General features: G+C 35.9%; 6 protein-coding genes across 16 annotated transcripts; 1 reads left to right on the top strand and 5 right to left on the bottom strand.

Annotated features, from left to right (window-relative positions):
* Positions 1-27,615: 27,615 nt before the first annotated feature.
* On the bottom strand, positions 27,616-69,210 carry LOC143257383 (uncharacterized). The gene is made up of 3 exons (XM_076515969.1): positions 68,067-69,210; positions 38,206-38,468; positions 27,616-28,753 (listed from the first exon to the last, which is right to left on the bottom strand). The coding sequence occupies exons 1-3, from the start codon at positions 68,557-68,559 to the stop codon at positions 28,337-28,339; spliced, it is 1,173 nt and encodes a 390-aa protein (XP_076372084.1). The 5' UTR covers positions 68,560-69,210; the 3' UTR covers positions 27,616-28,336.
* A 40,129-nt stretch (positions 69,211-109,339) lies between these two features.
* LOC143257381 (E3 ubiquitin-protein ligase KCMF1-like) lies at positions 109,340-126,581 on the bottom strand. Of its 2 annotated transcripts, none has more exons than XM_076515967.1 (7): positions 126,376-126,581; positions 119,682-119,849; positions 117,719-117,858; positions 116,443-116,544; positions 113,269-113,425; positions 111,778-112,066; positions 109,340-111,301 (listed from the first exon to the last, which is right to left on the bottom strand). In XM_076515967.1, the coding sequence occupies exons 1-7, from the start codon at positions 126,389-126,391 to the stop codon at positions 110,665-110,667; spliced, it is 1,509 nt and encodes a 502-aa protein (XP_076372082.1). In that variant the 5' UTR covers positions 126,392-126,581; the 3' UTR covers positions 109,340-110,664. The 2 variants fall into 2 exon arrangements, with proteins under 2 accessions (XP_076372082.1, XP_076372083.1); XM_076515968.1 differs by lacking the exon at positions 126,376-126,581 and adding an exon at positions 124,875-124,950.
* A 52,176-nt stretch (positions 126,582-178,757) lies between these two features.
* Positions 178,758-426,778, bottom strand: LOC143257380 (cytotoxic granule associated RNA binding protein TIA1-like). 8 transcript variants are annotated; one of them, XM_076515960.1, is made up of 13 exons: positions 426,662-426,767; positions 426,553-426,584; positions 426,299-426,395; positions 362,672-362,767; positions 245,949-246,006; positions 229,229-229,316; positions 193,878-193,953; positions 189,067-189,175; positions 184,654-184,749; positions 182,992-183,076; positions 181,598-181,724; positions 180,745-180,878; positions 178,758-179,414 (listed from the first exon to the last, which is right to left on the bottom strand). In XM_076515960.1, exons 1-13 carry the CDS (start codon positions 426,671-426,673, stop codon positions 179,270-179,272), a joined length of 1,155 nt encoding a protein of 384 aa, XP_076372075.1. In that variant the 5' UTR covers positions 426,674-426,767; the 3' UTR covers positions 178,758-179,269. The 8 variants fall into 8 exon arrangements, with proteins under 8 accessions (XP_076372075.1, XP_076372077.1, XP_076372074.1 ...); XM_076515962.1 differs by lacking the exon at positions 426,553-426,584 and having other exon boundaries at positions 426,662-426,778; XM_076515959.1 differs by having other exon boundaries at positions 426,553-426,741.
* A 45,379-nt stretch (positions 426,779-472,157) lies between these two features.
* LOC143258251 (U-scoloptoxin(11)-Sm5a-like) lies at positions 472,158-531,777 on the top strand. 2 transcript variants are annotated; one of them, XM_076517233.1, is made up of 5 exons: positions 472,158-472,265; positions 524,247-524,398; positions 530,369-530,533; positions 530,921-531,139; positions 531,307-531,777. In XM_076517233.1, exons 1-5 carry the CDS (start codon positions 472,253-472,255, stop codon positions 531,505-531,507), a joined length of 750 nt encoding a protein of 249 aa, XP_076373348.1. In that variant the 5' UTR covers positions 472,158-472,252; the 3' UTR covers positions 531,508-531,777. The 2 variants fall into 2 exon arrangements, with proteins under 2 accessions (XP_076373348.1, XP_076373349.1); XM_076517234.1 differs by lacking the exon at positions 472,158-472,265 and adding an exon at positions 520,360-520,594.
* A 729-nt stretch (positions 531,778-532,506) lies between these two features.
* Positions 532,507-554,504, bottom strand: LOC143257379 (transforming acidic coiled-coil-containing protein 3-like). The gene is made up of 13 exons (XM_076515957.1): positions 553,893-554,504; positions 549,552-549,735; positions 548,219-548,271; positions 546,886-546,961; positions 545,229-545,277; positions 544,701-544,851; positions 544,206-544,271; positions 543,654-543,835; positions 542,839-542,950; positions 539,147-539,239; positions 538,206-538,312; positions 533,659-533,779; positions 532,507-533,331 (listed from the first exon to the last, which is right to left on the bottom strand). The coding sequence occupies exons 1-13, from the start codon at positions 554,310-554,312 to the stop codon at positions 533,266-533,268; spliced, it is 1,680 nt and encodes a 559-aa protein (XP_076372072.1). The 5' UTR covers positions 554,313-554,504; the 3' UTR covers positions 532,507-533,265.
* Positions 554,505-557,790: 3,286 nt separating this feature from the next.
* Positions 557,791-571,583, bottom strand: LOC143257378 (uncharacterized). Of its 2 annotated transcripts, none has more exons than XM_076515956.1 (4): positions 571,497-571,583; positions 567,572-567,737; positions 564,754-564,923; positions 557,791-561,663 (listed from the first exon to the last, which is right to left on the bottom strand). In XM_076515956.1, exons 2-4 carry the CDS (start codon positions 567,731-567,733, stop codon positions 558,162-558,164), a joined length of 3,834 nt encoding a protein of 1,277 aa, XP_076372071.1. In that variant the 5' UTR covers positions 567,734-567,737; positions 571,497-571,583; the 3' UTR covers positions 557,791-558,161. The 2 variants fall into 2 exon arrangements, with proteins under 2 accessions (XP_076372071.1, XP_076372070.1); XM_076515955.1 differs by having other exon boundaries at positions 571,381-571,541.
* Positions 571,584-576,716: the final 5,133 nt, after the last annotated feature.

Raw genomic sequence — 576,716 nt, 5'->3', positions numbered from 1 at the left:
ACTTAGGATTTGTTTGTTTGTTGTTTAATAAGCACAAAATTAAACAGTGGACCAGGGCTGTCTCATAGGATGGGTCATGCGTTCCCTCGCACAGGGTGCCAACCCCAAGGGGGTATCCAACTTGACATTGTAATTGGCTGTTCTAATCAATATTACAGTGAAAGGTGCAGAATGCAGAAGTTCTTAGAGGCCACAATTTTGCCAAGTTATCGAAAGCTGAGTTTTAGCCTAAAACTTATCATTGATCCATTCGGGGGCGGGGAGGATGTAACTCAATAACAATCAAAAGTTTTGAAGACTGATTCTACCGCTGATTATCGCAAAAAAAAAAAAAGAGCCAAATTGCGAATACACAAAACCAGTACCATCTCAAGTTTAGATTACAAGGAAAGAAGATAATGTTTTCCGGTTCAATGTATCTTTTTACGAATTACTAGACAATAATCTAAACCCGTTACCGTTAGTGACTAATGTTTAATACATCAATAAACTGTCCCGGATGTTCGCATCGACTTATCAAACTGACCCAGCGTAGGCTCTGGTTTACAGCGAGCATCGCTTGCCGAGTATTCTTTCCATGAAACGTTTATTGTTAAACAGCAATACAAAATGTCGAAACTGGACTTGAACAGTCCATTGTTATCCATCAGCACTTGCATGATGGCACGTATATATCCACATCATTTCCTACTCCGTAGGGTAAAATGTAAATAAACCAACGTATTCGTTAGGCAACATAGCTGTGAAATATGTGAGTCGTCGAGTCTAGTCGGCCATTCAGAGGTTTTGGAGATGTTGAAGTAATATATGGCGCCAAGGATCTCGTATTTCTTTGCACCAAGAATTCGTATCCAGTTTCTTCTGTCGGCGACGAATAATCGATAATAATGTTTGTAGAAAAGGAAATAGAACGATTACACTTGCTTGGATGGCCGTGTAGCAGCCGTCTATGATAGATATGACATTAACATGGAGAGAAAAAAACCAATGAGACTCTATGGGAAGTAACGGCTGGTTATGATAGATGGCGAACGTTTAAATCGGGTTCCACGGCCATGTTGGGCGGAATAATTGTCTTCTGAAAAAGTGCAAGAAGCCGAGATAGGAGGAAAAAAAAAAACGAAAGAGCAAACATTGTGCAGCCAATATGGCCACTCAGAAAAGAAAAGACCAGCTAGTCTTGTTATTTTGCCAGTTATAGTAACCAGTACTTTGGGTTGTTATTAGTGCCTTACAAGGGATAGATAAAGGGCCAGCCTCCTTGCCCAGGCAGTACAGTGTAAATATATCGCGCTCAATCCCTGGACAGACAAAAGTGCTTTATTAGGATTAGGTAGTGGAGGAAAGTTAACCATTTGTTTAGGGGCTTAAGACGGTTCGTTGCTGGTCCCTACAAAATATATTGCCAGCAACTCTTTACTGCAAATTTTAATCCAAAGTTCATAGGCTTACGACGCTGAAACTCAGGTTCTGATACGCGTGATGATCATATTACAGATACGTCATAGTGTGGCTTTGCGCCTAGCAATAAACAGAGATGCAAACAGAAACCTTAACAATTAAATTATTTTAAACATTTTTGTTTTCGTTTTTAAATTTTCATTACATCATATCTTATCGTGTTTAGGTTTAGTACGATTTATGTTGACAGCTTTTGGAAAGAAAAGCAAAAAATCCTGAATTATCGTTAAAAATTCGATATTCGTTTGAAGTTAAGCACAAATCTACACCCTGGACTATCTGTGCTCTGCCCACTACGAGTATCAAAACCCGGTTCTAGCGTTATAAGTCCAAATACATACCGCTATGCCACTGGGAAGTTAACTTGGCGTTGAACACTTTCGTGGCCCAGCATTCCCAGGTGGGTTAAGGTGTTCTGCTCGTAATACGAGGGTCGCGGGTTCGAATCCCTGTCGCACTAAGCATGCTCGCCCTTTCAGCCGTGGGGGCGTTATAATGTGACGGTCAATCCCACTATTCGTTGGTAAAAGAGTAGTCCAAGAGTTGGTTGTGGGTGGTGATGACTAGCTGCCTTCCTTCTGATCTTACACTACTAAATTAGGGACAGATAGCTCTTGAGTAGCTTTGCGCGAAATTCAAAAAGAAAACAAGAACACTTACAAAAACATTATTTTAAAAGCAGACATCGAAAATATTCACGAATTATAGCGCTAAATTTCGAGGTTCGATACCAACAGAGCGATGACGGCACATTGTATAGCTTAGTGTTGTTTTTTTAATGCGAAAATGGTACTAAAAATTAATACAGTACTTCGGACACACTAGGCCGATACGTCGAATTAAGAAATATATTCAAAAGTTGAATAATGATAAATATTTTAATCTTATGTGTCTAGCTACACCTCAGAATTATTGCGCATAGACAGATAAACATATTAATAAATCTATACAGACTTTTCTTTTTCAACTATTATCGTAAGAATCATTAAGAATGTTGTAGAGTAGACGTAATTAGCTTGAAACGGAAGACTACTCCAGTTGTTGTTTTTTTTTCTTGATAGCTATAGCAGACGATTATGGTTGAAGTAGGCCTTCTTCTTACTGGAGGGTTATTGAAGAATTAAGGCTTAGGTTCGTTCCTTCCTTCCTGCAACTCATAGTCAGCAATTTCAAGTAAAAATGGTTAGGGGCTTTGAACATTCCGAGGCTATTATTGGTTGTTTTTAAGAAAAATTTATCAGAAAAATTAAAGCCGAGAAAATATTAATCTGAACAAACGTGTAGTAAATTACGGCAAATTAAATAACAGAACAGATCTCTATGTCTTATCTATGATTGGTTATGTACAACAAAAAGAATTTTTTTGATTTGCCAACAGATGGACAATGTGTGAAAGTCGACGAGCCGATTATATTATTTTCTACAATATAGTACTGTGCACTTGGTAATAGTGTGATATATTTCTTTTCAAGGTATATTTAGAGATGTTAATGTTTTGTTTGTTTGTTACTTATTGTCTTTTTTGTGGGAAACAAATCTGCCTTTAGCGTTGATTAGAATTTGTTTTGTTACAAAGTAACAGTTACAGTTTATAGGGTTCCCCGCTGGTACAGCGGTAAGTCCATGGATTTACAACTCTAAATTTATAGGCGTCAGAAGATGGATGTGAAGGGGTGGACAAAAATAAAACCATTTGTTTCTTTTATTTTTTTAGAGCCAAGCCAGAGCTGGCTATCTGTTGTGTTCACCGTGAAGAATCGAACACCGGATTCAAACTCGTCAGAAGCGTGTGAAAACGAAGGTAGTTCAGGGGCATATACCTCTAAAAAGAATTGTTTAGTTAAGTGACCTTATCTTGATATAGTTGGGTACCAAGGTATTACGGAAATCCGGGACTAAACACGAGAGAAATTATTGGGAAATGAACAGTTTTCAGAATAATTTAAATGTTTCTGTCTTTTTATCTTATTCTTTTCAATTACTCAGCTAATTTTAGAATCTCCAGCTGTTTATTTAGCGAGTGCACTTCCTACCAGTGGCTCAGCAGCATGTCCGAAAACTTATAAGACTAAAGACTTGGATTCGATACCCACGGTGGGTAGAGTACAGATAGTTCATTGTGTAACTTAAGAAAAAAAGAATGAAAAAAAAATTATATAGCGAGTGAGCATTTTGAACCTAAATCAATTCCAATTCACTAAATCGTAAGCACTCCTGAGTTTATTGGGTGGGCGAACTTTGTACTGCTGCTTTTGGTGAAATGTGGGGGCTTTGCCCCATTCTTTTCCGACGTCTAGAAAATCTATGTGTTATGGACTTCATACGAAAACTGAATCCAACCAATTATCTTTAATGGAAAAAGAGACATATCTCGATTAAAGTTGATTTTTCGAAAGGAATACCCCCATTACACACACACACAATTGTTACATACCAGTCCTTGTTTCGTGTTTCGTGTTGCTTTTATCAAAGGTAAGGAGAGCCAATTTATTTGTTCCATATCGAGCAGTTTGACTCAACATAAAAAAAACACACTCAAAAAACTCGATAAGCGTCCTTTGTAGAGCTCAACTGTCTGCCGTCTTTACTCGATAACCAACATAATAGCAAACTTTCCAGGGTTCTTTCGTAGAAACTTCTCTTATACCAAGCATCGCCGTCAAAGTGCTCACTGTACATGGAAAAGAAGCTCGAAAACCAGATAGCGCATGGGTAATTGAGCACGTTCTCGATGTCACCATGGTAATAGTCGTTAATGCTCCAATTCAGTTCGTTCTTACCCTCGACGATCGGCTAGCTCTAAATGAGAGCAGTTAGAGAAGATATTCGAAAGAATGAAATGATAGCATGTGCTTTAGCTGTTCCCAGAGGATCGGTTATTAGATCAATACGATATTTGCTGGCAACTCATCAGCTCTTATTTTATCTAATAATTTCTTTTGTTGCCGTTCGTTTTCTTCCTTCTCCCATTAAAAACAGACTAACCGTAATTGTTCCTGATGTTTCATAGATGTCGCTCTAATGGGTTTCATGTGCGGATTATAGAAATTAACAATATTTGACTTGTTTCCCTATTTGCGTGATTTTTTAAACGTCTTACGTCACTTCCGGTGTTCACACTTCTCACAATAGCCACATGAGGTTCTGTGATCTTTAATTAAGTGATATTTTTTGATGTACCACAGGCACGCGAGGAGCGTTATTCAGACAAGGCTGCCCTATATTTCTTTCTGCCTAGCTGGCTATCTGTCCGACTGCCTACTTGTTTGGCCTACCTGATTGTTAATCCATCTATCTATCCAGAAGTATTTGTACAAAAATGCCACTTGATCCAAACCGCAAAGTGCCTCCTTCCGGTTGCTTGAAATATCGTCATAAAGGATTAGCTTGTTTGTCATAGCAAAGCCACAGTGGACTATCTATTGTGTCTACCGCGGGGAATCGAACCCCGGATTTTAGCCTTTTAAATCTGTAGACGTATCGCTGTCCGTTGGATTAGAAGTCATTATGTTTACTAATTAAATAATTACATTTAGTTATTCAATTCGTCACCCACTTTTAATAATTCACTTTCAAGAAACACACAGTTTTATTCAAAAGCGTTTCAGAGCTACCAATCTCGAACCCCTAGACACGCGGTCTAAGCAAGGTAACCACTTTGGATAACGATTTATAAATGACTACGCATGCGCAGTGACCTCTTCCTTTGCGTTTACGTAAAATGTAGCTTCTAACAAAGGATTTAAATCACTTTCAAGAAGTGAGAAAAATAACATCATATTTCTGCTTCAGAGATCATGGGAATTTATATTAGATTGTTTACGACGTTCCTAAAGTACAATCATTAGTTTTCAAAAGGATAAAAAACAACAACAAAATGGCCGTCTTTCAAAGGCCCAAGTTAATCAGTACTAATTAACACTTACTTTCAAAACAAAAGCTATTGAGTTTCGTGCATTAATTCGCAAGTTAATTACATAGAGTTATGTAGCAAATTATAACTCTCATCAACCCCTCGTGACACGTAATTAAAATTAAATCAATATATATGTTTCAACAAATTCAACCAGATACCTGTTAAAATTCATAACTTGTGTATAAACGTATATATTCAGAAAACTCACGATTAAATGCATTCATAAAGAAGAACAGTGTATCACGTGGGTGAGGCATGCACAATATTCGATTCAAATTCACGAGTGTTTGTTTTGCACGCGAATATATTTTAATACTCACGGGTATTTATTCAAAAATTTACCAGACTTAGTATTGTACTTTATTCTATTAACACTAATATTGTACTTCATTATATTCGAACCTCATAATTTACCTCATATTATTCATATTAATTCATATATTTCAAATACTAATCGTATTGCTCATTTTTTCTCTCTGATTCTTTCTTACAAGGGTATTTGAAGATGTCATGTTCACCAAATATCGTGTTATTTGCTCGTTAAAGTACTGTATGTACGACGTATTTTAAATTATCGAACACGTTTTTGTACCAAAATGTAGAAAATGTTACTTTCTCACGTTCGAGCGTGCTAAGTAGTTTATAAGATCTGTGCAGAATACTTAAACAGTTTAGGAAAAATGCTGTTTTAAAGTTCAAATGTTAATTTCGAAAACACTAGATCAACTTTTCGTCTTACACGTGAGATAATCTCAACGTTTTGAGTGGTTTTATAAACAATAGACATCTGTTTCTCTCCACCAATGTTTTATAATCTCAGAAGAATTTCCGATGAAGGAATTAGCTTTTGAAACACACTTTTCGTTTTACTGGTATTAATTCTCCGATTTGCTTATTAACTCACGTGTTTGTTTATGTTCCTAAAAATGTGAATTAAACAAAAACATTATGACGAAAATACCACTAACCTTCCTTGTGTACTTATGTTGCATAGAAACCGACTGATTTCGCCAAATATACTCGGCCAGTTCTATACACTGAGGTGTTTAATAGGTAGAAACATTAAGATATTCAACAGGATGTATTATGTGAGCATCACTACCAGGGGTTTACTAGGAGATTATTAATAAAAAAATAATAAGGACAAAGTTTCCAATCATACAGTATCCATCTGGAGGAGTCGAATCTTGAATTATAGTATCAAAAGTTTGACATCGATCCAGCGGTGTGTATATGTTTGTTTCTGATGTGTCATTGAAATCCAGTTTGTTTGTGTTTATTAGAAAGAATAAAACCGTTTAATTCAATAAATGTGGGGGGTCTTCAAAGCGAACTTTGTTTCTGAACATACCACTGCATTAAAGGGGGTGGAGGTTCTTTTTGACACTAATTTCTTTGTGTTTTAGTTATAAACAGGGACGTAGATCCTAGGGGGATGGAGGGTATACATCCCCCCTTCATTTTAGGTGGGGGATATGGTGCACACAATCATCCCCTCCTACAGTTTGTTCTGTTGAATTGTTTTATTGCATCACAGGCTTACAAATTGTGTTTGTTCTTGTGATTCTCGTGTTCTTACCAATCGGATTACATAATTAGACCTAGATGTAGGCTTTTTCAGTAGCCGAAATGTACATCTTTAATATAGGCGTGAGCTTTTCGTTCTAAGCGATAGTTCGTATCAGTCAGTAGGCCTAAGAATCGTGGCAACAAGATTACTCTGTGACTGCATGTTTACAGCTTTCAGGTTCACGTAATCAGAGATTACCAATTTGTAAACTGAAGAGTCCACGTAAGTGGATGCAAAAATCATCCCCCCCATCGTGTGTAAAAAATCTACTCCCCTAGTTATAGACTACTCAGATCATATATCTACTGGAGTCTTCAGGTGTTTTTTTCTCGTGATTACTTTCAAAGCGTTGCAAACTCAACAAAATCCTTTGAAAATATTCATTAAAATTTTCTAATAATAACGGGATCGTTCGAGACTTCGTTTAAGATTGTTCAGGCCCGGCATGGCCAGATGGTTAAGGCGCTCAACCAGTAATCTGAGGGGCGCTGGTTCGAATCTCCTTCACACCAAACCTGCTCATCCTTTCAGTCGTGGGGGCGTTATAATGTGACAGTTAATCCCACTATTCGTTAGTAAAGGTTGAGTAGTGATGATTAGCTGTCTTCCCTCTAGTCGTACACTGCAAAATTGTAGACGGCTAGCTCAGATAGCCCTCGTGTAGCTGTGCTCGAAATTCAAAAACAAACAAACAAATAAGACTGTTCAGTCCCCACCCCTTTTCAACCGTTAATGACAAAAGTTACTACAAACATTATTTTATATCAGATTGAAGCGTGCCACAGTTTTTGTGTACCTGGAATGTGAACCCCTAGGTTCAGGATTCGTGCCCATAAAAAAAACACGAAAAGAAATGTTTTAAGTGTAAAAACGAAATTTTACTGTTTAGTCACACAAGATGCTGCGGACTAACTACTTTCTCTCTGGTATTTCATTTCAAAATTAGGGTTAAAGATACGTAGTTATGAGTCACTCTTCTAAACATATAATAATTGTTACCAATTTCGTGTACATTTGTACAACTTTTTACCGTGAATATGAAAATGAAAAAGAATTTATGAAAATAACTTCCTATTCAGTCTAATCCGAGTAAAACTAATTTCTGATTGTTGCTACAAAACATGGGGCTCCCAGTAGTAGAGAGGTATGCCTTCCGATGTACAACGCTAAAAACCGGTTTCGATACCCGTGATGGGCAGAGCATAGATAGCCCATTGTGTAGCCTTGGGATTAATTACAAATATATAGAATATAAGGCGCTGTTACTAGTAAAAAAACAAAATACAATAGCACATATACAGTTTGTATTTTCTCAATACAAAGTAAAGCCACATCTAGCTATCTGCTGAATCCACTGAGGGGAATCGAACCCCCGATTTTAGAGTTGTAAATCAGTAGACTTACTGCTGTATCAGCGGGGATGACGTATACAGTTGTCCCTTGTTGATAATATTTTGCTTCGGATGTCCCATAATGGGCTTCACTTATAACTTTATTTCGTTTTCTCAAGTTGCAATGGTCTTCCCTATTGTAAAGTAACGTAATTGAGCTAATAGACGCAAAACAAAAGTCATATTATGCTCGATGAAAACTACCAAGTTGAAAGGAATGCTTTAAATTTTATTATCTCTCCGACTGTCGATACGTCATCGATTAAGCCAAATATAGCTTTAACCACTGAACGGAACAACGAATATGAAAATCGTAATATGCTAGGGTAACCAAAAAACAAAGTGAACTAAATGTTAACCTTATGAAATTAAATATTTGGAAACAATATGTTGACTTTATATGGATCACCAATACATAATTATTCTTCATAGTACCTTCTGTAAAACAACTAACGTTTTTAATCTTACGTATTACTTTTGCTGACGTTTAAAAGATGGCCTAGCCTTCTTATCTACAGCGATAATCTGAAACTTCAACTTTTCAAGGACCTAGCGAAAAGATGCGTTTCTGTTTGCTTTAACATAATAATCGTTTAAATTTGTTAAACGCAGAATTACACAATGGGCTAACTGTGCTGTACCCCCGCTAGTGTTGAAATATAATCTTTTTGTTTGTTTCTTTATTAGCAAAGCTACTCGAGGGCTATCTGCGCTAGCCGTCCCTAATTTAGCAGTGTAAGACTAGAGGGAAGGCAGCTAGTCATCACCACCCACCGTCTACTCTTGGGCTACTCTTTTACCAACGAATAGTGGGATTGACGTCACATTATAACGCCCCCACGGCTGAAAGGGCGGGCATATTTGGTGCGACGGGGACTTTTTTTTATTTTGTGTTTAAGCATAGAGACTTACCGTTGAACCATCGGAAATGGGGGGAGGTAATCGTTTGGAACAGGTTTTTTTTTATCTAAACTTTGTAAATTTCTTAATTTATCCCTAGCAAAATGTTTTTGTGTTTATTTCGAAATTCTACGAGCAAATTTAAACAAAGGGAAGACAGCTGTTATACACGACCCACCGTCAACTCTTGGGCTACTTTTGTCTGACCGCATAGTAGAATTTGACCTTCACTCTTATGATGCCCACAGGGCTATACACTGATGCTTCCTTTTTTTTCGGCAACGGGCTGCGAACTTTGAACTATAAGATCTACATACCTGACATGCTAACTACTGGCCCAGACCCAACCATTTGACGAAGCAAGATTCTTCTTATGAAAGCGCTTCATGATTTATCCATCTGGTACGTCTGATTCCTCTTTTTATTTCTATTTCCACGATATATGCTGCAATCAAGTCCTAACACTATTACCTCATTGGTCCCTCTATAGTTCCTGTTCTTCTCAGGTCCGCCAACTGCACGTGCTACCTACCCTTTAGTTCCCCTTTATTACATAAATTCACTTTATCATCATCTTTGGACTGGATGCTCTATTCGTCTCCCCCATCACCTGATGATAGTTCTACAACAAGTGTCCTATTTCATATGACTTTTTATGTCTCTATTCAGTTACTAATGTTACTCTCCTTGGGTCCTTACGTTAACAAAGACGCCTCCCCAACATTTCTCGTGTGTGTTTTCCTGTTTGTAAGAGTCCTCTCTGTTTTCAGTCTTTCCTTACATCTTCTCTTAACCCTTTTCCTCAAAGAATATTTCGATAACAACCACCCTTTCTGTATAATGTTTCAACAGGCAATCTCTCCATTAATAAACAATTTACGAAAGCTCTACCTTCGCAACCAGAATCGATATTCGCCACCAACGCAAGCTGTTGTTCAAAGTAAAGGGGTCCTATTGTTATTTGAAAGCAGCTATGCTTGTTAAAATATTAAACTTTGGACTTTAGCGACGTGAATGTTACAACGTCTGTAAAGCGATTTTTATTCTGCGTTTCATTCGTCGTTTCAGATTTATGAGACGTCTCTTATTTGAAGCCGGAGAAAAAAAAAAAAAAGGACAACCGAGCTACATTTAACACACTCAAACTGACTGCCACGAGCCATGGATGTCGTCCCTTCTCAACCGTAATTCGTGCAATCTCAGTTTACGACGGCTTTGATGTGATAGTCCACGTCAGCGAAGAAACGTCTCTCTGGAGATTAAGTCATAAAAATCCGGGTTCTTACTTTGAGGCACAGAACAGTCACTATATGAGGACTATGTAGAGGAAATGCAATTATGAAATACTGTGGTGTCGACTTATGAGTCTTCACACAGCAAAACGTTTTAGATGTTTTGGGGAGATAAAATACATCACCTTGGAAACACAAGTGTATTACATGACGCCTCTAACCTCTACAATCGCTTTCGTGAGGTTAATGAGATCGTCACGTTCGTTGCAGATGTATTTACCTAACGTGTAGGGTGGAAGAGAGGAAATCACATGAGTTCAGTTCATGTTAACTGAGATCTGTAACAAAGAAAGATGCAAATAAGTTGATTTTTATGATAAAAAATAGAAAAGGAAAAAAAACAATCAAAATTTGCATGAGTTTCGCAGGAACACCTCTGTATAGGAGTTTCCAATTTTTGCGAACTGTACTATTTTCCTTATAGGCAAAATAAAATAATAATTTAATAAATGGTAAAGTATATCATATTATTGTTCTAAGAATTCGTGTATCGTGTAACATGAGAAGCAATTAGTAAACAGAAGTCATACGAAACTAAAATAAACTGAAAAGGAATAACACTTTTGGTAATTGTAACACCATAACACAAAAGTGTCACCAGTACTAACTGTAATATCACAACACAAAAGTATCACCAGTACTAACTGTAACACCACGAAACAGAAGTGTCACCAGTACTAACTGTAATATCACAAAACAGAAGTGTCACCAGTGCTAACTGCAATATCACAACACGGAAGTGTCACCAAAACTAACTGTAATATCACAACACAAAAGTGTCACCAGTACTAACTGTAATATCACAACACAGAAGTATCACCAGTACTAACTGTAATATCACAACACAGAAGTATCACCAGTACTAACTGTAATATCACAACATAGAAGTGGTACCAGTACTAACTGTAACACCACGACACAGAAGTGGTACCAGTACTAACTGTAATATCACAACACAGAAGTGTCAACAGTACTAACTGTAATATCACAACACAAAAGTGCTACCAGTACTAACTGTAACACCACGAAACAGAAATGTCACCAGTACTAACTGTAATATCACAACACAGAAGTGGTACCAGTACTAACTGTAATATCACAACACAGAAGTGGTACCAGTACTAACTGTAACACAGAACACAGAAGTGTCACCAATACTAACTGTAATATCACAACACAGAAGTGGTACCAGTACTAACTGTAACAACACGAAACAGAAGTGTCACCAGTACTAACTGTAATATCACAAAACAGAAGTGTCACCAGTGCTAACTGCAATATCACAACACAGAAGTATCACCAGTACTAACTGTAATATCACAACAGAGAAGTATCACCAGTACTAACTGTAATATCCCAACAGAGAAGTGTCACCAGTACTAACTGTAATATCACAACACAGAAGTATCACCAGTACTAACTGTAATATCACAACACAGAAGTATCACCAGTACTAACTGTAATATCACAACACAGAAGTGTCACCAGTACAAACTGTAATATCACAACACAGAAGTGTGACCAGTACTAACTGTAATATCACAACACAGAAGTGGTACCAGTAGTAACTGTAATATCCCAACAGAGAAGTGTCACTAGTACTAACTGTAATATCACAACACAGAAGTGATACCAGTACTAACTGTAATATCACAACACAGAAGTGGTACCAGTACTAACTGTAATATCACAACACAGAAGTGGTACCAGTACTAACTGTAACACCACAACACAGAAGTGTCAACAGTACTAACTGTAACACCACGAAACAGAAGTGTCACCAGTACTAACTGTAATATCACAAAACAGAAGTGTCACCAGTACTAACTGTAATATCACAACACAGAAGTATCACCAGTACTAACTGTAATATCCTAACAGAGAAGTATCACCAGTACTAACTGTAATATCCCAACAGAGAAGTGTCACCAGTACTAACTGTAATATCACAACACAGAAGTATCACCAGTACTAACTGTAATATCACAACACAGAAGTATCACCAGTACTAACTGTAATATCACAACACAGAAGTGTCACCAGTACAAACTGTAATATCACAACACAGAAGTGTGACCAGTACTAACTGTAATATCACAACACAGAAGTGGTACCAGTAGTAACTGTAATATCCCAACAGAGAAGTGTCACTAGTACTAACTGTAATATCACAACACAGAAGTGATACCAGTACTAACTGTAATATCACAACACAGAAGTGGTACCAGTACTAACTGTAATATCACAACACAGAAGTGGTACCAGTACTAACTGTAATATCACAACACAGAAGTATCACCAGTACTAACTGTAACACAGAACACAGAAGTGGAACCAGTACTAAATGTAATATCACAACATAAAAGTGGTACCAGTACTAACTGTAACACCACGAAACAGAAGTGTCACCAGTACTAACTGTAATATCACAAAACAGAAGTGTCACCAGTGCTAACAGCAATATCACAACACGGAAGTGTCACCAGTACTAACTGTAATATCACAACACAGAAGTGTCACCAGTACTAACTGTAATATCACAACACAGAAGTATCACCAGTACTAACTGTAATATCCTAACAGAGAAGTATCACCAGTACTAACTGTAATATCCAAACAGAGAAGTGTCACCAGTACTAACTGTAATATCACAACACAGAAGTAGCACCAGTACTAACTGTAATATCACAACACAGAAGTATCACCAGTACTAACTGTAATATCACAACATAGAAGTGGTACCAGTACTAACTGTAACACCACGACACAGAAGTGGTACCAGTACTAACTGTAATATCACAACACAGAAGTGTCAACAGTACTAACTGTAATATCACAACACAAAAGTGCTACCAGTACTAACTGTAACACCACGAAACAGAAATGTCACCAGTACTAACTGTAATATCACAACACAGAAGTGGTACCAGTACTAACTGTAACACAGAACACAGAAGTGGTACCACTACTAACTGTAATATCCCAACAGAGAAGTGGTACCAGTACTAACTGTAATATCACAACACAGAAGTGTCACCAGTACTAACTGTAATATCACAACACAGAAGTGGTACCAGTACTAACTGTAATATCACAACACAGAAGTGGTACCAGTACTAACTGTAACACCACAACACAGAAGTGGTACCAGTACTAACTGTAATATCGCAACACAGAAGTGTCACCAGTACTAACTGTAATATCACAACACAGAAGTGGTACCAGTACTAACTGTAATATCACAACACAGAAGTGGTACCAGTACTAACTGTAACACAGAACACAGAAGTGTCACCAATACTAACTGTAATATCACAACACAGAAGTGGTACCTATCCTAACTGTAACAGCACGAAACAGAAGTGTCACCAGTACTAACTGTAATATCACAAAACAGAAGTGTCACCAGTGCTAACTGCAATATCACAACACAGAAGTGTCACCAGTACTAACTGTAATATCACAACACAGAAGTATCACCAGTACTAACTGTAATATCCTAACAGAGAAGTATCACCAGTACTAACTGTAATATCACAACACAGAAGTGTCACCAGTACTAACTGTAATATCACAACACAGAAGTATCACCAGTACTAACTGTAATATCACAACACAGAAGTGGTACCAGTACTAACTGTAATATCACAACACAGAAGTGTCACCAGTACTAACTGTAATATCACAACACAGAAGTGTACTAACTGTACCAGTACTAACTGTAATATCACAACACAGAAGTGTCACCAGTAGTAACTGTAATATCCCAAAGAGAAGTGTCACCAGTACTAACTGTAATATCACAACACAGAAGTGTCACCAGTACTAACTGTAATATCACAACACAGAAGTGGTACCAGTACTAACTGTAATATCACAACAAAGAAGTGGAACCAGTACTAACTGTAATATCACAACACAGAAGTGGTCACCAGTACTAACTGTAACACACAACACAGAAGTGTCACCAGTACTAACTGTAATATCACAACACAAAAGTATCACCAGTACTAACTGTAATATCACAACACAGAAGTGTCACCAGTACTAACTGTAATATCACAACACAGAAGTGTCACCAGTACTAACTGTAATATCACAACACAGAAGTGTCACCAGTACAAAACAACTGTAATATCACAACACAGAAGTGGTACCAGTAGTAACTGTAATATCCCAACAGAGAAGTGTCACTAGTACTAACTGTAATATCACAACACAGAAGTGATACCAGTACTAACTGTAATATCACAACACAGAAGTGGTACCAGTACTAACTGTAATATCACAACACAGAAGTGGTACCAGTACTAACTGTAACACAGAACACAGAAGTGGGACCAGTACTAAATGTAATATCACAACATAAAAGTGGTACCAGTACTAACTGTAACACCACGAAACAGAAGTGTCACCAGTACTAACTGTAATATCACAAAACAGAAGTGTCACCAGTGCTAACTGCAATATCACAACACGGAAGTGTCACCAGTACTAACTGTAATATCACAACACAGAAGTGTCACCAGTACTAACTGTAATATCACAACACAGAAGTATCACCAGTACTAACTGTAATATCCTAACAGAGAAGTATCACCAGTACTAACTGTAATATTCCAACAGAGAAGTGTCACCAGTACTAACTGTAATATCACAACACAGAAGTAGCACCAGTACTAACTGTAATATCACAACACAGAAGTATCACCAGTACTAACTGTAATATCACAACATAGAAGTGGTACCAGTACTAACTGTAACACCACGACACAGAAGTGGTACCAGTACTAACTGTAATATCACAACACAGAAGTGTCAACAGTACTAACTGTAATATCACAACACAAAAGTGCTACCAGTACTAACTGTAACACCACGAAACAGAAATGTCACCAGTACTAACTGTAATATCACAAAACAGAAGTGTCACCAGTGCTAACTGCAATATCACAACACGGAAGTGTCACCAGTACTAACTGTAATATCACAACACAGAAGTATCACCAGTACTAACTGTAATATCACAACACAGAAGTGGTACCAGTACTAACTGTAACACCACGAAACAGAAGTGTCACCAGTACTAACTGTAATATCACAAAACAGAAGTGTCACCAGTGCTAACTGCAATATCACAACACGGAAGTGTCACCAGTACTAACTGTAATATAACAACACAGAAGTATCACCAGTACTAACTGTAATATCACAACACAGAAGTGTCACCAGTACAAACTGTAATATCACAAAACAGAAGTGTGACCAGTAGTAACTGTAATATCACAACACAGAAGTGGTACCAGTAGTAACTGTAATATCCCAACAGAGAAGTGTCACTAGTACTAACTGTAATATCACAACACAGAAGTGATACCAGTACTAACTGTAATATCACAACACAGAAGTGGTACCAGTACTAACTGTAATATCACAACACAGAAGTGGTATCAGTACTAACTGTAATATCACAACACAGAAGTATCACCAGTACTAACTGTAACACAGAACACAGAAGTGGGACCAGTACTAAATGTAATATCACAACATAAAAGTGGTACCAGTACTAACTGTAACACCACGAAACAGAAGTGTCACCAGTACTAACTGTAATATCACACCAGTGCTAACAGAAGTGTCACCAGTACTAACTGTAATATCACAACACAGAAGTGTCACCAGTACTAACTGTAATATCACAACACAGAAGTGTCACCAGTACTAACTGTAATATCACAACACAGAAGTATCACCAGTACTAACTGTAATATCCTAACAGAGAAGTATCACCAGTACTAACTGTAATATCACAACAGAGAAGTGTCACCAGTACTAACTGTAATATCACAACACAGAAGTATCACCAGTACTAACTGTAATATCACAACACAGAAGTATCACCAGTACTAACTGTAATATCACAACACAGAAGTGGTACCAGTACTAACTGTAATATCACAACACAGAAGTGTAGTACTAACTGTAATATCACAACACAGAAGTGTCACCAGTACTAACTGTAATATCACAACACAGAAGTGTCACCAGTACTAACTGTAATATCACAACACAGAAGTGTCACCAGTACTAACTGTAATATCACAACACAGAAGTGTCACCAGTACTAACTGTAATATCACAACACAGAAGTGTCACCAGTACTAACTGTAATATCACAACACAGAAGTGTACTAACTGTAATACCAGTGTCACCAGTACTAACTGTAATATCACAACACAGAAGTGGTACCAGTACTAACTGTAATATCACAACACAGAAGTGTCACCAGTACTAACTGTAATATCACAACACAGAAGTGGAACCAGTACTAACTGTAATATCACAACACAGAAGTGTCACCAGTACTAACTGTAATATCACAACACAGAAGTGTCACCAGTACTAACTGTAATATCACAAAACAGAAGTGTCACCAGTACTAACTGTAATATCACAACACAGAAGTGTCACCAGTACTAACTGTAATATCACAACACAGAAGTGTCACCAGTACTAACTGTAATATCACAACACAGAAGTGTCACCAGTACTAACTGTAATATCACAACACAGAAGTGGTACCAGTACTAACTGTAATATCACTGTAACACAGAAGTGTCACCAGTACTAACTGTAATATCACAACACAGAAGTATACCAGTACTAACTGTAATATCACAACACAGAAGTGGTACCAGTACTAACTGTAATATCACAACATAGAAGTGGTACCAGTACTAACTGTAACACCACGACACAGAAGTGGTACCAGTACTAACTGTAATATCACAACACAGAAGTGTCAACAGTACTAACTGTAATATCACAACACAAAAGTGCTACCAGTACTAACTGTAACACCACGAAACAGAAGTGTCACCAGTACTAACTGTAATATCACAACACAGAAGTGTCACCAGTACTAACTGTAATATCACAACACAGAAGTGGTACCAGTACTAACTGTAACACAGAACACAGAAGTGGTACCAGTCCTAACTGTAATATCCCAACAGAGAAGTGTCTCCAGTACTAACTGTAATATCCCAACAGAGAAGTGGTACCAGTACTAACTGTAATATCACAACACAGAAGTGTGACAGTACTAACTAAATATCACAACACAGAAGTGGTACCAGTACTAACTGTAATATCACAACACAGAAGTGTGACCAGTACTAACTAAATATCACAACACAGAAGTGGTACCAGTACTAACTGTAACACCACAACACAGAAGTGTCACCAGTACTAACTGTAATATCACAACACAGAAGTGGTACCAGTACTAACTGTAATATCACAACACAGAAGTGGTACCAGTACTAACTGTAACACAGAACACAGAAGTGTCACCAATACTAACTGTAATATCACAACACAGAAGTGGTACCAGTACTAACTGTAACAGCACGAAACAGAAGTGTCACCAGTACTAACTGTAATATCACAAAACAGAAGTGTCACCAGTGCTAACTGCAATATCACAACACGGAAGTGTCACCAGTACTAACTGTAATATCACAACACAGAAGTATCACCAGTACTAACTGTAATATCCTAACAGAGAAGTATCACCAGTACTAACTGTAATATCCCAACAGAGAAGTGTCACCAGTACTAACTGTAATATCACAACACAGAAGTATCACCAGTACTAACTGTAATATCACAACACAGAAGTATCACCAGTACTAACTGTAATATCACAACACAGAAGTGTCACCAGTACTAACTGTAATATCACAACACAGAAGTACTAACTGTACCAGTACTAACTGTAATATCACAACACAGAAGTATCACCAGTACTAACTGTAATATCACAACACAGAAGTGTCACCAGTACTAACTGTAATATCACAACACAGAAGTGTGACCAGTACTAACTGTAATATCACAACACAGAAGTGGTACCAGTACTAACTGCAATATCACAACACGGAAGTGTCACCAGTACTAACTGTAATATCACAACACAGAAGCGGTTCCAGAACTAACTGTAACACAGAACACAGAAATGGAACCAGTACTAACTGTAATATCGCAACACAGAAGTGGTACCAATACTAACTGTAATATCCCAACAGAGAAGTGTCACTAGTACTAACTGTAATATCACAACACAGAGGTGGTACCAGTACTAACTGTAATATCACAACACAGAAGTGTCAACAGTACTAACTGCAATATCACAACACGGAAGTGTCACCAGTACTAACTGTAATATCACAACACAGAAGCGGTACCAGAACTAACTCCAGAACACAACTGTAAACTGTAATATCGAACACAGAAGTGGTACCAGTACTAACTGTAATATCCCAACACAGAAGTGGTACCAATACTAACTGTAATATCCAACTGTAGACAACACAGAAGTGTCACTAGTACTAACTGTAACACAGAACACAGAAGTGGTACCAGTACTAACTGTAATATCCCAACAGAGAAGTGTCTCCAGTACTAACTGTAATATCCCAACAGAGAGTACTAACTGTAATATCCCAACAGAGAAGTGGTACCAGTACTAACTGTAATATCACAACACAGAAGTGGTACCAGTATAAATTGTAACACCACAACACAGAAGTGGTACCAGTACAAATTGTAACACCACAACACAGAAGTGGTACCAGTACTAACTGTAACACCGCATCACAGAAGTGGTACCAGTACTAACTGTAACACCATAACCCAGAAGTGGTACCAGTACTAACTGTAACATCATTACCACCAATAGTTTTCTATAAACAAGTTGTTACAATAGTGAAACTTGGAACAGTTTAGTAATTGACGATTTACAGTTGTGACACTTAGAACAGTATTGTAATCACGGATTTACAGAAGTGACACTTTGAACAGGATGGGAATTAAAATGACAGCTTGAAACGGTACTGTTTTTCATATTTTATGTAGGTTTATCCAGCTTATCATATCTATAAAAGTCTCACTAAGGCTACCATATATTTATTCCCTGTAAATATGGTGCTCGTCTGGTGAAATATAAACGTGTTTCAAAGAAAATCTTCATTTCTTTAGATTTTTGTGAACATTTGAGAAACGTTCAGAAAAATAATTTTGTTTCCAGTGATGACAAATGTATTCAGGTAACTGACACCTGGTGTTAGGCCTATATAATAACAGAACTTTGTAAGAGAAGGTATTACAGAATGTAGAAAAAAAATTAGTTATTGTGATTAGTAGACAAAACCAATATTGGGTCTTCTATGTCTACCACGTTGAATCGAAACCCTTATCTTAGCGTTGCAAGTCCGTAGACTCACCGCTGTCCCACCGGGGAGGGGAGGAAGTGAAGTGAGGCACTCGTCTTATTAAAATAAGTTTATTGACAGTTATTCAAATAACAAATGAAGGGGAGAGTTGAATAGATATGGTCGAAAATTAGAAACTAGCCACTTTTTTCCTTTTTTAAATCGTTTATTTTCGAGTTTTTTTGGTACTTGCGGGTACTATAATACCATAGATGGCTTTGTTTGTTTTTTAATTTCGCGCAAAGCTACACGAGAGCTATCTGCGCTTGCCGTCCCTAATTTAGGAATGTAAAACCAGAGGGAAGGCAGCTAGTCATCACCACCCACTAACAACTCTTGGGCTACTCTTTTACCAACGAATAGTGGAATTGACCTTCACATTATAACGCCCCCACAGCTGAAAAAGGCGAGCATGTTTGGTGCGACAGAGATTTGAGCCCACGACCCCAAGATTACGAGTTGAAGATGACCTAGTAGTTAAAAACAATGTATGGCAACAGTATCGTTAAATTAACATCAACATACTGCGAGTATAGCCTTAATTTTACAATTGTTTCAGTATTAGTGTAATCTATAAGAATATTTAGCAGATTAATTATCCAACAAGTAATATTCATCTAATCTCATTTTTTTTCATAAACGAATAAGAGGAAAGAAATCATATTTTTTGAGGACACACATAACGAACTCAGTTACGTAGCAATACAGTAATGTTGAGTATATACGAATCATTAGGCTATTATGCGTTTGTTAAGCCTAGACACGTAAATGTAAGTTTAACGAAATAAAATATTCATATGAAACGTAATAAAGGTTGAATTATGCTCAACATGAGAAAGCTAAGACTAAAATGTGAATATAGCTCTTGAAATACGAATGCAAAACCTTGCACGTGAACGCTATGTCAACAGCTGAATAGCTTATAAGTTGTACGAAAGAATAAGCGTATAACAAATAACAGTATTCAAACATGTTGAAAAGAACTAATGTTAAAACACGACATAAGCCAACGTTTTTATGTTGAAGTATTTTGGTTATAAGAAATGGATTCTTCCAAGTTAAGTTTCTAGCTTTTTATCAAACATGGTAATTAATAAAATATAGTCTAAACATGAACAGGTATTTCCAACATTCTCTTATACATTATATTCTGAGCTAACCCTACTTCGACAATCATACTATTGCGAATACAAATCACCTTGGGAACGATACGCTATAAATTAACGAGTTCATACCTAAAACTAACTAACATGTTTCGAATATTAATATTTCAGTCTTTCCCCCAGTCATATTACGACTTTCCATATCCTAAGCCTATAATCCCTTGTAATAAATACGTCATGAAGAAATCCCCATAAACTTTTCTAACAGACAGGTGACGTTTTAAATCTCTTATTGGTTGGTTCCAGTTCTGAGTAAATTACTTTCAAGATTCTAAGACCACGAAACACGTATAAAACACACCCCATCTGAAACGCAATTACGTTAACAGATTGCTAACCGATAGAAAATTTTACCTCCATTCTAGAGTCGCACATTTCTCGCTTGAGTGAGCACAGAGGCCTAGCATAGAAAGAACAACAGCATATCACTCGCCAACATCGGTTCCCAGCCACTAGACTCGAGAAGGCTGTCGTTTTATTTATGGCAAGCGGCCATGGATTATGTGATCGTAGTCTCCAGAGAAAGCTATTACCGTGACTGGGTACTTTAGAACGTCGCCGCTTAGGCAAACTGAAATACTGTTTAAGTGGATATCTCAATCAAAGGAAATCTTGAATTTGAAAAGTGGCTTTAATAAAGTTGTTTTTGTTTTGTTTTTTAGCTTCCACTGCATGTTTTTTTCTTTTCCCTTAACATGAAAGTTATTGATGATTTCTTAAAACGCTCGGAAAAGTAAAACTATTTTACAAAACGTTTAAATGGTAAGTCAGCAGAGAAATTTTTGCTTATAAAAGAGAGAGGGAGAGAAATATATATATAGCGCGTTTTATAAAAGACAACGGAAACGAGACTCTTTCTATTCTCGTTGTCAGTCAACATACAACAAATCAAGTGTTCCCTAAAATTAATGCACGTTGCTAACAGTTCAAAGCTTCCCGAGTTTCTTTTAGAGGGCAATATTTGGTTAAAAAAGGGGCCAACACGAAATTCTAAAGATACTTAAAAGTCCAAAATGTTGATCGTATTGAGACCTTAGCGAGTGAGTGCAGGGCCAATATTAATTATTATGTAAATTAATTAAAAAGGTGTTAAATGTTTATTTTTGTGGAACTCTTAGTGTTAGTTAATCAAATAAAATAAATATGTAACGACCGAAGATAACAATATGTGTTATGGACGATTTAAATTGTAACTTTAATGTTATTACTATAAATACTTGTTAATTTTAACATAAAGATACACAGCGGACTAGCTATGCTCTGTCCACTACAGGAAATCAAACTCCTTAATTCACCAGTGAAAATGGGTTTTCTCTGGGTATTTACGCGTTCCCCCACATCAAACTCTGAAAGACCTTATGTCCAATATTGGCAGTTTATTTGTATTAGCTCCTTCGCTAATCCTCTTATTAATCCAATAAGGTCTTCATCTCACTCAATTTATCTACATTTTGACCCTATTACAAATCTTCACAAATCAAGCCCTTATCCACAATCGGAACGAAGGAGGATTTATTGATCTTCGAACGCCCTTGACGATTAATTAGTTATATTACAGGCCTAGAATCTGTGATAGAAACAAGGCCTACTAGGTTCAATTCTTATTATTACCAATTACTTAAATGTCTTCAGGAGTTTGTTGTTTATGTATATGTGTATATATATAGCACCTTATGTTTCATTACTTGATTGTAACAATACCAATAAATGGTTCTAACTATTATGAGTTGATAAATAAACTGTAAATCTAGCTGATTATTAGGCGGAACAACTACACGAATGATACGATAGATTTTAATACACATAACACCAGACGTCTCTTGCAAATTTCGCTTTAATTTTGTAATGTTTTGTATTAGAACAGCAAATAACTCTTTTCTTTTACAATTATCATGAAAAATGAACACGGCGTTTTGCTTAATTTGGCGGAAATTTCTGAAAACAAAAGGCTTGTTTGAAGATAAACAAACACAAGTTAATAAATATCTCTCGCAAACAATGAATTTAACTCACGATTTAATTCCCCCTTCATTACTACTGTAAAACGATGTTTTAAGTAATTTCAAATAACTGTAAGAGAATGATAAATTAATCCTTTCTTTTACACTGCACACTAATGATAAATTCGTTATTAATTTTTCTTTTCGCGTAACTGAGTAACATATATTTCTCTGAAAATTATTCCCTATCGTTGGTGATTAGATTCATACTTTTTAGTCTTTACAAAGTAAAAGCTCCAATTTAAACCAATGATTTCACTGGATAATGACAGGATGAGCACAACTCCCTCTAGAGGTGGTTTCCATTTGCATCAATTAAGAACTAGTTTTGTCAAATAAGCGTGCTATAATTACAGTAATCGTGGGCTACAAATTACGAGACCAACGAGGGAAAATGATTCGCATTTTAAGATCGTATCGTAGTGCGAGTTACTGTAACTGTAAGAGTACTAGAGTAATATGTAACATATTTTCACTCTTAAAATCAAAACTAGTAATTTTCACTTTGATGAGAAAGCAAACGATTTCTGACAACACAGTTCCGGTTTTCCAACTTCTATATACGTATAAGATATTTTAAAAGGATTTCCCGGCGGCATAGCGATATAGATCTGAGATACTTAAGCCTTATCCGTTTCATTCCTCTACCTTCCGGTGCTTAAGGTCGTTTAATAACGTTATTCTAGACTAGTGGATATATCTCCAGTCCTGCTAACATCAGGATTTTATTTATTTATTGAGTTCTTGTTCTTGGTTTTAGGTCTAATATTGGCATAGAGAATTTAGGCTTACAAAACGGAATTGCTTGTGGTGTTTTTAGTAAAAAATAAAACAACTAAAAATAATAATCTATCGATCTATCTTCTCTGTCTGTCTATCTGTGGCAGCTGCTCAAAATAAACATAATGAGCCGCTAATTTGTTTGGAATGGGAGTCTGGTGAAACACTAACCATGTTATGCCAATGTTATAGGCCCTTAATATTCATCGCCCAGAAGGTGCCGACAGCCACGTGAATTTTAGTTGCATGTAAAAACAACCTGTATTAAGTCTAATGTTGAAATATTCAGAGCAAGGACCGTGGACCTTTCGCCTAACATATCTAAGCCTAACTTAGCTTGATTTGATAAGTAAGATTAATGACTTCTTATTTATCTTGAAATCTTTCATTAAAATATCTGGTCCGCTAATTAGTTATTATATCGAAGTGGCTAGTACAAGTGGTAAATCTACTGGCAGTAATTTTTTTTCGTGAGCTTATCGCGAGCGGTAGTGTCACATGACCATACTTGAGTTTCTGCGCATGTGTTATATTGAGACTCATAGATAGACATAAAATATGTTTAAATTGCATTGAAGTTAAATTTAGAGAAAGAATTATGAGGGAAAACAAAGAACAATAGATGATGATATGTGAACGACATCCTGTCTGTCATATAAAAGGCTTGAAAGAGTTTTTTTTTCAAAATTTTAAGGAAGTATAAAAATTGCATTGTCAATGGTATTTATAGATTCAATTTCAAAATTAAGTAACATAATGGTGTGAAGTATATTAAGTATATGAATTATAAGTGTAATTAAATTATTCCAGTTATTTCTATTATCAAAATTAGGATAAAAATTAATAGCATATTATTATTTATTTACATTTTACATAAATTATGCATTATTATTTTAATTGAGTCAATGTTTGCCATATTTTATTTACCACAAAATAGGCGAATGGCGCAGTTTTGTTTTGTTCCGTACCCACTCGTATCGTCTTACTAGAATCATATAATTTTCTCCCACATAAAAGTTAATTTCTGGATATTGTGTTACACGGTTTTACTTTTTATGAACCATATGATGTAACAAAAACAAAACTAATGCCACTGCTAAAGAGTATCTCATGACAACAGATATTGTATTGATAGTCTTTTTTACGCTAATTTTTCGAAATATGATATGATCCATCATATAGCCTCGAGTTGCATTAATTCTCAAAATTTAACATAATCTGTTTACAAAACTCAATATACTAACTTTTTTTGCGACATTCGAACTGCTGTTACTATGAGAAACGAACCAAAATTCCCTGTCAGATAACAAGACATTATTAAAAACTACCTCTAAACACATCCGTGTACACACGTCTTCAAAACAAAAGTTAGCAACCCAGATAACAGAATGAATTTCTCTGATAGCATGCCAATTTTCGAAATGAAAGCTAGCTATCCGGATAAAAGAATGCATTTACTGAAGTATGTAGATGTCAAAAAGGAAGACGTGCTATCCGGATAACAAAGTTTCTCTGAATTGTGTGAAAACAAGTATCATAGACAGAATAGTACAAACGTTCACTCAACAAAAACATTGATTTGGTATCATGATACTACGTCACAACCGGATCATTTCCAGTTCTTTCAAGGTTAATAACATTTCAAACATTTATTACCAATTAACAAGAAGTGAGCAGTGAAATAAAAAGATTATTTGGAAATCTCATGACGACGTGTTACTTCGGTATCAATGTATATTAACTAATCTATCACGCATATGATTTACGAGAGGCTCGTCACACAATAGAAATAAACGTACAGTAATTAGTTGCTGTTTATCATTGGATTGTTTTGAATTTCGCACAAAACTACACGAGGGCTATCTGCACTAGCCGTCCTTAAGTTAACAATGTACGACTAGAGAGAAGGTAGCTAGTCATCACCACCCACCGCCAACTCTTGGGCTACTCTTTTACCAACGAATAGTGGGATTGACCGTCACATTATAAAGCCCCCACGGCTGAAAGGGCGAACATGTTTGATGTGACGCGGATTCGAACCTGCGATCCATGAATTACGAGTCGAGTGCCTTAACCACCGGGCCTCGGTGAAGTCGGAAAATAAATTTTTGTAAGAAAGTTTTATAAATATTTTAGAAAGTGTTAAGTGATAAAGAAAAGATATAATAAGAAACAGTAACTTATAAGTTTAGGTGGAAATAGTCGTTTTTATAACATTAGTTTCAGTTTGCATTTTTTCTGCCTATTTATCTAAAATTTTACATTTTAAATATGCCTAGTTTACCTGTCACGAAAATTTTGTTTTAGTACAAATTTATGTAGTAATTAATTAGGTTATTATGCAAAGTGTGTAAATTATCACGCCTTTCAAATCTCGTTTATTAAGCCTTTCTTTTGGTTTTTACAAACTTCCAAGTGAATAAACTCAAGCATTTATAGCATCTTTGTTAAAGTGACATCTAGTGGTAGAACACAGTCATCGCGACTGATGGTTACGTGAAAAGAAAAAAAAAAAAAGAGAGGGGAAGGGGGACAGATATGCTGCATACAAAAGTCCGCGAAATAAGAACATAATTTGTTTTTGCGTGTTTTTGTTAGAACATATCCTGCTGTGTCCACCGGGATGAATCCAAACTCTGATTTTAGCATTGTAAATCCTAAGACTTACCGCTGTCCCAGCGGGGGAGTGAAAGCTTAGTACATAATTTTTTCTCTGAAAACCACTTTGTACTCTATATTTAAATAGTTTTTCTCACAAATTAGCATTGGTATTCTTTTCTCAAATTTTATCTTTAGACAATACAAGAAAGGTAAGTTTAGTACAACGTGTGAACGATATTTTTAAAGGTTTAAATAACACTGTGCAAAAAAATTGTTTTTTTATTTCGCGGAAAGCTACACGAAGTCTATCTGCGCTAGCTGGCCGTAAGTTAGCAGTGTAAGACAAGAGGGAAGACAGCTAGTCACCACCACCCACCGCCATCTCTTGAGCTACTCTTTTACTAACGAATAGTGGGGTTGACCGTCGCATTATAACGGCCCCACGGCTGAAAGGGCGAGCATGTTAGGTGCGACGGGGATTCGAACCTGTGACTCTCAGATTACGAGTGGAACGCCGGGCCTGTCCAGAAAAGACGACGACTCAATAACCTGATGTAATGATTCAGGATGATAAAAACGTATCGAACACCTCGTGTGGCAGTTTTTTGGAACCCCCTTCATACCATATTCAAATTTTCTCGTGTAAAACTGATGCTTCCGGTGAAATTTACCTCTCCCAAAATAAAATAATCCTTTTTTGAAAGACACACGGTTGTTTTAGGTACGGAATGTTCTTCATAAGTAGCCTGTATATTTTGAAAAACTTAATATCCGAGACGCAAAGTACCGGTACTTTAATATCTTATAGATGAAGCGCCATTATTAACACCTGTTAATAAGGTAGATGCTTATTTCCAAAAGAACAAGAAACGTTTTATGTAGTAAATATGGGCTTACAACATCCTGATCAACATCAGAAAATCTTCCAAAACGGAACTTACGATTCCTAACCTGCATGTAAACACACTGAGCTCACCTGACTCAAGGCTTTAAGACATAATCATTCTGAATACGGAATTTTCTCTTATAATCTTGTTGTAAATATTTTTCATCGTGTCTGGTCAAGTACGTCCAACGTTGACCACTGACAAATGATAGTGACCCTACCTGTAAATAAACCAGTTTGTTATTGCGTAATTCTTGTTGAACAAATTTCATACATACGTGGGGGTGGGAGATTTTTTTTTCTCACCGACTACATTTACACACAAACTAAAATAGTCACGTGATACAAGAAAATAAGTCTATTTGTAAAACGATTTCTAAGTATAAGATATATATATATATAATTTTAATATCTCTTCCATGTACAACGTTAACGTAAATTCCTGACGTTATACGATATATTTATTCACAAACTATAAACGGTCACAAAACGTACTCTACAATGACTTAAGCACCAGAATACAGTGTGAACGGGTAGGCTCGTTACCAACTAAAACAGTGACATTTATATACATAATACGCCTAAAAACAGCTGTAATCCCTTCCTAAAAATTTACCAAAGATTACAGCACTATCTTACCCAAATCGCACGTAATGTCCATATGAAGACACTTAAAACAATGACAAGTTCCACAGTTATTTTTAGTTAAGTTACATATGCTATATAAACAGAGATTTTCCGACTGTGGGTATATGATTATAATACAGGTTTGTATCATTCAATTGTTATCTGATTTAAAAGCGAAACCTCCTCAAAGTCGCTTTTTGTTTTGTTTTTTAATAGAAGCCTTCTACAATTATTTATAGGGTTAAGTTTCTCTTCTGTTGGCAGTTTTCATTTGTTCTGTTCACGGGGGGTAGATCACGTGGTCGACAAATGAGAAAGTTTCGTCTTCGTTATTAGAAAGAAAGAAATGAGACTCCAGCGTCAGTTCTTGTCACATAGAACACATGAGACAGGTGATTAATCGTGGTATTAATATACTTTCTTTTATACACAAGTTTGTACAGTATCTCCGTCGACAGGTGGCGTTTAACTCGTCAGTGACTGCTACTTGTAGACTGTGAAGAATTACAATCTGTTCCTTCAATATAGTTTTCACTGTCTGTCCGTGACACCTGCTGGGGCAAAGTAAAACTCGAGTCCCCCTGATCAGCTGATGGAGGGGAAAGATGTTTTAGAGCAGCAATGTCCAATGAATCAGAAAGATTCCCATCTGCAGACAGGGGGAAAGGTTTTTCTGGAGGATCGACGGCTTTGGTGTGCGTTTGTTCTGATGTACCGTCACCAGGGGGTGTTTTAGAGTCTATAGATTCTTGGGGTTTCTTGGGTTGCTTCTTTTTACCAGTACCTGTGTCCGGTTTCTCAGAGCTGCTACGGAGTTCGGCTGCCTGGGCGTTCGTTATACCATCTTTTTTCTTCCATTTCGTTCTTCTATTCTGAAACCAAATCTTTACCTGTAAACACGAAAGAAAGAAATTCAAGGTGTCAATTTAATGCACGTCTTATAACTGCTCAATAATTTGCTAAAGTCATATTAGATGGTAAAGTACTGGACATTTTGGGGACCAATGGATAATTATGACAGAAACACTGAATATTGTCAGTTATAGTTTGTTTAAATAAGAAACACGCTTCCTTGTTTTTCACTCTAGGTACATCAAAGAATTTATTACGAGTAATACTGAATGTCTTGTTACTATTATTTTATTGTGGTTATATTCCGACCAACTTACAATAGTGGAAATAAATCTAGATTATTATATTTCTGTTATTTCTAGTTTGTTTTAAGAGTGAAAAAGAAAGACTACATAATTTCCCTTCTTTATTCAGTCTGATGCAGATCGGAAGGTCCAAGGCTCGAGCCGCGATATGTGAAAGAACGTGGGGAGATTGAAATCCTGACAATCACTTCCTTCATCTTGTTAGCAAGTATCGAGTGTTGGTATACGGTGCCGTAACTCTGATCTGTCCGTTTAATAACCTATGTGTCGCCTTGACTCTGATCTGTCTGTTTATTAACCCATGTGTCGCCCCGACTCTGATCTGTCCGTTTGGTAACCGGTGTGTCGTTGCGATACCTGATCTGTCCATTTGGTAACCCATGTGTCGTCGTGACTCTCATCTGTCTGTTTAAGGCTCTGATCTGTCCGTTTAATAACCCACGTGTCGCTTTGACTCTGTTCTGTCTGTTTAATAACCGACTTGTCGCCCTGACTTTGACCTGTCCGTTTAATAACCCATGTGTCTTCGTGACTCTAATCTGTCCGTTTAATAATACTTTTAGCAATCATTCTCTGGGCTAAACATAGTATATTTAATTGCAAACGTTTTTTACTGTTGTTGTTAAGTACAAAATGATCTATGCTCAGCATGTTTAACGACAAATCTCCTTTTTGTAATTATAAACATACACATTTGCCGCTGAGTCACTGGAGATTTTTTTTTTTGGGAAGGAGACAGCTTCACAAACTTGTCTGTACAGAATAGCTGTATTGAAAAGTTTGGCATTTTTAGTGTATTTTTAAGAGTTTAAAATTATTAAATCACTTTTGACTGTGTGCTTATGATTTTAAAAAGTGTAACAGTCTAACTTTCTGTGCACATAAATGTGGTGATAACTGTGTGTTTTCACCCTCTGAGGAAACACCAGATGAATATACTCCCCTGATTCAATAAATATTAAGCTTTATCTTTTGGGACGTTTTTCAATAAACGTTTCGTGATTATGAAATAATAAATTGTTATCACATCTTGACTATCAGGGGCAACATATTTCTGAATATTTAGGTTTCTAGCTCATATTCACGGCGAAGCTATTACTGCTGTCTTTAATTTGAGTGGCCTAGCGCGTTAAGGCGTGCGCTTCGTAATCTGAGGGTCGCGGGTTCGCGCCCGAGTCGCGCCAAAACATGCTCGCCCTCCCAGCCGTGGGGGCGTTATAATGTTACGGTCAATCCCACTATTCGTTGGTAAAAGAGTAGCCCAAGAGTTGGCGGTGGGTGGTGATGATTAGCTACCTTCCCTCTAGTCTTACACTGCTAAATTAGGGACGGCTATCACAGATAGCTCTCGAGTAGCTTTGTGCGAAATTCCAAAAAACAAAAACAAACTTTAATTTGAAATAGTAACTGACCAGAGCGAAGCATCGGCCATCATGCAGTAACTTACCACCGACCATTTATGTTCAAGCATTGACTGTCACTCCTATAATGCACACATAGCTTAAAGTGAACGAGAATATTCTGTGTTGTTGCACGGTTCGAACCCAGATCGCCAGCTCCAAAATCCAGAGATCTTTCACAGGGATCATGTCCCAGCATGCGTATGAAAAAGTCGTAGGAAAATTCACTCTCTGTACTAATTTATTAGTGTTGCAATATAAGGTTTAGTGTTTCATAATCACTGCTAGCTGCAGTAGTCAAACGATGAATAGGATGTTGCCTAATAATATATTCCCATCGTTGCATTTCATCCACTGAAAGTCTTACCAACTGTACTAACCTATCAACCCCAGATAACAACAGATAATAATTATTAAAATAAAGTCATCACTTACATTAATTTTAATAGTTTTAAATAAATATTACTTTTGTAATTAATAATCTTCTAACATTAATAAAGTATTACAGGAGTGAAAATATTGATAATCAAATTACTGATGGCGGTGTGAAACAATGCAGAAAGAAATGGATTCGCCAAACAACCAGAAAGAGTCCGTTGGAAAAAATTAAAATAGCATCTAATACCACACCAAGCAACTGCTTGCTTAAAGGTAATCACAAAGCTACACAATGGGCTATTGTGCTATACTCACCACGGGTATCGACGTTGTAAATTCGGAGAGGTAAATAATAGTAAAACAGAGAAACTTGGAACAAAGTGGTAGGAATTAAGATTAAAGGAAATACATGTAGAGACAGACAGAGATTATTATAACGAGTCAAGTTATATGAAACTACACTGATCAAGACTTAACACGCCACCTGCCACGAGGAAAATAGTAAATAAGTTTCTATCAAGTTGGTCTATCTGTCTTTGACGCGTCACGGACTCTTCTACCATGAACCTGATACTGCTTCAAGTATACAAATAACTGAAGTTTTCCATAAATCTGTAGCATGTGCACATGGGGCAACATACTGAGTAATTTTATGTTTCTGCCCATCTTACAGTTTCACGAATGCACATTTTATCACATAAATAAATTGCGAAATAATGTGCTTAAAAAAATCCTATGTGGTCAACGCGGACATATTGAAAAACAAGAAAAGTTGAATCGGGAAAAGTATAGATAGTTCAAAATTATAGATGACGACAGATGGCTCTCCTATATTTGCCATAATTAAAAAATAAAACAGCTCAGTTTGAAACCAATGCTACAACTTACTGACATTTTCGATGACACGTGTAAGGAAGAAGCAATTTTTCAAACAATACTGTAGATGTTAAGGCTAAACTACACACAAACACAAATGTTTTATTTTCGAACAGTCGCCCCCAGTGACACAGCAGAAAATCCGAAGGCTTATATATCTCTCTCGCTCTGGTGTTTGGGAATATGTTTATACCCAGGAGGGTCATGTACATCAAACCTCTTCCTCCTTCCATTACACTGTTGGAACTGACTGATTAATATGTAGTAATAGCATAACTTTAAATCTGGTCCTTTTTAGGTCACTGTCCATTTATATTTTTCTTTCATTTTTTTTCATTCTGCTACGTAGATGGCTGTTTTTTGTTGTTTTTAGCACTATTTTATTAATTATTTTTATTTAAATTTGATTTTATCTAAAGATCAGATGTACAAATTTAACGGGGAGAGGTGTTGGAAGTAATAGCACCCTGGATATTGATGTGTAATAGTGTGAATTTATCCATGTTTAACAGAGTTTATAATGTATGTTAACATTTGTGGTAGATATTTTTCGATGTTTTTCATAACTACTTTAATGATTATGTTTGTTAGATTGTTTTCATTATTTGGATTTGTGTATTCTGTCGATATAAGCCTGAAATATTTGTTTTTGAATTTCGCGCAAAGCTACAGGAGAGCTATCTGCGCAAGCCATCTCTAATCTAGCAGTGTAAAACTAGAGGGAAGGAAGCCAGCTAGCCATTACCACCCACCGCCAACTCGTGGGATTAACCGTAACATTATAACCTTCCCTACCCTAGCAGTGTAAGACTAGAGGGAAGGTAACTAATCATTACCACCTGTCGCCAACTCTTGGGCTAATCTTTTACCAACGAATAATGAGACTGGCCGTCACATTATAACCTTTCCCAATTTAGCAGTGTAAGACTAAAGGGAAGGCAACAAGTCATTACCACCTACGGCTACTCTTTTACTAACAAATAGTGGGACTGACCGTCACATAATAACATTTCCCAATCTATCAGTGTAAGACTAGTGGGAAGGGAGATAGTGAACAACATCTACTACCAACTCTTAGGCTATTCTAAAAGAATAGTGATATTTGACTGTTACCTTTAAGAAGCTTCTACGGAGAGCAATTTTCTGACAGCAGGCTGCGAACCACAAACCGTCGGATTTACATTCCGAACACGCTAACCATTAGACTACGCTCTGCCCTCTATCACGAAACTCTCCCGTGCTCATACAAACGTCTAGTTCAAGTTTGTGTTTCTTATTTATTGATTTCAACCAAACAGAAGTGCTAAATATCTGTATCGCTTAGTTGCATCTAATGTTATATAAAGTATGTGCTGTCTGGTGAGTAGCGATCAACTGACTCGAAGACTCCGCCTCACGGGTTCGATTCCTGTCACCAAACGTGTTCTGGCGTGTGGCGGTATTCTGTGACTGTCCAATTCAATATTTGTTGGTGGCGATTCGTGTTGACCAGCTGCTATCATTTCAGAGTTAGGGAAGGCTGGCGCAGATTTTGAGTAACTTTGTGGTTAACAACAAACAAACTGTCTATGATTGCAAACTCAGACACTGATAAGAGAGATTCAAACCACGTTATGGCAGGAATAATAACGACCGATTTGGATGGATCAACCGAATAAACTTGACAAATAATTCGCCACCTACTGTCCATATAACGCAAAATTTGTTGTGACTTCGGTGACACTTACCAGCCACAAAATATCATTAAGACTAGTTACCTTACCATTAACAGCAACAATTACAAAAAAAACAACGTTTTCTTTTGGCACAGTGATAAGCAAACGTATTTAATACAGCTTACAGCCAACTACTTATCATTATCAGGGCAAAAATCTATGTTTCCTTATTACTGCGCGAAAAAACGTGGATTTTTTTTCTTGCAATTGTTACTCCTAATAAACCATCACAAAATGTCTTAAAAAGAATTATTAATTTACCATTACCATTACCTAACTCCAAATTATCATTGCTGCGGCGCTACTTGTTAAATATTAAATCCATTAGTTTTATTTACGTTACCACTACTATTTACCTAACCCTAAACTCGCAATATTTGCGATATCAATAACTATCCGCAAATACCGTGATCGATTCTGTGTGTTTGTTATTAAAAGAAAATACAATTATCAAAGAGCGCAGTCAGTAGTTTTTAATGGTATACAGCCACGAACAGTTTTATCAGTTCCCAAGGTTGAAGGAGAGATATATCCGTTACGTATAGAATACATAACATAAGTAAATCAGTTGTAGAGATAGCATGTATTAAGTTTTCCCAGTTCAAGCTTTATTAACAAGAAAAAACAAGATATCAAGTGGTGAAACCGGTTTTTTTTTGTCATCAGATAACAGAGAAAATCCGTGACAAAATATATAAAACCTTTTTGATAGTTTTATCGTGACAACTCAATTGAAATATCTTAATTAATTATACTCCTATAAAATGTCGTTTATGAGGTCTATTTCTAATATGAAAAAAAAGGTTTTTTTGTGTTCATTTCCCAGGGCTTCAGAATGATGACCGCTTTTTCAGATAAAGTTTCCACCTGTCGTACAAACACCACGAACAGACCTTAAAGGCTCAATTCACTGCACCTCACTGAGTTATCTTTTTCGACTTGAAAACTAACAGGTAGCAATGTCGTAGTGACGTCTGAGCAACCGTTCCTATAAATAGGAGGTTATTAGTTTTAGTTTTCTCATAACCCCTTTAAACTACCTGGAAAATCGTTGTGTAGGCAAACTATGTGCACTCTTTATTAAGTTTTGTTGTCAGTTTCCTAGTGCATGATTGAGGTATGTGAAATTGTGAGAAACTGAAGGATTTTAAATCTTTATAACATGTTGAGTCGAATATCTCACCAGACTTATATTACGGTGGAAGAACAGGTAGACCACTAGGTTAATAATTAAAATAAATAGCTTACAATACAGTGAAAGAACAAGTAGACCATGAGGTTAACAATTAAAATAAAAAGCTTACAATATAGAGAAGAACAAGTAGACCATGAGCTTAACAACTAAAATAAACAGTTTACAATACAGTGAAAGAACAAGTAGACCATGAGGTTAACAATTAAAATAAAAAGCTTACAATATAGAGAAGAACAAGTAGACCATGAGCTTAACAACTAAAATAAACAGTTTACAATACAGTGAAAGAACAAGTTGACCATGAGGTTAACAATTAAAATAAAAAGTGAAAGCTTACAATATAGAGAAGAACAAGTAGACCATGAGCTTAACAACTAAAATAAACAGTTTACAATACAGTGAAAGAACAAGTAGACCATGAGGTTAACAATTAAAATAAAAAGCTTACAATATAGAGAAGAACAAGTAGACCATGAGGTTAACAACTAAAATAAACAGTTTACAATACAGTGAAAGAACAAGTAGACCATGAGCTTAACAACTAAAATAAACAGTTTACAATACAGTGGAAGAACAAGTAGAATATGAGGTTAACAATTAAAATAAACAATTTACAATAGAGTGGAAGAACAAGCACATCATGAGGTTAACAATGGAAATAAACATCTTACAATACAGCTGAACAAGGAGCAAAACCACTAAGTGAACTCTGGAACTCAAGTTTTGTTTCTTCGTTTTTTGACTTTCACGCAAACTACATCTGAGGTATCTTCGTTAGACGTTCCTAATTTAGTAGCGTAAGACTAGAGGGAAGGTAGCTGGCCAACATCACCCACCGCCAACTTTTGGGACTATATTTTACTAATGAACAGCGGGATCGACCGTCACGTTCTAACGTCTTCATGTGTGAAAGGGCGAGCATGATTGGTGACACAATTGTATCCCGCGACCCGAGTGCTCTAACCAGCAGACCATGCTAGGCTTGTAGCTCTAATCTAAATAGCGTCTTCTGATAAACCTATTAGATACACTGTGTAAGTGAAATTGTAGATTATATACTATCGTAACAACGACCTAAGATAAACTTCTTTTATACACCTTATAGATTACATACTACCATGATAATGACTTATATAGACTTGTTTTATGCACCTTATAGATTACATACTACCATGATAATGACTTATATAGACTTGTTTTATACACCTTATAGATTACATACTACCATGATAATGACTTATATAGACTTGTTTTATACACCTTATAGATTACATACTACCATGATAATGACTTATATAGACTTGTTTTATACACCTTATAGATTACATACTACCATGATAATGACTTATATAGACTTGTTTTATACACCTAATAGATTATATATGCTACCATAATAACGACCTATAATAAACTTGTTTTATACACTTTATATATTATATAATACCATAATAATGACCTTGTTAATAATACCATAATGAAAAAAAACTGTTTTTTTTTACAGATTATTTTTTTACAAATTATTACAGATTATTACCATCGTAACAACAACCTATAACAAATTTGTTTCAGGTTCGTCTAATCTTCTTAAGGGTAAATGTCCCTCACTCCTCTTACATGTAGTGTCCCTGTTTTTAATCCACTATTACATTTTCCCATCAGTATTCATACAGTATCTATCCACTTTTGACAGCACTGGTTACATACAATTTCGAATTTAAAGAGATCTCAGCTGAATCAGACATCGTAGGTGAAACCTGAAGTAACACAACGGTTTCCGTTGCTATGATAAAACATACGCATAAATTGTAGATTTTTCAACTATCCGAAATGCACTGGAGCATTTATCAATTTTTGATGCATTGTCCAACTTGTGTTTTTGGAGATCAGAGGCGAGTCAATTACTGTAAAGTCCAAGCCTCCATCGGAAACGCTCTGAGCATTTAAACTATAAGCAATAAGTATAAAAAAAGCCAAAAATAATTCCAAATTCATGGCGCAAATATATAAAAGAAACCAACTTAGTTCAGTTTTTGAGAGTTAAAAAGAAAATGTATTAAGTAAATAACAATGTTCAAAAAATGAACAACACACTACATTTATTTACAAATTAATAAACAACTCGTTTATTGAACCAGAGGAGGTTCAATAGCATGAATTCGGTGAAAACTTCACCGTTCTTGAATGAGCCCCAAACATGTCCAATTTCAAATGTGTCTCAAATTCTCAGTTTTCGTCACTTGAGCAAAAACAAACAACGAAACATTGCTTCCTTGGTAAAGAACAAATTATGTAACCTGTAAGGGAAGATATATATAGTTGCATACAACCAATAATAATTTAATATTAAAATATCACGAAGACAAAGACCTGGGTAGATCTTCAATTAAATTGTTTATTTGAAAATTCGAAATCACAGATCATAATGACCTTTCAGTATTTTGAATGAAGTTCCATGGTTCGCGTCCCATAAGGGTCATATACAGAAATAACAAAATCGTACTTTGGGGACGTTGATGCATTATAGGAGCGACAGACAAAGACAACTATTCGATCTGGCAAAAGTTTGTTTTTAATTTCGCGCAAAGCTACACGAGGGCTATCTGCGCTAACCGTCCCTAATTCAGCAATGTAAGACTAGAGAGAAGACAGCTAGTCATCACCTTCCACCATTAATTCTTAGGTTACTCTTTTACCAAGGAATAGTGAGATTGACCGCATATTATAATGCCCCCATGGCTGAAAGGGCGACCATTTTTGGTGTGACGGGAATTCGAACCCGCGTCGTTCAGATTATGAGACAAGTGCCTTAACCACGTGGTTGTTGATTATTTGCCGTCTCTCTGGTCTGACATTTCAAAATAATGGATGGCTGTTCACAGGTAGTTCTCGAGTATATCTTCGCACGAAATTCGACAAAATAAATACGAAAACATTTTCTACAGATGCGAGATATCATACAGTAACAGGATTAAACAAATTTTGTAACCCTATACCTACTATTGTCGTTTTTTATATCTATAGAATACAGTGTTGTAAGCTGCGATATGATGCTGAGAGAATAACCAGACACAACGTATTATTGGCTGACAAGTTTCAGCGTAATCTGAGAGGATGCAACCAGACACAACGTGAAATTGGCTGACAAATTTTAATGCAATTCTAAAGAGTAGATTACCATTATTATGGTTAATAAATAATTGATGTAATTTTTGTTGTTAGTTATTCTTCAGCAATTATTCTAATTACTAGCTGATGCATCCATTCAGAGCACGGGGAAAAAACAAGGCTAGATGTGGTAAACACCCTGAGAGCTCTTAAGCTACATGCCAGATTTAGTGACAATGGGTCCAACGGCTAACCATTTGTAATCGATATACAAACACCACACGTACAATATTTCAACCATTACTCTTACGTCACTTCCTGGGAAGTCAGCCTTAAAGGTACGTGCCAGGTTTGAATAATAATTGGTCCAGAAGCTCAACAGTTACAAACAGACACACACAAACACAGACAGAATTTTTCAAATAATTGTTTACATCATCATGAAGCGCTTAAGCCTAGCTGGTATATTTATATATATTTATATATACACTTCATTATTTATCGATTTTTCTCTACCTGTTGTTCTGTAACATTCAACAGTTTGGCCATTTCTGCTCTTTCACTTGAAGACAAATATTTCTTGATCTCAAATTGCTTCTCTAGTTCAAATATTTGTCTCCCCGTGAACGTCGTTCTAGATTTTTTTCTTTTGAGTTTGTCGTTTGCTTGGCTGCCGTTAGAAGCGCTGCTGTCGTTTGCTGTGGAATCTTCAATATGGTCGGAAGCCTTTTCCGGTTTCTTTCGTTTCACACCTTTACTTTTCACTGACTTCTTGCTGACTAAGATAAAGAAAAAATAAAATAAACAACAACTGTGGTTGTATATTTATCTAAACAGAAATAACGTGTTGTTTATTTATCTCGTAAAAAATTGTGGATTGTAAAGTATCTTAAGTCAGCATTTAGGGATGTCTACAGGTTATGACATTGGCTATTTAAGCACAGCCATTGCAAATTTTGGAATAATAGATAAGGTTAGAACTGTTTATTAATCTACAAACCTTGATAAACATTTGTTTTACTGAATAGTGGAAGTTGACAGTCATGCTTATAGCATACTCATGGATCCATAATGTGGTGTGCGTTTTTGCAGTGAAGGTTTTCGAACCATGAGTTATTGGATTCACTGCTCGACCATGCTGACCCGTTTTACCAGTGTGAGTGAATCGAAGTTCCAACAAAAGATATACAAAATTACGTACTGGCCAATTTGAATTAATACTTCATTCAAAGTTCAAACAACCATTGTCGCTGCCGGATGCATCTGGCCCGGTTTTAGGGTCGCGGGTTCGAATCTCCGTCACACTAAACATGCTCGCTATTTCAGCCGTGGGGGTGTTAAAATGTACAGTCAAGTCCACTATTTGTTGGTTAAATAGTAGCCGAAGAGTTGGCGGTGGGTAGTGATGACTAGTTGTCTTCCCTCTCGTCACGCAGATAGCCCTGGTGTAGCTTTGCGCGAAATTCAAATCAAACCAAACTAGACGCATCTAATATCTATCACTCGATTTTCCTGCTCGAGCTCCAATGTTGATTTATTATTTTTCACGAGGAAGTTTACGCCAACCTAACCAAACTGATATGCATTTCCTTCTGGGAAAAGTTTCAGAGAGACGCGTTTTAGCGTAAACTGTTAGCATTCAAATGTTTTATTGCATCTTCGTAATAGTAGCCAGGTTAAGGTCAAGATTTTACGTGTAATAAGTTACTGCAGTTACGTACGCAAATACGCTTTGTTTGTTTCTCTAGAATTTCACGCAAAGGTACATGAGGGCTATCTATGATAGCCGTCCCTAATTTAGCAGTGCAAGACCAGATGCAAGGCAGCTAATCATCACCACCCACCGCCAACTCTTGGGCAACTCTTTTACCAACAAATAGTGGGATTGATGTCACATTATAACGCCCCCACGGCTGAAAGGGCGAGCATGTTTGGTGCGACCTTCATACGTACTGTTTCTTTAATGGAGTCTAATAGGTTTATTTGTAACATTTATTTATAAGTCGTTCAGCGCTGAAGTTTAGGGCTATATTGATCTGCAGCGTGTAACTTGACTCGTTTTTATATTGTACCGCTAGGGATATACTTCATTGCTAGGAAAAGTTCGTCAACTTTCGAGATGGGCTCGATTCGAGTCAAACTGAACGCAGCTCATGTAGGTTCATACAGAAAGTAACAAATCACAAGTGACCCCAGCGGCTCAGCGGAAACTCTGCAGTTTCGCGACGCTTAAAATTGGATGTTGATACCTTTTGGAGGCAGAGCACAAACAGTCCACTGTAACATTTAATAACTCCTCACCATCCAAACCATTATACATATTCAGGTTTAAGTTACTGGATCGAAACTACTGAACTTTTATAATTGTTATGTATTATGTATCTTAGTAAACACATAACGGCCACATACACAGATGTAAAAATAAAACTAAGACTGGGCCAGATCATAACATATTTGAGCCATGATGTTAATGATCCTTTGATGTACAAGGCCATGCACAACAAAAATGAGTATTTTATATGTAGAGGGCCGTGGGTAACAGGACCTTTTAATGTATAGGGTTGTGGGTAACATAATCCTTTGATGTTTAGGGTTATGGGTAAATATGTGTTCCACAAAATCAGTTTTTGAGGGTTATCAAAAGGGTTATCGTTGCTATAATACACTTATGTATCATATAGTTTTAAAAGTCGTGTCATTCTTATAACCCGTGAATCGTTTAATTTGTCACAGTCTCGTTTACGATCTGTGTGATGTTCACCATATATTCCCGCTTATCGTTCACGTGGTGTTCTAGCGTCACTGCCACTATCCAAGCTCGTGCATGACGTAATCTCATTTAAGTTTCTTTGATGTCAGAGTTTTCATTTGAACAACAACATCATTTATTCAAGATAAGTTTTAGCTCATGAGGCATCAAGAAGAAAGGAGCTTTGATTTAAAAGGCTGGTATAATGAGTTGCGTAGCAGTTATGTTCGGATTATCGACGCAACGTCAACGTTTCTTCAACCACTCTGGACAATTCTAAGTTGTTTCTGTTACGAAACATCGGCCGCCTCCATAACTCTGCGCAGAACGAAAGCGTCACGCGAGGGCAGTACAGTGGGACTCGCGTTAACCGTTTATGGCCTAATAAGAAAGTATCCAAGTGCGTGGAAATGACTAGCATATATCTAAGGCACGCACTTAGACAGTCGATTAGATACAGGCTTTGGAATGCTTAGAGCCCAGGTTTGCCACCAGGGTACCGTAACATCCAACCTCTGGGTTAACTAAGTAATCGGTCAGGGAAATACAGGACACGAATTCTGCAGGTTAACACGAAAAGAAGCGTGCATCATCACTCCAACTGAAAACAAAACAAAACGATGGCTTAGTTTAATTGGAAAATTCGTCGTCTACAACTTCACGAGACCAATGGAAAGCCGCCGTTCCCACATTCTATATTATTATATAGGAAACTTAATCTACCCTACGGCCACCTATTCATTTTTCAGGCTGCTTGAGCGAGAAAAAAAACAAAACAAAGGAAAACAATAGCTCTCGAAAATTACCCAAACTTGAAATTTTTCTTTGAACTTATTCTGTAAAGAGAACTATAAATTTAAAAGAAAACATCCTATTGGTCAAAAGACCATTTTGTTTTCGTTGCTAAACGTGGTCAGTTTTATTTGACTTTAGTTACTCGGTTATTGTTTTAACAAACATGTTCCGTTTCCATATGGATGCTCTTGGTTTATAAGAACAGTTTTGTTTAAATTATATAGTCCCGCCGGCGTAACAGCTGTAGGTTTACGAGGTTTGACATCCCACGGAGGGCACAGCAGATATCTCTTTGTAGCTTTTCTGTAACACAAAACAGACGAAATTACTTAGGTTTTACGGGCCTGTAATTTTCTTGGTTACGGGATTTCTAATGACACTAAAATTCGGGCTTCGATACCCGCGATAAGTAGAGCGCGATTAACACACCCAAGAATTTACACGGAAAATGAGTGTTTTCATTCGATGTTCTTAACTAGGTTTTTTACACCAGGTGATGTACACGGATATAAACACAGAAATATACTCAATATGACGGTCTGTTTGAAGAAGTCAGTAATTTGAGGTTTAAGTTGTTATTTATATAATATCACATAACTCATAATGGCAAGCCAGAAGATGAGGACTCCCAGAATGATTAGTTTAATAATGCTTTCTTAATGTCAATAAATATCACTTGGGGAAGAAAGAAGATTTTAAGATGCACAACCTACTGCTTTTTGTAAATATAATTTCTAAGGCTTGTGGCCCGGTGTGGCCAGGTGGTTAAGGCGCTCGACTCTTAATCCGAGAGTCGCTGGTTCGAATCCATATCGCACCAAGCATGCTCGCTCTTTCAGCTGTGGGGGCGTCATAATGTGACGGTCAATTCCACTATTTGTTGGTAACTGAGTAGCCCAAGAGTTGGCAGTGGGTGGTGATGACAAACTGGCTTCCCTCTAGTCTTACACTGCTAAATTAGGGATGGCTAACGCAGATAGCCCTCCTGTAGCTTTGTGCGAAATTTAAAAACAAACCAAACTAAGCCTTGAAGAGTTATTGAATACGGGTTTAGAATAAAACGAAACAAGGTTGATAGTCAATATTTAATCAGGGGGAAATGTTGTTTCCCAATATTTTGGTTTCGTTCATAGACCTTAAGGAATGTAAATCAAAACCGTTTAAAAGTCAAATATTAGTAACTAATGAAACCGCGATATAATAATGAACATTAGAAAACTCTACCTTGTAGTTTCTATTTTAAACCGCCGAAAACGGCAAAGAACGAAAATTTTAATACGATTTCAAAACTGCTATTGTTTAATATTAAGTACAAAGCTACACACGGGTGTCAAAAACAGGTGTATAGCGATATAAGTCCGTTGACATACCGCTGTGCCACTGGAAAGGGGAAACTCGGAGTTCCAAGTCCAAAGCTTATAAGGCTAAAAATTGGGTTTGATACTTGTGGTGGGCACAGCACAGATAATTATGCACCTTTATGTTTAACAACAAACAAATAAACATGATAGATTTTCGATGTTACACAATCTCATAAACAAACTCCACTACGTTCTATACCAGAATTTCAATTTCACACAACCCCACAAAATAAATAAACCCTAATACGTTCCATGCTAGAATTTCATTTTCGTACAACCACACAAAAACAAAACAACTACAACGACAAAAACAACTCAATACGATTCTACATTATCAGGAGTGAGAGGATACTATGGAATTAAAGTGTTTTATGAGAAAACGTGAACATTGTAGAAAGAAAAAAAAAACAACATAGAAGCTGATTACAGTTTTGGTTTGTTTTGAATTTCGTGCAAAGCTACACGAGGGCTATCTGCGTTAGATGTCCCTAATTTGACAGTGTAAGAGTAAAGGGAAGGCAGCTAGTCACCATCACCCACCGCCAACTCTTGGGTCTGTCTTTTACTAACGAATAGTGGGATTGGCCGTAACTTATAACGCCCCCACGGCTGAAAGATCGAGCATGTTTGGTATGACGGGGATTCGAACACGCGACCCTAGGATTACGAGTCGAGCGCCTTAACCAGATAGCCATGGTGGGCCTAATTACAGTTAAATAAATGCGTTATATGACATTCTGTTTGGGTTTGAATTTCATAAGAGAGTTTTCCAGAGTCTTAATTAATGTAAATGTTTGTCGTTGTTTTTTTAAAGTGATTATATATATGAGAAAGTTGTATTTAAATGTCAGTTTAAAATAAAATATTTATGATAAAAGTTTTAACAAAATTTCTCGTGAGAAATAAAAGACGGTTTCTCATCTGGTATTGTTTTTAATGTTGGGTTTGTTTTCCTTCATTTACTGTCTCCACTCTCTTAAGAGGATTACCAACCACAAGAAGATATCAGAATTTAAATGCAAATTTTAAGATAATTTTGATTTTGGTTTGGTTTGAATTTCACGCAAAGCAACACGAGGGCTATCTGCGTTAGCCGCTCATATTGTAGTAGTGAAAACTAAAGGAAAGACATGTGGTCATCACCCCCCGCCACCAACTCTTGGAGTTCTCTTTTACCAGTGAATAGTTAAATTGACCGTCACATTATTACCCCCAAAGACTGAAAGGGTGATCAAGTTCGGTGGGACAGAGACTCGAACCCGTGGCCCTCAGATTGCGAGTTGAGCGCCCTAACCACTTGGCCATGCCAAGGCCCAATTATAAACGGATGATCAACAACAGTCTCGGAAATTAAGTATAGAATGAAACATCAATGATATGTAGAAGGGGGATTGTTGGGTGGGCTAAAAATACTCTGCCCTTATTCTCCCAAACTGCCTTTTCCTTCTGTTATAAAAACAATTACCAAAAGATTTGGTTTGTTTTTAATTTCGCGCGAAGCTACACGAGGGCTATCTGCGCTAGCCGCTCCTAATTTAGTGGTGCAAGACTATAGAGAAGGCAACTAGTCTTCACCACACACCGCCAACTCTTCACCAACGAATAATGGGATTGTCCATCAAATTATAACGCTCCCACAGGTGAAAGGGCGAGCATGTTTGGTGTGACGGGGATTTGAACCCGCGCCCCTCGAACTACGAGTCGTGTGCCTTAACCACCTGGTCATGCAGAATCCAAGATGGCGTTAAAGTTAAAATCTATTCTTTTTTCCCAAAATATATCGAAACCTAAAACACTCAAGACTTACACTCTATTACTTGACGAACGAAAATTAATCCAGAGCTACATCTGTAAATTAAAAGTTAAAAATCTGTATACTTACGAAGACTAATGAATCTTCTTCCTTCTAACGAATCGTGTCGCAGTAACGGTTGAAAGAATTTTTGCTCCAGATAATTAAAGGGAATTAATTTTTCTTAAACGGAACATGCTTGCTGATTTTGGATTGTTCATTAGGCTAAATAACTTGCAGCGTAGTTTTATTTTAGAACTTATAATTTATCTCCGAATATTTGTTGAACGAAGAAATCGAACAAGAATATTGAAATTGAGTAAATTATCAGTTTAACGACATTATTCGTTCGGGAAATTAAATTGTATAAAAACTGTTCTGTAACTTTGTCGTCGAATCAGATTATTATATTTGAATTTTCTCTAACAGCACAGTTTCAACGTAATGACGAACCCCTAACATTAAATTTTTAACGAATGCATTCTGTAAACATAATTGCAAAACTTACAGTTTAAAATCCAAACTCTTGCTGTTGTATCATTCATGGAAGGTTTCTCAAGTCCCACAAGAGGAAATCCTCAATAGCCGGGACGCTTGGAATTCTCTTAGGCGGAATAAGAGTAAATTAATCTATGAGACCTACGTTTTCCTTTTTATTACTAGTTTTCTTTTCTGCGCTAACAATACCAAGTGTGGGGATGCGTATACCCGATTCAATTTTATTACTCATTAGGATATCTACCAGCCTACTTTCAAACTGAAATTCTTGTACGCAGGGTTAGAGTAAATTAAACTACTAGACCTTGGGCATAGTCAAATATATCAGTTGAAAGGATTTGGTCTTCTAAGTTCAAAACTGTAATTAGATCTCAAATGGGTCAAGAAGTGATGGTTTGTTTTGGAATGCAAACACAAAGCTATATAATGGGCTCTCTGTGGTCTGCCTACCACGGGTATCGAAACCAGGTTTCTAGCGGTATGAATCCGCAGACATACAACTGTGCCACTGAGAGGGGGAAGGGAGCAAAAATTGATGGAGCTATAAGCTAAAAGTTGTTCTTGAAAAAAAAAAACACTAGAGTCTTTCCATGAGCCGTTGTGCCGCGGCAAAAAAATATGGAGGTTTTGTACGTTAAAAAAACAAAGAAAGTTTCACGACATCAGTATTCTAAAACACGTGGTCCTTTTTACGTAACCAACCTATTAAAGATACTTAAAAATAATCTGATGATTAGCGTTACTAGACTATGAATATAAGGATCCATGGTCCATGTCCCATTGCCGCAATATACACATTGTGGATACGCTCTATTAGTACGACGGTAAAATTTCAAAAATTGTGGATACGAAATTAACTCTAGAGTTGGCGGTGAGTGCTCATCACTAGCCACCTGTATTTTTTTAAATCTATCATTTCAAATTTATTAATGACTATCTGTTGGTAACTCTTCTGTAGATTTGCACAAAAATAATAAAACCCGATTTCGACAAATATAAGTCTTCGAAAAATTATCCGAGTTTCTATACCCGTGATAGAAAGAATAAAGATATCCCATTGCGTAGCTCTGCGCTTAACTTTTAAGAAAACAAAGAAAAACGAACAGAGTAACTTAGTATAAGACGTACACACACACACAATAAATGGTATTGTTTCCATGAATTCATAAAATATTTCACAGTTAGAAAGTGTATCAATTGCTCTTCCTGAATATTTTTTTTCTTTTATTTTGGAGGATTTTCCAGAAGGAATATTCGAGAAGAACTACTTTAAAGATGTTAGACATGTTAATCCCTCCATTGTTTCATTATTTGTCTTCGACTAGGCCTACTTACCGTACTCTATTTAGTACCAACATAAATGCACGTTTCTTCATATTTCTGGTCATGTGTGGAAAACATAAAAAAACAAGCTTGGTTCGTTCGTATTATTCTCCAACACCGAGGCAAAGGGCTTCTACAACAAGATTATTATATTTCTATTCGCTTAAGTATCATGCCTATTACCATCGTTACTGTCGAAGTACATTTTTTGTTCCAGGGGATTAACTCCGGTTTCATTTGATTTTCAAGCTGGAAATTATGTGTTGTTGTTTTTTTCTTCTTCTAACAGAACCAATACTTTTTCTACGACCAGTAGCATTAAACACACCAGTTTACTTTGCCTTCTCTTTTGTTTATCTAAATAACAATTTAGAAGTTAAATAAACGAAAATGATTAGAGGAGATTAAGTGAAAATTTGCTCTTCAGGAAGTAATAATAATAAAATATATATAGATATATAACAGAATGCACGTTTTTCTTTGTGTGTGTGTGTTGTCGTTTTTCGTTTGTTTTTCCTTTATGACTCGTGCTATACAATCTCCTGTAAGTGGCTTTAATATCATTGTTTTTTTAAATGGAAGATCAAACACTGATTCGAAATAAATTGATGAGAGCGTCCGATTGATCCATTAAAAACTCATATTATTAACTTGTTATAACTGGGACTTCACGAAGTCGACTTTCTTGAAAGGTTCATCACTCTTAAAAGCAGCTCGAATCACAAAACTAATTATTCTACGATTGTTTTCTTCTTGGAATCTCCGTTGCCATTAAAACACAAAGTCTAAAAAAACTTAATAATAGAACTGACGATAAGTAAACGCATTTTCAGCGTTTCTTTGTACTGACATTCAGAACTGACAGTAAGTAAACGTATATTCGTCGTTTCTTTATACTTATTTATAGAACTGACAGTGAATAAAGGTACTGTCACAGTTTTTATACTGATTCCTAGAGCTGACTGTGGTTATTAACGTTTCTCAAAGGTACACAATAGGCTCCCCGCACACGGGTGAAGTATGCAGACATACTGCCACTGGGGAAGGGGGGGGCTTCTCTATATTGATTCATTCGTTAAGTTATCCTCTATTAAAATTTTAACGTAATCAACTTCTGTGTAAGAAGCTGGGTACCGTTTAGTGACAAACATGGTTTATGTCCCGTAGGCACAAAGTGGAGTTCCATACTTTGAGACTGTAGATGCGTTATGAGAGTGACAGGCAAATCACACTGCTCGATTACAGTAACCGAAGAGTCGAAAATGGGTCATAGTGAATAACTATCTATCATCTCATAATTAGCCCACCCCCAGTGGTACAGTGGTATGCCATCAATTCACTTAGTGATTGGATATTGAGGTTTGGAGGTTTTGTTTTGGTTTTTTCTATATGTAAAAATACTTATATTTCGTACATTATACTTAAAGTTTTTAATTATTTTTCTTTATTACAAAATATTCATTTACAAGTATTTTTGAGCCACTAGGGGCATGACTGTTGATAAAGAAAAACGCTGATTTAGATGATTATGTATAACTTAGACGATTATTTAGAAAGTCGTCGTTCTGGTGACAGAACGTCAATATTCCTATAGCATTTTAACAAACTGATTTTTTTTATAATTTCGTGCAAAATTACACAACGATTATCTGTGCTACCTGTTCCGATGTTAGTAGTTTAATATTAGAGAGAAGACAGCTAGTCATCACCACCCACCGCCATCTCTTGGGCTACTCTTTTACCAAAGAATAGTGGGATTGACCGTACCATTATACCGCCCCTAAGGTTTAAAGGGCGAGCATGTTTTGTGTGACGGGGCTGCTGGTTTATAGCGACAGCCGAAGGAAACAAAAAAGAAATCTTTATCGAATTATGAATCTGAGGTTCCATGGTTCGCGGCCCGCTGTCATTTTCCTTCTTCAAATCCCCCTCTGCATTTTGGGCCCATCTTGCAAAATAAGAGTGATAAGCAGATTACAATTCTAAAACATGAGGTTCAGTTTCCAGTAGTAAACACAGCTGGTAGCCTGACGTGGGTTTGTTATAAAATAAATAAGTATTAGTTAGCAGCCGGCTGCCTTCACTCTACTCTCTCAGTGCAACATTAGGAGGCTAGGCAAAGATAATGTTTTGTGTTGCTTTACGCAAAATTCTATAACAAAAACAAACAATTGGATTTAGTGAAAAAATTGACATAAGAGATCAAGTCATTATACTTTAACATGCTGAATCTAATTTTCTCAAGCTTGGAAAGCTGTAGCCCGTTTTATGGTACCAAGAATATGATGGAAAAAATTACAACTTTCAGAGTTTAGTGACACTGAGTGCGCATGTAAGCTAAGCAGCCATGTAGTTAGAACGCCCGACTCGTAATCTTGGGGTCGTGAGTTCGACTTTCTGTCACACCAAACATGCTCGCCCTTTTTAGGCGTGTGGGCGTTATAATGTGACGGTCAATCCAACTGTTCGTTGGTAAAAGAGTAGCCCAAGAGTTGGTAGTGGGTGATGATGACTAGCTTTCTTCTCTCTGTCCTTACACTGTGAAACTATGGACGGCTACAGCAGATAGCCTTCGTGTAGCTTTCTGTGAAATAATAAAAAAAAAATCTATAGTTCAGATACAATCATCCCTAACTGCCCAGTAGAAGGGCAGCCAATCAGCAATATCCGGCAATACAAGGGCTTTGTACGAATACTTTGAGACGAAAAACAGAATTGACAGTGACTTCCATAACGCATAAACAGCTGAAAATGTAGAGCGTGTTCGGCGGCAGAGTGTCTCGAGCCCCAAATCTCTCGACATCCTACCAGGCTCGCGACTATGACAAACCAGTGTTTTCCTTAAGATTATAGGAGATAAAGTGTCAAGTCGAATAGATGGTCCAAGTTTCGAGTAGGGATATTTCTAAACACACTGCCTTTTCTAAAGAAGGCGCATTATAAAAGTCAATTCGTTAGTTGTTTTACAATATCCGTATAAAACCCTTATAGCGGCTGGTGTTTCTATCTGGCTACCCACTCATTGGATAGTAATTAAGTTAAAAATTAGGGACGGCTATACTTGAATCCTAGGGCTAGTTAATTCATTCTTAGGTTCACAGTCGGACAATGTCCATACGGTGTCGGACTGTGCTGATTGACTGACCTTTATTCGGACTGTAGCTCAAACTTGGAAGTAAACGCTTGAGATCTGACGCATAACTTTGAAATAAGGTCTACCAATTTCTTTTGTTTAAATGTTTAAATTCTACCTTTTACATAAAAATATTGGGCAGAACTGTACTTTCAAGAGAAGCTTATCCTAGCATTACACTTTTGGGAGATATAATTTGTCTAGCTTAGGTTCCAGGAACCAGTGTAGCTTATCCCCTATCACACGTGAAGAAAATAAAGCAAAACACAACAGAATTTAACCATTTCTAAGTTACTGCTGAACATTATTAGGCAGATGGAGAAAAACATTCACATGAATTTAAATAATTCTCTCTATAATACAAATTATATAAATTGGGTCTATGGGGAGATACATACAAATTTTCAGTTTTGCGTTTTGCGAATGTTATGGTCGCTTTTGCATTTTTTTTACCACTACAACCCTTCCTCTTAACAGATCTTTACCAAATCTAGCACCAAGGTTTGTTGAGTCCACGCAAAGATATATATGGAAAATTTGCGGTTTCATATTTTGAGTTTTCCTCTTTTCATAGCCGATTTTGCGATTTTTACAGTTATATATAATGGGAGCAAGTTTTCGTGTCCTAAGATAACCTTTCATTAATCATGGGGACAGTACTCCAGCTGGCATGATGGTATTTTATAGTTTATATTGTCATTTTTGTCACGTAAAAATCCTCGTGAACATTATTATGTGAATAAATTCCCGCGCTTATCTCCAATAAACCAATAAAAACAAAACCGCATGGAAATGATGAATATCCCTCAACAAATTCGCGCGCTTAAAGTAGTAAACACAAGAGTTTGAAAATGAGTAGTAAAGAAATTGATGCGTAAAGCGTTAGAACAGTTGGTTATGGTTATTTAAAATGAAACAAAGGAAGATTTATTTATAAATGTGTCCATAAGTTTTTTCAGCAACTGTTTAAACATATCTGGAAACAGCCTGACTATTGCAGTGCTCAGAATGTTTAGACTTGCTATAATAAAACGTCGTTGAAAATTGAATTACGTTCTTTGATTAAAAAACATGCATTAGGGTTTCAGTTTGTGTCTTTATTTGTAGTATTGTTTTTTGTGTTTTTTGAATTTCGCGCAAAGCTACACGAGGGCTATCTGCTCTAGCCGTCCCTAATTTTTCAGTGTAAGGCTAGAGGAAAGGCAGATAGTCATCACCACCTACCGCCAACTGTTGAGTTACTCTTTTACCAGCGAATAATGGGATTGACCGTCGCATTATAACGCCCCTACGACTGAAAGGGCGAGAGTGTTTGGTGTGACGGGGAATTGAGCCCGCGACCCTCAAATTACGAGTTGAGTGCCTCATCTACCTGGCCATGCCGAAAAGCTACACAATGGGCTATCTTCTGTGCTCTGCCTAACATGAATATCGAAATCCAGTTTCTTGTGGTATAAGTCTGAAATAGAAACCCTTATAGCTCAAGCGTTTTCAGATTGTCCCTGAAAAAGAAAGGTCCACCTTTAGAAAGCGCTCGGGTTATAAGGGTTTCTATTTCAGTTTTATCAAGACCTCTTGGACATACATGTTTTTAGCACATCATTAACTGTGGTATAAGTCCGTAACGTTACCACTGAGACACTGATAAGCCATTTATATCAGTGTTATATTAAATAGTGACATCCAAACACCCACTTAAGATAGTAGAAATAAAACATTAAACATTTCACAAATTTATTGTAAAGAATACGTGGCTTTTTTTTTACAGAGTTTGAATACTCCTAGGAGAAAATTTCACCGCAACCCATTTTAATGTATAGATACACCTAGTCTGCTTAAATGTGCTGTTTATGAAAACAACCAATAACTTTAAAAATCAAAAACAGGAAAATATTTACTATTGAAGTAATTATAACAATATCTGAAGCGTTGTGTATATTTTATAGTTATTGATCGGGTAGTCCAGCAACCACTTCCAACAATAGTACTATACGAGGCAGTCGTATCATTTAAGACTCCTTGAAAACTTACCCTATAAAATTGTAAAGAAATGTAGCGTTCGATTTTCCGTTTGTCTTTACCTGGAAACCCCAAATAGTACAGCTTTCAAGTTTGCACAAGACAACAAGAAAAGGAAACACCAGTCTATTGGAATACGTGAGGGAGGATGGTTACTAACACCGCGCACTAGGTGGCGTTATCACAAAATCCTCGATATGATAAAATTGTATTTTGTTAAGTTTGCTCCATTTCTTAAGATTCTTCGATAGTTTTTGTTTCAATTTCAAATAAATAAAAATTAATTAGCGTTTTTATTTTAATTTCACTGCCTCATTTCAAAGTTTATAAACTCGTTCGAAAAGAAAAATAATATACCACCATGAGATGAGGAAATCCGAGTTTTGAAAATGGTCCACTGTTGTGTTAGACTAACTAGTTCATCATTATATGTGTGAACGTTTACACACATTTAATCCAAGTGTACGTACTTACAAAAGATCCAGTGTTGTGTTAGATTAACTAGTTCATCATTATATGTGTCAACATTTACACACAATCACTTCAAGATCCAGTGTTACGTTAGACTAGCTTGTTCATCATTATATGTGTGAACGTTTACACACATTCACTCCAAGTGTACAGACTTTAAGTTTCAAGGCAAACAGATTTTACAATAATCGTTTCTTCCATGATTACAAACTTATTTAGATAATTAAACACATACATCACAGCAGTACCACTATTTGCCAACTACGTCACTTCGAACATCTTAATTTTTTATCAACAGAAGCACTTGTATGTTTTAAAATGTCATACTAAATCTCTTTACATTGTTTGTTAACTCCAGCCAATTATCGTCAGATATCTGAAAGTGTTTGTTTGTCAAACCATTATGTTAAATATAAACAGGGTTGAAACCGTTTTGGTATCAATACACCAAACATTAACAGTACAGATGCTATCTAAACACTCGAGATTAAGAGAACTATTGTTGTTTGTGGTTCCGCTAACTCCAAGATTTAGAGGATTATTGTTCTTTGTGGTACCACTACCTCCAAAAGAGGACCATTATTGTTTGCGGTATCATGAACCCTAACATTAACTTATTGATGTTTTGTTTTTTTTCTAATTTCGCGCAAAGCTACTCGAGGGCTATCTGCGCTAGCCGTCCTTAATTTAACAGTGTAAGACTAGAGGGAAGGCAGCTAGTCATCACCACCCACCGCAAACTCTTGGGCTACTATTTTACGAATAAATAGTGGAACTGACCGTCAAATTATAACAGTCAATCTCTTAGCGAAGCTGGTGGGAGGTAAAGCACTTCTGCTACCTGTCCTTTTGCTTATTATATCTTCTTTATTTTGATAACACTTATATCGAGTCAAAGTTTTTGTAAAATAAAAAAGAAATTTCTTAGAATTATGAGCCTTTATTAATTGTAGTGTGACGTCCAAGTTAGTTACATATTTGTCAAACAGCCACAGTTATAAGAACGCTAATCGCTGAAAGGTTGGATTCGTACTGAAAGTATGCGGTGAGTTAAGAATGTTACAAAAGTTGCTGAGACGTTACCGCAATAAACATTAAAATAATCCTTTCGAAGACCAATAAAAAGGAATTAAACATACAATCGAATAAGAACCGGCTGAGAAATGATTGATCCGTGAACACTTGTTTCCTTCTAGGTTCACTTGAATGAGGTGGATTCGTTTCGACGTAATTTTAACAAACGAAATAAATTTCGTTATTGTTTACATGCGTAATGTCAGATGTCAGTCTCCACTTGTTGAGATTCAGGGTGGGGTTGAGGGAGAGCTGAAACACTTTAGTACCAATATGGCCGCTACATTCCTTCTTAAGCTAAAAAAGGGACCATTAGTTTATAAATGATACTTACTAACACGGATCGCTAAACATCATTATCCGTGTAATTATAACCAAATAGACAATCAAATCAAAAACTAAAAAACTCGAATAAATTGTGGAATATCTCTCTCTTATATATATATAGATACTGAGAGAAACATCAGAAGAGTCATCTATGTGACTGCTTTTCACCGATCTCCAGCAAACTTGGCATGCACTCTCAAAAACCACTTCAATCCCCCACTCCCCATGTAGAATGTCATAGCGATGGGCGTTCGGATCTGACCCACAGTGGCACAGCCTTTCACCAACCTTCCACCAAACTTGACATGCACCTTTAGCTCCCATCCCTCCACCCCTTACTTCTAATCACTCCCTTGAAGGCTTTCCGTCTCTTTTTGACATCTCACGCCAACACTTTTTAACTAATCTCAGGGGATTTCTCAGGAGTGGCAAATGGGAGGGGGGGTGTCGTACGAAGGTGACAATCTACATGTTCCCCCTGCTATACTGATCTGTACAAACTCAATGAGAGATCTCGAAGAGTTAGCTTTCCAATTTGTCCTTCCCCCACTTCGGGAAATATAGTTGAAGCATTTATCTACACTCTCTAGTTCTTTAAAGATTGGCTTGGGAGCTCACTTCGCCACCTTCGAGTTGCGGGTTCGAATCCTATCGCCGAACGTGCTCTCCTTTTAAGTCTTGAGAACGTTATAACTTTACTGTCAATATCACTAGTCCATTATAGTAGGCCAAAAGTTGGCGGTGGAGACTATTGACTAGTTACCTAGCGTCTAGTCTATTACTTCTAATTAGGGCCGGTTAAGGCAGACTGTCGTCCAGTAGCTTTGCGCGCATTTCAACAAACTTTCAAGGCGCTAAACTCACGCTGATAAACCATGCTCTATTATTTTCAGTATATATTTATCCCTAGCAGTTTTGTACGTGTGTTTGTAGTTAACTCTACGTGATGAATGTTAGAAAAAAATATATTGGAAAGTAGTTTGGGTAGTTGATACACTACCTTTGTAATCAGCTATCCAACAGAAGAAAGAGCAGAGGCCACTGTGTGGAGAAATGTCACCCAGAGTTCTGAACACCAACGAAAGATAAACAAATATCCTCGACATTGTCTGGGTACCTTCAAAATTAAAGAGTAAAAAGGGTAATCAGAGGAAGATAGCTGACCTTCATTGTAAACTGACGAATGCTATAATGACTCCAACAGCTATGAATATCTCTGGCTAGGCCCTAAATAAATGGTACAAGTTAAGCAAGTGTGTGCACAATCTTTGTCCTGTTTATCATCTTCACACAACTTAATCGTTTTTTAATGAGTTGATATTCATTGTAATGGAGGCCTAATACTAGTCAGTGACCCGTACTAATGTAACATGAGAATCGAACTGAAAACGTTGGTTGTTAACAAACTTTACCAAGTCGAAAATGGTGGACTTCTCATGAATTAGAAAACTAAGCGGTAAACAATGGGTGATCGAATTTTTAGACGGTTCGAATCCCAAGTTAAAGACAGCAATTGGTATTCATCAAACTTTAAAGCTGGCTGATAAAACAAGTACAATAACGAAAACGTTTTAACATGTTAAAAGATGGTTCCAAAGACATTCAGATGAACACAAATGATAACTTATAACTTTCGATTGGTGGCTTGTTTATAGTTAAGCACAAAGCTGCACATTTGGCTATCTGTGCTCTGCTTACCGCGGGTATTAAAATCCGGTTTATAGCGTCGTAGGTCTGTGGACGTGCAGCTGTGTCATTGCAGGACGGGGGTAAAACTTTGGAACAAAATAAAACTCTTATTGTAACACAAGTTTGCTGTTAATCCCTTTTTGCGGCTTCTGAATACGTTGAATTAGGATGAATACTTTTATTGTTGCTGGTGGAAAAAAATATATTCTAAGTGGTAAGTATGTAATAATCATGACTCGTTCCAGGGTTCAAACGTCTCTTGGGATTACAGATGCCCTAGTTTGCCGACTGCACTTCTCCATTAGTTGTATTCAATTCTGTTGTCACGCAGAGCTGAACCGCGCTCCAACAACAACGCCTATGGTACCCGAGAATGTTAAGAACATTCGGTTCAAGTTGCAAGAGAGTGAGGGACTGAGAGAGACAGTTTCAAATGATGCATCCTTGTCATTCCGAAGAAGTCCAGAAATACCAAATTTGATCAAACTTTGAGCGTGTATTAGGCCCCTTTTTTTCACGTGGGGAAGCGAGGCTACGTAATGCAGATATGGCCATCTCACGAAGCCGCCATCCCGAGTCTACTTGCGAAGTTTCGTCCTGCAAGCTCTAAAAGTGTCCGATGAGTTCGCGGATAAATATATTAACAAAAAAACACAACGCAACTTAACACATGAAATTGGTTATTCGGAAAAATACGTTAACAATGTGGTTACCGAGATGTTTTGCCATTGTACATGGTTTGGTTTGTTTTGAATTTTACGCAAATCTACACGAGGGCTACGTACACTAGCCAAGAGTTGGCGGTGGTTGTTTATGATTAGCTGCCTTCCCTCTAGTCCTACTGTTTTACCAACAAATAGTGGGATTGACCGTCACTTTTAACGTCCCCACGAACAGAAGGGAGTGTATGTTTGGATTGACGGGGATACGAACACATTCTACGAACAAGCGCCATAACCACCTGGCCATGCCGTGGCCTATTTTATGAGCTATTACCACAGTCTGTAGGCCTATTGTTTTCTAAATGCTTCACCAGCGTTCGACGCTTTTGTTTTTGTTTGTTTTTTTAATTTCGCGCAAAGCTGCAAAGCTACTCGAGGGCTATTTGCATTAGCCGTCCCTAAATTAGCAGTGTAAGACTAGAGGGAAGACAGCTAGTTATCATCACCCACCGCCAACTCTTGAGCTACTTTTTTATCAACGAATAGAGGGATTGACCGTCGCATTATAACGCCTACACGGCTGAAAGGGCGAGCATGTTTGGTGCGTCGGGGATGCGAACCCGAGCGTTCGACGCTTAACCTAAACTTGTAAGCATCATTCTACCTAGCTTAGAGCTGCTTCATAATGCTTTTTAATTTTGGGAGCTCGGGTGGTTAAAGCACTCGACTCTCAATCTGAGGGTCTCGGGTTCGGATCTCCTTCACACCAAAAAATGCTCGCCCTTTCAGCTGTGGGGTTGTTATAATGTGACGGTCAATTTCACTATTCGTTGGTAAAAGAGTAGCCCAAGAGTTGATGGTGGGTGGTGATAATTAGCTGCCTTCTCTCTAGTCTTACACTGCTAAATTAGGGACGAATAGCACAAATAGTCCTCGTGTAGCTCTGCTCGAAATTCTAAAACAAACAATATTAATTTTGTGTATTGTGGTGTCAAATTTAAATAAAAGACAAACACCTGCTCAATCAAGATAGATGGTTCCAAGTGATATTGGACTATCAATTCTTTCAAATATAAATTATATCATTTCTATCTCCGTGTTACTATCTATCCGTATGTCATGTTACATACAGCTTTAATACCATGTCACCTAGAATTATAAAGAACTGTGGTCATTCTAAGCTACATAACATTACATTATCTGACGCTTTTTTTTAAACACTAAGTATAAATTTCACCAATATTTTTTTAAAATTGGGTTTCCAAAATATTTCACCAGAAGAAATATTTTTCATTTGTCTGTTTTCTCTGAAGTTACGCACAAAGCTAAACAATGGGTTATCAATGCTTTGTCCATCACAGGGATCGAAACCCGGTTTCTAGTGTTTTAAGTCCGCAGACATATCACTGTGCCATTGGTGGAGTCGTTTCTTTCGTTATTAAGCACAAAGCTACACTATTGGCTATTTGTTTCGTACCCACTACGGGTATGGAAAACCAGATTTTCAGCGTTATAAGTGTAAAAGTGACCATTGAGCTATTGAAGAGGAGAGGTCCACAAGAAGATTAATTATCACTTGTTTATGTCAAGTTGTCCATTTTGATTGAGATAACTTCATAAAAGTGTGATATGTTCCTACAACGTTGTGAGTAGATGGACATATATATATATAGAAAACCATAACCACTCTGACTTACATTGTGTACTTTTAACGTACTTTTGAACACTCTAGTAATGTGCATATGTGTGTTTTCTTATAGCAAAGCTACATCGGGCTGTCTGCTGAGCTCACCGAGGGGAATCGAACCCCTAATTCTAGCGTTGTAAATCCGTAGAGTTATCGCTGTACTACCGGGGGGACACTCGAATAATAATTTATAACTAATAACAAAATGTATATAACAGCCGTTATGTCGACGACTGTGATATATTCCGAGTGTATATCTGTTGTGACACACCATGTATTTTAAGTGTTTTGTACAAATACCCAATATTATGGACCCAGCTCTTATATCCAGTAAAGCAATACGCATTCTATTATTTTTAGAGGAACTATCTCTCTGTATTGATCAACGTAGAGGGATAAAGTGGAAGATTAACTTCGATTTTTAGCTGATGTTTTTCTTTTCATATGGTTCGAGAGTAAAACAAAACACTTCTTACGCTCCCCTAGAGGACAGTATAGTAATTAATATATATAATTACCACGTTAACAAAGTACAGCAAATAAAAGAACTTGTGAAACGTGCTAATCTATGAAATACGCAAGTTACGTCACTGATTGCTGATGCTATGCGTATTCATATTGGGAATACGCAAATGATTCACATAATTTTCAATTAATTACAACCGAACTAATACAGCATAGCTGTTTGCCGACATTCATTTCTTGACGTGCAACACATGTAATTGAGTATCATATTGGTATGCGATTCCTGATTACAAACGTACATCTAAGGTCCTTTTCTCTGTCTGTCTGTTTTTTTTGTTGTTTTTTTTATCAAGCACGTTATTGTACAGATAATTATGATTGGTGACTCAACCGTACCTAACTGGTCGACTCATACAAATAACGTGTTATGACAAACATTTGATCGGTCGTCATGTTGGGATGAAGAGAATTGCCGTAACATATGTATTCAGATTTGATGTTTTTGTTAGGTTTCTCTCGGGCCATCTCCGGTACGGCATGGCCAGGTGGTTAAGGCACTCGATTCGTAATCCGAGGATCGCCGGTTCGAATCCCTGTCACACCAAACATGCTCGCTTTTTCAGCTGTGGGGACGTTATAATGTGATGATCAATCTCACTATTCCTTGGTAAAAGAGTAGCACAAGAGTTGTGGTGGGGGGATGACTTGCTGCCTTCCCTCTAGTCTTACACTGCTAAATTAGGGACGGCTAGCGCAGATAGCCCTCGAGTAGTTTTGCGCGAAATTTAAAAAAAAAAAAAAATTCTCTGTCTCCACCTGCACCGGTTTGAATGTAGACTATTGTTTGGATTATAATTTATGGATATACTGAACAGTCAGCTGCGTAGTTTAACGCAAGCGTGGTGACCAGTGATATAGTGCCAATAATACAAAATAAACGTTGACTGCTTCGGAGGTTGTTTCACTTTTTCATTTTCCCACCTTCTTGTTGTTTCTAGAAAAGTCTATTAGACGACATCAACTGGTGCACAGGAACGAAGTCATCCAGAAAGCGTTTCGTGCAGTTCCGTTTCGAAAATCCTTTCCTCTATCTTCCGAGGTAATTTATACGAACAACAGTGTCGCCTTTAGAATCTCGTAACGAGTTTTTTTTCTGGAACGTAATGAGAGCACATAAAAGTAGATAATAGAAAGTTGACTCTATTAAGATGAAAAAGAAATACAATAACTAAGAAATAAATTAAAAACAACATAATCCTGTAGAAATGGATCGACTACTAGCGACGTTTTATTTTTTCAACACACACATCGTGGAAGGTTGGTAACTATTTAGAATGTCGAACAAGACTTAGCAACAGCATGTCGGTTGATTTAACTTCATTCTAACTGACCACCAAGACTAAGTCCTCAAAAAGACAACAACAACAGATAAGTCGATATAATTCGTGAGGTAACTTGTGTTTCTATCTGTTTATTTGTTTGATGTTAAGCGCAAAGCGACATAATAGGCTATAAATGCTGTGCCTAGCACAGGTATCAAAACCAGGTTTTTAGAGTCATAAGTATCCAGAGTAGCCGCTGAGCTACTAGGATTTTTTTCTAACTTTTCAGGTATTGGAATTTCAGTGTATGAAAGAGCTTTTTATACATCAGAATGGGAGTACTATAATATTTTCTATAGATACTGCAGGACTTGACCGGGTATGAAAGTACGCCTTGTTATTCTTCAATATTAATTGGTTTTAGGAACAATTAAGTCAGATTTTGTCTTTCAAAATTCTAAGAACACAAACTCGGATTTTTAATAATTGTACAAGTTTTGTTTTCCGTTTCCATGTCAATAACTTCAGAATGGTGTAATATCAGGTGTACCTTGACAGTGTTATATGTATCACATATGTTATATTTATGACATGTATTATACCTATCACATGTGGTAATCGTGTCACATATCTATCTTATATGTATCACATGTGTTATAGACATCACGTGTTATAAGTATCACATGTGTTATATATAACGCATATGTTATACCTATCAGATGTGTTATATGTATCACACTGTTGTACCTAACACGTGCAATATGTATCACATGTATTGTACGTGTCAACATGTGTTATACCTATTGTATGTGTTATGTGTATCAAATGTATTATACCTATTACATATGTTATACGTATCGCATGTGTTATACCTCTCACATCGATTATGAACACGTGCTTCCGCACTTATGTTAAACGCATCACATCAACAGGTACGTGTCTGCCAAGCTTCTATTTAAACAATTATAATAATAGTAATAATAATTATCATAACTTAAGAGTTAGAGTAAATTAGTAATTCAGATGCTAGTAGTTCACGTTAGTAGTTCAGATTAAACAACTGTTATGGGGTGAGCTGAATTAACTCGTAGTGTGTAGGCGGTCTTTATCAAGTTTATACGAATCGTTTAGATATGAGAATAACAGGTACGATTGAAAAATCGATAATATTTGTTTTTAACACAGTTTACAATGACTGGTCTTCCAAAGGCTCACCAGATGTGATATTACCATGTTAAAAACACCATATCTATTATCAGCATGTAAGCACGCCACTAGACATGATTTTACTATGTCAAATACACCTTATCAGTTTTGAACATGTAAGCACGCCACCAGACTTGATTTTACCATGTTAAATGCACCTTATCAGTTTTGAACATGTAAGCACGCCACCAGACATGATTTTACCATGTTAAATACACCTTATTAGTTTTGAACACGTAAGCACGCCACTAGATATGATTTTACCATGTATACACCTTATCAGTTTTGAACATGTAAGCACGCCACTATACATGATTTTACCATGTTAAATACACCTTATCAGTTTTGAGCATGTAAGCACGCCACCAGACATGATTTTACCATGTTAAATACACCTTATCAGTTTTGAACATGTAGGCACGCCACTAGACATGATTTTACCATGTTAAATACACCTTATCAGTTTTGAACATGTAAGCACGCCACTATACATGATTTTACCATGTTAAATACACCTTATCAGTTTTGAACATGTAGGCACGCCACTAGACATGATTTTACCATGTTAAATACACCTTATCAGTTTTGAACATGTAAGCACGCCACTATACATGATTTTACCATGTTAAATACACCTTATCAGTTTTGAACATGTAAGCACGCCACCAGACTTGATTTTACCATGTTAAATACACCTTACAGTTTTGAACATGTAAGCACGCCACCAGACTTGGTTTTACCATGTTAAATACACCTTATCAGTTTTAAATACGTAAGCACGCTACTTGACATGCTTTTACCATATTAGCATCATCAGATCTGTTTTCAGCATACAAGTACGTCAAAATTGTCTTTAGTATGCTTTGCAAAGCAAGGGGACCACATTGGTCTCAGAGGTACGTTTGAGGGCTCATACCACTAAATGCTGGGGTTCGATACCCGTAGTTGGCACAGCACAAATAACCCACTGCGTAGCTTAGCACCTTAAAACAAACAAACAAAGTAAGACTGTCCACAACACGTTTGCCAGATTTATCTTTATCAGACTAACCACAACTATACAATGGGTAATGCAAGTCACCTAGCGGGTCCTAGAAATAATAACTCAAAGCTAGTCGTGCGTGACTTTCATGTGACCGTCAATATACACATCACTAGAATATAGAATATTTTATTACTGTTATATCTCTCATTAGGTGACTTTTAAGTGACAGAAGTATTACGTATATATATATATGTGTGTACATAACACAAGATAGAAATAATGATTTAAAATACTATTCTGATATTATTCGAGTGCCTTAGCCATCAAGTTATGACAGGCCTCATAAATTAATTGACAAAAGTTAAGACAAATTAACTTCTAAGAAACGATTGTTTGTTTGTTTTTGAATTCGCACAAAGCTCGTCGAGGGCTATCTGTGCTAGCCGTTCCTAATTTAGCAGTGTAAGAGGGAAGGCAGCTAGTTACCACCACCCACAACCAACTCTTGGGCTACTCTTTTACCAACGAATAGTGGGAGTGACCGTCACATTATAACGCTCCCATGGCTGAAATGGCGAGCATGTTTGGCGCGACGGGGATGCGAACTCGCGCCCTTCAGATTACGAGTCGAGCGCCATAACCTCCTGCCTCCCGCTAGTACAGCGGTAAGTCTACGGATTTACAACGCTAAAATCAGGGGTTCGATTCCCTCGGTGGACTCAGCAGATAGCCCAATGTAGCTTTGCTATAAGAAAACTCACACATAATCATTTTGTATATGAAAATTGTTAACAAATTAATAAGCATTACTAGTTGTGCAGCTGTTAAAATAAGCAGTCTCGCGAATTGTGTTCGTTATTTCCTCGTATTGAACTTTAAAAAGTGTACACTTTCGCGATCATAGGTTGTTATCAGATTTTAACAGCAAAAACTCTATACCTAGGCCTAATTATTATCACTAATTTATGGTTTAGTTCAGAGTGATATGGAATCGCGATCGTAGGTTATTTTCAAATTTCAAACAGCGAAGATCGTACCTAGGCCTAGTTTTGAAGCCATTTCAAAATCATACAGTGTTGAGAGTCTTCAATTCGGTAACGTTGAGATTTGGAACAGGTTGGATTTATTTCGTATCTATCCATCTGTCTGCTTATTTTTGTATCCAGCTTTTGCTTGTCAACTATCCATACTGTCATTTATCTATATATTTGTGTGTTTGTCTGCCTATTATCCACTTTGTCTTTTATCTGTATGTTTCTCTGTTATCTACTGTTCTGTTTGTCTGTCTACTGTTCATTTTGTCTCTCTATCTATCTGTCTATTTATCTATTCGTTTGTTTGTCTTCCCGTTTACCCTATCCATGTGTTTAGCTGCGAATTCTTCCAACTGCTCAGAATTAAAACGGTTTTCTTAAATAAACATCTTCGTGTATAACAGTTTGACCTATTACCATACATCGACTTTTCTTCGTCTCTCAGAGGGCCAGGCTTGGCCAAGCGTGTTAAGGCGTGCGACTCGTAATCTGAAGGGCGCGAGTTCGCATCCCCGTCGCGCCAAACATGCTCGCCCTTTCAGCCATGGGAGCGTTATAATGTGACGGTCACTCCCACTATTCTTTGGTAAAAGAGTAGCCCAAGAGTTGGTTGTGGGTGGTGGTAACTAGCTGCCTTCCCTCTTACACTGCTAAATTAGGGACGGCTAGCACAGATAGCCCTCGACGACCTTTGTGCGAATTCAAAAACAAACAAACAATCGTCTCTTAGAAGTTAATTTGTCGCCTATTAAAAATTTTGTTTCGGCATAGCCAGGTGGTTAAGGCACTTGACTCGTAATCTGAGGGTCGCGGGTTCGAATCCCCGTCATACTCTTTCAGTCGTGGGGACTTAATAAAGTTACGGTCACTCCCACTATTCGTTGGTAAAAGAGTAGCCCAAGAGTTGGCGATGAGTGGTGATGACTAGCTGCCCTCCCTCTAGTCTTACATTGCTAAATTAGAAACGGCTAGCGCAGATAGTCCAAGTGTAACTTCGCATGAAATTTAAAAGCAAAGAATTTTGTTTTAAAACCGTGTCCCAAACAACTATCATATTTTTCTGCAAATTATTAAGCTAGTATTTAACTTCCCCTATAAGGAATAATCGTCCACTTATTGAAAATTTTTCCGACGTATGGTAACACGAGTAGTTGTTCTGCCTCACCTTCAGCTTGTACATTAATAAACCGTGAGAAAAATCGTTGTTTGTTTGTATGTTGTTGTTTCCCCTGTGTTATCATGTAAAACAGGGAGGTAACCACGAAACAAGTTAACCGTCCACTAGACTATGAGGTTCCTCATAACCAACTTTACTCCCCAGGGTAGCCAAGTGAAACAGAACTGGGCAAGTAGTTTGCCGAGGCTCTGAGTGGTGGCGCGGGAACACTTTCGAGACGTAAACACCTGCTCGTCCATATTGCGCGTAGAGAAACACGATCTGCTATTGATAACGTTCAGATGATTTACGCCCATGGAGACGCGCCAAATTTTCTGTTACTCTCTGCGTCAGGTAATTGAGAATCGGCTTATTCACCCCTGATGTCTAGATTATTAAACCATATATCTTGGCAGCTTAATCAGTATAACATTTACAGAGTTTAAAATATTAGACTCGTATTCCCCTCTCTTTCAATGAACTCAGTTCAACAGGGTAAATAGCGCACCCTTGTTTCTTTTATATACTTATTCACCGATGACAGTTTATCACATAGTACCAGTTAAAAGGTCACTGGTATAACTGGTAAGGTGTAAAATATGGACGCCATATTTAAAAGACAAATAACAAGTCACGTATTTTCCACTCAACCATAATAGGAGCAACACTTGTGTAGTTAATGCACGAGCTAAAACGCGGAATATTAAACATACAGTCAGTTCTCTGTTATTTGCTTCTTTTGTTTTGAAGCTGGTTACAGATAATAACGAATTTAAGGACGACACACTGGCCTCTAGCACACTTTAGTACTAATTAATTTAGAAAAAAAGATGAATTAATATTTTTTACATACACAGAAGAGAACGGGAATAGTAGATGGGAAGAGTTTGAACGGTGCAGTTCACATGCAGTGTTTTTTGGTTTTTTTTGCTCCTGATTTTCAAATGCTTCTCAATTATTAGAAATGTACAAAATAAGGAATTTTTAGAAATGTCAATTGTTAACAATTTTACGAATATCAGAAAACATCTCTTGCACTACAACAATTAGTTCATGTAGTTCCGCTTAGATAGACTACAACAATTACTACTACAGTGCATAGTTTAGATTGTTTTGCTCAGCTAGACCACAACAATTAGTACCACAACATGTAGTTCCGCTCAGCTAGACTACAACAAACTACTTTATGGTCAGTTTTGATGTTATATCCCTCTTTACAGAAGTCCCAACCGCTGAAGCCTGCAAGATAGCCTTAGAACTCTATATCCGAGATCCTAACCCATCAATAGACATTCCCAGCAACCAATTAGCAACCCTCAAAGAATTCGTCACGATGAAGACAAACTTCATGTTTAACAACCACAATTATATACAAACAAATGGCCTAAGCATGGGCAATCCAGTATCACCAGTTCTCGCCAAACTAGGGAATATATTGTGTAGGAAAATTATTAAGATAATTTCATTGAAAAATATAGCTCATACTTATTTAAGTTTAACGAGGAATGTGAAACTGGTGATCCATGGTTCGCGTCCCACTGCTACACACACACACACACACACACACACACACATGCAAATATTGGAGTTATGGGTAAGCTATAAAACTAACAGTTGGTTTGTCAAATCCAGCTATCCATTCAGACAGAATAGACACGTAATTTGTTGTGGGTGCAGTTGTCTATTGCTTAATTATTAGTGACGCCTATGTGTTTAGCTTTGTGCAAAAATTCCAAGGATAATAAATTCATAGTTTAAAAGTTTACACAGCAGTTTAAAACTACATATATTAGGGTAACAGTTATGGCATGAAATAGCAACCAATTACAGTTGGTTTAAGCATTAGGACAAGAAAGATGTGAAGATATACGTTTTCTCATTTTGTGTGTACTAAGCCTAAAGTACCACAGTAAAGGTTTTGTTTTGAATCTCGCGCAAAGCTACTCGAAAGCTATCTGCGCTAGACGTCCCTAATTTAGCAGTATAACACTACAATGAAGGCAGCTAATCATCACCACCCACCGCCAACTCTTGGGCTACTCTTTTACCAACGAATAATGGGATTAACAGTCACATTATAACGCTCCCACGGCTGAAAGGACGAGCATGTTTGGTGTGACGGGGTTTCGAACCCGTGACCCTCGGATTACGAGTCGAGCGCCTTAACCCACGTGGCCACTGAAGGACGAAAGACATTTGAATTTTGAAAGTTTCACAATGGATTTGATTTTCCCAAGACTGAATCTCAATTTATCCATCACAACTTCACATGGAGGGAGGGATATAAAAATATTCAGAAAAAGCAACTTTCACACCACCAGGAGTCCAAAATATTTGTTAAGTAATAACTCTAGGGGTAAAAGTTTACTCACAGTGGGGCCAAATACTGTCCGACACCAATACCAGACGGTCTTCATACACTGCTATTTTTTTCTCTCTTTCTTTCTTCTTAATTATTAGGGCTTTAGGCTAACAACTTAAAGATGGCGTCTGTTATATCTTGAAGTCTTATGTGGTAAGGAAAAATCAATAACCGTTAGTCCGTAAGAGGGGAGGGGGAAGAAGTATTCACTGGAAAACAATAATCGTGTTTAGTGCCATTTCTACAAAAGTTGTTTTTAAAAAAAAAACACGTAAAAATTAAGAAAAAATGAACTTTTCATCTCTTAGATTATAAGTCGTCCATTTTATGCAGACACTCTAAAAGTACTACATGAAATTCCATTTCTGAACGTAAAACCTCAGCTACTTGTTTCATCCGTTTCGATTTTTAAAAATTATAATGATTTTTTTTTTCAAACAAAGTCGTGCGCTTTGTGAATCTAAACCAACAACTTTTATATTGGCAAAACGATAGAGTTAACTCCGTGATTGATTCGTTTTCCATTTGTTCTATTTTTTGTTTCGTTGTCCCAGATACACTGTTGCACGTGTTAAATAAAGGTTGACCCCCCTGCGTTTGAAACATACTAAAGAAAACTTGGCTATGGCCATTAATCACTCAAACCCTCTCGCCGAATAAAGCTTTTACAACGAAGAATGAATTTATACGTAAAAAATTTCTTCCACGCGAAATTTATCGGACGACAATACCTTATGCATGAATGACAATACACTGTAATCGCACATCAGTTGTACCCCACCAATTGGACCTGACATAACAGGATTTCCGGAGACCCATGAGAATATTTGAATAATTACGTAATACTACAAATCTCGCATAAAACGTTCGGAATTACTACCGTCAATGGTTGTAAGAAAACATTCGGAACAGCGTTATCAACCCGTACGTTTATTCTACAATATGCCGACTGCGGGTCGTATGTTTACTGTAATCTCACTCGTTCAGTAGCTGTTAAACGTTCAAGAGTATTACTGTTTCTTTATGGGTTATTCTTTTTTAAACAGACAATATATATATGTGTAATAAATCACTTCTTAAACGTGTCAAAAACTATCGTTATAGTAAACACCAAACCGCAGACTTTGTGTTTATTACAACTGATTAGCCAGGTTCCGGATTCTACTATACGCAGTCGTAAAGATTTCACAGTTTGAGTTTTTATTTGGACAGTGTCTGTAAAATATAACCCATTCCTTGAAATCAGAACCCAACCACGACGAGTGGGATTTTGTTGTTGTTGTTTTTGTCCAACTTCTTTGTTCAATAACAACTGGTGTGATACCAACTCATGTCAATACCAAATAGTATAGTTGGTGATACAGACAACTTTAGCCAACGTTGCAACAGATCATTATGGTTCATTTTCTAGCACATTCCATAGATAATAAAGAATAATTACAAAATCATGAGGAAATGATTTCATAGAAGGCAGTTACAAATAAAAATAAATGAAACTACTGTCAACCAGTATATCAATCTTAACAATAAATGAAACTACTGTCAACCAGTATATCAATCTTAACAATAAACGTAACTACTGTCAACCAGTATATAAACCCTCAGAATAAATTAAACTACTGTCAACCAGTATATCAATCTTAACAATAAACGTAACTACTGTCAACCAGTATATAAACCCTCAGAATAAATTAAACTACTGTCAACCAGTATATCAATCTTAACAATAAATTAAACCACTGTCAACCAGTATATCAATCTTAACAATAAATTAAACCACTGTCAACCAGTATATCAATCCTTGCATTACATTAAACTACTGTCAACCAGTGTATCAATCTTAACAATAAATTAAACTACTGTCAACCAGTATATAAATCCTAAGAATAAATTAAACTAGTGTCAACCAGTATATCAATCTTATTAATAAATTAAACTAGTGTCAACCAGTATATCAATCCTAAGAATAAATTAAACTAGTGTCAACCAGTATATCAATCCTGGCATTAAATTAAACTAGTGTCAACCAGTATATCAATCCTGGCATTAAATTAAACGACTGTCAACCAGTATATCAATCCTGGCATTAAATTAAACTACTGTCAACCAGTATATCAATCCTGGCATTAAATTAAACTACTGTCAAGCCAGGATTTACTAGTCAGTGTTTGTGTTCATAAGCCAGGATTTACTAGTCAATGTTTGTGTTACCAAGAGAGGATTAACTTGTGAAACTAATTAGATTTGAATACCTAATAACACCTTACCTTCAACTTTTAACTCGACGTTTTCACCTGCACCCGTAACTTCGAGGGCTGGAATTATTGTTGCTTCTGTTTCGGGTGAAACTGTGCCCTTACTTAAAGTGGACATGTAGGAATCTGACAGTGGGGAGAGGCTTCCTGTAGACGGTGATGACTTTACTGGAGGAGCGTCCGCATTGTGGACGCTGGAGGGAGTCAAGTTGGACGACAAGGATGGAGGCATATTGAGAAACGAGCCGTTCAACGTAGACGAAGGGAGATACGAATTAGTGTTCGAACAGGAAAGATTCAGTGGCTGTTCCATGCACGTCGGGCCGTTTTCCTCGCCCTGTCTGACCGCTCGCAAACCCAGAATGTCGACGATAGAGTGCGGAGTTGGCTGCCTTGGGGGCTTACCGTAGACATGAGGGTGCCAAGTGTGTAGAGCTGTCACAGTAGGGAGTGGAGGAGAATCAGAGGTCCCGTTCTGACTAAGGAATTTTCCATTTTTCTCCATGACCACAACTGATCAAACGATCAACTCGCGAGATTATGTGCTCGGACTTACGACTCCGATCAGCGAAGTTAACGTTTTCCTCAACACGACATTCTCAACCACCGAAACCAACAATTAAAAAATATATTATAAATATTATTACTCAGAGATAAAGGAACAACAACACGGAAGGTAAAAACATTTTCTCCTGAATGTCGACCAAAAGGAAACATTAGGCGGGAAAACAACCAATCAGCGGCAAAGTCAGAGCTCGTGTAGAACTGATTTCATCAAACGACAGCTAATTCGTCTACATCGTATCTTCAACGTTAAGCTACCAAGTTCCATCCACAGGAACTAGGGTGATAAGCCTGCCGACCCTTCGGCTGTGCTTCCACGAGAAGAATAAGAGAGAGAGGGAAAGGAGGCTTTTCACTTCAACGAAACAATCACTACTTGTACTGAGTCATGGCGAAACTTGAACCGGTGCACGCTGCATACACACACAAACACACTCACACATTAGTTCAGACCTATTTCTGCTGAACGTCGTTAATAAGCTTTGAACGCTCCGAAACACGTAGAGCAAGTACACGAAGGGAACCGCCGCCTGCTATCTGTAAGAGACCCAACAACTGCGGTCTATCAGCGCAGGAACTTGCGTTACAGTCATGAGGGTTGTCATGAGGGCTGTCAGGCGGCGGGTTGAAATATCTCCCTGGGGGTGGAATGCTGGCGCACGCGCGCTCTACCTAGTTATTGGTAATGTATTAACCATTTAAATGCAATCGTTCCGAATAAACTTATGCCGTTTCAAACGTGGTTGAGGCCAGTCTTTAATTATTCTATTTCACGAGGCAGATGTTAGGCCAGCTGAGAACCTTTCGAGCTCCGTATAAGATTACTTTGAATGTTGTGAACTATGTGTATGAACTTGTCTTGCTTCAAGCACAGAATTAAGAGCTAACATCTCTGTCTGACACTTAGTTAAATTATACATTTTAAGTTTCTTTAACTTACTCGTGTACTCAAGTTACACCGTTTTATCGCTGGAATAATTTAACGTGACGTATTGATACAAGTGTAGTGGCTTCAGGCCTTGTGTGTTAGTTAAGCATACAAGCAATTTTTGCTAATATAAATAGCGTCTCGGCCAGACCTATATGTTTCGTAACCCAACCTGTCTAATGAGCCCTGGTATTGGGCAATAGGTCTGGATATAAACAGACATAGCTCAGTTCACATGTTTGTATACACTCCTAAACAATATATTTATTTTTAAAGAATGCATTTGTTTGAAAAATCCACGATTTATATTTGTCATTGAGTGAGAAAAATTTCAAGTGAATTATTCAGAAACTTCTGTTTTTTACAGTTTACATAATTATTATAGGTTCCATATTTCTGTTTCTTTCTTATAAACATCGGCCAAGATCCGCTATAAATGATACAAGTTTTGACGATTTAAGGTCTTTAAAGGAAAATCACCATTAGCTGCAACTGATTATCGGTCTTTAAAGGTACGCCACTATTTGCTGCAACTGATTATCGGTCTTTAAAGGCAAGTCACCATTAGCTGCAACTGATTATCGGTCTTTAAAGGTACGCCACTATTTGCTGCAACTGATTATCGGTCTTTAAAGGCAAGTCACCATCAGCTGCAACTGATTAACGGTCTTTAAAGGTACGTCACTATTAGCTGCAACTAATTATCGGTCTTTAAAGCTGTCCTATTCTAATAAATGGTGTTAATTTCATACTGATTTGGTTGGCAATAAACTACTGGAAGTAACAACGTATAGCGTCATGGTTGTTTGGTTAGTTATTCGTTACCCACCTACAAATCTTTAGAGATATAAACGAACGGTTTGATTTATTGACAATACGAATCAAGATACCAGGAAGCCACAGAAGTAAGTCACGTGTTATTATTACGTGTCATCTATTGCTAAAATGACGAATAACAGAAGCACTTGTTCGGTTCGTTGCTCCGCGGGTGCACTCGGGTTTGATTTTGCACTTATGAGGGTACAGTATTAGGTGACGAAACTGACTAGAGTTTAGTCGTACGTATAAAGGTTTCCTGGAAAAAAGAATAAAATGTCCTCTCTATGATTTCTCCTCTGTGACCTTTATTGCTTTAGGATAATGACAGCCATCGTATTTGAGGGTCAATCTCGAATGAATCATCTCACCCATCCACCCTTCCAACAGAGCACATGATCGTGGCTGTACGTGTTAGAACTATTAAGATGAGATTGAAGTGAAGCAGATCTCATTATACATGTGGGGAACAAATGGTACAAATAACTGCAGCTCCTACACTTTCAACCATGGATATTTGTTGTGCCTAAGATCTAGTTTATGATCTGACGTTACGTAATTGTCACAAGCGTCATTTTAATTTTAACTGTAGTGCAAAGTAACGGATCTCTTCGTGAGGACTATAACGGAGTGAAATGAGTAGGAAAGACGACATTTTCCGGAAACAGGAGTCTAGTTTCCGAGGAACACAATGTGATATACTTCAAAACTTGATTTGTACTATGTTTTGAAAGAATCAGATCTACCATGCAGAGGCCCGGCATGGCCAAGTGTGTTAAGGCGTTCGACTCTTAATCCGAGGGTCGCGGGTTCGAATCCCAGTCGCACCAAACATGCTTGCCCTGTCAGCCGTGGGAGCGTTATAATGTGACGGTCAATCCCACTATTTGTTGGTAAAAGAGTAGCCCAAGAGTTGGCGGTGGGTGATGATGACTAGCTGCCTTCCCTCGAGTCTTGCACTGCTAAATTAGGGACGGCTAGCGCAGATAGCCCTCGAGTAGCTTTGGATCATCGGTAAACTCAATGACCTATAACGATAAAATGTGGTGTTTTATCCCAGAAGTTGGCAAGCTAGCCCTTTGTGAGACTTATAGTTTAAATCGCTGGCTCAACTGAGAGTTATGCCTTGTAACCCTAAAAAAAAAAAGGTGTTCCATCCCTGCTACAGTTACAATGTACATTGACCATTGGGCACGTAGAGTTGAAACAAAAAATGTAATTTGTTCTGAGGTCATGGTAGTTCGAAATCAGAAGTGGTCTTTCTGAAAAATTTATTAATTTAAATTATATAAGATTTTAATAGTTTAGGGTTAATACCTTGGAATTCACTAATGACAGCTGAAGCCATCTTGAGCTTAAAAACAAAAAACAACATAAATAATTGCAGTCAGTTTTCAATATGAGTGTATATGAAAAGTGGAAATGCCCCAAGATTAAAATTAGTGTCTAACAACTTTCTTTGTTTTGTAGTTAAACACAAAGCTATACAATGGGCTATCTATGTTACGCCCTCCACCCAGTTGTAAAGTTCCCGCCATTGAACTAAATACTTTAATTTGGAATGGGCTGCTAGTCAAGGTGCTAATTGTTGCATAGAAGACAATAGTAAAAGCAGTAATAATAATGTCGTAACTATTTCCAGTTCATTGAGTTTAATTAATCATTATTAATTTGTAATAATGTTGAATCTGCAGGCAAATGAAATATTTCTTGGTAAAGATGTATAATATTAACAGTATTAATATACTTTTAGTAATTATAAAACTAAGAGAACCAGCTTCTATATATACATAACTAGTTGTTTTTTAAATATAGGACTAGTTGTTTTAAATGCAACACTGGTTACTTTACACACAAGATTAGTTGTTCTAAATACAGGACTAGTTATTCTAAACATAAGGATAATTGCCAATATAAAACTAGTTTCTTAGACAGGCGACCACTTGAAGAGTCCTGTTATATACTGGCCACTCGTTACACAGTGGTTAAAATCTTGGTAAATATTGGTAACTAGTTATCGTGTACAGTTGAGTAAACTAGGATGAACCATTCATCTGTTGTTTTGGCCATTTATCCTAACAGTTAGGAAGAATTACCAGCAGAAATGACTTAGCTTCAGTTGTTAATACATGTAATGTATTGAAACGTAGAAGTAAATGTAGTTCTAATAACCATGAAGGAAAACGAAGTTTAACGCTGTTTCCAACTTATATCTAGATCTTGCTAATAACAGTAATAATATTTCTATTAATACAATATAATACATTCAAATAAAACCACTGGAAATGTATTATTTATAAATACATTAAAATTGATAATAAAATATCATAATACACACTAAATTTATATGTATTGAACCATAAATATATTAATAACTCAATAACATAAGTTGTTGCATTAAATATCCTAGCATTGTATTTAATAAAACTTGAAATTTGATAACTTGGTTTATTTTTCCGTAATTGTTTTTTACTTCCTTAATATATAATAACTTATCTTTCCTTGTCTCGTATTTGTGTCATGATCTACTATATTTTTAAGAGGCAATAACAAATAGTGATTTATTATAATAGTATTGGTATAATTTAAACATATTAGATTTAATGCTACGTGACTTTGTTAATCAAACACATTATTTCCTTTCAGTATTGGTAAAATATTTTTTCTATACTATATTGTAAGTGTAGTATTATTTGTTTGACAACAATTGTAAATAGATCCGTATATTATTGTAGTATAACGAGCCACGTATTCTCACAAAGATCTATAACACAAGTGACATACTGAAACCGGATCATTAAAGTCAAGTTTATAGATTTTACGTGCATAAATTTTGAATCAGTAAATATATGTTTTACATGTGATTTACATCAAAAATTAGAATCTCTGATAACTTCTAAATATTTAGATTGTGTTACATTTCTATTGTTGTACAATTACGTGATTGTTTAACTGTAACCATATTTTCAAACCAATATTTAGTCGAACGGTTTGAAATGGTTTGAACGGTTTCAGCTCAGCCATTTCAAAATATTATTAAAATTTGTTGTCATATCATATGTTGCTAAAATATGATTATATTCATTATATATTACTAAATTAATCCACATGTATAACAAACGAGTAATTGTGGTTCACCTGATGTGATTTATCCTAACAGTTAGGAAGAATTACTAGCTGAAATGGCTTAGCTTCAGTGGTTAATACATGTAATGTATTGAAACGTAGAAGTAAATTTAGTTCTGATAACTATAAGTATTTATGATTTTAGTACAAATTAATATCACTTTTATATAATTTCAAAACCATAACTTTTTATCTCTTATTCATATATTTTGTAATTTAAAATTAACAAATTATGGTCTATTGTATCAAAGGCTTTAGACGATTCCACAAGTAATACATTAACAAACTAGTCTTTATCTAAAGGTTCTCTAGTCCTGATAAATCTTCCAATAACGTAACTGTACTTATATCTTTATTAATAACCAGTGATATAATTTTAAACTTGTGACTATCTTATTGTACAATATCGCGCTCGACTAGTAATCCGAGGGTCGCGGGTTCGAATCTCCGTCACACTAAACATGCTTGCCATTTTACCCGTGGGTGCGTTATAATGTTACGGTCAGTCCCACTATTCGTTGGTAAAAGAGTAATCCAAGAGTGGGCGGTGGGTGGTGATGAATAGCTGCCTTCCCTCTGGACTTGTACTGCTAAATTAGGAAGGGCTACTGCAGATAGTCCTCGAGTTGCTTTGCGCGAAAATCAAAACAAACAAACACAATCTTCTCTGTCACTGGTAAAATAGCTACCGGCCGATAATTTTAAAATATTTGTTCACCATTTTTATAGATAGATCTTATCACAAATATTGTTAACTGATAGAGTCGAATCACTGTGTTATAAATTATATTTAACAATTTGACCCGTGTAGCAAAAAAAAAAAAAAAGATTTATTTCAATATTTTGATCCGTCTCAAAGATATTTTATTTATATCAGGGGTCGCTGTAAAGTTGCTGTTTGTTTCCATGAGGTTTAGCGTTGTACTGAAATAGTTTACAGACATTAAAGCTGCATATTTTAGCTAGGTTCAACGTTGTATTCAAATTATATCCGTACCTTGTGGCTGCTTGTTTTAATGAGGTTTAACGTTATATTTAAATTATATGGTGACAGTATTGTTGCTTCTTTTAACAGTCGCTGGAAGATTAACTTCTGTTCGGTGGCATGTACTTCCTCTTTAGCTTCTGTCTCTTTAACTTGAGTAATCACGAGAAATCTTCTAAACCAATCTTGGTACGGGAAACTCTGTTATGAAACATATCTAGAAATTATCTAAACAGCATACAGATACTTTATTAATAGATATCATACTCTAAGCCTATTTAATCATTAAATAGCACTTTGTAGATAAGTAAACAGTAGATTCTAGGTGGTTCAGCGATAAGTTTAGATAAGTAAACAGTAGACTCTAGATGGTTCAGCGATAAGTTTAGATAAGTAAACAGTAGATTCTAGGTGGTTCAGCGATAAGTTTAGATAAGTAAACAGTAGATCTAGATGGTTCAGCGATAAGTTTAGATAAGTAAACAGTAGACTCTAGATGGTTCAGCGATAAGTTTAGATAAGTAAACAGTAGATTCTAGATGGTTCAGCGATAAGTTTAGATAAGTAAACAGTAGATTCTAGATGGTTCAGCGATAAGTTTAGATAAGTAAACAGTAGACTCTAGATGGTTCAGCGATAAGTTTAGATAAGTAAACAGTAGATTCTAGATGGTTCAGCGATAAGTTTAGATAAGTAAACAGTAGATTCTAGATGGTTCAGCGATAAGTTTAGATAAGTAAACAGTAGATTCTAGATGGTTCAGCGATAAGTTTAGATAAGTAAACAGTAGATTCTAGATGGTTCAGCGATAAGTTTAGATAAGTAAACAGTAGATTCTAGATGGTTCAGCGATAAGTTTAGATAAGTAAGCAGTAGATTCTAGATGGTTCAGCGATAAGTTTAGATAAGTAAACAGTAGATTCTGGATGGTTCAGCGATAAGTTTAGATAAGTAAACAGTAGATTCTAGATGGTTCAGCGATAAGTTTAGATAAGTAAATAGTAGATTCTAGATGGTTCAGCGATAAGTTTACGGATTTACAAAGATAAAATCCGGGGCTCAGTTCTTCGAGGCGGACATTGCTTAGCTTTGTGCTGAGAACGACAAAAACATTTTGGTTTCTGTGTCTGTGTTTTACGTAAGACTTAATCCTTCAAAAACATATTCTCATAACTGGACGTAAATAAAAATGGCGCCACAATATGGAAAAGGAAAACTAGATTTTAACTTTAGAACAATTATTTAGCAGGTTAATTATTTTACCATTACGTTACTTAATAATATTCCGTAACAAATTAAAAAAAAACAGTTTTTTCTCTCTCCCCCAAAAAAGAAACATCCATTACGAAAGTTCGTTATAGAGTGTTGTATTGACCTTTATTGTGAATAGGCAGGAGTTGATTAGTTAGTGTATGTGTTTTGTTATACCAAAACCACATCGGGCTGTCTACTGAGTCCTCCAAGGGGAATTGAGCCCCAGATTTAACAAAGAATAAGATAATTCAGGTTTCAATTATTTGGTGTCCATAGTTTGGTTTTAATTTTTTTATTTCCCAGTCTTTGAGCCCAAGACTATATAAAGGACGAAACAAGTCCAAGATCTTAAACAACAAGAGAAAAAAAAAAAACAGTATTTTTTTCCTTCTTCTTTCTGTTCCACCAGTATTTTACAGAAATTTATATTATGTATCCGAACGCAACTAGCGTACGTCACAAGAGTATCATTCAATATCTGAAGAAATCCTTGTTCTAAAGCCACTCTGTGCACGAGCAAATTGGGTTAAACACTTTCCAAGAAGCTCATGCGAATCAGAGACGGGTTTCAATTCGCTGAGCTCTAAATTTTACTAGCACTTGGCTACATGGCTTCTTTTATTCTTTTTCCCAAGACTTTCAATTCGACCATGCATCTATCGACCGTGACAAACGCATTGATTAAAGAAGAGATAAGCTTGGAAGAATGCATCGCTTTTGGAAGCGCTTCGTACATCAGTTAACAATCTTTTAAAGAAAATATAAAAATTATTAGCCGACAAAGATACTTTTACCTCAGGCTCCACTGCGCTTTGTTTCAGTGCTACAGTTATATTTTTTCCCCTGCTATTTTATCTTGTTATAAGTATATCATAGAATACTATTATAATAATTCAGTTTCTTGCGTCAGTGTTTCTTTTGTGTCAAATTTAGATAAATGAAATGATAGGTCAAGAGCAATTGGTTTATTAGCAATGGAATGAGACCTTTTCACATTTCGTTCGAAAATGCGATAATCATGATAGAAATAAGCAAGAAATAGAGACAATATATATATATACAGGGTGGCCCGAAAGTCCCTACCCATCCATCTATCTTATGTATCCAGTGTATACCTGTGGTGTCACCAGTATTCTTGCGCTCATGTACCCATGTACTTGTCACAATACGCTCTTCAAGTGTAAATGGGCTTATATCGGCCATATTTCTCTGAAAAAAAACGAAACAAATTTATAATACATGCGTAATTGAATATAACATAATAACATATGGATGGGTAGGGACTATACGGGCCACCCTGTACATGTGTGTGTCTTCTTATTGCAACACCACATCGGGCTACGTACTAAGCTCACCAACTGGAATCGAACCTTTGATTTTAGTGTTGTAAATCCGTAGACTTACCGCTGTACTAGCGTGAGGCACGTTTGCTGGTAAGCACAAAGCTACACAATGAACTACATTTGAGCCGTGCTCACCATGAGTATCGAAACCTGATTTTAGCATTATAAACCATCAAACTTGCTTACCACTAAACTACTGGGAGGCATCGTATGTAGGTTGACTTTAACGTTAGATAGTCACTGCTTAAGCAGTGATTAAGCGTCACGCTCAAGCAAAGTACAATGAAACGCCGATTCATTAACAGTCTCAGACTTAAAGTGCATGTATCCGTATTACTTATTGGTGTTTATTTGTTCTCACTTTCTCCCATCCGAAAATCTTTGTGTCGATCATATTGAAGAGAGCGATTAGCTTTTAAACTATCGCGTTAAATTTAACGACTGGCGGGGATTTTTGGAGATATAATCAAACGTGGTGATCTCGAACAATCCGCTGACAAATCCTATTTAATGGGCCTTAAAGGTTTTAGCTGCGACATGAAATTAAGTAAATAATTGAATAAACACTTTCAGCTCGGAGAAATTGTTTATTTAGCAGTCTCCTTTACGTAAGCAATCAACATTAATAGTGCTGATAAACAACGCTCACGAAGCTCTGTATGTTAGCGCCATCTGTTGTGCATCAGAGCTACTATGTTATATATCATGGAAACATACATTTGCTGGATTCTTTACGTTCTTCAATTGGAGTTCCTCTGATATTTTACTTCATTTTAACATTAGCATATTATATTTATTATTACTAGCCTATTTCCCGTGGCGTCAGTGCACTAGATCCATGTGTGACGTTTCATAACGTCATATTTGCACCCTGATAACGGAGAAAAATAAAGTTCTTCTCGACGTGAAACGGAGTTGAAACGGCAAGATTGTGACCGCTATTGCAAAACTACACATATTGAGGACAAAAATTTCGTGAAGTTGGGGTTGCACATCACGTAATAAAAGGTTTTTCCAGTATCATATAAGCAAGAGTTCCATTATAGTATGATGTATCACATAAACATATTTTTGAACACCACTTCCTTAACCTAGAGCTTTAGCTACATTATAAAACACATTCGCACCAAAATAGTTATTGTTGTAAGAGTATTACGTAACGAATTTCAATAGCCAAAAAGATCACGAGATCATGTTAATATTTGTATCTAAAATTCAAAGAAATAGAACATGGTTTCAGGTATATGATAGTTAAATATAGAGATTCAAAGTGCGAATTTTTGAGCCACCGAATATTCTGCTTTAACCACTTTTACAGTAAAAATCAATAAATGTCTTGATAGTTATGAAAAAACATCTATATTTCTTAAGCTAAATATTCCGGCATTTACAAGTTTCCGCTCCTGATTATCGTGGAATTTTCAGGGATTTTTGGATATGTTCTAGAATATTCTTAAACTCTCCTTGTTGTATTTTTTTAAATTTTTAAGGGGTTTGAAATCCATTTTGTTTTAATCTCTTGCTACTGATTTAGTGCCAGCATTCGTATTTTTTTTGGCGATTTGATACATGTTTTCATAACACATTGATGTACGAGTTAGATAACATATTGAAAGAAGTTACATTAATATGAAGGAGATGGCACGTAGAGATGAACTTATAGAAATTTTGATGCCCATATTCAGTAGACTTGAATAGCGAATAACGCACACGCACGCCGTCCCGCCACACACTAGCGAAATAAATACAGCACGTGGCATGGAGCGTTCCCTAACTTATTCCAACGATTCAAAATGGAGCCACAGAGGAAATTCTATCCACTGTACAGAAGCTATTTCTGCAATGAACGTTAGGGCTATAATAATAACAAATAACTGTCGCATGAATTACTAAATTATCTATGATCATGTGCTTACGCTCTATCTTCGAACGATCTTTAATTGGACTAGATTCGACACTACTATCGTAGTTTATTTAAAACGAATGATGTAACGAAAGCTGCTACTGGCCCTGGAAACAACTGCCTCTGCACCAGAAACCATTTTCGTGTCTTTTCTCAATAACTTCGAAAATACCGAAATTTATTTGCTTAATCTCCCTGTTAGGACAGATCTGCGTGTTGTTGTGTTTTTTTTTTTATCAGTATAAGAATATTTTATTGAGTGTTATCTTGGTACGGTGTCAATTTACCAACGAGACGAATTACACACAGAGAGAGAGACAAAAACAAACAAAACTATTACAGACATCAGCGATCGACAAATGTCTCATACGTTCTGTAAGCAAAGGCTAAACTAACCGGCTCAAAGTACGGCAGCTAAGCTTTTTAATCTATAGTCAGTCTCTCTGAAAAAAAGCTCGTGAATCAGCGAACGGAAGGGAAACAAGTAACTTCCATTCTTCTTAATGTCATACTTAAGTGCAGAGAAATTCCCCAAGGAAACGCGTTAAGTAGCGATGAACGCAAAACGCGTCTCATGGGTGATTGGCTAGTTGGTATAGCTGTTCTTTGGATGAAAGGGCACTGGTTGTTCTCAGGAAAAATAGCTGAAGAAAACAAAAAACTTCTGAGAAATAACAAAAAAAATGTTTAAGTGTTTCCTTTATTTTGTTTGTTTGTTTGTTTGTTTTTGTCCAAATTATATTATTCATTCAGAATCGTATGAAAGCGTTTAATTTAAAAGAAATTATCTCATTTCAACAAATATTAGCAAACTGGACAAACGATTTGGTACAAATGCTTAAGCAAACAAGAAGATTTAGTGATAAAAACAAAATAGAATTGTGAACTTTTATTTGTATTTTAGTAAACTGTCTCATTATACAAAGGCCCGGCATGGCCAGGTGGTTAAGGCACTCGACTCGTAGTCTGAGAGTTCGAATCCCCGTCACACCAAACATACTCGTCCTTTCAGCCGTGGTAACGTTATAATATTATGGTCAATCCCACTATTCGATGTTAAAAGAGTAGCCTAAGAGTTGGCAACGTTAGGGACGGCTAGCGCAGATAGCCCTCATGTAGCTTTGTGCGAAATTCAAAGCAATATTATGTAAAAACAAATTTACAATTTGGCAATTTATATTGATTGAATGATTCAGCGGTACGTCTGAGAGCTTATAACACTAAAATTTGAGTCTCGATACTCATTGATAGCCCCTTGTGGAGCTTTGAGTTTAATGCCAACCAAAATTAATAATTATTAATACAGTATATATATATATATATTTCAATAAAACGTGTTTGCTTCCATTTGGAAAGTTTAAGCGGCCACTTGTCCATCGGTGGAAAAAAGGAAATTTTACACTCTGCAACTTCAAAATTCGAGGCTCGATTCTCCGCCGTAGCTAAACCGCAAAGCCTTGCTTTATAAAATTATTTTTCTCTTTGGAATAGTCACACTTTAGTTGCAAACGCCCTCTATACATTTCTATCAAAACTAAGGTTTTAAACGTCCTTTATACATTTATATCAAACTAACATCCCATGGTGTAATAATAAGAGAAAATACCGCTGATTAATGTGGTATCATTGTCATACATTAGCTCTTCAAAGAATAAGCAATATATAATAAAGTACTGAAAATCATGAACACATAAGACCTAAAGAAAACACTGAAAACACAGTGAATTATTAAGATGGGGGGGGGTAGTCTGTTGATATTGAACCAGGTATAATGAACAATTAACAGCTTTTCCAGAGCTATATCTGATATAAGGATTATCACGCCACTGTTTCTATTCTCTTTGAAACACCAGGGAAATGCCTTTGTTATAATTTTTCTCTCTATTTCTTGATGATTTATGGCATAAGCTTCCTTCTCGCATTAGCCAGAACCATCTTGTGGGAAATTAACGGGCGTTTTACGAGGCACTACACCATGCTTGTCAATTATCCTTTGCCAGTAACCTCGTTTATTTAAAGAAAGCACCCACTTTCCTCATAAGGGGAGAAGAGCCTCAAATAGCTTTAACCTTTTCTGCAAACATACATCTTGGGGGAATTTTATGTTTACCGGGAACTTGACGTTTTCATTTACTTTTAATAAATTTTACATCAGCTCATTTTAAAGAAATGTATTGAGCATTTAAAAAAAAACGTGTTGATGAAACATTTTAAAGAAATGTGTTGACTAAACACTTTAAAGAAATGTGTAGCGCATTTTAAAGAAACGTGTTGAGCATTTTAAAGAAATGTATTGAGCATTTAAAAAAACGTGTTGATGAAACATTTTAAAGAAATGTGTTGACTAAACACTTTAAAGAAACTTGTTGACCATTTTAAAGAAATGTATTGGGCATTTAAAAGAAAATGTTGGGCATTTTTCGTGGAAATGTTTGTTCTGTATTACACACAAAAGTGTTCTGAAAAAAAGCTCACGTAGTGTCCTAAATTGGGTCACATTGGATGTTTGAAATTGACGTGATTGGAAGCCGTCTATTTAAGAGGCATCGTATCTGCATTTACATGTACTTCTGGACCATTGGATGTTTTTTTGTTTGTCCACATTAACGACAACCCTTCCTCACATACCCACACGCTAGGCTAAACGAGCAGATCCGAGGCTCCTACAGTTTAGACATAGTCGTCTATAACCAGGGAAGAACAAATAAATCGGCTACTCTTGACCGAAGAAGTGGCTTGACTGTCACACTTTTCACACAATCACGAGAGAAAGCGCGAAACATGTTTAGTAGCTCCTAGTTTTCGAAGAAGGGCAAACTCGGGCTCAATTCCACTAAGACGAATAATATTTTTCGTCGTACAATTCTTTTCTCGTCGGTAGAGGCACGCCACTGTTCGAAACGACTCGCTATCACACGGTTACGCGACTGACATAAGTAAAGAATATTTATATAAGTAATATTTTTTATGAGTGGAAACTCAACAGTTCAGTGCTAGAAAAACAACGCAGTTTCTGTTTAATGTATTCAAGCATGGGCTCGTTTTCAAAGAACTCCGAACCTAGGACTTCTCAGGCTCAAGTACGAATGTTCAAAACTTTTACCTCCTTTATCTTTCAACTAATTTTGTTTTCCTAAATGTCTGAACCGTTTATTTTTTCACAGGATAGGCAAGTTTATGGTGTATGTCTTCCTATAGCAAAGCCACATCAGGCTACCTTCTGAGTCCATCGAGGGGAATCGAACCTCTGATGTTAGCGTTGTGCCAGCGGGGAACTTTTATGATGTCACAAAGCCTTGTCCGTTGTTTAGGTTAAGAACGTGGAGCTCATAAACTGTGCATACTTCTTGTAACTAAAACTAGAAAAAAGTTCTTTCTAAAGAATAATTTATGTTTCAACAGTCGATTGATGTGTTGAACATTTGAAAATAGGTAACTTTACGTACGTACGACATGAAGGGCTCACGAGACACGTATAATTGTTGTTAATAGTTTGATTAAATATATGGGTCCTTTAAGGTTTATTTATTTTCTTATAGCAAAGCCACATCGGGCTATCTGCTAAGCCCAGCGAGGGGAATCAAACCGCTGATTTTAGCGTTGTAAATCCGGAGACTTACCGCTGGACTAGCGGGAGGCATCCTTTAAGGTATATTCAATACAAAAACATTGCTTGTTTTTGTTTGTTTTTTGAATTTCGCGCAAAGCTACACATGGGCTCTCTACGCTAGCCATCCCTAATTTAGCAGTGTAACACTAGAGGAAAGGCAGCTAGTCATCACCACCCACCGCCAACTCCTGGGCTACTCTTTTACCAACGAATAGTGGGATTGACCGTCACATTATAACGGCTCTCACGGCTGAAAAGCTGAGCATGTTTGGTGCGACAGGGATGCGAACCCGCGACACTCAAATTATGAGTAGCACGCCTTAACCCACCTGGCCATGCCGGGCCGTCAAAATTATTGCACGTGAAAGTGTACTATGGAAAAGGGTTTCTTTCCAATTTCGCGCAAAGCTACACGAGGGCTATCTGCACTAGCCGTCCCTAATTTAGCAATGTATGACTAGAGGGAAGGCAACTAGTCATCACCACCCACCGCCAACTCTTGGGCTACTATTTTACCAACGAGTAGTTGGATTGATCGTAACATTATAACGCCCCCACGGCTGAAAGAACAAACATGTTTGATGTGACGGGGATTCAAACCTGTGCCCCTCGGATTACGAGTCAAGTGCCTGAACAACCTGGCTGTACTGGGCATAATGTATTATAAAATATACGTCAAAACATGTAGAGACGTTATTTTATAATAATTTTGTTTATTTATTTTAACACACTGTGTATTTCTCATTTTAATTTTGTACACAAGTGTCTATAAAAAATAAATTTATAAAAGTATCGTAATTTTCGTGTAGCTTTTAATGGCTTAGAAGTAAGTCAGAAGGCTAAAATCCGGGGTTTCGATATTCGTGATAGACAGAATACAGATAGCACTTCGTGTAGCTTTGTGCGCTTAGCCACAAACAAACAAATATGTGCATGAAGTTGAAAATGAGGGTCATTTGGAGGGCGAATCATTGTGTTTGTTTGTTTGTGTTCAAATTTCGCACAAAGCTACACAAGGTCTATCTATGCCAGCCTTCTCTAATTTAGCAGTGTAAGACTAGAGGAAAGGTAGCTAGCTAGTCATCACCACCTACCGCTACTTCTGGGGTAATTCTTTTACCAACGAATAGTGGGATTGACGGTCACATTATAACGTTCCCACAACTAAAAGGGCGAGCATGTTTGGTGGAACGGGATTCGAAACCACGATCCTCAGATTACGAGCCAAGCGTCTCAAGGAAACACTGTGATATATCATAACGTTTTACATACAAATAAAGCCAAAGGTAGTTAGTTGTTCTATTTTGAATCGTACATTGTTAAGTGCAGAATAAACATTAAGCTTTAGATGAGTACAAACATTTTATAGTTTTCTTCAAACATTAAAGAATGGAAAATTTTTTAATTCGTTGGAAACGTGGAACTGATTGAAACAGCTGAAACAAGCTTTAAGTTTTGTTAGGGTTTATAGAAAGAAGTAGTGAGAGAAAAGTGTACAAAGTATCTTTCTGATAGAGCTCTAGATTTTTTGAGGTTGTGAACCAGCTTCGTATCCATGAGATACCAAAAAAGTATACCCAGCACTTTAAGCTGTGGTTGCGTTACAAGAGCGACAGTAAGTCTCTTAGCATAGTCAGTGAATGAGTGGGTACTGCGGACTTACAACCTTTGTTCTAATTGGTTGTTTAAAAGTAGGAACAATGGTAGATAGTATAGCTTTGCCAGAAAACAAAATACAATTTTTTTCTCAAAAATGTCCTCTCTAAATAAATCATTCCCAAATGCATTTTTTATATATAATTACTTATATAAACAATGTATTGATAAATAGAAACAAAAATATAAGCATAACAGATAAATGGTATCTTTATACAAACAAAATCATAATTTTTGTAAAAAGATGGAATAATAATTATAAGCCCTGTAGATGGCGAGGTGAAAGTTTTGTTTGCATTTCGCGCAAAGCTACACGAGGTCTCTCTGTGCTAGCTGTCCCTAATTTAGCAGTGTAAGACTAGAAAGAAGGCAGCTAGTCATCACCACCCATCGCCAACGTTTGAGCTACTCTTTTTCCAACGAATAATCGGATTGATCGTCACTTTATAACACTCACACGCCTGAAAGAGCAAGCACGTTTGGTGTTATGTGGATTCGAACTCGTAACCCTAAGATTGCGAATCAAGTGGCCCTTACCACCCGGCCATGCCGGGCTAATACATAAATATTTATTTGTTATTGTTACGAGCACATAATATGATATTTTTGCTCTGCCAACTATTGGTATTGAAACCCGGTTTCTTACGTTAGAACTCTGACCCACATCATATTCAGGGACAGATATAATGGTAACCGATAATTTGTTTCACTGAAAAAAATACCAACAAAATTACAATCGGTTTGTGAAAACGAGTAAAATAGGTGTAAACCTTGTAGGTGGCACACCAGTTGAAAGCTGATCAGATAACTCAGCAAATAGAGAAGTAAATCTAGCAAACGGTTTAACTTGGGCTGAAAGTTTTTTAAGAAATGACTGAGATGCTATAAAAACTAAAAAACACAGTTATACCTGGAGAAAAAACAAAAAAAAACACATCTTCGTTACCTGGGGGTGTCATAAGTTTAAAAACTAGGGATTGATAAATAATAAAATATCCTTTGACTTCTGATATTTGCGCAAAGCTACACAAAGGATATATACGCCAGCCGTCCCTAACTTTTAAACGATAGACTCGAGAGAATAAAAACTGGAAATTGTAACCCTTACGTGTATATATATAAAATAATCATTTTCGTTTCGTGAAGGCACTAAAAATGCTTGTTTGCTCTTAAACACAAAACTGCACAATGGATACCCGCTGTGGGTATCTAAACCCAATTTTTAGCGTTATAAGCCCACATATTTACAAGCTGAGGCGCTGTGGGCGCCATAAGGTTGTTTGTTTGTTGCGATACACAATAAGATATCCACTCTCTTCCCACGACAGGTATCGAACTCTGATTTTTAGCGTTATAAGCCCACAGACTTACCTCCGATGCACTTGAGGTCGGAAGGAAGCTCCGAACAAATGAATAAACTTAGATAGAACTTAAGATATGGCAAAGTCTAAGTCTATAAGAAATTGGTAGAGTTAATTTGGTATCTCCTGATGTGCTAATAAAGCTTTAAAAGGGTTGTTTATTTGTTTGTACCGTGTTTCTCCGAAAATAAGACAGGGCTTATATTAATTTTCACTCCAAAATATGACACTGGGGCTTATTTTCGGGGGATGTCTTATTTTGATATATTAAAAAAATGAAATTTCAAAGTAAAACTATTAAACTAAACATTTAAAATAAACTATTATTAAACTATTAAACTAACTGATTAATACTTAAACAAACTAATTAACTAACTATTAAACTAATTAATAAATTATTATTTTTTTTATTTATTTCCTCTTCCTGCCACTCTTAACTAGGGCTTATTTTAAGGGTAGGGCTTATATTAAAACTATCCCCAAAAATCACTCTAGGTCTTATTTTATGGGTAGGTCTTATTATCGGAGAAACACGGTAGTTACCCCTTCCCAGTGGCACAGTGGTATGTCTACAGACTTATACTGCAAGGAACCAGATTTAGATACCCGTAGAGGGTAGAGTACAGATAGCCAGTCCTACGAGTAGCTTTGTGCATAAAAAACCAACAAACCAAACCTTGTTTATAGTTAAGAGCAAAATTACCAAATCAGTGATGTCGAGAAACCCACTTGTTGAGAAATTTATATGCAAAAACGGCTCGTTTGGAACCTGACGATGACCGAAGGTCGAAACGTTGTTCGCTCTTCTATGTAAAATATTTTCTCAACCCAAACGAGCCGTTTTTGCATATACAATTACCAAATGGGTTTTTCCCACCACCGATACCGAAACGCGGTTTCTACCGTTATAAGTCCGCTGACATTCTGTTGTACCACTAGGGGGCACCTTTAAAAGACGAGGTAGGGGGGCGGGGAATTATAACATTACAGTTAATCAGAATGCACGAACAGTGAGATGTACGATAAAAAAAAACTAAGTTTAGAAGCTTCGTAGAATATATTCCTCTTAGAACGCACGGTTGTTCTTTTAAAAATATTGTTAGGGTTAAAGAATTTCTCTCACTTTTCACTTTTCTATGTTAAAAAAACAAAAGCGCTTGCTTTCGGAAGTGTGACAGTATCACATCAATCAGAACTCCGTACAAAATATTTCATATTTCACTTCCCATGTGGCGCTAACTCTTTTCGATCAGCTCAAAGCTTCTAAAAACGATATTTCCACCCGGCTTTCCTGTGGAAGTTGTTTCCTTCAGGAGAAGAAGTGAAACGTGTGATCAGATGAAGGTAAAACCATTTTACGAGATATGATGAATAAGACTGTATCTGTATATCGTTGCGCGTGTTGAAAGAAATTTGAGAACCCTTCCATTGGACTTCGAAACACGTCAACTTTAAGAAGTTGGGCGTATAAATAGTAATGTTTCGTCCCACCCGAATCTTACTACAGATTTGGATGTCTGAAAATTTGATGCAGACATCGAGAAGTCTAAAATATGGTTAATCAAACACCCCAAAATCATAATGTTATAGAATCACTTATAAATCGTATTCAAATATTAATATAGGACCCTAGTGGCTATGCGATAAGTCTGAGATTATAGTGCTGCAATTCTGGTTTCGATTCTCGTAGTGAAAAGAGCACAGAGAGCCCATCGTGTGGTTTTATGGGTCACGGGTTCGAATAGACTCGCCAAACATGCTCACCTTTGAGCCGGTAAGGAGAATCGGGCGTTATAATGTGAAGATCAGTAACACTATTCGACTAGACTTGATGTTCACGAGCTACTGTTCCGTCTAGTCTATCATTTCTAAGGTAGAGATCCCTAAGACTAATTACACAGATAATAAATAGCTCATAACTTAAACCGGGTTTTGGGTAAAGATTATCATAAAGTAAATCCTGTTAAGTGTTCTGGAACTGTTTAGTTACAGTAATAATATATCACGTTAGCAGTACAGATAACTCTAACACACATGCAGATTACTCTAACACAGATACATATAACTATGAAACATACATACAGATAACTCTAACACGCATACAGATAACTCCGAAAGATACATACAGATAGCTTTAACACACATACAGATAACTCTAAAACATACAAACAGATAACTCTGAAACATACATACAGATAACTCTGAAACATACATACAGATAACTCTAACACACATACAGATAACCCTAACACACATACAAAATGCAGATATCATTATCTCACATATACAGATAACTCTGAAATATACATGCAGATAACTCTGAAACATACGTACAGATAACCCTAACAAGATAACCCTAACACACATACAGAAAACTCTGAAACATATATACAGATAACTGTAACACAGATACAGATAAACCTAACAAAACATACAGAAAACTCTGAAACATATATACAGATAACTGTAACACAGATACAGATAAACCTAACACACATACAGAAAACTCTGAAACATATATACAGATAACTGTAACACAGATACAGATAAACCTAACACACATACAGAAAACTCTGAAACATATATACAGATAACTGTAACACAGATACAGATAACTCTAACACACATACAAAATACAGATAGCATTATCTCACATATACAGATAATTTTGAAATATACATACAAATAACTCTAACACACATACAGGTAATTTTAACACATAGACAGATAACTCTGAAACATACATACAGATAACTATAACACGCATACAAGATGCAAATATCCCCAACTCACACATACAGATAACCCTGAATGAAACATACACACAGAAAACCCTAACACATATATACAGACGTATGTAGATAACTCTTTTATGTCCAGAAGGTCAAGACAACAAAAAATGTTTTAAATGTTAGCTTCTCATCGTTGTGTTCAGAGACTTGTTTTTTTTAGTTTTCATGTATTCGTACATGAGATATAACAGTTTATCATAGATTAGAATCGGATTTTGTCCCAGTAAATGTTTCAACTTATTTCGTCTCTTACGTATTGTATCTTCTTCCCAGTCGAGTTTGTTTCATGTTTGAATTTGTATAACCTCTCTGAATTTAACAATAAAAAACGTAAACGTTTTATAAATTAAAAAAAGTAAAACAGTAACGTTAATACAGAGTATGGTAAGCATGTCTTCAACCCGTAACTTTATGTTAAGAGACTGAGATAAAGTAAACCCATAGAGGGCGCTTATCATTTATCTCAGTCATTAGCAGTACCAATAGAAATCAGCTGAGTCAGATTCCATTTATTCTGCCGAGCTGGGAGCAGACTGCTGCATATAATTAGGGTATAATCACTTCCTCTTGAATATTCATAAACTGAAAGGTTTGTTCTCTATGTGACAGATTACGCGCACCATGCAGAACGAGGCTTAGCGAATCGTAAAAGGTATCTGTAGATTGTGTTTAACCAAGGTTCTGTTGGGCCCCGAGTTCACGCATGAAAACCCCGCACCTGGCTGTTATTCTATAATATCGCGGATTAAAAGTCATAATTTAAGGAAAATCGATGATGTAAGCTTTCATGGCTCTTTCACGGAGTGTTTCCAAAGGAAAGTATTCCCTGAGAAGTTTTGGCATAGCATGTTTACTGAATTTTAAGTGTTTCCCGTTCAAAATGCTTCACAATTAGACACTTTCTTGATACTATCCAAATTCATTACCACGTGCGTAACAAGACTTCGCTTTGAGTGTATCAAACTTCCCCTGAAATCCAACTTCCCCTGAAATTGTTGCTGTAAACCAACCATGAGTTCCATTTTCTATATTAAATAAATAATCCGTTTGCCGTGAGAACGCTCTGTAATCGACAGCTTCTAAAATTAATATACGTTAATGGATTGGTTCGCTAAGTGCGTCATACGAAATAATATTCTTTGTTCAATGTCACTTGCTAGAACGTTAAAACAACTGTTATGCAACATGCTGACAACGGAAACAATGCGCAGTATTTATAAAGTTGCTAAAATGCGAGATACGATTCCCCTGCATTGGGCATACCAGTTACATGCTAGGACATTAAACAATTAAACTATACTGTATATTAGCAATAGTAATGGTATTTGTAAAGTTGCCCGTTTGACAACACTAAAAACAGGCAATTTTTTAAAACGTGTACTTGAGTTTTTATTGGTTTGTTTTTGAATTTCGCGCCAAGCTACACGAGGGCTATCTGCTCTAGCCGTTCATAATTTAATAGTTTAAGACTGGAGGGAAGACACCTGGTCATCACCACCTACCGCCAAGTCTTTGCTACTCTTTTTACCAACCAATAGTTGGCCCTAGTCAGTTGCTTAATATACGTATTGAATTTGGTTTCTTAAATGTACGGGCCCGGCATGGCCAGGTGGTTAGGGCGTTCGACTCGTAATTTGAGAGTCGCAAGTTTGTACCCCATCACACCAAAGATACTCGTCCTTTCAGCCGTGGGGTCGTTATAATGTCATGGTCAATCCCACTATTCGATGGTAAAAGAGTAGCCTAAAAATTGGCAGTCTTAGGGCAAGCCCGCCCTTTCAACAGTGGAGTCGTTACAATGTCACCGTCAATCCCACTATTCGTTAGTAAAAGAGTAGCCCAGAAGTTGACGGTAGGTGGTGATTACTTTCTTCTAGTTTTACACTGCTAAGTTAAGGACCTTAGTGCAGATAGCCCTCGTGCAGCTTTCCCAAAATTAAAAAAAAAAGACAACTGAGTAAGACAAAACCTGAAAGGTAAGGGATAGTGTAATGGTGATAAATTATTGATTGGTTTATTACTTATAACTTTAAAGTGAAGTATTATATTCGTCGTATGTTGTTATTGTTTTTTTCGGAAACATATTGAAAGTACGTGTTACATCAAAATGTCATAATGTAGTCTACAAAATTTCTGTTTGAAAAGCAAAATCTGTGACGTATATCTCAATTTTCCAGCAACAGTTATAGTTGTGAAATATTGAGTTGGCGTTTTCACCGCAAGACGGCGAATTCAAACAATCTTCGGTCAAATAAGCGCTTCAAAATATACTCGCTGCCTTGAAGTAATACATAAGAAACGAACAGCAATTTTGAAAACCATCCATCTATTTAAAGGATGACATAACGCTGACGTCCAATCCGGTAATGAAGACGGACAATCCATGGTTAAGTTAACATTCTGAAACGTACATGTTGGTTTGGTGAACAAAAAGATTTAATGTATGATACAAATATCGTTCTGAAAGATAAAATAGTTTTGAGAATCCTTCGAACAATGAGAACCAATAACACTCACAAACAAGTGTTTGTTATCATTGTTATGATTGGTTGTCTGTTTTTTCTAGTTGACCACAAAGTGTCCACTGCGGGAATCGAAATCTAGATTCAGTGTTATAACTCTACAGATTTACCGCTAAGTCGTTTCGATCTAGTTGTCTTTCAGTGTAGTACATGTAGACCTACTGTTGTTTATTTTACTTGAAAATCAGTAGAAAAATTGAATTTTTTTTAAAGAAATAAGTGCACGTGTTTTTCACACGTGGCGTCACGTCACGTTTTTGTTTTCTTTATAAGCAATGACTTACTTGATTTAAATTGGTACTTAAATGACGTTTGAAATATACAGTTTGAGTCGCTCTGAAAAGATAGTTCCAAATGTTAAGCATGCTCTTCAAAAAGGTATTTCCACAAAGCGTGTCTTAACTGTTGTTGTGTGTTTTATAGCGTTAAGTCAAACAATAGGCTGTCTGCACTCGATCTACCGTGAGGAATCGAATCCCGGACTTGGTGCGTCCATAACGCTGATCCACAGAGAAACCACAACATAGTAAGTATTTTTACTAGTAATAATTTGTGAAACGTAAATACTGGCTTGTTATATCGAAAAAAGAAAAATGGAGCGTTCATAATACTAAAAAACCGGATTTCAATGCCCATAGTTGAATGAGCTTTGTATAGTTTAGTTCGTAACAACAAACAAACGAAAAAAATATATTTTCTTTAAAACTGATCTTGTTAAAACAAGAAAATGGTTGAACCACAACAGAAGAAGAAAACAATAATTATTATGCGATAAGCGTCAGCCACATATTTTGAATTTCCTATACAACCATTTAACCTTGTTCTTGTTGTTTTCAATTTCCAGATGTACATTACAGTGTATTTATCTTTCATTATTCGTGTTACCATTTTCTAATAGCCTTCTGAAGAATTCGATCTTCGACCTTAACGAAATTTCCATATTAACTCTCGCAACTCAATTGCCTCAAAAGACACGAGAAGTTAACAACATGAAGAGCACATGATACACGATAAATATGAAACAAGCACATCTCTACCCTAACCCTTAAAACTACCAATCTTTTATTGTCGTGAGTTCGTTTTATAGCAATTCCGAATTTGATGGGTGTTACGAATTTCTTCAGACAAAGTTATACAAACCATTTTAGTATCCAATTACTCCTGATGAAGGCAAGTCCACTTTCCCAAAGCAATGGAGTAATTTAATTTCTGTTCTGAAAATTATGTTGTTTATCTTTACGAAATATTAAAATTGAACGGAATAGCAATCGATTTTGTTTTTCATTTAACGAACTAAAAACGATTTCATGTACTGTGCTAACGTCCAGTTTTGGTCAGATGCTCCTTGGATTATTCTAACCAAATTCTTTGGGAAATGATTCGTCTTTGTTGTTTTCTTTCATTTAAGGTATTTTTTTCCAAAACAGCAAATAAACAAATAAATAAGTACTTCATATTATTTCTAAGGTTTGTTTATAACATCTTACGTTTTAGTCACTTTTTTTTGGAGGGAGGTAAGTATAGATTAAGTAATGGCAAAACGTTTTGCACCTTATAAGGATCTATTACAAGAAAGGTGTAACACAATAAAACACATATTTTCTCACTGAGTAGAAAAATGGAGATAAAACTTCCTATTTTCTGAGAAGAAGGAGACCTAGATGATAAAACTATAAATTATTGATGGTGCTTTCCACCTTAAGTACAAACAGTAGAACCTGAGACCCCTTAGGTTCTGATGTAGCTGGATCTAATTATGAACCGCTGAACAAAAACAAGGGGAAAGACAACAATACCAGTCGCGCTCATTGCCTATAAAGCTATCCTTAGTCAAAATGCATGATATATCGCGACTTAAACCTCAAACCTTGCCGTCAGCGTGGTACATTAAGCCACGTCCGACGATAAATTGTAGCTACTTCTAATGAATGTTTCTCTTTTGTAAAAAAAGAAAGAAATGTGCTATTGAAAAGAGTTAATTGTATTTGTTTAGAAAATCTGTTCTTAAAAATATTTTTCTAATAATTATCACCAAAATAAGTTCAAAAAGAGAGCGTATTTTTATATACGATTTAGTGGAATTAGCACACTAAAAGGTAACTCTTCCATATTAGTATAGCTACTACTAGAGAGCAGCTCACAAGTACTAGGATAGCTGCCACTAGAGAGTATCTTACAAATATTAGAATAGCTCCCTCTTGATGGCAGCAAGGAAATATTAGAATACCTACCACTAGAGGGTAGCTAACAAATATTAGAATATTTGTCACCAGAGAGCAGCTCACAAATATTAGAATAGCTCCCTCTAGATGGCAGCAAGGAAATATTAGAATACCTACCACTAGAGGGTAGCTAACAAATATTAGAAAACTTGTCACCAGAGAGCAGCTCACAAATATTAGAATACCTGCCACTGGAGTGTAGCATAGAAATATTAAAATATCTTCCAAAAGAGGGCAGCTAACAAATATTATAATATCTGCCAGTAAATGGTAGCTTTGGAATGTTATAATAGATTAATAAACTTTCCCAGCTTGGTTAGATACGATGGGTTTTTACAAGCCGACTTTTGTTGACTTACTTCTCGAGCTAACGATGTACTACTGCTAAATTAGGTCGTAGAGACTTCCTTAACGTTTATTATGTCTCGTTTAACTTCGATAACTGAAGGTGTGAAATATAAACACCTATTTTTGAAACAGGAAGAGAGCAAACCCTGCTGACCACTAATGAACCAACAAGTGCATGAGCCTGTCCAGAGGTTTTGTCCAAACCCACCTGACACAAGATATGTAAAATTGAACTCAAGCAATTGATATTAGTGACCAATAGCTAGATAGGTAGGTATACAGGAAGGTGGCTAGATAGGCAGGTATACAGGTAGATAGATAGGTAGATGTGTGAGTATACAGGTAATTATGTAGATAGATATGTAAGTATACAAGTAGGTAAGTAGGCAGATAGGTAGGTATACAATTAAATAGATAGATATGTAAGTATACGGGTAGTTAGGTAGACAGATATGTAGCTTTACAGGTACGTAGGTAGACAGATATGTAGATACACAGGTAGTTAGGTAGACAGATATGTAGATATACAGGTAGGTAGATACATATGTAGATAGACAGACAGACATGTAGGTATACAGATAGTTAGGTAGACAGATATGTAGATACAAACAGATATGTAGGTATACAGATAGTTAGGTAGACAGATATGTAGGGACAAATAGGTAGGTATATAGATATGTAGATAGACAGACAGATATGTAGGTTTACAGGTAGGTAGAGAGATATGTAGGTATACAGATAGTTAGGTAGACAGATATGTAGGTATACAGGTTGGTAGGTAGATAGATATGTAGGTATACAGGTAGGTAGATACATATGTAGATAGACAGATAGATATGTAGATAGACAAATATGTAGGTATAGTATACAGGTTGTTAGCTAGACATGTACACAAATTGGTAGGTAGATAGATATGTAGGTATACAGGTAGTTAGGTAAATATGTACGTATAGAGGTAGGTTGGTAGATAGATATGTATAGGTAGGTAGCTAGCTAGAACAGTACTTTTTATCAAAACAGCGAAACAAGTTTTTAGAAGTTTTCACACCAAACTAACAATTGTTACAACAACAGGAGAAGAGACGTGGTTATCCATTACTTTATTTCACGTGATCGTACTGTTCCTATACACATAAAAAGGTAAAGAGAGATATATTAAGATGTAAACATGCTTTGTTATTTATCTTATTGAAAAGGAAACCAAAACCTACCGCAAGTAAAGTGCACATCAAATATAAACTTCATCTTTACAATACTTGTTTTGAGAAAGGACAGAAACTATTCCTTTTATAACTGCTTGAAGAACTTCATAAAATATTTCGAATACAATAAAATAAGATATTTATTTCCACCAGACATTGTTCTACATCGGTGATTTAATGTCTAACATAACAGTAATAAATCTGCGAAGAGTTTTTTTTTCTTAAAGACTACATATATATATAATAAAAAGAACCATTCTATCGGTGAAAGAAAATGATTTTTCTTAGAAAGAGAAAGCAACATCGCTTTCAAGTTTCAAATGATTCGTTCAAACACACCGCTGTGGGCCTGGCTCCAAGAATGTCTAGTTTCTTATATTGAGACATACCACCAGCAGAGGTTGGGAGATCTCATCTCATTGTTTTAACACGTCGTCGTATGATATCCTCTTATATATCTGATATAAATAAAAATGCAATAACCTCTGACAGCTGCAACAGCCATTAAAATTGAAATCCCTACCCTACCCACCAACCCACAGTCCTGTCGGGGGATTACAAGTATAATGCCAAAATAATACAGACTTCTCCGCTCAACCTGTGAGATAATTTGAGTTAAAATTTGTAAACTCCTGTATCAAAGGAGTTTCGTCAGCTCAGCAAACGCTTGGTGTTAAACTGTACTTATTATCTTAAAGTAATAAATAAAACAAAACATCGGTGAAGCGAAAAATCCAAGTATTTCTGTGAACTGATCTTTGTGAAATTAATCTTATGTGTAACTGATAGGAAGACCCCTTCCCCACTTTTTTAGAGATCGTTTTCAGCTATAAAATTAATCATCGACCCGAAACGTTGAACAATGTTTCCTCCACAAGCGTTTTTATAACCGCTAAACTATTTTTCACCCGAAACGTTGGGCAATTTTTCCTCCACAAGCGTTTTCATAACCTCTGAGCTATTTTTCACCCGAAGTGCTAAACAGTTTTCCTCTATGAACGTTTCTCTAGACATCAAACTACCTTTCCACCCGAAACGTCGGAAAATTTTATTTTTGAAAAATTGTTTTTAATAATGAAACTACTTCTCTGTTCGAGACGTCTGATATTTTTTTATTCATTGCAAGATCGTATGTAACCATGAAATGGTTAATTGGTCTATAAGGTCAGCCCTTTTTGTTTCTCAGTCTCATCCACGTTTACAATGTGGCGTATTTTAACCATACGGTTCACAATATTTAGCGAATCCAAGAGTCCAAAGTTCAAGCCATGTTGCCGCTGAATAAGCTTCAACGTGGACTTTCAGCTGTGAGCGCGTTATAGAAATGATAGTCATTCTCCTTATCCAGTTCAAACAGTCACAGTTCTTCTGGTACTTGTTCAACGAGCCTAGCATGGCCAAGCGTGTTAAGGCGTGCGACTCGTAATCTGAGGGTCGCGGGTTCGCATCCCAGTCGCGCCAAACATGCTCGCCCTTTCAGCCGTGGGGGCGTTATAATGTGACAGTCAATCCCACTATTCGTTGGTAAAAGAGTAGCCCAAGAGTTGGCGGTGGGTGTTGATGACTAGCTGCCTTCCCTCTAGTCTTACACTGCTAAATTAGGCACGGCTAGCAGAGATAGCCCTCGAGTAGCTTTGTGCGAAATTCCAAAACAAATAAACAAACAAAACTAGTTCAACGCTTTCCCTTTGGTCAATAGTTCAAGTTTAGGGAAAGCCTATATCTGAATCTTTGGGTTTCATGCTCACCTGTGTGTCGTATAATATGCCATTCAAGTTGAAGTTTTCAGTTTCTAATTCTTGGAAATTCAAAAAGCAGATGTGAACAAAAGCAATCGTTCAGAAATACTTTATCAAAAAACTTTAGAACACAATCTCGTTGTTGCACGAATATTTTTATACATAAGATTTATGTGCGTTAGATTATTTTTTGTGGTAAATAAAACGTCATTTAAAGCTGTTTCAAAAGTAGAAATATCACTGTATTATGCTTCAGTCACGAATTTCAATAATACAAATACACATTTCAAGGGTTAATCAATACGTTATGCCAGACCACTTTGTAGAGTAGATCGATTTGTTATTATTTTGAATTTCTCGCAAAGCTACACGAGGGCTATCTGCGCTAGCCGTCCCTAATTTAGCGGTGTACGACTAGAGGGAAGGCAATTAGTCATAATCGCTCACCGTCAACTCTTGGGCTACTCTTTTACCAACGAATAGTGGGATTGATCGTCACATTTCCTACGGCTGAAAGGACGAGCATGTTTGGTGCGACGGGGATTCGAAACTGCCACCCTCAGATTACAAGTCGAACGCCTTAACCCACCTGGCCATGCCGGGCCATGAGTAGATCGAATACGACGAATATGGTCTGTTTTTCGCTCACCAAAGAAAATAACTACGAAGCTAAAACCCCACCCCCATTAAACTGGGTGTTGCTGTTTTTTTATAAAGAAAGATAGAAATACCAATACCAATTAATTGCAAAACCTTCCAGTCACTGACCTGTTTTTATACCGATCGTGTTCTTCCGTAGGACAGCGGTAAGTCTACGGAATTACAACTTTAAAATCCGGGATACGATTCTCCACAGGTATCCCAACGTGTCCTTACTCAAAAACAAATAGAACCGATCGTCACAACATAACTGAGTAATGCTGTTTCCAAAGGATTATTTTACACACTTTGGAGCTGTTGGTGAGTTATAAGAGTGACAATCAAACAAGTGTTTTGTTGTTGACTACGTGTTATTGAAACAGTTGGTGCGCTATAAAAGTGACAATTAAAACTACCATTTGATCAGAAAAAAATATATGAAGTGTTAGCAGTTGGTGGTTGACAAACTGTTTTATCTTTAATCTAGCAATTCAAAACAAGAACGGCTGATTGCAGAGAGAATTTTTACAACAATGATCGAAAATTCTAAAACAACAACAACATATAAACGTTGTTTTGTAATGTAAACCAAATATATTTATTTTTCTGTTACTTGTGCTTCGAATGCATATTTCTGACGTGCTTACTATTGAGTAAAGACACAACAATGAATTTTTTGTCACTGTTTAGTTGTTCATGATTTTGGACAAGTGCAAAACACTATTGGTGTTTCTGGTCTTGAGTTCATCGAACACCCACCCATCTGCACAGCGGTATGTCTGCGGACTTATAGCGCTAAAGAACGAGTTTCGATACCCTTGTTGGCAAAGCACGGATAGCCCAGTGTGCAGCTTTGAGCTCAATTTAAAACAGCGCACTTCAACTAATATAATGCATCATTCACATAATTAGTCTTACGTTTAAAGAGTACCTATATTTTTACAATACCCAAAACCTTCCACACACACACACATGTGTAAACATATTTAGCCTGGTTATTAATAACTAAATTTTGTCGTAAAACAGATTTAACGTAATCAAAATGCAAGTCCCCCGATGTGACAGCCTACAGACTTGTAATGCGAAAAACCGGGGTTCAATTTCCTGGGTCTCCCGCTGGTACAGCGTTAAGTTTGTGGATTTACAACGTTAAAATCAGGGGCTCGATTCCCTTCGATGGACTCAACACACACATACAAACACGCAAGTTCCCGGAGTGGACACAGCTTAATTTATCTTAAGACAAACAAAATACAGATTAAAAACAATACCAAATTCTTTATTGAAGTGGAAAACGAGGGGAGAATCTGAGGTAGAAGCTCCTAATTTAGAAATTCACCATGTTTTCTGTTTTAAAATTGTAGGGGAAAAACAATTTTTAAGTACATTTTCTAAAGTATTTATTTTCCAAATTGCTTATGGGCTTTTCGTTTGTTAGTTACAAAATCCCTAATAATGTATCAATAATAATAAGGCCCGACATGGCCAGGTGGATAAAGCACTCGACTCGTAATCTGAGGGTCTCGGATTCAAATCCCCATCGCACCAAAGATGCTAGCCCTTTCAGCTGTGGGGGCGTTATAATGTGACGGTCAATCCCACTATTCGTTGGTAAAAGAGTAGCCTAATAGTTGGCGGTGGATGCTGACGACCAGCTGCTCTCCCTCCAATCTCACACTGCTAAATTATGGACGGGTAGTGCAGATAGCCCTCTAGTAGCTTTGCGTAAAATTCAAAACAAAACAAAAATAATAAAAACTATAAGTCAATACGCCATAAACATTGAAATTAATACATTTGAATACTGCTGGGGTTCCCCGTGTATTTCACACAGAAAATGGAGTAGTTCATTCAATTTTTGTGGTCATTCCGTGAGACCGAGTGCTGTAAAATTCCGTAATACGTTGCATTATTTGGCGAGTTATGTAAAAATAAAAAAATCAGTAATTTGAAGGTTAAGTCCTTCTCCCCTTGTCCAGAATAAGCTATCTGCAAAAAGATCGAAAAGACCAATAAATAAAAACTAAATTAAACATCTAACTTAAGTAAACCAAGAATAATCTGTGCTATACTGTAAGAAACAGTAGCGCTGACATGTCTACCGTCTGTCAGTTGGACTCTTAAAACTGAGTGATCTGGTGATTGATATGGTATTTTGAAATCACTGAGAAGAAACCCTCTTTCTGGCGTCTGATTCCTCGTGTAGCCTCATATTAATCTCGATTTTCTTGACAGTTTTCTTCAAGCTATTTTAGTTGAGTTTTTTTTTTATTGGCGTAATTTTGTGTAAAAGACACTTTATTAAAGTGTAACTGGCCAGAAAGGAGTTTAATCAAGACTGTATTTAAGGATCTTGTTTGCCAAAGACTCTTGCAAAAGAGTTATCTTATTTAACATGATAATAACTAAAATAAATTGTTTCATTTAGCTACAATCATATCTAATACACAAAAGTCAGTTTTTCTTTAATTAACATTCCGTTCCTCTGTGCTTTTACAACCAAAACTATGACTTGATATTGTTATTTTTGTGTCGCTTAGCACCAAAACTATGACTTGATATTGTTATTTTTGTGTCGCTTAGCACCAAAACTATGACTTGATATTGTTATTTTTGTGACGCTTAGCAACAAAACTATGACTTGATATTGTTATTTTTGTGACGCTTAGCAACAAAACTATGACCTGATACTGTTATTTTTGTGTCGCTTAGTAACAAAACTATGACTTGATATTGTTATTTTGTGACGCTTAGCAACAAAACTATGACCTGATACTGTTATTTTTGTGTCGCTTAGTAACAAAAGTATGACTTGATATTGTTATTTTAAATATTTATATAACACTTCGAACGTTAAATAGTCCTGGCTTGATTTCCACTTTTTTAGATCATGTTACATTTCAGTTTAAGCAAACACTTAGTTTGACGCAGACAAATTTTAAAAAGGTATAAGTTAGAGAGTTTTAATAAAAATTCCTATATTTTCATTAAGTTTCCGTAAACTTTGTCAGATGTATTATTACTTTTTTATGAAACCTATTAATCTTTACTAATGATGGTATTTGAAATTAATTTTTAAGTTTAAATTTTACGACAGAATTTTTATCACAAATCTTACGTCTATTGGCGTAGGGTAGTTTATATTATTTCAATGTTTGGACCATAAGTTTTGTGTTATATGACGTAATTTGAAAAATAGGTTCTGGTTCGTGTAAAAGATAGATCTATTTGTGAAACGTCCCACTAAACAAAGAGCCTCTTGAGCAAGACAACCTCATGAAATAAATAAACTGGGTTTTATGCGAAAAGGTTTGGGTAATCACATCGTGTTAGTGAGTCTTTGTACTTCAAGCACTTAGACTTTCTTATTACTACTCTAGATAACTGTGGCTAATGCACCGTCTTGGGATGAAGGCTTAACACATCATAAAGTTTCTAATCTAGGCCTGAGTATATCTTTTGGTAACGCATTAAAAATTTGTCAAAAAAAAACTATAAAGGTACAAAGAATGACGTAATTAAAATATTTGGCGTGCTAATAAAATAATTATAAATTAGCATTATATCTAACAACTAATCATAGGACAATATGATGTTGTTGTTTTTTTGAAAAACGAATTTTGAGGTACTGTGTAGGCGAAATTAAAATAAAATTTTAAAAGCCTTTTATTTTCAAATGAATTTTTTCTTTAATTTTATCTTTCATAATTCCAAATTTAACTGTAAGACAAAACACAGATAGCCCTTCATGTAGTTTTGGGCTTAAAAATAAACAAACAGGTCTTAATCACTTTTTTTTAAGAGTATGCTTGAAAACTGTTTTATTTTCTCAAGGATGATTGTTTTTCTTTTATAGGCCAGGTGGTTAAGGTACTCGACTCGTAATCCGAGGGTCGTCGGTTCGAATCCCTGTTGCACCAAAGATGCTCGCCCTTTAAGCTGTGGAGGCGTTATAATGTCTTGGTCATTCCCACTATTCGTTGATAAAAGAGTAGCTGAAGAGTTGGCGGTGAGTGGTGATAACTAGTTGCCTTCCCTCTAGTCTTACACTGCTAAATTAGAGACAGCTAACGCAGATAACCCTCGTTTAGGGCTAATTTCATAGTGTTCAAATTTTCCCTATTAAATGCTAAAAATGTTTTTATTTTTATTTTCCCTTTTCTCATTTTCATCTTTCGAAGCTCTACTCAAATAAGTGGTTGAGTCTAACAACGCAAAATGCATATTTTGTCTTTATGTTCATTGACCTTAAGATTTTGGCCAGCAGTGTATATTGTTATTATCTAACACGCTATAATAAAATATGTATTATTTAGCAGGTTAACAATGAAATATATACATTGTTATTGTCTGACACGCTACAATAAAATATATATTATTTAGTTTAACTCGCTACAGCCAGATAAAAAGCACTGTGTAACACAAATTTTATTCCTGGATAGTATGTGTTATTTCTTAATTACTTATATTGTAAAAGTACAGAAAATGGCCATTATTCCCTTCAAACTTTGCTTTTGTGACCTGAATAATGAAATTTAGAAAGTAACCTATTTTTTATGTAAAAACGGCGAAGTTTGTACATTTTTATTTACATAAGGTCTAAATAAAACAACATATGAATCAAGATTTACATGTATTTATACTAAAGTTATACAAAAATGTTTAGAAGTGAGTAGTTTTTCAAGATTTGCGAGTGTAATGTAAATCGCTTTCACGTATCAAACCTCAAATTTTGTCTCCCATCAAGTTTTCGTTATACGCTTCTTCTTGTGGCGTTCAAAGTCCAGTATATCTTGGTGGAAGCGCTCGCCTTGCTCCTCTGAGGATGCTCCCATGGTCTCCTTGAAGTTATCAAGATGAGCGTCAAGAATATGGACTTTCAGGGACATCCTGCAGCCCATTTTGGTGTAGTTCTTCACCAGGACCTCAACCAGTTCCATATAATTTTCGCCCTTGTGATTGCCTAAGAAGCCCCAAACCACTGCGACAACGCTGCCCCAAGCTTTTTCTTCCTTCCTACTGAGCTTTTTGGGGAATTCTGTGCACTCCAGAATCTTCTTTATTTGTGGTATAATGAAGACACTAGCTTTGATCTTTGCCTCAGACAGCTTAGGGACAAAGTTTGAAGGTACTTGAAGGCTGCAATCTTCTTATCAAGAGTTGTGACAAATTGTTTCATAAGACCCAGTTTTATGTGCAATGGTGATAACAACACCTTCTAGAAGTCCAGTAATGACTCACACTTCACATTGTGCCTCTCCACAGAGAACTCGGTCCGTTGTGGCCAGTGCTTCCTATTGTAGTGCGCTGCAGTGTCTCTCCTGTCTCAAAGGCAAAGATAACAGGGAAACTTGGTAAAGCCTCCTTGAAGATCCATCAGGAATGCCACCATTTTGAAGTCTCCGATAACCTCCCAGCCATACTTATCATACTTCAAGGCTTCTAGCAAGGTCTTGATGATGTTGTATTCCTCTTTGAGGTGCAGCGAATGAGCCAGGGGAGGAGACGGATACTTATTTCCGTTATGGAGCAGCACAGCTTTGAGGCTTCTGGAGAATGCTTGCAGCTTCTTGATGCCATCTCTGATAAAATCAGATAGGTCTATGTGTTCACCTAGGCAGCTAGAACTAAACTAAAGTGGTGAGTGGTGAGCCCCTGTATATATATATATATTACTATGGAAAGTTCTAGGAAATTCTAAAAGGTTCTTGAAAATTATCGTAAGTCTACAACATTCTAGAAAATTCTCATAAGTTCGAGAACATTCTCTATTAGCTACTCAGCACTAAATCTACCTGGAATGTTCTGGAAAATGGGTAAATTTAAAAATTTCATTACCCAGGTCACAAAAGCAAAGCTTGAAGAGAAAAATAAGTAGTTTCCATTTACTTTAGGCATAAGCAATTGGCAAATAACACATTCTGCCCACGAACAAGAAAAATTTTGGTTACTCAACAAGTTGGTCATGACATCCTGTAGTTCATGCATGAGAAACGCTTCTCCAAACATTATTCTAGCCGCCTGAAAACTTTATGTGATTCAAGCAGACTCGATCCTGTTTGTTCGTTTTGAATTTCGCGCAAAGCTACTCGAGGGCTATCTACGCTAGCCGTCTCTAATGTAGAAATGTAAAACAAGAGAAAAAACAGCTAGTCATCACCATCCACCGCCAACTCTTGGGCTACTCTTTTACCAACGAATAGTGGGATTGACCGTAACATTATAACGCCCCCACGGCTGAAAGAGCGAGCATGTTTGGCACGACCGGGATTCGAACACGCAACCCTCGGATTACGAGTCGCACACCTTAACCCATCTGGTCATGCCGGGGCCCGGAAGGTTTTGTCTCTATTCCTTGATTAGTTTCCCCTTCACAACTACTCCACCTTTCACCCCTTAACGTAAAGAATACTTCCTTGAAAACAACTGATTGGCAAATACTAAAGAATAAAACAAAAACTGAGTCTGATCAAAAGATCTAACAACAAAGTTCAAAGTTGAAAGTCTGTTAATAACATTTGATATGAAGCACATTAATCCTACATAATTTTACGGATTTATTATTCATCATTATAAAATATTTTAGGTAATATTTCTTGCCAAAAAGTGGCATTTGTAGTGCCATCTATTGAATAACAATGATAATACAAGGATGCAAGTTTTCAGGGTACGAAATTTTTTGTCTTCTGGATCTTAATATTTTAGTACTGCTATCTAGTGGCAAGTTTGGAACTGCAAAACAGAGAAATGTGTTTTCGGAGCTCTTTGAGTTTTATACGAGCTTCCTACAAAAACATAAATAAAAACAACTCTTCTTAGTTGCAATTTCGAATAGAAAATGTTCTTGTGTTCTTGCAGACGATGTAACAAATGTGTCTGTATTTAGAAAACATCGCCATATATTGTTTACAACAGGACCTCGATACAAAAATAGTCATCGCTGCCTAAAATCTCTTCGTGATCCTATATGTTCCAAACAGCACCGTGTAGCTAGGAATTACAGTTATGTTGTTGTAATGCTGATCTGTTGCCGGAACCGAAAGCTCAGTGAGAAAAATTAGAGAAACAAAAGTAAAGATGGGTGAAACTGATTAAATGGAGACAAGTCCATGAGGATATAATAAGTTTACTAGAAGTTTTTGCAGTTTTTTTGTTTTGTTTTTGAATATTTTTATTTTCCTACCTGAAGATGTGTAAAATGTATTATCCACCTTTAGGTGGCTTCTTGGAAAAACTCATATAAATAAATTTTAACCGAACAACAACTTTATAGTAACACGTAAACCAACCTTAATAACATTCATTGATTTTCTTTCGTTTTTAAATCGTGTTAGAAATTATTAGTTTGTTTAGAAGTACAAAGTTTCACAAGAGGATATCTGTGTTTTACCCACCACGGGTATCGAAACCCGGTTATTAGCGCCGTGCCACTGTTGGGACTGTACAAAATGATACCACTTCCGGGCTCAAGTTGTATTGTCGTGGTAAACGGTTCAATGTCTTTGTCCCACACCAGGATTCACCTCTACTATTGCAATGGGTATCATTTTCAATGACCTAAACGAAATCAAACAATCAGCTTACTTTCAACCAATGTAAGAGGCCTACACTATTTATTTTTTGTTCTTCCAGGCAACATTGATGAACTGCGAATTAAACGAAACTAGTCTACTATTGCTACTGATTTAACGAATCAAATAACAGAGATTAGGCCTCCACGCAATCTATTTTTTTTATGCAATCAACGTTTTGGCGCAGAAAATATATTTGCACAAGAGTATACTTTTGTTTCTGGTTATTTTATTTCCGCGACAATTCTTTTGTTTGTTTTCGAATTTCGCACAAAGCTACTCGAGGGCTATCTGTGCTAGTCGTCCCTAATTTAGCAGTGTAAGACTAGAGGGAAGGCAGCTAGTCATCACCACCCACCGCCAACTCTTGGGCTACTCTTTTACCAACGAATAGTGGGATTGACCGTAACATTATAACGCCCCCACGGCTGAAAGGGCGAGCATGTTTGGCGCGATGGGGGTGCAAACCCGCGACCCTCAGATTACGACTCGCACGCTTTAACACGCTTGGCCATGCCGGGCTACTAGCCATCATCACCCACCGCCAACTCTTGGGCTACTCTTTTACCAACGAATAGTGGGATTGACCGTCACTTTATAACGCCCCCACGGCTGAAAGGGCGAGCATGTTTGGCGCGAAGGGGATGCGAAACCGCGACCCTCAGATTACGAGTCGCACGCTTTAACACCCTTGGCCATGCCGGGCCTTCGCGACAATTCTAATTCCTTGGATTAATTAAGCAAACTATATCTCAGACCAGAAGGTATAAAATAATTAAAAATAAAACAAAAAGAATTTTCATCATAACGTGATCATTAGACTAGACAAGCTAAATATTAAACACTTGGACGATAGCAATGTAACAAGTCAAAATGGGTAAACCCCTATGTTATTTTTACACGCAAACTAGACATTTAACGATCGTTCGTGGGATATTAAATAACCACCGATTGATTGACCTTATGCAAGAATTTTGCCATTTGTCGTGCTTACACTTCAGTGTGGAATTTTGCCATTACGAACTGCAAAGTCAGAGTGTTAATGTGCTCGGATATCGTTGATCATTCGACTGAAATCGCAGATCAGTTTCAGGGTATTCTTAATGTATTGAGTCGCTTGATGGACTGCGATACGTCCCACATAAGCAGAAGTGACTTAATTCTGATAAACATCAAGGATGCCAATTGAATAAAAGGGGCACTACCTCTTTAGAAGATTAAAAGAACTTGGAAACAAGGTATCAGTTTTACTGTGTGTGCTCTAAATCTGCAGTACAAACAAATGCCAGACGGAATATTTCAGTTTTACTTTTGTAAAAACTCGAAAGCTTTCAGGAATCTCCACGGTTTCGTACATTCGTAATGGCCAAGCGTGTTAAGGCGTGCGACTCGTAATCCGAGGGTCGCGGGTTCACATCCCCGTCGCGCCAAACATGCTCGCCCTTTCAGCCGTGCGGGCGTTATAATGTGACGTCAATCCCACTATTCGTTAGTAAAAGAGTAGCCCAAGAGTTGGCGGTGGGTGGTGGTGACTAGCTGCCTTCCCTCTAGTCTTACACTGCTAAATTCGGGACGGCTAGCGCAGATAGCCCTCGAGTAGCTTTGTGCGAAATTCAAAAACCAAACAAACAAACTTTCTGGTAAAAGTCACTTTATTTGGTCAATCGTTTGCTTTAAAGGAATGTCATTCAGTTCAACATAGGTTATGGTATAAACGTTATCGTTCATTAAACTGAAGTTATAGACAATAATTAATTATACCGGTATATGGTAGCACAAAGAACCTTGAGATGTAGTTCCTCACACGTGTCGCAGAAAAGTTGCAACTTTACAGAATTTAGAGGTCGCTACATTCAGCGATACTTATCCCTTCTAGCACCATCCTATCGCCACAGCCACGTGTATAACATTACTGTGCGATAATAGGTTGGATCTGGTTTTAGATTGTTTTCAAATGAGCACAAGCCAGTTATGAGTGAAACTTGTTTCTAAGCATTCTTAGATTGATGCAATGTTGGATTTTGGCTACAAACATTTAATTCAATCTCGAAGTCTGCACCCTACCTCCTGGACGGCCCAGTTGGCAGTCGTTAATTTCTACCGTGAATTATGAATTATTCTGTCCAACCTTCACCAATGGCTTGGAGATAATTTCACGTTGTGCGCGTGTTTTCTTAGAGCAAAGCCACATCGGCTAATTCTAGCGTTGTAAACCCATAGACTTACCGCTGTTCATGTTCTACTAACGAACTGAAATGCTTGAAATTCAATTTCAAAAGTCCACTCCAATTAACTGATTTTTCATTTGTTGAATAGAGTTGCACTTGAACGAACTATCTAAGTATCTTCTCTGTGATATAGATATGGTCTATGAACAGTTTGGAGTCTGGGTTTGTTTTCAACATCCAGGCAAAGCTGTGGGGTCAGATATCCTTTTATAGGGGTCTTTTAAATTTCTTACCTCATTAAAAAAAATGCGCACGTGAATAATTAATAAAACCCAGGTGCACACCTTCAGGGATCTATTTAGTATGTGTGCAAAATTTCAGGTGTCTCGGATCTTTTCTCTTGGAGCTACGACAGTCACACACAGAATATTTTTAGATGAAGAAACTAAATAATTTGTAATTTTGAAGAAACAACGCGAAAAAAAACACACTCGCATTTGGGAAACTTACTTAAATATATTATCCTCATGTTTCAATAGATGGCGATGCGAATGCTAAAAGGCTATCTGCGCTAACTACCCATGATTTCAATGTTTGTTTTGTTTTTGAATTTCGCAAAGCTACTCGAGGGAAGGCAGCTAGTCAAAACCACACACCGTCAACTCTTGGGCTACTGTTTTACCAACGAATAGTGGGATTCACTGTCACATTATAAAGCCCCCACGACTGTAAGGGTGAGCATTTTTGGTGCGACCGTGATGCGAATCCTTGACACTCAGATTACGAGTCGCACGCCTTAACCCACCTGGCCATGCCGGGCCTTCAATATATTAAACTAGAGTTTTCTTTATCTCGGGTTTCCCTAATCAAACAGTATGATTTAACTGTCATTCTTATAATACACCTAAAGCCCCATAGTTTGTAACAAATGCAACGTAAAACATGGACATTCGGATTAAGTCTGTCACGATAGGGCCCGGCATGACCAAGTAGGTTAAGACGTTGGACTCGTAATCTAAAGATCTTGAATTCGATCCCCCGTCGCACCAAACGTGCTTTTCGCCCGAATGTTCTAGTAAGTTCATGTTAATTCCTTGCGACCCATATTATGAACCATCATCATGTTTCCTACGAATTCTGTTCTCATTGCCTCGGATCGATCAGCTATTGGTACGCTTTTCAATCCACGAAAAGGAATATTTAAGTGTTTTTACCAAGTCTGCGTTATCGTAGGTGTCGTGAACACAGTGAAACCTATTTTTAAGATCAAAATGGAAACTTTCCAAGAAATGTAACCACTGCTTTAAAACTTTTTATCAACAAACCAACACTTTGAAAATTTCGTTTTTCTGATCAATAAATCAAACTCTGAACGTACGCAATGTAATAGAAGAAATACGAGGATTTTCTCGCATTCAAAATTACACTCAAAATTTTACAGTATCTGTACGATTTTAGGATTAAAAGATATAATCTGGCAATATTGGTACAACCCTATGTATGTTTATTCAAGCTTGTTTCTCTCTATAAAAAAATAAATTAATAGAATACATCTCGTACGAATAGCACTCAAACTACAGCCTATTCTCAATACATTACACCTATTTAAGTTTTGGGTGCACGAAAATTTAAGAGTAGAAAAAAATTTAAGTAGCACACACAATAACTGTTTTTGAAAATTCTTGTTTTTATCAAACCTTGACAATGCTTTTACACAAGTAAATGCAGGCATTTATGCACCCAAGTTAGTCTACTCTTTAAGCCTAACGAAGATCCTGCACTTTGGCTAAAAATCAACTTTGCCGTTGTTTTAAAATCTTTAGAATACAAAGCATCAATTATTTTTGGGATTACTATACATCAGAAGGTGTTTCCTGTTATTGTAATAGCGTATGCACTATCCAGCACGTGCGAGATAATTCAATCTAACCGGATTAGACGTAGGAAATGTTTAGGGTCACTCTTACGTTTATTAACAATGGAATAGGATGATTTTAGTCTTCGACGATATTTTACGTATTTCAACCAATATCGCCTCATTCTCAACAAAACGCAACTACTGTCTGAATATCTAGCTGGAATAATATTTGAATGACTACCATAAGAGGCAAGTACGTTTCGCAATATCCCACCAATCACCGTAAGGGACAATATGACGACATTGATTAAATAATTTGTGTTCCCTTGGTAACGTACGAAATAAGCATGAAAAATTCCACGAAAAATCGTCTGCTATAGTGCAATTGATTTTTGTTCCTCAAACACCGCCAGGGGGACATTACGACAGCCGTATTTCAAAGCAAAATATACAAATCCGAGTCCACTGACCACTCGGATTTTTATTGTTTTCTTAAACTGTTTATTTCACAGCGAATTTTGTTCTAACTGTAACCAAACTTTCAGCAGTTTTCCAAGACTAATTTTTGAACCGTTGTTTTTAAGAGATTTTTCAGGAACTTTTGACCTTCACGAGCCTGCGAATGATTTTTTCTTCATAAGAGTGTAGTTCTTTCAATCAAATAATTTACTATCCTCACCAATAATCAAAAGGCTTTATTCAAATCTATTTTTAAACACATTAGCTCTTGTTTGGTGACGCATTTAACGAGATATTCCAAACAGGAATCCAGTCCATGGACAATATGCAGAAAAAAAAAAATATATATATATATATATATATACTGTAAAACAACTTATATTAACGAATCTAAGATCTCGTTTTTTGACACTTGTTTATTGGGTTTTTCTTTACAAGATAAAGCACTTTTAAGCAGCGTGCAAACCAACTGAACAAAGCAATCATAGATACTGTTAACACTTGCTCCAGGCTTTCTTTAACTACATACACACAAACTCATTGATGAATATCGTGCAACATGGAACACAGTCTCTTATACACCTAAGTATTACTCATGATAAACGTATATGTGGTATCACTAAGCCTAGTTCGAAATGGCTTCTAATTTTGTAAGTGTGTGTATGGTACATAGACACTCACAGACATGCAGACAAGTGTCTCACTCACTGCAAAATTTCATCACTAACGTTTATTTATTTCTAACCCTATATCTTCGTAACAAACAATGTACATATCAACAAACTTGTTTGTCATGACTAGGTCCCTCATATTACTCTTATTCTCAACCATAAACCAGTTTGTTTCTTCTACAGTCTGTTAAAGATCTATACATATATAAATACTGATCCAGGTTACAAAAAAAAAAACAGGTTCTCATAATCGAACAATTCCATTCGAATGATAACTACTAAAAAATTTCTGGTTAATGCTATTCAATTAAACGTTTAAAGGTACAGTCAAAATTATAGTAGCCAAAAGACAGAACTCTCACGTATATCTGAGACAAGAATAAACAAAATGTCCAACGTTACTTACCGACACTCACAAGTTAATAAACAAAAGGAACACATCTACCTGTTCATTAATTATTTATTTATTGTGCTTTCTTAGAAATAACACTATCAGTGTCAACCACAGAACTTTAACCCCATCCTCCAAATGAAACTACCTAGATGATTAGCACATAATGAACTAACTGGGCCTTAGACACCATGTAATAGAATTTGAAGTTTCTGAGTGTGGGGGTGGGGAACAGAAGGGACATAATTATATGGTAATTCTGCACCCTTGGTAACCATAACTTTGAAGGAGTCTGAAGTCCGCAACCAGCAATACATGGACAAGTGAAAGCAAGTTGATTAGGACCAATCAGAGGTATTTTTGTTTTGTACAAACTCCGTGTGTGTCAGACAAGCAAACTGAGAAATTTAAAGATTCTACAGAATTAAGCAACTGCCCATAAGATTAAAGATGAAATAACATCTTTCCTAATAGAGGGGTAATCAATGTGGGGGTGGAGGTTCATTTGACTTGTTTCTATCATCCACGTGTCTCAACACTTTCCTATTAGTAGAAGAAGGAGAAGTACCACCCTCCCGACCAGGGTTTCTATTCACCATTCGACCATAAGCCAGGCCCTCCCTGGAAGGAACTCTATGGGCAACAGAATTTGATCCTGCCCTGGATCCTAGTGATGGCTGTTGCAGGGTGGCATCTCGCAGAGATTGGTTATAATTGATACCATTGTTAGTATTATGGGAGGACTGTCTGGTGGAAATAGAGCTAGATGACTTTTTTTGTGTTCTTAGGTTAGCCTGTTGGTTTGTCTGAGAAGGCAAAGCTGAAGACACTGGGTGCCTTTGTTGATGTAGTTGTACAGAGAGAGTGCTATGGTGAGAAGAAACATCAGAAGTTACACTAGTTGCCCCCAAGTCCTCACCAGCCAAAGCCAGATAAGTATTGGAGCTATTTTCATCCTGAGTGCAGTTATCAAACCTTAACCCTAACTTTTCATCTATGCTATCCCAGTCATCACTGAGAGAGAGCTGGCTCGCTAGAGTCGTTAGGAGTAATTCCTGAATAAAGAGAATGCGATGGGCACGATCCACATCATGTGTCTGTTGTTCTGATTCTGTGAACCTGTGAAAACAAGAAAACACATTTTTGATAAAAATCACACATATGCAAGATTAACATCGAAAAACAAACATAGAATTATATATTACAGCTATCTTAAACTTGAGAACCTTTAAATTTATTGGTAAGTGTACACATCTAGTCACTCACCTCCACACAAACACGTAATGCGTGTATTAATATTACGTTCATAATGTATAATTATTTATTGCAAAGAAAGCCTGATTACTGTTATTATTCAGATAAGTACATTTAATTCTGTACGTTAAGGTTATGCTCATGAAAAAAACTGTGGTTCTGGTAGTTTTATTTCATTTTCTCTTTTGGTCAGAACCAACTGACATGTTAGTTTGTAGTCTGAAAAATTCAAATATTTTTTTTCCTTTGTTAAAGATTCAGAATTCCTTGAGGCTTTTTTTATTTATTCTGAAACAACCACAGTGAAAGTTATGAAAAAGTATTGTTCATATATAATTTACCTAGAAAGAACAAACTGAGAACCAGAAGTTGAAGAACTTGGACTAGTTGTTGGTTCAAAAAACAAGGACTGATTGAACTGAACTACAGTACTTCCTACAGGTGCACCACCACTGGATGCAGCACCAGTTTGGTTCTGTTTACGAGGTATTCTCTCTTGTTGCTGGCGAGCTGACTGGGCCTGCTGTCGTTCAAGTTGAAGCTGTATTTGGAGCTGCTGCAGTTGGGAGGTGGTACTTGTCTGGCTAAGGTTGGCTGCACGTCGAACGCCGGACAGCTGAGAGAGAAGTTCTACAAGGAAAAAGTTACAGTAAAAGTGTGTGTTTTGGTTAGCTCTTGTTCTCTTACGTAAGATAACTGTCAACAATGCAGAAAGTGCAAGTAAACCACAAATAAAACTATTATCTACCAGTTGAAAAACTAACATTTAACAACTTATCTCATTATAAATTATAATGTACTAGGTTTTACAGAAAAAACAAGGAAGTTTATACCAGAACAAGCAATAGCTGAAACACACAATTAATATAAAGTAGTGTATGTTATGTTGATGGTAACATTATAACACTGAGGGATAATCAAACAGGAATTACTTGCAACATAAACTTTAACATAAAGTAACAAAAAGAGAAATGGTCTGGCTACATCCAGATTAATATTAAACTTCAAATGGACAGCAGGAACAAAAAGGGAAATGGTCTGGCTACATCCAGATTAACATCAAACTTCAAATTGACAGCAGTAACAAAAAGGGAAATGGTCTGGCTACATCCAGATTAATATTAAACTTTAATGGTTCCACAGAAATGTTTAGTGCATTTACAGCCTAACTGTATCTTGAGAAATAAAGAGCCAAAAAATCAGAACCATAAATAATGCTAGAAAATTACCGATGGTAATTCTAAAAGCTATTAAAACATTGGTGTGAGCCATCATCCTCGTCAACGTCATTCCCCTCCTAATCAGGTGTTCAAACACTTGAAACTGCATGTCCATCTTTAATTTAGAGATTTAACATGCAACATTTTCGTTACAATTAGTATTACTTTTGAAACATCTCACTGTGCAAGTTACTTTAAAAAGAACTGAATTACCCCCAAACACTTAACAGTTGGATTCAGAGCAACTCCTGTGATATTCCTTACATAGCCAAGGAAGCAACTAATTTGGTCTGAATTTTGAACAAAACTACACAAAAGCCATCTTCATTAGCTGTCCCTAAGTTAGCAGTGATATGCAGTTTGGTCACACCACCCACCATCTCTTAGGCTACTCTTTTGTTAACAAACAGGAGATTTCACTGTCACACTATAATGTCCCCAACAGCTAAAAGAGAAACCAAGTTTGATGATGGGGATTCAGTCCTCAACTCTCATCTAACGAGTTGAGCATCTCAACACCAGGCCCCAAGGAAAGGAATCACCACGTGGAACAAGTTACTTAGTTCCACACATGAAATTGTTAAATGAAACCAAACACAAAGGTCAACTTACCTGCAAGAGGGTTTATAGACTCCCTGCTGCTAGGGGAGAGAGATGACAGTGCACTAGAGGGACTAAATTGCATCTGATTACGACGAGCTCGTGCACTGCTCATACCTCTTCCAGGATGTGGGATTCTTCGGACGTGACGAGAAGCTGTTGTTTCATCGTAATTCTGGTTAAAGAGTTTAGCTATCTCTTTCTCTTTTAAGGCTTACTTTATTTAAATGTCTTACTACCAGTTTAAATTATCATAAACTCCTAACCAGATCACTCTACCAACATACATCATAACAAAAGTTAACCAAATAACTAATACAGTCAATTTGATACACCATTATATCTAGAACACTATCATAAATAAAAAATGTATACATAAGAACTAGAGTACATTGACTGATCCATTGGGCACCCTCGTTGTTAGCACTACTTTTGGCTACAATATCCCACAAGGTTCAGCAAGTATTTGGGACTTAGGTTTAGTTTTATTTAACACAGAACTAAATACGCAACACACAAGTTCTATACAGCTTTCTCTGAAACAGATTTCAATAAAAAATACGAATTTATTCATAGACAAGAATCGAAGATGATTCACCCATGCCAACTATGCAAGCCTTACTATTAGAGACAATCTTTATTGTATTATGTATCCTTCTTATATTTGTCTGAAGTATGTGCCTACACACACACATGTAGATTTGTTAAGAACTCACAAAAGTTTATTTTGAGAATGAAACAGTAACTTTCTCTTCTTGCTAAAGGCTTAGTAATTTTATAAATGGTGTATGTTTGAAAGGCTGTAATTGGAAGCTTTTAGTTTTAAAATCTCCAAGTAAGTTTTCATTCATAAGCGATAACATAATGCAATAAATTTTTTTTTTCTTGCTTCTGGACAGAAAGTGTTATTTCCCAACTGCTTATGCCTAAAGTAAGTGGAAAAAGACCTATTTTGCTCTTCAAATTTTGCTTTTGTGACTTGGATAATGAAATTTTCCAATTTACCTATTTTCCAGAACATTCCAGCTGAGTAGCTAATAGAGAATTTTCTCAAACTTGTAAGAATTTTCAAAAACATTGTAAAACTTACAAGAATTTTCAAGAACCTTTTAGAATTTTCCATAGTAATATATACATACAGGGGCTCACCACTCACCACTTTAGTTGAGTTCTAGTTAACTAAATGAGCACATAGACCTATCTGATTTTATCAGAGATGGCATCAAGAAGCTGCAAGCATTCTCCAGACACATTCTGCTATATATGTGGCCAATTTATCAAGACAAAAGCAAAAAAGTGCTCTGTGACAGCATCTACTAAAATGTATGAGGGCTACAAGGCATATTTCAGCAAGCCTGTCAGTGATCAAGACAACCTGGATACCCATTTTACATGCAAGCATTGCAAAAAAACTCTAGAAGGTAAGATGGACAATTTTTACTTGCTTGAATAGTAATATTTTATATTATACAAATTTTAGACCTTTTAAAATTTAAACATCTTTTAATTTATGTTTTTAATTTTCAATAGTATAGAAAAAAAATTAATTTGCATGAACCTCTTACACATTAGTTGTGGATGAAATAAATTTATTCTTCATAATAATTTTATTTTGTTCTTTTGCAGGATGGTACAGAAGGGGAAGAGAGAGCCATGAAGTTTGCTATTCCAAGAATTTGGCATGAACCCACTGACCACTCAAGCAATTGCTACTTCTGCATGATGGACCCTTCCAAATGTCAGGCTGGCAAGAATGCATCTGCTATCATGTCTATGGATGTCTTAATAAGAAGTCTGCAGCCTTCAAGTGCTTTCGAGACTTCTTCCCTAAGGTGTCTGAGCCAAAGGTCAAAGCTGGTGACTTCATTACACCACAAAAGAAAATCCTGGAGTGCACAGAATTCCCCAAGCTCAGTAGAAAGGAAAAAAAAGCTTGGAGCTTCTTGGGCAATCACAAGGCCAAAAATTATGTGAAACTGGTTGGAGCTCTGGTGAAGAACTATGGCAAAATGGGCTGCAGGAAGTTCATGAAAGTCCATATTCTTGACGTTCATCTTGATAATTTCAAGGAGAACATGGGAGCATACTCAGAGGAGCAAGAAGAGTGCTTCCACCGAGATATACTGGACTTTGAATGCCACTACCAAGGAGCATATAACAAAAACATGATGGGAGACTAAATTTGGGAGCTGATATGTGAAAGTGATTTACATTACAGACACAAATCTCAAGAAACTACTCACTTCTAAACATTTTTGTATAACTTTAGTATAAATATAAGTAAATCTTGATTCATATGTTGTTTTATTCAGACCTTATGTAAATGAAAATGTACAAATTTGCCCATTTTTTACATAGAAAATAGGTTAATTTCTAAATTTCATAGTGCAGGTCACAAAAGCAAAGTTTGAAGGAAATAATGGACATTTTCTGTACTTTTATAACATAAGCAATTAAGAAATAACACGGACTATCCAGGAATAAAATTTGTGTTACACAGTGTAATTAAAGACCTTCCAACCAGAACTAACATACATTATTCCATTTTCATAAACTTTACGAAATATATTTTCTTACATGTCAAATCTTCTGACAGTTTTACCAATAGTCTTTTCACCTGCAGTGCCACCTAGCCCAGTTTCTTAGTTTTCTTGATACAACTTGTCTAAATTCTCACACACTAGTAACATGCAAATACAATGAAAAATATTTGTGATCGACATATTACTGTCGTCAGTTTTCGTGAAATCCCACAGAAAGGTGGTTGTGATGGAGTAGAACCAGTGTCCACACACGACTGAGATACACTAATTTCAACTTTTAATTCCGTTTTCAATAACTTTAACATCAAAACCACATTCAATGCCACTCAGTTTTTTCGAAATGTACTGAATTGTTGAAAAATGTTATTTCATTGGTGTTAACATCAAGCAGACATTTCTCACAACTAATCAAGACCTTTTAAATCACATCAGTAAACAACTTAGTCAGAGACAATAACATATCTTGATCTAATACTATAGCAGGTTAATACAGCCTGGCTCACCATACCCCCCCATGTCTATGGATTTACACATCACACACAAATTGGTCCAGGGCAAGAAAAAAAGAGATTTTCATAAAACAATAAATAAAATAAAAACACTGCACACTGCATCTATTTCACAGCCACTTTAGAAAGGATATCAGCTCTCTTGGATTCCGATGCTCTAGAGTAAGGTGTGCAGCAAAATCATCAGTAATATTATTTGGTTCACCACTAGGTGATGCTGCACAAACTGGACATACCTTGGGAGAAGATAAGAATGTATCTGATTAAACAACGTATTACAAATTACAAGTTTATGAGATGTGAGACACATTTAATAAACAAAGCTTATAATAAGCCAGTATAAATTAAACTTGGTCAGGCTTAAATTATTTATTTTACAAACAAATATTTTATCAGTTCATCAAACAAAATAGATTATTACTAATAACAACAGACTTGGATACCAGAGCAAGTATGCACGTTGTTCAAAATCACCTAAACTGAACAACAAAAAAATCATTGCCAATTCAAATGTCACAAAAAGTAAAACAGAATATTAAATTACTAATGCCAATTCCCCCCAACCAACTTCCTAAATACATTAATTGAAACTGTAAAGTCAATTTTAAATAGGCCCAGCATGGCCATGTGGTTAAGGCACTCGACTCATAATCTGAGGGTCATGGGTTCGAATCCTTGTCACACCAAACATGCTCGCCCTTTCAGCCGTGGGGGCATTATAATGTGGCAGTCAATCCTACTATTCATCGGTAAAACAGCAGCCCAAGAGTTGGCAGTGATGACTATCTGCCTTCCCTCTCATCTTACACTACTAAATTAGGGACAGCTAGTGCAAATAGCCCTTGTGTACCCTTGCACGAAATTCTTGACGAACAAAGAATTTTTAATTATCTATACATGATTAAAAGACAAAACTGTATAACTTCCAGGCTGTTTAACCCTTAAATGACAGCCATCATAAACTAATGCTGCTACCCACCTTCCCACTCTACTCTTTAAGGGTTAACTTTAATTAAAAAGATGTTGGGAGTTTTTCTCAGCTGCTGTTAAGTGGTACTTCTTTGTTTTTATGAAGATACTGCATGACCATGGCATAGGATAATAAACTCCATGAGATTTCACAAAAAGATCAGTTTCGTGGATAGGACTATGTTCTTTAGTCAGAGAACACATCTTGTTCAGAAATCTGGGATGTACTTACAATGTTAAAGTGCACCAAAAAATTATGATGTCAGGAAACATTACAGTTATCAAATATATGTCTCCACTTAAAGTAATTCTACATTAAGTACAGATAGCTTCTTTTAAAACAATGATCCATTTTCTTGTACACATTAACTTTCAAGTGTTTTTAAAACTTTCTATAGAATGAACACTAATTGGTTTGTGCTTAAATATATAAAAACACACCACTTCAAATGAGCTATCAGAATGCTCTGAGGAGACATGCTCTTGTAACGTTCCTTCTGTAAACCCTAATTTCCCACAGTAAGGACAGGTAAATGACTGAGGCTGGTCTACCGATATGGCTTCTCCTCCATAATACACATCTACAGAGGAATGCAAAATGTTTTTAATATTTCTTGGCAATGAACAAACAGAAAACATTTCACTCATTTAATGAACAAAATGTTAGATATTAGTTATATAGATGCTGTTGTGTGTAATTTTTAAAGACTGTTTAATATGCAGAGTTTGTTTTAAATCAGTTTTAAATTAATACATTTGTCTACATATATCAAAACAACAGGGTTAATTAGAATAAAACACAATTCGAGATTTCATTAAAAACACTAATGTTGTACTGTAACTTTACTACAATTTTTTTCTTAAATTTGTAATATATAAATTTTAACATATAATACCATACAAATAGTATGAAATTCACAACAAAATATAAACAAAAATTAATAACTTGATTTTATCCATCATATTCAAATTGTATTCAAATAAAATCTGTGTATATATAATTTTTTTTCACGCAACTTAGAATACAAAAATGGAGTTTTAAAACATACTGAAAAATTTCATCACAGAACATGAGAATTAGAGACAGCTGTTATAAAATTAACTGACAAAATTTGCTATAAGCCTTGAGAACTAGGGGCAGTTGATATTTGTGTAGTTTTTGGTTGAAAGGTGCATTTTTTTTTTAATATTCTTGTATATGAAGTAGGTTTTTACAGCTGTTACATATAATATATCCCAGATCAGTCTCCAATTCTGTGTTACATATACAATTTCGAATTACCAGGAATTTTAATTTAAAAATTAATTGAAAGTCAACATGTATCAAATTGATATTTGTCAAGAAGTTGATACACAGTTTTCTTTCTCAACACAAATATTTCAAAATACAAACAACTTATGAGTTATTACAAATAATTCGTATACAATAATTTATAAACTTACAGATTGTTATATCTGGTCTGGGACTGAATATCTTATCAACAGTTCAAGATAAGTAAATTAATTTATGGTGTTACACAAGCACAATTCATTTGACAAAAAGCTAGCTAGCTCTATTCTTAGCTAGCCTCATGCACTTTAAAATCCAATTATTCATCGAGGAACATATTTAACGTCCTTTTAGAAATACTATCATTTGAAGTTAAACACTTTGTAATGTTCAAAATCTATAAACATTCCTGGTCAAAAATCTGTAGTTTCAAGATTACGTTTTTATCACAGTTATGTCTTCCGAGGTTCATAGTACGCTCACTGTAACAAACCAACAATATTCTGAAAACTGTTTCTTGGCACACTGATTTATAAACTTCAAGCAAGGTTCTTGAAAGTTCAGGTAGAAACAGCATAAAACCTATGTTGTTGATTCTTACACTTCAGGATATTCTACATATTTAGAGAACAGGTGGGACTTTTGCAGTACACACTCAACAATGCAAGTTGCATGCATACCTAAATATATATTAAACTAAAACAAACATAGATATTAAAATAAGTATATGATAGTAACTCCATTACATGGCCCAGAATTTTCAGGAATTTGCTTAGCTTCCTAGAAGTCTGCAATGTTTTGTTTTTAAAGCAAACTGATAAAAACTACTCATTAGACAGGCAAAGCATAACGGTAAGACAGTCTTGTACTAAATCACTGAGGATTAGGCAGTATAATGCAACAATGACAGTGGACATTACTGTTTGTTACAATATCCATTTAAGTAGATAAAAGAAAGTGAACATAACACTGTTTGAAAATAAAAGCTAAAGAAAGAAGTTTATTTATGTGTATCATATATAGACATGCATACATTGCATAGCCACAAAACATAGCATCTTTCTGAATACAAATTACCATGCATCAATTAAAAATTCTGTTAACTAATGTAATTTTTAATAAAATGTTTCTTACCAAAATCTGAACGAGTCAGAATACACTGCATAGGGTGGTCAGTTGTATGCTGGTTTGATGTTGTACCTGCCTCGTAACAAGTGGCACACAGATCATAATCATGACATATCAAACATTTGTATCTCTTTCCTTTGAAGTTTCCTTTCAGACAGGAGTCACAGCTCACACCTATCACAAAAGAAACACAAGTCAACAATCTTGTCTTTAAAGACGAAAATTAAACCTCGAGTTCTCACACAGGCTCCACAGAGATCTTAGGCTAATTCAAGCTATTGCAAATATAAAGAAAAACAATTAATCTCTTTCCAGATCACCAGAGTGAAAAAATATTATTTACAGACTTAACATATTAGAAGCCATACATGAGCCCCACCCAAAAAAAAATAAAATCCAATATTTATATGCACACATATTAACATTTAATCTCAACACATTATGTCACTTGTACAGTACAGTTATATTTCAGTTCACTTTTGCTCACCATATGCTTTACACAGGGGCAGTTCTAAGTTTCATTTTTAGATGGGCAACTGAAGGCATGTTTCTCACACACTTCTTTTTCACCAGAAATTTAACAGTAACCCAAAGCCTTCAAACAAGACTGTGTAACTACATTTATGCAATTTAAAAGCATATGATATTTGTCTACACAGTTTTGGAGGTTTAGAGGAACACAGCCCAACAGTAGTAGTATGGTACTATGACACGTATTCAAAATAAAAAATGAGCAAATTAAACCAAATTTGTGGGATAGTGTTAAAATGTGAATATTTTTTTAATAACACCTTAAACTATACCTTTAAAGAGGCTTAAAGTAAAACAGTGGTATTTGTTTGTAGACTTTGCTTCCAAGAAAAAACCTAGATATAAATGGAAAACTGATAATAAGAGCGTGAAAATGTTTTTAAAATTAATGTAAATGTGTAAGATGGGCTACACACACTGTGCCTCTGAAAGAATTAAACATTTAATTTTAGTTGTCTAAGCCTTCAAACTCACTGCTAAACCACTGGATAAGGGTCATGGAAAAATAGTACACCATGACAAAGTTATAGATGTACAAAAAAACACTATCAGAAACCACTAAATTTATCAATTAGTGAAATAAAGACAAATAAAGCTAGGTTTATTATATATGGTACAAGTTAGGGCTACAGAGGGTTATCCTGAGCAGATACAGGTGAAAGAAATAGTTTTGAAAGTAGCCGTTTCCAAGTGATAAAAAATATGACAATATTTTTGTTGTGGAGAATTTATAAATGAAGTATGAAGGTTGGTTACTTAGTAATAAAACATTGACAATTTTTCAAACAAATGCTAATGTTATTACCAGTGATCCATGAGAATCTTGTGGTTGGACTAAAAACAAATTCATTAGCTACAGTGCACACAGGAGTTAATAATGTTAATATTAACTTCTGATCAGCTTGTACCTAATTAAATGTACTTTTACATTTCTACTTATAGAGATTAAAATACATTGTTTCATAAACCAAGTACTCTTGCTGTTAATGACATTTTCAGCCATAATCTCAATGATATTTAATGATGTTTAGCCAGTTGCATACATTTAGGTTAGTCTTAAATACATATATTAAGCTTGGTTTGGTTTGTTTTGAATTTTGCGCAAAGCTACATGAGGGGTGTCTGCACTAGACATTTGTTCGACATGATACAAACACTACTGACATATGTAATATCTCAGTTATGATGTAACTGAATAGTTCTGATAGCAGGAAAAAGTGGTTTAATAGCATTTTTTCCATTGTTTCCATGAGAGCAGTAAAATGAAGTAATTATCTATCAGCAGCTGTTATATCACTGATTATTATATCAATTACTGTTTTCTAATAAATTATCACATAATCAAAATCATAATTAATAAAAAATAAACAGTTATTCAAAATTAGGGCTTACTACAATTTACTCATTTCCAATTATTCTAACTTTCCAAGTAATCAAAATAATGTCATGTTTATTGTAGAAACCAAAGCTACATAATAGGAGCTCATCTTTGTTATTACCAGCTCTCTGGCTACTCAGGTGTTAAATAAAGTGCAAATTTACCACTGTTTTATGTTTATAATTCATAATTTGGTCACTACATTCTTTAATGCCACATAAGTAGGAATGGACTAAGGAACCAAACCCTCTCCACTTAATGTATTTCAGAAATTTAATAAAACATGAGACATTTTTCACTACCATACAGATTCAAAAAGAAACATTAGATGTCAGTGTTTTTATCTGATTGAACTATTAATTACCATAAAAACTTATTTTTTCTGAGAACAACAATCCCATTCATGCCTTAACCAATAAATAATTATTTCTAAATTAATACAACAATATTAAAATCAAACACTGTCAATTTTATGCATTTGTTTCCCCCATATATTCAATACTCTGCTCGACTTCAGACATGTTTTCATCAAAGTTAAACTTAGCCAGGATGCTCCAGTCATAAAATTCAGAAAGGTTTTTCTCATACTGATGATTTCTAAGATAAGTGAAAATGCAAGTGGTAAGGCTATATAACCAGTAACTTAAAAAAAAAAATGTAAACAGACATCCTGTTTCTTAATACTATAATTTTTTCTTACCTGTGATTATAAGTATTCAATTTTAATTTAAAACCTTGAAAACACTAGATAAAGTGACTGAGCTAATAATTTAAAGAATATTAACATTATTTAGGTTTCTTAAAGACTATACAGTCAATAATTAATTCACAAATACAGTTTCTTCTTTCACATGAAAACTTTGATTGGTGTTACACAGTTAAAGTTTAAAAAAGTTACACCATTACCAAAAAAAATTACTGCATCTGGTGTGAAGAAGTCAATACAGTTGTTCACTGTCAACACAAAAACAATACATTATCTAAATAAACTTTCTAGGTTTATTCTTTATTTTGTCATGACATTCAAACTTTGTAAAGTTGATATTTTCAACTTTACCTTGATAGAAAAAAACTTACACACACAATCACAGCTATTTCACTGTAGAATAAAATGTTAAATAATAAATTATGTTGACGTCATAATATTATACATACTTTAGGTTCTGATATGGTAAATTAGATAGGCCTCAAAATTCCTATACACCATTTGTAAAATAAAGGTATAACTAAGTTTCATTTGACAAAATATATCAATGTTATTCTAATTTCCATATTGTCTGGCTTTAAATTTAGTTTTCTGGAACAACAAAAACACACTGTTTTTACATAGGTTAAGTACTAATTTGCCTAATGAATGAATTATTATTAATTTCACTTATCTGGTTAGAAAGCATTAGAGTAGCTGCATAGTTATAGATACAACATTTGAGACCCACCATTGCCCTAAACACCCCAAATACACTGGAAAACAATAACAAACTGTCTGGAAAAGTGTACGCTATTATTGTAAAAGGTTACTTGTAAGTGAATAAATATATCTCCAATGTTAAGCAATGTAGTTGTAATACCTGCACAACAAATATTCACATACAAAATATTTGATTACAAAGTAACTTAATACTAAATTATTGTGGCTGAAGTCTAAAGACTAGGGTTTCTTTTTTTTACTTTTCAATTTTTTTTCAAAATTTAAATAACTTGATGTGCCAAGAAGCTTGGCATCAAAATGTATTTTATGATGCAAATTATACTAAACTATACTGTGATGCAAGTAATATTATACAAGACTGATTTTAAAAATGTGGTATTTAAATAAACTTTAAGCTTTTATTTGTATGTCATGTGATTACTTCTATGAATTTTCAGTTTTCTTTCTTGCATTAAACAAGTTTCAGAGAGTCCAACAACTAAAAACCTCAACTACAATCAGAATTTAAAATAACCTCCCACCTATCTTACTCTCAGATAGCTATACAATTGTTAAGCCTACAACAGAAGTTCCTTCAGACTCTTATTTTGACATCCTTCACTTGTGCCAGTAGTGGGTGTAACATAACCAACAGAAAGGCCATTTTGTGAACACTGTGTGGCTGCGAGAAGTTTAATTTATTTTAGTTAAAAAAACAACTTTTCCTGATCAGATGTTATAAGGTGTAAAGTGAAATCATTGTTCCAGTAAGGAAATATTTGTAGATTAGATACAAAACTAGGAATACTATTGTAGTTTTGGGATATTGAATTAATGTTTGAATCATTGTTTTAAAATGTGCATCTGAAAGCTAATTTTGTTTTTAATAGTTAATATAACGTGAAAAAACTCAGCAAAGTTTGTGCATTTTACTTACCGACCTATTTAAAAACTACACACATCAGAGTTAATTATTAATTACTTTAATATAAATAAGTGACCTTGAAACACCAGAATGTTATTCTTTAATTAGACACTGAAGATTCACTTCACTGCTTGTTCCACTAATACACAAGCCATAGCTAAGAGTTTGCCATTTATCTTACTTCTAGAGAAGCGTGCACTAAAGAATTACATAAAAAATACATTATTTACTTATAAAAAGGGCTTCTAAACTGATTCAAGGGATGAAGATATTTTACAGACTGGTTATGATCTCAGCTTTTTTCTCAAGATCAAGAGAAAAGGGTGAAAGTTTAAGTTTAAAGAAGTCATCTTGATAACTAACTGGATAAAGATCTACAATTTATTTGTGATATATCATTAAAACAGCTGGATCAGAATATATATGTAAAAAAGGCTGGTTGGGTCAAGAAAATTTTTTACGTAGAGGAGCGAACAACGTTTCGGCCTTCTTATGTCATTGTCAGGTTCACACAAGTTTGAGACAAATATGGGAGTGGCTCAGTTGATTTATTTTTCTAACAGTGATTCACTTATGGTGCAAGTTGACACTTTCTACAAAATAGTGCACGTGTTTCACAGTTTGTACTTTTCTACAATTTGATAAACAAAGACAGCCATGAAGGATGAAATAACCCTTTCATTAAACCTACAAACACAGTGAGTCTGATTAACATACTGAAAGCAAGCTAATCCTTTAAAACAGAACCAATTCATTCACAGAAAGGTAAAAAGACATTCCAAACCACCATGTACAACTGTTAAAGTGTTACCATTGTCTGTTTTAATTACAAGTAATTTCATTTATTTTGTCACTACTATTTTGGGCATAAACTCATTCTTTGTCAAGGACATATATACAAACATCCTTAGAGATAAGTATATAAACAATCAAGTTGTAATGAAGAGAGTTGTCTACTGGGGCTCGTGGTCTCAATAGCTCAGGTGTTAAGCAACAGCTCAGAGTACTAGCAGAGGGTGGAAGTCCTGGATTCAAGTCCTGAACAGAGCAAACAACTTGCTTAGAAATTTAAATAAAATTTCTACAGAACATAACACTATATATACATTATTTTGATTTCTAATAATTAACATGTTAAACATTAAAAAGTACAGGTAAAACATAAATCTAAACATAAAACCTCAGAGATTAGCAGCATGTGCAAATGAGGTTTTTTAAACAATGCCCAAGACTATGCGACTTTGGTTTCTATAATACATGTAATTTTAAGTTACATCATAAAAAAATAATGGGCAGACCATGAACTCAAAGCTTTAACAAAAAGTATCAATTTTAAAAATTTATTTTCCTCTACTTTAGGAATTTCAAAATCAACATATGTAACATCCAAATATAGCTGAGAAAATTCTTAAAATCTGTAAAGAACCATGTACAATGTCACCTTGTCTTTCAGAATTAAATTATTAGTCACTGAATACATCAGATATATAAATGACTTTTTATATATTTTTTTCATTACAATTTATAACTTCTACAGTAATATAAAACCCTGTCTTTCCTCTTGTTTTTTACATGTTATTATTCTAAGGTGTTATTTAAACTGGCATTAGGGACTTGGAACAGAAAAAAATAAAATTACATACTATATAAAGAAGGAAGCTGACTGAATATTGACTATGTACTCAAGCATACTTTATTCAATAAATTATGCACCATTTCACAAATTCTTTTCTTCAGGTCTGAATGGTTAAGTTAGTGACCTGTTTATGAGGGAGCACATTCACTCCATGTTCTGTAGTTTGAACTAAAGCTTGGCTCTTGCTGATCCATTTTGTTCACTTACTGAAAGATTTAAAAAATTAATCTAGAGGTACAAAGGACACTTTTCACACTGATAGTGATACAAGTTATGGTTACATTGGTAGTCAAACTGCTAAAAAATAATACAAAGAATAAGGCACTGTTTTTAACCAATATCATAAATTACTTATATTTAAATAACTTGTACTAATAGTAATAATAATAATTACTAAACGCAAGACATCCATATTTAAACGTTTCTTAACAACAATCATAATTATATTTGTCATATTTTCAAGCTTTTACCCAACTTAATATTTTCTCAATATTTAAACTTTAACGCAGTACTGTTACTCGTGACTCTCACAAAATCATGCGACTATGATACGACTTTAAACCTAAATATACAAAAGTCAAAGTGAAATTAACAATTACACCTAAGTATACTAATATTAGAAAAATTAATAGCCTAAGCTATACTAGTTTTTTTTCAGTTGTTTTCGTGCATAAATTATTTCATGTATAATATAATGTTTTTTCCATTAATTCTGCTAGTAATAGAACTAGAACTACAGTTTTGCCTGGCCTTGCTTTACGAATAACGTTAGGGTTAACATAGATCAGGTTAACTTATGGTTTAAGTCTTGTCGATCCTCACCTTCATGTCGAGACATCCCAAAATTAGATGTATTCTTTAACTAATAAAGCACTAAACTGTAACTTTATTTCTCTAAATCGAGCTTAATAAATCGTGAGCAATTCTAAAAATAGTTTATCAACTGAATTCACCATAAAAACAACATTAATGCCAACTCAGTTCTACGCAGTCTTTCTGAAACCATGTAATGACGTCAAAGAACGAAATGCATTTTGAGCAGCATCTACTTAAAATATATTCTTAAAAACACAATTTCGAAAAAAAAAATTATAATAAAGTTATCATAACACTTTTAACTTATTATAATCCACTAATTTGATAGCAAACAACATGAAAACGATTCTACAAATATGATATTATGGAGTATATGCAATAATGACGAAAATATTTGTTCAATGTGGTCGTATTATTTGGATTAATTCGATTAAATTGGGTTGTACAAACTTTATTAATAAAGAAATATTTGAATAAAATCAACAACTATCTGAGTATTTTTATTAATCACTGTTTCACTTTTATTATTATGTTAAACACTAAGAGAGTAAATTGTTGAAACTGAATTTGGACAATCGCAAGTTCCTTTACATAGATTTTTTCTCGTTTAGAACAAAAACAAACTACAAACAAATAATAATAGTATTTTATAAAATGTTAAATTATGTTGTATGCTTTTATCTCAGCCCGTAAATTGTAGAGGCATGTTCCAAATAATGGTATTTTCCCAATACTTTATTAAAGAAAAACAATACATTCTCAGAATTAATCAGTTGGGTTGGACATAAAATGAAGGTATACAATTAATGATAAGTTATCTATATTAGAAAAAAATATTCAATCACACCTGATGTTTCATCACATTTATTAGCAGCAGCAGTAAGTTGTGCTATATGATTGAAATACACGGGTGTAATAATGCTTTAAATGTCAACAGCTAGGAGCTGGAAGTCCTGCGCGAAATGTTTAACTACTCAACTTCTCCAAACCTGATATTCAATTGCCGTGCCAATCTAAAAACAGAAAAGTGTCAGAGTTTGATTGAAATGTTTCTGATCAAACAGAACTTTGAAATGTATTCTTATTTAATGTTTTTTTCAATGATATAGAATTATGGCATTAAAGTTTTATTTTTACGGTATGGTTTAAAGTGAATAATCTACAGAAAATGGTAAATGTTTCTATTTTAGATATTAAAAACCTAATTGTTTAAAGAATAATGTGTGACGATCTGCTAAGATGGTGAGAGGCTTTTCTTTCTAACCATTGATGAAGTTATTGACATAACAATCTCATCACCATTCGCTTATAGCATAAGTGATCACGTAATCATCTTTGACACATGTTCGACGTCGCGTTTAGGTGTTAGTTTCATTATTGCGTGAACTTCAATAGAAACAGTAAGTCATTCATTTATTATGTTTAGTTGTAACGAAAACGAATGACTAGGTAATTGACATAAAGGTGAAAAAAAGGTTGTTTTTGTATAATTAACATGGTAATTGGCGTTCCCCAAGATGTTTCTGACAACTATTGTGTCCTGAATGAAATTGTAATAAATCATGATGGAACGTTTATTCAGAGAAAACTGTTGTCCTGTCTTTCATTTAAAAAGTGTCATAAAACAAACTTATAGCTCCTGTGAGATAGGTCAAACTGACTGTTGTTAATAACTTGTCAACTGATATACTCTGACTTGGGCCCGGCATGGCCAAGCGTGTTAAGGCGTTCGACTCCCTGTCGCACCATCGTGCTCACCCTTTCAGCCGTGGGGGCGTTATTATGTTATGGTCACTCCCACTATTCGTTGGTAAAAGAGTAGCCCAAGAGTTGGTGATGACGAGCTGCCTTCCCTCTAGTCTTCCCTCAATGTTTCATAATTGTTAATTGGATTTAGAAATGTGTAGACCAATTAATTAGTTACAAAAATTATATTTAATTGACATACGTCAGTATACTTTTCAGTTTTGTAAAACAAACAATCTATTGTAAATGTACAGATAGTGACAGTGTTTTAAAGTTAACATTTATTTTAATAAAAGTATCCATAAATATATTATAAGTGTTACACGTTTAAATAAAGTAAAACGACTTTTGTTCTAAGTGAACTGAAACATTAGATGTTAATGCCATGTAGAAGTACTGTCACAGTATATTTGTTAAAATCATATAGTTATAATAGTAATTAAGTACATGTAAAAGTCCGCCTTTGTAAAAACATTTGTAATTTATTTTGTCATAAAGTAGTATTATTGTTATTGCATAATCAGCATTTTACTAATGGTATGAATTGTTCTATAAAGTAAAAGATTTAATTATTGTATGACACTGTTCTTTTTAAGATGATTTAAACATATAGTCATGTACTGTGTGTGTGTGTGGTAAAAATATATATAATTGCATTACATTAAATTTTGTTTTTGACATCTTATTATATCATTGAATATATTTAATCACGTAATTAAGATACAGTTCTTCTAGAACAGAAAATTTAATGAACTAATAAACTGATGTTAAACATCTTTTTAAGATGAATTAATTACATTTGATTTAATTATAAATTAATTAGTGTTAAGCATCCTTTTAAGGAACAATTAATTATAACTGTATTAAATAACTAATAATTCAGTAACGAAAATTTACAAAAAAAATGTTTGAAATTGTATCATCCTTTTAATCCTTTACTAAATATAATTTAATTAGTATTAAGCGGCCGTTTTAGGATAATAATTCAATTAATTAATGATCAGCATAATGAGACATGTACTGTATCAATCATGGCTGCCCGTCATAGTGATTTAAAACACGGTTTCTAATTTGTGATGTAATAATACATCATGACCATCTGTCATGGAAATCCAGAAGAGTTTCCCTGACGACGAATCGTCTGATGGAAAAATTTTGAAATATAACCTCGTCATCTTTGATGACATCACCCAATGTGTCATGGAGTGACGTCACTTACGTCTCTGAAGTGCCGGGCTTACTACTCCCTGTACAGAAGAAGGAACTAATATGACTGGATATTGCTTCATAGTCTAGTATAGGTATCTTGGTGCCTGAGGATGACCTAATCTTAGTGAAGCATCGCACATTTATAAAAACGTTTTTTTCATTAACCAATCAAGCCATCTCCAAATTGTAATTTTTCTAAAAAATGGGTTTTTTGTTATTAAATTTATATTGTCTGTTTAGTTGTTTTTTTTAGAGTGTGCTTTATAGCAAAGCCATATTGGTCTATCCGCTGTATCCGCCGAGGGGAATCGAACCCATGATTTCCAGCGTAAATCCAGAAACGTTCCTGTGTTTCAGTGTAAGATGTGACACAAGTTAGGAACAGTTTACATTTGAAACACTAAATAACAACGACTTTATGTAAATTATTGATTTATATGTGAAAGTATACAAACCGAACGTCATACATTAAATAACATTCAGAACATTTGAAAACATTACGAGTGATATTATAATAATATCCCGTAATACTGTTTGTGAGACCAGTGTTTTGGTATATTTTGCCTGTAAATTAGGCAGTCAGTACAACTATAACGTCATGATAAAACAACGTAGTGGCTAATCTGGCCTACAATTACAACCTAAAACTTGAAATATGTGAGCTGAGAATAGAATCGTCTTAATAAAACGATATTTAAGTTCTGATGACATCTATACAAAAACAATTATGTTAATTATATAAATTAGCATTCAAATAACTTTACGTAAATTGTTGAATAGTGACTGAAAGCATAACTTGAACAATAGAAGTTATGTTTGAAAATGGTTTAAACGATGTTATTTCGCTGTGAATTTCATTTAACACACTGCGATGAAGCATATAATGTGATAAATCAAATCACAACGTGAACAGTATTTTCGGCCGTTATCCTAACGATACCTCAGGACCTTTGGTCGCCTTAAAGATTAATCATCTGCAATAATATTCATAAATGTAACAAAAAAACGATAATATTGTTTAAAATGGAATTTTAAGCATTATAACGAATGGTATTAATGAAAGAAACATGACGAAAAATAAAGAAAACATTATTTATGCTCTTTCAGATTAGGAAGGAAAAACAAGTGAATTTTTAGAATGAAATATTCAGATTCAATTTATATCCACTTCTTCAGTGGCCTAATTCATTTAATTGCAGAAGATAGGCAATGCATGTACACACTTGAGCACCAAACGACAGCACTTTCATGGTGTGCCATTTCAAATGTACCCAGCTTACACATGTATTCATCAGAGGGCAGCACTTGGAAATCATAAAAGGATAAATTACTCTTTTTGTTATTTCACTCTAATCTAGTTACCATTAGAAAACGTGTAATAGAAATAATTCTGGCTGCTTTACATCCAGAAATGGTATTGCAACAAAATATAAGAATGTAGAATTAGAAAAGTTATTAAATTTCACAAAAGTTGTTTTGGCTTTAATTATGGATTTTCCATAATTAAAGCGATGGAGACTTCGAAAATTATATTCGTTTTTTTCTATCGCGTAAGGATCTCTTTTACAAAGTGTGAAAATATAAAACTCTTACTTTCACCAAATTATTATTTCATTTATCACAATGAGCATTTTTTATTAACAAAAAATACAAACAAACTGGTGAGAAGAGGAAAATACTGATTTTGTTTTGAATTTTCGCGCAAAGCTATACGAGGGCTATCTGCGTTAGCCGTCCCTAATTTAGCAGTGTAAGGTTTATTTCAAAATACGCCTAACAAGCTTTTTTGATTAATTTCGTAATATTTTGTCTTTGTTTCTTTACAACAAGTTTACCACAAACAAACAGTATGTTTAGATTATGTATACAACCTCTTGTTTCAATAACGACGAATAAAACACTTACCTGGTTTAATATAATACCAGTAATTTAAATCAATTGGTCCATTATGTTGCGCCGTTTTGGATGTTAAATTATAACCCTTCTGACAAAAGTACATTCCAAAAGAAACAAAGAGATGATGTGTGCCAATACATCTACACTCAACTACACAACCGCTTACAAACATGTGGTCAGCTACGGTCAGTTACCTTTGTGAACCTGAAGATGATCGAAGAAGGTCGAAATGTTGTTCTCTCCACTACATAGTGCTTTCTCTATTCATACCAGCCGTTTTTATGTCAAAAAACTTTACTAAAACTAGAGACATTAACTTTGTCTATTGCAGAATGTCTCTTCATCAATCGATATTTAATATACAATACGTTTCTTTCTGTGTGATCTTAAGAGTCCAGATGTAAATGCTATTTGAAATAAAATACAAAAATATATTTTTTTATATCCATTTGAATTGTATTGATATTTCTTATTGGATCTCTGAATAATTATAGTTTGTCATTTCTCTTTCCTTATTTCAGTATTTACTTTTTTATCGTTAATAGGTAGTTTTAATATTAATTCCAAAGACCGGACAAGATATTTTTGCTTTGAGAAGAACAAATAAGTTTTTTTCTGTCGCCAACAATTTTTGTTTGTTTTTGAATTTCGCGCAAAGCTACTCGAGGGCTATCTGCGTTAGCCGTCCCTAATTTAGCAGTGTAAGACTAGAGGGAAGCCAGTTAGTCATCACCACCCATCGCCAACTCTTGGGCTACTCTTTTACCAACGAATAGTGGGATTGACCGCACATTATAATGCCCCTACGGCTGAGAGGCCGAGCATGCTTAGTGCGACAGGGATTCGAACCCGCGACCCACGGATTACGAGTCGAACATCTTAACCCATCTGGCCATGCCGGGCCAACAATATATTTTATTAATTTCTCTCGGAGACTTCGCTATAAAAAAAAAAAAACAACAACAAAAAAAACAAGTTATTGATGCTGCTACCATCTATTAGCCAAGATAGTAAATATACTTTCTTTCTTCATTGACCCCTTCCAGCAAGATGAAACATGAATTATTGTAGCTACTGCCATCTGGTAGTAAAGTATTACATTTCTATTTAGAGTTAAAAAATAATAAACTAATAGCAATTAAATATTCTCTTAATCAATTGAGAACTATCCTTCATAATATTTTCTTTCGTATAAAAGAATTGAAATAATTATAACACGGTTATTATATCAGGTCATCCCTTAAGTAATGTCCGATTTTAAGTTCAGAAAAAAGAAAGGATTTCAAATGTTTTTAATATTATTTAATTCAATAATTCACATACTTCTGAATGCCACTTCTATAAAATTCTTGGGGTTTGGAGGAAAAGAATGTAATCTTTATTTGTTTTTGAATTTTGCGCAAAGCTACTCGAGGGCTATCTGCGCTTGACGTCCGTAATTTAGCAGTGTAAGATTAGAGGGAAGGCAGCTAGTCATCACCACCCACCGCCAACTCTTGGGCTACTCTTTTACCAACGAATAGTGGGATTGACCGTAACATTATAACGCCCCCACGGCTAAAAGGGCGAGCATGTTTGACCCTCGGATTACCCTCGCACGCCTTAACCCACCTGACCATGCCGGGCCCAAAAAAAAGAATGTAGAGAGGGTAGTTTTGACATCTTCAAAACATTTTCCTTGAAGATAGTTCTGCAAACTTTGGTATAGATGATAATCAGATGGGGCAAAGTCTGGAAAATAAGGAGGATGTAGAAGGTTTTCCCAGTCTAGCTCTTCAATCTTTGCAGATGTGATCCTTGCTGTATGGGGCTGTGCATTATCCTGGTGTAACACAACACCTTTACGACTGAACAAAGCAGGCATCTTTTCTTTCATTGCAACTTTCAAGCGCTCTAACTGTTGACAGTAGAAGTCTGATGTAATTGTTACATTGAGTGGCAGCAACTCAAAGTGGATCACATCAACAATATCCCATCAAACGCTTAACAAGACTTTCTTAGGGTGGAGATCTATTTTTGTCTGTGCTTTAGCCAGTTTACCTGCACTGAGCCATTGTCTGAGGAGCTTAACATTTTTATAAAATATCAATTTTTTATCTCCAGTCACTAACCTGTCGAAAATGGTGAGTTACCTTCAAGAGAGTGCAGAGAAGTGCAAATGCTCACTCTTTGTCTTACGTTGGCTTCTGTCAAATCATGGGGTTCCATTTTCCACGTTTTGACACCTTTCCAAGCTGTTGCAGATTACGGTGAACTGTTGAATGGGTTGAATTAAATTTCTGTGCTTGTTATTCAACTTGTTACAGCACAATCTTCATCAAGTGCAGCCAGCAGCAAGTCATCATTAAACTCAATAGGACAACCTGAACGTGACACATCACTTAAGCTGTAGTCATTTGAACTAAACTTCTGAAACCACCTTCGACATTTTCTTTCATTGAGAGATTCTGTACCATAAACACCTTGAATGTTTTATGTAGTTTCTACTGCACTATTGCCTTTTTTAAACTCATAAAGCATCATATGTCTAATGTGTTTCTCAGACACATCCATCTTCATAAGGGTTTATTTGATTAATGATCTGAAAAAGTGGAGTTGAGTTAGTTTCTTTTATGTGTTTGAACATTTTTATACATGTCCTACTACATATTTTAGTCATTAAAGCCTTCTATAAAGACAGAAATGATGATGTATTTTCTGAATTAAATTTTCGTACATTACTTATAAGATGACCTGATACTTAGATATTTGATTGGTTATTACGTATGAAAACGCTTTACATATAAAATAATTATATTCATAGGTGGTCTGTTTAACCATTCTCACCACTATACAGTAGTGCGTTGTCGGTCAATCACTAGATTCTAAAATTACATCACTTGAAAGAATTATCTTTACAATTTGTACCGTGTGACGTCAATAAAATGTGCGCATGTAGTGAATCACAAGAACAATTTTGCACTCTGTCAGCTACAACAGAGCACGACATGTAAACTTTAAAAGTAATAACTAACAGCATCTATTTTTCTTATTTTTGGTTTTGTCTACCCTTGAAACAGAACATTTTGGGGAACCTGAGAAAGTTCATGTGAGTTATATGACAAAGGTGTCAACTCAGAACACACTAGAAGATCCGGCATGACCAGGTGGTTAAGGCACTCGACTCGTAATCCGAATCCCCGTCACATCAAACATGCTCGACCTTTCAATCGTGGGGGCGTTATAATGTTAGGTCAATCCCAGTATTCGTTGATAAAAGAGTAGCCCAAGAGTTAGCGGTGGGTGGTGATGACTAGCTGCCTTCCGTCTAGTCCTACACTGCTAAATTAGGGATGGTTAGCGCAGATAGCCCTCGAGTAACTTTGCACGAATTCAAAAACAAACAAACAAACAGAACATACAGTTAACAAGAAACAGTTTATAAGAAGCAGTCTTAATTAAACTCCTACAGAGGTATTCACCCCTTTTCCTTCTGAAATATGACAAATAGGTTTTCTAATCCTCTACGTAAAGTGCTTGTTTATTCTTTGAATTTCGCGCAAAGCTGCATGAGAACTATCTGCTCTAGAAATCTCTAATTTATCATTGTAAGACTAGAGAGAAAGGCAGCTAATCAGCACTAATCACCGCCAACTCTTGGGTTACTCTTTTACCAAAGAATAGTAGGTTCGGGACTCGTTATCTTTCGAAAAATATGTGCTCCATCTTTTAACGTCTGGTTTGTTGGTTTTTGAATTTCGCGCAAGGCTATACGATGGCTATCTACGCTAGCCGTCTCTAATGTAGAAATGTAAGACAAGAGAAAAGACAGCTAGTCATCACTAACCACCAACTTCTGGACTACTCTTTTAACAAAGAATAATGGAATTGACCGTCGCATTATAACGCTCTCATGGCTGAAAGAGCGACCATGTTTGGTTGACGGGGATTCAAACCCGCGACCTTCAGATTCAAGTTGATAGTCCTAACAATCTGGCCATGCCGAACCCTACGTAAAATATAAGGTTCAGTAACCTTCCTTATAGTCGTTCCTTAAGTTAAACCATCCCATGGTGGTCTCTGAGTTAAACTACACTGTGTAATCTAAAGAACATAGGTTACTTGCTTTTATAATTAGTAAACTACAAAGCTACGTAACGGATTGTCAGTACTCTGGTCAATGCTAGTGTCCAACATCAAATTGTCTAATAACTCTCTTCAAAGATAGCCTAAATATACAGAGATGCCAACTATTTCAAATGACTGAGCGTAATAATTGTAAACAGAGCCCGTACAGATATCGTACAACCACTGGATACAGTTTTGAGTCATCCATGTCTGTGGATCCATCTGTGGCTAAATTGTAAACACTGTTAGTAAGTATATTTGAAATCATTTTGTCATCTTCACAACCCAACATTTGTACAATGGCTGTAGTTTTGGTTTCAGCACAGCCATATTTTTGCGCTATATCAGAGTCTGGGAACATTTTTCTCAATAGATGTCCTGCATGATTGGCTACAGCTAGGGGTAAATTATGAGCAATAACGAATTGAGTGAACATCACTTCTGCATTTATGGTTTCATATTCTGAATTCTTACTCATAAATGTCGTTATCTGCATCCTTTTTGTCTTTGCCTCAGCCTTTTGTAGGTGAGATGCCGATTTTGTATGTCTGGAACAATCGTTTATCCCACCATGCACCACAGAAAAATCGATGTGACAAAGTACAAAACGCATGACTGTCACTGACTTTTGATGCAAAGGACGGATATTTTGCACTATACTCTTTCCTAAATTTTTGATTCACAGTTTTAGTCTTTTTAGATTTGTCAGAAGCAAGATAATCTGGTGAACGAGACCTCTTTTTATCCATCTTGTGAACGATCGCATTGGTGTTTCTATGCCGCTGAGAAAACGAGAAATACCCATCTACGCGAGTGCTGATTGGCTGACAAGCACTAATGACGTAACTATGGATCCCCCCACGTACCCAGTATGGAGAAGCACCGCACTCAAAATATTGGTAGAAGTCGGAGATACAAATATTGTTTTATTATTTCAAGCACAAACATGATTATCGCAAGTAGCCATTTGGACTATGTCTTTTATTTATTATCAAAATTTACTTGTATCTCACTAGAAACATTTCTTTTCACCCCTTTCAAGCCCTGGGAGAACAATTTATTATTTTATTGTATAGGTCTATATAATACATAATAATTTGGGAGTTGCAACAAGACATAATATTTGTCTGTGTGAGCATATAGTCGTAATATATACACCAAAATCGTAATGATTACGCTCAAATCGTAATGGTTGGCATCTCTGAATATATTACAACTATATTGTAAAAATCTAGAAGAAAATTAGGGAGGGCTAGCGTGGATAGCGTTCATGTAATAGTCGTTTTCGTTTTTACCCACAGCGGTAACTCTACTTATTTATAGCTAACGATTCAGCGATTCGATTCTGTGTAGTGAACATAGCATGTCACCCTATCTGGTTTTCCTCTGAACAACCTTTTTAACCCAAGTTATTTTTTCTTTCATACCACTAATAGGGGAGAAAAATAGTTAATTTTTTGCGGATACATCTTTTCATTTCTTTTTTACTTTATTCATGGAAGAACGGAATACAATGTGGAAGAATTCTTTTTGTTTTCTTAATATTCTAACTGAAATTAAAAAAAAAAAATAAACTGCCCTTTCTACCGTTAGGGTTCGCTTAAAAATAAAAGACATCGTTTGATGATTCGTTTCGTTTTCGCTCAATTTTACGGACTAATTTAAAGAAATGAAAGGTTGCTTGTAATATTGTTTTCTTTATAAAAACGTCAGTAGAAGTTAACAAAATAAAGGCTGTTTTTAATCAATAGAAAAATATAATATTTCATTATCAGTTTTGTTTCGGGAATTAGTAAGGAAAATAAAAAATCCCTTGTAGTAAATCGTGTTTCTTCGTTTATTCTAACACTGTTGTAAAACGCCATCTGTCGAAGTTTCTACTGTTTTACTTAAATCTCCAAACGATACCACAGGAAGTGAATATTGATACCCTACGATTTTTTTATATTTATTTACATAGAGTTACTAAAATGTAAATAACTGACATAAACAGTTTAATTGCCAAAGTGGCTAATACCGTTTATATACCATAAACCTAAGATTAGCCTTGTTACTGATACCGTTGTATTAGTTGCAGGCAAACACAGGCTAGAAACTTATCATTGACTACATGGTTGATACTTTTGTATATTGACATTAAATACAGACAACTATAGGTCACAAACTTAATACTGACAACGTGATTGATAGCGCTGCCTTCTATAAATCCGGACAATGATTTTTTGAAGAACTACGTACAGGCTAGAAATCTGACAGTATCAGTATGACTGTGGTCGTTGTATGGTTCTATAAATTATAGACAACTTCAACTCAAAGGGCCGGTATGGCCAGGTGGGTTAAGGCGCTTGACTCGTAATTTGAGTGTCGCGGGTTCGAATACCCGTCGCACCAAACATACTCACCCCCTTAGCCGTGGGGGCGTTATAACGTGTCAGTTAATCCCACTGTTCGTTGGTAAACGAGTATCCCAACAATTAACGGTGGGTGATGGTGACTAGCTACTTGCACTCTAGTCTTACATTGCTGAATTAGTTACTGTTAGCGCAGTATAACCCTCGTGGAGCTTTGTATGAAATTCACAACAAGTTACATAAAATTGTGAATTATTTTTCAAAATCGTCCATACCCTTACTGGTTCGTTACCTCTCTGTTAAACTTCTAATTATGGTTGAAAAATCGGTGCTGTATTTATGTTAGAGTTGTATCTTAGAAGCGTTTAATTTGTTGAAATATGTTATATGTGTGTATATAAGGTAAATATTTTTTCTAAGAATTACCAACCCGAAAGTGATTTATTAATGTAATCTTTATGAAAAGTGTACTTTTTGTTTAGTGATCTAATTCTGCAAGAACGTTCACCCCATTTCGGGGATGTGAGTGCGTTATAAGAGTGACGGTCAAATCCCCGTATTCGATTGGAGTAGCCCAAGTGTGTCAGATGGTGATATTGACTAGCATTCCTTTTTCTAGTCAATCAGTTGAAAATTAGAGACAGCTAGCGTAGATGGCGCTCGTGTAATAATCGTTGGAAGAATTTGAACATTTTTTGTGCTCTTTGCACGTGAACACTAAAACTCCGTTTTATTATTAATACGTTTTTACCTAATTCCTGATATGAGCTTCAAGCGAAAAACTGCGTTTTAATTGAAGTGGAAAATCAGACTTGTTCTACAATATATTTCATTTACTTGTAATCAGAAATAAGCAGGAAAGTGGAGGTATGTGTCACGTACAGTTTTAGACATATATAATATCAGTATTGTGTCACGTACAGTTTTAGACATAAATATATAGTGTCAGTATGTGTCACTACAGTGTCAGTATTGTATAGATTTCCATGTCTTGATACCTTTTATTTAATAATAGAAACCATTTAATGTCACGTGAGAGTTTTATAAAATATACATCAAGGCTAACGAGACATTTATTAAAGATGTAATACACACGGACACAGGCTTTGAATCTATGTTTATAATGGGGAGAATATTTTAATTTTTGTGTCACACTAACGGTTCCTTTCAACTGTTTTATTGACACAACGACACTATACATGGACTGCAAGGCCGTCCAAAGAAATAGTTTTAATAATAATATTCGCCATATCATATTTTGAATATCTAGTTTATAATGACAATTTCAGACAGAATGAAGAAGAATCAGCGTCCAATGTTTTCACAAAATCTTATCTCGGTGTAACATTACTTGCTTTCACAATGAAGGCTAGAATCGGTTACAGTTTTGACGAGATCGGTTCGTTTTGGTTAACTAGATGTAAAAAAGCCCTATAGCTAGCAGTTTGTTTCTTGCTAAGCGTAAAGCTACACAATGGGCTAACTGTACTGTGCCAAGCGAAAATATTGAAATCTCATTTTTAGTGTTATAAGCCCTCACTCTTACCGATATACCACTCGGAGACGGAGAGTGGTTAGCGTGTCAGAATGCACATCAGAAGTTCGAAGGTTTGATCCTTACTGCTGCCGAATATGCTTCACATTTTCAGCTGGATTATGTTTATAAGAGTGACAATTAATCCCATTATTTGGCTTAAACCCGACAAAACTCTCGTAGCAGGGGAGGCTAACGTATGGTTTTCTTCCCTTTACTAGTAACTAAAAACTAAGAACGGCTAAGCCTTTATCCCACGAATTTTCTACTTCTATTGAATAAGAGTCGACCAAGAATAGAATCCAAGATATGTATATAAACAAGTTGTTATTTTCTCTTTGAGACGATTTTGATTATCTTATTTTTTGGCACTTTCACATCTCTGATTATATTTTATCTTTCTGAATACTTTTATAACTTGTTTTCAGTATTTTTTTTTAAAATATGAACGACACATAACTTGATCGGCTAGGTTACTGATTCTTATCTATAGGCACAGCCGTCTATAATTCAGGAGAGCAACCAGCCAACAATGTCTTGTTTACATATGCTTCTACGAACTAAATAGTGGTATTGACTGTCACGGATCTAACAGTTCCTATTACAGATACTTTGGAGCGTGTTCAATAGCACATCACAGCTTGAACCTTGGGCCACGCCTGAAGAAAGTACTCTATGTTTGAGCCTATCAATAAAGAGTACATTCGAATGAAAGAACGCCTGTTACTAGTGGACGTTTCTTACAATTTCGTAAAACTAACTCACTAAAGGGCAGCTCTTGAATATTAGAATAGTTACTACTAGAAGGCAACCCTCGGATGTTAAAATAGCCACCAACAGAGGGCAGCACTGAAATGTTAGAATAGTTACTACTAGAAGGAAGCTGTTGAAGATTGGAAGAGTTACCACTAGAAGGTCACATAACAGAATAGCTACCACTAGACCTTCAGTATTAGAATAGTTATATTTACAAGGAATCCCTCGATTATTAGAAGAACATTCACTACACTAAGTATGGAGCTCTTGAATATTAGAATTATTACCACAAGAGGGCAGCTCTCGAATGTTAATATAGTTACCACTAGAGGGTAATTTTTGAATATTAGTACAGTCACTACTAGAAAATAGTCATTGAATGTTAAAATACTTACCACTAGAGGGCAGCTACAGAACATTGGGGCAATTATTACTAGAGCGTAACTCATGAATACTAAAATTTTTGTCACTAGAGGGCAGTTCTTGATTATTAGAAATGCAATAACGAAGCTAAGCCAAACAAGAACTGTCTTGAATTATCAGTAATTATGCACTCCTAGATTTAGACGATAATACAACCAAGCACACGACTTTCTACGTCCTGCTTTCAAAAAATGTTAATTAGACGCAGCAAGCTTGCTTGAAAATACTTGAAAGTTTGAACATTGCTGGGTAAAGACTTATTCTAATTGTGAGAGAATAAAACCTGGAATTTGTAAGCTGTCACAACAAATCAACTTATTTTATTAACACTGTTGGTTACAATACTCAAATTAATTTGTAATATTGTTATAATTACTTATTGTTGCATTCCTGTTGTTATTGTGTTGTGGTGCCTTTGTATAAGGATTAAACTAAATACAATTGGCACGGTGGTATGTCTCCGGACTTAAACCGCTAGAAACCGGGTTTCGATACCCAAAGTAGGCAGAACACAGATATCCATTTGTGTAGCTTTGTGCTTAACTAGAAGAAACAAACGAACAAAAGGTATTACGCGAGGTATTGTTTGGTTTATAACTGAAAACATCATTAATATGGAAGGTGCCTAATTAATAAATTATGATTATCACAGTTTTATTGTGTATTACTTTATCACGTTATTTGCTAGCAGTAAATTAAGTTTGGAAAAGACTTTAATATAATAAAGTACAAAACTTTATTATAGGAACTTGATAATGACAAAAGCCTTATCTAAAGTTGCATATTCGTTACTATGTTAAACTTATAATGTAGTTTTCTTCCCTACCTATCCAATTCGTCTCGAAACCTTATTAGTGTTAAAGTAGATTTCTCGATATCGAAGGTACTTCCAGATACACAGAATTAGCTTCGTTAACGTGTAAGTTACTTTTCAGTTCCGGTTTAAATTAGTTTAGCCTTCGTTCTGAATTTATTATTAATTATCATAATGTTCGTATTTTGGGCGTTCGAAAAGCAGCTGGAAGCAAATTTACTTTTAAATTATATTTCAAATATATTAAATTAGTGATAATTTTGTTAAAACAGTAAATAGAAATACAAAAATATATAAATATTAATTTATAATAAAAAATCAATAAACATCTCCTGAACAACTGGATTTAACAAAGAAGAGTCAGTAGAGAGTGTGAAACTAGATATGTCAGTAAACAGTAAAACCAGATATGTAAGTAAAAAGTGAAACCAGATATGTAAGTAAAGAGTGTGAAATCAGATATGTCAGTAGAGAGTGTGAAACCAGATATGTCAGTAAAGAGTAAAACCAGATATGTAAGTAAAGAGTGTGAAATCAGATATGTCAGTAAACAGTAAAACCAGATATGTCAGTAGAGAGTGTGAAACCAGATATGTCAGTAAACAGTGAAACCAGATATGTCAGTAGAGAGTGTGAAACCAGATATGTCAGTAAACAGTAAAACCATATATGTCAGTAGAGAGTGTGAAACCAGATATGTCAGTAAACAGTGAAACCAGATATGTCAGTACAGAGTGTGAAACCAGATATGTCAGTAGAGAGTGTGAAACAAGAAACGTCAGCAGATGGTGTGAAACTGGATAATTCAGTAGATAGTGTAAAACCAAATATGTCAGTAGAGAGAGAGAAACCAGAAATATCAGAAGAGAGTGAGAAGCTAGATATGCCAGTAGAGAGTGTCAAACAGATATATATGTCAGTAGATAGTGTCAAACAGATATATATGTCAGTAGAGGGTGTCAAACAGATATATATGTCAGTAGAGAGTGTCAAACAGATATATATGTCAGTAGATAGTGTGAAATAGGAAGAATCAACGCAAATTGTTTAATATAGTGTGAAATAGGAAACTTTGGTAGATAGTGTGAAATAATTACTCGATAAAATAATTACTGGATTTTGTTTTTATTGTCTAGTAGACAAGATTTACGCCACTTAAGGGGGAGTTAGTCGTATAATAAAAGGTTCACACTAACAGATATTCAAATCAAGTGTAAACCTCAAGTGTGTTCTTTTCTAAAAACAAAACAAACAAATTTCTAGAACAGTAACCTTAACACCAAAGAACTTTCAATATGACACAATGTAGAGACCTTCTAAGATATGTCAAACATAGGATAGTTTTTAGGCGTTAATTCTGCGAATAAAACTAAAAAAAAAAAACAAACTACAACTAAACATAAAAGAGAGACGTAACGCAAAACATTAAGTAACTTGAAAGATGACAAAAGAAAGGAAAAATAAAATACAAAATAAACGAATGAAGATTCTACCGAATATTTCAGTAAAATCTTTTTACACTAAAATCTCAATGACTGAATTTCATTTGTTATCATTAGTTAATGTATACAGTTCACTACCATTGTTTTGTAATTACTAGATACTAATTAGTTTAACCTACAGTTTTAACCTACATTTCTTTAGCCAATCCGTGGCTGAAGTCGTTCGTCAGGAAGGCCATGAGAAATAAATCTTATTTCTGTGGCGATAGGTTCGAATCCCGGTCACATCAAACATGCTTGCCCTTTCAGCCTTGGGGCGTTATAATGATGGGTCAATCGTTGGTAAAAAAGGTAGCCCAAGAGTTGGCGGTAAGTAGTGATGACTAGTGTCTTCTCTCTAGTCTTACACTGCTAAATTAGGGACGGCTAGCGCAGATAGCCCTCGTGCAGCTTTACGCGAAATTCAAAACAAACCAAACCAATCTGTTTCGGTAATCATGCTGAATCTTGTTGGTAAGGAGGTTATAGGGATTTCAGGAGGAGAAATCGAGATTTTGCTGACTGTTTGGTTTGAGTATGTTATCAGTTAGGTGGCTCTAGAATGTTTATTTATGTTTCCCTCTTGTGTGGTTTATATATCATTATTCCAAGTGAAAGAACATTCTTCTTATCTGGTAAGATGGACTTCTGCAAATAGGTCCGTGTTTGTATTATGCTTCTGATTTCTAACGTTTGTTTTGTTTCTCCAATATATTGGAGTCCATATTCAGAAAGGATGTTCAAAATGGCGTGTCTTTTTTCCAGGGGGTCTTTAGGTAGTTTTGTGTATGCGCTAACAGTTATTTTGTACCGTTTGAGCACACTGTTCTGACTTTGTTTTGCTCAACGTGAATGTCTTCAGTACGCTTTCAGAAAGACTTCTCACCTGGAGCAATATGGCTGTGTTTTTAGGATTTTCTTTTTGCTTATGTCTGGTAATCTTATAAATTCATTTTCTTCTTTATCAAGTGTACCAGGTGTCATTTGTCCTCTATGGATGTGGTTTTGTTTTTGTTTTTCTTTTTATTGATATTTTCAATATTAAAATTCTTGTCACTTCTCGAAACAAGATAGTCAATAACGCCTACTTTTACGCTCGGCAAGACCAGGCAGTTTAGGCGCTCGACTCGAAATCCGAAGATCGTGGGTTCGAATTCCTGTCACACCAGACACGTTCGCTTTTTCAGCAGTGTGGGCGTTATAATGTTACGATCAATCCCACAATTCGTTGGTAAAAGAGTAGCTCAAACGTTGGCGGTGGGTGGTGATGACTAGCTGTCTTCCCTCTAGTCTTACATTGCTAAATTAGGAACAGCTAGAGCAGATAACCCTCGTGTAGCTTTGCGCGAAATTCAAAAACAAAACAAATAAAACGCCCACTTTTGCACACGTACCACATTGCTTAGAAACATGATCGATTACTGAAATGTTTGCGCATGTACTACGTTGCTTATAAACATAATAACTAAAACATATATTTTGCAATAATTAAATGTGGTGACATAAACACTTATACATTGTGTTCAGAATGTTTACTGGGGCTTTATGCTAATATATTGCATTGCTATGAACATGGGGCTCGGCATGGCCGAGTGGGTTAAGGCGTTCGACTCGTAATCCGAAGGGTCGCGGGTTTGAATTTCCGTCGCACCAAACATGCTCACCCTTTCAGCCATGGGGGCGTTATAAAGTGGCGGTCAATCCCACTATTCGTTGGTAAAAGAGTGGCCCAAGAGTTGGCAGTGGGTGGTGATGACTAGTGTCTTTCCTCTAGTCTTACACTGCTAAATTAGGGACGGTTAGCGCAGATAGCCCTCAAGTAGCTTTGCGCGAAATTCAAAAAAAGCTATAAACGTGACTTTTTCTTATCATTTTAATGAGTGAAAGATAAGCTGCTAATAATGTCTTGAATTTACTTTATTTACGGAAGGATTTCGTTTACTGTAAACATTTCACAAATAACTAGTAATAAACTCTATTGCAATCGGAATGTATAACATTTCTTATGGGTAAAGCTATAATTTACATTTTAGCTGTCCCATAATTAACTCTGAATCAACAGGTTTCTAAAAACTCCTGGTTGTGTCCCTGTTATGTATATAACATCTCCCTCGCCGAAACAGTTTTTATTATAAATTATTTCTATATAGGTTATATTCTTTGAGTCAGCGGGTACGTTTACGGGCTTACAGCAGTAAAAGTCGAGATTCAGTTTCTAGCTCTTGACAGAGTAAATGTACTTCGTTGTGTAGCCTCTGTACTAATGTAGTGCGTTGTGTAGCCGCTGTACTAACAGGAGAACAACGACATATTCCTTTAAAACCACCTAGAGTTCAAGGTGGAAGTCGTGTAATTATCACGTAGACTTATTTTGTATCTATAAATTTTGATCTGGAACATCATGAATATTATTAGCGTCCGCATTTCTTTTGAAAGCGGACCGAGCTTCGGATTAAAGGGCTCATGGTTCGAGACGTGATGTTACTAGACACTTTTTTGAATTTTCCAGTGTGTGGGCGCGTTATAATAATAGGTCAATTCCATTTAGCTATTCAAAAAAAAAAAAAAACGAGAAAACTCTAGTGTAGGCGGGTGCTGCTACTTGTTTATCTTCCTTTAAAATAGTAATTAAAACGAAAGAAATATACCTGCATCTCGGAGGGCTATGACCTAGCCGTTTAGCCTGCTTGTAAAAAAAAGCGCTTTTCAGGTTCAAAAACCCATTTCCAATGTTTTAAAAAGGGCCATTTATGCTGTTTCATTTTCGCAAGAGGCAACCACACTACAATATTAATTATTTTGAAACCGTGTCACGAAGGCTCGAACTGAAGCGTTGTTTTTTTGACTTAATAATGTTTGTCTTGTCTATAAATGTACACACATAGTTGTAAGTCAGTTCTTGTAATTGTTTTCTTTTTTTCACTTAATCGATTATATCCTTTGTTGAAAGAAGCGCGTTCTTATTTCTCGACGTTAAAATTTCATAAAGAATTCTGGCAGTGTCACTTGTGTTTGTTCATTTACTGTCATGACACGCGAATAACAGGGTTACTGACGAACTGTTTACTCAGACTTTTAATTACTGCACGTTAGGCACAAGAAGTCGAAAACTGAAACAGACGCAGTCCAATAAGACACGTGATAAGGATGAAGTAAAACACACCAGCAACTGAAATATCTAATGTGAATTTAAGGGATTCCACGTGGTTTTCCATGAAGTTTAGAAAAATCGAGAAATCGCTTTTGAGGGGTACCCGAGACTGTCGCGTGATCTTATTGGAATAAGTTATCAACCCACCGTTGCTGTCTTTCACCAAAATGGCCATAAGAAAGAAATCGTATTTCTGTAGCGGTATTCATTAAAGTGAAAGGTCAAAAGTTAAGAACCTAAATAATATAACACCAATACATTATAGATTAACCTGTATAGCACAGAAAATGTACACAATATACCATCGGCATAGCAACAACATTTTCTTTAAATGCGAAGTTGCTCAGCTTAAGTTCATCGATCCGAAAAACAGATAAAACTAAATAAATTTCCAGCTTAAGTGGGTCCAGTGTATCAGTCTTTTCTTCAGATACCATTCTTCAAAGCTTAGGCTGATTAATATAAGAGATCTGAATAAATAATCCCATGTTAAGGAGTGAGTTCAACCCTTTGGTTAATTATAATATTTCGATTCTGTTATTTATCACGAATAGTTGGCGAACATCTGTTGGAACAGGTCTTCACTATTCTGAGTACTGTGAGACTTGGGGATGTGTTCTTCTGTTCCTCTGACGATATTCCAAAAACTTTGGAACAGTTAATTTGGACTTAGATCAGGCTTTATGCCTGTCAAGGAAACCTTAAGATGCTACTTATATTAAACTAGTATCGCGCGTCTTGAATAATTTCAGAAACATGGAGATAGTATGTAGAATATCACTCTACGACAAGCCATTCAACGGATCAAGTCCCCAACAGATAAGAAACAAAAGACTGGACTTCTGTGTTGTACACTGATATTGGTGGCTAAGGCACTCAGCTTGTAATCTGAGGGGCGCTGGTTTGAATCCCGGTCGCACCAAACATACTCGCCCTTTCAGCCGTGGAGACATTATAATGTTACGGTCAATCCCACTATTCGTTGGTAAAAGAGTTGCCCAAGAGTTGGCGGTGGGTGATGATGACTAGCTGCCTTCCCTCTAGTCTTACACTGCTAAATTAGGGACGGCTGGCGCAGACAGCCCTCATATAGCTTTGGGCGAAATTCAAAACAAACACTGATATTGCAGGTTTCCTACAGCCGTTAGACTGAAAACCAACAACAAGCAATGAAATCCACTACTTCGTAAGAACAATTGTCCTTTATTTCACTCTTCATACTCAATGCATCACGAAAGGTAAGTCTTACATAATGGACTGGATCCTACGTGAAATCCAACAAAGTTAAACTACTAGTCTCCAGTGGATGTACTAGGTTACAATTTTAATGTCAGATGTGTTGTTTTATTAAAATTGATCTTTCTCAAAATTCTATCGTGGTGATTGGATCCGGCTATCTAGACCAATCGTTCACATTTAACTAGGCATTGGTCATTTCTTCAATGTACTGTCAGTAACTAGTTTGAACATGAATAGATAGACTGATATGTTTCACATCACCACCGATGTTGTTTAACTTTGTGTTTTCTGTGTTTGTTTTATGATGTTTGTTTGTTTTTCCAGCGGTGAGAAATGATTCAGTCGATCCATATATTTATTTGTTTTGAATTTCGTGGAAAGCTACACGAGGGCTATCTGCGCTAGCCATCCCTAACTTAGTAGTATAAGACTAGAGAGAAAGCAGCTAGTCATTATCACCCACCGCTAACTCTTGGGTCATTCTTTTATAAACGAGTAGTGGGATTGATCTTAACATTGTAACGTCCCTACGGCTGAAAGGGCGAGTATGTTTGGTGTAACGGGGATTCGAATCCGTGACCCTCAGATTACAAGTCGAACGCCTTAACCCACCTGGCCATGCCGGGTCCAACAGCTACGGTTCAGTGAATGGAGAAACTTTGTTGGTTTAAAAAGGGTTACCTTTTTGTCTGTCTTGTTGCAAAACTATTCTTTGAAAAAGTGAGTGGGGTTTATTTGACATATTTTTACATAACCTCTACCAATGGTATCATTAACTGTTGGTACTTGACCCACAGACTATAACAAAAGGCCCAACTTACAATGTGTTGGGATATTTTAGGCTAACGTATAAACACGTTATCCAATGATTTACTTAGAATCTAATTGATAATTTTTTAAATGAAAAGCGTAATCAAAGACAAAAAAAGAGTGTTGTATGTAGCGTGCATAATACCCGAACATTGTTTATTTTACTATATATTTATATATGTTCAGGGGTTAACCAAGCGCTTGTGGTTTGATTAAAAAAAATATTATTCGAGCACGAGTCACAACGTGACATAATGTGTTATGGAAATACGAATTGATACCGTCATAAATTATGTTATTCAAGTACGAGACATAACGTGACAAGCTACGCTATTCACGAACATGTCTGAACGTGGTAAAACAGTTTTATTTTGTTTTTTAACTCTCTCAAAAAAAAACGTCTGGGTTTAGAATGACCTTAAGAACATTAGCTTTTTGGCAGCTGGTTCGAAACTGTATGACAAGGCTACGTCCTCGATTAAATTTATTTATAAAACCTGAAATTCAATGGCACTCGGAATACTTTGAGGTCATATTCATTACTTACTAGTGACGTGGAATAATAACCGAACGCATTCATCGGAACCAGGCGCCTCGAGGGACCGACACTGCTGTACATACGAGAGAAACTGTTCCATTAATCAATTCTACATACACTTCATTTTCCTTTAGGCACAAACTTTAAGCACTTATTTTAACACTCAACTCAAGCACGACAGCCTACCAGTCACAGTCATAAATAGTCACATCTAAAAACGATCCATCTGTGTACACGGAATCTTTTATATCTGGTGCTTAATGTCATTTCTTAATACTCTATCACCTTCCTATACTGAGCATCTTGTGTCGCACTGTAAAATAAATTAATAAATCACAAGATAGATGGCAGCACGTTCAATAGTAGAAGGTCAAATGCTTGTTTCGTTTTTTTTTATTTCTGTTGGTAAACGCCATGGTATTTAAAAGATTTATTACAACTAAAGTTAATAAATGATTGAAGACACACACATATGTACGTGTATGTATGTGTGTATACGTAAAAATTGCATTCCATATTCATTTCGACGCAGGAAGAAACGGAGTTATCTATTGATTTGTTTAAAGCTATGGAACTTTAAAACATTCCAAAAAATAAAGTCGTAAAGCATCACGCTGGTATTAAAGTGTACGTTTCCTGAAGTAATAAGGTCGTTTTTATTTCCTTAGAATGCGCGAGCCGAAAACCCTCGTATAAAACTCTTTAGTTACATCAGTATTGACAGTGGGAACATAAGTCATAAATAAATTTACGTTTTATTTTGAGTTACAAGATATAAATACAAACAAGCTTATTTCCAACAGTTTCTGAGGGTGGGTGATGTTTAAATTTTTTAAGCAAACTGCAAAAATATATCACACGAAACTTAAGCCTTCTGTAAAATTGTGATATTTAAGCGAAGGCCTGATACAAACACGATGGATCCTAGCTGCTTCATAACCACCAGTCACTTCACGTAACCGATCACTCAACGTGTCCATCAAGTAGGTTGATACTGCTAAAAGCGTTACACTGTTTGATTACCTTTAATGAAGGAGAGTAGGGCCCTGTTCATTATATTATATATTTCTGATGTTTCACAAAGCAAGGCACTGTTCCTTGCATTGTATATATCTGTTGTTCCACTGGAGAAAATAGACTTCTGTTCGTTCCTTTTATGTGTTTATAACTAAAAAATAGTAAAGGCCCTGTTCGGTGTATTGTATATTTCTTTAGCTCCAGTTGGATCACACTTTTTTTGTTCGTTACATTGTAAGTTGTGCGGCAGTGAAGAAAAAATATCTACGAATAACTGTGAAGGTTTGAAAAAAATATTGGAAGATGTACATTTTTCAAACTTAGGGGAAACCTCAAGGCTAACACTAACACATTTGTAGCAAACTTGTTTGTTTTGAATTTCGAGCAAAGCTACACGAGAGCTATCTGCTCTAGCCATCCCTAATTTCGCAGTTTAATGCTAAAGAAAAGGCAGTTAGTCATCACCACCCACCGCCTACTCTTGGATTACTCTTTTACCAACGAATAGTAGGATTGACCGTCACATTATAACGCCCCCACGCCTGAAAGGCGAATGTGATTGGTGTGGCGGGGATTCTAACCCACGACCCTCGGATTGTGAGTCGCACGCCTTATCCTCCTGACCATGCTTACTTACTTATTTGTTTTTGAATTCCGTGCAAAGCTACACGAGAGATATCTGCGCTAGTTGTCCCGAATTTAGCAGTGTAAGACTAGAAGGAAGGCAGCTAGTCAACCTCACCCACCGCCAAATCCTGGGCTACTCTTTTACCAACGAGTAGTGGTGTTGACTGTAACATTATAACGTCATCGCGATTGAAAGGGTGAAGAGATGAGAATTCGAAACCGCGGCCTGCCGATTGCAAGTCGAGCGCCCTAACCACCTGGCCATATCGCACTATTATTTGATAGAAGTATCTCTATGTGCATGTGTATACATTAGATCAATTTCCATCAAATTTGGTAGCTTTACGTCTCCTGGTGAGTAACATAGGAAGGTCGGCGTTTCATCCAACTTTGTCAAGCAATCGGATCAAACCAAACGAATGGACGTTTCCATTAATTAATACTAATAACATTTGTTTGTAGTTAATCACAAAGCTATACAATGGCCAATCTTTACTGTGCTCATCAAGGGTATCAAACCCCGGATTTTAAAGTTTTAAGAACAGTCACGTGACACTTAAGCATCTGGACATAAGACACACAATGATATTGACCAATAGTGAACAAATGTCCAAGTACTTAAGTGAAAAAAAAAACAATAAGAGAATTTTAACAGGACTCGGCATGGCTTGGTGGCTAAGGTAGTTGACTCCTAATCTGAGAGTCGCGGGTTCGAATCCCTGTCACACCAAACATACTCGCCCTTTCAACCGTGAGGGCACTATAATGTGACGGTCAATATCACTATTCGTTGATAAAAAAAAGTAGCCCAAGAGTTTGCGGTGACGACTAGGTGCCTTCCCTCCACTCTTACACTGCTAAATTAGGGACGACTAGCGCAGATAACTTTCGTGTACCTTTCCGCGAAATTCAAACCCTTTTACCTGGATTTTATTTACATCTAAAACGTGTTGCATAAAGGTTAATTAGAAATTATATGTTTATATTATTGGCGCTAATGAACGTGACATTTTCTTTTTCAAACAAGAATAATCGGAAAACATTAATTTAAATTATCTATTTTCTTTCTGAGACCTGAAGACTGACTAAAAATACGTGCGTGTTTTCGTATAGCAAAGCCACATAGGGCTATCTACTGAACCCACCAAGGGGAATCGAACCCCTGATTTTAGCGTTGTAAATCCGGAGGCTTACCGCTGTACTAGCGTGGTGCACTACAAAATACAAAAATAAAATGTATTTATTGCAAAAGTAGTTGCTGTCCTACATTACATTTACTTTTCGTAAACGTACAATTCATTGAAGAATTACAAAAAGTATCCACTTCGTCAAACACACGGAATCGAACCCCGAATTTTAGTATTGTCCGTAGACTTACAGCTGTCCCTCCGCAGACTCAGCACCTAACTAACGTTATTTGTTAATGATATATAACCTCAGGGAAATACAGTATTTGTATGGACTCAGCGATTTTCACATATTTTTCATCGAGACACGTATGTATAAAGTAACATAGAAGCAAGACATGGTGAGTGAAATCATATAGAAAAACAATTTAACGTTTGTCGATTTTTTCAATTTTGCCAGATCAATTCGTCAGCCATTGTTTATTATCTATAGAAAAATAATCATCGAACACATTATACGGTTTGCAAGTTATACGAGCAATACTATGATCCATTTGTATTTTCCAAATCGCAAAGTTATGTGACTTCATTTGTCTTTCACAGAGCATAGCCCGTTTCATAAAAATTGGCCATTTTGTCGTACATCACGATCTGTTGTAAGTTGGTCTTCCTAAATGAAGAACTGATCGTATTTGCTTTGGAGAAAATAGAGTATAGTTTATTTTTTTATTTCATAAATCACAGCCTAATATTCCTTGTCTTTCATGAAATATTAACCGCCTCTGTCTGTCGTAAACAGAAGTATATTTATATTTCTCGGATCCTGTCTTCTAAACCGATTTGAATACGGTTCAGCTACCAAGATTAAAATCTTCCGAGAGGTCTCAATTAACTTGTGTTACATTCTCAGATCTTTCGTCCTTCAAGATGCCCCTAGTGGCACAGCGATAAGTCTGAAGGTTTATACCGCTAAAAACAAATTTCAATAACCGTGGTAGGCACAGAGAAGATAGCTTATTCTGTAGCTTTGGGTTTAACTACAAACAAGCAAATCCCACAAGCATTTCTATACAGTTACCACCCATTTCATCTTCATTTCGTTTCAATTGAGTTATTTGAGAATGTTCAGGGAAATAAGTTGGTTCTTACTCCAAACACCAGATGGCTCACAATAACTATTAACCATTACTGTCTTAAAAATAATTTCGTCACCGAGAAACATTCTAACTGCACGTTCACAGAAGTGTTATCTTGTTGATTATTCTCAACGAATTTCATTTGGTAATTCGGAATTTAAAAAAAAAGTAAAACAAGCAAACAAACTCGAAATTACATTAAGTACATTTACGTATAATTATATAAATTTTCAATTGGCACACGTAAGTAATAGTTTCAAACGTACGGTGCGTGTGACTTAAAATTTATTTCAATACAAGGAATTTTTATTCCAAATTCTTGTAAAAAATATTCTGTAGATTATTTTCACAAACCAGATCAAAAGAAATACATGTGAGAAAAATCCTACAATTTGTTTTTGATCGGATATACTTAAACAATCTCTTTTTATTTAATAGTGAAACGTCTGCCTGTCCTGAGTGGTTAATCGGAGAATATATATATATAAATATATATAAATACTTATTTTAAAAATACGTTACCGGAAATTTACTCATTTTCTGCAGTTCATAAAATGTCGTGTCATCGGTATATGCTGAATGACCAGTCTGATAAAAAAACCAAAACAAACTAAGAACAAAAATATTTCTCTTTGTGAGGGAATTCCACGAAAAAGGAACTTGTTCCGTTTACTGTTTAAAAAAAACCAAAGACAAGTAGATGAATTTAAAAAAACATAGGCAGAAACAGAATTCATAGAATGCATGATTTTATTGTTCCGTGTCGAATAAATTAAGTCGAATGGAATATCTCCCCTCTGACATTTTTTTGTAGGAATGACATCTGTCACAAAAAAAAAGCTCTCACTTCGGTAGCTGTTTTTCTTACGCTCAATAAAATGACAAAGAACGGTGGCATCCATCAGGAAAAAAATATCTCTGCAGCTACTTATCCAATCTGAGCGCTCTCTTCTACTGGATGCATCAATTGCATTGAAACGCCAACAAATTTTTATCAATAATGCTTTATGGTCAATATACTTTAATTTAACACAAATACAATGCAATTTTTCGTTATTAAAATAATAGTTCTAATGACAAAAGACGTTTATGAACGACCCATTCAGAGGACTGGATTGACTGCACGTTTTTCACTTATTTGTCATTATTTTTAGGAAATTTGCCAAAGACTTGTTTCAACGAGCATCTATTAGTAAGGGAACAATGTGTTCTTATAGACTGTGACTGAAGCAAACAAACCATAGAGAATGTATGTTAGTTTTAAATTTTGAGAGTGCTTGATCGATATGTTAGCTGAAGTTCATATCTGATGCTGCTGTTTCAATTTTGTTATAATATAAAATTTAATATAAAAATATTTCAAATGAAGCGACTGGAATAAGTAAGCTAAAAGGGGCTGAAATTTTAAACTGTGGCGTTGGCTAAATTTCGAACTCACGACCAGCAGGAAAACAGTCAATCAGCACTATCCGCCGGCTTTGAACTAAATTATGAGAATCACTGTCTCTTTTACAATTCGCTCACGGACTGAAAGTACAGAATACTTCAATGATGTAGTTACTCCAGCTGCGAATCTGTTTAGACTTCATAATCACTGGGCCTCGCTCGAACTTAAGTAAGATTAAGTCATGAATATTGAAATTAGAAGCTCAGACTCTGGGGAGAAGGGGTAAGCCAGATCCTGATGGTTTGTATACTGACCTATTAAGAATCTTTCAAATGTTTAGTTGAGATTCGGTAAAGATCCTCCCATAAACTGGAGTTTTAATCTCACCGTAAATGTTGAGAACTACCAGCTTTATTTTTCGATACTGCTAGCGTTTAGTTTGTTTTGAATTTCGCACAAAGTTACACGAGAGCTATCTGCGCTACGTTTACATTTATTCTTGTGAACACACGCTTAAGAATTTACTGGTCAAGAAATACTGCCGATAGCGACAGTGGGAAGGAAGCAAACATGCACACCACTGTTTGCACGGTTTTCTGAATGTCAACCAATAATGGACCTGCTAAGAATCATGTGCTTAAAAGTTTAACTTTCGTGTCTCGAGAAACAAAGCGGAAAACACTTGATCTTTAATTACACCAATCAACAGTAAAACTATTTTAAGTAAACTGTTGTTTTTTTGATGGGTCAAATGGTGACATCCGTCTAATTTTAGTGAATACCAGTCACACACAAAAGTAATTTATTTTTTACTTTATTTCTAAGCGGCAGTGATTCACTGAATACGAAGTGTTCGGACGTCTTTCTAATCCGTTTGAAAAGTTCTATTTAATTTCCCTATGTAATTTGATTCAAGTTGAACATGTTCTGTGTTTTGTAGCTCTAAATAAGTAAGTATTATTTCAGTTGGATGCTTCTACCAGTTTCAGATTTTTGAAGTTTTCAACTTTTTAGATTAAGTTTCAGCAGGGAACGTTCTACAATCACAGGGTTGAATTTTTAGATTAAGTTTCAGCAGGGAACGTTCTACAATCACAGGGTTGAATTTTCTAAGAATAAATCTGGCGAAGGTCTATCAGTTGATCTAACATAACTTTTCAACATCTGGTTTCATATAAGTACATAAAAATTGGCAAATGGCCAAAAGAAATCACTGTGTCAGCTCTGCAAAACTGTATAGAATAAGACGAAAATAATAACTCTTTGAAGTAATATATTTTGTTGTTTTATTCCCATATCATAATTCAAGCTATATTTGTTTCTTTTTGAATTTCGCTCAAAGCTACACGAGGGGTATCTGTGCAACCATCCCTAATTTACCAGTGTAAAACTAGAGTGAAGGCAGCTAGTCATCATCACCCACCGACAACTCATGGGCTACTTTTTCACCTACGAATAGTGGGATTGACCTAACATTATAACACCCCCACGGCTGAAAGAGCAAGCATGTTTTGTGTGACTGAGATTCAAATCCGCAGCCCTCAAGTTACGAGTCAAGCGCCCCCTAACTACACGATTATGCCTGTCCTTAAAAGAGGAAAACGTCTAATATCATACAGAGCATTAGTATGTAAACAGATTTTACCTATATTGGGAAATGTGTTTTTGACTGCTTCTCTTAATGGGTTGCTTATGTATTTGTGGTCACTGTTTGTGATGGTTTCGATTTGTTTGTGTGAAGGATATTTGCTGATTGAATACTTGTTTGAAAGTTATTTATGTTTCATTGTTTGTTTATTTGTTTTTTGAATTTCGCGCAAAGCTGCACAGGGAATATCTGCGCTAGCCGTCCCTCATTTAGCAGTGAAGTACTAGAGGGAAAACAAACAGTCTTCAAGAACACCACGAAATGTTGGAGTAGTCTTTTGCCAACAAATAGTGAGATTGGTTAATAAAGTATAATGCTCCTATGGCTGAAAGGGCGAGTATGCTTGATGGAAAAAGGTTTCGAACCCGCAATCCTCAGATTTAACGAAGCATGTTCGAATTAAGAGCAACACTGATACTAGTTGTAAAAACGGTGTAATTTGACTGTTTTGGGGTTGAGGTATAAAGCTGTGCCCAGTGAGAGGATCGAATCGAACCCCGAATTTAAACTGACACACCAATGAAGCGGTAGGAGTGGAGTGTAATCCACGATTTCTCTTGTTCCAAAATTTTATACATATTCACTACGGGCATCGAAACCCGGTTTCTAGCGGGATGAGTCCACAGACATTCCGCTGTTCCACTAGGGAGGGGGTATTTAATCAAACGAGAAATGTATTTATTAAAATAAATATCGAGTTTTCCTTTGATTCAAAACACCGTTTAACGTGCCCAAAACGCTACACTTATTGAAAGAAAATTTAATTACCTGGTGTTCATTTCATTACTATTGTTATATACGAGGTCTGTTAAAAAAATACGCGGACTGACGTCATAAAACAAAATGTACTTTATTTAGAAGTTACAGGTCTGGGACCCCTTCAAAGTACTCTCCTCCCCAACGCACACACTTATCCCAACGGTGTTTCCACTTGTTGAAACAGTCCTGGTACGCTTCTTTTGTAATGTCCTCCAGCTTCTTCGTCGCATTTGCCTTAATCTCGGGAATCGTCTCAAATCTTCTTCCTTTCAAGGGTCTTTTGAGTTTGGGGAACAAGAAAAAATCGCAAGGTCAGGTGAGTAGGGGGTGGGGAAGAACAGTGATCGAGTGTTTGACCAAAAACTCACGAGTTCTGAGGGCTGAATTTCGCAGCAACGCGGTGCATCTTCAATTTTTCGGTCAAAATCTCGTAACAAGATTCAACTGATATCCCACACTCTTCAGCAAGCTCCCTGACAGTCAGACGTCGATTTGCCCGCACCAGGGTGTTGATTTTGTCGACGTGTGGATCGTCAGTTGACGTGGAAGGACGTCCAGGACGCTCATCATCTTCAATGGACTGTCGACCATCCTTAAAACGTTCATGCTACTTGAAACATGCCGTAAGCATAGCAAAAGTTTCAGTCGCAGATTTTCCAAGTTTAACACAAAATTTCACAGGAAGTCGTTGCTCCTTCAGGTCATTCATTCTGAAATCCACCAAACGAAAAAATCGCACTTCATTTAAAACCGCGTAGCTAATACACAAATGAAGATATCTACAATCGGGAAATGGCGTCGTAATCAGCTGATCTGTGCAAACCTAGCGACCTGGAACCAACTGGATCCACGCAATTCAAACAGTCCGCGTATTTTTTGAACAGCCCTCGTATCTGTATGTTCACGTATTTTTAAATTTGAAAAACTGGATTAAACTGGTTCAGTTAATAATTAAAAAAATAGGCGCTGTTTGGAAAAAAATCACGTATTATTAAACTCATCATCACGTTCTTTTCACAAAGTTTAGTGAAGCGTATTATTTTATTAATTCGATTTTATGACAATACGTGGCAGTAGTAACTTATGGAATATAAGTCGACGAGTTAATATTTTATTATCAGTTACAGGTAATTCTTAACGAAACTGTCCAAGTTATTTTTGCTCACGTCATTAATACCACTATTAGAATTCCTCACGTAACACTCAAGTAATTGAAATGAAACGAATGCTTAAGCTCAAACAAATATGAAAACTATGCGCATGCGTATATACAGTTTCACCGACTTTCTCGATTATGGACCCAGTTAAATTCTCGGGGTCAACTTGAAATTAGAATTCTCAGGTGATGTGAGCCGGGCGTGGCGCTGTGGTCGATGTGCCGGCTGTTAATGAATCGGTTAGTTCTAAACTTCGTGTCCTGATAACACAAAAATAACAACAATAATATCACTGCTGCAGACTTTATGACTGAAAAAAAAAGGTTAAATGAATTAACTGATTAGCAACTGGACTGTGGACGACACTTGCCCGGATTTTCATAAAAAGGCCAATCTGAGGGGGGCTGCAGCTCCCTCATCCCGTATACTTTTGGTTAACAGTTAACTCCTACTCATCCAATTGGACAAGAGTTGGTAGTGGGTGTTGCTGATGAGCTGTCTTTGTACTGCTATTCTAATCAACAGATATCTGTGCGCAGACGGATTTTGAATAATTTTGTGCCAGTACTCAAAAATAGAGTAAAATGATCAAAATATTTTCTTAAAGTGTGCGCTGAATTATGTTTCATTCTGAACAAAGGGGAGTATGGTTAATATTCTTTGTTTAAAACTCTGAGAGAAATGTATTATTTTTTACAATAAATTGTATAAATAAAATGACTTTAACACAAGCCTTTCTCCACAGATATTCCATCTTCGTTCTCTGTGTTTTGATTTTGCTTCAGACTTTCGCCTAAAGAGCGCCACCTACAGATAACCGTCCTTTCGTTTAAAGCTACAAGAGTGCCATCTACTGATAACCGTCCTTTCGCTTAAAGCTACAAGAGTGCCATCTACAGATAACCGTCCTTTCGTCTATTGCTACAAGAGTGTCATCTACTGATAACCGTCCTTTCGTTTAAAGCTACAAGAGTGCCATCTACAGATAACCGTCCTTTCGTCTAAAACTACAAGAGTGCCATCTACTGATAACCGTCCTTTCGTCTAAAGCTACAAGAGTGCCATCTACTGATAACCGTCCTTTCGTCTAAAGCTACAAGAGTGTCATCTACTGATAACCGTCCTTTCGTCTATAGCTACAAGAGTGCCATCTACTGATAACCGTCCTTTCGTTTAAAGCTACAAGAGTGCCATCTACAGATAACCGTCCTTTCGCTTAAAGCTACAAGAGTGTCATCTACTGATAACCGCCCTTTCGTTTAAAGCTACAAGAGTGTCATCTACTGATAACCGTCCTTTCGTCTAAAGCTACAAGAGTGCCATCTACTGATAACCGTCCTTTCGCTTAAAGCTACAAGAGTGCCATCTACTGATAACCGTCCTTTCGCTTAAAGCTACAAGAGTGCCATCTACTGATAACCGTCCTTTCGTCTATAGCTACAAGAGTGTCATCTACTGATAACCGTCCTTTCGTTTAAAGCTACAAGAGTGCCATCTACAGATAACCGTCCTTTCGTCTAAAACTACAAGAGTGTCATCTACTGATAACCGTACTTTCGTCTAAAGCTACAAGAGTGCCATCTACTGATAACCGTCCTTTCGTCAAAAGCTACAAGAGTGCCATCTACTGATAACCGTCCTTTCGCTTAAAGCTACAAGAGTGCCATCTACTGATAACCGTCCTTTCGTCTAAAGCTACAAGAGTGCCATCTACTGATAACCGTCCTTTCGTCTAAAGCTACAAGAATGTCATCTACTGATAACCGTCCTTTCGTCTATAGCTACAAGAGTGCCATCTACTGATAACCGTCCTTTCGTTTAAAGCTACAAGAGTGCCATCTACAGATAACCGTCCTTTCGTCTAAAGCTACAAGAGTGTCATCTACTGATAACCGCCCTTTCGTTTAAAGCTACAAGAGTGTCATCTACTGATAACCGTCCTTTCGTCTAAAGCTACAAGAGTGCCATCTACTGATAACCGTCCTTTCGCTTAAAGCTACAAGAGTGCCATCTACTGATAACCGTCCTTTCGTCTAAAGCTACAAGAGTGCCATCTACTGATAACCGTCCTTTCGTCTAAAGCTACAAGAGTGTCATCTACTGATAACCGTCCTTTCGTCTATAGCTACAAGAGTGCCATCTACTTATAACCGTCCTTTCGCTTAAAGCTACAAGAGTGCCATCTACTGATAACCGTCCTTTCGCTTAAAGCTACAAGAGTGCCATCTACTGATAACCGTCCTTTCGTCTATAGCTACAAGAGTGCCATCTACTGATAACCGTCCTTTCGTTTAAAGCTACAAGAGTGCCATCTACAGATATCCGTCCTTTCGTCTAAAGCTACAAGAGTGTCATCTACTGATAACCGTACTTTCGTTTAAAGCTACAAGAGTGTCATCTACTGATAACCGTCATTTCGTCTAAAGCTACAAGAGTGCCATCTACTGATAACCGTCCTTTTGCTTAAAGCTACGAGAGTGCCATCTACTGATAACCGTCCTTTCGACTAAAGCTACAAGAGTGCCTTCTACTGATAACCGTCGTTTCGTCAAAAGCTACAAGAGTGCCATCTACTGATAACCGTCTTTTCGCTTAAAGCTACAGGAGTGCCATCTACTGATAACCGTCCTTTCGTCTAAAGCTACAAGAGTGCCATCTACTGATAACCGTCCTTTCGTCTAAAGCTACAAGAGTGTCATCTACTGATAACCGTCCTTTCGTCTATAGCTACAAGAGTGCCATCTACTGATAACCGTCCTTTCGTTTAAAGCTACAAGAGTGCCATCTACAGATAACCGTCCTTTCGTCTAAAGCTACAAGAGTGTCATCTACTGATAACCGCCCTTTCGTTTAAAGCTACAAGAGTGTCATCTACTGATAACCGTCCTTTCGTCTAAAGCTACAAGAGTGCCATCTACTGATAACCGTCCTTTCGCTTAAAGCTACAAGAGTGCCATCTACTGATAACCGTCCTTTCGCTTAAAGCTACAAGAGTGTCATCTACTGATAACCGTCCTTTCGTCTAAAGCTACAAGAGTGCCATCTACTGATAACCGTCCTTTCGCTTAAAGCTACAAGAGTGCCATCTACTGATAACCGTCCTTTCGTCTAAAGCTACAAGAGTGCCATCTACTGATAACCGTCCTTTCGTCTAAAGCTACAAGAGTGTCATCTACTGATAACCGTCCTTTCGTCTATAGCTACAAGAGTGCCATCTACTTATAACCGTCCTTTCGCTTAAAGCTACAAGAGTGCCATCTACTGATAACCGTCCTTTCGCTTAAAGCTACAAGAGTGCCATCTACTGATAACCGTCCTTTCGTCTATAGCTACAAGAGTGCCATCTACTGATAACCGTCCTTTCGTTTAAAGCTACAAGAGTGCCATCTACAGATATCCGTCCTTTCGTCTAAAGCTACAAGAGTGTCATCTACTGATAACCGTCCTTTCGTCTATAGCTACAAGAGTGCCATCTACTGATAACCGTCATTTCGTCTAAAGCTACAAGAGTGCCATCTACTGATAACCGTCCTTTTGCTTAAAGCTACGAGAGTGCCATCTACTGATAACCGTCCTTTCGTCTAAAGCTACAAGAGTGCCATCTACTGATAACCGTCCTTTCGTCAAAGCTACAAGAGTGCCATCTACTGATAACCGTCCTTTCGCTTAAAGCTACAAGAGTGCCATCTACTGATAACCGTCCTTTCGTCTAAAGCTACAAGAGTGCCATCTACTGATAACCGTCCTTTCGTCTATAGCTACAAGAGTGCCATCTACTGATAACCGTCCTTTCGTTTAAAGCTGCAAGAGTGCCATCTACTGATAACCGTCCTTTCGTCTATAGCTACAAGAGTGCCATCTACTGATAACCGTCCTTTCGTTTAAAGCTGCAAGAGTGCCATCTACAGATAACCGTCCTTTCGTCTAAAGCTACAAGAGTGTCATCTACTGATAACCGCCCTTTCGTTTAAAGCTACAAGAGTGTCATCTACTGATAACCGTCCTTTCGTCTAAAGCTACAAGAGTGCCATCTACTGATAACCGTCCTTTCGCTTAAAGCTACAAGAGTGCCATCTACTGATAACCGTCCTTTCGCTTAAAGCTACAAGAGTGCCATCTACTGATAACCGTCCTTTCGTCTAAAGCTACAAGAGTGTCATCTACTGATAACCGTCCTTTCGTCTATAGCTACAAGAGTGCCATCTACGGATAACCTTCCTTTCGTTTAAAGCTACAAGAGTGTCATCTACTGACAACCGTCCTTTCGTCTAAAGCTACAAGAGTGCCATCTACTGATAACCGTCCTTTCGTCTAAAGCTACAAGAGTGCCATCTACTGATAACCGTCCTTTCGTCTAAAGCTACAAGAGTGTCATCTACTGATAACCGTCCTTTCGTCTATAGCTACAAGAGTGTCATCTACTGATAACCGCCCTTTCGTTTAAAGCTACAAGAGTGTCATCTACTAATAACCGTCCTTTCGTCTAAAGCTACAAGAGTGCCATCTACTGATAACCGTCCTTTCGCTTAAAGCTACAAGAGTGCCATCTACTGATAACCGTCCTTTCGTCTAAAGCTACAAGAGTGCCATCTACTGATAACCGTCCTTTCGTCTAAAGCTACAAGAGTGTCATATACTGATAACCGTCCTTTCGTTTAAAGCTACAAGAGTGTCATCTACTGATAACCGTCCTTTCGCTTAAAGCTACCAGAGTGTCATCTACTGATAACCGTCCATTCGCTTAAAGCTACAAGAGTGCCATCTACTGATAACCGCCCTTTCGTTTAAAGCTACAAGAGTGTCATCTACTGATAACCGTCCTTTCGTCTAAAGCTACAAGAGTGCCATCTACTGATAACCGTCCTTTCGCTTAAAGCTACAAGAGTGCCATCTACTGATAACCGTCCTTTCGTCTAAAGCTACAAGAGTGCCATCTACTGATAACCGTCCTTTCGTCTAAAGCTACAAGAGTGTCATCTACTGATAACCGTCCTTTCGTCTATAGCTACAAGAGTGCCATCTACTTATAACCGTCCTTTCGCATAAAGCTACAAGAGTGCCATCTACTGATAACCGTCCTTTCGCTTAAAGCTACAAGAGTGCCATCTACTGATAACCGTCCTTTCGCTTAAAGCTACAAGAGTGCCATCTACTGATAACCGTACTTTCGTTTAAAGCTACAAGAGTGTCATCTACTGATAACCGTCATTTCGTCTAAAGCTACAAGAGTGCCATCTACTGATAACCGTCCTTTTGCTTAAAGCTACGAGAGTGCCATCTACTGATAACCGTCCTTTCGTCTAAAGCTACAAGAGTGCCATCTACTGATAACCGTCCTTTCGTCAAAAGCTACAAGAGTGCCATCTACTGATAACCGTCCTTTCGCTTAAAGCTACAAGAGTGCCATCTACTGATAACCGTCCTTTCGTCTAAAGCTACAAGAGTGCCATCTACTGATAACCGTCCTTTTGCTTAAAGCTACGAGAGTGCCATCTACTGATAACCGTCCTTTCGTCTAAAGCTACAAGAGTGCCATCTACTGATAACCGTCCTTTCGTCTAAAGCTACAAGAGTGCCATCTACTGATAACCGTCCTTTCGCTTAAAGCTACAAGAGTGCCATCTACTGATAACCGTCCTTTCGTCTAAAGCTACAAGAGTGTCATCTACTGATAACCGTCCTTTCGTCTAACGCTACAAGAGTGCCATCTACTGATAACCGTCCTTTCGCTTAAAGCTACAAGAGTGCCATCTACTGATAACCGTCCTTTCGTCTAAAGCTACAAGAGTGTCATCTACTGATAACCGTCCTTTCGTCTAACGCTACAAGAGTGCCATCTACTGATAACCGTCCTTTCGTTTAAAGCTACAAGAGTGTCATCTACTGATAACCGTCCTTTCGTCTAAAGCTGAAAGAGTGCCATCTACTGATAACCGTCCTTTCGTCTAAAGCTACAAGAGTGTCATCTACTGATAACCGTCCTTTCGTCTATAGCTACAAGAGTGCCATCTACTGATAACCGTCCTTTCGTTTAAAGCTACAAGAGTGTCATCTACTGATAACCGTCCTTTCGTCTAAAGCTACAAGAGTGCCATCTACTGATAACCGTCCTTTCGCTTAAAGCTACGAGAGTGCCATCTACTGATAACCGTCCTTTCGTCTAAAGCTACAAGAGTGCCATCTACTGATAACCGTCCTTTCGACTAAAGCTACAAGAGTGCCATCTACTGATAACCGTCCTTTCGTCTAACGCTACAAGAGTGCCATCTACTGATAACCGTCCTTTCGTTTAAAGCTACAAGAGTGTCATCTACTGATAACCGTCCTTTCGTCTAAAGCTGCAAGAGTGCCATCTACTGATAACCGTCCTTTCGTCTAAAGCTACAAGAGTGTCATCTACTGATAACCGTCCTTTCGTCTATAGCTACAAGAGTGCCATCTACTGATAACCGTCCTTTCGTCTATAGCTACAAGAGTGCCATCTACTAATAACCGTCGTTTCGTCTAAACTCTAAAGCTACAAGAGTGCCATCTACTGATAACCGTCCTTTATTTTGAAATGAAAAATTATAGAAGGACGGCGGCTAAGTCAACAGCACACACATACAGCCATCTATTGGGCTACTCTTGTCTGATCCAATAAAATGGTATTTAACAGTCAATCTTAATAAGCACCCACGACCTCAAAGTGCAGAGCGCGTTTTAAAGGTAATGGGTCGCGAACCACGAATTTTAGAATTCGCTGTTAGGGCGCGTAGACTAGCGGTCACGCTTGACTCTTCTCTATGGCTAACCGTTTCGGTATCTGGAAAAGCTTCTAGGAGGTGCACATTAGATACTGTGGTGAATCGTTTTAGTCATGTTTCTCCTTGTCTTTCTAACAAAAGGAAAATTCGAAAAAAACTATTCAAACAAAAGCAATAACAGAAAAGAACCAATCCAGTAGTTCTTTTGGCTCACAAACATATCTTGTTTCGTCTTTTCTTTAAATTCCCAGCAAACTTGAGACGAAGAACATACCGAGTTGAAAGAACTTAAAAAAGATGTTCAAAATAAGGTAGTCTCACCCCGTGCATGTGAGTTGACTTCCAGACCTAACAAGAAAAAAAGATTTAAATGCGACCCGATTCGGATGGCATTCGATTTCTCATCAGAAGCCTTTTTTTTATTCTGCAAAAAGAAGTCTGAAATATACCGTATAACTGTCAGCCCCGAAACATAAATAAATAAATAAGATATTTCCAGTTTTTGTGAAGTTCTAAGGGTTGATGAACGGCCACTGCTAACAGGAATAGTATACGTGACAAGTAAAAGCAACGTAATTCGATGTAGTTTAAATTATCTTTGTTTAGTACACAAAAACGTACGACACCTCCTGTTTTATTACGGTTTATTTGCTACGTAATCAAGTTAATTCGTACGTCTGTGATGGTTCTTTTTCTATGTGGTAAATAACTTTTAGCTTTGGTAAATGTTATCACCATCTACTGGGACTAGCGAGGTTGGCGAAGAAAGAACCATTTTAGCCTGGAACGTATAATGATTTTTCCATACTAAGTACGCTAATCATTTCTAACACTGTACTCTTAACAGTCCAATTACAGTTTACAGTAATACAAATACATTTCAGTATCCGAGTTTAATAATATATTAGAAACTGCACCAAGAAGAAAAACAACAGCAAACATAAAAGCTCTACAATTTGTGAGATAATAGTTCATATGAAGTTCACTAATAAATTCAAACACTATTCACTTAGCTGTCCCATTACTGGTTTCTAGCGATAAGAAAGGTGAGAGCTGATGCTGTTCTAAACTGGAGTTTTATTACCTATAATTTAAACTAATATATTTTATATTGCAGTTTCGAGTGTTAATTGTTATTGGAAAGTCATAAATGGATTAGTATCAATTAATTAATGGGTTACGGTTTCAAATTTTGCAAAGTAACAGAAATGGTATGAAATGAATCTATCTTCTTAATAAACTTACTTAAAGCAGGAAGAACAAACCGAAACGCTGTAGAAATTCTATTTTTGTTCATGCAGAATAAAAAGGGTTTTCAAACTTAAAACTAAAAAAATTCCACTCAGTCACACCGATTTTAATTAATGTTTGTAAGAACAAACCGCTCTGTTTTGATTCCACAATCACACTGATTTTAATTAATGTTTGTAAGAACAAACCGCTCTGTTTTGATTCCACAATCACACCGATTTTAATTAATGTTTGTAACAACAAACCGCTCTGTTTTGATTCCACAACTATCAGTGAAACGTTAAACATTTATTGTTGTTGCGTTCGCGTGTGTGCGGTTCAACGGACCTGAAATTGTGAAACATTATTTTCTTGTGAAGGGTGTGGTCACTGAGTAACCATGGTATCAAATGACAACTAGTGACGCTATACAACACACACGTAGGAATTTTTCTATTTGATCACACAATCGTTTCTGTTTGCTCCCTCTACACAAGCTTAAGGGGAGTGATGACTCCCCTGGTCCCTACCTAATCTCATATGTATATATATATATAAATGATGATCGTTTTTACTTGCTCCCTCCATACAATCCTAAGGGGGAGCGATGGCTCCCCCGATTCCTATGACATCTCAAATATGCCTGTTCCTGTTATCTGTGCTAGGTTTTCCGGTACAATAAATACATGTAAAAAATATGTCTGTTCCTGTTATCTGTGCTAGGTTTTCCAGCACAATAAATACATGTAAAATATATGTCTGTTCCTGTTATCTGTGCTAGGTTTTCCAGTACAATAAATACATGTAAAAATATGTCTGTTCCTGTTATCTGTGCTAGGTTTTCCGGTACAATAAATACATGTAAAAAATATGTCTGTTCCTGTTATCTGTGCTAGGTTTTCCAGCATAATAAATGCATGTAAAAAATAAGTAACAACTACTTTTTGAGTATTAGTGAACGCTTTCCTCGAGTTTCAGAGCCCTAAAATAAGAAAACCGTTGGGTTTCTTTCATCCGAAAATCCGTCAAACCTGCTGGAGCTCAGGGCCAAAATGATCACAAACCTGCAAGAGCTCAGGACCAAAATGATCACAAGCAATTAAACTTAGAAAAAAAAAAAACTGAGAGACATTGTTTTATTGTTGTTTTTCAGTGAAAAATAAAACCTTCAAAGAAACAAATAAAAACAAACAACACTGTATTAGACCGCGGAAGAAAAAAGTACACACGAAGCGAGTATACGGTTCTTTTTCTTGTACAATGTAGAAAGATAATTTAACAACAAAATGTTAAGAATTTCTTTTAAAGTTCGTTGAAAAGAAAACTGATCAGGCGATCTTGTGATTGAGTGCACTTTCAGTGAAACGGTAAATTGCGCCGTTCTGTAAATTTATTTTTATTGATTGGTTTGTTTTGAATTTCGCGCAAACCTACACGAGTGCTGTCTGCGCTAGCCGTCCTTAATTTAGCAGTTTAAAGCTGGAGGAAAGGCAGCTAGTCATCATCACCCACCGCTAACTCTTGGGTTACTCTTCTGCCAACGAATAGGGGGATTAACCATAACTTATAACGCTTCCACGGCTAAGAGAGAGAGCATGTTTGGTGTGACGGAGATACGAAACCGCGACCCTCAGATTACGAGTCGAATGCCTTAACCACATGGCCATGCCGGACCATTCCTATTGAAAAGGTAAATTGCACTGGTCTAACATACTTTTAACCGAAAGGGTAATTTATGCTATTCGTCTACTGTTCCTTTTCAAACTTACCTTTGACACATGTCTGAATAGAAATAAGCTTACTCGAGAACCAGAATGACAAAAATATGGTCAAGAACCCCAGGAACCTGTTCTGTAGTTAATGAAATATTCCAGTCTTTGTTAACCAACAGTATATCACAACAAGAACTTAATCTGATTTCTGGTTAACAAACTAAGTAACCTCGCCATATAAGTTATACAATGTGTGTGTGTGTGTGTGTGTGTGTGTGGGGACTATTACCATAAACAAGAGCATATTTCAGTCTTCTTCACTGGGAAGATTACTTGGTACTGCAAGTGGAAGAGAACAGCCGGATTGTGGGGGAAATTTTCTTAACACTTACGTGTGCGCGTCATTCAGCCAATCTGAATAGCCTTGCTGACAGATTAGGTTATATAACATCTCCCTCAATAAACGTTCATGGAACACACGTGGATTAATAAGTTGGACTGAGAAAGCTAGGGAATGTAATAACTAGGAGTTATTGTCTTTCAGATATCTGAAACTCTTCAGTTTTATTACTCTTTGATTGAAATATATAGGCTTTACATATCCCTGAATTCCACTCTCAGTTAGGTTAGACATTAAGTTGGCATTCAGGAGTCACGCGCTAGTATCATGTTAGTACAGTAGTGGCTTTCGATACAGCACGCACGCCGATTATACTGATTTGTTCCGTTTGGGTTAACAGAAAAATGAACAGGATGTAATATGTTATAAAATTACGCTATCTACCTGCACGTCATCTTACTTGTGTGTGAAGCTATCTAACTCTATAAAAGAACCATTGAAATAAGAGCGTTTTAAACGTTGACCTGACAAACATTCCACCAACTGATATCGATAGTTTTGTTACTGTCTTTCTGTTGTGACTCTTGACTGCACCAGCCGTTCCTGGTGTGAACTGATACACTGAAGAGAAACCAACAAACTCACCACCAAATCTTCAGCTACTACCATGTGACCGAAAAATAGTAGAACTTAGCCGTCACACTTATAAAGCATCCACAGCTTCGAACTGGGTAACACAATTTTTGTTTTCGGTTACGGGATTCGAACATTGGACCATGCTCGGCCCATTTGCTGTAAGCATATGATATAATGGACAGTGTAGTTACCATAGCAACACGAACGTTATGAGAACGACAGTACATATCACTGACGTAGCATATAAACGTGTTCCGTCCCCCGGTGGTACAGTAGTAAGTCCAAGGATTTACAAAGCTAAATTTAGGGGTTCGATTCTTCACAGCAGATAGTCTGATGTGTCTTTACTATATGAACACACACATAAACTTGTAACTGAGACCTAACGCCATATGAATTGTCGCACTGATGTAACGCGTTAAAGACTACAATAGCTGTAACCCTGACAATAATACATTGTTACACATTGCATCATCTAAGGGTAGTGTAGCGCTGTAGCAGCTCTAATGCCCTATCTATTATACATATTGTAACACTGTTAAAGTAAACCTACCATATCAGAGTTTCAAGTGACTGTTACGTGATACTGTAACAGAGTTGCATCATTTCTATGCTACAATAACTGTAACCCATTACGGTTACACAAAGAACGAAGCACGTTTTTGAATTGTTTGGAATTAAGCCCAAAGCTACACAATGGGCTATCGGTGCTCTGCCCACCACAGATATCGAAACCCGGTTTGTAGTGTTGCAAGTTCGCAGACATACCGCTCTGCCACTTTGGGGGCTTTTTTTTTTTTTAAAGTGAACATTGCATCGTGATTTTGTAACCGTTACGTAATTCTGTAACAAAGACGTAACACATTTTTGCGCTACAGTATTTGTAACCCATTATTGTATTACAGAAAGACTGTTAACCCTGAAATTATCGACATTTTCACTACATTCAGTGTAAATAACTGACTAGAAATAGGGTTAACTACTCCTGATGTCAGCAGTAACTTGTTTACTTGAGTTATTTGAAACTCTGTAACCAATAAAGCTATGACCTCAGAAATAAGTCGGTTGATGAAGAGTTTACAAACAAAACCAAACACAAAAACACATCTGAACAATGGTGGGGATCGAAAAAGGAAAGAATATAAAACGCATGCGCGAGTTTTAATCATTCTTCCAGCAGTTTTAGATCTCGTTCGACATTCAAAAGTTACCGAGGAAGAAAAATATTACAATCGGCAACAAATCAGCTTTTACGGATTCATGCAACTTATGCGCATGCGTATTAATTATTAAACATAATTTGGTATTGAACGATAGGCAGAGACTTGTGATAGTTTGAAATCCATAATGGGGAAGTTGTGAGGAGTGTATGGGCTGTGGAAGGGGTTACCCATCTGCAATCAGCTATGTTTTATCACAAATAATTGGCTTAATGAGTTAGTGTAATCTGAGGTAACATACACATGGACAGTTATAACTTTAGTGTACAAACCTGTAACGTTTCGATTGACGATACAAGAATAAACAAAGACCGACTAAAATTAGAGTCACAAACACGAAAGTACTTCGATAAACGATCATGACGAAACTACTAATTTGGGGCTTAAATAAATGAAATAAAGTTTCATTAGGTTAACCGACGTTCTATACACAGATATTATTTTACACAGTTATTCTACAGTATGTCATTGGTAGATGATAATCACGTGACTGTTTATGCACTAGATCATTGGTAGCATCAGTAATACCAAGGTGGAAGAATAACTTCAAAGTGTAATATATACATATTTATATATATGTATAACGGTTTGCTGGAAATAACTTTTATCACAATATATGAGTTAGTAATTATAGTAAAGATTGTATACAATTTGGTAGTTTGAAGGTTTGTGTTTTTTAAATGGTCAACATTCCTCGGTTCTAACTTGAACCATGTGATTTTATCGCATACAATATCGTATTAATTGTCAATTTTTCGCAACAGCTAATGTTTTCGTTTTGTTGTTGTTTTTTCATAAAATTCCTTCGAATATTAAACGGTTGTACAAGAACAGTTCCTCACAGTAGAAATAACAGCTTTTAACGGTGAATATTTCAAATATTTTCAGTTCAAGCCTGCGGAAACGTAAACGACTTAAGGTACCATCTTCGTATTTGAATATTTTATTCAAATATTGTCACTATCAAAAGCGAATGAAATTAGCTTTTCTTTTCTTTAGTGAATTTTGAAGCTAGAACATTGTCATCGAATATTTTATCACTGTTGTTACGAGTCATTATATTCTGTTCTCTTTCCTCATGGTGCCAGTCACGATGTGGTAATCAATGTACCGGGCTGTAGCTCGGTGGGTTCATAGTTTGCGTCTCGTAGTTGCAAAACAAAATTCATACTCCAAACTCTGGGGCACTAATGGCTAAATCCAACTGTTTGAAAAGAGTAGTCCAAAAGTTGGCGGTGGATTCTCTTTCCTAGCTGTCTTCTCTCTGGTCAGTCAATTTAAAAGTGTGAACGATTTGCGCAGATAGATCTAGTTTACTTTTTGTTAGTTTCCACAGTAGATAATAATCGTATTATAGTTAAGGTATGTTGCATCAATAACAAACCAAAATGAACAAGCACGATGTTACACAGCTGTTGTATTATAGTTAAGGTATGTTGCATCAATAACAAACCAAAATGAACAAGCACGATGTTACACAGCTGTTGTATTATAGTTAAGGTATGTTGCATCAATAACAAACCAAAATGAACAAGCACGATGTTACACAGCTGTTGTATTATAGTTAAGGTATGTTGCATCAATAACAAACCAAAATGAACAAGCACGATGTTACACAGCTGTTGTATTATAGTTAAGGTATGTTGCATCAATAACAAACCAAAATGAACAAGCACGATGTTACACAGCTGTTGTATTATAGTTAAGGCATGTTGCATCAATAACAAACCAAAATGAACAAGCACGATGTTACACAGCTGTTGCATTCTATTTCTTCTACCAAAAACAACAACAACAAAAGAAACTGTTGCACTGGAAACGATGTAGCAAGAAGTTTTCACCGTTGTTGCTGTGTGTAACATTCAGTTAGACAAGGTCTTGGACAGCTTGACAAAGGTCAATTAAAGCGAAAATGCGAGATCACTCTTTCGTTTACGTTGATTAGTCTTTCTCATGGTTCTTTCATTGAGATCTTAACATCACATCCAGAAACGTTCGTTACGATTACTTTTACAACTTGTGGGTCGGTAAGGTCAAAGGCCAATTTCAAAGAAAATGTGATAGTCTTTCTTGGAAGAACCTAACTGGCTTTGTTTTGAAGAGTGAAAAAAAAGTGAAATGACTTCCCTCTGAGAAAAAACACCGGTTTTTAAGAGTTTGTGTGTATTAAATGCTAAAAAAAATGTTTATTTTTATTTTCCCTTTTCTTATCGAAATTTGTTTTACTATATTTTATCCAAAAAATTAATTGATCTATCATTATCGATTGATTAACATGTCGATGTGCGAGACTTGTGCACGTGCTAATAACTGTCACGGCATGAGACTTTACAAGCTAATACATTTCGCTTCTTCTGAAATTACGCGTAACACATCTCGACTGAGCGTCGAAAACAACAAACACAAAACAACTTTAATTTTATCCGTTTGGTCGAACATTATAAACCGTACTTTTTTAACTTCATTCTCTCGGGTTAAGGTCTATTTTCTTCAAGTTTTTAAAGTAATAAAAATCACAATAAGATACAAGTTTCCTTCGTTCTTTTATTAACATGATGAACGTTATACATGAATCCTTTTGCGACGCGAACCAAAAGTTAGAAACACGTTTTAACGAAAAAAGATTTGGAACGTTTTATTTCCTGATTTCACTTGTATTCCAAAACTTTTTTTTTATCTCCCGAGCCCATTCAGTTCTCTCCTTTAATAAAGCACTTTCTGTCACGCGAGCCAGGAAACTACATTCTCACTTTTGATTGGATAAACGTAAATCACTTTATTTTTCAAACCGTCATTGGACAAAATTTCAATGAATTACTCTCCTTTGAATTGCATTGGACTAAAAATCAGGAACTCTTAAAAATTCGCGGGTAATCAATAATTCTGTACAGTGTAAAGCCGGGTATTTAACTAAAAAAACAAACAACAAAATATGAACATTGACGAAGGTAGGAAATCTATAAGCCCTGTTTGAGCACAATTGACTAAAACGATTTCTCTTTCTTTGAACACTTTCGGACCACTGAGCTGTGAAGGAAGTAAAGAGAAACTTAAAGTGTTCATTTATGTAGACGATAACATTGTATTGATCTAACAAAAGCTGTGATAAAACCGACTTAATAAATGGATCTTAGTTTTTGTGCGCAATAGTCGTTATCAGGCTTAGATTTATGAACTTGTCGTACGTCGCACATCCAGAAAACCGAGCGAGAAATTCAGAGTTTTACGATGTTGTGCTGCCGAAGCGCCCCCGTGTGTCAAATAAATAAAATGCGGCAACTGATGGGTTTTGCGAGAATTCCCCTCGGAAAAACAGTATTCAAACTACAAAAAAAATTCGCTCCTTCGTAAAATTCAATATTGGATAAAGTTGAATGAATTAAGGCTCTCGCACTAATTTTAGACCCACGGGGAAAATTGAAACGATTTCTTTTTCTTATTTCGAAAGAATATTAGTACTATCACGTTCCGTATTTCATTTACCATTTCAACGTATGCCGTATATTGCTTAACTGGATGTTACAATCACCCATCGCTTTCTTGAGTGATGCATTTTATAAACTCTGTCTTTTATTTGTATATTTTTAGTATGTCTTATGTGCAGTAGATAACCCAAGTTTACGTAAAAGAATTATTTGTTTTGAATTTCGCGCAAAGCTGCACGAGGGCTATCTGCGCCAGCCGTCCCTAATTTAGCAGTGTAAGACTAGAGGGAAGGCAGCAAGTCATCATCACCCACCGACAACTCTTGGGCTACTTTTTCACAAACAAATAGTGGGATTGACCGTTACATTATAACGCCCCATGGCTGAAAGGGCGAGCATGTTTGGTGTGACGGGGATTCGAGCCCTGGACCATAACCACCTAGCCATGTCGGGCACGACCTAAAAGAAATCCACATAGAATTAATTACAAGGTGTGTGAGTTTAGATAAAATGAAAGTATGTGGATAATAGTTGCATAAACATTTTGAGAAGTTTACGATGTTTATTTAAAAAATAAATACCCCAATTACATATTTAAACAGAGAGAGGGATTGTTTACGACTTGCATACCTAATCACTTAGCTCCTGGCCATGTTTATAACCTTTGTTCACACTAGGTTTAAGCCCTGATCTTCTAGTTACAATTCATTTGAATCGTGATTTGCACCTGTATATGAAGCCACATTACCACACTTTAAGACGTAGTTATTTTCATTATTTGATTGGTTTGTTTGTTTCAAATTTCGCGCAAAGCTACACGAGGGCTATCTACGCTAGCCGTCCCTAATTTAGTAGTGTAAGACTAGAGTAAAGGCAGCCAGTCATCACCACCCACCGCCAACTCTTAGGCTGCTCTCTTATCAACGAATAGTGGTATTAACCGTCACATTATAATGCCCCCACGGCTGAAAGGGGTGAGCATGTTTGGAGCGACGGGGATTCGAACCAGCGACCCTCGGATTATAAGTCGAGTGCCTTAACCACCTGGCCATGCCGGGCCCATTATTTGATAAGGCAAGAAATTTTAGCATTTCTACAAAAGTGGCAGTAAAAATAAGACACTCTGCCACAACCGGCTACCAGTCGCACACAGTATAGCTTTGATACATAATATATATATTCGCACAAAGCTACATGCACCAGTCTTCCTATATTTTTAACTAAAGAGAAGAGATTAGAGGAAATACGTTCGTGATGACGAGAAACCCACTTGAAGTAAAATTCAATTTCAGGATGGCTGGTATTGGTACTAAAACTTTTATTAAAATAAAGAACAACGTTTCGACCTTCTTAGGTCATGTTCAGGTTAACAAAGTATTATTAGATTACATTTTTAACCTGAAGACGACCTAAGAAGGTCGAAACGTTGCTTTCTGCTTTATTAATAATAGCGATCCCCCGCTGTGGTACAGTGGTAAGTCTACAGATTTACAGCGCTAATATCAGGAGTTTGATTTCCCACGGTGGACTCAACAAATAGTCCAATGTGACTTTGCTATAAAAAAACACACACACAGTAAAAGTGTTAATACCTATACCAGCCGTCATGAGATACATAAAGGGAAGACAGTTAATCGATAACACCAAAAAATGCAATTCACTGTCCAGCCTACTTGCCATGTGAATTAACTGAGAATAGAATGATTAATTATTATTCTAGCACAAAACTCTCTTGGAATTATCAACTACATAACTTAAGTGGACTTAACAGATGAACGAAACGTGTTCTTAGCTTTCCCCAGTGTACAAGAAAACGAACAGCTGTTGAAAGTTGTAAAAGCGTCATCTGGCACGTGACAAACAGAAGTCATGTCGTGACATTTGTAGAATATCTCCACCCATCTATTTGCTGTATCTTATTAGCGTCTTATCGGTTTGGTTTGAAATTCACGCAAATCTACAGAATGGTGATTTGCCCTAACCTTCTATAATATAGTAGTGATAAAAAAAAAGGGTAACACCACTAACCTCCAATTTTTGGACGACTCTTTTGCCAATTAAAAGTGGGATTGATCATTACGTTACATCGCCCCCACAATTCTAGATTCGAGCCCAAGACCCTCAAACTACGAGCCGAGCATCTTAATCGCAAGGTCTGCGTAATCCTGTAGGTGAATGATCAATTTCGAAGAAAAACTGGCAAAGCAAATCGCTAAAGTTTTACCAAGGGATTTGCGTTGGTTACGGGTTAGTTATAATAGCCATTTATAAATCTAGAGATTTGAGATAACCGTCAAGGTTAACTCCGTACACTATTAGCATAACGCGATGACGTCACGAAAGCAAGTACCATCTTTGTACCGACTGGATGCTGGTAATATGTGGTCCCATTATAGGATAACAACCAATCACCTTACCAGTTACTCCACGAGACGGACAGATGCGAGTACAAACTGGAATTCATGACATACCATTCACAGACCACTCATAAGGCCTAATGTATCTAAGAGTTGCTCAAAGGGACCTTCTGAAATCGTCGTAGAGGTTGTAAGTCCCGAGCCTTCATCTTTGGGGTCATTACGATAAATCGTGACATCCGCCTATCTGTAACTACGTACGTACACGTATATGGTTTAAAAGTGTACGTTCGGGATGTTGTTATGCAGTTTTTTTGAAGAAAATATCTTCTCCAGGCAGTGAAGTTGGCTAGTATCTATAGAAAACGTGAACTCTATTCTACGTGTACTGTGGTCATAATTTGCACCTGCGTTCGATAATAACTTGGATTGAGATCAAAAGAAAGGCTTAAAAGAACGTGCTGAAAAAATAGTCCTTTATTTATTTATTTTTTGCATTATCGTTCGTTGATAACACTAACGGATGAGTTTCGAGTCAACGTATTCAAGTTGTGTTGGTTTTTTGTTAAACGGTTCATAAGTACAAAGAACCAAGAACCACTGGTTCAACTACCCACAAAAATCCTTATTTGCATGTCACGTAAATTGGTATCCATGAGGTCCAAGTGATCCATGCGACTTGCTTTCCTTAAGTTCAATCACAATTCTTCTCGTCTTTCCCAACAAAAGAAAAAAAAAAACCCGAATGTGGCCTACTTGTAGCTTTCTAGTCTGCGTATCACAAGATACAAGGTTTGAGCCTCGATAAGCCACTGATCACACTCCACAGTTTCACCCGTGGCGATTGTAATTGTGACATTATACTCACTATTCCATGAAGAGAGGTCGCACACGCGGCGAGTAGTGTTGGCTTTAACAAATCCAGCTGTTAAGCCTTATGTTGTGCAAGGTGTACAGCTGTTAAGCCTTATGTTGTACAAGGTGCAGTTTGCATTGAAAGTACGAACCAAAAATGTTCTGATTACAAAGTTCCACACAGAAAAAGTGTCTAGTGGTATAAAGCCACGTAAAATAGAAAGAAAACTTTATCGTGTGTGTTAACGATTTATCTAAACATCACCTGAACACTACACAAATAAAACAACTTTATAAAAATGTGTCACCTGTTTATTTCCATGTTGTTGTTTTTTCTCTATGTGCCTACATTCTTCGTTTTGGAGGTTGGGGGAAGGGAGTGTTTACAACACAATTTTTCGATAAAGTTTCACAACGTAACAATCTACACGTACACTTGCATTATGATGTTTTATTTCCATACATTAGTGATTAGGTACTTTCCGTCAGTTATCAGTACCTAATAATCTCACTTTAATTTATCACACGATAAGTACTTTTATTAACCCAATCTTCACAATGATGATGACGATTTAGTTTTGATGAAGTTTATTCGTAAGAAAACAGGTTGCTATGACCCATGTTCCACGTGCCCTTAATAATACACTACTCATCATTCTGTATCTTTAATACCACCTTACGACTTTTCCATAGTTCAAGCAGTCAGTCAAAACAGCTATTTCACATAACGAAAGAAGTCTTTAAAACATCTTTGCATTGCACTGAATTAGAGAAAAGTGGGTCTACATCAACACTAACAGTAGCTCGTACATAATAAAAACACTAAGGATACAGAAATTGATTGAGCCGTGATAATCGAGTTATTATTGTTATCAAAATCCCTGGTTAAAAACAAAACTGACCACCCACCCACCCACACCGTTCTTTCGGAGGGGTGTTTACACCTTTTCCATATTGTGGATGGAAGGCTTGCTTCGCGCGTGGATAAGAACAGTACAAAATTAGTAAAGAATCGGTATCTTTTTTTTTTTTATTTCTTTTCCCTAAACCGTCAATAATCAAACTGTATTTATAAAACTATTTGAAAACTCTTCAACGGATATAATATTTGGGAGCACAGAAAACTAAGTGGCTCACGCACACATTAAGTATTATATATGTCATTTTTTGCCCTATTCCAATTTCTACAATATGATGCTATTCGGATTTTATCTACCTTATTTTTTTTATCTTAAGTATATATATTATATTTACATTGCACAACAGAGTTGGAAACACAAACGTTACACACAGACACGAGTAAGTCTACGGGGCGAGTACATAAAACGTCTACTAATTATTGTTTGTTAAGTTACGTTAATACACAAATTCTGTACAGATCGGTGACAATCCCTGACCAGAAGGGTAGGATTCTACTAACAATCCTCAACCAGAAGAGTAGGGTTCCACTAACAATTCCTGACCAGAAAAGCAGGGTTCCACTAAGAATCCCTAACCAGAAGAGTAGGGTTCCACTAAGAATCCTTGACCAGAAGAGTAGGGTTCCAAAAACAATCCCTGACCAGAAGAGCAGGTTACCACTAATGGCTAATATATAATTCTACTCTAAACTATGATCATCGAGACAGGGCAAATTCTGCACAAAAATTGAAAAATATATTACACGTCACGTGATATCAAGTCGCGAGCATTTTCTCATCCTAGAACTGAATGACGAGTTCTCAACAACAACAAATAAAAACGACTATACATAAGGAAATCACTTGTACATTTCTTACAGCCATTAAGTTAATACTAGGCTGAAGATAACTACGTTTCCAATACGAGTCCATAACGGAGAACATCAAACGTTACTTCTTCACAGAGAACAAGTATCTTCAATATGAAAAATAACTTTTATTGTTGATGCTGGTAAAAAGAATAGCTGTGTTCCAGCAAAACACAAGAGGTTGAAGCAAACAACCACTTCTTGCCCATTTGTCTCGCACACAAAAATGGTTGGGTGAGGATTCTGGGGCAATGTTTGGTGGTGTTCTCAAAATTTATGAAAAATACAGAATTGTTTATTTTGTTGTAATACACATTAAGATCACATCCAACTAGAACTTTGTAGTAACAGATCTTAGATGGTTTATTCATTCCTCCTATTTTACCAGTAAATTTTGCTCTGTTTTGGTTCCACATTCAGTTTATGTGTCTCATCACAAGATGACACTGTTGTTTCTTTTTTTTTTGTTTTATGCAAGTCATACAAACATCTACAAATTCTCCAAACTGTACAACAAAAATCTACACACACACATACACAGACACACACATCACGTCTGAAATTAAAGTAACATAAAGGAGGACCCATTATTGGTTCCCTGGAAATCTTACATTACTGCCTCTGAACGATCCCTGCATGCATTTCCAATAAACATCAATCTCAACATCTCTGTGGATAACAGAGATGTTCCTCATCAAATGATCAGTTGAAAAATAACACAAATCAACTGTTTATTAAAGAAAAGCTTTAAAATAGTGAAATCCTCTCAAGATGAAGTCCAGGTGAATTAACTCCACTTACAAGATGTTTACAACATAAGCATAAATTGGAATTAATAATTACGGGTCCTTTCAAGTGAGGAGAAAGTTTTTTCTCTCACACAAACTCTTCCATATTCTCTACTTAATTAGGGATCTGTATATTTATGAGAACATGCATGTACACAAGTAACTCCAAGACAAAGATATATTCTGATTCCTAGACTGTATCTACTGGAAAACAAAACCCAAGAAACCATTGTTAGGAGTTACTGTTTTCTACTTGAAAGTGTATGGAACTACAGAGAGGCCAAGCTAATGAATTAAGGCAAGGCAACATTTGTTACTATTACCAATACTATTTACAGATAATTAACATATACCTTGCATTTGAAACTTCACAACTCTGAAATTATCTTATATATATATATATATTTGTATTTATTTATTTATACACAATTTACCTTGCCATTTACTCACACTAATGTTACAGGATAACTCTTTTAATTAAGGAGAGATGATATGGTGACTGGAAGGCTTTGGGCTGGAAAGTTCTACTAATCTACAACACCTAAATGTAGCCTAAAAAAAAAATCAAAAAAAAATCAGGTATTCTATTTAAACAAGTCAGTTTCCAGCCAAATGCCAAATATTTAGACCCAATATTTAGATCCAGTCCAACACCACAGCTTCTCTCCAGATATTCTTCTTCCAAGGACAAGGAGTACAGACGAGCCATAGAAGAACCAGGGAATTGTCATCCAATCAACGAAGCACCTCTGCCAGACAAACCTGGCTGGTATTCAACTGACCAGTTATAATCATGAAAAGCCAGCCAGGTACTAGTAGAGGAAAAAGAATACATTCTGATTGCAAAATCCATCCCGAAAGCCATCTGATTGGAGGTGAAAGGGTTGTAAGACAGGTGACGTCATGATGCTTACTGCGCCTGGTATTGTTGCAAGGGATAGGCACCTATAACTCCAGGTTGTTGTCCAATTGGGCTCTGAGCTGCAGCTGCGGCAGCCGCGGCCATGTGTGGTTGTCCCGGGATTCCTTGCCACGATGCCATCTGAACACCCATCCTATTAAAAAATGATTCTGCAATAAGTTACCATACAGGTGGAAAACTACAGTTTACTTCTTTTCTTTTTAGAATGTTAAACTTTAGTTTATTAATCATATACACAAGAACATTTTTATTTCTGTTTTAACTCCTAAACTTTCAAATTTCACTTTTTGTCCACTAAAGAAATCTACACAGAGAAACACTAATACAGGAGTAACCCAAGGAAAGTGAGTACCTTGAGTTGTATTTTAAAAGTTGTAAAAGAAACTAATATAGAAAGACAACCTCTACAACACGTTTTAATAACTACAGTTACAACTCGGACTATCAATTGGAAGTTTTGATATGTTTTGTACAAAATATGTGTTCACTGTCTTATGTAATAAATTTTGATTCATTCCTATATTTATTATATAAAATTAGAAACAAAACTAAGTGAATTTAAAAATAAAACTCATATAAGCATTCTATAAAATGACATTTCAACAAAACAGAAGACAGTAAATAACCTGCTACTAACTGTTAAAATTAATGACTCAGACACAAAAAATAAGACGTCGGAGCAAACCTGAGATAGAACTCGGAAGCTGTGGTACCTGTATCAAATGGTACATCCGTTTAGAAAGGCTTAATAAATGCAGCATTTACTGTTCTACTAAAAGATAAGAGGGTTCCATGAGCTTTGTGATAACATGAAAAATGTGAAGAAGGAATATCTTGAAGTATCAGTTAAAGAGAACCTTCCCAGAATGCTTTGTTGACTTAAATGTGGATATATAATGATTGCTGGTTGATACTACTTGTTTATTGTCTCTTCTTTGGGACTTGTTCCCCCATTTCGGGTTGTTCCTACAAGTTGATGTAATGTTCAAAACAAGCTCATAAATACATGAAAGACACTTCAAGTGTTCTGTTTCTCCTATGTTTATCCTCTAAGAAGAATGACAAGTTGCAAAATAGGTCTACAATGAAGCAAGCCTGGATAAAAGAATTAGTAATTTATGTTTGTCCTTGGTCATACTACAACAGGAGGGTTTTCATAAAAATGTCTAGCAACAGCAGTGTTTTCACTACAGTTTCTTACAATAAAAATGGTATTGTGGTTCACTCCCATTCAACTCAAGTCCTGAACTTAAATAAAGTTTTTTTACCATACCTAAACATGAGAAACAAAATAAAGGTGATTATTTTACAAAACAGTAGTGAGCACATGTTAATGTTTCACTTGAAACAACACTTTTCACCTATTTCTCACATTTGTGTGTGTGTGTTATACACATTATTCACCAAATGTTTAAGATATTATTAAGAAATAATAATCAATCAGATCCTAAAATTACACTTACCCAAATCCTTGGCCATAGTACTGTCCATATGGATACTGCATCCCCTGCATAAACTGGCCCTGCACTGGGGGAAAGCCCTGAGGGTACCAGTACCCCAGCTGCTGGTAAGGGTAAGTGTAGGATGCTGTCATGTTCTGTAAAAATAAAAATAAAACAAATTCTTATGACATACTGCTGAAACTGGACTTGTTTAATAACTGACAATATTTTTGTTTACCTAAATTACGTACCTGGCTTTATTTCTCTCCGATAGCAGTCAAGAACTAACATTTAACATTGACTGAAAGGAAAACACACCAAATTTAGTTCTCTAATATCCATATTAACTAGCATTAACTCATTGTCTCTGAAATATTCTTACCTCAACAACTAAATAATTACTCCATACAAAAATAAACAGTTTACTGACTGGCTCTTTCCCTTTTATGGTGACATCTGGTGTATATAATGACCTCCCCCCAAAAAAAGAAGGCTGAATTTTTTAACCTTAGACCTCAACACATGAAATAACTTGACCTAATTTACTGTTGACAATAAAAAAAAAGCTACAAGACACAGTTAACAATTGAACTTAATGAAGGCTTGAAAAATAATATATTTCATTCTATTATGCTGAAACAATTCTTTATTAGATGCCTGACAAGATACAGTGAAAGAAACTATTAAGATTTAAGTTCCTTGAAGTCAATAACATTATTTAGTTTTCATAAGTTTACCACTTTACAATGTCCTTGTGATTAGTGAATGTCACACTTTACAATGTCCTTGCGATTAGTGAATGTCACATTTTACAATGTCCTTTGGGAATATCATTTGTGATATATTTTTCTCACTAGAATTGTTTTTTTAATACCTGAGCCTGCTGCTGATTAGATGGATCTGAGGATTCCTTCCCCCATGAACACTTGACAATCTGACCATTTATCTCAGAATTATGAGTTCCGACAATGGCATGTGTTGCTGCTTCTTTAGTAGCGAATCTAAGACAAAAAAAACGTGTGGTAAAAAACTGATGAATGCTATTATAAAATCATACTAATTATTTTCCCCACACATTTTACCTGGACAATGTTTTTGTGTTTACAAAATTACTTAAAAATCATAAATATTTTTTCACACTCTATTCATAAAATTATTTGTTTTGTGGAACTCAGACCTACAATCTATAATGTCTATTTATAAGGAAATAATTGCTTTAACACTAACATTAGAACAGCGACACAATCTCTGCACTTTCACAGTATCTCTTTATAAAGATAAAAAGATTAAAATTAAAGAAATGAGGAAGACCAGTGTAACATTCAACGTTTTTTTTAATGTAAAAATGTAGCAGACACCCAGAACCTTATTACAAAGTTACAAAACTGATAAATGTTGTAAATAATATAAAAGAATTCACACAATAATTTCACAATACAAAACAATCATCAGAAACTGGAACATCTGGAAATAAAAAAAACAATATATTATACTATTAACTTTAGGAAGATAAAAGACAATTTTCTTTCTTGAGTTTTACTAATAAATCCTAGAGGTTTGCTTCTGGCAGTCTGTTTTTGTTAAATTAGGAGCAACTTCCTTCTGAGAAATAACTGCAAATGATGAATAATAATATTACATAATGGATGTCCCACACCTTATATTTATTTTGAACTAGTCCATTTCTATATGTAAGGTTTTATAATTAATGTAAAATCTATTTAATGGACAGTGTATCCCACTGTCATGTTGGTACTACAGCTCAGTTGCTGTTCGTACTAGGATGCATTCTATTACTTAGTCTCTGAATAAAATTCAGTCTATATTTCTTTTCTAGACAATTTGTTTATAAACATTATTACAACTTAACTTATCATTAAAATGAATAAAACATTTGCTAGATATTCAACCAAAGGTGTTGTTATGTAAAATGATTTCTAATCTAACTTCTTTTGTGCAAAACCAATTTCTACCTTGGATTTTTTTTCTTCAACAACATTAATTTAACATTGTTCATTTAAGACACTGTGAAATACACAGTAACATTTTAAATTACTATTATTGTTATTTTTTACTTATTGTATTAGTTAGTGAAACAATGAAATCCTAAAATAGACTTTCTATTTCTGTATGGCAAACGTTTTCCCTGGTTGCCAAAAATTTGGCATAACTCACACAAACATCCCTACATAGGTGATAACTAAGGTCCATTTGAAAAATTATTACTTCTTAAAATCATGTTTATGAATTTACTCATTGGAAACATACCTGATAAATGCATAACCTTTATCCTTGAAGACTCGTATTTCTTGTATAGGGCCAAAGGTCATAAAAGTCTTGTGAATGAGTTCATCTGTTTAAAAAGAGACGTGGTAAACTTAACCTACGACTACGCATAGGTAAAATACAAAAATTTACATTTCAGTAAAATAATTCTATTTCATAGGTAAAATACAAAAATTTACATTTCAGTAAAATAATTCTATTTCAAAACACAAGTTATTTTTGCAGTTGTATCTTACAGTAAGTAAGCAGTGTGATGCTGTTACTGGTAGGAAAAATATGATTTTAGGTTATATCTACAGAAATATTGAATACAAGTCTAAAGAGGTTATAGTTTCATTGTATAGGTTACTGGTAAGGCCATACTTGGAATATTGTGTTCACTCTTGGGCTCCTCACCTTAGGAAAGACATTGAATTGTTGGAAAGGGTTCAGAGAAGGGTTACTAAAGTGGTGCCTGGGATGGAAGGGTTTTCATATGAGAGGAGGTTGAAAACTCTAATTGATTTCTCTTATAAAAGAAAAGTTAGAGGAGATATGATTGAAGTGTTTAAGCTTGTAAAAGGAATTTATAATGTTGAAGCATTTTTCATACTTAACAGCGAGAATGATAAAAAGAAGGAACACAAATATATATTTAGGCAAAGTAGAAGCTATTTTCAGCTAAGACAATTTTATTTTTCAAATAGGGTGGTTGGTTTATGGAATATGTTGACTTCAGAAGTTGTGGATACAGTAATTTTAGTTTTGCTTAGAGGACAAGAGAGCCAAGATGGACCAACAGGTCTCTTGTTGTCCTTAAATATTATGTTATTTAATAATATTAGCTGAAAATTTTGCTTAATGACACTGAGTTGACCTGTACAGTGAGAAAAAGAAATATGACCCTCCCAGGTCTAATGTTGTATCAATTTTGCATGATATATATTAGAAAATTAACTGAGAGAAAAATCTATAGAAAGATAACATTTTCTTCAAACGTTTTTTACATAATAAACAATCATGAATACTGTTCTTTATATCTCTAAAAATATAATTTCTGAACAATGTCTGTTTGTGTATGAAACTACAAGATAAAACTTAACAGTTTAAACAATTTTTTTTATTTCTAACAATATAGTTTCTGCACAATGTTTGTTTGTGTGTGAAACTACAAGATAAAACTTAACAGTTTAAACATTTTTTTTTATTTCTAACAATATAGTTTCTGCACAATGTCTGTTTGTGTGTGAAACTACAAGACAAAACTTATTTGGTTAAACAAAAATTTTCTTTATTTCTAACAATATAGTTTCAGAACAACGTTTGTTTGTTGAGTTTTCATGCAAAGCTACATGAGGTCTACCTGTCCCTAATTTTGAAGTGATAGATTAAGAGAGAAGACAGGTACTTAATACCACCCACTGCCAACTTGTGGGCTACTCGTTTACAAATAAATACTGGGATTGACCACTGTTTAAAATGACCCCACTAATAAAGAGTTCAGCCTATTCTGTGACAGGTTTGATCACGTTACTTGCAGACTGCAAGTCAGCAACATTAATCACCATATCACATCAAGCTTTGAACAATGCAACAACATAACAATAAAGTTTCTGTGAAATGCAACAATACAGCTTTTAAACAATGCAAGAGATAAAAACTTACCGGAAAGTCCTTGGTTTATACCACCACAGTAAACTGTACAATTTGTTGGACTTGACTGGTTGTAGACTTCATCAAATGTAAGGATTTTAGAGTTACCTGTGGATAAAGTACTGGTTTTTGTAATTAATAAACTGAAGCTGTTAAATCAGAGTTGGTAAGTCACACGTCTCTATATCCACATACTTCAAGAAAATTGTTCTTTAAATAAGATTGAAGCCACAACTGTTGTTAATAAACTTGTTTGTTTTTTATTCTTCACTCACATTCATTTTGAAATATTGCTACTTATATGCCAATGTTTCAATAAATCTCAAGTAAACTTATCTAAGTTTAGTGGTATAATTACAACAGGAGAGTCTTATAAAAATGATAACGTAACTGTAAGTTATGTTAGTCTGGTGGTGTAATTATCAAAGGTTTTCTGTAAATAAATTCATTGGTAATATCAAAAAAACCCACACGTTTGGTTACTGTTGGAAGGACTTTCTTTCTAGAATTAGAAACCAATCAAGGCATTCCTCTACGTTATAATAACATTTCTAATTGCTTCACGTGACAGGGATCGCACGTGCGGAGTCAAATATTTGCACGTTGAGTTCAATCACAGTTTTCTACTGAAATCACAATTTAACTCGTGGTATCACTGCTCAATCAACTCACACATGTGATGTAACACCAAACCAAATTAATACAGTACATAACAACTAACCAAAACTATTTCTTTTAGCGTACGTTTCGTGAAATGAGAAATACTATTGCAACAAGAGACGGAATAACATTGGCATTAATTTTCCGTTCGGGTAGTTAATTAATTAATTTGGCATTAACGTATCTTACCTTTTCATAAGGTAAACATAAATAAAACCCATAGTGTAGGATAAAAAGGGGCTTCTGTAGGATCTTTAAGTCTAAGTTGTATTTTACCATACTACCAGAAGGAAAGTAATCGCGGTCACGTGAGCCAAGGAAAGATGTGGGATTGGCTAACGGACGCCATGTTGCTAGGATTAATTCATTAAACAGCTCGATAAGCGATAAGACTAAATTTACGTGTCAAGAAAAGTTAAAAAAAACAACAAGTATTTAACTGGAAAACAAAAAAGAAACATGCACAAAAAACGCACACGCAACGAATAAGACAAGTCGAGAAAAAAATCAAAGAAACGGAAAAGTAAGTTAATTGCAAAGGATAAAATTAATGACGTAAACAGGTGTGGAAACGGTAGCTATGGAAATACGCATTTTGACAAGATTTGTTTTAACTGAAAGTCACAGAATAACCTGCACGAAATATTTACTTTGCTGGAATTCGACCCCCGGATTAAAATCCGAAAAATTAATACTGACCCAACAGGGGGGGAAAAATGACCAAGTTGCGTTTTAGGTATTTTTATTTTTCTTCAATTTTAACTTGGTCAGTAAAATATTATTTTAAGTTCTTAACAGTTTCCTAACCACCACAGATTTTATAACTAACTAATTAAAACCGGGTTAACTTTTGTCTCTGGCATTTCTCAGGTGTGTGCTGCCGCATGATATAACCATATATACTCAAGTACAAAGAGTATAGAGCTAACCTAACAGTTTTATCCCTAAGGTGGTTAGCCCTAGCGTCATAACAGGAGCACTCTAGTTGCTTAACTAAGATCAGTATATATTAGGTTTATCGACTGAGATGCTACTCTCATTCTAATGGAAACTCTTATTTGCAAGATAAAGTACATCACGGTACAGTTTTCAGCACTTTACTAAAGAGACACCATTACCAACCTAATCTTCTCTGTTGTATTATGAAACGTTTTGAGCTATCTACCGCCACTGGAACGTTTATCTTTGACTCGATTGTTCAAACAACGTGAACACCTCAGTAATATAAACTGACACGTTCAATGCCAGAAGGTCAGAGCTTCGAGTTCAGCCATTACATTAATGGAGTAACTCAAATGGATCTTACAATTGTTATTAATACTGTCAAAGAGTGTTCTTTCTTATCCTATTGGTAACTTGGTCTATTATGTTTGCCTGTGGCAGAACTATTAAGACTATCAGGCGTCGTCCTCAAATTCAAACTTTAGACCACAGGAACTGTGAGGGCGTTATAATGTTATGGGTTACTCTATACAAAGAAATGTTGGTACTGACCATAACGTTACAAAACTACCACAACTAAAAGTGTGAGAATGTACTCCACTGGATTTCATATTCGCGTCCCCCCTCAGATTAAACAACTTCTTCATGCACCGTTCAGAATTGACTGAGCGATAATACCCTCCAACCATGTCCTATCGAACAGGAAATTAGGAGGTAATCATAGTCACTGGTATCAGGATATAAACTCGATCTCATAAAGTGTGACTAAATGTTAAGAAAGTCTCGTCATGACTGTTTATCACTTGAAGGTAAAAACACGTGTCATCAAAGAATACCGTACAGAATTTTGGCACTATTCTGATATAATGTGACAATTAATTAAGTACCAGAATAAGAAGGCTGATGTCATCACATAGTACGGCTTAGTGATATTATAAACTGTGTAAGGAGTTTGAACATAGCCAGGTGTCTTTCTCTTCCCATGGACATCACCAAGTGCACTTCTATTATTTTGGAGGTTAACAGATACCTTGGTTTAATGTCACACAGCAGAGCATCAGAAGTCGTTGATAAATGGGGAATGCTAGTAAAGGTCCATTATAAGAGGTAAGTGTCATAAGTCGCTGATAAATGGGGAACGCTAAAAGCAGTTTCGAAATCGCCGTTACATAAATTATTCATGTCGGGAACCGTAACGTACGTTACGCCTGAGATTCCGACGCTACGAAACGCAAAAATATTTATTGACACACAACAGAGTAGCCCGGAACTGATAAGACTCTCTAACATGAGGAGAAACACATCAATTTTTACATGTAAAAACAGCTCGTTTGGGTTCAGAAAAATGTTTTACGTAGAGGAGCGAACAACGTTTCGAAGGTCGAACATATTTTTTCTACAAGTGGGTTTTCTTGACATCACCCTTTATCACACAACACTTTGTAACACGTACAGAAAAACACGGTATTATCTGTACACACAACACTGTAACACGCACAAAACACAGTAATCTCTATCATACAACACTGTAAAACGAAGAGAAACACAGTAACCTCTCTCACACAACACACTGTAACATGAAGAGAAACACAGTAATCTCCATCACACAACACTTGTAACATTAACAAAACACAGTAACCTCCATCACACAACACTTGTAACATGAACAAAACACAGTAACCTCTCTCACATAACACACTAACATGAAGAGAAACACAGTAATCTCCATCCCACAACACTTGTAACATGAACAAAACACAGTAACCTTTATCACACAACACTCTGTAACACGAACAGAAACACAGTAACCTTTATCACACAACACTCTGCAACACGAACAGAAACACAGCAACCTTTATCACACAACACTGTAACACGAACAGAAACACAGTAACTTCTATCATATAACATTCTGTAACATGAACAAAAACACAGTAACCTCTATTACACAACACTCTGTAACACGAACAAAAACACAGTAACCTCTATTACACAACACTCTGTAACACGAACAGAAACACAGTAATCTCCATCATACAACACTCTATAACACGAATATAAACACAGTAATCTCAGTCATACAACACTCTGTGACAGGAACAGAAACACAGTAATCTGAGTCATACAACACTGTGACAGGAACAGAAACACAGTAATCTCAGTCATACAACACTGTGACAGGAACAGAAACACAGTAATCTCCATCACACAACAATCTGTAACACGAACAAGTAATCCCTGTACACACACAAAACATTCCGTGAACATAGAAAAGTTAAATGCACTGATTTATTTCACCATGAGAATTGCCGTGCCCCTGTTCACGCTCTGATTGAAAAACTAGAACATACCACATTTATGATCCACTAGAGTCTCACATATTGTAGTTCACGTTTATATTACCTTACATGGTGTAATATACTATAGATTCTCTACCACTAGACCCGAAGTATAATAATGAGAGCGCCTCATAGCTTAGACTAAACTCGAATGAAACTTCCACAATGTGATATATGCGTGCTACTACGCTAATTGAAGTAGTAAGTAAAAATTGTGTAATAGCCAAACATTAAAATCGTGTTTGTTTTCAGTGACGACACTGTATAAATATAATTAAAAATAAACTAATGATCAACTGAACACAAAAATCGTGTTTGTTTTCAGTGACGACACTGTATAAATATAATTAAAAATAAACTAATGATCAACTGAACACAAAAATCGTGTTTGTTTTCAGTGACGACACTGTATAAACGTAACTCACAAATCATTTTAATAAATATTAACCAAACGTGGGAATAGTTTGCTGGCAAACAAACTCACCATCGTTCTGGTTTCGATTGGCGGACACTTTGCGGGTGGCCCAGTTCGTACGGATGGCTCGACTTCCCAACCACTGGCCGTTCATCTGGGAAATGGCTACCTCGGCGTCCTGGACGTAGATAAATTTAAAAAGAAATGTGGTTTTTGAACGAAATTATGCGTAGAAATTTGAAAGTAGAGAAACAAAATTCTGAAGTCTAATGGGCATTTCTTTTAATATCCTATAGCTTAATAAACAGCATCTGCATTAGAGAACGTTCTAGATAGCCGAACCTCTCGAGAGAAAAAAAAACAACAAAAAAACAAAACACGAAGGAAACTCAAACGGCATGGAAACTTTCCCAAAAAATTTAATAAACTATGGAAGTTTTGCGGTAAATTTCTACATGACGTCATTTTGTTATGACGTCATTAGAGATTAAACTATTCTCGCCGAACTATTGCTATAAACATTTTTTGATTTACCTTAAAAAAAGTTTAATAAATACGACGTTAGTACAGAGACTGGATATTAGATGGGTTACAAGTAGGTGTGTCTATATATATATCCATATTAAACTCAGTTCCTTCACATCTACCACCTCTCGTCAAACATTCGATATATATTGTATGTTTTTAGAATTTCGCACAAAGCTACACAAAGGCTATCTGCGCTAACTGTCACCATCCACCGCTAACTCTTGGGCTATTATTTTACCAACGAATAGTGGGGATTGACCGTCACATTATAACGCCCCCACGGCTGAAAGAGCGAGCATGTTTGGTGCGACGGGAATTCGAACCCGTGACCCTCAGATTACGAGTCGAACGCCTTAACCCACCTGGCCATGGCGGGCCTATATATATATATATATATAATTTGTTGTAAACAAAAATCATTCGAAAAGATTCCCTGGGGATTTAATCAGAGGTCTGGATTTTATTTTGTTTTCCTTGACTATTCAGTATCAATATTATACAGTCAAAACACGACAAAAAAACAGGTATAATAACCAGGTTATTCATTTATTAATATCACTAAATTTGTTGTGCCAGTTTTACAATTCAGACTTTCTGTATTAAGTCAGACTTTTCTTTTGTTTTCATAATACCATTACCTCCAAGATTTACCGTCACATTATTCAGAAACTAAATACCTTCCACTTTACTGTCGTGACGAAAAATTAAAAGTTTGAAAGAAAAAAACGCGAGGACACTTGAAAGCATGACCGTGACTAGCTTTCGTTCAAATTACATAAACAAATGCTGTATTTAATAACACTAAGATTAAGTAATTTATTGCTTTACATAGTAACGTTCAGTGAACAAATGAAACAGGAAAAACGAAACTGAAAAAAACGGACGGCTCCACGTGACCTAAAGCTACAAAATATAAGATTAAAAAGATGTTTTACATAGCGTAGCATGTACATTTTTTTTCATATCATATTAAAAGCGGCTTTCTGTAAAATACGTGTTCAGTTATTTCAATATATTACAGTATGTTCCATTTTTATATCAGTTAACAGAGGTTTTCTAATTCTAGATATAACACCACTTTTGAATGGCTCGTTTTCCAGCTTACAACAGCCTAATCATGGTTTCACTACACCATCTAGAACTAACATTTAACGAGTTATATTGCAACCAGTGATTATTATAAAAGTTGTTTGTTGAACTTCGCGCAAAAAATACTCGAAAGTTATATGCGCTAGTCGGGAAAGCACCACCGTCAACTCTTGGGCTACTCTTTACCTACTAATAGCAGGATTAACCGTCATATCATGGCTGACACGCAAGCGTATTATACGACACCTTTCGATCTCTCGACCCGAAGATGGCGAGTCAAGGGCCCTAAACATAAGACCATGCCAGTCCTGTTATAATAATAGCGTGTCAGAAACAGAATGTTTGTTTTTGAATTTCGCGCAAAGCTACTCGAGGTCTATCTGTGCTAACCGTCCCTAATTTAGAAGGGTAAGACTAGAGGGAAGGCAGCTAGTCACCACCACCCACCGCCAACTCTTGGGCTACTCTTTTACCAACGAATAGTGGGATTGACCGTCACATTATAACGCCCCCACGGCTGAAAGGGCGAGCATGTTTGGTGCGACGGGAATGCGAACCTGCGACCCTTAGATTACGAGTCGCACGCCTTAACCCACCTGGCCATGCCGGATGTTTTAAACACCGTTTTCTGAGAGTACGAAAAAAGAATTTCTGTTGAGGTTGTTCCAGTTCCTATACCTTGAAGGCACACTACCCTCACAATTTTCAGGAACTAAAATTTTATTTACGTTACACTGTATATACATTGGTAAACTTATTACTTACAAACGTTTTTTATAACTAGAGGGACATTCAGTACGGCACACGCATCCGCCACGTGGCGTTGATCGTATGTGGCCCTCAGAAAATCACAATGACGTATAATATTTTATGGAACACCACCAAGTTCCAACAAAATTCTGTCGTTTTTGAAACAGAGCAAAAACTGTTCCCATAATAACAGTTAGATTTTGGTGACCCTGACCTTTAACACTCGCCTTCCCAAACTAATCGCTTCTGGGTTAGGTCATAATCCAAATGTATATCAGCTTTCACCCAAATCCATTTAGCCGTTTACGAGAAATCTTGCTGACGAACACAAATACAGGGGTGGAAACACCTTTGATGGTGGTGGTGGCGTAATCACCACCATCAATATTACATCGGTTTGTTTCAGGCATTCAAACGAACCTGCGCAAGGACTATCTGCGCATTGGCGTCCTCAATTTTGAGATTATCGAGTAAAGTCAATTAGTGAACAGCACCCACCGCCAACTCTTGGGCTACTCCTGTCTAGTCTAATAGTGACACTCGACTGTCACTCACATCCCTAAAGTACCTTACGTTTCACAGTTGAACACGCTAACTGGTAGGCTACACCTAGCCATGTGACATGAAACAATACATATAATCCTTAAAGTACCTTACGTCTTACGGTAGAACACGCTAACTGGTAGGCTACACCTAGCCATGTGACATGAAACAATACATATATTATGACGTCGGCTTCGAGAGAATTTTATGTCAAGAACAATGGCGTACAATGAAAAATGTCCTGCGAACTTTCAATACCCGTCGTGGGCAGAGTACAGATAGCCCATTGCATATGTAGCTTCACACTTAATTATAAACAACAATCAAAATGTTCAAAAATATCCCAATTTTTCAAACAGAACTTCACACTTTTATTTCTAAACATCAACAAGAAATGACACGAATTAAAAACAAACAAGCACTCAAGACAATAATAACTGATTCACGAAGTGCTCAGCTATTCAGTCTAGAAATTATCTAATTCTAATTTCATCCAAAATAGTGTTGTATTATAAAGTTTTCTCGGCGTCAAATAAGTTGAAACTGACCAAAACAATTACTTCCACCCTATATTCCTCTGCAACAATGATGTCATTTCCTTTCCTTGTACGCTCTAGGTACGAGAGTGTGACTTAATAATTGTTTAATAAGTGCCTTCTTCCATCCAACGATTTCCACCATTTTATAAAGCACGTACACCTATTTTCAGAGAAGCGAAAGAGATATCGGTTAATGTTTGCTTGTTTCGCACACACACACACTCGTCAGATTTGCACTTCTGTTTATGATGGGTAATTTTCTATGCACGTTGTATATCGGGCTGACTCGCGATCTCAGATGAACTCTTTCATATATCACAAGAATGGTTTGGCCATAACACCGACAGCTTCAAAATTAAGAGTAAAACAAGATAAGATCTTTCTACACTATCATGTAATTTTCCTCTCACGGTTCTAAGAACCTGAAGGGTGAAAGTACATAATAATAAATAGCGATATGTTGACCACATTCTAAACGCTACATTCAGTGCCGATGAGAAATATCGCTTAATACCAGAACTCGTGAAGTCAGCTGAGAGACCACAGACAGTAATGGTTCAGGCGCTATTATAATGTTGCATTGTACAGGGTGTTCGGAAAGTCACTGCGCACTTATATATTTACTAACAGACATGTTTCAATATAGAATACAGGAGGTAAATATGAATGACAATTACAAAAAATGTTGAAAGTGACCCCCGTTGGCATCAATACAGGCCTGGATCCTTCTTATTTTGTTTCTAAACATCGCTATCAGTTGCTGGGTTGATATAGACCGAATGAATGCTATTATTTCTGCTTTCAAAACTGCACAGTAACTTTCAGAACACCCTGTAGAACTAAAAACCGTAATGTTCGTTTGTCCCAGTGAATTCATTGTTTTGTTAAAATTTTTAAATGACTTGGATTGCTTTTAAACATCCAGTCAGCACGATATTTTACAAGCCATCTCTGTAAAATAATAATAATAAAAACACGCCGGTGTTTCCATTATGTGGGACAATACTAGACTCTTTTTCATATGAAACGGTCTTGTTTCGCTTTAGAATTAAGCACAAAGCTAAACAATGGGCTATCTGTGCTCTGCCCACCACGGGTATCGAAATCCGGTTTTTCGCGACGTGAGTCGGCAAACATGCCGCTGTGTCACTGGGAACATACGAAGTGGTAATTAGAAACTGTAAATTTTCATACGAATAACAACTAAATGGTAGAAAAACCGAGTGTAAATGTTTAAAACAGAAAGCCATTTCCGGGAAATTGCACGAGATTTCAACATCCCAAGCACACGATCCTCAAATGAAGAGATACCATACACCCTGACGAGCATATCATATTACCACTATAAGATACACGAACTAGTAAGGATATTACACAACATGGATACTTCAGTTACTAACGCACATATTAAATGACTAAAAATGTTCTTACCGCTTTTTTAACGAATGAGACAAATCCGTATCCTTTAGACTTCAGTGTCTGAGGGTCTCTGACCACTCTGCAGTCTCTGAAAAGAAACAAACAGAACTTGGTACTTGAAAAGAAAAACAATTAAGCATATAAAATTAAATTATAACACATTTTGTCAAATGATATCAAAAGTACACACTTCCACAGTGTCAATGAAAATAACTGATTTCACTTCAGTTTGGTTAATTTTCTGAATTTCGCGTGAAGCTACATAAGGGCCATCTGCGCTAGCTCTCCCTAATTTAGTTGTGTAAGTTTGGTTTGTTTTGAATTTCGCGCAAAGCTACTCGAGGGCTATCTGCGCTAGCCGTCCCTAATCTAGCAGTGTAAGACTAGAGGGAAGGCAGCTAGTCATCACCACCCACTGCCAACTCTTGGGCTACTCTTTTACCACCAAATAGTGGAATTGACCGTAATATTATAACGAACCTAAGGCTAAAAGGGGCAAGCATATTTGGTGTGACGGTGACTCGAATCCGCGACCCTAGAATTACGAGTCGAGCACCTTAACCACCTGGCTATGCCGAGCCTGATTTCACTTCGTGTCGTCTAACTTTTTATTTTATACTCAGGAATATATCTTTGCTGGTTTTGTGTGTGTGCGTGCGTGTGTGTAAAGCTACACAATTAGCTATTTGCACTCAGTCCACCGAGTGGAATAGAACCCCGGATTTTAGCGTTGTTAAGTTCGTACACTATCTCTCTCTCCGGAAGAACCCGGGAACAACAAAAGGTAAACAGTTTTGTTTGGTTGTTTTCGAATGTAGCGCAAAACTACACGAGGGCTATCTGCACTGGCCGTTCCTAACTTAGCAGTGCAAGACTAGAGAGAAGGCAGATAGTCATCACCACCCACCGCCAACTCTTGGACTACATATTACCAAAGAATAGGGGATTGACCGTCAAATTATGATGCCCCCATGGCTGAAAAGGCGTGTTTGGTGGGATGGAGATTCGAACCTTCGACCCGCATGTTAAATGGTAAGTAAGCGTGTCATTTTGTTAATCTTCCATTTTGCTATCCCTCAAAGAAATTGATGACATGATAAATGCAGATATTAGTATTTTTCCTTCTCGTAACGTTATCAGTTATGTATCAAATGTTGCCATTGGTCACTCAAGCCTGCTGCTAAAACAGTCTAAAAGTACCAGCATGATAAAGGGCAGAAATAGGTATATAAAACACTATTTCTTAACCTTTAGATACCAGGGACCGAATCGCTGCCTCCCTAAACTGTTGGGGACTATATTAAAATGAAAGTTTAACGAAAATTCATTACGACTTGCATACGAATATTATATTAGTTTTAATTTATTTATCTTCGTGACAATCTGTGGACGAGCAAAGTATTCATGACGGACCATTGCAGGTCCGCAAAATTTAGAACCATCAAAACGTGTATTTCGGGGATTTATATTAAACATGTAGGGCAACGTTCCCATGCCTAAAGTGCATAATAAGACTTTACACCCCCATGGTCAAAACATGGTTTACAACGCTTGCATCCGAGGTCAGATTCCACACACGTATTGATTTGATATTCACCTGTTGTTGGACAGTGGCTTCTTATTCGTGTTCGCTTAATATTCATCTATTGTTTGACAGTAGATTCTTATTCGTGTTGGTTTAATATTCATCTATTGTTGGACAGTGGATTCTTATTCGTGTTGGTTTGATATTCATCTATTGTTGGACAGTAGATTCTTATTCGTGTTGGTTTAATATTCATCTATTGTTGGACAGTGGATTCTTATTCGTGTTGGTTTGATATTCATCTATTGTTGGACAGTGCATTCTTATTGGTGTTGGTTTGATATTCATCTATTGTTGGACAGTGGATTCTTATTCATGTTGGTTTAATATTCATCTATTGTTGGACAGTAGATTCTTATTCCTGTTGGTTTAATATTCATCTATTGTTGGACAGTGAATTCTTATTCATGTTGGTTTAATATTCATCTATTGTTGGACAGTAGATTCTTATTCCTGTTGGTTTAATATTAATCTATTATTGGACAGTAGATTCTTATTCATTTTGGTTTAATATTCATCTATTATTGGACAGTGGATTCTTATTCATGTTGATTTAATCTTCATATATTGTTGGACAGTGCATTTTTATTCGTGTTGGTTTAATATTCATCTATTGTTGGACAGTGGATTCGTATTCGTGTTGGTTTGATATTCATCATTGATGCAGTTTTCTAGAAAAGAAAACAAACGAACAAACAACGAAGGTGACGTAGGTGTTTCACAAGTGTTCACCAAATTTCAGGAAATTTATCATGTTTAGAAATGAGCGTGGGTCTTCATACTCCACTGGTTCTTACATTGTCCCTGCTTAACGTGTACCCGTGTGCGTGTGTGTGTGCCTGCGCGAGTTTCGTTTGCGTACAAAACGAGTTAGACAATTTCATTCCTATATTACAAATGCACCTAAAACTCACCTATATTTTTGGCATTCAGAATACGCAAAGTAAGCCTAGCGGAAAGGATTGTATATTCCTCTCTATACATGTATTTATATGCGCAATTTCACATATATACATGTATTTATATGCGCAAATTCACATATACACACACAAAACATTAGTTCCTAAGTAACCGTATACATTGTTGTTACAAACGCCCCCTCACCACGAAGAACGCCACGCTCGGTAGACTTGGGAACAAATTATGTAACTCGCAGGATATGAACATTCAAGCTGAGAGAGACTACAGATTATAGAAGAAGTTAAGACAATAACTATTGATAAGAATGTACGGTTGCGCAAAAGGGAAAAGTTCAGTAACAAATGGGAGAGAAATAAACACGAGTAACAAATTGAGCCAACCAAGGTCTATTGTTTAGCCTAGCAGACCATCACACTGACAAGACAAATCATTCGGCTTCTAGCCACCAGGGGTTTGAGGAAACGGAGAGTTGTTATGGAAATGAGAACCCATCTTTAAAATTTATTTCGCTACAACAATGTTTTTTTTGTTACAAGATAAACAAAAGCTATTGCATCTTCTATATAGAAACATTCAGAAACTGCATGAAGCTCCATCATCACCGTATGGACCCATGTAACATTAGCCCATTAGTTAACGAAAGGAAAAGAAACAAGTATTTAACAAATACACTTTTCCATGTTAATATTGTAGCTGTTGGGGTAACACAATGTAGAAAAGACGAAAAATGTGTGTGGAGGCAAATAAAATTACCTTTGTTTCTGAGATTTAGGGCAAAGCTCCACAATGGCTATCTGTGCCCTAATTTCGAACTGATAGGTTGTAGTGAGGGTAGCTAATCAACAGGATTCGTGCCAGCTCGTGGTTTACCTTTTTATCAAACCGAACAGTGGATTTGATTGTTACTCTTATAACATACGCAAAACCTCAAAGCGCGGAGTGCCCACGATTTTGTTTTGGCGGTAACAGGACTCAAACCTCTGATTCATAGCAGATAAGATAACTACTAAGTCGTGTTCGGCCCGCAAACACAACAAGCAGACCTGAAATTAAATATAGTCTGCGAATCTGCGACGTTATTTGTTTCCGACTGTATTTTATAAAGGCGTTGAAGTAGTTTGGACTAAAAAGAGAAAACAGAAATTATATTTTTCTGTACTGATAAACGACAATCACGGAAGAAACAAGTAAGTTTTTATCCAACAGTTGATGGTGGATATGCTGAAAGCTTGAGAATAAAAAACGACTGTTTACATGTTTATTATGTTTTCATTTTATTCATAGTTATAACAGATACTTTAGCCTTATATTTTATGTGTTTGTTCTCCAGGGGTCTCACCCCAACTCCACCTTTAGGCTTAATTGTAAAACTGGGTGAATGACATCAGTTGTACTGTATTATCATTGCTGGTCTAGTACACTCATAATATCAGTTGGTGGTAATTGGATGTGTGTAACACACGGGATTAGCTGTGTCAGCAGGATGTACGTAACACAGAGGACTAGCTGTGTCAGCAGGATGTGTGTAACTACACAGGACTAGCTGTGTCAGCAGGATGTACGTAACACAGAGGGCTAGCTGTGTCAGCAGGATGTGTGTAACACATGGGGCTAGCCACGTTGAGTACGTCACTGTTGCCTGGAAACTTCAAAGCATATTTTCGCAAGAGTCTCCAATCTTCTTTTTGATCTGATACGGTAAGGTGGGAATAGAAAGAGAGACGGAGGCACACACAGTACTAAAAAATGGACTTAGATGTAGGGAGGGTGGGGGTGGAGCAAAGGAAACGGAAGAAAAATATGATCGCTAACCTCTGTGAAACGACCGAAGTTTACATTATGTTAATAAACAGTTTTTAAATGTTCTACAGACTCGTGCACAAAACAACGTTGAAGGAGAGAAGGGAAGAGTCAGTTTAACTTTCTAATGGCGATATTTGAATCTTTTCTCTCAACTTTCTAAACCTAACGAAACTTGTTAACGTTCCAGTTATTTCATGCAAACAAAGTTATTACTGATTATGTAATTCTGTAATCTTTAATGCCACCTTGTTTAACACAACGTTAAAGGCCAGATTGTTTACGTAACATTTCGAAACGACCCAATTCTTGACTCGGTGACTGAGTAAACACGTTTCCGTTAAAGCGTGTTTCGTACGCTCGAAGAATATTTGCTTAAAGGTCTCAAAGCACAAGCGGTATTTTGTTGTAGGCAATGGGGACTGACTCGCTTACGTAGCGCGGATGTATACAGTAGATGAAAAGCGCCACGAAACATAATAGCGTTATTGTAGAAATCTCCCAGAAGGGTGAGGAGAAATAATTAAAAAAAAAATCAATGATAGGGATCGTTTGTAAATTGAAATGAAAGTAGAAATTGAAAGAAAAAAACGCCGCTAAAAATTTTCTAGAACCGCCGATAGCTCATACTTCAAAATAAAAAGTAGACCGCGACCCCACTTCTCTCTTGTTTTCTTCTAAATAAGTTCAGTTTTAAGTGGCACATAAATATTTTTAAATACATTCTCTCCACCCCTTTATGTGATTTCACACACACACACACACACACACACAATTCTATCGATTTTCTACGTTTCTTAGTGTGCAGAACTCTAGAGTTAAATCAATCAGATGTTAGATCGTTGTTTTATTTTATACGACCAGCAGTGTCGATACCTCTGACAAGTCTTGGTGAAGACAGTTACTTCGATAAATGCGTTTTCATTTACGGAGAAGGAAAAATGCTTGCTACAAATAAATTGCAAAGCAATTTTCGTGTTTGTAATGTGCCAACCAGAACTTACAGGGCAAACAATAAAACATTGTAATAAATCAGCAAACGCAAGCTGTTACTATTGGAATTTTCGAACGGAACATCGCCTTACGAGCACGTGAAACAGCGGGGTCAAGAGACCTCCCATCATTCAGATACAGCAGTCCTTGGCCTCTGACCTTTCGCTACGTAGCCCAACACGCTAGTCAATAGGCCACGCCTTATATTATCGATTTTTCTCTAGCAAGTCGTAATAAACTTAGAAGTACATCGGTTAAATCACACTATTGGTCTAGAAAAATAAATAGCATACAAGTTTTCGTCACGTTTGAAGGTAACATTGCAATCAAAGAAATATGTTTATTTTAAAATACACTGTATACTCGGTGTAATTATTAAATGTACAACATTTATCGATCATTCATAAAAAATACGGTGAATTGTTATAATACATTCACACTTCACATCGACGTGTACGTATATTGTCAACTTCGATCCACATGTCCCCAATGCACATTAAAACACGATATTTCGTTGTTAATGGGCAGAAAATAATTTTACACAGTATGAAACAAATAATTAACGTCTTACATTACGTAACCAAATACAGAGCGAATCTCATCATAAAAAATTACGGGTATAACGTAAATATTAAAGTGTCTAATAAATACTATTTTTAATAAATAGATCGAAACAGATGACGCGTGGGGCCACCTTTTTGTTCATTTATTTTTTATTGCAGTCAACAATCAAGAGGTGACGCTCTCTTCATGCCCAGAATTTTATTTATTTATTTTTGTATTTTTACAAATAAATAATTAAAAATAAATACAGTTGACTTAAAGAGAAGTGATGAAGAACGTGAAACGGAACCTGAAACGTCTTGACATTAAGAGGCCCATACAAAACTCGGTCGACGGTTCATAAAATATTTATAATGTCCTTAATAGAAGGATAAAACTTAAATTACAGAGTTAACTAAAATTTATGGTCCGGCATGGCCAGGTGATTAAGGCACTCGACTCTTAATCTGAGGGTCGCAAGTTCGAATCCCCGTCGTACCAAACGTGCTTGCCCTTTCAGCTGTGGGGTCGTTATAATTTGACGGTCAATCCCACTATTCGTTGGTAAAAGAGTAGCCCAACAGTTGGCGGTGGGTGGTGGTGATTAGCTGTCTTCCCTCTAGTCTTACACTGCTAAATTAGGGACGGCTAGCGCAGATAGCCCTCGAGTAGCTTTGCGCGAGATTCAAAACAAACCAGAGAAACAAAGCACGTAAGTTTATATCTTTAATCTGCAACATAATGTTACATTTTATATCACTGTGTGTGTGTGTGTGTGTGTGTGTGTGTGTGTGTGTGTGTTTTTCTTATAGCAAAGCCACATCGGGCTATCTGCTGAGTCCACCGAGTGGAATCGAACCCCTGATTTTAGCGTTATATCATTGGACGAAATGCTTTGTATTTTCTGCTGATTGCTTCATAAAAGGTATACCAATATGGTACTTTATGATATATATGAAAATTCTATGTAAAACAGTTTGATCGGAATTTTCATACTCTTATGAGGTTTCAAACACCTTTTCCAAATAATTAACAAAAGAGAATGGCTATCTTTCTTATAACGCACCCACGGCTTCAAGTAGTATTTCGTAGCGCCACACAAATTCCAGACTGGCCTGCCAGTTCCAGAACTCTGTACGCCTGCCAAAAGTGTCAAAACCGTATGCTGTCCATATTGGCCAAACTCTTCAAAACAGCACATTGATCAAAGTTAACTTATGATACACGAAAAACGTTTTAAACAGTGTTTTAGCAGAAATAACCTTAAAACACATGCGAAACGTGTTAATAACAGTGTGTTGGCAGAAATGGCTTTTCTACGCATTTAAAACATTTCACAACAGGACAATAGCCGAAGTAGTTTGATGTCGGTAATGTCAAAACTCGTATTTAGTGTTAATTTTCTTTCTTGTCAGCTGACCTTTTTAACCCGTGATTTGCGAAAACACAAATGACCAATAGACTGATCTCGACAATTGACCGAAAGCTCTGATATAACAAGAAATTAAATGTTGTGATAATCAATGTTTGTTTGTTTGTTTTGAATTTCGCACAAAGCTACTTGAGGGCTATCTGCGCTAGCCGTCCCTAATTTAGCAGTGTAAGACTAGAGGGAAGGTAGCTAGTCATCACCACCCACCGCCAACTCTTGGGCTACTCTTTTAACAACGAATAGTGGGATTGACCGTAACTTTATAACGCCCACACGGCTGAAAGGGCGAATATGTTTAGTGCGACCGGGATTCGAACCCGCGACCCTCAGATTACGAGTCGAACGCCTTAACCCACCTGGCCATGCCGGACCTGATAATCAATGATATTTCACGTTCAAATTAAAGCTTCGCATGAATAAACGGTTACACACGTTATAGTAAAACATATCTCGGTCGCCATATTTATGTTACACGTTAGTTACGTCACAGACACTTTACAGGAAACGCCAATAGAAGAGAAGGACCAGGAAACTACACCTATACAAACAACACGATACTCTTAAACAGCGTGGATTCCGAAACGCATTAATTACGCTTGTATTTGTTAGTTTAAACACAAAATTATGCTTTTGTATGGATTTAAATTAATACATAAAAATAAACAGATAAACAGCTCCCCCACAGGGGAGTTATGTTACGATTAATGTTAAAATTGTTCACAACTGATCACGTAATTAATCTTACTTGGAAACATCCTTGACCACGTAACTATTTCTACATAGAAACATTATTGATAACGTAAGTATTCCTACATAAAAACAGCACGCATCACATAAATATTCATAAATGAAAAAGCCATTTATATCATATCTATCCCGACACAAAAACGCACATGACCACGTAATTATACCTAGATGGAAACTTCCTTGACCACGTAAATATTCCTACATGAAAACATCACTGATCACATAAATATCCCCATACGAAAACGCTCTTGACCACGTAAGTATCCTTATTTGTTTCTAAAGTGTTGGCCTTAACCCGTTCGGTGCCGTAGACGAGATAACTCGTCCAAGCCGATCAGTAACATAGTGCCACGGACGAGTTAATTCGTTCTCAATAGTACCTAACTTCAACGCTAGATTTCAGCACCATACATGCATTTGACCTACTTACAAATTATTTCACTTTCGATCCAAAATGGCGTCACGAAAAAGTTACAAAATGAAGAAGCATTAGAGTTGTATTGTAGCAGCTGAAATACTTGGCAGTCAACAGGTAAATCTTGACACCTTCCTCATAAACTGGTAGTTAGAACTTGTTTCATCTGCTAAGAATACGTAATTCTTTAAAGGGAAATTTAAGAGTATGAAACACAAAAAAAGAAAGTAAACGCAACGAGGTGTTACTTTACAGACAGACGGCGTTTGACCAAAACTGAGATAACTTTTTGTGCCAATTCTCCGATATTTTTCAATTCAAATAAAAATCCACAATACACAACTATATATATGTATACCGCAAAATAATCACTTCTATATTACCATGGTTTTCGCTTCAGTTTTATTTACTTTCGAATACTACTTGCATTCTTTTTCTTCGAACCAACAGCAGGAAATAAACAAAAACAACATGGCGCTGGATCTTTGAAGATACAAACGAACAACAACAACAAAAATAGTGGTGATTCGCGCGCCTGTCTTTTATGGATGGTCTATGTACAAACCGGGGCCTTGAGGGAACAATGCTGCTAATGTAGTTTAAGACACCAAAACGTCAGTCCCACAACGTCTTCGAATCATTTCCAAGGAGGTCCGTCCTTCTGTAAGACTAGTGACCACTGAGCCGTGACGACTGCTGACAAGTCCATACGGACGGACTCCACGCTCCATTACCTGTCCAAGTAGCCAGCTAATCAGCTCGATAACTGTCTCTGTCACGTCATATTTTCCTGTTCAATAACATACACCACCCCGCAGGCCGACCGCGCATGTCCAGCCCATGATTTATTGCCTGATATTACTCTGCCTCTTAGAATTCATCCTGCCCACAAACAAACCAGCTTGGTTAACTCGGATTGATGACTCTTGCCCAACCTTCTGCACAAACACCCAGAAAAAACAAACAAAAATGGAAATATTCCACAGCGACGTTATTAAATTTTAATAGGCCCACTGTAACATGTATGGTTCCTTAAATTATATTTCACTCATTTGTATTAGATTGTAAGAATATGTGACACTGGTACAATTAATATGTAGCACTATCACTACTAATTTATAATTAAACGTATAATTTGATAGAACATTCCACTGATATTCATACTAATAGTCTGACATGTATAATTTGATAGAACATTCCACTGATATTCATATTAATTGCCTTCACGTATAATTTGATAGAACATTCCCCTGATATTCATATTAATTACCGTCACGTATAATTTGATAGAACATTCCACCGATATTCATATTAATTACCTAACGTATGATTTGATAGAACATTCCACCGATATTCATACTAATAGTCTAACATGCATAATTTGATAGAACATTCCACTGATATTCATATTAATTACCTTCACGTATAATTTGATAGAACATTCCACTGATATTCATATTAATTACCTTCACGTATAATTTGATAGAACATTCCACTGATATTCATATTAATTACCTTCACGTATAATTTGATAGAACATTCCCCTGATATTCATATTAATTACCGTCACGTATAATTTGATAGAACATTCCACCGATATTCATATTAATTACCTAACGTATGATTTGATAGAACATTCCACTGATATCCACGTTAATAACCTTAAACGTGTAATTTGATAGAACATTCTACTGATATTCATATTAATAATCTACGCATGATTTGATAGAACATTCCACTGATATCCATGTTAATAACCTTAAACGTATAATTTGATAGAACATTCCACTGATATTCATATTAATTACCTTCACGTATAATTTGACAGAACATTCCACTGATATTCATATTAATTACCTTCACGTATAATTTGACAGAACATTCCACTGATATTCATACTAATTGTCTAACATGTATAATTTGATATATGTTATTTCTTACGTCTTGTGAAACTGAACGATACTGTTTAAAGTACTCTTAAGTAACACTGAAATATCTTTACCTAACGGTATGTAGTCTTACAAAACAAACTACATCATTATTTGTAAAAGAGAGACAAACGCTGTATTATACACTGAATATCTATTACTTGTGGTATTACACTGTTGAATCTTCAATCCACTGGTCTCCAAAAGTTCATTAAAGAAATTATGTTTAGCATTAAAGTGGCATATGAATACAAAAACTGAATATTCCTAAGCCTGTAATGTATTATAAACAATACATGCTATTTATAATTACTGGTGACAATAAGGAGGGCAAACAGTATGGATATTTTAAGCTTCTTACAGGTCATTAGCTACTCGAGGACTATTTGCGCTAGTCGTCCCTAATTTTGAAATGAAGGACTAGAGCGAAAACAGTTAATATAACCTGTTGCTAACTTGTCAAACGAATTATTGAAATTTTGATTGTAACTCTTATAACGCACTCAAGAACCCAAATCAAGAAGCTCTGTGTTGTTTCTCGGAACTCAAACCACAGAACTTCTGCTCCAACGTCCATAACGTTAGACTTAGTCCTAAACTAAGTATTTAAATCCGTGGTCAGTAATAACCGAAATTTAAAAGCGTGGAATAATTAGTCGTGACCACCTTAAAAGTACCCTTTTTTTTCGCTCGAGAAAGCAAAGAAGTGAAAGTATGTTACCTAAATATCTTAACACTATTTCTTTAACTGACAATGTTTCCTGTGTGAATTAAGCATTTACATTTAGTAAAGACATTAACCAATGAGGTTATGACCTTTAATCCCTTGCTCCAAATGTCTAGACAATAATTAAGTCAACAATACCCTATTTCCCTCCATCCCTCTGGATAACAATCAAGTGTTCCATTTGCAGCTTAATTAACCGTACGCAACTAACACTACTCGTGCACGAACTGTTCACAAATAACGATGGTTTAAATACGTCAGTTTTAACCATCCTATTTGTAATTACTATTTTTTAATATAAACATCGCACGTCAATTATTGTATTCTACGTTACAATAATTACAGAGAATTTGTTTACATTAATGTCACCACTTTCTCCAATCAATGAGCTCGTAATATATCAGATCGTGCACAATTTTTATTTTTCATTGCCTTACAAAGCCTTAACAGTTTAATCTGTCTACGTAAAACTAATAATTAAACCCCTTAAAACACCAGTTGTAAGATACCTAAATTAAAGTGTGAAACGTCAACAATGATAAACCGTAGCTACATGCTAACCTAACCATAACTACATATATATGAGGGCCTAACCCTAACTATACGATGACCTACATTATGTATTAATACCTCTGGCATTTGAAACTCTAAACAGGTGCACCCTTCTATTTAATTAACATTGTCCTGAAACTGCGACAGATTGGTTTGATTCGTTTTTACACATTAGATTTATTGGTGCCACAAAGGTCACAACATTAGATTTATTGGTGTCAAAAGGTTACATTTACTGTTGCCACAAAGGTTGAAACTTTTGTTTCTTTACTTTTAAATTTCTTTAAAAGCTACTGTGATAGGTAGACTAGAAAAAGAAAGCTCTTTAACAGTACTCACATCCAACATCTTAACTAGTATTTATCAACACACAGCAAGACTATCCGCCACACAGTAACGCGTCCAAGGCTGAAAGGATAGAGTATGTCCTATTACAGGATTCGAGCCCACAACCCGACAAGTCTCCAGCCACCAGGCCATGGCGGACCCAAAAGCAAATAAAATTAATGACTACAGAAAAGTGACCAACACACGTAATTTAAGTCTTATCATTATGGCCCTGGTAGTGAAGTAGAAAATACAAAAGCTATAAGCGAGGAAATGAGTTAAGACAATCTTGCATTATTCACTAAGTATTTCATAATAAAACTAGCTTCTCGCAATGTGTACCATATAAGGTCCAATCAGTAACAGAGCATAATCAGTTAGCAAGACTACCATTATACTGGTGTTAGTAAAACTGAAAATGGGAAGATATATATATATATATATATATATATATTTATTTATACACAGCTCTGATCGATAGGAAAGAATTGTAGTTAAAGCCAAGCGTGCAATATGACGAATCCATTTGATTTAGCAAAGAAAGAAACTGGTGGTTCTAGAATCCACCATACAAGGTTATCAGTACGGGGCGTTTCGACATGTCATATTCAGCTGGTTAACTTCGTGTTTCTGTTTAACAGAATAGTTGTTAACGATCGTTGAGTGAGCAAGAAATTGTGATTGTGACATCATTTCTAAAGACGTACTAAACTGACCTAACAAACAGTATGTATCTCACAGCAACAGGATTCTAATAGAGTATGTTAAGCCTAAACACTAATAACGCTGTGTAACGAAATTTTTACTTTTTCTTGTTCCTGGGTAGAAAGTGTTATTTCCAAATTGCTTATGCCTAAATTAAATGCAAAAACCTATTTTTTATCTTCAAACTTTGCTTTCGTGACCTGGGAGCGTATAATGAAAACATGATGGAAGACTATATTTGGGGGCTGATACGCGAAAGTGATTTACATTACACTCGCAAATCTCGAAAAACTACTCACTTCTGAACATTTACGTTCATTTTTGTATAACTTTTGTATAAATACATGTAAATCTTGATTCATATGTTGTTTTATTCAGACCTTATGTAAATGAAAATGTGCAAATTTGCCCGTGTTTACAAAGAAAATAAGTTAATTTCTTTATTCAGATCACAAAAGCAAAGTTTGAAGGGAATAATGGCCATTTTCTGTACTTTTACAACATAAGAAATTAAGAAATAACACTTACTATCCAGGAACACAATTTGTGTTACATAGTGTTATCTACTCAATCTACCCTTTAGTGGCACAGCGGTAAGTCTGAAGGCTCGTAACGCACAAAGACGAGTTTCGATACCCGTTTCTTGTTTTTTAAGTACAGCACAGATAGTCTATTATGTTGCTTGGTATTAAGTTTGTTTTTGAATTTCGCGCAATGCTACACCAGGGCTATACGAGCTAGCCGTTCATAATTTAGCAGTGTAAGACTAGAAGGGAAGTCAGCTGGTCATCATCACCCACCGCCAAATCTTGGGCTACTGTTTTACCAACAAATAGTCGGATTGATCGTCACATTATTACGTCCCCACGGCTGAAAGAGCGAGTATATTTTTGATGTGCCGGGGATTCGAACCCGCGACCCTTAGATTGTGAATTAAGCGTCCTAACCCAATGGCTATGCCGGGCCATTGCTTAGCATTAAGCAAAAGAATAGTAATCAAAGCTAGACGATGGTTCTTAATCTTCTATAAGAAATATATATTACGGCTTAACTGCTTTACAAATATGGAGTTTGATGAAACGTCGCTGACGTTTCGTAAAAAATACTTCAAAGGCTTATGAGACTAAAACTAAACGACAATCATGTTTAGCCAACTTTTTCCCTTTTTGGATTAATGGTGTTTCTGGAAAAGGAAAAGAAAGGAAAAAGTTTTGTAAATGGAAGTGACCTATTACATTCTTTTTATACCGTTATATATATATAAAACTAAAATAAAAATAAATTATATGAAATATTCCCTAGGAGGGAATAGTGTTCTAATTCCTTCAAGATTGATTTTTTCCTTCAGTCGTTTGGTGCTAATTTTAAATTGTTTAAATAACTGGTTATTCTAGTAACAGTTTGTATTAAATCTACGATGTTGAAAAGCAGTAAGACAAATCGCACTTACTGGAAAGGAAGAAAACTGAAACCTACAGGATCTATCAGCTTTCTTTCCAGCTTGGGTCCTCTCCCATGGAATGATACAATAATCTCCCATCAGTTTCAAACTTTCTAGGAAACTGACTATTTACTGTCTTTTGTTTTTAAAAATTGATCCCATCAGCTGGACTCTTTGTTCTAAAACTTGATTGGTTACTCCATTATGGACGTTTGCTTTAAAATTGGACTGAATATTACGAACCTCTTTTTTTTTTTTTTATAATTGGACTAATAATTAGGGCCCTTTGTTGTAAAATTGACCTGGTCATCAGTACCCTTTGTTTTAAAATTGAACCGATAATTGGGACAATTTGTTGTTAAATTGGGGTGATCATCAGGACCCTTTGTTTTAAAAATGGATCGATAGTTAGGGCCATTTTTGTAAAATTGGACTGATCATTAGGGACTTTTTCGTGGAACTTTTAGAAATAGAATACTTGACTGAAGCAAGTTCATTATTTCACTGTTGCATATTAAATGATTTCTACAATATTTTGCCGTTCTACCTCTTCTCAAAAAAAAAAAAAAGCGTCTTATTTGTGTTTTGTTTAAGCTTCCGTAAAAGAACGTAAGATAAAAACAAACGTGTTTTGACGTTTTGTCAGTCAGATCAGTCGTTGTGAGAATCTCCGAAACATTATATACAAGGGTTTCTTTGTATGTTGCTAAACAAAAAGCTAAATCATGGGCTATTTGTAATGCACTCCTAACGGGTACCAAAACCCGGTTTTCAGTGTTATAAGTCTTCAGATCGCTGAGACACTGGGGAACTGTGTAAAAAAGAGAAATTATGTGGGATTTCCTAGTTGTTTCACATCGTTCGCTTTCACTTTGATCGTTCCATGTGTATGTGTATCTACATACAGTCTTGTGAGTAGTGGAAGCATTCTGAGTTAAAGTAAATAAATACAGTTACATAAAAAGTGATACTTTAGCAGTAAGTAAATTTTAAGGGTTTTTCATCCAGAGGAAATGCGAGTTTGTAGGCTTATCCATCCTGTAACAATAAATGCTTATTTTTGTTATTTGTTGTTAAAATTGTAAGCAACTCTACAATTTTTTTTATACCGTTATATAACGGTAGTCGTCCCTAATTTTGAAATGAAGGACTAGAGCGAAATCATTTAAAGATTTGTCTAAACTGACAATCTGTTTACCATTCTTGAATATTCGTCCATCACCAAAACTGAGGCCAAAACACATACACATATAGAAGAAATTATGAACGTAATGTTTCTCTGCCTCAGTTGGCATTTCAAGTCCACTTGGGTAAAAGCCGAGATCCGCCCACTGTAAGGCAGCATGCAGAGAACTTTGGCGGGGCCTTTACATTGCCACCAGGGGTAGAGAGCGAAGGAAGAGCACTCCAGTATGGATCAGCAGACACTGAATTGCGTTGCACACAAAAGAAATCACTTATGTATGCTCTATGGTGAGTTCGTCTTTTGGCTTCTAAACAGTACTTTACCATTCTCAAGGGAGAGAAGGTAGATGCTTTTAATGGAAGCTAAAAAGTCCATTATACTAAAAACACGACAACTTCCCTCTTCTTGTTCCCACATTTCAAAACAATGACTCATGCGTGGTTTGTCTGGTCTTAGATAAAGACAAAAAAAAGAAACTATTACTTCTCTATTTGTTTTGAATGTTGCTAGTTTTGCTGGTACTTCTCACGCATAGCCACTGTTGTATATAACACAAACATATGCTGACATCTCAGAATTACTTTCAGGTCTATCAGATCATTATAAGCTACACAATATAAAGAGTATCTTGAATCTGGGAGGTAAGCGATGTGTTATTTTGCTTTAGCCTACTTTCATATAGAAAATGATTTGGTTTAAATCTCACACACGGCAACACGAGAGCTATCTCCGCTAGCCATCACCAATTTAGCATAATTTAGCAGTAATAAACTAGAGGAAATGCGTTTAATCATCAGTATCCACCGTCAACTCTTGGGCTACTCTTCTGCCAACGAATGGTGGGACTGACCGTCACATTATCGAGGATGAAAAGGCAGAGCATGTTTGGTGGGGCGGAGATTCAAACCCGCGACCCTCAGATTGCCGGGCTCCGAGACAGAAACGATAGTTTTAGTAATACAATTATACCGTTTTTTAAATTCTACAAGTTGACAATGTGAACTTTAGAAATCACGACGGCCAATCCACAAATTTTTCTAAACTATTTTTTGTTTGCTGGTTACATAAACGTTTAAACTAAAACATTATAACGAACTCCATTAGTTACTCCAAGAGTTCCACGTATATTACTGGTTAATCTAAACCCGTGCAATTTAAGCACGGGATGTAATTGGTCCTCTACTACAAACCCCAAGAAGAATTTCACGAGCTTATAATCGATATATTTTATAATTACAAACAAACAAACCACTGTTTGATGAAACAAAATTTCAATTGAACAACCGTTTCTCAACTGGTTATAAGTAATTCTTCAAGAATACAATTTTGTTTGTTTGTTTGATTTTCGGAGGAAAGGAAGGTATCGAAATCCAGTTTCAGAGCTATGAATCTTCAGGCTTGTCATTATAGGGTAGACACGCAGAAAACTAATGTGTACGATAGATAAATGTGCCATGGTTTTGAGATTAAATTTCACACTTGCACAGAGTGAAGAGCCGGTTCAGTCTTGTCCGAAATAAATAAATAACTACCTCCAAACAAACTTAATCTGTACAACCTTTTTCCTGTACAAACACTATCAGAATGGGACATATGTATGGTTTGCTATTGTACATTTGTTTGTCTGGGCATTAGTGTATTGGTCGTAGCCGAAATGACCCAGCATAAGTTCAGGGTGATCACACATAACCCCTAGATCGACTGTCAGAGTTATGATTGTCCTATAGCTGGCTGTGAGGGCCGCGTTCAGCTGAATATAACACCTACGTTACTAGATTACAAGAACTAGCTGATTAAATTATGTCTTAGCATAAGGAATGCTACTGACTTACAGAGAAAGTCTATTCATGACAAATGCTGGCTAATAATACGTTTAACAATTATTACAAAATTCTGCACAACCACTATTAAAATTCCATTAGACCAACGTAGGTATACGTCACAGCATACATGGAACAACCAAAGCAGAGTAATACTGGCTGGACCGGAGTTTCGACACACTACAAAATAAACGTAATCTCAGTGACACTGCACATCTTTAAGTAACTGCCAGAGTAAGTACGAAAACTTAATGAACTCGATACAACAAGTCACAGGTATACCAATGACACCAGGCATTTGTTACACACAGCATACAGGTAGTATTAGTCAAATGTGACAAACGGCAAACAGATGGAACCATACAAAAGTAACACATGTTCAGGGAAAAAAATGTCTATATAGGGGATTTCCACAAGAGAAAACTCTAAGCCAATATTCGTTGTGCCCTGTGAAAGCGAAGACATCAAAAACGGTCGTGTCCTCTAGGGAGTTCTAGAAGCTGTTGGAAGACGAACAAAGACGACGTTATTAACGCTGTTCTGTAGGTGTACACTGACTGTTACTAAAAAGACAGATTGACGACTGTCATGCTACATAAGTACTTCCTAAAGACGCTGAACTAATCAAATTAATTCACAAGCGAGATTCACCAACCAATCAAAGAACGACAGATTTTATAGGTATCAATAATGAACCAACCACAATAAACTAGACATTTAATCCATCAGAAGTAAAAAATATGAAAAAACATAGACGTCTCAGTGATTAAAAATCTATAATACTAATATAAAAAAAAAATCACAGTTTTTCTCCAATCACGGATCTTAAAATTCTTTAATTTTTTTACCGCCTCTGATTGGTCGAGAACAGCGCTGTAGCGTCTTGGATTCGGCGTTCAAACCTAATATTCAACATACAGTTGTTGTTGTTCACTATCTTTTTATATTCTTCCCTTCATTTTTTTTTCCCTAATTTTTGCTCTGTCTTCATGACTCCAAATACTTTCCGGACCATTTCGGACACTTATTCAAAAGAATTTTTTATTTACTCCCGGAAATCTTGTATCTAAGATTAATTAATACTCTGAGGTAGGGTTTAGTGTTGCTTATTGTTAAGCGCAAATTTACATAATAAACTACCTAAGCTGTGCCCAGCACGGGTATCGAAACCCGATTTTTATCGTCGTAAGTCTGCGGATGCATCTATGAACCAGTTGGAGACGAAAGAATAAGGAACATAAAGTAAGCAAGTTAAGTTTGTTAGAATTATACCAGTTCTTCTTAATGTGCAAATGATATTACGGTCAGGTCGTAGGAGGGTCTTATGTGGCCACAGCTGGTCTTCAATGAAGATCAAGGGAACTGCAGGAGCTAATGTCCTAATCGTTCAGGAATTACCTCAATGTCTCAGTTTTCTTATATAACGAAGAAGTGAAAAGTTCAGGTACTTCTGGTGCTGTACACTTGTCCTCTCGCTGCTGCGTTACAATATGGACTGTGAATTATATTTTCTGGTCTGCATCATTTAGGATATTAGGCTAAGCTTCAACAACCGAAGACAGCATTAGGTTAAGAGCACGTGAAAACTACAGGATTTGTTATAAAATTATACCGAATAAGTTAGTTATGGTCTCTGACGTATCGTGTTATTCAGAAACATAGCAGGATACTCTGTAAACTTATCACGACTCTTAGCTCTAAATCTATCATGTCTTTTAAAAACCCAGCATGTTATTTAATAAACTGACCCTAGGCCTTAGCCCAGACATGTAATTGGCACGATTTGTTTTGAGTTTTACATAAAACTATACGAGGGATATCTGTGCTTCGTCGACTGCGGTAATCGAACCTCGAAATGCACGTTGTAAATCCGCATTCTTACCGCTGACCAACAATTGGACACCAGCTGTGTAGTTATATTTACGAAGTAACTGTTTATTTAAAAATGGCCCAGACTTGCGTTGGTTTATTCAATGAAGAACGATGTATTTGACCAATTACACTTGGTTTATTTTATTATCACAATTCTTTGAGATTTCAGTAATCAGAGACAAGTAATAAAGAGATCTGACCAGTTCTAGTACGATTACATCTCCAAAGTCACTTAGATAAAACTTGTATCAGGTGTTTTCAATTCGTATTTCAATATGGTCGGATAAGCATGTTCAACAGCGTCATTCATCCAACTTTCTAAAATCAAAGGGAACAGTAAAAACACTAGAGTTTAATCCTACAAAAGTTGACAGTTTCATGGGCTCTAACACTGCAATAACATTTCGAAACAGGATCATCCCGAATCAAGCACATTTTCTTCCTCTCTCTCAACCTAACTGCATCTGTAACCACAATTTTTATTTTTCTACGACTTAGAAAAAATAAATAAAAAACAAAATATAAGTGCAACACACATTCCGATAACGATGTGCTTTAAAACGAACGAATGTTAGAATCATGCAAGAGGTGGATAAAAAAACACAACACACAAAACAATAAAGTTTCTCGAAATCATAACCACAATGTGCGCTTCAAACTAGAGAAAAATAACCACTAAATTGCATAATGTCGTAAACTGGAAAACCTTGTCTCATAAGTCAAGCTTTAACGTTCGATTTAAACCATTCTCAGAATATTCTGAGATCTGAGGAAAGAAAGATGTCTCGTATCAAATACATCGTCTGCATAGAAACCTATATATAATTTATGTATTGCTCTGAGCAATATTTTTGAAGGGATATATAAATAAAGAACTAAACAACAAGATGAGTTATTGCCATATATTTTGAGTTAATCTATACTTTGAAGTACGTATGTTTCCGGTTAAACTTGATAATGAAACAATATTGGCAAGTGTATTTAAGATGCATTCTAAATAAGCAACAATTTATTTAGGGCTATTTATGTAACAAATTGTTTGATGGTTTTCATAAAGTTTGAATAGAAAGAAAGAAAGAAACTGTAAACAATGATGTAAAAAAACAAACAAACAAACAAACAACAACAGTTCATCCTACTAATTACTGCTGACGTCCCCTTAAGTGTTTTACACAGAAAATGGGCGATTTTACCGCATTTTGTTGCTTGAGTTTTTACACTGAGTTTTGAGATACTTTGTTTATTTTATTAGAAGTTATAGTTTTTTTTTCATTAAGTATTTTTGTTTGTTTTTTAATTTCGCGCAAAGCTCCACAAGGGCTATCTGCGCTAGCCGTCCCTACTTTAGTAGTACAAGACTAGAGGGAAGGCAGCTAGTCGTCATCATCACCCATCGCTAACTCTTGGGCTAATCTTTTACCAGCGAATACTGAGATTAACTGCCACATTATAACGCCCCCCACAGCTGAAAGGGCGAGCATGTTTGGTGTAACGAGCCATTTTAACCCGGGATCCTCAGATTACAAGTCGAGCGCCCCCAAACCACCAAGTCATGCTGGAGTAAAGACGATGATTTTTTGAACTTCAGTGGTCGAAACGCCGAACATAATCAGTAAGAAAACTCAAAACGGAGTTTGAATTGTTATTGTTAGGCTCGCTACCTGTGCTTTGCTTAATGCAGGGACATTATAATCCTTCAAGGCTTGCCACCAGGGGGTGTTGTGTCAGTAAAAACAAACAAAATAAAGAGCAGAATTTATACTAGCGAACGATATTACAATCCGAGCAATGTAAAGTTTAAAACAGCTTATTACGAAGCTCATTCACTTGATGTAAATATTACTACTACGTAATATAAGAAAGCTCACTAAGCAACAACAACAAATAAAATGATATTTGATATATCTCTTGCTAATTTGAAAAGCGGTAAGTTTAGGGACTTTGAACGCTAAAATCCGAGGTTCGATTTCCGACGGTGGACACTCGGATTTTTAAAGTGGCTTTGCCAAAAAAACAACACACAAAACAACTACAAATTCAGAATCATATATCTAAAAACCGTGAACGTTTGGATGTCTCTATTGAAACTGGAACCGCCACGAGTGTGTGTGTGTTTTCCTTTTAGCAAAGCCACAACGGGCTATCTGCTGAGCCCACCGAGGGGAATCGAACCCCTGATTTTAGCGTTGTAAATCCGTAGACTTACCGCTGTACTAGCGGGGGGTGGAACCGCCAGGAATAAATCAGCAACTACAATCGTTTTTTAATTGTAGGATTGACCGTCACATAATAACGTCTCCAAGACTGAAGACGATGTAAATGTGAGATTCGAACTCACGATCTTCACAGTTGAGTGCTCTAACTACCAGGTCATGCTAAGCCTCAACTGTTTTATACTGACAATTTTATGTTCTGACATCAGATGTCCCTGAAAAATCAGAGGAATACAATACAATAACTGTACAGAACTCGACCTCGAGTATGGTTATCCTTGATTTGTTGTATCTACTTCAATCTGGTCCTCGTCATTCAATATGTTTTCTTGGAAAATTATATCTTTATATAGCTATCTAAGTAAACCTTTAATTCATCCCCTTACATCGTGGATTTATGGCGAAATCCAGATCCCTCTTTCTGTCGTGGCCACTTCACTAATCCTCAAACTCCTCATTCTCCATTGCGGTTTCTTAAAACACTCCAGCTTCCCCTTTCCACTGAGTCTGTTTAATTAAACCTAAAAGTCTTCCATTCCCATAGTGACCTTATACATATTCACTACTCGCTCTTCCATTACTGTTTCCTTTAAACCACGAACTTTTTCCTTTTTTATCATGGCGCCCTAAGGACAGACCTAACTTCTCACTTCCCGGCCTGGATTCCTAAGTAACAGATTTGCTCGACTTCTAGTACTTAACAAATTAAGTAATGTTTGACCTCTCTCTCTTCACTGTCCATATCAAGATCAGAAAAAGTTTTAATCTTAGTGCTTAAAGTGAAGAACATTATACACACTGAAGAAACCAATACGATAACAGTGGACAAAGTTCAAACTACAGTCCTTTTATGAAAAATGTACTATAAATGTCTGCGAAACTATAAACAACTGAAAATATCATACGAAGGTCAAACCATGATCCGTTTTTGAAGGACTAAAATGGCCAAAACTTAAGTTAGATCTTATTATAAACACACACACACACACACACACAACAACTTTTCGATTGCCAGCTAAGCCTTCATTTTGTGAACGAAGTCATTCCCATGGTCTAAAATAGGTGGAGATGTGTTTTTCTAGATCGTGTAAAAATTTTCAGAAAAGGCTTTGTGGATAGGACAAGAGCTTGATTTAAACTACATATGTGTGTGTGTGTGTGTGTGCGTGCGCTAAGCACGTTGCTGGTAGCGCCACCGTTCGCATCTGTGGCGACACATTATTGCTTCTAAATCGCGTTATTAAAGTGGGATTAATGCTTTGTATAAATTATTGCAAATGCAGAGAAGGCAAATGAAATATTTTGGTAAGTCAACATTTTAATAACATCTTATATGTAAGGCACATGAGCTAAAACGGAAACTTCAGAAACCCAACGTTCAGGTATAGTCGTCCTATTTAGAAATGCTAATTAGAGGGCAACAGCCAGTTAGCAATGTCTGCCGCCTATACTGTTACACTCAGTGAATATTGCCTCAGTAGTTGAAGGTTATGCGAAATGCATTCCGCGTCATATCAAAGCAAGAACTTTGGACCTTCCGTTACACAACCCAAATGCTATTCACTGAATAACAGTGAGAGAAAAGAACAATTTATAATCCTAGTGTAATAGAGTCATAAAATTCGTGTCAAACAGGCCCAGCATGGCCAGGTGGTTAAGGAGTGCTTGATTCGTAATATGAAGGTCGCGGGTTCGAATCCTCGTCACACCAAATATGCTAACCCTTTCAGCCGTGAGGGTGTTATAACGTTACGATTTGTTTGTTAATTTTTTAATTTCGCGCAAAGCTACACAAGGGCTACCTGCGCTAGCCATCCCTAATTTTGCAGTGTCAGACTAGAGGGAAGGCAGATCGTCATCACCACCCACCACCAACTCTTGAACTATTCGTTTACCAACAAATAGTGATACTGATCGTCAAATTATAACGCTTCTACGGCTGAAAAGGCGAGTGTGTTTGGTGTGACGGGGATGCGAAACCGCGATCCTCGGATTACGAGTCGAGTGCCTTAACTACCTGGTCATCCCTAGCCATAACGTTACGATCAATCCTGCTATTCCTTGATAAAAAGAGTAGCCCAAAAGTTGATGGTGAGTGGTGATGACTAGCTGTATTCCCTCTAGTCTTACACTGCAAAATTAAAGACGGCCAGGGCAGATAGCCCTCGTGAAGCTTTGTGCGAAATTAGAAAGCAAACAAACATGCCAAACATTAACATTTTGCACGTTCATAATCAGAAACGTATTTTACGCTGAGTGGTTCCGATAAACTATGGAAATAGTATGCTAATAAAAGTCTCGTTTCTATTCCAATCAACCATCATTTCTTCAAGTAAAAACAACTTTTGTACAACTGCTTTGGATACTAATGAAAATATCGTGTACGAAGTTAAGACTGGAAAATGCGACTTTTTATAAGTACGTCCTGCTAATTCAAGATCCAATCCGTTCATTGCTGTGTTTCTACAAACCATTTGCTCGTAAATTGAGTCCGTTTCCTGTTCGAAATAACAAGTCGTTTAGAACATCATACCCCAATATCCACTCACTACTGCAGCTGAAACAGTTAAAATAATAATAAAAGAAATGAAACCGAATATGTAATCATCGTTGTTAACATTAGGCTGAAAAATTACATAAAGCAGTTTTACAGAACGAAGAAAAAGAAAACCAACAAATAAACAATTTCCTCTTCGAAAAGAGCGAACTACCAATGCTTACAAGAGTTTCTCTAATTTAATTATGGAAGGCATAATCTTAGACTAAGATAACACGAAGAGCCACCTACGATATACGTTTATTATGTTCCATTAATGCCAGAACTTTCTCGGGGACGTACGTCTCCAGATGTTATCTCAACCAAATACAAATGAAAAGGGGCATATTAAGCAACTATGTTAGTAGTCAAAAAACTAATATAAAGTTATATGACTCTTTCTTACGCGAATTTCTTGATAGTGCCTGCTGATGTTGACTCTGTGATAACAAAACAATGTTTCGACGAATTACGGTAGGGCTATAAAACCTGCACTGTGCACCCTACAGGAATCTAACCCAGAATTCTAGTGAAACAAGCCATCGAACTTACTGTTGATCCTTCATGAACACATCTCTCCTGAACAAGTTTTGAGGAAGACGAAATAAGCCTTCGAACTGGATAACGTAATTTTTTGTTGTGTGAGTGGATTTACTGTAGTGAATACTCTCCCACACACACACAACACACACAAATGGGCCTAAATCTTAACTATACAATCAGATTGTAAGGAATAACGCATTTTATAAACACACAGTTATATATACGGTGCTTACAGCACGGATCTAAACCAGAAGTTTAGACGCTACCTAGAGGGCAGGAGTGAGGATAACGTAACTTTTCATTCAACTATTGTGTTGAAAAATAAATCCTTTTTTGTATAATTTATGCCTGTCTCTTGTTTAGGCACAAAGCTACGCAATGGGCTGCATGTGCTCTGTGCAGAGCCGGTTTCAAAATTTAATTTCTAGCGTTGTGAGCCATCAGAGAGGGGAGTAATTCTGCAATTGGAATTTTGTTTAACAGATTTTAGTTATTTTCAACCTCTTAAAGAAATAATAATAAATATTAAAATTATACATATTCTTGCATTATTAATGAAACTAAACCTAAAAGTGCAACTTATGTTTCCTCTCCGAACGGTTCTTTATTTCTTCACGTGATGTTCCTAACATATATTTGTATTTATGGCACAGCTGAAAGAACTATCTGAGGCAGTCCTTTATTTTAATCTGAACCTAGCATGGACAGATAGCCCTTGAGTAGTTTTGCGCGAAATTCAAAACAAAACAAACCAAAATTTTAATTTAATGACGAGAGCGTAGTCGGCCAGTCAGTAGCACTCTTATCACCCATCTCATACATGCTATCGAAATGACTTTTTTTATAACGCATTCCCAGCTGTATTTAAGGTGCAGAATTTTTTATTTTTGGAATTTCAAGGATTCAAACCTGGATCGCCTCAGATGAGCTAACAAAATTCAAAACGTTATTTTTGTAAGTCATCTTACGTAGTATACGTACGATACATATCAAAGACTAGCAGTTACGAGGTAATGTTTACTGAAATTTTCTTTGTGCAAAAAATTCCGCTATGAAGATATCGAAACTTCTCCAAAGAAAAACATTTTAACACTCCTACGAAAAGTGGGGCCTAATAGGCCCCAGAGCAACTTGAAAGGTTATTAATATTAGACTAATAATTTTGTATTTAAATGAAATTGCCATTTAAATCCATTAATGAATGGATTAACGAGATTCCCACTGTCCCTATCTACTATCTAGCGAAACCACAGCCAGGGGAACGGGCTTGGAGAAATCAGGACTAGAAACGTCTTTTCGTAGGAGTGTTAAAAACTTTCTGATGCCAAATCTCTCACTTTCTATTACTCTAAAATAGCGTTCGAGTTTTTAAGCCTTTTTGAAACGTAAAAACAAACAAACAAAAAACACTGGTCGTGATAGTGGGACTCAAACATAGTATCTTAAATTCGGTGAAAGCGTTCAAGCGCTAGGTTCCGGGCGAGACAAAAAAAAAAAGTCATGTTCGTAATTTGTCACGGTCATTTACATAATAGTTTACGTTTCTTTGTGTTTTTTTTTAATGTCGAGCAAAGCTATACGAGGGCTATCTGCGCTAGCCGTTCCTGATTTAGCAATGTAAGACTAGAGGGAAGGCAGCTAGTCATCACCACCCACCGCCAACTCTTGGGCTACTATTTTACCAACGGATAGTGGGATTGACCGTAACATTATAAAGTCCGACCATGTTTAGTGTGAGGGGGATTCGAACCCGACGTTCTCGGATTACGAGTCGAGTGCGTTAACCATTTGGCCATGCCGGGCTTTAATATTTTATCCAATATTCTTTACGCACGAACGGACAAAAACAAAACAGTCGTAGATAATAACACAAGAATTAAATAACGTCTATGGATCACGTTATTTCACGGGGTATTATTGGTTTATTTCTTTGGAAACAATATTGTTGTGTGTAAGTGTTCTTATGCATTGAAATACGTTCATGTTCTTGTAAATGTTTCTCCAACATCAATTAAACTCGTGACGTGTACTTTTACGTTCTTTGATTTTATTTAATATTATAGTAAAACGTCTACGGGTATTCCTTGTTTGTTTTTGAAGTTCAACACAAAGCCACACAAGAGTCTATGCGTACTCTGCTCACTACGAGTAACGAAACTCGATTTCTAGCGTCGTATGTCCACAGACATACGAACATAACAAATATTTTAATAATTTACCAAGCGGGACAGTTTACAGTTTTATGACTCTAAAATATGGATTTCGATTCCCTGCTGTGGACACGGCAGATTGTCCAAAGTGGCTTTGTACTAACTTGGAACTGACACAATTTAGGCGAAAGCGCCTTCTATCGGCTGACGGATTTCCTAATCAGATCTATTCTTTACGAGTTAATCTAACCTAAATAAAAGCCACTGTGTGTCATTGCACGATGGATTTCTGGAAATAGGACACTCATAAAAATCAAACTGCATTTATCCAAACAGAATACATTGATAAATATCTGCTCATTAAGATTTTAATGCGAGAGCCGTGAAACCTTATAAGTGTACTGAATGTTGGTATGATAAGAATAAAGTGCAGAAAATTTCTCACGAAATTAAAAATATTATTTCAATATTGAATTGTTTCTAGCTTGAGTTATTTTCTGTTTTATCATCAAAGTTTTTAATGGAATAAAACATCTTTAATTAAGAAATTAATTAAGAAATATTCCAGTTTTGTTGATATTACATTTCAATACATAAACTAACAAACTTTTATTGCTAAATAGCTATACATTGGTTTCGTTTGTTTTGAATTTCGCGCAAAACTACACGAGAGCTATCTGCTCTAGTCGTCCCTAATTTAGCAGTGTAAGACTAGAGAGAAGGCAGCTGGTCATCATCATCCACCGCAACTCCTGGGCTACTCTTTTACCAACGAATAGTGGGATTGACCGTCACATTATAACGCTGAAATGGCGAGCACACGTGGTGTGACGGGGATTCGAACCCGTGACCTTCGGATAACAAATTGAGTGCCTTTGACTACCTGGCCATGCTAGGGCCGAAAATTATTTGTACTGTTATCGTAACAAAATCCATAATAAGGCAATGATTTTTTTAACGAAAAATCTAGCTTAACCCTTAAACTGCGGTCAACATTATATGCAGCATGCACTTTTGCGTGCGAGATTTTGAATGACCCACCGCCAAATGTCGCGAATCTTTACGCATGGAATGATGGATAGATTTATACGACTCGCAAACGAGGAATTATCTTTTGACGTTTTCGTTGTTCTAAATCTTTATTTTTCACAAATAGTACAAACCGTTTATAATGGAAATATTTCTTCTGTCTGCTGATGGTACAAAAAAGTGCGAGTTCAGGCAAAAATTGAAATTATTTCTATATGTTATTGTTGCGGAATGATTATAGAAAATGGACGCTGCGTCCTTGTTGCAAAAGAAAGAATAAGCTAAAGTAACTTTAACACTCCTTCGAAAAGTGGGGCCTAATAGGCCCCAGAGCAACTTGAAAGGTTATTAATATAAGGCTAATAATTTTGTATTTAAATGAAATTGCCATTTTATTTAATGAAATGAAATCAAATTTCATTTAAATACAAAATTATTAGCCTTATATTAATAACCTTTCAAGTTGCTCTGGGGCCTATTAGGCCCCACTTTTCGTAGGAGTGTTAACAATATAAGGTTTGGTTTGAATTACGCGAAAAACTACACGAGGGTTATCTACGCTAGCTGTCCCTAATTCTATAGTGAAAGACTAGATGGAAGGCAGCCAGACAACGCAACCTATTTGGCATCTCTTTCATCAACGAAAAGTGGCATTTAAAGTCACGTTATAACGCCCTTCATGGATGAAAGGGCAAACATGTTTGGTGTGAAGGGGATTTGAACTCGCGACCCGCAGATTTCGAGTCGAGAGACCCCTAATCACCTATCTGTGCTATGCCCTGAAAAAACAACAATAACATGAAACGTTGGGAAATAGAAAGAGAATTATCTAGAAATGCCACGCGAACTGAGGATTTCGCCACCTAGCATTATATTTTAACGCAGTTTCATGTCAATATCCATGACAAATTATAACCCCCTCTCCCGATCCTTTTACTCATGCGTAGAATAATTTACTTTCTACCGACACCCGTGGAATATTTTCCCACTTTGTTTGATTTTTGTTTTGTTTTGAATTAAGTTCAAATCTACACGAGGGGTATCTGCGCTAGCCGTCCCTAATTTAGCAGTGTGAAACAAGAGGGAAGGCAGCTAGTCACCAACACCCACCACCAACTCTTGGGCTACTATTTTACGAATGAACAGTGAAATTAACAGTAACAAAATAACGTCCCCACGGCTGAATGGGTAAGCATGTTTGGTGTAACGGGGATTTGAACCCGCAACCCTCGGATTACGAGTCGGGCGCCTTAATCACCAAAGCCTTTCCACTTTGTAAGTAAACAGAAAGACAGTAACAACAACGTATGTTCGGAACACTCCGTTTCTAATAAATAATCAAGTCGAATTCAATATCTTGGATTCTTCAAACATAATTAAAGTCAGCAACGTACGTACAAATTGCATGATCGGAGAAAAAATAAAAGGAAAATACAATTCTCCAAACAATTTTTCTATCTAAACAATTACATACAATATTCCCATTTTATCTCGTGTTTTTCCTTTTTTTTTTTTTTTTTTTTTACCAGTAATAAATAAATTCGTTTCTCCTGAGTGACTCTTGTCTCTGAAATTCATTACAAGAGTACACACGCAGTGCTGCATGCTAATGTAGCAGGCTCAACACCAAGATTGGAAAAGTTACAAAACTTTGTCCGTTCGTCAGTCTTCATTCATCTGTGCATCCTTCAGTCTTTCTGTATGTACGAATCTAGAAGTCCTCCGTATTCCTTAAGTGAAATTCCTTGTCCTGTGTGGCCGAAAGTATAGCGTGCCCGACTATGAATACACGATACATATGACAGTTTAAATATTCAAACCTTTTCACCTGCGTGAGGATTTTCGCAAATATCTACACAAATATACAAATGTATATGGTTTGGTTTGAATTTTGCGCAAAGCTGCACGAGGGTTATCTGCGCTAGCAATACCTAACTTAGCAGTGTAAGATTACACGGAAGGCAGGCAGTCATCACCACCCACCGTCAACTGTTCGGCTACTCTTTCACCAACGAAGAGTGGGATTGACTGTCACATTATAACGCTCCCACGGCTGAAAGGCAGTGGCGTAGCTGGGGTTTTCGGCGCCCGAGGACAAAGTCAATTTTCGCGCCTCCTCGTGACAAAATGTAAGCCTTAATTCCTAATTATGTAACATCAATTTGGCGCCCCTCCGATGCTGCGCCCGGGGACAGATGTATCCCATTGCCCCCTTCCCCCCAGCTACGACAGTGCTGAAAGGGCGAACATGTTTGGTGTGATCGAGGATTCAAGGCCTGGCATGGCCAAGCGTGTTAAGGCGTGCGACTCGTAATTTGAGGGTCGCGGGTTCGCATCCCCGTCGCGCCAAACATGCTCGCCCTTTCAGCCGTGGGAGCATTATAATGTGACGGTCCGGTCTATCCCACTATTCGTTGGTAAAAGAGTAGCCCAAGAGTTGGCGGTGGGTGGTGATGACTAGCTGCCTTCCCTCTAGTCTTACACTGCAAAATTAGGGACGGCTAGCACAGATAGCCCACGAGTAGCTTTGTGCGAAAATTCAAAACAAAACAAAAAAACAAAATCGACGGTTCATGATTGCTCTCGCACTAAAAACGTTTAAATCAGTCGCTTATCTGTTGCTTATCGGAATATACGAGACAACATGAAAGTAAATCCCTTTCCTCAAATACCTTTGCACCAGAATGCCTCAAAAATACGAAATATCATGTGGACACGATGCCGTCTTTCATTTGCATTTAGGCCCGACATGACCAGGTTCTTAAGGCGCTCGACTCGTAATCTGAGGGTCGTGGGTTTGAATCCCCGATGTTTGTTTGTTTTTGAATTTCGCACAAAGCCACTCGAGGGCTATCTGTGCTAGTCGTCCCTAATTTAGCAGTGTAAGACTAGAGGGAAGGCAGCTAGTCATCACCACCCACCGCCAACTCTTGGGCTACTCTTTTACCAACGAAAAGTGGGATTGACCATCACATTATAACGCCCCCACGGCTGGGAGGGCGAGCATGTTTAGCGGGACTCGGATGCGAACCCGCGACCCTCAGATTACGAGCGCATGCCTTAACGCGCTCGGCCATGCCGGGCCCATGAACCGTCGAAGTTTCTTTAAATTAAAGAAAACGAACTAAATGCATGACAAGATGTTCAAATGGATTTAATTACTGCCAATTAGCGCTGACATGGTTGCCTTACAACACGAGCAAGCTAGACTATATAAGATCTGTCTAGCACGGTGTTTAAAGCTTATGCGCAAGACTAAACTGTTTTTAAGCACTGCCATTATTTTTTACTTCAATCCTGCTAATCATAAAAGAGATCCTTGCTTTGCTTATTGCCTCCAGAAGGAGAGTTGAAAGACCCTCCCCCTATTATTACAACGAAATTTAATTAACCTTGGCTTCTGTATGAATGACGTAACACAAGTTTTTGCCAGTTCGCCCCCGTGACACGTTGAGTGCGCTCTAACAGTTTCATCGTTACGTTGCTCGAGGAGTTAGAAATCTTATTTCGTTTTAATTGCCTTTTGTATTCCCATTAAATATTGTATTCACAAGTGTTGCTTAAATGATAAAACATTAAACTAGGGTGTGCTTGCGCAGTTCATACGTCATGCTGTATTATATCCTACAGGGTGCATAATCCTTCTCGTGAGTCATCACACGCAGAAGTTTTGCTGGCGTCACGACAGCACGAATTGCAACGTTAAGCGTTTCACATGTGATATTATTTTAATGTCTACTGACTGACGACACACTACTGTAGAATGATGCGAGTGATTAAAACAGGTGACCTACACAAACGTCCAGTCAAATATTATTCCAATTAGTCTCACAATAGAGGAACGTTTAATAAACCTCTATTAGAAATACGTTGCAGTTATGCTTTCATTTTTGTTTTTTAATCTTCCGAATTTCGGAATTAGCGAACTGGGTTCGAATCCAGGTGACAGCAGAAAATATTCTCCCACTTTAAGCTACGGGTATCTAATAAAAGGTGCATTCGATCTCAAATATTGGACAGCGGACGGTATTGTGTTATTTTTCCCTTAGTTAATGCCTATGATACTAAAAAGCGCCTGTGTATTGCACTTAACGTGCTGTGTATATAAACACAGCCGCTTTATTGTGTTTGTGTTACGGCAGAAAGACTACGGATTTGCAACGCTAAAATTCGTTTTACGGTATTTGTGCCGTATTCCTTATAACAGTGTGTATGTGTGTTTATGTCAATGAGAACAAAAAGAAATCTGAATAGCCGTGCTACGACTGTAATAAATTAAACTTTGAGACACCCCCCCTTGAATCACTCCCCCTTTATTAACCATATTTCCGTGCGTCAGCACTATCAGATGTGGATCACTCGTATACACGATTCAGTTTTATTTCTCATCAGGATCTCTACCAGCCTTCCCTCAAGTTGAAATTATTTTAAACAGTAGTACAGTAAATTTCTCTACGAGACATTGGGCGTGAGCTAACGCATTAATCGAAAGGGTTTAACCTCCTGAGTTTGAAACGGTAATTAGATTTGAAATCGGTCAAGACATGACGAAAATACGAGCTAAAAGTATGTACTTGAAAAAAAACAAACTCGGAGCCTTTCTACGAACCGCTACGCAGTGGCTCAAAATAAGAGCTATGTTCATGAACACTTAAGGCCATAATGCTTAATTATTAAAACTGCAAAAACTCTACATAAATTCAATTGCACTGCAATTCAATATTTTCCACGTTCAAATATGCAGTTTCTACAAACCTATTGTTACAACAGTAGCATTAATGGTTTTGGTTTGTCTTGAATTTCGCTCAAAGCTATACGAGGGCTATCTGCGCTAGCCGTCCCTAATTTAGCAGAGTAAGACTCGAGGGAAGGGATCACCACCCACCGCCAACTATTGGGCTAATTCTTTTACCAACGAATAGAGGGACTGACCGTCATATTATAACGCCCCACGGCTGAAAAGGCAAGCATGTTTGGTGTGGCGGGGATTCTAACCCGCGTACCTCAGATTAGGAATCGAGTGTTTTATCCACTTGGCCATGCCGGGCCAGAGCATTAATGGAAGAAACTTAGTCCAAATTTAGCTTTATAAGTATTACTAAGCCATGGAAGACTTGTCTTTTTTTACATTACACTCAACTATTGCAACTGTAACAAGCCTTCCATTTATCCAGTACAAAATAACAATTCACAAAATAACGCAAAATAAAATATATCACAATTAAAAAAAAAGAAGATAAACATAACCTTTTGTAGTCTCGTATATTAACGTCTATTCGAGATTCATTACGTAAGAGAACCATAATATTATGCAACCCTTCATCAACGTGCTTCAATTTTCAGTTTAATGAAGATTTTAAACCTTGATTGTAAATATGTAAAACAATGTTTCAGTTTAATCTGAATGGTTGTACAGGAATAAACAGACACAAAAAGTTTTATTTTATTTATTTGTTTTATTTATGGTTGTGAACTCAATACCGCCTCTAACCAATCATCAGTTTCCCAGTTCTTCCCCTATTACTGGTTCATAAAAGAATTTCCTGAGTTCGCTTTTATATCAGTTACTAATTTTTAGCACTAATAGGAAATAATCTCTTATTGAGTTCACTGGATACCGTCAGCACACAGTCTACACGTGTCTTATTCAGTGTTTCTAGTACACTGTTGAAAGTTATTGTTGTTTTTTAATTTTGTTGCTAAACTGCTGTTCAAAATTCGTTCAGCTGCTTGTACACAGTATAATTTATTTTTCACTTTCTAGGATATAATTCAAAGTTTCCTTTGTCGTTAGAGGTGTAGTTCACAGTTCGTGTTGTTGCTATGATACAGTTAATAACTATTTCTGTTGCCAGGATATAATTTAAAGTTTTTTCTGTTGGTGGAGGTGTAGTTCAAAGTTCGTTTTGTTACTAGGATATAATTCAGAGTTTCTTCTGTTGCTAATGGTGTAGTCGGAAATCAGTTTTGTTTTAGGATGTAGTTCAGTATTTGTTTTGTTGCTAGGATATTTAAGAAACACCAGGACTAAAATACTTTAGACGCTTCTCCTGCCTTACCCACACATTATAAAATGTATTTTATACTTCTAATGTAAGTAATGCATATAAACAGAAGTTTGAAACCTATGAAGGCTTCCTTCACATCGACAAAATTCGATAACCTCAACTGCATTAAAGACTGTCATGCAGACAGAACCTGCCGTAAACTACAGAAAAAAAGGACACGAAGAATTTTGAAAAGTATGTGAATTTCAACAGTTTCTTTATAATTAATCTGTAATATATATGTAAATTGTTTGACGTTTGTAACCTGAATGACATCTTACATGACATATAGGATAATGTGGCCAGGTCAAAACCTCCAGTTTTAGCCATCCTTACTTTACAATTGTTGACCGGAAATAAGTCAGCCTGTAACAATACTCGTTGTCTACACAGAACCAAAAAACGGAATTAACTGTGATTTTTTAACAATGCAACCACAATAGAAAGCGTTGAGCGTGCTAAACAGATCGAACCTTGGGCACTAATTGTCAAGTAAGGCCCGGACAATAAATAGAGAATCTAGTATTTTAACATTATTTTATAATGTACACAACAAACAACTACAGCGCTAGAAGTCCGAGCCCCAGTAATGTTATGCTTTTTATTTCTTTAGTTAACAAAGTATACAGCAAGCCTAAAGATGGAGTGTCTATGTCTGTTTGACAGCACAAGATTTAGACTTCTTCAGATCCTTCTTACAGAATATAAAATACGTTTGTGATTAATTAAATTAATTAATTAACTCGCCAGAGTGAATGAAAGTGTTTGTTTGTTTTTGAATTTCACGCAAGGCTACACGAAGGCTATCTGCGTTAGTCGTCCCTACTTTAGCAATGTAAGACTAGAGGGAAGGTAGCTAGTCGTCACCAATCACCGCCACTTCTTGGGCTACTCTTTTACCAACGAATAGTGGGCTTGAGGACTACTCTTTTACCAACGAACAGTGGGATTTACCATCACATTATAACGCTCCTACAGCTAAACGAGCGAGTGGATTTTGGTGGAACGGGGATTCGAACGCGCGACCCTCAGATTGCGAGTCAAGCGTCCTGACCACCTGGTCAAGCCGGGCCTTTAAAAGAGATAGACACACACAAACATCTAAGTTATTAACCACAAATGAAAGCAAATACTCAACCACGAACAAGTACATAAATTTAAAAACAACAACAGAACCTTAATTATGTGACGATTTTGTATTGTGGTGATAACCTCCATCCCCGTCAGATACTCTCGTCACATAGTGATAATCGTAGTACACCACTATTTTTATTTTATTACTATATTAACTGGAGTACTCGTCCTCAAGACTGGCCGTCATAATGCCCTCAGGCTGATTCGAACCCGTAACCCTCACATTACGAGCCAAGCACCCTAGCTACATGCCCATGCTGGGCTTAGATGAAAAGATAAGAGAACTAGCTGGCCAGTAATAATTACAATTATTTCGTATAAATACAGTATAGAGAAATGGTACTACAGATGGCTCTTAACCCAATTCTTGTAGTGAAAAATGTAGTAGGTTCTGTAATATTTCTCCTTAAGTCATCACGGTAACTGGATTTGCAGTTTTTTGTTTTTGAGAATCGCTGTCACGTGCAACGTTTACAGCGATGTTAAACGTGAATATAGTATTCGATAATGTAAGTAGCAGCAAAAATTAGATTCTCCATTTCAAACTATTTAAGTGTTATTGCAATTCACTAAGTTCAGTAACCATTAAGATATGATTAAATTTACAACACTATGAGTTACGTTTTATGTTTATTTGTAAAAGATTTAGGATTTGTCATAAGAAAAGCTGAAAAAAATTGAATACACTAAGTACAAGTATCATAAAAAGAAACTTACGAAATTTCTCCAAACGGCAAAAAAGCTTCTTTTAGTTGTGTTGTTTCAATTTCTGGACTCAAGTCACCCACAAAAATATGGTGATGTTCTAACAGAAAGGAAAGGAAAAATGAATTCCTGTGGTTTAGTTTGTTTTGTGTTCAATTCTTCTGGGCTATGGACTACTATGAGAAAGAAACAGTAATTATGAACACAGCTAATTAATTTGGGGACTTTTCAACTTATATAAATATAACGTCCTTTTAAGTTGATATATGTATTACATACAAACAATGGCGTAATATTAGGCTTAGTGTATGATCTACCTATAAAAGATGTCGACGTATTAGGCTTAAGATATCCTGTAAATATAAACGTGGCGTCATGTTAGACTTAAGAAAAAACACGTACGATTAATTCAAAGTAATTTTTGAAACTTTTTACACTTGTCGTCCAAAATCATTTCATATATATCATTCAAATTTTTGTATTGGTTCACACATGGACCCACTACATAGCTACATTGTATGCCTATTGAAACACCTACTGCGTTAATAGTACGTTTCCAACGAAAAAGCAAACAGTTTTCTTTAACAAGCTATAAACACATTTCGTGTCTTTTTACAAATATATACTGTGCAAGTAGTTATTTATTATACGCTGTTTAAAACTTTTGCACAATATTCAATAATTCACATTTCAGCGTTAAATAATTGTCATAGGCGTTCCGTATTTCCCTGTAGACACTCATATGTACGGTTAACGGTTACAAAAGGAAAACTGGGCGAAAAATGGTGCAAAAAAACAAACACAGAAAAAAAACAACGTCTTACACTCTTTAACAGAGATAATTTAACATACCAGGAGAGAATAAATTATAAATGAATCGTTTCATCTTCCAAGGAGAACGTTTAACATACCAGAAGTGAAATAATAGTGTCATCTTTAGATATCATTTAACACAACAGAAACGAAAGATGACTCGTTTCATCTTTAAACATAATTTAACGTACCAGAAACGTACGATAACGAAGCTGTTTTATGCTTAAAAACTATCACTACACCATGAACGAAATAACAGTTTCGCCTTCATCGAATACGGTTTAATAACATTGCATTGGAATGACCCATAAACCAGCCGTTATTCCAATCAAAAGAAACATAATTACAGAGCGTACATTCAAAAAATCCAAATTCCTAGTAGCTAAACGGTGAAAAATAAAATATCTATTATACAAAACAATTAACCTAATAACTTTATGGTTTGTTCATTTCCCTACTTAAATATTTAATTATTTTTTCCAAACTCTGTAACCTGTAAATGCTTTATGCGAAATTTAATAACGCGAGTATTAAACTAAACTATGAAACAAAACTAAGTTATAGTTGTAACAGCATCTCGATTTTAAGTTCGCGAAACGCTTGTTACAGATTTTGTTGGTTTTTGTTCTCATCTACAACCAACGAATGTAGATAAAAGACGTTAAACATAAAACAAGTACAACTAAAAAAACAAACAAAAAGACAATTCCCCTATATAATGGGTTGTAAGAGAGAGAGACGAAAGAAAGATACTTTTGGTTTGTCTATTTTTGTACGGTTCCGGTAATTGTCATTAAAGAAAACACCACAAGACAGACATGAAGAAATAACACAAGATAATAATAATAACAATAATTACTGCACTCACTTGTGGACAAAAAAATCTTCGGTTCATTTGTTGTTAAGTTTCGGACGAACCGCGCATCGTGAGACACAAACTTAAGAGTTGGAAACAATCTATTTTTGATTCAACAGAACAAAACAAGAACACGAGAATTGAACGGAAACAAAGCAAGAAACTCGTGTAAGAGTAAAAGAATCGATAGGGGTGGGGAGGAGTCACCTAAAAAATTAATCCCGGTTCTTTATTTTAATAACTTTAATTTTATGTAGCGGCATTGTGACAACAATACATGGGACTGTTGTCCCCTATATTGGTGTGTTAAATATCACGTGATCGTCTATTTCTATACGTTTGACATAGGTGTATATTATTGAACGTTTGACGAAGGTGGCTATCTCTGCAAGTTTCACGTCGATATATGACTGTATGTTTCTTAGAACTATATACGGCTTATGTCCTTTCCCGTTTCAAGTACGTGCCCATTATAGCAAGAATAAAGTGCGTATCCTATTATAATTATACGTATCAACACTTTTATTTTCCATCGAAATAATATAACATTAAACGTAAGCAATTCGCATTAGTAAACGCAATAGCTTGTATTTTAGTGTTACAATTTCCCATTAAAAATATTTGGTATAACTATATGCATTCCACAGTCTCTCCCCAAAAGTGTTCTGTTACCAGTGTAAATTAAACCAAAATAAAGAGTAACAAATATTTCTACTTCTTGCTTTGGGAGTTAATATTTCATGCTGTGTTGTAGCCTACAGAGGGCATAATTCTATACTGGAATCATAGAATGAGCACTTTTTGGAAACGTCATGACACTACAATTTTCCAACGTAATGTGTCCCATATGTGACGTCAATTTTGCTATCTACTGACTGACTGACAGACAACATACTGGTGTATCGTGCGAGAGGTTCCCCTCGGGGCAACCTTCAGTCCCCTATCGGGGAAGATACATATAAACAAACAGAACACAGTGGTTCACCTCGAGGCAGCCTTCAGCCACCCTATCGGGGAAGATACATATAAACAAACAAAACACAGTGGTTCCCCTCGAGGCAGCCTTCAGCCCCCTATCGGGGAAGATATATATAAACTTACAAAACACAGTCCTTTTTTTTTTTCCCTCCTCTTGTTTTATTGTTAATAATGTATTACAGCACTCTCAACTTCTTGTCCGTGAAGAGAAACGGTAGAAAAGGTGAGCTCTCCAAGTATAGATTTCTGTGTGCTTGTGTTTTGTTGCCAATCTTCCTGGAAGTCAGATGGTACAAGAAACACTGCCAATGTACAACAAATCTACGGGAGCTTTAAGTGGCAATGTCAACATAATGCACTCAACGCAATTCAAACAGCACGGAACCTCAAAGAAAAAGTCAGTTTCTACAGTGGCGGCCACTAGATTAAAGAATCGAGTGCGAGTCACGGTAGATAACGCAATCAAATAAGAATTCATAGCTCCAAGTCTTGTCACATTTCCTTGAGCTGTTCTTCTATATCTTCAGTGACAACAAACTTATCTACGATAGGCTTAGCAAGTCCTGTCGCTAATCTGTACATCTCGCAACGAAAATAGCCGTGGGCTCTATTTGTAACTGCCTATTGTAATATTCAAACAGTATAAATTTAATCCAGCTTTATATTTGACTGAAACATCATCAATTTCTAGGCTGGAGACGACAATCGTATTATCTTTCGTAATACGGCAGACTCGATAATTTCATATATCCGCTCCCACGTACATTTTAAATCCGTAAGGCATTTATTTATTTACTTTTTCAACGAGATAATCGCTTAAACCTGTTCCGACTTCACAATTTTCATTTACAATATACATTTGATATATCATCTGGATACAGAAACAATGCTACATCAAACAGAAAATGAGAAAAACTACACCTGGCTATTTTATCATACATGCGCATTAGGTTCTATGCAGATTACGCATCCCAATTGAAAAGTGAAGCACTAAACATGTAATGTTTAAAAAATAGTCGCGAGGGACAAACCTTAGCACATTGGAGACAATTGGTTATCTGTTTACTTTATTTGCAGTTATTTCGTTTTGATTCGCTTAATAGCACCTTACAATTGTACATGTTGGATTTTGGTTCTCTTGATACTGCTTACAGTGGTACGTGGAGTGTTGGTTTACGTTACAGTAGCTTACAATGGTACGTGTCAGAGTTTTGGTTCTTTTGATACTGCTCACAATGACACGTGTTAGAGTTTTGGTTCACTTGATAGTACCTCACAACGGAGTTATTACGTTTTTTACATGCATGCAATTAAAAGAGTTTCAAGATACTTTGAATAATCACAAATTTCGTTATATGTATAAAACTGACCCGTAATACAAAATTCGAAGCATAGATCATTACATATGTAGGTAAAAACACACAAATTCTCTGTCTACTGTAGATGATATAAACCATATTGTCATTTCAATCGCACTGATTATGCAATTAAAATCATCAGACTCTTTATTAAACATGATATCTTTAACGTATGATCACAGAGGTATTTTTAAAGTTGTGATTTCACTTTTACGGAAGATATATAATGAAAGCATAGGAGATATTTTTAACAACTTAAGTCTTCTACCTAACTGTATAATAATGCACGATGTTAGAAAGAACTTCAAAGAAAAATCATCCGTTAAGCCTACTTTCGAGAATGATTTAAGCAATGCGTTTAAACACGGTTACAGAATAAACATGCGAGTTTCTTTAGCTGGAGCTCTACCTCAGGACCGCGCTGACATCAAAACACATATTAACTAATCAGATTTTGTTTATGCAACTGTTTGTCCTTGAATCGATCTTTCTCCCTGGATATTTGCGTTGCTTAACATTTAACTTATAAAATATTTTCTATATTCGGTTTTCCCTTTTTACGTGGCCTCAGTCCCGTCTTTTTCACTTTGCTAACACGTTTTTTGTTACCTTATGAAATATTATGCGATAAAAAGCTATATTTACACAATAATATTTTGCAAGTCCCTCAATGCCTTCGATTAAAAGAAAAACAAACCATTAAGAAGGATTTAAATAAAAACTCGGAAAATATTGCAAATACGAAAAAAGCAAACAAACAACTTCACAAAATATTTTCAGTGTATTGATATCAGCCTTTTTCTGGGGAGGGCAGAAACGTTGTACGAGGCATAATAAAATCTACAGGGCTTTATTATTTTATCGTCTTTTCGACAGAATGCAGGAACATTTATTTATTCAAATAGTTCGTTTTGACGTATTCTATCAATCAAACTTGCAATTTTAGGTCGTCTATACAAACTATGAAGTATAACAATTAAAAAAAAAGAAGTTTGCACGGACAACGCTGAGGTGTGATAACCAAATCAAAACATCCGCCATCATTCGAAAATGACAAGCAAAATACCTACACTGTTCAACTACAATAAGATCAGTTTTTTCCCTTTGAAACAACTCAAAAACATCGAAATTCTTCTGTTAACTTGGATTTAACTTGTCTTACTGTCCCGAACATGATTCATCATACTGTTCCTCCAATAGTACACAGTTAAGCTCCGCTGTTTATGCAAGGAGAAACTGACGGTTAAAAGCTTTGTTAATTTCATATTTTATGAACATGACAGGGGGTTACTAAGTGATTTAAAAAGACGTAAAATACCAATACGTTAGACTTGTTTTCAGTGTGTCATACCTCAGTGTTATGGGAAAACCAATCCTTCTCTGTCTCTCTTGTAGTTTCTTTTAGCTTCTATTACAAATCTACCGAAGAAGAATATCCATCTTTATATAGCCATCCTTGGTAAACAACAGGAACGACTGCTAATCAACACCACTCATCGCCAACCCTTGAACCTTTCTTACTGTCTAACCGAATAATGGAAATTTCACATCGTTTATGCGGATTCAGATGCCAAATGACCAGGCATGGGCAGGTGGTTAAGGCAATCGACTCCTTATCCAAGGGTCGCGGGTTCGAATCCCCGTCACACAAAACATGCTCGTTCTTTCAACCGTGGGTGACAGAGTGGTGCCAACTATCTTTTCCCTGATCAGTAGATCAAAACAGAAGCTGTAGATGGGCTAAATTCCCCACGAATCTCACTTTCAACCTGAAGTATTTGAATTTTAGTTGTAATACTACTTAATGTTAACTGCTGTAGCACGACTTCCGAAATATTTAAAAGCGGAATGGTGTGTGTTTTCTTATAGCAAAGCCACATCGGGCTATCTGCTCAGCCCACCGAGGGGAATCGAACCCTTGATTTTAGCATTGTGAATCCGTAGACATACCGCTACACTAGCGGGGGGCAAGCGGAATGGTATTCGATATTTGAATCTGAGCACAAGGTTACACGACACACGGGATTAAGAGGCGAAATGAGAAGAGCCTTCAAAGGTCCAGACAGTTGCCCAGCAACACCACATGGGTATTCCTAACCGATCAGCGGGATTGTGTAACAGTCAACGCCCTGACCTTCTGATACACACCTAAATTAAGTACCAAACTGAGTAATGTGCAGCCTAATGGTTTGCGTGTACCCAAGGTTCGTACCCCCGTAATGAATACGTTGTAAGCAATGGTCAAGTCCAACTATTCGATTAGAGCACCATACGAGTTTGCGTTGTGTGGTTATTACTATCTTACCTCCGGCCTATCACCTCAAAATGGCGGACGGCTAGCTAAAATAGTCCTAGTGTTGCTTTGGGCGAAACTCGACAAATAAAAACAACCACTAGACCACACCCAGCCGTCAAAAGACTGATTTTGAATGTGCCTTTCGGAGTGATGTAGGGTGTCACTGGCTTGGAAAAAAATGAATAAAGCATTAACCAACCAAATTATAAGGTTGTTCACAGCCTTATTTGAAAACCGATACATATATAAACAAAAAAAAAACACTATTTCGAATAATATAAAAAAATAGATTAACTAACCAGTAATTTATTCGAAATAAATTCCGTTGCACATTTAAAACTGTTCTTTTTTTTATATAGAAAGAATACAGTGGTAAATATGAGGACGTAACGCCCGCCAAAAACCGAGTTTTGATACTCATATTGAGCACAGCACAAAATAGCCCATTGTGCAGGTTTGTGCTCAGCGACAAACAAGCATGCTAAAATCGAAAGTGATGATATCTTAGCTCTTATCAATAAGTGTTTTAAAGACTGTAATTTGTGACTTCATTCTTCGATGTATAAAGAAATTAATTTCTTAAACAAACAAATTTTATAATCCAGAAAAACCATAAAATAGAAAACAAAACTAACTTTGTGATGGAAGGGGAACCCTTGGCGACCACAGGGTGGAAAAACGATCGGCAGCTCCCACCGCCAACTCTTTACCAACGAATAATTGGATTTACCGTCAGTTACAACGTCGCCGCGACTGAAAGGACGACCCACATATTACTAATCGAGAGATCTAACCACCAGAAGAAAAAAAAAGAGCTAATCTATTGTGCATATCTTTAACTGGTGGATTTATTTGTTTGTTTTTGAATTTCGCGCAAAGCTACTCGAGGGCTATCTGCGCTAGCCGTCTCTAATCTAGCAGTGTAAGACTAATGGGAAGGCAGCTAGTCATCACCACCCACCGCCAACTCTTGAGTTACTCTTTTACCCACGAATAGTGAGATTGACTGTAACATTATAAAGTCCCCACGGCTGAAAGAGCGAGTATGTTTGGTGTGACGGGGATTCGAACCCGCGACTCTCGGATTAGAAGTCGAGCGCCTTAACCATCTGGCCATGCCGGGCCATTATCTGGTGGAAGAAAAGCCAAAACGAAATTACTTTCACTTCAACAAGATAAGTATTGTCATATATTCCCTCGTGAAAAAAGTATTCCTCATGAGTACAGTGTGGCTAGCTTGTTGGCGTGTCAGGAAAGCGAAACGGATAGTTCATTATAATGCGTTCTGTATTATTTGACCAGACAAGTAAAGTCCAAGAGTTAGCGATGGGTGCTATTTTCTCTCTCCCAAGTGTATCAGTTCAAAACCAGGGGCGTCCATCAGCAAACAGCTCTTTGAGCACCTTTGCGAAAGAAGGTTTAAATAAACAATATTAGCGACTCTAATTCCTGATAAAAGAAATAACCGCCGAGTAGTGAAATTCGTTCTGGTTAAAAGGTAAAAGTCACACTGATGACAAAAAGTCATTGCCTGTGCATTTCATGGCTGAATTGAGGCAGGCACACTGTATAATCGTTTGGTTTGTTTGTGACTTTGCGCAAAGTTACAGGAGGACTGTCTACGCCGGTTGTGCCTAATTTAGCAGTTAACAGACAAGAGGGAAGGCAGCTAGTGAAAAGAACCCGCCGCCAACTCTTAGGCCATTCGTTTACCAACGAACGGGGGATTGTGACGACGAGTACATTCGGTGACAGGGATACTTTGCAGAATGGGAAAAAAAAAGAAATTCTGACGATCGTATTTTTCCATTTATTAATTAGGTATGGAAAAACGAAAACGTTTTTTTTTTTTTAAACCCACACAGCAGATTCACCGGTAAAGCTTTTTAAAAACTCGAGAAGGAAACTGTTTGATTAAAAACATTTTTAAGAGAGCTTTAATCTTGGGTTCGAGTCGACTTGTTACTCTACTTCAATATATTTTCAAATCATCCTTTACTGCTACTCAAACAAAACAAAAACTAAAACAGTATCCCACTCGTCAGTTTCCACTTTCTTTCACAATTCGAATAAATGTTTGTTATGTTGTAAGACACAACTAACATCGAAATGTTTTCCATTACATTTCCTTTCATCTCTCTCTCCTATAAATAAACGATACGTTTCACTAATATAGCTAATTTTTTACACAACAGATGAGAGTATCAGATTTGAACAGAGGTAAACACCGAAACGTAAATAAATCTAACAAACAGATATAAACACCGAAACATAACTAAATCTAACAAACAGAGATAAACACTGAAACGTAAATAAATCTAGGAAACAGAGATACACATAGAAACGTAAATAACTCACACAGATATAAACACTGACACGTAAATAAATCTAACAAACAGAGAAAACAAAACTTAAATAAACCTCTTACCTGCAAGTTTCTTTGGGTCAGGTCGAAGCTCTCGCTTCGGCATCGTCAGCATTACCGTGGTGCCCATGCCCGAAAGCTGGCCCTGGCTTGGCACGCCAGGGCCAGGGGGTCCAAGTAATAGAGGCAGCCTGACCACACCTTGCAGATTGTTACCTGCTGCTGTCCCGGGCAAAAAGTTGCTGTTCACGGGGCAACAGGACAAGATGTCCGATTCAAGGACGTACATGAACACAAGCCAGAAAATCACACACAGTACACTTCCAGAAACCGGCCGCGTGCCGAGGTTCGTCGAGTAACGCTATCGAACCACAGGATTTACCCTACGTGCAAACTGCGTGCAGCACGTGGCGCGTGCTATATCAGTGACGGGCAGCTAGTAGCGACACGCGGCCTGGAAATGCTGTAGCCTCGTTACTTTCCGTTGAGAAGTATGTAGTCGGCGCTGCTATCACTCCGAAACGACTGCACGTGATTGGCGGATATTAGCCAGCCTATGGTACCTGCAGCTTTTTCTAGCAAGAACATTGGGGTTACTTCTGTATGGGGAGAAAAGAAAATGTTCCCAGAACCACTTATACTTTACAATGAACAAGTTGGCGAAGCGGAAAACATCGACAAAAGAAAAAAAAAAGGCATGATGCGAAGGGAAATCAAGTTAAGGTACAAAACCACGTTATATTTTGGTTAAAGCTAACAAAGCGACTCTGTGTAAACCCATGTAAGGTTTCTGTATTTGAAAGTCAGTAACGATGCTGTTTATGTTTACACAAGAAGCAGCCATAGAGAGAGAGAGCCAACAACAGCAGGTACTAATTCTTGTTATTCAAGATAATCAGAAAGGAATGAAAGGTAACATACATTAAATTCTGATAACGTATTAAATTAACAGTTAGCCAAAGAATGCTATACCACAGAGTCTTAAGAGCTTACACTTACGACCAAACCCAGTTAAGTCAATTAGTACACAGTTTTTATACTTTACAGGGTAGGAAATACAATAATAAGTTGTGTCATTAAACCACAGTCACCGAGGTTTACCTTTCGTGATTCGTGAAATTTAAACCTGTTACAAATATAACCAAAGTGTTACACATTCCGTAAACCATAACAATATATATTTTTACGCTTTTTATACCACAAACAACCCCACAGTGACACAGTATCATGTCTGCGGACTTTCATCGCCACAAACCGGGTTTCGATACCCGTGGTGAGCAGAGCATCAATATCCCTTTGTGTAGTTTTGCGCTTAACCACACACAAACAGACCACTAACCAGGACTTTAATGGGGAATGTATAACAATCTCTAAAATTATTTTTAACACGAAATAAACAGAAACAACGTTTACACAATTAGAGACAAAAAGAAAACATCATTCAATATTACTACAACTTTTTCCAACTTTTAAAATAGTCCGAATGGAGAGAGGGTCGTGAAGAGTAATCGATATTTTCTGAAAAACTAAAATCTTGAAATACGTCGTAAACATTTGTTATTACTACGCCTGCGCAACTAGGCACGAGTTGTCTCACAGAATCCCTTATATATATGATCTAGAATGTATCAGCAATACGATGATTCTATTGCTATGCCTCGTGAAAAGACCAATTCAACATTTAAGAAAGAGAGCAAAAAAAAAAAAAATGCCCCTGTATATATGTCTATCCAGCATGGCTGAGCATTGTCAAAGGAGAGCCAATATCGCAGGCACTCGGTCTACCGCATCAGAATAATTTACAAGTGTGTACAACTTACCTCTTTGTTCGCGAGCGAAGCGATCCGAGTCAGAAATTGTGTTTTTGAACAATTCTAGCTTCAGAAGGAAAAAAAAATGGATGATATGAAAAACGTTGCAGAAAACTGAAATTAATTTATCATTTTTTACAGTTTTGTACACATTTTCGTAAAATTACGAGCTAAAACGGTCCCTTCGAAAGAGACATTTCTTTGAGACAATAAAACAAGAACTAACTGTAAGTACAAAGAATACTATTCTAGATAGAAGGAAACCGAAAGGAAACTTTCACAGGACTCTTTTTACTCGATAGAGGTCACTGTTGGCATGCTTCAGTCAGTGAAATATAAACACCAGTTTTAATGATTTACTTATTAACAAGCTGACGATTTAAACATATAATAACACTTCATTTATGATGGCATTTAAACATCTTTTGATTTAATATCTCTAATATATATTTGTTAAAAACGCGATATGTTTTACTAACGTCTTTTTTCTAAAGTAATGTTTTCAATATCTTTGATACCAACTTTTAAGTTTTTTTTAAACCTGGCACTTCATTCAAAGTAACATTTGGAATACTGTGTAATCCAATATTCATCACACAGAAACATTAAGTATTTCTTTAGACGCATTAGGAGAGTATATGTATGATAACAACTCGGTAAATGTTTAATAGAAGTCATTATAAGTAGGGAACAAAAAATATTAAGAGGCACATTGTCCAGACCATAGTTTACTATTAGAACACTATTTCTAGACGATTGATCTTGGCCGCTACGTCTGTACTTCCCGGGAGGCTCCGCGATAACTGACTTGGAATTAATCAAGAGGTTTGGTGAAATCTGACAACGGAAGTCAGACCAACTTTAATCCCTCAATGCGGACAGATTAAGAAAGGCTAAGACAAATGCTACTCAACCAGAAGTCCCTGTCTTCCAAGTAGCAATAAACGTCAGTGGATCCCTTGAAATGTTACGAAAGCTTTAAAATCTCTCAGACAAACGACGAGATCGTCTGATACGAATGCGGCAGGATGACGAGAGAGCCGAAGACCCACCACTTCCGGCACCACGAGAACGACTGGATCGATGAAAGCGTTTCGACAGACAATATGTACTTAGGTTCTGTAGCGATAGCCAACTTGACATTAGACTCATAATGGTTAAATGATATTAAACTTTAATGACAATCATTAAAATGTATAAAACACTAACACACCCATTCCAATAATACCAATCTTACAAATATTAGAAAGTTGAAAACGGATTTTAAAATGTAGTGATTAATATAATATTAACATGACACGAATAGATATAACGAGTGAAACTACCAATATAATATGACGTGACCACAAGTACTCTTAAAATATGTTACAGCTAAGCGTTTCGGTATCGTGACCTTGCTGACATCATAAGTGGGATATGAAATAGTCTTAAAGTCCAGCTACTACTGGATTTTTTTTTATTACCGTAGAAGTAAGCGGGTCAGTTTCGAATCAGGCCTCCAAACTGTTGACAGTTCTACTGTTACGTTGAACCACATTTTTTTAGGCCTAAAAAAACGAGACTTCACATTGCAATCGTATTCCTATCAGTTACTCCGTTAGTCGCTTTGGAATTACGTGGACTGCACTCGCACCAGAGTAGAGCAATATGTTGTACACAGAAAGATATTACACTTAGTGCAATGTTACATATAACAAGATATCACAGTTAGTGTGTTATTAAATATAGCAAGTTTCACATGCAGCACCATATTACATGTAAAAAAAGTGTTACACTTAGCACAATGTTACGCATGATCAAATGTTGGTACGGCATAGCCAGATGGTTAAGGCACTTGACTCACTATCAGAGGATCGCGGGTTCGAATCCCCGTCACATCAAACATGCTCACCCTTTCAGCCGTGGGGACGTTATTATGTAACGGTCAATCTCACTATTCGTTGATAAAAATAGTAGCCCAAGAATTGGCGGTGGGTGGTGATGACTAGCTGTCTTCTTTCTAGTCTTACACTGCTAAATTAGGGACAGCTAGCGCAGATCGCCCTCGAGTGAATTGCGAGAAATTCAAAAAGAAACAAACACGCAAGTTGTTACACGAAACCCAATAATTTCTACAGAACTCTTTAACATAACTTCGATTTAAACCTCCCAGTTCAAAGCGCTAAAAACAATTTCACGTGATTTTCTGTGATAGAGGTAGTATTTACAGACTGGTCAGTTAATGAAACCAGAAAACAAGGACTTTCCGAAACATAGACTTCAAAGACAATTCTGATGTGTTATTTCTGACAATTCTGAACTTTCAGGTCAAAGGTCATGAACCAAAATGCATGAAGTATCTCGCATAAGAAGTAAGACACGTGCCTGTCTATCTGAACCTGAGATGTTCAACCATTTGTTTTAATTTAGAAGCAATAGTAAATAAATAGTAATTCTTTTACCAGTGTTATTATTATTTATGGATGGAGGCTTCACATACCAAAAACAGACAAGAGGAAAAAAGAACGCTGTGCTTGAGAATCAATGTTTCAGGGTTTAAAATCTACTTGTGGTTTCGCACAGATTTTGGTTGTAATTTGCCTTCAAATGCACACTTATGTTTCACACTTATTTTTATTCACTACAAATTCCTCTGATGCAACGATTTAAAATTTGAGTCACAACTAGAGCTGTTACACGTGGTAATTTTTCACACTTAACCAAATGTGGTTTGACCATGGCACGTTTAGTTCAATCCTCAGCTCATCAGGAAAGCGATGGACATGACAAACATAGGGTGGTTGGAATACTCTTATTATACACTCTTCTAATTCTTGAAAATCCCCAAGCGACTGGATAAAGAATGTAGTTTTAAAAATATATTAGGCCTAATACTATACTCTTCTGACAAGTTCGTATTTTCAACTCTCTTTACAATTATGTCAAATAATGCTACAGAAACAAAGATTTCAAACCAGAGCTCTTAAAATTTATTTCAAAATGAGATACTTTCTACTCACAAAAAATCGAATGGGTAAAAAAACTGCTGTTATTATAAATGCGCTTTAAAATTTAAATGATACAGCAAGCACTAAAGATTATTATTGAATGAGACACTAACAGTATGAGTGTGTGTGTGTGGGGGGGAGTGCAAAAGCATCTAAATTAATTATTCTCAACGTCATGTGTGTACTGCACACCATAGGGGGAACTGTTCCTCCGTGCCACACTTTTCTCGTAATCCCGCTTATGTATTCTGAAGCGACTGTATTGGAAAAATAAGGAGTAAAAGTTAACAACTTGAAATGATTTACGTGAATAATTAACACAGAAAGAGTCAAATTACTGATTCGAAGTCAGCAATAACAGCTCGAGTTCTATTCACCCAATGGTGAAAATACCATACAACTACGCATGTGCCGTTGGAGACAACTGAATACCACACGCGATATTATACAAGTTAGATTAAAGAAAGGAAGCGCACGTTACTGGTATTGCCAATTGTATCACGTGACTACGAGTACAACATGTTACCATGTCACGTGCAAATGTCCACGTTATTTCTAACAAAGGAAAGAGGGCGACTGAATTTTATTATTATCCGCTCATTCGCAAATTGGTTCAAAGAAAGGGAAACAGGGCTTTCTATTTCAACAAGATCTCATGCCAAGGTGAACCAAACGGTCAGGTCAGGAACCCTCACGATTCAACTGGAGCTGTTCCTCACTTTGAATAACTACTCATATGGAGGGCAGTCAGCTAACAGCACCCACCATCACTTGAAAGTGCAGTTTCTTTAGTGGTATCACGTCTCAAACTCTGGATCCTCAGACACGGGAAGGTACAGCTGTTTCTGGTCGTTGTTTCATTGTTCGTTTTAAAGCATAAACCTATAAAGTAGTGTGCCCACCACGGGTATCGAAACCAAAATTTTAACGTTGAAAGATGTGGTAACACCAGTGGAGCCACCGGTGAGAAGAGGTTTCTGAGCAGTATCCGACGCTAATAACAGAAATTTCTACTAAAGCTCTACAGTGACTGAAAAGTTACTTGAAAGCTAGTTGCGTGAACCAACACATTAATACTAAAAAAAACTAACTACATGTATCCTACGAACTGTAGAGCTAAACCTATATAAATTCCACAAGAGAACGTTTCGGGGCTCTAGAATTCTGACGCGCATAATTAAACTTGTACTTCCATACTTCAAACGTTTGCTGTAGTATCGGTCTCGTAAGACGGATGCACAACAAACAAACGAAACTAAATAAATACCAAAGTTTCCGAGTAACTTTGTTTCTTTTCTTAAATACATATATTTTTAATTTCATTGATTATTTCGCAGGTAGAAACTTTATTTATTCTTTTTACAGGATTTCAACTTACGAAATGTTTACCATTAGTTTTTCATGATCTCGTTAGGACTTTCCGTATGCGGTTTGAAACCGGTTACGCAATTGGTTGATTGATCCTATGACTTTAAAGTTTCAAACTGATGGTTTGTTTGTTCGTTTAAAACTTCGCGAAAAGCTACACGAGGGCTATCTGAGGTAGTTGTCGCTAATTTAATAGTGTAAGATTTACAGACAAGGCAGCTAGTCATCACCTCCCACCGCTAACTTTTGGGATCCTCTTTTACGAATAGAGGGAATTAACCGTCACATTATAACATTCTCTTTGGTGTGACGGGGATTCCAACCCGTGATCCTCGAATTACGAGTTGAGCGCCCAAGCCACTTGGCCATGCCGGGCCATTCCTCGTAGTGACAGCTATATCACATCACTGTTGTTATTTTATTATCGTACCGGCTGGACTACCGTCCCTTGAACGGTAGCTATGTAAATTAATGATTGATGAAAGGCTATCTCAGAACATATAAGGTAGCTTCCTTTACACGTAATTGTATAAAAAGCCCAAAGAAACCACAAAACACAAAATGTGAAACCGTAAATTTGCATCTACCTCCGCATGGAACAATTAAACCTTCAAACCAGTCGTGCTTAACATCCATCCACATCCTGCGAAGTTTGGATGTACAAGAGAGAGTATGTATTACATTTATATAGATAAGCAGTTACAGGAACATACACCAAAGAGTATTATTATATTTATATAGATAAATAGTTACACGCACGTACAACAGACAGTACCATTATATTTATACAGATAAGTAGTTACATGGACATACAACAGACACTACTGTTATGTTTATATGAATAAGTAGTTATATGGGCATACAACAGACAGTATTAAATTTATATACATAAGTAGTTACATCGACATACAACAGACAGTACTGTTGTATATGAATAGATAAGTGGTTATATGGGCATACAACAGACAGTACTATTATATTTATAAACATAAGTAGTTACAAGGACATACTATAGACAGTACTATTATATTTATATAGATAAGTAGTTACATGGACATACAACAGACAGTATTATTATATTTATATAGGTAAGTAGTTACACGGACGCACAACAGACAGTAGTATTATATTTGTATATGTAAGTAGTTACATGGATATACTACTGACAGTACTATTATATTTGTATATGTAAGTAGTTACATGGGTATACAACAACCAGTACTATTGTATTTATAATTAGTAGTAGTTATATGGTCATACTACATATAGTACTGTTATATTTATATAGATAAGTAGCGTCATAAGTATACAACAGACAGTATTAAAATTTATATTGAGAACTAGTTACACGGGCATACAACAGTCAGTACTATGATATTTATATAGATAAGTAGGTACATGTTAAACTACACAATGGCTATCTGCGTTAGCTGTCCATAATTTTAAATAGACGAGAACAAAGGCAGATAGTTCAACATCAGTCACCGCCCGTTCCTCTTATCAACGAATAGTCGAATTAACCGTCACATTATAACGCCTCCAAGACTGAAAGGGCGAGCATATTCAGTGACAGACATTTAGATTTTTGACCCTCAGATTGAGAGCGGCCAGGCTAGACCATTTGTTATCAGTAACATGCGACCAAAGCAAGTCTGTACCAAAACTTCATCTGAGTGTGCAACATGGAAAAATTTAACTACGGCCTATGTAATTCTGCGAAACAAACCAAATAAGATGAAAGCTTTCTCGTCATTACGTAAAGACATACACATGCGCTCTCTCTCTCTCACACACACACATACATCTATAAATATGACATAAGTAATTTTTTGGTTAAGTTAACCACTTCCGACACTGAATAATGTATATTTATACGTATTATAACAAAGAGAATGCTTACTGCTGGTGTCTTGCTTTTGTACGTTGCCCGGCGACGAGGTCCAGTTCACCTTCATTTCCTGATAAGAAAAACAACAAAAAAGTCTTGGTAAGTAAGAGATGATCATGGAGCATTTTATATAAAAAAAGAAAACACAGAGAGAAAAAGATTAAAAAACAACAACAAGCGTTTAAACTAGACGATTCCCGTACGATACAGAGACGTACCACCTATACAATGGAACGTTCCTTTTCTTTATATAATCTGTTCTATTTTAAATGGGTATGAATACAGTAAATTGAAGTTAGCCTCTCAAATCAAGCAAGGCCTAGTTAATCGCTGTTATGTACTAGAGGTAAAGGAAAAAAAAAGATTTGAAAAACTCAGGTGAAATGGGAAACATTTTGCTCAGGAGTAAATCATACCAAATTATACGTCTCTTACCGATCGTTACGTATCCATAGGGAACGTGTTATTGTCGGCAAAAAAAGATCGCAACTATAGTCGAACGGAATGCACGTGCATCACCACCGATTTTTCAAACACCCACCGACACAAAGAGGTTAAGAGCCGTGAAGCCTAACCAGTGATAATGGCCACACACTACAAATGTTCTTTCTACAATTCCTTTGGCTAAGCCTAAAACGAACTGTTACTGGAAACAAAAACAATTTGCTTGCCCGACGATGCCATAAATCAGTGAGGGATGGTTTAACATTTTGTAACGTGCAGTAAAGTAGAGATTTCTTTTCAACAGATTCATTAAAAACGCTGTTATTTATCTAACCTGGAACTAAACATATATTACAAAGGCTATAACATTTTCCAATTGTTTAGATATGACGTTTATTTGTAAATATGGCAATAGTCTAATGATTACGGATCTGGTAACTGCACAATTAATATGCCATTGTAGAAATTATACACTCACAACAACAACAACAGATGAGTTAGAAATAATACACAGAAAATTTTACCACACAACAAACTAGTTTTCTAGATTTAAAGAAGAAAAAGCGTGCAGTTAGTTACCCTTACCTCCAACGTACGATTTGGTTAGTTAACCTTACCTCCAACGTACGATTTGGTTGTTTAAACGCAAAGCTATAGACTATCTGTGTTTTGTCAACTTCGGGGAATCGAACTCGAACAATAGAAATGCAAATCCCTAAACTTCTGATAACGCGGAAAACCAACCGGCCTACAAATCTCGACGTTTGTTGAATAACAGCTAATTTCTGTTTTCTTTTAATCTCAATTAAAAACAAACTGGGAACTCGCACGTTGCTTTTGACGTATAAAACGGGCAAGTTATGCATTAAAATAAGTTTTCTAATGGGTATAGAAAATATACATATATAGAGTTATATCAACATCTTAGCTCTATTCGATATCCACAAAACACATGCAGAGAATTTCGCAAATATGGAAGATTAGATTATTTTTATCTGCTAAATAAATGATCTCATTCGAGCTTCAACAGTGATCTAATTAGTGATACTAGAATTATATGCTAAAGCGAAGAAGTGAACGTTTCTATTCAAATTAAATTCAGCTCGTGCTTGTGTTTTTGGTTCATTAAAAATACTAAGGAACAGTTTCATCAATCATTTACAACACATAACGTGAGTGAAAAAACAACAATCAACTCTTCCTGCAACATTGAACATTTAACAAAACAAAATGTTTCATTTTCCTTGACAGTTCATCCCAAGGTGAAATTATTCAACGCTGAATACTATAAAGAAGAAGGGGGGAGGGGAAACAGACATTAAAATTGCTTTTGAAGTATAAATTTAATGATGGTTTTTTTTTTACCATCTCATCTTAATTACAGTAACTTGTTAATAGCTACAGGCTATTTCTAATTGAATTATTTTCGAATGTGTAGTAAACTTATAGCGTGTACGAGCTGAATTTACATAAATTCTATGATCCATTATCATTACCAAAGAATTTCGACGATGGAAAAAAACAACAAACTTTTCGTTCTGAACAGATTAAAAACTTGATGTGTTATCTGCCTTCTGGGTTTCCGTGTCTTTTTCTTTTTGTCTCTTTTTCTCGAATATTCGCGCAAAGCTACATAAGGGCTATTTGAGCTAACCGTCCCTAATTTTGTACTACAGGGAAGATAAATAATTAACGGTACCTACCACCAGCTCTCGGGCGATTCTAACGCGAATAGTAAGATTTGATTGTTACTTTTGTAACGCATCCGCGGCTACAGAAAGCGAGCCATGGAACCTGAGTCCGCTTTCTCAAGGCTTCCGGGTTTTGTTAAAGTAGAATTTAATAATTACAAGTTTTAAGTAAGGCTATAACCACCGATCAACATTGTTTTGAATGAACTTCCGAAACAAACAAGAAAGAGAAACAGTCGGAGTGTCGTCAAAATATGGGGAAAAATGCCATAGATGAAAACCTAATTATCAGTGGTAGAAAAAAAGACATATATGTAAATATAGCTGAAATGTTCATTTGGAAAAATGATAAAGTATAGGCGTAGCTGGGGAGGTCGTTAGGTACGACCCCTCCCCCCTTCTAACCTTAACTACGTTTCAGATGGCCACATAAAATTAAGTATAGGGCTGCAAAACCTGCCCAACGTGGCGTTGTAATTTGACGTTCATCTTTCGTTTGTTAATCTCACACGAGTCTCGCCATGGACCACGTGCACAGGACTGTTGGTGCTCGACGTCTTACTTTCATCTACATTATTAACGATTTCAATCCCCCCTCTCGTTGAAAACTAATAGTATTTTATGACAGACGTAGTTTAAGCGCACACCGAAACTAAAAGTCTCGTGCTGTTGATGTTTCAAAGATTTAAAACGCAAATATATTACGTTCACATGTTAATTGAAGTCCATCAAAGTCGAAGAAGTGAGAGAAGAGTATACGTGGTTTTCCGATTCGAAATATCTGCCTGTCTTTTTCAAAGTATTTGTTTTTTGAGCCTTTATTTAAAAACGAAGCTACAAGAACTTTGGTTTCCTCTAAATGATTCTCTGACGGTTGAAGAAACAGGTCGAATTACACGAGATCGTATATCAAATTTAAAGACGCGAAACAGCATATTGCTCTTTTGTCCAAGATACCAGAATACTTTGCAATTTATATATATTCCGGTAACTCTATGAAATAAAAGTAAGGCACGCGAATATATATATACTAGTTCTACTCGATGAAATGAGGACACTTAAACACTTAAAAAGAAACAGCAGATGTTGTACCGAACAGAAAAAGCACCACAACAACAAACTAAAGACAAGGACATATTGAATTTTCTAAATATGATTCTCAGAAATGTTAACGAAAAGACAAAACAAAAGAGGTGTTTGTTTGCTCTTTAATATTAACCAATAGCTGACGTATTTCATTGCTTATAAGTTCTTCGCCAACCCACGATTTCACTTGAAATTATTTTTTGCGTTTTATTTTTGCTTGTTTTGCATATAATTGCTTTAAGTTTGTTTGTGCTTTGTTTTTTCAGTACAAACTTTCAGCTCCTAGCGTCGTCATCTCTCGACCGATTTGAGATTTAATTACACTTTTATACATGAAGGACAAACCCTTCAGGTATTACTTGGTTCATACTCAAGTTGTCGTACAATAACTCACCCGAATCCTGCCTAAATTAATTTCAATTTGAGGGGAGACTGCTATAGATCCCGAGGAGTAATAAAATCGAATTGGGTACACGCGGGCCCATACCTGAGTACTGCTGGCTCAAAAATATATCTACTAATAAGGGAAACAAAAGTCTGGTAGATTAATTTACTCTAATCCTACCTGAAACAATTTCAAGAAGCGAAGCTATTGAGAATTCCCTCCGAACAGCTGAATGAAGTCATCCAATATTCAACACGATTACATGTTGTTGGAATTTTGGCTACAGAAGAAATACTTATGTAATATATATTTTCCAATAACATGTTATAAAGACAAATATTGGATAGTTTTATCCCACTACCCATTACGTCATCCCAAGGATACAAGCCTTGGTTGACATGAACACTGGCCACATAGATCAGATAGCGCCCTCTGATGATAATTTAGGTGCCTACACCCCACGGTATCATTGGTATAACCACCGATAATTATTGGTCTATGAAGAATAGTATTATGTTAAATCACGCCAAGAAACTTTGTCAAAACACTGCATTGTACAAATACATGCATACGCATAGGGTTTATTTTGAATTTCGCGCAAAGCTACACGAGAGCTATCTGTGCTAGCCGTCCCTAATTTAGCAGTGTAAGACTAGAGAGAAGGCAGCTAGTCATCACCACCCACTGCCAACACTTGGGCTACTCTTTCCCCAACGAATAGTGTGATTCTATGTCACATTATAACGCCCTATGGCTGAAAACCGCGAGCAGTTTGGTGCGATGGGGATTCGAACCCGCTATCCTTAAAATTACAAGTCGAGTACCTTAACCACCAGGCTATGACGGAAATGAATATAGTTTACACATTACATCAATATATATATGTATATATCCATATTTTGCCTCAACAGATGAGTCAAAATTTACTGCTTGTGACTATTATTGTAAAGCTATTCGTGATCTACCCATTGTCGGGTGACGAAAACCGATTTTTAACGTTATAAAAATTCAAATAGGAAAGGTATGGGACTTGTAACAATAGATTTCAAAACACTCATTCTGGTAACTTACTTTTTAAACCCAAAAATGTACGAAATCAAAACAAATACTGGGTACACAGTTAATTAGTTAAAAAAAACATGAAACTGCTTAGGCTTAGCTTTGTTCATTAAGTTTAATATCGTTACTTGCACCTAAGTTCAAGGAAAACAGCAAAGATATTACACGATTTAAAATAAAATTAACGTTCCTAAGATCAGTAAAATATAAATAAATAATCTGAATTTGATTTCACAATTGAACTCTTAGTAAAATTTAAAGACAATCATATTGGGCAATGAAAACATGTTTTATTGAAAAGGGCTTATACATTTTTTTTTTCATAAAGACAACTTCGTAAAACGCTGTTTGAATTTCTCTTTAATGCAAGTAATTGAAGACTATATTATAATAAAGTGACCTAGTTAGAGTGTAAAAGGTCAAGTAACGACGTCTACACGTTGACGATGTTGTAGGCTTGTTTTGCTTGCTTTTTAAATTCGCCCAAAGCTACACGACGGCTATCTGCGCTAGTTATCCCTAATTTAGGAGTGTAAGACTAGAAGAAAGGCATCTAGCCATCACCATCCACCGCCAACTCTTGGGCTACTCTTTTACCAATGAATAGTGGGATTGACCGCACATTATAACGCCCTCACGGTTGAAATGGCGAGTATGTTTGATGTGACGGGGATTCAAACTCGCAACTCTCATATTAGGAGTCAAGTACCTTAGCCACCAGGCCATGCCAAGCTCGATGTTGTCGATCTCTTAAGAAAATCAGATAATTGTTCGTGTCTTTTCCATAGTCTTAACGTTAGCAAAAGTATCTGCAACGACAGCTAATCACGAGAAAGAAACGTTGCAGAAGGCTCTATGGTTGTAACAATAGAAAATGTCTTGATAAGGATAACGTTACTCAGTACCACTTTCCACATTTCACTTGAATCGTCTGAAATGTAAATTCTTGGTTATTCATTCCACGCATACTATTGGACAGGCGGTCCAGGTGGCTTTGTGCCATATTGCACTCGGATTGTAGCCAGGAATGTTGGAAAGATCTCGCGGCATCCTAGACTTCTTAAGAAAATAAAATAAACAGAATTATTTCCAGGCGCGAAGTCACTTGACGGATTTCTCAAGAGAAACTCTTGTCGTCTGATTCTTTCTTCAAGGATTATGTTGACCTCTTTAGAAGAATGGAGGAGGACAAGGTGCTGTCATCTTTTAGATTGAAGTCAGGTGTTAAGGATGTGGTTGTTATGTACGTGTGACATTGCTTTTTACATTCCATGTAAGTTATGGATATTCCTTCCTACACCATACTTCTGCCAGTGCTGTATATGGCAAGTTCCTCTGTGGAAGTGACGTCTATTCCGTTTCCAGGTTCTCGCTGTTATAAAGCACGACTGATCTTTACTCTCTGGACGTGCTCTTGGCATTTTATGCAGACGAACTGTTTTTGCTTTGCTGTGAATGGACTGCACCTTACTGAAGTCTTGCCGGTAAGTTGGACTTGAAAAAATGTGTTTCTAACTGCCCATAAACTTGCAGGGAGTCTGGTTGCGGCTTAGAATAACTGATTCGATCTCGAAACCCATAACCTACAATTGCAACGAGCCAGAACTGACTTCTTGTGATTTAGATATTTTCAAGAAACTTGATAGCTACTGTTCCATTAGTCTGAGAGCAGTTCCACATTATCTTAATTAAATATCGAGACACTTGTAGCCAATTCGTTATAACCTGCTTTGATTGGTCGGTTTTGTAGCCATTTCGCTACAGCCTGCTGTAATTCCTCGGTTTCCATTATCACGTGTCTCTTCGCAAAATTCGTTAAGGTCTTGATTTGTAAACAGCTTTAAGCATTTTAAAGATTTGTGACAGGTGCAAAAAGTGATACTTGAGACATGACTGTAAAAGTCTGAAGGACCAATCATTTGATCTTGCGAAGCACAAAAACACCTTTATTTGCTCTTACTTTCGATATTACAAAGTACTATTACTCTTTGCTCAGTGTAATTAAAGCTAAATATCCACATATACACACTCTACTTCTTACTTCGAATATACTGAAAAATAGCTAACCTTAAAATCCAGTGATATCTGCATCAAATGTGGCTTACACAAGGATTGTTTGTTTTTGAATTTCGCGCAAAGCTACACGAGGACTATCTGCGCTAGTCATCCCTAATTTAGCAGTGTAAGGCTAGAGGGAAGGCAGCTAGTCATCACCACCATGGCTGAAAGGGCGAGTATGTTTGTATGACGGGGATTCGAACCCGCGACCCTCAGATTACAAATCTGAGCGTCCGAAACATCAGAACATGTTGGGCCGCGGAATACGGACGCGAACCAGAAATCTGAGACTCAATGTTTAAACACGCTAACTACTAAGCTACTTCATTTAAGGAATTTGCAGTGTGTGTGTATAAGATATACCCACATGTAATTAGCAGTTTATTGTTAATTAGACTCAAATAAGTAAATAAATATACATCTCGAAATAGTTTTCATTCCTATTTGTTCATAAACGAAAACGTGTATTACCGACTACTTTGGCAGCGCCAATTGTAAGAATCGTGTGCGTTTCTTAGAGCAAAGCCACATTAGACCATCTGCTGTGTTCACTAAGGGAAATCGAAGCCTTGATTTTAGCGTTGTACTTCTTTGGATTTTCGCTGTTCCACCGGAGACTGCAAGGATCGAATCAGGATTTTGACGCTTCTTCTTCCCAGCTGAGTCACCCAGGAAATTTGTGAAATACAAAGATGTATGTGTAACTTAATATATATATAAAATGAAACGCTTAAGATGTGACAGTTATCCTATAAATGTGAATAAACATGAGAAAAATAAAATGTCAAAACCCATTACCAGTTATTACTGGCTCTAATTTTACCTCGCGAAGATCCTTGCTTAAATCTATTCAATTACGTCTGTTATCTGGTTATCTTAAACTCAATTTCGGGTTCATCATTTATTACTGCAATAGACGGCTTTTCTCTGTCACGAAGCTTCAGTGTATTAGTTTATATTTAATTAAAATTTCTTCACTATGCACAAGTAGTTGACTGTTCATCAAAAACATTTTATCCCGTTCTTCTAAAACACTCGAAACTTCTGAATTAGAGCTAATATATAAATATATCCGACTACAAGGTGAAATAGACGTTCAATTTCCGCTAAAGCAAGAGACACTTTGTCTTTGTGTCTACGAGGCACGCGAACTGCAAGTGATTCACAAAGAACGAGGAGAGAATTCACAGACACACACAAATGATGAGGATACAGACATCCTGTCTGCCATTTTTCATAACACAAAACAAACAAACAAACAATCTTATTCCTGCATTGAGTTTAATTCACACCCAGCTCGTGCTTCACGTGTTACCCCATCTCTCCGAACTCCGAGTACAAGCACACCGCCGGGGAAAAAAAAAAAGTATATATAATATACTTTATATATATATATATAACGCAAGCATTGTTACTATTTGTAGCAAGGGGAAGAGTGGTAATATAGATTACATAAGCCGCCATACTAACAGTAATTATTAAAGACTAAATTTAAATTGCTTTAAAGGGTAATCTTTTAAACAAGTACAGTCTTGAACATTTCACGTAATATATCTTACTAGCTTACCTCAGTGTTCTTTAATCTAGCTAGGACTGCGCATTTTCACCACAACAACACACTAAAAGGCTCACGTGAAACAAAAAAAAAAAACCTTCATAAAATGGGGGATAGAAAGAACCAAAAACTCGCGTTTTGATTACATGTAAAGCGAGAAGATAGTGTCAGCATGGCTTACAATCAATCACTCCACTGTCGGAACCGATACATCATTCCTTGAAATAAAGGTATGTTACATGATGTTTCAATAATAATAAAAATAAAATAAATTTCATCAGAGATAAACAAAATATCAGATATCTCTGTCGATCATCTGTCTGTCTATATTGCTATAATATCAGTAATTGTATTGAAATGTTTTGACGAGTGGAAATCGGAGAGAGTTGTTGTGGTAGTAGGTAGTTTTGGGATGATTTCCCATGTAATTTTAATGTAATTGTAGCTATTACGTCACAGCGAAAACTTGTACATTTATATATGTATTAATCACAATGGCTGATTAGTAAGGCATCGAGCAAGAAGTTAAAAATATATATTTTTTATATTTATAGTCTATTAGCTAAATGGTCTGTTCATCAACAACTAAAAAGAAGAATGGAAAACGACGACGAATAGGGAATTGTTACCTTTGTAACTAATTCACGACGGGAAATTTGGAGCAACTATTTTATCAGGGTTAGAATCTTGGACTTCAAACCCATAGCCGACACGCTAAACCAACCCAAATCTAGCGTGTGCTTTAATTTTTGCCACACACTTTCTTTCCAACAAGTACCAAGCAGTCTGGATATAAGAGGGTATCATAGAAACGGCGCAGTGTTGTAACAATATTTCATATATCGTATGAATTATACATAACTGTAACAATAACATATTTACTATTATACTTGTTGTAAGACGCTAGTGTTGTGCCTGTTACATTTTCAAACAACACATTCATAACCTAGTCCCTTGGGGATTTTAAAGAACAAAATGTTATATATGAGATATTTCAACCATACTGTATTTGTCATATCCACTGTCAACGACGCCTTTTGCTCAACCCAGATCTTTTGATCGGCTAGGATAAAAACAAACACAGCATTGGTCGAAACACTATTCAAATAGATCGTTTGTTAGAACAGTTGTTAGGAAGTGTACACGTACGCCTTTTGATATTTCAGAACAACACATGTGATGAACGTAAGAGGCTACTGAGGGTTCACTACAACAAACTTGTTGGTTAGTAAAGGTTCGGTACAACACACTTGAAAACAAGAAAAAGATTAGTAAAGGTTTAGGACAAAACACATAATGGTCAGAAAAGGTTACTAAGGGGTCAGTATAGCACATTTAATGGCAAAAAAAAAAAAGGTTTGGTACAACACACTTGATGGTTATAAAATGTTAAGTAAAGATTCAGTATATCACACTGGATAGTCAAAAAAGGTAGCAAGGTTTCAGTGCAACACACTGGACGTAAAAAAAAAATGACGTCACAATCTCCTAATGCAATACTAGCTGCACCTTCTAAATTCGTCATGCGTGCCATCTATCTTACTCTAATTCATCCCGCGTCTTAGTGAAAGATGTTAATGGATATTTAATGCATACCATAGCGATGGTACACAACTTCTAGGTGATATTACCACAACAAATTGCCGCCAAACATCCACGTACAGGAGAGCAATTAGGAATAGTGTGATAAACCTGCACCAAGCGATGAAACGGCCCTTTTTCGCTGTTAAGTTCGGGCACGCAAAACGATACTATAAATGTTTTTTACGACTTCTCCAGTCTCATCAGTTTTCAGGCAGTCTCGTTCGTGCATCACGAGCCTAGGACTGAATAGCTGTGGTAGACACAGTTGAATGTGGCTAATCCTGTCTTGAAATCATTAAAACGGAGCAGAATGAGCAAGGAATGATACACATTTCCTATTCTAGGCACAGCAACCGTGCATAAGAAAGATCCCACTGCGACCATATTAACTGGATTACATGGTTTATAAAGAGTTCAAAAGATCCATTTAATTGAACGCACGAGTTCCGAGAATGTTTATAAGACAACCTTTGTTGTTTCTGAATGTCTTTGTTGGCGGCTTGTTTGTCTGTGACAATTACGCGTGAGTTTTATTTGCCTCAGATTGTGAACCGACAAACCAGAAGGAATGCACCAACAACACCAACCGCCAACACTTTGGCTAATTAATAGAAAAGTTGATTTTGACTCAGCATTCATACAAATCAGATAGCACGAGTTTATTATAACAGGACGCGAGCTTTTGGATTTCCATTCTAGCTCTTGGGTAATGGGTTGGAATCCCCGTACCACCGAACACGCTCGTCCTTTCAGCCGTGGGGAGGGGGGTATAATGTAACATTTAATCCACTCGTTGGTAAAAGAGTAGCCCAAGAGTTGAGAGCGGCTAGTGATGATTAGCTGCCTACACTGCTAAATTAAGGACGGCTGGTGCAGATAATCTTCGTGTAACTTTGCGAGAAATTCGAAACAAACAAACCATTACAGCTCCATAATTCTTAGCCCACGTCCAACCTAGAGCTGAAATACCACGATAGTTGGTAGTATTATATGTGTGTTACGTCACAGTAATACAAGGTAGAATTTGCTAACCTTTCACGTGTATCAATTAGACCTTAATACGAGTACTTAATCAACTTCGTCTGATGAATACCCTAATCGTTATTTTCTCGTAAACCACTATTGTAAACAAATAGTTTCCATTTACGTTTATTCTATTCCAGCCCAACCAGCATGATGTCTTTGCTACTGAAAAAAATGCTTCGTAAATGATGAAATACAAAATACAAATCTGACTATAAACACTTATTACTCGAGTCTCGTATTCGGCCAGTAACTTTTTATGTAGATGGGTCACTAGTAAACCAGGGTACTTAAAGTTCAGTTTCAAGGTTCGATCCCTGTCGCAGTTTACTTAAGCAACCGACTCCTTATTAAACAGAGGAATGTAATTTCGGACAACGACTGATTGTATCCAGTTGACTGTGAACTGGAAATGTTGTGTTCGTTTAAATTAAGATAATAACATCACATAAAACTATTAGTGACTAGCAGTTTCTTGTACAAAGTTACACAAGTACTCATTGCGCGTAATTGTCCCTAATTTTGAGCTGATATTCAAGAGAGAAGGTAAGCTAGTCGACAGCGCCCAACGCCATCTATTGGGCTACTCTTGTCTGATGGAATAGTGGAAGTTGACCGTCACTCTTACATTATTTACTCACAGCCTCAAAGTAAAGAGCGCGTTTCAATATCAAAGGGACAAGAACCATAAACCCTAAAATTCACAGTCCGAGAATGCTAGCTACTAAACCAGACCCAGCTTAGGATACTTGGATACATGAAGGTTCGTAAAAATATTTATGCATATACTTGTTTGTTTAATTTAAAAAAATGATTTACCTCTAAAAAGGGGGGGGGACAATATTAAACTAAAATATGTTGCAAACCATGAAAGACACTCTATAAAAGTAATACTAAAGTGAAGGGTTGTTACAGATATATGGAATAGTGTTCATGTATCTAACTGAATACGTTTTTGTGGAGGTTTGGAAATGGATTCAATTCAATTTTAGTAAACAAATGAAAGGAAATAATATTAACAGTGGTACACTTATCAAATAGTAACTATGAATCCCCTTTAAAAGAGTCTTCCACGCAAGTCTTTAGTCCCCTGTACAAGTGTTTACTCCTTACTGCACAAATCACGACCATGTACTTCTCTACTTAACTAACGATCGAGGGCTTCACTGCAATACAAATGGATATTAACAAACACTTATTAAATACCCAATTATTTTTATTGAAACAAACGTGTCCACACTTAGAGAAAAGGAGAAATATGGACGATAAAGGATCATTTATCTCCATCTTAGGTAGTTCAAACGCTGAAAGTGTTGGGAATCGTTTCGAAAACAACACACTAAACACTGTCGTAAACGGCCAGTTATCTTCATCTTTAACAGTTCCAAGGTTGAACATTGTGGAAATTTGTTTCAACCTCCCGGAACATAGCTCCATACGAAGAACGCCATTAGCAAATCGAAACGTCATTAAACGGTAGGTATTCACCAGATAGACGAAGATCGTCGAATCTGGTAATAAGAATCCTTTACCGAACTTTTATTCTACAGGTCAAAAGTAAACGACTTAGAAATAAATTCCACAATAAATCTTTTTCGAACTCCATTTATTTTTGGCTTAAACTCCGACTTCATTCAATAATACTATTCCAGCGTGTTTCGAAAAGATAATAGATTTTAATCAGCTCGTGCCATCTTCAGGCTCTCGCTAATCACTAAAACTTCGTATTATCTAAGTAGGACAAAGCATTCCTCCAACCCCTTTAAAATCCGATTCGTTTTACCTCCAGGACATCACCTGACCTTCTCTCCTTCCACTGGCAAAGCTGGATAAAACAGCACCTGCCCACACAAGTACTTATAACCTTTATTAGATTATACAACACTTCCCTAACCAGACCTTAACGTGAATTATGCACAGTGGAAGAGAAATCCACTTTACTTACTCGCAGTCGAAGGAACAACTAAAATCAATAGATCAAATTATGCAACCGTATTTTTCTTTTTTACGTTATACGTTAGATCCTTTATCTAACATAGTTTGTCGAAACGTAACTTTTTATCCACACAGTAATCAATACTTTGAGTCAATTATTTGCAATCATTATAATGCAAACCGTAAATAATTCGACGAAAAAACCCACAACGAACAATAGACTTAGCTACCATTCCCAAACACTATGTACTTGCACGGATGTGTCAGTGGAGAGCTAACTGTTTGTACTTATTAAAATAAATATTTGAAAATCACTTTGTAATAAGAAACTTCAAAAAATCAATAATTTCAACAACTACGATTGGACTACTTTCTGGTAAATATTCTGGTACTGGTACGCACTAGCACCGGTACAGTTTTCTTCAGTGTTACATTCTAATACTTATAATATCACATGCTACACTTGCACAATGCTGCGTACAACAAATATATATCATTCAAACAAAATTACACACAACATTCAAGTAACCTTACATAATAAAATATATAACGTACATATATAATTATTAATTAATTAATCTTTGTATAGTTATCGAATAATAAAGTACGCCTAACTCCATATTATTATTAACGTAAGTAATTTTGTTACTGTATGGTGAATTCAGAGATAATTCGAGAACTCCATAAATATTAGAAACACTTTACAATCATGATACGTCCGACTTCATTTCTTTAGTGTGGTGACCTAAACTGTGCTCATAAGCCTTGAATAGGCTAAACTTTTCCACAACAGAGAGTATGGTCGATCAATGTATGCACGAGGCCTCTACGTCACTTATAATATTTTCAATTTTACCTTTGGTAACAAAGAAAAGAAATCTGTAACATACATACAACCTCATTACATCCTAAAATCACATAATACTGCGTATACCACTTATGTAACATTAGATACCACAATCACACAGTGTTACATAACATTCACACAATATTACGCATAATACTTTAGTGATACTACTCAAGTAACATTACATACCATCACCCTTCATTGTTACATACGACATTCACAATGACTTACAGTGACATTACATACCATCACCCTTCATTGTTACATACAACATTCACAATGACTTACAGTGACATTACATACCATCACCCTTCATTGTTACATGCGACATTCACACAGTACCAGAATTAGATAGTGTTATACAGCACTCTATCTCAATTTTCCAACACGATTTTTTTACAACCCCCTTCCTTTGTTAATTAGCAACGTATTCAACGGCGTGGTTTTAAAACTGTGTTTCTCTTCCAACTTCTATACCGAATTCAGCGGACCACTGATTCTCAGAGTGTTTCAACGCCACTATAAACATTAAACATCTTATCACACAAGGAACATTTTCAACGGTTTACCTTCTGAATGAGGTGTTTGAAAGCTCTCCACAGTATGCACACATTCGATGACTCACACGCACATGTCGATATTTACACTCTCACATTACTTGTCGTGGTGTACATTAATCTACCGAGAGACGACGATCGAGTTAATAACAAACACGATTATCTTTTTGTTTTCTGCAAAACCTTTTTTGTATGTGTGTGTAAAATATGCCGAAGGTTTATTCTTGTTAGTGGCAAAAATTACAAGTTTAATCCAACGCGTTATTCAAAAGAGTTCTGTTAAACACAAGGTACGTATAACCCTTTATGTACAGTCATGTGAGTTGGAAAACCTTATAGGATATTAGGCTTACCTAATGTGTTGTGAAACACACAACAACGTACAACCATGGTGTAATAATTCCTTAAAATTGTTACAGTTGCTGCAGCACAAAATGATAAAAAATAAAGTTACAACCAGCACGAAATAGAGGGAATCGATCGCCAGCTCAAACCATACTCTCTAACCCGGCAATGTTTGCTTCAAATTAATTTTTTTGTGTACTTCAAAGTATATAAATATATTTCATTTTCATAATGACAGATATTTAATTTACTCGCATGTGTCAGAAAGTCCCGCCCAAGGGTTACAAGATCAATATTCTAGCCTTATAAGCAACCCTATAAATACAAATTTACAAATATACATGCATATATATGTATATATATACACACACACCACACAAGTATGTATATAATATAATATCAATAAATAGATTTAAAACAAACAGAAACCATTGCTTTGGTCCTAATCTAATCTTGAATGGAAAACGAGAATCTTCAACAGCCGCGGCTTGATTGTTTAGCGTTTTTAGCCGTGGCATTAAAATTCTTTCAGGCAGAATTACAATAAATTAATTTAAAAGATATTTTTTCCTTTTTATTAACTATATCTTTGTATGCCAGTAATACTAAGCCTGAGGCGCTCGTATATCAGATTTTATTACATTACTCATAAGGATGTCTATCAGCCTACCCTCAAATTAAAATTATTATAGGTACGATTGACTAAATTAACATACGAGATGGTCAAATATATCAATCAAAGGGTTGGACCTCCTGAGTCCAAAACTAATTAGATTTAAAATCAGTCAAGTTACGACGGTTGTATTTAAAAAAAAAGGAGGAGAAAACAACAAGAAACTCAGAGCCATTCTATGAACCATTTTGCCGCGGCTAAAAACAAGGTATCAGAATACAGCTCTTAATAAAACTGAATATGTCTAGAGATACTTAATAACAGCAGTAGTTTGTTCTTGCAAATTCAAGTAGTGATACTCGTGGTAACCCGTTTCTAATGATTCCGCAAAGAAGCATCTGTAATGCTCTAAACTGGTTAATGAAATGTCTTTGATACACACTGCTTTAAAATTCTATTCTATTTGTGTGATATCGTCCCCAATTCCGAAAGTGTGCCACCATCACTCCTGTAATTAAACTCTAAGTGAGCAGAAAGATCTGACAGTCACTCTTACAATGAAGAAATGCGAAGAGCATTTTTTTAGCTACAACGGGACATGAGCATAGAGCATCGAATCCACAACTTAGCACACTAACCATTACTCCACACAGAGCCTGCCACATGTATATACATACACATATATTAACTGGTGTTAGTAACGTCATTTTCAGTTTATTATTTGAATGTTAACAACGTTCTTTTATTGTGTGCACATGCGTGTATATAAATTTATATTTGTCTCACAACACATACATTTAACATTGTCAGTATTAGAATCTATTTTCTACCTATTATTTAAAGGTTAGCTGAAACGTTAGCTGTTAATATGACAAAACTATTAGGCGTAACTTCAGTTGAACGACTCCAACGTATAAAGAAATTCAAACTAAATATGTTTCACTTTTATCTCCAACAAATTAAATTTAGCTTATGTTTAGTCGTTGTTTATTTATTCATGTCCGTTTTGTCCGAGACATTGTCTAAAATATGTACATTTGTACAGAATAACTGAAAAGTGACGTCATCTCTACTGAATAAAAGACCGCGAATCTTCATCAAATATACATTGGCGTGCTGTGCCCTCTCCCCTTCTATTTCGAAATGATTTTAGCACCATACGGTTTATTTGTTAAGCTCATAGTATGCAGTTTTTATCACAAATTCTAAGTTTCCCATGTTTTGGCACATGTTTCTTGTTTACACAGAAAAGTGTCATTTTCTAAAACTGGAAAAGACGCACAACTCAGAATTATTATTATTACGAGTTATACATTTAATCTACATACACTTAAAGCTTGTCTCGAACAAAATTATTTACTATATTTTATCTGTTCAGAAAAATATTAAATGTTAAACTGGATACGAGTTTACCCGCCGTCCTCCTCTCGAAAGTCTAAATTTATATACATTACATATACGACAGTTGATTAAATGAGCGTAAACCTAATAGGCTTAGCTTCCACAAACATATTCTTAAAATAGGCTTCACGAAGTGTATTTTTATTTATATCGTGGAAATGGTGCTATTGAGTCTCCACTACTGAAGCAAACTCATACAAGTAACATTAAGTTTTACATTACAAAGCAGTAAGATATGGATAACAGTGAAAGTTTCTATTTTGGCAAATTGCCAAAAAAACAACAGAACCTTTTTGCTTCGACATTGATTGTCTGCCATCCCCACTTTCAATGTGAGAAGCAGTTAGTAAGTATAATCTCGGATTCATTTGAATGAACTTAAAAACTAAAATAAGAAACACTAAATTACTGTACGAATTATCTTCTCGTGGTTGTTCTTAAATGAAATCAAGTAATTTACCACAGCTACGTAATTTGAAGATCAAACAATATTTTCAAATAATCTTAATTATTAATAACTTATAATCACAGATCAGCTAATTATACAGATCAGAACTGAAAATTAACTTGCACATTAATGAAGGTGATTTTGTTTACAAACTGACAAGTACATAACGTCTTAATTCAACATCCGAGAAACAATCAAAATTCTCCAAACGTCAAATGGGCACCTTTTGTTATTAGCGATATTTTCGATGTGACCTAATTATACAATACGCGACGAGGAGATACAAGTTAGCTCTAAATCCAAGCACAAAGTTTACAAACCACCAAAAAAAGTGCATGTATTTTTTAATGTCAGTTTCAGTAACTCGGTTGCTACAAGGTTTAAAGTTACTTTAATTACTATTATATCCCTGCACTAAGCTATATTTGAACGTATCGAAGTTCACGTAACATGAGAAAACAGTGAAACCGATTTATAAATTACACAGTATGTATTTCCGTTTTATTAGCCAGACGTAGTCAACCGCCAAAGAAACAAAGGGCACGTGATTACGGAAAGCCGCTATAATGCAAGGGTTTGCTTTTACCCATTAACACTCGAGTAATTATATCATTAGATAACGGAATAAAAACATCTACACTGCAGCGAGAAAACCGAAACGCAATTTAATCATGGCAGACAGGTACAAGAAATAAACAACAACAAAAACATATAATCTTTAGCCTAATTTTCCTTCAAATTACTTGGAAACGTTCACAATGACCCATTAATTAAAAGTCACGACAGGAGAGGGTACTTTCCAAATGTATTAAACAGCGCATATATGTAATAAGCAAAGTAATAATACAGTCAACAGTGACAACAATGAAAAAAACAAACCCTATGACATATATATGAATTGTGTTCGATTAACAATTAAATTCCAATATACTGTTATTTATGGTACTGTTTAACCCAATGAAAGTTTACTGTGTGTGGAATCTAAAAGATTTCTCATAACACGTCTGCTTGCAATAAAAACAAAAACAGTTCAGTACCACTTCTTTTATCTGTTCTACAAAATTATAGCGCTTTGGCGATTCTTGAAAATGCTTTTTCTTTTTCTTCTTCTGGGATTCCAATGAGAATGAAATATTATATTAGACATCTGTGGAATGAAATACACTTGCGAACAAGCAATAAAAGAGAAATAGAGCAGTTTTTAGTTTTAAAGAAAAAAAACACAAAAAAACGTTTCCTTCAACAATAAGTACGTGTTCGTTTATATACACTGTCACCCCATGGAATGAAAGGACATTTAAAGACTAGAGCTAAACGTGTTACATATTCTTATGCAAAAGTTGTTTCATTCATCACCATCTGAAGTTTGGAAAACTTATTCATGTCAACGTTTTGGATTGCCCTAGAATCCATCATTCATTCCCTTGTTTTGAATTATATACATTCAAACTAATTCACATACAAAAACGGTACATTAAAATTGTAAGCATGTTCACACATGGGTGAAATGTTTTGTTTTTTTCTTTCATAAAATACTGCACAACTAGTATAATAAATTGTAGATCAATCGTACAGAACCATATTTTAACGCGCCAACAAGAATTACTCGTCTCTTGCACAGGAAAAAAACAACAACAAAACAAACTATTGCTAACGAGTTTCGAGATAAAAAAATAACAATTATAATGTCTTTATAATGTCCGCATTTTACCAGAAACAAAACAATATTCCATTGTTTTCCACACTAGATCAAGAAATCACCCATTAGAAGAACCACAAAGCATATCTCTAGACATTTCATGTGCTAAAAACAGCTGCCATGGTTACAGTTTTGTTTTTTTGTGTTGTTTTTTCAATGCTTTCACATAAACTGAGAAATATGGCGTACTTTCACGCATTTGTTTCTACCAGGAACCATTTAATCAAAAAGCAGAGTAGGCGGTTGTCTATGAAAGTCCACAGTAATTATGATAATATTTTAAGTTGGAAATGACAGTATTTTAAAAGCATTATATTTGGTAAAAAACAAAACAAAAGAACAATGCTTTAATAATAAAATTTAACTTCCAAAATGTAAACCATTATTTTATAACCAGCGAGCCGCCAAAACCTGGCTTGTACCCCCAGGGTGCTCCGGTGAGTTAACATAATGAGTTCAGCATTCAGATTTTATCTCCGTCTCCTCGTGTAGATGTGTTTGGTAATATATATCTACGAACAGAGCTGCTACACAATGCTGGGACCACCTTAAACATTGAAACTCGGATTTTAGCGTTATAAGCTCTCAGATTTATCTGTTTGTCACTGGTGGACGTTCCGCGCGTTGAACAGATACGTCAGTTAGTGATCAAGAAAACTAGGGGCGTGCAAAAGCGAAGTTGCTTTGAACACGCTGTGGCCCAAATGAAATCCTGGTTTCAACCACATGTTTTCTAGATTCATAAAGTGTAACGTTCATCATTAACACAGTTCTTCACTCCTTAACCACATCTGGTAGAACTAATCTACATAATCGTACAATTCTTTGAAGGCGGTTTTCCAGCTGGCTTCATATTCGCTATTTCCAAATAAACGCCAGAATGCCACATTTTGTATAATAACAGTTTCGTGCACTGCCAATTATTTACCTTTGTATATATACCATTTCTTTATTGTTAGTAGTACTCCACTTTGGATAAAAACATTCTTTACCCGAGTGTTCAATATTCAAGGTGTGAGCCACCCCCTAGTGGGCACCACGGTATGTCTGCGGACTCACACTGCTGGAAAATCGAAATCCGTGGTGGGCAGAGCACAGATAACCCATTGTGCAGATATGTGCTTAATTCTAAACACTCACTCTCCAGCAGTCTGAGATACTAAATTGCACATGACCTTCACATTGTTGTTTGTTTGTAATTAAGCACAAAGTTAACACAATGGGCTATCTGTGCTCTGCCCACTACGGACATAAAAACTCGGATTCCAGCATTTTAATTCTGCAGACATACCTCTGTGCCACTAGGGGGTTTCTTTACACTGAATGCCTAACCTACGCAGGGTATCGAAACCCGGATTATAGCATTGTAAGTCCAATGACATACATTTGTGCCACTGGAAGATGTCTTTATACTGTAGGGCTAAATATACGCATTTTTTTTTAGATGTCAAACCGCCAGAAAGACATTAATTCACCTTGTATTGTATTGTAATATTCTTTTCTGTAACTCAATGCTTATCTTACCCATACGAATAACAATAGCGTAACAACAATAATCCATTGTTAAACTTTCCTTGTGACTTCAGTAATTTTCTTTCCAATAAAACACATTACAGGTCCTTAAGGTTGAAATATAGCCATCCAACAGCACTTTTCACCCCAAAACTTTTGTCCGACTTTTCGAACCCAATAAATGGATTGATTGTTACTTTTATAACGCGGTCACAGTTGAAAGTGCAGAGCAAATTTATGGGAAAGACGCGTCGACCCATGAACGATTCACCTTGCATACCGGTAGACAATAAACCACGTTCGAGCCATAAACCTGCTCTTATAAGACACTGAGAGATCTTAAAATTTACCTTAGATAAATAATCCTTTTAATGTACGAAGCTCTTTTATGGAAGTGGTAACTATATAACCACATAGACGATACATAAAGAAATGTCAGTTTAGCACATTACAACATCAAAATAATAACATGTGATCGTATTTCAAACATTTCACACCGAACGACGGTGTTTCATTTACTTTGGTATATTAACAGTCATGTAGAAATGTACAAGCTCATTCGCCGAGTACAGAACTAGACAGTATTTTTAAACGCAAATTAAAGAAATTGACGAATATATATATATGTATTTCTAATTTGCATTTTCGCCATTCGTTGCCCCTAAGAGGAACCCCAGTGGGTCACTTTGGACTTACAACGCTAGAATCAAGGCCTCAATTCCCCTCGGTGGGCATAGCAGATAGCCCGATGTGGCTCTGCTATAACAAAACACGTACGCTTTTAAGACTCCAATACTTTGACCGGAAAAGAATTCGAACCCAGTCAAGAAACACGCTCGTCTTTTCAGCCTAGTGGTAGTGGTGGTGGGTCATAATGTTAGGATTAATCCCATTATTCGTTGGAAAAGAGTACTCCAAAAATTAGTAATACTGATTAACTTCCTTTTCTCTGGTGTAGTCACTTCAAAATTAGAGACGACTAGTGTAGGTGAAGCTCGTGTAGACATGCGCAAAATCCTGACAAACAACACCAGATTCGCTTGCATGAAATAACTACAAAAGTAGAAAATGGAGATAATCTCATATAGTGTATTTAGAGGAACAGTAATGGTATACAGGAATAGATATTCCAGAAGTGTATCGGTCAAATCATTGCGTCCATCATATAATAAGTTAATACACAAAAATGTTAAGACTTAATAATGATATTAGAATTACTAAACACGTGCACGTTATAACATGTCTGGTCTGTAGAACAGCCCCTTCCAAAACCAGTTCTGGCTTGATTCATTTTAGTTCATAACCACTGCTTTACAGTATAACACATTAACGATACGAGTTTTGTATTGAAGTCATTTGGAAACATAACGGCTGCTTTAGTCTTGACAACGTTCTATGTCGATTCTCTTCCAACCCCCCCTCTCTACATGTTCAACCTTATTCTGGCAGTTCCCACACACACACATTTCGCGGTTTATTACTGAAGGTGATCTTATCCAAGTTCACGCAGTTTCACGTCGATTATACGCGCCTTTAATGCCCTTGTGTGTCCCGGTTGTTATCCTGTTTCATATATGATAATATATATATATATATATATATATATATATACACACACACGCAAATAATATGATCATGTGTATTACATTTCGGTGGAAAGTAAATTGCAAATACATCACCGCTCAGGCATGGTCATGAAATACGGTCAATAATAATAAATCATGTACCAGCACAGCAAACTGAGGCACAATATATATGTATATATACATTTAGTGCAGAAGAGGGTATTAAAACCAATTATACAGAGTGAAGAGAAGTACCGTGTGTATCTGAAAAGCTGTGCGCATGCCTATTAGGAGTCTGATATCATTTACGAGGATTTTGCGTGACCTCAAAATTAAAATCCACTCGATGGGGTCCTTACAATCGTTATACAGGGTGTTTATCATATACATGCGTGTTTGTGCGCATAATACCATCCAGCAGTATAAATGTTATACAGATATAAATATGAACGCTCTATACATACACAATACGGGTGTTTAGATAAATACTTTTGTTTTGTTTATACCAATATGAATATCTTAAACATAGTGGAAGAAGTATCTGATTGCTGAAATTTGATGTTGAAAGCTTTATGAAAACTTGTGTCGTCATGAGAATTCTAGGTTTCACATCCTAAAATAGAATAAAACGAATGAGGCAGTCAGCACACCTCAGTTAACAACAATATAGAATTAACAACAAATACAACAATAGATAAATTAAAATACTATTTTTTAAATATTTAAATCATGAAAAACTGGCTTTAGTGTTTCTGCTGTCCAGCGATGCTAGATGTGGAAGACTTCCAACATTATAATGTTTTCATGCTGTCCATCGAAGCCACATCTTGGAAGACTTCCAGCATTATAATGTTTTAATGCTGCCCAGCGATGCCACATCTGGAAAACTTCCAGCATTATAATGTTTGAATGTTGTCCAACGATGTCACATCTGGAAGACTTCAAAAATTATAATGTTTTCATGTTGTCCAGCGATGCCACATCTGGAAGACTTCAAATATTATAATGTTTTCAAGGCGTCCAGTGATGAAGTATCTTGAAGGCTTCAAATATTATGTTTTCACGTTGTTCAATGATGCTGTCATTATTAAAATATTTCCTGCACTGCGATGTCCAGTTGCACCAGATCTGTACACGTTTTTATTCGCATGCTGCCATATCTAAACACCTGTCAAAATTATACGTTTTCCAACAATGCCAGAAATTAACATGTTGCCAACATTAGAAAATCTTCCACACAATCACAAAGTACTAATTTGATAACAGTAACTTTTATTTCTCTATTTCGCACTATTTAGCATATATACAAGATTTATTCCCTCGAGTTTCTTTAACCAGTACATTGCGTTTGTACCAAAAATTACCAGGTAATACAATACTGCCAATAGACTTGGCACACAAGGACTATCTGTAACAGCCATTTTGTCCTACCCCGTTGGTACAGCGGTAAGTCTACAGATTTACAACGCTAAAACTTGGGATGGAACGATAGCCCGATGTGGCTTTGCTATAAGAAAACACACACACATACAACCATTTTAATTTTGAGCTGATATACGGTTTGGTTTGCAATTTCGCGCAAAGCTACACGAGGGCTATCTGCGCTAGCCGTCCCTAATTTAGCAGTGTAAGGCAGAGGAAAGGCAGCTAGTCATCACCACCCACCACCAACTCTTGGGCTACTATTTTACCAACGAACAGTGGGATTGACAGTGACATTATAACGCCCCCACAGCTGAAAGGGCGAGCATGTTGGGTGCGACGGGGATTCAAACCCGCGAACTTCAGATTACGAGTCGTACGCCTTAACCCATCTGGCCATGCTGGGGCAACTACACGGAGAAAAGTACAGAACTGCAAAGACTGCCAAATCTTTCACTATTACTGTTGGCTTTTACTTTCCCTCTATCTATGGTAACAAGACGTGAGTTCGAACCCTTGAATTCACAGACCAGGCACTTTAACAACTTGGCCACGCCCGACCAGTGCCAAACTATTACCTCCTCCCGTTCTCATCCTCTGAGTGCACCATTAATTCTAAACGCCAGTGGAGTCACTGTAACTCCATACCACCTGGTGTTAATTAGTGAAAATATAACACAAACGTTCTAGGGTTTAAGTCAATTACAACTAAGTTTATACAGATTTAGAAAAAAATAGTTCGTATTAAAAAAATAAGCTTTCTTTTCCTATGAATCGTTTGCTCACCTTTAGAAATAGGCTTGGAAAAGATTCGACGTTTAACATCTATAGAAATGGTTCACGTAAGTAAATACAGAAACGTTTTTTTTTTTTTTATTCTCACCAATAAAAGTTTTTCAACTAAATTGGTAAGAACTATCTTTCATTTCGGGGTTATTCTCAAATTATCCTAACTAATGGAGTTTCGTCACCTTTAATTCATTCGCACTTATAAAAAGTTAACGAATCAAATACCAAACGACTCATTACGGGCGATTCTCTGGACGAGTTATCGATTTTCTCATTTCCCGAGTTCAGTTATAATTACAAACCGTTTAAATTCATTTCCTAAGGCGTGGTTTCCGCACAAACTAAAGCCAATATGAGAGAGCCTTGCCAAGCGAGATAGGATGGCGAGAGAGTTGTGCAGTGGAGTGAACTCGTGCAAACGCGGTTCTATTCACACAAAACAATAGATTTTCTGAAGTAACAGCAATTACTGTGGACTTCAACAAGCACAGCGATGAAGAATGTGAGGCCGTCAGAAAATGCTGTATCCAAGGCTGAGCGAATTGAGGCATGAAGGAAAATAAGACTTACATAAAACAAGATCTATATACACATATATATAACACAATTTTAATAAATCGCTTATACGGCTTCCACATAACAATTTTTAATAAGTAATTCAGAAATACAAAAATAACAAGACAGAAATATGACATCTTGAGAATAGTTTGTTGTTAAACATAAGGTAATATGAAGACGTTTATGTTACCAAGAAAGGTGGCTATTATAAACGGACAGATACAAGTAAGCTTTGATTGTGTGTAACAGAACAATACTAAAGAGCTACACAATGGGCTATCTAGGTTATACTCACTGCGAATATAGAATCTCTTAGACCTATAGGTTTTCTGCTGAGAAACTGGGGGAACTTAGATTTGTCTGTTTTTAATTTCGCGCGAAGCTACTCGAGGACTATCTGCGCTAGCCGTCCCTAATTCTGCAGTGCGAGACTAGAGGGAAATCAGCTGGGTCATCATCACGCACCGTCAACTCTTGGGCTACTGTCACCAACGAATAGTGGGATTGATCGTAACGTTGTAACGCCGTCACGGATAAAACGGCGGGCATGTTAGGTGGGACGGGATTCGAACCTACGACCCTCAAAATAACGAGTCGAGAGCAGGCTATGTTGAGCCTGTTCCGAAACCTGCAATGTAACAGTTATAAATAATAATGATAATGTAAGTAATAATAATAACAATAATTAACCCTAATAAAACTTACAAACCTTCAGAAGATGTTTCGTTTTGAGTCTTCTTGTTATAAAGTTATTAAATTTCCTTTTTGATATATTTATTTTGCGCCCCCTGTTGTTAAAATAAAATTCTCCTTTGATGGAGTTCCACGAGAAAGTTGACAGATGAAATTCGACTATCAATTTAATGAGTTCAATCTTCAAGAAAAGTTTTTCACTGTTTTTTTTATATTAGTTGTTCGTTTTTTTAGTTACTTTGTTCCATTTAAAACACGTACTATGAAGATGAAATACATAAGGGCGCACGTTGTTATTTTGCTTCTGAGAACACGTACGAATGTTTAGCTACTCTCATGTCGCCAGAAACTTAACTTGGTTTTGTTTTTGTTTTTTTTCTCGAGGATATCTTGTCATTAACCAGGTCGTTCTTCGTTCGTTGTCAAGACGACATAAACTTCTTTGTTTCTGTATGAAACAATGTGTTAGGAACCTTTATTTCCATATGAAACAATGTGCTGCGAGCCTTTATTTCTATATGAAACAATGTGTTAACCTTTATTTCCATATGAAACAATGTGCTGAACCTTTATTTCTGTATGAAACAATGTGTTAAAAACCTTTATTTCCATATGAAACAATGTGCTGCGTGCCTTTATTTCTATATGAAATAATGTGCCACGAACGCTGACATTTTCACAAAAAACTGATTGGCTACAATGTCAAATTTAGATAAGAAAAGAGCTTCAAACAAAACAGCTGCCGTTTCTACAGAAACTTTACTTTCTATAAAATATGTGAACTAAAAGATTAATAAACGAAAGCATTACGTGTTATTATCAAGTGTTATTGATCCTGGACTTACACAGTTTAGTATGTATGTAGTTTTAACTTTAAATTGAAGATCTGAAATGGAACCATTCTAATGCGTCCCTAAGCCGTGGCTAAAAGCAGGATAGATTGAAATAAAGTACAGAACAACGTTTCGACCTTCTTAGGCCAGCTTCAGGTTAAAAAACGGTTAAAAGTTTTAATACCCATACCAGCCGTCTTGAAATGTGAAGACTTGCTATGCAATCTGTGTACGGTCGAATCTCAAGTTTTGTCTGCAGCGCCTTTCCCTTAACAAAAAAGTTTTTAAAGTACCCTCTCTCCGTGTGTGTGTGTGTGTGTGTGTGTGTATCATTTTTATTCAGTCACTCAGGGGATTAAAACAGCCTGCTCTTTTCCTTTAACATTGTAAAATTTCACATCTACAGAAACAAAATTAAAAGAAGTCACTTCGTTTTCGCTACGAAGGCGAATGTTTCCTTGGGGACTAAGTTAGATTACCAAACACGGCGTATAGCGACCAACCAAAGAATACAAGTCACGTGATAGGTTAACAAGCAACAAGAATGCGGGAAGCTCGCGCCTGGAATAGCTAGCTGCCTGAGCGTAAATTTATGTAAGTGTATATAAATTACGCTAGATAAAGAAAGGAAAGAAAATGGAAACATACTCGATTGTGTGCATTTAAAATGCAAACAGAGTGTTGAGAGTGAGGGCTTCATCGAAGACGAGTACTTCGTTCCAAGGTGACGAATTGTTTGTTTCAAATGTAGAGGAAAAAGGGTTACTTGTAAAGTACCACTGTAATTAAGGAACGTATTGCTTGAGTGGAGGTTTGTTTGTTTTTTGAATTTCGCAAAAAGTTATACGAGGGCTATCTGCGCTAGCCATTCCTAACTTAGCGGTGTAAGGAAAGAGCGAAGGCAGCTAGTCATCACCACCCACCGCCAACTCTTGGGCTGTTTTTAAGAACAAATAGTGGAATTGACCGTAACATTATAACGCTGAAAGGGCGAGCATGTTTGATGTGACAGGGATTCGAACCCGAGACCCTCGGATTACGAGTCGAACGCCTTAACACGCTTGGCCATGCCAGGCCTGGTACGTTTGCAGGAACAGACTCATAATATTTTAGATTTGACGCGGATATTAGGAGAGTTAGAAAAAAGCAGTCTTTCTCTGTCAACACTCGAAACGGCTAACGAAACCATAGAACATCAGATAGGCAGATTTTAAAGTTTTTATTGTTTTGAATTAAGCACAAAGCTACGCAATGGTCTATCTGTGCTCTGCCCACCACGGGTATGGAAACCCGGTTTTTAGCGTTGTCAGTCCGGAGACATAACGCTGAGCCACTGATGGGGGGGTGGTTTCTAAAATATTTATGCACAAATTACTTGTAGGCCCTCAATAACTAATGAGTCTTACAAACTACTGCTCTGGATATATATACATGTGATTTTACCCATTTTGTTGTCAGTATTCAGAGTGAGTGTTGTAACAGTCACGAAAATATCTTTTTAAATATGACTTGAAATATGAAGCCAAATTACAGTAATGGTGTATAAACAATTTCTATGGACGATATTATTGAAGCATTTTTCTTTGTTTTGCTGCTCGAGGGTTAACTCTCCTAATATAGAAGTAATCATCCCTCCACCTGTTCGGTGAAGAGGTTCGACTCCACGACCCACAGATTGCCAATATGTTTTTGAAATAATTAGCTGAAGAGGTGAACTTAAAGCAACACCAACAGGCGAAATGAGATGCGTGAGAGTTGGATTTGTTAATGTACACCTCGGAAAGACAACTGTGACGTCATAAAGCCCTATTCGTGAAAGCACCAGCTGTGGAAGAGTTGCCGAACCGCCCTTTCACACCCCTTTTCATAAGAAGCTCTTCACTGCCACCTTTTCCGCGTCCACCCAGATGAAAGTTGAGTTCAGATAATTACAGCAAGTACATGAAATACAAGTATGAAGTTCACCATGGTAAACATGATAAACTACGTGGTAAGACCTGGCAAGCTGAATAAATTATTCAGGAAAAGCGCCGACGATTTCATAAGGTAAAGGTATGCCAACTTTTAAGGGGCATAAGCCCGTCCTCACATTGCACAAACTCTGTGGCAAGTTGATCTAACTTATTTTATTGGCTAGTAGCTGCAGTTTTGAATAAATAGTACCAGTGTAGAGGGCACGGTTGACAGTTTGTAATGTAACTAACTTTACACGTTTACAGTTGAACCAACGAACATTGGACGTACTATTCCACCAGGATCACATGAGATTGCAGAATGATTGACTTAAGATTCTCTTTCTCTTGCTCTTGTCAGAAGGGGATGCGCGACTTTACTCCATCTATTACATACAAGGGTAAATAATGTTCTATCTGATAGACAACGATAGCTAACCATTTTACCTCCAGCTATCAGAATGTAACGTGTATCGTTGTCCTACGTATTAGACAATAATAGCTAACCACGGTTCCTTCACGTATCAGAATGTAATGTATATCGCTGTCCTACCTGTTAAACAACGAAACCTAAGGATGATACATGTAAAAAAGGATCCATACAGGTTCTTGATCTGCTAGAATATGGTGTTTAACATTGTTCGACAAACACAGTAAAAAATATGCAAGGATATGGTAAAAAAATGCATAATATACTTTTTGTTCGATTTTAGAAAGAGGGTTTTATCTGTCACAGATTCCAAATTTTCATCCAAATCAGTAGAAAAATTAGACAAAAACATATACGACAATTTTTGACGTTATGAGTGTACAATGTAAATCATTTTCTAATTCAATTGGAGTTATAGAAAGAAGACAAATTATATTTAACGACTTCTAGCGGTCATTTGTTGAAGCTAGTTGTAGTATACCTTCTGATTTTGTTGAATAGCACATACATGAGTGCCAATTTAGAATCAGTACAGAATCCCTTAAGTAGTGAAGGAACGACTGTAGGATTGCCTGAATCCCTTAAGTTGCACGGTGAGTACAGTGACACGACCAGTGGACGCATTTATTATATATTTTGTTAAGTGTTTATTGTGCATTAAAACCATAAACTCACACGGTTTACGTAGAAGTTACTGTGTTAAACAACTACGTTTTAGTTCAATGATTAACTAGCAGCTACTATGCCGACTCCACTATCAGTCTCTTTAATTAAGTGCAAACTTATTTGATGTTGAAGTGGCGAATGGGTATTGTCAAAATCCACACACACACATACAAACAAAAATGATACGACAATATTGTCTGCAGAACATCGCACAACGCTAAGGGATATGAGCGCCAATATTGAAGAGAAAAACCGTTAACTGGTGATTGAATAGCGGGATTTGACCATCACACTTATAACGCACACACGGCTCCAAAAAGCAGAAACGGAAAGCGAATAACAGAGCCTCGGAACCCACAGTACAACACGTTAACAAACCAGAAGGAAAGCAGTTAAGTGAAAACCATCCATCGTATCCATCGTTAACTGGTGATCTTATAGCGGGATTTGAGCATCACACTTATAACGCACACTAGGCTCCAAAAAGCAGAAACGGAAAGCAAATAACAGAGCCTCAGAATCCACAGTACAACACGTTAACAAACCAGAAAGAACGCACCTGAGTGAAAACCATCCATCGTTAACTGGTGATCGAATAGCGGGATTTGACCATCACACTTATAACGCACACACGGCTTCAAAAAGCAGAAACGGAAAGCGAATAACAGAGCTTCGGAACCCACAGTACAACACGTTAACCACTGAACCATGCTCAGATCAATCCAATGAAATGATGCGATAATGTATTTAATACATCATAATACTATATTAACATATTACAAAATCCAAGAGAACGCGAAAAAAAATATATATAGCCCACAGAGAAATAACTGTAGCGGCAGCCAGCTCCATGAAGTTCCTGAATACACACACGTGGAAGAATGATAATTAAATTTTCCATACTCTATCTACCAGATAACAGTTAATGGCTAGTGTTGTTCTAGATATAATTTATTATTCATGGCCTTTTCACTAACACTCCGAAGAGGGAAGGGGTTCATTAACATGGTACTCCAATCAACTATAACAATGTCGTTTTGTCATATCCACGTGCTCATCATGTCTACGCTTACGTATTAAAAGCCAAATAACCCCTCCCAGGTTTTGTTTGAAAGATGTCACGAGGAAAGTCCCGAAGGAAAGTTTCTGACACGTTCTTTGAGACCACACATTAGGCCTTAAGGATAATGATGCTGCGAACTGGGTTTAGCGTAGAGGTGGTTGCTGCAACATTTAGTAAATTTTGGTTTTATTAAAAAAAAGAAAGAAAATAAACAAACACCACCACCATAAAAAAAGATCGCATCGCCAGTTTGTTCAGACAAAGATAATAACCCATTCCTGTGACTGTTTGAATTCTCGCCCGAAGAGTCAATCACCTGTTCCAATTACTCGCACCAGTATAAAGTACTGCGTTGTCTGTGAGTCAGTCAGTAGACACTAAAATGACGTTATATAAGGAAGATTTGAAGCTGCAATTTGTATCGTCGTGACATCAGTAAAACGTGCGCATGCAATTGATCACGAGATGAATTATGCAGTCTGTAGGCTAGAACACAGCATGGCTTATAAACTTCAAAAACAAGAAATAAAAAACATTCTTACTCTTAATTGTCGTGTTATTTACTTTTGAAATAGAACAATTTCGAAGACCCTATACACGTATCCATATTATTATTTTGTGAAGTAACATTCTAGTTAAAACTAGAGACTAGAAGAAAACATCAGAACTACGACGAATTATAGTCTACAATTTCCGTGAATTAACAAATGTCAAATATTACAAATAACTTGTAAAGATAACCTGTATTCTTAACTTTAATTTTGGAACAATTTGCTGGTTGGCTTCAACGATACCTTTTTTTTTTTTGAAAAAACTGAAGATAACGATATTGAAATATCTTATGTTTCCACCGTGGGAAATCGAACCAGGAATTTGGCTTTGTAAGTTTATAATCTTACCGCTGTCCCATCCGGAAACCCCTTTTAAGTCATTTTATGCTGTTCTTGCTTGTGAAATACTAGACTTACATTTCATAACGCTTTTGTTGTTGTTTTAGTTATAAGTTCAATAATTTTCCATATTTTTTCTAAATTTTCTTAAAGCCTACGACTTTAGTTCGTTAAGGATCTCACTTCGTTGTAGCAGATAAATCAATCGTAATAATGCCAAATGAGTAAGTCCCTCTCTACCATTAGGTCTACGAGTTTGGAGCAATGCCATCTGGTGTTTGCCTTTGCTAACAAACAACAACAAGAAAAAAGCCTCACGTGACAAACGAGCAAAATGATCAAATATTTCTTCTTGATTGGTATATAGGTCTCGCACACCTGAGAGTACACCACGTCTTCTTCATCGGGGTTCAGTCCAAGTTTTGGACCAAAGAAGGTCAGATTCAGCGTAGACCTCCATTGCATCTTCTTCATTGGAATCTGTGCTATGTTTATTGTGTGGTTTGAGTTTCGAATTCAAGTTTTATAATACACAAAGCTTACCGCTACCTCGCGCCATATTCTGTAGCACAATCGTAGCCATACTTAATTTTGAATTGCTATACACTCTGTGAGGTTATAACTCAGTTTCCTGTTCCATAACAAAAACATCTGGTTGGTTCAGTGATTTGGAGACGATCGGTAAAACAAAAAAAATATAGTTTTCGGTTCCATAACACAAAACACATCTATTTTGTTTAGGAATTTTAGTTAAAACGTTTAACACATATAAAAACCATTTAATTCATGGAATGTTCTAGTAAAAAAGGTAAATTTTCAATTTGAACGACAGAAAAAACAATGCCTGCCCAACAGTAACACCCACCTGCCCAAGGGCTTTATCAGGGCTGTTCAAACTGAATGACGATACTTATTTTCACTTTTATAACGTGCCCACAACTGCAACCACGGTGTGATCAGTGACATCACGTCTCGATCCTCGGACCTTTAAAATACGCAACCCAATACACCAACCACGAGGAAAAAACAACATACAACTTTTTTTCTTAAAATGTAATAATTACCACACCACGTGTTTCAAATTATGACCAAACATCAAATATATACTGTCACTCCTGATAACACTATCCAGTAAGTTGAACTTTAAACTTTGACCGTCCAAAGAAAAACAAAAAAGGTTACATTTGAAGCCTTGACAAACTTCAAGTAATTATTCAAGGGGGATGAGAGAATATGTGGACTTCTTGAAGACGAAAGGCGGAAGATTTCGAAACGTCGTCCTCTTCACTTATCTCCACAACAGACAGTTGCCGTCCATCCTACAAAGGTTCATCATGAATACTCTACCTAAACAATCTATCAAAGAATATCTGGCATTCTTAAGGTAAGAACTAGAACAGTTGCAGAAAGTCAACAACAGGTACCTCCTCCCCAGCCAACCCAAAACAAGTAATTTAATAGAGCGAAACAAGCCAAAACAACTAAACAATAACAAATTCTATTCAGGCCAGAAAATGTTGTAGCCGGTTTCAACAGGACTGAATGTTAAAATAATTTGGCTTTCATCTATAGACTGAAAGATTCAGACTAACTACCGTAACGGTAGAGGATTTATGGGTAGCTTGGTACCAAACAACTGGCAAGATTGTTCTTCAACTTTCAGAACCGTATTGACGTCAAGTGATTAGGAAATACGCTTACAAGCAAGAGATTTTCTTTGTTGTTCAGAGTGAAAAGAGAGACGAAGTACAGTTGAAAGCAGCATAAATAAAAGACAGCAATTCACCATAACTATGTGAAATACCAACTGACGACGACACAACTTCGTGGCTTCAATACGTACTACAAATTTTGAAATACAGCAAATAATGCGAGATGTATGTAACTGCTTTAAGAAAACGAAACGTTACACGAATTTGTTGATTGTTGTATAATTTCTGTTGACTTCGCAACACAAGCAGTCTTGTATTTGTATCGTTACAACAATAAAGTACGTTATAGGTGACCCAACACGTTGTATTGTTAAACATTAAACATATTTACATAGTTAAATAATAGTTTTTTTTACTGAATTTTAACAGCAGCTTTTCTTAAATTTTATTTTAATTGTGTATCACACAAGCTAATAAATACAGTTGATGGAAGGTAAAAAATAAATAGCGAGTTTTCTACTTATTCCATATAATTCCTCTAAACTCATTTTTGTGTTATCATAAGATTGTTCTTTTCTTCCTGACAGAACTTTAAATCGTTCGTTTAAACATTACAAAAGTAATGGTGAAATATCATCAGAAGAAACAGCTTTACGACAATTGGCAAACTTTATCTGATCGTGTTTCATAGCGTGTCAGTTTCATATACGTACACGCGTGAGCGTACGTATTCAGACGAGAACGCCAACACGTAACTTACACACTACTATTCAGCCAAAAATTACCGATTTGTTCATACATAGGACTTTTCGAACAACAGTTTTTTTTTTAATCTTGTATGCTATTAAATTGCTTATATATGCCCACGACTTTCAAAACTAGATAGTCTGTAATCACACAAAAAACAGTACCAACACTGATCACGCTAGATGTTGCAGGGGATAAAAATATTGAATCAGAGTGTGGACTCCTCCAAGGGCAGTGAACGACTTAAAAATAATTTTGTTAATTTAAGACTTAAATGTCACTATACGTTTATTAGTTATTAGACACACCACAGGTATCGAAACCCGATTTTTAGTGTCATAAGCCCAGAGGCTCATCATACAACCATTGTACCTGTGAGAGAGGGAAAGGACAAAAAGACAGTGTCAATTTGTAAAACGTCAACCGAAACTGGAAGCGTTCCGGACACATTATGTGTTAATCGGTACAGAAGAAAACACAGTAACTACTAAATAATACATCACACGATTATTTGCAGTAATGTATTTAAAATTCGAGCTGGCACACAGATTCTTTCTGAAGACAACATGAGGCTTAAAGTCAATACGTATGGTTAAGTGCTACACACACATAAACAAACATTTTATTACACAATAACCATCAGAGTAATATCACTTAATTATTACGTACACATACATAGCAGGTGTTACCGATACTAGACTCATAATAACTGAACGAGTGAAAGCTACTTCTAATTTTTCAAGTCTGTCGGGGTCACTCTGACGTAAAGGAAATCCGACTCCTCATAATTGAAGCATGTTTTCTTTCGTTTATTGTAAAGCACGAGGCTGCACAATAAGCTGCCAGTACTGTGCCCGCTACGGGTGTTGAAACTCGTTGTTTAGCGTAATACACATTCAGACCTGCCCTTTAGTCACTACGGTAGACCACTGCGCGTTTACGCTGCACAACAAGAAAACGCGTTCCAAGAAACGTAAACTTTCATTTGTTTAAACTGAGCACATGCTTCTTAAGACGTAGTCATACATCAACATCCAGAAATCCTCACGCCAATTGCACATGTACAGCTGTATACGGTTACTTAACTTAATGAGCTTCGTGTCACTTACAAGAGCAGAAAAACATAGAATAACTTAGCGCAAAACTACACAATAAGCTATTTACACTCTATCCACCGCGAGGGATCAACTCCCAGATTTTAGCGTTGTAAGACAGTTGTTTGTTTGTTTGTTTTGAATTTCGCGCAAAGCTACTCGATGGCTATCTGCACTAGCCGTCCCTAATTTAGCAATGTAAGACTACAAGGAAGGCAGCTAGTCATCATCACCCACCGCCAACTCTTGCGCTACTCTTTTACCAACGAACAGTGGGATTGATCGATACCTTATGATGCTTTACAGCTGAAAGAGCGAGCATGTTTGGCGTGACGGGAATTCGAACCCACGACCCTCAGATTACGAGTCGAGTACATAAAACTTTAAAAATGTAGCCAGTCTAAATCCAATGCTCCTTGGGCAGTGCGATCAAACAAGAAATCCCCAGTAAGGTCTGATTCCAATGTTCCTTTTGTAGTCCGATTAAAACCAGAAGTCTCCAATATGATGTGATTAAGTTGAGCACCCCTGAGTGACTGTCTTAGAAAAATATAGTTACTTTTCTCAAAGTTCATTTTTCATTCAAAAACATAAATAATGAAAATATTTTGTCGCGTTTTCCTCTTTTAACCAAGTAATCAGAAATATATACGAATATTTTCCATAATAGAACTATAGAGATTATATGTTATTCAACCACTTTGGAGAAATTTATTAGTGAAAATTTCATTTTAAAGCATCAAACCAAGTACAATGAGTCATTGAAAATAATGAATAATTCACTTTTTTTTTTCTCGCTTCATCACTTACTGACTAAACCTAATACTTTATTTAGGACAGCGTTTTTCCCAAATGTGATACGCAAGCGATCAGGGTAAATGCAATAGTGCAGTTATGCAGAATAGTGTTTTATTATATGTAATTAACAACTACCTGGTACAAGACATTTTAATGTGTATCCATGTATTAAATTTTGTCACTAAATCCAATCTTTCACTCATTTAAAATAAGGAGTAGCGCGCGCAAGAAGCCACATTTATTTAAGGGAAGCGTGAAGATTCAACGTTCGGGAAACGCTGTTTTAAGATATATTTTACTGTAGCATTACTGTAGTTTTAATGTTTCTGTCTAGAGACACAAACAGAACAGAATAAAAAACAACAGCAAAAACAAAAATTAAATTAATCCAAAACCGTTTTTCAAGAACTCGGATGTAATTCAATATTAAGCCCATTCCTGCTATACTCCGGACATCCCTATAATTCTGTTAAGATAAAACGGTCTACGAAGGTGAGGAGATGAACATACAGTTCAAGATAAACTAGTGCCGACATATATCACAGGTGATTTATAAGGATCACCGGTAAGTGAGGACTGGAGGGATGGTCCTTTCTTTCTCTCTGTAATTATGACGTGGAAATCAACTCTGTAATTTTATTTCTGCCAGGATCTGCTTTCAGATGGAGTGGTGGAGACTCGATGTGCAGTAAACGACTAGCAATAGCGTTTTCTTTCTTTGGCCATTTGATGGTGTATTCTGCCTTCATTTACGAGGAAATATAAAGTTGTCTATCTGCACGTTTCGCTAATTAAGACAAATGATGACTGCGAGAAAAGTGACAGGAAAGAAAAAAAAAGTTTCGATTATTTTTGTTTTTTCGCTTCCAGAACGGATGATGTTATTTGTCGACTGAGATTCTGGCGAAAGCTAGTTGAAGAAAATTACTGTTAGCTGAATATAAATGATACTTACATTTCTCCCATCTCTCTCTTTGTAAAACAAAAGAGAATTAGCTACAAAATAAAAAAAAATAACTGTAGACAATCAACACGTCTACGGGCAACCAACTTGTAACAAGAAAACAACAAATAATTAGAAAGAACTAAGTTCTTACTATAAGCCTAGACCACTGAACATGAGAAAAATATTAGGTAAAGAACGGACTACATAAGACAGATTTGAAATATACAGGCCTCGTAAGAGTGTGTGAAGAAACGAATGTGCTGCTTTAACAAAGTGTATTATTTAATTTTGCATAAATACACAAACAATCCGAGAAAGAAACAAAACCTCACTGTGAACGACAGAAATATCCAAAACGGTAATCAAAAGGCACATAACATGTGTAGAGAAATGAATATATTCTTGATAATGAAATACGGTTCATTTACCATCATCTGTGAAAACGACGTTTAAAAGCAAGAGAACAGAAGCGCCACCTGTTTCGAAACAGCCATCTCCAATCTTCTTACGAATATCGTATTTTTATGCTATTTACGGTTAGTGTTCGAAATTTATCTAGCTCTGACTCGTGGATTCCGTTTTCAAGTTTTCGATTTTAACGAAAATCGTTTACTAGAGTGCGTGTGTACGTTGTAAAAACGTAACTAAATAGGTTACTGTAAATGACAAAAAGTAACCGGAAGAAAAACATAAAAATAACAGATACGCAATATATATAGTGTCAGCAACCGGGAAGTCGACATGAATATTAGACAAAATGAGACTTCGATTACAAAACTGCATATAAGATCACAAGGAGATACATAAATATTTAACCACGTTATTATTTACTGGCCTATTGTTAGCTTCTAGAAAGTATGGTGGATAGATAAAACATTTTAATTAATACGCTGCGTATACTTTATTACGTTGTGGAAGAGACTTTCTGTTCAGTGTCACATGAAAAGTTCTGCATGTCTTTTTTTACCATAGGAGACACGTGCTTGGTAATGTATATGGACTGTCTATTGACCTACAGAGATATAGAGTTTCGCCACTTTAAGAATAGTTTACAATAGGTGATTAACACTTTACGAAGTGTATTTGGATTTATTTTTATTTTTATTAGTGTTTATTGTTAAGCACAAAGCTGCACAAATGGCTGTCTGTGGTCTGCCCACCATGAGTATCGAAACCCGAAAGTTAACGTTGCAAGTTGTGAGACTTGCAGCTGAGTCATCCATCCTATGGTGGGGAACAAAAGTTTCAGTAACTTTGTTAGGCAAAACATGGCAGAACTCACACAAACACAAGCCTATATTGAAACTGTAAAGGTTTCTTTCGTGTTTCTTTCTTCGTACGTTTCATCCCCCCCTTATTCAATGTCACGTAAATATGAAGTTTATGAACGTGATTACAATACAGGTGGTGTAGGTGCCTAACGCATACAAGACACACACTAACGTGGTACCCCGTCCTGTGTTTGTGTTTCCAAGTGAATTAATTTTCCATCAGATACCAGCTGGCCCGTAACTAGAGAAAGCATATGTCGGCTATACTAATAAAACGTCTGTGAAGCGGAGTGTGTTTGAAAAACTCTATTATCAATAGAAATATAAACATTTTTATTAGCTTTTATTAGAAGTAGTTCCCATCTTTTAAATGTGCCTTCAAGTTTTGTTAAATTGAAACATACATAGACATTCATGGCTCCAGTCCCTCATTATTCAAACTGATCTAAGAACAAAGTCGCTCAAAGGTTATTCAAAAATTAAATTTATAATTTTATTCTTATCTATTGCAAATTGCTCGTGTTTCAGTCACATTTCCGATGACGTAGTGAAAATAATAATAACAAAATCACGAAACTTTAAGGACACGTTCAACGTTTAATCGCCAGCTTAGGATCTCTCGTGATCCTTAAAGTTATAACTGAGCAATGTCCTTTATCTTCTTTTATCTCTCAAGGTCGTGAATTTTCAGCTGTGAAAAGGCTTAATTTATTGGTGTTGTGAAACTTTCAATTGTCATTGCGTTAGGCCTGTTATATTTTAATGCTACATTATACATTATCAATATAATTTTTTAGAGATATTTAACTAATGACAGTATTCCAACACTACTATGTTCGTTACAGACACTGCCGACGATGCGTTTCGCTCAAGTTTCTTCTTGTAACCAATGCCCATATAAATTGTATTCAGACCATTACTGCGTTTCTTGTATCCTAGCTGACCTGAAGAGCTCTGGATTGAACAAAACGCGTCGTGGGCAATGAATATGACAAATGCAGTGTGGTTTAAAAACCTATCATCATATGATTAATTCCTTAGGGACTAGATTAAGAATGTATTGTTAAAACATAATAGGTGTAACGTAATGTCTTGTGGCAAGTACAATTCATTACAATCATGTTTTGCTGGGTTATAAAGAGCGTTCATACCCAACGATCATCGAACGCTAAATATTTAGCATCAACCTTTCCTTATCTGTTTGTTGTTCCTTTTTTTTTGGAATTTCGTCTCTAATTTAAAAGTTATAGACAAGAAGAAAGGCAGTCAACACCACACACCGCAAACTCTTGGCCTTTTTGTTTACCAACGAATAGTGGCATTGACCATCATTTTGTCACGACCCCAAGGCTGAAAGGGCGAGCATGTTTGGTGATGAGATTTTTACCTACTACTCTCAGACTGGAAGATGAGTACCCTAACCACCCGTCTCTCTCAACACCAACGAATACAAAGGAACGGTAGGCCTACTTTTCCACTTGGCCTCAGAAATGACATGCAAAAAGATAGAACTGTACGAAGTTTCGTTTGCTATACGAACTATTAAATAATACAGTAGTTAAAAACAGATAACTACACTGGAACAGCAGCCCTCTAAACCGTCATACCGAAGAATTCACCAACGTGTCACAAGGGGGCGCGTAGTTACAGCAGTATTACATTTCTCGATATTCCTATGTGAAAATCAAAACTATCGTCAAACACGCTCTACATAAGAGCTTATCTTTGTAATTTAGTATTTCAAACCTGTATGACCATAATGCAAAGTGGGTGAAACAGAGACTCCTTGAGTTCACATGTAACTGTGAACTGTTAGCCAGATATAGGGCAGACAACCAGCAGTATCCGTCACCACACTGGTTTATTCTAATTTTGATCAGAACAAAAGGTTTAAACGTCACTTTTATAATGTACAGAGAGTTGAACGTGTGTAGCACGCGCAATGGATATCACGAAGCGAGCCTTGGACCTTCCAACCCGGAATTTAGTGTGCTGGACCTTGCTCGAAGTATTTTTCATAATGCTTCATAATATTTGAATATCTGTAACTTATCTGTCAAAATTCTCAGAAACTTCAGAAGTTCAGCCACACAAACTGAGAAAAAGAAGTGTACGGACGTGCAACGCTGAAATACAGGGTTCGATTCCCGCACTGAACTCTGCACACAGCCTGTTGTCGCTATGCCCTAAAAAAACAACTCATTACTGAAGACACAGAGGGATAACGAATACTATATTTTTGTATAATATTCGTATTACGAAGTTTGTAAACCTATAGTACATAACATAGAAGGTGTAAAACTTGTTTTACACTTATTTTAGAATAAATGTTTTAAACACCTACGTCACAGAAATGGAAAAAAGCTTTGGTTTGTTTTGAATTTCGCGCAAAGCTATACGAGAGCTATCTGCGCTAGCCGTCCCTAATTTAGCAGTGTAAGACTAGAGGGAAGGCAGCTAGTCATCACCACCCACCGCCAACTCTTGGGCTACTCTTTTACCAACGAATAGTGGGATTTACCGCCACATTATAATGCCACCATGGATGAAAGGACGAGCATGTTTGATGTGATGGGGATTCGAACCCGCGACCCTCAGATTGCGACTCGTGTGCCTTAACCACCTGGCCATGATTAGAAAAAGGCAATAAATATATAACATATTTCATTCCTCAAATCGCTAGCTTACGACTAAAACTTCGATAGATCTCTTTTATAGACATGGGTAGAGATGACGGTTTAGTTTCGAACACCAGATGAAGCGGTTAAAGGCACTATATTCAAGCATAGTGTAAAGTTATATTTTACTTAACACAGACACAGATCAATCAAAGTGACACCACGAAATAAATTGGTGTAATTAATTATTTGCGCGTGTGTGTGGTATGAAGGGGAAGAAGAAATTTCCAAGTTAATTATTACAATACCTCACAGAAAAAACGTGGGGGAACTGCTCCCCTTATCACCACCACACTTTTGCCCATAATTATTTATATATCAAGAACTCATGTATGTGGTAGGAATAGGGAAGGAATTTTCAACTTAATGATTACTATATCCCACAGAAGAAAAAATGTGGGGAACTGCTCCCCTTATCACCCCCGTAATCTTGCCCATGTCCAAAAAGACATGGAAGTAAATATTACGCACGTTTTAAGCCCTACAATATGATATTTTACGTTTCCGTGAAGCACCAATGAATGAATATGTTATAAGATCACACCAAAAAAAAAAATAAATAGCACCAATAATGGAGTGGTTTGCATAAAACTTCCCCACGCGTTTGTCGAACTTTCAACGGCAGGCTGGCTACTAACGTGTTTGTGCGTGCTAACTTCACGGTATTGAAACAGTATTCCTGCATTTTGCTTCGTTCTGTTTACTTTTCGTGTGTAACAGCACTCCAAGCATGATCCTATTACGATCTACATTTCATGAATCTTAATGAGCCATTACTCTGTGCATAAAATACAAAGAAATTAAAATTATCCCATAGTTACTGTGTTACATTCGCACGACGAGGCCTAGCTTAAAAGTGAGACACTTATTTCAATACCCTCGTCTGTTCACGAACATTAATATTCTTAAGGAGTGAGTGGCAATAATTCCGTTGTTCTAAAAAACATGACTTAATCCGTTTAATTTATAAACGAAAAGTTCATTTTTGTTGACAACTGATTTCCCCACCGTTTAGTTACGATATGCCACCTTTTGCTTTTTTCTTTCTTCCAGGACATAAAATACACAAACTTCGGTAAGGCGCATTTGTAACTAAATTAAATGTTTTGGAATGACAAGTTTCTTACTTTTAAGTACACGGGCGTTTCTCAAGAGTTATGTTATTTTTTAATTGAAAAAGAACAGGATGTAATCTCTGCGTCTTAGAAGATGTTTTTTTTTAACTTGAATTATATATTTAAAAAGTGTGGGAGTGAAAAGTTTATTTTAAAATATCCGAATACTTATAATTTTGAAGATTAAGGCTACTTCTGCGCCCCCTAGTTAAATTATGGCCTCCTGGTCCTTCAGCGGTAAACTTTCTCGTGGTTGGCAAAGTAGATAACCCAATGTAGCTTTGTTCTAAAACAAATCCTCCAGTCAAGTGTTGTTCAGTTTTCCAGGAGATCACGAGCAATCTACACCGAGTTTGTTTTTATTTTTTGGTCCTTGAAGTACACATACCATCTTTGTAATGAGCTACAATGAACTGTTTTACATACCTTGCACAGTTAACGGAGGATCGTGCCAACCAAGGACCGGAGTCAGCTGGGAAATCCGGTTAAGAAATACTGATACAGATAAATGATCAACTCAAACTTAGAGCCAGCTACGAACAAAGCTGCAGAACTTCTTGTATATTACACTTTCTTCAACTGTAAGTCAAACTTTATTTCTTTAAGTAAAATACAGTTGAATACAGTAGATTAACAACGGAATTATTTAATAGGTTAATATGAGAACAGAACCATTCAGTAGGTTAACATCAGAACCATTCAGTAGGTTAATATCAGAAACATTCAGTAAGTTAATATCAAAACCATTCAAGAGATTAATATGAGAACAGAACCATTCATAGGTTAACATCAAAACCATTCAAGAGGTTAGTATGAGAAGAGAACCATTCAGTAGGTTAATATCAGAACAGAACCAGAATACAGAGTTTGATTCCTGAAATAAAAAAAATATTTTAATTTGTATTAAAATAAACTCGAAGTAAAAATCTGTTAAAAACCTAAACATTATTCAGTACCTGTGTTAGAGTTATAAAATACACACAATAAACAATTGGATATCCGTTTTAACATTTCATGAGTATCTAAAACCATAATTACAGGGACCCTATTACCTCGATTTTATCAGTGATGTATCTTCTTTTGTTTTACCGAATTATGTAAGAACCGGATGTTTTTAAAAGTTTTCGGATTAACTGACGGTCACAGAGAAAGAGAAATTCGGTGTTAAACGTGTTAAAAGAACTTGGTAAAATAAAACAGTCAGTAGTTCCACAATTACAAGATTAAAGAGTTTCTACTCATTTAAACAGATACCTATTGCAGTCATAAAAGTAGATCATCTCCCAAGATTTTGACAAGAGAAACTTAAAAGAAACTGACATTAAAGACCGCCGATAATCGCGTACAGTAACAGCTAAGTAAACTTTGACACGATGTCATCACCACGTCAGTTACGGGGAGATTTTATTTTACAAAGAAATAGGTGTTTGAACGGTCTAATTAGACTTCGGTTTTTGAGAAGATACAAAAACAACCCTAGATAAAACACGAATTGGTTAGACAATCACTTAGTTGCTATAATTTATCTTTTACACGTAGCGAAACCGATTTACAGTGAAAATACAAATAACAAACAATATAACAGGAATTATGAAAAAAAATCACACAAAATGTGTCTTAAACACAAATCTAATTGCACGTCACGTTTAGTTTAAATGTCTGTTTTTTTTTGTAACAAAAAAGCTACGCAATCACGTCCGAGTTTTGCCCACTACGAGTATCGAAACCTGAATTTTAGAATTATAAGGCTTCAAAACCTATTGCTAAGCCATCGAGAGATATTTTTGAACAATTAAAAATTGGCATAAAAAACATAAAAATAACTTATGAAATATATACGAACAATCATTTTCCTTCCCTTTACCTTAGAATAATTCTATCTTTCACCAGATAATGAATATCCTTTTTTTTATCGGAAAAATAATAGCTTCATATCTGTAAAACAATCCTATATCAGACAGCTATTTCCATAATGGCTTCATATCTGTAAAACAATCCTCTATCAGACAGCTATTTCCATAATGGCTTCATATCTGTAAAACAATCCTCTATCAGACAGCTATTTCCATAATGGCTTCATATCTGTAAAACAATCCTCTATCAGACAACTATTTCCATAATAGCTTCATATCTGTAAAACAATCCTCTATCAGACAGCTATTTCCATAATGGCTTCATATCTGTAAAACAATCCTCTATCAGACAACTATTTCCATTTCACAAATCCTTATTCTAACTTTGAAATTGAACCACGGCTGATATTACACGTTTTAGTAGTTTGTGTCATAGTTTTTTAACAGTTAATAAGATAAGTTAATATTTAAGTTTTCTATATACCGTTAATGTCTTCTGTCAGATACCATAACGACGTTTTGACATTGTCCTTCAAAAGAATTAGCTGACCCAACCTTTTCTAAGAGAGAAAATATATCTAATGCAACTGTAGTGAAAATGACATATCAGTATGGTATCACTGTTATTATACATCAGCAAGATACCACTGTTGTTATTGTTTTAAGCTATGTTTGATGTGAACGAATAACAACAGTGATACCACAATGAAACCACACTGATGAATAAAAAGCTACCACTGTTGTTGTATTTCACTATGGTACCACTGTTGTTATACATCATCAATGTGGTATCACTGTCGTTACACATCATCAAGATACCATTATTTTAATACATCAATGTGATCTTTGTCACAGCAAACATGCTCGCCCTTTCAGTCGTGGGGGCGTTATAATGTAACGGTTAATCCCACTATTTGTTAGGAAAAAGTACCCCAAGAGTTGGCGGTGGGCGGTGATACTAGCTGCCTTCCCTTTAGTCTTACACTGCTAAATTAGGAATGGCTAGCGCAGATACCCCTCGAATAGCTTTGCGCGAAATTCAAAACAAACTGAACATCAATGTATCACTTCTGTTATACATTCACATCAAACAAAGCTTAAAACACTCTAACTGAGCTTAATAACTTCATATACGATTAACTGTGGTAAAAATGAATTCATTTGGTGGAATTTGAAAGTAATTTAAGCGGTAAAACTTCTAAAGTGAACATCTATAGTTTGAAAACTAATACCTGTTCCCGTATAACCATGTGAACGTTAACAATAACTGTTTGTATCTGTGTAACTATACTGATAGAGAACATTTCAACAATCTGTGAACATTAACAATAACTGTTTGTATCCGTGTAACTATACTGATAGAGAACATTTCAACAATCTGTGAACGTTAACAATAACTGTTTGTATCCGTGTAACTATACTGATAGAGAACGTTTCAAGAATCTGTAAACGCTAATAAAGATATTCGTAGGTAAATCTGTTAAAATTGGTCATTTTATTAAAACAAAAATTAACTGTTATTCATCTACCAGCGATCGACTTTTATTTCTTTTTACAAAAACATTTCCATAAATTGTCAACGTTCAAGACTTAACTTGTAACTATGAGGTTTCACAGACTCGATCGAATAACGAAGCTTTTGGCTTCCACACAGGCAGATTTCATAAAAGTTGAAATGTCTATATAAAAACTAGTAGCACCAGAATATATAGTAGAAATATTCATATCAATCGACTTCTTACGCCGTTATCAATTTTTGCTTAATAAAACGCTCATATTTTTGTGTGAAATATACAAGACGTTTTAGTAGTAGTAGTACTAAGTGTAACATGAAATGTCTTTCGTTTTTCTATTATCGGGAATCCTTTAACCAAACCGATAGGTCACGGACCCGCAAGTAAATCAAGAAATAAACAGTTTATAAGTATACGTTTAATAAACCTATACGGTTTTGGATTGTAAATATTTAAAGGATTATGAACTGCAATAGATGTACATAAGAAAAAAAAAATTGTTTTCGTCATGCGTTGCAAACAGAAACCAAAAGGAGTGTAGATGTTTTCAAAACAATAATGCTATGACAACAATCGATATCCATAGAAATGTTGTTTATATATTGTTACGGTTGGGCAGGGTGATAATCTTATTGTAAGATTATTAAAGGCCACATTAATATTTATGACGGAAAATTACATACAAGAACCACAAACAATTCTTAACGGAAACTAGGTGGTGAGGATGTTCAATGATACCAAACATTACGAGAGAAAATACAAACAGAAACCGAATAATCTGTACAATACATTGGTATTCTGTTACGTGAGCCCTTTGTTTGAGACAGAATAGAACACTTAGTTTTCATACTAGCATACACTTTTTTAATGCACACCTGTGGAATATTGTTTTCTGGTCTTCTTTGTCAAATGTTCGCATTTGATCTTTGAACCGTGGATGTAAATGTCCACAAGCCTCTTTTCAGTTAATATATCGTTGCATTATACTTATGGTGTGACCGAAATGACCACCTTGCTGAAAGAGGACTCCTCGTGAAGTGAATGGAATGTTTCTTAGTATGTAGAACCGCATGACTGTTCAGAATATGTATGTACTTACCAGCTGTTATGCTGCCATCAATTTGTGTAGAACACAATATGCTGTTCTAAACTTGCTTACTCTAAATATTGTACAATGACTAAGATGCAATTTTCATAAATATATATATATATATATATATACATATACATACACAGAGACATTGTCGAATAGACAGGTGTTGACTATTGCTAGACATTTCAAATTGTTTAAATTCTGAAGAATACATCTCCATCTTCATTCATTTTATTTTTTACGGTTTGATTAATATTGCACACTGAAAACATGAAGTCTTGTAGCAATCTTTTGCATTGACTGCATGACTAGATAAAACCTTGATTTATACATGCTTGTCCAGGCTATTTTCAGTCCTGGTTCACACTGCTGCCATTTTACTTTCATATGTTTCATGTTGACAGTTTTCTAGTGATTTTTTAAATGATAAAGAGGCGGCATTCCTTTAGTATTTGTTCGTTTTTATTAGTTTTAACTCTCTTCTCTTTATCTGTGCCATATTTATTTTAAATACTGTGTTTTATTATTATTAGACATCCTACATTTTGCATTTTTGGTAACCTTTGGGAAACTTAAAAGTAATAGGTGACAGTACATTAGCAGCCATGATTGTACCTGTTTGTACCTGTCAGCACTCAAGCTGCCATCAATCTTTACAGATCACCATAAAAATATCCTTGAATATAAGCCCTTTCTTACAGTGTTCCCAGGCATTTATGAACCTCATTGTTTTCACTATGGCTGCACGTAATTTTAAGGATGTTTTTCTCTAATTTTGTTGCTCTTAAGCACAAAGCTACACACAGTAGGCTATCTGCGCTCTGCTCACCTGGGGTATCGAAACTCAGATATTCTCACATTCATTGAAAACTGTTTCAACAGACAGAAGAAGTGAAAGAGAACAGAACAAAGCCCATGTTTACCAACACCGTAAATATATATACGACAACCGATTTCAAAAGGCAGTCTGGAAAATTGTAGGTAAAATGACCAACACAAAGTGTTCGAAACAAACCTTCTCATAAATAACATCCAACACATTCAACTCCGTTCACGCTTATCATTCAGTCAGAGAATAACAGTTACAGTTGATGGTGGGTAACCAAACTCTTTTTCTCTCGGAAGTTTTGTCACTGATAAAAGCACGTGACGCTTAACACTTCCAGCGTGTCCGTCCTCTGGATTCTTCGCAATCGGTGGCTTTCGTGTTTATCTCCTTGACCAGTCGTACAGATCGCACGAGCGCCTGCAATTTCATTTTAAGCAGCAAGTTGTCACGTGAGTCGGGTCATAGATCCTCAAAGCTAAAAAATGGTATATATCAGGCGCACCCATCGTGGGTGTTGAAGCCCAATGTTTATTGCTGTAACTCACATAGGTATGGTCGTTTTTAAGTTTTGAACTGATGAACTTAGGGGGAAGGGGAAGGTATGTAGCAAGAAGCATGCGCAGTCACAAACGCTTGGGTCTGACATGACCAGGTGATTAGAGGGCGTTTGACTCTCAATTTGAGGATCTTGGGTTCGAACCCCCGTCATACCAAACATAGTCACTTTTTTAGATGTGAGATCGTAATAATGTGACTATCAATTCCACTATTCGTTGTAAAAGAGTAGCCCAAGAGTTGTCGGTGGGTGGTGATGACTAACTGCCTTCCCTCTAGTCTTACACTGTTAAATTACGGACGGCTAGCGCAAACAGCCATCGAATAGCTTTGCATGAAATTCAAAACAAATAAACAAACAAACACAAACGTTTTGTTTGACTTTAAACGGAATTACCGGACTAGGTGGCGTTCTGGCTACACCTCATTCATTAACAAGTTTCTAAAACTGCCAATAAATTACTATGTCCATTGTTTGCTTCCAAATTCAAAGAAATGTGGGAAAGAAAAAAGAAACTAGCCATATTATGGAACAGTATATTTTTACATATAATATCTGTTTCTTTGCTGTTGTTTCTATATACGGACTTCAGCAAGGAAATATAAAAACAAAAACCTAGCAACTCCACATTTAAAGAATTCCTTATATACGTGCAGAACTGAAATAACAGTCTTGTACATCCGAATCAAGAAACCATATCTTCCAATACTCATTACAATTTCCTCTTCCTTGGATCGAATCCCGAGTCTTGATCAAATTGTGGTTTGGAGTCAGAGCACTCACTAAAGACGTGTAATTCCAAGCAGGTGATTTCCTGTTCTAATGTGAGCTTTCTAGTTGTTTCTCAAGCATTAAAGACATACAAAGGCGCAGATTACTCCAGAAAAACCAGTTTCGCTTCGAGAAGCAGATCAATACACGACTCTGAAGAATTACCAAAAAACAACAATAAAAGAGACAGCAATGCATATACATCACGAATAAATAAAGGGTATAAAAATGTTTCCTTTGTTTGTTAGACATTTGCCCGAGATGCCGACACGTCCAGATGGTTGTCGAGAATATTGACGTGACAGATGATACGTCAAATGAAGCCGAGATTACACAAGGATGATGAAGAAAGATGCCCCCCCCGTCGTTCTGACAAGCAAATAAAACATGATTTGCGATTACGAGTTCAATGGAGACATTGGACGTTATTGACAGAAGCAGATGAACTTCTCGTAGCTCGCGGGAATCTTCTTTTAAGTTTTTGTTTGTTTCTTTCGAATTTCGCGCAAAGCTACACGAGGTTTATTTGCACTAGCCGTCCGTAATTTAGTAATGAAAGCCTAGAGGGAAGACAATTAATCACCACCACCCACGACTACTCATAATAGCCTCCCCCAGGGCTGAAAGGGTGGGCATGTTTGGTGGGACAAAACTCGTGACCCTGAGATTGAGAGTCCACCGTCCTAACCACCTGGTCCCTCCTTTTAAGATCTCACAACATGAGACACGATCATTAATAAAAACGACATCTGTATGAGTAGCAGAAACGAGTGGACAGACAGACACATTGTTTTTAACCCTGAACTTACAGACGTCTTTCTACATCAGTCAGTAGTGTCGTGTATGTGGGCTTATTGAGGGGGGCATATATTGGATACTCATGTTACAATACCTTTCGTAAATATTAGAGCAATTACTTATTGTTAACATAAGTTACATTCCAGTAGTAAATACGAAATTAATTACGGTAAATATGATACCTTGTGTATGTTAGTGTATGAGGTAAGCAGCTTATGAGGTAATAAACAGTCAACTGAATATGTCTTAAAGAAATTGATGGGGTCCGTCGATCGATAATTCTAGTGTTAAGCGCTATCAAATTCGATATACAGTTGTAGTAAAATCTATTCTGCCCAAGATAAAATAAGTCAATGACAATTAACACGACAATAGGCACTGATCTGCAAGTAGTGAAACCAGTATATGTGTGTTTTCATATAGCAAAGCCATATCGTGCTATCTGCTGAGTCCACCGAGGGTAATCGAACCCCTGATTTTAGCGTCGTAAATCCGTAGACTTACTGCTGTACTAGCGGGGAAAGAAACTAGACAAAATACACACATACGGTACATTTAGCACTGCCTACGCAACTTGGAAAGTCTCGAGTGGAAATTATAATTTAATTAGCGAAAACGTTTTCCGAAACTTTGGATAACATGTCTATCACCCCTAACTGCGTAGATATTTTTGTTGTTAAATTAGCACGTTTTTTGTTCTTGAATTTCGCGATAAGCGACTCGGGAACTACGATGCTAAGGACTCCTAATTTAGAAGTTGCAGATTAAAGGGAAAGGCAGCCAAAATTACTCATTGCCAACTGTTTGACTGCCCTTTACCACCAGAAAGTGCAATTTACCATCGCTTTATAACGCTCCCACGATTGAAAAGAGTAAGCATGTTCAAAAACGGGATTCGAACCTGTGACCCACACATTTCGAGTCAAATGCCCTAATCACCAAGCAATGCCAGACCGAGAAAAAAAATGTTTTTGTTTTATTTTGAAGCATAAAGCTATACAATGGGCTACCTGTGCAGTGCCCACAACTGGTATCTAACCACAAAGTTATAAGTCCCCAGATTTACTGCTTAGCCATAGGATTAAGAACTTTTAGAGTAAAGTTATACAATAAACTACGAGCAATATGTACACTGCAGAGAATCGAGCCCCGGATTTTATCGAAACAGCACAGACTACTGAATTGAACATATATGAATACTAATTTTCACTCCAAAGATATACAAGTTAATGACAACATATCAAGCCTGAATGCAATCAACTGACGTTGCCCAAAGTCAATTTGTTATAACCTGTTCATGTAATATATATATATACACACACACACATCTCCAGAGAGAATGCAATTTGCATACATTTGACCAGCATACCACAAAGAATTCCGACAGCAAGGTATATCACGCAAAGGGCGTAGTTCTTCAGAAGTTAATCAGAATTTTAACTTCGTGGAAACTCATACTAATAAGTAACAACCATTTAATGAGGAATTTTCATTAATTCCTTTTAAACGGTAGAGAAGCACTGGAACTCTATTTATGTATGTGCGCGCTCGTATTCACACGTGCACGACATCAGTAATTTTCCTGGACTGTAACTTTTTTTATTCAAAGTAAGGCTTAGGACACTTCTGCAATTGCACTTTAAAAGTGTATACTACAAGTGTATATATATATATATATATATATATATATATATATGTATATACACACAGACACACACACACACACACACACACACACATACAAACGGAATTCAAAAATCCCTTGCAAACTAACAGAATACCTGCATCGAAGTTTCGAAAATCGAAACACGGGAGTAACCAGAAAGGTGACTTTGTGACCTACAAAACACGTGCTTATGTTATCTTTAGTTATATAGAGCTTACAGTTATCCAGACAAGTAGAAACCCACGTTAATAAAATACAAACAGTCTAGATCATAGCGATCCTAAAATGGGTCGTTAGAATACGCGTGAAGGGTCGCGAACAAACTCTGAAAATGTACAATAGTTTACTTTTCGAACGAATATTGAGTTACCCAAGTGTATTTGAACTATATCTATTTTGCGGGTCGCCACCAGAGTTTACAAATTTATCCCGACACTCATTACGAACCACTGGCCACGAGACTGGTATCAACACCAGCGCCACCTCTTAAAAAATATGCAAGACATTTGTGTCAGCATCCTGGAGATATTTTTTCCATATCAGGTGGGGAATAAACAGTATGACTGTATATATATACAAACATGTACTCCAAGAATACATCCACATATAATAAATACCTTTTAGAGGCTACAATACTGTACTCCACTGAAACTAATATACATATTTTTCATACTAAAATGTTTTGTATTGCAAAAGAAATACATTCGCAAACTGTACCGTTTTAATTAGATTTTGATGTTGGACTACTTTATCACACATTAGGGAGTTTCATAGCTAAGCAGTTTATCCAGATTGATTCAGTATATCTTTCACATGATACGATTCAAAAGTACATCCAAATGTACTCACCGGCCTACAATGTTTTAGTTTAATAATGAATTCAGGTTTACACAATACTTTTCATAAACCACAATGTATAATTATCCGAACAATACAACCCTACAGCTAATTAAACTTTCTACACTTTATCCCGAACTGCACAACAATTATAAACAATAACAAAAACATTCCCATCCACTCAGTATTATTATTACAATCTACAGTATATGTTGAGATAACCAGCTTCCATATTATTTAAAACGTAAAATAGCCGTATTTTATTATAAGGCCATGTGTTTTCTACCAACGCAAATAGAAAACAGACGTGTTTCTTGTCACTTATAATACACAAAATATCTTAATATAAACCACGCATCCAGAGGATCAACTCAGCTTTCCGCTTATCTCTTGTTCATCGATCTTGTACATTGCTGACTAGAAGATTCTATACAAATAGCGCACATACGCAAATGAAACTAGATTAACATTAAATTGTTTGTACCGTCTTCTTCTTTAAATACCCTCACAAACTGATCACGAGACGCTAATATCATTTGTTTAACACCCTTAATCTGATCACTGAATGCCAGTATCATTTGTTCAATATCCTCACAACTCGATCATCAGACGCCGGCATCGTTTATCCAATACCCTCACAACTCGATCACCAGACTCCAGCATCGTTTATCCAATACCCTCACAACTCGATCACCAGATGTCGATATCGTTTATCCAATACCCTCACAACTTGATCACCAGACGCTGGTATCGTTTATCCAATACCCTGACAACTCGATCACCAGACACCGGTATCGTTTATCCAATACCCTCACAACTCGATCACCAGACGCTAGTAACACCAAACTTTGCATCTGCTTCAACTTACTTTCTTAACCTCCAACCCTTTACTGTAAATTTATATATTATACAGATATGACCCAACACGTTACTGTACACAAAGAATCCAGGAAGTTGGTATCATTGATTTTAATACAATAATTACATAATTCTATGTTGTATATATATATATTACAAAAAAATTCTTGTTAGAAGGTAAACTCGTATGATAAAATATAGAATATCGCTTTATATGAAGAATTAGTTTTTTTACAACCTCAGTCCCTGTACAAGAACTTGTACCAACAAATTTCGTCATGCTTTCCGCCACCTCTGTCAACTCGCCTTCGAACGCTATTTCCTGTATCGTACTCCTAGATATGTTAATGGTGTCATAAAAGCCACATCGACTTTTTATTAAACATTTGTCAAAACCATTTATGCACCACACTGCTCACAGGTCAATGCTTTGACAGTTACAACACTTCAGGAATCACATAAAGACACGACTGTGACCAAAACTGCATCGGTATTGCTACTGGTCCCACTGCTGTACCACCGTCACATACATAACAATATTCAGTACGATGATTTGTAGGTGGCCCTCGCCTTTGGTAAACGGTAAACGGCATTGGGTTAATAAAATTCAACCCATTTTGGTAAGAAGCGCTGACAATTTATTACGACATTACTCAAAATATGTTAAGTGATTATGGGACGCTAAAATCATGGGTTCGATTCCCTATGGTGGACTCAGCAGGTAGCCCAATATGACTGCTGTAAGAAAACACGCACATGGGATCGAAACCTGGCACTAAATATGTTCACCCTATCACTTGTGAGAAGGGGTGTTTTAATGTGATAAGTTAAACCCACTATTTGTCGGTAAAGTGTAGCTCAAAATGTTGACGGTAGTTGTCTTCCATTTTGTCGGTAACTCAAAATTAGAGATTGTAGTAGATAGATAACCTTACAAGCTTGTCAAACCAACAAATATGAATTTGACGGTTGAGAGAAACTTTACACAAACTTCGTATGACACCATAGTAACGGCGAGAGCTTACACTTCAATTTTGCACAAACACGCGTTCCACTGTCTGCTTATAACGCCGCGTTAGGATATTATTCTGACTTCATTATTCACAGAATTACCAGTTAATATTTAATCTCGTTGATATCAGATAGCAAGTACTCCATAGACTGGTTAAATTTGGAAGGAGCGCACGATGTTTAGAATTGGGACTTTAATGTATATAATCAATCAAATAATCCTCACGTGCTAATATTCTCAAATGAATTTCTGTTTGACTAGTAATAGTGTGTGCGAAAAAGAAACACTTACAAGTACACGGCGTAACAACTGTATATACATTCTGCGTTTCAAAAAGAAAAAAAAACTTACTATTTTTTGTTTCTCCCTCATGGGAATTCATGTCCTGTATCAATTAGCAATTACGTGTGTAATACCCACATATAAATTCTTGTTGGTTATCCTCAATCTACCATTCTTCTTATAACTGTCACTAGGGGGCATGTCGATTGAGAAGACCCAGTAAGTGAAGGTGCAGATGAGAGCACACATCTCACAGACTCTCCCACCCCTGGCCTGTCACTGTTGTAATACATATAACCAAACTACAAAGCCTCTAGGCACATCCGAGTCCTAACCCAGAGAGAATCACGGTGAGTTAACACTGTACGGTTAGTTGGTTGTTGTTGTTTATGTTTCCATTACCTTCCTCAATATTCTGTTTACCGTTCTACGCTGCTCTACAAGATATGGGTTTGGTGAAATAAAGGTATGGGTTTAGTTATCTACTAGAAACATGGGTTTATTTAAACACTGGAAACTGAAAGTATGGGTTATCTGTTGAAAATAAAAGGTTATGGGTTTATTTAAACATTGGAAGCTGAAAATATGGCTTTATTAACCTAGTGAAAACACTTGGTATGGGTTTAATAAAACAGTGGGAGCTAATACTGTAGATTTGATTAAAAAGCGTGCGCTAATGTTATCTGATATACAATGTGAGCCAATACTGTTGATTTGATTAAACAGTGTGAGCTAATGTTAACTGATATACAATGTGAGCTAATACTGTTTATTTGAGTAAACAGTGTGAGTTAATGTTACTGATTTGATTATAAACTGCAAGCTCATACTATCGGGTTGGTTAAGTAGTGTGAGCTAATGCTGACATATCGGTAAAACTGTAAGCTAATTCTATCGGTTTGGTTAAACAATACGAACTAATGCTGTCGGTCTGGATATACGGTGTGAGCTAAAGCTATAGGTTAAGTAGAACAACAACAGCTAATGCTATCAGTTGGTAAAACAATGTGAACTAAGATATAGATTTTGGTTATATAATCTAGTTGTGTAATGTGAAACTAATGTATTATACTACAACATAACTAAGGAAAATAAAAACAGCTATAAGTTTCACAGACATTTATAACTTCTATAGTGCCTTCACCAGAGAAACGACATCAGTTGCAATATGTTTGTGAAATGTACAACCGTCTTTGCCTTGCCCAGTTCTGTAAATAAGGAGTTTTACCATGCACCGAAGATATTAATTATGTTATGTTTTGAAGCAAATTTCTCAGAACAAATCTAATGAAAAACGTAGAATTACATTGAAACTATAAAAAAAAAATCACAAACAAAAATCACGTAAACAGACGTTGGATAGACAACAAAGCAACTAGAAATACATATTGTGGTTTGTAAACAAACGATAAATTCAGTATTTACTTTCCGTGTATGCGTGAAACGGATAGCAAACTCTATAAGAGCTTTCGACGTATTACGTATTTAAATCAAATTTATCTTCTACTCAATTAGTCTACACACTTGACCACTAATCTATCACCGGTTACCTGAATAATTAAAGCCTCATCTTAAAACGTTCGAAAAGAGAACACATCTAATTTTCCTTTGGCTTAATGACTACACTTTGTTCTCGATAGTAAAACCAAAAACAACCAATCACTGAAATGGTCTTTCTACTTCCATAATATCGTCAACCACTAATAGGTAACTTACGAACCTGAAGATCTTTGTTTATTTGTTGTTGTTTTCTGTTCAGCTATTGGATATCCGCAGTATCGATCGATGTTTAATACTTACATATTTTACCAAAACATCAAACTTATATTCTGTGCAAAAATCTAATTAAGCTGTCTTGGTAAATGGATACATGTAAATTGAACAAGGCAAGCTGATGAATAGATACGTCACGAAAACTAGAAGCACGGGGCATACGAGAATATTATACACGAGGGATAAAAACCAACCCCCACATAAACAATAACAACCTACCATCACCACCATAATGGTGAATTTTACGTTCTGGCCAGGCGAATAATTACATTCCAAAGAACTATAACCCTCAGACACCAATTAACACTCAACACACAAGTTACCAATAGTTTAGATTGACAGGTTTGACGGCTATTCAACTAAAGCGAGACTAGTATTGGACGTTTCGAGGTCGTTTGCGCGCACAACCAAAGAAAATTAGCTTGTCCCTTCGATAAGGCCAAAGACAGTCTAAATACACCATCTGAAAACAATCCATCTTTCTAAACAGCGAGCAGAAGAGAGAAGACATGAGTGGTATAAAAACAACATATAACAAACACACTTGAGTGATGGAGTTCGTTGTTACGTTTTCTTCCCGCAGTTCTTAATAGCTCCTTCAATTACCAGTCAGTCACAAGCCCTCTGGTGACTGCATTAAGCATCTGCTCATTTTCCGTTTTCAATAAATTTTTTCGTGCCTGATTAATAATTCTGTCAAAATTTCCCCCTTAACAGCCCAAAAATTCAATTTTTTCCACATATAAACTTAAATTTATTACTATTAAGTTTTTCGCCATCTTGAATAGATAATCTTTCTTTTTGTTTTGATTGTGTGTGATGGAATTCAACTTTCAGTTCTTTCTAACATTTATGGCTGTTCTTCTACACACCCGCATTACACGAGTGTACACCAGTGGTTCCCAACCAGGGGTGCGAGATAACGTTCAAGGGGGTACGAGATAACATTTGTTTTGGCCACCATCAATGTTGGCCATTGATGTAAAGGTCAATAAATATTTGACCTTTATTCTTAAATAAATAATTACTGTGAGGGGTGCGAGAACATAATAAAAATTTTTAGGGGTGCAGAGCATAAAAAAGGAACCACTGGTGTACACAGTATGTCGCAATTGAAAAGACTTGAACTTTGACACAAACGTTTTTCAAACAAAACGATTTATGGTTCTACTTCACATTTTGAAACTGATTCATCACCAATCACTTGCGATCCCAATTTTGTGAAACTTTATTGTAAATTCCTGAAGGAACTTGAAAAACTTCCAAGAAACGAAATACTTTGGTATCGACAGCAATTTGTCAACTTACGACTCCAAGGAAGTTTGATAACTGACTGACTAAGAGTACGGGAAGAATTGTATCTCTGACAAGGGATATTTTGGTTTGTTTTTTAGCGAAAAGCTACACAACTGGGCTAACAGTACTCTATTTACTGTAGGAAATCTAACATCAAATTTTAAGACTAAGTTTGCAAAGCTACCCACTGGCCCATCGAGGAACCTTGGACAATGATTATCAGACATTAAAATAACAGAGTGATAGAACTTATGCATTCGAGAAAAGGCCTTTTATTAAACCACTAATAAAAAATAGATCGTTTTTCTTTTCATCCAGGTTTTCTCAAAGTTATTTCTATAAACACAAAAGCCGAAAAAAAAACAAACACAACGAAAGATAGATAATACTATTTCACTACATTAACATGGTGTCCATGTGTGACCATAGGAAGAAAAAAAATTCATGGGATGATGTCACGTTAGGGTATATTCCTGGTGCTTTTTTTATTGTAATGACTCTTTAAATTCTCTGAAATAAAAGGAAGTTCCTTATTTATTATAATTGTAATTAAACAAGAAAATTTATATAAGAGAATTTTTTAAAGAATTATTATAACACTTAGCAGAACTGAATGACCCACAAGTGTCATCTAGCGCTCTTGTCTCTATCAGCAATTCGAATAATATATGAACGTTTACCACCAACACTCAAAACATGGCGGATTTGTAAGGCGTTACCCTAAAACACGTACTACAGGTACGTCTTTTAGTGTTGGAATTTGAGGGGTTGAACACAGAATTATCAGACAATTAATGAGGCACATACTGTATTTTCAGTCAATTTTACAAGTAGTACTGTAATATATAATCTACATATTAAGTAGAAGGAGAATGTATAGTAAAATACAGCATATTAAACTTGTAGGCTTAACTACACGTAGAATGAGAATGTATAGTAAAAACAGCATATTAAACATGTAGGGCTAACTAAACGAAGTGAATTACGCAATACGATAATGTATAGTGAAACAGCATGTTAAACTTGTAGGCTTAACTACACGTAGAATGAGAATATATAGTAAAAACAGCATATTAAACATGTAGGCTTAACTACACGAAGTAAAGTAATTACACAAAATGAGAATGTTTTGTAAAACACAGCATGGTTATTTAAATTTAACATTTGTATGTGCATAATATTTGACTGGTCTTTCATCGCGCAATATTGGAAAATTTGTGTGTTTTGAATTTTCGCGCAAAGCCACATGAGGGCTATCTGCGCTAGCCATCCCTAATTTAGTAGTGTAAAACTAGAAGGAGGGCAGCTAGTCACCACCAACTCTTGAGCTACTCTTTTATCAAGGAGTAGTGGGATTGATAACTGTCTTCCCTCTAGTCTTCACTGCTAAATTAGGGACAGCGAGCGCAGACAACCCTCTTGTAGCTTAGCAAGAAATTCAGAAAACAATCATTCCAAGTCTACAATAATGACGTCTTTGTACCTTTATTTAATTATCAAATTCGCCGATAGAATGAGTCAGTTGAAATCATGATTTATTTCGAAACATGAAAACATTTGTAAAGTTTAATTTACTCAATCAGTAATAACAATAAGTTTACAAAACGTGGAGACAATATCTACATACGTACCACAGATATTCTGGGCAACCTTCTGTTATTAAAGTGTTATGTTTTGTTTTCTATTTGTGTTTCAGCGTAAGACTATCTGCGCAGTGTCCATCACGAGTAACAAATCCCGATTTTTAGCGTTATAAGCCCACGAGTTTTACTATCGAGTTACGGAGAGTCGTGGTGTAACTTATAGATCTGATTAATTAACAACTGAATTCACAGTGTCTTTTATCAAATTTAACAGACAAAAAATAATTCATAATTAATTGCTTTCGACAACCTATTTGTATGCACAAACCTCTCGGCTACATATCGTCGCAAATAAGTGTTTTTGGATGTTTTCAAATTAAGAACAAAGCTACACAATAAGCTGTCTTTCCTCCGCTCACCATGGGTATCGAAACCCGGTTTCTAGCGGTGCGAGTTCACAGACACACCGGTGTGCCACAGGTGAGCGTCTGCTATCAAGGCTTGCAAAGTCTATCCGGTCATTTTCAAGTCTTGACCGTTACTGGTCAACGAAAACATTGTTTTTAAGTTTACTTCTCTGTTCCAACATTTCAAATATTCTGCAATGACGTATTCTATCCGAGAAAAATCAGTTACAATCCTCCCTTTTCTTTCTTTACAAAGTTTACACAAATTTTGATCTGAGGATATCGGATGAGGCTCTCAGGTTTAGAACAGGGTTCAGAACGACGTCACGTGCTTTATCTGGAATTTTCAGGTTTTGTTTGTTTTTATTTCGTGCAAAGCTGCATGAGGGCTATCTGCACTATCCGTCCCTAATTTAGCAGTGTAAGACTAGAGAGAAAGCAGCTAATCATCACTATCCGCCGCCAACTCTTGGGTCACACTTTTATCAATGAATAGTGGGATTGACCCTCACATATATCGCCCCCCACGGCTGAAAGGACGAGCATGTTAAGTGTTATTGGAACCATTCTACGCAAATTGAAAGAGTATATTCTACCTGAAAAATGTGGTTGTTACCATGTTACACAATCGAAAACGGTATGTTCTACATTCAAATTACTGTTGTAACGATTTTTAAGAATCTGAAACGGTATGTTCTATCTGAAAAAATGTGATTCTGACCATGTTATACTATCTGTACCACAACTCATTCATAACTTTAACCCTTAAACAGCGGGAATGTTGTAGGTAGCAGCATCAGGGTTAATGAAACAAAGTCGAAGTTAATCTCCAACATTTCAATATCTTTATCTCAGTCCTTTGTACTGCTAGGCATAACACAAGGCCTAAAAAGACCTCTTCTGGATATATAACTCTCTCAGTTAAATAGGCTTAAATGAAGATTAATAACAAATAAGATGGGACTCAAGTTGACTCAAACTAACCTTCAATCAATGTTGAATTACTTCAAGAAACGGAATGTTTCTCGGCGGATTATTACACTCTAATTCTGTTGGAGAGACAAAATAAGAAACACTAATATTCAATTTTATAGATGGATTAAACAACTGCATGATTTACGCAAGTTTTAAAACGTTGGAAGGTAAGATAATTCTAACAAATTGTAATCGTTTGTTTGCAGCTTCTAGACAGAAACCCTCAAAATCAAATGTAGTACTGGGAAAGTTCACCAAGAGAACAACAAAGAAGGAACATACAGAAATGGCCAAAATTGGAATTAAAAAAAAACAAATATTTTTAATGAAACCTTGATTAACCCTAAACATTAAATATATGCTTCAAAAACAGCAATTTATAACAATAAAGTTTGTTCTACAGCCTAAGATGTAACAGATAAGATATAAATCGTCTTTCGTTTCCTACACGGAAACAGCAGCGAGTTAAACTTTCATAAACTGGATAATAGTAAATAAAAAAAAAAAGCTAGCTCAATTTCAAATTCCAATTAGTTTACCATTTGGAATAGCAAACAAACCCGCCGCATACCGTGTTATTTATAACAGAATAGTAGGACCGACTTTTCACACTTATTATGCCCCACAGCTGAAAATGTATTGCATGCAGCGGAACATCACGGCTCGAACCTTGGGCTTAGGGATTTGAAGCCATATTAGTAAACCACTTGTTCCGTCCAATCGTAAAATTTATATATAGATTCCTTTCAACAGAAACTCGATAGACAATAAAGACTTTTCGTTGGGCGTTTCGGCAGTAAATTACGGAATTATAATAGTAAAATCTGGATTTAGATTTCCCGCAGTGGAAGGACAACAAATAGCTAAAAAATAATAATAATACAGTAATAAATCAATACAACAATAAATCAATACAACAATAAATCAATATAACGTTATTTCATTTTATTCTACATCATCATAAATATTGTTGAGGTATATTTGAAAAAAAAACATTTTTATTTACAATCTCTAACTTTTTTCAGAAGATAAAAATGTTACTTAAACTTTATTACCAACAACCACAGTACCACAAAACCACTCAAATTGTTTATACTTTAGTCCTAAACATAACACATACTTCGAAATCTTCCGAATCGTTTGAAGATTCACTTCCAAAGATAGCCAAGGATATTGCTCGAATGTAGTCGAGAATATCATCTTGGTAATAAAGTTAGAAAAATAACGACCTTCACTTTACAGGGAGAATAAGGGAACGAACAAAACAAACAAATTTTTATTTCTGCTAACGTTTGCGCCAATGCGGCTTCATCATGGCTGCCAGCATGAAGAAAGATACACGTGTGTGTGTGTTTCTTATAGCAAAGCCACACTGGACTCTCTGCTGAGTCCAATTAGGGGAATCGAACTCCTCATTTTAGCGTTGTAAATCTGTAGTCTTACCGCTGTACCAGCGAGGAACAGGGACAAGTATGGCGAAACGTTAGCTTTATTGTCAAAATGTCTAACGTTTTTGAGTACGAACTACATGTTCTGAAAGATATCACCTATCTGTATTCCAAAGACAGCCAAGGTTTATTAATTTCATTATACATGTTTTCCAGTTAACGAGACAGTCCGAGTCGAACTTTCAAAACTTTCGTACGTTTTTAGTCTTAGCAAATATTGCATAATGAGCTATCTGTGCTCTACCCACCACGGGTATCGAAACCCGGTTTCTAGCGGTGTAACTCCGCAGACGTACCACTGTGCCATTGGAGGGGTAAAACAAACCATTGTCGCTGGAGGAAACAAAAGAATACTTGGATAACTGGTAACTCTTTCCAATTTTAGGAAACTTCACAGTTCAGTTGAAAGAAAGACTGTTTGTTGTTCTGACTTTTTCCCTCGCGCTCAGTGAAGATTTATAGCCACGAATAATTTGGTCCCCAATTTCGTGACATAAAATACTCCCATATACATAATACAAAATATCGTTATGCATACGGCACGTGATGTCATCCCGTTGTATAGATCGCGTTACAGCCCATAAAGTTTTCAATTTTACAAAGAAACAAGCTGTGTGTGTGCTTGGTGTCACCTTGGTTACTTATGGAAATGGTAAGTTACCATACTTTCCGCCGGATACTCAACCTCCCTAGCAAACGTCCGTTATATCACCCACGCATCTTTTGTGATCCATTACACAAGAAAGAGGAGTCCGCTTCGCTGGAAGACCATTTTCGCGAGCATGCATCAACCAGTCATAGTTAATAGTATAACCTTTATTGTTTCACGCATTCGTGCTTCGAAACGGTTCCTTTCCATTAGAACCCATACGCAATAAACAATTATACGAACAAAGCGGTTGTTGAAATATCTAAACCTAATATATTTCGCGTACATGTAATTCCAAAGATTACGTACATAATAAATACAAGAAAACAACAAAATTATTGCACATTTCAATCCATACATGTTGTAAAAGACAAAATCGGGAAAAATGGCTCAGTAGTAAAAATCCACATCCACAAAGATGCCAGTATTTCTGTAGCGGGATCCAAAACATCTTGCTACATGTTACAAGAAGCAGAGAAGATTATTTTTGAGTTTACTGAGAAATAAGACAAAATGGAAACAATTCAGCAGTTACGAAATGAAAAACTGGCGCTTGTAACTCACTGGTGATAAACTTTGGAAATTAAGACATAAAAAAAAAACTAGTATTTCAAACATACTATTGGCAAATCTTTGAAAATAGTAAAACGTGGTTGTAACATGGTGTTATCAGACGTTGTAAACAAAAGTGTCTACAAGATTTGAATATAAAAACTGATGGTTGCAATATAATACTGACAGCTCTTTTAAAATAAAACTGGTATTTCGAAGAAAATTGTTGGAAGACTATGAAAATAAAAACTGGTGTTTTAAATATTGTTGGCAGGCTACGAAAATAAAAACTGGTGTTGAAACATCACTGGCAGGCTAGGAACGTAAAATAAAACTGGTGTTTGGAACGTTGATGACAAACTATAAAATAAATACTGGTTTTGAAATATCATTGGCAGACCAGGAACATAAAAACTGGTGTGATATACTATTGACATGTCTTTTAAAATAAAAGAATAGTGGTTGAAATACTGTTGGCAGGTTATTGACATAAAACGCTACCTACATGATTTTCAAATATGTTTTTAGCTACAGAAATTCATTTTTTTAATTTTGAAAAGGAACAAGTTTTTGGTAGATAGCGTTTTAGTAATTCAGACAGGCATATAATAAGTAGATATTTCTATGCAAATCAGTAGACCTTCTTTACGGCTTCAAAAACAAATCAAATCATTTACTTTAAAGATAGGCGAATACCCGTTTTGTATAAAATACAAAATTAGGTTAATTGAGTAGAACAAAGCATGCGTCTCAACATGCGCCTTTTATTACGTAAATCGAGAATTGGTTAAAAAAAAATAGAAGAGGAGAAGCCTTGCCGATATGTAAACAGAATTAATTACTGGGAGTATTATTAATGTCTGTACTTTGTATTCTCGTGGAACACCAGAGCTCCTAGCAGTAAAAAAAAACAAAACGAAATACATTAAAAATGTCATAGTGATTTGCATGGAATTCGAATGTCGTGCAACTTAATATTCATGAATGCACGCAAAGTTTCAAAGATTTCTGCCACTCATAACTCGAGAGGTGAATCACTACTTATTTGTCGCAGAGCAAGAGCACGAATTAAAAGTCCGAAATCAAGAAATAATATTGCTTTTAAAAAAACACGTGCTCTCGTGATGAGACGTACTGTTTAAAAACACGAGTCTTGTAAGTGTAATATCAATACTGGGCACTCCCACTTGGAGATTTCCTCTCAAGATTCGTCTGAAAACACAAACGTACGTGAGTATCACTGGTTCTGTGGAATTTACAGTGAACGAACACAAGAAAAATAATATTGGTGGAAAGTTTGATGCCTCATTAAAAACTTAGAAGTGGCGGGACTGTTGACTAAAGTGGGGATATATCTACTGAATTGTTATTTTTTGAACTTAAGTAACGACCCCCCCTACAAAAAGAAATGTATAAAACTACTTTACGCATTTATAGCGGCTCATCCACACATGAAATGTAAGAGCACATGAAAGTAATAATGCACATACCGTTAAATCTCAAAGTACTTGTTCACACTGTATAAGGTACGTTTTAAAAATGTTGATCTATAAACTACACTGAAAATATACGAAGTCGATCGAATTATAAAGGGGAAAAAAATGTCTGACACTCATCCCCCCGTGCGTTTGGATTATCGATGTTTTCAAGTGTACATACATTGGAGGACTGTTTGAACGAGGCTGCTGCTAGCCATCCTTATTTCAACGCACACTCACACGTGCAGGATATTACGTCAATATTCCTAGACGTAAACGATACATACGATAACGTGCTAAAAGTTGCATAACCGAAGTTTTCATAAGATAAATAAAAAAAAAGTTAAGTGTGGATATCATGTCTGCGCTATTCCAAATACGTACTTGTCAAAATAATCCAAAAAAAAAACTATATATTTATATACGTATCTACTATTTTCTTCACATAGAAATGAAACGCCACGAAATGGATACCGTGTTCAACGTGTGTCGTTACGATAAAGAAACTTAAGTATTATTCCCTAGGTAACATGTGCAACAATCTTAAGAATTATTAATTTCAAATTATGGCTTATAAAATCGTGTAACTATACAAAAGGTTAATCGTACTTTATTATATGGACGATATTTCAGGTGCCGTTTCAATTGGAGCTAGTTCCTTTCGTGTTCGACCTGTTACGTTTCATTGTTGCTAAACACAAAGCAACCCGATGGGCTACCTGTGTTGTAATCACCATAGGTATGAAAATCCGACTTTTAGAGTTATAAGCCTTCAGACTTACCACTAAGCCACTGAAAGGCTGTAATTACGTTTACGTATTGTCTAGCATTACAATCTTTACTGTAAAAATTGTTTGCTGTTAAGCGCAAAGTTACACAATGGACTATTTGTGCTGTGCTCATGAAGGGCATCGAAACCAGATTTTTAGCATCAAATTTTACAGAAACACTCTAGAACACGAGAACAATAACAACGCTGAACCGGACCAAACGGAGCGAGCTACACAATATAGTTCGACAGGAATGTGACCATGTAAGATGGTTGCGCAGATTTTCCAGTGAAAACAGCTATTTCGTGTCTTACGTTACTCTCAACAGATCAGGTTATTTAACCTACTTCCTGAGAAGACATTTTGGACTTTTTTTTTTCTTTTTATAGCTATATTCTTTCGGATGAGGTGTTTTCTTCAGATTGCTTTGGGGTGTAATTTCGGAACCCGTTACTGTCCGAAACGTGTTTCTTTTTCATGGATAACGTTGAAGACTCACTCCTTCAAAATATGGTTCTAATAAAAGTGTACCCCTAACTGCATTTTACCGTCAAATGGTCTGAAACTCGCTATGAATCACATATACCGATATTTGAATGTATTAGCATACGCAAATTATAATATACAGATGCTAAATATGCTGCCCATGGTGCCAAACGCACAAAATGTGTGGACAAGCAATGTATTTGCAAATGTTGATCGTTCTTAAAACGGCCAACGACCCTTCTACATTTTGTGAATTTGAGTTACAGGACATCGAACTCTAGTACGCCTTGAGGGTAAACTTACAATAAATCGCTTGAGTATTGGATAAATACAAGTCAAATTTGTTTATTGCTGGCCTGTCATCACGGTGAATAAAGTTCGATTCCTTCTGGAACAAAGGCATTATCATACTAAAATTCATTCTAGTTCTGGTAAAAGAAAACAAAACAACATTATACACTTTATTTTATAATAAAACCAGAATATATTTATATATGAAAGTTTGTTTCCTTGTATACAATGACGAAAACATACGCATTAATTCTGTAGCCAAGTGTAACATGTGGTATCACTCTGAAGTTAAGTGATATATTATCTGTTTTCGCATTAGAAAAAAAAAAAAATCTCTTGACGTATGCGAGAAATATTTAATGTAATTATTTACCTTTCACCCAATACGTAATAAACGAGGGGGAACTCTCTGTTGCTGTCAAGGTATTTAAGTATATTCACGTATTTCCGGTCTGAACAGTACCTGCTCCATGCATTAACTAAACAGCCAGATGTCTAAAGCCATCAAGGGTCGGAAATAACGTTACTGGTATTAAACTAATAACCATCTATACATAAGGCATCTATACAGAAGCACAAAAGGGCTTTAAAATTAGAAACGCGACACTTTTAATACCAACCTAGAGCTAAAAGTGCTTATATCCTGAATCAAGTTTAGACCTCTTGAACACGAAGATGAACTTGTCGCATTTGTCATGTACAAGTTTATTCAATAGTGCAATGATATCTGTTAGACAAAATAATACTAATCAACAGGAAGTAAAAGTCATGGAAAAATCTATCAAAGCTAATATATATATACAGTCCCTCGTGACTTTTCATTTTTATACCAAAGCTTATACATATACAATCCCTGACGGGTTTTCATATATATACCAAAGCTGGTATATATCTATATATATCGAAGGCGTGCGGTCCATGGAAGCAATGCTTTCCCAGTACATGTTACAAAAATTTAGTTTTTAAGTATCAACTCAATATGACGTTATGAACTTACAACTAATTCACATGGATCCGCTCTACTGTACGGTACATAATCAGTAATTAATCACCTTGTACGGGAAAAAGTACTGTTGGTAAAAAGCTGGACGAGAACTCACAAAATGCGAACTTTTTGAGTTGATTTTAGGCTTTTTTTTTCCCACTAGAAAAGGCTTTATTTCTGACTAACAACATTTTTGTTACATAATATAGTATCTGAACTATAAAATGCTTCTTACACGAACAATTTTCAGAATATTTCAAATTCATACAGGTATTTAAGAAAAACATATCTTAAGTGTTATATTGCCCTCTTGTATGGCATACAAAATCGATTACCTACTCATTTTACTTCAGAATACACGCAAGATTAGAACTTGATAATTTATAGTATATACAATATATTAAATTATTTAAATAGCTAAAAAATAAGCAAGATAAATAACTTATAAATAAGGTAGTGTTCCATAATTTAAATGTACAATGAACAAACTATATATAATAAAAAATAACTTATAGTTGATTTGCTTGCGATAGTTGAAAACTTATTTTTTCACGACCTGCACCTCGCGCTCGTGGCTGGCTGTTGCTTCTATGATGACAAGTGCACGTGATGTGCAGGTGCTTCGGATGTTGTATTAAATGATACTGTTATTTTTTGAATAAACAATCTTTTGCCAAATGTCACTCTTCATATCTGAATATGGATTCAAAAGATAATCGGAAAAGTTGTAACTGTATTATTGAAAGTTTATTTATGAACAAGTTTGGTACAGAGTTTTAATGATAAAAGAAAGCATCATAAGATATGTTAGACCGATGACAGCTTTAAGCCTGACTGGAAGAACAAAGCATTGTGCTCGAAAATTCAGTGTAAACCAATACGACAGGATATTTTAGTTAACTGTTAGTTCTAACTTACAGAAATATTTCTGCTGACTGTGTTTATTATCTAGCAGTGAATTTGGGGCATGGAACTCAAGCAGATTTTAAATAATGCGCAAAAGGCAATTAAAAGACAAACATTCCTCCAGTCGTATATTTTCAACCCTAGGCCTAGCTAAATTTGAAGAATCACAGATTGAATTCCAAATAAACAGCTAACATAAAATAGATACGCAAACACGCAATGCAAAAGACGAAGAGAAATAGAGAAATCATGTTACCAAGATCAATCAGCGAAGTATGATATTTGGGTGAACAACAATTGGTATTTATAGGACATGATGAATCACTAGAGTCTGCTAATCGAGACAATTATGTGGAATTGGTAAACGTGTGGGAGAAATATGATCCATTACTGAAATCCTATTTAGAGAAATCGAATGTTTCTTCTGGCCTTTCAAATAAAATCCAGAATGACATCATTAATTGTGTAGAGGAAATGTTGTCGAATAAAGTTAAAAACTAAGCAAATGATTTTCCGTTTGTTGCTCTTATCTCAGACGAGAGTGCTGATGCAAGAACCATTTCTCGGTTTTCTAGTGTTGTGCGATATGCGAGTAAAGATGGTGAAATTTGCGATATATTTCTGGGGTTTATAAGTGTTTGTACAGTTGGAACAGCTGTAGGTATATCTAAGATAGTGGTTAATTTAGTCGATTAATTAAATATAGGTTCAAAATTTATTGCGCAAACCTATGATGAGGGCAAGAGTGATGTCCAATGAGCTAAAAAGACTTCAAACGAAAGAGATATGTATCCAAAAACCCTTTTCATTCGTTGTATAGCACATCGATTGAATTTAGTGTTGTCACAATCTACGATTGACGATCAAGGAACGTGACACATTCTTTGTAAAACTAAATCATTCTCTCTGAAATCAACACAACGTGTGCACGATTTAAATACTGAACCGAATAAAATATTCCCAAAAGTGGCCTCGACTCATTGATTTGGTTTGTTTTGAATTTCGCGCAAAGCTACACGAGGGTTATTTGCGCAAGCCGTCCCTAATTTAGTATTGTAAGACTAGAGAGAAGGCAACTAGTCACCACCACCCACCGTCAACTCTTGGGTTACTCTTTTACAAATGAATAGTGGCATTGATCGGGGATTTATAACGTCCCCACGGTTGAAATGGCGAGCATGTTTGGTGTGACGGTGATTCGAACCCGCGACCCTCAGATTACGAGTATAATGCCTTAACCATCTGGCCATGTCGGGCCCTGACTCTTTGGAATTATAATCACTGGCTTGTTGAAACTGTCTTGGAATACAAGGAAGAATTGGTTGAAATTTTGAGTTCAATGTCTTGTTGAATATACTCACCAGTACTTTTTCATATACAAATGTTATATTTGATGGTCTACAGAATAAGACATTTGACATATCCTACTGAATGAATAAAGTAAATGAAATGGTGAATATTCTGAAAAAAAAAAAAAAGAAGAGACGATTTAGATGAATTATGAGCAGCAGTCAATGGATTTTTCCCCCTACTAAGCGAATAAGAAATAGTCCGGAAAACTCGTTAAAATAATATATAGAGTTATTTTATGTAATTTTGGGTGTAATTCTTTGCCAAATTGAAATTAGGTTTCAAAGCTTGAAAAACGTAGCATTCCTTGGGTTTCTTGACATTAAAAAACAGGAAGAGAACAATTTTTTTTCCTGAATTAGCACTAAAATAATTGAAATATAATTATGGAGAATACTTTGATATTCACTGGCTTGAAAAGTGAACTTTCGGTTTTATACGCGGACAGTGATTTGAAAGAAAAACCAGTGAATGAATTATTTTATTGTTTGCGAAATACCAAGTTAGATACAGCAAACGTAGAGAGTTGTGTAAGTTAACACTGACACTTCAGTCACCAGCGTCTCAGTTGAATGTCATTTCTCTCATTTGAAAATAACACACAGCCACACCAGAAATACAAAACGACAAGACTTGCAATTCAGGGTTCATCGTGATTGAGAAAAAGCTTCTCAAGGAAATACAGTTTCTGTGGAGACAGTTTCTATGAAGATGTAATAACTTCATTCAAACAAAAAGAAAGGAAAGAATGAATACAAAAAAGTCGCTGAATATGTCTTGTTTTTATCTTTAATTAGAAGTAATTAATATTAAATGATTAATGACTACAAGCAATTAATTTTATATTTAATGTCCGTCCTGTAAATAATTCATTTATTTTATAAACCACCTTTCACTCTTTTGCTTTCATGAGGACAAATCACCCCATGTCCTTCACATTTACAGCCATTGACGACTTTTCATTGACGATATACGATTTATGTAAATATAATAGCACTGACTGTTCTATGTTCATGTAACTTCTTGTCTATATAAATATAACACTACTGACTGTTGTATTTCCATGTAACTAATTATCTATACAAATAACAGTACTAACTGTTGTATGTCCATGTAACTACTTATCTATAGAAATAACAGTACTGACTATTGTATGACCATGCAACTACTTATCTAAATAAATATAACAGTACTGACTATTGTATGACCATGCAACTACTTATCTATATAACAGTACTGACTGTTGTATGACCATGCAACTACTTATCTATATAACAGTACTGACTGTTGTATGACCATGCAACTACTTATCTAAATAAATATAACAGTACTGACTATTGTATGACCATGCAACTACTTATCTATATAAATATAACACTACTGACTGTTGTATGTCCATGTAACTACTTATCTATACAAATAACAGTACTGACTGTTGTATGACCATGCAACTACTTATCTATACAAATATAACAGTACTGACTGTTCTATGTTCATGTAACTTCTTATCTATATAAATATAACACTACTGACTGTTGTATATCCATGTAACTAATTATCTATACAAATAACAGTACTAACTGTTGTATGTCCATGTAACTAATCTATAGAAATAACAGTACTGACTGTTGTATGACCATGTTACTACTTATCTATATAACAGTACTGACTATTGTATGACCACGTTACTACTTATCTATATAACAGTACTGACTGTTGTATGACCACGTTACTACTTATCTATATAACAGTACTGACTGTTGTATGACCACGTTACTACTTATCTATATAACAGTACTGACTGTTGTATGACCACGTTACTACTTATCTATATAACAGTACTGACTGTTGTATGACCACGTTACTACTTATCTATATAACAGTACTGACTGTTGTATGACCACGTTACAACTTATCTATACAAATAACAGTACTGCATGTTGTATGACCACGTTACAACTTATCTATACAAATAACAGTACTGCATGTTGTATGTCCATGTAACTACTTATCTATACAAATAACAGTACTGACTGTTGTATGACCATGCAACTACTTATCTATATAACAATACTGACTGTTGTATGACCACGTTACTACTTATCTATACAAATAACAGTACTGACAGTTGTATGACCATTCAACTACTTGTATATATAAACATAACAGTACTGACTGTTGTATGACCATGCAACTACTTATCTATACAAATAACAGTACTGACTGTTGTATGACCATGCAACTACTTATCTATACAAATAACAGTACTGACTGTTGTATGACCATGCAACTACTTATCTATACAAATAACAGTACTGACTGTCGTATGTCCATGTAACTACTTATCTATACAAATAACAGTACTGACCGTTGTATGACCATGCAACTACTTGTATATATAAACATAACAATACTGACTGTTGTATAACCATGCAACAACGTGTATATATAAACATAACAATACTGACTGTTGTATGACCATGCAACAACTTAACTATATAAACATAACAGTACTGACTGTTGTATGACCATGCAACAACTTAACTATATAAACATAACAGTACTGAGTGTTGTATGACCATGCAACTACTTGTATATATAAACATAACACTACTGACTGTTGTATGTCCATGTAACTACTTATCTGTATAAATATAACAGTACTGACCTTTGTATGACCACGTTACTACTAATCTATACAAATAACAGTACTCACTGTTGTTTGACCATGTAGCAACTTATCTGTATAAATATGACAGTACTGACTGTTGTATGACCATGCAGCAACTTATCTGTATAAATATGACAGTACTGACTGTTGTATGACCATGCAACTACTTATCTATACAAATATAACAGTACTGACTGTTGTATGACCATGCAACTACTTTTATATATAAACATAACAGTACTGACCGTTGTATGACCATGCAACTACTTGTATATATAAACATAACAGTACTGACCGTTGTATGACCATGCAACTACTTGTATATATAAACATAACAGTACTGACCGTTGTATGACCATGCAACTACTTGTATATATAAACATAACAGTACTGACTGTTGTATGACCATGCAACTTCTTGTATATAAACATAACAGTACTGACTGTTGTATGACCATGCAACTACTTGTATATATAAACATAACAGTACTGACTGTTGTATGACCATGCAACTACTTATCTATATAAATGTATCCAGTACTGACTGTTGTATGACCACGCAACTACTTATCTATACAAATAACAGTACTGACTGTTGTATGACCACGCAACTACTTATCTATACAAATAACAGTACTGACTGTTGTATTCCCATGTAACTACTTCACAGTGTGTGTGTGTGTGGATGGATCCTTACCAATATTGGTATGGAGGTTCATTGAGTCCATGCTGTGATACCTACAAATTATAGTTTTGCGTTTTGCGGATTTATGGACGTTTTTGCGTTTTTACCACTACTTCTTGCCTTAATGATGGATTTAAGATTTCACGTTTTGTGCTTTTCAGTTTTATATAGGTTATTGTATAGTTACATATAAGGGAATCACATTTTCATGTGCAAGATAGCCTTTCAATAATCATACATTTATATATTTTCCGTCGAGGGAACGGGTATTTTAGCTAGTTAATCAATAATTGACAAAACCCAATTATATCAATCATTAATAAGGTCAGTTCGCTCAGTATTGTTACTTCATCAAAGCGCAAAAGCACGAGTGATTCTAGTTCGTTATCATAAAGACTGGGAAAAGTTACTAGCGTTAGACATCATGGAAACAAGGCAAGTTACCAAAGTTCGAAACCATAGTAACCATGTTAGTGATTCTTAAGAAGTTTGTTTGTATTTTTACAGTTAAGCACAAAGCTATACAATGGGCCATCTGTGTTCTGCCCACCAGAGGTATCGAAACACGGTTTCTAGCAGTGCAAGTCCGCAGTCATACAGCTGTATCCCTGGGGAGCTCATAAGTGCTTTTTTTTCTTATAGCAAAGCCACATAGGGTTATCTGCTGAGTCAACCAAAGGGAAACGAACCCCTGATTTTAGCGTTGTAAATCCCTTGGTTTACCGCTGTACCAGCGGGGAACAGGTTCATTAACCGTAAATGTAGAAAAAAAAAAAATAAACCGCTTGTTTGGTGCCGCACAAAGATACACAGATGGCTGCCTTCTTTCTACTTACCGTGTTTATCGAGATCCGATTTTTGGTGTTGTACGTGAGCCCCTTGACCTGCCGCTGAGTCACCGATCGGGGAAGGGGGTGGACGTTAGAATAAAAAATCCAAGTTAAAAATAGGTTTCGAAATGTTAATATTATTGTTATGATTGTGTTAATGTTAATATTATTGTTATGATTGTGTTAATGTTAATATTGTTATGATTGTGTTAATGTTAATATTATTGTTATGAGACACAGAATAAAAACCGAATAACACAACTAATTACGTAACTGAAATATACAATTACAGTAAATTAATATACACAGAATAATTAGAATAAAATAAGTTACATACGACTGATCTATTTATGTCGCGGGATAAAATCGAATACCACGTGTGTTTTTTTAAAGGACCTGAGAAACGACAGTCCCATTTCATTCTACCATCCACGAAAGTTTTCTTGTACGTCATTGGTTGGAAACAGGGACAAATATCTAATCAAACATTTTAAAATGAATAAACCCCAAAAATACTGTACATTATAAAGAATCTTAAATAAAGTCACTATTTGGGTTTCTTTAACATTTTATAGATACGTATATAAACACTGACTGACATGAGGGGAGAGATTGACTCACCAGGACACCAGAGCATGTCAGACATTCTTAAAAATTGACTTTAAAGTTCTACCGCAGCCACTATGTAGCACGTGATACTTCCCGGGCTGGTCCTTTAATATTAATACAATATAGGCTTTTTTCTGCCTTACTTTAGGTAAGGATTCGGTCTCATACTAGCCTAAAAATAAAGCAAGGATCGTCATGTATTTCCATATCATTATATTAATACTATTCTTACTGACCCGTTTGTTTTTTAATTTCGCGCCAAGCTACAAGAGGGCTATCTGCGCTAGCCGTCCCTAATTTAGCAGTGTAAGACAAGAGGGAAGGGAGCTAGTCAACAACACCCACCACCAACTCTTGGGCTGTTCTTTTACCAAGGAATAGTGGGATTGAGCGTCACATTATAACGTCCCCACGGCTGAAAAGGCGAGCATGTTTGGTGCGACGGGGATTCGAACCCGCGACCCTCAGATTACGAGTCGAAGGCCTTAACCCACCTGGCCATGCCGGGCCTTACTGACTCATGTAAGAATGTCTAACTGCAAGACCAGAAAGCCAGTTTATCATCACTTCGTTCTTGAACCTTGACGGATATTTAAAGAACAGCAAAATTCATTTCTAATCCCTAAAAAAAAATGCGTTTCTTCACCTCTTGAAGTACTGGTTGCATCTGGTAGCGTTCAGTTACTAATGCTCGAGTCTAATAATGCGTTTCGCTTACTATTTATAGTATTCTTCCAACAATGATTTTGTGGCTCGAGTTGATAATACATTTGGTCCACTTGTGAAGTATAATTTCGTAACGTGTTTTTTTAATAATAAAGTATTACATAAAGTCTAATAGCGTGTTTCATCTAATAATGACCTATTGTTCAGGCTTAATAACGTGTTTCTATAACAAGGTATTGCTTTAAGCCTAAAGATGTGTTTCTTTCAATAATTAAGTATTTTCTAGGCCTAATTACGTGTTTCTTTCACGGATGACGTATTGCTTAGGCCTAATAACGTTTCTTCTAATAATGAAAAATAGCCTAAATTTAATAACGCATATCGATTACTTACGAATTACTCCTTGAAACAAATAATACGTTATTTCCATTCAGTTCATTACATAAGCACAAAACAATCCCATAATAATATTCGAAACTTCTGAGAGATAGGTCACAGGTAAAGTGTGGCCCAGTTGATAGCACGATGGACAGTAAGAGTTTTCATGGTTCGAATTCCGTTACGGCAAAAAAGAAAAGAAAAGTGTGTGTGTAAAAAGATAGTGCGAAACTGTGTTAGTACTTTAAGACCAGTAGTGCGTTAAAAGGGTTACAGTGTATTCCTTGCCATTCTGTCTGAAATGAGTAGCCCAAGACTAGAGACGGAATTGAATATATATTTTCTCACTAACCATTCTTTTCAAGTGATGGCCAATTTAACACAAATAGCTCTAGTGCAACTTAACGCGAAATTTCATGAGAAAGCAAATAACCCTAAATAAATAGAAATAGTTATTTTTGCACACGATGTTTACATATAAATATAGACGTATCCTGTTTTAATTACGAAAACTGAATCGTTTTGGATGTATCAGGTCCACGCACATGTATATAAACAAGCCATTCTTTTAAAAGTTAAAAACAAAACAACAAAAAATAGCGCAAATAAGACGATAGATATTAATTATTTATTCCCCTCGCGAAAACACACATAAATATAAATATACGCATTCGTTTACGTTTGTTTTTCTTATAGCGGTTCAACTACAGACAGACAAAAGGGTAAATGTTTCATTCCTAACGCACATTAATCCAGAATAAAGGCTCGAAATACAGAAGCATTGAGACGCAAGTCTAACAGCATGGCATTATTTTGTAGCAACAACCCGACCGACGTGTTTGTGCGTGTGTGCGGTAACTTCGAAAAAATGTTCGCAGCTTCCCTTACACTTGCTACCACATTGCGACGCCCCGTAATACCAACGCCCAACGAAAGCCAGATAATGGCGTTCTGAACTTATCTAGCTGCACGGTCTTGGACTTTTACGACCATTTTACGATAAAAACGCGGTGCTAGATTCAGAGACTTCATTCTCGAATCAGGTAAGGTGACCGTTTTTTACGACACACAACGATCCGTACGGGAATACTAGAGAGTCAGTATCAGCTGATAGGTCAAGCATTCAGCAAGCATTGACAGAATAAATGGAGACCGACTTCTCGAGGAAACAATGTATGTTTGTGTGCGCGCGCGCGAGAAAGAGCGTGGCTCCGTCCTTTTTTCAGTAATCAACATAAAGTTTGAACCTTGCTGAAAAGAAAATTTTGAACCACACGAGCCGGAATTTAAGTAGAAGAGTGACAAGAGAAAAAAAAAACAACAAAAAACCTCGCAATCCATGTGGACCAAAAAATTATCCACTGACAAGGCTTTGGGGAATGTATTATAATCTTCTTACTTTCACATTGTTGGCGGTGATCAATGCACGAATATAACAGTACACCGTACAAACAAAACGTTTATCAATCTAATGATAGGGTTTCGCTGAGAATTATTGTTCAATTCCAGGTAACGAATTACGGAGTATCCAGGTCGTATTTTATCCATTCTAAGATAAACCTAGTTAAGTCCAATACTCCCTCTGTATGGGCATTCGTCTTACTTAACTGGGAATTTCATAACAGTAGTGGAAAACCAATAAACGGTATCATAGAAACGGAGGCATAATCAAAGCCGTATAATCTATTCATTATTTTAACCATTTCTTATACACAATGGATAAACCATTGTCACTTAGTGTGTGGAAATCCCATTTCTTCTTTTTTCTTCTCCTTCAACAGGTCTTTCGAAAACATCCTTTCTGATGAGCCAGAAGATTTACTTAAAAGGCTAACTATTTTTTACATATCCACCTAATAACGCAAGTGATAACTTGGAATCACGCTTATATTTTCCTTGCGATCGATGGTCAACAAATGAAAAACTAAAAATCCATCCAGTATAAAAAGAGTTCACTTTGACCTTTCTTATTCTTTACCTCACAACTAATGTCTCCTTCGTTAAGTGAAAAAAAAACCAAAAAACAACCTCTTAAGACCCGTTCGATCGTTCGAGAATAAATTTGGAACTTCTCCAATTCAGCATTTATTTTAACACCTGCTTGGATGTGTGAAAACCTCTCTAAGCCTAATGGCAGTGAATGGGTTAATTTGGAATTCCTCTAATTCACCATTTCAATATCTTCTTGGATGTGTGAAAACCTCTCTAAGCCTAATGGAAGTGAATGAGTTAATTGGGATTTTCTCTAACTTATCTCTTATGGAATTTTCTTCAACGATTTCAACCCTCCACATGATCAAACAGGAATAAAATTTCCTTTTTCACAGAAGGTGGGTAAGGTTTTCCAACGAGTCTCTGATAAATCAATTACTCAACTGTGTGTATATATGTGCTCGTGAACTATAAGGAATTCATATACAAATCCATAAAAAAAAAACACCTAATGCGTTGCATTTTCGCTATAAACATAAACACCGATTAATAAAATCTGAACATTTCTGTCGTTATATCAGTGTGACCAAATACCATATATTTCTATTCATATATTTAAAACGTTGCATGTTCTAAATTTTTAAGAAAGTGTGTTGGTCTATCCTTTATTTGAAAAGCACACGATACATACGGATCAACAATGCGGTACATACAAATTTTCATGATAATTTGTGAAAGCAAACACACACATTTATAGCAGCATTATCTTCGGGGATTTCCGTAAGTAAATAGGGTTCCCTGTTCTAAGTAGCATATTACAAAACTGAGAGGATTATGAAAAGGAAAATATATATATATATATATATATATATATAACACCCTCGAGCGAAATCGAGCTGCCGGAGATTAAATTATTCATTCTCGGGTTACATTAGCTCAGTAGAATACTCCCTTTCCATGAATACACGACTGCACTGCAACGGGTTCTTTCCACTGAGTGACACGAGATGTAAATCCAGTGATTGATGGCCTTCAGAACCCTACTAATACCATGCAAAATAACTGAAAGAGTGAGGTCTTAAAAAAATTACAAAACGAAGAAAGTAGGAAGAAGAAATACAGATGGATATCCTGCAACACCTGAAGTACCAATCTCCCTCTGGTGATTAAATCTGACTGATATGTTTAACACATAAAACATATTATACGCCGTGATTGTTTGTTTTAGAATTTTGCGAGAAGCTACGCCAAGCCTATCTACGTTAGCCATTCCTTATTTTGGAGCGACAGCCAATATCACACACCGCCAACTACCAAGCTACTCTGTAACAACGAATCGTGGGGTTGGTTTTCACGCTATAACACTCCTACGGCTGTAGGGGGTGAGTATATTCGGAGTTAGAATACCAACCAACAACTCTCAGATTGTGAGGCGAGTGCCCTAATCACCAGGCCATGCCAGGCCCCAAAAGTCACCATTACTGCACCACGAAGACAACAACGTTTTTATGAAGTATCAGAAGAAACATTCATAAATTATTCTCGTCTTCGTAGCCCCTTTTAAAACGAGAATGTGCGTTGTTTTGTTTTCATTTCATTCCCAGTCTATATGCACCAAGAAGTGTCTGACATCCAGCCATACCTCTCAACTTTAAAGTTAACAAAAGACACCGATAGAGGCGTTTAATCAGAAATAGATCACACACAGCAGACCAGAACATTGTAACAACAAAAGACCTTACTGACTGTTAGAACGAAATAGTTTAATTTGACACGAAACGGGTGTAAATAAATCAGAGATCGACAGGAAAAAAACCCAACAAAAACATAGATGATACGGATGAAGCTCTTATCCTCCTAGCCATGTTGTCTCAAGAAATATGACTCAGTAGATGGCCATGCTGAAATACGACGGTTAGTTCAACAACCTAGAATCATCTAGCCGCAAATTTGCCTATAATACGCAGCAATCAGGGTCTCGTAATGTAACGTTATATCACGGGAAGCGCGTGGGTATTCGCTTCTTTTCCCCAAGCGTCACATGTTTGCCGAAGACCAGCTTCTTGGCAACTTCTTTTACTTATCCATTGATCATGGTTACACCATCCATTCATCAATAGAAAACCATTTATGAGTTATATATATATATTAACACATAAATCACTTTTAGTAATAAGTCACAGCTATACGCTTTGCACATACACACATATATATATATATATATATATATATAAACGAAAATGCCTGACAAAGCGAAAGGGAACGTAGTGTCAGCTGTGATTAACATTTACCACGATGGTGGTTTCATGTATACAAAAGTGGCAAGCCGGAGATAACGGCTCCAATTCTGTTTGTTGACTTTATTTACTGTTAAAGAAATCAGATTAAAGTTGGCGCAAAACGAAATGTCGACTATCTGGTGTCACAAATGTTAAAAAGTTTTTAATGGAGTTATCTTTGGTTAACACTGTCCTATATAATCTAAATATACTTCCACCTTATTAAAACAATAAAGGTTCAAGTGATAAGCACTAAAGAAATTTAATTGTTCCTCAGTTTTTTGTGGGGTTCCCCCCCTCCATCAAGATGCCAGCGATATTTGAACACAAAGAGGCGGGAAAACCTTTCTCCGTACATTAAAAACAAAACCAAATATTATATACGTATTTGTTTGTTTTTTTCAGTATTAGTTTAACGGGTCTATTAATTTTGTAATTACTGAAATACCTTTCGTATCTGGTACTTCCAACCTGATCGACACCTTACACCCGTCGCCTTCGCAGCTACTTTTAACTGAACAGTTAGGCTTGTTGTCATGTTTATAATGCGCCCGCAGTCGAAAGATGCTGGCAGTTTTCAGCAGCCTGGCTATCAGGGGTCGAACTCCGAATTGTGCAATCTGACGTCAAGTGTAACACCTAGTCGGCTTCCTGCAATCAACAGTACTTTGAAGAATGTTAAAAAACCCTAGTGAATTCAATACATTTGATGCGTGTGAGCTTCAAGCAACGGGTTACAAGTAATAACCGTCGATGCATTTTCACAATTATATAATACAGTAATGACTCCTGTCCAAATAATAGAAAACAATATTATTCAGAGAAATACAATATCCAAGAAATGTTTAATAACGTGAAGAAGAAACCATATTCAGCTCCGTTCTGATCTTCTCTCTCTCTGTTTCTGTCTATTCCCGACAGAGGAGAATTTGTTGAAACCAATGTGGCAGGTAATTAGTAGTTTAAGTGTTTCGACCATTTTGGAAAGCCCCCCACCACATTATGCTGTTTTTTAAAAGATTTACAGAAACAAATCCTTTCTGCCAAGGGATTAACTTGCCAATACGTCAAATGACATTATCTACCAATTCTTTTTAATAAACTAAGTTCGGAATTATAAGTAGAATAAAAAATAACAGACGAACAGTAGCTTAAAAAAAACAGAATAATCAGGAGTTAGACAAGATGATTAGATAGATTCGTCCATACACACACAGCCGTAATAATAGTGTGTGTTTTTTGTTCTACACTATCCATTTTCTCTCATGAGGATATACATATTACACAGTTATGACACTTGACGGCGACACACGAATGTAGATAAGTGAAGACGATGTTTATTCAAATTTAGATTTCCTTTAAAATCGGCACGACTTTAGTTTCGTCAGTAAATTATTATTTTTTTCCTTTTTTTGTGGTGAATTATTTGGAAAACGACTGCAATAATTTATAGTTTCTCTAATTACCAGTGATGAAGAAATTACGTCAACGTACTTTATCATTCATTACTTTACGGTGTGAAAAAACAATTAAAACAATTGTAACACCCAACATAGAGGGCCGTAACAATACAATAAGTTAATCTAACGCCTTAACAGCCAACAGAAAGGACCGTAACAATAAAACGAATTAATCTAACGCCTTAACAGCCAACAGAAAGGACCGTAACAATGCGATAAGTTAATCTGACGCTTTAACAGCCAACAGAAAGGACCGTAACAATCAAATAAGTTAAACTAACACCTTTAACAGCCAACAGAAAGGACCGTAACAATACAATAAGTTAATCTAACGCCTTAACAGCCAACAGAAAGGACCGTAACAATAAAACGAATTAATCTAACGCCTTAACAGCCATCAGAAAGGACCGTAACAATCAAATAAGTTAAACTAACAGCCAACAGAAAGGGCCGCAACAACACAATAAATTAATCTAACACCTTTAACAGCCAACAGAAAGTAGTTGCAACAGAATAACTTTATGAAATAACAGTAAAAAGATGTACTGGCAACATATTAACATGTTAACGACCAAGATAAGGTAAATGTAGAAACGTAACAATGTAATTACCATATTTAACAGTCAATAGGCAGGAGCTGTAACGGACACAACATAATCAAACACCTTTAACAGCCAATATAAAGACATACTGGTAAATCACATTAAGAGAATGAAACAAAGCGAAATGAATGAAGATCCAAACATAATACTAGAAAAGAAACAACTGAAAAAAAGATTCTAAAATTGGGGAAATTTTAATGTTGCTAGAATTTGTTTCTTCTACAGAGGATTGAATTTTTTTGATTTGTTGAAGGTTAGCTATACATATTTCCTTGAAGATCTAACAAGTGAATGGCAATCACTTTCTAAGAACGTGTTTCAGAAAGCGATAAGCAATGGTGCAGATGATGACAAGAAAGTTTTTGTTGAATAATGTTATTGCACGTGACGTTAACTTTCAACATCTAACATCGTGACGATTCTATCACAATTATGTACACCATAACGAGTAATTCTGTGTCTGAAGAAATTATATTTCCATACATGATTGATTGATTGTTGTGAAACTTCTTACATCCTCCCTAATTTTGTACAGCCGACAGACAACCGTCATTTCTTGTACTCTTAACCAAAAGACAATGGGATTGACCGTTATATTATAACATCTCCCACCGCTGAGAGAACAAGCATGTTAAAATCCATGTTTCGATTCCAATAGTGCCTGTGCGTGCTACCGCAAACTAAATCTTTTAAACTTTAACAACCAACTTGTTAATTAGTGAAATTAAATAATTACATTCAAATGAAGCCAAATAAGTAAACAAAATCATGAGGAAGGTTTGGTTGAAAACAGCAAATCCCAACCTCTGATTAGTTATATTATAAGCATAAATTTTTAAGCCATAAACAAAACACATTAAAATTAAACAAAATACGCTGTATATTTTCAAAACGATCCTAGGGTACAAGTTACAATGTGGGATTATAAAATTATCCTCGGTTTTGGACGTGACTCGGGAAGTAGGACCCACACTAAGGTGGGGATACACCGTCTATCAGTCTTATCCGCCAAATCTGAGAGAGCAGTCACCTTCCCACAACTGTCCGCAGGCAGTGAAGGGTGATTGAGATGCGAGACGTTGTGGGCTTGAGCACCCACTTCTCGCTCTCCTAATTTCTAACTTTCTAATATTCTTATGTGAGACTAGCGAATTGGAGGTTAAGACTGATAGACGGTGTATCCCCACCGCAATGTGGGTCCTACTTCCTGAGTCACCTCCAAAACCTAGGATTCATTTTATAATCTCAAGTTGTAATTTGTACCATAGGATCTTTTTTTTTTTAAATATGCAGCGTATCTTGTTTAATTTTAATGCGTTTTGTTTATGGCTTAAAAATTTATGGTTATAAGATATATATGTGTTTATTCCAAGAGTAGATCCAGTTAATCGACACGAGTAATTCTGGAAAAAAACATGCAACTCTATAGTCACTCTAAAATCGAAAGTTTACTTTGCTGACAGATTTAATCCAATTCTCAAACCTTTAGGAAACACATTTCCATTAGAAAATCAAATTGAATTTGTCGGTCTGATTTTAGCTTTGGAGAGAAATAATCACGTCTAAGTGTAAAAAAACAAAAACTTTTTAGCGGTAGAATGACAGAATTTCACATCGAGATTAATACGTTTACGCTGTCAACGGGAGTCGCTATCCGTTAGTAACTGCAATACACGCAAATCACATAGCACAACCAAAAGCTGAGAAATTTATGTAGGGAAGCAACACACCGAAGACGCTTCGCCGTTGAGTAACTGACAATAAATGTATCTGTTTAAATCTCTAGGGTGCTTATTCATTGATTCAGAAGCTTGAGAGCGAGGCGTTGAGTCGGGCACTGATTTCAGAGGACAATTTAACAACCGTTCCACGCTGACTGGGAATATCACACATTCTTTAGTTTCTAAGTTACTAGCCCATATGAAAATCGCCCCTTGAATTATCCAATGAAGTAGACCAGCAACCTCCAGTAAAAACAAGACAAAGAAATGAAAAAATAAAAGCCAACAAGAAACAGAGAAGTACGAACAGAGATTTGTGAGGTCGAGAGAAGAAAAAACAATCTCGTGTACATAAGAAAAATAGTTCCACTGTATCTCACATGTACATCATTTTTGTGTCAAAACTCTGGCAGGTAGAACAAGTCAGTTTTGGTAAAGACTTAAAATAATATTGATGTGTCATCCTTTTTATTTCTACACTTCTCTCTGTGATATATATACATATACTGTTATCTCCCTTCAGTATTCTATTCTATGTAAAAGATAAAACTACGCCATGTGTTTCTAGAGTATACATCCACACAAATATCGTCAATTTCTTCGTTTGTTATCACGTTTGCCTGAAGCAAAATGACTTTAAAATAATCTAAGTACTCGCAAAAAAAAAGAAAAGAAATACCCTTAGAAACACAGCGTTAGCTGTAACGGTTCAAGAAGCTAGCCCTAACAAGCTCAAACACTGTTAGTGCTAGCGGTTTAAGAAGTTGCCCTAACAAACAAAGCGTTAATGATATTGGTGGGTGATGCTGTCCCTAACAAACACAGCGTTAGTGCTAGCGGTTGAAGATGCTAGCTCTAAGAAGCACACCGTTAGTGCTAGCGGTTCAAGAAGCTAACCCTAAGAAACACAGCCTTAGTGCTAGCAGTTCAATTAGCTCGCCCTAACAAATACAGCGTTAGTGCCAGCAGTTCAAGAAGCTAACGCTAACAAACACAGTCTTAGTGCCAGCGGTTCAAGAAGCTAACCCTAAAAAACACAGCGTTAGTGCTAGCGGTTGAAGATGCTAAACTCTAAGAAACACAGTCTTAGTGCCAGCGGTTTAAGAAGCTAACCCTAAGAAACACACCCTTAATGCTAGCGGTTCAAGAAGCTGACCCTAAAAACCACAGCCTTAATGCTAGCGGTTCAAGAAGCTAACCCTAAGAAACACAGCCTTAGTACTAGCAGTTCAATAAGCTAGCCCTAACAAACACAGTGTTACTGCTAGCGGTTGAAGACTCTTAACAGAAACAGTACTATCAACTGTCAGATAGCACGCTTGTCTATCACATACAAAACAGTGCAGCTTCAAAACAACAACAAATAACAATAATGACATTAGAAAAATTTTCTTTTGAACTATTAACTTCGTAGTGTGAAATTTCGAACATCAAAGTGAATTGCAACAAAAGACAAATAAATACACGAGAGCAATAACTCAAAAATGACCATTTGGGTCTAACAATCGATACACTAGATCGTAACTTTATTTAGAAGAGATCGACAAACACTACTTCAGGAAACCTTGAAAGCACTAGTAACGAATATTTATACTTATATCAAAAATAAAGATTCAGACCTGTAAGCTGAAAACAGAGAACATGGTCTGTATAAATATATGAACAGAGAAGCGACCAGTGATAGCACAAAAATCTAGAGTTATTTAAAACATTTGTAAAGCACATGTTAAGCCTTTATCGATCGTGGTTTATGTTCATAATACAGAACGGTCATTAAAAGGTATTATCAGAATCTTCTCACATAAGCAAAAGGAAAACAAAACCCCGCCCGACCTGTAAGAGATTTTCAAAGATAGTGGCAGGAAAGTATGAGTTGAAACATCCTCAAGAACAGAGAGTTTTGAACGTGTGCGTTTAACACCAGCAATCGTTCTTAGAGCTACATATTTCAAACCATCCATGTCAATAACAAATGACAGAATATAACGATTTCTAACTAAACAAAAACAACCACGAAGGAAAACTGAAGAAACTTGAGCTTAGTGTCTAGGTGACTATTCGGCCTTTGGAAGAAACAAAACTGAAGACTGTAGAAAACTGTGGCTTTTGTGTCTAGATGACTATTTGGCCTTCTGTGGCAAATGAAATTGGAAAAAACTGACTTTTGTGTGTAAGTGACCATTTAGCCTTCTTTAGCAAAAGAAACTGGGGCATGGAAAAAAACTGTGACTTTTGTGTGTAAGTAACCATTTAGCCTTCTTTAGCAAAAGAAACTGAGGACTGGAAAAAACTGTGACTTTTGTGTGTAGGTGATTATTTGTAACAAACAAACAGTTACCCTAACTCACACTTGCAGACAGAGCAGCAACTGAATTACAAATTTAATGGCGTAATTACTTACGAACGTAACGTAATTTGTTTCTATGTTTAAAATGTTATGTGAAAACTCAATAAGCATAAAACACGAACCAAATGATGAGCGTAAAATTCTGCGTTGTATCACAAAGATCGTGAAATATCGTAGTTTTCTCTCTACAATCTTATCGCCACGTAGTAATTCCTAAGAAAGAGAAAACCTAACTTTCCTTTAGTTAACACGTGTTATGTATAAAACTTTATAGTCGTTCATTTCGCTTTTTTCCATCTCAAGTAATCTAAACGTTGGTGGTAGTCTCCCATGGGTGGCGTCTTTTCCTTCTTATTTTTCTCTCCTGTTGTCAGACGGTAGTTGGCTTAATGCATACCTCATTGATCCACCGCAGTCTTGATTAAGTTGTACGTGTTCCAATGTGTGTGTGGCCAATCATGTTCCAGAAATTCGGTATACCGGTATTTACATAAATATATATATATAAAATTACTTTTCAAACGTTCGATCCTCACAACACGTACATTAATACTACCCGAGTTTAATTTACTGAATACGCCTTTTCAACTGTTAAATTTTGTTAGAATTAGATTCACTAATTACTGAACAGTTCGCTTGTTTATAGGATCGTGTTATTCTAACAGCTTTAATATGTTTCCTAAGCTCCCTTATTTATAGGATCGTGTTATTCTAACAGTTTTAATGCGTTTCCTAAAATCGATATTTTTTAGGATCGTGCTATTTTAACGGTTCTAATGTGTTTCCTAAGCTTGCTTGTTTATATGATCGTGGTATTTTAACAGTTTTAATGCGTTTCCTGAGCTCGCTTTTTATATGGTGTTATTTTTACACTTTCCTAAGCCTGCTCGTTTATAGGATCGTGCTATATTGACAGTTTTGACGTGTTTCCTAAGTTCGTTTATTTATCGGGTCGTGCTAAGAGGTTTAATGCGTTTCCCAAGATCGATTTTTATAGGATCGTGTTAACAGTTTTAATGAGTTTTATAGACTCGCTTGTTTATAGATTCATGCTATTCTAACAGATTTTACGTGTTTCTTAAGCTCGCTTGTTTATAGCATCGTGTTATTTTAACAGTTTTAATGTGTTTCCTAAACTTGCTTGTTTATAGGATCATGCTACTTTAATAGCCTAACTGTATATCTGGACCTAACAGTTGTGGAATGTATCGGTGATTGTGTACAGACGTTTAAACGTAAAGCTCTAATTCGTCTTTTTTCCTCCCTATTGTGAGGATCCGAAGCGAGTTCAATAAATCACCTCCTGTTTTCATCTGATTTCGAATGGATGGCCTGGCAAGCAATTAAAACAACGATGTAGCCCGTGAAAGGTTTCAAGGGTCACATTACAATAACAAATATTCTTTGTGGCTCGAAACACATCCGTGTGTTCGACACAAATCATTCCAAAATATAAACCAACTAAAAAACTAATCCCTTTATTTACCTGGGAATACAAAACAAGCATAACAAAAGCACCTGTGTAAACGTCAAACAAATTATGTTCCGACATTTCTGAACGCTATCCTTCATTTGCGTATGTTATCAATAAACAAAGACAGATATAACCGAATATATACTAAAGATTTGTGTAATTCATTCAATTACGCGCAAAGCTACTGCAAGGCTATCTGTATTAGCCGTCCCTTGTTTTGAAGTGAAAGACTGGAAGTAAGGCAGCTAGTCAACACCATCCTCTGCTAACTCTTATCACTTTGGTGAGTGAAATACGCCAGTCACGCTTATAACGCACACACGGCTCCACAGTGATAGTACCGCGATTATTATTTTGTGTGTGTGTGTGTGTGTGTGTGTGTGTAACAGAACACGAACCACGGATCTGTAGGAATAAGCCACGGATCTCTACTCTTTCATACAAAACGCCCTACATTTACTGTAACATTTCACCGTGGAATGTAGCTTGTAACAATAGTAAGTTATAACACGTGAAAAAATTATATCACTCTCTCGAACCCCTTTGACGTAACTACACTACAGTCACAGTACTGAATGGGGTATAATTTAAAAGAAATAGTAGTCATGTTTGTAACCAAACGTGAAAAAATATTGTGCGATTCCATTGTTATACCTAAACGTTTTAAAACCACTGTGCTATTGTCCTGTCCCTCGATTTCCTTCAGTTAACAAACGAAAATTCTTATTGGACAAAAACTGTCACGTGAAAAATCGATTAATTTTTTTGCATCCTTGTTTGTTGTTAAACTCAAAGCTACAAAATGAGTTATCTGTGCCTTGTCCACCGCGGGTATCGAAATCCCAGATTTTAGGGCTAAAAGAGTCCACACCACTTAGACACTGGGAAGGGCGATACATTGAAAGATTTTTCATGTCTGACTCATTCGGATTCGCCGCCCCCGGGCTCCATGGCCCGGATGTAATAGCATCAAAGAATTATTTTTTGTTGTTTTTCTCATGGCAACAGGGTCTTATTAGCAACAGCAAAGAGGTGAGGAAGGAATGGCAGTAAAACAAAAAAAAGTCGCCAATTCTGTTTGAAACAACTGCTTATTAGTGTTGTATTCGCTTCATTAAAAAGATACAACACCGCCCTACATCAGAGCCTAAAAAGTTTGTGCAGAAATACGTCACATCTGGGGTGGGGGGTGAAACCTACCTCTTAAAACTTGATAAACAAAGTACAACTGCACCATCACCACTCCCCTTAACATGATGAAAGTACGTCAAATTATGCATCTCTTACTGGTCTTGTACTGAAGTATGTCACGTGCTATTTGTCCAAATAATGATGTCATTATAGATGTCCTTAAGATGCAACTAACATATTTGCATTAATATACAAAACTCAATAAACGTAAGCCTCCATAATCACTAGATACGCATCCTATACTGTGCATGTATGTACACTCATCGACGATAAATAATATGGATTAATTATTTATTAATTTTGTATGCTGCCTACAGGCCTCAAAATATCACGCATGCGCTCGAGATACTTCAAGATACGATGTCGTGCAGGATTATAACAGGCATATGAAAATAATATGTATACATTCTATTATATGTGTGTGTGGAGAATAAATTATTCGCACTATAAAAAGAAACTGGATTACGAACATGACCAGGTGGCCACGTGCATCCACTGATGCGTGAAGCGCGAGCTCCACGGTCATAGATTACTTGTACATTATACAGAACATGGTTGTTTGCTTGATATGTTTGCATGTTTGCCCAGTCTTCTATATTATCTGCTAAGCCTAAGGACGGGTTACAAAGCAAACACGCAACAACGACTAATCCATTATATTCCAGAATAATAGACATTTCCAACTCATAACTGTCACTGGAGACTCTTTGATTCCGGGGGCCTCAATCACGATTTTTTTTTCCCCTTTCGTAGCACCATATACACAGGATTGTTGCACACGAACATGGATGCAAACTTGAGTTCCGCACTAATAGAGAAAACGACTGAGCCGGTGAACGTAATAGTGGGAAACAACATACGCGTACAAGAACTTAAAGGTAGAACGTCACGATAGATCGAGAGAGGGGGGAATATAACGTGTAATCCAAATAAATACCGCGAATGTGCAAGATGTTGAGTGTCTGTATACGTGCAAGTTTGGTACAATAAAATTTTCTTTTGTCAGAACAAAGTGAATGCATAGAACGAGAAAAATCTTGTCAGAGAGACCGAGACACGTCACAAGTGTAATTGTTTTTGTGTTTTTATTGTTTTGTTTTCTTTTTTCTTTGTTCAAAATTCGCGTAAAGCTACTCGAGAGCTATCTGCACTAGCCGTCCCTAATTTTAAAGTACTTATTAGAAAGAAGGCAACTAGTCAACATCACGCAGTGCCACCTCACGGCTTAAATAAACAGTGGAAATTAACCTTTACTCTCATAACACAAACACAGCTGTAACGTGCGTGGCATAATTTTTATTTTTATTTTTTGCGGTAACGGGTCGCAAACAATGAATCCACACTTCAGCTCGCAAACCACTTGGCTAGATTAATGTGTAATAAGTGTAATTAGAGCCGGTTACAATATAGACGTGATATTTCTTGTTTTTTTGCCAACCATTACAATAACATCTTTCCAGTATATATATATATACACACACACACACACACACAAATATGTCTGTTAACCCTTTCCTTAGGATTCTTGTTACTAACAGCCTATGTTTCATTTGATAAAACCGACAAGACAAGAACCAGATGGTTCTGGTTTATTCAGAAATACTTTCGCACTATCCAAACACATCTCAGGGTTCATAGAGTACAAATTCGCTAGACTCTCCCAAGTGTTAGTCCTACAACTGGGACTAAAAATGCATTAGATTAGCTGTCTGTCTCGTGTTATTTCTACTTGTTTCAGGTATCTTGAGAGTTTCCATGGTTACTTGTTTGCAAGGGTTAATTTGAAGTGTAACAGTATAGAACGTTATTTCGAGGATTCAAGACATTAGCACGTTCATAATCTTCTAGTTGGATCGTGCTGTGATCCACCTTGTTCCACTTCTTTCAAAATCCCAGTTTGGCCGCTGGTTATTTGTGTATGCCATTTCTACATTCACAGGATATATAATAAACCCAGGGTCAATTTCATTTTCGTGTGAGTATAGAGTGAAATCTTACAGTACCAAATAAACTGAAAACAGTAAGGTTTGAAGTAGTTTTATCATATCTTGTATAAACAAAAGGAGGAGGGGGCTCTCCTGACAAAGTATTGTTCTACCAAAGAGATATTACAACAATAATTCATAATTCTTTGTAATTAAGTATAAAACTGCACTGTGGGCTATCTGTGTTGTGCTTACTACGGGTCTCTCGCAAGTCTGTACACTTACCGCTCTAACACTGGAAGGGAGAAAGCATTTCTCGTGAACTGCTTTACATTACAAAACACTTAGGCCTACACATTCACAATGCTCGAATACTTAACAGAAAGAATACGTACACACAGACAGCTGCACGTGTCCACGTATAAGTACTCCACAGTATTCACATATGGATAGCAAATATATTTTACAAACTTCCGTTGATAAAAGTACTGGAATATCTCATATTTCACAATTAGATTACAATAACAACACAATGTCGTGTTTCGTTATTGACAAAATGATCTTTAAATGAAAATGAACAAAACACAATAGTCATTCAAGAGTCAAAGTTCAACTATTAAAATCGACTTAGCACTCAAGCTGTTATTAGTGAAATTAACAATGTGCGACAGTTTCGAGTTCAAAATATATTAAATCTTGAAGAAGTAATGGTTTTCCCAGTAGTTACGTTGCGAAACTGTTCACTCGTGTCTAAGACTTTGGAGCCTATAATCTCATATGTAAGTTCAGGGACTGAAGCCTTTAAAATATCAGGCAACGACTCCTAACAGACCACGAGACCAGCTATGGGGCGAAAGGCCTGGCGTGACCTGATTGTTAGGGCGTTCAACTCGTAATCTGCAAGTCGAGGGATCAAAATCTATCGCCGAACTACATCGCTCTTTCAGCCGAGGTGACGTTATATAGTTACGATCAATCCCACTTTTCGTTGATAAAGAGTAGTTTAACAGCTCGAGTAACATTGGGGCAAATTCAACAAGCGAACGCACTTTCACGTGACATCATGAAAAAGAACCTAATAGGAGACGCAGTATACTGGAGAATAAACGTTAATAAATTTGTTAATATAATTTCCTGGCATGCCTTATAATGATATATGGTACGACATTCCCGCCATAATGAATACACAAACGAGGTAATGAATGCACTCATGAATTAATTAATACGTGATACAAATCGTTAACTAGCCACTGAAACGGCATGTATTTTAGGCTACACCTCGATCGAGCGGCATAGAAAAACTCAATACAGTCATACAGCTAAAAAAAAAAAATAGTATGTAAAAGTACAGCGTAGCAAGTCTATTAACATTTAATAAAGATTTACAATTTAACATTAACTCAAACCATCTAACTAAACACATAAACGCGACCCGTGCACTGTTTGTACCTATACCGCACACGGAAACTCAGTTAAGCATCGTCTAAACCTCCTGTAATTTTCGAGCTTCGACCGCTCGTCATAACCAGAGACGCCCTCCAACGGTGCAATGAACAAACCAGGAAAGTTTCATTTTGTGTCATATCGTGAACTGAAACTGCGCAATAAATCAAAAAGTTAAACAAAGGCTGAAATAATTACAACATATAACTTCCAATTTCCGAATCACACTTGCTCTGTTTTACCTGAGTAAAAAACGAAACAAGAATTCAACTCACAACTGCATGATACATATTTTTCCCAGCACGCTTCACCTGTTCGCTTTCCCAGACCAATGATATTCAAACATTTTTAAAGATGTTTCCAGAATGGTTGATTACACTGAACCTGTTTTGAATAACGATTTGGACAAGACAACTTTGCATACAGCTCCTATATCTAACAAACAATAAATTTTGCACTTTCTGTGAGCTCACGTGCTTCAACTTCGTTTAAATATCTCAAATTATTTTTCTCTATTTATGTTGCTTATTATGTAGTTTCTTTTTTCTTTCTTTAAATTTCGCGCAAATCTACACGAGGGCTATCTGCGCTAGCCTTCCCTAATTTAGCAGTGTAAGACAAGAGGGAAGGCAGCTAGTCATCACCACCCACCGCCAACTCTTGGGCTACTCTTTTACTAACGAATAGTGGGATTGACGGTCACATTATAGCACCCCTACGGCTGAAAGGGCGAGCATGTTTGGTGTGACGGGGATCCGAACCCGCGACCCTAGGATTACGAGTCGAGTGCCTTAACTACTGCCGGGACTACTCTTTCTTTAACCAGTATATGTCGTACATCTTACTTACATTATCAGATGAAAGAAATCTACTATACTGTATTCCTCCTGAACTACGCTATCCAGTCTCGTGTCTTGTAAAAAAACAAATTAAATTCCAGATAAAACTGAACTGCTTCACAGTGTTTTACTACAACTGTCAGGCTTGTGTTATACGCTTTTTTTTGCGATTTTCGACTTCAATTTCTAATCCTCGAAACGAACCCAAATATATTTCTTGTTTAAAAGAAACATCTATCAATCTAACTAACTTACTTAAGCCTGTTTGTTCAGTAAGTTACTCTATTCTGTTTGATTTTGGCCACAGCTAACAAAGATCTTAAAATGAACACACAAAAACAACAAAGAAGACAGAGAGGGAGAGATTAGAAAAGCATTATATATATATCTGACTCTGAAATTTTGTCAAAACGTTACTATAACTGAGAAGCTGTATCACACAACTACTTGATGTTTTCAGATGAATAACCCAGATACTTGCCAAGTCGCTGACAGTCCTTTAATCAAAGTATATTCAAATGAAATAATGAAATAGAGATGAAACATTGCTGTTCTTTAACGTTAAGAACTGTGGTAAACAGGTCACCATTTTAGTTCATGGGAAAAAACCCAACAAAAATCAAACGTAGGTTGTTTTCTCTTAAAAGAGAGAACTGTTTGGCAAACAAAACAGTACAACACAAAGTGACAGATCGTTTATAAGAAGGATCAAACGCTGAACTTTTCCGTCTAAAGTGTTTATGTGCTAATCCCCTAACACTGCAATCGCTTTTATACATTGTATCCCATGTTATGGCTTGTTGCTAAAACGAGAAATGTTGTTGCCATAACAACCAGACATAGCCCTGGTAAAATGAACGAAAGAACCTCATGAAGTAGAAGGTTTCTAACTCCTTCTGTCAAAGATTTGGCCGTTTAAGGCTAACAGATAATTTTCTAGATAACAAACGTGTTTCAATATTTCACAGGTAACATTCTATAACTAATAAATATGTTTTGGGGAGAATATTCGAAATTAATATCATATACCGCGTGCAACAAGATAGGCAGGAACATTGACCACCGCCACACAAGTAGGTACGTAAACCAAAAATATATGTTTAATAACGACTTTCATAAGCTATATATGTCACTTCATAAATTTCTTTTCCATACCAAAATAAACCACTTATTTCTGCAAAATCTTCACAAGATAAACGTTGTCATTACACAGCTATACGAATAACATTCACAGACTTGTTTCTTTCACGGAGGTATCCTACACTGCACATGGGTCATTCCATACCAACTCATCCAGGACTTCCTAGTTCATATCTCAGATTTCCTCGAATAAATTTAAACAAAAACTCCATTTTGATTTATTAAGCCATACAGCACAGCTTTAGGATTTTGCAATTTGAGATATTTTTAGATGAATAAAATCTAAGTTATATTGTTTCGACAGATTTTTTATGAAGTTATCCCACGTTAACCGTTGTGATTAAACATTCTAATAGAAATATGTCCAAATTATATTAACATATTATTCTCTATTAAAACCTGTGATTATTTTATCATACGAATAAAATGCAAGCTATTACATTTTAGTATTTTTCGATTTTTAAAACCACGTACCTAAGTTTGTATCCATTAGACAAATCCGTTAATTATTTTAAACACAGCTGGGCTATAGTGATTTAATTTTTTTCTCAGTTTACCTAAATTTCGAAATGTACCTAACGGCGGGATAAGTGAAGTCTTTTCAGGCCCATTTAATGACCAATTTTCAGCCTGTTTTTTTTTTTTTATTACAATCCTTGTAAATCTTCTTGTGTCACGAAGATACTGACCTTTGACCTCCTCTGACCACTGACATAATAACTTTTTGTTCGTATCTTTTTTGCAATTTTTTTTTAAAAGTGTTCATTACCTATTAATTCCAGATAGGTGACCTTTGATCTGTAAATAACCGACAAGAGCCTGTCGCCATTAAAGAGAAACTTCTTGAACTTCTTTTTTTGTTTTATTTTTCTCTCAGCTAAATATAATTTAGTTCTCGCATTGCTAAAACGCCAATCAAAATAAACTATAGTTCGTAGAAGAGTGACCTTTGACTCATGACCGGCCAACGGAACTTTAGCTGTTAACAGTAAAAATAATTAAATTTTATTCCATTGACCAGGGCTTAACGTTTCCGAATCGTTCAGTAATAAACTGGAATATCAACTCATAATTTCGTGGACAACTTGACCTTTGACCCGTGAAAAATCAATGAGCTTCTAACAACTGCTGGTAATCTGTATTTCAAGCCCTACATCGATAATTTTGTGTTGGTCGGATGAGAAAACAAACATCGAACTTAATTACAATGCAAGGAGACTTTAACCTATCATGTGAAAATTAATGACCCTCTAACTGCTAATCTTTAAATCAATAAGGAAAACTCAACATACTACATTAGAGACCACTGGTGAACGACACCGGCATTCCTGAACTAGTCACGTACAAATCGATGGTTCGCATTATATCTCATGTTTTAATAAAGAGGGTAAGAACTAAACACAAACGAAACTATTCAATGACCAAACAAAGGCGCACAATTGTCCAATAAAGGAAAAACGAAATTACAAATATTTTATTTATTATTAATCTCAGTTTACAGGTTTATTGCATCTAACGTTTTAAAGTGTCCACCACACGTTATCAATGTGTAGTAGTATGCACGTGTGGCATACGAGTCCTTCAAGGTCAACGTTCCAAAATTAGACATGCCCATTCGTGAGCATTGGGGTCTCTACCTTACCTATTATCTCGAGTATCACATGAGGTGCCATTCTCTCTGGTTTGGTTTAGTTTGGTTTGAATTTCGCGCAAAGCTACACGAGGACTATCCGCGCTAGCTGTCCCTAATTTAGCAGACTAAGACTAGAGGGAAGGCAGCTAGTTATCACCACCCACCACCAACTCTTGGGCTACTCTTTTACCAACGAATAGTGGGGTTGACCGTCACATTATAACGCTCCTTAAGCTGAAAGGGCAAGCATGTTTCGTACGACGGGGATTCGAACCCGCGACCCTCAGATTACGAGTCGAGTGCCTTTACCACCTGGCTATGCCGGGCCGTCCGTTCTAGTTGAAAAAGTCCAATATCTTATAATCATTTATTTAAATTACAACAGAATTAGCTCTGTTACTATTTTCTGTTTTCGGGATTCACTTGAAGTAACAGATATATAACCGAAACATATCCCCACTCACTGTTAGCTCCACAGACACACACACGTATATACATACATTCCTTTATCAAAATTTCGGGCACACTTACAAAAGGACTACCTGTACACAACAGTCACTAATTTTTAAACGAGAAACTACAGGAAAGGCGGTTAGTCATCAGTACTCACCGCCAATTCTTGACTAATCCAATAGCGGGATTTGACAATCACACTTATAACTCACCAACGATCCCAACTAGAGATTGAGTTTTTTTGCACTACGAAGTTGTCGAACCATGAATCCTTGGATTCACAATTCAGATACAACCTATGGGCCATGCTTTACCCGCATACATAGACTGAAAACACAACCACGTGAAGTTAGTGAGACAAGCCAAATATGCCTTATTCTAAAGTAATTAATGCATTATGGAATACCTGAAAACCCGCCACGAAAAATAAACTCGATTGTCTTATACATAAATATATATATTGGATTACAAATGTAAAATAATTTAAATCGCACTGAATAATATAAGTTATGGGCATGTTCGTTTGTTAAAACTTAAGCATAAAGCTACGCAATTGGCTATCTGTGCTCTGCCCACCACGGGTATCGAAACCTGGTTTCTAGAATTGTGAGAGTTCGCAAACATACTGATGTGCCACTGGGTAGGTTGGTGGGGGGCTTATGGACATGAAAAAAAGAAAAGAAAAACTTCCACAACGTTTCTAGAGTTGTGTGAGTTCGCAAACATACTGATGTTCCATTGGGTGTGTGGGTGGGGGGCTTATGGACATGGAAAAAAGAAAAGAAAAACATCCACAACGTTTCTAGAGTTGTGTGAGTTCGCAAACATACTGATGTTCCATTGGGTGTGTGGGTGGGTGGGGGCTTATGGACATGGAAAAAAGAAAAGAAAAACATCCACAACGTTTCTAGAGTTGTGTGAGTTCGCAAACATACTGATGTCCCATTGAGTGTGTGGGTGAGGGGGGGCTTATGGACATGGAAGAAAGAAAAGAAAAACTTCCACAACGTTTCTAGAGTTGTGTGAGTTCGCAAACATACTGATGTTTCATTGAGTGTGTGGGTGGGGAGCTTATGGACATGGAAAAAAGAAAAGAAAAACATCCACAACGTCTCCGTGCAAAATGAAATCAAGTTATGAAAGGTTCGCAGTAATCGGTTAACTTGGAAATGTTCATCCAGGCCTCAGAGATAAACCAATGCTGTAGCGCGGTGTTAATCAGCTTATACAAATCCGAGTGGCCCGACAGCCTTATTCACATAGTCTCTCAGTGCTGAGTGTTAGCAAAATCTCGAAGTTGCCAATTTAGATTATTAGTTCCTCTTCTATCCTACAAGACACAAGATGTCGCTTAGTTGGTCGAGAGAAATAAATCGTTCTTTACTCTCTATTGCTTTCTCTGTGCACTTAGGAAAAAACAAATTACATTTAATGACCCTATCAAAGACGTCTGTAATAAGGTGGTCATATTACTTCAAAAATCAACAACGAGTTTTGAAGTTTTTTGGTTTTTTTTCAGGATCTGAAATAAGCGGATATGACACGCATATATATTAGCTTCTAATAATTCTGTTCAGTTAACATCACTTTGGCTTGTAATCTCTTTACTGAGCGGTATCAAAAACTGCGAACAAATGAAATGCAGTTTGACGGCAGATAAAAACTTGTATTTTTATTTGTAAAACAATATTTACTCTAATTTATTTCACACCAGATAAAGTAACAAACTGATTTTGACAAATAATAGAGTAAAACATACCAATAACAACTATTAACTAAAAACCACAGTACCGTAGATGTGTAAGATTTGAAAACTGAAAATGTGAGAGGACAACAACTTTTCACTGACGTTTATGACCTGACCTCTCACGCTTCCTGACGTCATTTCAACGTCATATAAACTACGAGTTCCTGGTCTGGTTTGATTGCTTGGTTGTTGAATTTCGCAAAAACCTACTCGAGAGCTGTTTGCGCTAGCCGTTTGGAAATGGTATACTTTAATAGAGTTAGTAACCTGTGGTTCCAGAGTTGAGAATTTCAAAAGTTTCCTGTGTAATGGGAGACAAGACTCGAGTAGATTAGTTGTCTAATATCCACTTCTTGCTGAAGTACCCGTGTACTCGACTCCGGAACCACAGGTTACGAACTCTTTATTTACAAAACTCCCCGTTTTCAATGATCACCCAACACTAAACAATAACACCAACTCCTCTCTATTGTTACAAATATAAATTCCAGATTTTCGGTGTTTTCAGTTGATGGGAGGTGCGTGGGTTTGGCGTTTTATGGCGCAAAGCAACTAGGCTATCTGCATCATTTTTTTTTTTATGAGATGTATTATTAAGTGTTTAAATTTATATTAAAGCCTTTCTCTACAACGGTTTATCTTAAGAATGATATTAATTAAACACACGTATACCGCACATTATATCATACGTTCCATTATACTGCAACAACTTACAACTGTTCTTTATTCAAAATATGAAAACTCGCTCTAGTCTAATGTTATAATTTTTGTAGTTCGAATATTATAAACTGTTTAAGATAATAACGCTCATTGATGGAACTTATGGAAATTCTATAATGTCCTTATTAAATAACTATTTTGGTGTTACTGTGTGTTTAATAAGAACATTTACCGTGATTCTTGATAACGAGAAACCCACTTGAAATAAAATCGTATCTCAGAACGGCTGGTATGGGTATTAACACTTTTTAATAGAGCAGAGAACGTTTCTACATATGACCTAGGAAGGTCGAAACGTTGTTCTTTGCTTATCAATATAAAGTGTTAATATCCACACCAGCCGTTCTGAGATACATTTACTGTCACTAAACAACACCAACTCGTGAACAATATTTATCACCAATAACAACAAGAAGTTAGTTATAAATAACATTTATTATTATTATTACGTAACGCCATTGTACAAAAACATTTTCTATCTATCATTAAGAAATATTTATTGCCACTAAACAACATGTATTCAACAGTCAGCAATTACTGAATATTATATATCTTCCTATAAATACGTAAGAGTCAAAACTAATCGCAGCTTAAGTCGTAGATTATGGCTATTGTAACAGTACTTGAAATAGACTATATTATTAGTTGATTTTTCCCGTTTAATACTGACGTTTTTGTTGTTGTTTGATAATGTTGCCACACGTGGTTTCGTCCACGAAGAGTCAGAGAAAAAGAATAAACATCGCTATGTACTGAAGAAAGGGAATGGACGAGAATCGTTGCATATGGTTTTAGCTGTATCTTCGAGATAAGACATACTAATGTAAACAGTGTCGTCTTCGTCAACAGAGACATAGAAGCTACGACCGTGAAGCAACTAGCTACCTTCCAATCAAAATCTCGGAAACATATTAGTTGATTAACTCTGAAGAAAGAGGGCGCTCCTAAAACACCGTGTAAACAAATAATTATCTTTTATACCCAGTGAGAAGAAAACGTGTATATATATAACAAAACTTCCAAAATGTGACCTGAATGTCAGAACACGTTATTAATACCTCGAACAGTACCTCTGAGCTCAAATGCTCAAAACATTACATATCCTGCCTCAAGAGACTCATTATACGCTTTTGCAAAGTTTAATACTGGAACGTAGGTGTCTAGTAATACCCATAATAAGAGGTGTTTCTCTTGTTTTCTCGATTGTTGATTCACCGACTACATCCAACTAAGCAGTCTGTTTTCCCTTGCGTCCCAGCTAGGCCTTGTGTGTAGTTTAGTGTAGGCGAATGGGTTGTAAACTTCAAACAGGCTGTTAGTTTATTCAGTGTTATTTTATTTCTAATTATTCTTCATATTTCAACCTTTAAATTACTATCTCCGCACAATGCCATTCACCAAAGACGAATGTTAATAAACCCCCATGGAGACATAAAACAATTATTACAATATACTTTTCAGGCAGGAACATACACAACCTACGGTTCAAGAATTCTTTGACTCGAATGTTTAACTTGTACGGTAACAATTTAAGCGCCAGTAAACCCCGTGTGTTTAGTATTTTCATTTAAAGGTGTGAAAATCAGACAATATTAATGAAAGCTTGCTACTGACAACGTGTATTCAAATCATGGACACTACAGTGTGACCGTGTCAGAGATTATAACGTACACCTTTAAAGTAAGATTCCACACAGAACTAAGTCTTCTTTATGTATAAACAAGTTAAGCTAAAATATAACTCTAACTGACCAATGATCAGCCGAATGTTGGACTGGTCTTTATATTTCTTTTTTTACTAATTTAAACAGCTTCTCTACTTAATATTATAGAATACATATTTGCAGCATAGTTAGTAACCGTCTCTCAATCACGTTTCATAAATACAGGTTCACTGTGGTGCGTACAGCACAATCATTTAAATATACGTTCAAAGTGGTGAATAAAACACAACTCATAAATACAGGTTCACTGTGGTGAGTCGAATAACTCAAATATAGGTTCACTGTGGTGTGTAAAACACAACTCAAACTAGCATAAAGATACACGTCTTGCCGAATAATACTTCGACTAGTATGACTGACCACTGTTAACCAGAGTCCTTTATCAAAGTTAAACATAATCCGTATATCACAAAACTATAGTTAAGAATGTTAAATCCTATACGATAAGGCTTTCAAAGGCTTCATAGACTATTATTTATTATGTGTTAATTAACTATTACTATTTAACTTTCAATATAATCTAATTCATGAACCATTCGCTGATATTTCATCGCTACAATTACATATATTATACATATACATACAATTACATATATTCAAACGCAACTTTCTTTTCCAACACATATACACCGACTGGTCATGTGACAGTTCTGTCAAGAAAAAGTGCAAAATGCTGTCTAAAAACGTGAATTACTCCTAAACATGGACTTGTTATCTATCAAAATAAACGCAAGAATGATGAAGCTAGAATATTGACAGTGAAGAATTATAAATGCGAAGGTTTTAAAAACAAACCATCCATCAAACTAAAAGGAACTCTTCATGTTAATCAGAGCGAGGGTGTACCGTTGAAACTGTAGTTAGTTCGAGTTATTGCCTGTAGAGGCATCAGTGTGGCTTGAAATAATGTTCTTCCTTCTGTGATTTCTGGAAAAGCATTCTTTTGGTAACATATTTAATGTATTGTAGATATTTGTTTAACCAGGACAACGAATTAATATATACAGGTCTCTAGTTTAGACTGGGTTCTATTGAAGCGTCGTGTTTTTATAAAGAGATGGCAACACTGATAATCGAAGTGTCAGTCTGGAAGGCGTCATATTTGCATTCATGCTAAACAGCGAGGTGAGATCATTCGAAGGTTCAAATGTAGCTGTCCATAAAGTTTAAACTATTGACCAATGGGATAAAAGTAACTCAACAGCACCAGCCGCCACAAAGGATTTTGTTGGGCACTCTGAGCGAAATAAGTGGATTAACAATCACTTTACAATGTGCCCACAGCTGCAATACAGTCTCGAGCCCCAAGCTTTTGGATCTGCAGCCCAACACGTTAACCCCTGAGAAGAGTTTAATACTAAATAATTCGTCTCGAACTTTCGAACCAAAAAACAGAGCAGTTCTCCTGAGCTCGATAAAGTTTTACAAAGATAACTAGCCACGAATCGCACCAACTGTTTAAAAAACAAACAAACTCATCTCTTGTAAGTCACACGGATTAAGCTGTTTAATTTTAATACCAAAATCGATAAAGCTACGAGAGTAAAAACATACAGTAAGAAATGACGAATGCTGCGAATAGATAAAATTCTCCAGCTAAGAAAATTTAATAATTATAGTTAAGAGACGGATCCAAATGAGAGTGAAACACTCTTACACCTCTTAACGAAATCATTTTCTGTTCCATAGTTGTTACCGTCTCAGTGGAAGGGCTCCCTCCCTTTCCAGTAAGCAAAAAGCTGGAATGTATTGTATTGATAGAAATATGTCATCAGATAGAGCTCAGGTCTTGTTGTATTACGAACGCACTAAAGATATGTTGTGAGCACAAAAAAGAGCCTTCCCACAGATGGTGTTTCCTTGTAACTTTCTTCAGAGAATGGTTCATCATCTCTTAAGGGAAAAATATATATGCTTCACAACGATGGGAGGGAAGCGTATATATATATATTTTTCCTTAAGAGATACTATAATAATACGGTGAAAATTCAATACAAATATTCCTACACACACACACACACACATCAATTCTGAACAGATATGCCAAAGTTTCTTTAAAATTATTATAATACAAAGTTAAAAACATAAACTCTGTAATTATACACACACATTTGTTTTTGTTTTGTTTTTTTAATTTCTCGCAAAGCTACAAAAGGGCTTTCTGGACTAGCCGTCCATAACTTAGCAATGTATGATTATAGGGAATGCAGCTGGTCATCAACACCCATCGCCAACTCTTGGGCTACTCTTTTACCAACGAATAGTGGGGTTGACCGTAATATTATAACGCACCACGGCTGAAAGGACGAGAACGTTTGGTGTAGCGAGAACTAGAACCTGTGACCCTCAGATTACGAGTTGAATGCCCGAACGAACTGGCCATACGGGGCCGACATTACAGATATATTTGTACCATAAAGTAATTATTTTCCGGTTTGAAGATAAAATATGAATTACAGTCTTCAACATGAACTACACCAAGTGGACTAAACAACAAAGACAGGGCCCCCCCTATAGAGTTCAACTGCAACCAACCCCTAATTTTAAATTACTAGCCATTTGGAAAACAGCCAGTTAGCAACACTCGCTGTTAAAAAGGCTATGTACGACTTTTATGATGTTGACTGTTGGTCTTATAACGCGTTCACAGCTGGGAGTATTTAACAACATATCGAAAGATAGAATTTTGAACCTGCTGAGTGGCTGCCCGACACACAGTGTCACAGCTGATATAGAAAGTGGGAAGAAAAGACTACTTTACATTCAGATGATACTTAGCTTCACTAGTAATCTTTGTAGCAATGTTGAATAATGACACTACGTTAGGAATGGTTTACTGACAACTAATGCCGGTTGGAAATGATCTACTGACAACTAATGCCGGTTGGAAATGGTCTACTGACAACTAATGTCAGTTGGGAATGGTTTCCTTTAATATTATCGGTATCATTACTTTTCCACAAGATTTTCTTTTAATAAGAAAAAAAAATCATTTCTTCATATCTGTACACTAACAGATACTATTATGAGCCACAGTTCAACTACAAGTGAAATGAAAGTCCAATCAAAGAGAACATGTTTTAAATCCATGTTACTTGCAGTTTAAACTTGTACGTGATGTCTGTGCGTTACGGTAACACTGACTCTTGACGAGCGTCCCCAGTATTTCAAAAATCACATTTTATCTTTCGCCTTAATCGGAATTTTCGCTTCTTTTCTACGTAAATAACTCATTTTAGTCTTAAATATTTACTAAATAACGATGGAAAATGAAAGTATAGTTTGAATGCATTCCGTTTCTGTCTCACGATTCAAACCAATATCAACATGGAATTTTATACACGTGTTTCATATTACATTCTTTCATTGGTTGAGTGGTTTAAACTTCAAATATCTTAACTAATTCTCGTGTTATGAGTCCAATTAACACTAATGAAGGCTCATTAATGTTGCAGAATATTTACAAAGTTTTACGTTAAGCTATTAGAACGTTCACACGTGTATCAGTTTTCACATTTTTATCATTCTTAAGTAAAAGTTACGGTGTTTAAACAGTTTATGCATTTCTTTAACCCTACCACATTAATGATACGTATAACATATGCGTTCTTTCAGAGGTTATGGCGTGCTCTTTTTGTTCTGTGCTTAACTTGAAGGTAAAATGAAAATTTTAACAGTCTCCTCAGCATGTAACTTTGCCCAGTTTTCAGCGTTAGTGCTACCTTAAGTCCAACGACTTAACGTTGATTTCTCATCATCGGCGGAATCAACTTGCAGAAAGATCCATAAGAATCTTAACCCTAACCACTACGAAACTTTTACTTCTGACTCATGTTAGAATGGTAATATACTCAGTAATAACATGAAGTTGTGCTCATTTTTACTTTTCCTCCCCCACCATTGTTGCTTGTTTTTTTATCGCATTTTATATCGAATGATTTGTTTTACCAAATAACACATCACTGTATTAATTCATGATTATCTATTATTATAATTCTGTAAAAGTTGACTATTAAAGAACTGTAATGACTCATAATTAACCACACCCACCTTTAACATGCAGTGTGTTTCTTAATCATAATGAACAGCAATTTCATCAAAACTAATAAATAGTGCGATTTGTTGAAAACGTGCCTGACAAGTGAACAAGGCTCATGAACTAACACGCACTATCAGAACTAAACCTTCAGGAGAAGAAGAAAATAGAAAAAGAAAGGTGCATTTATTTATTTATTTAAATTACTGTTTTTTAAAATAAGAAATTGCGGTTATTTTATCACTATCAGTAAAAGACCCAATTACGAATACAGAGAAAATTTGGAGTTGCAAATTCGTAAACGTAAAAATATTCAGTCATGAATATTCTAAGCCTAATATTTTTATTTTTCATATTCTATACGAAATTATCCTATTCAGACCTAAAACTGTAGACTCCAGAATCACAACGCGATTTGTGCAGTCTTGAAAAATACAGAAAATAACAGTTATTTTGAAATATGCTAATAACTATATGAATGCTGTGCATAATTTATGGTTACGCTCAGATGTTTCTTGCATGTTTAAACATTTTTTGTTTATGTTGTTGGGCAGTGTTCTTAAGAGTATTATATATCCAACAGGGAACATGTTTTATAAGAAATAAACGTTTCTTAAACACGAGGCCATAACTAGTTCACTAAGTATAAACTATTAATACAGTTAAAAGAAGACTTAAAAAATGAAAATCTTCACGAGCCAGCAAATTACATGTTAGATGGGTTTTGGGTTTGGAAAAGATACGTTTACCGAAACGATACAACAATAGAGGTGTATCGACAGGCAGGTTAGGATTAACTCGTGTTAAGTCTCGATAAGATAGATTATGCTTGATTCATGCTAAGCCTAGCTTACACTCAGTATTTTCTAATATTTCTCAACATTATCTTCATATTAAGAATCCTACAATGTACGATTCGTCAACAGCGCGAGTATTATACAGTGATATGACGTCAGAAAGGAGCAAACATTCATCAAAAACGATGACAATGAATATATCTTTGTAATTAATAAACATTTATATGTAAAAAAACAAATACACAATGAATATTTTGCACATAAAAAGCTGCCAAATTTAAGGGCTTTTTCAAAATTTTCATTTGTTTTTATATAAACTGAAACAAATTATGTAAACAATAACTATAGAAAAAGGGAAAGATTGTAAACACAAAATAGCTTAAACGAGTGAAAACTGGAGTGATGTGGGATGTTAAAAGAATATCAAGTTATTGCATTTTTACTGTTTACATTAAACAACTTTACATCGTACTTTCACGGATAGAATTTACCCTTCAACACAACATAGCTTTTTTTTTTTTTTGCATCACAGCATTATATGGATGACCCCTTTATTTGGACTTACCCGATTTTATACGTGTAAAACATTTTTTATCAAACACCAATAATTTTTGTTACATTTTCAAAATTCATAACAATAAGTATCAACCAGAAATGGGATTCGAACCCTGGATGTTAATGAAGCTGTCAACACAGAAGCAGTCTCTTCACAAACACTACGCCATTCCCTCATCTCAGGTTTCGCGCGCGCTTCTAGACTTGAAATCATCAGTTTTTACTCACTGTTGATAGTGTAAGTAAATATATATATATATATATATTCATACAAAATTTTGTATATATATATTCATACAAAATATTCACACATGCGCTAGTTAACCCTAATTCAGATTAATATACTCCAGTGGATATTTTCCTTATGCCAGTCGTACCTCGTCTGATTCACTTATTTAGCCCTTACCAACCCGGAGAAGAACACTTTTTTTTTTACTATTTTTTGATTGGTCACTTCTCTTACGTAAAACGGAAATGAAGCTGATGTTTCTTGAGTGATGTGGGTATGTTTATGTAGGTCCAACATAAATAAAAAGTTTGTGGATTTACCTTAGTAACTAAGACGTTTCATCAGACAGATAATATAAAATTGAGCAGTATACCTATAAATCGTCAGAATACGTTCGAACATTATATCTATTCGTCTGTTTTTGAATTTCGCGCAAAGCTACACGAGGATTACCTGTGTTAGCCGTCCCTAATTTAGCAGTGTAAGATTAGAGGGAAGGCAGCTAGTAATCCCCACCCACCGCCAACACTTGAGCTACTCTTTTACTAACGAATAATGGGATTGACTGATACATTATAACGTTCCCACAGCTGAAAGGACGAGCATGTCTGATATGAAGGTGGCTCGAACCCGCGACCCTCAGATTACGAGTCAAGCGCCCTCTAATCAAACCTCCAATGTTATTGAGACTTTCCTACGCACTCTAAAATTACCTGTTACACCCCTTCAACACACACATAAAGTAGGATACTTTACACGTAGACTAAAACTACATTTTACCACCCCCACCCAGTATATAGATAATTCTAAAAGTACGGGTACTAAATACATTATTATTTTTGTATACATTTATTCAGTAACTTCTGTCTTTGATCTTCAAAGAGGAACTGTCAGTCCGTCAACATTGTTAGCTAACATATTTCATTCAGTCACTCATGAGCTGTAAGTGTACAGATGTTACCTAATCTTGAAATTGTAAGACTAGGGTTATGCTTGTCTAACCAAATGTTGGGATTTGACAGTGACTGTCTAACGAATTTGCCGTTATACGTTTAGTACCTTCGGGTGTTTCAGTTTGATGCATGTGACGCATGTTGTTGGGTGTATATTGCACAAGTCCCGCCTGTTCTCTAAATTTGTTCAAAATGCTTGAAAGATTCAACAATATTTGTTTTACGAAAATGCTAGCGTGTTTTCGAACATTGTTAAACGCTCGAGAATCTCGTCTTAAAACAATATAAACTAACGCGCTATGAGACAGATTATTTGTAAGCTACAGTCAGTATACCATAAGCTTTGGTAACTATAATTGTGGTTAACACTTGTTAATCAGAAAACTATAGTATTTCACCACGAACGTTTATAGATTTAGAACATAAAACATTCAACTTCATTGAATTAACTTTGGGTATTAGTATTTCTTCAAGAACATTAATCATCTTCATCGGTAAAAAATCAGCGACGTTAGGCCATACAAGCTAGCTAGCTTAAGCAAGGTGTGACAGTATCATCTCAGAATTAATGTGCTCGTTGTGGACCAGGATAGTCAATAAAACATTCAGTTCCAGACCGGATATAAGACTCAGTACAGTCTGCAACTTTGTAAACCTGTTGTATATAAATCAATATTTGTGATAACTATTTATAATAACCGTTATTATAAATTGGATTGTTGTCTGTATATTAAAATACATTTGTGTTAAGAAAAACAAAAGTCTATATCGATCTTAGTGGCAAATATCATAAATCTGTTGCATATCGAAATTTAACTTCTAAATTTAAAATTCCTGGCTATATAAAATTGTAATACGTAACATAATTAAATCGGAGGCTCATCCGAGATAAATTATAATACATAACTCTTCTAGCCCATCCACGACCCTAAAGTGCGGGGTACGTTTTTGTGGCAACGGGTCTTCAACATTGAATCCTCTATTCGATCTACAGCGCCCAACCCAGTCAACTTTTGAAACCAGCTGCAGTAGTAATGCAATGAACTATATAGTTAAGTGGACTGGATATTTTGTTTTTTGGAGCTTGCATGTGATTAACTTAGAAGCGTCAGGACTTAGCTCAAGCTACAGATAATAAAAAACAGCAATTTTGGGAAGCTACACACACGCGTATATATACACATAGTTGCTCGGATAACGTTCAGAAAATAAAATTTTACGGTTTACTGAATCAATTCTTATTATTATCTTCTAATTTGGCGAAAAGTGACTATAGAAAAAAGCTTCCTTCTCTAATGATCAAAACTTCAGTACTTTCATATGCGCGCGCATTAAGCGCCCTCACAGTTGAAAAAAAAAAAAGTTAAAATTGAATAACTAATAACGATCATAATTCAAGCGTACAGACGGACGTCGAAAGTTTCTTATTAAAAACCTTTATTTAAACAATCGTGTGGAATTTCAGTATGAAAGAAAATTTATTAACTTTTTACCAGGCAATTATAATTCTGTAACAAAAAAAAAGGTATTTACAGAAAGTTGGAAAAAAAACGCTCAATCAAAGATTTAAATACAAATATGTATATATATGAAATCTGACATTTTAGTTTCATGCTCTATGGCATGACCGGGTGGTTAGGGCGTTCGACTCGCAATCTGCGGTTGTGGGTTCGAATCCCCGTCACAGAACGCACTCGCTCTTTCAGCCGTGGGGGCGTTATAATGTGACGGTCAATCCCACTATTCGTTGTTAAAAGAGTAGCCCAAGAGTTGGCGATGGGTGATGATGACTAGCTACCTTCCCTCTAGTCTTACACTGCTAAATTAGGGACGGCTACCACAGATAGCCCTCGTGTAGCTTTGTACGAAATTAAAAAAAAAAAAAAGTAAACATCCTACCCACTAATGATAACCATTTCATCTGTTTGAGGTATTTGATTGGTCTGTTTTTAAAAGCCTATCGACTGGTAATCCAATCAATTTCTTTTTTTAATTACAGAAAATACTGGTTTAAAATTTAAAATAATTTAATATTTGTTTTACTGTTTACTGAATTTAATAAGCATTTTGTATCATATATATCTATATATGTTGTCACAATCTAAACTTATTTTCAGATTAGTAGTAGTTTTTAACTTCCTGTGTTTTCACTGTTTATCGTTATTTTCTGTCCACACATCGAATATTCTTTCTCCATTAAAATTTAATTTCATTATATTTAATCTTTTTTCTTATTTTTCTATCACAGTTTAGTTAATTATTAAAAAAATATGTGTTACAATGATATAATCCGATTAACACAGCCATTAACTTAACCCAGCTATGCCAAGAAATCCTACGTAAAACAAATATTTATCTCTAATCATTTTCACTTAGCCGCTAAACCGCGAGAACAAGTCTGATTACAGCTTTAATCTGTCTTGCGACCTTATAAAGAGATTTTAAACTGCTTGTTTTTGTATTTAAGCGCAAAGCTACACAATGGGCTAACTGTACTCTGTCTACCACGGGTATCAAAACTAAAAATCAAAATTATCTTCTTATATGCACCCCAGAAAATAAAAAAAATTAATTCTTAATTTCATATCCCAAGGGGGTCACACCAAACATCCTTGCCATTTCAGCCGTAGGGCGTTATAATGTGAGAGTCAATTCCACTATTCGTTCATAGAAGAGTAGCCTAAGGGTCGGAGGTGAGTGATAATGACTAGCTGTCTTCCCTCTAGTTTTACACTGCCAGATTAGGGACGGCTAGCGCAGACAGCTCTCATGTAGCTTTGTAGGATATTTACAAACAAAACAATAAATAAATTAGTTTCTTATAATCCAAAATTCTATATACATCAAATTACACATGTGGTAAATAAATGCATTTATTATTTTGTTTTGACACTTGTATTCATCAAATAACAGCAATTTCATATAAGGTCACAAGTAAAAGGTCATTTGCAAATAACGCGTTTAAAAATATAATCGTATCAGTTTGTGTGCACTCTCAACATATGTATCATTTAATAACATATATGCTAAATTAAATACATAGACAGTTTTAAATAAACGTTCGCCATTACAGGGACTAAGTGAAGTCACTGTACAGAATTGGGCGTGCTTTTCACTGGTAGGAATTAAACATCTATAACAAAGCCGTTGTTGTTGTTGTCTTATTAGTGAGCCGAACCCTGGAATTCAGGGTTGCAAGACTAAATTTACCGCTGATTCACCGGGACTCTCACGTAGCTGCACAAAAAGATGTGCCTTCGTCAATACAAAATACATATAAATTAAGTTGCAAGATGAAAACCTGAAATGATTATAACCACTCCACAAAATCTCCTGTTGTAAACGAGACCATAATAAAGAGAAACCACTGTAACGGACTTCGTTTATTTTGAATTTCGTGCAAGGCTACACGAGGACTGTCTGCGTTAGTCGTCCTTAATTTAGCAATGTGAGACTTAGAGAGAAGGGAACTAGTAATCACCATCCTCCGACAACTCTTGGGCTAATCTTTTAACAACGAATAGTGGGATTGACAGTAACGTAATAACGCCCCAATGGATAAAGGGGCTGGCATGTTTAGTATAACGGGGATACGAACCCAAGACCCTCAGAATACGAGTTAAGCGCCCTAGCCATCTAGTCATGCTAAGCCTAACGGCCTAAGTAAACTCAAGTGACAACATTAGGAATAAAACGTTTTCAAATAAAGATTGTTTTAGAGGTGCACTACAAACTAACAGTGGCTGTTTCCAGGAAACGATCCCATCAAATGGATATTGTATACGAAAGAAGAATAATGTTCTGTTCAGAACTATATATACATACGTGCTAAAAATCGGGCATTTTTATTTCATCCTTTTCTGCCGTTTTAAAATAATCTGTTACAAAAAAAATTATGCAGGTTTGAATTAACAATACAATCACGTGTGTAGTTCTGGGAAGGTATAATAATGAAGAACGATATTGTTGAGATTATAAATGACGTTTTCCATACTGAAGAGACTGGAATACCTTGGTTTCAACAGATTTGTATAAATGTTTGCGCGTAGTTTTCCGCCATTATACATAAAAAAACGAACGTAAAAAACTTGATGACATATAATACTTTAATACATTTTTATCCATAAAATATATATATCTAATCTAGTCTATTATCAAACATAAATGAATTGGATAATTATTAGACGAGAGACTGAGCAGGTGTATGTTAAAATATAATTGACATAGTAACATGGTCTGAATACGCATGTTCGTTCAGAAATAAAAAAATAAATAAAGGGGAGAATATACAGCTCTTCCTGCTTTTTGGGGAAATTTTTCCACTACATTCCACGAATTTTACTGGTTCGTAGCTAACGTTCGAAAGCTTCCAAAAATTGTGCGAGTAACAAGGTACAGTAAAACCACGAAACACTGAAGGACAAAACATTTTAAAATAATGACGTGACTTTTTATTATTATTATTTTGTGTTTATAGAGCACAAGTTAGGGACATGAGAAAATTTGAAGAACACTTTAGTAGTAAGCAAAGAAAAACTGTATAAGAAGTTAACCATACTATATCTGATACATTCAACGTCGACGGGATGAGATACAACAAATAAAACAGTTCCATGAAAGATAGTTAAGGCAGAGAATTCCTATTGAGTTGACTGTTGAAAATTGGTGGCAACTGCCAAAGTAGAGAAACACTCGTAGAAATATATCTGTGACTGTACAATCTCTTTGTGTAGGCCAAGTAAAAAGGGAAACGTTTAAAACGTTTTCCGCCTCTCGTCTTCAGGTCTCTGTAATATGTGTATCATACTTTTGATGCAATTCGTTAAGAACACAACGAATGCCGTTGCGTTAGTATCAGCCATTTTCCTTTTTCACTGTAATTCACCATGCGTAGAGCAATGAAAGATGTAACATTATAGGTTTTATCACTTTTTAGGTCGCCTTCCTTTTCTTTCCATTACACTTTGCACCTCACGAAACAAACACCTAATTTGTACCTTGATATATACACATACACAAACAAACAACAAAGACAACGATAAAATTAGCTTAAAAACGTTTTCTTCCTGATGCTTCTTAGCCCCCCCCCCAAAGGTCGCCCCTATAAGGGTCAATGCCTAGCTAGACATGTAGATTTTATAATGAGTGATTGTATAAAGAGCTACTACAAACAGTTCAATCAGGGGCATGCACCTCAGAAAATTAATAGAATAATGCAATTTACGGTTGTTATACAATTCAAATACGTAAATGTAGCCCAGCATAGCAAGTTGGTTAAGGCACTCGACTCGTAATCCGGGGTTGCGGGTTCGAATCCCCGTCACACCAAACATGCTCATCCTCTTAGCCGAGCAAGCGTTACAATGTGATGGTCAATCCCACTATTCGTTGGTAAAAGAGTAGCCCTTGAGTTGGCGGTGGGTGGTGATGATTAGGTGCCTTCCCTCTAGTCTTACACTGCTAAATTAGGGACGGCTAGCGCAGATAACTCTCGTGTAGCTTTGTGCGAAATTCAAAACAAACAAACAAATAAATGTGGAAGTGTTACAGCACTCCTAGCGACAAAGTTCGACTTTAGTAAATAAATTTCCATTCAAAAAGTATCATGAACGTTAGTAATTTTTAAAATAAGAATTTCCAGCACAGAGGAAGAAAAATGTTCAATTCCAGATTACTTGAAACTGGAACAACTTCGTTTTACTGTAATCGAAAATTCCAATAGAACGAACAATCGCTTGTTTAATTTCACACAAACTTACATGGCAACTTTTTGCGCCAAGTTGTCCCTAATTTTGAAATGACAGACTACAAGGTATGCAGCTAGTCAACACCATCTATCGACAACTCTGGGAACTATTCTCGTCAAACTGAATATTGAGATTTGACTGTCGCTCTTATAACGCACACCCACGGCCCCAAATTGCGAAGAGCATTGTGTGTGTGTGTGTGTGTGTGTGTGTGTCAATAACAATAAAATTAGAAATATATTACAAACTATTCCTAAATTGTAATAAAAAGTAACATCATAAATCTCAATAAAAACTCCTAGCTATATCCAGTTTCTCCTCCTGGTGAACCACACATCCAGGGCATTCACTGATTAAGATATAAAAGTGTTTCGTATCCATACTTCGCTTGTCTGACATATTATTTCTCCAACAGTTATACTTTTCTGCTGTTTTTTTTATTTCTTTATCTAATACAGAATGAACGCTAAGTAACTTCCATGTTCAACCGCCTGTGTATGCAATTGTTGTGCCCAATATGACAATACGAAATAAATCTTCGGAATATGAATTTTGCGATTTTCGGCGAGATGTTTTCTCTTCCTTACACATCTGTGCTGCAGAGAAGCACGTTTCGCAAGGGTTCACAAATCATCGTTATAGAGTATGGACAGTTTAAAGCAGAGGCTATATACACGTTCAGCCTGACTTAAACCTCTGATGACTAACTGTACCATGCATGTAATACATTACCACACCATTTCAATTCCTCTTTCCCACCGACATGTTTATTATTCATAAACTGAGATGCATGTTTCCTATTCTAGTAAATATCGTTTTCAATAAATCACTTGATGTATACTTTTTCTAAAAGAAAAACGACAACCTCAACAAATACAAACATTTCCTTCACGTGTGATCAGATGCATTTACATCTATCACGAGAACACCAATGTCCGTAAATCCTTCACGATTCACGCATGTAAGTAACAGTATATTCTCTCAGTTATTATTGAAAGAAAGAAATCAAGATTAAGATAGAACGTAAATACATTACAGATACTGCCTTAGCTTTTCCCTCAGTTCTTTAAATCTCCATATTCTAACTGAATTATGATACTTAGCATTAAACCTCTTAAGTTATGTACAATGGTTTGAACGTGGAAGGATGCGAAAACGACTGCGTCAGACGGTTCTGGTTTAAATAACAACGAAATAAGGAAAAACGAACTTATTGAATAAGAAAACCAGTTTACCGATAAAAGGTTTTCCGTATGTTGCGGCAGTTAACCTAAACGAGGCTTAAATTGCATCGGTATCAACACACCGGACATGGATTGCGGTGATTTATAAATCCATGAAATTGCTTGCAAAAAAAGAAAGAAAAGTGTCTTTAGTGTACAATCGCAAATGAAATTCTCACCACAAATATTTGTTAACTACTATTTTCAGTTGTTTCATAAGATGATTGTTTCGTACTTTGTATACCCCTGTAGATATATGTTTGTTTGTTTTTTTACGCATAAGTCTGTACGTTCACTTGTTGTTGTTGTTTCTGAATCTTGTACAAAGCTACACGAGAGCTGTATGCGCTAACCGTCCCTAATTTAGTCATTACCACTAACTGCCAACTCTTGGGCGACTCTTTTATCTACGATTATTGGGATTGACCGTAACAGTATAACGTCCCCACGGCTGAAATGGAAAGCATGTTTGGTGTGACAGGGATTCGAACGCGCAACCCTCAGATTACGAGTCGTGCGCCCTAATTATCTGGCCGCCACTTGACATATATTCACTTATAACTGATGAAACGCTGGACCGGTTTTCCACCAAGCCTGATATGTACGTTTAGGCCTTCCCAGGAGTGGCATAGGGTATAGTGAGGGTTTCGCGTTTGGATGTACGCAGCCTATACCACATGACACCTCCAGGGGCATACGTCTTTCACATTCGTTAAGTAAGTATATAAGCTAGTATTATAACATAACTTTGTTCCATTACACTTACTTACTCTAAGATGTTAAGAAATAAATAAATTAGATTTTGTATTCAGTGTCAGTGTTATATCAATAATAGGACCATCATTCTGTATTCTATATATAAATAGAATGACAGTTTGGTCATGTTAATTTCAGTAACACTGTACCAGGCATGATAACTAATATATTAATATACAGATTTACATGGTGACGGTAGTATGTTAATATACAGATTTATATGGTGACTGATATACTAATATACAGATTTGCATGGTGACTGTAATATATTAATATACAGATTTGCATGGTAACTGATATACTAATATACAGATTTGCATGGTGACTGATATACTAATATACAGATTTGCATGGTGACTGATATACTAATATACAGATTTGCATGGTGACTGATATACTAATATACAGATTTGCATGGTGACTGATACAATGATACAGATTTACATGGTGACTGCGATATCAATTTACGTGGTAGCTGTGATATGTCGTTTTACGTGGTGACTATAATGGTAACTGTAACACATCGTTCTGCCTGGCGACTGACACACAAACTTACGTGGCGAAAAATTACTCGATACAGTGAGTGTGGCTTTTACACAAGAACTGCGATATATAGCTTTATCAGATCTTTGTGAAAAAATTCACGATATCTTCTAACAAACAATTACAATATCTTTGACGAAACTTCAATTAAACGCCTTTGTTTCGAAACGTCGTCCTCTACACTTGTGTCTCCACAATATGCAGTTGCAGTCCATTCTACAAAGTGTCTTCACGAATACTCTGCTTACACAATCTATCAAAGAATACAATATCTTTGTCTTTTGCTGCAAGCAGCAACGAAACGTCCACATAACAGAAGTCTCTGATAAGGTCAAAACACACCTGCTGATAGGAAACGTCTATAAGGAAACGAATAAAACACGCTTTGAGGAAAGTGTAAGGAATTACAGAAAGGGTCAACATCCGTTTTACCTGATGAATAAAAAAAATAAAAACACGAACTCCTCAACCAGAATCCAAAACTAATACCATTCCCAGTGTGGAATCAAGAAAGGCGGTCCTATCTCTCGTGAAGAGAGCCAATCAGTTTACTCATCTGGATGTCTTAATGATGGTACTGAAGCTACGTTTTATTTTTATTTCGTTTTGTGGCCATAAAAATGATCCCATGTTGCAAGCCATGCGACGGCTAGAAGAAATGTTTTTTTTTATCTTTCTATCCAATAAAGGAGCCATGATGACATTTCAGCTAGGATATTAAGTATTTAGAAGTAGATATCGCTGAAACTGCAGATACAACTAATAGCCTATATTTACTAGAGGGAAAATCGATTTATCATGCGTTTCAAACGTCATTTTTACCCCTTTGGGAAGATAATTCCATTTGGAACACGCTGCTTATTCCTTCACTTATGTTTCTCCATCAAAACTGCATTAGTAAGGACTGGAAAACCTCAAACGAAAGATTCGATGTTATCGTGTGCACAGTAGGGGGAGCAGCGTTTAGGAGTGCTTCGCTAAAACTCATGTATTTCATTAGTTTTGACTAAGCACCGAGAGAAAACCTAGACGTTGAACTAGTAAAAATAAATATACAAAGCAAACGACAACTTATAAATCCCAAACCGTATGTAACACTCGTATGTTAGAGAAATTCATCGAGCTTACTCTAGGGAGCGTCATATGTGCTATGATATCCTGAAACGGCCATACAAGTTAAAAAAAATACAAACTTATTATGGTCGTGACGTGTAAATGCATCAACACTAATTTACTGAAACAAACCTAGTTTAAGATTCTGTTTAACTCACTGCAAGAACTGTTCAAAATGTATTCAGCCATTCTCAATAACATCTTCCACATGTGGTATCACGTGGTTCATACTTCCACCATTCTTACCAGTCTCCGGATGTTGTATCACGTGGTTCACAGCTGCGTAAAACTAACCACTTTGATGGCGGCAATGCTTTTTAGATCAACAGTTTCCAGATAGCCCCTTAACCAAAAATTCCGAAGACATCTGGTGACCATGGCGGTCAAACATGAAGAAATCCTTTGTTGAAGATTCGTTCGTTCACTGAAACCATTACAGAGCCTATTCTTCACAACGCTGGTAACACCAGGTGGTGATCATTAACCAACGCGTGTTGGTAACAAGCATAAGTGATCAAAGTAGTTCGTAAACTATGACCTCATAATAAAAACAAAGAATCCTGATGATAACAATTCTCAGGAGCCTAACTTGTTGATTAGGACACTAGACTCGCAATAATGGGTCACGTGTTCGAACCTCACCACCCAAAATTCTCACCCTTTCAATTACGGGAACGTTATAATCTGACAGCAGTTCCACTATTTGTTGGTAAAGAATAGCAAAGAGTGATGGGTGGTATTGGCTAGTTGCCTTCCCTCTATTTTATCACTTCTAAATAGCTCTCAAATAACTTTGTGCGAAATTCGCCATACAAACAAACATCTGAAGCTGGCAAACTAAATCCACACAATCTCGTTTGGGTCAAAGAATGTATATGGATCAGCTCTTACACCATAAAGAGTAAAACCACGGAAGTAAAAGGGGTGTTTTCATCAGTACCATAAAACGTTGTCAACTCCATCTAAACACATATAGTGAATTCAGATGCTAATTACAATCGTTTCTGTAGGTCGCCAGAAACAAGTTCCTCCATTTTGTCCACATAAAAACACATTTATTGTTTATCGGAACATCATCTAGAGAATTGTTTGATGTTGACCGGTAGAGTCCTGGCAACTTGATGAGTGTTTCTGTGACGTCCTTAACACGGGTTAAATATCTTCAACAGCTTCCTGGTCACAGCTCAACGGCCACAAATCCCTCCTCAAATTTATGGATGAGCCTTGAAGAACGTCTCTGTCATGATGAAATGGAGGAGAAGCCACCCTCTGGCATTGGATTCATTATCTAAAAAACTTTAGCATCACTGTGTGATCCAAGAGAAATTTTCCGATCACAAGCATCCCTAAGGCACACTTACAGCTCTGTCCTGTTGCAAAAATGAAACAACGCCAGTTGTAACGTCACAAAGCGCAAGTGGCGCCTCAGGTGGCAAAATCTAGAAACTCTTAAAATGCGCTACCTGTGGCCAAGTGTGCATACAAATTTAATGCATGATGTAACTCTGCTTTATGTTTTAGTTTAAAATGGTTGTATGCTATTTACAATAAACGCGTAACCAAAAACTCTGAAAAACGGTTTGTTTTTATTTATTCACAGGTATAAGTTTAAACCAATTAAAATACAACCAGAAACCACGATGGGAAGATACACGGAAAAAGGAGAAAAAAGTTTATTAGTTTGTTTCTAGTCGTTATTATTGGCAAAGCTGAACAACGAACCAATTCTGCTGTACATGCCACAGGGCTCTAAACTCGAATTTTAGTATTATAAGACTTCAAGCTCACCGTTGGGACACCAGAAATAGAAAGCTGTATTTCCTTTAGAATCACTTCAACTAAAACTTAAAATCTTGGTGGTTAATTTGATAACAAAGATGGCAGGTGTCCCTACCTTTCCAAAACAGTGTCTCTTATTCATGGCCAGTAGAGCAGCAGCTGCGGCCTGATGGTCAGTGAACTCCACGAAACAGTAAGGGTCATTTCCGGACTACATGTAGAAAAAAAGAAAAAAAAATCATTAGCATATCAGAGGATTGTCTAATAATCATTTTATAAAGAGACCGCTAGGTAACTAGTATTTATACGTATTTAACACGAATTAATTGAATATTCAGTACTTAGAGAAAATAAAGGTCTGTAGCGAATGATGTTCGTGACTATAAAAAATGTATTCGTTAAATTAAAGTTCTGTTTATTTTTTCATGGTGCCAAAGACAGTAGAAATGAATCGTTTTTGCATGAATGAAATATTTCACCACCAAATTAAAGGAGGAACAATGGCGTTTAATTGAAGCCCAGAATTTCACTAGTCTTGGCAGAAATCGATAGGTTTTATAATACGTTCTGTCGATCAATTTAAAGGATTTAATCAATAAAAATAATTTAATAAGTTAACCAAATACCACAATTACGATACTTCCTCCGATCTCCATAGTACAGCATCGAACAAGTGCTTAAAAGGAAATGAACAAAACATTAGAAAGATATTATTTTATAATAAATGTGCCTCTCCAAATGGTTCAGAGGTTTGAAAGTTTGTACGCTAATACTCGGGCTCGATACTCACGGCAAGAAACGAGCAAATAAGTTATTAGGTAATTAAAAATCCAAAACCTAGTTTAAAATTCAGGCAAAGCTACACGAGCGCTATCTGCGCTAGCCGTTACTAATTTAGCAGTGTAAGACTAAAAGGAAGGAAATTAGTCATCGTCATCCACCGCCAACTCTCGAGCTACTCTCTTTGAGCCGGGCCGTGGTAATAACTAACATAAAAAAATAAAAATTAGCCAATGATTATTATATTTTACTTAGATTTAAATACGTAAAACATACGGAGTAAATGTGTGAACGTACAAAGTGTGAATACATCAGTACATAAGATCTGAAACGAATAATACGAATTGAATACATAAGAGATATAATGAACAAATGTAAGAGATGTATATCCATTTATAAATAAGGCTTAAATACATAAATAAGATTTTAAGGCATCAGTGTATGTGAGCAACATAAATGGAAGTAAGTATAATATAAACAAACAATTATATGAGGCTAAGAAAAATTCACTACTCAGGTAGTCGGAATGTATAACAGTTTACTTCATGAACATTGAAGATCTAATTGGATGACGCACAAGAATGGCACACATACTTCATGAAATTCACGTCACCTTGGCCATGCAATGCACTCAAAATGTGATTAGGATCTTGGGAAATTTCATTGTCTCACAGCGATGACAAGACTCGAGGCTAAACCATAACACTGAGTAAATAAGGAAGCACGCGCAAGTTCGAACTACAAGTACAACCACGAAATCGACCATTATGATCTGATGTGAATATTTCAAAGAAATGTAATGAAAACCAAAAATAATGTTTAAAAAGTTCGCACAGTTTCTAGGTTTCTATTGCTCTTCTACGTTTCTAAATATCATACCTAACTATTAGCTCACCAACCCAAAGAAATGGTTTCGTTACGTCATAATAAAATCGCTAAATTTTCGTAAAACTTACGGAACGTTAAGCCTATATTACAGTATTTGAGTTACGAACAAAATATACAGAAATTTGGAACAATTTACGGTTTTAATTATATTATTTTTTTTAAAAGCAATATTGATATATTTGTAAATGTTTCTGTCCAGCAGTTGGGGACCATTAATATAGCTACAATTTTAAGCCTCACGATTGATCTCGAATAAAGCAGAGCAGTGATTATCAAGCTTCTAAGATGTATCAATATTTAAAACTCGATCCAAATACATCTCTTTTTCTCTGTTCTGAAACCCAGAAATGCTTGAAAACCCCTCCCATTCTCGTAGCAAAGCATTAGGAAAGTAACAGTTCAACTGTTTCCGATATACTTCTTTGAGAAAAAAACCGCAAACATGTTCTCGGTTATTGCACACATTAATATACATAGTGAATCTGGGATGTCCAGCAGATGAAGTCCATTTATGTTTTTATTTTACAACAAAGCTAATTTTGATCTACTGACCAAAGAAAATGCAGTCAGTCACCCGCCCTCTATTGGATGGACTGTCACTCTTATAACGCACCCACAGAGCTTGCAGTCGTGGAATATTTTGTAGTATCGAACGTATTCGAACCAATTTTTCCAAGCTTCGAAATCCAGAGCTCTAACACAGGAGCCAAACTATGCCTAAGTTAGTTACTTCAATTGGCTAGTATTTATTTCATAAATGCTGTGATGTGTATCTCCAGTGGTACCTCCAGAGATGGTTTAGGACTCCTGTCTACGAAACAAAAATATAGGACTTTGTTAGTAATTTCTAGGAACTCCATATTTCAATGGAGAATCACTCGATCTTCCCTGCGTGTAGAATTTACTGTATGCTGGGGTAAACTACAAATATAAAACATAACGAAGCTCTTGGGCAAAGCGTAGAGATTGGAAAATCTTTCAGACTATTCAACTGTTTTATGTTCCGAGTCTTACCAAAAATATGTAAATGATCACGGCAAATGTCAGGAAAAGCGTATAAAGCATCTAACAACCATCAGAAACACCACATGATTCAAACTTTAGCATCCTGTGTTCAGTTTCAATCTTCAAAATCAAAATCGATACGGTATAATGTTTAACCTCAAGAGAAAGAAACAGAAAACTAAAGTATCTTTACATTTCAAACCTTCTGATTATCTGTATCTCGACGTTTCTTTTTATGTAACCAGCATGTCAGAGATAAGTTTACAAACTTACGATGCTAAAATCCAGGGTTCGATTCCCCTACTGTTTGTTTTTGGAATTTCGCGCAAAGCTGCACGAGGACTACCTGCGCTAGCCGTCCCTAATTTAGCAGTGTAAGACTAGAGGGAAGGTAGCTAGTCATCATCACCCACCGCCAACTTTTCAGCTACTCTTTTACCAACGAATTGTGCGGATTGATCGTATATTATAACGCCCCCATGGCTGAAAGGGCGAGCATGTTTGGTGAGACAGGAATTCGAACCCGCGACCATCAGATTACGCATCGAGCGCCTTTAACCACCTGGCGATGCCAGGCCTCGACAACCCTAGTAAACAGAATGCGTGCAGCTAATTGTGTAGATTTGCGCTAAATTAAACAAAACAAATAAACAATAGTTTCAAACGAATTTATATTAAGATCAAATAACTTTAATTAATAAAGAGCTTTAAGACTTCAGTATTTTTTTTAACTGAAATTGAAACGTATATATTTATCTTTGTCCCTAGTGGTTCTGCTGTAGGCTTACGGCTATGAGTTCAAGTTGGATCTACGATACGAACACAGCGAAGCTTTATTAGAGAAAACAAATAAATTGTTCCACAACTAATGATAATTCGAACATAACACAAGGATCACAGTAAAACGGCATTGCTTAGTTGTAGATATGTTGATGGATTACTTAATTTATGCTTTTTAGGGAGGGAAGGTTTAAAATGAATGGGAAAAACAACTATGAGTTGTGTTATATAAATCAGACATTCACAATGTAATTTTTAGCATACACGAGCAACAAAAAAACCAGTTGTATTGCTCAGTATCACACTACTTAGCCGAACGAAAAACGAAATGAAAAGCGAACTAAAAGTAGGCCAACGCTGTAAGAACTTTCTAGATGAATAAACAGCCTCTAACATCGTTTATGTTATATCACTGAAAAAGCACGTCAACACATAAGCTGTTATCGATTCTTCGAAATAATTTTAAAGCATAATACTTTATTCTGTAAAAAAAAAAAAAAAAAAAAAGGAAAAAAAGAATATGGCTGGGAGGTTGACTTTACGAAAATATACTTTGAAAACCCCGAAACACATACTAATATTTTAAAATAGGTTTTCACGTGACTACACAATAACGACACACTGAACCACAATTATTGCGAATACATATACGGTATTAAAAAAACACAACAACCAGCAAAATAAATGAATAAAAACTTTCATGAGATTACCCCCTCCCATAGCATTATATATTAATTGTACTTGATTACAGACAGGCGTTAATAGCTTATATAATGATTTGTCGTCTTCTAACCAATAACACGTCTATAAAATAGAGATATTCAGTTATACCATTCCTAGCAGTATTGTGTTGAACGCACTAATTAATACCACGACGGAAAAGCCACTTGGTAAAGGTCAAGAAGTCAATGCTTGAACTGGTTAAGACTTCCTCATGCGATATCTGATATTTTAGCTGAAACCGTGGGGTGAATTTGCAGTAACCACAGGTCATTACACGTAAATGTTGTCCCCCCCCCCATTGCCGTTAGAGACCTAAACAAAATTAGTGATGGCATCTTGAATGTTGAAAAATTGAATAAGTTTCCTGTCCTTCATGTCATTAAGACATCGTGATTCCAAGGATGCATCATATGTGGTGAAACGATACCTGGTAGAAAAAAAGAGAAAAAATCCAGTGAAACAATCGTAAACTTAACTTGTCCTGTATAAGGTTCCTAGAAGATTTACGGCGCTTATTTAGAAAACTGAGAAGTTAAATGGCTGTCAAGCAGCTGAGGTGAATTGTGAGAATTAATAAAAGGCATTTGGAAAATAGTTCACAATCCTACGTTGATAAATATCTGATGGTCTGAGGCAAATACAAAAAAGATTGTAATTTTATCTTGTAAATATAATAGTACTGTCTGTTGCATGTCCGTGTAATTACTTCGCAGGGTGTGGATGTACCTTCACCAAAATTGGTGCAGGGGATCATTAGGTCCATGCTGGAGTATTTAGAAATTTTGCGTTTTCCAGTTTTCATGGGCTTTTTGTGTTTTTCACCAATACTTCACCCCTATGGATGGTGTGCGTGTGTGTGTTTTTATATTAAAGTCGCATCGAGCTATCTGCTGAGCCCACTGAGGGAAATCGAGCCCCTAATTTTAGCGTTGTAAATCCGTAGGGCCCCTATGGATGGATCTTTACCGAATTTGGTATGAACGTTCACCGAGTCCATGAGGAAAGAGATATATAAAGTTTTAGTTTAAGGTTATTATGGGCGGTTTGTTCAACCACAACTTCGTTCCCTGTTGATATATTTCACTGGGTCCATGCGGATATGCATGTATTGTTCGATTTCACATTTTGCGTTTCGCAGTTTTTATGGGCTTTTTTTATTATTATTTTTACAATTACATATAAGAGAAGCACCTTTTCAAGTCCTAATATAATCTTTCTTTAATCGTGAATTTACGTAACTTTCTTCTAGGAGACGGGTACCCCAGCTAGTATTTGACATACAAGAGAGGATTGCTCTTCTGTCTTTACTTTCTTTTTGATAATTTCGTTGGTCTAACAAGAAAAGTAGTTTAATTCATTAACGACTTATAAATTGACATTCTTTTCTTTCACAAGAAGTTTTATGCACTTAGGCCTAGGGTTAGCTATTGCACACTACGTCATTAGTTTAGGCTTAATTACAAAAGAAATAATACCTTAGGCGCTCTCGTCGCACCGTGATAAATTAAATAACATTTATATATGGAAGAAACACGAGAAGAAAGAAGAGGGCGTTAGTTGTTATTAATTAATTTGCAGCAATCTTTACAAAGTTGTCTAACACCAGTGACTTTTGACGGGTTATACACTATTTTTTTGTAATAATGTATTGTGCTGATGTAATATTAAAGTGATTATGGTTATTTAATTGAGTTAATGGTTGCTTATGGCTCCAATTTCACCAGTGCGTTTCCATTGTTCTTTTTCCAATAATGTACATATACATTGCAAATGATACTTCATTATAATTAACGCCTTTGAAAGCCTACAGTTTCTCTCTTTTATTTTTCTGTGTCGCAAAATTTTATTTTCCAAAACCTTAAGTGATTTTTTTGCAATTTTTACACAGGCAAAGGTTTTCTCGTGTTTTTATTCCTCCATAAACAATAAATCTACACTAATTTTCACGGCTACAGAAGTGAGTAACGAAACTTGTGAAAGAAAGCTAGTATCAAACGTCATATCCGAGACATTTTGTCCAGTTCGGTGATTGGCCCAATTTCAAACTGCTGTGTTACAGGTTTTATACGTTTAAAATAATCGCGCAAAGTTACACAAGAACGATATGCGCAATCCGTCCCTAATTCTGGCATAAACTCGACAGCATCCACCGCCCATGTTTGACCTACTACATTCGAATAGTGAGATTGCAGCGTCTCTCATAACAACCTCATGACCCCCAGAGTGCAGTCTCAACTGTGCAACTACGGGACGCAAACAAGTGACCCTCGGATTTCATCATCTAACACGCCAACCACTGGGGCAGGACCCGCATCCTCTATCATAGGCCTAGCTATTTCCGTCCATGGGACTAGTATATGTATTATTCCAATACTGGGATATAACTGTTAAAATAATAACAATAATAAGCGTTTCTTGGTATAGCTTTTATTGTCCTTGGCTAGCCAAGACGTTAGTATCCTATGTAGCTTGTTATAATTACGGACCACTAGTACGACGGTAGGGCAGAAAAACTGGAGACTAAAACAGAGCAGAATTCCATCCAGAACCCCACAGTTACAAAACAGAGGAATATAGAACAAAATAATTTAACTTTACGGCTAACAGAAAGAATCTTGTTTACGTCACGCAGGCGCAAGCGCAAATAGATATCTCTTGGTTTCACGAGAGCAACAAACTTGACAAGGCTCGTGAGCTGTGCCGCTTAAGTAGCACCTGGTGCTGCTTTTGGGAAATACCCCATTAGCTTATTGCTTTGCTGCAAATTGGAGAACCGACTACGAGTCGAAGATCACTGAAGAAAACCATTAAACAAGAGCGAGACGGTTTCTCGAACGGTTTTCAACTCCGTTTTATTACAATCTAATACTGTTACTTTCCAAGGCACTGAGGACCTCTAACAATGAACATGAAACGTGGATAGTATAGGAGTGTACGAGATGACTTGTTTCGAGATAAAAAGAGATAGAAAGAAAAGACTGAACCGTAATGAAGAACTCTACTAAAGGTTTTCAAAACTTGAGAAAGTAGATGAATTACGAAAAAAAAAAAAACATTTATTCAGTGTATTATTTTCTTTATCATAAAGAATCTTTTGATTCGTTGTCCAACAAATGATATTTTGCAAGTACAAAACAATAACCAATAGGTATAATTGTTAACATATATAATAAGCAGTTTCTGTCTTTGTGTCAAGCTCCTTTCTCGGTAATTCTCAACAATATACACCGAGGCATAGCAACAAAATTATCACCCGACATTGTTCTAAGCCCAACTATGGCGTTTGTGTTGAATGAAAGGTTTGTTCTTTTTATCATTATTTTATTTTTGATAATTTTGGTGGTGGAACAGAAAATTAGTTCACTTCAGATATAATTTAAATTTAGAGTTGATATATATATTTTTTTTCATGAGAAGTTCCATACTTTTAGGCCAAGGTAAGATTACTGCCCACAACATCTTTACTTTAGGCTTAATTACAAAACAAATAATACTTTAAGCTCTCTTGCCGCACTGAGATAAACCAAATAACATTTATTTTTTTAGTGGTAACTGTAGCAGTAAACCAAACTAACAACTGATAGGCATAAAAAACGTTAAACCATATACCCTTATGAAAGTCAAAAACTTGTGTTTAAAACGTTTAAATTGGTAAATAAATGTTAATTAATAAATATTCAAGTAGACGAAATACGAAAACACAATGGTAATTATTTTTAGTTATAGCATTGTTTAGTTTTCTTATTTTTGGCGGGTAATTTTGATTTTAAAAATCATATTTAACAGCAAGGATTATTTTTCTTTTTCCGACTAATTTTTGTCCATTGCAGTTTCAAAATTAAGTTGCGTGTTAAAACAACAAATAATATTTTGTCTTCCATAAGTTACTACCCAATGAGTCTTTCGTACAATACCAGGACTCGCCATTCGAACTGGAGGTTTAAAGTTTATTTGTTTTTGGAACTTTGCGCAAAGCTACACGAAAGCTACCTGCGTTAGCCGTCCCTAATTTAGCAGTGTAAGACTAGGGAGAAGGCGTAAGAATAATATCAACATATTGTTGTTATATACATGACCCATACTGAAGAGACTGGAATACCTTCGTTGTTGTTCTTATTGTTACCTGGGGAGCAACGGTCGTTTTTCTGTTGTTTCTTTCATATCGCAACTATTATTAGCATTCATAATTTTAACAATAGTGGAGAAATAACGTAGTCAAACGTGGAAACGTTCCGTTAAAATTTCTACAGTCCATATTGGATATGTTACACCAAGGATTCTGTTGTAAATGGTGGTTGTATTATATTAAGAATGCTAAGACTAGGGAGAAAACTGCACCAGGAACGTTCGTATCATCGATTTCATGAATAATTGGTTTGTTTTGAATTTCGCACAAAGCTACACAAGGACAATCCACTAACCGTTCCTAATTTAGCAATGTAAGACTAGAGGGAAGGCAGCTAGTCATCACCACCCACCGCCAACTCTTGGGCTGCTCTTTTACCAACGAATAGCGGGATTGATCATAACATTGACCGAGCTTGTTTGGTGTGACGAAAATTGTAACCTGCGACCATCGGGTTACGAGTCAAGCGCCCTAACCACCTTGCCACGACGGACCTGAAGGTCTGGAGACAAAAATTCTCTCTTTAATGACGTCTAAGCGGTTATCACACTAGAAACGTTTACCGAAAAGATTTACAATTTTAAAAGTTTCTTTTATGTTAAGTATCTCATGTCAAATCAAAAGTAAAATACAGACAACTTGTGTTTCCTAAGATTTAATACCCCAATATTTTATAGAATGTTTCTGTAAACCTACATTAATTACTTACTATTCCTCATTTCGAACTGATAGATTATAGAGGCAACTCTTATACCTCTCCAACTCTTGGGCTACTCTAACAAAATTTAATTTGACTGTCACCCTTATGACGCACCAACAGCCTCTTCTATGTGCGGAGCCTAATTTTGCGACAACGGCTGAAACACAGGGAAGAGGAAAAGAAGGCGTTACAGGTTACACGTGGAGATAAACTTAAAAGATAGTGCACGTGCTAAAAAAAAAAGGCTAGCTCGTCACAGGGATGTACGAAAGCACGTGTCTGTTCTACGTGTATCGCATATGGTCACCTTTCAATCGATGAAAATTATTACATAATAAAATTCGGTTCAATGTTCGAGCTCCCGAGAAGTAATCCAGCAACTAGCATTACCTGGCGGTAAATACGAGAGAATACAAATAATAATGCCTCAAAGAACGGAAAGATTAGCAGATAAGTTTACATTAATAAACAAGTGCAATGTGTATAACTTAACTGACACACTGAATTTCACTATAGTCCGTCTCCAATTACGTGGTAACTCCAAGCTTTATCAGCAATTTTATGAACAAAACAAAAACTAACAATGTTAAATTAATACGACAGAATAGAAAATACTCAACAAATATTACAAACTTTGAGAATTACTATTAACAGCTGACAAAGTCGATTAAACGTATTATATCCGAACAGAATCTTATCAAACAGTTACGCCAACGAAGGGATTTCAATACCTAAGTTACCCACAGGTGACAAACAGTACGATAGTTTGTTTTTTTAATTTCGCGCAAAGCTACACGAGGTCTAATTGCGTAGCCGTCCCTAAATTAGCAGTTTAAGACTACAGGAAAGGTAACTAGTCATCACCACCCACCGCCAACTGTTGGGTTACTCTTTTCCCAACGAATAATTGGACTGACCGTAACATTACAACACCCTCACGGCTGAAAGTTCGAGCATGTTTGATGTAACGGGGATTTGAACCCGCGCTCTTCTGGTTACGAGTGGAGTGCCCTCCCCGTAATTACCTTTCCATGCTGGGCTTCAGTACCATACTAAAGCATTGTTCAAACATAATGTGGATTACATACAAAAAGCCCCGGCATAGCCAGGTGGTTAAGGCACTCGACTCGTAATCCGATGGTCACCGGTTCGATCCCTGTCACATCAAACATGCTCGCCCTTTCAGCCGTAGGGGCGTTATAATGTTACGGTTAATCCCACTATTTGTTGGAAAAAAAGTAACCCAAGAATTGGCGGTGGGTGGTGAAGATTAGCTGCCTTCCCTTTAGTCTTACACTGCTAAATTAGGGACGGCTGACGCAGATAGCCCTCGAATAGCTTTGCGAGAAATTAAAAACAAACAAATATAAAAAACCATAATTGTACTTAAAATGTAAACAAATTTTGTGAAGTTTCGTTAAAAGTAAAGTGGAACATTAATATCCAAGTAATTGCATCTGTTGCAATGCAAAGTATCCAAGAAAGTCGTCAGAAAGAGTCAGCTGGAGAAAAGATTTGTTTTGTTATTGTTTGTATTCTGGGAATGAGTGTCAGGACACAAACGATATATCCTAATAATAGAATCCCCACAGAAATAAGATTTCGATTCTTTTTAGACTCTACTTTGACGTCAAAGGCCACATTTCCAGATTAAAGAGATAAAAATGGGACACAAACCAGAAGCCATGTAGCTGTTGTAGCTGATCAACTAGGATTAAAAAAAGAAAAAAAAAAGAGTCCTAATGTTTAATGTCATGATCCTCCACCAAGTTTTACTTTTCTGCTAAACAATTCTCATGAAAAAAACATTTCTCCCGGGTATAAAACAGTGAAGTTACATTCTGTGCGTCACAATTCCCAGCATTGTTGACAGTTCTTTGGTTACCGGGTTTCTCTTAAAACACAGGTATGAAAGAAACCTTTCACTGCTAATATGAAGCCAGTGGGTTGATTCACCGTTTAAGAAGGTGATAATACAAACTCCTCTAATACACTAATATAACTTAAAGACTTTGCCTATAGTCGACGTGGTAGACACCTAAGAGCGCGTAAGTTTTTGCGCAGAATTTTAAACGAAAAGTTACAAGAACTAGTTGTTCCTAATCCAGTAGCGACAGATTAGAATGAGAGCAACTGATTAAGATCGCCCACTGCCAACTCTTGGAATACTCTTTAACTAATGAAGAGTGAGGGATTAACTGATACATTATAATGTTTTCATCGTTGAACGAGCGTGCATGTTTGGCGACGAGGATTCAGACCTGCGTTTTAACCATTAGGCCATGCTAGTCAGAAAAATATGTATCTGGTATTTTATACACGTGCTAAACGGCCGAATTATAAACTCCTATATTTCAGCCATAACCTGGTTAACCTCTAATTGCGAACTGTATATGATAGATAAAACAACTAATCAACAACACTTAACGCCTATCTGGCTACTTCTAATAAACAGTGAGATTACAGAACCCTCGCCAGAAGAAAGTACGCGTTCGAAGCCATCTCGCGGCTCGAACCTTTAATCTTCTGATCTTAACCACATGAAATATTCTTTATTTAGAACGTTTCACTTTCTGCAGTTTCGTTATCTGGTATTACAAGAAAAGAACCACAACTCCAGTGTTAACATTTCTGATTAGGATTACAAATTAAACCACAACATATTGAACTAAAATGTTGAGTTACATACTTCTATCTAGAACGATACACGTCCGTTTTATGAATAGTACGAAATACTTATTATCATTGTACATATAGCGTAAAGTAAACTGAATACCTGGACACTTGTGGTACTCCATCAATGAAGTTTGCCTCTTCAGCGTGGTTAGGCTTGCCGGTTCTTTGGACACTTACGCACTTCGAAACATATGCGCCTGGATTCGCATGTTAAGAGGTTCCCACCAGTATACAACAAACTTAAGGAACACAAGTTACTCTTAATCATTTTCTTAACTACACTTATTTGAAAGAATAGCATGCATTTTTTTACCCACTAACTGTTAACCATTTATTAACACAAAGCTATAAACTGAAAAAAAATATATGTTCCGGTTTTGAAAGAAAATAATAAACTTCACCCTTATTACTATTCACCGAATACACCGAAAAATTATTTATTGCATTATCGTAAACTTTCTACCTAATAATTATATTTAACTCTTATAGCAAAAACAATTAAAACAATTTTTTATTGTTTACTAGCCAATGAGATTATGATGTTTTTTTTGGCAGGTGAAAAAAGACTATTTCAACCAGTAACAAAAGGCGTTAGTTAACTGGTCATCACATTATCTGTTATTGTTTATTCTCGAGGGGAAGAAAAACAACAATGTATATTTTTTGGTTCTGTACCAGATTTTCTATCTGGATTATTTTCTTTTAAGTATTCGTTGACTTTGTTCCTCACTTCCGTACTTCGTTGTCCGGCTCAAATTTTATAAGTTTTACTATTAACAATACACAAGCAAAAAATGCATTGCCGTATTTCTTACCACAAGACCTTTTTTTCTCACATAGATCATCCTTGCTAAGTTACCAGTTTCCCGTACCAATCTTTTTTTTATACAGAGCCTTGCTAAACAATCAATTTTTCCCGTACTAAGCCTTTTTTATATAGATCATCATTACCAAATCAGTATTCCCCGTACCAAGCCTTCTTTATATAGATCAATGTTTCCCATTTTACCAGATTTTCTCCACACAAACAAAACTATAGTATCGTATTCTCACACAGCTATTAATACAGAGTCTTCTCAGACACATAACGCTAGATACTCATTGTCTAACATCACATCCGTATATATATATTTCTTAAGCAATGAAGCCAGAACGGGATTATTTCTGACGGGTTTTTATCAATTTATTGCGTATATAAAACTAGAACATCACTTATTTTTAATAGATTTCTCTTATAAATGAACTTAAGAGGCTTTGTCATCGATAGTTTTCAAAATATATCAACCCATATTAGGTTTCATATCAAAGTAAGTTCATTCTATCTCCTACAGAGAGTAATGTAAGGCATAGTTTCCTCAGGTTCTCGATATATGTATATGAACATTGTTGTTTGAAAAAAACAAGACAGTACTCCAAAAATTGTCTCCTTATATCGGTTGGGAATTATTACTCGTTCAGTGACGTCAATAACCGAGAAGTATTTAACGTTTTAGTCAAATCATTTTTTACTTTATATTATTCGTTTGACGTTTATCTAAGTTTTATAATGGAGGAAATAAATCTGACACGTGATGAACCCAGATAAACTATGTTTACAGTTCTACATTCTGAACTATTATTTTACCATGGTAACATTTACCATTTAGCTATCATGTGTTCAACGTGACACTTCACAAAATATTGACGAGTCGTCGGTATACAATTACAATGTCATTTATACTTCGAGTAAAATAAATATACAAACCTGTAACGTTCAACAGGGTGCGCTGTCAAATTAATTATCACTACTTTTTTTTTCACATATATCACGTTCTGAGTATATTTACTAGTGATGTAAATGTAACGTTACAACAATGAGAAATTACGAACAAAACTTTCCAATTATGTAAACGAGCGCTAAAGCAATATGATGAGATGACCCCGTCGAAACGAAACGTCGTTTATTTATTTTAAAAAAAAAACCTTCATTACCCAATCCAGCAGTCTCCAAACTCATGTGACGTCATGACTTGTATACCTTCCATTAATGCAAGCTTGCGCCAAAACAATGCAAAGTTCCGTAAAACATTTTAGATTAATGCAGTTTATATGTCGTTGTTACGTCCAGCACAGTATACCGATTACGACAATTGGTTAGTCATTTGTATAAAGTTTGAGGTTACATAGAAAAAAAAAAAATCAGTTTACGTTTACTGACGAAGAGAAATTGTATGGGTGCATTTGTAATTTGGAGCGGGGGTAGGAGCTTTATTTGTAACAGCCACACCAACCTACTGATAAAGCATATTAGACGTTGCTACAAAAACGTGTCGTTTCCTCTCTCCACCCACCTACAATCCATACAATATTACTTTAACATGTACTACAGTGAATAATGTAAACAGTTATTTATTTCATTCTCAGATATTGTACCCAAAATAAACAGATTCATAAACAATGTACAAAATTACAAACAGAGAAGTTTCTTGTAAATTGTGATTTTCCAATTTCGAATTTATGTATCAAAAGAATAATCAACTACAAGTAATATTTCAATATATTCTACAATATTTCACATTTTACAAATTCTTTGTGAATGAAGAAACCATCTTAAGTAAATAGTTTAATATTACTGATAACTTACTTTTATATATCTGCTTATACGTACATTGTCAAAATTCATTGACAGCAACCATCATACACGTCTTCTTGGAAGCGATAAAAGGTGGAACACTAGTTACAAATAAATACGATAAATAAATATGGTACCCAGAAAACTTACCCAGAGAAGGAGTGGGTTAATTATGGGGGGGAATGCGGCCCACTGCATTTTACTGCCAAACGTACAAGAAATGGGTACCACGACCTCAAACAGGACGTCGAGATTTCTTTGTGGTGACCAACGTCAACCGAACAAACAGAGATGTGGAATCCTGTAAGCAGCTATCGCTACGCAGCCTGTAATGACCACTGTAAGCAAGAAAGTGAGCGCGTGCCGTCTGATGCCCGGTTACCGAGCAACCTTAGAGGATGAGAGGATAAACAATCGCATCTTCTTACCGGGTTCTGCACCACGTGCTTCACGTGCATGTCTTAAAGACGCATCTGTAAAAATTAGAGGAGAGGGAAGGGCTTTGTATTCATGATTATGGGTTGTCCTCAATTACGTGGACATCCCACAAGACAAACAACGTTCTCTTCAGCTAATTTTGGTAATAAATCTAAATCCCAAGTTGTATACGTAACTGAGACAGATATATTTGTAACCAGGGGTGGACCGTTAACAATCACTAGCTGCCAAGGGAAAACAAAAAAACTTATCGTTCTTACCAGCAATATTCTGTCAGATTTATTTCACTTCTTGGTTTATAATTTTCTTAACGAATAAAATAAAACAACAAACACAATCGGGAAATGTAACTGTCCATAATTTTGGTCCATCCTCGATGCAAGGTTTCTGAACACACCTAAATTTACCTCCATAAACTAGGTTTAGTTAGTTGAAAAAAATGTACCTTTAGAAATTGTTTTTCTTACGTCTTTAATTACGGAAATCTACATCTATTACACTGTCCAACAAAATGTTTACTTTTTATTGTTCCTGGACAGAAAGTGTTATTTCCCGGTTGCTTATGCCTAAAGTTACTGGAAAAGGCCTATTTTTCCCTTCAAACTTTGCTTTTGTGACTTGGGTAATGAAATTTTCAAATTTACCCATTTTCCAGAACATTCCAGGTAGATTCAGTGCTGAGTAGATGATAGAGAATTTTCTCGAACTCAGAGGAATTTTCAAGAACTTTCTAGAATGTTGTACAACTTACGAGAATTTTCAAGAACCTTTTAGAATTTTCTAGAACTTTCCATAATAATAAGATGTTGTTCCCACCATTGTCACAGCTCTTGATAAGGAGTCTGCAGCTTTCAAATACCTTCGAGACTTCTTCCCTAAGGTGTCTGAGGCAAAGGTCATAGCTGGTGTCTTCTTTGGATCACAAATAAAGAAGATTCTGGAGTGCACAGAATTCCTCAGTAAGCTTAGTAGGAAGGAAGAAAAAGCTTGGTGCAGCTTTGTCGCAGTGATTCGGGGCTTCTTGGGCAATCACAAGGTCGAAAATTATGTGGAACTGGTTGAGGCTCTGGTTAAGAACTACTGCAAAATGGGATGCAGGATGTCCCTGAAAGTCCATATCCTTGACCCTCATCTTGAAAAGTTTAAGTACATGGGAGCATACTCAGAGGAGCAAGGAGAGTACTTCCACCAAGATATATCAGACTTTGAACGCCACTACCAAGAAGCGTACAACGAGAATATGAAGGGAGACTATATTTAGGGGCTGATACGTGAAAGTGATTTACATTACAGTCGCAAATCTCGAAAAACTACTCACTTCTAAACATGTTTGTTCATTTTTCTATAACTTTAATATAAATACATGTAAATCTTGATTCGTATGTTGTTTTATTTAGACCTTATGTAAATGAAAATGTGCAATTTTGCCTGTTTTTACATAGAAAATAGATTAATTTTTAAATTTCATTATCCAGGTCACAACAGCAAAGTTTGAAGTGAATAATGGTCATTTTCTGTACTTTTACAACATGAGCAATTAAGAAATAACACATACTATCCAGGAACAAAATCTGTGTTACACTGTGTTATTGGATACTTGGAAAAAACAAAAGGTTCTGATACACAGACCACTAAGTGCAGATATGGAAGAAACAAATTTGTTTCTGCTATGAAAACCACAGCATAAAGCAAAATGAGAGATAGAGATGGTCACATATCTTTGTGATACAATGGATTGGAACTGGAAGAGAGTGGCAACTCCATGGGCAACAAAGATGCTATATCATTGTCGGTGTTACATATCAATTACTGTGTCTATATCATTGTCGGTGTTACATACCTACGAGGTCTGTTCAAAAAATACGCGGACTGACGTCATAAAACAAAATGTACTTTATTTAGAAGTTACAGGTCTGGGACCCCTTCAAAGTACTCTCCTCCCCAACGCACACACTTATCCCAACGGTGTTTCCACTTGTTGAAACAGTCCTGGTACGCTTCTTTTGTAATGTCCTCCAGCTCCTTCGTCGCATTTGCCTTAATCTCGGGAATCGTCTCAAATCTTCTTTCTTTCAAGGGTCTTTTGAGTTTGGGGAACAAGAAAAAATCGCAAGAAGCAAGGTCAGGTGAGTAGGGGGGTGAGGAAGAACAGTGATCGAGTGTTTGGCCAAAAACTCAAGAGTTCTGAGGCACAAATTTCGCAGCAACGCGGTACATCTTCAATTTGTCGGTCAAAATTTCGTAACAAGATCCAACTGATATCCCACACTCTTCAGCAAGCTTCCTGACAGTCAGACGTCGATTTGCCCGCACCAGGGTGTTGATTTTGTCGACGTGTGGGTCGTCAGTTGACGTGAAAGGGCGTCTAGGACGCTCATCATCTTCAATGGACTGTCGACCATCCTTAAAACGTTCATGCCACTTGAAACATGCCGTACACTTCTTAGCAACATCACCGTAAGCCGTGTTAAGCATAGCAAACGTATCAGTCGCAGATTTTCCAAGTTTAACACAAATGTTCACAGGAAGTCGTTGCTCCTTCAGGTCATTCATTCTGAAATCCGCCAAACGAAAAAATCGCACTTCACTTAAAACCGCGTAGCTAATACACAAATGAAGATATTTGCAATCGGGAAATGGCGTCGTAATCAGCTGATCTGTGCGAACCTAGCGACACCAAGCGGATTCCCCTGGAACCAACTGGAGCTGCGCAATTCAAACAGTCCGCGTATTTTTTGAACAGCCCTCGTATTACTGTGTCTATATTACACTGCACAACAAAGGTTTTGCTTCTTGAACACTGCTGGGTATTCCTTATAGATTTTTGGCTGCTGATCACGAAAATCACATCCAAATTTGCCCTTAACGTACCGTTTCATCGAAATCTTCAGTTTTATCATGTTTTTTTCTTATATTTGTGTCCAAAAATTTTCATTTCTGTAAGAGACCTATGAACAATGTTTTGTGCAGTCTGGGCATGTCCAGGCATAAAATCAGGCCAGGTTGGAAGCTGTTCTGTGGAAGTATGCAGCCTGGGCAGGCCGGAGCCAGCTTGACACTGTCTCAGCAGGCTATAAAAAGTGGCTTGCATACACAGATGCTGCTCATTGGATTAATATAGACTTTATAGTGTGTACGTATTGTTTCAGAATATAGCATTGCCTCAGTAGCACTGTAACAAGTAAGTTAGAAGTTATAGACGTTGTACAGGACGATTGGTGTCGGTCAATATATCTCGTCAATGTCGTAACAGCCGCGATACATTCTGCTATATTTGCGAAGAGTATACGCTTGTACATTAGAGACGCTCAATGACTGCTCTTGTGAAGAAAGCATATCATCTGTACTTCGGCTGTAAAACTGGTGGTCAAGACCAGGAATGGGCACCTCACATTTGTTGTGCGACATGTGCTGTCTGTCTGAGAGCTTGGCTCAGAGGCACTCGAAAGACAATGTCGTTTGCTGTCCCGATGATATGGTGAGAACAGAAAGACCATGTGACGGACTGTTACTCCTGTTTGACTAATGTGTCTCGTTTCTCTGCCAAAAACAAGAAGTCAATTGAATACCCTCATCTGCCTTCAGCAATGAGACCCGTGCCACATGGCAACAGTCTTCCAATTCCAAAACCACCAGAGGAATGGACCTTAGACGAACCAGATAAAGAAACTGCAATGCAGGAAACTGGCGGTGACATTGATCCGGATTTTGAACCGTGCTCCTCAGGCAATCCACATCTCATAACACAGTCAGAATTAAACGATCTGGTCAGAGATTTGGGTCTATCAAAAGCAAAATCCGAATTGCTGGGTTCGAGACTGCAGGAATGGTGTTTGCTATCAGCAGGTACGAAAATTTCTGTTTCTCAAAGTCGTCAAGATGATATAACCAAATTCTTTGCACAAGTTGACAGTCTCTGTTTCTGTGTAGACATCGAAGGATTGTTCTCTGCTTTGGGTTGTGACCATGACCCGCAAGAGTGGCGTCTCTTTATTGATTCATTAATATTAAGCCTCAAAGCTGCTCTGTTACACAATGACAACGTTCACCCTTCAATACCTGTTGGCTATGCAGCACACATGAAAGAAACCTACAAGAACATGGAAATGTTGCTGAAACACATCCAGTACAGGAAGTACAACTGGAATATCTGTGGAGATCTGAAAGTCGTTGCTCTGTTACTGGGACTGCAGCTCCGTTATACAAAGTACTGTTGTTTTATCTGTGAATGGAATAGTCGTACCAAAGAGTCACACTATTTTAGACAGAGCTGGCCACTCCGTAAGAAGTTAATTCCAGGACAGAAAAATGTGGCGCATAAACCGCTTGTCGACCTGGCAAAGACTTTTCTGCCTCCTCTTCACATAAAACTGGGACTTACGAAGAATTTTGTGAAAGTAATGAACAAAGAAGGCGAAGGTTATTTAAGACAGATGTTCCCAATAATAACTGACACCAAGATCAAAGAGGGCATTTTTGTTGGCCTTCAGATCAGACATGTTATGAGTGACAAGCTGTTCGAAGATCTGTTAGTTGGGCCGGAAAAGATTGCCTGAAAGCCTTCAAAGACGTTGTTGACAATTTTCTTGGCAATTACAGAGCCCCACATTACATTCAGCTGGTAGACAAACTTCTCAAAGCATACAAAATAATGAAATGCAACATATCACTCAAGATTCATTTCCTCCACTCACACTTGGACTTCTTCCATACAAATCTCGGTGCTGTCAGTGACGAACATGGTGAAAGGTTTCACCAGGACATTGCTACAATGGAAAAACGATATCAGGGCAACTGGAATCCGTCAATGATTGCTGCCTACTGTTGGACACTGCAACATAATGCACCGGACATTGAATACAAACGAAAATCAGGAGCAAAACACTTTTAATTATGTTGAACTTAATAACGTATTAGAAACAAACGCAATTAAATACGTTATTGCCGGTAAACAGTTAACTGTCTATTTCTCAGAGTTCCTACGTGATGGAGCAAAACTAAAACTATATTTATGCAAACCCACCAGGTACCTGCCACAATCAGCAAAAACTTTTCAGGAAGCAAAACTTTTCAAAACAAATTGTTGTACAGAGTCATTGTCGGTATCACATACCAATTACTGTGTCTATATTATTGTCGGTATCACATAGGAATTATTGTATCTATATTATTGTCGTATATCACATTAATTATTGTATCAATATTATTGTCGGTACCATATATCAATTATTACTCTTACTGCTGGTATTTGCCACAAAGTTTCTACTCTTGTACCGAATCAGTATGTTGGGTTCGGAAGGTCCAAGTTTCGAACAATACTTCTCTGACCACACTCTGAAGAAGAGAGGAGCACTTCAGTTTTGATAACAATATAGTGTAGTATAAGAGTCGAGTGAGCCAGTTGATGATATATTGAAATTCCAGCAAAGCAAGGCTACTGCAAGGCTATCTACGTTTCTCAATCATCCACACGGCACTTACTTGGGGGTTCAAAACCCTTCCTGGGATGATCGAAAAGTAAATAATTTCCTTTTTTCTCTTCACCACACAAACACACACGTATATATATATCCAGCTTCAGGTCCTGTTGGGACTAGCCAGAGACCAACTAAACATGGCAGAAAAGATCTATAATTCCTATTCATGAGAATATGACATGGGAGACAGGAGTCTCCCGGAAAAACCTACTTTTACTGCAAGGGCGCCTAAACACAAAAGAATACCCGTCTAATGCTCAAGCTTGAATCCAGACAGTAAATATTAAGAAAACTAAAGTTAGAAGCTGAAAAGATAGCCAACAAGTTAGTGAAGCGAACAAACCTTAGAACTGCATATGAATACTGAATTATCAGGTTTTAACTCTTTATGGAACTTTTCGTAACTGTTCTTATTGCGCATACCTTTTGCATACCCCTTGTGTGTGTGTGTGTGTGTGTGTGAAGAAAGTGGATGTAAGTTTAGTTAGTTTGTCTTTTATAGATGTGAATAATTCTAAAGTGATACACCAGACAGAATGTGGCTTGTCAACGCCATTCACTGTCAACCCTTGAGACAGATACTTTTTTCAATAAATACCGGAATCTTAACTTCCATTGTAAAAATGTCTACGCAACTGACATAGGTTGCTTTCACACAAAATAGTCTCGAACTAGATCGTGGTATTGTCTTTCTTTTTTTTTCATTTGAGTTACAAACTCCTAAGAAATCTCTCAAAATTTATCATTACTTTATTGGTGCCTATGGTATTTTGTTAATTCACTCACTGACCTTGCAATTTCTCTTTTTCTTTGAAATGCGAAATAAAAAAAGATTTTTGGTAACACCATGTCTTTTCTAAGGATTACAGTGATATTGTTATATAAACTATCATGGACTTGTTCGCTTTTAAACATTAGAAAGAACAAATGGGCTAAAAACGTGACTACACGCGCGACTACTGAGAATTAATATTAAATACACGATTGTGAACTGAATCTAAACCCAACCAACAGCTAAGTGTGTACCAGAAAATTAAAGGTTCGAGTAGCGATACAGTACGGAACACACTCCGAGCTCCAAAATGTGGGGACAGTGTGTTTAGAATGACGTAAGTCGTTTCATTGTTATATTTTTTGTTTGTAGTTCGGGTAACTTATTCAACATTTCAACAAGCTCGAATAGAGATGTAACAGACAGCGTTTCGGACGGATTCCGTTGCCGGCCAAGTCGATTGGTCAAATAAATATTCGGTCTTAATTACGTACAACAGTTTCATTAGTTTCGCAGGACGCTTGAAACTAGGTGAAACGAAAAAATATAGACATTTTTTACAGTTACATTTTTCATGTATCAGCAGATCTGACAATACCTTACTTAGCTAGCGCTCCAGGCACAAATTAAGACTACGCCCCTTCTGCCGTTAGGTCTCTCGGTATTCGGTAGTCCATCCACTTTATGTTTAAAATGCAAACTTTCTTTTGTGTATGTGTGTGTGTGTACGCGCGCACGTGAAATTATTCTCCAACAGCATCTCAGCATAAGAGAAAACGTGTTTTTCTTATAGCAAAGCCACATCAGGCTATCTGCCGAGCCCACCGAGGGAAATCGAACCACTGATTTTAGCGTTGTAAATCCATAGGCTTACAGCTGTACTAGCGGGGGGCAAAGAGAAAACAAGAATGCCGGGGCACTTAAAATCATTTTAGGCAGGATTAGAATAAGTTAATTATGGGACCTTGAGCGTGGTCAAATACATCAATCGAGACGATTTGACCTTCTCCTGAGTGCAAAACTGTAATTAGATCCCAAATTGGTCAAGAGATAACAGAGGCAAGGAGTCTGTACTTGGAAAAAAAAAAAAAAAGAAGAAACTCGTGGCCATTCTACGAGCCGTTTTGCCTCTGCTAAAAGTAAAACCATTGAACAAGAAATGAGATAAGTTAGTCGTCATGGTGATAGGCTTTCTGGTATCACAAGTAAACCTTTCCAGGGACTGCCTATCACAGACCCAGCTCTTGAATTTGTTTGTTTCTTTTGTTAAATTTGGGGTAAAACTATTCGAAAGCTGCCTGCGCTGCTAGCCGCCTCTAATTCAAAAGCGAGAGAGTAGAGGAAAGACAGCTAATGAACATTACTCACATCCGACTCTTAGGCTACTTAATATCGAAAAGAAGGATCGATCGTAACATTATAACGTCTCCACGGCTAAAAGGACGAGCGTGTTCGGTGACCAGCAGACTGTAAATGAAGCACACTAGCCACCAAACTTACGAATAGAGAACATGCAATAAACTGGACACCATTAAACCGCGTCATTTACTCTTATATAATTTGCACAATAAGTACGAAAGGTTTTATTGCGTTAAGCCTAAACGTATAACAACCCTCAACAATTCATCTGGCATAAAAGCTCCATTTAGCAAGTTTATTTTTTCAAACTCATGGATTATACAATATTCTAAAAACACTTACAAGAGAATGTTATCAACCACAATAGAGATGTCATGTTTTATCTAAAACACGACTCGCAAGTGTGATCTGTCAGAAACTGAGGTGCACGTGTTATTTGTACTTGGTGAATAAAACTCTCAATAGATAAAATAACACAGACAGGAGGGCAGAACGGGAAGCAAAAATACAAATTGTCTTGAAATAGAGCTGAAGACAAATGGCGTAAATAAATATACTTCATTAGACATTTTGTACAATAATGTATTAAAAACTCATTACAGTTTCTAGAAAGATCTAACGCTAAGTCGTAGAATAATATTATAATCTTATTTAATGATCGTATTAAATACGGTAAAATTTAGCCTGAACAAAACTAAAGCAAAAACAAATACAAGTTAATAGTTAATTTATCTTTTAATTGAACAAAGAAATAGTTAGGCTTAACTATTGTTAGGCCTAAGAAAAGTGGACTTAAATATACAAGACGAAATTGATAACTTTGTAATCGTCTACGAAAAGTTTATTGTATTTCATAATATTTTTTAAGGAAGTAACAGAAACAGCGATATATTTATTTTAATAAGGAAAATGTGTATTTTATAAAAGATTAATTTATTTGCGTTGTTTTTTAACCGCGTGTCAAAATGAAACTTCCTACTCTCAAAATGAAACTTCCTACTCTCAATCTACTTCCGTAAATTGTTTCATTTCCAGTCTCTAACCTTCTTATCTTTAATATAGAAGAAGTTCCTAAAAACTATTATAAAATTAAGCCTCTTTTATACTTCTCCTGGCTGTAAAAACACGAATTAATTTCCCTGGTCGTGCATGGTTAGAGATTACTATTTCGGGCTGCGTTTGATGGTTTGTTTGTTGTTGTTTTGTTTTTTTATGTTCAAAGCTATTCGAGGGCTATCTGCAGTAGCCGTCCTTAATTTAGCAGGATAAGACTAGAGGGAAAATAGCTAGTTATCACCACTCACCGCCAACTCGAGGGCTACTCTTACCAACGAATAGTGGTATTAACCGTCACATTATAACGCCCCCACGGCTCAAAGGGCGAGCATGTTAACCCTACCTTTCAAATTTCTGTTCAAAATATATTTTATATAATGGGTAGTGATCAAGTTCATGAGATTCACGTACATGCAGTAAGTTATAGAAGATAACCACGCAGAAACTGCGAAATGATTTTCATAGGATTTACAACGTACTAATAAAACATTTTTAACAATGATTATCACATGGTTGTTGTTGTTCTACAGAAGTTACACCATACCACCAAACTTGAAATTAGTGCTCAATGTGTAGAAAGAACGTAAAGACGACATTTAGTGTTTAGATACTAACCATTAATTGACACCCACCACCCACCCCCAATTTGATAATACAAACATTATTACGTGTATTCATAACAACTGTAAGCTTTTTTTCGAAATGTTTACACAAGAGTGCGACGGCTTTATTGCTAGCAAAGAGTAACTTGTAAATAAAGTTTGTCCCGCACAAGCCATCTTTACTCCTGTTACGAATTTACAACGCGAAAAACTGTAATTCGATACCCGTGGGGGACAGAACACAGGCTAGCGATGTTGTTTTTTTTTTATCTCGGGACTTTTTAAACGTTTTGAATTAATTCCTGCATGCTGAATACGAAAATCCGTTTTTCTTTTTCAAGTACAGATTTTTCACAAAATGTCATATGTACTTTTTACATAAGGAAGTCATTTTCATTGAAATCGGACGTTATGCTTGAAATATTGAAAACCACAGACTACAGATTTCTCTTGACCAATCGCGACGAAAGAGTCTTATCGATCTTTCTAGAACTCAAGCATAATAATAACAAATGTTAAATGTAATTAGTAAAACAATAGCTTTGATCTGAGTAAGTTTGTATTACCCGTTTTGTATTATTATTATTGTATTATTATGTAGTTATTATTCATAACTTCTTTATAGTTATAATCCACACAACCACAAAAGATATTGTTATACGATCTACTGGCTTTTAGGTTTGGTTTGGTTTGAATTTCGCGCAAAGCTACTCGAGGGCTATCTGCGCTAGACGTCTCTAATTTAGCATTGTAAGACGAGAGGGAAAATAACTATCCATCAACACCCACTGCCAACTCTTGGGCTACTCTTTCACAAACGAATAGTGGGATTGCCCGTCACATTATAACGCCCTCACGGCTGAAAGGGCGAGCATGTTTGTGTGGCGGGGATTCGAACCCGCGACCCTCAGGTTACGAGTCGAGTGCCTTAACCACCTGGCCTTGTCGAGCTACTGCTTTAAGAGGAGAGAGAAAACGTCACAATCATACTAACCCCACGTGATTTCTAAAATGTGAAACAGGTTCCACATCTCATTCTTGTATATCTCTGAATACGTACTGTCGTACTGAATACATTTTAATACTAGAAATAAACGTTTTCTTCAAATTGAAGATTCGTACTTTCAGTTTCGGTACGTGTTTCAGCGAATGCTCCTGAAGAAGTTTGTTATTACTTCGTTTATTCCAAGATACGAAATCTAAAAGTTATCACATGGTTGTTAAAACATAACACAAGGAGTGTTCTATACAGATCACGTTTGGCTCTTAGAGTTTGATAACAAAATCTATTTCTTAACGCCTGCTACACCTATTACTATATTTTCGATACATTTTCTGAACTAAAACAAAAGTTGCGTTTTTGTTCTTAGTACTGTTTCACTTCAGCTAAAAGAAACATTTTTTTATTATTATTGTTCCAAGGTGAAAAAAACAAAACACCTGAAGCAATATATTGTAATTAGCTTCATACAGACCAGTTAGCATTGATGGTTCCTCACAGCTCGTCATTGGAAAATCTGAACGTTAAAAACCGGGTTTCGATACCTGATGAGCACAGTACAGACATCCCATCGTGTAATTCTATGCTCAGAAGCAGACAAAACATCTTCATAGTTTTAATGTCACTTGATTATGCTGTCTTTCAACGGTCAAATTAATTTTCATTTAGAGTTTACTTATATCAAACATTTGTTGTGTGTTCAGTTGTTTTCTGCGACAGTCTTTTTACTTTAGTTCTCTTATAGTGAAAAGTAAGATAAATTGGATTTTTAGCTTGAAAACCACCTTTTACGCATTTGAACTGAAGAGAGTTCAGAGGCATCCACGTTTTAGGCATAATCGACCTTAACTACAGAGATGCCAACTATTTCAAATGACTGAGCGTAACGATTGTAGACAGAGCCCTTTATCATTTGCGGCTACTAGACCTGACCAATGTCTCTAAGCTGTTTATTATTATATTATTATTATAACTATTATTTATTACTGCTATAGATTGCTCATTTATGACTGTGTTTTGTGTATTTAATAAATACATTTAAAAACATTATTTTGAAATTCTTTTTCATATTCTGAATTCTTACTCATAAATGTCGTTATCTGCATCGTTTTTGTCTTTGCCTCAGCCTTTTGTTGGTGAGATGCTGATTTTGTATGTCTGGAACAATTGTTTATCCTGCCATGTGCCACAGAAAAATCGATATGATAAACTGTACAAAACGCATGACTGTCACTGACTTTTGATGTAATGATGTAATTTTGCACTGTACTCTTTCCTAAATTTTTGATTCACAGTTTTAGTCCTTTTAGATTTGCCAAAAACAAGACAATCTGGTGAACGAGGCCTCTTTTTCTCCACTTGTGAACGATCGCATTGGTGTTTCTAAGCCGCTTAGAAAACGAGAAATACAAATCTACGTGAGCGCTGATTGGCTGACAAGCACTGATGACGTAACTATGTATTCCACCACGTACCCAGTATGGAGAAGCACCGTAATCAAACTATTGGTAGACGTCGGAGATACAAATATTTTTTTATTCTCGCAAGTAACCACTTGGACTATGTCTTTTATTTATTATCAAAATTTATTTGTATCTCACTAGAAATTTTCTTTTCACCCCTTTCAAGCCCTGGGGGAACAATTTATCACTTTATTGTATAGGCCTATATAATATATAATAATTTGGGAGTTGCAACAAGTCGCAATATTTGTCTGTATGAGCGTATAGTCGTAATGGTTGGCATTTCTGTAACTGTAAACAACTGAACAGGAAAAAGCAACCAGGTTGTAACACTGGCTCGCAGTCTCAAGGGTTCTACCTGACTATGTGTACCGAATAATTGTAATGACTCTCATGTTTTTTCACTTACCCACAACTGAAAGTGAGACGCGTTCAGAGACATAACATCTTGATCCTTGCGATCCGTAGCCCGCGATATTAACCGCTAAGAGGCTGTCAATACCTGGATAGCTATTTGCGAGAATAAACAGAAATATCTTATTTCACGGATGAGTCAGTCAAGCGGATTACTACGTAAACAGTAAAGAGTTTCTCATCTACATCCACTGGCGTGACGTCACCCAATATACACAACCAAAAATGGCCACCTTAGGGTATCAAGGTTGTGTCTTATGACTTGCGTAGATAACTAACTCGTAACTATAAGCATAATTCACTTTGATTAAACTAAATGTTTGGTATGCTTGGAAGATAACTGTATAACATAAGAATATCCCGAAACTGTACACGTTTTCTGTTAGTCTAAATAACTAAAGTATCCTCCATTTTATTTATTTTTATTAATATTACTGCTGTACAGTGCAGATCAGATAGCTACAACTTACAAAGTGCATCTTATCCACTGGTACTAAGGTGAAGCGAAACACGCTAGAAAGTGATAACGTTGCGTGGAAAAAAGCAATATTTACCCTTCGTCACAAAGCAGCTGTTTGCTCTCGGTTTGTCGTCTAAGATGGTTTCAAACAAGAGGTAAAATAAACACAATTTTATATGAAAGATGCAACGGTTAAACGAGCCACATGACACCTCCAACAGCTGCCAGATTTGGTGGTGATGGAGGAGAGAAGGTTCAAACTTTGTGAGGACTTGTATGGAACCACGACAGTAACGAAAACTTTGTGAGGACTTTATGGAACCACGACAGTAACGAAAACTTTGTGAGGACTTGTATGGACTTTGTGAGGACTTTATGGATGAATACTTTGTGACTTGTATGGAACGTAAAAAACTTTGTGAGGACTTGTATGGAACCACGACAGTATGGATACAGGACTTGTATGAACCAGTAACAGTAAAAAACTTTGTGAGAACTTGTATGGAACCACGACAGTAACGAAAACTTTGTGAGGACTTGTATGGAACCACGACAGTAACGAAAACTATGGACTTGTATGGAACGACAGTAACGAGGAAACTTTGTGAGGACTTGTATGGAACCACGACAGTAACGAAACACTTTGTGTATGGACTTGTATGGAACCACGAAAACTTTGTGAGGGACTTTATGGAACCGACAGAAACAAAACTTTGTGAGGACTTTATGGAACCACGACAGAAACAAAACTTTGTGAGGACTTTATGGAACCACGACAGTAACAAAACTTTGGGGACTTTATGGAACCACGACAGTAACAAAACTTTGTGAGGACTTTATGGATACACGACAGTAACAAAACTTTGGGGACTTTATGGATACACGACAGTAACAAAAACTTTGTGAGGACTTGGATATAACAAACTTTGTGAGGACTTGTATGGAACCACGACAGTAACGAAAACTTTGTGAGGACTTGTATGGAACCACGACAGAAACGAAAACTTTGTGAGGACTTGTATGGAACCACGACAAAACTTTGTGAGGACTTGTATGGAACCACGACAGAAACGAAAACTTTGTGAGGACTTGTATGGAACCACAGAAACAAAACTTTGTGAGGACTTTATGGAACGACAAAACTTTGTGAGGACTTTATGGATACACGACAGTAACCTTTGTGAGGACTTTTATGGACAGAAACGAAAACTTTGTGAGGACTTTTATGGATACACGACAGTAACGAAAACTTTGTGAGGACTTTTATGGATACACGACAGTAACGAAAACTTTGTGAGGACTTGTATAGAACCATAATAACAGTGAAGACTTCTACAGAACCATGACAACGGTGAAAACTCACCTTATTATTCAAAACGTATATTATTAACATACTTATGAGATAAACTGACTTTCAACAGAAAGATAATCATGGATCAAGCGGTAAGTTATAACAAGAAAATACTTACAGAATTAATTCGTGTCTGCCATTGTACCCAACAAATAATTTCTACTCCAGAATGCCATAGCAACAAACATACCATTTCAGTCCATTTTTTTCTATTCATGAAAGACAAAAACAAAAATGAATACGGTCTTTAATAATAAGATTTTTAAACAATGTTAGCTTGTGTACGTCTTGACCTTTCGTCTCGTACTTGCGTATGCATAGCTCCATTTCCACGAAAGACGAAACAACACGTGATATGTTAAAAGCTTTGGGGGATTGGTTTGTATAGACGTTTACAGTAATTTGAAGTTCCCCACACGAATGACGAGTCCAAAACTACCAAGTTTCACAATTTCTAGAAGGATCGGGTAAAGAAAGAAAGAAAGAAAAAAAAAGTTTAGCTCTGCGATGAGGCATAACAACCATTGATATCAGTACCGAGTACGACACGTGCAAGCTAACTGTCATTTGTGACATCTATAACGGTCCCTTGAAGGAAATACAGTTTGCTGATTAGATACCGTTCACGGTAAAAGGTAATTAAGTCCTACATGTTCAACGAAATCTGTGTTCCTTCTCATTTTCCTCGTGTTTGAGTGTAAGAATCTTCACATTAGGCTCGCTTTGAAGTCTGATGGAAATAATTTGACATTAAAAGCTAGCTCTTTGCTTCGTTCTCAAACATATAAAACACATTAAAATCGACTTCACTAAATAGCCATGCTCGTAATAACAAGAGTCGTTTCTCTAGTATTTCATATACTACAACGTGCAAAATTATGCAATTACCAGTCATTTGTTACCTGCGCAGAAATAGTTCTTATTGCAGTAGAAATTATCTGTGTGTAGGCACGTCACGTCTCGAGGTTAATATAACTTTAGGGCTACCAACTTGTTCTGAAATATCCATGTATATACGACAGTAATTTGCAAAATAAAGCTTGTAATATCTGGGTTATTACGAGTTGTACTAATACGGTAAATAATCCTCTTTTTCTTTTTTTTTTGCCTTTAGGTCCAGACTTTGGTAAATTCAAAGTTTCAACAGTGCTGAATAATAAACATATAATCCATCTTTTCTTCAGTTTTATTTATTTATTTTTGTTAATCCCAAAAAAGCTATCTATGCTGTGCCCCTCACGAGGATAAAAATCTAGTTTTTAGCAGTGTAAGCACTCGAGCTTTCCGCTGAGCCAGTGGAGTGCATTAGTTTTACTATGAATTGTGATGGTTAAAATGTACACAAAAACCTGTACATGTGTATCTTTATTTTACATTTTCCTCACTAAGTTACACACAACACTGTTTTACATTCTGTCTCTTTTATGGGTATTTGTACACCCGGGAAGGTCAAGTTTGGTCGACCTATCATTAGATAGGTATTAACCATAAAAAATTCACATAAAACCCTTTCAATGTTTATTAGTTAATCCTAAAACTACTGTGGAGTCCAGTTTATAGGTGGCCTTTTTGCTTTATTTGAATATATATATATTTACTGTTGAAAGGTGTTTAGGACTGTCCTCATCATGTATGCAGTTTCTGTCTAGTTCGCTTACCAGTTCGTTTTATCTCCAATTTTTGTCAAAATAATTTATTGTACTATGTAGGAGTCTATCTGCTATTGTTTCTATGTGTGCGAGTATTTATGCACGAATTCTGATGATGTAGTTCTGGGTACTTTATAAGTTGTTGTGAGTAGTGTATTTTGTAATAGTTCTTTACTTACATTTATCCATGCACTTATTGTATTTAGCAGTGTAAGACTAGAGGGAAGGAAGATAGTCATCACCACCGACCGCCAAATCTTGGGCTACTCTTTTCACCAATGAATAATGAGATTGACGTCACATCATAACGTTCCCACGCCTGAAAGGGCGAGCATGTGTGGTATGATGGGATTCGAACCCGCGACCCACAGCATCCTTTAACTTCCCGGCCATGCTGAGCCTGTTTTGCATTGTTAGCTTTCCATGAGATTACTTCAACCTCTGAAGTCAAGAAGAACCTCGCGAAATAACGAAAACATTATAACGGAAAGTGTCGATAACTCTCAAATCAATGCATTCTAACCTTCATTTTCGTTTATAATACCTCAAAACTCTAAGATAGTATACAAAATTAGCTAAACCTTTTACTGTAATATTATTTTGCACTTTTTGGTAAGCTTGCTTATACCAGAAAATATTACCCTGGAGTACCCATTCCCTGCACAGAAGATACTAAATATATAATAAAAGGTTGATTATCTTGAGACATGAAAAGTTGCTTCCCTTGTATGTAATTGTAAAAAAAGCAAAAACGTCCATAAAAACTGTAAAACAAAAAAATGTGAAACCGTAAATTTGTATGTGTCGGTACTGTTGTATTCATATAGATACGTAGTTACACGGGCATACAACAGACAGTATTAAATTTAGATACGTAGTTACATAGACATACAACAGACGGTACTATATGTATATAGATAAGTAGTTACATGGAGATACAGACAGACAGACAGACCTATTATATTTATAGAGATTATGCAAATAAAACTAAACAAACAGAAATCCGAAGCCATGGATTCATAAAACGCTGACTCATAAATACTTTAGAGAAATAGTGGGAGTTTACAGGGCTGGCTTTAGGGTTAAAGAGTGACCAAATATACAATCCGCACCGAAACAAAGATGTTGGAATATCTGATTTCCAATTACAAGTGCGATCTTTTGAACTCGAACCGTGTTAAAAGCATCCAAGATTAAATCGGTATACAATTTTTATTCGTGGAAGCTTTCTTTCAACAGTGTTACCAATGGTTTGGAGGGACCTGGCATTTGACATCTGTATGGTACCTTACACGCATCTGGGCTAAAGGATAGGTCAACGATCACGAGAATTCGGGTACACCTGTCCCAGATCTTGAACTGATAGGCCAATGGCAAGAAGATAGCTAATCGACAGCACCCACAGTGAATTCTTCACTTTCTCTAATCGAATACTACGATTTGACTGTTACTCTGATAACGCTTCCTCTGAGCTGGAAGTATAATATGAGGTTTTACCACTTCACAGCCCAGCATTATAACCATTGAGGCCACGACCGATTCAGTGCTTTAACGGAAGAAACAAGTAGAAACAATACGGATTTTTTTGGTTGGTTGGTTAAACCAGTTTATCAGAAAAACTATGTATACTGTAAAATTATATATAGAGGGCAACAAAAATCTCTAACAAGAAATAACTTCAAGCTTGATCGTGGGATTGTCTTATCTTCTTTTACAGGTTTGCAAACTTCTAACAAATTGGACAAATCTTGCCAAGTTAATGATTACTTTATTAGTGTCTCCTTTATCTAGGTTAACCCTACTGCTCCTGCACAACTGAAATAGCCTCGTAATCCAAATCCACCCATCCCACACACACTTCCTTCCAACTACTACTAGATAGAAAAAGACTGTCTAATTAAAAGTTTATTTTTATAGACTAACAAAGACGTTGCAGCTTAAAAGTAGTGTTATCTTGGTTATTTCTTACAAATTTAAAGAACACGTGATTGAAACATAGCGATATGTGCGGTCTTTGGGTATTACTGATAACTAAATGGCTGTGAGGAAAAGAACAAATCATTAAAACCAGGGGACAAAACTAAAATATGACGTGTCGAAGAAATTATGAATGTTACAAAAATTATGTGTATAGCTATTACCCCATGAATAACATATAACCTTCATCTATTACTTCTCAATGTGGAAAGAAATTATTTTCAGGTTTGCAACAAATGTATTGGGTGCTCTAAATCATACTTTCTAGAGGCGGTACCAGAGGACGCTCGGACAATGAGAAAAATAAAAAAAATAAGTTACTGAAGACTGATCATTGCATGCAGTGGATTATATATATCTCGATTTAACCAGATGTTCGCATACCAATCCCGCTTCCAAGATGGTCCTCTAGAAGTGAATATACCAGTCCTACTACCAAGGTGGTCCTCTACAACTGTAATACCAGTCCCACTACCAAGAAGGTCCTCTACAACTGTATATATCCTACTTCCAAGATGGTCCTCTACAAGTGTGTATACCAGTCCTACTACCAAGATGGTCCTCTACAAGTGTGTATACCAGTCCTACTACCAAGATGGTCCTCTACAAGTGTGTATACCAGTCCTACTACCAAGATGGTCCTCTACAAGTGTGTATACCAGTCCTACTACCAAGATGGTCCTTTACAAGTGTGTATACCAGTCCTACTACCAAGATGGTCCTCTACAAGTGTACATACCAGTCCTACTACCAAGATGGTCCTCTACAAGTGTACATACCAGTCCCTCTTCCAAGATGGTCCTCTACAAGTGTACATACCAGTCCCTCTTCCAAGATGGTCCTCTACAAGTGTATATACTAGTCATACTACCAAGATAGTCCTCTAGAAGTGTATATACTAGTCATACTACCAAGATAGATTGTCCTCTAGAAGTGCATATACCAGTCATACTACCAAGATAGATTGTCCTCTAGAAGTGTATATACCAGTCATACTACCAAGATAGATTGTCCTCTAGAAGTGTATATACCAGTCATACTACCAAGATAGATTGTCCTCTAGAAGTGTATATACCAGTCATACCACCAAGATAGATTGTCCTCTAGAAGTGTATATACCAGTCATACTACCAAGATAGATTGTCCTCTAGAAGTGCATATACCAGTCATACTACAAAGATGGTCCTCTACAAGTGTGTATACCAGTCCTACTACCAAGATGGTCCTCTACAAGTGTGTATACCAGTCCTACTACCAAGATGGTCCTCTACAAGTGTGTACATACCAGTCCTACTACCAAGATGGTCCTCCACAAGTGTACATACCAGTCCCTCTTCCAAGATGGTCCTCTACAAGTGTACATACCAGTCCCTCTTCCAAGATGGTCCTCTACAAGTGTAATACCAGTCCCTCTTCCAAAATGGTCCTCTACAAGTGTAATACCAGTCCCTCTTCCAAAATGGTCCTCTACAAGTGTAATACCAGTCCCTCTTCCAAGATGGTCCTCTACAAGTGTAATACCAGTCCCACAACCAAGATGGTCCTCTAAAAGTGTGCATACCAGCCCTACAACCAAGATGGTCATCTAGAAGTGTACATACCAGTCCAACAACCAAGATAGTCCTCTAGAAGTGTATATACCAGTCCTACTACCAAGATGGTCCTCTACAAGTATACATACCAGTCCCACAACCAAGATGGCCCTCTACAAGTGTAATACCAGTCCCACTACCAATATTGTCATCTAGAAGTGTACATACCAGTCCAACAACCAAGATAGTCCTCTAGAAGTGTATATACTAGTCATACTACCAAGATAGATTGTCCTCTAGAAGTGCATATACCAGTCATACTACCAAGATAGATAGTCCTCTAGAAGTGTATATACCAGTCCTACTACCAAGATGGTCCTCTACAAGTATACATACCAGCCCTACAACCAAGATGGTCCTCTAGAAGTGTGCATACCAGCCCTACTACCAATATTGTCATCTAGAAGTGTACATACCAGTCCAACAACCAAGATAGTCCTCTAGAAGTGTATATACTAGTCATACTACCAAGATAGATTGTCCTCTAGAAGTGCATATACCAGTCATACTACCAAGATAGATAGTCCTCTAGAAGTGCACATACCAGTCCAACAACCAAGATAGTCCTCTAGAAGTGTATATACTAGTCATACTACCAAGATAGATTGTCCTCTAGAAGTGCATATACCAGTCATACTACCAAGATAGATAGTCCTCTAGAAGTGTACATACCAGTCCTACTACCAAGATGGTCCTCTAAACTGTTACAATATTGTCATTACTACACTATTGATGTCTTTATTATGCTATTGTCATTATTACACTATTGTTGTCATTACAGTACTGGTGTAATTATGACACTATTAGTGTATTTGTAAACTTACTGTGTCATTATTACAAAACTGATGTCATTACACTGTTGTTGTCATTTCAGTACTGGTGTAATTATGACACTATTAGTGTATTTGTAAACTTACTGTGTCATTATTACAAAACTGATGTCATTACACTATTACAATCATTATTACGCTATTTGCATCATCAATATTCTATTGTTGTTATTGTTATTATTCTACTGGTCATAATGTTCAAAGTAATTTTCAATATTTATTAAATACTACTCCACTGTTCAGCTTTTTTATTTCAGTCTAAAATTAACGTTAATAACTAGTGTATCCAATGACAGATGGAAAGCTTTCCAAGTATGCTTCTTTGTTTTCTTAAACACAGAGCTACAACGGGTGTCTGTGCTGTGCCCATCACAGTATCAAAACCCGGTTTATTGCGTTATGAGTCTTCACCCCTACCGCTGAGCCACTGAAGCTCGTTCAGTTCAATGATTTATAACATTATACATTTCCAGCCAGTTTGAAGCGTAATATTAATCATAAATTCGAAACCGTTCTGTTCTGTTTATTAATAATTGTGGTTTACATAGTTGTCCTGCTTTAAATCATATAAATTCATTAAAACTTAACCGTGTAAGTTTGTAGATCAAATACAGAATTCCTCCGACAGATCAGCGGCAAAATTCGTGGCTTAAACCTCAAAATCCTGGGTTCGATTACCTACGGTAGACGAGGCGCAGATAGTTAATTGTATAGCTTTGCGCTAAAACAACGGAAACCACAAAAACAAACAATAACTCGACAATCAAAGCCATATTTACATTTGTTTTCCGTACAGCTCTTCCCACTTTACACCATGTTGTTCAGTTGTGGTGGGTTTTAGAAGTGTTCTTCTATTTTTTTGTAAGAGATACACAGTAATCGCACGCATCCGTTTAGCCCACGCCACCTGGAAAATGTCACGTGTTTCAAGTTAATAAGTGAACTGGGAGTACATTACTGCGAGTTTTGTGCTTGTGTGTGTATCACAGACGGAAATTATTTTTAATTACACACAGCGCCTACAGACCAAGTACCGTTACAATATAGAGGTACGCGATCACGTGAGCACACAGCAGGCGCCGAGGTTTAACACGTATGTTGTATTTTGTTGGTTGAACATTAAACAAAAATAAAATAACTTTCCAAACAAATTAAAAAAAAACTTGACTCAAAGACAAAGGCAGGCATACGAAAGCTTACCTGTGACTACATACCAAATCTGATGGATCATTTCAACTTGAATATCACGAGTCACTTCTATAACGTTATATCTAAGCCTTAATGTTTGTTGAATTTAGTGCAAAGCTACTCGAAAGGCGACCTGCGTTAACCGTCCCTAATTTTTAAGTGTTATAGTAGAGGAACTACAATTGGTCAGTACCACCTATCACCGCCAATTCGTGGGCTACTCTGACCGAATAGTAGAATTTGACTGTCGTTCTTATAACGCAACCATGGCCCCAAAGTTCCAAGTGCGATTTTTTTTAACCTTCTTTCATAACAATAATGCACGAACAATGGAGCCTCGGATACACAGATCTGCATGTCAACTTGATCTACACATTCAGATTGGTTTGAATGCAGTTTTTTGTTTTGATAATTTAGTAACACTTATACATGTATAAGGAACATACAAAAGGGGCCACAAACAAAGGAACACTTTGTATATTACACTATGTAACACAAATTTTGTTCCTGGATAGTATGTTATTTCTTAATTGCTTATGTTGTAAAAGTACAGAAAATGACCATTATTCTCTTCAAACATTGGTTTTGTGACCTGGATAATGAAATTTAGAAATTAACCTATTTTCTATGTAAAAACGGCCAAATTTGCACAGTTTCTTTCACATGAGGTCTGAATAAAACAACATATGAATCAAGATTTACATGTATTTATACTAAAGTTATACAAAAATGAACAAAAGTGTTTAGAAGTGAGTAGTTTTATCGAGATCTGCGACTGTAATGTAAATCACTTTTACGTATCAGCCCTCAAATATAGTCTCCCATCATGTTTTCATTATACGATCCTTAGTAGCGGCGTTCAAAGTCCAGTATATCTTGGTGGAAGCACTCTCCTTGCTCCTCTGAGTATGCTCCCATGTTCTGCTTGAATTTATCAAGATGAGCGTCGAGGATATGGACTTTCAGGGGCATTTTGCAATCCATTTTGCCGTAGTTCTTCACCAGAACCTCAACCAGTTCCACATAATTTTCGACCTTGTGATTGCCCATGAAGCCCCGAACCACCGCGAAAAAACTGCCCCGAGTTTTTTCTTCAAGTTGAGCTTCTTTGGGAATTCTGTACACTCCAGGATGTTTATTTCTGGTCCAAGGAAGACACCAGCTTCGACCTTTGCCTCAGACAGCTGATTAAGTCATTGAGGTCTCTTTGGTTGAGGTACTATGTGTTTCTCTCACCAGCTGCACTTCTGAAATTGTAATCTGGATCTTCAACGTCTACCTCCTCTTCTGATTTGCTGTTCTCTTCTGAGGATGGCTGCTTTCTCTCTGGCTGAGTGGGTACAAGGAGCTCAGACACTGGGGCGATGGATGATGGAAGGTCCGGATACATGATGGCAGTTGCATTCTTGCCAGCCCGACGTTTGGGAGGGTCCACCATGCAGAAGTAGTAATTGCTTGAGTAGTCAGTGGGTTCACACCAAATTCTTGGAATAGCGAACTTCATGGGTCTCTTTTCCCCTCTGTACCATCCTGCAAAAGAACAAAATAAAATTGTTATTATGAAGAATAAATTTATTTCATCCACAACTAGTGTGTAAGAGGTTCATGCAGAATATTTTATATGTGATATTTTTTCTATACTATTGGAAATTAAAAAAATAAATTGAAAGATATTTAAATTTTAGAAGGTCAAAAATTTGTTTGATATAAAATATTACTATTCAAGCAAGCAAAAATTGTCCGTCTTACCTTCTAGAGTTTTTTGCAGTGCTCGCAGGTAAAATGAGGTGCCCATGGTTTGTCTTGATCTCTGACAGGCATGCCGAAATATGCCTTGTAGGCCTCACATATTTTAGTAGATGCTGTCACAGAGTACTTTTTCGCTCTTGCTTGATAAGCGCAGATATCCCTTGCGTAGCTTCGCGCGAAATTCAAAACAAACAATGTTTTGATAAATTGGCCACACACACAACAGAATGTGTCTGGAGAATGCTTGCAGCTTCTTGATGCCATCTCTGATAAAATCAGATAGGTCTACGTGTTCACTTTGGCAGCTAGAACGAAACTGAAATGGTGAGTGGTGAGCCCCTGTATATATATATATACTATGGAAAGTTCTAGAAAATTCTAAAAGCTTCTTGAGAGTTCTCGTAAGTTCTACAACATTCTAGAAACTTCTTGAACATTTTTGTAAGTTTGAAATATTATCTTTCAGCTACTCAGCACTCGTGGTGGAAAATGGGTAAATTTGAAAATTTCATTACCCAGGTCATAAAAACAAAGTTTGAAGAGAAAAATAGGTCTTTTCCATTTACTTTAGTCACAAGCAATTGGAAAATAACACTTTCTGTCCAGAAACAAGAAAAAGTAAAAATTGTGTTACCTGGTGCTATTGATCACACGTTATAACGCCCCCACGTATGAAAGGACGAGCATGTTCGGTAATGGATATTCGAATTCGCTACCCTTCGATTACGACTCCAGCGCTCTGGCGATCAAAGCCGTGCCAGGCCCTAGGCCTAAAGACACTGTTTTTACGTAAATGGATCTATTCAGAATAGCAATAACTTGACAGGCGTTCTTGATATAAACGACACGCACGTTACATCTACGGGAATGATAGATAACAGAAAAAACAAAACAAAATAATTCTGTAAATATTTCTACGTTAAACTCACGCAAAACCTTACGTAAAATCGTAAGTATCTACTTTAGTCTGCGAAGAGTAAATATTCAACAAAGCCTAATTTTGTACTGTCAGTTTCGGTTTGTGTTTTAACGAAAGCTCTTGAAGAAGCTGTAAAGCGAAACGTTGCCTTAATTAAATAAAAATAAAAACATTTTGGTGTTATAAAGTTGTTTTTTTCTTGTTTTAATATGTATTCTTTAGATGAATATGCCCCACATAAAACTTGCAAACAAAGAGAATTTCCAAATGTACTATTGTAACCAGAACAATACAAGACTGAGATAATTAAATAAGTAACTCATGCAATCAAAGTCATGAGTTTCCTTTCGCATCATGTCGCAGCTTCATTGCATGTTTGTTTTTAAGCGCATAGCTACACATACAACAGGCTTCGTTTAACACGGGTTTCGAAAAACCTATTTTTCGCTTGTAAGCCCTCAGACTTACCGATAATCCACTGAGAGGAGTTCGATCGTCCTTAAAGCCCCAATTTTACCATTATCACAGCTAATCATAACTACGCTAGCTCGATCAGCAACAATGCTATTTTCTTGAATGACCACACAGCAACAATGCTATTTTCTCACATGAATGTCTAACAACCAACCTCATAAACTCAGTTCGATATGGACCGCATATTAGCTGTTTACCTGTATAAAGCTACAAAATGGGCTCCTCATGCTCTGCCCACACAGGTATCGAAACCTGGGTATAAGCGTTATAAGTCCACAGACTCCCTACTGAACCAATAAAGGACCAATCGATCAGACCAGCAAGAAAATATAAGCAGCTTAAACTGTCAATAACTATAAAAATGACATATCTTATGCATACTTGTTCTTACAGTAACTATATTATAATTATGGTACAAGAAATTCAATGGTTCATACAGTAAGTAACTATGTTGTAATTATGGTACAGGTAATTCAATGGTTCATACAGTAACTATGTTGTAATTATGGTACAGGTAATTCAATGGTTCATACAGTAACTATGTTGTAATTATGGTACAGGTAATTCAATGGTTCATACAGTAACTATCTTGTAATTATGGTACAGGTAATTCAATGGTTCATACAGTAACTATGTTGTAATTATGGTACAGGTAATTCAATGGTTCATACAGTAACTATCTTGTAATTATGGTACAGGTAATTCAATTGTTCATACAGTAACTATGTTGTAATTATGGTACAAGTAATTCAATGGTTCATACAGTAACTATGTTGTAATTATGGTACAGGTAATTCAATGGTTCATACAGTAACTATGTTGTAATTATGGTACAGGTAATTCAATGGTTCATACAGTAACAATGTTGTAATTATGGTACAAGTAATTCAATGGTTCATACAGTAACTATGTTGTAATTATGGTACAGGTAATTCAATGGTTCATACAGTAACTATGTTGTAATTATGGTACAGGTAATTCAATGGTTCATACAGTAACAATGTTGTAATTATGGTACAGGTAATTCAATGGTTCATACAGTAACTATGTTGTAATTATGGTACAGGTAATTCAATGGTTCATACAGTAACTATGTTGTAATTATGGTACAGGTAATTCAATGGTTCATACAGTAACTATCTTGTAATTATGGTACAGGTAATTCAATTGTTCATACAGTAACTATCTTGTAATTATGGTACAGGTAATTCAATTGTTCATACAGTAACTATGTTGTAATTATGGTACAAGTAATTCAATGGTTCATAAAGTAACTATATTGTAATTATGGATGTAACTTTGTTTAACCTTTGTACACATTCCCTCGGTATTTTAAAAAACTTGAAATGCTGTAATACAAAACCTTACACAGAAAGAGAGAATATAAACTCACAAAAGATTTATGAGGGGTGCTCCAAAATTGGAAGTTCGAGGGTTTGGAAATCTCTGAAGTTTGACTCAAAAATTGGTACTATCTTGAAACGATTGTTTGGAATTAAGCACAAAAGTACACAATAGGGTATCTCTCCTCTGTCCACCACGGGTATCGAAACCCGGTTTCTAGTAAGACATATCGTTGTGCCAATGGGAGGGGGACATTAGATTTTCGAAAATTGCAAATTCGAGCTTCCAACTGGGTTTCATGGAAACTTTAAGACCCTCATAAGCAGCTCCAAGGATGGACATGGACAAGTAACGTCTCGTTCAAATTCAGTACCTTCTTTTGGATTTTCGAAAATTTCGCGGCAGTACATCCAAATTGGGATCTTTCCAGAACTGGATGTAAACATTTTTGTCCCTCGTAAATTTGAAACGATTAATTTAGAAGTACACGTGTACATCACTAACTACACACAAAACTGTGAAAAAATTCAAGTCTGGGTCTACACTTACGCTTATCACACATCAATACTATACGTTGTATACATAGTTTTTTCTTCTTAATAAAACGTCCATATTTCACTTCCAGTTTAGTCTGACATGCCTACGTGATTAAAACGGTCATGCTTTTTGCATGTTAAACTCAAGGGTCTGTCGTGATAGCTAAGAACAGACAGAACTACAAACACCCAGTCTGACAGACATGGGACCAAGTGAGATACGGATAAGGAAGGTATAAAAAAAATTCCAAGTCTAAGTAGCTTCGCGATATTGCAGTATTAACAATGACTTTCCACGCTGATGTTTCTATACTCATTTTGTTACTCAATATGCATCACGTGGAGGTATGTTTCCACAGTACAAGTTTATCTTCTCCAAGTTCATTTCCTACGGCATCTCCACACATGTATATTAATATCCTAGCCAAGATGCAACTATATACAAATCACTTTTCTTAGGAAATTACTAAACACTAACCACCGGAGAAAAAATATTTGTAGTGTTATTTTGTGTTTGTTTTGAATTTCGCGCAAAGCTACACGGGGGCTATCTGCGCTAGCCGTCTCTAATTTAGCGATGTAAGACTAAAGGGAAGGCAGCTAGTCATCACCCACCGCCAACTGTTAGGCTACTCTTTTACCAACGAATAGTGGGGTTGACCTTTACATTATAATGCCCCCACGGCTAAAAGATACGAGTAAGTTTGGTATGATGGGGATTCGAAACCGCGATCCTAGGATTACGAATCGGGTGCCTTAACCACATGGCCATGGCGATCCCATTTGTTTTGGAATAAGTCCATATGGAACTATCTTCTATAGCACTACGAGAAGTCGAACCGTGAATATAAGTACTGTCCTACCAAGGAATGAAATTTAAAAAAAAACAAATCACCTTTCATCTTGTGGTAAACTCAGAACGTGTGCACCAAACAAGTTCAAACAGAAATTTCGATTTTAACAAAATCCTAATACACACACACACACACACACACACACAAAGGCTTTTGAAAAAACAAACAAACTTCTTAAAATTGTAAACCATTCGAAAGATGTATATAAATATGAAGAGATACCTTCAACACGTTCTCACGCGCACCTGCAATACTGTATGGTTACAATAACAGATGGTATTGTTCCCATGTCACCTCCGCTAGTTTATTGAAACACATCAGACACGAGAAGTAAAAGATTTTCACGTGTGGTCAAGTCGAGTTTGGCTAACAAAGACGGTTTGTTTTTTTCGTAATTATTACTGGAATTTAGTTTTAAAAACTTATTGAGAGTGAAAGTTATAAAAGTGACTAGAAATATTACAACACATCCTTGATTTTAAAAATGTAGGTCTTCTTTTGTATTATTTTCGAGAAATAATTTATATTAATAATTCGAAGATACAAATTTTACATATGAAAAAAGGAGGTGGTTAATCGATTAGGATCGCTAGGGCGACTCGGAATCTATTCATACGCCCTCTGTATTTTCACTAAAAATATTCCATTAAATTGAACTTAATTAAAATACGCCAAAGTTGAAGACTATACAAACCATAGTTTGTTTCAAACTTCAAACAGCAACAATAAAAAAGACTTGGGTAACAAATGTTAAAGAGTTTACTAGTGACCTCAGAACCACCAATAACAATAATCGATGTAACAGCTTCACGCGTGCGGAGTTCCACCCCCCAGAACAACAACCCCCTCTCTATTCTTCTAATTCTTATTAGGAAGTGAGCACAAAGAATGACCACCAAAAAACTGACCATCAATTATCGATTACTTTAGTAATCTCGTCTAAACCGCATCGCGAGCGCTCCTGTATTCTGCTACAAGTAATCGAAAAACTGCGCTTTATTCAAAATAATGCCAAAAGAACAAACACGCCTGTTTTATGGATTTGTGACGATTTTGTTTTTATATATATACATATATATTTTTTATCAATAGCCGAGTTTCTCCAAACATGATTTTTCCATTACACATTAGATGGCTGTTTTTCAACATCGAATCTCCAACCTTGTTAAGGTCACGAACGTTCTTTATGAACTAATATTACCCACCCATCCAGTTTGGGAATAATTTCTAACTCAAAGGAAAAGAAATTGAGTAATACATCATATCTGGCTTCTAATGGAAAACTTTCCGTGTTAAAAATGTATTAAATTAAGCATTAACTCTTGGTTAATATTTTAATAAATTTCTCCCCACCCCTCTCTTTATGCGTGTATATATACATATACAGACAGACAAAGATGTCTTACACTTACTTTGAACTGATGAATAATGAGTGGCACTCAAAAATTTGTACAGTTTCCAACAAAACACAAAACCTCTCACAAAGTTCTTTTAGAACTCAAACCAAAGTTAAAATTCAAAAAGAAAAAAAAAAAAAGTTTAGTAAACCGTGATTTGAAAATGTGTTACAGGTGTTAATTTTCACACGTATTCAACTAACAGGAAACAAAAATTCCCAATAAGTCTATCGATTCCCGAACCTACCTTTTAACCCTTACACTTCTGTTGTCTCTGTGTTTGTTTGTTTGTTTGTTTTTTTGGAATTTCGCACAAAGCTACTCGAGGGCTATCTGTGCTAGCCGTCCCTAATTTAGTAGTGTAAGACTAGAGGGAAGGCAGCTAGTCATCACCACCCACCGCCAACTCTTGGGCTACTCTTTTACCAACGAATAGTGGGATTGACCGTAACATTATAACGCCCCCACGGCTGGGAGGGCGAGCATGTTTGTCGCGACTCGGGCGCGAACTCGCGACCCTCAGATTACGAAGCGCACGCCTTACGCGCTAGGCCATGCCCGGCCATTGTCTCTGTGAAAATATACACAGACGCACGCGCATACAACATGTACGCACCCTCGAAAAAAAAACGAAGAAAGATTCGAGTTTGTATGCTTGTTTTTCCATTTTTCTTAAATTAGCGTAATGTTAAGCGAGTTACACACAACAACCATTACGCCAAAAGCAAACCATTACAATATGCTTTAGGTGTACCACATACTAAGAACTTGTTATATTGTCAATTAAACAATTGAAAGTTATAAAATTTAAACTGGGTATTGTTTCCAGTGGAACAACTGGGAACTGAAGAGTTCCACATCTTCAACAAAGGCTTACAATTACACAGTATTGACTCGTCTAATCGGATTTCTCATGGTTGTCTCAATCTCTGCGTCTTTTTTTTTTAACATTCATCAACTTTAAAGCTGGGCAACCAATTACCGTCAATTTCTTATTGTATTATACTTAATTCACCAAGTGGAATCTCTCTCTCACTACTTTATTTGTTTCTTCTTTACATTACGGTTGGGCTGTTCTAATCCTTACAGTACACTGTTCGCATACAAGAAAAAAAAATGAAATACTTCCGTCTTAATGAAACTTAATGTGGCGTTCAAATCAATGAACTGAGTCGATAGTCATTTAAGAGACAGATTTATCATGGATCTTGCAAAGATACACATGGCTAAAAAGAGAAATAATTTAATGCGTGCGAATGCGAAGATACCTTAGAGAAAACGTATTAGTTTTGAATCTTTAGTAAAAACAAACAAACAAACAAATAACACTTTAGTTTTGACTAAAAAATATATTGACGTTTGTATGTATAAACTGCTTTACTCAGCAGGGGAAATTAGAATTGCGGCCGAAAGCATCGATAAAAAGTGGAAGTGCCTAATGTATTCCAATTCTTCAAACTTCATTTAGAACGGTGTATTAAATTAAAAACATATATCAGCATAAGTTATTGTTGCTGCTGCGGTTGTTGTTTAAGGCAGGAAGGACAGACGGGGGAGGGACGGTAACATAGAAAAATCGACAACAGAGGAAGTACACACCAAATCAGTGCAAGTTTCGAATACTCTTAATGATCTATACTGTAAGTTGAATATTACCTTCTACTCTAACACTGAGTCTTCAAAACTAGTTAGTATCTCAATATGGCTGGTATGGGTAATAAAACATTTATTAAAATAAAATAAAGAACAACGTTTCGACCTTCTAAGGTCATCTTCAGGTTAACAAAGTATGCAATTCACCGTTGCCGGGCGCGTTTCTCAGTGTCGGGAATTTAAAAAACAACACGAGATTATAGGGGGCGTTGCAGTGTATGTTAGGTTATTGATTTATATAGATAAAGGTGTTTCTTCAAACTGGTTAACGTTGTTGTATAAGTAGGGCTTCTTTGATTAAAACTATGCTCATCCGATAAAATTAACGATGAAACCAACAAAATAAAACAATACTTCATCAACATACAAATTTCCTCCAAAATCCGTTGAAAAAATTATAGACATACACCTAGACCAACAACAAACAAAAAATAAATCCCAAGATACAACAAACAACAAAACCTAACACTGCTACAACATACCATATGTTCTAAACATCAGTAAAAATATAACAAATATTGGGAAAAACTTGTAACAAACCACAATATTCCAGTAAACACCAAATTGGTTCAAAAACCAGTGATAAATCCAAAGTCCATACATGTATATACAGACTTGATAGCTATTCAAGGTTGACGTGTATATTTATATATAATAAACATTTATACACACCCTTGATGGTCATTCAAAATTCTGTATTTTTATATACAAGAAACAGGTATACAAAGACATGATGGTTAATCCCTGTTGACGTGTATATTTATATAGAAGAAACGTATATACAGACTTGATGATTATTCAATGTTGACGTGTATATTTATACAGAAGAAACATGTATATATAGACTTGATGATTACTCAATGTTGACGTGTATATTTATACAGAAAAAATGTATATACAGACTTGGTGATCATTCAATGTTGACGTGTATATTTATACAGAAAAAATTTATATACAGACTTGGTGATTATTCAATGTTGACGTGTATATTTATACAGAAGAAACATGTATATACAGACTTGGTGATTATTCAATGTTGACGTGTATATTTATACAGAAGAAACATGTATATACAGACTTGGTGATTATTCAATGTTGACGTGTATATTTATACAGAAGAAACATGTATATACAGACTTGGTGATTATTCAATGTTGACGTGTATATTTATACAGAAGAAACATGTATATACAGACTTGGTGATTATTCAATGTTGACGTGTATATTTATACAGAAGAAACATGTATATACAGACTTGATGATTACTCAATGTAGACGTGTATATATATATATACAGAAGAAACATGTATATACAGACTTGATGATTATTCAATGTTGACGTGTATATTTATACACAAGAAACATGTATATACAGACTTGATGATTACTCAATGTTGACGTGTATATTTATACACAAGAAACATGTATATACAGACTTGGTGATTATTCAGTGTTGACGTGTATATTTATACACAAGAAACATGTATATACAGACTTGGTGATTATTCAGTGTTGACGTGTATATTTAGACAGAAGAAACATGTATATACAGACTTGATGATTACTCAATGTTGACGTGTATATTTATATAAAGAAACCGTACATACAAGACTAATGAAAATTCTACACACACACACACACACACACACACACACACATACATACATGTATGTATATACATGTCAAAGTATTCAATATTGACAGAATACTTGTATGAGCAAAAACAAACCGTCACATGTGCAATTGATAGTGTTCATTAACGAAACGTTACGCTTTAGGCCTGTATACAGACGGTAAAGTACGTTATTTCAAAACGATTTTCAATATGAAAATCAGAAAGTGAGGTAATAGCCAAAGACGATATAAAGCTACGTTAAAATTATTTTTGTTGTTAAACATAAAACAACACAATAGATTAAATGTATTCTGCTAAACACGGGTATCGAAACCTGAATTTCAGTGTTGTAAGCAATGAGGGGGTGTTGGGTTTGTTGTTGGAATGGCGTGTATCAGAATAATGTGTATGTGGGGAGTATGACGTAACTGACAATTATTCACTTTTCGGAAAGGTATGTAACAGCCACCCCACTTGAAAACTACTCTCAGACTTCTACCATAACTATCTATCGGGGATTTAAATTGGTTTGGTTTGGTTTGTTTTGAATTTCGCGCAAAGCTACAAGAGGGCTATCTGCGCTAGCCTTCCCTAATTTAGCAGTGTAAGAATAGAGGGAAGGCAGCTAGTCATCACCACCCACCGCCAAATCGTGGGCTACTCTTTCACCAACGAATAGTGGGAGTGACCGTGACATTATAACGCCCCCACGGCTGAAAGAGCAAGTATGTTTGGTGTAACGGGGATTCGAACTTGCGACCCTCAGATTACGAGTTGAGTGTCTTAACCCACCTGGCCATGACGGGCATCGGGGATTTAGAATTTACACGAATGGATATCCTGCGTAATTAATGGTATTGGAAAATAAGATGTGTATAAACTTGGTTCATTATGGCCATTCAAAAACAGACCTGCATCAAGTCGTATCCCAGCCTTAGTAAGCAAAGTATAGAGTCTGATAACAAGTGAGAATCGACAAACACAGATCAGTGGCAAATTCCGTTCACATGCTCTAACTAAACAATGTAACCAAGAAGAATCTCCGCCTAGAAAAGCGACATCAGTCATCTGTGTACAAGTTGCTTCCACGACACGTGTTAACTTTGTATTCCCAAAGCTTCTGGAAAATTAATCAACTCGTTCTATTCCATACGAAAACATACCAGTTACACCTAGGAACACGTGCTCATAGATTTCTATGAGGCTATTGAAAACGTGTAAGGAAAGGTGGTATGTTTAGAAAATGAAAGCCTTATCACGAAGTATTTTCCAATGCAAACTACTCATACAATGTGGGACTCCTCTCAAGATTCGCGATCGTCAGACAGAACGTGACTGGACGCGGTATTATGGACAATAACAATGTGGTTCGAAATCGTATTAATATAACGTACTAATCTTGTATAACCGACGACGGTCATTACTTAAACGCTGTGATTACAACCAAAAACCATTGCGGAAAACTACTTGAAGACTATGCGGGTTAGAGGGAAGTGAACTGGATACTCAAAACTACCCAGCGCTAAATCTTGGTCTACTCTTCACTAATAAATAGTTTAACTGACCGAAACTTTATAAAGCCCTTACAACTGAATCAGCGAGCACATTCAACGACGGGATTCGAACTCGCAACATGCAGATTGCGAGTTGAGTGTCTGACCATCAGGCCCTGATGGTTCACGAATGAAACGATGTGTTAATTCGCACGAGAAACTTCTACAGGCCTACAAAAAACTAATGGATATTCACTAGTGAAACTATATGTTTAAAAACATGAAAACTTCAAACACGCCTAGGAATTACTGACAGATATTCACAACCGATGTGTGTGTATAACAATATATGTAAATATAGGAAACTTACAATAAATGTCTGTGCTCCAAAATCCAGAGTTTTTTAACGTTCAATTTTATTTATTTTTTTAGGGCAAACCCACATTGGGCTATCTGCTGTACCCACCGCGAGGGATCGAACATCATATTTTAGAGATATAAATGCGTAAAACTAACACTGTCCCATCGAGAATTGGAAGACCGTTCAGTGTCCTTCATATAAATATTTCCTGAACACTGCAAGGAAAAATGGATTATACATTATTCTTATTTATTACGTTATTTACAATATACATAAAACAAAATAAGGGTTAAATCTTAGATAACGCGTTGAAATATCACATTTCAATAGGTGGCGTCTTTCTCATTTGACACAAATTTTGAGAAGGTACAAAATAACTAAAGAAAGTAATAAATCGTTTCAAATATTCTACTACAAATTGTAGATCACCGGTAATGTTAGATAACAATAGAATTTAGAAACAATTATCCATTTTTATTGAATAATTTACTTTATTAAAAGTTAATACCTCATTTAATTATTCGGATGTTGAAAGCGTTGCCTATCGAAATGTAAATTTAATCTTCAACTCGTGCCTCTTTCTCTTTATATCACTCGATCTATTGAGTCTTAAAACGGATTTGAAACAAATACATAAACATAATGACTTAGAACAATATAATAGCTGCTATCATTCGTCAGGTTTTCACATTATACCATCAAACTACTCCAAAGCACAATATAAATTCGTTTCGATTCCCTGTGGGTATAACAAAATGCAGATAGTCCATTGGTCCTGAGGAAACAACAAAACTGCTTCCCTCCTATGGCTTAGAGATGTTAAATTATAAAGCTTATAACACGAACAATTTGTTTTTCTCATGTGCTGTGAGCAGGACAAGGTTGTTTTGAAGCAAGCACAAAGCTACACAATGGGCTATCTGTGCTCTGCCCACAACAGGTATCGAAACCCGGTTTTTAGCGTTGTAAGTCCGCAGACATGCCGCTGAGCCACTGGGGGTTAAGGCAGTCGGACTGTGTAACTGTTTCCTAACAACAAAAATACGGTCTCTCGATGTCGAAGTTTAAGTACAATAATAACAGAGAGTAAATGAGTCCGTTTCTTTAATTGAAATCTGAAACCTATTGATAAAAACACACAAATATCAAAAGATAATGAAAATAAAAGATATCAAACATACTAAAACCATAGCCATGTTCTACGTCAAGGTTAGGTCTTCTTTTCCCGCAGGTAAGCAAGAGCATATTGGTGTTAAAATTTGTGGAATGAAAACAATCACTAAATTATATTTGATAAAAAGAAATCTAAAAAACATCACACAATATTTATAAACATAAGTCCTAAAACCATCTTACCCACATTTACAATCGTTCAGTTCGTTTCGAGTCCAACATACAGTAAAACACGTAGAGATGATGCAAAAGAGCTGCTTTCTCCACCTCATCTCTACAATGCACCGCCCTGAACAACATACGAGTGTTTTAAACTGGTGATGTAATATAATTTCGCGGGGGGGACTGCTGCCCTACCGTTGATCTTACGGCCCCTGCAGACGTAAAATCATTTATATCAATTACTTGCATCAAAAAATGGGGGTGGAAATATTCTTATTTTAAAATTTAAAAGTTTACTTTTACATTACTTCGGGGGGGGGGAGCTTTCGTTTTTGCGATTTTTTTTTTTTTCATTTATTCAGATCTCTACTGAAACAGCTGTAACTGATGGCCAGACCAAACCATCAGACCGTAACTCAACTTGCGTTCGAAATTTAATAAAAGTTTATAGAAGCTTTGCTGTTACGATACCAAACGTATTTGGAAAGTATATTGGAAACGCTACTAATCTTTTAAGGTCTTATACATCTTACAGAAACAAGAAGAACAGTCAAATGAAGGTGGATACGATTTGTTTTGGACGAACAAAAAATCGTTTGTTTCAGAACTTCTGCTCGAAGCCACACAAATGGCTACCTGCACATAACCTTTACTAGTTTTGAACCCACACACTAGAACAGGTTTCGACAAATCCCTGGCGTAAGGTCGCCATGACGACAAAAAATTTCATCATGGCAACTAGTATTTTATTCGTGCGTAGAGCTGTGCTAAATGTAACTATTCTAGAACATCTATGGACTCCTGAGAGTTCAGAATTATTGTCGCGTTCTTTGTGTTCCAAATCAAACTTTTTTCTAGGATTGTAATGATGGATTCAGCGTTTCTTCAGGATTTTTTATTTTTTGGAATGAAGCACTACAGTTGCCCAACACGTTACTAATTTCGCGCCATTTTGATTGTCTTCTTTCTCTAAGTTCAACCAATCAGTTCGTGTGTTTACACTCATACGGGACCAAAGGCAGTTAGGCAAAGCGATACTATCAAGTGGTTCTTGTTATCATGTGATCGTTAGCACGCACTCGTTGCTGTCCAAATAAATAAATATAGCCTCTGTTTCCCGGCAACAAACAGTAATGAAGTTAGGTTAGGCACACCTACCTGGCTTCTGAATATTTGGTTTGGTTCCTATTACTCGAACCTTGGACTAGAATAGAAGGAAGGTAGTTAAGACAACAGCACTAATTACCAACACCTAGAGTTTTGGGATACACTCTAAGATGTACTCACAGCCTTCAGAAGTCCATTCCTGTGGCAATGGACTGCAAAACATAAACCCTCACAGATTCACAGTCCGGAAATGCAATCTACAGGCCACACCTGTAGATAGCAGTGTAAGACTAGAGGGAAGGCAGCTAGTCATCACCATCCACCACCAACTCTTGGACTACTCTTTTACCAAGGAATGGTGAGAGCGATCATTATAACACCCAGCGACTGAAAGGGTGAACATGCTAGGTATGATCGGGATTCAAACCCGCGACCCTCATATTACGAGTCAAGCGCCCTAACCACCTGACCATGCTGGGCCACGTGGGAAGAAAGTAAACTTTTTACACGTAAAATACAGAGGGTTCGCAGTTTGTTACACACGTAACATGCATTTGAAGAAAATTAATATTTGAGATCAAAACGAACCAGTTTATAACACCATCCTGACTGAGCTCTGAACACCCTCTACTCGAAATAAGCATGTTTTATAAGATTATATTAAGATTTTTTCGCCGCGGCATAACGGCTGATAGAACGTTTCTGAGGTTTTCCGAGCACAAACTTTTTAGCTCATGGCTCCGTCATCTTTGTTTAAAATTATTTCAGTTTGGGGGTAGGCTGGTAGAGATCCTGATGAGAAAGAAAATCGTAGCGGGTATACGCGCGCCCCACGCTTGATATTGCTGGCGCACAAAAATACAACTAATGAGAGAGGGTATCACGTGTACTCTAATCCTGTCTGAAAGAAGTGCCACGTATATTGAGGATCTCTCTTGTTTTTTAGTTATCAAATTTTTTTCTACAGTAAGAATAATGCAGAAGGTCCGACAAATTAATGTTCTGATATGCAAACCAAAAAAACACGCGTATCTTGCACTTTAGCCTACGAAAAAAACAAACAGCAACAAATAAAAATGGTAATAGAAGCACGTGAGCGTCCACTTAATCGATTTACCTTGATGCACGCTCTACACATGCTCACATTCAAACAGACAGACACGTACACATACAAAATATGTACTACGTTTACAATTCGTGAACACGTAGTGAAATATGTGAAGACGGAAAATAGAAAGTACTGTAGTAATCTCCGAAACATCATCCAATACTCTCGTTCGAAATTAGTTTTCGTTTGTGAGAACGCTGGATGTAATACATATATGCGTATAAGGTAGGAATGTATTCAAAAATATATAAAAACCGATACTTCTGGTACAGAAATGTAAAAAGAAGGAAGCACTGACTTTTCTTATTATTAATAAATGTATTATTGATACAATATGTGTATATATGAATATATATATTATTGATACAAGTTTGTTTGTTTTTTCGTCCCCAAAATTGTATTACAACTCTGTATGCTTCGCCTGACCTGTGGTAAAATAAGTAACTGAATAATAGAACTTCTCTTCCATTACAAGAACTGCTATGTACTTTCACTGCCTGAAGCCGGTATTAACACTCAGTATCAACAGCGCATGCGTCACGATAAAGCTGTACTTCTACACATAAACATTGAGTTAAAAGAGGTCATATTTTTACCGAATTCTTTTCGCATAACAGGTGGTTTTATGAAAACGATGCTTACAAGAGATAATGGATATATTTATACATGAACATAGTATATATATATATACACACGTGTGTATCTGCGTAGCCTGGATAAATATACGTTCACGAAATCTCCTTTGAACGAATGGTTCAGATTTCAAAAAACTCGTGTCTTTACTGAAGGTGACGTGCACTAAGTCGTTTTGCAATTTGACTTTTCAGATAATAAGAGAACCTGAATAATGGTTCTAATAATCATGTATTTTTATTTAAAAAGTTCAAAACATAGCATATGAAAAATTACACTAAATTTATTTTTGTAAAAAAAAAAAAAAGTCGGTCAATAACGATTATTAAGTGTCTACATACCCTATACAGGAAATCTGTGTCCGTTGTTAAACGCAGATACACAATGGGCTATCTTTCCTATGCCTACTCAAGGTATCGTATCCTGAATATTCGTGTTATAAGCCTTCACGCTTACCAATGAGCCACCGGAAGTGCCTATATAATAGAAGTACTGAAAGAAATTTAGTCATTTTTCTTTGTTGTTCAGCACGAAATGCAAGCGGGCATCAAACTCTGACATATAGCGTTACAAGCCGTCAGACTTACCGTTGAGCCACTTTGGGTTCTCTCCATATGATACATGTCGTTCTGTTTTGTTGTTAAACATAAAACTACACAATGAGCTATATGTGCTCTGCCTAGCGTAGGGATAAAACCGTGATTTTTAGCGTTATAAGTTCTAAGACATGGCGCTCAGCAACTGAAAGGGTGTTGATAATAAAACAATAAAACTATATATAAAATACACAGGTGCAGGATATGTGTCGTGGTGACTTGTAGGGTAGTCTTGCGTAGTTGTTATACCTGGATCCATCCGTGGAATCAGCTCCAAGAAACTATATTCATATCCATTCATAGGGAAAGGTCTTCCTGTCAATTATAGGTATTTAAAACCGTAAAAAGACGAGCGTTCTGTCGAGTTAAGCAGAGTTGACGAAAATAGATTATCAGGTGATGTTTTTGACAAGAAAATCCATCTGCCCGAAGTAAAATAAGCTTAGCATTTCACTTCGAAAATTGCATATTTCATTTCTATTAGGCCCTCACAGTAGAAAAATAAGATGCAAAAACACGAGTTTTCTCTCTATTAACGCGTTTACGCGAGGACAGGACTAGCTCGAGGTTGCAAGTATCTAAAAGGGATTTTCTTACATCGCGTAATACCCAGGTGGTTAAGGCTATCAACTCGTAATCTGAGGGTCGCGAGTTCGAATCCCCGTCACACCAAATATGCTCGCCCTTTCAGCCATGGGGGCGTTATAATGTGGCCGTCAATCCCACTATTCGTTGGTAAAAGAGTAGCCCAAGAATTAGCAGTGGGTGGTGATGACTAGCTGCTTTCCCTCTAATCTTACACTGCTAAATTAGGGACGGCTAGCTCAGATAACCTTCGTATAGCTACGCGCGAAATTCAAAACAAACCAAACCAAACATCGCGTAATATTACCTTAAAAAAAAAAAAAAGTTAATGCATCGTCGTAGTACCTCTGAAACAGTCTTCGTTTCCATTACGATTACTGCTTACACGAGATGTTAAATTGAGAGGCAAAAGCTGAGATTTACCGCGAAAGAACACGTTCAATTTAAAATGCTGTTAAAGAGAGCCTTCGCTGCCACTTTTAATGGTGAACGAAACTCTCTAATCTGTACCAGCAGGGCATAAACTAGATGGAATAATACAGGGCTGGGCTTCATTAGCAAGAATGTAACATCTCAGACAGCAGATGTAATCCTATCATTTAGAACCTTCGTCTGGATTTCCATCCAATGGCCAGTTTTAGAGATAGTGATCTGAAATTATCTTTCCCCCTCCTTACCTTTACATCAAGTGAAAGACGGAGAAATAAACAGTTTCATCTTTGTTGATAAAAGCTACTTTCATAGATAATACAATGAAGAATGGCAGTTAAAAAAATGTGATTATAAATACTATGAAAACAACATCGTTGTATCAACTGCTTGTTTTCACAGCATAACATTTAATGGGAAAAAGTACTTGTATCTCCATGCGCATCCTTAATAAATAAAACACGTGGTAAGCACGTTTATACAAAACAAGTGCACTACAGTCAAGATCACTCCATACGGAGTTGTACCTACATAAGCTTAGAAAGATTCTGAAAATTAACGTGAGATGTCTTAGTTCTTTTTTCTGATTAGCTCAGATGTTCTGCTTCTACCTCCTAAAAGAGAACTGAACGAACTCTTATATCGACCCCACCCGATAAAATAGAAATTTTCTACCCACGGACGCTGTACCACAACTCTTTTCATCCCGCGACAGTAGCTGTAATTGATTAAGATGTATCATACGAAAAAAGAGGGCGCTGCAATGTCAACTTGTCCTTGTAAAAAAAACACAAAAAACCCGTTGATTGTATTCCAAGCTTATAAGACATTACTAATCACCTCACTCTGATGTAGTGATTCCTACCAAGTAAAAAGTACATCCAACTTGACGTACAGAAGAAGGCTTAACGGTGAAGCCTTACATCCACTTTTCCAACAAAGAACTCGAAGTACTTTTACAGACATCCACTTCGTAGCTTGTAGCACCAAGTCACAAAAAAATGTTCGATTATTAAAACTGTCTAATTAATAAACACATCGCTTCATTTCCTTATAAGCAAGATACGTGTATAAAGATTCCTACACCTTGAACACGCACGTTTCAAACTTCTTGGATGAAAAAACCACCATTTGATATTTTTGCCTTTATTATTCATGTAATTTTGCCTAAACACGAAATCGACTAAAAAACTACAAACTGAAGAGTCAGAAACGAAATTAACCTTTGAAAATAGAATTTTTAATTTCGTGCAAGACGTACTAAACAGTCTGATCAGAAATTTCCGAAAGTTCGTGTTCTGAAATCTCTCATTTTAAATTACTGACCACAGAAAATCCAATCAGCCAGTACCAACAACCGTCACAGGGGCTTTGATCAACTCTTTGAAGCGAATAATGAAACTGACTATTACTTTTATTACACGCTCACAGCCACAAACACAAAAAAGCTATCTGCATCAGTCATCCCTAATTTTAACAGCCACTCAGCACCGACAACCGCCATCTCTTGGGCTTTCTCTTTTACCAAAGAATAGTGGGATTGATCACCACTTCATATCGCCCCTAAAGGTAACGCCATCCATTACGATATTCTAGAATCACGTTTGTACACAAATATTCTGGTTTGTCGAGTACAAGTGCAAGATAACACTGCAGTAACCGGTGATAAAAGTGACCTTTTTAAGAGAAGACAGTACATGCAACAATGACATTTCACTGCAAAACTCACGTTCAAATCAGTTAGTTTCGGCAACTCGGAATATGATGCATTGCACATTAAAAGCAACGGGCGATATAAAAAAAATTCATATGTAAAAAATACAAATAATATTTTGTTCTTTAATTTCTTACGTCGGTAATCAATGACTATCTGATCTCGTCGTCCCTAATTTTGAATTTAAGGAAAGCAGCTAGTCGATATCAATCGCCACCTATTCGTTCGATACACTAATTAAATAGTTGAATTTGACACACTTTCTTATAACGCACTCGTGGCACCAAAATAAGGCGTGTGCTTTTTTTTTTTCGGTAACGTGGCGCGAAGCTTGAATCTGCAGTCGGTTGTTTCGTCTATATTTCATAAGCTTAAAAAGGACTTGTAATAAAGTTCTACTGGAGCACATTGAGCATAAAACACGAGAAAAGTTTGGAACAGATGCAAAGTGTTTGAGGTCCATATTTATTGTGGTCACGGCAAAGCTGTTAAACCAAAGTTATCTGTCCCCGTCTCTAAATTTTACTATTGACAAGAATCAAATAGCTGGTCAGCAGCTCCCAACCGCTCACCCTAAGAGACTGACTGTTACTCTTATAAAGAACCTACGGATTAAAATGAGGAATATATTTTGCAATATGGCATGGATTCGAACCTGGTTAGACGGCTCTGAAATCCATAATTCTACCACAAGTCCAACCAGCTCCCCTCCCACCGTCCTTCAACAGCATCATTAGTCAAAGAATATTCTTGATGACGAGAAACCTACTTGAAATAAAAATGTATCTCAGAACGGCTGGTATGGGTATTAACACTTTTATTGATATGGAGAGAACAACGTTTCGACCTTCTTAGTTCATTTCCAGCTTTAGAAAGAGTGTTTGAAGGTGGCCGTTGACGGACACGTCATAGGGACGAGAATATAAACAGGCACCAGATTGTAGGGGGCGTTGCAAGTGAATGTTGTTATTAATTAGTAGGGGTATAAAGGTGTTCCTTTGTATTGGTTTTTGTTGTTGTTGTATAAGTAGGGCTTCTTTAATTTTGCGTTTGTTTATATTTGCTTCCCTACTTAATATCTGGGTATTTTCTATGATTATGTCGTGTTTATTTGATTTGCAGTGTTTAAAAAAGTGTGAAGGTGTTCTTTTTTTTGTGTTACTTGAATCTAGTTTCCATTTTCTGCTTATTTCTCCAATATGGAAGTGGCAGTTGTTACATTGTATTTTATAAATTATGTTGGTGTTGTGTTTGTCAGTGTAGTTTTTATATAGCCTAAATTACACAGCAATTAAATCCAAAATTAAATCAATATAAAGAAACACTTGTACCTATACTAATTAATAACCTAACATCTACCTGCAACGCCCCCTACAATCCGATACCCAATTATACTCTCGTCCCTAAGACGTGTCCGTCCACGTTCACATTCGAACTCTCTCTTTTTCAACCTGTGTTAATTAATACCCATATCCGCCGTTCTGAGACACATAATCCACATTCTTCTTTCTGTCCGCGAGTGGTTTAGAGAGCGTTGATACTCAAGTGCATCGCATGTCAGTATCGTGTAACTGACCGTTATAATGTCAGTATATCGACGTGATGAGATTTCTTTGCACGTGATTAAAACTGATACTTCTACTTAATAAGATCGTTTCATTCTCATTTGCTGAAAATCTAATTTAATCTAAAAACCTAATTTTCCATGGCATAAATTAACAACATTTAACTGGGGTCTACTAACAGATTCATGTCCAGCTTATTTTTGGAAGGCCTGGCGAAAATCGAAAATACAGGTCTCTCTTAGTAGCTGCCTGACTAAGGAAATGCTCGCACGTATATGTTACATACTGAACTAGAAATCGCCGTAGATAAAGTAAAAATAAAATAAAAATAGAAATATTGGTACGTTAACCTGTTTGGAGGTCCCTAGTATAGGGCAGTGGTGAGTTTGCGGATTTACAACGTTAAAATCCAGGATTCGATTCTTAGACAGTCTAATGCGGTTTGGTTTGTTTTGAATTTCGCGCAAAGCTACACCAGGGCTATCTGCGTTAGTCGTCCCTAATTTAACAGTGTAAGACTAGACGGAAAGCAGTTAGTCATCATCACCCACCGTCAACTCTTGGGCTACTTTTTTACCAATTAATAGTAGGATTGACCATCACATTATAACGCCCCCACGACTAAAAGGGCGAGCATGTTTGGTATGACGGGGATTAAAACCCGCGACCCTCACATTACGATTCGAGTGCCTTAATCACCTAACAATGCCAGGCTTTCAGTCCAATGTGAATTTGTTTTGGAATAACCAAAACAAACAAGTGTATTTAAAGTCGTTACTTAAAACCTGAGTTACACACTTTCGATATCACTGTTTACTGCGCAAGTTACGCTCGCGAATTATTTGTATCCTCAACGTTAGCCATAAAGATTAATGTGTGTGCGTTTTGTATATTTTTAATCTCGTGAACAGATGGGGTGAATTCAGATGGATTTCAGTTTTCGTTGCATAACTTCGTTATCATTCCCTGTAAATCGATTACTGTGATGTATAAAACTTGTTTCATTCAAATGTGATACTTCTGAAAATAATTGATTACTTGTAAAATGGTTCAATAAATACCAGAATATCGGGAGTTACCGATACTCTAAATCGAGAAAAGCAAAAATTAAAACCACCTCGGTCCGTGTAGATAAACCATTTTTATCTAGGGGGGTTTCTAACCTTAAATTCTTTGTAATAAATGAAGCAGATTAGCATTAGTGTTGAACACAAATGTTTTCGCCCGACATGGCCACGTGATTAGGGCGCTCGACTCGTAATATGACCGTCGCAGGCTCGAGTTCACGTCACACCAAACATGCTCGCCTTTTCAGCCGTGGGGGCGTTATAATGTGATGGTCAATCTCACTAGACGTAAGGCACCTAGTCATCACCTCCCACCGCCAACTGTTGGGCTACTCTTTTAACAATGAATAGTGGGACTGACCGTCACATTATAATGCCCCCATGGCTGAAAGGGCGAGCATGTTTGGTGCGACAGGGATTCGAACCCACGACCCTCAGATTGCAAGTCGATCGCCTCAACCACCTGGCCATACTGGGCCCAAACATCACTTATTAACCATCCAACTAATTGTTAAAAATGTGCAGCTACTTTCAGTCATTTGTTAAACATTAAATATTATTAGTGAAACATGCATTTATTCTGTGACGTCTTTATCAAGTTCATGCCGTAAATGAATCAGAATTCATACTTTTTGAAATGGTCTTCAACATTTCATGATTTTGACTGTGAGAGATATCACAAACAGACTTAGCACAGTATAATCAAATAAACATGGTGGGGTGGGGGGTGGATAATAAAGAATAGATGCACATTAATACAGTGGCTTCACAAAAATACTCCAGTTTGCCCCTGAAAAAAAAAAAAAAGGTTCACCTTCTGAAATTGCTCAGATTATAGGGTTTTTATTTCATGCCAGTAAGAGATATACATTAATACAATGGTTTCACCATTGTTCTCCTGGCATCTTTAGGTAATGTACATAACAATATTTTAAAGAAGTTCACATTTTCTCATTAGAAGCTGTTTTTGTTCTGATATATTCACCTTCATTACTATTTATTTAAAACACAAAAGGAACCATAAAATCTTGTATGAAACACCTAAATTTAAAATTGATAATCCAGGTAAGTCGTATTAAAGTTGATAAGTTGATCCTACATTTATTCTCCAGTTAATCACAACATTCCAGATGTGTCGGTTCCTAAATACGCAAGTTTAGAATGTGTGTCAAGTTTTTCACAAAATAAATTATGAATATTTCATCAAACAGTTCTTAACACATTTGCAACCACACTAAAATAATTCTTTTGTTTCAGACCTGCAAAGATCTGTATGATTAAAGTATCACAATGATGCAGTTTTCTATTGGAAAAATGGACAACGTGAGTGCAAAACTCCTTTCTAAGTTTCCAAGTGGACATTAAAACAAGGACAACAAAAGATCTAGTCCATCCACTCAGTCAATCGCTGAATTAAATTTGAAAGAATTAAAATCCATAATTTACTTATTTGTCATGATGTTACTTATATTTACTGCATCCACCAAACCTGAAGACAGCCCATTGCAAATGCCAACCACCCCTTAGAAAAATAAAACTGTCTTTACTGAAGGCCTGCTAAAAATTATAGTAGTGTCTCCTAGTCCTACAATTCTCATCATAAATATGAAAAAGATGATACTCTGACACTATCAATCTAAATTGTAAGACATGTATTACCTAGCATTTATAATAAAAACCATCTTAACATTTATTTGTCAAACTCACCAAATAATTCAAAGCAGTTCCATCATTTACACAGCCAGCCAAATTTGAGCTATAATATCATCAGCAAATTAAACAGCACAGGTCCAAACCCTAAATCCCCAAGATGATCCAGTTTTTGACAACAATCCAGTTTGGCTGAACTCAGCTTATATCAACTCTACTGTTTTACATCCAACCATTGTTTTTATCCAACCTATACAACCTCTTCAAAAAGCCTGTCATTTGACACTTCATTAAATGCTTTTCAATAAGACAGATGGACTGCCACAGTTTGATATGTGGTTGGTCATTTGTTCAATATGCTACTTTCATTTGGTAAATATGAGTACAGAAGAAAACAATGTTTCACACTGCATTCAGAATAATACTAGTACTCTATATGTCAGCAAATTTGATAATAATATTTCAGTTTTAACTCTTCTATCACAATTTCATAATCTTCAATGAAAACCAAAGACATTAAAATTACTTTTATTGAAAAGTCTCACATTTTTAAACACACGAACAACAGTGACATTAATATAAATACAGTACTTTATTAATTTTTCAAATTTCCATCATTATACTTAAAATAACTGATACTTTCAAACTTTTTATGTAACAAGCATTAAAATTAATCTTTCCACTACTAGTCGTCGTTGTCAACATCAAAACTATTAACAGATAAAGTCTGTCATCACAGCACCCAAAAGCATCAGGGATATCCCATCTATCAGATAAGATCCAGGTATTGTTCCCAAACTATTCAGCAACTAAGGAAACTGTTAAGGGTTAGAAGCTAAGTTTTTGAGCCCACACCTCAGCTCCTACAGCCCATTGTGGGAAGTCTTAATACTTGGGTACAACCTTAATGTAGAAATAAACCACCCTAAGTTTCTACAACATAAAACTCCCAACCTCTACATTTTATTTTAACAAGTAAAACTAATGTTAAACAGAACTAAGATTCTTAATAATTCTTAATTATCCATCCATACCACCTTTCTTTTGAAAAATTCTCTCAAAAGGCTTTTTACCTATTTGTAACAATAGTAATTCTTTTATGGACAAAATTCAATTTTACACAAAATAACTTGAAAAATAAAGTTTATAAATACTAGTACATAAAGAACTGTTTCTTTTACAATAAATTACATTAAAAACTAAACTCTTCATCACAGAAAATATCTTGGGAAGAACATGGAGATTGTTAAGTTCTATAAGGCTGTCTTTGGCTTATAAGTAATTTAATTTAAAGCACTTAGATACAGTGTGTATTTTGTTCAGTAAATCCTGGGCAGAAAGGCCAGTTTCAGATAGCTGGGTTTGGCTCAACCAGTTTATGCTTGAGCAAATTTTCAAGATGGGGAAGAAAATGGAGGCTTAAAAACTATTAAGGTTTTTATATCTGTTTATCATCATTTTATAATTATTAATTAAAAGGGTGGAGGTTGGACATGATGCACTGTAGAAAGTTAGGGTGGTTTATTTCTACTTTAAGATTATATCTGAATATTTAGGGTAACTAGCTTCCAACAACAGACTGAAGATAGGAAAAGACAGCAGGTTTTAAGAGTATTGTAGGCTCAAACACTAACTGATTCTTTTAAATTGCTGGTTTGTCTGAAAGATAGAATATCCCAGATGCAAAAGGATGTTATCCATTAAAGTTTTAATGATTACAACAATGACTGGTAATAGAAATATACTGATTTTTGAGCCACTTTCTAGTGTTTTGGATTTATATTCATTTTATCTTTATTTTCCTCACAGTGCTGTTAAAAAATATTTTATTTACAATTAATGCATCTGATAGCTTTAAAACTATTTACACATAAACATATGTCTGTTCCCTTTTTTCTTTTTAAATAGGGTAACCTCAAATAACCTTACGTTTCTTCATTGTTATATAAATCAATGTATTGATATTTTTTCTCCCTAATCCATCTAAAACAATCATGGCTGAGATAAATTTTTAAGTCTCTTATTAGCAACAAGTTAAAAGCATCATTTAATTTTACTAACAATTTATTTTAAAACTTTTGTTCAATAATTATAATCAATAAACATCAGCTATTCATGCAAGAATGCTTTGTTGGCAAAGTATGTTATAAAAATCACACTGTACCTGTAACTTTCTGACCAAAGTAGTTATTTTAGTGTGAAGGAATATACAAAATACTTATGCCTCTTTCTGCCTTTTACCACATTCCACTTTCTTAAAGGGAATGACTCAGGTTTATAAGTATAAAAGCAAATTTTCTTTGTTATTATTAATACCTCTGAACAACTTACTAAATTAAGTATTAGATATGTAGTTTTGCATACATAATTTAGGGATAACTAAAACATTAGGGAATAGGGGTAGTAAGCATTTCTCTTCCAACAAGTAAGCAATAACTACAAATAATTAAATACGTGTAGCTTTTCTCTCATGTTTTACAAAATAAGTCAATGCTTTTTTTTTTTATAATGCATTGTGAATCCAAAACCACTAATCAGTGATAAAACAACTACAAGGCCAAAACTCTTAATAAAACAGCTAATAAGCTACTCAAACCTAATTAGCAATTTAAGAAATAGAAAGCACCCTAGGCAGACATGAAAAATACATATTAATTAAGTTTTAATTGGTTGTGTTTATTAATGTCTTGTTAAGTTTAACAAAAGTACTGGTGAAACATAATATGGATTACACAACAAGTTTGTTTTTTCCCGTAATATATATCAAGAGAAAGCAGTACATATCAAATTAATATGGGTAATTATACCCACAAAAATGAATCAATTTATTACAAATAGCAAATAAAGCTTAGGCTAAATATAAAACTGAACCAAGCTTGCACAAGACAGTGAGATGATCACTTCCATAAATTTATACAATACATTTAAGATAAATCAATAATCATAGTCTGGTATATTCCTTCTTAACTTTGGGATAAAACTACATAAAACAGAACCTTTATAAGTATTAAATATATATATAATTTTAATTTCCACATTACATGAACACCATACATTTTGAATTTTTAACATATAAGATTAGCACTGAACAAAGTTTCTGGTCCTAATTTATTAGACTTCAAGAATCTTTGAAATATTTAAGCTAGAAAACAGGAAGCTTTTAACACAGTACCTCCTTAGTAAACAACAACATAACACTCTTAAACGCTTTAATAATTTGAAGGTAATATTATAACAAACTTTTACAGAGAAATAGAAAAGATTTTGTTACATAACATTTAAATTTAGAATTTATACATAAAAGTTCTAAATATTTAGCACTGATACCATTTTAGGTGAAATATAAACTCCCATATGTTTATAAAGGCCAAATCATGAAACGTTGACATGAACATAATCACTGCCCACGAGTTTCAACTGCTTTTTTATTTTAAATATTTAAAAAAAAATCTAATTAATGTATATTTTTGTTAATGCTTGAAAAACAGAATGCGTCTCGTTTACATCTATACTTATAGGTCCTAAATCAAAGGAAAGAAAAAAGGTGTAATTGCTATCACGGTATTGTATGTTACATATCCAACTTCATATTATTTTCTGAACAAGATAAACTTCCATTACATCCATGTACGAATTCTTACCTCTTTAATAATCTTGCAACCTAAAACTGGTCCAATCTGTCCGAATAAAGCCATAATTAATTCTTCTGTCACAGCCGGGTTAAGATTCCCCACATACCTATGTTTTGAAAATAAATCGACACGTTGAACGTCACATGTACGACAGGATATATTTAAGCATGGGCTGACTTAACACAAACCGGCAAATCACTGATAACGAGAATAAACAAAGTAGATTAATATAAAAAAAATATAGAATAATTTAACATACTTACAAGGTACGTGGCTGACTTTCGTAAACCTGTTCCTGAAAGGCAGAAAACATTTTCAAAACTATATTTTAAAATATTTAATTTTTTTTTAATATCTACTGATCATACACACCTCGCACGACATTATGGCGTCTGTACACACAAGCCACGCTAGTACGCAGACGCAAAGAAGAGACCTCTTTCGGAAACTTCTCCCGCCAAAATTCGATATTTTCAACTGAATTATCGGTAGGATCTGTGTGTAACAAGAAAAATCTACGATATCTGAGGTTGTTTAGTCTTTCACATATGCTTTAAATTTCGTTTACGTCTTTTGTGCATATAATATCACTAAATATATCAAATAAAACAAGTTTTTTATAATATATTTAATAAATCTTATTCCAAAAATTGTTAAATAAACATGATTCTTATTTTAAAAAATTCCTACTTTTCTCAAAGTTTATTCTTTGATTTTTGTAAAACAGAATAATTATATTAAAAAATAATCCTTGGAGTGCCTAAAATGTAAAATGCTTAGCAACTGGCTCAGTAAGAAATCATTTTAGTCTAGTCAAAATGTGTGACAGATAACTTATTTTCTTAATATATTTAAAATGAAAACTGTTTCGAACACAATGTTTTCGTTGTTGTTTCTAGCATTTGTTACAGTGAACTGTGTCGGCTCTAACGAGCACAAAAGACGAACTTACCATGATTTTAGTGTATTTTCAAACATTCATATATTTTCTCAAAATCAAGTCTGAGATAACATTTTGAATTTGGTTTATCAGAAACATTTAATTATATCAACCCCAAACGCGTTACAAACCCGTCCATTCAGAAAGTTGTAGTACTAAAATTGCATATTTTATACTGAATATATTTACTGAATATATTTATACACACCTAGTTAACAAACTCTTATCTTTTGTCTCACAGTAGAACATTATTTAACTTGTATTTATAGTTAATTAAATAAAAGTCATTTTGAACTATGTAGGAGGTTTAACAATTCTTGTCTGTTTATTTCTTTTGAATTTCGCACAAAGCTACACGAGGGCTATCTGAGCTAGAGGTCCATAATTTAGCAGTGTAAGATTAAATGTAAGGCAGCTAGTCATCACCACACACCATCAACGCTTGAGCTACTCTTTTACCAACGAATACTGGGATTGACAGTAACTTTATAAAGCCCCCACGAATGAAATGGCGAGCATGTCTGGTGTGACATGAATTCAAACAAGCGATTCTCAGATTAGGAGTCGAGCGCCCTAACGATTCTCAATCATCTTTTTAAGCGATCTCAATCAGACGATCTCATGTGAAACATTTGACAAACTAAATCACTGATGTTCACTTTTAACGATGTGTCGTTGTTTCTGAAATTAAACTGTCAATATTATTATAAGTATCATAAATGACGTCACGTGTATAACTTACGGTTTCTTCATACTTAAAAATATAAAATACAAATAGTTGTGAAATCTTTTCAAATATCAATTATTTCATTAAATGTTTGATAAAAGTGTTCTATAAAACTCCACAATGAAATTCGGATAACTTGGCTTTAACTTCTTTACTTACAGTGTTTTCTTTTTACATTTAATAATTCTTTTTAGTACACGTGAAATCTTATATTCTTCAAATATTGTGATTATGATCAATTAATGTTGACAGATGAATAGTTCTAGGTTTAACAAATATTTCAACAGTAGAAGAAACTTTCGAGCGAACTGTTGTAATCAAACAGGTTACACTGACTGTTAAAGTTTTTATTTACTTATTAAAGCCACAGCTATAGGTTTTAGAACATAAAGTAGCAGAGACAATATACGAATTTTAGTTGTCATCAGCAACTGATTTACATTTTGAGAATCAACTACTATTGTAAAGAGAAGAGTAACAGTATTGTGTGTCAATAATGTAAAGTGTGAATTCAACATGGTACTCAGTAAAAATAAACTATTGCGTATAAACATGTAAAGTGTAGATTCAACATGGTACTCAGTAAAAATAAACTATTGTGTATCAACAATGTAAAGTGTTCATTCAGGATGGTACTCAGTAAAAATAAACTATTGTGTATCAACAATGTAAAGTGTGGATTCAACATGGTACTCAGTAAAAGTAATCTATTGTGTATCAACAATGTAAAGTGTAGATTCAACTTAGTTTTCAGTAAAAATAAACTATTGTGTATCAACAATGTAAAATGTGGATTCAACATGGTACTCAGTAAAAAGTAACAGTATTGTTTATGAACATGAAAAGTGTAGATTCAACATAGTTCTCAGTAAAAATGTCTTAACAACTGTTGAATTTTCGCAACCTCAATTTTAATGGTTATGTTTCTCGCATCTATTACGATACGCCCTCTGTAGTATGATTTGGGAAATATTCTTATTTCCTACAAATATTCACCTGCACTTACTGGCAATATTCATTTCAAGTTTCACTTAAAACACTTGTTGTCTGTGTAACAAATTTTCTCCCTTTAATTCTTATAAACTACCGTCGTTGTGAGTTGATGTTTTAATATTTTCTCGACCTGACGATTCCATGGATGTAAGATTATGTCTTTAGTTGTATATCTGCATGGATACTAGTTCCATTACTGAAGTAGAATTTCCTTTACGGTTGTACACCAACCTTCCTTAAGCCTAGTCCTGATATCCTCTTATATTCTAAAGTTTATTAATTGGTGATGTGCCATTAAATCTGTCATTTCTTCAGAAGCTTCTCAGTAAGATAATTGAAGAAATATTATCAAGTTTTTTTCATGTTTGACTGAGAACTCTTATTTTCCTTGTACCTTGTTCTACAACTTTGGTCTCAACACTTCTTTTTTTCTGCTACAACACTTAACCTATTGGAAAAGCAGTTGTCGATATAATTGTTTTCGCTTTCTAACTGAACACAATATGACTCCCAAATAATTTTATACTGAATCTAGTAAGACTCCCAAATGTTTTCTAACTGAATATAATTTAACTTTCAAATGATTTCCAACTGACTATAGTGAGACTTCCAAATGCTTTCTAACTGAATATAATATGACTCCCAAATTATTTCATACTGAATATAACGGAATTCTCAAATGATTTCAAACTGAATCTAGTAAAACTCCCAAATGCTTTCTAACTGAATATAATATGACTCCCAAATGATTTCCAACTGACTATAATCAGACTCCCAAATAATTTCCAACAGAATATTGTAAGACTCCCAAATGCTTTCTAACTGAATATAATTTAACTTTCAAATGATTTCAAACTGAATCTAGTAAGCCTCCCAAATGCTTTCTAACTGAATATAGTTTAACTTTCAAATGATTTTCAACTGACTATAGTGAGACTTCCAAATGCTTTCTAACTGAATATAATATGACTCCCAGATGATTTTGAACTGAATATGGTATGATTCCCAAATGATTTCCAACTCAATATAGTATGACTCCCAGATGATTTCTAACTGACTATAGTATGACTCCCAGATGACGTTCAACTGACTATAGTGAGATTCCCAGATGATTTCCAATTGACTATAGTATAACTCTCTTGGTATCTTCCAATCATAGTCTCTTGGTTTCTCAGTTGATAGCCAGTTAAACTGGCCTGCTATATTCTGGACCTAAATTTGGTAGTGTTATGGTTGGAGTAGTTCAGTGAGGCCCTTCAGTAGAAGGTAATACAGCAGTAGAGGTAATTGGTGTGAGCCAAATAGGTTCCCCTATTTAATATGTTGCAATAGATGGCATTCCACGCTAGAAGATCAGATGATTTATTCTCTCATTTATGTTATTTTCTACCTCAATGATGTATTTCTTAACTTCTACACTTTTGTCACTGCACTTGTCTCTACTTCTTTGACGTCCTTTTGCATGTCTTCAAACTCACTGCCGTAATTTCTCTCTCTACATCTCCAATAACTTCATCTTTCTTGTCTTCAGGTGGACGTTTTTTTTTTTTTTTTTATTCTTCTATAAGTAACATATCCATTTTTACTTGTTCTTTTTAAAAATGCTCTATTGTTATTTTTGTTTATGATGAAGCACAAAGATACACAAAGGACCATCTGCGATTTGTCCACAACGAGTATTGGAAATTGGTTTTAGAAGTATAGGTCCGCAGACACAACGCTGTGCCACTGTGGGGCTTAAATGTTCTGTCTCTTTCTAATTATTCTTCTTTCCATAATTTTGTCATGACTAGCAGATTTGTTCCCTATTTGTATGTGTTTTCTTATAGCAGTGTCACATCTGCTGAGTCCACACAAGATACCCTTTTGGTACTGATGATATTAATTTAATTTCTCATCAATTCTTTTTGTTTTCTTTAATGAGAGTAAAATTTACTCAAACTTCTAATTTATTTTTCTCACAGTAATACCACTTCTGACTTCAGTTTTGTGGTACTATTTTTTCATAAGTGGGTTCTTTAAAATTGCCCAGTGAAAATAATTCAACGTCAACTGTATTCCTTCCCTTAACGTTTCTACAACCTTGAAACACTGCGGGTAATTTTTAGGCCACATTTACAAATGATTACTGCACTACGCAAATGTAAAAATCACAATCCCAAATATCCCATTAAAACCAAAACTACCATGACTGACTCATTAAACAGGTCTCCATTCTTCATAAATATGTAGTAACGATAAGCTCTCTTCAGATGTGCGAGAAAACATGACGTCAAATCTAAAATATTATGAGTCTATTCCTGCAAACGTACCAGGCCCGGCATGGCCAAGCGTGTTAAGGCGTTCGACTCGTAATCCGAGGGATGGCTAGCGCAGATAGCCCTCGAGTAGCTTGGCGCGAAATTCAAAACAAACAAACAAGCAAACGTACCTGATCTTAACATCAAGCGCCCTCTAGCTAAAATCCAAATTAAAACATCGAAAATACAGCTCAAAATAGTAGGAATGTTTATTTTTATTTATTAAGACGGCCTCGAGAAATGTATTGATCTTATGTTCTCCTCTTGCGCCTATATGTGGTTTTCATTATGATTGATTTTAGCGAGGTGATCTATTTATCAATGTCCTCGGAAAATGAAAAAAAAAATAATTTCTTCAATTTCGTTTTGAAATTTTCGATAAATCCAATGCTAAACCAAACGTTCTTTTGTTGTTACTGTTTTCAAAATTCAAAAAACAACAGCTACAAAAAAAAAGACTGATGCGTACGTCTTTCATACGGTACACAATAATGTCTCATCAATATAGAAAACCGATATGACTACCGATAAACAAAGGAAACAAAAAATGGTCTTCAGGAAGTAAATTAGACGGTGATAAAAAAAAATCCTCACTATTTTAAATAAAATGATTTCTTAGATATCAGTCAATTAACTCCATTTTGGGGATCTATACGTGTAAATATAATATGACGATTGTCTACAAATTTCTGCCAATTTTGCATCCGTGGTTTTCAGTTGTAGATGTAACGTGGCAGGTGCTTGGAAGCTTTCTACCAGGTACGCATTAACAATATTCTCTTGCTCAGATATTACGAAAGCGAGTCCAAATATCTGTGATCTCCGATTTGTTAATCTAGACTTGTAAATTAAATACGGCGACACTCCACCAATATTTTTTTGTCAACTCAGCTCTGGTGGTTTACAAAAAACAAAAAAAAAGCATGGCCGCTCTCCACCACATCTTTGTCAACTCCACTTTGGTGGTCCACTCTTGCTAAAAACAAGAGCATGGTTACTATTCACCAAATGTTTGTCAAATCCGTTTTGGTGATATACTCTTGTAAAATAGAACATCGTCACTGTCCCCCCAGTATTTTTGTACATTCTTATGTTTGACAGTTATTACTGCAAGTTGAAGTATTACTACACTACAGGTTTAATTGCTAACTTTACTTTTGTTTGATAATTACACTTGCAGTACCCGTCTTACGGCTGTTGTAAGTTGTAATATCACTCTACTACCGGCTAAGGCACTCGACTCGTAATCTGAGGGTCGCGGGTTCGAATCCCCGTCTCACTAAACAAGTTTGCTCTTTAGGCGTGGAGGCGTTATAATGTGACGGTCAATCCCACTATTCGTTGGTAAAAGAGTAGCCCAAGAGTTGGCGGTGAGTGGTGATTACTAACTGCCTTACACTAGGTAAGTAGAGGTGGGTAGCGCAGATAGCCCTCGTGTAGCGGCCTGGCATGGCCTAGCGCGTAAGGCGTGCAACTCGTAATCCGAGGGTCGCGGGTTCGCGCCCGCGTCGCGCCAAACATGCTCACCCTCCCAGCCGTGGGGGCGTTATAATGTTACGATCAATCCCACTATTCATTGGTAAAAGAGTAGCCCAAGAGTTGGCGGTGGGTGGTGATGACTAGCTGCCTTTCCTCTAGTCTTACACTGCTAAATTAGGGACGGCTAGCACAGATAGCCCTCGAGTAGCTTTGTGCGAAATTCCAAAACAAAACAAACAAACCCTCGTGTAGCTTTGCGCGAAATTTAAAACAAAACACAAACCAAACCACTCTACTACATTAAAAAAAGATTATTATATGAATGTCAGAAATCGAATGATACAAATGTATGTTAAAAGGAACAATGTTGATAATGTCAACGTTTAATACCCTGTTTTTCTTTCTCTCGCTAGAAAGCATATAACAGCATAATTTATTTACATCTTCTAGTCAAGGACTGAAAAAGAAATCGAACTTTAGATATTGCGTAATTAATTATTGGCCTCGGTATAATGTTTAACATACGTCGATACCTGCGATGACATATCGTAATGGCATCCTAAGTACAAAAGCGTAATAAACAACAGAGAACAACGTCTTCCTCTCAACAATACATCATACATTGTTAATTACTTTTATCTCAACAACTTAAGTTAACTGCGAGAAGACAGGAAATCCCGAATATTTTGAAGATATGCATTAATGCTTCAATAACACGAACTCATTGCCGGAAATGTTTGTAAGAATAGAATTACACAATGTTCTAATTCTTCTATGAATGAAATTATTCTGGATTTTTTACAGATACAAATTTAGCTAGAATAGGTTCTCAGTTAAGTTCTAATCCAATGGAAATATGAAAGATCCTCAGAAATGCGTCTAGATCTGGTATGGCCAAATTATATGGGCTAATCTTTCACCGACAAATAGTGGGATTGATCGTTACATTTTAACACCCTCGTAGCTGAAAGAACGAGCTTGTCCGTTGACGGTGATTTGAACTTGCGACTTACAGATTGTAAATCGAGTTCTATAATCCCCTCCCACACACATACATTCCCTTCTGTCTCTTTGTTTTGAACGATCGTGTCGTCTATCACAAAAGAGTCTTTTTGATCTTTTTAAATAATGACCGTGGACTCGTGAGGGTTGGTATACATAGCAGATGCACTATTCAACTGACCATTATTCATTTTCGTCTGTTTGTTTATTGCTAAGCGAAAAACTACACAATAAACAATCTATGCTGTGCTTACCACGGATATATAAACCAATTTGTGTGTGTGTGTGTTTTATTTATGTTTTAAGCCTTCAAATTAACCGCTGAGCCAAGGGAAAGGAGAGCAATCAAAGTCTAAAACATGTTATTCAGTAAACAGAAGTTTATGAACACCTAACAATAATATAATTATAACGCATAATTTATCGCATTTGTTCGCTCACTGTTACATCAAGTAACGGATCAAATACAGCATCCGAATATTTGTGAGTTTGTTTGTTTGCTTTTGAATTTCGCACAAAGCCACTCGAGGGCTATATGTGCCAGTCGTCCCTAATTTAGCAGTGTAAGACTAGAGGGAAGGCAGCTAGTCATCACCACCCACCGCCAACTCTTGGGCTACTCTTTTACCAACGAATAGTGGGATTGACCGTCACATTATAACGCCCCCACGGCTGAAAGGGCGAGCATGTTTGGCGACGGGGATGCGAACCCGCGACCCTCAGATTACGAGTCGCACGCCTTAACACGCTTGGTCATGCCGGGCTATATTTGTGAGCTTCTGTATAAGTCCTCTGTCCAGACAACGGTACGTTTATCGTGTTATAACGCTGAAATCAGGGATTCGATTCCTCTCGGTACACACAGCAACTAGTCAGATATAGCTTTTCTGTGAAAAAACAAACGTACCTTTTATAATAGTAACGAGCAGAAAACACTAAGCGAAATTCAATGACCTTTTATATCAGTAATAAATAAAACACACTGTTAGAAAGTTACTACTTTTTATATTAGTGAAATATAGAGTACAGTATCAGTACATTACTGACTTTTATATCAGTAACAAATATAACACACTGTTAGAAAGTTACTAACTTTTTATATTAGTGAAATATAGAGTACAGTATCAGTACATTACTGACTTTTATATTAGTAACAGATAGAGTACAGTATCAGTACATTACTGACCTTTATATTAGTAACAGATAGAGTACAGTATCAGTACATTACTGACTTTTATATTAGTAACAGATAGAGTACTGTATCACAACATTACTTTTGTATTAGTAACAGATAGAGTACTGTATCACAACATTACTTTTGTATTAGTAACAGATAGAGTACTTATCACAACATTAATTTTATATTAGTAACAGATAACGTACAGCAGTGATGGCGAACCGACGACACGTGAAAACATTTTGATGGCTCACAACATGTAGTGCCGCCTCTTAATTCTTTAAATCCTAACACTAACCCATAATAAATAAATATATACGGATTGATTAGCACTATTGCCAACTGCTGTAGCCAATGATTTTTTCAAACTCGGGAGCAGTGAGAAATGTTCTCAGGAGACGTCTCACCCTCTTAGTGCCAGGTTTACGGTCGTGGGAACATGTGACATCGTATGACACATTTTGAATTCCTCGCAGACCCAATGAACACGTCAGTATTTGAGTAAAAATAGAAGCAAACTATTGGTGTTGGTTTTGGTCTGCTTATATGTTTCTTCTGTTGTTTGTGAATGAATACTGGATATTTAGTGACAATAACGGTAAATATGCTTTTAATTTTTCGCAGTAAATATATGAATTATATAGTTAAAATTATGTTATTTGGCGTAAAACGCGTATATTTTTCATCTGTTAGTTAATGATAGATTTATTTTTATATCAATGATATAAATTTTCACTTATTGTTATATTACAGTAAATTAAATTATACTATGTAACAAAATGTTAACTTATTCCTGGGCTAAATGTGTTATTTCCCAATTTCGTATGCCTAAAGTGAGTGGAAAAGACCTATTTTTCTCTTCAAACTTTGCTTTTGTGACCTGGGTAATGAAATTTTCAAATTTACCCATTTTCCAGGTAGATTCAGTGCTGAGTAGCTGATAGATAATTTTCTCGAACTTACAAGAATTTTCAAGAAGTTTCTAGGATGTTGTAGAACTTATGAGAATTTTCAAGAATCTTTTAGAAATTTCTAGAACTCTCCATAGTAATACATATACAGAGGCTCACCACTTCAGTTTAGTTCTAGCTGCCTAAGTGAACACATAGACCTATCTGATTTTATCAGAGATTACATTAAGAAGCTTAAAGCACACTCCAGACACATTCTGCTATGTATGTGGCCAATTTATCAAGACAAGAGCGAAAAAATACTCTGTGACAGCATCTACTAAAATGAGTGAGGCCTAGAAAGCATATTTCGGCATGCCTCTCAGGGATTAAGATAACCTGGGTACCTCATTTTTCCTGGGAGCATTGCAAAAGAAACCTAGAAGGTAAAACGGACAATTTTTGCTTGCTTGAATAGTAAGATTTTTCTCAAACAAATTTTATACCTTCTAAAATTTAAATATCTTTTAATTTATGTTTTTAATTTCCAATAGTACAGAAAAAATATCACGTATAAAATATTTTGCATGAACCTCTTACACATTAGTTGTGGATGAAATAAATTTATTCTTTATAATAATTTTATTTTGTTCTTTTGCAGGATGGTACAGAGGGAAAAGAAAGCCATGAAGTTTGCTATTCCAAGAATTTGGCGTGAACCCACTGACCACTCAAGAAATTGCTACTTCTGCATGGTGGACCCTTCCAACGATAATTTTTAGGATTGTTCACTCGTCAAGATGGGCTCGGTTTCTTCCACAATGTATCTGGTCTGTGCGAGGCAACTGGAATTGCGTGTGACCCAAACGAGTGGCACCTTTTCATTGATAGCTCATCCAGAAGCCTCAAATCTGTGCTGCTCCATAACAGGAATAAGTATCCGTCTCTTCCCCTGGTTTATTCGATTCACCTCAAAGAGTAATACAATGCGAGCGTTTTTACCAAGATATACTAGACTTTAAGCGCCGCTACCAAGGAACGTATAACGAAAACATGATGGGAGACTATATTTGGGGGCTCATACGTGAAAGTAATTTACAATAAAATCACAAATCTCAAAAAACTACTCACTTCTAAACATTTTTGTCCACTTTTGTACAACTTTAGTATAAATACATGTAAATCTTGATTCATATTTATTCAGACCTCATGTAAATGAAAATGTGCAAATTTGCACACTTGTACACAGAAAAAAGGTTAATTACTAAATTTCATTATCCAGGTCACAAAAGCAAAGCCTGAAGGGAATAATGGCCATTTTCTGTACTTTTACAACATAAGCAATTAAGAAATAACGCACATTACCCAGTACGAAAATTTGTGTTATATAGTGTTATCGTATTTAAGTTGTCCCTTGCTGGGACAGTGGTTAGCCTTCCGATTTATAATGGTGAAATCAGGGGTTCGATTCTCTTTCGTGGGTACAGCAGATTGCCCGATGTGAATTTGCTCTAAGAAAAACACACCCATACGTATTTAAGTTAACTGGTGAGATATTTTAAATTGTATTTATCCTTTTCAGTTTGTCAAAATGTCAGCTCAACCAGTAAAGAAACAAAAACGTTCAAATGTAAGGAGCAGCAGCATAGGTTTTCAAGAATCGTGAGCGAAATATTTGTCATGATCAAAGGTGGTGATGAAACATTACACAACTTATGTTCTGAACAAGTGGTGTGCAGGACTTCCTGTGAAAAGCAGGATTATGAAACTTTTATTAAATGGCTTTGTAATAAGATGAGCAAAAACAAAAATAACACACTTCTCGAGATTCACAAACCACAACATGCAGTCAAATGTTTTGATGAAATTTGTTTCAGGTAGTTCCAACTTCAAATTTCAAAGATTATTGCTCAACGCGGAAAACCACTTAGTGACGAGAGTATATTAAAAAATGATGGCTAGAATGTGGTCCTTTCCTTTTTGACGGTTTTCCAGAAAAAGAAAAAAAAACTTTTCAGTGCATTAAGGAATTGCCAGTGAGTAGAAACACAGTTGGAGATGGAATATTAAAGGAGGAAACAAACATTGGAGAACAGCTAACAAAAGATATTTGTTCATGTAAGTTCCTTTCCATTTGTCTTGATGAGAGCAGTGACGTTACGTCATCAGCCTGGCTTGCCATTATTGTTCGATTTTATAGGGATGATAAAATCTGTGAAGAACTGGGTAACTTGGTGAAGTTACCTAAACATACCAGAGGGGCTGAAATACGTAAGGCAGTAGTAAACGAATTATTCAATCGACAGGTTGGCATTTCAAAAATAGTTTCCATGACAACTGATAGTGCACCTAGCATGATTGGTAAAGAAGCAGGCTTTGTAAATCTGTTTGTAAAATAAGTTGGACATCCACTGGTAGGCTTTCATCGTATTATACATGAGGAGTCTTAGTTTGCAAAAGTTGGCCTTAATGAACTTCAAAAAGTAATAGAAATAGTAACCAAGGTAGTTAATTTATTTCTGCGCATGCTTTGAGAAAAAAACAATTTTAGAATTTACTGAGAGGAGTGAATTTGGTGTACACAATAAACATAAGTACCACAAAGTTCGTTGGATAAGTAGAGGTTTTATCCTTAAACCATTTGTTAAGTGTTTGGATGAAATTGGTCTGTTTTTGACAAATGAAAATTTTTTTTCAAGAATTATCTGATGTTGTGTAGACTTGTAGAATAGTGTTTAGTAGAGATTCCTCCTCCCATTTAAATGACTTCAACACCAAATTGCAAGGATCTGACAAAACACTTGATGTTATGTTTGCTTACATAGAAGTTTTTGAAATCAAACTGAAAATTTTTATACGAGATGTTTACAATGACACTTGTAAACATAGTTTACAAAACATAGAAAAACACATGACAATTCTTGAAATTCATGAGAAAATATACATTCGGAGCTTGCAACTGCAATTTTCAAGCATCATTAATTCAACTTTTGAACAAATTTTTTTAAGAATCAATAAATTCAGGTTATTTAAAGAAACTGCAAAATTCATAAAGTATGCAGACAGTGTAACGTTAGACAAACTGAATTTGGAAATGCTGCAGTGGATTGACTTGGATAACTTTGAAATGCAACTGATTGATTTACAAAGCAGCTCAATTTGGAGGCAAAAATTTGTCGACTTAAGAGCTGAACTAGAAAATATTGAAAGAGATCAGTTGGTGACTGGAATAACACAGAAAATTGCAGAAAATGAGGTTCTGAAAATCCGGATTTGTATTCCTGAAACCTTTGACTGTCTGAAAAATGTCACAATGTCGGTATTAACAGTATTTTTATCAACATATTTATGTGAGTCGTTATTGTCACTGATGAACTTTGTAAAGTGTAATTATAGGAATAGACTTGCTGATGAAAACTGGTGCTGCATGTATGGCTCTCTAAACAACCAATACACGACTGATATAAAATATCTGTGATCATTGGTGCAGCAGCAAAAGTCCAATTAAGAGTAAAATATATTTATTTTTCTTTCCTTGTTTTTAATTTTTTTATTTTATTACGTTACATAATAAGAGCCATATCTTATAATTTCACAAAATGCTTTCTGTTCATAGTAAAAACAATGAATAAACGCGAATAAGCAAGAGGACTTTGTCTTTTTCCTTAAATTAAGTCCATTATTATTGTTAATAATTCATTTATTTTATTTCTTGTGAATTATTATAATTATTAATAACATGTAACTCCTAAAGCTGTTTCATTTAAAATAGTTCAAAATAATAATAAGTAATAATTTGCTGCTAAAAAATTACCATGGGCACGTGAGATAATTTTTTTTAGAAGATTATTTCCCAATTTGAGCACACACTCAAAAGGTTCACCGTCCCTGGAGTACAAGTATCAGAACAGTACCGAAGTTTTGAAACGCTAGTTTAAATAAATAGTGTCATAACTGAACAACAAAATTCGCTGTATTAAAACTGTAAGTTAAGGTCGAACGAGATGTTGAGTAAAACAGTTATTAACTCATCAACTTTTTACACAACTGGTAAATATTTTTGCTTTCATCTATTTGTATTGCTCTGGACAACACGATATTATTTTGTATTTTCGTCAAAACTTACAGCTAATCAGCTAAGGTGTTGAATGTCGTCCACGACTTACAACACTGGAAATATCGTGAAGTGTCGCGCGGAGTAGAATCCGGATTTCCGATTCCAAAATTGAATGTTTAAATAGAAATTTAACCTTAAGGACCGCTGGTATGGATATTAACACTTTTACTAATGAAGCAGACAATAATTGCGCATAAAGGTCTATAGCGAAAGGCCATTTCAGAGTGGGGAAAAAAATATTCATTTGCACGTGTCAGCACCATCCGTTTGCTTGCTCATTGGTAAGTCTCAGTGCTTATAAAGCAAAAAACTGGGTTTCCCCATCTTCGCGGTAGATGGAACAAAGATAGCCAATTGCGAAGCTCTGCAATTATCAAGAACCGAACTAAACTCACTAGAATAAAAGTAGTTCTAAATCTCAAAAGTAATTTTATACTTACTCAGATACAACTACGCGTAAAAGAATAAATCCATACAAGTTAAATAAGATATTAACTTAACTTTCAAGATACTTTTTATTGAACACCTCTAGGCCTAACATGAACTGATCTCTTTGCTTTTTCCTCAGTTACTAACGAGGAAGAGATAAGTGCCTGATAAGATGTTCCTTTGAGACCCAGAAGGCTCGCGCAATAAAACACTTAATGCTCTTTTCCTAATTAGCTTTTGTAAAAGAAAAATTGCCACTGTACAAAGAAACGTTTAGTTTAATTTCATATGCACGGGTGTATTTTCCTTCACCCATTAAAATTTACGATCTCTTTAGACTCGTGTACGGCTCTGTCTCTTCACGCATTGAATACTTTTTCAAAACATCAACATCACTGCGTCACTCCAAAATTTTTTTTCTAGACACATGCTGTAATATTTACTGAATTTCCTTAAGCGTTACGCATGCGCGAAGAAGCAAAAGAAGTGCAACTTTCATTGAAACTTTACAGACGACCAGACGTATTAAACATGTATTATCCAATGTCAAATTTCAGCGGACGGAATTCATCAAGAGAAAGATCTAATCATTTCGTGACTTGTTACTAAAGAAGCTTATAAAGATTATTAAAAAAATCGATTATTTTTTTCGTTCTCAGTTACAAATGATGTTTTGTTGTTTCCTTGCTAAATGATGCATTGTTTAATATTCGTTCCAAAATCCATAAAATCCTGTTTGGAAAAACGAAAATGTCTAGAGAGAAATCATTAGTGGAAAAAGTGCGAGTGTGTACTGTAATAAAGAGTTATTAAACGTTTGTTTGTTTCATAATGTTTGGTGCTCCACTGTTACAGTGGTAAGATTGCGGAGTTAAAACGCTAAAATTAGGGGTTCGATTCCCCTCGGCGAACTCAGCAGATAGCCCGATCTGGCTTTGCTATAAGAACACACGTACACAGAATGTTTGAGTACAGCTATATAAAGGGCATGTTTGTTTGTAATTAACCACAAGGTTACACAATGGGCTATCCGTGATCTGGCCACCACGGCTATCGAGACCCGATTTCCAGCGTTGTTAGTCCACAGACATCCTGCTGTGCTAGTGGGAGAGGAGAAAGACCTATCTGTGCATGATCATCCTTAATTTCGGAATGGTAAAAGAGAGAGAAGGCAACCAGTCATAATAGTCATCGCGAATTTAGGCCCGGCATGACCAGGTAGTTAAGGTAGTTACGAGTTCGACTCGTAATCTGAGGGTCGCGGGTTCAAACACCCGTCACACCAAACATGATTACCCTTTTAGCTGTGGTGGGCGTTATAATGTGATGGTTAATCCCACTATTCGTTGGTAAAAGAGTAGCCCAAGGGTTGGCGGTGGGTGGTGGTGACTAGCTGACTTTTCTTTAGTCTTACGCTGCTAAATTAGGGGCGGCTAGCGCAGATAGCCCTCGTGTAGATTTTCGCGAAATTAAAAAATAAACAAACAAAATCGCTAATTATGGGCTACTCTTGCTTGAAGGCAATTCTAAAGTACGGAACGCGTTCTTACGGCAATGGGCCACAAATCATAAACCATGGGTTTAATAGTCTGAGTCGAGCGACTAATAGATCATTACTGACTCGAGAAAGGTATTAAGAGTTTGAAATACATCAAGAACCCAGGAAGAGTGAGCACAAGATACACAGATGTTTTAGTTTTAGATACGAGTCCACCAAATATACGAAGTGAATACCCTAGTGGTATTATACAAAATAAAATAAAATTTAAAATAGCTTCGTTCGTTTCTTTTACATGCCCTGAACATCAGTAGTGAGTAGGGTTGAAGCTTATTGCTCAAATGTTCTTAGCTTTGAAACAACTAGTTCGATTTTCTACTTTTCAGTTCACTATCCCACATTGAAAATTGTTGTTGTGTTTCGCATGGTCTGTCACAGAACGTGGAGGAACGTCGGTAAAAATGTGAAGTTTATAGGTTTATTTTTAACAGTTGCTTATTTATTTTCTAACACAATCGATTATATGTGCTCTATCCACTGCGTGTATTAAGCTCTGGATTTTAGCGTTGTAAATCCGCAAATTTACCGCTGACCCACAAGAACATGCACAGCAAACATATTTTAATTTACTGCATATATTACCGAAACCAGGTTTTTAACGTTAATTAGTTTGCAGACTTGCCGCTGTGCCACTGGAACGCAGCAGTAAATAAAGCAGGTGTTTGTTTTGAACTCTGGCGCAAGTCATCCCTAATTTAGCAGTGCAAGACTAGAGGGAAAGCAGCTAGTCATCACCACCCACGCCCAACTCTTGAGCAATTCATTTACCAACGAATAGTGGTATTGACCGTCACGTTATAACGCCTCCTGGCGAAAGAACGAGAACGTTTTTGGTATGACTGGGATTCGAACCCGCGACCCTCAGATTGCGAATCGAATACCCTAACCATCTGGTCATGTCTGTCCAAAACAGGTATTTCGAATCTAAATATATCAATACAATTACAACTTTTATCATTAAACAGGAACGAATATCGGACAGTGCATTTTGTTATACAGATGATGTGTCAACAACTAGTATTGTAGGTTCATCTTGGTTAGAATATGTAACAATGTTAGTTAGTTTTGGTTGGTGTACGTAAAAATGAACGTTGTAAGCTGGAATATATAACAGTAACTATACGAATTACAAAGAATTATGTAAATTAAGAACTTAACTAATTAAATACAATTCATGCTATTAATTAATTTAATAAATATAATTCAAACTTTTCAATACAATACAATATAAATCATTGTATAAGGGAACAAACAAAACCTTTGAGATGTAAAATGTCTCCAGCTGGGATAGCGGTAAGCCTATTAATTTACGATGCTATAATCAGGGCTTCGATTCCTGTCAGTGAAAAAATAAGGTAGCTCGATACGGTTTTGCTATAAGAAAAACACACAGAAGAGATTTAAATTACATAGACTGAAGAAAAGTCAAATATATTTATTTAGAAACTTGAGAAAGAAATTGTCTAGCAATAAAAATATTTTGGAAAAAAAAATCGTATTTCTACTTTGGATTTATTAATATCAATACGTACGTTTTTTAAAGTGCAATTGTAATCCTTTCAACAGTAGTGGAACACAAAATTGTTTTGTTTCTTTTTTGCTTTTAAAAGACTACATATTTTTTTCTGATTGTAAGTAGGCTTAAGTTTTACTAACTTTAGACTTCGCTATAATCAGATTAGGCTTACGCCAGACCGCCTTTCTCTTTCATTCCTGAACTCGTGTAAACTTTAACATTGTTATCAAGAGAGTTTCAAACAAGGTTTGGAAACAAAATTTTGGACACCTGTTTGCCAAATATGTTCTAAGCCACCTTTTCTCAACCTTTTCTACATGAGAGACCGTCTCGCTATTCCCCCAAACTGTCGAGAACCGCTGACATACCAGTGTAAAGAATGACCTGCACGATTTATTTATTAATATCAGGTCAGTGTTTATTTAATTATTTTCGTGAATTCCACTGAGCTCCGCTGGTAAAAAATTGTGATTTAAGTGTTTATATACTTCAACGTATAATCTAAACCTATAATCTATAAAAGCACGCAGTACTGAATCAAGTGAAACATCAGTTTATCAACTCTGTACTTTAATATCTTTGCTATACCCGTTTAATGATGTACAAATAAGAGGCGTAATAGAAATATAACGTGTTTCATAGTCAAGCCCTATTGCAAAACATGTTCGTCCTTTCAGCCATGGAGGCGTTATAATGTAACGGTCAATCCCCCACTACACTTTGGTAACGAGTAACTAACTCTACAGTTGACGGTAGGTGGTGTTGATTAGCTGCCTTACGTTCATTTGAAAGTTAGGGACAGCTGGCGCAGAATGCCCTCGAATAGATTGAACAAAGAAGAAAATATATCATAATGTTCCCCCTCCTCATTGGAGAAAATGTTACATTATTGTGCACTTCGTAAGAGAAAGCAGAAAGTAATACTCGAATGTCAAACTTTCTTCGCTATCTATCTCTTTATTATTTTGTGATCTTGTCTTTTAATGTTTCAGTTGAGCTCTTAGAGAGAGGACATGTACAAGCAAACACATCTATCAAACAACATCCCATAGTTTAGTAAACAAGATCAAATAACTTTATAGACGATGCGTTTCTTCTTGTTTTTGACATCGAAAAGAGGTAATGGTAGGTAACGTTTCAAACGTTTACAAACAGCCTTCTTGTCTCTCTACTTTCACTTTTATTTTTCAGTTACTATACAGATGGTGATTTCTGTCTCCATATATTCTTCCGCGCTGATAACTAGGTCAGCAATGAGAGTTAATGCTGCCCCCCTCCTCTAAATAACTGAATAAAAGAGGGCAGAAAATGAAGAAGCGAAGTGCTCTCTACTATAGTACAGAATTCACGTCATCATCATTACCATCTTCTCAACTAGAGCTCGAGATAAGTTTTGGCATCACCAAGAAAGTCGTGTCGCTATGATACAGTGGCTTTGCTCTCGTAGCAGTTAATGTTCTATAAATTGTAGCAAACAGATATGTAACTCTCATCTAGCTTAATCAATGAAAACAATGTCCAGAGGATAATAAAATGGCCAATGAATTTATTTGGTTTATTTTAGAGGCAATTTAATAATGATACTAGGTGATTAATTAAATATATTTAAACCATTATAACCAACTACTTTATAGCACTATTATAAGCCAGAATATTTTTAATTAGTAATAATGATAATGAGTAATTTATAAATAGTTATTATTAGTTATTCAGGCTATTAAATGTTCTTTGCTATAAAAAACAACATGCTGGTCATTTATGCATGAAAAAAGATACATATATCTTAATGAATATTATATTAATTTTTATTTAAGCTTACTTGGTGACATGTAATTGACGTTAATTTAGTGTCACCCGTTTGTAAATTAAAATAATACGGAATCTTATATATATTGTAGAATATTCAAAAAAGTTAGTTCAGAAAAACACCCGAGGCTCGAGAGCATTGGAAAAGTGACATCTTCATTAAAATCAAGAAATATCTTGTTTTTTGTAATAATTAGAAGTTAGATGTCGCTTTTGTCAAACGCTTTTTTTTTCACTATCTGATAAATAAATTATTCTATTTCTTTGCTTGTATTAGAAGTTAAGCAAAGGCTATACTGTACATAGTCGTTCCTAATTTTAAACTGACAGACCAGAGGGATGCCAACTAGTTCACCATACCCACCGCTATTTTGTATACAGGTTAGTTTTGTACGATCAAATAGTAGGATGGGATAATCACACCTGTAATGCATCCCCTACCTCACAGTGTTTTTGCAACAACGAGCCACGAACCATGAATTATTAGATTCCCATGCCGAACACTTTAGCCACGGCCGGCCCGTTGAGTAAGTACAGGCGTTCTGTTTGTTACGTAATTTTTTGGACTTGTTTTAAAGGATGCGAATAAAAATCAATGAAAGTTTCATTTCCTGGTGTTTAGGGCGCTTTGCTCCTAGTTTCAGGGACTCGGTTTCGAATCCCCGTCACAACAAACATATAAAGTTATAATGTACCGGTCAATCCCACTATTCATTGGCTAAATGACTAGCCCAAGAGTTGTCGGTGGGTGGTGATGACTAGCTGTCTTCCAGAGTAGTTGTCTTACACTGCTAAATTAGAGACGGCTAGCGCAGATAATCGTCGTGTGCGAAATTCGAAACAAACAAACAATCAACGGGTCAGTTCGACCTTTTTATTTGTAAAAATGTTTAAATTTATCAATCACTTTTCAATATTTCAATTTTTTCTTTGATCCATTTATGGTAGAAAAAGAAATCTTATATCCATAACATCCAGATAGCATTTCTTTTGTATTTCTTTTTTTTCACTTAATTAACTTTCATTTCTGGCTTCTGTCTGAAAGAAAATAAAAACCATAAGCTGTTATGAAGTCTTCCTTCAAGTTACAGAACCTATATCGCTGTAGGTGTAAACTTCTCTTCTCAAAAAGAATCTTCACATTTTGAATTGGTTTTCTCGAAGTATTGATTTCTTTTTTTAAGATATTTTCGAAGACAGCTGTACGTTCATCAATCAATCTTTTGAAGCCTATCTTCGGAATCACTGATAGCTTTGGAAGCAGAATACACTCTGCACTTGATGCTCCAGCAACTTTAAACAATTGAGATGGTCCCCAAACATTCTCTTTTCCAAATTGGACCAAATAAGAGACTACGCGTAGTCTGTGATATTTCTATCAGCTATGTCTCTTCCCCACAGAAAAACAGTTTAGATAAAACTTCCATAGTTCATTAATGACATCATACCAGGCTGTTTGCAACATAAGTCTGAACTGTACTCTGCAATATAAAAAAGTCATCGTGAACATTAACTTTCGGGGTTGGGGGAAGTTTTCAACGGTTCGGTATTTACACTGAAATGTCGAAAGTTGTTGCAAAAAAATATCTTGTTTAGAAATCCGTCACGTTTGTTTGTTTATGAACTTCATGCAAAGATACACGAGACTTTGCACTCTCTCATATTAAAGTGATAGGCTGCAGTGAAAACAACCAGCCAACATCACCCATCGCAAACTCTTGGGCTATTCTTTTTACCAACGAAAGTGGAATTGTCTGTCACATAAATAACGTCGGTGATAAGATTTGAACTCAAGACACGCAGCTTGCAAGTCGAGCGTCTTAACCATCAAATCCTGCCCAAGCCCAGAACCCATAATTTGGCACAAGAAGTTATTCGTAAATAATGCTTGCATCAGACTCTGATCAGTTAGTGGTTAGTGTTTTGAACTGTGACGGGAATGATCCTTGGTTCGCATTCTCTTAGTACCCTTTCAGGTAAAAATCATGCTCCTTGAACGCAGCGAAAGTGTCATAAGTGTGGCAGTCAAGTCGAACTATTTGATCTCACGAGTTTGCAGTGGGTGATGCTGGGTAATCTATCTCTGCTAAATTACGGCCAGGCATGGTCAGGTGGTGAGAGGACGCTCGACTCGCAATCTGACGTCTACGGGTTCGAATCCCCGCCATACCAAATATGCTTGCCCTTTTAGCGGTGGGTGCATTATAATGTGGCAATCAATCCCACTATTCGTTAGTAAAAGAGTAGCCCAAGAGTTGGCAGTAGGTGACAATAACTAGTTGCCTTCACTCTAGTCTGACACTGCTAAATTAAAGATGGCTAGCGCAGAAAGCCCTCGTGTAATTTTGTGCGAAATTGAAAACAAACAAATCACCACGAACGTTACTAAAGATAAAACTGTCTCTAAAGGAACTTATATAAACCTAAATATATGTGATTTCACCTCAGAGTTTAACTACAGAATATTAGCCCCCTTTCTTTGATTCTTTAATTTTTCAAGTGTTGTTGTGTTTTAAAATATATATATGTGTATTATTTACTGAGTTTTAATTGTACAATTATTACTAGGTTTTAATACACACACACACACATATATATATATACATACAACATAACATAACGTTTTGGAACAACATAGGGGCTATTGGTCCATCTCACCTGTTCTATCTTTAAATTAAACTAAAACTATTAATGAATAAATAAATAAATAAAATATTAAAGTCAGCCCTTATCTTTCATATACTTAATACGTTTTCTACGAAAATAACTTAAATATACTGTCAGCTCAACACCTGAATGCAATTCATTCCAAAGTCCAACCACCTTGTTACAGAAATAAAACTGTCTTACCTGAAGATGACTTCTGTCTTGACAAAATGTATATTTATGTCCCCTAGTCCTACTATTCTCACTGTTAAGTATGAAAAATGATAATCCATCAATATTATAAGTTCTCTTTACAACCTTAAACTTCTCAATGAAGTTCTCACAACTCTTTTTCTTTTTCTGCATGTCGATGGAAAACAACCCGAGAGATTTCAACCTCTTCTTGTATGACAAATCCTCCATTCCAGGGTCTATTCCAGTAAAACAATTCGTTAAAACAATAAACAACAATTTAATTTATTTCCAAAGGTAAGGAGCTCACGACTGAGCACAGTATTCCAAGTGTGGCCTGACCAGTAACATTATTACTAATGTAATTATAATCCCTTTAGATTTGTATTCAATATTTTTGTGGATACAACCTAAAATTCTATTTGCCCTACCACTAGCAACAACGCACTGCTTGGATAGTTTTACAGACTGATCAACCATTAGATCAAGATCCCTTTCTTTCATAACACTGTTAAGATTATTCCCATCCAAATTATACTTATAATTCAAATTATAATAACCCACACGCATCATCTTACATTTAATATAATTAAAACCCAACATCTATTTATTTGCCAAACTCACTAAATGATCTAAATCCTTTTGTAACTCAGCAGCATCCTCTTCACACCTGGCAACACCCAAGACCTTAATATCATCAGCAAATATAAGTAACTATTGACCATTCTTTCATCCATGTGATTGATGTTCATCAAAAAAGAGCAAAGGCCCTAATACTGAGTTCTGAGGTTTAAGTAGTTTAAGTAGATTCCATTTGTTACAACCTTCTGTTTTCTCCCATCTAGCTACTCCTCTATTCAATTTGTTAACTTATCCCCCACATCTGTTGAGGCCCGGCATGGCCATATGGGTTTTGGCGTTGGACTCGTAATCTGAGAGTCGCGGGTTCGAATACCCGTCACACCATACATGGTTACCCTTTCAGCCGTGGGGGCGTTATAATGTGACGGTAAATCCCACTATTCGTTGGTAAAAGAGTAGCCCAAGAGTTGGCGGTGGGTGGTGATGACTAGCTGCCTTCCCTCTATTCTTACACTGCTAAATTAGGGACGGCTAGCGCAGATAGCCCTCGAGTAGCTTTGCGCGAAATTCAGAAACAAACAAACAAACATCTGTTGAGATAATTTTTACAAGCGTTTCATGTGGTACCTTGTCAAATTTTCCTATAAATACAGACACGCCAAACTTACACTCATCTATATGCGTGCCTATAACCTTTATCAATCTATAACCTTTTCAAATAATGTCAATAAATTTGCAAGGCAAGATTTTCCCTTTGTGAAACCACACTGACTATTCGATAGAATCCTAAACTTTGTTAAATGACTTTGGAAAGTACCTTTTATCATACTTTCCAAAACTTTTCTCACAACTGATGTAAGTATAACAGGCCTATAATTACTGGGACAACAACTATCACTTCACTTGAAAATAGGAGTTACATTAGTTAACTTCCAGTCCTTTGGTACCTGCCCACTATTCAAGGACTGACAAAAAATAGTAGCAAATGGCTTACACATCTAATCTTTAACTTCCTTAAATACCCTCGGGGAAATATTACCTCGCCCTGGAGCCTTATCGTTCTTTAAACTTCTAGAATTAATGTAGTTATCGTGTTCGATCACGCTTCCATCTATCAACTGTTCAAGATGTGGAATACTGCTTAAAGTTTCGTTAGTAATAACCGAAGAAACACAAAATTTAATAACCCAGTCATCTCAAAACCATCAGATATGAGCCTTCCTTTATTATCTCTCAAGTGTGATACCCACACATCTTAAGATTTTGTTTACCCTTAATGTTTTTAAAGAAATCATTACTTTAATTTTTACATTTTCAAACAACCTTTTTGATGTCCTAATTTCCTATTTCACAAACTTTCTTTATGTTCTATAATATCTGGTAATATCAGTCGATTTACATTTCTCAGTTTTTATAATGCGTTTCTTTAATTTTTTCCTTGATTCTCTTTGTGATTGATGGACTCAGCAGATAGCTCGAGTGGCTTTGTTTTCATAAAACACACACACACACACACTTTGTGAGCCAACCATTGTTTTTTTACACACAACTAATCTTTTTCTTTCTTAAGGAACACGTATATTATTATATAGGTTTTAATTGTATAAGAATGTGTTTTTCTTACAGCAAAGCCATGTCGGGTTATCTGCTGTGTCCACCGAGAGGAATCGAACCTTCAATGTTAGAGTTTCGTAGACTTACCGTTTTCCCAATAGAGGACGTAATTATTATGTTTTAATATACATATATGTATGTTATTTAGTAGGTTTTAACAGCTCCTCGCTAGGACAGCAGTATGTTTTCGGATTTACAACGCTAAAATCAGGCGTTCAATTCCCCCTCGGTGGGTTCAGCAGATAGCCCGGTTTGGTTTTATTCTTAGAAAACACACACACTCGGTTTTAAGTACATAGGTGGTGTTGCGTTTTAAAATATATATATTATTTACTCAAGTTTGATTGAACATTCAGAGCTAAATTTCGTAGCCAGCAAGTTTTAGAACAATCATTTTGATAAAAGCGATTGAATAAAAAAAGAAAATAAAAGCTTTTATTATGATATTATTTACTCAAAGCAGTGTGTTTGTTAAAATTTTGAAAGTGAATAACAGCATCGTTTGGGAAAAGTAATAATTTTTGTTTGTTTTCAATAAAAATGTTAAATTTATGAGTTTAAACGCTAGAGAGCTGTTTCCATTAGGAATGTGAAACACAACGATATTTTCAATAATACAGAATAGTTTTTTCAGAGAAATAACATACTATAAAAATATCTTGAACTGGCATATGATTTATAGGCTGTGATTATAATAACATTCTTTCTGTTACATTGTTTTTCTGAATTTATGTGGGGGTGAGGGGTGGGAAGAATATTTCAAAATGATTTAGGCATAAAAAAAACAACAAAATAAATCGAGCGGATAGAACATTGGTCAGATGAAACCAACCAAAAGAATCAACTATATTCTAGTTATATTTGCAAATTATTATTATGTCCTCAAATCTATTGTTGTGAATCTGATTTTGTATAAGGATAGCTACAAAGAATGGCTTAAAACGTAAGAGATACGCAATGAATTCATATCATAGATTTAATATGAGCCCATGTTTTTCCTTTTTTTTTTGTAGCAAACATTTCTATTTTGCTAATATGTTTGTATTTATGGTTGGATTCCTTCATTTTAAACTGTTGGCCAGAGGAAGGGCAGCCACAAATACCTACTTTAATGAAGTCACTGTAACTCTCATAGCGAAATCACAGTTGAAAGAGTGGGAAATGTTTTGGGCCATGGCACAGATTCGATCCCGAATCATCAGCTTTTGAAACGCCCGGCATGGCCAGGTGGGTTAAGGCAATCGACTCGTAATCTGAGGGTCTCGGGTTAGAATCCCGGTTGTACCAAACATGCTCGCCATTTCAGCCGTGGGGTCGTTATTATGTCACAGTCAATCCCACTATTCTTTGGTAAAAGAGTAGTCAAAGAGTTGGCGGTGGATGATGATGACTAGCTGCCTTCCCTTTTGTCTCACACTGCTAAATTAGGGACGGCTAGCACAGATAGCACTCGAGTAGCTTTGTGCGAAATTCAAAAACAAACAAACAAACAAACAACTTTCGAAATATAAGATTTTTCTGCGTTCCTCTTCAGGAAAAACTGAAAAACAAAGACTTGTTTTATTACTTATCACTTTAATATATATATATATATATTAATCAAAATCAGTAGAGCCGTGTTAAAATATTAAAATATTTTTATCACGACAATCTAATCGATTTGGAAGGATTTTTTTTAGTTCAGAATCATTTAAAAGAAATTGATGTACATGTCGTGCACATAAATAAAACAAATAACGTCAGTGTTTCTTTATTAAATAAAACATTTTAGCCACCATTAAAAGTTCTCGAAGTTTCATTTTTAAAAATTTAAGGAAACGCCATAACTGCCATCAACTGAATCATTAACCTTTGTTATTTACGTTGAATCAAAGAACATTTGACCCGTCATCAAACATTCTTGACGTTTCGTTTTAGAAATGTATCAAAATCACACTTCAACCACCATCAAATTGTCGATGTTTCTCTGCTGAAGTCGAATCAAAGAAGAATACATCATCTACCATCAAACATTCTCGATGTTTCGTTTTTAGAAATGTGTCAAAATCACACTTCAAAAAACATCAAATTGTCGACGTTTCGCTATTAAAGCAGTATGAAAAGAACATTTCAAATGTTAGTGAATATATGACAGCTTTTTTATACATTCTTTCCGTGTCCGAAACAGAACCTCCAATAAGAAAAGAACGAAGCCTGCTGACAGAGATTAATAAAGCGTCACAGCAGAAACGTTGGAATGAAAAAAAAAAAAAAAACGTGTGTGTGTGGGTGTATATACACCTTTCGAGATAATGACGTCCGTGCTAAAGTGAGTATCGCATTTTTCGTCTTTTTTGTATTAGTGGTACTGTTGAAGGATTTAATATCTGAACTAGGAAAAAACTATACATAAATACCCGATGACGAGTATTCTCAGATTGAGAATTGAGCGCCCTAACCACCCGAGACCTAGTCATCAACATTCATGTCATCTTTAAGAAACTAAAATGGTTTATATTACAGATGACTGTACGGTTTTATGTGTTATTATCACGGTTGATATTTGTAAACAGACAAAATATGTGAAAATTATGTGAATACCTTAAGTTATTACTTTCCTAATGTGAAGAATGTGCCCCCATAACCGGTCTTTTAAATGTATAATGCTTGAAGTAAGTGAGTCTGCTGGCCTATAACGTTAGAAATCGAGTTTCGACGCATGTGGTAAGCATAACCTAATAGCCCATTGGATAGCTTTATGTTTAAAAGCAACAAAACCCTAAGCAGGCCAGTGGTAAGTCTACAGATTTCCAACCCTAAAGTCAGAGGTTTGATGCCTCGCAGTGTTCAGAGCTCAGATATCCTATTGAGTAGCTTTGAGCTAAAACGTTCGATGGTGTCTGTTGTTAAACATGCGCGTTTAGGAAAACGTTTTGTTTATGGACAATACTCTGACATGCAACCATATAGTCGTGTTTTCCATTTACAGAAAGAAGGAAAACTCTACAAATTTTATGAAATCCATGAATGTTGATATTTGGCGATACAGAACGCAGCCCAACGCTAATACAGCGGTAAGTCTACGGATTTACAACGCTAAAATCAGGCGTTCGATTACCCTCGGTGGCCTCAGCAGATAGTCCGATGTGGCTTTGTTATAAAATAACAACACACACACACACAGTTATAATTTAATGTTTCAACCGAATAAAAACTTTGTTTCAAAGGGATGTTTAATAACAACAAACGCGTCTTTAACAAAACAATCAAGCTACTTACGCTAAAAAATGATTGTTCGTCTTTTCTTCCGTTTCCAACGACATGAAAAACTTTTCACTCGCTATTTCTTCTCCAACTGAGTTCTGTAATCACATCACCCTTATAATTCATCTTTTCTCTCATATATCCTTTCTATCTTCTTCTTTAATCCATGTTCTTCATCTATTTTAGTAAAATTTCTCAAGAAACTTCTGAAATATTGTCCATATTCATGAATTATTTTTTTCCTTTTTACCTGAAGGAGTGAAAATGACTGCCGACTAGTAGAAGAAATCCACTGCATACTCAGATGCTTAATTTTGACTTATTTTCAATACTATATCTTTAGAAGCTTACTCTTTTATTTTAGATCCAAATGAGCGGGCGACAGCTTACTGGCGCTCTAAACATAGAGTAAGGATAACCTTACTAACACTGGATAGTGGATACCCTAAGTATTTGGTTCTACAAGCAGCCGGTTAAGTTGCGTACCTTTAGCGATTTATTTATATAGGAGCGGTAAGAAGTGGTCGAGCGTGGCATAGGAGTTGGTGTGTCGGGCTGTGGATTCAGCTGTGGACGCGTTATAAATGTGAAGTTAATCCTGTTATTCGGTTTAATAAAAAAACAAAATGGGAAAGGGCCCTTTCTTATGTCGGCGCGTGCTGCTGACTGATGAGCTTTCCTTTAGTAAGAAATGCAGTTGCTTATCTGTTTGTTTAAGAATTATGTGTAAACTTGCGTAATCTTTCTTAATTATAAGCTCGTGGAATATAGGTGATTCAACGATACCCTCCGCCAACTCTTAGAATATTCTTATATGACCGAATACTGTAATTAAACCATAACTCTTGTAGGGCATTCACTGCACATTCATAGGTCACGACCGGCCCAGGCATGTTTTTCAAAGTACTTCCTTTAGGCTGCCTATCTTCTCTCTGGACAATAGAACAACTGTTTTTGAATTTCTATTTTTTTTTCAAAATTTTCCAAAACCTACACAAGAGTAATCTGTGATTAGCCGATCTTAATTTTGAACCGATAAATTACAGTGAAGGTAATTAATTAACAGTATCCAACGCTCCAACGTTTGAGCTAATTTAATCTAATAGTGGGATATGACTGTCACTCTTATAACGGAGCTGATATATACAACAACCGGATGCGAGCCATGAATTCTTAGATTCACAGTCCATTTGTGCAACGTTTTAATAGAGCTTTAGGCAGAGTAGTGATAACAGGCTAAAATATCTTACCTTCTTATAACGTTTTATAACTTAGCTAAATCAAAATACTATACATTAAACTAGGGCCCGCTTTGTTTGTTTGAAAGGGTCTTTTTGCCAATTTTGTATTTCAAAATTACAATTATTTTGACCTTTTAATTTGATTAGTTTAAACTTCATACGTAAAAAGAAATTTTAACCCCACCAATAAATAGCCAAGATAGCTTTATTTCACTATGTAACAAAATTTTTACTTTTTCTTGTTCCTGGGCAGAAAGTGTTATTTCCCGATTGCTTATGCTTAAAGTAAATAGAAAATACCAATGTTTTCTTTCTGACATTGTTTTTGTGACCTTGGAGCGTGTGACGAAAACATGATGGGAGACTATATTTGATGGGAGACTATATTTGACGGGAGACTATATTTGACGGGAGACTATATTTGGGGGGTGATACGTGAAAGTGATTTATATTACAATCGCAAATCTCGATAAACTTTTAAACATTTTTCTTCATTTTTGTATAACTTTAGTATAAATACATGTAAATCTTGATTCATATGTTGTTTTATTCAGACCTTATGTAAATGAAAATGTGCAAATTTGCCCGTTTTTACACAGAAAGTAAGTTAATTTCTAAATTTCATTATCCAGGTCAAAAAAGCAAAGTTTGAAGGGAATAATGGTCATTTTCTGTACTTTTACAACATAAGAAATTAAGAAATAACACATACTATCCAAGAACAAAATTTATGTTACATAGTGTTATATAATCTTCCCCACTCTACTTGTATCTGGCCAATAGGATATTGTTATCCACCAGGAGGAATCATACATTAGTTAAGGATGAGATGACGTCCAGCTCGAGTGCTTCTACATCGCTTGGGGCATCAGATGAATCCTAGAAGCTCGGAAGGAGTTTACTCTTGGGCAAAGGTGAATAACAACACAGTAAAAAAAGTGGAATTTAATAATGTGTATATATATATATATATATTAGTTTTTGATATTATGGTAAATTGATCCTTTGCTTTTAGTGCCGTTTCAAACAAAAGCAAAAGTCAGTGATCCTATTGCTCTGGTTAAAATTCAAAATCAATAAGGTGGTTCTCGTGCCAAGTTTTTGTATCGAAGCGATCTTGATTGCCTACATAGCTGTGTTTCCTATATATATTTGTTTCACTTTTTCAGGAGTTGAAGTAATAATAAACGCCATCTGTCTTTCCCTGGAGGTGTGTGGAAAAGTCAAATTACGAATAAAAAAATAATTCTAATCTGGTATACACGAATAAAAAAACAATGAACAAAGAAATTGTTTGTTTAGATTTATTGACACCAGCAAAATTCTAGAAACTTTATAGATGAGTTATTTTATCTTTGTGGGGAAATTCGCGAATTTATGGTCCATGAAACAACAGTTGGATGTGGGGGTTGGGATGATATTTCTGTAAGAATAAATAAATAGGTTATTCTAATGAAATAACTTAATTCGATGCAACTGTTCTTCCCACATACTTACTCCAGAAGTGATACTAGGCAGTGTAAAGTTAAGAGCACTATCCGCCACCCGATAGTTTTCAGGCCCTTGCCTTCAATTTTCTTTACTATGTCATTTTCAAGCACTATGCTTTCTTAAAGGCATTATATGTTACATCAATAAATCCCGATCTGTTCTTTTAAACAAATAGCAATTATGCGGATAAACGAACGAACTCACGTAGGCGTAACTTTATTTAATAAAACTATACGTAAAGTAAAGGTACATATCAACAGTGTATAGAGTACCAAAGAGTTATGAGCTTCCAGCATATGCCACAATTTTTACGAGATGAAACAAAGAAAATAATTTGAATGAAGAATATAACCCATAGTAAAGACAGTTTTTGTTTGTTTGTTTTTGAATTTCGCACAAAGCTACTCGAGTGCTATCTGTGTTAGCCGTACCTAATTTAGCAGTGTGAGACTAGAGGGAAGGTAGCTTGTCATCACCACCCACCGCCAACTCTTGGGCTACTCTTTTACCAACGAATAGTGGGATTGACCGTCATATTATAACGCCCACACGGCTGAAAGGACGAGCATGTTTGGCGCAATGGGGATGCGAATCCGCGACCCTCAGATTAGGAGTCGTACGCCTTATCACGCTTGGCCATGCCGGGCCTAATAAAATTGTGTTTTCCTACCAGAACAATCTGTAGCCAATATACTAACTCGAAGATACATACGGAAATTGATAAAAATAATAGTACAAATTACACGTAAAATTATGCAATGCCAAGCGTATAGCATGTTAAATATAGAACCAAAGAATACTGAATTACCACTGTCAATATAGAGTAAGTTGAAAAATCCGAGTTCGAGTTTTAAACACCATTTGGTGGTTCGATTTTAGAGACTATTCAATTGAACTAAGCAATATCCAACTTGTTTAAATTTAGTTCGATTCAATAGGTAAACTAGTTTGTATAGACACAGCGATGACTTTGTGCGTTTTACAGAAAGCAAACTTTCTATACGTACTTGATAGCCAAGTCACTGTGGTCAATCCAATAATTACAAGAAACGTTATGCACGTGATCAAATTGGACAAAATGAAGGTTATGGTTTTCAATCGCTTAAGATACCAGTGGTCCTTTTCCAATCGAGATTCAATTCACTTTAATCGCATGGAAAACAAATAATCTTAAAGATCGACTGAATTTGGCGACACGTGAGGTAAACCGAGTAATATGCCAAATAATATATTCAGTATGTTCAGATCAAAGTCTTGATGTGAAGAAAGGCCTATCTCCATTTTGACATATGCATTGTGGAAAAGAACAACAAAGCGATTTTATAGGTAAAGGAAAGAGAGAAAAAAATCTTTTATTTTTAAGTAATGAGAATAGATATTTAAGTAAGGTAAAAATATTGTCGTAATATAATAATATTAAATTGGCAAACCATGAGTTATAATATAATGAGCTGATTTATCTTCTGGGGAACGTACCAGTTTTGACAGGACATTGGTTGTCTTCTTCACACTTGTCCACACCTCTACAACGTTACTGGTCAAACAACCATCATTGATCTTTTAGTACAGCGATGCCGGGAGATTCTGAAATAAAGATAAAAAACAATAACAACTATTTGATCGTCGTCGTTTCATATTAACGTACATTAATTTCTTTGGACCTTCTGGATTACTCTGTAAACGTTTTGTTCCCAATTAGTAACAACCTTAATGTTCTCCTAGCGTTTCATTTCTAATATTTACACCTTTCCATATTTTCTATTATTTCGTTAGCCTCTCACTTCCGTTTAGCTAAATATTTCGGACTTGCGAGTCATTCCCTTAGCGTTTCGAGTCTATCTTGTAATATCTTGCTCGCAGGTAGCTTATTTCCTTAATGTTTCGACTCCATCTGATATATTTACAATCCAATGATTACTTTTTTTAGTTTAAAGTCCAACTAGTAGAGTTACAGTTTATGAACTACTAAACATTTTGAGTCCACCTGGTATATTTACAGTCATCGAAGTAAATATGTAACTCTGGTACAGTTTGTTTCTTTTGGAATTTCGCACAAAGCTACTCGAGGGCTATCTGTGCTAGCCGTCCATAATTTAGCAGTGTAAGACTAGAGGAAAGGCAGCTAGTCATCACCACCCACCGCCAACTCTTGGGCTACTCTTTTACCAACGAAAAGTGGGATTGACCGTCACATTATAACGCCCCCACGGCTGGGAGGGCGAGCATGCTGGTACAGTTACAGTTTATGAACTACTAAACATTTCGAGTCCACCTGGTATATTTACAGTCCATGAATTACTTTACGTTTAATGTTCATTTGGTAATATTTTTTCAGCATGTTCGTTATTTGTTACAACCTTTCCTTTAACAGTGTATATTCTATTCTATAGACAATTCTTGTACAACAGGCCCGGCATGGCAAAGTGTGTTAAGGCGTTCGACTCGTAATCCGAGGTCGTGGGTTCGAACATGCCCGCCCTTTCAGCCGTGGGGGCGTTATAATGTGACGGTCAATTCCACTATTCGTTGGTAAAAGAGTAGCCCAAGAGTTGGCGGTGGGTGGTGATGAATAGCTGCCTTCCCTCTAGTCTTACACTGCTAAATTAGGGACGGCTATCGCAGATAGCTCTCGAGTAGCTTTGCGCGAAATTCAAAATGACAATTCTTTTACAATATTAGTTTCAATTACCTAGAAACCCCACGTTCAAGGGTCTCATCAGATATTCACCCGAAAACTTGAAACATACACGTCTTCTTTCTGTACTCACGAAAGCATTGAATGGCTGAATAATATTGATTTAAATAAAATTATGTTATATTCAACAAAGAAAACAACACCAGTGCCATAAAAATGAACAAGCTGGAAAATATCAGAGCAAAATGGTGATTTTTTATGTGTGTTAATTAAACTCTTAAAATTCCTGAACGTTTTATTTCTTCAGTGTAAGAATTATTATTTTTTACTATTCTTTAGCAAAACACAATTTACACACACTTCTCTGTATGTGAGAGACAATTCTTTCACACAAATGAAATCGTGCCGATACTTTTCAAAATATCTAACATATGTTTTATAAAAACTTTCTAGTTTCTTCTCCTTTCAAACTTTATAGAACAATTTAGATGAGCCAATAACCGAAGTCTTACTAGCCCATCACGTCTGTTGCATTATTTGTTTCGTGGAATTCGCATGGGTCCTTCAACAATAATATCTTCTCTGTAAGAATGTTTTCCTATGAATTATTATTACCACTGTCTTTGTTTCACCGACGTTTCCAGACAGATAATGATAACATATAGGCAACTGGGAGTTAGAACAAGTAATGAAAGTTCTGAACGTTTTCACGTGAACACAATCACCACGAGCCAGACATACGTTTATATTGAATATTCTAAACCACTACAAGACACGTGAGCATAAGCTCATATATCCCGAATTTATCATCATCTTTTTATGACAGTAATAAGGTTTTACGATAAAGCTGACCTGTTCTCACGGCCTGCCCAAACAAAAAATATTGTTAGAGCCTTCAATTTTCATTTTTGATTTACTGCAAATAATTTCTTCTTGTTGTTGTTAAACGTAAAGCTGTGTCCGCCACGGATAATACTCGTATGCTTCGTTGAATTTCGCGCAAAGCTACACAAAGGCCTATCTGTGCTAGCCGTCCATGATTTAAAAGTCATAGACTAGATGGAAAGAAGCTAGTGAACACCACACACTGCCAACTCTTGGGCTATTCTTACCAACAAATAATGGGATTGCCCGTCATGTTATAAAGCCCCCACGGCTGAAAGGGCGAGCATATTTGGTGTCTGGATTAGAGCCCGTGATGCACATAATGTGAATCGAGTGCCCCAATCACCAAACAATGTAAGGCTCTACGAGGAATCGAATCCCGAGTTTTAGTGTTATAAGCCTTTACTCTTGTCGCCTGGTAACAGATGAATAGTAATAATAAATAAACAAATAACAGTAAGAATTGAAAGACAGAAAAGTAAACCACAAAATACATCTACTTGAAACTAAGAAACTCGAATTATTTTCATAACATTACCTTCGGTTTAGTTTGCTTTGAATTGCGAGCAAACCTACACGAGGGCTACCTGCGCTAGCCGTCCTTTATATAGCAGTGTAAGACTAGAGGGAAGATAGCTAGACATCATCACCCACCGCCAACTCTTGGGCTACTCTTTTACCAACGAATAGTGTGGACTGACCGTAACATTATAACGACCCCACGGTTGAAAGGGCGAGCATGTTTGGTGTGACGGAGAATCGAACCCGAGACCCTCAGATTACGAGTCAAGAATCACGAAATGACATTTTAAAAGCACTATTTCGTAAAGTCGCTATCTTTACTGTTTAAGTTATTTTATACACACTGTAAAGCTGTAAGAACCAAAGTAAAGAATTTTAGACAAGTAGGAAACATATAGCGAAGTGAAATATTGAGAGAATTGATTATATTAAATTATATTATTGTATTTACATGTTATTTTAAAATGGTTTTGAAACCTCTTTTTCGTTAGTTCGTTTTGCCACGTGTAGTCATGCTCCATCTGACAATCATACATCTTGGCACACAATTTCTAGCGGGAAGGGCTCTGTTGTAAGGTAGTCGGGGCCAAATCACACCCCTTCTTCCTTTTGCTTTCCATAATGCATCTATTCTACGAGGATAACGGTCCTCCAGAGCCTGTTTCAACAGCTCTGTTGCAAAGAAATCCATAGGCACTGCGTCCAGTTACCTGACAATTATGATATCGTATGGAATTGTTTCAGTACCTATTTTATTCTCCAGTTTATTCTAGGATATTTATAATGTGACTGTTGACTGAGAATTATGACTCCCAGCATTATCTTGGTAAATCCATACTTTGTTGGCATCGTTTCCAGATAGACATCATTCTTACGTGTTTCATAATGGCAAGTAGGAATTTATGTAACTAACTGAAACAAGAAACTTAAAACAACAAACTCTGAGTTACTTAACATTTAAAAAACATGATCCTTACTTTGGCACAGACTAAGATAATTACAGTGATCTATACTCTGCTATCTTTTTCAAAAAAGAAAAGAATCATTGAGGCCCTAGAAAAAAAGAGTTATGTGAAAGAATTATAGCGATAACATTCGTCATATTTTCTGTACACTTGTCTGGAAAAGCCACTTACTTACTTACTTGCATTAAAATTCATTGAAATAGTGAACTTTTGATCTACCCAATAAAGACGTATCTAATTATTTAGGTAGTTTAATAAATTTGTTTGGTTTGTTTTGAATTTTGCGCAAAGCTACTGGAGGGCTATCTGCGCTAGTCATCCCTAAATTCGCAATGTAATACTAGAGAAAATGCAGCTAGTCATCACCACCTACCGCCAACTTTTGGGCTACTCTTTTATCAACGAATAATGGGATTGACCGTCACATTATAACGCCACAACAGCTGAAAGAGCGAACATGTTTGGTATGACGGGGATTTGAACCCGCGACCCTCAGATTACGAGTCGAGTGTTTTAACCACCTGGCCATGCCAGGACCCATGAGTTTAATAAAACAAGAAGTTTTATATTCGCTCAGCCATTACTGTAAAATAGTCATTCTCAATATTCAAACATATCAAAGATGATTTGGAACAGGCGATTTTTATGGCCGTCATATTGTTTCATTACGATTTCTAATATTAAGTACTACTATACTTAATGATATTGGATACTGTGACCTGAGACACGTGAATGGTTTATACCATACTTTTTTTACCATGGCTATAGTACCATTTGCTACAGGTCTCTTTCCGAATGGTTCTATCTCCTCAAGATGATACACATCCCTTTATTTGCCAATGTCATTAACTACGAGGGATATCTGGTTGCCTTACATCTCGAACATCCTAAATACCCGATCCGAACCCATCTTTAAGATTTTAGGGAGTTAATATTTTACATGGAAATCTCATGAGATCAGTTGTCAGGGGCATTTTCTAATATGACAAGTCAACCGTTTCCATAACACATAAGGTGAAAATTATAATGCTGTTACGTGACTACAATCGCTAAGAGCCAAACATGCGTTTATAATTGAACAATCCAAATCATGAACGAAACTTATCCATTTCCTTATTACAACACTAACACAGTATAGTAAAGTTCACCTCTTCTCATGAACCGAGAAAAAATATGTTACCCAGTGGATCGATCAACGTTTTGTCAATATTCTTCCTCCATAGCCTAACCATGAGTTTTTAGGACTTACAATGCCAAACGCTGTTGCTTAGGGGATTTTAGGGCAAATCTAGTCGAGGGCTGTCATCATTTCATGTCCTAAGTCTTAAAGCGGTTGATTAGAATGAATGAAGGTAATTAACAACACCCATGAGTTACAAGGAAAATCTTGCAGTCACAATTATATCACACCCACTGCCTCAAAGACGGAGCGCGAACCCAGGGGATCCACCGCCCTGCAATCTAATCATAGGGCCACTCTCGACTCCGTTTTATCAGAATCACACCCTTTTGGTTTCGCCGCTACAGTTGAAAAATATAGAAAATTACACAGAAAAAAACCATACCACGTTTTACAAGTAGTGCTCCAAAACACTAGACATTTCTATATCCGCGATGGGCAAAGCACAAGCAGACCACTGTGTAGCTTTGTCCGAGCAAATAAAATTACGAGTGGTGAAAAGTACTTTTATTAATTTCTTTTATTTATATTAAAATTTTCTCCCAGGCTTCTTCCTGCTTCCCACTGGCTAAGCCGTAAAATTGAGAGGCTAATGGCGCTAAATACCTGTTTTCGATATACGTGGTGGGCACAACACAGAGAGCCCATTGTGCAGCTTTGCGCATAACAAGAAACAAACAAAAACTTCCCTCCTCTACTGTGTAGATGTTATCAATGTTTGTTTGTTTTGGAATTTCGCACAAAACTACTCGAGGGCTATCTGTGCTAACCGTCCCTAATTTAGCAGTGTAAGACTAGAGGGAAGGCAGCAAGTCATCACCACTCACCGCCAAATCTTGGGCTACTCTTTTACCAACGAATAATGGGATTGACCGTCACATTATAACGCCCCCACGGCTGGGAGGGCGAGCATGTTTGGCGCGACGCGGGCGCGAACCCGCGACCATCGGATTACGAGTCGCACGCCTTACGCGCTTGGCCATGCCACGCCGTTATCAATGCAATCAGGAATTTATTTATTATATTCGGATTTATTTTTCTTAATGCCTCCTGGCCCAGCATGACCAGGTGGTTAAGGCACCCAACTTATAATGTGAGGGTCGCGGGTTCGAATCCCCGTCGCACCAAACACGCTCGCCCTTTCAGCCGTGGGGTCGTTATAAAGTGATGGTCAATCCCACTATTCGTTGGTAAAAGAGTAGCCCAAGATTTGGCGGTGAGTGGTGATGACTTGCTGCCTTCCCTCTGGTCTTACACTGCTAAATTAGGGACGGCTAGCGCAGATAGCCCTCGAGGAGCTTTGCGCGAAATTAAGAACAAACAAACCGAACTTAATGCCTCTTGGTGGCTCAGCGGAAAGTCTTATTGTTTAAAACGCTAAGATTCGAGTTGCCATTCTCGCGGTGTGAAGATAATATTGTGTAGCGTTGTGCTTAATAATAAATAAACAATATTTTTTCTCTTGTAAGCATTATAAGTTGTGATGTATGGAAGTTTTAGTTTTACTTTTTAAGAATTGAGCTTCGCTTCTTATGTTTTTTATCATTGTTATTTAGCACTGAATTTTCACTTATAAGCTCTCATGCAAATTACGTAATTCTTTACTAAGTATTTATATATATATATTTGTACATACCGTGTTCCATGTTCTGTTGATATTGATTCTAATTGTTTTTTTTTTATTTAGTGTAACTTTCCACAAGGGCTATCTGCGCAAGCCGTCCCTAATCCTAACGTTTTAGACAATGTTGTTTTTTTTCCAAAGCAAAGTCACATCGAGCTAGATAGACAACAGCCAATGCAACTGGTCAAAACCATAGCCCAATGCTAGTTATTGGGCAACTCTCGTCAGACCGATTAGCAAATTTTAACTGTCACTCCAGTAATGCATCTAGAGCTAAGAATGAGGAGCGTATCCAATAGCGCATTAAGGAGACGAACGTTAATTGTACCTTTCGATCCGCAGCTCAGCACGTCAATTATTAAACCAGTGAAATATGTTTAACGTATTTGTGTGGTGGTCCCCCCGATCGGACAGCGATAGGTCCAGAAACTTACAATGCTATAATTCGGGGTTCGATTCCCCGCGTTGGGCACACAAGAAAGCTCAACGCCGTCTTGCTTTAAGACCACCTAATTGAATTTTGACGTATGACTTACATATCTCATTCGAGACATAATCGTAAATTATTTACCTGAAAAGGTGATTGGCTCGTCGCAGTGAATTCAGTCATGTTTCTATACTATTACGCCAATAAGAATTTCTCTCTGTCAGTTTAATTATTATAGTTTAGGACACTATTCTTGTTGGTTTTTTTGTGAATCTCCCAACATCAATACATTTTGGTTTTGTTTTTCAGCTAACCGATTGTAAAGTTTCACATCAGACTTCGAAGAGAGAAAAATAAAAGATCAATAGATTATTACTTGCATTTGTATCGATCTGTTTTTGTTGGTTCTTTTCTTTCTTCTCGAGATCCAGGAAGCTCACAGTATGATAAAAGTTCTAAGTTTCTTTGGAGCAGAATAGTCACAGCCTTTGTTTCCTGCCTTCCATATACGGTGATGAAGAGAGGACTGAATCTGCGAGAAGAGAGGACTGAATTTGTGAGGGTTTACCAATAAGCACAGAAGATTCACTCGGTTGAGCTCGAGAGAAAGAAAAGTTAAATATATTTTAAAAAAGAACATGGCGTTAGTGCCACTCATCCTGTTTTTAATAAGCTTGAAATTAGTGTAGCAGAATTTCCAAAAATAAAAATAAAATTTAAAAGGTGATGGGCGGTGGGTGGAAGAACAATCACAGCAATTAAGATAAGTTAATGTTATCTTAAAAAAAGTACCGGCTCGAATCCAGGGTGATTTGGGTTTATTAAAACTGTGACGGGGGGGGGGGTAGATATTCCACATCGAGATATCTGCTGTGTCTACCGAGGGTAATCGAACCTTTGATTTTAGCTTTGTAAATCCAAAGAATCACCGCTGTCCCACCGAGGGGGGGACTTGTTAAAACTTACTTATTCTTGTAATATTATCCATGTAATACATATTTATGTATTCATTTTTTAACATGCTTCATGTGTTAAAGTTTCAAATAAATAATATTGTTTTAAATGTGGTACAACATCCAAAGGAATAAAAACAAAACGTTTATTTAAAACCCAGTCCTGAAACTTTGTTTCGTTCGTAAATCAGGCGTAGGTTGGGCTCCAGATTTCGGAGCTAGCGCACCCAGGTTTGAACCCGTGCGTTGCAACAAAATATCCTTCTCCTCTATTTGAACTGTTAGGGTATTTTCAGAGTGACAGACAATCCCTTAATTTCGATAATGGTTGTTAGAATGCTGGAGTGTTGATGGCGCAGATGTTCTTAATAGCTTTTCCTTGTTATCACAATATAGAGATACAAACTATTTCAATTGTTCCAACGTTGGTGAAGTGTGTGTGTTTCCTTCGAGCAAAGCCACATCGGGCTATCTTCTGAGCCCACCGAGGAAAATCGAACCCCTGATTTTAGGGTTGTAAATCCGTAGCCATACCGCTGTACTACCGGGGGGCCGAATGTTGGTGAATTAGGCTCGCTTCGAAATTATTCACACGAGCTTTCTCAGTTTAAACTTCAGGAAAAATACAACCGAGTAAACAGTACTGAATAGCGGTATCGACTATCACTTTAATAACACGGCTGAAAATGCGAGGCACGTTTGTCGGCATCGCACTTCGAACCATTGACTGTCTATTCAGAGAAGTATTTTAAGATGTGCAATTTATGTTAAACATTTTCTGTTCTCTAAAACGTCCCTAAATTCAATAGGATTTAGTCTGTTTTTAATTTTGCGCAAAGCTACACGAGGGCTATCTGCGCTAACCGCGACCCTCATAAAGTCGAGCGCCTTTACCACCTGGCCATGACGGACAAAATAAAAGTAACTAAAAGCAGAAGAATAGGGTTTTTGTGTTTATTTTGTAAGACTTTACTTTTCGTAGCGTAACTTTCTTTTTTGTTAATCATTTTATAATACGTTGGTGAGTCAGTTGTAAGTTTACTGACTTACAACGTTAAAATCCAGACTTCGATTCACTTCGGTAAGCATAGCAAACAGCTGGATATGGCTTTGCTCTGAAACAAACAAATTTTATAAGGTCAGTGTCTACGGAGCATAAAAAAAAACAGAAATTACAACACTAAAATTGAAGGTTCGATCCCTGTTGGTAGGTACCGCATAGCAGTTCTGTTGTGTATCCTTTATTTACACAGCAAATAAACCTCGAAACATTTCAGCACACTTGTGTGTGTGTATGTATATATATGAAAACGGATGAACACGAGAAACATTGAATCTCCATTATAACTCATAACATGTAATCCAACTGAATTTCACTTTTAACGGAAAATGTAAATTCAAAACTGTCTTTACCAACGATGCGAAAATGTATAACACCTCAGGAGACAAGTTTATACGACAAAGAATGGTGGAAGATAGATAAAAACTATTACAAATCTTCATCCTATAACTGGCTTCACATTTACCTCCTCTTTGGAACTGGGTCTATTACCGATGAATTAGGTGTAGATATTTTCTAGTATGCCATGATTATACGAGATTGTACGCTAGTCGTCCCTTATTTAGCAATATTTATTTTGTAACACTATATTCTTTATCTAGTCTCTTGAGAATATTCAGGAATTAAAACAGTGTAGAAAATATGACTTCAACGACAGTGTATTCGCCGACGACGCGTTTTGCTCAATTCAGAGCTCATCAGGTTGGCTGAGACAAAATAAATATAGGGACAAGACAAATAGTGTGCTAAAAATAATATAATACTATTACATTATGGGCCCGGCATGACCAAGCGCGTTAAGGCGTGTGACTCGTAATCCGATGGTCGCGGGTTCACTCCCGCGTCGCGCCAAACATGCTCGCCCTCCCAGCCGTGGGGGCGTTATAATGTGACGGTCAATCCCACTATTCGTTGGTAAAAGTAGCCCAAGAGTTGGCGATGGGTGGTGATGACTAGCTGCCTTCCCTCTAGTCTTACACTGCTAAAGTAGGGACGGCTCGGTGCAGTTGGCTAACAACCTACTCACTTAAAAACCTTCTTGAAGAATCCGCAAGTGATTGCGGCCCTATGTTCCTTGATGGAATCGAGTGGTGAATGAATGATGAATTATATTATGACAAGAAAAGTAATTTATGATTATGCTTCGCTAGTTTGGTGGAGACTTAAAAACAACACGAACATAAACATGTAAACAAATATTATAATAACATAATCAAAGAGAGACAGAGAAAGCCGGTACTCATCTATTGATTGTCAATGGTACTTCCACTGAATGTAAACATGAGTTAAATACTTATGGGATATAACAACAGAAATATTTAATTTAACTAATGTTTACACTAAGTTTTCCTGATGTTAGAATTATAAGAAAAACTTTCCATCAACAATTTCAAAGTATTTTAATAATTTGGGTTTGTTTTGAATTTCGCGCAAAGCTACATGAGGGCTGTCTGCGCTAGCCGTCTCTAATTTAGCAGTTTAAGACTAGAGGAAAGACAGCTAGTCATCACCGTCCACCGCCAACGTTTGGGCTACTCTTTTACCAACGAATAGTGGGATTGGACGTTTAATTATAACGCGTCTACGGCTGAAAGGGCGTGTATGTTTGGTGTGACGCATATTCGAACACGCGACCCTCGGATTATGAGTGCCTTAGCCACCTGGCCATACCGGGCCAATAATTTTGGTAAATTAATGCTTTGCATTTGGGAATATAGAGGTTTCAGTAGCAATGCCACATTAAACAAATTCTTGGAGACCATGAATATTCCAACTTTTTACCAAGAACTACAAGAAATTCCAATGGCACCCAACAAGTTGAAGATGTGTTTTTATTCAAAGTGGAATTTTCAAACGCAGGAAATCCTAGTAAGAAAGGCTATATTAGAACAAAGTATCAAATAATTCTTAGTACAACGGAACATATTTATACACTGAACTTTAGACACAATAGAATCAGTTGAACATTACATTGGTCATACATTTTACATTCTTTGGCATTTTTCACAAAGAGAGTTTTTCTTATCTCATTTTAAACACAATAGACAATCAGTTCTGTGGAAAACTCTACAACACTCTTTCCACGTATTACGGGTTTAGAAGTTTAAACGATCTTTCAAAATATTTCCAGATGAGTTAAGGCGTTCGACTCGTAATCTGAGGGTCGTGGGTTCGAATCCCCTTCGCACCAAACATGTTTGCCCTATCAGCCGTTGGTAAAAGAGTAGCACAAGAGTTGGCGGTGGGTGGTGATGACTAGCTGCTTTCCCTCTAGTCTTACACTGCAAAATCAGGGACGGCTAGCACAGATAGCCCTGGAGTAACTTTGCACGAAGTTCTAAACAAAAAAAATTAAATATTCCACGTCCACGTTTTAGCTATTTAAAGATAATAATGCATTTTTTTGATGTACTGAACACCAATGGCTAGTTTAACCTCTTATTATGCATAGTTAGTGCCAGGTATACAACATTTCCTTATAAAATATGGCATACGTCATTAGTTTCAGCTAACTACCTTTTTGCTATATTTAGCACTGTTGTAACTTTCCTTTACAAGTGTCTCTCCTCAATGGCACATCGGTAAATCAGAAGACTTACAACGTTAAAATTCGGGTTTAAATACCGTAGTTGGCATAACACAGAGAGTCTAATGTGTAGATTCGCGCTTAGCAACAACAACAAACTTTTTTTAAAAAGCAACGATCGTCATTCTCGTGGCTTTTAGCGCCAAATTATCACATTCAATAAAATGCATTGTCTGTTCCACGTGCTTCAATATTGTTTTCTGTATATTACAAATAACATTATAAATAACATATTATAGCTCTTTATTATACGATTTAGGTATTAATTTCATTTATGACCTATTATTTTGTATTTAATAATTATTAATCTTTCGTTGTACTTTTGGTAACGTCCTCTTAATCGAATCCACACATCACTGGTAACGAGTACCCGTTTTCTCTGTTTTACTGGTGACGTTCTTCTTATTCTCGATCACAATGATCATTCGTTGCCAAATAACATTAAATGTAGAATACTTGAAGCCAACAGCAGTGTTTGTTTATTTGCTCTAAGGTTATTTATTTACTTTTATTATTAACTTAATAATTCTGTTAATTAATTAATTATTTAATAATTCTGTTATTTCTTTATTGTTTTTTTAATAAACCGTATTTAATATAAACAATTTTTTTATTATTGTACTTTTATGAAAGGGACAGTTTTGTACAGTTTTCTTAATATATGTATTTAGGGCTAATCTGAAATTCCTAAACTGGTGTCAAACCTTGTGTGATGTTATTGGGTTTACGTCCGAAAGTATCATCAGTACGAGCGAGGGTATTCAATTGTTGAAACGGAGCATTTTAATGTAAAAGGGAAATGACATAAGAAAAGTGTACGTTATTAATTATACTACGTTAACAAGTTCAAACATATTTTCGCTATATGTAGATAGATTTATCTGATCAGGTAATATTGAAATATAAAAAAATTCAGTCATATATATACATAACTTCAGACGGAAGTGTTATAGGTCAGGGCGGTCAGTAACTTACATTATAGGTTTAGCCCTTTCTCTCTGATTTGTAATTACTGGGCAGAGGAAGGGTGATCATAAGTAATGTAATACGGATACTTTAAACTGATTAGCGAGACTGATTTTCACGGTTATGGTGGCCCCAAAGTTACACGCATATATCGGGACTCAAACCTTAGACTTTCTGACTCGCAGTACAGCACGTTAAATACTAAATTCGATCTACAGGTTAACGAATGAGAATTTAATTGTCGATTTGTTCTCATCTAAGCTTCTTTCAGGTATTTAGAATTTAGACTAGAGCTCAAGCCTTAAGGACAGGACGAAAAAGAAACTTTAAAACTCGTACAGGTAATCAAACCTCACAGTTCAGTCCTAAGCATCACCACTTTTGCTGTTATTTTGTGAAGTACGCGACTGCCGCCAGCTATTTTCGCTTAGTTTCACAAGTAGTTAACCCTAAAAGACGTCTAAGAAAACCGATCAGTCTCGGGCAGACTTTGAAGTTTCCCATCTTTCTCGTACCAGCATCATTAAACTCGATTTATTGAGATCCAAGAGCATGTACTAGAACAAGTTTACTAACAACTTTTTATCTTGTTGCTGTTCTCGGTATCTGTGATTTAATTTTTAACACGGTTTTTTTCCTTAATATTTTATTCTTCTCCATAGGCCCAACAACCTCCTAAAAGAGTTCGACGTGATAGGTAGCATCATTTGAACAGATGATCTTGTGTTGTTTTTTTTATGTGACAGTATTTAGCACACACAAGCACGTGCACAGAAAATGCATTTTAAAAGTTTCTTTAAGCTAGGAGAAAAGAAACAACACCGAAAACATTTTAGTTTACATTGAACTATTTGGATAGAAATTTCTCACCTGTGCCGGATAAAAACCTGATTGTTTAAGTTTAATGAGCGCGCGATTTCTTTAAGACATAGACACTCACGTGTATGCATTAAATTCCTCAGGAATATATATATATATATATATATGTATATAATGTATCTATGTGCATATAGAAACCAACTGATTTTTTCCACATTATTTAGTTTATTTGTTTAGTTTTACATAAAGCCGTAAGGGGGCTACATGTGTTAGCCGTCCATAATTTTCAATTAATACACTAGAGGGTAAGAAGCTATTAAACAGTACCAATACTACTATTCGGTCTAACTATAGCAGGCCACGAGTTAACGATGAGTACTGTTTAATAGCTTCTTACCCTCTAGTCTATTTCAACTTCCAGCTAATAATGCGTAAAACAAGAACAAATTAACACATTAATATGAGAAAGTCATAGTTAACATATGAATAAACTTACAGTGAACACATAAAGTAAGCATAACATGGAATATCCACGCATTCTTAGTTCTAAACGAATAACTTCTTTTCTCAAAAGGCCCGGCATGGCCAAGCGTGTTAAGGCGTGCGATCTCGTAATCCGAGGGTCGCGGGTTCGAATCCCAGTCGCACCAAACGTGCTCGCCCTTTCAGCCGTGGGTGCGTTATAATGTTTCCGTCAATCCCACTATTCGTTGGTAAAAGAGTAGCCCAAGAATTAGCAATGGGTGGTGATGACTAGCTGCCCTCCCTCTACTCTTACGCTGGTAAATTAGTGATGGCTAGCACAGATAGCCCTCGTGTAGCTTTGTGCGAAATTCAAAAACAAACAAACTTTTCTCAAATATTTCCAAGGCAATGGTGAAAGCCAAAAGATAAAGATTTCCAATGAATGCACCAGTAGAAAAGAAAAATTCATTAGAGATAAAGAAAAACAGAGTAGAGCAGATGGCCAAATAATCGGAGATTGAAGTTTTCTTGGAGTTGAACACCCTACAATTCTTTGCCCTCCCATATTCAACTCCTTCTGAACATAGCACATTACAACCTGCTGACGTAAATGAAAATCTAAGAGAAAGATTGAGAGCTCACTATTAAAACCTGGTTTCTTCCTGTTATTGTTTATCATTTTACTTTCACATATTTCAAATTTGACCTTCAAAGACAATGTCATCGCTACTGGTTGTATTTTGTTTGTGCACGAGTACGGGTGCTTTTCAGCTTTATTTAAAACACGTACGTTTACAAGTAAACATACATAACACAGTTATTTGTGTGTGTAGACGTTTTAGTTGACAGAGAATCATATAGCCCCCTGCTGTGACACCGGTATAAGCCCTAACAGCATTTGTTGAACATATTTATAAGAATAACGAGCACAGATGGCGCTACAAGGTAAGCATGAACCCTAAGTTTCTTATCACGTGACGTCATAAATTATTATGCGATATAGGATGACTCTGTGCAAGTTATTTATTACATTTGGGTTATAGTCGATCTTGCAAAGACGTAAACTAGCACCACAACTACGAGATGAGTGTAAACATTATACCTATTTCTTTAATTACTATGATTAGAAGAAGCTATTTTAATTAGTCATTAAATGATCCTTCAAGAGACAAAAAACAGAAAAAGAACCGAAAGTTTTTTTATTTAGAAAATAAGACGAATCAATCATATTCCTTTACGAACTCATAACGAAGTTAGTGACCGAGAAAGGACATTAAGTTTATTATCGGCTCAAGAATAACTCCAAACATACTTAAATAACTATATACTAAACACTGAAATATATATATAGATTTTTGTCATATTTCATCCATTAAAAAAGTTCAAAGTAATCGAAAACCTGGTTAATGGAATATTTTTTTTACTATTTTATAACGTTCTCTGGGTTTCTTTGCATTTAATATTCATACCAGTAAAATAGCATCCAAAATAAAACCGTCTAGGGAACTCTTATAGGCCAAGTAGCTAATTTTGACGGGATATTTTTAAAAATTAATTCAGTTTAGATTTTATATAACTAGAGTTTTACAAACCACACATATATCTCATGTAGACGATTATTGCCGTTAGGTTTCAGAATGGTCATACAGTTATTATTATGGCGCGTCTCTAATAACGACTGCTTGTATCATTTTTTTCAAAGTTAGTTAATAAGTGAATATCTCTCTATCTTTCACCATTTCCTACTTTTAACGTAAACAGAAACAAAGTTTCCATAATCGCATATGTATAAGTGTCAGCCCGGCATGGCCGGCGGTTGGGGCACTTGATTCGTAATCTTAGGGTCGCGGGTTTATATCCCCCGTCACACCAAATATGTTTGCGCGAAATTCAAAATAAACCAATCTACTAGGTGAGGGGCTGCAATGCTGAATGACTGTGCGCAATGTTTTAATAATTTTTCCGCTTGTTTGTTTTAAATTTCGCGCAAAGCTACACAAAGGCTATGTGTGTTAGCCGTCTCTAATTTAGCAGTATAAGCTTAGATAAAAGGCGGATAGTCATCACCACCCACCGCCAACTCTTCGGCTACTCTTTTACCAACGTGAGATTGGCCGTCACATTATAACGTCCCCACGGCTGAAAGAGCGAGCGTGTTTTGTGCGACGGGGATTGGAACCCGCGACCCTCAGATTATGAGTCGAACGTCTTAACCCACTTGGCCATGACGGGCCCTCACCCAGTGGCACAGCGGTATATCTACGAATGTATAAGCTAGAAACCAGATTTCGATTCCCGTGGTGGGTAGAGCACAGATAACCCATTGTAATTTTGTGCTTAACTTCAAAGAAAACAGTATTACATAATAAATTAATATCACTAAATTACACAGTCATCCAGTGCTACGTGTATACGTTTTTAATTTCCACATCGATGGTTTTTAGATCAATAAATTTTCATATTAAATTACATGTTGACTCCATAAATTATAATTTTCTAAGTTAAACTAACGAATCACTGGTCACTCAATATCACGTGACGGGTCACATGGTTAACATGCTATATAAACAGGTAGTCATAATAGGCCTAGATGTTGATTTCGTACTTAAAAGTTTTGATATTATGAACGTATGTTCGATTCATTGCATCCGTACATTATGTTATACTATTGATTAATTATTTGTGAATTAATAATTTGTAGGCTAATTGGAAGGTTAAATTCGGTGCTTCACATGCCACCTATTCGTGTTTATTATATAAGCACGCGCGTCTAAGTCTTCGTAAGGCATGGACCTCAGAGTTTGTCCAAATCATTACTGTGCATGAGTGATCTTCACAAAAGAATATAGCAATAGTTGACGGTAGATATCATTGACTAGCTGCCACCCTCTATAGATTGTCAATTCAAAATTAGGAACAGCTATGTGTGGATAAACCACGTGTAGCTTTGAGCGAATTTATGAAACAAGCTATGTACGAATTATATGTGGTCTGTTTAATCATAACTAAGAAACAAACCTAACTGTATGTTCACAGGTAAAACCTAAGCCTTAGAAAATACTTGTATCTAAGACCTAAGCTTAACAACACATCTGTAGCGAAGGTCTTAAGTCTTAGCTATGGATATATCCTGAGACTTTGGCCTTCGCTACAGATGTGTTTTTAAGCTTAGGTCTTAATTACAAGTATTTTCTAAGGCTTAGGTTTTAACTATGCACGTACAGTTACGTTTGTGTCTTAGTTATGATTACTATTTGGTCTTAAGTTATAGTTATGTATATGTGGTTAGGCTTAGATCTTAGTATCGGATATATTGTTAGGCTTACGTTTTAGCTTCGAATGTTGTTAAGTTTCGTAGAGCATATAACTAAAAGTATAGTTTGGATCCCATAAATTTATAAATGTTGGGTATTACATTATTTAAAAAGTGGTTAACAACAAAAATGATTAAGGAAAAATATGGTAAGCTACTTTTTAAATAATGGAATACCCAACATGTATAAACTTGTGGGATCCCAACTATACTTTTAGTTACTTCACGAAATTTAAACAGCATTGTGATCTCTTCTAATTATGGATTTTTCAATTTTTATTTCAGTGAAACTAGAGACACTAGTGACATCTAAGTTTCTTTTTCTTTATTTACATATTTAGAACAAAAGCAAAGTATTAACTCAAAAAAGTTATTTTTAGTCTTTGTAAAATTAACTTAATAAACGTTTAATGCTATTTATCATCTTAAATTCAAAATATTTTGTATAGAGGTTTTTTTTAAATCTTTTATACACTCCTTACCATCGAAATTCAGTTTAACATACTCGCTACACAAAAGATATATATTTTAAAGTTTTGTTTAGGAATCGGGCGTGGCCTATTTATTAACTTAAAAAAATATAGATTCAAGAGTCAACAGTTCGTAACCTTTCGCTGTATAATCATGTTCCGCGCTTTGGGGAGGTGGGTATGTTATAAGAGTGGCTGTCAAATCCAAATATTCTATGCTGTTGACTAGTCCGCCTTCTTTCTAGTCTATCGATTATGCCCTCCCCCAGTGGCAAAGCGGTATGTCTGCGGACTTAAGACTGCTAGAAACCGGATTTCGATGCCCGTGGTGGGCAGAGCACAGATAGCCCACTGTGTAGCTTTATGCTTGACTTAAAAAAATGAATTAGCCATCGACTCAAAACTATTCTGTGCTATAACGTTTTATTACGAGACACCGTTATATCTCTTAATATGCAAAGTATCATAGTAAGCTGTTCAATAAATACAACTTAAGCCTAACAACACATTTGTAAATAAGGCCTAAGCCTAACAATATATCCGTAACTAGCCCTTGTGTAGTTTTGCGCGAATATTAGAAAAATTGGTGTCACTGGGTCTGAAGTAGGCAACGCATACAAATTTAACAGAAAGATTTCTGTGAAGATTGATGATGGATTCTTACAGGTGGAAGAAGAATTATTTTTCAAGACGATAAGAAAAAATTATTACTGAATTTTCTTTTGAAGGTTTGATTTTGTGTCAGACTTATATAACATCGTAATAACAGATTAATAGGACAGATTCAAAGTTCTACAATGTAAAACGCGTAAGGGCAGGAGCAACAACTGGATAAATGTATTAGAGTTAAATCTTCGATGGCTTAAAGGTTTCTTAAGGGTTAAAATTTGAGTATTTGATTCACAAAACCGATAGCCCATTGTGATGTTCTTTTGCTCTTATTAAGAAAATACAGTATCTTCAACTGTGGCTCAGTGGTAAGCTTCAAGACTTATAATATTAAAATTTAGGGTTAGGTCTTGCCTTGGGCACAAAACTAATAGACTATTGTTTAGCTCTGTTCTTAACAGCAACAATACTATCTGAAACTGCCACTGACACTCAGTGGTGAATCTGAGGGCTTGAAACGCTAAAATTGGATATTGTTACTCGAGATGAGCAAAACTCATGTAGCCTATTGTACATATTTGTGTGTAGAAACAAGTAAATAAAAACATCTCTAGTAGCTTGAATGTAGGCTTAAGGGCTTTTAACATTGAAATACGTTGTTTGATCCGTGCGCTGAACATAGCACTATCAAATTATTGTGCAGTTTTTCCTCGGCACACGTGCACAATAATTTTAACAACTTACACAAGTAATGTAGGTTTATATTTAACATACGTTTTTCAGCGTCTCCACCAAAAAAACAAACAATAAATAACCAAAGTATTGAAGGTTCTTCGGTAACATTTATCGTCGTTCAAGCAATAGACTTCGTCAAATGATATCTTTCACAAGATGTCCTACTGTTACTTAAGGCGTTACATGCGTTTTAGTTTATAACTTCGTTCATAACGCTATACCTTGGTTACAACTACCATTTTTAATCATTCTAGCATTAACAGCCTGCGACCATGAAAACCATTAGTACAATAACAAAATTATTCAACAAGAAAGAAAACGTTTGAACGTATTCGTGTATTCGTAACTTTGATTATTAAATCGTTGCTAAATAAGAATAAAAAGATAAAACTTGATTTAAGATATCTTGTAATTTTAAGAAGTTTCAAATTTGGTGTAACTATTTTCTCTCTGGATTTCGAATTTTTGGTCAATGGCCAGGTGGTTAAGGCACTGGACTCGTAATCTGAGGGTCGCGGGTTCGAATCTCTGTTACACCAAAACATGTTCGCCTTTTAAGCCGTGAGGGAGTTATTACGTGACGGTCAATCCCACTATTCGTTGGTAAAAGAGTAGTCCAAGAGTTGGCGGTGTGTGGTGATGACTAGTTGCCTTCCCTCTAGTCTTACACTGCTAAATTATGGATGGCTAGCGCAGATAACCCTCGTGTAGCTTTGTGGGAAATTCGAAACAAACTAAACCACCAATACCATCAAACATATAAACAAAAAGAAAATCAGTTTACTGCCTTCTATTAAACAAAAGTAGATGTCTTAACCTTTAATGTAGCATATTTAACACGTGGATTTAAAAGACGATGTGGCAACCTCCAAGGCATCCCTTAGTGGGTCAGCAGTAAGTTTACGGACTTACAACTCTAGGCTAAACTCCGGGGTTCAATTTCTCCCGATACTCTAAATCAAACACGTTTATGGTTCAGTTACAATTATCTCCATTTTTCAGCTACTGGCTAGAAGGAGGGAAGCTAGTCAGCAGCAATTGCCGCCACAAGGGCTTTGTTTGGGTGTTTGATCGCAGTAACGTTGTGGACTTTCATCGTTATAATCGCGCCTACAGCTGAGAGTATGGAGCGTGTCCTACTTCAACCACGGATCCGAAGGTCACCACTAGGTCATGTCTGGTTATTATTATCGAATAACAAGCGTCCGCTGAAAGTAAATACCTCCCAGTGGCTCAGTGATAAAAATGCACAGTTATAACGCAAAAAAATTGTATTGATACCCGTAGTGGGCATAACACAGATAGACCACCGTGTTGTGTTTAAATCATTTAAATGTTAGTATCCATAGGGTAATCTTTTCTTTATGTATTTGAATTGCACAGTTATATTTTTTATCCTTTCCTTACTGCCACTTCGATTCGAAGTCTTATGTTAGATCTTAGTCTTCCAACAGTAATATCAACAGAACCATTGCTTCCACGCGCTTGAAGGAAGGAAGTAGTCATTTGATGTTGAAATAATTCACCAATATAAAAATGGAAGGGGGGATAAGATTAAGAGAGAGGAGAACTTAATCACATCTACTGTATCGCTGGAGATGAGAGACCTCTTTCATCATGGCCGGAAACTTCCACATGGGGCAATTTCTCAAAGTCAAGGAACAGTCTGAACCGAAGTAAACACTCTTTGTCTTTAGTGTTGTCTTATTTCCACATTTTTTTCTTTAGCCATGAAGACACCTCAAGAGCCCAATGCCCACTTATTTTCTTTCTCTCTCCCTTAATATGCACGCTGATTTCACTGGAACCACGCCCAAAGAGAGTCGAATCTAAGCGGACACTGCAAGGAAGTATATACGCAAACACTCTTTAAAGTTTAGCAGAAGCTGTGAATCGAGCGAAATGTCGAACCAATGATCCATCAAAAAATAACTTTAATATTTCAAACCATTCTTTAGATCACCCGCCTCACTTTCATGATGTCTATAAAGCAAACGTAAAAATCGGAGCGCAGTACCTAATGTAAAGTTATGTCTAGTTTATATCTAAATTTCTGCGGAGGAATCATTGAAAAACGGTGGAGCGAAATTCAACCCTTGAATTTAAACGACCGGAAAGCAAGAAGATTTCGTGAAACGAATTCCCCGTTCTGTTGTTCATATGGGTTGAAACTGTATTGATTTCTATTCCGTTCGTACAATTTGCGAAGCGGCCGTGAAAGCGGTTTATTTTTTTATTAAAATACAGTTTTAAATAATATATAACCTGTAGTTTTAAGCTATAAAAAGTACTTTTTATAACATATTAAATGTTGAGAATGTGTCTTTAAATATGAAAAAAAAGCAGACGAGATAGGCCTAGTGGTTTATGAATCTAAAGGTCCATGGTTCGTGTACCGTTGTCGTTAATTGATATTCATTCATTCTGACGCCCCTCCTGGTAGTACAGCGGTAAGTCGACGGACTTACAACGCTAAAATCAAAGGTTCAATTCCTTTCGGTGGGCTAAGCAGATACCCCGATGTGGATTTGCCATAAGAAAAACACACACACATACTCATTCATTCTGGGCACAACGGGGTATTATAAAAATGGACGTTACGTTCTAATATTCGATTAGAAAAGCCCAAAAGTTAGCGGTGGTGCTGTTGTTTAGCAATCTTCCCTCTAGTCTACCAGTTCAAATTAGGAACAGCTAGCGAAGATAGTTCTCGCGTAGCTTTAAGTGAAATGCAAGAAAACAAACAAACAATCTCTTTCAAATAATTGGAAGTTTTATATAACAAATTAAGTACGAAAAACCTTAATATGGTGACTCACTTAAGAAGCACAATAAACACATAATACTTTACTTTCAATGTAAACAAGTCACATTTTATTTTCAGTAATAATACATCATACGTTATGCATAATTTTAGTCACAAAATATTTTATTTAAGCATAATATAGGTTATGCTAAAGTTTTTAAATGCATTATATTTTTACGTCCATCGTTAAAGCAACATATTTTACGTATATTTTAATCATGTCATATTTTACACGTGCAGTTAAGATGTACCTTATATTGCTCTCAATACATAAGACATATTTCATCTCGTGTAACTTGCATGTTAGGCTAGGTTCATTGAAAATATTTACTGTAGTTTGGTTTGGTTTGTTTTGGAATTTCGCACAAAGCTATTCGAGGGCTATCTGTGCTAGCCGTCCCTAATTTAGCAGTGTAAGACTAGAGGGAAGGCAGCTATTCATCACCACCCACCGCCAACTCTTGGGCTACTCTTTTACCAACGAATAGTGGGATTGACCGTCAAATTATAACGCCCACACGGCTGAAAGGGCGAGCATGTTTGGCGCTACCGGAATGCGAACCCGCGACCCTCAAATTACGAGTTGCACGCCTTAACACGCTTGGCCATGCCGGGCCAATTTACTGTAGTTTGGTTTGGTTTGTTTTGAATTTCGCGCAAAGCTGCACGAGGGCTATCTGCATTAGCCTTCCCTAATTTAGCAGTGTAAGACTAGAGAGAAGGAAGGCAGCTAGTCACCACCACCCATTCGTTGGCAAAAGAGCGAGCATTTTTGGTGCGACAGGGATTCGAACCCGCGACCCTCAGATTACGAATCGAGTGCCTTAATCACACGTGATCAGGTCATTTTCTTTGGAGTCAAATAGTGTTTCAAATATTCGGTCATTTCGAAAAGCTTCAAGCCACACATTTGTTTAATTATATGATGAATAAGAGGTCACGACCTTGAACTTTTTACAGTGGTTATGACGTCACACTATTATTTATTGTAAGTTAATAACACGTGAGTCGTTTATCTACGTTATAGATGTTATGACGTACTTTCGTTTGTACTTTGTTTAAAAACTATTACACCAAGTTGTTACTTTGGTATATTGAGATTTGAAAACTTGGCAAGGCATAGTGGTTAAATGCGATTGTCTCGCAACATGTGTGTCCCTGGTTCGAATCTCTGTCTCCATACATGCTCGCCATCTTAGCCGTTTTAATGTTACGGCCAATACCACTATTAGCTAGTAAAAGAGAAGCCCGCAATATTGGAGATGAGTGGTGCTAGCTAGCTGTCTTCGTTCTAGTCCATCACTGATACAGGAGGGACGTCTAACGTAGATAATCTTCGTGTAGCTTTGCGCACGGAAATTTAAACCGAATTCACGAATGACGTTATTGGAAAATAAATACGTTTTATAAATATCCTATTGACATATTTAATGTCGGAAAAAGTTTAGAAAGTAAAATAAAAGGAGTCAGAATACAAACTTTCGTTAGATAACTGTTACTACGGTGACAAAAGAAACCCATTTTTAAACGTAACTTTTAATAAAATATGCCTAGATTCTGTGACAATAAAAGACACATATCTATCAAGGACGTACCATGAAACATACTGCACTTAAAAATGATTGTTATTTTTAAATCGAAGCTTCAGACCACGCTATTAGTCCTGAATTTTTTGGAAACGTTGAATGAAACATCTCAAAAGTTTCTTGGAACATACAAAAGTTGAAACTGATTATAAAATTATTAAATTATCGTCGTGGAAAAATTCATAAGGACAATAAAATGTGATGAGTCACTAAACTTGTAGAGTAGGAAATATACATATTTCATGTAAATGTATGATATAAAATGATCTAAATGGTATATGATACAAAAATGTACCATGAGAATCACTCTCACATTCAAACCTTCGTGGTACTGTATTCAACTCTCCTAGTGAGAAGAAACGAAACTTATTTTATTTCTGTTTGAATACAGTAAGGCCTAGAAGGGCACACAGCAGAGCTCACACCTTCGGTGTATAATAATATTACACATATGTCCACCAAATTTCATCAAAATCCGATCGTTTTAAACTGAGTTATAGAATAACAAATAGAGAGAAAAATCGGTCCTCATATTAATAAGTAGGAATTTATAAAAAGATTCGTGACCTTGTTGTGACCTTGACCTTCCAAAAATAAATCACTTTTATGGTGGGTCGTGATTCAAAAGTGTAGAAATTTTCGTCCAAATCCATTTACTAGTTTTTGAGAAACCTTGGTCACAAATACGTACACACAGGGGGAAAGCATAACCTTCGACCTTTGTTCCCTGTCTTGGGAATAGAATTGATTGATTTGGTTTGAATTTCGCACAAAGCTACGCGAGGACTATCTACGCTAGGCATCTTTAATTTAGCAATGAAAGACTATAGGGAAAGCAACTAGTCATCACCACTCACTGCCAACTCTTGGGCGACTTTTCACTAACGATTACTGGGATTGACCGTGACATGTTAATGCCCCCACGGCTAAAAGTGCGACCGTATTCGTGATAAATCTAAAAGGACGGGGATTCTAACCTTCGACCCGCATATCGCAAATAGAGCGCCATTTAACGGCTACAATATTCAGCATTCTGCTCAGTCAGTGTTCTTCTTTTCTGTAATGTCTCCCAGTGGTACACGGTGCGTCTGCTGATTTCCAACGCCAGAATTAATTGATTAAAGATAATGAAATTTGTGTTTTCTCAGCATTTTGTGCAACAATATACATAATCCGAGTGTTGCGGTTTCGAACCCCTGTCACACCAAAAATTTTCACCCTTTCAGCTGTAGGGACGTTATAATGTAACGGCCAATCCCACTATTCATTGGTAAAAGAGTAGCCCAAGAGTTAGCGGTGAGTGGTGATGACTAGCTATTTTCGCTCTAGTCTAACACTGTTAAATTAGGGACGGCTAGTGCAGATAGATCTTGTGCAGCTTTGCGCGAAATTCAAAACAAACCAAAGCAACAGTACAAAAGTTGATTTGAATTTAGTTAAATGTTCTTCTCATTTCAATCTCTGGAAGGACAAACAACCATTTTATTTTGTTGTTTTATCATTTATTTCAGGGGGTTTTAGTGTACTTTTTTTTACTCATTATTTTTTTACCAAAACAAAGTCCATTGGTAGGACAGCCGTAAATCTTTTGAATGGCCCGGCATGGCCAAGCGTGTTAAGGCGTGCGACTCGTAATCTGAGGGTCGCGGGTTCGCATCCCCGTGGCGCCAAACATGCTCGCCCTTTCAGCCGTGGGGGGGCGTTATAATGTGCGGTCAATCTCACTTTTCGTTGGTAAAAGAATAGCCCAAGAGTTGGCGGTGGGTGGTGATGACTAGCTGCCTTCCCTCTAGTCTTACACTGCTAAATTAGGGACGGCTAGCACAGATAGCCCTCGAGTAGCTTTGTGCAAAATTCAAAAACAAACAAACAAACAAATCTTTGGATTTAGAACGCTAAAATCAGGTGTTCGATTCCCCACGCCGGTTGCAACAGATAGTTCAATGTGGCATTGCTGAAATAAAACAAACAAACGTTCTTCCTATAGATTATTGTAATCAACAAACAATATACTAGTATATAAATGAGCATTTATTTGTTACGAATATAACGCTTAGATTAAATAACCAAGTGCAAAGATGTTTAACAGATGAGTAGCTGGGAAGAGAGGGAAAAACAACAACTCAAAGCCCATCGCTGTATTGGAGCAACTTCTTATTTTATTGACACATATTAGTTTACTAAGTAACAAGCTCGTTGAGTTCTTTGTCAGTAAGCATGGCATTTATCAGTATTGATGTTTCTCCTTTGAAAGGATCCGCTTAACTCCTGAACATGAAAGAGAATCGGATACTAGTATTCATGACCCTTTGAAGATAAGTTCATCCTTGTATTGTGGCATATCCACTAGTTAACTTGTACGGTTCTTGCCACCGCCTCCAGTTTGATATAACCCAACAAGCTTGTTTGAATACTGATGTTATCTGTGAATGGTATCTCTTCCTACACCTTGATATAAAACCAGTTACAAACGAGAGGAAGGTAATCTTAATATGTTCACAGCTGAGCCTCATTCCCTGGGGGTCCTCATGAAGAGACGTTGGTAGGTAGGTGGTAGATACATTGTGAGGACTAGAACTGTATTAAATCTTATATACAAGGTGTTCGGAAAGTCACTGTGCAGTTTGTAATCATATTCTATTCAGTCTATTTCAAGCCAGCAACTGATAGCGATGTTTAGAAACAAAATAAGAAGGATCCAGGCCTGTATTGATGCCAACGGGGGTCACTTTCAACATTGTTTATAATTGTCATTCATATTTACCTCCTGTATTCTATATTGAAACATGTCTGTTAATAAATGTACAAGTGCACAGAGACTTTCCGAACACCCTGTATATATATTCATATAGATAGTATTTTTTATGATTCTATGCATAGCTTATATATCATTACTGGTATGAAACAGTGCACCCTATCGTTCACATTTGTTTCATGTATATAATATTCAGGCCCAGAACACACAGTTATTAGGTATTTGGTTAGCGAAGAAGAAGGCTTACAAAAATTCTGAATAAAGAGTTGGCACTATGTTAAACATCATCATCAAACAATACCGAAGTATGTACCTAGTAGTGTAATTTGTTGTAAGGCACAAAGCTACACAAGTGGCTCTCACAGATTATCCGCCACCCAATGGTACAGCGGCATGTCTCCGGAATGACAATGCTAAAAACCGGGTTTCAATATCTGTGGTAGGCAGAGAATAGAAAGCCCATTGTATAGAACACAGGTAAGTTACTGTATAGAACACAGATAGCCCATTATATAGAACACAAACAGCTCATTATATAGAACACAAACAGCCCATTGTATAGAACACATATTGTCCATTGTGTAGAACACAGATAACCTACTGTATAGAACACATATAGCTCATTGTATAGAACACAGATAACCCACTGTATAGAACACATATAGCACATTGTATAGAACACAGATAATCCACTGCATGGAACACATATAACCCATTGTATAGAAATAAACAAATATATGAATATTTCCATGTTTAAATGAAATACAAACAATGAAAACAAAATACTGTAGTCTAAACTTCATCCGGCGACACACTTGAAACATGTCACTGATTCTTGTCTGTTTTTTTTAATTACTTCTTGAATTTCGTATCACAAACTTTTCAGAAGCTTTAAACTGGAGATCTGTATCTAAAGATTTAGTAAGTCTTGTAGTATGATATGATAAGTCTTGTAGTATGATATGAAGAGTTTTTTGTTTAGTTTCTTGCGTTCATTGATCTTTTATGAGACGGAGATTTTCATGTCATTGTATGTTTTAATTATTTTAAAATGTCCTTATTTATCGTAATTTCAGTCTCGACGTTTGTGGTATTTTCAGACGACATCGAATTCCCCTAAAAGTAACACGATATGTCCGCAGAATATCGAAAATTTTGTCGTGATATTTTCTGCGAAATCTGTGTTCGTGGCCTGGTATGGCAAGGTGGTTAGGGCGTTCGAGTCGTAATCTGAGGTTCGTAAGTTCAAATCACTGACTCTCTAAGCGTGCTCGTTCTTTCAGCCGTAGGGGCGTTATAATCTAATTGTGAATCCCACTATTGTTGGTTAAAGAGTAGCCAGAGTTGGAGGTGGGTGGTGATGACTAGCTAGCTGCTTTCCCTCTAGTCTTACCTAACTAAATTAGGGACGGCTATCACAGATAGATCTCGAAAATCTTTGCGCGAAATTTAAAAACAAACAAACAAACAATTCTGTGTTTTCTGGCTGAGTTCGCGAGAAATAACGACTGAACACGTCACAAATGTACGATCACAACAAATATATCTTTGTTGAAAACAAATAAAATGTACTTTGAACAGTTTGTCCGTTTAAAGTTAAGCACAAAGTTACACCACATAGTTTCTAGCGTTTTAAGTCCGCACACATGTGCGCTATATCACTGAGAGGAAGGGGGGACTACTTTGATCAGTCGCTACTAGTTGAAAATTAGATGAGAAGTTGTTTGTTTGTAATCAAGCACAAATCTGCTCAACGAGTTACCTGTGCTGTGATATTCACGGGTATCGAAACCCAGGCTATAGCTTTACAAGCTTTCAGAATACTTGATGAACGACTGAGGTGGAGTGAGGGGAAATTTTAAGTCAGTCAGAAGTGATCGTAAGCAAGACAACCTCTGTTAAAATCACGTTCCAAACGGAAAAAATATCACGTCACTTAAATTACTCGTTAAAGCCAAACTTACAGAGAACGAATACAGATAACACGTGCAAATCACTCCCAAAAACACTGAAGATATAACTGCCCTTACATATCACCTGACTGCCAGTAGATTAAATAATTGTTTCACTTCACGCACTACAGGTATCCTTACACCTAGATGGTTGACAGTAAAATAAATACTCAAATCCGTTTAAACAATGGATGAAACAATGGACAAACTTCTAAATTGTTTGAAAAATTACACGCGGAAATACTTGTAATATGAAATAATTTGTCGAAAATTTCACATAACATTACATCACACTACTAACATTACATGCCTATCACTGATCACACTACTAACATTACATGTCTATCACTGATCACACTACTAACATTACATGTCTATCACTGATCACACTACTAACATTACATGTCTATCACTGATCACACTACTAACATTACATGTCTATCACTGATCACACTACTAACATTACATGTCTATCACTGATCACACTACTAACATTACATGTCTATCACTGATCACACTACTAACATTACATGTCTATCACTGATCACACTACTAACATTACATGCCTATCACTGATCACACTACTAACATTACATGTCTATCACTGATCACACAACTAACATTACATGTCTATCACTGATCACACTACTAACATTACATGCCTATCACTGATCACACTACTAACATTACATGCCTATCACTGATCACACTACTAACATTACATGTCTATCACTGATCACACAACTAACATTACATGTCTATCACTGATCACACTACTAACATTACATGTCTATCACTGATCACACTACTAACATTACATGTCTATCACTGATCACACTACGAACATTATAATCTATCACTAATCACACTACTAACATTACATGTCTATCACTGATCACACTACTAACATTACATGTCTATCACTGATCACACTACGAACATTATAATCTATCACTGATCACACTACTAACATTACATGTCTATCACTGATCACACTACTAACATTACATGTCTATCACTGATCACACTACTATCATTACATGTCTATCACTGATCACACTACTAACATTACATGTCTATCACTGATCACACTACGAACATTATAATCTATCACTGATCACACTACTAACATTATACTCTATCACTGATCACAATACTAACATTATACTCTATCACTGATCACAATACTAACATTATACTCTATCACTGATCACAATACTAACATTATACTCTATCACTGATCACACTACTAACATTATAATCTATCACTGATCACAATACTAACATCATGCTCTATCTATGATCACATTAGTAACGTCATGCTCTATCTATGATTATACTACTAACACCATGCTCTTCACACTACTAACATCATGTTCTATCTATGATCACACTACTATCATCATTTTTTAGCTATGATCACACTATCAACATCATATTTCTATCACTGATGACACTACTAACACCAATCTCTGTCACTGATCACAATACTAACCTCATATCTCTATCTCTGATCACACCACTAACATCATATCTTATCTATGACAACACTAGTAATATCATGTTCTTTATATGCTCACACTACTAACATCATGCTTTATCTATGATTACACTAGTAACATTATGCTCTATCTATGATCACACTCGTAACATCATACTCTATCTTTGATCACACTACTAATATCATACTCTATCTTTGATAACACTACTAACATCATATTTCTATCACTGATGACTCTACTAACATCATATTCTATCTCTCATCAGACTATTAATATCAGATCTCTATGTCTAATTATATTATTAACATGATATCTCTATCTGATCAGACTACTAACATCATATTACATCTATGATCACAATACTAACATCATATCACTATCTCTGATCACAATACTAACATCATATCTCTATCTCTGATCACAATACTAACATCATATCTATATCTCTGATCACAATACTAACATCATATATCTCTCTGATGACACTACTAACACCAATCTCTGTCACTGATCACAATACTAACACCATATCTCTATCATTGATCACACAACTAACATCATACTCTATCTCTGATCACAATACTAACATCATATCTCTATCTCTGATCACACTACTAACATCATATTTATATCTCTGATCACAATACTAACATCATATCTCTATCACTGATGACACTACTAACACCAATCTCTGTCACTGATCACAATACTAACACCATATCTCTATCATTGATCACACAACTAACATCATACTCTATCTCTGATCACAATACTAACATCATACTCTAACTCTGATCACAATACTAACACCATATCGCTATCACTGATCACACAACTAACATCATACTCTATCTCTGATCACAATACTAACATCATATCTCTATCTCTGATCACACTACTAACATCATACTTTATCTATGATCACACTCGTAACATCATACTCTATCTGTTATCACACTACTAACATCATTTATATCTAAGATCACACTAGCAACATCATACTCTATCTATGATCTAACTACTAACATCATGCTCTATATATGATCACACTAGTAACATCATGCTCTATCTATGATAACACTAGTAACATCATTATCTATCTATGATCACGCTACTAACATCATACCTTATCTATGATCACACTACTATCGTCATGCTCTAGCTATAATCAAATTACCAACATCATATTTCTATCACTGATAACACTACTAACATCATACTTTATCTATGATCACACTACTATCATCATGCTCTAGCTATAATCAAATTACCAACATCATATTTCTATCACTGATGACACTACTAACATCATACTTTATCTATGATCACACAACTATCATCATGCTCTAGCTATAATCAAATTACAAACATCATATTTCTATCACTGATAACACTACTAACATCATACTCTATCTATGATCACACTACTGACATCATGCTCTATCTATGATCACACTAGTAACATCATGCTCTATCTATGGTAACACTACTAACATCATTCTCTATCTACGATCACGCTACTAACATCATACTTTATCTATGATCACACTACTATCATCATGCTCTAGCCATAATCAAATTACCAACATCATATTTCTATCACTGATCACACTACTAACATTACATGTCTATCACTGATCACACTACTAACATTACATGTCTATCACTGATCACACTACTAACATTACATGTCTATCACTGATCACACTACTAACATTACATGTCTATCACTGATCACACTACTATCATTATATGTCTATCACTAATCACACTACTAACATTACATGCCTATCACTGATCACACTACTAACATTACATGTCTATCACTGATCACACTACTAACATTACATGTCTATCACTGATCACACTACTAGCATTACATGTCTATCACTGATCACACTGCTAACATTACATGTCTATCACTGATCACACTACTAACATTACATGTCTATCACTGATCACACTACTAACATTACATGTCTATCACTGATCACACTACGAACATTATAATCTATCACTGATCACACTACTAACATTATAATCTATCACTGATCACACTACTAACATTACATGTCTATCGCTGATCACACTACGAACATTATAATCTATCACTGATCACACTACTAACATTACATGTCTATCACTGATCACACTACGAACATTATAATCTATCACTGATCACACTACGAACATTATAATCTATCACTGATCACACTACTAACATTACATGTCTATCACTGATCACATTACATGTCTATCACTGATCACACTACTAACATTACATGTCTATCACTGATTACACTACTAACATTACATGTCTATCACTGATCACACTACTAACATCATGTTTTATCTATGATCACACTACTATCATCATTCTTTAGCTATGATCACACTATCAACATCATATTTCTATCACTGATGACACTACTAACACCAATCTCTGTCACTGATCACAATACTAACCTCATATCTCTATCTCTGATCACACCACTAACATCATATCTTATCTATGACAACACTAGTAATATCATGTTCTTTATATGCTCACACTACTAACATCATGCTTTATCTATGATCACACTAGTAACATTATGCTCTATCTATGATCACACTCGTAACATCATACTCTATCTGTGATCACACTACTAACATCATACTCTATCTTTGATCACACTACTAACATCATACTCTATCTTTGATAACACTACTAACATCATATTTCTATCACTGATGACTCTACTAACATCATATTCTATCTCTGATCAGACTATTAATATCAGATCTCTATGTCTAATTATATTATTAACATGATATCTCTATCTGATCAGACTACTAACATCATATTACATCTATGATCACAATACTAACATCATATCACTATCTCTGATCACAATACTAACATCATATCTCTATCTCTGATCACAATACTAACATCATATCTATATCTCTGATCACAATACTAACATCATATCTCTATCACTGATGACACTACTAACACCAATCTCTGTCACTGATCACAATACTAACACCATATCTCTATCATTGATCACACTACTAACATCATACTCTAACTCTGATCACAATACTAACACCATATCGCTATCACTGATCACACAACTAACATCATACTCTATCTCTGATCACAATACTAACATCATATCTCTATCTCTGATCACACTACTAACATCATTTATATCTAAGATCACACTAGTAACATCATGCTCTATCTATGATAACACTAGTAACATCATTATCTATCTATGATCACGCTACTAACATCATACTTTATCTATGATCACACTACTATCATCATGCTCTAGCTATAATCAAATTACCAACATCATATTTCTATCACTGATGACACTACTAACATCATACTTTATCTATGATCACACTACTATCATCATGCTCTAGCTATAATCAAATTACCAACATCATATTTCTATCACTGATAACACTACTAACATCATACTTTATCTATGATCACACAACTATCATCATGCTCTAGATATAATCAAATTACCAACATCATATTTCTATCACTGATGACACTACTAACATCATACTTTATCTATGATCACACTACTATCATCATGCTCTAGCTATAATCAAATTACCAACATCATATTTCTATCACTGATAACACTACTAACATCATACTTTATCTATGATCACACTACTAACATCATGCTCTATCTATGATCACACTAGTAACATCATGCTCTATCTACGATCACACTACTATCATCATGCTCTAGCCATAATCAAATTACCAACATCATATTTCTATCACTGATGACACAACTAACATCATATGCTATCTCTGATCAGACTATTAATATCAGATCTCAATGTCTAATTATACTATTAACATGACATCTCTATCTCATCACACTACTGACATCATATCTCTATCACTGATGACACTACTAATATCAATCTCTATAACTAATCACACTACTGACATCATACTTTATCTCTGATCATACTACATAAAAACAAAACATCTAAATCTTTCTATAGCTAAAAAAAGTAATACAGCGGTACTCACAAATATCGATGACACAATAGCTTTTGTACGAATAAATATATACAAGTTCAAAGGCTTCTTTTTCTATATAAATATACATAAGTATAAATGCTTCTGTATTACTGTACATGTTTATAAAAATTAGGTATGAGTCACATGAGCATAGAAAGGTTGTGTGTCATCAGTGTAGTTGTTACGTGGAATTCAGCTTGGGCGTTTTTGTTCAGGAGTTTTAGTGTTCGCCCTACAATCTGTCGTATTATTATTTCTTTTCGTACGCTACTGATATGCAAAATACAACTATTATAGACTTTTCCAACGTATATGCAAACAGAAAAGTCGCTATTTCTAAAGCCTGAGATTCAAAATTTCCCCGAATGTCATTAAATAGATTTAATTTAAATAATGAAATTTAAGAGACGAGTAAATCTATAACACAAAAGTTGTTAATGTCTTTTTTTTTCCAAGCTGAACAGCACGAGTTATGACTTGTTATTTTCGTGTATTTCCTTAAACCAATCATGTTGTTTCTCTCTTCAAAAGGCAAAAAGATAGATAGAAGCATTACTAATAAAATGTTTTTATTAGTAGACACCCTTTCTCATAAGAAAATGTATACAACTAATTTACATTCAATTTCCTTTCCCAAGGGAAATTAATTTTTTCTTACATTTATTTTGTGAATTATGTTTTATTAAATGACAAATAGTTTATTTTTTTTATTTTATTACTTTGATTTTTAAACGGTAAGCCTTTCCTGCGGTATAATATGGGTTGTTTTTATTGATCTGATCTTTTATAAGCTAAGCCTTTTATGCGGTATAAATTGAGTTATTTGTATATTCAAGGGCTACCCACGTTAGGCCTTCCTAATTTTGAACACGTAGGCTGCGGTGAGTACAGCTAGCCAACACCTCTTGGGGTCCTCTTATCTGAACCAAAGAGAGGGATTTGACCGTAACTCTTATAACGCATCAATGGCTAAAATACGAGTTGCAACTCTTTTTCTTTGCTGTAAAAGGACGCAAGCCATGAATTTCGGATCTTTACGCAAACCACTAACTAACTAATGTATGGTGTGAACGCTGTTTGTTGGCGAAGCGCGATTATAGTTAATCATGTTTGTCAGAAGACAAGGTGTTATTTCGTTTAGTTTAATTTTAAACATAAAATTCTTTATTTTATCTCTTAGGTTATTTATTTTATGTTTCCAAGAAGAGCGAACAATAGAGTTTCAACAACACTACATCCGGCACATCGAATGCTGACAATGCATTTTGCTCAATACCAAATATCTTCAACTGCTGTAATACGACAAACACTGTGGTTGTCTAAACACTAGTTTATTCAAATTGTTTGTTGGAACAACAATTTTTAGTGTCGAATGCATACTGTTGGCGAAATAATAGATATGGCGGACATTGTTGGTTGATTATTAGTATATACGTTTCTTCTCGGAAACCCCACTAAAATACCGGATAAAGAATGTATTGTTTAAAAACAAACAAACAAACAAACAATAAGCTATTGTGTTCAACGGAGAATTAGCGAATGAGATAGTGCCAGGGTGTTCCGGACTTAACTTCTCAGAGACAAGTTTCTATCTGACAGAAAAGGTTTAGGCTTAGTAGTAATAATATGTCTTATGAAATGTGTGTGTGTGTGTGTTTATAGCAAAGCCACTTCGAGCTATCTGCTGAGTTCAATTAGGGAAATCGAACTCCTATCTTATGAAATAAGTTGTAATTACTGTATTCTGAAAATTAAAGGTACTTTTCTAGATCAACTCGAATGGATTGATTGTCAAACCTGACACCGTTTCCATTTTAATCACCTGGCTATTAGTGTAATTTAGGCACTGAAGATATAAACTACACCTTTAATATGTTGTCACTACAGGGCCCTAGCCAATAGATGACAGCTCCTTCAACTGTACGTTTTTAAACCAACCAATACTTGAGCTCATCATTAATTCATCAACCAATCCCATCTTTTATTTCATTTTTTATTAATGTTCTTCGAAGCGTCACTACGATTCATCTTCGTCAAAGAGACGAGTTGTCTTTTGTTTTTCCATTACAATGAAAAGAAAAAAAAATATTTATAACTATTTTCAGTTTCTCATAATTCACGTATGAGGACAAGGTAGATAAAATGTAAAAAGTATGATAAATGCAGAGTTTCCTAAGAGCGACAACTTAGATGTTTTATGGACGACTAGAAGTTTAATTTCAGTTTCGTGAATTTGGTTGGAATTTATCAATAAATGGTAAAAAAAACTATAAGTTCACTTTTAGCGTTGATTTCCATCAAGACTGCATGGAGGGTTATCTTCCTATAACCTGTTTCTGGTTTTGAACTGATATATGATAAAGAAGGTTACTTTTTGTAATTAGACACGATGCCTCAGAAAGAGCTATCTGTGCTCTGCCAACCACGGGTATTGAAACATACCGCCACCTGGAGGGAAGTATTATAAAAAAGATATTTAGTCAGTAGCCCTCACAGTTCCAAAGTGCGGAAAATGCACGCGACATTCATCATAATTACCTCACAGAAACATTGGGAGGGGCAGCTAATTCCACGTCCAACCACCCCTCCTCTCCGTAATCCAACCTGACTTACTTTTCTCTATACATTTTCAAAGTTGGGAAAAGCTAGTCCGCGTGCAGCTTTTAGCAACGTAAAAGGAAACAAACTAACTGCGCTATTCCCATGCAGGGATTACGCATCGAATTTATCATTATAAACCTTCATTTGAAAGAAAATTTTAATGAATTTAACAACTATGCTTACTACGGTCTCAGTATTACGACAATGATATTTCGATACTATTCGTTGTGTAGTGAAAAACATTTTGTTCATTTTATAAATATGGAGACAGTGGCGCCATGATAAAAGTGGAAAAGGTGTTAGAATATAAAATAAAAGATCTGGAGAAATCTGTATTTGTTAGTTTTAATTCTCATACCAATGAATCCCGAAAAGAATACGAAAGATTGTTTATCAATTAAGAAACAATAACAACATTCCAGTGATTTAAACCCCCGGGAAACGGTTTACAAAAATCTATGCAATTTAAATTCCTTGAATAACACGATATATTAACTAATATTTTCACAAGTAGGTTGAATAAGAAATCCCTTTACACTTAAAACAAAAGAGATTTTGGTTTGAATTTCGCGCAAAATTACATGACGGTTATCTGCGTTAGCCGACCATAACTTATCACCGAAAATACTAGAGGGAAGGCAGCTAGTCAACACCACCAGTCGCCAACTCTTGAGCTGCTCTTTTACTAAAGAATAGTGAAATTCATCATCACACTATAACATTCCATCGCGGCTGAAAGAGCGAGCATGTTTGATCTGACGGGGATTCGAACCCGCGACCTTCAGATTGCAAGTCAAGAGTCTTAACTACCTGGCCAAAACAAATACCAAAATAACAACTTTAAGTTGTAGAGTCTTCAAAATTTATCTGTCCAAAACAAACACCGAACAACAACAACAAAATAACAAGTTTAAGTTGTACCGTTTTTAATATTTATCTTAAACGTGATTAATAACGATATGGAAGAAAACTTCTAACAAGAAATATTCATGACGGAAAAAGGAAAGTTCGGATAAAAATGTTAACGCGACTATTTCATCTGTATTCCTCATCTTAAAAAAACAACAGATTTAAAAGCATAAATTATTGTACTAAATAAATGATGCTGGAAAGAGAAACATTCATAAACCTTCTATTCAATTATTTGTTGCTTATTGAAGTTACAATTCCCGGTATTTTTTAAATTCATTTTATTTGTTTGTAAGTTTAAATATGTTCTTACCGAGTAACGTTCACCACTTTTAGAGGGCGCTTTTTATATATATTCTATGTTTAATTTTAATTAATACTTTACCGCCAGGGACCTTGCTCGTTAAGTGTCATTATACGAACTTCCTTTATCCGAAAACTTTCCACCCAGTCTTTCTGGACCGTGTGTGATTTCTCTGACTAGTTTTCTGATTACATTAATGTATGGCGGCAGGAGTCTCGGTAACAAGATCAAATACAGTGGCTAAGGTACTTGAGATAAAAGGTTATTTTCCAAATGGACTTGAAAGAAAAAACTGAGAGTGGGTATCGACCATTGTGTAGTATTCTTCTGAATGCATACTATCCGTATATTTCCATATTAAAGTCAAGATTCGCAAACTTCTCATTTAACAATTTCAGCGGTATATTATCTCATTCTTATTAACGTTTCGCTAGAGGTACGTTTCAACTAAAACGCCAGCCTCTTCAATTTAACACTGAAATTTACCATACAGATTATAATTATATTTACACTAAAAGGACATAAAAACTAGAGCTTATAATTTAATTCCATTAGCAATGTTACGTGTGGTTTCAACTGAAAATTTGAACCGGAAAGAAAATGAATGGTTTTCTAATCATTTTAATCCACCCTTACATTTGAGCTATAGCGTCATCTTTTGAGGGATTTTGAAATGTTTTTCTCGTTTGTCTGAATAATAAACTTGTTTTATTATTGTTGTTGAACTTGACATATTTGCCAGTTAGGTATATATCTGGTTCTTTACTATTATTTTTGTTTCTTTTGATATTTCGCTATCTATTTACTAGTTTTTGTTATTGTTACACTTAATGTTTATGTTAAATATCTGCTTTGTTGTTGTTACTCTTTATGTTAAATACCAGTTTGTTATTGTTGTTGTTACACTTTATAATTACGTCAAATATCTGTTTTGTTATTGTCGTTACACTTTATATTTACGTTAAATATCTGTTTTTGTTATTGTTGTTGTTATACTTTATAATTACGTCAAATATCTGTCTTGTTATTGTCGTTACACTTTATATTTACGTTAAATATCTGTTTTTGTTATTGTTGTTGTTATACTTTATAATTGCGTCAAATATCTGTTTTGTTATTGTCGTTACACTTTATATTTACGTTAAATATCTGTTTTTGTTATTGTTGTTGTTATACTTTATAATTACGTCAAATATCTGTTTTGTTATTGTCGTTACACTTTATATTTACGTTAAATATCTGTTTTTGTTATTGTTGTTGTTATACTTTATAATTGCGTCAAATATCTGTTTTGTTATTGTCGTTACACTTTATATTTACGTTAAATATCTGTTTTGTTATTGCTGTTTTTTGTTACAACTCTTGTTGTTTTTGCCAGATAAATGTAGCATTCACAATAATTTATAGCAGAATAAAAACAAATACACTTTACAGTCTATTCACGTGTGAGGAAAGCGCCTGAGAAAAAATGTGGTTATTTCGCACCTTTGACAGGAGGGGTGGTGAACAAAATTTCATCTTATATCACTTAACATCGATCTTTCTGCTTTAATATTTCATATTTTCGAAGATCAATTCCATTTAACAATGACTTTACAAATGTGGTTCAAAAAGCCGACACTTTTTTCCACATCAATGAGTTAGTAGCAAGCCCCATAAAGTTGGAAAGTTTCTTCAATGAAAATCGGATAATGTCGAGATATTTCGTCAAATAATGTTAAAAAAAGAAGAAAAAACATTTTTTTGGACAGCCTGAAGACATTGTGAATCTACAATATTCCCTCAGGAGAAAACTGATTGTAGTTGCATAGTACTTTTTCGGTTTCGGTTTTATTTTACTATAGCTAGTACTACATGGTTCTGGCATGAGTAGGTGTTTAGGGTGCTCGACTCGTGATCTGAGGGTCTTGGGCTCGAATCCCTGTCATACCAAACATGCTTGCCCTTTCATTCGTGGGGACGTTATAATGTGACGGTCAATCCCACTATTCGTTGGTAAAACAGTAGCCCAAGAGTTGACGGTGGGTGGTGATGACTAGCTGCCTTCCCTCTAGCCTTACACTGCTAAATTAGGGACGGCTAGCGCAGATAGCCCTCGAGTAGCTTTGTGCGAAATTCCAAAAACAAACAACAAAAACAACGGCTCAAAATGTAATAATATGTCAATGCAAGAAAATATAAACATTTGTAGTAACGTGTGTTACTACATTTCGGACTGTTCAAATTCTGTCCGAACTTTCTCGGATACAACTTAGGGCTTTTAATATGTTTCTGGTGAAATCTGGTTCTCAAAGATTAATTAGTTTTTGAGGTAATATTAATTATTATTAGATATTGTTTGTAACTATGCAGTTCAATATCATAACACGGTGTAAATTTCATAAAATGTTTCAGTATAAAGCTTTTCCTTTGTAACTATGATGTGTCTATGTTTTATATTCACCATAAATGTTGTCAAGTATGTGTTTATATTTAATTCAACTGTACAGATAATATTAATAAAATGATGGATTTGTAATCCCTCTTAATACTATAGTAGGCCTAGCATCGCCTTTTGTTCAGGCGTTCAACTCGCCACCTGTGAATACTGGGCTTAAACCCTTTCGCTGAACATTCTCTCCCATTCAGCCGTGGGGGCGTTATAATCTGACAGTTGATCCCACTTTTCGTTGGCAAAAGATCGCCATATAGATGGCGGTGGGTGTTGATGAATAGCTGTCACCCCTCTAATCTGTAACTCATAAATTAGGTTATGTTCGCACAGATAGCTTTAGAGTGGCTTTGCACGAAATTCAACAAAAACAAATAGATAACAATGTGACTAAAAATTTACTTTTAGACTTAGAACATGCAGCTCGAGGGAGAAGGTTTCAAGTTCGCGTCCCGTTACCGCAAATTGCGTTCGGCACTTTGAGGCCGCACGTGCGCTACAAGAACGACTTTAAAATCCAGTCTCATTATTCGGTCAGCCCAAGACCAAGTGACTGATTCTTTTTGGCTATTAATTATCTTTCTCTCTATTATTCTTGTCTGTTTAACATTAGGTAATTAGGTCACGATCATCCACATATCCATTTGTGTAGCTTTTCAAGAAAAAATTCTGAACTAAGCGAATCTATGGACTCACAAAAACTACCACGCCGTTTGAATGTTTCACGAGACATAGAAATAATATTATATTACCGTATGAAAAACACCGCTTGGCAAGTCTTGTTCCCATAACATGTACGTGTAGCTACATAACGTAACATATTAATCACTCGGACGGTGAGCACGTGAGTTTCAGTATTGAGACATTTTTATTGGATAGAGAGTTTAAGCTTTCGATAGATGGCGTTAAAAACATTAAACGCAGGTAAAGACAATGAACGTTTATTTACCATTGTCATCTGATGAGACAGGGGTAAGTTTATAAACTTTCAAAGTTAAAATACGGGATTCGATTCTCTGCGGTGGACACAGTCGATATCTCCCCCCTGTGGCTTCCCTTTAAATTAATCAACCAGATATCCAAGATTGGTTCCCGAACAATAAGAATTTTGTGTGTTTTCTTTGGAATGAATGTACGTATAAAATAAACATCTAGACATGTTAAACTAACTTCTCCTCTTTTACGATACAAGGGAAATGCACCGACAATATAAAACTAGTTAAATAGAAACATCCTAACTAAAGTTTCTTTTAAGGTAAACATTTGACCAACAAGGTTAAGGCAAGAATAAGTACTGTGATTAACCGTAATGCCTTTTAAAAGTAAACATTTGTTTAGCAAGGTTTAGTCAATAATAAACACGTCAGTTTACCCTAACGCTTGTTGAAGGTAAAATTTGTTTACCAAGGCTTAGTCAATAATAAACACGTCAGTTAACCCTAAGGCTTATTGAAGGTAAACATTTGTTTAGCAAGGTTGAGGGAAAAAAAAGCACGCTAATTAACCCTAATACTCTTTGAAAGTGTATTAGAAATACATAGAAATCCTTCTATGGATTTGAGTCGATAATGTAACCCTAACGCTTTCTCCAGAAAGGATTTTTTTTTTTAATTTAGAGAAACTTTCGGAGTGATGACCAACAAGTGTATTTGTTGTAAGTGCCCGTAGGTTAATGTTAGTATTACTTAGATGATATAGTAGACCAACAAGTGTATTTATTGTAAGTGTCCGCAGGTTAATATTAGTATTACTAAGATGATACAGTAGGCCAACAACTGTATTTGTTGTAAGTGTTCACAGGTAATTATTGATATTACTAAGGTGATATAGTAGACCAACAAGTGTATTTGTTGTAAGTATTCATAGGTTAATATTGGTATTAGTAAGATTATACAATAGACCAACAAGTTTATTTATTGTAAGTGTCCGCAGGTTAATATTGGTATTGCTGAGATGATATAGTAGACGAGCAAGTGTTTTTTTGGAAGTGCTCTTAATACAAAAAGGAGTTGTGGTTACAAATGCTAATTAGCCCACTAATACCATGTAAATGAACTCTGGAATAGCGACAAGACAGGAAGTTAAGTATCGAATTCCCATAAATGATCATTAAAATATGTTTTCCGATTTCTCACTTTATTATTTGGCTATTTAAAGGGAGGGAGTGTGACAGAGGTGTGGATTATAGACTCCGTGTACCACGCCAGCGAAGAAAAAAATCGTGTTCCTTACTCTGTGGTCGTGAATGCGTTATAAGGGTGACTGTCAAAGCACATTATTCGATCTGAATAGTTCAAGAAGCGGCAATGGGTGACATTGGCTAGCTACCTTTCCTTTTGGTTATCTCTTCATAGTCAGATACGACTGAAGCAGAAGGTCCTCGACTAGCGAGAAATTCAAAGAACAAATAAATGTTATTTGAGGAATATAATTCGGTAAGCAATAAAAATCAACTGAAACCAACCTCAGTCACAATGCGACAAGCTAAATGAAACCAACCTGAGTCACAACGTGACAAGCTAAATGAAATCAACCTGAGTCACAACGTGACAAGCTAAATGAAACCAACCTGAATCACAACGTGACAAGCTAGATGAAGCCAACCTCAGTTACAACGTGACAAGCTAAATGAAACCAACCTGAGTCACAACGTGACAAGCTAAATGAAACCAACCTGAGTCACAACGTGAGAAGCTAAATGAAACCAACCTGAGTCACAACGTGACAAGCTAAATGAAACCAACCTGAGTCACAACGTGACAAGCTAGATGAAGCCAACCTCAGTTACAAGGTGACAAGCTAAATGAAACCAACCTCAGTCACAATGCGACAAGCTAAATGAAACCAACCTGAGTCACAACGTGACAAGCTAAATGAAACCAACCTGAGTCACAATGTGACAAGCTTGCTGGAAGCCTAAGGAAGGAAAAACGGCAAATATTTTATCTTCCAAATCTAAACATTTAAAGTTGTTTTACAAAAGTTGTGTTAGTTGAGTAACCAGTAGCCCCTTGGTCAGTGTATTGTAATTTATCTCTAAAATCCATGTTTCGTTGCCCTTGGCAGGAACAGCACAGATAGTAGACTGTGTTAAGCACAGCCGAACAAACAAATATTTAAGTAACTAAATGTCTTTTGTTCGTGTAAGAAGGACTGGAGCAGTGGGTGGTGTATCGAGTAGTGTATCAGAGGGTCCAAGGTTTGAGATGTAATGCGTTGAGCATAATCTACACTTTGAACTCTAAACGAGTTATAAAAGTGGCAGTCAGTTTCAGTAATCGGTTAAAAATTAATAGGTTTACATCCAGTAATTTATATAGAGTTAAGCAACAGGTAAACTTATCTGATATTGACTGATAGCTTAACTTTTTCCCACCACTGGAGACGGGTAGTTTTGCTTGTGCGTAATAATGTAAGAGAAATGAGTTAATTTAAAAGTAAAAGAGCTGCCTTTGAAAAACAACAACATTAATTAAGTATATGACTAATTTGCTTATTTCTGTATTTAATTCAAATAAACGTATCGTGAGTTACTTACGTATGATATATAATATACTATCAATTTTGTTAGCTCCCTGGTGGTTCAACGGTAAGTTACGACTTCACAATGCTAAAATTCCGGTTTTGATACTCACGGCGGGCTAAGCATAGATAACCTATTGTGTAGTTTGTTATTCTTAATAAGAAATAAATATATATATATTTTTATAGGGAATGCACTTTATATGAGTTTGTTTATTTGTTTTGAATTTCGCGCAAAGCTACACGAAGACTATCTGCGCTAGCCGTCCCTAATTTAGCAGTGCAACACTAGAGGGAAGACAGCTAGTCATCACCACCAACTCTTGGGCTACTCTTTTACCAACGAATAGTAGGATTGAACGTTCATTATAACGCCATTACGGCAGATAGAGTGAGCATGTTTGGTATGACGGGGATTCGAACCTGCGGCCCTCTGAATACGAGTAGAGAGTCTTTATATAAGTATTCGTTTTCAAGTTTTCTTTGTGTTCCCTGTATCAGATTGGTTATAGTTGAAATTACTGCTAACCAACACCATGTTGTACTATCCAGTGTGTGAATGACATTTAATTCAAAACATCTGTAAAGATTCCCCTACCTGTGACTTTACAATAACTCCACTGATTTACAACGCTTAAAGTGTAAAAATTCCCCTACCTGTGACTTTACAATAATTCCACTGATTTACAACGCTTAAAGTGTAAAGCTTCCACTACCTGTGACTTTACAATAACTCCACTGATTTACAACGCTTAAAGTGTAAAGATTCCCCTATCTGCGACTTTACAATAACTCCACTGATTTACAACGCTTAAAGTGTAGCTTTACCCTAAAAATATTAGCAACACGAAGAGTTATAACGTCCACACAGACGTAAGAGCAAACAATGTCGATCCTGTTACCTGCGCCCCCTAGTGGCACTGTGGTATGTTTACGGACTTGTACTACTAGAAACCGGGTTCCGATACCCGTGTTGGGCAGAGCACAGATAGCCCTTTATGCATAATAACAAAGCAAACAATCAAACAAAACTGTTACCTGCAGGTCGCAAGTCGAGTGAGTGCCCTAGTCATTAACAAATGGTCAATCTAAATCCCGCCTGTTTCCTTTGGTGCTAAAATTATGAGATTGATTTAAGTTGTATAAACCAAGTCACAACGATTCTCATTACAAAGAATCAATACATGGCCAGGTTTATTGTAAATATTGTTCAGTTTTATACCATCACGAAATCATTCAGACATATCAGTACTGTTCGCGTGCGTGTCCTACAGATTCGAACGTTCAAAAGCCGCTAGGTGGACGAAGAGCGTGCACCCTGTGGACAAAACTGACGTCTTAAATGACTAATTCTATTTTCTGAATCATCGTCAAACGATGACGGATTGTAGCTTGGCAAATATTATAGATGTCGCTGTTCTCGTTGTCTCTAATGGACATTGCGAGACATTTCAAAAACCGTTGAACGCCCCATGGATACAGCCGATAGCCCAACGTGTTAATATTTACAATTGCACAATATTTCATTCTTACGTTTATCTTTTACCAATTTTTAAATAATTGAGTTTTTCTTTTATGACGATGATTACGTGCACACGTTTCCTTTTGACCTAATTTCATTTCAAAGCTATTAAAAAAAAAGACTCGTGACGTACTGCATGAGAGATTACCCTATATTAACGTCTGCCGCATATTTAATTATATTATCTCGGCTCGGGAACTGACTGTTGATTGGCCCATCAAGAAGCCTAGGCCTACTTACTCATCACGACATGAACCAGTGAATTAGTTAAGCCATGGAACTGCATACGCTTCATATATGATAGCTCAAAACACGTATTAGGGTAACTGAAAAGAGCCGGGAATCGAAACCGAAGTGGATTAATAGAAGAAAACCCCGTACGTACGTAATTATAAATGGATATCGTAAAAAGGATTTGTTTTTGAATTTCGCCCAAAGCTTCTCGAGGGCTATGTGCGCTAGCCGTCTCTAATTTTGCAGTGTAAAACTAGAGGGAAGGCAGCTAGTTATCACCACCCACCGCCAACTCTTGGACTACTCTTTTACCAACGAATAGTGAGGTTGACCGTCACATTATAACGCCCCCAAGGCTGAGAAGGCGAGCATTTTTCGTGAGACGGGGATGCGAACCCGCGAACCCCAGAGTAGGAGTCGCACGCCTTAACCCACCTAGCCATGCTGGGTCTCGTAAAAAAGAATAGAATTGAACACCAAAGATTTGTTGTTGTTGTGTATTTTGTTTTCGGTCTGGCATGGCCGAGCGCGTAAGGCGTGCAACTCGTAATCCGAGGGTTGCGGGTTCGCGCCCGCGTCGCGCTAAAATACTCGCCCTCCCACCCGTGGGGCGTTATAATGTTACGGTCAATCCCACTATTCGTTGGTAAAAGAGTAGCCCAAGAGTTGGCGGTGGGTGGTGATAACTAGCTGCCTTCCCTCTAGTCTTACACTGCTAAATTAGGGACGGCTAGCGCAGATAGCCCTCGAGAAGCTTTGGGCGAAATTCCAAAAACAAACAAACAAATTGTTTTGTTTTTTTGCGATCGCGTGCATGTTCTTCATACTGTTAACAGTTAACGTCGTAATGAAGAAGCCAAAGTCACGAGATGCGTACATGCCATTAATCAAACAGACTGCTACGAGAGAAGTACCCAATATTGTTTTTATTATTTATTATTCTCTCTTCTATTATTGTTTGGACCCGAATTAAAATTGTAAAGAGAAAAATGAAGGGGCGATTTTAGTTTTCTATATGTAAAAATCAATAGAACGTTATTTTCGTTTGATGTGCCATGGGCTCATCTGTTTGTTACAATAGATATATGGCCACGATTTAAAGAGTTTAGAAAGGGTTTATGTTTATCTATCTTATAGTTTCTAGTGGCACATAGTGTCGTAGGCTTACCGCGCTACAGCTAATGCCATGGTATATTCAATTTCAGTGATACTTTATCCGACACGTAGTTCAAGATCCGCCCCTCCCTCCACCTCCTCTTGAAGGGTAGCCAATCATCAGCAACCCCTGCCTATACTTTTAACATGAATGACAAGATTCACACACTTGACTGTTCATATTCAGAAGCGCATCGCGGCTCGAACCTTGGACCTTCTCTGTAGCATCAGGGGCGCAAATAGTGGCATCGATTGTGTTGTGTGATGCGTTATCGAATAGTGTAATGTTTTCGTGTCAAAAGCAGCAAAATATTCCGAAGTAATAGGAAATCATAAACAGTTTAATAACGACTCGATTTATGATTTAATCTCTCTTTATAGGCCCTGACATGGCCAGGTGGGTAAAGGCGTTCGACTCGTAATCTGAGGGTCGCTGGTTCGAATTCACGACGCTCCAAACGTGCTCACCCTTTCAGCCATGGGGGCGTTATAATGTGACGGTCAATCCCACTATTCGTTGGTGAAAGAGTAGCCCAAGAGTTGGCGGTGGGTGGTGATGACTAGCTGCCTTGTCTCTAGTCTTACACTGCAAAATTAGGCGGCTAGCGCAAATAGCCCTTGAGTAGCTTTGCGTGATATTCAAAAGACAAACAAACTCTCATTATAATACAAGTTTGTAGGTCGCTCCACATTCTAATGACATACGTAAGTTACTACCTTTAAAATACGAACTTATTGACTAAGTCATTTTCGAAGACCCAAGATTTTTCGTTAGATTAAATAGAAATGACCTAAACGTGTGCACGTGAATCTAATATCCAGTTCTGTATACCTTACGCTGTATTAGCTCATTTTGTTTTCCACAGTGATTGTAATATTCGACTATTCAGAGTCAGTAACAAAAAAATTAAATATGTAATCTAATGCTTTCAAGCTATCTGTGTGTTATCAACAGAACTATGAAAAGCCAGCCATTCTTGAAAACTGTGTTATTATTTTACACAAGATAATTATTTGTGGATTTCTCGGAATATTTATTTTCAAAGATGAAAAACAACAACAAATTTCAGAAAATCACTTATCATATAACGGCTGCAAAGTAAATGACAACCATTTGGATGGTAAGATTATTATATTTAAATCTGTGTAGAGGCATTTGATCGAAGTGACACTAGGTGGAAGATATTTGAATAGACTAGATCATTCGTTAATCCATTCTCATTGATATAAAAGTTTCTTTTTCTCATTTTAAGTACAAAATGATCCGTTATTTTATCGCTATAGACATGAATTTTTTTAATCAGCCAAATGGAAAAGTCAGAGATAATGATAATGAACGTTGCCCGCGAAGCAGACTTTATCAATTGATGGTTGTAAGTAAAAGAAAAAGTTATACGTCGCGTCATCTGTTGAGAAATATTGAAAACATTAATTTTCTTAGGTGCTAGTTTCTTTATTAAGATCGTGACTGAGGGTGACAGAACAGCATCTAATTATTTTTTAGTTATTTGTAAGATAATTTTACAAATGCATTGATGACGTACGACAATAAATGAACAAATATTTCAGTTTTTGTGGTATGCGCTTGCCACTGGGGGAAGAACTGGTTTGTTGGTGTTAAGAACAAAGCTACACAATGGACTATCTGTGCTCTGCCCATCAAACGTAATGAAACTACTTTGGTCGTCCTAGCCCCTAGACTTACTGATTCGTTACTGAAGAATTTACGTGAAAATTTATATATATATCGATATAATTCATTTACAACAAGGAAATATGTTCTTTTCCCCCCTGAAGCTTCTTTCTTGGTGTATTAAAAGCTGTCTTACTGATTGTCTTAATCGTGTTGTGTTTCCCGATCGTCATACATCGATTCACTTTCTCCGTGAATAGTAGGATTGACCGTTACATTATAACGCCCTCACTGCTGAAAAGGCAAACCTGTTTGGTGTAATGTGGATTCGTACCTGACATCCTCGGATTACGAGTCGAGTGCCTTAACTTCCTGGCTTTAAAAGTTGGCGGTGGGGGGTGATGACTAACTGCCTTTACTCTAGTTTTACACTGCTAAATTAGGAACGGCTAGCGCAGATAGCTCTCGTGTAGCTTGGCGCGAAATTCAAAACAAACCAAACCAATCAATGTAGCAATGAATTTTTATGGACTCAGCAGATAGCCTGATGTGGCTTTCCTAAAAGAAAATACACAAACACTCTGCTCGTGATGTTTGTCACGTAAAAGTTGAAATTAAACGTGTGTTAGAGTGTAAGTCTGGTATTTATTTTAAGCACTGGCGAGGAATTTCTAATGTCAAATACTTTACTTAGAAATTTAATGTTCATAATGTTAACTACATTAGAGAGGATGTGTGTTTATTTACCTCAAAATTATAGTTGGGAAGTTAATTGTGTAAAAAGCTCATAGATGTCGCTTTAAGATGACATTTGAGTGTGTGAGAAGAGTTCTGTCGTTAATATACTGTTTTTAAGTTACTGACTTGTTTTCTTAGGAAGTTTTAATTACATTGAAATTATTAATCGAAATACTAAGTTTATTAAGAACATTGTTGCCAGTTTAATGAAGTAAATAATTAAAAAATTGCTTCTAATTAAGTGATTAAGGGATTTATCAAGAACATTATGTTAAAGTAAAAATAATAATATTTACATAGAGCACCGGATTGATTTGCATAAAGTGAAATAAGAAGATTTATATAGAACATTGTTTTATATAAAGTGATGTAAGAAGATTTATATAGAACGTTGTTTTATATAAAGTGAAATAAGAAGGTTTATGTAGAACGTTGTTTTATATGAAGTAAAGTCAGAAGGTTTATGGAGAACGTTGTTTCATATAAAGTAATGTAAGAAGGTTTATATAGAACGTTGTTTTATATAAAGTAATATAAGAAGGTTTATAGAACGTTGTTTTATGTAAAGTAATGTAAGATGGTTTATTTAAATAATCTTTCAGAGTAAAGAAAAGAGTTTGTTTATAATTTTTCACAGTTCTCGCCTCTGAATGTAAATTTAATAAAAGGTGGCGCTGTAATCGATATTCTCCTTTGAAAATGTTTCAACGTGACCCAAACTTGTTTTCAAATTCACTTGTGAAACAGGTATTTTCTTACGAATCACATATTCTGTGTGACACAAGGTGATACCTTGTAACATATTAACCTAGTTTTGCACGTGTTTGATCTAGAAAACCTCACGTTCTTGATACATTTTCAGAGAGTATCAAACATTTATTCTTGTAAAGCAGAGTCCACGCTAGACACAGTTTCATTTTGAGAAACTGCTGAAAATGTGAATTGTTTGAAACTTGAAAGTATTTTTTTTTTTTTTTTGTTGTTAATCATCGTCAGAAGTTAGTTATACTGATTTGAACGTAACCAGAAAACCAAAGTATTTTACTCAAAACATAAATACCTGGAGAGGTGAAATTGCACTCACTCGATTGACAGCTATATACGACGAAAGAAAATGATATAATCAGATTCGGTTTATTCTTGGATGAGCCACTCGGTGCTGTGTTATACAGTTTATGAAAATTCCACTCTACTTTGTTAAAGCCAAAAAACTAGATCATTTATAGTATCAAACTACAAAAGTCGCGTGTGGTCTATTGATTAGAGTGTACGGTGTATGATTCCACGAATTCATGGTTTGTGATCCGTTATTACTAAACGGGAGCTCCGCATTATTTAGCCATGAACGCGCTATAAGAATGACTGTTAAAACCCAATATTCGATCAAAAAAACTAGCCCAGGAATTGAAGGTGTATGGCGTTGACTAACTAACTCCCTCTCCTATGGTTCTGTAGCGGCTACACCCAGGAGGCACTTATATTGCTTTAGGTTAAATCAATGAACTGTAACTTACAGAACCTGTGTTTCTGTCCTTTATTAGAGTAGTAACTATTCCCATTATAAGAAGTTTCGATAACAATAGAACTACCATTATGTTTACACATTGTTCTCTCCAAAACATAGATCAATCAGTTACCATTTCAATATTACGTTATTTTACGTGTAGGTAAACACCTCGCTATACAGTGGGTTATTTACTCTGCTCCTTGCGGGTATCGAAACTAGGTTTTTATTGTTATAAGCTTACATACATTGCTGAGCCACTATGGGGTGGCAAGGGTGTAATTGTTCTCCTAATACAAAGCTTTGTCCACCGCGAATATCGAACCTCATATTTTTACATAGTAAATCTGTAAACTAACAAAAATACTGTTTAAAGTAATATTTAGTAAAACTATAAAAATTGTATGTGATGGAAGCTATTTAATCATTGTTTTAATCCAGTAAAACACTGATAAATCCAACAAGTGTGAACTTCAAAACAGGGGAATGCTAACGAACCCTTCAGATCCTGCAAATATAAGAACAGGTTCGCTCTCGTGACTTTTAACAGACATCCATAGATCTTAGGATAACAAAAAGTAGGATAATTTAAATGCTACTTCAAAAGTAATATAGTTTTATAAATTCCTATTTCAAGAGTAAAACAGTTTAATATGTCATTACTTCAATAGTAATACAGTTTAATAAATCGTTACTTCAAGAGTAAAACAGTTTAATTAATCTTTACTTCACGAGTGATACAGTTTAATAAATTCCTATTTCAAGAGTAATACAGTTTAATAAATCCCTATTTCAAGAGTAATACAGCTTAATAAATCCCTATTTCAAGAGTAATACAGTTTAATAAATCCCTATTTCAAGAGTAAAACAGTTTAATATGTCATTACTTCAATAGTAATACAGTTTAATATGTCATTACTTCAATAGTAATACAGTTTAATAAATCGTTATTTCATGAGTAAAACAGTTTAATAAATCGTTATTTCATGAGTAAAACAGTTTAATAAATCTTTATTTTATGAGTAATATAGTTTAATAAATCGTTACTTTAAGAGTAATGTAGTTTAATAAATCGTTACTTCATGAGTAATACAGTTTGATAAAATGCTACTTCAAGAGTAATAATACAGTTTAATAAATCGTTACTTCAAGAGTAATATAGTCTAATAATTCGTTACTTCACGAGTGATACAGTTTAATAAATCCCTATTTCAAGAGTAATACAGTTTAATAAATCGTTACTTTATGAGTAATACAGTTTAATAAATCGTTACTTTATGAGTAATACAGTTTAATAAATTGTTACTTCATGAGTAAAACAGTTTAATAAATTGTTATTTCATGAGTAATATAGTTTAATAAATCGTTACTTCATGAGTAATACAGTTTGATAAATTGCTATTTCAAGTGTAATGCAGTTTAATAAATCGCTACTTCCAGTGTCCGTGCTAAATTAGGTTACTCCTAATAAAACCAACGTTAAGAGTAACAATTACTTTCATTACTTGCTTTTGAAGTACGTATGTTATGGTTTGTTGCTGCCTGAAGAATATATAACTCTTCTAGTGATTCATGGCATGCGTACATTTTACTGACGTTACAACAGTAAAATTTGCTACGCTAAGCGTCACTATGTGACGTCGTTTTATTATCTACTGACTGACTGACAGACAACACACTACCATATAGTGGTGCGAGGGGTTAAAGAAGGTGATATTTTCCAAAAGACCTTAAGCTACATTTCGGGGAAATCATCATAAATATGGAGGTGGTGGAATCGGGGTTGTTCTTTTGGCCACTTCACTTATATTTTGAAAGACCCCTAAGTGAAAATAACTAAATCACTTTTCTCTCTTCTAAGTATGGGTCTTCAACTAATTATGGAGTGAATCTTAAGATGTGATTATTCACGTAAAGTTTTGGACAGAAACTAATTTTCCAACCGATTACTAATACTCTTATTAACACTTGTACTAATTACATCTTGAAGCACTTACCTCTATAAGCCTCACTAGTTGCTTTAGATTTGATAACAATATCTCGGTTTTAATACGTTCTTTAATCAGCTCATGTATGTGTTAAATATTAATATAATGATAAACGAACAATACATTTAACGCGGTTCTGGCTTTGTTTAGAGCCCTCCAGCTCTTCGACAAATAACATTATCTGCACAGTCATTAACAAAGATGTACAATGTGCCATGCTTACTTCAGGGAACGAACACGTATTTTTATCGTTATAAATCCTCGTGATTACTTTTTCTGTTCCTTACCTATCAACCTGCGTTATTTTTACGTTAACTAATCTCTCAAAATAATGGTTTATTTTCTATATACCTAATTTTATTATGTTCAGTTGTCTCTATAAAGAACCGTTTATGTTTTACATACCTAAATTAATAGTTTTATTATGTTCAGTCGTGTTTATAAAGAACTGTTTATGTTATACATACCTAAATTAATAGTTTTATTATGTTCAGTCGTGTCTATAAAGAACCGTTTATGTCATACATACCTAAATTAATAGTTTTATTATGTTCAGTCGTTTCTATAAAGAACCGTTTATGTTATACATACCTAAATTAATAGTTTTATTATGTTCAGTCGTGTCTATAAAGAACCGTTTATGTTATACATACCTAAATTAATAGTTTTATTATGTTCAGTTATCTCTGTAAAGAACCGTTTATGTTATACATACCTAAATTAATAGTTTTATTATGTTCAGTTATCTCTGTAAAGAACCGTTGATATCCAATATGTTTTATTAGGTATTATTAGTAGGCTTATTTATAGAAGTATTTTATAATGTAGCGCTTACAACTTTTCTGTTAATTCAACAGTGCGGGGACACAGTTGTTTTTAACTAATTATATTTAACATTCGTTCATTTGAATAAGGACAGTAATTATTTTCTCCGTTACTTGTGCTCGTGTATTTCTGTTGAGACAGACCTAGCTAGTTGGTTATACCAGAGGGAGCTTTTGTGATACTTGCAAGCCCTAAATCACATGATCTATCTAGTTTAATGAAGGGAAAGAAGCGTACAGGGCTCGAAAACCTTTCAGTCCAGCATTAACATTTCTTCTAGCTTCTAAGTTTCCAGTGGCTTTTCCTCTAGTTTCCAGTTCTCTTTGCCCCTTATTGTAGTTTTTCTATTCCCAGTGATGTTTACTCTGGTTTCGTAGTTCATAGCGTTTCTTATAGCTTCTCAGCTCTTAGTTATAACGGTAATTTACACATAGTCTCACGAATTAATCAGATTAGTTTGTTATAACCTAAACCAAGCCGAAACAAAAAGAATAAAAGATAAAAAAACATTATTTATTTCACTATTTATCAACACTATTTATCCAGTGGAATTAGAAATTGAAGATACTTCAATATCTAATACAGAAATACATTATTTAAGAAATTAAAATAATTGATAAGGACATCAATATAAATATATTGCCTTTCTAATATATCTAAACCCATTTCTATATGTTTCAAGTTAACTATTTGTTTAAATGTCATGCAGAAACTATTGCCAATAGAAAATATACTAAAGTGTTCCTACTACGTTAACGTCTTGTGATGTAAACTTCCAGGGTTTGTATGTTGAAATATTTTTTGTTCCTTCGGAAATAGAAAAGCAGGTGTTTGTTTTGTTTTCGTTTTTGAATTTCGCCCTAAGCTACACGAGGGCTATCTGCCCTAGCCGTCCCTAATTTGGCAGTGTAAGACTAGAAGGAAGGCAGCTAGTCATCACCACCCACCGCCAACTCTTGGGCTACTCTTTTACCAACGAATAGTGGGATTGACTGTAACATTATAACGCCCCCACGGCTGAAAGGGCAAGCATGTTTGGTGCGACCGGGATTCGAACCAGCGAGAAAAGCAGGTGAATTTTTACATAAGGACCAATTCAACCAAATCGCTTGATTAGACTGGTTTATTTAACATTTAGAATTTTCCTTGGAATAAAGCTGATAAAATTGCTACACTCGACTATAGCTTCGTCGCCCAGAAAATGTTTCAACTTCTGTATATAACGTAATCAGTTGGCTTTGTACTTCACGTTCTCTCGTCGCTTAATAAAAAGGGAATGTTAATTGGAAAGGCGTAAACAAAGTCACGTGTTGTAATACGAAATTAATACTAAAACAATGGTATCACATTGTTATTTATAGTGTTGGAGTTAAAGCAAATTTTAAATCAACGACTTGATAAATTTACTTGTAGAAAATACTGAAATTGATAATAGCTTAAATCACGTGTCTGTGCATCAGGAACTACTGGGCCCTGGTATGGCCAGGTGGTTAAGGCACTCAACTTGTAATCCGAGAGTCGCGGGTTCGAATCCCCGTCATACCAAAAATGCTCTCTCTTTCAGCCGTGGGTGTGTTGTAATGTTTCGGTCAATCACACTATTTGTTGCTAAAAAGAGTAACTCAACTCTTGGCGGTGGGTGGTTATGACTAGCTGCCTTTCCTCTAGTCTTACACTGCTAAATTAGGGACGGCTAGCGCAGATAGCCCTCGTGTAGCTTTTCGTGAAATTCAAAAACTAAGCCAGAAAATACTGTTACTGATAACAGTTTAATTCACATGTCTGTGGATCAGAAAATCGAAGCCATTTTTGGAAACCTCTACGAAGGATGAAGAACAGCTGTTTTCTTGTGAAAAGAAAACATCCTTTCTTTCGTGGAGTTAACAAGGATGTTGTACAGATCGTAGTTAATCTTATGTTTTATTTATTTAATACTCTCGTATACAGGGGTGGATTAAGAATTAGAAAGACCTGGGCTAATTTTTTTTCCATGCCAATTACTGATTACGATTAAGGCCTAAGGTAACAAAAACTAAACCCTATAATTGGCGATCTCAAACATGGGCGTATTAAGACGGGAACTTTTAATCTTGATAACTATATAAACTAAACACTTCGGGTCAAAAGAAACGCAGAAACGAGGACTAGACAATAAAAAGTAGCTTCAAGTTATGAACTGTATCGTGCCAGCTTGAGGTATCTCTTTGTGTAGAACCTAAAATGTGGTGGGGATACATTGTACTCCATATTTAAACTACTGTTCGTTTGCCTTAGACGTTTAAATGTGAACATTACAAAAACAAATATGCGAGTGCTTGAGGTTGTACTTCCATTTTATCGTCTGTAGCCTCTTGTGACTGTTTAAAAATATAGAAGGTAACTGGAGCTTCGGAAGTGATGCTTAGAGCTTTTCTCTCCTATAATGCTCAGTTTATCAAACTGCTTCGGATTTTTTAATATGTTTATGTGTACATATATGTATATACGTCACCAAAATTCACCATTTAAGGTGGGTTGCATAAGAGAAGGAAATGGATGATAACCTAACCCTATCTTTTAAAAGTAAATTATTTTATTTCAAAAGTAAATTTTTCTGTTAGAGGTCGCTAGAAAACATAACACTAAAAAAAGTTTCATTTCTTTTCTGTAAGCAAATAATTGAAAAAAAAAATGAACTTATGAAAGCGCTATACTTAAATTCCAAGTAACCAATAGAACTAAATTAAGTAAATCGCTTTCTGTAATGCTTTCGAGTGAAACCATGCGGAAAGAAGTGGGCTGGAGGATGCACACTGTTCATAAGCACAGTCGTGGAAAGAAACGGATATATGGAAAGAAAAACAAGAACAACTATCTAGACGTAAGGATATACAAAAAACAAACAACAAAAGAAAACAGACTATTCGTTGGCAAAAGACCAGTCCAGGAGTTAGCGGAGGGTGGTTGATTTGCTGCCTTCCAGTCTCTTATTGCTAATGTAGGGATGGCACGCGTGGATAACCCTACGCAATGTATAAAATTGCGCAAAATTCTAAATAAGCCAAATATGGACGATGTATAAAACGATCGTTCATATCCGTGAGAGACTCCAAAGGTCCTTTTATCTACCATTTGGGAGAATGGGGAATCATATTTGAAAATTCCCCAGCAACCTGAATTTATATTAACATTCAAAATATTTTCTCATATATTATTACTAATTTTCTAGTAAAGAAATTGAGTCAAACCCGAGAGTCCCCAAACTTTCCCTAACACCCTCCATTCTTAGAGCCCCTCACATCTTTCCCGAAAACGTTTCTATTGGTTTATATTCTGTAGGGGTCTAACACTATATATGTTTGTTTGGCTTGGAAATATATAACGTTAAAATTAGGGGTTTTGTCCTTACGGTGACTGTTTAAATCGACCACCAGACTATGATCTTTGCGCTTAAAAAAACAAAGAAGCTGACAGTTATTTCGTTAATACCAAATATAAAAACCGTATGAATTATATCCATGTCTACTTAAAACAATAATAGGAACCCATATCTATTTATAACAAGAACCCGAACTCATGTACACTTAGAATAATAATACCAGCACTGCGTTATTTTCATAACTGACCATTTGCCTATTTAAACATAAAAATACGAAATTTGTTAACTGCGCAATGCCCATCGCTAAGCTCGAACCTTAATTTTCGTCATTATATTTCAGGTGAAATTACTTTCATAAAAGCGATTATTTCGAAAATTTATCATCTAAGTTTTCCAACAACTATTGTTATTTTAGAAGAACGAAATAGCTTACGTGTGCAAACAGACATTGTGTGAATTTATATTCAATACACAGTTTTCAAATACATCCATAGAAGATCAGTTCGTCGTCAGCTAAAACTTACAGAACTATGAGTAAGTAATGTAATTATGTTATGTAAACTAAGCTGGTATAGAAATAAGTAATTGTATTTGTTTACATTAGGTATAAAGTGATATTGGTTATTATCTAATTAGCTGTCTTACAATAATAACCTTTAAAGACTAAGATTGAAACGCATTCCCGAACTTGGATTCCACTTTACAACGTTACTTGTAATTATTCATTTATTCTTAGGTACGAACAATTTTGCTTTAATTAAGTGAATGAAAAAGAGATGGAGACACTGATAGATACAAATATTTTAGCTTTAACCTTAGGCCTTTTGCATGCAATACTTTATTCAACCCACGTTTGAACTTCGTTGGTGCAAGACGGGTATTGTCGTCTTATGATTTTGATGAGCTACATAAAGAGCTATCTTCACTTAGCCATCGTCGATTTTCATTGGACAGATAAAGGAAGAAAGCATTCAATCCACATCAACTCATCCACACCTCGTAGACCACCCCTATTTGTCTAAACAGTCAGGTTTCATCTACGTTCTTCCTACATTCCAAAGTGTGAAGGGTGTTTTCTCCTTCAAGGAAGGTGAGCTGTGAACTCTAGGATTCATAGTCCGAACGCTCGGGTCACAGGCCACGCCTAGTACGTGCGTAACGGTCTTTGTTGGTTTAGAAATGGATAGGTGTTGTATTTTCAGAAGTACACAAATGTAGATATTTTACCATTTTGATAAAAAAAACTAATTGTTTGGACATTTTTTAAACATCTGCAGTTCCTTTTCAATTATTTCAAAAATAATGTCAGTAGCTTTAAACATATAGTTTCACTTCGTTTCCGAAATGTATAGCTACAAACTAACTCCTGACAGTCAGTCTTGAAATGCATACTTACAAACTAACTCCTGACAGTCAGTCTTGAAATGCATAGTTACAAACTAACTCCTGACAGTCAGTCTTGAAATGCATACTTACAAAGGAAACCGTGACAGTCAGTCTTGAAATGCATAGTTACAAACTAAATCCTGACAGTCAGTCTTGAAATGCGTAGTTACAAACTAAATCCTGACAGTCAGTTTTCGAAAAATCTTGATATGATTGAGGTTTGATACAAATGTGTAAGAATGGTCTTCCTAATCTAGCCCCCAGTGGCACGTGGTATATCTGTGGATTTACAACACTATAAACCGGGTTTCGATACTCGTGTTGGGCAGAGCATAGATAGCCTATTATGTAGCTTTGTGCTTAACTTCAAACATCGGTGGTGTCCAGTCTGATGGACATCCTCACGCATCATTGTTTGCCATCATAATTAACTTCTGTGAAGAAGAACGAGATAGAATTTCAGATCACAGATGATGAAAAATTGTTCCATTGTTCTTAAGCATCAGTTTTAAATACTGTGTTTGAGAATATCAGACAAACGTAAGGTCCATTAGAGATGCATCTCGACCGTTGACAGGTATGTTATAATTTCAGTTTCTTCATTTTTGTTAATACAACTGTCGACTAAGAGGTTTGGAGCTCGCGAGTCTTCATTATTATTTAACTCTTTGTTTATTATTCTGTTAACGATAACAGAGATACGTCCAACGTCATTAAATTTACTTTTGTGTCGGAAGGTTCTCTTTCGTTATTATAGCCTTCAATTTCTGTACAAGGATGTTGTTTCGGACTGAGTGGGTGAGTGGTTTAGAAATTGTGGAAGTTTAAACGTGGAAGCTTTTGTACTTCCGTTAAATAACTCGAAGGGGTCCATGTTCAAGTTTTAACTTTGCATTATTTTAATACGTCTTGAAGATAAGGTTTTATACATTCCTCAAGCTACAAATCTACTGATGTTACAATGCCACACTGTCAAACAGCTGGGAATTGAAAATTGTAAACGGGGTTCGTGAGCTGAATGCCACTCTTTAGGTATATATGTTTTTGTTTGTTCGTTTAAGAATTGCGGACAAATCTACAGAAACGGTATCCTTCAGTACACTCGACCTAATTTTTGTATTCGTAGACTTGAAGTAAGGATAATAAAACAGTACTCACCGTCTACTCTTAGGGATCAGTAGTGAAGTTGGGCTCTTCAAAGAGAGGATCAAGAGTGGGCTGTTATAGGATTGTTGTTGTTTTGAATTAATCACAAAACTACACAGTGGGTTATCTGTGCTCTGTTATCTACGTGTATCGAAACCCGATTTTAGCGTTGTAAGTCCGCAAACATACTGCTGTGCCACTGAGGGATCCTGTTATAGGAAGGGATAATTGGCTAAATTTTGCTGTTCAAGGAGAGAACACTACCTTTACTGATGCACTCTGTAGTAGAAATGGTATATAAATATCAATCACCCTTTTAAACCTATAGACTGTACCCACACATCTTATTTATATGTAACGACAAACTATTTAACCTTATCATTAAAATAGTACTATTACTCTTATAACTGTTAGTTATAACACTGATGGTCTGAATATAAAGGAGGTGAAACTCCATTCGGTTGCCCTTACCTGAGTTAATCTTGTCTGCTTGAGTAATGGGAGGGCTTAATCCTAACTCTCATAATGCACCCTTGTCCCAAAGGGCGGAGCTCGTTTTTTGTGGAGAAAGAATGGCGAATTATTAATCTTCGAATACACACTTTGAGCACAATAATCACTAAGCCACGTCTGCTTCCAGCTGTTAATTCTCTTTGCGCGAACTTGCACGTACACTCAGCTTAAAGTTATCATTAAATTTTGTATCCGAAACTAAGTAACTTGTTGGTACCTTAATTACAAAGAATAGTGGCTTCTTAGTGACATAAGATGGAAATGGCCAATGACCTAACAGCATGGAAGCAGATATCATAAACAACTAAGTTGCTGGGAAGCAGAACGCCTAATTAACAAGTGATTTAGAGATAGTAAATAAACGATAGAGTTACGAATGCCAGGTTATGCTATATGAGCAAAGGTTCGCTCGTAATTTGATAAAACAGAAATAGCCAGCTGTTCTGAAATCCTCCTAGAGATTTGTACTGTGTTCATTTCGGACACGTAATTAACATTTAATTAACTTTAGCGATAACCATCCAGAAATGGAATACAACTGAGCGTTTTAGACGTATATTGCAGCGTCTAGCGAGAACTTATGGGTTATGTAACAACACGTTCTGTAGTTTATGGCCATGAGTGCGTGATAAGAGTGATAGTCAAAACTGATTATTTGAGCTGAGTGACCTAAGAGTTGGCAGTGGGTGTTTTTGATTATCTACTTTCCCTTCAGTCTATCAGCTAAAATTATAAATAGCAAACATGAAACTTTGCTCAAATTTCCGAAACAAACAAACTCAGTGTGGCTGGTTCCATTTACTACTCGTGATGACCTAAAGAAAAGGGCTGAAAATATCAGTAGTAGTGACATATTCACAAGTGTTGAGCTTTATCATGTCCAATCTAATCCCCTGTTTACCTCCACCAGACGCCTCCATGAAAGTGGTGTCTCAGAAGACCTGTTCCGTGCCCTGATGACGCTTAGAAGTTATCTTCTTTGGTCGTGTCTGCAATTTTCAGTGTTATGTCAAACACGTAAAGCAATGCATGGGATGGAACAATGAAAATGACATAGATAAGTGAGCTCACATATCCAGTTTTTTGTACAGTTTTTCTTTTCTTTATGTACTTAAAATGTAATAGTATTTGTTACTTTACGTATACCGTATTTTTCGGTGTACAAGACGCACCCCTATTTCCAAGGCTATCTTCAGGAAAAAAATATTTTTCACGGTTATCATTTATTTACTTTTTCAACGTCAGCAAAATGTTTTACTGTTCTTTAGAATACTTTAAAATAGTTTCCATAATAAAACAAAATGTGGTTGTTTCATACATATGCATCAAAACATTGTTCATTTATTATGAAAACTTTTAAAATCTTCTTTCGCATCAGTGAAAACAAGTTCAGAAAGTTTACTCTCACTTGTCCTCAAACAATATCATCTTTGGTGCCATTAGCTGCCCGTATAGAGTTTTGTGCTCATAATTACTAAAACAAGTTCAAAAGTTTATTCTCACTTGTCCTCAAACAATATCATCTTTGGTGCCATTAGTTGCCCGTATAGAGTTTTGTGCTCATAATTACTATCAGTTTCCAAACTTATGTTCTTATTGTGTTCCCTATGGATATGACCCTATTATTGTTAGTTCAATGTCTACCCACAAATGGAACACTGTTTTACAGTCGTTTCTCATTATAACCCATTTTCTCTAGCCCATGAGAGAAAGAAAACAAGTCTAGAGAAATGTAAATGTTGAACGTACTAGTTTGTAGTCCTTGCTGTACAATGTACAATATGCCTAGGAAGGCATACGATTTTTACCCTTCGGTGTATAGGATACAGGGGAAGGGGGGTTGAAACCACTTTTTTGGGGAAAAAATACCTCTTAAACACCGAAAAATACAGTATATATATTTTAATGAAATTACATAGTAGGATAAGTTGTTTTTAGTTAAAATAACAAAATATATATATATCAATATAATACTCTACTGCTTCAGCTCTCTTGTGACATTCCGTTTCAAGGACATTTAATGACATTCGTGTACCATTATTCCCACTCAAAACATCCAATGAACAACTAGCACATTTAGCAAGTCGAAATAATCCTGAAATGGCCTGCACTCCCATCGCAATCTGCTAGTAGTGAGATTGAATCTCTACCACGCCAAACTTGCTCACCCTTTCAGTCGTTGGGGCGTCATAAAATTATGGTCAATCCCACTATTCGTTGGTAAGAGAGTAGACTAAAAGTTGGAAGTAAATGGTGATGACTAGCTGCCTTCCCTCTAGTCTTACACCGCTAAATTAAGGACGGTTAGCGCAGATAGCCCTCGAGTAGCTCTGCACGAAATTAAAACAAAACAAAACAAATGAATAAACCGGTCAAAAAGTGTCAGAGCCTTATCGCATTTCTGGAATTTAATTTACGAAACGCATTTTGTTGTTCTGTATGTCTTTTGACATCACGAATCGTACCATCGTTTTGTATTATACGAAACAGTGAATCAACTCTTTTACTGTGAGAAAACAAAACACGTTTTAAATACAAGTTTAAGTTGTAGAGCGGTTTCTTTTAAAAACAAATTATTTATTTGTTTCCTCAAAAATAAAAGTATCGAAACCCGGTTTCTTGCGGGATGAATCCATAGACATGCCGCTGTGCCACTTTTTAAGCAAATAAATATATTTAAAAAAGCAAGTTTTAAATGGCTGGATATTTTTCGTTCTACTATTGGATTTTTTTTTATAAGCAACGAATGTACGAATTGTGACTTAGAGAAGGCATTTATGACCATACGAAATCACTTTAAAATACCTAAAAGGATTTTCTTAGGAAACAGACTCCTATAACACGTGATATTATTTTGTTGCAACCTGGTGAGCATAATGGTAACTACATAAGAAACAACACTAGTTTAGTTAAATCGTTGTAGTGAAACCTGTGAATAGTTTAGATAAAGATGAGTCTCTAAGAAACTACATTAGTTTAGTTTAATCTCTGTAACGAAACCTCGTAAGTAGTTTAAATAAGGACAGTTACATAAAAAGTTTAACCGTAGTTAGGTTAGTTTCTTGAAAACGTATAAATAGCTCAGTTGAAGACGAGTACAACGAAACTAACACGTAGTTTCATTAATCGTACCTAATTTTGGGGGTCGAAGCATCCTTCATTCTACTTGCTTACTTGTGTGTGAGGCGCTATTTTGGTTAGCAACACCAAAGTCAACATAAAACAATTTTGTTTGGTAACCATATTAACGTCCTTAGTTGGGAAATTAAAATCGTATAAAATGTCAACTTCAAATAATAGTAAGAAAACCGAAATCAAAAACGATGTCCGCGAGACATAACGCAGTGGGATGACGTACCTAAACGTTTCGTTAAGGTGTATATGTTGTTTGCACACTTGTAGCTATGTTGGATTTCCGAATCAATAAAACAGTAGGTGACGCCTCAATCATATTACACCAATCAAATGCAGGCTTACATTCGCTGAACAATAGAGATTGGAAGACCGCTTTACGTGGTCGTTAAGATCATGACTTTCTTCTTGTAGGACAGACAGTCAGCGCCTCTGCAAATGCTCCGTGTCATTAGCCAGGGATCTCTCTTAGCACGTGCTTAAATCAGCCATACCGAATTTCTTGACGTTCACAACATACCTGACTGATTGGCTAACGACGTCAAATACTTTTTACCTCAGTACTCTGCAGCGTTCTCAAGAAACTGAACTTACAGTCAGGTAAGTAAGTGGTGGAACGTTATGGATACATGTAGTTCATGGCATGTTTGTAGTCCAGTAAACAAATACTTATTATTCTTTCAATAATTCTTATTATTAAATAATTAAAGTAATTTGCTTGTGCAAAACCTTAATCATTAATGGTCAATAACAACAGACAGGTGGAGCTGGACTGTTCTCATCAATTTAACATTTTATCTTTACGATTAATGAAAAATTAAATTAATCTTAATTATCCATTTGACCCCGTTGTTACATCTACGGATTTACAACCCTAAAATTAGGGGTTCGATTCCACTCAGTGGACAGAGCATACAGCACGGTGTGATTTTAATTTAGGAAAACACTACCTCTGTCACACACACACACATATGCACGCACGCATACAATTATCCATTTTATTAATTACTTAGGATGCTATATTGTATTAGTTTTGTTTTTAGAAATCAGAGAGTAAATATTGTTGTTTTCTGTCATGCAGCTTTTGAACATTCAATAAAAAACAACTGAACTAGTCATCCTTTAGTCAGGTTTAGTCAAACATAAGTTTGAGTGTTATTATCGTTCTGTGAATGTCAGATTGAACTGGTCATTCTTTAGTCAGGTTTAGTCAAACATAAATTTTAGTGTTCTTAACGTTTTGTGAACGTCAGACTGAATTGCTCATCCTTTAGTCAGGTTTAGTCAAACATAAGTTTGAGTGTTATTATCGTTTTGTGAACGTTAGACTGAATTGCTCATCCTTTAGTCAGGTTTAGTCAAACATAAGTTTGAATGTTATTATCGTTCTGTGAATGTCAGACTGAACTGGTCATTCTTTAGTCAGGTTTAGTCAAACATAAGTTTGAATGTTCTTAACGTTTTGTGAACGTCAGACTGAATTGCTCATCCTTTAGTCAGGTTTAGTCAAACATAAGTTTGAGTGTTATTATCGTTCTGTGAATGTCAGACTGAACTGGTCATTCTTTAGTCAGGTTTAGTCAAACATAAGTTTTAGTGTTCTTAACGTTTTGTGAACGTCAGACTGAATTGCTCATCCTTTAGTCAGGTTTAGTCAAACATAAGTTTTAGTGTTCTTAACGTTTTGTGAACGTCAGACTGAACTGGTCATCTGTTACTTAGGTTTAGTTTAACATAAAGTTTGAGTGTTATTAACGTCAGACTGAACTGGTCATCTGTTACTTAGGTTTAGTTTAACATAAAGTTTGAGTGTTATTAACGTCAGACTGAACTGGTCATCTGTTACTTAGGTTTAGTTTAACATAAAGTTTGTGTGTTATTAACGTCAGACTGAACTGGTTAAGACCAAAAGAAAGTTTCACTGTTATTAACGTTCATTGATAATCAGACTGAAGTGGTAATCCTTTAGTCAGGTTTAGTCCAACATAAAGTTTGAGTGTCCTTTACGTCAGACTGAACTGGTCATATTTTAGTCTGGTTTAGTCCAAGAGAACGGTTGAGTGATATTAACTTTCATTGAACGTGAGACTGAACTGGTCATCCTTTATTCAGGTTTAGTACAACAAGACGTTTGAGTTTTATTAACGTTCTTTGAATGTGAGACTGAAGAGGGTCATCCTTTAGTCAGGATTTTTGAAACCCCAAAAGTATTTAAATGTTTTGTATTACATTTTATTTTTACCCAAACGAAGAGCCTCCATATTTTCCTCGATTGAACACTCTTGTTACTTACGAAATATAAAACGTGTGGTATTCTTTACAGTAGTTCTTAATTAAGCAAAATATTGTATTGTTTAAGTTATTCTATTTGTTTTTCAACTTATGCTAAAGTATTTTAATGAAATGTAAGCAAACGGTAAACATAAGAATTCGAATTATGTAGCATTGGTTTGTAGATTTCACTTTGAGCTAATTGGAGAGAGGATGGCAGTCGTTAGGTTTGATGAACATATTGAAAGTATATAATGTATTTGTTGTTTACTATCCGGAAAACCACGTTATACGGTAAAAGGGGAAAGATGTCTTAGGTTTAGGTGTAGCCACACTTAATATATCATGCAGATTTGAATCAAATGATCGAATGACAGTCTTTATACGTGACCCCTAACTGCCGCGTTTTACCATATGTCTTTAAAAAAACTTCTGAATAAACCCTTTCAGTCCATCTGTTAGCTTCCGTATAAACCATGCAAGTTTCTAGAACTTGTAATTGTGGCCTAAATGACTTTTTCTCAACGTTTATCCATGTATCCGTCCAAACACAGCCCGGAGTTAGCTATACATCAGTATATCCGTTAGTCTGGTGATTCAACTATCCGTTTGTACGTATATCCCTCTATCGATTTGTCTTTACGTTTCACGTAGCATAATATTTATTTTATATTGAAATCCTTCCAGAAATCATTTGTCTAAATTCTTTATGATTTTATTAAGTTTCAGTTTGATTACTTTTGATTGTTTAACCCTAAACAAGTACATTCTCATGGTTTCCCTTACAACAAAGATACGAATGAAATAAAAGACGTAAATAAACACGATTCTTGATTTAGAAAAAATAAATGGTTTTTAATATAGAATGGTTTTCCTTTTCAAAGTTTGTTTAACCAGTCTTTCAATGTTGTTTGGTGGCTGTTCTGTTCATTCATAAGCTTTAAGTAAGTTTGCTCATAAATTTAAAGTAGAAGATTGGTTTGGTTTGAATTTCGCACAAAGCTACTCGAGGGCTATCTGCGCTAGCCGTCCCTAATTTAGGAGCGTAAGACTAGAGGGAAGGCAGCTAGTCATCACCATCCACCGCCAACTTTTGGGCTACTCTTTTACCAACGAATAGTGGGATTGACTATACATTATAACGCCCCCACGGCTGAAAGGGCGAGCGTGTTTGGTGTGTGACCTAGCCATGCCGGGTCATAGAAGAAAGACTACTTCTGTTTTAAATCGAATATGAGATCACATTTTTAATACAGTAGTCAACAAATATTTTTCTATCCCCTCACACACACAGTGGCACAGCGATAAGGTTGAGGAGGGATTGTAATATGAAGATATGTGTGGTTCGATCTTTGCGTTATCTTTAACACCATACAAAGAAAATGGACAACGAGAATGGTAAATGACTTAGTTTTAAATCGTTACCACCGTGTTAGACTTGAAACACAATTATTCAGCATTCAGTAACGTTTATTTGTTCTAATCCAAATCATCAACTTTTTAGATTTCCTCAATGAGCTTCTGCATTTACGTATTTATTCACGAATCCTTTTTCATATAATATCGAATAATAAATTAGGCGAAGTACTATACTGTTATTAAAGTGTTAAAAGTGCTTTAGTTTACTATATGGTGTGTTAAAAATGAATACAAAATACCTTACGAATATTATGTAAACTTTACCATTAAAAGATGCTTGGTTGTATGTATTTGGTGTGGTGTCCCAAGCTGTGCTGATGAGCCTCGAATAGGCGAAACTTCAGTCCACAACAGAGAGTACGTTGAGTGAATAACTCAACTTCGCAGATTATACTTTTAAATTATTTTTTGTTGAAAACGAGAGAAATCTGTAATACTTCATCGATATCGTAGTGACTATTACGTCACTGGTAAATGTGTTTATTGTCGTACAAGAGAAAAATAGTGCAACAACTATAAGTCTAACAATTTCATAACTCACAGACTATATATTTGTGTATAGTTAGCAGCGAGCACGCAACCAAGAGTTATTACAGGATGAGACGAGAATTCTTCACAACAATTTCTTTCTTGATGCTAACTCTAATGATGGTGATGACGTCACAAAGACCTAACGTCATTGGTTGGCCGTTGACGAAGGAGAAACACACTGAGGTTTGTGGCGAGTTTTATGAGATTATTAAATATTTTATTTACTTTTCGTAATAGCATTCTTAATAGCTTTTAATTAAGATAATTAGCATTTACAGTAGGTTCGTTATAGTTCCAAGAGAATTATTGGTGTATCTTCCTCAATTGCCGTCTTCTACGCCTCGAGACATGTACTTTGGACAACGTTTCGCATCATCGATCTAACTGGGCTAACTAAAGCTTGCGTAAGTTGATAGTGCAACGTGGCTCATCGCAAGACGAGTTATGTTATCTGATATGTCCAAGTTAAGTACTTCTAGTTGAATAAAATCCCAGTTCTAAATCCAGTTGTAAAGTTAGAGCATCCGAGACTATCCATCCGTGACAAAGAGCACTGGAAACAAGTACACTGTAAACAAAATATACACCGTGTTTATGCACCAACCTAACTTAATTTCAACAAACGTAGAACTATTTACTGTAATTACACAAACGCTGGTAAAACTGCAATTAAACTGTAACAACAACTTAAATTATTTCCAGTTAATATTTCAGTAAACTCTTACGCCAATATTCACAGGACCATTTTTAACTGTAATGCCCTTATCCTGACAGTAATTATGTGTCATTAGAAGTTGGACTAATTCTGTGACGATAGTAAATTACAAAAAGAAAGTCGTAATAATAATTTAATTAAGTTTAATAAGAAGGATTAACAACAATCCATATAAGTTTAACTGTAAAAAGAACCAAATAAACATATACTGTGTAGGAAAATTCCCGCCTTTTTTCTTTAATCCAAGACTACCTATCCACACGAAACGTTTTGCAGATAATTATTGAATCAGTTCGTTTGGTTTGTTTTGAATTTCGCGCAAAGTGGCACGAGAGCTGTCTGCGCAGATCAGTTTGTTTAAATAGAGAATACTCCAAATTACCTTCACCACAACTATTGTTGTTCCATTTACAGAATGGGATTCTTATTTTAAAACCATGGGTTGTATTACTCTATTAAAAAAAACAACCCAAAAACTCTAGATAAATATTTTTAACACTTGGAGTAACACTTTGTTAAATAAATGAAAATATTGCTGAGTACTAAAAGAAAGTTTCAATTAAAGTGGGGAATAAACCAACTTTCACACTTAATGAAAATACGTTAAGTTCATCACGTATTTGTAGTATTATAACACGTGCGTCTGTAGCAATACAACAATTACGTATCTGTGAAACTTGATCTTGTATCGTGTGTTTTTCAATTACGCACAAAGCTACTCGAGAGCTATCTGGCTAGCCGTCCCTAATTTAGCAGTGTAAGACTAGAGGGAAGGCAGCTCGTCATCACCACCCACTGCTAATTCTTGGGCTACTCTTTTAACAACGAATAGTGGGATTGACTGTCACATTATAACGTCCCATGGCTGAAAGGGCGAGCATGTTTGGCGCGACGGGGATGCGAACCCGCGACCCTCAGATTACGAGTCGCACGCCTTAAAACGCTTGGCAATCCTGTAGCAAAAGGCCCTAGCATGGCTAGGTGATTAGGGCGCTCCATTCGTAACCTGAGGTTCACTGGTTCGAATTCCCACCAAACCAAAACATGATCGCCAATTCAGCCGTGGGGGCGTTATAATATGACGGTCAATCCCACTGTTCTTTGGTAAAAGAGTAGTCCAATAGTTGGTGTTGGGTGGTGACGACTAGCTTCCTTCCCTCTAGCAAATTAGGGACGGTTAGCGCAGATAGTCCTATAGTAGGAGTGTTCTCAGGGTGATAGCTAGGTGTGGTCAAAATAAAATGTTTAAGGTGACACAAAATTTTGCTGAAAGTGAAATATTACAGTACTTTAATTACAAAATAACATCGGACAAGATATGTATATATTGGAATTATAAGATCAACTTCTTAACAGCGAAACAGTTTCACTAGAATTATCTCAGTCTCGGACAACAGCGTAACAGTTTTAGAGGAATTATCTCAGTCTCAAACAACAGCGTAATAGTCTTAGAAGAATTATTTCAGTCTCGAAAAACAATGTAACAGTTTTAAAAGAATTTTCTCAGTCTCGGACAACAGTACAACAGTTTTACAACAACTATCTCAGTTTCGGACAAAAGTGTAACAGTTTTAGAATAATTATTTCAGTCTCGAACAACGACGTAACAGTTTTAGAATAATTATTTCAGTCTCGGACAACAATATAACAGATTTAGAAGAATTATTTCAGTCTCGGACAAGAGTGTAACAGTTTTACAAGAATTATTTTAGTCTCGACAACAGTGTAACAGTTTTACAACAACTATCTCAGTTTCGGACAAAAGTGTAACAGTTTTAGAATAATTATTTCAGTCTCGGACAACAATATAACAGATTTAGAAGAATTATTTCAGTCTCGGACAAGAGTGTAACAGTTTTACAAGAATTATTTTAGTCTCGACAACAGTGTAACAGTTTTACAAGAATTATTTCAGTATTGGAAAACAGTAACAGTTTTAGAAGAACTATTTCAGTCTCGGAAAACAGAGTAACAGTTTTATCAGAATTATCTCAGTCTCGGAGAACAGTGTAACAATTTTAGAAGAAAGGTCTCTATTTCGGACAACAGTGTGACAGTTTTACAAGAATTATTTCAGTCTCGGACAACGGCGTAATAGTTTTAGAATAATTATTTCAGTCTCGGACAAGAGTGTGACAGTTTTACAAGAATTATTTCAGTATTGGAAAACAGTAATAGTTTTAGAAAAATTATTTCACTCTCGGACAACAGTTGGGAGAGAACTTAAGATAGTATAATAAAGTGAAATTTTAAATATAGTTGCTAATGCCGATTAAGAACAGAGAAGCGATTATAGAATTAACAGTCTTTCAAAACGTATGGTTAAAACGATAGGTGTAACAATACTATAAAAGTGTGTTTAGGAATATGGGGATCACAGTGACAAGATATAATAACAGTAAAATTAGAATATACAATACCGTTTTCAATCTAGTTGCTTTACATGAGCAATGTACGTCACAATCAAGAAAGGATCCACGACGCCGGTTTGATTCCTGTTATAATTATCGTAGAAGAAAGGTTCGAGCTTGTTACCAGAATAGAAGACCACTGTCCAAGGCTTCTACATTTGGAAGATCACAAAGTAAGCGGATATTAGGAAGACAGAGAAAGATGTTGGAAGATATTGTTACAGAGAAAGCTTTCTATGTTGGTATGGAAGATGAACAAAGATCAGAGTTTATGTTTGTTTTGAACAAAGTCGTATTGACCTATCTGCTTTGTTCATCGCGACAAATCGCACCCTGAATTTTAGCGTTTTATAATCGTAAATTTACCGCTGACGCTTCGGAAGACATGAAAGCCAGAAACTTCTTGAGACAGGTTACAGGAGTAATTAAAGAGCATGGGTCAGTCTTACCGATATTTTGTCGGTCTGAAACAGTATTGTTACAGTTGTCATGTCGGTATCAGATATACATATTTTTGAAATATGGATTTCTTCTCTGAAATAATAACTCTGAGTAACTACTATATAAAAAAAAACAGAAGAAAGAAATGAATCTATATAAATATAATAGTCATGTCCACGTAACTATTTATCTATATACATATAGTATTGTCTGTTACATGGACATATAACAGACAATACTATACGTATATAGATAAATAGTTACGTGGACATGACTACTATATAAAAAAATAGAAGTAAGAAATGAATCAATATAAATATAATAGTCATGTCCACGTAACTATTTATATAAATATAACAGTATTGTCTGTTGTATGCCCATATAACTACTTACCTATATAAATATAAGTAGTTATGACTGTTGTATGTCCATGTAACTATTTTGCATGGTGTAGATAGATGTTCAACAAAATTGATGTGGAAGTTCATTAGGTCCGTACGAGAGCACTTACAAATTTTCAATTTTGCGTTTTTCTGTTTGTATGAACGTTTCTGCCTTTTTTTACAATTACATAAAGGAAAGAAACTTTTGAAGTCCTAAGATAACTGTTCATTAATCATGAATTTATATAACTTTAGTCCAGAGAACCAGCACCCCAACTAGTTATGCAGTACCGTTCTTTACTTACACTCATATGTGTTTATAATTAAGGTGAAAGGATATTTTATTAACCCTAAAATTATCGATCGAGGTTTTATTTGGTTTTCCTGAACACGTTTTTCTAATACATTTACGTATCTAATTATTTGTGGGCTCATGTTGCTGAGATTGGATATAACGAGTTTCCAAATAGTAAAGCCTCCTAGTGGCACAACGAAATGTTTGCGAACTGACAACGCTAGAATCCTGGTTTTGATACCCGTGGTGGGCAGAGCAAAGATAACCCTTTTTGTTGCTCTGCTCTTAACTTTAAACAAACAAAAAGTCGTTCGATGAGATGTTAATTTACACTTTATGAATGATATTATTATTTTTAATGTATTAGGTTAGGGTTAAGAAAATGTTTTTTTCCTTAATATCAGTCAGTTTCTTTACTGAGCTGATGGAAGTTGTTTGAATAGACTCATCCACGTCTTTAATACTCTCTGTTAGTCAATCCCATCAGCTGTCGTGGACAAATATGTTACACGCAACAACAAAAAATGATCCAAATGGAACTCGTTCTAATAACAAGTCATGCGAGGAATATAAAAAACTCATTGGTCTTTACAAAAGCATAGTATAATGTGGTGACATTTGATACAGCCGTTGACGAGTACCAGACATGACTTTTGTATATATTCTTCTAGATATAAAGTTTCCTGCGTGCGTTTCGATATTGTAGGGAATAAATGGCCAAAATAGATTGAATTTAGTATTTCACTTGGATAAGCTATAAATAGAAATTGCTCAGGTAGGAAAACACAAGCATGCACATACATATTATATATATATATCTTATGAAGATTCGATAGACCAGAACAAAAGTAAAAGGCGGTGGGCACTATAAGGAATTTCATTCTTTTATATTTCCAGCTTTCATTTTCATGCTGGTTTTATTATGTCATCCGAGAAATTGTTTATTTCAAACTTCCCTTTGACGAAAAATAATACTTGTGTGTTTGTTTTGAATTTCGCGCAAAGCTACACGAGGGCTATCTGCGCTAGTCGTCCCCAAATTAGCTGTGTAAGACTAGAGGGAAGGCATCTAGTCATCACCACCCCCCGCCAACTCTTGGACTACCCTTTTACTAACGAATAGTGGGATTGATAGTGACATTATAAAGCCCCCACGGCTGAAAGGGCGACCATGTTTAGTGTGACGGGAATTCGAACCCTCAGATTACGAGTCGAGTGTCTTAACCACCTGGCCATGCCGGGCCAAAAATAATGCACCATCCACTTATAGCGCCCATATTTAACGCCAGGAGCATAACGTTTACGTAGGTCTTCAGAATTAATACACAATAAACAGTAATTACAAGTATTCGCGTGTGTGCGAGATTATTTTTTTATCCATTGCAAACATTCAATTCTCCTCGGTGGACTCAGCAGATAGCCAAATGTGGCTTTACTATAAGAAGACACACATACACAAACACACTATTGTAAATAAAAATAATTTATGATTTATCTGTTTCTTAAGAAGTGAAAATTGAAACTGATTGGGATTCTGCACAAAGACAGATGCTTTATATAACTTAGCTTCTGTTTCTCATACGTCATAACTCTTGTTTGTATTCTTATGTTATAGAAAATCAAATTTACGAGGACTCTTCGTCGACTCGTTTATTTCTCTTGATTGAAAATGCCTTTGTTAAATCTTTTAGACTTGTTAATGATGTTAAACTCTAAAGTCGATATTTCTGTTGTTGTTCTAAGGTGAAACCTGAAACCACTCAGTACTCCATTTTGTGATTCTGGTTATCTAATGGTTGTTTCAGCTACCGAGTTTTACCTGTTTTCAGCCTCAGCGTTCGTTACATTGGTTATTCAGACCGGGATTATTATGGACAAAAACTTTTATTTTTCAACTTACGATTTCAGGCATTACCCCCGTGTCAACCTTTCAGTGTGTGTGCTTACGTACAATTTAACTACCAGGGTTGGAGCTACCAAGAGTTGTGCAGCTGTCAAAACGGATTCTCCTGCCCTCTGGTGTGGAACGGAAGAGATGGGCATACCATTTCCCACGGCAACGATCAATACAAGGTACGTCACGTTTTCAAGTTAGACTGCCTGTCCTTTCTCGTACTATTTCACAAAGTATATTTTGAGATAAAACAAACTGATTTTCAAGTAAACGCCACCTAGAATTCATTTCAGTATATCATCTTTTAAATTGTAAAACAACCACCGAAATGAAAATTTTGTATTTTGACAGTTTTAAAAATATATACCTCTGAAACGAACAAAAATTAAACTTTTTATCTTCTGGTCATTATTTAAAATTAAATTTAAATCCAACATAATTTAGAGAAAATTAAAAAGCTTATTTCAAACTTCGTCTTCTTAGTTACTTACAGTATTGTGAGAAATTTAACCTATATTTTTCTCTACACTATTGGGAGAATAATTTGATTTATGGTTTTCGTATAGTACTGTGAGAAAGCCCCCAGGTTAAAACTCTGCACCAACAAAGGCGTTGTTTACAGCAACTATTTAGAAGTATCCGATTTTACTGGCGAGACACTGATCAATACAGTTCGTATTCACTGCAAGTGTCCAGCGACTTATAAGTTCGCCAGAAATAGCACTTCTTTCTCCCAGCAAGCCCAAGGAATCACGACTATAAGCGTTAAGTCACACTGCAAACCGGTAAGAACCAATTAGGTGTTTAACACGTGAATTTTGTTAGCTATTTTCTTATCTTTCGATCATAAATATTAAGGACTCTTTTCTTGCGCGTCTCAGTTTCGTCTTTAGCACATACCATCGCTTTTAAGCCTGTAAAAAAAATACTTTAACTATTCAATCTCTTTCAGCCACCTACGTGTGAACCCAATGACCCATGCATGACAGTAACCGACACTTCCGAGAGTAAACGCTTCATCAATCGGAAGTGCTCGTGCCCCCTTGGGTACTTCTGTCCTAGGGATGTTGGACTGGCAACAGAACGTATAGAGATGGACAAGGGTGGATACTATATATTACATTGTTTCCAGTCATTTCCCGACATGATGTAAACTGCTGGTACACAAAGAAAAATACACTCGGATTCCATGTGCTACAATAAATCAATGTTCATCTCTCTCTGAAACTTAAAAAGTAATTATTTTTCTTTTTAAAGCACATTATATATAACTACCAGTGACCGGAATATTTCTATATAATCTTTCAGGAATTATCTGTTTTTTTCTTCCTGAATTAAACAACTTCGCGTTTCTTGTGGGCTAAGTGCGTTAACCATTTTCTTTCATTGTTGTTGTTGTTGTTGGTATTAAAAATCGTTTTAAAACGGCACTTGCATTGTCAGTAATTTATTCTGTAATAAAACATCTGGTTATTTCATGTTCACGTCATCACTTTGACAATAATAATTACAGTCATATTTAATATTTAAAGAAGTTCCTTTATGGCTTTTATCTTTAAAATAAATTAACTATTTGGTAATGGGTAATCGATACTTTTATCAAGTCATCCGAGTTCAAGACGGTAGATCAATATATGATCCATTATTAAATCGATCTTACAAATAACATTTTCGTTGCTAGGGCACCCAAACCAAAAGTGGAAAGACAAGTTCTCCTACACTAACATAAGGAGACAACAGTTGTTATTGAGTTACTGTAACACTACATTAATATAAGGAGACAACTGTTGTTATTGAGTCACTGTAACACTACACTAACAGCAAGAAGTCTACTATTAATGTGAGTCACTGTAACACTAACATAAGACTACTGTTGTTGTTGTTGTTGTTGTGAGTCACTAACACACTAACATAAGGTGACTACTGTTGTTGTGAGTTACTGTAACACTACATTAATATAAGGAGACAACTGTTGTTATTGAGAGTCACTGTAACACTACACTAACAGCAAGAAGTCTACTATTAATGTGAGTCACTAACACACTAACATAAGGAGACTACTGTTGTTGTGAGTTATTGTAACACTACATTAAAAGCAAGAAGTCTACTGTTGTTAATGTGCATGACCTTGACAATACATGAACATCAATCATGACACATGGTAAAACACTTTTATTTAAGTGTAAAGAACTTTTTACATATTTTGCAGATAAAATAAACACAAATTAACAAAAATGTATTTCTACAAAACAAATTATCACTGTTACCATGTTTTCTAAAAGCATTATGATATCTGAGGAGGTGGAGATGTAATATACTGTACACTGAAAATTTAGGGAGAAGAATATAATATTTTATTAGTTGTATTTTGAAATTTAATTAATTCTCAAACATATATAATCATTTGTTAAAAACATGCCTTCAAGATCTTAGTGGCTATGTTCTACACTTCTCCAACCTGTTATGTTTACTTCCTAAACTATGTGTCTAATTTTCTAACTGCACCATCTACAAAACTGATGTAGGAAATGCTACATCTAGCAGCAAATTATTTTAATAGATATAATTATGGTCCCAAAGCTGTCAAGACCTGTTGAAAAAGGCTAACAGATTTTTCGAGAGGTGGGGGACCCAACAACAAAACATTTTTTTTCTATTGAAAGAAAAGAAATCCAAGCCAAAACATTTTTTTTTCTTACCACATATATAAAGGTATACAAAATAGATGCAAACCTATATATAAATCAGTATTACACCAATCAGAAGGTGGTGTCAGTTGTGAATAGAAAATTAGTGGCCATGTTGTCTTTTTCCTAGAAGCAGACTCGTGGAAAGATTTCAGTGAATTTCTAGCACAACAGTAGGACCTTATTAACAATATAAACTATGTCCACTTTACATACACAAAGGTCTACACTTTTCCAACCTTGGCAATAAGCTCGTCACAAATGTTGGACAGTTCAGCATTTTCTTTTGTCTGTGGAGAAAAGAAAGATAACTGTTTTACTAACAGGATACATCATCAAATGTTCCAAATGCTTACAGGTACCAATTCACGTTTAGGGTAATAGATCCAGATATTAAATAAATTTATTTCTTTTGGACACTAAAAAAAAAAAAAAATTTCAGGTTGGCAAAGATCATGGTTACTTGTCTTTTAAAATAAGGACATTAAAATGTCAGAACTTGACATTACCCACTAACTAAAGATAATCAGAGAACTGAATTACATGCACACACACATATTTCATCTTTTTTCTTTATTTTTAACAAATCAGTCACCACTGTAATAATAAAAGTGTACCTTGTGTTCCAAGTTCTTTTCTAAACTGCTTATCCTCATCTCTGCTTTCCTCAGCTGTGCCGTCAGGACTGCCATTTCTGCCTCAGTGACTTTCTTGGCATTTTCTATCTCAACGTTGGCACTACATAGAAGAGTAAATAACTTTTCAATGCTCTGCAAGACATTTAATAAGATTGTGAAAATAATTTCGGTTTTCACCAATGGAACATGAAATAAAAAGGAAAGAAAACTTTTGTCTTTTGAAGAAGGACACTGAACAGGTTTTGTTTGTTAAGATTAATTTTCACTGTCTTTGGGATTAATAATCTGGCTTAATGAAAGACAAAATGTATACAACATTTATAGGTTAGAATCAATACTACTTTAATGTCTAGAACATTATCTCTTGAATGCCACGCACTGTATTGCTGTAACAACGGCTCTCTGATATAACTGAAATATAACACTCTTGACATACTTAGCATCGGCACTGGGTAACCGTAATAAATTACATTTAAAATATTGGATGTTTTTGTGCTTCAAATTTTGCATTTCTGGTATTAAGATTTTAGAATATGTTTTCAAGGCTTCCCAGTTACCTGCACACAACCAAAGGATCTTCAGACATCAATTCATTACCCATTAAGTCAGTGTCCCTCAGCCCTGCATCACTGAAACTCAGAGGAGCAGATGTGGTGAAATAAAAAATTATTTATTTCCCAGCTCAAGATAAATGCACCTCCAGACTGGAGGCTAGTTTACAGTTTCATTCTGGTGCACTCTTGGATAAAGGTTAAGTAGTAACCTTAAGTTAATATTGTAAAAAACTGATGTACTTTCAGATGGTAGCCACCAAGACACCAGTTTCTCAACATTTCAATGCTCCAGATAGAAGTACTTTGGGCAGTTACAAGACAAATTGAAAACACTATCAAATACCAATTTCTGCTATAAGAAAGAGAAACTACAAATGTACTTAAGCATCTGCTTCTATCTTCTAAAAGATAATTTTGTTGTTAATATCCATGAGTACTATACAGATTGATGTAATCAGGTATAATTTACTATCAATCTATATTAAATATTTATTTTAGGCTTCACTGAAATGATACTTGTCAGACTTGTTATATAATGCTAGATTATATCCAAAGCCTCATATTAAAATGTCATTTTCCCAGAAAAAGCCTCAACAAAACAGGCCAGTCACAGCAAGCTAACCAGCTTTGTATCTAAGCAACAAAATCCTACTAAGAAATGGCAATCTCAAGAGCCAGGTCAACAGTGAGTCATCACAGAGCCCTCAGTTATACCATGCCTCCACAGAAGCACCTTGGCACAATGCTCATTTAATAGTGGCATATCTGACTGCTTGCTGGAATCTTAACTCCCCTTTTCCAAACATCTGATATTTGCCTCACCATAGACATCTGGACAAATGAGACCCTTCCTTGGAATGACTACACACTTTATTATTGATTTCAATATGAAGTGTCGAGTTGGCTTGTCAACGTTTTTGTGAATATTGTCACATTTGGCATTCAAATGAAGATGTAACACGCTTACAGATGATGTCTCAAATATGATAAAACCTTTTGCATGTTTGAACTGGCAAAGAAGCCCAATGAAGAGAATGATAATAGAAACTGATAGAAAACAAAGAATTACTCCAAGTGTCAGTGTGGAAAATAAACCTTGAAAATCAGCTAATTTCACCTACACTGCTTATATATTACAACTAAAGGATACTTATTCTTTCAAGGGTATGTTGGTATCAATACTGGTATCTTATGTTCATCACTCCACTCATGCAACTGATCTATTTGAAGGTGAGGTATGTCTCCAAATTAGGTAAAGCATCCCAACACAACACTAAGCTTGTGAGGATTAGATCACTTTCCAGAGTATCCAAATTTTCTATGCTGTAAGTGCCAGCCAAAGTAATTGCTGTGAAAAATGACACTCCAACATCTTTGACTTCTAAATCTGATAGTGACAGAACTGCATCACCATCTTGTAAACAATCTACATTATTCCGGCTCACAAAGGATGTGCCTCAACAGACAACAAGCACAATTAGACAATGAGACCAAAGTTTCAGAATGTTTCAGTAGCTCATGTTTGTCCAAAAAAGCTGATAACAACAATAATAAAGTTTTGGCACGAGCTTCTTGCTTAAGCCTTAAGATTCCAAGTTCTAGCATCCCTGTTGAATACCCTTCCTTGATTGCAGGCAAGGTCTTCAAACCAGAAAGATACAATTTAACAGGCTATTTATCTGAAGATCTGATATTTATTCTGTGTAACAGTTTAATTTAAAAATTTTGTGGGGAATAAAAATTCAGATTTAAACTTTGGTTACTGATCACTCAGTTAAGTGACATAATTAACTTAACGTACTGTAAAGTTTAATGAAAAAAATATTGCTTTTAAACTTTGAGTTTCTTATTTCTTCCCTTAAAAAAATATAACTAATCTAAAATGGTGAAGCATAATTGTAATCACATATTTGTAATCAACCCCATGTCTGTTCAATCCTGCAGTATTCTAGCTTTGTGTCTTACACATTCTGCTGTTATTCACTAAACCATATGACAGTTATTGAAAAGTCAAAAGATAGCTCTAATGAATAATAAAAGGACATCAACTTGATGTATTTGGTTTCTTTGGAAAAACGCATTTAGCTACAAGAGCCCATACATAATTCTGAATTTACAGGCCAGAGTGAAGCCAGTTAGACAGTAGCAGCTACCATATCGACTGTCGGAATATTATAATTAAATAGTGAAATAGGTCACAAACCAAGGAGTCTTGCAGACACAGCCCAAAAAGCTAACTATAAGGCCACACACCTGGCATCAATGTGGTGTAAGCCCATTTTTGTAAAAACACCTTGCAATTTTGTTTATATGTCACTCACAATAACCCTCTCATTCTGGAGGTATCCTTTACTGAGCAAGATACAGTTTACTAAGCCATTTTTTGTTTGTTATACTAATTAGTATAACAAATAATCAATATTCTAATAGTATACAAGTTCTTCACTGTACAAGGCAATTCTTACAAAGATTTGTCCTCCATATTTTATCCACCACCTCTTGATAAAGTATGAAATTAAACATAAATTACCCATTATAAATTTGTTATTGCCCAGACAAACCATAAATTTTATAGCCTTCAATTATGTTTTGTTAGAGCTATCAATCAAAAATCAGACCCTTTCTGCCACAACTACAAATAGGTAAGTGTCAATTTCACTTATAACTGGTTCCCACAGGAATCACAAGTCAGGTTGGATTTGTTGCAACTCCTGTTGCATGTTAGTCTACGTTCTTTGATCCATTACTACTATTAATATAAAGAAATAGGCTTAAATGTTCTTACCAATCAACAGCAAGAATAAAAAGATTGGGTATTTCTTGTTTTTACAAAAGTAATTAAAATGTAAAAATGGGGATCTTTTTAAGAGTAGATAAATTAAATTAATCAATAATATAAACATTTCACACGTAAACAGCTTATAGTAGCTTGTGAGTAATGTAATTTGAAGTTGAGTTGCACATGCTAAGTTTTTTGTTTTTTTCAATTCATGCAAAGCTGCTTGAGGGCTATTTGCAATAGCTGTCCCTAATTTAGCAGTGTAAGACTACAGGGAAGGCAGCTAGTCATCACCACATAACACCCTCACAGCTGAAAGGGCAAGCATGTTTGGTGCGACAGGGATTCAAACCCGCGACCCTCAGATTATGAGTGGAGTGTCCTAACCACTTTGCCATACCAGGCCTGCTCTGAGTGATTTACAAGTTATGGTGGTTTGGATAATAGTTAGAGACAGTTTAAAGGGTAATAAAACAATAACAGTTAATTATAAATAGATGTATACTGTTATGATCTGAAAATTACTTGGGATAAATGAATGTTGCTTCACATTACAATTTGAAATCTTTCCAGAAAGGAGAAATTTAGATTTTCATTTTTTTTAGTGGTTACGAGGTTTGTCAAATTGACGGATCCCACCTTGACATAAGATAGAAAAAACAAATAAAACAAAGAGTTACTGGTGAGAAAAAAATATTTGAAATGTATTTAGGAGGTATTTAGCATTACGTAAAAGGAAATTTGAGATTTATAAGAGGTGGAAAAGTAACTTTTAATCTTAGCATGAAAATTACTTAGCACACAAACCATAAAAAAAAAACAAAATAACTTTACATATTCATGGACAAATTTATTAAAAGTACTTCCTTAAAAAATATTTTGTATGTGAGATTTAAGACTGCCAAATTTTATAAAATTATACACACTATATTAAAAGTTAAATATTACATCTCATATATAATATTTCCATATAACTGTGACTAACTTCATAAGCTACTCCTATAATATAAATTGACTTTGTAAAACTTTGACACATATGTGCAACATTCTTTTAATGTTGGCAATATTCTATTGAAGTAAATAACAATATGAAACATTGAGTATACAATAACCATACATTATTCATCAGTAACTGGTGTGGGGAACATTTATGTCAAGAAAGCTCATAATTCATTTCAGAGATAACTAATTACCTGTCTAGCTTCTCCTCCGTGCGGTTTCGGAGCATTTCATACATCTGCTCGTGTTTCTTAAGTTTCGCTTGAGTTTCACTAAGCTGTTGTTTAAGCCACTCTTCATTCTACAGTGAAATGAAGGATCATCTATTAAGTAGTTGGAAACACTCTCTTTCAAGTGTCTAATCTAAAGATGTTTTACAAACTTATCTAGAATCAGAATTCTGCCATTTTAAGGAAATCTTTTAAGAATTCTATCCAACTACATCAAAAAAAATATCTGGACCACAAAATTGTAAAAAACAATTTATATGCCTAACTTTATTTTATTTTAGATAAAGATACTTTAACTGATAGCAACCAGCCTTCAAAACAGTTTCTACAAAATACAAGATGTCTGTAAACAAAACCTATTACTTTTATTTCAGAGACAAGGACACTAGATTTCTACAACTCCATTAGATAGTGCAAGCTTGCAGTCAATATTCAATAAACCTTTGTCAGCTTGCACATTAATCTTTCCACACGTCTTTCTTGTTTAAGCTTTTCAGAAAACTGTTCTCATTGAAAAATAAAAAAGGGACACAGATATTGAAAGATAATGTCACTTTACAGATGAGCTTTCACAGTTCATTTCCTCATGACTGTTCAAAAAGCTCCGATACTGAGAAAAAAATCTTAGTCAACAGAACATTTTGAAAAATTATATAATTTGCAACTGCTCATATTGTTTATCTGTATATGTTTTTAATTAAGCACAAAGCTACACAATGGGATATCTGTACTCTGTCAACTATGGGTATCAAAACCTGGTTTCTAACAATGCAAGTCTGCAGATATACCAGTGTTGTCTAGAATAAATTAAAAACTTACTACACTTTCTTACATTTTAGTACATATAGTTTTAGTGACACAAATGTTAGAACATGGAGAGAGTGAGAGATGAAGAAAGTAATTACTTGTTTGTATCCCTCAACAACACTTTTGGTTTTCTCGTATCTCCTATGGAGGTCAGCAAATGCATTCTCCACACTTTGTAAGTCTTCTAGAGCCTACAAAAAATTAGAAACAAAACTTTATAATTATCTAATCTACACTATACAAAAGAAATATCCAAACAAGGTATTATCATAATTATAAAATAAATAGAATGTAACAAAACATTATATTGAGATTACAAGTTAGAGCTATTACAGAAAGGAAGAATATATTTTGACACTGGTACAACATTTCAATCACTGGTGTGATCATTCTGAAGCAACTTGCCTGGTTTAAAAATATATTCTTCCTTACTGTAAAAGTTGTAACTCATATAAGTATGCTTACAATCAGTAATTTAAAACAAAATTATATAAACCACAGAACACAGCAATACTTCAGGAATACCAATCTTTGTTTACTGTACCATTTTTACAACACACTAAATTAGAAATTCAATTACAATCAATTTTAATGTAGCACTACTCACTTTTACATAAAATGTATCAATTTACTATTTCACGTTATTACATAAATAATTCAGTATAATGTATATAAAAGCCTGTGCCTGCCTTTGTAACACTAAGTTACCATAGTGGCTTTTCTGTTAAATCACAACACAGCAACAAAATTATGACCTCACATTGGTAGTCTATGTACTGAAAACATAGAGTGAAATGTCCAGAGTGGAGGGAAGTTAGTTTTGCATCTATGTTTAAAGTTTTTTTTAAATATAACTTTGGTGACAAAATAGCATAATAGTTTAATTCAGAAATGATTTAGGATTAAAACTGAATAAATATTTTCTCTTCTATCAGGGACATCATACACCCGAGTCTAAGCTAAGTAATTACACACCACATCTTTACTTTAGCTTTAATTAAAAATGCATATAGATTAACCAATGATGATCTTGAAATTATTGAAAAAAAGAATATATTATTAAAGCAACTTATAGAAATTCTGTTGGTATCAGAAATCAATAGGGATTAGCAAAGATCATAATTATTACAAAGGAAAATGTGTTGATGCTGAACAAGGTTTTTACACTTATTTCAGGTGAAGTTCTATCAGAATTCAGATTTGATCATGAGTGATGAAGACTTGATGACCTTATAATGTGTGTGTTTTCTTAAAGCAAAGCCACATCGGGCTACCTGCTGAGTCCACTGAGGGGAATCAGACCCTTGATTTTAGCGTTGTAAGACTGTAGACTTACCTCTGTACTAGCGGGGGACTGTCAGAAGGAAAAGTTAAGAGCCTGGATAAACGATTGGTTTTACTTTATATTTTGAGTTGGAAAGATCAAATGTTTGATCTCAAGAGAGAGAAGCTATAGTAAAACCATTGTAATAAAATAGTAAAGCATGTACAAGTACCCACCATCCTAAAAGCACTTAACACAAAATGCTAGAAATGATATTTGTTTCAGTTTGTTTTTCAAAATTGCAAACATGGTGGGTAAGATAATGATGCTACTGTTGGAAATGTCTTTGTACAGTTCTTTACGTTTTGAGTAATGCAAATTTTGGAACTTAAAAAATATGTATTTCAGTTTTGTGAAAATGAAACAGAAACCCTATAACCCAAGTGCTTTTGAAATGTGGACCTTTCTTCTTCAGGGTCAAATTGGGGCATCCTTCAAGTTCTGTTAGATGACTAAACACAAATCACGTTTCAACATTCTTAGGTTAATATCTTCATTTGAAGATGATCAAAGAAGGTCAAAACGTTTTCTGCTTTATTCATAAAAGTGTACCCAGCCATACTGAGGTACAACTTAGAGCACTGATAAAATATTAAGTGCCAAACAGTTTGCTTAAGATCTCCAAAAGCACATCAATATGTGTATCATAGTAACATTAACAAGATTACAGCAACAGAGAATATGGCATTCAAGATGAAGCTCAAAAAGATAAATAATGACAATTCCAGAAGAAATTTAGCCCAGAATAACTAATACATCTCTGTTATGATTTATGAAATTTGAAAACCAACATGCTGTTTAATGATGCAGTTAACAGGTGATATGCAAAAATGTCAAGATTGTAGACAGATATCCTACAACCACTGGATACAGTTTTGAGTCACCCATGTCTGTGAATCCATCTGTGGCTAAACTGTTAACACTGTTAGTAAGTATGCTTGAAATCATTTTGTGATCTTCATAACCCAACATTTGTACAAAGGCTGTAGTTTTGGTTTCGGCACAGCCATATTTTTTTGCTATATCAGAGTCTGGGAACATTTTTCTGAATAGATGTCCTCCATGATTGGCTACAGCTAGGGGTAAATTATGAGTAATGACGAATTGCGTGAACATCATTTCTGCATTTATGGTTTCATATTCTGAATTCTTACTCATAAATGTCGTCATCTGCATCGTTTTTGTCTTCGCCTCAGCCTTTTGTTGGTGAGATGCCAATTTTGTATGTCTGGAACAATTGTTTATCCCGCCATGCACCACAGAGAAATCAATATGACAAACTGTACAAAACGCATGACTGTCACTGACTTTTGATGCAATGACTGGGTATTTTGCACTATACTCTTTTCTAAATTTTTGATTCACAGTTTTAGTTTTTTTAGATTTGACAGAAACAAGACAATCTAGTGAATGAGGCCTCTTTTTATCCATCTTGTGAACGATCGCATTGGTGCTTCTATGCTGCTTAGAAAATGAGAAATACACATCTACGCGAGCGCTGAGTGGCTGACAAGCATTAATGACGTAACTATGGATTCCCCCACGTACCCAGTATGGAGAAGCACCGTAATCAAACTGTTGGTAGACGTCGAAATACAAATATTTTTTTATTCTTTCAAGCACAAACATGATTATTGCAAGTAACCATTTGGACTATGTCTTTTATTTATTATCAAAATTTATTTGTACCTCACTAGAAATTTTCTTTTCACCCGTTTCAAGCCCTGGGGGAACAATTTATCACTATTTCATAGGCATATATAATATATAATAATTTGGGAGTTGCAACAAATCGTAATGGTCAGCATCTCTGGATATGTTGTGAAAACAAAAGTGTGAACAAACATGATTTTGAGCCATTGACTAGCCACAGAAGTTTAACAAACTGGTTGCACAGTAAATACGTTTTTTAAACATTGTTTAAAGTTAGAACTACTGTTAAGTCAAGTTCATTAAACTAACATTTATTGGTGTAATAAATTTACAGGAATTGTTAAATAGTACATTACACAAAGGTTTGATTTGTTTTGAACTTCATGCAAAGCTACACAAGGACTATCTACACAAGCCATCCCTAATTCAGCAGTGTAAGACCAGAGGGAAGGCAGCTAGTCATCACCACCCACTGCCAACTCTTTTACCAATGAATAGTGGGATTGACCATAACTTATAACGCCCCCACAGCTGAAAGGGCGAGTATGCTTGTGCAATTGGAATTCAAACCTGCGACTGTGAGATTACGAGTTGAGCGCCTTATCCACCTGGCCATGCTGGGCCCCATTACGCAAAGGACAAACATTAAAAATAACATGAAAGTGAAAACAGATTAAACATTCATATTTAATGGAATTAACATAAAATAATAATATCCAGTGAAACATTATTGTTAGCAGTAGCACATTTCTCAACAGTTAACTAGGTCGCAAGTTTTTATTTCCGTTTTAAACTGTGTTTTACTGAACTCACCTGGTCTCTTTCCTTTGTTACCTTCTGACTCTTCTCCCCAAGTTCCATCCGATCATTTTCTTTCTGTTGCAGAAATCTGTTGACTAAATTAACCAGCTCTGCTGTTACTGCCCTAAGGAAAATATTATAAACCAAATAACCCTGTGAATATTCCAAACATCTAACAACTGCATGTCACATAAACATGCAGTGGATATAATTATCAGACTACTGCCTTGTTCAATTAACATTAAAACAATTATGTAATTGACAGCAGAGACAAAATGTCATTTTATTAATAACCACAAAAGTATGTCAACAAAATCTTCTAAAGCTACTCACTAGTCTTCCAACTTGTATTTGAAATAATTACAAGATAATAGCACACAGAAGATATAAACATTACTAATATCTTATGTAAGCATAGGAGCTAAAACAGGAACACAACAAACTTCTATCTTGATGTTCATATTCTTTTTAAGCACAAAGCTGTATGACATGGGCTATTTGGGCTGTACTTGCCAAGGAGATCGGACCCAGAAAGTCTGGCAAGTACGTGGTGAAATAATATATATAATTAAACCATATAATGAAAGAGAAGAAAGGGGAGGACTGGCAAGTACGTGATGAAATAATTGATATAATTAAACCATATAATGAAACAGAAGAAAGGAGAGGAACCAATAAAAGCCAGTTATATAACTTTTTGGAATCTTTAAACAACAAAACGAAAAACAGCAAAACTGAGACCCCAAGTGTGATAATACTATACAAGTTATAACTTTTATTACACAGCAGGTGCAGCAATGAAACTTGGCTAATAAAATTTAAAATACCTGTTAACACTTAATGAATCTTTTAGAGACATAACTTGTTTCTCTAAAATGTGTTTTTTCTTCTCCATAACTTTGAACTGTTCGTTCCAGTCCTTGTCCTTCTTTATCAGTTTCTCTTGATATAACAACTCGTGCATCTTAAGTGCCCGATTTACTTCTTCTTCGTTAAAGGTTTTATGTCCCTAGAAAAAGAGTAAAATATAAATGTATCCTCCCCCACAAACACAATCATATTAACTGTACATGCTTGAATCTTATTTTTATTTGAAATTCATGTGCCTTGATTTTCCAATATGCTTGAAATGGCAACATGAATGGACTTCAGATGAAAATACTGAAAATATTTTCAGTTTATTACAAAAACAGTTCCTGGTTTATCATTACCATTCAAAGTTTTACACAGTGACAGAAACATCAAATAGTAAAACTACTTCTTCCATAGTTATCATCACCAGATGTTAGGATAAACTACAATTAAAAGCTTGTGATACAACAAATGTTAACTATATCAGGACACAGAAGTGACTGTACACAAATTAAAACAAACGTTACCCGATGCTTTGGAGAAAAAGTGGATGACTTTGGGGACTCTGTTTGTTCATGTGTTACATGTGCAATCTGAAATCAGAATGTTTTTGTTTCTTTTAAAGAACTATCTAGCAATATTACAATTTTTATGACATCTAAAAGTTTCCAATTTCTATAAGATATACAAATGGAAATTTGTATAAAGTAATATTTATATACAAAACAAGTTTGTTACTTAAACTGATGAAATAATTTCAATAAACATGTGTAACCTTTGATCTACAAGTATGTCAATTATACTATTATTTAAGATTATTTGAAAAATACTTATAATTATATAAACTTTTTTTTTAAACAAATACTTTGAAAAGAAGTAATCAAAAGAACCACACATTAATAGGTTTCACAATAGTCTGTGCTTCTAAAGCCAAAACCTGAGGTAATCAATTTCAATAAGAATTTCCAATAGAAGCTACAAGTTTAAGGTTTGAAAGCATGCTATGGACTTTTGAATCGTACTTTCTTCTTTGGAGAAGGACTGAAGTCTATAAGCTTGTTAATCTCTGAGGCTTGGCTTTGCCTGCCATCACCTCTAGTTATGCCGTCCGTAGCCACCGTGTCTGGGTTAGAAGAGATCTGTTCTACGGGCGTCTGATGAGTTTCTTCCAATCTATAAGAAGTAATACACCTTCAGTTTTACTTGCAAAATAAAATAGTAATAAAGTAACAATACACTATTATCTAACATCAGATTGTCTTAATGCCAAGTAAGGTGTTGTTACATGCCACATATTATATCCATAGTCAAATATTTTTTTAAACTTGTAATAATTCAATCTCATAAGCTCCATTTTATTTTTTTAACTATCCGTCCAAGTTTCCTTATTCTGAAATATAAATTTCTAGATGACTTTGTAATATTGGCTTTTGTTTATTATTAAACATTAGCTGAATAGATTTTGAAACTACAGTATATTAAAGGCTTATCACATTCAAGTAATAATCCTTTAACAATATTCATACTTTAATGTAAAGTAATTCTCTTACCTTTCAAACAAAGACTCAAAATGTCTTGCTTGGTCTTGATTCTCTTTAGCTGAAAACAAACAATATTTAAACAGTGTTCTAAACAAATTACTCATAAAAGACACAACACGCTTTCTTCCAATACATCAACCAGAACAAAAACTACTATACAGCATAATTTGTTCAGTTACTGTTTGTTTGTAATTAATCACAAAGCTGTACAAGGGTTATTTGTACTCTGCCAACTACAGGTACTGAAACCTGGTTTTTAGCATTGTAAGTCCCCAGACATACCTCTGTGTCATTGCTCTAAATCTAAAGTAGATTGTTTTGGTATATTTAATGTTTATGATGAAGTTAGACTACAGCATGACATACCAACAAAGTACTTCATCATGTGACATCTCTATCCACAGACATGGAAGTCATAACTCGCATGTGCTTTTAGTTATAACACAATCACAGATCTAACAAACATTATTCACTAGTTTACTTTACTAAAAGAAATTTTAAATAAGATATTTAATATATTGATGAAATTAATACAGCTATGGACTTGTTTATAAAGGTTACATCTGTATTCCTTTTAGAAACAGAATTATGTATACAGCTATTTCAAAAAGACTTACTAACCTTTAACTCATTCCTGGATAAATTTCTATAATTTTAAATTGAAAAGTGAGCATAAGTTTAAAAGAAACAAAGCTGATAAAGCATAGAATCCAAAACTCTCAAATATCAATCCTCTCGTTATAGAATTGGTAGAATCACATGAACTCTGCCACCCAAAATTACCACAAGTTTCCATGTTGTAACTTATGTTCTGTATATCTTAATAAAAGGTGCTAAGCATTCAGTAAACATTACACTCCTTACGTACAAAAAAAATTTTAATATTTTAATTATCTTTACTGAACATTATCTATGACTGCTCTGAATACAAACTGGTTTTTATTTTAAGATTAAAAATATTTTTCAGTTGAAATTGTCAAATTTCATTCATATATAAAATTGCTAAATAAATGTAATTTGTTTTTCCAGTAAAACTTTTGTAAGTAACAAAAATTCTCTCCTTATATTTACACTTGTATAACTTTAAATAAAACTATTTGGAAAATATTTTAAATAACATTTTATCCAGAATTTACACCTCACAATCCAATCTGACACAACAGTAAAGAGCTCACAAATACAAATTACTTGTTCTTTTATGGAAGTCACAGTTATTCTGGCCTGAGGTGACCCCACCTGCATATCTTATGGACCACTGTTTTATATTTGAAAATGTAGAGGTTTTAATTTCTTTATAAACATGACAACATTAGACACTACATATGTCTGGTTTTAAATTTCTAACAAAGCTACACAAAGCTATCTGTGCTAGCCATCCCTAATTTAGCAGTGTAAGACTAGAAGGAAGGCAGCTAGTCATCACCACCCATCACCAACTCTTGGGCTACTCTTTCACCAATGAATAGTGGGATTGACCATCACATTATGAAGTCCCCATGGCTGAAAGGGTGAACATGTTTAGTGTGAGGAGGTTTCAAACCCACAACCCTCAGTTTACCAGTGGAGTGCCTTAACCACCTGGCCATGTCGGGCACTTGTTATATAAACAGCTTTGTTCATTGGTTATGATTTACCCAAATTTCCAAGTGATGTAAAAATAACTTACCACGGGTGTCACCTGTTACCAATGGGTCAAATTTCACATATAAAGACTGTCTGGCAAGAGTTGACTCTTGAAAAGCCTAAAATATTTTAAAACCTTTTTTTTAAATAGGATTTTTTAACCATTCCAATTATTGAATTCAAATAAATTTCCAAACAGAGAAAGCTATGCTTAAATAAAAAAAAAAGCAAGCCATTAGCAAGTATAATTAATTATACCTAATTGACTTTCACTTGTATGTATACAGCATGAAATACATTGTTTTATCAGTTGAGTACACTGTTAACATTTTTAATCATATACTTAATATTTCACAATGCTGGTCTTTAATTTAAAAACTTAGTTAAAAATGCAAAACAAATCTTTATAACAAGAGTACAAAAATGTCAGATAATAAAAACTGATGTGTTGAATATTTTATATCAAGTTAAATAACATTATAGAAAGAACAAAGTACATCTGATTGATAGAACATGTAACCTTTGTTAGCTTCAGGTATCATTTGGTTTTATGTTTCTAAATGTACAATTACACATAATGAGAAACAATAAATAACATAACACATTAAAAACACATTGCACCCAAACCAAACAAGTACATCACATCAATAAAACATTCCTTCATAAAGAAAGGTCTGCTGTATTTCTTTAAAGTTTCCAATACTTACTGTTTATACATACAAGGAAAACTAAGATAAACCAGCATTTGAAAATTTGAAATACTAGTAAACCACCAACTTCAGCCACTTTTTTTTAAAGCTATAACCATCACAGTAATGAGCATACACAAAATGTCAGTTACCATACTGTTATTCAGTTTTAAACACATTAGTGTCTTTAAGGGAAAATAATTGTTTCAGTAATTTTGCCAAGAGTTCTCGTGTGTTTCATGTTTTCTTCCTCTGTGAGAAACATTTCAGCATGGTTAGCAGTAATGCAATATTCCAGTTTTGCTGGATTTTTTTTATAATTATTGCAAGTTTGACAGTTATTCTGCATTAAAGTTCAGTCTGCTCTCATCCAACTTGAGTTTATATCTTTGAAATGAAGGCTTATCTTGGAAGATGTTTTTAACAAAACTGTACTGAAGACAATGGGATATATTACAAGAACTGATATCGGTTGTTTCCATATTACTGAATCGCATTTTAAGAACCTAGAACAAATCTTTTCCTGCAAACTATTCTCATAAAATATATTTTTGGTTGCTAATACTTAGGATGTTATTCTGTACTGGACATACACCAAACTATCATACAGCATTAATTTCATAATTAGTGTCCACACCATATGTGACTGTCATTTATTGCATCAAAATTGTAAGACTTAGGACTAACCTTGTTGCTTCCAGCTTTCTGTAGGAACTCAAATGCTGCAGGGTCCTTAAAAACTGAAATGAAGCCCAAAAACATGTACATTAACAACTAAAAGCCCAGAATATTGTTTGTTCTTTTGTTAATAACCTTTCATTGGAAAAGCCATTCTTGGACATTAATCACCAAAAACAGAGTATTGTCCAAGTTGGTTATTCTTTTTATCCCTTCCCCAATACAGTTTCCCAACTAATTTGATATTTAGAAAACAAAAATAAACATGTCATGATATGAGCTTTGTCTCTGATGTGAAATTGTAGAAAAAATATAAACCACATGCTTGAATTAAAAGTAACATTGTACAGTCAAATGCTTTCTTAATACCAAATAAATGTTTTTCAAAAAACCTTCTATAGTTAGTCACTCTTTTGTGACAACAGTTTAAACTGTCGATCTGAATATAAAACCTCTGGCATCTGGCAGGAATTTTAACATTAGGGATGGAAAAAATGTGCTTTATAATGAAACCTGGAGACAGAATCTGAGATTACTTCTGAGTACTCTTGGCTCTACCAATCCTTCCATTAAATTATCCATACAACTTCCTGTAGTGTTCTACAGTGAAATGTTCTACCCCATTTAATGGAATTCACTACAGAGTAATTGAAGTTGGACTCGGCACTGTACATCTTCAAAACTGCATATCTCAAAGGTGAGGAACTCATGGCAAAAAATTCAAAGAAAACATCATGGACAAACCAATGAACTGTAGAAAACATTCAAATGTAATAAATGAGTAAATTATATATTCTGATGTTCCTTATGTTTTGTATAAATATATAAAGAACCCCCAGTTTTCCCCAAGAGGTGATTCACAAAACTCAGAAAATTGAAGTGTTAGCACAAACATAAGGTAATGTATACAAGAACAATAAATTATGAAATTTAAAGCTAACAGTGACATCTCACCAAATGAAGCAGATAACCAAAGATCTTTAATCAGTACTTCATAATCTATAATACAAAATATTTTATGTCCAATTAACATTTTATACCTTACATTTATTATACATTTGACTGTCTTGTACTAGTTTTAAGAACCTTTATCATGCCTATATACATGAAAAATCAAATTACCCATATAGTTGATTATTTTGTGGCTTGTATGCTTCAATGGAAAAAAAAACAAAACATTTTCTGTCAAAGTCACTGATATTTGTATTAAAGTATACCTGACAGGCAGAACGTTAATAGAAATTTTTTTTTCTCAGTGAAAGAAATCTAACTGGTACTTAAAACTAGCTAGCCTACAGGTAGAATTCAGTAAATACTGACGATAACTTAACGATAAACTAACATTCAGCTGCCGAATGGAATTCTTCTTCTGAGAATTGTATGGCCTCGGAAAAGGGGCCACTTTCATGGGGAATAAACGTCCCGATGCTTTCTTGATTAGGAAATGTTTTGGAATGTTCTGTTACTACACTGTCAGCCTGGAAGGTAGAAGATATGAAGCCATTCTTTTCATCAGAAACAATCACCTGCATTGAAACAGTACAATGTATTTCAGATAATCCTCAAGGTTTTAAACAAGTAACATACTGTAAACGTTATTCCAATTAAATATTCCCAATAATTCAGTTAAAAATTGAAACCGACAATAAAGATTTGTAGAAGAAATTACTGTCAAAAGAAATAGAATGCTTTGGCATTACTTTCTGGATCACTATGAATAAACTACAGGCCAAAAATATGGTCACTAGCCTATTGTGTTTTTGAGTGAATGCCACACAACAAAGTTACTGCCTTGTCATGCCTACCTTCACTGGAATAAAACATGGTAAGACTATTACATAAAGCAACTAAAACCACTTAAACTGCTGTTCACAACAATATAAACACAACAGCAACATACATCAAACAATATTAAAACCAAAAATATGTTTATGACTATCAAATTTTTAGCATTACCAAACTGAATTTTTCTCTTTTAAATGGTTGATAAAAAAGTACAAAATAAAAATATGGGAATGTATTAAATTTTTTTTTAAAGTTTCTACTACTGTTACAATTCTTTTGCTTACTTTTACTTCCAAAGGACAAAAATCAAATAGCTGGGATATTTTTTCCCCTTAAAACAATAGTGAATCATAAATATTAACAGTTTCTAACAATAACTTGTATTAACAAAAATAAAATAATGTTTAACAGCCAAAAAACTGTTTTAGCTACAAAAACCTTTACAAAAATTAAGAAAAACAATATTCACATGGAAAACATTTGGAAATGTTCAGTGGTTGAACATCCTTGTGGTACATCTGAGAAATTACAATATCTGAAATTTTCCTTTCATATTCTAATACACACTATGATCAATCTTAAATCCCAATAGAAAATATAGAAAACCCAAAGATTCTGGTATCTTTGAATAAGCAAATTAATAATGATTACTTATACTACAGGGGAAAACACATGCATGGTGTCTCTCTCAGTCGTACTTATGAGGGTTTACCATCTTTCATATTCTGTTGCAAGACCTAAAAACAACACTCAAATGATATGTAAATGATATTAAAAACCTCTGTTCTGGAGTTTGTGTGAAAGATCATTTTAACATATAAAACAAGTAATGATTTAGTTTACAGGTATACATTTTAAAACTAGTTATGTATAACTAAAAATAAAAGATATTTAGAAAAAAAGTTTAATAAATGTATTTCTTTCTCACTGCTTTTAATACCAGTTATGTTTTGACAATTAGTAGAAGTGTACATTTCTACAAAAACTAAATATATCTATCTATAGGTATAAACCTGTGACCTGAGTGAAAAGGTTAATATACATGTGGAACATATTTTCTAAAGTGTTTTAAAAGCTATATTTGTATTACTACATATAAATAATAATTGTTGATCTAAACTGAAATAGGTTTGTAGGTAAAGATTTTTTTTTTTTTGGGATAGATAATAAATGTGGTACTTACAGTTCAGATTATGATATGATTTCAGCATTTCAGATATGAAACACAGTATGTGAGAAACAAAACTGGAATATCCAATACCATTTAACCATAAGTTATAATAAACACACCAAAGCTAATGCAGTGTGTTAATAACAAGTTTTTTCAGTCAATTTTAAGCTTTAAAATTATGTTTAGGATACAGAAGGAAACTATAGTGTAAACATTACAAAAACGACTTTTAAGAGATTATTATAATTTAAAAGCAAACAATAAAACAAATTTTATGTACATTTAAATTTAAATGCCCTTATTAAAACCAATGAACAATAACAAAATTTATTTTACGAAACAAAGTTTCAATGGATACACCTACTTCAAGAGTAAACCTACAAACTATGTGGGCAGACACACTAGCTAAACAAATTTGGAATTTACTTTATACAATTTAATATTACGTGATGTAGTGCACTGTACAGTTGAGTTTTCAACTGCTTACTCCAGGTCTATATACCAGTAAGTGCCATGAAATGTCCGAATACGTAATATCATTTTATTATTTCTTTTATCGAACAGCTGTAACATTAATGTTTGGGATAAAACCTTGAAAACAGGCCTAATACAAGCCGTAAGGAATCTTGCCGCCCGAATCAATAGTAAAGACCCGCCCCACAGCCCAATGGGTAAAATAAAATCTTTAACACTTACTGAAACTTCAAGTTATGCTCTAAGAAAATTTTATGCTAGAAGTGAATGTTTTCAGTTAAAACTTACACCTATTTTAGCTTTACTGCATTCTACTTTCTGGTCTTATTGAAAGCCATCTTGATCTTCGATACCTTAAGTCCAACTAACTACAAGTCTTAACGCACTGTGCATCGCGCATCCACAACCCATACACGATGTTCCGTTTACCGCCGCAAAGTTTCCAGGGCAACCAAATGATTAGTAGTGGGACCAACTGACAATTTAATATTATTTTATTATTATTTAACAAGTATAAAATACCATACAGGATTAAATTAAAACACGAAATTTTAAGATGGAAGTCAAGTGAAATTCATCATGAAAACTTACTAATTTCAGCTTTATAATCTCGAAGAAATATAAACCGAGAACTGCAACGTAAAGTTTGAATTCTCAACGGTAAAAAATATGCAACAGGAAGTTAGAGTAGTACCGATTTATATCTTCAGTATTTTCTTCAGAAGGTAATTAGACGTAGCCTTGTCTATAACAGTTACATTTTCTACAAATAAATTATTGTGAAAGTTATATAAATAAAATATTGCTTCACCTAAATAATTAAATAAACACTTCTAAAACTGAAGGCTCCATACGGCCTTTGACATTTGTTTTTCTGATGACACCTGGTAGTTTATCGTCACTTCCAATAGTACACACAAAGGTCATGACGTACTCGAAAGATACAACTTGCCGAATAAGGTATGTTTTCATACGTCCCCGCTTCCCATGAGCCAATCTCGAAAAAGCGCTCTCCGATTACGCCTATCGCACAACGTTTTTTTGTTTTTTTTTCTCACCGGTTTTGTTAATAGTACAACTTCCTTGTTAGGAAAACTATGTTAAAATACCAGTAATAATAACAAATACAAAGAGTGAACGAAAATACAATACCTTTGTGTCTGGAATAATACAAATAATACAGAACCTTATAAACGAAATTATTTATAAAACTAATATTTAATATTTCTTATGTCTGAGTGTTTTACAGTTTTCTTTTGTGGAGAAACAAATTTACAGATCACAACGAAAAACTAAAAATACAAACAAGTAAATCAACGTGTCTCTCACACACACACGTGCGCGCGCGCGCGTGTATTAAACATCTCAGTTAAGTTACTTAAGTTTTATATCGTAGTAAATGGCCTATAATATAAAATGGTTTCAAGTTGGTTACAATTCATTCAGGTACTTACGTTAAAACTTTACAACCCATAAATAAGAATCGAAGAAATCTTTATTAAATCACATCATTACAATTTCAGTAAAAAAATCCATTATTATATTTTTAGTCCAATCTTTATAAAATTATAAAGGGAATAGTATATTTAAATTGAAGTTCTCAGAACGGCGTGCTACAATATATGAAAATATACATGGTACGAACAGATATGTTGTTAGCCACAAGCGAGACATCAGGTTTGGTGAAATTTGTAGATGTGATAACAGTTGAAAATTAATTTGGTATCTAAAGTAAAATGAATTATAAAAAATAAAACTTGAAAGATAAATACAATAAGTTCACACACACACGCAAACAACAAAAATGATATACAGCAGGAACAACAAATTAGAAATAGGTCTCTACGCCATCTTTTCTGCAGATATTCACGTTTTTTACGGTTTTGACAAAGAAAAGTAATGAATAATAAACTTGATTATTCATAAATCTAAAAGATTCTTCAAGAACACATACTTTTCCTCTTCCTGAGTGACATGAAACTCACAACCTGTGGGTCATTCATTTACTGTGTCACCAGTCTCTCTCACACAGATACTACCACAAAGATAACATTTCCAAACAATGGTTATATATAAAGAGAACAATGGGAATAAGATAAAAGACAAACAATTAAAAAGATTACAGTTTAAGCATTAGTCTAAGAAACTTTAAAGCTGACTACAAAATATTCACGTTTGCACATTTAACTAATATTTCAGGAAACAGTTTTGATTTTACCATAACTCTTGCACACCATATATAGAAAATCTTACCTCACGTGCTCTTTCAGAGCCAGCACATAGCATGTCATTATTAAAACCTGATTGGCTGTAGCTAGATGGTTTAGAAACACAGTCTATTCCAACCTCGAGGTCAGAGCTATTCTCAACTGAACGATTAATTCGACAGTCCTGAACCTCACAAGTAAGAGTTTCTGTGAAAAGTCCACTTTGGCCATGCCCACGGGTTTCTTCAGAAGAACTCTGCGAGATTTTAACTTCATTTGGTAAAATCACAAAAGATTTCTTGGTCTTCTTTTCAAGTATAGCATCAGTGCTTCGTTTCCCACTCACACTGTTAGTTATCTCAGAAAACTCTTCAACTGTGTTGCTGTATGTGACTTGGTTTCTTACATCTTGGTCACTTTTCTCAGCCAGAATACCTGCACTTTGGTCAGAACCACCAAGAGACATACTCTTTAGATCTCTCTTTATTTCTGGATCACTCTTACGTTCTTTGCAAAAAAAGTTCAATGCACTATTGCTAAGATCAGTAGTTTTAGATTTTGCATCAATGAAGTCTGAAATTGGCAGATGGTGAATGACTTCATCAGAAGAAAATGATACACTTGTAATATTTTTCAGCCCAGTACTCTCTGGTTTCCCTTCTACTTGGTCAGTCGTCAGTCAATAGTGATTGTTCTATTATAGTTGGAATAATACTGTCCACTTTCCCTTCAACTTTGTCACTCACTACTGGTGGTTCTTTTGTTAGAAGAGTACTGTACAGTTTCTCTTCTACTTTCTCAATAACTACTGGTTGTTCTACCATGGTTGGAACAATACTATCCAGATTCCCTTCTACCTTCTCAACCACTACTGGTTGTTCTACTTTGGTTGGAACAGTACTGTCTAGTTTCTCTTCTTCCTGGACAATTATTACTGGTTGTTCTACATTGGTTGGAACAGTACTGTCCAGTTTCCCTTGTACTTTCTCAATACCTGCTGGTTGTTCTACTTTGGATGGAATAGTGCTATCCAGTTCCTCTTCTTCTTGGACAATCATTACTGGTTGTTCTACTTTTGTTGGAATAGTACTGTCCAGTTTCTCTTCTTGGACAATCATTACTAGTTGTTCTACTTTGGTTGGAACACTACTGTCCAGTTTCCCTTCTACTTGGTCAATCACTGCTGGTTGTTCTAATTTTGTTGGAATAGTACTGTCTAGTTTCTCTTCTTGGACAATCACTGCTGGTTCTTCTACTTTTGTTGGAATAGTACTGTCCAGTTTCTCTTCTACTTTCTCAATCACTGCTGGTTGTTCTACTTTTGTTGGAAGAGTACTGTACAGTTTCTCTTCTACTTTCTCAATACCTGCTGGTTGTTCTACTTTGGATAGAATAGTACTATCCAGTTTCTCTTCTTCTTGGACAATCATTACTGGTTGTTCTACATTGGTTGGAATAGTACTGTCCAGTTTCTCTTCTTGGACAATCATTACTGGTTGTTCTACTTTGGTTGGAACACTACTGTCCAGTTTCCCTTCTACTTGGTCAATCACTGCTGGTTGTTCTTTTTTTGTTGGAATAGTACTGTCTAGTTTCTCTTCTTGGACAATCACTGCTGGTTCTTCTACTTTTGTTGGAATAGTACTGTCCAGTTTCTCTTCTACTTTCTCAATCACTGCTGGTTGTTCTACTTTGGTTGGAAGAGTACTGTCCAGTTTCTCTTCTACTTTCTCAATCACTGCTGGTTGTTCTACTTTGGATAGAATAGTACTGTCCAGTTTCTCTTCTTCTTGGGCAATCATTACTGGTTGTTCTACATTGGTTGGAACAGTACTGTCCAGTTTCTCTTCTTCTGGACAATCATTACTGGTTGTTCTACTATTGGTTGGAACAGTACTGTCCAGTTTCCCTTCTACTTTCTCAATCACCTGCTGGTTGTTCTACTTTGGATGGAATAGTACTATCCAGTTCCTCTTCTTCTTGGACAATCATTACTGGTTGTTCTACTTTTGTTGGAATAGTACTGTCCAGTTTCTCTTCTTGGACAATCATTACTGGTTGTTCTACTTTGGTTGGAACACTACTGTCCAGTTTCCCTTCTACTTGGTCAATCACTGCTGGTTGTTCTAATTTTGTTGGAATAGTACTGTCTAGTTTCTCTTCTTGGACAATCACTGCTGGTTCTTCTACTTTTGTTGGAATAGTACTGTCCAGTTTCTCTTCTTCTTGGACAATCACTGCTGGTTGTTCTACTTTGTTGGAAGAGTACTGTACAGTTTCTCTTCTACTTTCTCAATACCTGCTGGTTGTTCTACTTTGGATAGAATAGTACTATCCAGTTTCTCTTCTTCTTGGGCAATCATTACTGGTTGTTCTACATTGGTTGGAACAGTACTGTCTAGTTTCTCTTCTTCCTGGACAATCATTACTGGTTGTTCTACATTGGTTGGAACAGTACTGTCCAGTTTCCCTTGTACTTTCTCAATACCTGCTGGTTGTTCTACTTTGGATGGAATAGTGCTATCCAGTTCCTCTTCTTCTTGGACAATCATTACTGGTTGTTCTACTTTTGTTGGAATAGTACTGTCCAGTTTCTCTTCTTGGACAATCATTACTGGTTGTTCTACTTTGGTTGGAACACTACTGTCCAGTTTCCCTTCTACTTGGTCAATCACTGCTGGTTGTTCTAATTTTGTTGGAATAGTACTGTCTAGTTTCTCTTCTTGGACAATCACTGCTGGTTCTTCTACTTTTGTTGGAATAGTACTGTCCAGTTTCTCTTCTACTTTCACAATCACTGCTGGTTGTTCTACTTTTGTTGGAAGAGTACTGTACAGTTTCTCTTCTACTTTCTCAATACCTGCTGGTTGTTCTACTTTGGATAGAATAGTACTATCCAGTTTCTCTTCTTCTTGGACAATCATTACTGGTTGTTCTACATTGGTTGGAACAGTACTGTCCAGTTTCCCTTGTACTTGGTCAGTCAGTAGTGATTGTTCTACTTTTGTTGGAGTAGTACTGTCCAGTTTCTCTTCTACTTTCTCAATACCTGCTGGTTGTTCTACTTTGGATGGAATAGTACTATCCAGTTTCTCTTCTTGTCGGACAATCACTGCTGGTTGTTCTACTTTGGTTAGAACAGTACTGTCCAGTTTCTCTTCAACTTTCTCAATCACTGCTGGTTGTTCTACTTTGGATGGAATAGTACTATCCAGTTTTTCTTCTTCTTGGACAATCATTACTGGTTGTTCTACATTGGTTGGAACAGTACTGTCCAGTTTCCCTTGTACTTTGTCAGTCAGTAGTGATTGTTCTACTATAGATGTAATTATACTGTCCATTTTCCCTTCTACTTTCTCAATCACTGCTGGTTGTTCTACTTTTGTTGTTATAGTACTGTCCAGTTTCTCTTCTTCTTGGACAATCATTACTGGTTGTTCTACTTTGGTTGGAACACTACTGTCCAGTTTCCCTTCTTCTTGGACAATCATTACTGGTTGTTCTACTTTGGTTGGAACACTACTGTCCAGTTTCCCTTCTACTTTCTCAATCACTGCTGGTTGTTCTACTTTTGTTGGAATAGTACTATCCAATTTCTCTTCTTCTTGGACAATCATTACTGGTTGTTCTACATTGGTTGGAACAGTACTGTCCAGTTTCCCTTGTACTTGGTCAGTTAGTAGTGATTGTTCTACTATAAATGTAATTATACTGTCTAATTTCCCTTCTACTTGGTCAATCACTGCTGGTTGTTCTACTTTTGTTGGAACAGTACTGTCCAGTTTCCCTTCTTCTTGGACAATCAATGCTGGTTGTTGTACTTTTGTTGGAATAGTACTGTCCAGTTTCTCTTCTTCTTGGACAATCATTACTGGTTGTTCTACTTTGGTTGGAACAGTACTGTCCAGTTTCCCTTCTTCTTGGACAATCATTACTGGTTGTTCTACTTTGGTTGGAACACTACTGTCCAGTTTCCCTTCTACTTGGTCAATCACTGCTGGTTGTTCTAATTTTATTGGAATTGTACTGTCTAGTTTCTCTTCTTGGACAATCACTGCTGGTTGTTCTACTTTTGTTAGAAGAGTACTATCCAGTTTCTCTTCTACTTTCTCAATCACTGCTGGTTGTTCTACATTGGTTGTAACAGTACTGTCCAGTTTCCCTTGTACTTGGTCAGTCAGTAGTGATTGTTCTACTATAGATGTAATTATACTGTCTACGTTCCCTTCAACTTTGTCAGTCACTACTGGTTGTTCTTTTGTTGGAAGAGTACTGTACAGTTTCTCTTTTTCTCGGACAATCACTGCTGGTTGTTCTAATTTTGTTGTAACAGTACTGTCCAGATTCCCTGTACTTGGTCAGTCAGTAGTGATTGTTCTACTATAGATGTAATTATACTGTCTACGTTCCCTTCAACTTTGTCAGTCACTACTGGTTGTTCTTTTGTTGGAAGAGTACTGTACAGTTTCTCTTTTTCTCGGACAATCACTGCTGGTTGTTCTAATTTTGTTGGAATAGTACTGTCCAGTTTCTCTTCTTCTTGGACAATCATTACTGGTTGTTCTACTTTGGTTGGAACAGTACTGTCCAGTTTCCCTTCTACTTGGTCAATCACTGCTGGTTGTTCTACTTTTGTTGGAATAGTACTGTCTAGTTTCTCTTCTTGGACAATCACTGCTGGTTGTTCTACCTTGATTGGAATAGTACTGTCCACTTTCCTTTCAACTTCTTCAGTCACTACTGGTTGTTCTACTTTGGTTAAAATACTACTGTCCACTTTCCCTTCAGCTCTGTCAGTCACTACTGGTTCTACTGTTGTTGGAATAGTACTGTCCAGTTTCTCTTCTACTTTTTCAATTACTACTGGTTGTTTTACTTTGGTTGGAACAGTACTGTCCAGTTTTTCTTCTGCTTTCTCAATCACTGCTGGTTGTTCTACTTTGGATGGAATAGTACTATCCAGTTTCTCTTCTTCTTGGACAATCATCACTGGTTGTTCTACATTGGTTGTAACAGTACTGTCCAGTTTCCCTTGTACTTGGTCAGTCAGTAGTGATTGTTCTACTATAGATGTAATTATACTGTCTACTTTCCCTTCAACTTTGTCAGTCACTACTGGTTGTTCTTTTGTTGGAAGAGTATTGTACAGATTCTCTTCTAGTTTCTCAATAACTACTGGTTGTTCTACTTTGGTTGGAACAGTACTGTCCAGCTTCCCTTCTATTTGGTCAATCACTGCTGGTTGTTCTACTTTAGTTGAAACAGTACTGTCCAGTTTACCTTCTACTTGGTCAGTCACTACTGGTTGTTCTACTTTGGTTGAAACAGTATTGTCCAGTTTACCTTCTACTTGGTCAGTCACTACTGGTTGTTTCACATTAGTTGAAACAGTACTGTCCAATTTCCCTTGTACTTGGTCAGTCAGTAGTGATTGTTCTACTATAGATGGAATAATACTGTCCACTTTCCCTTCAACTTTGTCAGTCACTACTGGTTGTTCTTTTGTTGGAAGAGTACTGTACAGTTTCTCTTCTACTTTCTCAATAACCACTGGTTGTTCTACCTTGATTGGAATAGTACTGTCCACTTTCCTTTCAACTTCTTCAGTCACTACTGGTTGTTCTACCTTGGTTGAAATACTACTGTCCACTTTCCCTTCAACTCTGTCAGTCACTACTGGTTCTACTGTTGTTGGAATAGTACTGTCCAGTTTCTCTTCTACTTTCTCAATTACTACTGGTTGTTTTACTTTGGTTGGAACAGTACTGTCCAGTTTTTCTTCTTGGTCAATCACTACTGGTTGTTCTACTTTGGTTGAAATAGTACTGTCCAGTTTCTCTTCTATTTTCTCAATTACTACTGGTTGTTCTACTTTGGTTGGAACAGTATTGTCCAGATTTTCTTCTTGGTCAATCACTACTGGTTGTTCTACTTTGGTTGAAATAGTACTGTCCACTTTCCCTTCAACTCTGTCAGTCACTACTGTTTCTTCTTTTGTTGGAATAGTACTGTCTACTTTCCCTTCTAGTTGGTCAGTCACTACTGGTTGTTCTACTACAGTTGGAATAGTACTGTCCACTTTCACTTCTACTTTGTCAATCACTACTGACTGTTCTACTGCAGTTGAAATAGTACTGTCTACTTTCCCTTCTACTTCTTCAGTCACTGCTGGTTGTTCTACTTTGGTTGGAATAGTATGGTCCAGCTTCTCATCTTGTTCAGTCACCAATGGTTGTTTTACTTTTGTTGGAACAGTACTGTCCAGTTTCCCTTCTACTTGGGAAATTACTACTGGTTGTTTTTGGGTTGGAATGGTACTGTCCACCTTTTCTTCTTGGTGAATCAGTACTGGTTGTTCTACTGTATCTAGTATAGTCCTGTTCAGCTCCTCTTCTGCTTTACCAGTTACTTCTAGTTGTTCTAACATAGCTAGTATAGTCGTGTCCAACTCCTCTGCAACTTGACCAGTTACTTCTGGTTGTTCTACTGTAGCTAGTATAGTCTTTTCCAGCTCCTCTTGAACTTGACCAGTTATTGCTGGCTCTAATGTAGCTAGTATAGTCCTGTTCAGCTCCTCTTCTGCTTCATCAGTTAATTCTAGTTGTTCTAACATAGCTAGTATAGTCCTGTCCAACTCCTCTTCAACTTGACCAGTGACTTCTGGTTGTTCTACTGTAGCTAGTATAGTCCTGTCCAATTCCTCTTCAACTTGACCAGTTACTTCTGGTTGTTCTACTGTAGCTAGTATAGTCCTGTCCAACTCCTCTTCAACTTCACCAATGACTTCTGGTTGTTCTTCTGTAGCTTGTATAGTCCTGTCCAGCTCCTCTTCTACTTCACCAGTTACTTCCAGTTGTTCTACTGCAGCTAGTATAGTCCTGTCCAACTCCTGTTCTACTTCACCAGTTACTTCTGGTTGTTCTAACATAGCATGTATAGTCCTGTCCAACTCCTCTTCAACTTGACCAGTTACTTCTGGCTGTTCTACTGTAGCTAGTATAGTCCTGTTCAGCTCCTCTTCTACTTCACCAATTACTTCTGGTTGTTCTAGTTCAACTGGGTCAGTATTTTCTACATTCTCTTCCATTTGATTAGTTATCACTGGTTGTTCTAGTTTGGCATGATCAGTATTTTCTAGATTCTCTTCAACTTGACCTGCTATTGCTGGTTGTTTCAGTTTGATTTGGTCAGTCACAACAATTTGTTCTGCATTATTACTGTCACCATTATCTTCATCTCCTTCAAGTACCACAGGTTGTCCTTTGTTGGCTGAATCAATATTGTATAGCTTGTCTTCAACTTTGTCTGTCTTGCCCAGTTGTTCTGCTTTATGTAGCCTTGCCTCATCCAGCTTATTAAGTTTATCAACCATTACTGGTTGTTCTAATTCACTACTTTCCCAGTATTCTTTAGTCACCGTTACTGTTAACTCTCTATTTATTACTGCAAAGGATTCATTACTCTCCAAACTACTCCTCTCTGCTGGAGTACACTTTTCCACCTTGTTCACTTGATTATTTTCCTTGAAATCAGTTACATCTAGACTACAGTTCTTAACAGAAAAACCATCAGAAACTTGGCTTTCTTTGATTACTGTGATTGAACATTCTGAAGTTTTATTAATAAATTTAGACAAGTCACTCGATACTTGTAGAACTTCTAAAGGGACCGAAGTAGATAAGTTCTGAGATGCATAGGTGTCTTCAAATGAACCACTGTTACATAGTACATATCTTTCTTCTTCATGTGAGGAACCCTGAAGAGTAGAAACCTGTAGCAAATTACATTTTGAGCCCTCCTTTGTATACTTTGTTCTCCTAGAAGAGAAAACTTGGGTTTACTGTGAGCCTCACACATCACAATTGTAATAGCAGTAAACACCACTAAGAACTATTTTTATGTAATCAAAGTAAATCTCTCTCTTTTGATACTTGAAATTCAGGGTTAAATACTTCCATCAGTGATTGGTGTCTTGAAATATTTAAGTATACTCACCCCCCAATCTTTTTTGTTTGGTGATGCAAAATATTCTTAAATAAAACACTGATTTCTGTATTTAGTACCTAAAATTAACTCAATTATGGAACTACAAAATTTTGAGAGTTGGAAACATGTTCGAGAGAATTATTTTTTGAATATGGTTTTCTAGATGCAAATTTATACAAGATAGCTACTAAACTCTCCACAGAACAGATATTTAATACCTTACAGCACTTTTGAAGTGTTTGTACCTTTGAACAAAACTATCCCTGCATTAGAGTACACACCTCCCACCAAAGATAAGGGACATATTCTCTATACGCAGTACTCCCCTTAAGTACTTTACATAAACCAAAAGTTTATCCTTGATGAGGCAAGAAAGAGATACATCAGACAAGGTGTGGATGGGTCTGTGAAGAAATTAGCATCTTAAATACATTTTCAGGGAAGGAAAACAATAGCTTCAGAACTAAGTACTCATTTTTCTACATGACAGATAGCTGGAACCCATATTAAGGAAATGGTTGAAAAGCTCTTAGAGGCAAGCATAACTCTGTAGAAAACAAACTTCTTGCCCAGTGCAAGTTGTACTATAGAAAGGTTAAAAGGACTTCTTTGCATGGTGCTAGAGTATTGAGAAGACTGTGAACTTTCCTGTATATCCCACCCAGTTGGTCATAATCACTGAGAATGGTGAATTCATTATCATAGGGGGCAGATTAAAGAACACTTCTGGGTAGATACCTTTGCCCTACTTCTGATCAGAGAGTGCATTTCACTTGGTCTGATACATATAAAGTTACTCTAACCCAAAGAGAATTCTCCATATCCACCAAGCAAGTTGTTTGATGTTGCAAAAATAAAGGATCTCCCATTTCACTAGAAAAAACTAAGAGGGAGGGTTTTGTGAACCCAGTAAGAATAATCTCTCTATCACTGACCAGTCATTACTATGTACAATCCAAGTTCAAAGGTAATATTAAAGTGCAAGACTGCTTCCTATACATGCAGCATGATGAGAAGGGTATTTATCTGAAAAGCAGTGCTAGAGCCACATCTATCAAAATAAAAACAATTTTTTTTCAAACCTGGTGGTGCTTTAAATACTATACACATACATAAACCACTCAGTCAAAATGTTTCATCTACAGAGCATCAATGCCAGATGCAAAAATAACATGAAGTGCCAAACATATAGGAGATGACATTGAAAAGACAAAGGATACCATTTCCAAAGAAGGACAAAAGTCAGAAGAGTTGTTAAAATAGACGTAGAGGTGTTACATGGTGGGAAAATTGATATTGCCTTTACAAATAAGGTAACGGCATGTTGCCCATATCAAACACAGGAGACAACTGTTGTCTGAACAATCATACAGGGAAGAAGTATTGAAATAGAACATCTGATTGTTCCCATGGTCATTCTAAATCTTAAGGAAGGAAGGAGTGGTCCAAAATAAATGCAACTTGTCCTTGTAATAATAAAAATGTGGAAGATGTTTGGGGAAAGGGGGATACAAGGTATTTTTTCCCCCACAGTGAGGAAGAAGAACAAAATACATTTTAAGATGGTACAGAAAGTAAGAAACAAAAGAATCTAATGGAGGACCTGTAAAAGAGATGAAGTTTAGTGAACAGAGTAATTGTAACTGGCAATAAGGAAAACAGACTGCTTGCAAAGCAATATATTAAAAACATTTGGGCAACTAAGATCAATGGGTGGTCAGTATCAATAAACTATCCACTTGTACTAACAAACCATGAAGGTGAATAGCCAACAACAGAAAAACTGACTTCTTAGTCTGATAAACTTTCCATCTTACAAGTGACTAGAAAAAAAAAAAAAAAGGCTAAGAGTAATGGGAAAAGCATGACATGTCATGGTGAAAGCCAGACATTCAAAGCAAATATAAGAGGGACTTCAAATATAGAACAGATAGAGACTCCAAAATTTAAGAAGCAATGGTGCAGGAACCATGACTGAATGGTCAAAACAGGGAAATAAGAAACAAGCAATGGGTGTCATGAATTTAAAATACCACCCTGGGAAAAAGTTAGATATGCAGGCAGAAATAGGGCAACTATAGAAAGGTTCACAGAGTTTGAAACCAGAAACCACGAGTAAAAGCTTGGTGTGGAAGTGAGCTGCAAATGCATCAATAAAAGAACGTCAGAAATAGAAACAATCCACAAAAAATTTTCACCTGGTCTCAAATCCATAAAATATGTTTGTAATTCATATCATAATAACTGAAATTTCATTTGAAAGCTATCTGGGTGAGTGCCTTTCCAACAATGAAGAAAATGTTTGTTTTAACTTATGCAAAGCTACACAAGATATATCCGTGCTAGCTAACTCTAATTTAACAGTGTAAAACCAGAGGTAAGGCAGCTAGTCATCACTGCCCACCCCAACTCTTTTACCAATGAATAGTAGTATTGACCATTACATCATAATGTCCCCCCCTGGTTCAAAAAGGGTGAGCACATTTGGTGCAACAGGGATAAAAAAAATGAAGCAATGAAACAATTATTTGAATGTTAATAAAAGTCAAATAATAAGCACAAAAATACCATAAATCTCAAGGGGGAGAGATAATACTATAGTACAAAAGAAAAGAATAAGCTTTTGATGTAAAGAGCTTAAGAAGAGTACAGAATGTGACAAAGTATGTGTCACCCTTTTATTAATAGAGGGGTACAGTCTGATGCTGATTGCATCATGCAGTGGAGTAGTACACCTTATTATGTATACAGATGAGAGGAGTGACATTCAAAGATTTGGCACATGTGAAAAATCGTTTTTTTGGGTAAAGGTGCAAGTTATTAGTTATCTTCTGTTTTGCAAAGAGGTGAAAGCATTTTTCGAGTACCGATCTATTTTCTTTATTCCTGTCGGCAAAACTACGAAAATCCTCTTCTCTTACCGATTCAAAGGCATCTGCTCTATAACTTCATTCACTATTGCGTAAGCAACTTCCATGTTTTCCTGATGGTCATAAGATGTCACAACCACGTTTCTCTCTCTCCATTGTTCTGCTTCGAGGTTTCTGTCGAACAAGTTTACTTGTTTCACTTCTTTTCGTCCGTGTGCAAGCTGAAGATTAAATTAAATCTTTAGACACAGAAAACCAAGTGTAAAATATATGTTTTTAGTATCAAGTTTAACTTATCAGTATGGATGTATTTAGACTGACAGCATGCATTCACCTACTATATTACACAACAAGTGAATTGTTTTTCAGTACAGATATGACGATGCAGTTGGTAAAAATACTACTGCATTTAAACGGTTAACCGACAGAATTGACATAACTGGTAGAAGTTTGGAGCAGTTTGGTCTACGGTTAATAACAGTTTATCTTAACTCCAGAGACAAGAGAAATATAATAAATATGTGAAAGGTCATTGCAAATTGCAGATGTGCAAGACAACTTGAGTGCTAGTTGCTAAAAAAAATCAATTCCAAGTTATCCAATTGTAAATGTAATCTGAAAGATTTATTGATGTTGTGAGAATTACAATTTCATTTTTGGACCATTATTTAGAATATTTTTTCAACTATAAAAGCTTGAAAAATGAAATGAGTTGAATAGCTGTATTCAAGACAGCTGATATGGATATTAAAACTTCAATTAAAATAAAATGCATAACTTTTGACCTTAAGTCCAAAGGTTAACCTGAAGATGACCTAAGAAAGTCAAAACATTGTTCTGTACATTATTTTAATTAAAATTTTAATACCCACATCAGCAGCCTTGAGAATACATTTTTACTTCAAATGGGTTTCTCGTCATCAAAAGTTAAACAGCTTTACATTAGTACTAGTAGGGAACACTGCATTTCTAGATAAATGTGGTTTTGGTAGCAGACAAACAGAATTTCAGCGTATCATATGATTACATTAGTAGAGAGTATTTAGCCCCTATGTGATTCTGTTAGTAGAAAAACAATTTCTATTTGTTACTGTACAGTTCTGAATAATAGTACAGGGTGGACAAACTGCAAACTTCTAACAACAGTACAGGGTAGAAAACGGGGTTTTTTTCCCTCCAAACTTCATTTCATATGATCTTCCAGGAGATTGGTTATCAAATGGCAAGGAAATAAAAAACATGCCCACTAAAATCTTCATTATTAATAAAATAAATTCATTGTAATATTAATTTTATCAATGATCTGAACAAGCTAGTAACCTGTCATGTTTAAGTGCATGGAAACACTTCTACTTTGAGTTTCAAACAGGCCAAAGCCAATATGCCGCTTTGCAGCACATCTCCCGACAGGTCACAGAGTATGATAATAAGACGGCCTAGCCTGCAGTTGCTTGACTCAGAATGACTAAAGTGAGAGATGCTTGTGGATTCACCAGAAAATCGAGGTGGCCAAGATCATTAGACCAAACCTTAATAACTATACAGGCCCAAATAAATATTATACCAGGTGGAAAAGAGACTGAAAGTAAATATTACATGTACAATTATTTGGAACTCTATAGTGAGTAGTTCCATGAAGAAATGAGTTATTTCCATGTAAGTTGTATTGCTCTTGTAATCTGTGGAAGACTATCTTTCTGTAGGTTTTGAACCAGAATTTATCAGTCATCTTGCAATTGGACCTTGACCCAAGACCAGCTGTTACAAGACAGCAGCAAACCTAGTATCTGGAAAAGTTGAATGGTTACACAGCATTTAAATAAATATTACACACAATTATATGCTAGAAAGATGAATAGCCTGAATAGCTACATATATTTTTCAAGTGCTCTAGTCTTTGTCCAGTGTTTCGTGTTTTGTCTATACAAGACAATCGACTAAAGCACACAATTTATACATGCTATCTTTGAATGTTACATTGCCTGGAAGTTACTGGTCCTATTTTAAATAGACTTGAACCTGTTTTTCTTGTCTATTTTTTGAGTGTTGCAAATAATGTTGTGAACAATGATTCTGATTTATTGCAGCTTTCTCTGCTTGCATCACGAAATTGAATGGTGTACTCACAACTGAACAGTATATGTTCTAGACTATGAGAAACATGACCATTATATTTTTAACAATAATTTCTTTATCTAGTCCTTCAAGGAGTCTCAGGAACTATAATAATGTATAATAATACTATTATAACTACACTATATTTACTATATCCTTCAGTGATGGCATGTTTAACTCAATTTAGAGCTCTTCAGGTCAGCTGGGATACAACAAATAAAGTTGTAGATGGAACACTATTCAAACAAGCCCTATGCTACAACTGTTATGATGTCAAAGCCTCTTACAACCTGATATCATTATACACAAAACAAATTGTTAGGTTACACAAATATTTATTTTAAGAACCTTAGGAGCAGGGAACAGTTATATATTAACATTTGTTTCCATTCAAACATAGAAAAAGAAAGGACTCAATGCAACATTAAGACTTTGTGTTAGCAAATGGATAGACTACTTCTAAAAGGTCCTTTTATTTCTGAAATGGTAAGTTTAGTGATACGTTAATAAAAAGTACGTGATAACCGTGAGCTATTTATTGTGGGTTAGATAACTTTTATAACCAAGTTATTTTTCAAAATAGTTATATGGATGTAAAAGGTTAAATTTTAATTAGTTCAATGTCTGGTGTTAATTGGTCTGGAAATAAGTAACATGAAAGTCCAATCATTTTGTTATAGTCTTACCCATACATTCAACACCTATTTGATAGAGCAATGATAATAAAACTTCAGTTTAGTCTATTTTTACATACTCTTTCTACTTTATCCACTATTGCTCTACTGCTGCTATCTATACTTGACTGGATAACAGAAAAGGCCCTTCGTTCAGAACATGGAACTATTTTATCTTTTGTGTTGTCATCTCTTACAGGAGGAAAATTTTCTTGATCATCTAGCTTCACTTCAGAGATCATACTTCTGAAACAGAAAGAAATCTGAGAAAAAAAATCTATAAATAGGTTATTTATAATCCTAGAGAGACTACTGTAAAGATGAAACAGTAATATTACAGATTTAAAAACAATAATGCCAAATGGATCAGTCCATGTTAGGTCAATCACCTCCACTGAAGAAAGACGTTTCCTTGCTACGAAACAAGAAAAGGAGCCTTCTGATGGTGTTACTGAATATATCAAATAGCTAGCAGCAAAAGTAGGCCTTCAAAGACTGAACCAGTTATTACCCAGAACCCTCCCTGAATAGCCCAAAGAAGTTCTATGTAGCATTCACTTTGAAAACATCATGATAGATAAAGTTTGCACTGAGAAGTAAATCTTGCAAAGGCTTGATATATTAGTGATGACAGCAGAAACACAGAAGTCTAATCCCTTTCAAAAACTGATCATGAGGGATTAATCTTCCCAAAATGAGAAAAAGTTTGAAAGTTAGAAGCTTGAGAGAGTTTATCCAAATAGAAGACACTGCTGTCTGTGAACAGCAAATGGTGACTGGACATTGTTGAAAAATGTCTGTCAGAAAGTTACTAGATCAGAGGTAAAGTTGTGCATACTGCTGAACTAAAATAAAGTTGTTTTTTTCCCTATAGCACCCAGAGATGTTGATTGTGGAATAAGACCAAATCCTCCCAATGGATAACCACACCATGGCAACATACACATCGTCTGACAGTAGCTACAACACCCAAGACCACTAACCGAGTCAATATAATAGACTAAAAATGTTGAAAGCATTTGCAATTTATGTAAGTTTACCTCATTAGCCCTTTCATCTACATGTTTGGATCATAACTATTCACATTTCTAGCTGTGTTAATCTTACTGTATTATTAAAATCACAAACTGAGTAAATTGTTTTTCCTTTCCAGCCATAACAAAATTTATCAAACAGAAAACTATAAATACACAATATAATGATTGAATACTTCCCTATGATCTCATACAAAGTTCTGGAATAAATTTCAGCAACTAGCCTTGATTTCAACCATCTATGATGGGGTTGACAGACCAAGTCAGGTCAAGAGTCAAGAACTGAAAGCCAAAATTTTGAATATTAGAAAAAAGTAGTATATTTGGCAAGAACACAAATTGAGATTTCCAGAATTTTTTTTTTTTTTTACTTTTACATTAAACATACAGGTGTTGGTACAATTATTATTGGTCTCATCTTGGAACCATTTTGGGTCAATTGTTTGGTCACCTCTCAAAAAGTCATTTAGTGTAAACCTTGGACAGATCTTGTATCTCCACAGCACCAACATCCTCACCATCTGAATTAGAAGAGGTCAGAAACCTTCCTGGAGTGTTTGATGGTCTTTGAAATGGACTTCCTCCATGTGACAGAATCAGTGAACTTAAAACAAGACACAATAAACTTTTGGACAATAATAGCTAGTTATGGATTTCTTTTTTAACATCTTAACTCAGTGGACAGAACAACTTACATGGACCAACAAATCCTTCATTGTCCTTAAATGTTATCAGATATGGACTGACTGAAATAAGTGTAACTGTAATAATAATTTTAAAAATAACAAACATAGACATCACATCTAAGCAGCAAAACAAAAAACTGCAAAAGAAAAAATAGAAAATGTTAGTAAATTAATAATAAACATTTTTATGGATATAAATTTCCATATTTTTCACAGATACATGAAATAATAGGTGGGCTTACATACAACTATTTTTCTTACTTTAATAATTATTATATTAAAGTAACTCAGTCTCAGCACAAGTGTGGTAAAGACCAAGAAAGTTATTTTTTTTTACAAAATGGTGTGCTTACATTTTTCTTTATTCTACGCGTTATGAGCTAAACATTTTCTCAACAGCAGTAGCTCTCACAGCTGTTTTGATACCTGTGGTTGACAGAGCATAAACAGTCCACTGTGTAACTTTGAGCTTAATAACACAGCATATTTTCCCAACAGTATTTTCCTTAATGTCTCAGTTCACAAATAATTATATTATTTACACTTATTTGCATAACTACTTTAAGTAAAATGTTTTAATACTGAGATAAGGAGCAACAACTGGCCCATGACAAATATATGTTTAGAGGAGGTTATCATATTGGGATAGGCTGAAATTTGTTGGTATTTAGTGCTGAAGAGAAGAGCCTGAATGCACAAGGACGTGGCTAGTTTAAGGATTGTAGATATTTCGAATACATAGATCCAAATGACCAATCCATAAAACAAAAGAAATTTTTGACAGTAAGACTCACAAACATTCACTTCCAAAGAAATTAAACCCACTCATTATTTGCCAAGAACTTTTTCCCTTGTTAGTCAATAGTCTGCACTACTACAACCACTGATGGCAACTCATTCTGCATGTTTATCACCAAGGAAAATAAAATGGTCTTAAGTGATGTCTTGTCTTTCTAAGACTTCCATCCAATTGCAGACAATGTCTTATTAACACAATATAACATAAATAAATCAGATATCTTTATCCTATTAGGTCTTCAGATAATCTTGTAAAAATATTAAGATAATTTCTTAGTCTTATGTTTATTTTAACAAAAAAATAACCAGTATTTATCCTATGAAATCTTTAGAAAATCTTGTTAACTTTAGTGAGATTACTTCATATATTACTGTTTTCTGATGAGAAAATAAAGGGATGTCAACTTATCTTTAGCCCTTTTAATCAATTTTTCCCTTCATGGAATAATTATTGTATTGTTATAGCAACCCTCCACTGAACCACTTCCAATAAATCAATATTATTTCTTAGATAAGACTGCACACAATATTCTGAGGTATAACTACTGGTTTGCAATTTTGTGTGAAAGGAGACTAGAGTAATATTTTAATTTTCAGATATTAGGGATGGATACAAGAAAACTTAAATGACAGTGAAAAGGGATTTGTGGATGCAACTATTTGGTTATAACTTAACAATTACACTACTTACTACACTAGATTGATCAATAAATGATCTCTTGCTTGGTCTTAATTAGTTATTACCTTAGAATACAAATGAAATGGAAAGCTAAAACTTGCAATGTACACAGTGAACATTAATTAACAAGTTTTAACATTGACAGTGATAGTAAACACGGACTGTGTGGTAAGTTTCAACTTAATTTCATAGTTTATAAACTTATAATTTACAAATTACACTGTAATTTACATAATAGCTAGTATTTTAGTACTGTAGTAAAACATTTATAGCCAATATTATTAAGAGCTACTATTTTTAAACTAAAGAAATGCCCGGAGAAACAGATAACTTAGCTAGATACTATAGTATTAACCTTAATATCTTTATAAATTAATTTCAATCAACTCTAAAACTACCAATTTAAGTAAACGAAATACTACCAGTATTTTCACATACTGAATGTAAAAAACGAAAGTATTACTATTAGTATTACTAATACAATGTAAATTGTAACTTGTAAGGTTTATTAATACCAGTACTAGTACTACTATCAGTATTGGACATAATACTGCTTTATTTTAGTTTAGTAGAAATGTATTCCTTTATTTGTACTTAGTATTATTAATAACAGATTGTAGAAGCAACATCTTACGTTACGGCTTATTTTTGAAGCTCATTCTCATTAAAGTTACTAATAAAATAATTCTTACTTTGACGTAAAATTAAAAGACATCACGTTTCAAAGATATAAGGAACGTCATCGGAAACCTAATATCAACGAACGAAAATTACATATGCAAAAGAACGTTAGGCTAAACGTATTTACCGTTGATATTTACTCACTACCAAAAAATTTCAACAATCAACTGTCCCGCCGTTTGAAATAAATGTAGTAGTATTTGTAACACGTCACTTCCGTTTAGCGACCCAAGGTGTGGGTAAAGAAAACGCGATATGAAAAGGATAACAGGAATGAACTGATCAAAATTCAGTCTTTACAAAAATAAAACATGTAAATAAATCATACATTATTATCTATTAAGTGAACTTGGACAAGACGAGGTAAATTACTCAAGTTACACAGTATACCGTAAATATTAAATTAAACAAATGCTAAGAAATTGTCACAATTTATTTTTAATATTTTAGTGACAATAAAAACTTGAAAAGGGGTGCAAAATTTCTTGTATAATAATAACGTGGAAAAATTATTTTTATCGTTAATATTTTTCAGCATAAAACAACCGTAGTAAATTGCTACTTTTTCAAATTCTAGAATGGGACTTAATAATTACGTAATTTACATGTTGGTCAACAGATAACACTAGCGATTCGTGATGAAGGGAACCAACCCACTTGAGATAAATATGTATTCTCAAGACGGCTGGTGTGAATATTAGCACTTTAATTAAAATAAGGTACAGAACAACGTTTCGCCCTTCCTAGGTCATCTTCAGGTTGACAAAGAGTTGATTTAGGTCAACCTGAAGTTGACGTAGGAAGATCATTAAGTTATTCTGTACTTTATTTTGATTAAAGTGCTAATACCCATACCAGCCGTCTTGAGAATACAGATAATATAAACATCTTCGATTTCATTTGACAAATAGAACTTTATCTGTATTAATATACGACACAAAACTATTCTTTGAAATCCATTGATCTTATTTTTCGTATAAGAGACATAATTAATGACATCTCATTAAAACAAAGAAATTTATTCAGTTACTTCAAATCTGATAATAAAAAAAATTGGGTGCTTACATTTGATTTTTTTGTTTTTGAATTTCGCGCAAAGCTACACGTCCCTAATTCAGCAATGTAAAACTAGAGGGAAGGCAGTTACTCATCACCACCCATGCCAACTCTAGGGCTACTATTTTACTAAGGAATAGTGGGATTGACCGTCACATATAACGTCCCCACGGCTGAAAGGACGAGCATGTTTGGTATGACGGGGATATAGCTGGAAGACCTTTTAATAGACAAATTTGCTTGTCGCGGCAGGGAGCGCAATCATTTCGTCAACTTGCATGTTGAATGGCATTGCAACAACCAAGGTTTACGCGTGATAGACTTACAGGTTTTTGTATTTATATATCTTATATTTTCTCCCTTTTTCTTTTCAATACGACTCTCAGAGTTAGATTTTATTTCAAGTGAATCAATAAACATAATGGATAGTTTACAATTTTGATCTGTATTCTAAATTTTAGAGACTTGCAACATACATTGTATAAGTACTTTGGTTTGCTCATTAAGGTTAGTTTATTACAAGAAGCGTTGAACCTGCCTTTCACACTAGTGTTTTTAGTTAGTCCATCAAAGTTGCGAAGTGAAAGTTTCTTTACAAGGTTTATTTTCAATAATTATATTAACTAAGTATCTTTCTACGAATGGAAGCATTAGGGTTACATATTACACCCAAGCCTAGCTTAACGACTATTTCCTCTTCTGTTCTCTTTAACAAGTGAGAATATAACACTATACCTCTCGATAAGGGGCGTTCCGTCTTCGATTTATCGTCGTTTGGTCGTTGTGTGTGACCTTGGAGGGTCAAGTTCTCTTTGGACCTCATCGTCTCTAAGGGACATTCTATAATTTACGGACATAACTCTAAATTACAGCAAGGCTTAAAAGGAACAGGAAGCATCATAGAAAGAAAAACGATTAAAGAAAACATTTTGTCATCTTAGAAATATACATTGGTATGTATCTTTTGATTGTGTAATGTATTTTTGGTGTTATCTGTACCTACACTGGAAAATTATAGGTGTGTGAGTGTGTTTTCATGTAGCGAAGCCATATCAAACTATCTGCTGAGTCCACCGAGGGGAATCAGCCCCCTGATTTTAGCGTTGTAAATCCTTAGATTTACCGCTGTACTCATGGGGGGACCCGGCATGGCCAGGTGAGTTAAGGCGTTCGAGTCGTAATCTCAGGGTCGCGGATGCGAATCCCCGTCACACCAAACGTGCTCGTCTTTTCAGCCGTGGGGTACGTTATAATGTTATGGTCAATCCCACTATTCGTTGGTAAAAGAGTAGCCCAAGAGTTGGCTGTGGGTGGTGATGACTAGCTGCTTTCCTTTTAGTCTTACACTGATAAATTAGGGACGGCTAGCGCAGATAGCCCTCGAGTAGCTTAGCGCGATATTCAAAACAAACAAACAACTGTATTACAACGCTAAAATCTGGGAGTTGATCCCTCGCGGTGGATAGAGTGTAAATAGCTTATTGTGTAGTTTTGCGCTAAAGCAAACAAAAAAAAACAACAAAACAAAGACGTCTCGCATAAACACATAGAATGAAATTAAAGTTAATAGTTTTTTTTTTTGGTGAATACTCTTTACTTACATTTCATTTTAATATTTATTACACTTACGTAAGTCAAAATGTTTGTGACTTTCTTGTCTGTTTATCATAAGAGGAGCTTACAGAAAACAATAACCTTCCATCTCTCCCTTTCTACGCAAATAACTAATAATAATATTAAAACTATATAAAAAGAACCGCCATTAAAGCACTCAAAGAGAAATTTCAACGCAACAATAACCAATAACAAGAAACAGTTAATTATGATGGTGTCTGATATCAATATGGGACTTCGAGTACTCAATTCACATCCAACACAGCTGACGAAGGTAGGTAATTGAAGAACTGAAGACTTGTGGTGATGGCTACAAGGTCTAACTATATTGTTTGCAGAGAGGAACTGTACTGTTTACAAAGCTCTTTGGCAAAAGATTTATGAATATTCGGTTACAAATATGACACAGAAAAAAGCTAACATAATCGTTTTTCTTCTGATAGGATTCAAGGCTTCTCGAGCACGGTTCACACTTGACACAAAATTTAAAATGAACTTTATTTGAAAATAAACTACTGTATCATTGGACGTTCTTCGTGATTTAAAGTTTAAAAACTTGAAGAACGTTAAAATTATTAGTATGAGTTCTATATTATTTTTTTATGTTAGTTTTTTTTTTGTCAAGTCCACAGTTAGGCAATAGACTATGTGTGCTGTGACGACCATGGGCTACTCTTACAGTAGGGTATGTTTTGTGGTTAATGAATCGTAAACACGAATTCTCGGTCAAGTTATTCGTTGATCTACGTTGATCGTAAACACTTGAGTAAATAGATCCAAACTTTAGTAAAGTAGGTATTAAATCTTGACTTATCTTTCTGAGAAATCCTGTACTTCAAGGAAGAGACACTTATGAATGTCATGGACTTAGGAACCTGTTGATAATAAGTGTTTTGAGTGTAAAATAGGCCTATGTAGATGTATGTATATATAAACAATGGTGAATATTTTAGAAGAATGATAAAATTTGGAGGTTTTCAAATGGCTCGGCATGGCCAGACGGATAAGGCGCTCGACTCGTAATCCTAGGGTCGCAGGTTCGAATACCCGTCACACCAAGCATACACGCTCTTTCAACGGCCAATCTCATTATTCGTTGATAAAAGAGTAGCCCAAGAGTTGGCGGTGGGTGGTGATGACTAGCTGCCTTCCCTCTAGTCTTAAACTGCTAAATTAGGGATGGCTAGCACAGATAGCCCTCGAGTAGCTTTGTGCGAAATTCAAAAACAAACAAACATATAAGCTTACAAAGAGCACAGTTTTTTCGACGCTGGAAGAAATACCTCCTGTTACTCTTTTATCACTGCTTCACTGACAATATGTGAAATTGTTTCTTCATAAGATAAAATGTTTATCCGCCAATCTATTCATTTATCCATCTGTCTATTTACCTATCTGAATCAGGATATTTATTTGTTTGTCCATTAAGTCCTTCAGTGACTCATCGGTAACTCTGAAGACTTATATGCTAGAAACCAGGTTTCGATACCCGTGATGGGCACTGCACAAATAGCCCATGGTGTAGCTTTGTACTTAACAAGAAACAAACCCACAAACAGTATGTTAAATCACTCATGTATGCCATCTTTCTTGTTTCAGAAATTTGACCATTTCATAGATTTTGATCATATGTCTTATCTTACAGTGAACCACGTGAGAGGAAAAGAGACACTTCTAATAACGGACCGGAAAAACATCATCTCATTTCGTCCGGGCTACTGTACGAAATGAAGGATTATTGAGTTTTATTGTTACGTCTTCGTGTTCGTCCGACAACATAGAAGACTTTCATGTTCACGTTACATCTGATCTAAACGAACGACCTGATAAGAAATGTTAAATCGCTACACGGTCCTAAAACAACCTGACAAGATATAGTCTTATTCAACTGGGCTTAATCTCTTTCTGAAGAACTGATTGTGATAATAAAACTTGACTTGTGGTCTCTTTCTGAAGAACTGATTCTGATAAGACAACGTGACTTGTAATCTCTTTCTGAAGAATTGATTCTGATAAGACAACGTGACTTGTAATCTCTTTCTGAAGAATTGATTCTGATAAGACAACGTGACTTGTAATCTCTTTCTGAAGAACTGATTCTGTTAAGACAACGTGACTTTTGATCTCTTTCTGAAGAATTGATTCTGATAAGACAACGTGACTTGTAATCTCTTTCTGAAGAACTGATTCTGTTAAGACAACGTGACTTGTGATCTCTTTCTGAAGAACTGATTCTGATAATAAAACGTGACTTGTGATCTCTTTCTGAAGAACTGATTCTGATAGAACAACGTGACTTGTAATCTCTTTCTGAAGAACTGATTCTGATAAGACAACGTGACTTGTGATCTCTTTCTGAAGAACTGATTCTGATAAGACAACGTGACTTGTGATCTCTTTCTAAAGAACTGATTCTGATAATAAAACGTGACTTGTAATCTCTTTCTGAAGAATTGATTCTGATAAGACAACGTGAGTTGTAATCTCTTTCTGAAGAACTGATTCTGTTAAGACAACGTGTCTTGTGATCTCTTTCTGAAGAATTGATTCTGATAAGACAACGTGACTTGTAATCTCTTTCTGAAGAACTGATTCTGTTAAGACAACGTGACTTGTGATCTCTTTCTGAAGAACTGATTCTGATAATAAAACGTGACTTGTGATCTCTTTCTGAAGA

Source organism: Tachypleus tridentatus, chromosome 7 (assembly GCF_004210375.1).
Source record: "Tachypleus tridentatus isolate NWPU-2018 chromosome 7, ASM421037v1, whole genome shotgun sequence".
NCBI classification, from domain to species: domain Eukaryota; kingdom Metazoa; phylum Arthropoda; class Merostomata; order Xiphosura; family Limulidae; genus Tachypleus; species Tachypleus tridentatus.
Note: the sequence above shows the minus strand (reverse complement) of the source record. Positions and strands in the feature narration are given on the sequence as shown.

What these genes read in the sequence shown, in the direction of transcription:
- LOC143257383 (XM_076515969.1), bottom strand. Translation starts at nt 68,559, where the DNA reads ATGGAGAAAAATGGAAAATTCCTTAGTCAGAACGGGACCTCTGATTCT. An exon ending in CGTCGAGTTAAAAGTTGAAG is followed by an intron (nt 38,469 to 68,066) that starts GTAAGGTGTTAT and finishes TCTTTATCTTAG; the next exon opens with TCAGCAAGAAGTCAGTGAAA. An exon ending in TGAATGTTACAGAACAACAG is followed by an intron (nt 28,754 to 38,205) that starts GTAGAGAAAAAT and finishes TCGTGTTTACAG; the next exon opens with GTAAAGATTTGGTTTCAGAA.
- LOC143257381 (XM_076515967.1), bottom strand. An exon ending in ATCGGAATCCAAGAGAGCTG is followed by an intron (nt 113,426 to 116,442) that starts ATATCCTTTCTA and finishes AACCAGAATTAC; the next exon opens with GATGAAACAACAGCTTCTCG. An exon ending in TCTCAGTTTGTTCTTTCTAG is followed by an intron (nt 111,302 to 111,777) that starts GTAAATTATATA and finishes TTGTTTTCACAG; the next exon opens with GTTCACAGAATCAGAACAAC.
- LOC143257380 (XM_076515959.1), bottom strand. Translation starts at nt 426,602, where the DNA reads ATGTTTTCTGCCTTTCAGGAACAGGTTTACGAAAGTCAGCCACGTACC. An exon ending in GAAAGTCAGCCACGTACCTT is followed by an intron (nt 426,396 to 426,552) that starts GTAAGTATGTTA and finishes TTCAAAACATAG; the next exon opens with GTATGTGGGGAATCTTAACC. An exon ending in TTGCCGTTTGGAGAAATTTC is followed by an intron (nt 193,954 to 229,228) that starts GTAAGTTTCTTT and finishes GTTTCTTTTCAG; the next exon opens with AGACTGCAGAGTGGTCAGAG.
- LOC143258251 (XM_076517233.1), top strand. An exon ending in ACGGCAACGATCAATACAAG is followed by an intron (nt 530,534 to 530,920) that starts GTACGTCACGTT and finishes GTTTTCGTATAG; the next exon opens with TACTGTGAGAAAGCCCCCAG. An exon ending in TTAAGTCACACTGCAAACCG is followed by an intron (nt 531,140 to 531,306) that starts GTAAGAACCAAT and finishes AATCTCTTTCAG; the next exon opens with CCACCTACGTGTGAACCCAA.
- LOC143257379 (XM_076515957.1), bottom strand. Translation starts at nt 554,312, where the DNA reads ATGTCTCTTGGTGGTTCTGACCAAAGTGCAGGTATTCTGGCTGAGAAA. An exon ending in CTTTTTCTCCAAAGCATCGG is followed by an intron (nt 543,836 to 544,205) that starts GTAACGTTTGTT and finishes CTCTTTTTCTAG; the next exon opens with GGACATAAAACCTTTAACGA. An exon ending in ACGGAGGAGAAGCTAGACAG is followed by an intron (nt 533,780 to 538,205) that starts GTAATTAGTTAT and finishes TCTTCTATGTAG; the next exon opens with TGCCAACGTTGAGATAGAAA.
- LOC143257378 (XM_076515955.1), bottom strand. Translation starts at nt 571,403, where the DNA reads ATGTCTTTTAATTTTACGTCAAA. An exon ending in TAGTGGATAAAGTAGAAAGA is followed by an intron (nt 564,924 to 567,571) that starts GTATGTAAAAAT and finishes TTTAATCTTCAG; the next exon opens with CTTGCACACGGACGAAAAGA. An exon ending in GAGCAGATGCCTTTGAATCG is followed by an intron (nt 561,664 to 564,753) that starts GTAAGAGAAGAG and finishes TTTCTCTTCTAG; the next exon opens with GAGAACAAAGTATACAAAGG.